Source organism: Pinus tabuliformis, chromosome 2_2 (assembly GCF_031772625.1).
Source record: "Pinus tabuliformis cultivar Carrire ecotype Pingquan chromosome 2_2, CPIR1, whole genome shotgun sequence".
Lineage (NCBI taxonomy): Eukaryota > Viridiplantae > Streptophyta > Pinopsida > Pinales > Pinaceae > Pinus > Pinus tabuliformis.
Genome location: NC_142300.1, coordinates 968,997,414 through 969,574,129, shown reverse-complemented (window position 1 = coordinate 969,574,129; position 576,716 = coordinate 968,997,414). Strand labels below are relative to the sequence as shown.

The following is a 576,716-nucleotide window of genomic DNA, read 5'->3' as shown; positions in this document are numbered from 1 at the left end:
CAAAATTCCATGTAAATAAAGTTAATAAAGGAAAAATAATAACCAAGGTCATGGGACACGTATTCCAAGCTGAATGTTGGGAAAAACATCCTAGTGTGGGTGTTCATTTGGTTTATTATGGCTAAGGAAATTGGCAAAGGCAAAGGCTTTGGAAAGACATGAGGCATTAATTGGCATTTTATTTATGAAAATAATGAAAAATAGGAGAAAATGAAGGTGAAAGGTCACAAGTTTCATGTGGGGAGGAAAATGAAGGAAAATAATGGAAAATTGAAGAAAATAGAGGCTTCGTTAATAAAAAGGCTTCTGAGGATTAGTTGGTACCTTTTTGTTGGTTCACTTTTGTAGTTCTCTCTCTATTCTCTCTCTCTCGCACTCTTGGACACTTAGAGCATTCTTGGAGCACTCTAGCATTGGATCAAGAAATTAAGGACCGACCAAAAAGGCAAAGATTGAGCAAGGAAGCGCAACATCTAGTGGCTATAGCAAGATTACTTGCTGGTATCGAGTTGTATGTATGATTTCCTTGCTAATTTTGGCATGCATGGTTATGCATGTGCTTTCTTGGTTCTCTTGTTGTCATTGGCATGGTTTTTCCAGGTGTGACAATGTTCTTCAGCTTTGTTATGAAACCAGCTCACAAAAAGATAGCAGAGAGAGATCCACGCCTTAGAATTCAGTCTCTTCGAGGGGGCAACCTCCTTTACATTACATAAATGAACAATTCTTGGATGATACAAATGACAAAACCTCCTTTCTATATATAGGAGTCTAAGGAGTCACAATATAATCCAGCCGACCTAACAATAATAATATAAAGCCACAAAAATAACAATAGAGGGATTCTATGGGGCACAGAAATAACAATATGGGGGTAATAGGGGCACAACAATATAAATAAGGGTATAACTACAATAGTAATGGGGTAATCACTAGTATTATAGGGACCCAACATGCCCCTCTCCTTCAAAAAAGTGTTGTCCTCAACGCTTGAGTAGTTCTGGATACTTCTGCATAAAATTCTCATCCTCCCATGTGGAATCTTCAGCGGATAAGTTCTTCCACTTGATAAGATACTCTGAAATTGATCGATTTCGTAGCTGTCGAGTTCTTGTTTCTGTGACTGCTTCCGGTTCCAATATAATTTTTCCTTCCTCGTCAAGTTCTGGCAATATTGTTTGAACTGGGAGCTTGTCGCCTATAACCTTCTTTAAACATGAAACATGGAAAACTGGGTGCAATCGAGAAGCTGCAGGAAGCTCCAATTTGTATGCCATAGTACCAATCTTTTCCAACACCTTGTACGGACCATAATACTTTGGTGATAATTTATTATCCTTCTTAGCTTGCTTTAGGGACATTTGCTTATATGGTTGTAGCCGTAGGAATACCCAATCACCTACATCAAAACTTCTTTCACTGCGATGTTGATCTGCCTGTTGTTTCATTCTATTTTGTGCCAACACGAGGTTATCCTTTAAGAGTTGGAGGACTTGTTGTTGATGTTCGATGTGATGTTCCACTGCCTGAACCTTAGAATTTTCTCTTAAATATGATGTGATGGATGGTGGTTGATACCCATAAAGTGCCATAAATGGGGTCATTTTTGTTGCTGTATGGAAGGAAGTGTTATACCACCATTCAGCCAGAGGCAACCATTTGACCCATTGTGTCTGTTTATCAGATACAAAGCAACGAAGATATCCTTCCAAACATTTGTTTACTATCTCAGTTTGCCCATCAGATTGAGGATGATAAGATGAGCTATGAGCTAACTGAGTACCAAGACAAGAAAATAATTCTGTCCAAAAATTTCCAGTGAAAATGGGATCTCTGTCACTTACAATAATCTTTGGGTTTCCATGTAGCTTTTGAACTGTTTCCATAAATGCAGTAGAAACTGTACTGGCTTTAAATGGATGTGATAATGCACAAAAGTGTGCATACTTGGTAAGTCTGTCAACTACCACCATGATGACACTCTTTCCCTCAGACTTGGGTAAACCTGTGATAAAATCCATTGAAACCTCCTCCCAACGTTGGCTTGGAATGGATAAAGGTTGTAATAGACCCGGTGTCTTAATTGTTTCAACTTTATTTTGTTGGCAAACCAAACATTCTGCCACAAACTTTTGAATATCTGATTTAAGGCCATCCCAAAAAAATTCCTTCTTAACCCTGTGGTAAGTTTTTAAAAATCCTGAGTGCCCTCCTAAGGGAGAAGTGTGCAATTCCATAAGAATCTTTTGTTTTAGCTGGGAATTCTTACAGAGGTATAAGCGATCTTTGTACCATAACGAATCATTTTGCCAGCTAAATGTATCAGAAGTACTGGAATCTTGTTGTAGCTTTCGAATAAGTGCCCACACTTCTTCGTCATTCTTCCATTCCTCCCTTGCTTCGTTTATCCAATCTGGTTGGATAATAGAAATGGCACACAACAATGCTTCCACATCCTCATCCTTTCTTGAGAGTGCATCTGCCACCACATTTTGCTTCCCTTTTTTGTAGATGATTTCAAAGTCATAACCCAACATCTTTGTGACCCACTTTTGTTGCTCTTCAGAGGATAATCTTTGTTCTAAAAAGTATTTAAGGCTATCATGATCCGTTTTTACCTTGAAGTGTCTTCCCATTAGGTAGGGTCGCCATTTCTTAAGTGCATGGAGTATTGCCAACATTTCCTTCTCATAAATAGCTTTGCTTAAAAACTTTCCCTTGATTGGACGACTTTCAAAAGCAATGGGTCTTTCATCTTGCATTAGAACAGCACCAATTCCATTTCCTGAAGCATCACATTCCACAATAAAGGTTTTTGTGAAGTCCGGTGTAGCTAAGACCGGTGCTTGGCACATTGCCTCTTTAAGATGTTCAAAGGCCTTTGTTGCTTCCGGAGTCCATGAAAATGAATCTTTCTTCAATAATGTTGTTAGAGGTGCTGCTATTCTCCCATAATTCTTAACAAACTTGCGATAATACCCTGTCAACCCAAGAAATCCTCGCAGATGCTTTATGGATGTGGGGATTTTCCATTCCTTAATGGCTTTAATTTTGCTAGGGTCTACCTTAACTCCTTCATGAGATACAATATGACCCAAATATTCCACCTCCTGGACTCCAAAGAAACATTTGGATCTTTTTGCATATAATTGTTTCTCCTCCAATAGTTGTAGCACCCTGTCAACATGTTCAACATGATCCTTCCAAGACTTGCTGTAGATTAGTATATCATCAAAAAATACTAACACAAATTTTCTAAGGAATGGTTTGAAAATTGAATTCATCAAACCTTGAAATGTTGAAGGTGCATTGGTAAGGCCAAAAGGCATGACCAAAAATTCATAATGACCCTCATGAGTTCTAAATGCCGTTTTCGGAATGTCTTCAATCTTCATTCTGATTTGATGATATCCCGAACGAAGATCCAACTTGGTGAAGTAAATTGATCCATGCAATTCATCCAGTAATTCATCAATGACAGGAATGGGGAACTTATCTTTAATAGTGAGCTTGTTGAGCTCCCTATAATCTGGACACATGCGCCATGATCCATCCTTCTTGTGCACCAATACTACTGGAGCTGAGAAAGAACTTTGACTCGGTTGAATTATACCAGCCTCTAGCATTTCTGCAACCATACGTTCAATTTCACTTTTTTGGACATAGGGATATCTGTACGGCCTGATGTTTGGAGGAACACTTCCTGGAATCAGATGAATAGCATGATCATGATCACGCATAGGTGGGAGACCTTTGGGAGTCTCAAATACCTTGGAATGATTGTCCAGGACTTTTTGGAGATCTGGAGAAATAGATGATTCCAATGTGGAAACATCTAGCGAACATAATTGTGCAATTACACCTCTTTGCTCCTTTTTTAGAAGCTTTGTCATGCCATTAGAGCTGATTATCTTTCCTGGTTTCCCTGCAATACCCCTTAATTCAACTTCCTTTCCTTCCACAGAAAATTTCATGAAAAGTTCTTGAAAATTAAAAGCTATTGTACCCAAGGATTGTAGCCATTGGACTCCTAGTACAACATCAGCACCTCCCATTGGAATGGAAAGCATTGGGCTAGTCAATACATATTCTCCCATGGATAGCTTGATATTATGGCACTTTCCAGAACAATTTATTGTTCCTCCATTTGCAATCATCACTTGACACTCTGGTGCTGGATATAGGAAGCAATTCAATTCTTTTGCTACCCTACAATGAATAAAATTGTGGGTGCTTCCTGAATCAATCAACACTATTACCTTTTTCTTCTTGATTTGTCCTTCTATCTTGATGGTTTGAGGAGTGGTAATTCCCGCCAATGCATTACAAGATATGGTCGGATTTATTTGTTCTTCATCTAGGCTTTGTTCCTGGAGTATATCCTCTTCTTTTGACCTTTCTTGCTCCTTTTCTTCTTCCTCTTCACAATCTATGTAGAATAATTTCTTCTCAGCACACTTATGACCTTTTGTGTATTTGCTATCACAATTGTAACAAAGCCCTTTTGCTCTTTTTTCTTCCAATTGTTGTGGTGTCAACCTTGTAGGTTGTGGAAGACTATGGGCAACAACACTTCCGTCTTTATAGTTGTGAATGGTATGCTTCCTAGTTGCCATAATTTTGCTTTCCATTTTTCTTGCTAACCTGAATGCCTTCTCTAATGAATCAGGTTCCCAAAGGCGCACATCATGTTGGATATTATCCTTTAAAGACCCTATGAACACATCAATCCTATGCTCCTCTGGAATATCTTTTACCCTTATGTTCAATTTTTGGAACTCCTCAATGTGCTCCATTATTGAACCCTTTTGTTTGAGACTTATCAATTGGCTAAAAAAAGTGTTGCTTTTTGTATCCTCATAATGTGCTATCAATTCTTCCGTAAAAATTGCCCAAGTGATAAATTGTTTACGAGAACAAAGCCATTGATACCATACAAACTGATTTGGTTCCAAATATAAAGTTGCCATACGTACCTTTTGTGTGTTTTGCACATTATTGAGATCGAAGAATTGCTCCATCTGTAATATCCATGTGGCGGGATCCTTGCCATCAAACTTCCTCATATCGATTTTTGGAACATGGTGAGTCTTCGATCCAACATTAGCGTCTATGGTATCATGATTAACATTTCTTTTGTTCTCATCATGAGTTTCCTTTACTACCTTTTCACCATTAGTGACCCTTTCTTGTAGCAACTTCTTCAATTCTTCCATATCTGTCTTCAAATCTGCCATGTCTCTCTTCAAATCTGTCTTCGAATCATCCATCTTAGCTTCCATGCCCTTTATCTTAGATTCCACGCCACTTATCTTAGCTTCTGTTAGCTTTTGTGAGCGTGACATTTGTTGCACTTGTTCTTGTAATTTTGATATATCATGTAGCATTTCTTCCTCTTCTTCATGAGTCATGCTAGAGCTTTCAGGTTCCTTACTAGGTGTTTGCATTTTCTTTCCTCGGGGCATCAGTTACCGATAATAATGCTTTACTATGCCCTTTGAATTCCGTTAAACCAAGCTTACACAAAAATTTAAAAAAAAACTACACACCTTTTTTCACTTTATAGAAGCCTGATATTGAATCTGATGTATCTCTGTAATTTCGGATCATTCAGTTCTGAAATTGCTACCTGTAGTAGCCTTCTGCGTCCTCTTTCCAATGCCACAAGTCTGAGCCAAATTGGATTCTCCAAGGAAGAGTTATGTGAAATCTCCCACAGTGACTTGCTTTTAGACTGGTTCAGTAGAGCGAACTTGTACGACGTGCCACGAGTCACTGTTTCAACCTTTGAATCTGAAACACACATACAAGAAACTACAGTCCGTCCTCTTTCTGTACCTTTTTACGAAATTTCAATCTGATCCTCAGAGAGAGAGTTATGACGATTTTCCCCAGGTCACCTGTTTTGAATGTAATTCAGGAGTCTGCAAAAAGGCCAACTTCCTCAGATCATATCTCCGAAAATATCGTGCAAAAAGCTCTGAAATTCAGACCCAAGGTTCAGCGCCAATTATTCTCAAATGGGTTTTTTTTTCGACTTCTGAAACGTCACAGAAAAAAAGTTATAGCGAAAATGCCACGATGACCTGTTTGGAGCAGCGAAACCCTAGAATCCAAAGCTCTGATACCAAATGTTATGAAACCAGCTCACAAAAAGATAGAAAAGAGAGATCCACGCCTTAGAATTCAGCCTCTTCGAGGGGGCAACCTCCTTTACATTACATAAATGAACAATTCTTGGATGATACAAATGACAAAACCTCCTTTCTATATATAGGAGTCTAAGGAGTCACAATATAATCCAGCCGACCTAACAATAATAATATAAAGCCACCAAAATAACAATAGAGGGATTCTATGGGGCACAGAAATAACAATATGGGGGTAATAGGGGCACAACAATATAAATAAGGGTATAACTACAATATTAATGGGGTAATCACTAGTATTATAGGGACCCAACAAGCTTTCCTTGCCATTTCTAGATATCCATGTTGTGATGCATTCTCTTTTATTTGGTTCACATGGATTGCCAGATGGTTTTGAAACTGAGTGAGGTGGTATATGAAAGAAAGAACAAAAGTGCTAGGAATCCATGAACTGGAATGGGATTGCGGTAAAGCTAGATTTTGTGAGCCTCAATGGGACTAGGAATCCTCGACTGATGAATGGCAATATATACGGTAAATCATAGAGGTGTGTGCCCTCGATTAGGCCTAGGAATCCTTGATCGGTGAATGGCGGGATATACGGTAAATCCTGGAGGGTGGAGTCTTGATTAGGCCTAGGAATCCTCGACCATTGTATGGTCGGATATACGGTAAAGCCTAGAGTCTAGGAGCCAGGAAAATTTCTCATGGTGTAGGTGGAGAAATCTGGTGGCATCCATGCTTGTTTGGGGCCTAGTGATCTAGTGGGGATTGTGGTAAATCCTGAGGATACTTGGTTTGGGTTGGTTTTGAGACCCACATTCATGCTTGGAATATTGCATGGGGGTGATGGGCTGGAAGAAATATTTGGTTCAGCACATATATGGTCGGGTGGTTAATGGAAGTCCCATACCTGGTTCACTTTTTCATTAATTAATAATAGCTCTTTCTCCTTGGTATTTCATGTGTAAATGAAATTTCTTATATGTGGATTTTATGGTTGTTATATCCTTGTTATTTATGTTGGTTATATGTTGGTTATAGTATGTTTTACGACAGACTTGATGTATGGATCTGATCATGTTTTGATTTGTAAATGAATGTACAATGAATACATCACCTAATAGATGGTAATGCAGTAATTGTGCGATGGCAACAATGCTTCTTTACAAATCTCAGATAAGTATGAGATCCCTATGCTCAGATATAATTTTATGACCTGTAGATTGCATATTTGTGCCATGTTCGACGAAATGTTCGTCATGGCTAGTAGGGTTCTAGTCAAGTCATTGATTAAGTGTTTGCAATAGTACCTTTGTTTCAGTGTTATTTATCATTTTTGAAAGTTTCATGAAGTTCTGGGAAGTGGCCTGAGTCCTAGACCTAAAAAAGTGGCACATAATCCTGGGTTGTTGGCTCAGAACTAGCTGAAAAAGTCAAAATTTGTTGGCATTCCCTTGTTGTGGGAGCAACTGGAAGGCCTCAATTGCATGCATGGCTTTTCATGGGAGCAGATGGGGGTCCATATCAGTGAAATGTCAAGTTGTCTCAGGGGTTGGTCACCTGAAAGGGTTGGTTGGCTCTTGAATGTTTTGTAGCATGTGTGGAAGGTCATAAAGGTTTTGTTTTGTCGATTCCACTTTCTTAATTATACATGGGGAGTTGAATCACATTATAGTAGCCTCTCACCACATGTTTACAAAATATTACAGGAAGTTAACCATATTATGTCAATTGTTCGTATTTCATTCATTTCATCGATATGCTCCCAAGTACCCATAATTGTGATCCATTTTCCAGATAAGGGTATTTCTTTTAAAACTTCCACGAAGAATTTTTGTTCTTTATGATAAAAACAATATCAATACCTTAACAAAATGAACAATACAAACTACTTGAACTCTCCTTCTTCCACCCAGACAAATTTGCTCATCTTCTGCCATCTTTCATTCCATCATTCAAAGTATACAACTTCTAATAAATTTCTTCCTTGTAGCTCAGGGCAAGATTTCACTTACGCTCAGCTTTAGATTCCTAATAAGGGGTGAGGTATGAACAGCTTGCTTGACGACCTAATAATAAAAACATGTAAATCTACGTGGTATATACTATATTATATGTGAAATTGGCAATTTAAAGTACTAGGATTTTTCTTGCATGTCTTGATCCTAATCATATACAAGCCATGGGTTTTATTGACGTATTTATTCAAAAAATTTAATGCCACACACATATGGTGCCAGGCAACATACGTATGTGTGAGGGCTTGTATATTAATATTTTTTAATGCCACACATATATGGTGCCAGGAAATTTCTCCATCCGTCATTCACGTTAAAAGAATCTCCATGGACATCACTCGTAACTTTCCGAGTTTGAAATTCTTAGCGTGAAGGTTTCATTAAATAGGAGATAATCTTTTTTTTCCGAAGGTGGCAAAACCTATCAAACTCAGGTGTCAAACCAACAGTGAGGACAGCCATCTCTGGCTGCTATCCGCGAATGTCGGTTTGACTCATCACTGTTATCAAGGAAAACCACGCCACCTGTAATAACCCGCTGGTGGTCCGTAAGGGAGCAGGCTTTCACTCCTGCCAGATGCCTCTGGGTCTTGGGCCGTTAACCTGTTTCCTTACGTCCGAGGAAGACGAGCTCTTAGCCAAGCAGAAGCAGTTTTACGGCATACTCCAGGCCGGTAAATAGGAGATAATCTTATGAGCACTATATATATATATATATATATAATCAATAATGGTTTAAAAATAAAATAAAAAATTAAAACTGAAGTTATCAATATTTCCAAAACCTTGTTTGACAATATGTTTAATCATCAAATATCAAGAATCATTAATAATAATTTCTAAAACATCTAAATAAGTTGTCCACACGAAATAAAATTATTAATTTATTACATAACTTTAGAGTTCAAATGTTTGAAAATACCATTTTTTTAAACAAAAATGAGTAGAGTTGTATAAAATCTATGCCCAATCACAGCAAAATACATGGGGTTTACATCTTCAAAGTTCATATCATTCTAGATATCCAAAACAACACTATCCTTAAATACCTATAGACCCAAAGACTAATGAAAGGTCAACACTTAACATAGCTACAAGATTACAAAATAAACCATAAAACTTGTGACAGTATGACCAGGATAGAGACTTATCATATCATCATGATTGCAAAACATAGGAATTTCCAAAACACCCTTTCCTCATCATGCATACAGAAAGACAAAAGTTTCGTTTTATGGGCTAGCAGAAAATATCATTCATTGTCATTGGTTGGCCTATTGAGGTCAATCTAGCACTTTTCGTTATCTTCCCGAAGATTGGCCAAGCCCGCTTGAGCATCCTTACTAAGTTTTAGGTCCATTACCATACTTATCAAGGCATCAACTTCATCAACCAATCGAGAGAACTGAAATTGAAGGGACAAAAGCTTATCTGTAAGCTCAATTTGGGATTGAGACATCTAGAAGAACTTTACTTGCAACTCATAATCATCTTGGTGGAGAGCTTCATGAGAGGACAAGCAGTATGAGAAAGGACTTCCATCTGAAGAGGTCTTTGAATCGGGGGATTTATTCATTTTTCTTTACAAACTATCGACCAAACCCCAGAGGGAGAGAGGAGGAAAAAGAGTCAAAATTTTGTTAATTCCTTCCAAGTTTAGGACTAGGCGGGCAAGTCAACTTTCTGAATATTTTAAAGGGGAAACATGAACCAAACTAACACAATTTCCAAATGAAAAAAAAAACAATTCATAAGCTTAACCTCACTAAGTTTTGTCACATTCCCCAATTCAATCCTATGCCCAATGTCGAAGTCGAATTCCCAGGAGTTGTTATCTTGACCCAAACTTTGGCAAATTACTGAACTAGAAACAGAGAAAAAATAGATACCTTCCTTGTGAGAGAAATGAAGTATCCTGAGGGGGAAGGGACCTAACTTCCCTGGGTCCAAATGATTTGCCTCTAAACCATAAATCTCTGAGCGCCAAAGTTCCCTTCAACAACAGTGCTTTTCCCACTCTGAAAAATACCAAAAGGGATTTGAAGCCAGAATTGGAGCTCTTCGTAGAGTTTCCACCAGAGAAACTGTCTTAACACCACAATTGAGAATGGAGGATGAACCAGGACTGAATTCTCCATCACCTAAAAGGAGAGCAATCTCGAAAGAGGGAGCACAAAATTGAATGGCCCTTAGGAGATATCACTTGCTAATTTAACTCTATCATCCCTACCAACCCACACAAATTTCATCATCATAGCAATAAATTTCCCTATGCTTCACTTCAAATTCCTCAGCGTTATACTGCATTAAGTATATTTCCAATGATTGAGTAGAGAAATTTTTATGTTTCGAGCATGCGAGCTAAGTGATACTAAATGTGCATGATGAGAGAAACCATAATAGGACACATAAGGGATAGAAGTTGTGTTGACGATTAATATTTCATACGCTTGAATGAGAATTAGGCTATCATTATCCAATATGGAATTAATTTGGGTGGCGAGCTTAATATAGGTAAGAGGATTGAAAAGATTGTAATTAGTCATGTCAAAATTTTGAGAATATTTGCACCTAACCTTATCATTTGATGACCTTAAAATACTTAGGGAATCAAGCATTTGGTTCTGAGCTCATTAATCCTTAGCTAAGTTTCTTCCATTGAGAAGGCCACATTTTCCATCTCATTTTCTTCTGAATTATTGATTCTAAGGATATGGAATGAGTCCATACAATGGAAGTTTGTCATCAAACTTTTGATTCTCTGGAGAATTCTGGAAAGAGAATTTCCTTTTGGGAGATTTTCTAAATTCAAATATTGGAACGTTTGTTGGGACTCAGAAATGTCATATTTTCATCCACCTTTTTCTTCACTATTCCTTACATTTCATCATCCCATTAACCTTTTATCATATCATTTTCATAAATACATTTGGGTTTCACCTTCTTATTTTCCATTTTATTCATTTTTTGTATTACAAGTGAATTTATGATTAAATATTATAAATATACATATTTATATATATATCTCAAGTATATGTGAGTTTTGTGATGTGTAGGAAATATGTGAAGAATTAATATCTCCTCCACCATATTAAGGAGATAATTATGAAAGCATATTCCTAAGGAGAAAATCATGGAGAATTTGGTTGGCATATCTTATCCTATTCCTAAGGAGCAAATCATGGAGGATTTGGTTGGCATATCTTATCCAATTCCTAAGGAGAAAAGCATGAAGGATTTGGTTGGCATATCTTATCCAATTCCTAAGGAGAAGATCATGGAGGATTTGGTTGGCATATCTTATCCAAGATATGTGAGAGATTTATGGAGGATTCAAAGGGATCATATTTTGTAATAATGGGAAAGTAGTTAAAATGCTTGAGAGATTTGTGGGATCATATTTTGTAATAATGGGAAAGTAGATTAGTGGATGATCATTATGAGTTGTTACTCATCCCATTGTATAAATAGGAGTACAATCTCCTCCATTTGTAATCTGGAAGTTTTTGTAATCTTAGAATTTTGGAATAAAGGATCATACTTCAATTTTGCTTCTACATCTGAGTCTCCATTGAAGTGGTGTGCTTGTGGAGTTATGGAGGGCCCCCATGGCCTCACTTGCATGCTTATTTGTTTATAATTTATTTTATGTTTTTGTTTGATTTCAGCTTTCAAGTTTTGTTAAATGTTCTAATATTGGAAGAGTCTTATTTGAAGGTGTTCTTGTAAGAGAACCGTAAGATCTCATACAATTATTAGATCTAGGTTTATTTCATTTCAGCTTTTAATTTCTTATTAGATGTTCTAATGTTGGAAGAGATCTTGTAGAATATGTTTTTGTAAGAGAATCATAAATCTCAAACAATTGTTAGATCTAAGTTTGACTAGTTATTGAAAGAGATCTTAATGAATATGTTCCTGTAAGGGGACTTTAAGATCTTGGAAAAATTAGGAATCTTTCTAGATCTATATATTTTAGATAAGCACTTCTAAGTTTACCTTCCCGGGTTGACATTAAATTAAACTCTAATTTGCATCTGCATTTTAGACCACACATTTTGGCGCCGTTGCCGGGGAAGTGCAACTAGAAGGATTTAGTAATTGTTTTTATGCATTTGTTTTTATGGACTAATTTGTGAAACTTGGTGACAGCAGGTTCATAAAGGAGTTCAAAGTTTGGAGCATTCTTTTTTTTCATTTTCTCACATAGATAATTTAAATTCACTTTTTATTTTAAACCCCCCATTTCTCACTAATCCATCTACGGATGAGGGCTTTGACAATGTTGAACAGGTACTTCTTGGAGAACAAGGACAATAACCTTGAGCCAACTCTAAAACATGATTCTCACATACTTGCAAAACATAATGTAAAATTTTTAAATCTTGACGTGAGCATGTTCGAATTTTTAGTCCGTAGATGGCTTCATTGGAAGCATTCTTTTACTTAGAAAATAAAACATCTTTTAAGTTAATGTAGAATAGACTAGAAAAATAAAAATGAGATCTCATTAGAAGTCATTAGAAGTCATTCTCATTAGAATTTTCTTTTAGACTTATTTTAAATCATCATGAATAAAAAGATCTGCTTCATCTTTGCATTTCTATGTCTTGTTTCTGTATCACGGGTGAGCCAGGAGCTTGATTATCGGAAAGCTTTGTCTTCCGAGAGTCTAAATGCCCCCGTGACATTGCAGAAAGAGTGTAGATATTGCACGGTTTTGTTGCAGATCTTAATAGTGTTTTATCCATCCACGCTAACCTGCATAAATTAAAAAAAATCAAGAGATTAGTATGCTCTCTTCCCGCGCTTTGTGCGATCTAGAAGATCAGAAAATCTATTGATTTATTCCAATAAAAATACTCTTGCTGGAGAACTAATCTGCAATGCGACAATAAAGAATTTTGTGAATGAGAAAAAGATCATCTTCAAAACGCAACCCCTTAAAAACGTCAGTTTTGAAAAGCATTTTGTGATCAAACCAGGGCAAATCTAGACAAACGAAGACATGGGTTTTTTCCATAATAGAATGAATTATATAACCCAGAAATCGTTTGCTTAAATTCCTAACGGTCTAAGAGGAAATCGTGGTTCTTCGGGACCCTATTTTGGTAACTACATGAAGAAAAAATGGTTTTTACAATTAATATGCAGAGGAATTCAAAGTTACATAAAAGCCCGATTTTTCATTGATTCTAGAGGATTTTGTGTGTTTTTTAGGATATTGAAAAAAAAATCCATTTTAGTGTTAATTTATTTTTAGAAATTTTCTATATTAGTTTTTAATTAATTTCTTAAAAAAAAAATTGATTTTTTAATTTTGTTATAAAATAAAATAAAATAAATAAATACCAAATTAAAAAAAAAAAAAAAAAGATTTTTAATTTTGTTATTAAAAAAAAAAAATTGAATTTCATTCTTTTTTTTATTTAAAAAATTTCTCACAAAATTCACGCAGGTTTGAAAATAAATAATGGAACACTTGGAAACAAATTTCAAATATTTTGAGGATTCTATAAATGATGATTATCTTGTTTCAATAACTTCAAGTTGGCATTAAATATTCATGTTGAAGGCTTTTATATCACATACTAATATGTAGAACACAACAGATCTTTCTAATGCCAATCTTTTTTCCGAGCATATTTCATCCGACACAAACAGGGAGTATTACTTTTCATGGTTATTTTTAAGAATGGATTGATTTTAATATCATGATTGAGTCAATTTAAACACTTTGATTGTCCTTAATATGTTTTATTTGGTATGAAATTTTTGCCTAAGAATCATGAAGGAAATGGCCACTTCTTCTTGAACACACTTATGTTTTCTTTCTGCCAAGTTTTTTTTACAGGTTACAGGATAATCAAGTGATCATAAGGAGATTACATTGTGACGACAATTGGTCTTCCAAAGACTAAATTCATGAAAAATTCTAAAGACAAATCCAACTCCACAACCACTACCTTGCACCTCCCTTTTTGAAGCAGATTTTGAATTCCACCAATTGTAAATCCATAAAGCATGACATTTCCATATCCATTTTTCACAGCAAGAGTTCATCTTCATACACCATGCATTTCCTTACATTCATTTTTGGACGCTCGAAGTCATTCCCTTTCCATGATTACATTGCCTTGTTTTCCTCGCCATGCTGATCCACACTGCTTGTCCGTGAGTTCTTTCCATTTATAGTCCTACCAAATCTTTTTGTACAAACTCGCGTTGACTGATGTGGGATTCCTTAAGGCCCACCTTTCAACAAGTCTTGCCCCATCGACATCAGCACCTTATCTGGGAAATAGACTAGAGTTCCTTTTGAGTACCTAGAGGCTTGCATGCCTTAATGACAAGTTCTCTCGCTGACGATCATGGGAATACATCAATGTCCCTTGATCTTCAGATCTTGCAAGTGGCTCAACCTCAACACATCCATTCGACCTTCGCAAGATGTACTCGGGTACCTTGGCACTCATTGACATCAATGATGAGTTGCCTCGCATTGGTTAACGTCATACATCAATGTCTGGTAATCCAATGATTTCTATTCATACTCGACATCGACACATTCTTTCGCATTATTAGAATTGTACCAAGAAGTTTAGTAGCAGGTGAAGACTATACACTTTTTCACGACTCCCTCAGTAGTTACAGCAGCATGAATTCTGATCTATGAGAGTACCACAGTTCCACTTTCAGCATTTATCTTTTCCATGATTCAGCATCAGCAGTTCAGATTCCTTCATTTCCCAGGATCCAGTAACAACAACATCAGTCACATTTTCCTAATCCAACAGCAGCAGTAGCAGCTACATTCCTCTTGCATAGTTCATCATTCTTGGGTAAGTAGAGGTATGTTGTTTTCTAATCTTTAATCATGCAATTCCTTATATGCTAACTTGAATATTTTGGAAAATTCCCTCACCATACTACATTTCCTTTCATGAGCCATGTCAAGTTGCATGAGGACATGCAACCAATTCAGTTGAGGGGGGGAGAACTATATTCACTTCCATTTCTTCACCACACTACATATTCACTTCCATGATTCCATTTCTTCACCACTATCACTCCATTTTTTCTCATTTACCATTCACCAACATTTATTTTCCAATGATACTTTGTTGCACTTTGCTTCATACGTAATATTGGCATGCTTCATTAATATTACAAAAGGGCTTTCTTATGCACATTGATAGCTTATGATTTCCAGTGAGTGTTTACATTATTATTGAAGAAAAGAGAACAGAAAACGAAATGAATGTTGTTAACACAAGAACCAACATTCTTTGTATTCATGGTTGTCACACAAGAACCAACCATAAGAAAATGTAAGTTGTTACTCATGTCTTTCACATATCCTGGAAACATTCATTATTAAAGACATCATCATGTAAAGCCAAAGTTGTTCAAGATGCCAAATGTTCTTAAAGAGACCCATGCATGGTTGCATGAGGACATGCAACAAGTTCAGTTGGGGAGGATGTTGGGACTCAGAAATGTCATATTTTCATCCACCTTTTTCTTCACTATTCCTTACATTTCATCATCCCATTAACCTTTTATCATATCATTTTCATAAATACATTTGGGTTTCACCTTCTTATTTTCCATTTTATTCATTTTTGTATTACAAGTGAATTTATGATTAAATATTAGAAAATATACATATTTATATATATATATATCTCAAGAATATTTGAGTTTTGTGATGTGTAGGAAATATGTGAAGAATTAATATCTCCTCCACCATATTAAGGAGATAATTATGCAAGCCTATTCCTAAGGAGAAAATCATGGAGAATTTGGTTGGCATATCTTATCCTATTCCTAAGGAGCAAATCATGGAGGATTGGTTGGCATATCTTATCCAATTCCTAAGGAGAAAAGCATGAAGGATTTGGTTGGCATATCTTATCCAATTCCTAAGGAGAAGATCATGGAGGATTTGGTTGGCATATCTTATCCAAGATATGTGAGAGATTTATGGAGGATTCAAAGGGATCATATTTTGTAATAATGGGAAAGTAGTTAAAAATGCTTGAGAGATTTGTGGGATCATATTTTGTAATAATGGGAAAGTAGATTAGTGGATGATCATTATGAGTTGTTACTCATCCCATTGTATAAATAGGAGTACAATCTCCTCCATTTGTAATCTGGAAGTTTTTGTAATCTTAGAATTTTGGAATAAAGGATCATACTTCAATTTTGCTTCTACATCTGAGTCTCCATTGAAGTGGTGTGCTTGTGGAGTTATGGAGGGCCCCCATGGCCTCACTTGCATGCATATTTGTTTATATTTTATTTTATGTTTTTGTTTGACTTCAGCTTTCAAGTTTTGTTAAATGTTCTAATATTGGAAGAGTCTTATTTGAATGTGTTCTTGTAAGAGAACCGTAAGATCTCATACAATTATTAGATCTAGATTTATTTCATTTCAGCTTTTAATTTCTTATTAGATGTTCTCATGTTGGAAGAGATCTTGTAGAATATGTTTTTGTAAGAGAATCATAGATCTCAAACAATTGTTAGATCTAATTTTGATTAGTTATTGAAAGAGATCTTAATGAATATGTTCTTGTAAGGGAACTTTAAGATCTTCGACAAATTAGGAATCTTTCTAGATCTATATATTTTAGATAAGAACTTCTAAGTTTACCTTCCCGGGTTGACATTAAATTAAACTCTAATTTGCATTCGCATTTTAGACCACACAACGTTCTTAGGGAATCCCCTAAAATGATTAGCTCTTTCACTCCTTTTCCCTTAGCAATATATAGTCCCTGCAGGAGACCATATATTTCTACTTGGTTATTCGATCTTCTTCCTAAGACCCATGAAAAATTTTCTTCGGCTTCCCCATTGGGATTGAACAAAAGCCCTCCCCCTCTTGCTACCCTTGGGTTTCTTTTGGAAGCCCCATCAAAGTATAAGATCCATTTTTTCTGTTGCATCCTCTAGAGTTCCATTTCAGTTTGAGAAATCTGTAGCTTCTAGCTAGGACTTTTAGGCTTATAGGGGATCAAAATTACATGGGAGGGATCGGGAGAGAGGGACTAAACCAAATCCACTTCAATGGAATCTAAGGACACATCTCTGGGAATGAGATTAACTTCCAAGCAAAGGGACAGGGCTTTTAAAGCGACTAATTTGGTGGACGATTAGTGATCATTGAAAGTTATTGAATTCCTAGAAAGCCTACAAATTTTCCAACAAACAAATTTAGGGAGACAATTCCAGAAAGATTTAAAGGAAGATTTGGATTGAAGGGAGCTTGAGTAAAAATTATCTCAGGCAGAAAGGAAATCTCGAATTTCAGAAGGCCACCTTGAAAAAAGTGGACCAAGAACAACATACTAAACAGATTTGGAAAAAGAGAAATCTAGGTAAATATGGGAGATAGATTCTTTCAGGATTTTACAGAGAGGGCATCTTGATGGCCCCTGAATTCCTCTTTTCCTGATATTTTTCGAAGTTAATATATTTTTGTGTGTGAGAAGCCCACATAAAATATTGACTTTTGGAAGAGCATTCGAATCCAAAATTTTTCTCCACATGGTAGACTTGGGGGGAATTGTTTAGTCAATTTAGTGTTATCTAAATTGCTAGTATTAATTGTCAACCCGGGGCTCGTAAGCTGATGAAGTGAAGGTGTACTATATGTACTTAAGCAACCTCTTAGAGTTTTTTTTATCGTTGGGGGTGTTGTTTGTGGTTAATTTATCTTCCTAAGATGGAGTGGTGATTTATAAACAGATGAGTGATAGTGTGTGTGGAGTGAATCCTAAATGAGTGAGAGTGTGTGATTAGTGATCTCTAACTACTTGCTTGAAAGGAAATGCTTGAAAGAAATAAGTAACTTGAAATAACTTGAAAGCAAATAACCACTTCCAATGGCACTAGGCACCATTCATGCTGCTGCAAACAAAAGAAAAGAAAGTCACTTTTAAAACCAAAGATAATGATTATCTCTCCCTAACTCCCTGCTTCAAACACATAGTGCTGTGTAAAGCACGATTAGGAAGTAGCTCAAGTTGAATTAGAAAAGTGATTAAAAATAAGAAAAAAAATCTACTTTAAAGACTAGTGATAACGTTTTGCTCTTTCTAACTCTCTACTTCTGCCATATGTACTATGCAAAGTATGATTAGAAAGTAGTGAAAGATTAGTCTAAAAAGCACTCAAAGCCAACTGCAAGTTAGTGGTATTCTGATCCTTAAAAGATAGCAATTTATGATAAAAGATCATTCATGTGTTAGCAGAACTTTGAGAAATAAGACTAAAAATCAGCTATAAAAACAAAGGCAGCAACTTGAACCTGTCAACTTCAAATACCATTAGTTTGTAAAGCAAATACACAAACATAAAAACAAACCCCGGGCTAAAAACCTGCAAAGAAATAATACTGATCAGCTTGAAAGAAAAGAAATCAAATCAATCAAACTATACATGTTTAAAGAAATGCTAAATGAGAAAATAAATAAATGCTGAACATAAAATACTTTACAGAGGCTAACATGAACAGGGGCCCTCCATTCATTCAGCCACAAGAAGACTTAAGGAACTGAAAGCTTCAAAACAGCACTGTTTCTATTGCTCCATTTGCAGAAATGTACAAAACAGAGTGCTAGAACAGCACTATAAAAACAGAGTTTACAAACGCTCTTAAAATTATCACAAGTTCAGAAAGTACAGCAGCTAAAAAGTAAAATAAGCGTACGCAGACGCAGGTATATATAGGCATCTGAAGGATGGCCTAACACGTACAGCTAATAACTGAAAAACAACTAACTGTAATGTGTATTTAAGGTTCATTGACACATCATAAGGCTGTGTGGATGAGCTGGAGGTTCTGTCATCATGGGCAATGAATCCAGTGTTGGATCATGTCCCCTACCACCTGCAAAACGCGGACAAGTCACCGTTTGAGCTGACGTGACCTAACAGCTTACAATCACCGTTAAGCTACCTTTATTTGACCGTAACTTGACCAGTTTTGACCGGAGGTACAGATGACGTGGATGGTTGAACAAATGGCACAGGAACCTCGAGCACGTTGATACCTAAGTGCCCATGTGGCTCATTTGGAAAACTGACACGTGGAACCTTGAGTTTAACAAAAAGGCTGCGGGATCATCAGATGGCTGCGGGATCGCTGAATGGTTGCGGGATTGCCAGACAGCTGCGGAATTCCTGCAAGTAAGTCAAAATCTAAACAAAACAGTCACCCATTAGCAAAACTCACTTGATCATGCTTAATGACACCTAATGTAATGATCTGGGTGGTTTTACAGTGAAAATGAGGCAAAAGTGAAGAAAAGATGAGGAAAAACTGAGGGAAATGGTAGACAAGTAGGTGTAAAGTAGAGGCTCTACGGGAATTATGGATTGAAAGAGTAGGTTTGAGTATCCCTCTTTGACTGAATAAGAAAAATATTTCCATCCTAACTTTTCTTGAATATGGCAGCTGATTGGAACACATCCTGACAATTTTTGCTTCAGAATTTACCAAATGGACATCAATTGCTATGGGACATCCCTAATATTTCAATTCAACCATAATTCATTCTTGTCCCATTGTGATACGTTGGCTAGAGATGATACTCCAAATAAGCACATATATTCTCTTAAAGGCTACGATTCCTCTAAATAAATTAATGGCTCATGACGCATAATTGTGTCCTCCCAAATTCTAATACTTTCACCATTGCCAGGAATCCAATTTTGATGAGAGTTTATCAAGGAAGAGGCTGAAGAGATAAGCTTCCAAATAGGAGATCATTGGTTGATTAGACTAGCTTTAGAGGGATGAAGGTATTTAGCTTTGAGTATTTGAGCCCACCATGAATCCAAGTGAGTTCGAAGGTTCCAACCAAGCTTCACGCCAAAGGCATAATTTAATAATAAAGGATCTATGATACCTAAGCCATCGTGGGATTTAGGAGCTCCAACCACAACCCATGTAATAAGGTGAAGTTTCTCTCTGGAAGATTTTACTCCTTCCCATAAAAATTTCCAGAGGAGGCATTTGAGATGCTGAAGAATAAACTTGGGTTCCAGAAGTGCAGAAAAATGGAATAGGGGGATCACAATTAGAATTCCTTTCGAGAGGATGGATCTCCCAACCAGATTTAGCCAACATGCCCCACATGTTTCAATTTTGTTTTTTATTTTGTTAAATATATTTTTCCATGGACTTGAAGAAGATTTCTTTAGACTTATTGGTATCCCTAAGTATTTAAAATTTGATCAATTCGTTAATACTTTGAATCTCAGAGCCTCCTCTATTTTCCTTTGATATAGCAAGCTAATATTCCCTACTAAAATTTGAGATTTAGCCTCATTTATTAGACCTCCTGAGGCCTCCAAAAATTTGTCCAATATCCTCCTCTCTCTTTTAGATTTCACTGTTGAAGCTCATCCTAGGAGGATCATATCATCAACAAACTGACCATGATTTATGCTTTTGATACCTTCCTGAAAGTGTATTCTCGGTAATCTACCATTACTTCTTTTGGATTCCAATATTTTGTTGAAAGATTTTGCCATAATAATATACAAAAATGGAGAAAGGGGGCATCCTTCCCTAAGCCCTCTATTGGCCTTGAAGAAGTTGGAACCCTTTCCATTAATTAAGGGAGCAATCTAGGGTGAGTCGATTCATAAGGCTATGCATTGAATAAATTTTCCATGAAAACCCATTTTCTACATGACTTTGAAGAGGAATCTATGTTGGACTTTGTCAAAATCATTAGTCATGTATAGTTTGATGACCATGCCCTGATCTCCTCTCCTCCAACTGGGATCCACAACTTATTGGATCATGTTGATATTATCGAAGATCTACCTTCCAGGGACAAATCCTCCTTGTTTCTTAGATATGATGCAAGGGAGGAATTTCTTGAGTCTTAAATCCAGAATTTTAGCAATGATCTTATAATAGACATTACAGAGGGAGATAGGCCTAAATCTAAAAAGGATGAGGAACTCCTTTCCTTTTAGATTAATGTCAGGAAGGAAGGATCAATGCCACCTCCCATATACAGCCTTTTGAGAGAATATCCCTCCATCCTTACCAAATATTTGCGAATTAAATCCCAAAAATGTTGGTAAAACAAAGTAGGGAAGCCATCCAACCCACGAGCCTTGTCCAGGTGAAAGGAGGACATTGCCTAGCTTATTTCTTAAATTTATGGAGGGATAATAAGTTGGGCATTCATTTCTTCCATTACCAATTCTGGGATATTTTCCAACATAAATATTATCGCCTCTTCATTGATTTGATAATGACACTAATATAAGTTGTTGAAGCAAGTGTAAGCCGCATCTTGGATTTCTGAGATGTTATTTTTCCTTCCCATGTTCCTTGTTTGATTGTGAAAAAAAATTGTATTCCTGTCTCCATATTGTAGCCAAACACTTCTATATTTTTGTCTCCAAAACTCTTCTTCTTGCCTTAGTTTGGCACTATAAAACTGAAATATTTGTAATTCTTACTGCAATAATTCTTTAGAAACAAAATCAGATTCCAATTGAGACTGAACGTGCTCTACTTTCCTTTCTAGGGAAGCAAGGGAGTCTTGATCTTTAGACTTCCCTTTTTTGAGCCACAACTTGATATCTTGCTTTAACATTTTGACTTTATTCTCCCAAATAGATATAGGACTGCCATCCACCCATTGATTCTACGAATCTGACACCACCTCAGCGAAGCCCAAGGCTTACAACCAAAGGGTCGAGAATCTGAAAGGGAGGGTGCATAATTCAGGGGGGGTTCATTAACATCTTGATGGGATGGTGATCCGATATATTTAAGGTAGGATGTAGGATTGAATCAAAAAATTTGTTGAGAGAAATGCTTCATAAATTAAGAACCTATCAAGTCTTGCAACAATATGCCCAGATCTTATCCTTTTGTAGAAAACAGTCTTTTGGATTAATCACATTGTAAGGATTAGATCGACGTTTTGAACCAACTAATGTGGTTCATCCTTAGGACAAGGTGAGAAATCAATCGATCTAAGAGAATAAATAGCATGGATGCATCATTGTTCAGTGTTAGTTGTTCAAAATTAGTCATTGGTGAAATAAAATTATTTATGAGTAATTAACTAATATTTAGTTAGAAACTAGTTGTTATGTAATAATTAATTATTTAATATCGAAATTGTCAATGATTTATCAATTTAAATAATAATAAAATCTAAGAAAAACTTATTTATATAATATTACAAAAAGGGTTGACATAATCAATGTGAACTAGGAAGAAAACTAGTCGTTATCATGATATAATAAATAATAATATTAAAATAGTAATAGTTTATTTATATAATATTATTAGTAAGGGTTGACCTATTAGGTAGAAAACTAGCCGTTATAATAAATTAAAAATAATTAATATATTTATCAATTCAAATACTAATATTATCTAAGAATAATTTATAATATTATTAGTTAGGGTTGACCTATTCAATGTGAATTAGGTAGAAAACTAGCGGTTATGATATAATAAATTGGTTACTAATATTATTAAAAATAATTATTTTATATAATAATATTTGGTTGAAAATTAGTTGTTATGTAATAAATTAATTATCAATTTCTATAACACTATGACCTAAGATAATTATTTAAAATTGAGGGTGACCTAATTAAAGAATATTTGGTTGAAGCTTCATTTAATTTCGTTATATTTTAGAATCTTTTATTAAAAATTTTACCAAAACCTCAATAAGGACTATTTAATAGAATTCTACAATAAATGAGACCATAAGCTAGAGGATAGTTCATCCTCCTTGAAAGGAGGAAAGCAAAGAAAGGTATAACCATCAACAGGAGGAAAGAAATAATTTTAGGAAATAAAACATCTGAAGTCAAAAAAAGATAAGGGGGAGGAAAGGGTGGAGGAGTTATGAAGCGAGGGCTGGAATCCAATTTTTACTTAATTTCCAGCCATCATCCTTATTAAGGTTTTTGGCATGCCTCTCAATCTCAATCGCTTCCCTGAGTTTCTTGTGGTGGAAATGATCAATTTTAACAATGACTTTGGATTCTTCAATGCAGACATGGTGTTTTGATTTCTCAGCATGTTCTGCAAGGGCTGATGTGTGGGAGCGATTGTGTCTGATGTCAGCAGCATGTTCATTGATCCTCTGCTTAATAGACCTTCATGTTTCTCCAATGTAGGGGATACCACAAGAGTAGGGAATGAGGTAGACCCCTTTTGAGTCCTTCGGGTCAATAGGGTCCTTAACCGATCTAAGAGAATTTTTAATGGTATTGAGAGGTTTGAAGGAAGAAGAGACATTAATATTCTTAAGAATATGGGCAATCATATTCGTGGTTCCTTGGGAGATAAACCTTAGAGATAGGATCAACAAGAGCGGGTTTAACCTTTGGCTCTTTGCTAGCTCTATGAAAGGCCTTGAGGCTATGGATCTGCTACACCCATTATTTTCAAAAACCTCAAGAAGATGAGATTTCTCCTGATCAAGGTGGTCATCATCGGAGATTCTTAGAGCACGGGTAGCGAGAGTGCTGAGAACCTCGAATTTCTGAGCTGGGAAATTATGATAATTGGCATGGAGGTACTGTTCCATGTGAGTCTTCTTTCGAAAAACTTGGTGACAAATGGAACCATCCTCCCTCTTAGAAAGGAAAATGTTGAGAAAGGGAAGGCGACCATTCTTCTCAATTTCCATGTTGAACTTGGTGGAATCTGATTGAGAATTTAGGTGCTTGAGAAACAAATCTAGTTTCTCTCGTCCATGAGGCCAGATGACACAAGTGTCATCGACAAACCTCTTCCATTTTTTAGAATGGAATTTAGCATAAGCAATGGCCTTGGTCTCAAAATCTTCCATAAGCAAGTTTGTGATAATGGGGGAGAGAGGGGAGCCCATCACAACACCACGAGTTCGTTCATAAAACTCACCTTGGAAACTAAATAAACTAGAGGTGAGGCAAAGGCCAACTAACTTGGCAGTGTCTTTATCAGTGATGCGATTAATGATCACAATGGCTTCTTGGATGGGGATTTTGGTGTATAAGGAGACGACATCAAAGCTCACTAGTAAATCTCCAGGATCTAATTTGATATCTTTCCACTCTTGAATAAAGGAGGCAGAGTCTTTCACAAAAGAATCAGTGCAACCAACAAGAGGTTTGAGCTTTTGGGCTAGGAATTTAGCAAGAGGATAGGTCGGTCCGCTTATGGTATTAACGATAGGTCTCAAGGGGGCACCAGATTTATGAATCTTCGGAAGGCCATAGATTCTAGGGGTAAGGGGGTTGCTCTCAATGATTTTTTGGGACAAGGGATTAAGAGATGGATATGATTTAATTGCAGAAGCAATCTCTTTAGAAATGGATTTAAGGGGGATTTTCTTGAGATTGGTGTAACTCCCACTACTAGATAGATGATCCACCATTTTGTGGACATACTCAGACTTATCAAGAATGACAACAACTCCACATTTGTCCACCCTAAGGATGAAAATGTTGGGGTCATCCCTTAGGGATTTAAGGGCAAGAAACTCGGCCTTGCTAAGGTTTTTCTTAGGAGGTTTAGCCTTCCTAAGAACAACGACGCAATCTTGTCTGATAGTCTCCTTGATATTGTCTGGAAGGTCCTTGATCCCGTATTCGATGCTACAGATGATGTCATCAGTAGGAATCTTATTCAAGGCAAGGGAAAATTTGAGACCTTTATTAAGGAGACTAAAGATGGAAGGATGAAAATTCTTACTCGAGAGATTAATAACATTCTTAAAACCTAACATCATATTATTATTATCATAGTAGTTATTATTATTGTTGTTGTTATTATTATTATCATTATTATTATTATTATTATTATTATTATTATTATTATTATCAAACTTGAAAGAGGAGTAGCTATTATAAATGAAGTCTTTCTTATTGATAGTATTCTTGTTTTTGTATTTAATAGAATTTTTAAAATATGTATTATATTTCTTCATATTATTTTTAAGATGGACAGTAAGCTTTGTGATCAAGTTATTTCTATTTTGATTGACCCTGGATCTAATTATAGCTATGTTAGTCCTGACTCAGTGGATAGTGTGGTTTGAGTAAGGAATTGCATGCAGAGTCTTGGTTAGTGTAGTTAGCTATAGGAAAAAGAAGCGAATTCATCATTGGGTAAGAGCTTGTGCATTTGATTTGAATGTTATGCCTACCACAACACATCTAAATGTGCTACAGTTGGGATCATACAATATGTTGGGCATGGATTGGTTGTTTCTTCATAGAACTAAGGTAGACTGTTATGACAAATATATCGAGTGTGTTGATGACAATGGGGAACCATGAGTCTTGCATGGTAAGAAGAAAGCCACATCAGTTAGGATCGTGACAGTTATGCAAGAAAAGCATAGCCGCAGGAAGGGGTGTAAGCTATTTGTAGTACATATTTCTAGTGATAAGGGTAAGGATTATGAGGATGAAAATGTGTTGAAAAAGTTTATAGTTTTAAAATAGTTCAAAGATGTGTTTCCTGAGGACATTACAAAGTTTCCACCTCATATAGAGGTAGACTTTTCTATTGAGCTAGTGCCAGGGGCAACTCCAGCATCAAAAGCACCTTACATGATGAGCACACCTGAGTTGGTTGAACTGAAGTTGCAGTTGAAGGAAATGTTGGACAAGGGATACATTAGGCCAACTGTATCACCTTGGGGCGCACCATTCTTGTTTATTAAAAATAAAGATGTTACTCTCAAATTATGCATTAACTACAGGGAATTGAACAAAGTGACTATCAAGAACAGGTACCCTTTGTCGAGGATTGATGACTTCTTCGATTCGCTGAAGGGAACAATAGTGTTCTCAAAGATTGACTTGAGATACGGATACCATCAGGTACGCTTCAAGGAGGAGGACATTTACAAGACTATGTTTAGGACCAGGTATGGGAATTATGAGTTTTTTGCTCTTCCATTTGGCTTAACTAATGCTCCAACTACATTCATGTGTTTGATGAATAGTGTGTGGCATCCATATTTCGATAAGTTTTTTATTGTGTTCATTGATGATATACTAGTATATTCTAAAAATGAGAAAGAGCATGTCGAGCATTTAACAATGGTGTTGAGGTTGTTGAGAGAGAATAAGTTGTATGCTAAGCTTAGCAAGTATAGTTCCTTTCAGAGTGAGGTACATTACTTGGGGCATGTTGTCTCCAAGGAGGGCATTGCAATAGATCCAAAGAAGATAAGGGCCATCATGGAGTGGGTAGCTCCTAAGAGTGTGCATGAGGCGAAATATTGCATGGGTTTGGCAGGCTATTATCAGAGGTTCATCATGAACTTCTCGCAGATTTATTATCCCATCACATCATTACAGAGGAAAGGTAAGAAGTTTGAATGGACAGAGGAGCGTGAGGCTAGCTTTGAGCAGCTTAAGCAGTTGTTGACACATGCACCAGTGCTACAGATTACAGATCCGGACAAAGAGTTTCCAGTATGCACAGATGCTTGCAAGAGAGGACTTGGTGGAGTCCTTATGCAAGATGGACAGGTGGTATGCTATGAGCCATGAAAATTGAATGAGCACGAGCAGAACTTCCCGACACATGATTTGGAGTTGTAGCAATCATACATGCATTAAAGATGTGGAGACACTATCTTCTTGACAAGAAGTTTGTACTAATGAGTGATCATATTAGGTTGGGGTATTTGTTTAACCAACTGAATTTGAACGCCAAGCAAGCTAGATGGTTTGCCACAATAAGCGAGTTTGACTTCGAGATCAGATAATTAAAGGAAAAGAGAATAGGGTGGAAAATGCTCTCAGCAAATGGGTACAGGTAAATCACTTGGCAGCTATGAGCTTCTATGGGACAGACTTACATGATAGGATCTTGTAGGCAGGTTAGTAGGATGTTAGGTATATGGAGATTGTGCGTAGGTTGCAGTAGGTACAGGTGCAAGTACATGTAGTGTTACAGGTACAAGTGGCAGTATAGGTACATGCACAAGTACAGGTGCAGGTGCACAAGGTATGGATTATTGTCTTACATTGAATGGATTGGTCAGGTTCCGAGACAGGATAATAGTGAGCTCAAGAATGTGATCTTGAGGGAGTTTCATGCAAAACCTTATTCAGGTCACCCCGGTTATCAAAAGAAACTGACAATGGTGAAGAGATATTATTATTGGTTGAATTTGAAGAGGGATGTAGCAGAGTTTGTGGTGAGGTGTTTCGACTGTCAACAAGTGAAAGCATAATGTAAACATCTAGGTGGACTGCTACAACCGATCGTGATTCTAGAGTGGAAATGGGAGATCATTTCCATGGATTTCATCACAGGTTTGTTGAAGACAGTGAAACAACATGATTCCATTATGGTTATTGTGGACAGGTTGATGAAGGTTGCATATTTTATTCCGGTGAAGTCTACTTTCTGAGCTAGTGATGTGGCATAGGTATTCATCAGAGATGTTTTTAGGCTGCATAGTGTTCCAAAGAAGATTGTGTGAGATAGGGATGCGAATTTCACTTCCAAGTTTTGGAAGGAGTTATTTGCAGGTTTGGGCATAGAGTTGGCCTTCAGCACAACTTATCATCCATAGATAGATGAACAGACAAAGAGGGTCAACAGGATATTAGAGGACATGTTGAGGATGTATGTGATGCATCAGCAGAGGAAGTGGGAAGAGTATCTCCCTTTGGTAGAGTTCACATACAACAATAGTTATCAGGAGTCATTGAGGATGAGTCCTTTTGAGGAATTGTATGGGCGAAGTTGTAACACTCCCATCAGCTAGAGTCATCCAGTTATTAATTAGACCAGATATGTTGGTAGAAATAGAATAGGAAATGCAGGTGATCATGAAGAATCTAAAGGAAACACAGGATAGGCATAAGAGTTACGCAGATAGGAACAGGTTGTTCAAGGAGTTCCATGTTGGGGAATAGATGTACTTGCGCATCAAACCGAAGAAGAGCTCTTTATAGATTGGATCATGTGCCAAGTTGGCACCACGGTTTTGTGGACCCTTCAGTATCATTGAGAGGATTGGGTCAGTAGCCTATTGACTTGCATTACCTTCAACATTGAAAGTCCATGATGTTTTCCATGTATCTTTGCTTAAGAATTATGATAACGATGTTGATCATGTAATTGATTGGTCTGTATTGCAAGTGGAACCAAGTGGATAATTCCAACGTGTGCATCAGTGTATATTGCAGAAAAAGGTGCTCATGCTCCTGAACCGAGCAATCGAGCAATTTAAAGTGCAATGCAAGCACTTTAGGCCCGATGAAGCTACATGGGAGATGGTGGATCATATGTGGGCTATGTATCCTTCCTTGTTTGTCGGTTGAGGCAAATCAACTTCAATATGGTGGTTTGGTATATGCTTTATGGTGGTTTGGTATATGCTCTATGGTGGTTTGGTATATGCTTTATGGTTGTTGATATATGCTTTATGATGGTTTGGTATATGCTATATGATGTTTTAATATATGATTAGATATGGTGTTTAGTATATGTTTTGATATATGCTTTGGCATATGTTTTTGGTTATATATTTTTGGTAATGTTGCTATATGTACACATGTATATGGATGTAAATACTGTAGGTTTTAACTCCATACAGAAATTACCTGCATATGAATTCTAATAACATAAAATAAACAATGCGAGAGCATAACACATAAAACACATATACACAGAGATTTTCCCCTGGATCCCAAAACTGGGACTAGTAGGTTGATTTTTCATTATGTTCCTTTCAATGTTACAATACATATTTATACATGTCGAAGCATCCAATACCATGGACCGAAAACCATCGCGTCCAAAACCATGTGCGATAACCATGCACAAAACCATAGGTAGGTCCACCCAACCTAATATAGGGTCCCAAAAAAAAATTCTCCAAGGTGCTACCCTGGACCCCGTAAAGGGGGGTTACCCACCCCCCTTGTCACCCCCCCGCTGTGTAATCAACACAACGAAGGGGGGGATCCGCCCCACCTCTAACCCCCTAGTTAACTAGGGTGGCTAGTCGTGGAAAGAATATAACACAACCCAACAAATAACACCATGAGCTATGTTATAAATCTCCACTATGCGATATGGGTGTCATGTTATTATGATTATGTTGTCATGTTACTATGCTATCATGTGGTTATGTTATCATGATGTTATGATGTCATGTGGGTTGGTACTCATCATAATGATCATTGTAAATACTGTAATGAGTTGCGTTATAAAGCTCCACTATGCAGTATGTTATCATGTTGTCATGATGTTTTGTTTTGAGCAGATCTTTCATTGTAAATATTGCATCAAGCTGTGTTTTAAATCTCCATGAGAATTATGTATTATTTGAGCAAGTTGTTGAGGTATATGTGTGATTGAAAACCGAGGACGGTGCCCCCCAAGGAGGAGGGTTATGTAACAACCCTAGTGAAAATTCCATGTAATAAAAGTTAAAAACAATGACCACGGTTGATGGGACACTTATTCCAAGTTGAATGTTGGGCAAGACATCCTAAGGTGTGTTCATTTGGTTGTTTATGGCTAAGGAAATTGGCAAAGGCAACAACTAAGGCTTTGGAAAGGTAAAATGACATTTTTGGCACAATTATTTATGAAAATAATGGAAATTGGGAGAAAAGGGAGGTGAAAGGTCACAGGTTGCATGTGAGGAGAAAAATGAAGGAAAATAATGGAAAATGAAGAAAATAGAGGCCTCATTCATAAAAAGGCTTTTGAGGATCAGTTGGTAACCTTTTTCCAGTGGAGTTTTGGAGTTCTCTCATTATTCTCTCGCTCTCTCTCATACTCTTGGACACTTAGAGTTTTCTTGGAGCACTTTGGCATTGGATCAAGAAAGGAAAAGAAGGCAAGAGGAAGAAAATATCAGGTAGGGAAAGGCAGGATCAAGCAGCTATAGCAGGCTTCATTGCACGTATCAACTTGCATGTGTATTTTCCTTGCTATATTTGGAATGCATGTGGTTCTTTTCTACCATGGCATGGGTTTTTCTAGGTGTGACATTATTTTCAGCCTACCCTTGTCATTTTTTGATAGCTTTGATGATATGGGTTCTCTCATACGGTTTATGTGGGATGGCTGGATTGGATTTGAAGTTGAGTGGGGTGGATCTCCGAATTGACAAACACGTGGTTTGAGTGGTCCCTGAACTGGGTTAAGGATCATAAATCCATTGGCCTAGTAGCCCCTGAACCAGACTGTGGGTTGAGGTAAAGCCAGATTGTGTGCCTCGGTGGGCCTAGGAATCCTTGCATGTGAATGGTGGGATATATGGTAAAGCCAAGAGGTGGATTTTCTCTTTATTGGGCCTAGTGATCCCTGGATCAGACTGTGGATGCATGGTAAAGCCTGAGAGACTAGGAGGCACTCAAATTCCTTACTGTGTAGGCAGAGAACTCCAGTGACATCCATGTTGATTGGTGTTTTTGATGTGTTCTATGAGTCCCACATTCATGCTTGGAATATTTCATGGGGGTGATTAGATGAAGAGAGACTTGGCTTAGCTAATCTATGGTTGGGTGGAACGTGGTAGTCCCATCTCTGGTTGGTTCATTGCATTCATTAATGAGAAATTCATTCCCTTGATTTTTCATGTGCAAATGTATTGATGTATATGTGGATTTTGATGGTTGATATGTTTATGGTAATTTTGTTCTTATTATGATGGTTATATGTACATTTTATGACAACAGCTATGTATGGCTCTCAGCATGTTTTTACTTGTATATGAATGGATAATGTGGCTATGACCTAATAGAGGATAATGCAACAATTGACATGAGGGAAAACTGAAAAGTGCCTCACATCGATTCTCGGATAAGTATGAGATCCCTACACTTAATTTTGTTGTTTACACCTGTAGGTTACATGTTGACGATGTATTTGACGAAATCCATGTCATGGTTGTAGGGTTCTTGTTATGGTCTTGCTCAGTTTATTGCTTTTGCCTCATTGTTTCCCTATAGTTTTATTGATTCTATGCTATCATTCCTTTATGGGCAGTGGCCAAGGTTCTGGGGCTGAAAAAGTGGCTTAAATCTCGGGGTCGTTGGCACAAAACTGGCAATTTTGGTCTCTAGTCGCTAGTAGGTAAGCCTATGAGAGCAACTTTAGGTTGTTGGTCGCTCCTTTGCCCATAACATGAGAGAGACTATGGCCTAACAGATCCAGAACAACAGTGAGACCCAGGGACAAGCTGTCTGAGTGGCTGACTTGTCTCCTGAGGGTTCTTTTGATGATGTTGGATGACTGCATGTGATGTTCCGTCGATTCTACTTCCTTAAGGTCACATGGGAGGTTGAATCTGATCATAGTAGCCTCTCGTCTCATGTTTACCCCGGTTGGCATGGTTACTTGGGTGGATGTGGGAGGAGGGTGTTACACCATCCTTCCAACCTAATGCTTCTGATTTTGTAGGGTTGAAGCCATATATTAACCTGTTCCAACATCCACCCTACTCAGTGTATTCTCGTTAATTCAACCACCACTCTACTCCCATACCATCGATGCTTTTGATTAAATTTTCTACTGAACTTTGGCTCGATAAACCTCTTCCACATTTTGGATCCTTCCTCTCTAGGGGATGCTTTCCATCTACCCCCTTGTCTCCATAGATGCTAAGCATGGGGAGAGTTAGTACCCCTTGGGTTCATTACTAGCCACGTTAATCTCCCCTATTGGGGAATATATATATATATATATATGATCGAATAGATGATGTTATGTATTTCAGGTGGGTGGCTAATTAAAAAAAGAAGAAGAAGAAGTTAATTGATAATGTAAATTCTCTTTTGGTTTTTTTTTTTTTTTTTTTTTCATTAATGATAAATATCACACCTAGTTGCTCCTTCAAAGTATCTCTTACACTATGCAATTGTGACCAGGGAAATTTATTTCTCCAAAATCGACCTTAAACTACACTTATCCCAAATAACTACTTATAAAAACGATCAACCCACAAGGACAAAAATACCATAGTAAAGACGGAAATAAAATATCGCAGATAACAACATTTTTAAACATCCAATTTGAAATCTATTAGTAATTAAAAAAATGATTATACAAATAAAGTAACACAAATCTATTGTTTATCCAAACTCTTTAAATAACCAATTTTTTTATACATTCATACAATAAACATTTCATTCCAAAGTACTCTCCAACTCCATATAAGAGGTGTTTAGATTTAAAATTAATTAAAAATAAATTAATATGTGGTCAAATAAAATTAATTTTATATTAATTTTATGTTTATTAATAAAATTACAAAAATAAAATTGAAAATAAAATAAAATCATAATATATATTAAAATAAATTTAAATGATGTTGCAAGGGTTTTGGATAGACAATGGTTGGGTGTTTTGTTAAGGCACTTTTTTTTATGTGAAGTCATCGGTTCAATTCCATGTCAGGGTAATATATTAGACATGTTGAAGATGTAGTCCTACCAAATTTATAAAAAAAAATGATATACTCATAACCATAATATTTTAGAAAATATAATTAATAAACATAAAATAAACTTTATAAATTTAATTAATAAACATATAATTAAGCAATAATCATTTTATATATAAAAAGGTGAAATATATATATAATATATATAATAATTGTAAATTAAGATCCATTTTATCATATAGATTAAAATAATAATTCATATTTATAATCATTATATTTAAGAACTATATATTTAAATTTGATTAATAAGCATACAAAAACTCTTTTTCTAAGTTCTATATATAAACACATATCACATTTAAAATTTATATTAAAAAAATTATAAAACATCTTAAAGAAAAAATTGAAATATGCATATATTATCATATTAGCCCATGGGGTGGCTCAACTTTTTTTATTTTTTTATAGGCAATGAAATTTTATTGATCTGCAAAAAACGAGTACATCAACACATATTAGTCTTTTTATTGCCGCAATTTGCCACTAGGGAAACCAGTGGCGGAAGAGTAGGCTTCTAGTCCAAAATAATACATGGATAACATAAACACTGAGTTCATGACCTGTCCTTGCATAGCATGTCGTAACCATAGGAACACATAGAAGATAACGTGTTACAAAATTGTAGCGCTACTACCAAAATTTTGAGAGAGCTATAAACATTAGGTTGGAGTGTTACTGTCAACGAACAAAGTGTGAGAGGATGGTTGTGTCGCTGTCCCATCACCCCTTACTTTGTGGGCACCCTGATCAAGGGACGGGATAGCTCAATTGGCAATCGTTGTGTTATGAAGTATTATGTAAACCAAAAGATTCAAGTTTCATATATATATATATATATAAACGAAGTTCTAATAAAATTAAAATTAAAAATGTTTATATATACATGAATGGTATATAAATATAACTAACGTTATTAGGAATTAGTGTAAATTCATCTTAGCTATGAATCTACTCAAAAAGAAATTTGCATTTAAAAGGGCTTGATAAATTCAGAGTTAAAATAAATCTATGTTGATTTTAAATTAGTGAAATTCATTTGTGGATAGTAAGACAATTGACAAAATACATCTTGGCAAGCCATTATATATCTAAGTAATAAAAAATTCAATCCCCTAAACATATCTCACTAGTCAAACAAAAAAAATAAAAATAAATATATATATATATATATATATTAAAACTTTATTCTGTATAATGTATAATATAAATATTTAAAAATATTAAATTCATTTTTATATTAAAAATAATTGTATCACTTCCAAAATTACAATTTTGATTAAAAAAATTATATTTAAATTTAACTGTCACACATTTAAAAATTCAAATTCCTAAAACATTTAACCTATCTCTTGAAAAATAACCTTTCTCTTGAAAAATAATTGCAACTTCTTTTTATTATAATCATACTTTTTCACCAAAATTTATCTTAACTCCACTCACATCTAAAAGAATTAAAGAGTGACCATCACGCATTATTTTATTTTACCTTGAAAATAGAATATGCTCTCATATGATTCATATGCTTGTTTCAAGCTTTTGTCTTTTTCCTATAAAGACACGGACTCACATAATATAGAAATCTTTATGTCACACTCAAAGTGCTTTTACATCTTTCTAAGTAGATATATGGATTTCTGTCACATTCAAAGTACATTTATATCCTTGTAAGTAGGTTGGTCAGTTAAGTACAATGTAATGAATGTGATTTATTATTTTTATTATTAATGTTCAAAAGAAATATGTTATTTTAATATTTTATAAATTAAGAGTGGTAAATATAGGGTTTATCTTTAATTTTATATTTAGGAGGATAAAATGCTTATTTAGTTTGGGAGCTTAAGACTAATTAATAATAATGTGGTAAAAGTGTACACTCTATTGCAGAGGCTTTGTGGAAAATATCAATACTTTAAAGTTAATAATTGATTGGAGATTTTATATTAATCATCAAATATTTTCTTTTTAATTTTGTTTCACAATGGATACATTTTTTTTGGTGAACTCCATGTGGCTCTAGTGGAAACGAGGGTTTGAAGCACATGGACTCATCAGATCGAGGTTTCAAGTCTGGAGAAGAACAGGGCCAGAGCGGCAGAGCTCCACAGAAGGGGACAAACTCTGACCCGACAAATGGAAAACGCGGGGTCCATTGGGACCCCATCTTACAAACAAATAATGATGAACAAGCTGACAGCACGGGATGGGGTGCAAATAGCAGGTTACGTAAAATCAAATAAGGAAGATATGACCAGCAAGGGGAGGAAAGACAATATAGGCAATGAAGGCAATAACACTCAAAAACTGAAAGAAAATGATGACAGTAAAAGAACAAAAAGCAGAGCCAGAGAGAATCCAACACAAACACATTTCGCTCATGCAAACAAACAGGAAAAGGAGCAAGCAGGAGCAGAGGAAGAGGCTCTAGATCAGGATAAAGAGGAACAAGGAGGAACGACGTCAACACTCAATAGAAAGAAGAACCAAGGTCCGTGTAAACCCAAGGCTGCAGAAACCTTAAGGGTTGTGATATCTGCCCAGAGATTCAGGCATACCGGGATCACATGGTTGAATATGCAGTGATTTGTAGGTTCATGGGGTTCTGGCCAATAGAACGGTCGTTGTGTCAATGGATAAAGTAACAGTGGAAACCCAGAGGTGATGTTAGACTGCACTTAGGAGCTAAAGGTTTTTTTACTGTTGCTTTCTCAAATTTAGAAGATAAGGACAGAATATTCGATGGAGGGCCTTATTTCTTTGCCTCTACGGGCCTTTACATAAGGCCATGGAAACCCAACTTTGTACTAGAAAAGGAAACCTTCAAGTGGGTACCAGTGTGGATACACCTTTTTTCCCTACCAATTGATTATTGGGGACATGCAGCTCTAGAACAAATAGGTAATAAGCTAGGGACCTTCATCAAGGCCTCAGAAGCGACTTTGCAAAAAAGGTACACCTCCTGTGCCAGAATCTGTGTGGAAATGGATGTGTCGGGAGCTTTGCATGAGGGCCTATGGCTGGAATACAGGGACGAGGATTATTTCCAAGCCATAGATTATGAGCAAATCCCGTTCCGCTGTAGAAAATGTCATGAGCATGGTCATTTAATCAGAGAATGCCCACTGAACAAAGTAGCAGGAGATCACAAGGATGGCAAAGAAGAGAAGAACAAGGAAATCTTCACCAAACCGAAAGCTAAACAGAGAGCAAATAGGAAATGCCAAACCAAGGCAAGCACTTCACAAGGTAACATGAGCAATGCTTTTGAAATCTTGGAAACTAAAACAGAATCAGAGGACAACATTAAAGAACAAAAAACCACAACAATTAGCAAATCTACAACAGGGCAAGAAATAAAAGAACCGGAGGTGAACCCTTTGAGCATAGTGCTCCAGGTTCAAGAAACAACAAAGGGGGTTGAAGAAGACTCAGAAATGCTCACTAGTGAAATCGGAAGCGAAGATATGGAACTCAATGATATACTAGAGCAAGAGGGTGTGGATCTACCAAACATGGTTGAAAACTAGAAAAAGAAGGGAATGAAACACATTTCAAAAGAGGAAGTAAAAAGAATTAATGACATACTCATAGCACGGCAAAGAGCAGAGATGGAACTACAAAGCAAAATCTTGGGTACAGCTAAAGGACTTGGGGTCCAGACATAGGGTCTACATCAAACCTCCACAAGTTCCAAATACTGTAAAAAGAGAGGACGCAGAACCAACAATGAGGCATTACAAGAACTGGTACAAATCCTCTTAAACTCCAGTAAGATGAAAGCCCTAGAGGCTTTTTCTCTAATCTCCTAAACTCTGTTTAAAATGAAAATTCTTTCTTGGAATGCTAGAGGGCTAAATAGCCAAACAAAACAACGTCTTTTAAAGAAGAAAGTCCAAAAGGAACAACTAGACATAGTGTTTGTGCAGGAAACTAAATGTTCAAGCAGCATGGTAATCAATATCAGCAAAAAACTAGGTAAGCGTATGGAATACTTGGAGACAGCCAGTAATGGATGGGAGGGAGGCTTAATCACTCTGTGGAATCCACAAGTAATCAAGATCCTTTCCTCTGAGGCAGCCATATCCTTCATAGTTGTAGAAGCTCAAGTCATAGGAAACTTTGAGACCTATCTTTGTACTAATGTCTATGGTCCACAGAAGCTAGAGGACAAGCTTCTTTTCTTGAGAACTCTGCTTAACCTGAAGTTAAGGTATCCCCTAGCAAAGGCGATCATAGGAGGGGATTTCAACATGATAACCACCCTCATGGAAAAGAAAGGAGGTATAAGGAAACTCAACAGAGACTCTGAAGCTTTCCTAGACTTCATCAAGACGGCTAATCTAGTGGATGTTTTCCCCAGAAGTGGTGCTTTCACATGGAACAACAAAAGGGGAGGGGAAAAGCAAATAGCTTCTCGACTGAATAGATTTCTAGTAACAGAAGGAATTCTGTTGGAAGGAATTATAGTGGAATCAGATATTCTTCCTAGTGGAGGGTCAAACCACTGGCCCATTACATTGACTGCTGCAATCCAGGGTACTCCAAGAAATAAGCCTTTTAGATTCAAAAAATTCTGGCTCACCCATCCTGATTTCATACAGCAAATTGAACAATGGTGGAAAGAACCTGTGGGCATTAAAGGCACTAAAATGTATAGGTTACAGGGTAAGCTGAAATACATTAAAGACAAGATCAAAATCTGGAATCAAGTAGTCTTTGGGAACATATTCAAAGAAAAAAAGAAACTATAGGAGCAATTAGAGCAGATATATGAAGGATGGATTCAAGGGAACGTAAACCCAGAAACTGTAAACAAGGAAAAGATGTTGATGCAGGATTGGAAACTACATTGCCAACAAGAGGAAACTCTTTGGAAACAAAAATCTCGAGTTCAGTGGCTTAAGGAAGGAGAACAGAATACAAAATTCTTCCACAGATCAGCTATTGACCACAGAGGAGCTAATAAAATCCTTAGCCTTAAAGATGAACAGGGAGCCACAATACAGACACATCAAGAGATCTCTAACCTTCTTACTACGCATTTCAGTAGAATAGCTCAAGAACCCGAAGTTGACAGAGTGGAGGCCATTGATGAACTTATTTCCTCAATCCCCAAGCTAATTACGGCGGAGCAGAACTTGGCTATAACTAGGGAAATTTCCATGGAAGAGGTGGAAGAGGTCGTGAAAGAAATGCCCAATGATAAAGCACCTGGGCCTGATGGTTTCACAATCAACTTCTACAAAGCTTGTTGGGAAATAGTTAAAACAGAAGTTTGGGAGGTAGTGGAGGATTCCCGGCACTCTGCCTCAATCCTCAAGTCCCTCAATTCCACCTTCCTTGCCCTAATTCCAAAGGAGGAGGAAGCTAACACCCCTTCAAAGTTTCATCCAATAGCGCTATGTAATGTCATATATAAGATTATTTCCAAAGTGATAGCCAATAGAATGAAACCCATACTTCTGGGCATTATCTCAAAAGAGCAATCAAGCTATGTAGAGGGGAGACAGATTCTGGATAATGTCTTACTGGCACAAGAAATGATTCACACTCTTCAAACTCGGAAGAAAGCAGGTATGATGATGCAACTAGATCTGTCAAAGGCGTATGACAAGGCTAACTGGTAGTATCTGGAAGCGATATTGAGAGCCTTTGGCTTTGATGAACAATGGATAGTTTGGATACTAGCTTTGGTCAAATCTACTAGGTTTTCAATTCTGGTGAAGGGAGCCCCCTCTACCCAATTCTCTCCTTCGCGAGGTCTTAGACAGGGTGATCCGTTATCCCCCTTCCTTTTCGTGATTTTGATGGAAGGTTTAAGTAGACTTATTCATAAAGCTAAAGAGGAAGGAGTTATTAAAGGACTGTAGCCCCTATCCTCAATTCCAACAACTACCCACCAACAATTTGTTGATGATACGATGTTGCATGGTACTCCCTCAGTCAAAGAAGCCTTGGGCTACAAAAGGATTCTCAATCTCTTTAGCAAGGCCTCAGGTATGGATCTAAATCTATCAAAATCTTCTATCTTCTTTTTCAATACTCATTTAGCTGTGCAGAAAAATCTTTCCTCCATTCTAGGCTTCCAAAGAAGCAGCCTCCCCTCGAGATATCTAGGGGCTCCGTTAACTGACAAACCTTGGCAAAAAACGCACTGGGAAAATATTTTGGCCAGCCTGGAAAAAAGATGTCATCATTGGACCCACAAGGCCCTAAACTTTGCAGGAAGATTGGTTTTAACCAAAGCAGTCCTCCAGGCCATTCCTCAATATATGCTCTCCATAATTCCAGCACCTAAGGGAGTACTACAAGAGATAAGGGCCATCCAAAGGACCTTTCTTTGGTCGGGTAATTCAAAGAAGAAGAAATGGTCACTGATAGCGTGGAACAAACTGTGCAAACCTAAACATCTGGGAGGGTTGAACTTGCAAGACCCTTCCACGATTAACCGAGCTTGTGGTGCTAAATTATGGTGGAAATGGCTGAAAGAACCTAAATTACCATGGGCCAAACATTGGAAGGAAAAGTATGCTCCAAATCATAGTTTACAGAAGTTAATCAGAATGCAAGAAATCCCAGAAGGCTCACCAATCTGGAACCTAGCGAGAAACAACCGACAAATTATCTAGGAGCATAGCTTTTGGGAAATTTGTGATGGTAAAACAACCCTTTTTTGGGAGGATGCATGGCAACAACTCCCCAAGTTGGAAAGGTCGGAGTTCGCAGATGTCAAAAGAAACAACCAGGAGCTAGGGAGAACAACAGTAAATCAATATTGGAAGCCTAATGAAAGGGACCAGGTGTGGAGAACCTGGATATTCAATGAGACAGAGCACCTGACCAAAGTAAACAACGATATGAGGAACCTGAGAACACAACTAGACAAGAGAAGGATTGGGATAGCAAGAGATAGTGACCAATTACGATGGGGAAAGCTAGAAGGAGGCAACTTCATGCTCAGAGAAGCCAGAGCTCACATAGAAGACTTAGAGCATGAAGAAAAGGTCAAATGGCACAACAAAGTCTGGGATGCCCAACTTTGGCCAAAAATCAAAACTTTCCTATGGCTCCTAATGCACAGGAAAACACTAACCTGGGAGAATCTCCGGAAAAAAGGATTCACATGCCCTTCACGCTGCCCCATGTGTGGAACGGAAGAGGAAATCATGAATCACCTCTTCAACACCTGTGACTAGGCAGACAGTCTATTGATTTGGGTGGAAAGCATACTTCAAAGGACAGACAGGGTTAGGAATTCTATTCAAGAAACTATCGAGAAATGGAGGGGTAATTTCTCCAATAATCAAATGGTTAACATCATTTGGAAACTCATACCAGGGTTCATTGCATGGTCAATTTGGAAAGAAAGGAACCGAAGTGTCTTCCTAAATGAAATTAGAAATATAAACCACTTAAAAGATACAATTATCCAAAATGTCAAGCAATTGGTTCTCGTCAAAGGAAGGATAGAACAAGACACAAACATCTCGAGTGCAGACTTACAGATTTTGAAAGCTTTTAACCTTGACAAGGGAAACTTCGCTTCCTCCTCGAATCGTCGGCAAGAGTTAAATACCAGTGTGAATACCTGGAAGCGGCCACCTTTAGGATTCCTCAAACTCAATTTCGATGGAGCTTCCAGGGGTAATCCGGGACCTGCTAGCATCGGAGGGGTTCTAAGGGACAGTGAAGGCAAAATTCAGTATATCTATAGTCGAGCTCTAGGTGAAGGGACGAATAATGAAATGGAATTTGCAGCGTTGGAACAAGGTTTGAGAATTCTGAGGAAGCTAAAAGCTGGAGCAGTTGTGGTGGAAGGGGACTCTCAACTGGCGATTATGGCAACGAGGAAACTGTATTTGGGAGCCAAAACAAGTAAAGTCACTCGGCACTGGAGACTGGCCAAAGTAACAGAGAGCATTGCCGAACATCTTTCTTGGCTAAACGGCTTAATCTTTCAGGCAGTTAGACACAAAGCTAACACCGTAGCAGATCACTTGGAAAATTATGGCATCGATAATCCCACTGTCAACTTGGACAACTGTTGGCAGGACATCACTTACACAGAGTTGAGAAATAGGTGCACATTGCTTTCGAGGCAGGACATTTTTAACGAAAGATGAGGCTAGGGGTACGAAGATCTTCGCCATTAGTGGAGAATGACGCCATCCAATCGAAGGGAAGTAAGGATAAAGGGTCGGCAGGCGAAAGGAGTACACGGATGGAAGAGGCATTCAATGCACAAGCAGGCCGGGTCAGTTTCGAGGAGTTCCATGAACAAAAATTATGGACTCCGCCGGCATCAAAACAAAATAAAAGCCACTTGGCACTCACCAGAATGGTTCGAGCGAGGCAGATTTAATAACAGGGATCCGGCCCATCAACAAAAATGTGATCCTCGGAGTAGAATTAATTATGAAGGGACGTGTGAGCATAAGTTGACGAGATGGGGAGCCTCAAGCGACTCAGGGTCTCCCTCTGCTATAATTACAGTCCCCAATAACAAGAACAATGCTCTGCTCTCCAAAGGATACCGGCATCGTCTCATTTTTGCTCTTAGAAGGTGGCTTTTCTCTGTTCTTTATCATAGGAGGATGGTGTGAGAAGGCAGCAGAAACGCTTTGGCCAACAAAGACCTGCAGCAGGCTCGGGAGGCTTACGAGACGAGAACCTCGCAGAAGGAAAAATGCAAAATAGAGGAGTTGGAAGCAATTGCTGCTGAAGAGGAAGAAAACCTAGAGGAGAATGTACTAAAAAAGGAAATGGAATGGGTTCAGGACCCCAACATGGCAACAACGCGGGTAACTCAATATGTCCGCACTCAGGCGGAGATGTGGCGAATGAAAATGATGTTAGCGAAAGCTATCAGTATGCAAGGGGAGTATCTCAATCAGGCTCACCAGGCTATTTTTGTCTTATCTGCGGATCACACGACGGTTTTGGAAGCACTGGAATTCAAAATCAGTTCGTTGGAGCAACAATTTGGTAACATATCCAAAAAGTTGACAGTGCTGATTAGCCTTCTGAGGCATTCCATTTGCCAGGATGCCGCTGCTGTGGGGGAAGGGGCGGAGGAGACCATGGGGACCAGTCAGGGGAAGCGTTCCTCCCATCGTCCACCTCAGTCCGGCAGAGCTACAACTTCGGCTGGCCAGGATTCCTCCACCAAGGATTATATCATTCTAGGGCTGTAATGGGATGCTTTGGGAGTCTCTGTGTGCTTTCATGTCTTGGGTCAGCACTTTTCTGTTTCGGTTATGCGAAGTTTACTTGTTATGTTTCAGTACTTCGTCTCTCTTCTTAACAGTCCTTTTCATAGTTTCCTTGCTTGTCTCAGAGGAAATTTGGTCTGTTTGGTCTCTGTTTTGCCATATACTCAGAGGGATTACTAGTTTTGATGTCCCCAGCCCTCTCCGTACCGCCCTGCGTGGTGAGACTTGGGGATTTTTTGATAGTCTGGATGGTTCTGAAATGTTGGAAGCGGGCAAGGGAGTCGATCTTTAGTCTGCACGAGCAGACCTTTTTGTACACTATGTTTCTTTTGTCTTAATACAAATTGCTGATTTACACAAAAAGAAAATCAAAAAAATTGTTTCACAATATTATAAATTGGAATTTATCTTGGAGAGAATTTAGTAAGAGAAAGGCATTCTGGTCTCAATCTCCTAGTTTCATGTCCTAATGCACCAAAATCAGGCGGTATATGGGTTACCAAACCTCAAATTGAGAAAGTGATGTCATTTTAATTAAGTTTAAGGAATATATGTAGCCCATTCCATAAACCACCCTTGAATCTAATTCAACGCACAAACATTAGTCACCTCAAGTATTAATGTGTGGACGTTCATTACACCCCTAGTGGGAGATGGACAATAAGACCCTCACATCACCTCCACACATTCCCCATACTCGCTACCCTTACTTATGATATCACTGCATGTAAACGGGATAAATTTGGGATTTATCATGTCAACAAATATCAAACAATGTTTGGTACTCTCCTTTGCTTTTTGCTACAAATTATTCTAAATAAGGTCTTTTCTGGCTCAAAGTCACACTGCATGGCCTTCAATTTCTTTCCTCTTCTATAAGCCCTACTTCAACCTTATTGGTGGACTTGTGGCTTCTCAATTTTGGGTGGGCCTTCCTTGGCCCTCCTGAAGGACTCTTTTTTCTGGCTCTCCCTAACTCCACTAGAATTATAATTTCATTTTCTATGTGTTTTGGGCACCCTTCGAGTTCCAGTTTTGAGATATAAGGACATGCATTGTGGCATGAATTAATAGAGGATTACAGTTTCTCTATTCATTTTCTCTCAAGGACTTAGTGAGACCCGGGATGGTGTAGCATTGGACTTCCTCTTATTAATAAAAGACAACAGAAAAATTATTTAATTGGAAAATAACAAATTTCATTCACTGAAACAAGAAATAACCTAGAAAATTTACTAAAACACAGAACACGAGATTTACGTGGAAAACCCCATTTTGGGGAAAAGCCACGGGGAAAGGGTTTAGTAGATTTTTATTATCATAATGAAAATATTTATACATTTCACTCGCTTCATTATTTCTCACCCATGCATTTCCTTTTTTACTCACACCCCTATATATACAAATATTTCATTATAATATCACAAGCCCAATACCACGGGTTGTGAATACCATGGGCACTAACAACTTTGACTTGATTTGGTCTCACGTCTAATAATCTCCCACTTGAGACCAAATAGAAGCTTGAGTGAATATTTTTTACATTGTTTTCTCTTCTCGCTACTAACTCTTTCTCAAGATGCATTTTTATCACGTTTGCATTACTCCAGCCAAGGTTCTACAAAGTTCTTGTTTATCCCTTGGCAAAGTCTTCGTTAAAATATCAGATGTATTTTCTATGTGCTTACAATGATATGTTGGGTTTTTTTCTAAATGAATAACACTTTAACTATCACAATGCAACAAATATTTATCTTGTTTTATTCCCAACTCTCCTAAAAATCGTTGAATCCACAACATCTCTTTGCAAGATTTTGTGGCAGCAATGTATTCTGCCTTTGTTGTGGAGAGGGCCACTACTTTATGCAATCGAGACATTTAGATATTGTTGCTCCTACAAAAGTATATAAATAACCAGTGGTGGACTTTCTAGTATCCACATCTCCAGCCATGTTTGCATTTGTGTAACCTTCAAGAACAACATTGTTATTGCCAAAAACATAAACAATAATTACTAGTACCCTTGAGATACCTCAAAATCCACTTTACTGCTTACCAATGTTGTTTATTTGGATTTGCAAGGAACTTTCTCACTACTCCCACTGAATGAGCAATATCTGGACGAGTATATACCATGGCATACAACAAGCTATCAACATCATCATAAGGGCACAAATTAGCATTAAGTTTGAAGTGTGATGCTAGGTGTGTACCAATTGGTTTGACATCCTTCATATTGACCCTGTATAACACCTTTTCAATATATTTTCTTGTGATGACCACAAAGTTTTGTTCTTTCTATCACGTATAATCCTCATGCCCAATATTTGTTGTGTTGGATCTATATCTTTCATTGCAAATTTATTGCTCAAGTCCTTCTTCAACTTATTAATCATGTTCTTATCATGTCCAACAACTAGCATATCATCCACATACAACAATAGTATAATATACCTTCTTTGTCATACCTCTTGACGTAGACACAATGATCAGCCTCTAGTATTTTGAAGCCTTGCTGCAACCAAAATGAATCAAATTTCTTATACCATTGGCGAGGTGTCTGTTTCAGCCCATAAAGGCTCTTTTTCAACTTGTAGACAAGATCTTTAGATTTTACCTTGAATCCTTCTGGTTGTTCCATATAAATTTCTTCCTTCAATTCTCCATGAAGAAAAGTTGTCTTCACATCTAATTGTTCACATTCCAAGTCTAAAGCAGCAACAAGACCAAGAATAACTCTTATGGAAGACATTTTAACAACAGGTGAAAAAAATTATGTAAAGTTAATGCCTTCTTTTTGTGCAAATCCCTTCATCACTAGCCTTGTTTTGTATCTTTCCACATTCTCCTCATCCTCATGTTTAATCTTGTATACCCATTTGTTTTGTAGGGCATTTCTTCCTTTTGAAAGCTTCACTAGCTCCCAAGTTTTATTTTTCAACAAAGAGTCCATTTCTTCCTCCATTGCTTTCTTCCACTTTTCGCTACTTTCCACTTCACAAGCTTCTTGAAAATAATTAGGCTCACCTTCATCAATTAGCAAAATATAATCTGAGGGTGGATACTTTTGTGACTGCTTTTGAGGCCTAGTAGACCTGCGAACCAACTATGGTGGTGTGTTTTCCACTTGAATCTCTTGTAATGGTTGCAACAAGTTTTCTTCTTCTCATTGTCCATCCTATTCTTGAGTTTGTTGCTCGGATTATTCCAATGGTGGGATATTTTCTTGTTTTTCTATAAACCTATCAACAATTTTCTTGACCTCTGTTTCACTTGCAAGCCTTTTATACATCTCAGATTCATTAAATATTACATCCTTGCTTCTAACAATTTTGTGATTAATTGGATCCCATAGACGGTAACCAAACTCACCATCCACATATCCCAGAAAAATGCACTTCCTTTATTTATCATCTAATTTGCTTCTATGCTCTTTCGTAATATGCACAAATGTTTCACATCCAAAAAAAAATTAGGTGACAATAATTTACCTTTTTACGAGTCCAAAATTCTTCAGGAATACTGCCATCTAGGACTGTAGAAGGTGAGCGATTGATGAGGTAACAAGATGTCCTTACTACTTCTGCCCAAAAATGCTTTTCCAATCCATAATTTGACAACATACTCCTCACCTTCTCCATAATAGTGTGGTTCATCCTTTTTGCAATACCATTTTGTTGTGGAGTACCAAGCATAGTCTTCTCATGTTTAATGCCAAACTTATTACAATAATTCTTGAATGCATTGGAGCAATACTCCCCACCATTATCTGTTCTCAAACACTTGAGCAATTTATTAGTCTCCCTTTCAACAACAACATGAAATTTCTGAAATATCTCAAACACCTCACCTTTACTTTTCATAGGGTAGGCCCAAACCTTCCTAGATGCATCATCTATGAATGTAACAAAATATGAGGCTCCTCCTAAAGACTTAATATTCAATGGCCCAAACACATCAGAATGTATTAATTCTAACAAATTTATTTTCCTTTCATGACCACCTCTGATAAAAGAAACCCTTCTTTTCTTACCACAAATACAATGTTCACAAAGATCAAGTTCATAGGATTTCAAACCTGGAAGTAGATTTTTACCAACAAGAACTTTTAGCCCCTTTTCACTCATGTGGCCCAAGCACTTATGCCATAACTCCACTGAGTTTTCTTCTTTTGCAACAACAAGTGTATCTGATATCTCTATTGTTTCCTTCATTGTATACAAGGTTCCTGTCTTGGATCCTTTAGCCAACACCAATGACCCTTTAGTAATTTTCCAGCCACCTTTCCCAAAGGTTGTGGAGCAGCCTTCATCATCCAATCATCCCATAGAGATCAAACTCATATGCATCTTTGGGACATGCCTAACTTGTTTCAGCAAGATACCTTGTCCATCCTTTGTCTTGATTCAAACATCTCCCACTCCAACAATATTACAAAAATGATTATTTCCTAAATGTACTTTACCATGATCAACTTCTTCATATATAACAAAATTATTTTTACATGGGGTTACATGGTGAGATGCTCCAAAGTCAAGTACCCAATAATTTCTATTTCTAGAAATATATAAACATGTTTCTTCTACTGAAACAATTAATAAAACATCACTTTCAGAAGCTACAACAGTGGTCTCACCTTCCTTTGTGTTGCTAGATTTTTGATTTGTGTTGATTGATTTTTGTTCCTTCTGTTTCTTCTTCCAAAACCAACAATCCTTTCTCTTGTTTCCCGCTCTTCCACAATGAAAATAAGTGAGTCTTCTATTCTTGATTTCGATCTACCTCTTTATTTTGAATGCCCCTGCCTACCATGTCCAATTTTCCTCCCGCGACCAACTAAGACTATAGATTCTCCTCCCTAGTTTTCTGCAATTGATTTGCGACGCAGCTCCTCGTTCATTAAACTGCTATTGATGTCATCAAACTTCAGGGTCCCTGCAGGTGTTGAAGTGCTAATAGATACTATCAAATTTTCCAAGTTGTTTGGCATAGAGAACAATAATAATATGGCGCTAATCTCGTCATCCAAAATAATTTTGACAGAGGCAGGCTGACTTGTTATTATATTAAACTCATTCAAATGTTTCGCCACTGAAGCTCCTTCCTTCATCTTGAGATTGTACAACTTCTTCATCAAGAAGATTTTGTTCGATGTTGCGTTCTTCTCATATAAATAATGCAACATTTTCCACAACCATTCTGCTGTCTTTTCTCCAATGACATTAAAATATACATTATTTGCCAAACACTGATGAATTGTGGTGATTGTCTTTCTATCCATCTTATTCCATTCTTCATCTGTCATTGATGAGGGATTCTTCGCTACTTCCTCAATCGAAAAACATTGATCCTTTAAAATCAGTACGTCCTCCATCTGTGCCTTCCATAGGGAAAAATTAACCCCATTTAATTCTCCACATCACTGAATGTCACTATCTCCATGCTCATAATTATTCCCAACAATAACTTGGCATACACCAAAAATTAAATAGAACAACCTTGCTCTGATACCAATTGTTGATAAAAGATAGCAAAAAAATTATTTAACCAAAAAATAAAATTTTCTATGCATTGAAACAAGAAATAACCCATAAAATTTACTCAAACATAGAACACCAGATTTAATTGGAAAACCCCATTTTGGGGAAAAACCACGGGGAAAGGGTTTAGTAGATTTTTATTATCACAATGAAAATATTTATACATTTCACTCGCTTCATTGTTTCTCATCCATGCATTTATTTTTTTACTCACATCCCTATATATACAAATATTTCATTATAAGACCATGGACCCAATACCATGGGTTGTGAATACGATGGGCACTAACAACTTTTACTTGATTTGGTCTCACGCCTAACACCTCTATGTGTCATTATTCATGGTAAGAATAGGACTCTTGTTTGGAAGCCATTAACACAATTAGGTGACAAGGGGACTTGCTTCATCACTAATGTAGGGATTATACCGAGCTTTGTGGGAAAAAATATGCACTAATAAGCCATGAAAATGGGATTTATGGCTTGGAAAACCAATTGTAAGAACTATGTGCAAAATATGATGCAAGGGAAAACCAATCTTACCCTCAACAATAAAAAAATACTAAAAAACGAAGTTGTCATGAGTTCCCTAGTGTAACAAACTCATTGCATATTAGTTTTGGAGAAAGAAATTCAATAACTCCAGCTCCATCCAATCTAGAATTCAACCCAGACCTTAGTTATTTTTGTACTAGGGATGCATCCCCTCAACCTTATCAATGCACATTTGGATAAATCCCTCAAGGGAGCAAATGACTAATAACTGTAGAAACAAGCATCACCACATCAATGTTTTGTGAATTACTCTACTATTAACACAACAAAGAAATTGGCTCTTCATGAGTCACTGCCTTGACCTTTTGGAATTTCAAACGTACTACAAAGTATGTATTCTCCTAGATTTTTTTTCGCAAAAGAAAAACAAATATATATATATATATATATATATATATATATATATATATATATATATATATATATATATATATATATATATATATATATATGTATTGTTTCTCTCTCTAGGGAAGAAAAAACGAATTAGATTTCTATTAAAAGAAAAAAATGACTACATAAGTATGTACGATCTAAAGGACAAAACATGTATTGTATATTGCAGTAAAACTAGAAACCATCATCTCCTACATTACATAATCCATTATCATAATTAATGCGATGATCCAAATAGAAAGTTCATTGGAGAAGTGTCACATTGCTTGACAAAAAAGACTAGTTATATAAAACCTACAATCATTCTAAAACCAAAAACCACCATGCTTGTCCAAAAAAGTAAAAATAATGGGAGAGTGCCCGAGATTTGGACCACATCCTAAACAAAGACTTTGAAATGCATAATGCCCATATGGCAGTGGAGCCCTTGCTTAGATAAATTATCTGCCATGGAATTTTGAACCCTGTGTATGTGAGAAAACTAGATCTCTTTGAAGGTGGTCTTCAATTCTTTTATCCCGCGCATCCAATTGCACAGGAGCGGTAGAGCGAAATCTGAGTGATCGTTGATTCAGTGTATAGAAACTTTGGAATCATCGAATACAAACAATGTGTCGAGACTGATCCTTATGGCACAATGTAAAAGGCTCCATAGAACTGTGATTTCTTCCCATGAATTTGTTCTAGGACTGCAAGTCCAACTGAGGTGAATATTTATATTCCCCGATAGAGCAATTTGAGCTTCACATCCATTGCCCATTGTATTCATTGCTCCATCAAAGAAACCCATAGGTAAATTATTCATAACGCTGATAAGATCATAAAATGTGCAATGTGTTTTACTTGATGAAGGACCATATTCATTAAAAAAAAACAAATATTTTAAAACAAATTTTATGAAGATCAAATGACTAATTTTATATTTTTAAAATCTTAATATATTGAAAACTCTATTTTTCAATTCTATTAGGTAAGTATTCTAAAATTGACTATTATCTAGATGGGGAACTTCTTTTAACATACTCTTACAACAATCTTATGTTATAATATATATATTAATATAAATATTTCCAATTTCAATTTTTTCTTCTTAATAAACTTGATTAATTATTATTTAATTAATTAAAAAATTGTAAATTAAAAAGACAAAAAAACCAAAACAAAACTTTGCATAGTTTGACAAACCACTTGGAAAAATTGAATTTGTTGGGAGAAAATTTCAATACATCATCTATGATGTCACATGCTTATTTAAATAGAGAGGTCCCTTTTATCGGTAAATTAAGTTTGTTTACACGGAAAAGATAACGTTGAAGATAATTTAAAAATATATATAAACATAAATATTGTCAAATATGTGGTGGGTTAATGGTTTTAGTATAAACCATCAAAGATAATATATATAGAAAATGTGTATCGGTTTTTTCGATTTATGTAAAAGTTTTATTATTATAAAATTGATTTAATGGTTTTGTTATAGATAATTGTAGGGAGAGAAGTTGTTGCAGGAGGTAGATTATTTGGTTCTAAATAAAGTGTATTGTTAAGATATTTTTTGGAATATTATTGATTTAAATTTTTTATTAGGTTATATGATATTCAATATTTGTATATTACGGTGTAAAAGAATGTTGATGACGTTAAATGAAAGATGATGACGTTAAATGGAGGGGAAGGTTAAATGGAGGGTTGATTTTTAAAAACGCCATAAACAAAGCAGTTGTCTATAACGCGATTTTTTGAAAGTTTTTCTGACGGGTTTTTCCGGCAACAATTTATTGGAATTGCATGTTTGATAGCTAGTTTCTGCACAATCAAAGCGTCCCAAAGGTTTTTCAGGGTGCTGAATCCGAATAAGCAGTTAAAAAACCATTTTAACTGCAACAAATCATGATTTAATCTCAATTTCTTCCGCTGGATTCCGTCACCAGAATCAAAAAGTCGCATTATAAACAACTCCATAAAAAACGTTACGTGGAAGATCTCTATAATATCAACTTAGGAAGGGTTGACTTTTAAAAATGCCACGTGGAAAATCTCTATAATATCAGTCTATGAATCTCTTCAGTGTTACCTTAGAAAACCTCATAGTAAAAAATGCCTTGGACGTAATTATAATGATACCAGATAAAAATCATTGTGTATCACACAAATACAAACCCAGACCAGCCACAAATTGTACGAATGTCATTTTTTTTTCTTCATAAAAATATTTAAATATCTTTTAAATATCCCTATAGAAACTATATATAAAAATATAATAACTAATAATTAATTATTTTATTTTTTAAAATAATATTAATAAATATAAATAATTTTTGATATCATATAATAATTTAAAATATCTTTGAAATATCTCAAAATATCCAAAATCTATAAACTTTAGAATTCCATCCCAACAAATCAAAATCACTCAGATGTTCCATCCCAACAAATCAAAATCACTCAAATCTGATTGCACAATACAGTTTTGATATTTTAACTATTTTAAACCAAAGGAAAGGTCAACCTTAAAATCTTAATTGGATATTTTTAAAATTATTTCTCCCTTTATTCGTATTTAATATTAAAAATATTATTTAAAGATTAAAATAATTTTATATTAATTATAAAATAAATTAAAATTATTATCATAATATTGATTAGTTTTATATTAATCAATGCAAATTCTAATCTTTTAAATTAAATATATTATACTAAATCAATACATTTAAATTAAATATATTAAACTAAACCAATACATTTAATATTATTTGTTTTGATTTATTTAAAAAAAAATATAAACTAAAAGTAAAGTGTTTTAGTTTATTGGTCCAGGAGAGTAATTTATCATAATTTAAACAATATAGTATGAATTTTCAAAAATATTTTTACAAAGTAATTGATTTTTTTGTTAAGGTTAGACAATTATTTTATATTAATTTGTAAAATAAAAAAGTACATAATTAATGTCCCTAACTTACTGATTTAGCATATTGGTTTGCTAAATGGGAAACCATATCAGTAACAAAGTTTCAAAATTTTAACATTGTATATTGCTAACACTATAAGTCTATCATCTAAACTAAAAGCATATCTACTAAAAACATATTGTGCGATATTTAACAATTAGAACTACACCATTGCCACTATAAAAAACTATGGCTAGAATTCAGGCTCATTTGATCATGTTATCTAAAAGGAGAGCCCGTCTCTATTAGTGGTTGTGAGCATCGTCTTCCTTCAAAGGAGTGAAAGTGATACCTGCCATATTCTTGGCCAAAATTGAAACTTTATTATCTAACTTCTCCCTTCAATGGAGTGAAAGTGATACCTGCCATATTCTTGGCCAAAATTGAAACTTTATTATCCAACTTCTCCGATTTGTTTAGAATATAGCATGGATCCCATGTTTGGGCACCCACCATGAAAGATTGTAAAAATTGAACTTGGATAGGAAGACAACCATTATTCTCCTTAACCACATAAAATCAATTCAATGACATAAATCTCAACTCTTATTGTTTTATTCTTAATAGATAATACTATTTCATTTACTTAAATATAATCAAAATAGCATATTCTAAAAATGACAATTTATTAACTTCAACATTAAAACCTAATCCTATATATAAATAATTTCCAATAATAAACTAATTTTTTTTGCTAATAATAATTTTTAAATATAAATAAAATATTAAAATAAAACTCAATATAATAATAATAAGATGATTAACAAAATTAATAACAAAATTCATTTTGTTTAAAAACTTCCTATCTTAAAAAACATAAATTGTTTTACAACAAATCAAATTAAAATTAATAAGTTAAAAATAAATAAACAAAACTTTCAGTTTTAATCCATATTTATAAAAATAATCTAAATTATATTTTAAGAAGAAGTGGATGGTGAAGTTTGATCAAACTCACTAGCTTGTAGCCTTTTTGGATCATAGGATATTGGGTATTTGTTTTAAAATAAATTTTAGGTTGGTTGACTCAAACCACCATTCATGTTTTTTTAATAATTTAAAATGATACCTATTTGATAACGTGTATATTCTCTTTAACAATAGAATAATATTTAACAATAGAATAATATTGAATTTATAAAAGGAATTGAAGGCATTTTAAATTTAGAATATTATGTAATTTTAATGAATTAAATTAAATTACTAATATAATTAAGAAAATGTATAAGTTAAGGTAAAATATTATTTGAATATCTAATCAATTAAAATTTATAAAATTTTATATTTATTTTTATGAAGATAATAAATAATTTTATTGTAATACATTGTTATTTTAATCTCCATAGTTTCTATACCAAAGCTTATACAAATATCATAAAATTATTATATTTTTTTTAATAAAAAATAATAAAAATAGAAAAATTATTAGGAATGTTAGTTTCTATACCAAACCTTATACAAATATCATAAAACTATTATGTTTTTTTAATAAAAAATAATAAAAATAGAAAAATAATTAGGAATGGAAACATTAATAGGAGTAAACTATAGTTAAAATGAGTAAACTGTATAATAAATTACATAGTCGACAACAAGTTTGTTTTCAATTTAATAAATTTTAACTATTATTTTTATTAGTAGAACTCATAAGAAATTCTAATTTGTTATATAAAGTTTTGACATCTAGTTCTTTCAACTTTTGCTATAACACATCTATCTCTTATTTGCTTCATTTTGTTTTTCTTTCAAGATAGATTTGGTTTATAGAGAGTTATAGCTAAGTATTCACCCACATTAGATGAAAAAACTTTAAGTTAAAGAAAACAACCCTTCCATCCTTGGCCTAAAATAATGTAGAATCTTAGGGTGAAATGAAGTTTAACAACCTTTCCATCCTTGGCCTAGAATAATGTAGAATCTTAGGGTGAAATGAAGTAACCAAAACTGAGTTTCAAATTTCATCTTTTTATGACTAAGATCTTGCATTCATAAATTTCAAAACTAACTCAATAAAGTATGAGGAATAGGGGTAATATAAGGCTCTCAACTCTATCTATCTGTAAGGAGTTTTCTCTTCTTTGCATAACCCATTAATTCTTTGACAATACCCTATAAAAGTTTCATATTTGGTTTATTCTCTTTTATAGTGTATGATTGTTTTTTAGAAGTTTTTGATGTCATAGATTTATGGTAACTTTAATATGATTTGTGATTTCTAGAGAATGACATTCGTATGCCAAATCTAGGAAATAAAAAAAATAATTAGGAGAGTCACTTGCCAAAGTTCACAATCTAATGACCAAATCTAGGAAATAAAAAAGATAATTAGGGGAGATCACTTGCCAAAACTCACAATCCAATGACCAAAACTCTACTACAATCCTTTGCTACCAGCTTGTGCATCCTCTATTAATATCATCCCATTTCCATCCCCCGAGATACAAATTCAGAAGCCATCATTGACTTGTACAATTATTATATTTCTTAATTATGATTATAATTATAAACTTCTTTATAAATCAGTTAATAGTAAAATTTTATTCTTATCAAGTGTATCGAAAGTAAATTAAAATGGTTTACAAACTAAGTTTATTGAGAGAACATTTACATTGTGAATAGTTTTTGTTTAATTTTTCAAAAACTTAAAACTTGTTTTAATTAATTTAAATTTTAATATTAATGTTCATTAAAAGTTAAAGGTCGACAATTAATGACGACATTTCTAATTGCTAGTTGATCACTGAATTATGATAAGTTTTGACACTTTCAAGAAAGAGAAAAGAATAAGAAATCATTTAAGTTTGAACTTATGGGTTTTCCTAAGATATCATAAGGGGAAGGGGAAAGCACATCCAATGAAAAACCAAACATAAAAGAAGGTTAAAGAAGAAGAAAATCACTAGAAGAAGTCATTCCAACAAGATGGCTAGTAACGATGAAGAAGTTCAAGAAGAAGGGGGCTCCTTGGCAAAGACACGTTGCTATGGAGAAGCACTTCTACCTTTTAATGTTGCAAAGAAATGCACAATTACCATGAGACCATTGCATTCATTAAGTTTATGAGCCTTGTAGCTCCATCATGTGAGGTTGGATGCTGATCATGCGAGAGATTCCTATTAGTGTTAGAGCATTGGAAGTAAAAGATAATCAACATAGTGTACATTGACTTGAGAACGTGACCTTTAATTTATCACTTATCCAATTGTATTCTTTTTTTCAAAGGTGGCAAAACCCATCACAACTCAATTGTCAACCTATAATGAAGATAAGTTGCTATCAACTAATACAAATTAACTCATCCGTATTATTCTTAGTGGAAAACCATGCCACTTGAAATAACCCACTACTCTCGGTAAGGGCTTAGAGTTTCACTTTTGCAAACTTTTTTTGGTTCTTGGGCCATTAATTGGTTTCCTTGCATTCGAGGAGGGTAAGCCCTCAACTAATCAAAATCACTTTTAATCTTACTTTGAGCTAAAAAATGGTTTCAACGTTACTAATTACCAATAAAATTAAGTATTTTTTTTGTGGTCATCACTAAAATTACTTTCAATGACATTTAACCTTAATCTCATAAATAAGATTACATATTATTTAACTTCCTATACAAAAGATTTCCATTTATATATCTTTAAATTACAATTTAACTTCCTCTTTAAAAGATTCCCAATCATATATCTTTAAATTTCAAAATAATTTTAGATTACAAAATCCCAATATAACTTTATATTCTATAATAAAAATATACCTATTCTAGTCCTAAATGGGCTATTTATTTTCAATAACAACGTCCATCAAGATTACATCAATGTCCATCATATCATCGATAAAAAAAATCGGTCCCAATTATTCCTTTTAACCACTCAAAATAAATTAAATCGATCCCAATCATTCCTTTTAACCACTCAAAATAAATCTAATATTAGATTCCAATATAACTTCCTTTATTATTAATAACCTAAACTATTTTTAATCATTGATATATTTTAAAATAATATTTCCACCCTTAATCTTATCCCTTAGCATTTTCCAATCTTGTTTAAGAATTCTATACAAAACCAAAACCAACGTACTAAAAATATCTAATAAAACATCGCCATCCATGGAAAGTGAGCTTTAAAAGCCATTAATATGCCCCTGCAAAGCAGGGAGGGGAGGGCACTTATACGAGTGCGGTAGAAATACATCACAGGATACACACGCGTATATATTTAAAATAGGAAAAAATGAAAGTTATCTATGATTGCAATGCACACTTCCGTCAATGTCAAGGTGCACCGTTCTCACAGTGCTCTGTGCTCGAAAGCATCGGAACCTTGGCGAACTTTACACGTCTTTCGAACAGAAGGTTGTGACTTCAACATCCAACTTAAGTCTCCAATTGAATTGCATTGTAGGTTAAGATTGTGGTTAGAGTAGTCGAGTTCAGCCACACCTGTATTGGTTGGCTACCGAGCAGCCAAGTATTCCTTTCTTGGCTCCACTTTTTCAAACTTTTGAGATATTTAGACACCCAGTTCGTTGAATTAGCCCGAGCAGGCCTGGTGCTGGAATATTGTTATATAGAGTGAGGAATACAGGCCATTAGATTGCAGAAAGTGGCTTGAATTATGGGCAAAATGGATTTTCAGAGGATTCTATTGCAAGCTTTTATTTTACATTTGGTACTGTTTCCTTGTCTGGGTCTTGGTTTCGGCCCTCACAAGCACAAAATCAATGGACCTATTAAGACAATTGTGGTGTTGGTGATGGAGAATAGGTCATTTGATCATATGTTGGGGTGGCTGAAATCCTGGAACGATGAGATAGATGGTGTTACAGGCAAGGAATCCAATCCTTTGTCCACCACGGATGAGGATTCCCCAATAATCAACTTCAGTGATGGTTCAGAGTATGTTGACCCTGATCCAGGCCACAGCTTTCAGGCCATAAGGGAGCAGATTTTTGGGTCAGAGGATACCTCAGCAAGGCCAGCCCCCATGAATGGATTTGCCCAACAAGCGGAAAACATGAGTGAGGGCATGTCAACGCATGTGATGAGGGGGTTTAGGCCGGAGGATCTGCCTGTCTATTCCACCCTTGCCACCGAATTTGCGTTATTTGATAGGTGGTTTGCTTCTGTGCCCACTTCAACACAGCCCAATAGATTTTATGTCCATTCTGCAACTTCTCATGGTGCGTGCAGCAATGTCAAGAAGGCTTTGATGAAAGGATTCCCACAGGATACCATTTTTGATTCTCTTGAAGAAGCAGGACTATCGTTTGGTATTTATTATCAGAACATCCCTGCAACTCTGTTTTTCAAGTCCCTTAGAAGGCTGAAACATGTGTTAAAGTTTCATGATTATATGGCCTCATTCAAATTGCATGCCAAGCTGGGCATTCTGCCCAACTATGTTGTGATTGAGCAAAGATACTTTGATGTCCACCTTTTACCTGCCAATGACGATCACCCTTCTCATGATGTGGCCGAGGGACAGAAATTTGTGAAAGAAGTGTATGAAACGCTAAGAGCCAGTCCTCAGTGGAATGAAATGATGTTTCTCATCACTTATGATGAGCATGGAGGATTCTTTGATCATGTACCGACTCCAGTTACCCATGTGCCCAATCCGGATGGTATAATTGGTCCTGAGCCTTACTACTTTACCTTCGATCGGCTTGGAGTTCGCGTGCCAACCATTTTGATATCTCCTTGGATTGAAAAAGGAACAGGTATGTCTCTGGCCTTATCTTTTATTTTGTTTGCAAGTTCTTTGGAATCTTTCTTAGCAGAGCTGCATGGTATACGAATCTGGATATAGCAGATAAGTACGCCTTCTTGTTTTGGCCGCTTTCAGAAAGGCGAATGCAGGATTAGTTATGATACCATGTAGAATTAATTTGGTATGCATGTCCTGAGAAATTTAGGATGCACTACAAATATATTCAGACACAAGCACAGAGAGATAAAGAAACGAAAGTAATTGCACCAAAAGAAGGGAGGTGGCTGTAACGGGTGCAAGAGATCTCCATGTCCATGGGTATTGCTAATGAACTAAAATGAAAAAACAGACTTTTTAACTTATTTTAACTAAATATCATAACATAATAAATTATCGTAAATCTATCCTAACCCTGATTTGCACTTGAGATTTTTTTGACCCCTCTGAGTGCTTAAAAGATCCGAGGTTAAAACTTAACATGAATCTATGTTACTCTTGTATTCCTGAGATTTCTATGCGGCACATCGAAGTTTGAACAGGTTACAGAGTCATCCTTTTTTCAATCTCCATAATTGACTTATTCTGTATTGTAGGTTTCTTAACCTACATCCTTAGGGTTTGTGTCAAATCACTCTTCATCTCTACTTAACCTTTCATGTGACAGGTGTCTCTTAACTTGACACTTGGACAACCTAATCACATTAGGACTTTACTAATTATTCTCCAGTGAATAGCCTTATCATGATATTAATGCTTCCTTTCAACTAATAACCTATAACTCATACAGACTTATTTATGTGTTAGATATTTTCTTACAGCAAAGCATGTTGAAACTCGTGGTCAGCAAATCAGGTGCCCAAAATACCTCATTGGTATGTTTATGTCATAATTTGTTTTTAGAATAGGAATTGGAAATCACCTTCAACAGTCATTGTTTTATGACTTGCTTTCAATCAGATCCCAAGTGGGACAATGCCTGTTTTTCCCGGCCCTGTTTAAATTTTTCTGATAGTGGTTACAAAAATGTTTATATAATATTTATTAGGTTCCTATTATGCTGCAATTTGTGAAACATCAGAACATGTTTTTTTTAATACTGGAAACAATTTCCAACCAACAACAGAAAGTATACCCAGAAAACTGATGTTTTTGGACACTTAATGGAAAATAATCAGTATAAACACACAGTATTTAACATTGATAACCGGTTAAGTTTTGGTGAAGTCACATTAGTTGCACACACTAACTGTTCCCTCAGTTCACAGGTTCACTATACTTGATGATGGGAACTCTGTCACCCCAGGGAACCTGTCTGTTTTATATTTGCATGTGAAGTGGGCGAGGGCATGGATAGCTCCTACTCGAAAACCAATTATTTGACTATAGTAACCAAATCTAAGAAGAACCAAATCTAAGAACAGAAATATGTACTCTAGACCTAGTCTCATCACTCGTGAAACAGAAAAAGGAACTTCTAAATGAATAGCAAGGTGTACCCAGGGTAGTCAAATAAGATAGTTGAAGCGGGGAACTATGGGTCCACAATTTTTTCTTGTGAGACCAGTCTGACTCGGTAGAACCATCTCACAATTTTTTCTTGTGAGACCAGTCTGACTCGGTAGAACCATCTCTTGAAGGTTGGGATGGATGCTGTGGGGCAGGTATGAACTTCATCAAGTCAATGTTGTAGGCTTGTAGCACTAAGGTGTCAAGTTAGTGAGAAACATAGAAAAATGGTCTCATAAATTTCAGTGCCACACGTTTTATTACAATTGGAGAAAAAGTTCCATGTGAACGGTAAACAGGTATCAATGGCACGGTAAGCACCTTGCATGAGGGAACATGTTACCTATTGTTCTGGCCACTAGGGCAGTTATACATATGGTCCATGGGAGACTAAATGCATGCAGTATAACAAATAATAAGGTCAGACCCTAGCGTTGACTGAGAAGTGTTTTAAATATTCATAAAGCCTAGACTTTTGGTGCCCGAGTTAGATGATTAGTGTCTTCTAGCAGAGGAAGTTCCAGCACTTAAACCTTAAGGAGCAAAGTTGCAGTAGAGGAACTTCAACTTCTTTCAAATTGTAATTTAAGTTACACCTAAAACAAGGAAATGGGTACGGTCTCCAAAATCAGTAATTTTTCAGAAACAGCACATTTAAAATCTTAGCAAAATAGAGAAATTATAGTAGATGCATTATTAGAAACATCGAACAGAGAAACACTATGAACATGTTGTTTCCTTAATTTTGAGAACAAGAAAATGAGATAAAGTACCTTAAGTAGATCATTAATGATTAACCCAACTTAGAAGATCAAAAATATCTTTCTACTATAGCTAGCTTAAGAAAGAAAATTGACATTGCTAAATCAAGAACAAACTCTCACGACCTTCATAGTCAAACTGGCTATCGGACAAAATATAAAACACCTTAGGAAGAAAGAATAATTTTTTTGTGATACTAAGAAAGTAGAGGATGAAAAACACTTTATCTTAGAATGCCATGCGGCATGCCTATGTACACATTAGCTCTCCATTTCAAAATATTTGTAATGCTACCAATCTTCATAACTTGCTAACTCATGAAAACCAAAGAGGTCCAGGAAACTTTCTCTCTAATCTTTTTGACCATAGAAACAAAATGTTGAACCAATCAATTCCCCAGGAATTATCTATAGGTCCAATAGACCGAAGTTGGTCTCAGTGGATGGCAATCATCATCAGGAGAAATGTTTATTAATAATGTGCCTGAGAAAACTATATGCATTCTTATTACTTAAGATTTATTATTTTATTGAATAGAAGAAATATCTATATATTATATGCACATATATTTATACAATAACATCATCCTGGTGTTGCAATCTTCGCGATTTTCTGATTTTTTTCATGACAACGCTAATATTGCCTGAAAATGTCATGATATTTTTATCCCTGAAAATATCGTGGTATTCTTGTGACAAAAACAAAAATATCACCCACCCACCATTTTTTTTTGTATCTTTTAATACTTTTATATTTCTTTAATTTTGCTGATATTTTCTCGATGTTGCTGATATCTCCTTTTCTGGACCCTCGGTGATATTTTCTGGACACACATTATTATATATAAATTATTGAGGTATGCAAACATTGTGTCGGCAAAAATATCACCGAGGGTCCAGAAAAGAAAATATCAGATTCATTTAGTGCCAGTAAATGAAGACTAGACTGATGGCAACAAAAAGTTCTTTTTCATTTTTATTTTTGGGTAAATTAATAAAATTTCCCATTGAAGCAAATTTGAAGAGATTATACCATACATACTGCTGAGCTTATCTGGTGCAGGGTCTGATATTGAACAATTGACCCCTATACTGCATAAGTCAAATCTAGGGTCGGATTTTCAACTATTGACCCCCTGGACTAGCTCTTCTAGAAATCTGCTATAAATTTGATTGACTGCTGATACTTCAGCCAATAGCTACAAAAAAAATATAACATTTGGTACTAGCTTGGTTAATTTATAGGGCTCAAGGAGGGACTTCCTGTTTCTGGTTCCAGATTGAAGGATCTTATAGTCTGACAAGTTACTCTTCTTCTCTTTCTTTCAAATTTGAATCCAACCTTTCTCTGAAGTCTCCAAAGCATACAGCCCTGAAATTGCTGGAATCTCTGGCAATAACATCATCCTGGTGTTGCAATCTTTGTGATTTTCTGATTTTTTTCATGACAATGCTAATATTGCCTGAAAATGTCATGATATTTTTATCCCTGAAAATATCGTGTTATTCTTGTAACAAAAACAAAAATATCACCCGCCCACCATTTTTTTTTGTCTTTTAATACTTTTATATTTCTTTAATTTTGCTGATATTTTCTGATGTTGCTGATATCTCCTTTTCTGGACCCTCGGTGATATTTTCTGGGCACACATTATTATATATAAATTATTGAGGTATGCAAACATTTTGTCAGCGAAAATATCACCAAGGGTCCAGAAAAGAAAATATCAGATTCATTTGGTGCCAGACTGATGGCAACAAAAAGTCCTTTTTCATTTTTATTTTTGGGTAAATAAATAAAATTTCCCATTGAAGCAAATTTGAAGAGATTATACTATACATACTGCTGAGCTTATCTGGTGCAGGGTCTGATATTGAACAATTGACCCCTATACTGCGTAAGTCAAATCTAGGGTCGGATTTTCAACTATTGACCCCCTGGACTAGCTCTTCTAGAAATCTGCTATAAATTTGACTGACTGCTGATACTTAAGCCAATAGCTACAAAAAAAATATAACATTTGGTACTAGCTTGGTTAATTTATAGGGCTCAAGGAGGGACTTCCTGCGTCTGGTTCCAGATTGAAGGATCTTATAGTCTGACAAGTTACTTGTCTTCTCCTTCTTTCAAATTTGAATCCAACCTTTCTCTGAAGTCTCCAAAGCATACTGCCCTGAAATTGCTGGAATCTCTGGAAACTGTAATTGCATTCATCAGGAGGCTTGACTGAAGGAACTGGATTCCTCTCATTTGTCTCATCAATAGATGTCTTGCCTGCCCCCTTTTTTGAATAAATCAAGAGGGTTCAAACTATTTGTTTTGACCTTTATCTTCTGCCCCTCAGTGGGGCAGATAGGTAGGAAGGCTGAACAATGGCATCACTGATCCCATTAAAGTGAAGGAGCAGGTCATTTGCAGTAAAAATGGGATGAAAATCCTCTTCATTCTTGATTAGTTCCACGCAATGGTGGTCAATCATAAAGTACTTTCACAAGGAGGGTTGCAATTCCTCTGCCTTTTTTGCATTAAAAGCATTTGCCTCAGGGCAAGAAGCAACCAAGTGCCCATGCCCGAAATATAATCTGAAAAGGAAAGCAATATGTTTGTGGTCCAATGCTTGTCTTTCTTGGAAACAGGATTCCTGTTGGATGGAGACAATTGATGTCGACAGGCACATCTAAAACATTCCTTGGTAGTTAAGAAAAGAATGCAGAAATATCATATTCTCTTCTTATGCATAACTATTTAGTATTTGTTCCTCTTTAAGATGGGATAGTTCATGGTTGTCTCTGTTGGAAAAATCATTGGACTCCAAGGTACAAAACAAAGTTATAGTTTGTTCCAGTGATGCTTTTCCTTTTATCAGGTGTCATTTCGTGTCTCTCCACAATCAATAGGGGACTATTTTAGATAGCCAACCTTTGGGTTTACCAGTCTCTATTGATTGTATTCTTTTATTAACTTATTTGATCTATAATAAATTTATTACTAGCTTGGGAACAAATTATTAAATGTTAACAATTCTATGCATAAGCTGTTATGCAAGTGTTCACGTACAAATTTACAATACATGGTTTACTATGTGCTGACATTTGAGCTTCATGTCTTCTGAGTTTTTCTTGTGATGAATTGTACAAATAAAACGCAACTTCTTTGCATGCAAAGTCAGCTGGTCTGTTCTATTGCTTCTAGTTCTGGGTATGTCTAGTAAATAACCAGTGGGAAAGAATTTCACATAAGCAGCCTTCCTGTTGACTACTTACTATAAAATGTATTCAGTTGATTTCTTATTCACTTTCTTAATTAATTTGAGATTCAACGCTGTCCATCATATATGCACATTGCAATGTGCTATTTTTACTACCACCTCTTTTTCTTGTGGATATTTTGTTAAATACATGCTTGTATTCTGTGGTCTATAAGCATAAAAAGAGTTTTGCAAGTGAAGAAAGACAAGTATATTTCTTGAAAGAAGGACAATTGTGTTTATTTCCATTTTTTCTATTTCAGAGGATGCAATGGACTTATTCGTGCAGTACCTTTTAATGACTTTCCCATTGGTAGTTGAACTATATTGATCATCATTCCTTTTTGTTTCATTTGCAGTCATCCATGAACCAAATGGGCCTACTCCACATTCACACTATGAACATTCATCTGTGCCTGCAACAGTAAAGAAACTTTTCAATCTTAAGGCAGACTTCTTAACAAGGAGAGATGCTTGGGCTGGCACTTTCGAAAGCTATTTTCACATTAGAGATACGCCACGGACTGATTGTCCAGGTTTGTGTTACTTTTTTAGTGCATGTAAGCATTGGACAAGTATATTACAAGTTGTATTTTTATCTAATGTTTTGTAGACATTAAAGTAGTCCCATACAGGTTTATGCATCTTTCAGACAATGAATAGGATTACTCATTATTAGCATTAGTCATTATTGTTGTCATTGTTGACATCAATTAAATGTTGATGCAAACCTTTACTTTGTTTCTAAACATTGGAAGAGTCGTCTGAAGATGATGTTCCAATGTGAGCGAATGGATCAGAAACAAATTTTCTTGTTAATCATTTGGTGAGGAAAAGGGACATACGCGCAGCAAATTCTATGCTTAGTGTATTGACTGTCAATGAGTGGGGTAGATTGTAAGGATGGCTGGTAAGAATGGGAATAGTTTGTGAGGAAATTCAAATTAGAACTCCAGTAAGTTACTAATACGAGCATTACTGAGTTTAAAACTCAATAAAATATTCATTATAATTATATGAAGATTGAATGTGAAAAAAAGTTTTCAATGGGGATGTGTCCCCCAAGGTGGGTGGCGCACTCCCTGCATCTCCCATGCTCCTGGGATGGAGCGGCGCCTAGGGAAACATTTCTCATGTCCCCCTTTCGTGGAAACTCAAGGAAACATAGGGGGAAACGTTCCTCCAATGTGGGGGATGTGTTTTACCAAAAGGGGTGGTTGTGGGCATCCCCCCTCAAAAAAAGGGGGACATCTCTGTTTACGCCCTGAAATTTGCCTAAAAACAGTTATTTATGTGTGGGGAAGCCTAATATTCAACCCTAGGACCCTACTAATGCTATGTAATTAGTACTAACATTAAATTCCTAAAGTAAAATAATTTTCATATTTTTCCTTAAATATTTAACATTACCAATGCCATTAATTGTTTTAGGATGTTTGAGAGTGGCAATCTCATTGGATTTCATATGGAGAAAGTAAAATTTTAGATCCTGCTCAAAATCCAACAGACTTACCAGTTTTTACGATTTCAGGATTGGGGGGATTGCATCATTTCCATTGGATTCTATCATGTATAGGGTATGGAAATGGCTTTCAATTAAGAACACCAAGCCCTTTATGTACCTCGAAGTTGGTGGCATTGATTGTTGAACTCCTCTATCACGACCCTAGTAAAAATGTACCCATCACTGAAAACAAAATCTTGATTTGACATGTTAAGCTTTTTCAATCTTATTTCAATGCTTAGAGGGTGATATTGATGATGAGGGTCCCAATATAGGCAATTATTTTGATGATATGTAGGTATTTGTTGTAGCATGATTTTTTGGACTAAAGAGGCCATCTAGAGCCTCTTTGTTGATGGACTTTTGGTTCAAAGATGGATTACACTTGGTGCTCTTTTGGTTATATGCACCCTAGATATATATATGGGAAACTTTCCATATTTGTGTATAATCATTTGGAATCATATAAATGCACATGAATATTTATGTACTTTTTTTCAAAGTTAGAATATTTATGTATTTTTTGGTCGACTGGTTTTCTGGTCCGATTTTTTTACCCGTACCTGGTTTTGGGGCCGACTGCTTTGATGATCAGTCTGTTCTGATAACATTGGTTCATTGTCCATTGTCCATTTTCAGTTTTAACTTTTGAGTCTTGACTATAGACACTGATGACATTAGATTGAGTCTTCGACCCGTCACTCTTTACTATTTTTGAGATTGAGTAAATTTACTATTCCAGTCTTCAGACTTTAGTATCCACCATTTTTCTAAGTATTAATCATATTCTAGAATAATGAATGATGAATTGAAATCAATGTATACAATATTTAGTATTTCTATTTCATTCAATCATTTATGATGTATGAATCAATGTATTTCATTATTGAATTTGAATTTGAATCATGTTTATAATACACATACATGTAGATATATAGATATACCCCAATGTCCCCCCATGCCCCCTGAACTTTCTTAAAATTTTAGAGTGCTCCCACACGCCCTGCTGTCCCGGAAATTTGGTGGAACATTGGGAAAAACACTTACAGCCATGTGCAAAAAGCAAGGAAGGTTTTTTCTACTACAGGGAATGATCCATCAATCAATCATGAGAAGGAAATGACATGATAATTATGGTCAATGAATGGATTCATCCTTACTAAAAGTTATAAGAATTTTGAGAATATACATGCGAACTTGTATCATCCAAGCTTAGACATTGTTACCTTGAGAGCTCAATTTATTCCACTATCAAAAGGAGAACGAAGATCATCATTCCAAAAATTTATAGTTTTAAAATTCATTACCTTTGTCTGGATTAAACTAGGAAATTCTATACAAAATTTATGTATTTTATTTGTTAAGTTAGTGAAATTTTCCGATCTGTTTGAGCTTTACAAGGAAGAATTCTAGGAAATTTATTGCAGTCCAACCTTGTCCCTGCATGGCTATCATCTTAACTTACATAGTGCATTTAATGCTTAAACTACATCCCACTCATATATTTGTAGGTGCAATAGAAAATAATATAACCATCTACAATAGTATTTTCAACAATATATACAGCATTCAAGTACGCTGATTGGAACTACTATTCTAATTTCGTGAATGCTAAGATGCGAACCACTTATAGTTGGTCATAAATCTCAGAACGAGAACCTTGCAATATCATCGAATCATTCAGTGACACCTGTCTGCCTTATTTTATAGATAAATAAGGCAAGGGTTCAACATATTTAGAAACCTAAAATTTAGAGGTAACCCAAAACCCTAAATTTAGTGTAGGATAGTGTGCCCAGAATAGCTGGAGGAAGTTTCCTAGATAGGAATGCCTAACTGCTGGAGTAATTAATACATACAAGCATGTGCAACCTCCTAGGGATTAGTGCAGCACTCTCCTAGAATAGAAAAACACATTAAAAAGGCAACTATTCAGTTTTTGGAAAAACTTAGTGAACTATCTGCACAAGTTTTTTTATAAAAAACGGAAAATCAAGATTAGAAAATAGAAAATGGCTAAGGCTGAAAACAGCCTAACTTCTGCATATATTTACTGCCTCTTGTAGGGACTCCTGCTACTGATGCTGTGCCCCTCAATCTGTGCACAGAACCAGCAGAAGTGTGCAATGCTGGTTGAGGCACACCTACCAGGCAAGAGAAAAAAATCTAATACTCACTCTTTGTGAGGAAGGTGTTTCCTGTCAGGCCCCATCTCACACCCAACATCTCAAACTTCTCCTTTGCCATGTGCTTCTTCAAAGTATCTGCAATGTGTGAATCTGAAGTAACATACTCAGAGCCACTGCTCCCTTCTGAATCCTGACTCTTAGGAAATGGTCTTCAACATCTGATGTGCCTCTGAGGAAGTAACCTCATCCCTTGTCTTCATAGAGTAAATCCAAGTTTTTGTAGAGAAATTGTCAATGGAATAAATATATTAGATCTTTCTATCAAAGAAGCTGAAGACAGGGGTCCACAGTGCACACACAGTGACACATCTGAATGGATCAAGTCAAGATTTACTTTTAATCTATATGCTTGTCGCTTTGGTAAGTAATCTTGGCATGCTTGTCGACGGTACATTTCTTGTGCACCTCCACCTTTTCTATCTTGAAGTCCAACAATCCTTGCACCATGATCTTCAAGAGAGGTAATGCACGGTAGTGCAAGTGACCAAATATTTTGTGCCAAAGCTCACACGAATTATCATTGTTATGCTACTAAAACTCCTTGTTTGATTAGATTAGCTAGCAACTTGTTAAGTAATCCCTCTTGCATACTTCTATCCAAAACTTATAGGGTCCTTGTTGTGATCTCTAATAATGTCTTGTTGATCATCGAACTCAACCACACACCTAAGATTTGTCATGGCTGAAATTGAGAGTAGATTTTTTGTCAAACTATGCATGCAAAAATTGTCATCAAGCTCAAGAACATCACCTAACACAATGTATAGAAAGAGACAGAGCCTATTCTTGTCACTGGATATGTGGCATCATCTCCCAACTCCACCTGTATGCCAGTGTCTTGCTCCCAAAGTTTGCCAAAAGCCTTGTTGTTGAAGTTAACGTGTCTAGATACTTCATTGTGAACATGCCACCCTACTTTAAAGATGGTGTTAATGGGAAGGGCACGAAACTATGGAGAAGGCTGTCTAAACTTTGGATGCTTACGCATTAACACCTGCAGAAGCTTCAGTGCTCCCTGCAAGCTACTTTTGCTATTGTTGATTATTCTTACCCTTCTTCCTAGAACAACAAGAAGCATAGTGGCCCATCTTATAACACCTGAAACACTTCACATGACTTGAGAAGCATAGTGGCCCATCTTATGACACTTGAAACACTTAATGTGGCTCAAGGCTTTATTCTCCTAGTTTGAAGAACCTGAACCTCTTTTCTTTCCCTTTTAACCCTTTTCAGGGCCTTCTTTCTTAATTCCTTTCCACTCTGGATGAAACAATATCTAGTTTGGTGTCCTCCTGGTTGATATCATCCCAAGGCCTTTGAAAGGCAAGAAGCTTCCCCAAGCACAAACAACCTCAACAAACACTTCCTAGAATGAATGGAATCTATTTAGTACAATGGTTACCAATTCCTTATCCTCCATTTTCATCCCCATAGCAAGTTGATCTCTCAACTCAATGATCTTTATAACGTAGCTGGCCACCATATATGTGTCACTCGTGTGAGTGCTGGTGAGCTTGTTCTTCAATGGCATTTTCTGGTTGATTTTCTTACTTAGTATAGAGCGATAAAGGTATCAAACATCTTCTTAGTTGATTTATTCTCCCTGACGTGAGGGATTAGATTGTCTTTCACTGAATCTAGAATGATTTGCTTTGCCTTGGCTGCCTTCATATTATGCCTGGCCAAATCTTTGGGATCAGTAGGATCTGTAGGGATTGCTTCCTGGAATCCAATAGATCAACCTCCTCCAATAGCATCTGCACACTGGATGGCACCTTACAACTTATCTCAGGTCCATATTTCTTCAAACACTGAAGACATGTGGGTGTCACACCAGCTGAGCAATCCAATGGATCAACGTCCTCCAATAGCATCTGCACGCTGGATGGCACCTTACAACTTATCTCAGGTCTATATTTCTTCAAACACTGAAGGCACGTGGGTGTCATACCAGATGAAAGTTGAAACCCTCCAACAAGCCCTTCTCATAGTGAACTGATCTCTCCATGCATGGGTACTCTGATTTCAGTGAATGTGCTTTGTTACCATGTTAAATTTCAGATCATGACAAGCAGATTCTGCACTGAGAATTTTAAACCCTAAGATGCATGAAACTTAAAACCTAATCATCAAGCAAAACAGTAAATTCTGATTGCTGTAAACTACAAACACACCACTCTGAAAATATGAACAGCAAGTACACAAATTTGAACTCTCAAACCTGCATCTGTATTTTATTGACTGGATGAATTGTAATGCTTTAGCTCAAAACCGTATGTGCCAATCACTACCTTTGTCACAAAAATTGAATGAATACAATCACTCACTCTGGTTCTTTTATAGATGAAGAAGGGAAGAGTTTTACAAATTTAGAAACCGTTAATCTAGAGGTAATCCCAATTCCTATATTTAACCTAGGATAGTCTGCACTCTGCCCACATTAGCTGGAGGAGGTGGCATAGATATGAGAACCCAATATCTGGAGTAATTAGCACATAAATTCATGTGCAACCTCCCAGGGATCAGTTCTCTCCTAGAACAAAAAACACATGAAAATGACAACTATTCTAATTCTGGAAAAAATACAGTCAGCTACCTAAAAGTACTTTCAAGTTTCAATAACTTAAGAAACAGAAATGAAGTCAAAAAATTGAAACTGGCTAGGGATGAAAACAGCCTCAACCTCTGCCTATATATACTTTTCCACACAGAGGTTCCAACCAGTGTTGCTGGTTCCTCATTGTTGCATAGAACCAGCAAAGTGTGTCATGCTGGTGGAGACACAGCAACCAAGCAACAGGAAGAGACCTAACATTGGTGCTATTCGTCCTTTCTTTCCCACAAGAAATATCTTTACATTCCATATGAGGAATATACATATCTCAGTCCTGGAGGGATTGCTCAGACTCAAGAAGGCTTGAAGCCATTACAACAAAGCTCATCATGTAACCTGTGGGATTTGAACCTGGGTGGGGAGGATAATAATCATTTCTCCCAACCACTGGAGATAAGCCCAATTGACTGGTGCTTTTCATCCTTGTAAATATTATTGTTTTTATAATCTTTGATTTTATAGTACACATTATATACTAGAGTATTTCATCTTTACGTGTCCATGTGGTTTTGTAATTCCCTTGGCATGGATTTTTAACTCCTATGTAACAGCGATTATGTTTGTATTTTGTGGATTCCTAAATGCCTTGTAAGAATTGGATTAGTGTCTTAAACAATGGACAATTATGGATGCCATAGATCACACATGAAATGTTCGTTGTCTATAAAGGATGTTCCTTTTCATTCTAAATTCAACTCCTTAGTCCAATTTATTTTCATTTCCTCTAGATATCTTCTTGTGTTCATCATCTTGTCATACTTGGGACATATCAGTTAGTATCAGAGCTTCATTTTTTATTCCATTCCTAGTTTGCTCTGCACTGCTCCCAAGGATTTAGATACAGCCTCACATTAGAGAAATTTTGAGGTAAAAAAATGGGCCTCAAAATAAAAATGTAGAACAAAATCAACTTTATAAGAACCAATAGGGTTTAATATGATTCACATTTGGAGTAAAAAGGTAAAAAGATAAAAAAATAAAAAAACTGCGTTTTCAACTTATCCCCATACAATTTTACTCATATTTCAAGCGAAAGCAGTCATTGGATGCGAAATTTAATTTTGCATCCAAGGAGTACCCATGTTGCATATTTTTGATGGACCCTACTACACGAAAACTGTGAAATATATGAAAAACATGATTGCAAAATTAAATTTCGTATTGAAAGAGTACTCCCGCTCGAAATTTGAGTAAAATCATAGGGAGATAAGTTGGAATTTTTATTTTTATTTTTTAATTTTTTAATTTTTAATTTTTATTTTTTTCTTCGTTGTGTTTATTTTTTTATTTTTGTGTTCTTTCTTGTTTTTCTTCTTTTTTTTTTCCCTTGAAAACTTGATGAGGTAATCTAATCTTATTTTATTATTTTCACTATTATTTTATAATATTCTTTAGGAGACCCATTGTAGACCTCAAAATTTCTTTAATGTTTTATGGTCACTCTGTTTTGTCCATTATTACAAAGTTTTATATATAATTACATTTCATGCGCCTAATATTGAAAATTTACCATATCAAATTTCAAAGTGGTTTTCTCACAACCCTCTTTACTCCAGCATTTGAGAAGCAAGAATAATATATGTCACAGTTTGGAACAGAGACAAATATTGAGTCAAGGGCTTTCAAAACCCCATCAAACAATTGAGCTTTGCCTGTACCTTTTGGTCTGTTGTATGAATGAGGATTTCAGAAGTGTAGTTCAAAAGGATGGGAGGTCCAGGTCCTATGAATGATGAGATCCTCAGGTCTCTGGTTTACAAAAAGATTCTCAAGTGACTTCTAGAATTCAATTGGTTTCCACCTTTCCTAAAATAGATTACTGATAGTTCAAGTCAGTGCAGGTTGTGAGATGATGGTTGCATGACACTGTTATCTTGCAAGTTGCTGAGAAATCAGGCTTGGAAAGTCTTTTGGACCATGGTATATGTTGGGTTCTTGTCGAGGTAGAGGCTCATGTTCTGTTTCATATGAATGTCATAAACATGAATACGTAGCAAGCAATGTTCACATAGACAAGTTATCTCTTATGCTGACTTGAAGACCATTGGTTAGATGAGAACGTCTTTATAACTTAAGTAATAAACAAGAGGATGAATATTCTTTCCCGTCCTTTTGGGACAAATGCCATATATCTGTCACTACCTTTATCTCCATATATCTCTCACTACCTTTATCTCTTACTGGGGATAAACAACTTGGTATTGAATACAATATTCATAGCTTCTTGATTGGTACTGTTAATACTTCTAAGCCAAGGATGTATCGATTAAATTTCTTATGTCTGAATAAATGTTCCTTCCATTTCATGTTGTCAAATTGATTTTCACAACCTTTCTTTTATGGAAATTATTATATGGCATGCTTCCATTTATTGGCTCATGTAATATTTTAAATTTGTCAATGCTTTCCTAGTTAATCAACTTTGGATAAGATCTGGTTGGGCATACAGTCAAGCTATATGTTAGAGGTCTTTCCAAAGAAAGTGTCAGTGAAAATACAATTTTCATAGTTCTTATTTGATTATAATTGCTTTCTAGACAACGCATTATAAACAAGGTCTGTTTGGACATATGCTCAAGCTATATGTTAAGGGTATTTCCAAAGACTCTTCATGAAGGGATGCTTTTCCGTTGATCCTACTTGATTATAGTTGGGATTTAAGATTTGTTTTTATTCCTGTCTCATTTGCCTATGCACAATAACATATGTTTTCAATTCTTTGCAACTATTCTTATGGTTTACATATTGTAGATGTAATTGGCTGCAAGTTGTACATTTAGTTCTGCATGCTTCTCAAACTTTAATACAAACTTGTTTGTGAAATCTTTTTTTGCATACTTATTCACTCAGAAACATGCATAATATGCACATGTACAGTGATGATTTGATCTGCGTATCAAAGATCATCATGAATAATGTAGAATTTGTCTTAGTGGCAAAGCAAGCACTGTGTTCGAAGTTCGAAACTTCTAACCATGCAGATAATGGGTAATTTTACCAGGTTCCAGAGACCATTACCATTACATGAATGACTTTGTGTATGTAGAACCTGATGCCTGTGATTTGGCAACTAGGGCTTCTAGGGGCCATCATGATTTGGATTTCACTTATTCTCCCTGTGATACAATAATTTTTGTGCATCAGAAAATGTCTCTGCGTCCTTAGCATTTCCTCATTTGAGAATGTTGGTGGCAGGATTGATTCCTTTCTTTGGTTCTTGGAGAAATTTGTTGGATTCCCCTATATATACCATAGAAGAGCTAACAATAGCAACCACTTTGTGCAGAAACACTTCCGGATCCAATAAAGTCATTGAGGCCTACTGTAACAAATGAAGACAAGGAGATTTCAGAGTTTCAGGAGGAGCTTGTTATACTTGCTGCACAGTTGATTGGGGATGACATGCTCAAAAACTATTCTGAGTTTGGGAAACATATGACAGTGAAACAAGCAAATAATTATGTAGAGGATGCAGTCGCTCGTTTCTTAGAAGCTGGGAGGTTGGCCCTGAAGGCTGGGGCCAATGAATCTGCCATCATTCAAATGAGACCTGCCTTAACAAGCAGGAAGGCAGGACCATTTACTTCTGCATATGTGCAGTCTTCCTAACTCAATGAATCATGTACATTTTTCTCAAAGGTATGCCAAAGCATTTGTCGTGGTTCATTGTTTCATAAATACTAAACAAGTATTTTGAAATACCAAGTGCCCACTTTGTAATTATCAATGTAATGCTATTCTAGAAGTAGTTATATCCCTAAAATACATTACAGCATTTCTATTTGTATTAGCTACGTCAGCTTGCACTTATTGAATCAAGCCTGACTAAGTTTTAGTTTACATTAAAATTATGAAGTTCCTGATAAAGTGTTGTCTATTGCCAAAGTTTATCTGCATTTAAAAGTTCCTGGTAAAAAATTGGAAGTCTTCTTACATTGGAAGGTGGGCACTGATTGCATAGTAAACATAACTTGATAACTATCCTTTCTATTTCACTAATGCAACTGAACACACTTATCATATCTGCATGAAATAAACCATTCAGTATAACCTTCTGACTCCCCATTCATAGAACTTCCTCCTTTGGCCTTCAGGTTCTTTAAATGGAATTTCTTTTGATTAAATGTAGCAATTGTTGTAGGTCTTGGATGCTTTGTTGCACAGATAAATTTGCTATCTTCTTTATGGAACATATGTGTTTTCCTAATATAAAGTTCTTTGCTTCTGTGTTGGTGTTACTATATAGTATACATGATTCTGTTAGAAGGCATTTCTTTAAACTTTAGAGCATCCTCCAAGAATTGGTTTGCATGTTTACTGGCTTCGAATTTCGCTGGTCCTAATCATCTTCTTTATTCTTATGAAACAGTTTCCTTATTCTCCCAAGTTACTGAATGAAAACTTGCCCCCCGCTCCCTTTTGGAAAATGTGTCATATATTTTATTACTGAATGGTAAAGGACATATTAAGAATTATACATCAGGGAGTTGACCTGTGATCGTGACCATAGAAGTTACCACTCCCCAACATAGATGACGAGAGTTGGCTCTGATCTCAAGGGAATCTTTTCTAATAATGCCAGTCTTGGTTCAGATCGCAACAACCAACTTTGATCCAAAGTTGTTACTTATTTCAATGAAACGTATTAGTCACCCTATTAAAGGTCGCACGATGTTGCCTTCAACATAGAAGGAAGATGCCTGTCAATCTGATAGCTTTCTTGGGCCATCCATTTGTGCCCAGAAAGCACCCCTTTCCAAGAAAGGGGGCAGCAGAGGGATTGGTATACCCGACTACAATCTGTGGCCCAGAAGGCTCTGGCAACTTTGTAGCTCTGCCTAACATGCTTAAAAGTTACTGCCACAAGAAACATGTGAGATTAGAGTGATGGAACCTATCTTTAACTGCTAAACTATTACTGAAGACCAATCACCTAAACACTCATGTCTGAAAGGAAGAATGTTTTTTCTAAATATCTTGATACCTCCTAAACCATCTTGTTTCGATCTCATGAATTTGTTGTCAAGTCACTCTGCAAGGGGAAAATTTGTTTGGTCTTAACATATGGTTCCTTACCTCTTTAATCTATGAAGATTCCTGATCATCCAAGTTCATCTTAAAGAGGTTGACGTTGACATCTAGAATCATCTTCAGAAAATACGCTGGAGACTTGTTCTGTCCGTAGTTGGGAGCCATCAAGGTCAACTGGCAATTTTTCATTTAATATGATAGGTGGTAGTAGGTTGGCCAAATGTATTGCATTTCTTAAATGCCCCGCTTAACTATAATGGCTTGACAGATTGATTATTTTTTCAATTAAACATTAGTTTGATTGTGGGTTGTTATGTTTCTTCTTTATTTGAATAAACATCAAACTAAAGAACAAGAAACAGTCTCAAATAAATGAAGATTTGCCAAATTTAATTGGTTGGATACGGTATTACTATTTTTGATGGCAAGTAGAAGTAGGTTGGGAAAATGTACTGTCTCCGAAAAACCGCACACACATATTTAGATTTACTGAATATAATATGCTTATTATTTCCTACTTTAATTGTTTGATTTATATTTTATGTGTCCTCTCTAGTTAGGTGCATCACAATTAGGTGTATCGCAAACAACATATTTTAAATTTACAAGTAATTAGTTTAAAAACTTTAAAGTAATAATGAGATCATTTTGATTTTTATAATATATGCATAATATCATTATTTATGATTCACATGTTTTCACATTAAAATGTCTACCTACTTTTCTTTTCAATACATACCCCCCATCATTTTTTCAATACATATTGAATATGGTGATTCGGAAGTTGAAAATATATATATATATATATATTTTTTTTTTCAAAATAAAAACTATATATTTCATATGAGGATTAAACATATACTATCAATATTGTCACCATTTGTCATGTCATTTGTGGAATTGAACTTGGGTGGGGAGGTTTCCATTCCTTCCTCCTAAGCATCGAAGATACCTTAATTAACAAATATATATATGAGTGTGTTATATTAATATTTTAAAAAACACAATATGTATGTTGCTCTATCTCTCTTATACACATTGAATTTTACTAACAGACATATCAAAATATTTGATTTCTAATTTTACTTTCAACCTTTTTTTATTTATTATTAATATTTTTTAAAAATGTTATATATCAACTTCATATCAAGAATGAAATAAATTACACATTTCTCTCACAATGAAGAGTTAAAATATAAGAAATTTTGTAACTAGCCTAGATTTATCTAAACCTTGGATCTATCAAGCGTCGAGAGGGATCAAAGCTCTCGAGATGCAAACCTCATTTTTGAGTGCAAAACTTGAGGAAATGTTTGCGTCTCGAGAGATTTAATCCCTCTTGGTGCTTGATAGATCCGGGGTTGAGATAGATCTAGGTTGGTTTTAGTGGTGTGCGGTCATACAAAATTTGTTGAACATTTAATTATTTTGATAATTTTATATATGCCAAATACGTCTAAGATTAATTTGGTCAACTTAATTTTATTTTTGCTTAGTTACTTCAGTTTGTTGGGGTGAGACAAACTCTTAGTAACTTGAATGCTGAAATAAATATTTTAAGTGCAAAGTGACAATGTAACAATGTTGAATGATAGAGATATAGATGGAGGGGGAAGAGAATAAGAGAGAGGCAAAGATAGGGAAGGGGGAGAGAGGGAAAAAGAGAGAGAAGTGTTATAGAGAGAGAAGGGGAAGAGAGAGAGAGGGAGTGGAAAAGGGAGAGAGAGAGAGGGGGAGAGATAGATAGATATGGAGAGAGAGTGTATGTTTGGGGGGTGGGATAGAGAGATAATGGGAGATAGAGATATAAATGGAGGGGGCAAAGATGTGCATACACTGAAATCGATGCACACTATTAATCTAATTACTTTGAAATTAATGTACGTCATACATGTAGTTGCATCAAATAAAAAATCAACATTTACACTGAAATCAATGCATGCAGTGCAAACAACATTTTTTTTTAGAAATCAACATCTACACTAAAATCAATGCATGTAGTGCAAACAATCAAATAGGATTAGAAATCAACATCTATACTAAAATCAATGTATATACTGCAAGTAATAAAATATGATTAGAAATCATTATCTATACTGAAACCAATGCATCCAGTGCAAGCAATCAAATAAGAGTAGAAATCAACATCTACACTGAAAGCAATGCCTCTAATTTAAGGTATTAACTAGAATTAGAAATCGACATCTACACTGAAATCAATGCATCTAGTGCAAGTGATCATATAGCATTTGAAATCAATATCTACACTGAAACCAATGCATCTACTGTAAGGTATTAAATAGGATTGAGAATCGACATCTACACTGAAACCAATGCATCTAATGTAAGGTATTAAATAGGATTGAGAATCGACATCTACACTAAAACCAATGCATCTAGTGCAAACGATCAAATGTGGTTAGAAATCAATATCTACACTGAAACCAATGCATTTAGTGCAAGCAATCAAATATGATAGACACAAAATGGAAGGTTGAGAGAGGGAAGAAAAAAGAGACACACAGAGACAAATACAAATATATAAGTTAGAGAGTGTGTATGTTTTGAGGGTGAAATAGAGATATAGTGTTGATTTGGGGTAGCATCGGATGTGCTTTAGCCATGAAAATTGATGGAGAGGCTAAAACACTTGAGATCTCCAAGACTCAAAAATGGTTTGCGTAGATTCTACCCGGTTTGGGCAGATTCTACTCGGTTTGGGAGATAATAAAATAATTAAAATTTTTAATGGAGTTCTTAAGTCTAAACTAGGAAAAATAAAATATTAATGAGAATTAATATAAAACTGGGTTAGAAGGTTTCAAAAGAATGGATCAAGCTAAATCTAATCTTAGTCGTTGATTAGAGATATAATCTCGGATTTTGAAGGACCAATAAGAAAAGTATAAGAGGAGGCTTGAGCGTCAGTTGGAGAACACAGCAGAGTGACCAGTTATTCGATTTTCTACAGTGGGGAATTTAGAAGGTTCCAAAAGACATGGATCAAGCCAAATCTAATTTTAACCGTTGATTAGAGATGTAATGTCAGTCGTTGAAGGACCAATAGGAAAAGTATACGAAGAAGCTTGAGGGTTAGTTGTAGAACACATTAGAGTGATCAGTGATTCGATTTTCTAGAGCGAGGTTTGCTAAGAAAAGTCGAATCAGTGATTAGTTTGCAGCGAGGGGCACTGAGTACTGGACAGAGAGGCAGAGATAGTGCCGAGAGACCAGCGCGAAAGCAGAGAGAGGCAGACGTTGAGCCAGACAGAGCTAGATAGAGCCAAAAGGGACTACGTAGAAGCCAGAAGGGCCTGCGTCATCCATGAAGAGGGTAGCAGGAGTGACGTAGAGGGCCGTAGAGGGTGCGAAGTGCCTCAGAGGGATGACATAGAGGGTTCTGGGCTGACGCTGAGGCCAAGTACGCTGATGCTGAGCTTCAGAGGTTGCTGGAGAGGGTTTCGTGGGGTAGATTTTCTGAATATCTGCTTCCGAATAGAGAGGTATTACTACCAAATTATTTTCTTTGTCGAGTGAGCCAGTTTGGCACCCAGTTGTACTCAAGGATAGACTGCATAATAAAATAAACCATCAGAATTGTTGCACAGGTTTTCTCAAGTTGGGGTTTCGCTGGGGACAAGTTGTCCAAAAATAACGGTGTCACTTGTGTGTTTGCTATTTTTTTAGTTGTTGATTTGTAAATGGTTGACACTGTATTGTGTTTATTTCGATATTTATATGTTTAAATAATTTTTTCATAATTAACAAGTAGGAGAAATAAACCAGAGAATACATAGAAAATTTCTTACGGGTAATACTTAGAAATTTCAACATATAGATATGGGGGGGGGGAGAGGGGGAAGAAGAGAGAGTCAAAGATAGGGAGGGAGGAAGAGATATAGAGATGGAGAGAGAAGTGTTCGAAAGAGAGAGAGAAGGGGGAGAGAGAGGGGGGAGTAGAAAAGGGAGAGAGAGTGTGTATGTTTGGGGGTGATATAGAGATAAAGGAGAGATAATGGGAGATAGATATATAGATGGAGGGGAGAGAGATGTGCTTACATTGAAATCAATGTACATTATTAATCTAATTACTTTGAAATTAATGTACATCATACATCTACTAATTTGCATCAAATCAGAAATCAACATCTACACTGAAATCAATGTATATAGTGCAAACAATAAAAAAAATTAGAAATCAACATCTACACTAAAATCAATGCATGTAGTGCAAACAATTAAATATGATTATAAATCAATATCTACACTAAAATCAATGCATCTAGTGCGAGCGATCAAATATGTTTAGAAATCAATATCTACACTGAAACCAATGCATCTAGTGCAAGCAATCAAATATGAGTAGAAATCCACATTTACACTAAAATCAATGCATCTAGTGTAAGGTATTAAATAGGATTAGAAATTGACATCTACACTGAAATCAATGCATCTAGTGCAAGTGATCATATAGGATTTGAAATCAATATCTACATTGAAATCAATGCATCAAGTGCAAGCAATCAAATAGGAGTAGAAATTAACATCTACACTGAAATCTATGCATTTAGTGTAAGGTATTAAATATGATTAGAAATTGACATCTACACTGAAATCAATGCATCTAGTGCAAGTGATCAAATATGATTAGAAATCAATATCTACACTGAAAACAATGCATCTAGTGCAAGCAATCAAATATGAGTAGAAATCCACATCACTGAAATTAATGCATCTATTGTAAGGTATTAAATAGGATTAGAAATCGACATATACACTGAAATCAATGCATCTAGTGCAAATGATCAAATAGGATTAAAAATCAACAACTACACTGAAATTAATACGTCTATTTTAGTGAAAACCAAAACATTCATGACTTTCTAGATCTAACTTATATGTTTGTATTTGTCTTTGTGTGTCTCTTTCTTCTTCCCTCTCTCAACCTTCCATTCTATATCTATCTCCCTCCCTCTAACCTTTTCTCTCTCCCCATCCCTATCTCCTCCATCTATCTCTCTCCACCCTCCTTCCTTTCCTCAATCATTCTCTTATTCCCTTTCCCACTTGCTATCTATATCTATACCTCCCTCCATGTCTCCTTATTTGTCTCTCTCTCTCAACCCCTAAACACATGTCTCTCTCTCTCTCTTGCCCGCTCCATCTATGTCTCTATATCCCTCTGTCTCTCCTTCTTTATATCTCTACATCAACGTGCATACACACTCTCTCTCCACATCTATCTATCTCTCCCTCTTCCTCTCCCGTCTATCTTTTCTGTCTCCCTCTCTCTCTCTCTCTCTCCCTCCATCTATATATCTATCTCAACCCCCAAACATACACACTCTCTCTATATCAATCAGTCTCTCTCTCTCTCTTTATCTCTCCCTCTTCCCCTCCCTCTCCTTATCTCTCTCCCTCTTACCCTCTCTTTCTCTCTCTCTCTCTCTCTCTCTTCCCCTTATCTCCATATTTATCTCTCTTCCTCCCGCCCTCTTTTCCCGTCTCTTTTGCCCTCTCTCCCCCTTCCATTTGTATCTCTATCTCCCCTTGTCTTTCCTTCTCACCCCCAAAACATACACGGTCTCTCTCCATATCCCCCTCTCCCTCTCTTTCTCTCCTCTCTCCCTCATTGTCTCTTTATCTCCCCCTTGACACTCCCCCTCCCTCCACCTTTCTCTCTCTATGTATTTCTTCCCCTTCCAACTCCATCACTCTCTCCCCCTCTCTCCTCTCTCTCAAGTCATCTCTCTCTTCCTTTCTCTCCCACCTCCCTTTGTCTCCCCCATCACACACACTCTCTCTCTCCACCCTCCAACTCTGTCACTATATCCCTCTCCCCCCCTCCATATCTATGTCTCCTTATCTCTCTCTTCCCCTTATTTCCCTACCTCTATCCTCTCCTTTTCTCTCCCTTCCCTCGTCTCCTCTCTTTCTCATCCCATCTTCATCTCTCCCTTGTCACTCCCTCTCTGTCCACCTCTATTTCTCAATGTCTTTTTTCTTCCTTCCCTCTCTTTCTCATCCCATCTTCATCTCTCCCTTATCACTCCCTCTCTCTCTCCACCTCTATCTCCCAATGTCTTTGTTCTTCCCTCCCTCTCTTTCCCCCTTCTAACTCCATCTCTCTTTCCCCCTCTTTCTCTCCTCTCTCTCAAGTCCCCTCTTTTTTTCCTTCCTCTCTCCCCCTTTTTCTCCCACTTCCCTCTACCTCTCCCCCCATCACACACACACTCTCTCTTTCTCCACCCTCTAACTCTATCATTATCTCCCTCTCTCTCCTTCTCGCTCTCCCTCTCTCTCCCCCCTCGATATCTACCTCTCTATTTCTATCCTCTCATTTTCTCTTCCTTCCCTCGTCTCCTCTCTCCCTCATTCCATCTTCATCTCTCCCTTTCTCTCTCCATCTCTATCTCTCAATGTCTTTGTTTTCACCCCTCCTCCACCCCTTCCTCCCCACACCACTCCTCCACCCCTCCCTCTTCCTTCCTCTCTCCCTGTCTCTCCCACCTCTATGTCTCTCTCCCCCACTCTATTCCCCCTCCACCTCACTCACTCTCTCTCTTAAATATGATCCCATTGTATTTTATTTAAGAAAGTATCTAAAAAAAAAAAACATAATTGGTTGTAAAATATTAAACCTATATTTTGGATCAATCATGTCAAATAAAATACAAAAATAAAAAACTTAAAATAATCATGCATTATCTTTCCTCTATCATTGTTATTCACTTTTCTTTCTCTCTTTGCTTAGATCTTTGGTTAAATGCATGTATCCTAGTTCTTTATAATATTATTTATATTATATAAATTTCATATTTGTATATATAAAAGTATTCTCATTTTTAATTTATTAAAACCTCAATTTAATCTCTATGGGAATATTTTTATTAGTGGTGAGGATGGTGGGTTTAGATATACCTCAAAAGTAATTATAACCTTTTTGCTTTTAGATTTAATTAAAAAACGTTGTAAAATTAAATTAAAATAAAGTATTTGTAAAATATTTTGATTTTGAAATAAGTTATGGATTTTGGACATGTGGTATTGATAAGCCAATGGCCATGGTATTGGCCCATGGTATTGTAACAATTAAAATCCTAAATCCATAACATAATAATCAAAAGCTTAGATGGCCCATGGTATTAGCCTGTGGTATTATGATTTTTTTCCCTCCTCTATTTATCTTTCTCTTCCAAGAATTGTAAAAAAGCCTATTTAGAAGTTAATAATATCCTGTAAATATTCATGATTAAAAATCTTGTTATATTGTAAATATTAATTTTTTATTGGCTTATCAAATAAGTTTAAAGATGTTTATGCAATCATTATTTTAATTTATATTCTAAAATGAATGTTAATTTAAGTACTATTTATGTATTATATATTTTAATGTGATATGTATATTATATTTTCTTTTATCTAAAAAAATGTTCATAAATTTATTAATAAAAAACAAAATTACAATATAAAAAAATCAAATTTAAAAAATATCTCACATCTCACATGACTCTCACACATCTAACACTCACCCATCCACCCTAACCTCGGCGCAATTAAATTTCTTTATTAAAATTACTTTATTTGTTTTCTATATAAAATTATGTTATTTAATATAGACACCTAAATAGTTTATTTATGACTCACACAAACATGTTTCTTTTTATTATATATATATATATATATATATATATATATATATATATATATATTTGAATATTACATCCCAACTAAACATAAAATGAATTACACGATATCAATAATATTCTTTTTATATGTTTTCAATCCCATATTAAATATTGAGGGAATTAATTAAATTTTTCTTCAATTACTTTATTTATTTATATAAAATAGCCGCTGTAAAATTAAGGTGGAATTGAAGTATTTTATATATGGCTGATATTGATTTTCTTGTCACTACTATTTTTAATTTGTCAATATAAGTATTATTTTAAAATGTAACATTATGGGGCATCTCCCTTGTAGAATATCAATTTAAAGTATCAATGAGGTAATTTTATCTCTAAATCTATGAAATAACATAATGGCTAAATTAAATTTGAATTCTCTCACACATGAAATTTAAAGACACATATATATCATAACATAATGGCTAGATTAAATTTAATTTATAACATAATCTTTATTAAAACCTTTCCTTTTGACATATATAGACTTGTCTATTTCACATTCATAACACAAAATATACATAATTCATACTCTGAGAGGGCTTGCTACAGGGAATCTAAGTTCTCTTGATGGTCCAAAAATTCTTGTCACATGGGAAACCACATTGTTTATAATAGCAAAACCTAATAATGCCCATGATTCAAAAAAAGACTACAACTTTTAGGGTCACCACCCAAAATTGGGCTAGACCTATAACCCTGGACGGTAGTGATAAAAAACATATGAAATCTAAACAAGATAAAGCTAAAAATTAGCAAGCAAAGGGTTGTACTCCAAGGGGGGACTTGAAGTTGCCTCCTCTTTGCATTGGCTAACCTATGGAGAGCTTGTAGTATTAGCTAAACTAGACAAAGATGGGAGTAGATACTCTATAATTAGGATTGGATTTTCTTGGGAGCCTTTCAACACCCTAGAGCCTTCACGAGCATTTGCATGGTCAACCCCCTTTGTTGCACATTTAACCAAGATTTAGATATTCAAGCCCCTCTTGACAAAAGCCTCAAATTTACCTTGTTGAAGCTTTGCAATCTCAAATTAGTCTGGAGGTATGGCCTATGCTATCATAGCTTTTACAGTCCAATACATTTTTTTCTAAAGTACCTTATCTCTGTAGTCCTATAATTTCTCGGGTCCTAGACTCAACATTGAGCCTCCATTAGAATGCAAGTCATATTAGTGCCTTCCCATAGCCATTGAACCTCCATCTCAACCTCATCTATAACGATGTTTCCCTTCGCTATGCATCAATATAGGAATTGGCTACATTCTTGCACCATAACCTATTTCATGTGGGTCACATATCACTGCTCAAAACCCCTAGTTCAAGTTGTACCCTGAGAGCCAAATGTAGGCTTTTTCCCTTTGCTATTCATTCTAGTAAGCACAATTATATTCGAACCACAAGCAAGAAAACAATTCAATTGCCAATCCACCTCCATTTCCAAGCTTCCACCACCTGAGTCTCACCCCCTTGAACCACTGAAACCAAGTTGGGGAATCCATAAATAGAACAACCATAAAAACAAAGATTTTGGTAGAGCATTCATCGAGAATAAATACAGAGCCCAAACTTGAAATAGGCTATCTACCCACCACCACACACTAAACCTAGAAATTATTCCCATCTACACAAATGATAGCATATTCATGACGAGTGTCTTCTCATGGAGCCAAAGCTATTATGATAACTATTCAGGGATCCTTTCCTTATGCAACTATACATAACACCATTTGGGTTGGGATTTTCCCTCATGTAAACTGTTAATGACCATCATTTGCACACTCATATCTAGTTATAGGGACATACTATTGCTACAATTGGGGTGACAGTTGATGGAGTCTGTACTAGCCAAGCCCCTCAACCTCCTTGTGACCCTCAACCTTGCAATCAATGCTTGCCACATGTTCGAACTCAACTGTGGGCTCACTCTCCTTCACATGCACCTTGCCACTCCATGGGCTTCAGACAATAATAATTATATAAGTACAAAAAATTATACAAGTACACAAAATTACAATATGCGTTAGCTATACAATCACACTTAGCCCATGCAAGATAGGATAAAATTTCATGGTAAAACATTAACACTAGAAAGGTCAAGGCTGGTAATCTACCATATATTAGTGGATAACTTCTAAAATTTTATATAGAGTTGTTCATTATGAGAGAATACTAAAACATTAAAAAAATATTGAGCATGGGTTGTGCATTTTTCTATGGTCCTCTACTTCGGCGGGTATTGGTTCTTTTCAATTTGGTATGTTGTACATAGGTTAATCATCCATACAATGTTGTACTATGTTAATCGTCCATAAAAATCAAGTTTTTATATGTGAGAACTATTGGTGTGCTTTAAGTATGCTTGTAACACGTCTAATTTCAATAGGAGAAGGACTACTAATGCACCCTACCTTTAATAATTTTACACCAAAGTTGAAACTAGCTTTGATGTCATGATGATTTTTGTTTCTCTTCAATCGTCATCATGCTTCTTGATCTGGATTTAAACAGGAATGCAACAAATTATAGAGATAACCATAAACATAGAGATGTAATAGAAATAATACTTCATTTCATTAATGTAAAACACTGAAATATGCTTACAAACAAGAATGGAAATAAACCAGCGGGGGCGATGGTAGCTTATCTTTGAGAAGAGATGTGGCAGCTACATGCCTTTGAACTGCCTTAAAATGAGGCTTAAGGGCCTTTTTATTATTGAACAATAAGAGAAAACACTAAACAACCAAAACCCTAACCCGAGGAGATGTAACACCAAGAGTTTATGGGCCCTGTTGGGGTGAGTTGGACAGCCAACTTCCCGGGGTCGCGACTTGGTCATATTATCTCTATTTGACGTGCATGATAACCCGTTGGAAAGATCTCTCTGAGGACTACGATGGAAAAGACAATTTTAAATAGAAAATCACGATAGATTTCCAAAAAAACATCATTTAGGGCCTCAAAATGGCTCCGGAAGTTTAGGACCTGAAAAACTGCTAAAAATAGTAAACTGTGCTACAATTAAGGAAAATGAAAAAATGAAAGAAGAAATGGTGGGGGTCCAAGTAGAATTGGCGGGTGGCCACCAATATCCACTTGGATCATTCCTCCCCGCTTAAGAAGCAATGGTCCCCATTGCGTTGAGTTCCTCCATGAGATGAGGGAACTTCTACTGAACTTGGTCCCTGATGAGCCACTTGCCCTGGTGAAGAAGTTGGCCTGCTTTGACAACTTGATACAGTTGGATATTCTGCTGGCGAGTGTGATTGATCTGTGTGTCCATGATCCGATCAGTTGCAACTTGTTTCATGTAATCTGGATTTAACTCTGTGGATGTGAGTTGTTCTACAATGTCGAATGTGTTTAGTAATGGTGGAAAGTATGGCCGAAGGCGGTCCACATTGAACACTGGGTGTAGGAAAAGGAATGGGGGAATGTTGAGCTCAAATGCATTGTATCCTACAACCTTGGTAATGGTGTAAGGACCATATCGGAGTGGTCTAAGTTTCCGATAGGCTCCTGTAAGGCGTTCCTTTTTCAAATGCAACCAGACTTTGTCGCCCACCTGAAACTTGTGTGGCGCCCGATGTTGATCATGTCACTGCTTGTACTTGGCATTTGATTTCTCTAGAATGTCATGGACCTGCTAGAAAATATGTTGGATGTGCTCTGTTAGAGTCGGTCTAGTAGCCCTCCATCAGCGATCAAAGCTCTTTGCATTTGCATAAGTAGGTGTCTCATCAGTGTCATCTTATTGCATTCCATTAGGCATGCCATAACCCTGATGGAGGAGCTGGTGTCTTTATTCCCCTCTTGGCACTGCTGGATCAAATTGTTTCAGTCAATAAACTATTTCAAAGTTGCTTGTCTTGTCTTGAGGTCAAAAGTCTTAGGTCTAGGGTTTAGGTCCAGTTTGTTTTCAAGGTCATGTCTCTAAAGGTCAATAAATGCCCAGCAGGCCAGAGGGATGATTATCAAAGTGTTTCTTTAAAAGATTTCATCTTGTACAGCTAAATTTTTTACCTTGGATTTAAAAACCCTGTTTTTAAAGCCAAGGTCATTTCTCAAAATTTTGTAAAAATTGTAAAAATTCAAATATTTCAAAAGACAGCAGGTAGCCCTGGTCCCCTTTGCCAAGACTCCTCAGAAGCTATCCCTGCAAAAAATTATCAAGGAAAAACATCAATTCAACCAATTTCAGGACAAAAGGAAACCAAAAAGTCAGCAGCATTTAAAGTTTTAAAAAGTGTCATGAAAAACATTAGAAAGAGGGTTTTGACATGAAATTAATTCAAAACAAGGCTATAAAGTCTCTCTTTCCCTCCATTAAGCTTCATTGTGCCTTCAAGCAATAGAGCAATCGTTTTCAAGAGCATTTGGGCGAATTTGGTGAAGTGTGAAGGCGCGCGACCCGTCGAGACTGGTGCGCGACCCGTTGAAGGCGCGCGACCCATCAGGGCACCTCCACCAGTGTAAACTTTACACGGGCGTGACCCGTTGAAGGCACGCGACCTGTTGGGTAATGCACGCGACCCATCAGGGTTTCCTCCACAGAAAATTACCAGCAAGCTGCCAAGTGACCACAAATTGTTCAAGCTTGTCAGGTAGGCCTTCAATCATATAAATTATGGTTTGCTAAAGCTTGAGAAGATCATGATAATATTTTTAAAAGCCTTCATTTGCAAGTAAAGACTCCATGTGCCTTTGCTTGAAAATATCAAAGTTGCTAGGGTTTGTTTCGCTGTTTTAAGGTATTCCTTTTCATTCCTATTGTTCCTACATTTTCCCACCTCCCATTTCTTACTCCCTTATCACTTTTATTTAATTTCCCTACCAAAAATATTAAGAAATAAAAAATCAAACCCTAAACTCCACCTCCCATAACATCCTTGCAAATGAAATTGTATGATGATGTTGATGTCATGATTCCTCTCTTTAAGCCCTGTTTCATATATTTTTCCCAATTTCCCTTCCAAGTCTCCCTTCCCTAACATTTCCCTTGTGCTACTTGTCCCCTTGAAACAACATTTCAAAACAGTTAAAACAACAGATTTCAAAGCAGAAGCAGCGGTACATTTCAGCCACTTTGCTCCTGAAACCATGTCAGAAACCGAAACCAATTATGAGCAAAGTGATGACCATGAGTTAGCTTCAGAGTTTGAGGTACATAGGAGGCTTCACAGGGGTGGTAAGAGCGGTCATCATAAGAGAGAGGAGCCCACCTCTCTGACCGATTTGATGGCTTGTCCAATGGCAGTTACATGTTTTCGTTACCTGTCATGTTATGAGTTTTGCGAGAGGATCTCTTAGATTCAACATCACAGGGAGTTGGCTCGCTTGTTTGTTTTGCATTTGCATGATGGGCATGTGAACCTTGCAGGGGTGGATTTTACATTGACACCTGAGATGATTGCTCAAGCAACAGGGATACCAAATGTTGGAGAGGTGTGGAATAAGCGCAAAATATTGGACAATTTTCAGTTCGAGCCTTACATTAAACCTGCATTTATGAGGCTCGTGACGGGTGTATTTCCTTTCAGATTTTTGAGGAATGAGTATGCTCCTTTGATGAGGCTTATCATGCGCTATTTCACCTGTGAGGGCAGATTTTCACGTGTGTATTCATACCATATTCGCTTGTTGATGCATTTCACACGGGTCCAGATGATGAACATCCCTGTTTTCTTCTGCCAGAATATTGAGAGGATGGTGCCCTTGATGCAGAGGAAGAGCCCAACACAACAATATAGGAGCCTTTATCATTATGGCTTGATCCAGCTTGTGGTCATACATCAGTTGGCTTAGCATGGCATCCCATGGGAGGAGTTTATCTCTCATGAGTTTTTCACAGCACCACCACCACATCCTGAGATTGTTCATGAGGAGGGAGGACCATCACAGCAGCATGATATCCCTGAGACTAGACATGTCAGCTCTCCTCCATTGGTCACTTATCAGAGAGGCCACAGGGCCTTATTTGCAGCAGCTCGACGAGTATTTTTTCCACATCAGGTGGAAGGGGTCTTGCCATCTTCATCAGCTCAACGAGTGTTATCTCCACACCAGGTGGAAGGGGCCTCGCCTTCTTCAGCAGCACAGGTACCAGAGAGAGGCAAACAACCCAAGATTGATGAGGGGCCATCAGGTATTCCAGGCATAGAGGTGGTTGATCTTGACATTATTTCTCCTAGCCTAGAGTCAAAGGAGATCATTCAGCACCTTAGAGCTGAAAATGACTCATTGCAGCAAAGATTGGACATGAAAAATTGGACCATCACCTACTTGGAGCAGCGCAACAAGCAACTTGAGGAGGAGCACACTCTAGATGAGTTGCGGAGGATCCATGAGGACCGCAACTTGGCTCGAAAGAGACCTGGCGATTTGGTACCCGTTGAGCGAGAGGCCATGCTTCTTCGGGTCAATGCTCATTTGGATAGGTTGCTGGCTAAGGCCAACCAAGATAAGAACTTGCTCAGGAACATGAAAAATCATTATTTGGCGCGGATGCACGTATGCAAAGAAAGAATGAAAGTGCTCCAAAGACGGTTGGTTAAAGCACAAAAAAAAAGGAAAAGGTCCGACCCCCTCCATATCTTGGCTGAGGCTTCTTTGAAGGAGAATGATACTAAATAACTCAACTCCAGCACAAATTTCAAAAAATTTTGAGCATTTTGGGTCATTTTTTATTTTTCTGGCAAAAAACAGGTTTTCTTCACCGATGGGTCGCGTGCCGCGCGCGACCCTTTCGTTTGGCAACTCCATTTTGGGAAAACTCAGCATTTCTGGATTTTTCATGGAAAGTTACACTTGCTCAGCCATTACTAAGAAATTTCACCAAGTTTTGGGCCTCCAGAAAGTCAAAAAACAAGCAAAAAATGACTTTCTGCCACATTTTTGACACACAGGAAGAAGTCTTGGGAGATTGCAATTTTGGAGGGGCAAATGACAACCAAATTCAGAAATTCCACTTGGGTTGGAAAGTAGACATCCAGACCTTTCCAACAAGCCCACTTTTGCCTCATTTGGACACCTGGAAGTGCCTCAAAAGTGCCTCCAAAGGCGCGCAACCCGTCTAGGAATTGTGCGCGACCCATCAGACAGTTTGCACAGGAAATCAACCTACAGCTCAGCAAAACGCAGTTTTGACTGGATTTGACTTTTTGGGAGTTGATTTTCATCCTCCTTGTTGTAAATGATGTAATTTTATGATGTTTAGGCACTTATTTATCTCTTCTAGAAGATTCATTCATCAGATAGGTAAAATGTAATGAATGAATTGGTTTCCTAACTTATAGAGGCAAGTTGTTTTGATTGCCTAGTTTTCAGTGCGTAGTTTAGAATTGGTTGAAACAGCTCCTAGGATAGTGAGCTCGACCCCTAGAGGCAGGGAAAGATGTTAGATGGCCTATATTATGTACTTTCTTACTCATTTTCATGGTTGGACTCTTGAGGGAGAAGCTCTTATTGTATTACTCACTGTATCTCTGCAATTTTTGGCAAAGGAAGACCAGGGTTTTGCAGTCCTTTTTGGGATTCTTGTGGTCACATGTATTGATGGTGTGTTTCTCTTTGTACTTGTAAGTGTGTTATGTGAATCATTTCCTTACTTTTATTTCTGCAAATTAGGCAAATGAAGTGTTAAAGTAGAATTCATGATTGTCATGCTCTGCTTTTAAGTTTGCTTAATATCAATGTTTTCAACTGTTTAAGGGGAATTCAAGGTTATTGCTTGCTCTCCTTAACTCCTCACCGGTCATTCTCATCCATCCACCTCTATCAAAGGCATCAATACTGTCTCCTACCTCGCCCCAAAGAACCCCCTGCAAAAACTGTGTCCATCCCCGCACCTGAAATTGTTATTCCCCAATTTTCCACCAAAACATTAAAAATCCCAAATTAAACCTCTTGATCAGTTTACTAGCCTAAAATCAGTGTTTCCCTATTGGTCATCTCGCCCATTGAAGATCTTTACCGAGATAGACCGGAGAGAGCCCTCTCCTGCCCCGTAGGGCTAGCTACGAGGCTAAGTGGTTTGATGTTGCCTTGGAGTTTGCCTTTCTCAGCCTGAGGTGAAATTTCAAGCGCTAACATGCTCAATGCAACTGTTTTCTTTGTTTGTTTCAGATTGGACATGAGCCAAATCTGCGTGAGTAGCTGCAAATGGCATGGCCACATCAATGGGACATAATGGCTGGAGCTCAAGCCCACCTAAAAAGGGCTGTGGCTAGTCGAGCTGTGGAGAGCCCGATTGTAGCTATGCTGAACATAGGGGAGGCTCTCGTCCCATGTGCATGGATGCTTTGAGTTGTACATGCGCAGAATGTGTACGATCATATTGTTGACAACCTCGGTATGGCCATCAGTTTGAAGATGGAAGGTTGTGGACTTAGTGAGTTTGGTGTCCAGTATTGATCAGAGACTGGACCAAAATGTACTGAAGAACCTACTATGCCGATCTAAGATGATAGACTTTGGGATCCCAAAGTGTACCCACACTCGTTCAAAGAAGAGTTTAGCAGTGGTTTCTGCTGTGATGTTCTTCTTGCAGGCATCCATAATGGCCATCTCCGAGAACTTGTCGACGACCAAAAAAACACAGTCATTTCCATGCTTAGTGGAAGGAAGGCCTGACATGTAATCCATGGAGATGGATTCCCAAGGTTGACTAGGGGTAGGCAGCAGGGTATAGAGGCCTTGCTTCTTGATGGTTGGTTTGGCAATGGCGCAGGCAGTGCATGATCTAATGTACTTCCCGACAACCTATCGAAGATTCGGCCAATAGAAATACTTCTGTAGTACTGCCACCGTTTTCTTGACCCCGAAATTCCCAATAGCCTGATTGTAGTGTGCTTCCCAAATCATATTGGCATGCTCGCTTGAAGGAACACAAAGGTGACCCAGGTGGCATAACAGAGCATCCTGGAGGTGAAAATATGGAACATGCTGACCCTCCAAGAGTGTTTGGTATGTGTGGCCAAATTATGGGTCGCTTTTGTAGAGAAGTGGCCAATTAGAAGTCTCGTGCCCGCAAGAGTTGAGCACGGTGGTTAGCGCCATGATCGATGGTTGATTGAGGCAATCTATAACATTATTGGTGCTGCCCTTCTTATACTTGATATTCAAATGGAACTGTTGCAGGTATTTGGACCACTTCTGATGGCGATCATTTTGCAATTTCCCTTGGGTTTGTATGAACTGCAGGGGTCGATGGTCTGCGTGGATGACTATTTCCTTCCCCAAAATGTAATGCTTCCATTGTCGGCAAGTCTGCACATTGGAATACATCTCTTTGTTATAAGTGGGATACTTTCGGACTGTGTCTGAAAGTGTCTCACTTTGATGTGCCACTGGATGCCCGTGTTGAGTAAGGACTGCCCCAATAGCATAGTCAGAGGCGTCTGCCTCAACCTCAAATGGTTGTTGCAAGTCTGGTAATGTGAGCACTGGTGCCGAGCAGAGGTGATCTTTCAACTCTGTGAATGCCTTTTGTTGAGATTCAGACCAAAAGATTTTTTCTTTCACTCCTCCCTTGGTGACTTCACTCAAGGGCCAAGTGATATAAGAAAATCCCAACACGAACCTGCATAGAAGTTGGCAAGACCTAGAAAGCTGTGAAGCTCTGTCAGAGTGGTTGGAGATGGCCAATCCCGAATGACTTGGATCTTGGCTGGATCCACATGCACCCTCGTTCATCAATAATGTATCCCAGATACTAAACCCGGGTCATGCCAAAAGTGCATTTCTTCAAATTATCACATAACTTGTGTTGCCGTAGTGTTTGGAGAACCTATCGGATGTGGTGGAGGTGCTCTTCCCAACTTTGGCTGAAGATCAGGATGTCATCCAAGTATACCACTACAAATGAGTTGGTGAATGGCCGCAAGATGTCATCCATTAGCCTCATGAAGGTTGCAGGAGCATTCGTCAATCCGAAAGGCATAACCAACCATTCGAAAAGGCCCTCCTTGGCTTTGAAGGCAATCTTCCACACATCGGAGGGTTCGATTGGTACCTGGTGATATCTTGATTTCAAATCGATCTTGCTGAAATATTTTCCCCCCTTCAGTTGGTCCAAGAGGTCATCAATCCATGGGATCGGGTACCTATTACAGACAATGATCTTGTTCAACGTCTGATAGTCAATGAAGAGTCTCGAAGTCCCATCCTTCTTCTGTACCAACACGATCGGGCTCCCACAGGGTGATGAACTCGGACGGATGTGACCTTTTTGCAGCAGCTCCTGAATCTGCCTCTTCATTTCATCGTTCTCCAGAACAGAGCGTCGATAGATTGGTCTATTAGGCTGCGACGCACCTGGGGTCAGATCGATGGAGTGCTTGACCTATCAGTGCGGAGGAACCCCTGCGGGGGAGGTGAAGATGTCCTCATACTCCTCCACGACCTTGTCCATTTGTAGTTTTTGTGTGGAGGGGCCCTGTTTGGAGGTCGTGGCCACCGTCTTCTTCTTTCCTTGAGGGCGTATCATTAGGAAAATAAATTTCCCGATTTTGGAAATGAGCTTACTGCATTGTTTTGCAGTAATCAAAGAGATGGCGGTAGGCAGTGCTACCTTTGGTATCCTATACAAATTATTTCCCAAAGTAGCAATAACAACACGGGGCCTTGATTCATAAACAACATGTCGCTGTAATGTCACACAATACCTCATCCGTGAAGGGCTTCATGTTGTATGGAAGGCGAAACTGCTGGCTCATGCGAAGATCCCGTACTTGGTGAAGCCACCCGATGGTGTATAGTTGTGGATTTGCTGTGGTCGGTAAGCCCAGCTGCTTCATGACCTTTGCCGAAATGAGGTTCTTTTGGCTCCCGCTATCGACAATGAACTACAACGGGGAGCCCTTTACCCACATCTGGAAGTGGAAGAGACGCTCCTCCTCCTCTGGATCTTCGGGTTCCTCCTTCTGGATCGTCGTGGTGGCAACGATGGTGTTGGGCTCCGCATTGATAATCTGCTTCCCTTTGTCATTCAACTTGTCGGGTTCTGACTTAGAGTCAGAATATGCATTTGATTCTGAAACCTTTAGCTCAGCCACTAGTGACTGCTTGGCCCGACACTCACTTGTGTTTTGAGTGGAGCTCTTATGGAATTCACACCACTTTCCCGTGTCCTTTTTCGGCTTCACGACGCTGTTCTTTGCTTGCAGATTTTGCGGGTTGTCTTGGTCCACCCCGCCTTGGATTTGTCCTTTGTTCTGTGGTTTGGGGGAACCTTTCCCTTGCTTAAGATTCACGTATCCAAAGTCTCACTTCTTCTGTTTAAACTTTTTTTTGACCTTGACGACATATCGGTATGCCGTGCCGAGTGAGGAGTTGTTCAGGAATTCTATTTCTTCCTGGATGTACTTGTGCAGGCAACCGCGATATTTGGATACCAAATGTTGCTCCGTATCCTTGATACCCAAATTTGTGCGAAGGGTATGGAAAATATTGGTAAACTCTGCCACGTCTTGGTCCCTTCCCTGTCGCAGCGTGGTCCACTTTATGTATTGATCCTCATAGCTTCCGACAAGGTAGTATTACTCCTTGATGGCATCTCGGAATGAATTCCAAGTGGGTGCAACTGAAAATAGTGAGCCTGTACTTTCATCCTTCTGCAAAATAATCTTTTCCCGACTAGAAAAATCATGAACAAAAAAATAACCCTCTAGCATATTTAACCATTTATCGATGACATCTGCGTCTATCTGACCCTCGAATATGGGGATTTCAAAATTAACTTGTAACTTAAATGGTGTGGCATTTCCAGAGTAGCTGTTGGAAGTCGATGTGTCGCCTATAGGTAGCAGCTGAAGGATCTGGGCAATGCTATCCATCCTCGCGTTCCTTTGTCGCTTGAGGGCTTCTTCGACCAAGATTTTTCCTTCCCCCTCGTCTTTCTTTTCATTCCCCATTATAGGCCGTCAGGATTTGCGAGGCTGGTCTTGCAAAGGTTCGACAAGTTCAAGCCCTAACTCCTTATATCCCGACCTCGTTGGGGACATGCAAAGAAAAACAGAGAAAAAAATCAGACCGCTCTGATACCACTGATCTAGATTTAAACAAGAACGCAAAAAATTACAGAGATAAACATAAACACAGAGATGCATTGAAAATAATACTTCATTTCATTAATGTAAAATACTGAAATATGCTTACAAACAGGGAGGGAAATAAACCAAATAGGGTGATGGTAGCTTATCTCTGAGAAGAGATGTGGCGGCTACATGCCTCTGAACTGCATTACAATGAGGCTCAAGGGTCTTTTTATTATTGAATAATAAGAGAAAACCCTGAACAACCAAAACCATAAGCTGAGGAGATGTAATACCAAGAGTTTATGGGCCCCGTTGGGGTGAATTGGACATCCAACTTCCCGGGGTCACGACTTGGTCATATTATCTCTATTTGACGCACATGATATCATGTTGGAAATATCTCTCCGAGGAATATGACTGAAAAGATGAGTTTAGACAAATAATCATTAGCGGTAGAGATTTCCAAAAAAAACATCATTTAGGGCTTCAAAACGGCTCCGGAAGTTTAGGACCCGAAAAACTGCTAAAAATAGTAAACCGTGCTACAATTAAGGAAACTAAAAAATTGAAAGAAGCAATGGTGGGGGTCCAAGTGGAATTGGCGGGTGGCCACCAATATCCACCTGGATCACTTCTTCATTTAATCACTAGATTATGTTATTTACTTGCAACAACTTCAATGTTATTAGTTGTAGCAACTTGGAACATTTTCTGATGTTAAACACATTAATGTATGAGTAACAAGATCAAAAAATCCACATGAATATGAAAGTAATTGCAAATTCACAAAAATCCAACTTAAGAAACTATATGTACAATATGAATTCAACAAGCTGTAATATGCCTTTGATGGGATCACTAGATCACAAATGTACAACTTTTCCAGCCCACATGATAAGGGTTTTACCATTCACCAAGACACAAGATTTGCACTCCAACGTTAACTAGATCCATAAACACTATTGCAATCTTTTCTTTAAATTAAAGAAATTGTTAACAATTTAGTTAACCTTATAGGTGAGCTAAACATTTATTTATAAATTTGGGTGGTTGGTCAAATTTGACCATGTCAAAGGATAATATTTGTCTAGTGTCCGACATGAAATCCTCCACTAATCTAGGGCCACTAGGTTAGGGATGAAAGGTTGCAAAGCCAAAGTTGTGTCACTAATAAAGGTTCACTCAGTTAGGGATCAAAGTTGATAGAGTCAAAGTTGTGTCATGCTAGACAAATTCCTATATTAAAGCATCTTCATGACATAGTTTGATATTTAATGGAATAACATAGTGTTGAATAAAATACAAGTTATTATTTCATTTTCAAAACATGATATCTTTTACATAGAATATAATTTTTTTTGTAGGTGTATACTATAAGGACACCACATTAGATCCTGCCCCACTTTTTAATTTAATATGTTTTATAGTTAACCACTTAATCACTAATCAAGCTATACTATTTGCTATCATTTGAGTTTTCATACCATTCCATTCCGATTTAAGTGTGTAGTGTTCCCATTTTACTCCTAGTTTAAGAGAGGTGTTAAAGCAGTGGGAATGTGACCATGGGTTCTATGTCCAATAATAAATAGTGTCTTCTTGTACTCATTGAATATCATCACTCATTAAAATGAAGAAGGTTATGAGATCTTTGAAATAATATTGTATTGCTAGGGTTTTGAAGGCTCATTAAGGAGGGTGCATATACTTGGTAGATGCAAAAGCTTGAGGTACAATGATTTTATGTCCTACGTTAACTACACCTTCTTGCATAGAAGAAGGCTTCTATTTTGAGTGTGAAACTAAAGTAGGGGAAAAATTGACATTCTCATTGCGAGATCCTATTTCATTATCAACTTTCTTCAACATATTTTTTTCTCTTGCTCCCTTCTTTCCAATTCTTGCGTAAACTATTCCACATTGTCCTCTCTTATAGAACAACATTTCCAACCCAAATTTCTTGACCAAAAGCAACTTCATTGATGCTTACAATTTCTCCTTCCTCGGTTGTGAGAGATGTTTTTTTGTCATGTGTGTAATTAAAAATCCTTAGATTGCTATTGTTTGATCATTCCTCTTTCTTTAAAGTTGCAAGTGGAGGAATCCTAGAGTTTTTTCTTTTCTTTTTTTCCCCAATGACCAAAGAGATGGAAGTGACAAAGTTGAAAAAAGTCAAGAACACTATCATCCATATCATTGTTGATTTTAGCATTTGATGCCTAATAATATATTAGTTGATGTGAGTTTTGATAACATTATTTGTGTTTTTTATGTTTATTTCCACAATGTCTATAACATATTGGAAAATCTTAGCTACAAGCTTAGCTCATTATTTCATGAGAAGAAAAAAATTATGGCCATAGGTCAATGGGGGAATCAAATACTTGCTATAGTAGCAATTGATATAAGTGGAACAACATTGTAGCTAAATTATAATAAATCTATATTTCACTGTCTAAATAAGATATCTTTTACATAGAATGACCTCCTTTATATAGGCATTCCAATTATGGACGTTACATTTCACGATGTCTCCCTTTTTTTTAGTATATATTCTAATTACTATTTACTGACCAACTAAGATATATTATTGACTATCCTCCGACTTCCCATACCATAGCTATTATGGTCACACTATTCTCTCCTTCTTGTGCTTCTCTAAGATTTGTGTTGCTAAGTTGCATTTAGTTTGTACATATTATTCAACTTCAAACCAAATATTTATAAGTTTTTCTTCAAATCCATATTTCTCAAGCGTTGTGTAAATATGGCAGTGAAACTATTCTCTAATTTAAAACATTGCAATTGAATTTGGCCTTCTTCTGGAAATTGTACTAGTTGTCCCAAATAGTGTATGTGCTTCACTAATATTAAATCACATCCATTTACAACTAACTAAATTCTTGGTTCCCACAAAAGAATATTATGGGAATCCACTATGTTTTACCAATGTTCTTAGCCAAAATCCTTCAAACCCTTATATTCAATGTTTGTTGAAGATTAGACAACTATGTGTTACTTCTAAGTACTCCAACTTACCACACTCTTAAACCAACATGAAATGTAAAACCAGATGTGGAATTTTTATTCTCTGCACATTTGGTGCAATGGAAATCTATGCATCTACCTAGGTCCAATTATTGTAGTTCTAAAAATATCAATCCCAACCATGGGGCCAATTGGTAAAGGTATCTTCGAGAAACCTTTAATGATAGTAAAGGTATATGGTGTAGTCTAACTTATAGACGAAATGACCTTTTTCATGATATTTTTTCTCGTTAATTTTAACCAAAATTCGGTAGAGATTTTAAAAAACTTGATTTTAAGTTGTTTAATGTGTAGAATTTGAGTGCCCCAGGGTTTTTTCAAGTTGTTGAATCCATTTATACATTCGAAAATGCATTTTAAACAACAAAGAATCACATTCTTGTTTGAAATTATATTGTCGGAATCAGGTGAAGAAGGCTATTTCGTCTATAAGTTAGACAACACCTTTTTTAAATGTTAGATATCAACTCAATATCAAGAATGGAATAAATTAACCTCCCCCCTCACAATGAAAAATGAAAATGAAAGCTTTTTTTCTAATTTAAATTACTTTATTTTTCTCTATATAAATTTATGTTATTTAATATGGACATTGAAGCATTTTACTCTTGTTTTAAATATTACATGTCAATTAAACATAAAATGAACTTCAAAACAAAATATCAATAATATTATTTTACATGCTATTTGCCAACTCCATATTAAGTAGTGAAAGGATTAACTATTTTTTTTTTTTTTCTTTCAATTACTTTATCTCTATATTAAGTAGTGAAGGGATTAACTATTTTTTTTTCAATTACTTTATCTCTATATAAAGTAGATGTAAAATTAAAGTGGATTTGAAGTATTTTCTTTGGGTTGACATTGTTTTTTATTCATTACTCTTTTTTAATTTCTTATTTTTTTCGTAGAAAAATCATAACCTTTTATTAAGATATAAAAGGTTACATAAGTAGATGCATGAAGCATTCTTCCATCTACCCATCATGAGTGGGAAAAAAAATCGATCTTAAGAACAACATAGCAGGCAACCCATAGACGAATATAGTTTGGTCAAGATCAAAAAATTATGTCTACAAGTGTCTAGGAACATAGAGTAGTTTATACACACAACTCAATATAAACAAAAATACATATAACATGTAAGTATTATACCATTGTCCATGTGTTCAAAAAAATGAAAAACTATTGCATCATTTTATATTTCAATGAAACATTGATGCTGATATGACTGCACTGCCCCATCTATGTGTTCAATGATATGCCATATGCTCAAATATTGTTGAACACCCTCCTTAGACAATAAGTCTACATCTGTGTTATGTTGCCTATATATATGACTACAGGAAAAAAAGTCAAAAGAAAATTGTATCTATTGTCTCTCTTCTAAAATAGGAAGCAAAGTGTGATTATGAAAACTTTGGACGACATTGAACCAATTTGTAACATTTAGCGAGTCCCTAAAAACTTGGAGAGAGCGACATCCCAATACCAAAGTGCAGCATAAAGGAGTCTCAGTGAAAAAAGTTCTCCGAAATTGTTGTCCATTTTTTAATTTGTTAATATAAGTATTATCTTATTATTTTTAAATGTATCATCATGGGACAACATCTCCTTTATCAATGAGGTAATTTCGATCTCTAAATATATAAAATAGCATAATAAATATATTAAATTTAATTTCACACGCACACACACACACACATAATGGCTAGATTTAAATTCACACACATAGACACACATATCACAACATGATGGCTAGATTAAATTTAAATTTTAACATGTCATTTTATTAAAACCATTCCTTTTGACATATGTAGACTCTTCTATTTCACATTCATAACACAAAATATACACAATTCATAGTGTGGGAGCGCTTGCTACAGGGAAACTAAGTCCTCTAGATGGTCCAAAAAAGCTTGTCACATGGGAAAGCAGGTTGTTTGAAGAGTCCAAAAAACCATAATTGATAGTAACACTAGAAAAACCTAATAATTCCCATGATTGAAAAAAAAAATTGTAACTTTTATGGCCACCCAAAATTAGGCTAGACTTATTTCCTTGGACAATAGTAATAAAAAACATATGAAATATAAATGAAGATAAAATCTAAAAATTAACATGCAAAGGGTTGTACTCCAAGGGGGGGCTTGGAGTTTCCTCCTATTTTCATTAACCAACCTTTGGAGAGCTTGTAGTACTATGTAGACTAGACAAAGACAAGAGTAGATCATTTGTAATTAGGGTTGGATTTTATTGGGAGCCTTTCAATGCCCTAAAGCCTTCACGATCATTTGCATGGTCAATGCCTTTGGCTGAATGTTTAACCAATATTTAGATATTGAAGACCCCCTTGATGAAGGCCTCAAATTTACCTCGTTGAAGCTTTGCAATCTCATATTGCTATGGAAGTATGGCCTATGCTACCATGGATTTATAGTCCAATACATTTTTTCTAAAGTACCTTGTCTCAGTAGTCCTAGAATTGCTTGAGTCCTAGAATCAACCTTGAGATTCCATTAGAATGTGAGACATATTAGTTCCCTCCCATAGCCATTGAACCTCCATCTCAACCTCATCTATAGCAATATTTAACTCCACTACAAATCAATATAGGGCCTGGTTGCCTATTTGCACCATATCCTATTCTAGGTAGGTCATGTCGATTTTTCCTTGGCACTTCAAAATTAGGTCTACGCTTAAAACACGATCACAAACACACCAAAATGCCACAACACAAGCACTTTACATAGAAAAAAATGTACAACAATGAATCAATGTAGTACACAATAGATTTTTGCAAATGCCAAATTTGTTATATTACAACTTTAATACAACAAACATAGGGCTCCCATACTAGGGATCATGGCCCTTACAATTAGCCCTTATACAAGGAAACTAGGGCTTGAGACCAAAAATTTATGACACTAAATATACACTTTAAAAGGACACACTTGGCTTACTTGTTGAAGGAGCATTCAACTTATCCCTTTCAATGCACATACCTTGAACAATTAGAAAGTCTTTTGACACCTCTACTGCTGCTCACAAGAAGGTCTGAAACTTCATATACTCTTGTACACCAGCTCACCAAACTACCTCTATCAATCCTTTTAATACTCCAAGAAGACTGAACAAGGTCTTCACAATCCACCCTCTAGCAACCTCCTAGTTTCTCCTAGAATGCATTCTCTTAGGGTCTTCACACATAACCCTATTATAATTGATTTTCCACACCAAATATATGAACTAGGGCACACAGGGTCTTCACACATAACCCTCTTATCATTGATTTTCCACACCAAATCTCTAAACTAGGGCACACAAACCAACCCTCACATGATCCTCCAAGATGACTGATCTAGGGCTCAACAACCAACCCACTCAACACTGATTTGACATATACCAAACAATGTACTTAGGGCACATTATCACACTATCCAAAACCCTATTAAAAAAATCTCCTTAAGTATGAGCCTACTCATTTCCCTTCCACATACCACTCATCACTTCAGTCTTCACATCAAACTTCATTCACCTAGACAAATTTGCGACCTATTATATTGGCTTATAACAACCTTGAACTCGGCCTAAAATGCCTCTTTTTTTTCTGCGTTGTGGTCTGAGGGTACTCGGCCATCCTACCCATAGTCACCTCAGGCCTTTAGACTTCTTATCTCACAAACTAGGGCCTGCGACCCTCCTTTTGCAATCCTGTACAATGAATTAGGCCTTTCGACCCCTCTCCTACAAGCAACAAGACAAAAAATACTACAACCCTCCCTTAGTAAGATACCCTAATCCTTTTAACCACCGTTTCATTGCCAAAATAGACTTGCAACCCTCCTCGCACAGATTAACAAATACCCTAGAGAAACTTGGTTGCTTATGACATAAAGAGACCTCCACAAGCTCTAGCAAACTCAGACCAAAATATACCCTTCTTGATGTGGCTTCTTGAGACTCCTTCACTTTCCTTATTGAGATGTCGTTTCACTTGGATGGATGTAACAAATACTAAAATCACCTCTTCTTATAGTGATCTTAGGGGCTAACATTAAACCCCAAGGGTTATGTCTTGTAGGCCAAGTCAACATGAGCCTACACATAGAAACCCCACTATCTTAAGAAATAAAATTCCTTTCATTTGTATTTTTCCACATCATTTAATCCCTAGGTGCCCCTTATCCCTTCAAGGATTCCCCTCATGCTTTCAATGATTAAAAAACCATTTTTTGATCTTGGTCTTGCGCCCACAAATTTGGGTGCAAAACCCATCACTTGGTTACATTTCCCACGAAGTTCCATTTTCATGCGTCAACTCCTCACAAACCCAATACACCATGGGTTGTGTGAGAACCTCATAAGATACACATTTCAACACTCCCTCTTAGTGAGGGAGGTACTTCCACTACTCAGAAGTATCTCGTCATCGTCAGTGACACTAGTCCAATCTCTAGTGTTCAACACTGCAACATACCCTATAGAATGAACCACACTATCCTTTGTAGTGTCCTTGCATATAGAAGCTTCCCTTTTCCTATTCTCCTAAAATGATTTCACGCCATTCCATTCCTTCCTTCTAGTAAACGTCTCGTTAATCTCCACTGACCATGTGCTCTTCTTAGGTTGCATATTCTCCCTCTGAACCTGCATACTCCCGCTAGAACTTGACTCCCTTTGATTCTCAGGAACCTACTTCTTCCCCTGATCAATAGGCTTTCCATTCAAATGATATAGACCACGCTCCCTAACTCCAATGATAGCTCCAACAGAGTTAGAGCTTCTAGGCTTGAGCATTTCTTTCCCATGTTTGAAAATCACCTCAAACCCCTTCAGCTCGATCATTGAGATAGAAAACACTATGTATCTGAGCTATGGTACCCACAACACATATTGAACTCTCAATAACCTACTTGACTCTATCCTAAATGACACAATACCCAACTCTCTGAAAACTTTCTGACTCTTGTCGCTAACCTTCATGTGAAATTTCGAGTCCCATAATTCAATTAGAGTCTCAAAAACATTCCACAAACTTGTCATATGCTTCAACACTCCACTATCTACATACCATGTAGCCTCGTTAATGTATCCTCAAAGAAATGAGAGATTAGAGCAAAGTACTCCTCCAACATTCTTGAGAAGTCATCCGGCTTACTTGAAGTAGCAACACCTGCTATCTCCTTCCCCTTCCTTTTCTTATTTTCTTCCTTCTTCTTCTGTGGACACTTTCTCACATAATGATCATATTCACCACAGGCATAACATTTTAACTTGCTCAAGTCCTTTTTCACCTTGCCCTTCATATTTCCTACAAGATTTGCGTTATCTTCAATAGATTTCTTCTTCGTGTGAAGATCCTCGTTGTTGGAAATAATACTGAGAGGGGGGGTGAATCGGTATTATTTAAATTCTTTTCAATATATATTCCAGATTTATACTTTAATTTAGTCTTCAGATATTTATCATTAATTTGTATGTCAGTACCATATAATAATGAGCAAGAACAAGAAAAACAGATAGTCACACCAAAGAACACTAGATATAAGGTGGAAACCCAATGTGGGTGAAAACCACCTGCTGCAATATGTCTCTATCTTCTTTCAATTAGAAACTTCTTTTACAATGATTTTGTACTGGTGCAGTCCTTTACCAGTACGCAGGCTGCAACCTGCTGAGAGCTACAACCATCTCTCGTTTTCCAGTCTCTCCTAGAAGGGAGCTACAACCCCCTTAGCTCTTGTACTAGCTGATCTACTAGTACGTAGGTGCTGACCTACTTCTTTTCTTCCAAGGACCTCGTTTCATTAATTTTTAGACTGGATCCATGAACATCAAATAATCATCAAGTACATGTGAATCAACCAATCTCCTTTTTCAATCAACCAATGAATCAACCAATAACTTCTCAGAATGCAGTAACCAGAATAGCAATACCAGTAATCTAAAACCAGAACTCTTCAGCAATAGATAAAAGGCAACCAACAAATATTTCACTAAAAGTCCACAACTTCACCAATAGAAGCCTATAAATATCCGCAGCTCTTCTATGTCTAAACTGCACAGATCCGCACCTGATCCTTCTTCTGCTCTGCGTACCTCCGCACCTACTCCTTCTGCTGCACTGCGTACCTCTGTGAAGATTCGCACCTGCACTATCTGCCTGACTGCGTACCTCCGCACCTGGTTCTTCTGTTCCTCTGCGTACCTCCGCACTGTGCCTTCTGCTGCACTGCGTACCTCCGCACCAGCGCCTTCTGCTGCGCTGCGTACCTCCGCACCTTCACCTTCTGCTGAGCTGCGTACCTCCGCACCTGTGCTGTGGATCGCCTGCGGACCTCCGAATAGAGCCAATTTATCAGTCCTCCAATGTGCCACAGACTGTCAGATCCACAGATCTGATCATGCACCAATGAGATCACGATAGATCCGCCTTACAATTTACAGTATTCACCTTGATTTAGATCTAGCGTTATCAAACCGATCACCCAAAATTTCAGATCTTAAGATATTCAATATTCAAAAAGTGTCTAGCCAAATGATCTCCTTTCCTTTTTATAGGCAAGCCCATACTCAAACCAAGGATCAAAACCATAGAGAACCGATACAAGGGACCCAAAACTGGGGTTCAATAATTTAGATGCTATACCACAGACCAAAACCATAGGATCATATACGTCAGACTAAATACCATGGACCATTCATAAGAATTCCCACGTGCGCGCGCTTCTCTGCATTGAAGTGAGTGAAATTGAGGTCTGCACCTTTTGAACAGAGTACCTGCGGGTATGTCCGCACTTCTTGGTCGGGGTACCTGCGGGTCCGCAACTTTTCTTAGGCTCACCTGCGGGTATCTCATTTTCTATGATTTTGAGAGCCTGAACAGAGATCTGCCTTTTGAGTGAGTTGCCATCAAGTACAACACCTGTGCCATAGTGCCAAGCCTGAATCATAATGCCAAAAATCTCCCTCTTTGGACTTGATGGCAACCCCAAGATCCTCAAGGTCATTATCCCCCTTTGACATCAAGGGCAAAGGGTTATTCTCCCCCTGAGAAAATGTTGAAGTCTCTGCTCTGCTGATCACGCTCCCCCTGACTATAGACCAGATCTGCAAAAGAAAAAAAAATTCTTCAAGAAGAACCATAATCCACCATACACCATAAATGACCTTGACAAAAGAGATAGAGACATATTAGCAACAATATTCAGATCAGCATCCATGTTCTCCTTCTGTACTTTCTCCTCCAAGATCTTCTACCATAATGCCAACAATGCATTATTACAAGAATATATGCTCCCCTTGAACCTGTGCCATTCGATCTTTGACCAATCCATAAACCAGCAAATGTACGCGTATACCCCATATGAAACTCGCGTACAACCAACAATCTCTGAAAAAGATGAGATTCAACAACAAGATGATGCATCAACTACCCCCAGGTTTTGCCTAAGGTATTCAAAGGTCTCCCTAGGCAGTGGTTTGGTGAGTATATCAGCAACTTGTTCCTTAGAAGGAACATACTCCAACTTGACCTTTTGTTCAAGCACTTGTTCCCGAAGAAAATGATATTTGATAGGTATATGCTTGGTCTTTGAATGCATGACTGGGTTCTTTGAAATGCTGATAGCACTTGTATTATCACATAGGATGGAGATAGGTGGTGTACAAGTGATTTGAAAATCCTGCAAGGTCTGCATCATCCAAAGGAGTTGAGTGCAGCAAGATGCAACAGCCACATATTCCGCTTCAGCTGTAGATAAAGCAATCGAACTCTGTTTCTTGCTGAACCAAGATACTAATCTGGAACCCATAAAGAATGCACCACCACTTGTGCTCTTCCTGTCATCCACGCTTCCAACCCAATCTGCATCTGTATAAGCATGAAGTGTGAGATCTGTATCTCTAGGATACCATAAGCCATAGTTTTGAGTTCCTTGAAGGTACTTGAAGATTCTTTTAACTGCCTGAAGATGAGTTTCCTTGGGATTTGTTTGAAATCTTCCAACTATTCCCACTGCATGCATGATGTCTCGTCGGGTACCTGTCAAATAAAGTAGACTTCCAATCATGGATCTATAGGTTGGTTGATGCACTGCTGCTGATTCATCATTTTCACTAATGCTGCATCCTGTAACTATAGGGGTACATACTGGTTTTGAATCTTCCATGCCATACTTCTTCAAAATCTGCTTGAGGTATATGGTTTGAGACAAAAAGATACCGCCTTCATTTTGTTGGATTTGTAGACCAAGGAAATATGTCAGCTCTCCAAGTAATGACATTTCGAATTCTTTCTGCATCACCAAGGCAAAGTTTTGACTCATAGTTTCTTCATTGCTGCCAAAGATAATATCATCTACATACACAACAAGTATTAACAATTTGTCATTTTCAATTTTTATATAAAGATTGCTATCTGCTGATCCCTTTGAAAAGCCTTTATGATGAAGATATTTGTCCAAACGATAGTACCAAGCCCTTGGAGCCTGTTTAAGACCATAAAGAGCCTTTTTTAGTCTGCATACAAGATTTGGATCATTCCCAAGAATGAAACCATCTGGTTGCTCAATGTACACCTCTTCTTCTAAGTCTCCATTCAGAAAGGCTGATTTCACATCCATTTGAAATACTTTGAACTTCTGAAAGCTTGAGAGAGCAAGGAACATTCGGATGGCCTCAAGTCTAGCAACGGGAGCAAAAGTTTCTTCAAAGTCTATTCCTTCTTGTTGAGCATACCCTTTACAAACAAGTTTGGCCTTGTTTCTAGTTACTTCCCCATTTTCATTCAACTTATTTTTGAAGATCCATTTTGTCCCTATGACATTCTTATCTTTTGGTCTAGGAACCAACTCCCAAGTGTTGTTCTTTTCGATCTGCTCAAGTTCTTCATCCATTGCCTTGACCCAACATTCATCTTTGCATGCCTCTCTTACATTTTGTGGTTCAGTGGAGGAGAGTAATGCCAAATAGCTTGAATCTTCTGCGATTGTTCTTCATGTTTGTACGCCTGCCTCCTTTTGCCCCAAGATTTGAGATTCTGGATGATTCTTTTGAAAATACCTGGATGGAGTCTTCTCTTCTATCCTTATCTGTTCCTCTGGTGCCTCTTGAGGTTCTTCTTCATCATCAGTCTGATTTGAAAGATGATCTTCATCCTCTTCGATATTTTCATAATTTACTTGCCTAGGAATGTTTCCTTCTTCATCAACCACTACATCAATGCTGTCAACTATTCTTCCATGTCTTTTTTGTAACACTTATATGCTTTGCTGTGAGGAGAATAACCAAGGAGAATCCCTTCATCTGCTCTAGGTTCAAACTTGCCAAGATGTTCATCATTATTCTTAATATAACATTTGCTTCCAAAGATTTTGAGATGTTTTACTGAAGGAGTCTCACCATACCAGAGCTCATGAGGAGTTTGAGTGCTGTTCACCTGGACATTTGTTTTGTTGAGAATAACGACCACAGCAAATGCAGCTTCACCCTAGAAGGTTGCGGGAGTTCCAGATTCATCAAGCATAGCACGAGCCATTTGTTGAATCGTTCTGTTCAGCCTTTCCACTACTCCATTTTGTTGAGGAGTCTTAGCTATAGAGAATTCCTTTCTTATTCCATGTTCTTCACAAAAATCGAAAAATTCATTTGAGGTAAACTCCCCACCTCTATCAGACCTGAAACACTTAATTTTGTGATCTGATTCATTTTCAACCAAGGCTTTGAAAGATTTGAATTTTTCGAAGGCTTCGTCTTTGTGCTTCATAAGTCCTATCCAAACCATCCTGGAGAAGTCGTCAATGAATAATATAAAGTATTCTTCTCCTCGAGGTGACCTTTTTCTAGATGGACCACATACATATGTATGGACTAGTTCAAGAGGCCTGCTAGCTGATCCTTCCTTCTCAGGGAAGGTAGTTCTGGTTTGCTATCAAACTGACATGATTTGCATATTGTATTGTCTGGAATTCTGATGTCTGGAAGACCATGAACTGCCTGGTATTTGCATGCTTTCCTTATCTGTGAAAAGCTTAGATGCCCCAACCTCCGGTGCCATAACTAGTGTTCATCATTCTTGCTCAAATAGCATTGTTGTTGTCCTTCTTCAAATATGTATAAATTATTTGGAGTTCTTATGCCTTTGATCACTGTTTTTCCTATATCAAGATCACGAACACTACATCCATTTGATAGAAATATTACCTCAGTTCCTTGATCACACATTTGACTGACACTCAGTAGATTATGCTTCAAGCCATCAACATACAAAACATTTCCAGCCTTGATTTTTTCTTTCAACTGAACAATGCCTTTTCCTTTTATGACTGCAGGGGTATCATTTCCAAAAGAAACTTTCTTTCCTTTTTCTAAAGCACTATATGATTGAAGTTTTTCTTTATCACCTGTCATATGCTTCGAACATCCACTGTCGATGCACCATTGATTTTCCTGTCCTTCTGCATATAAAGCTATCCCACATCTTTCTGGTTGCGGTTCCTTCATTCTCCATGTTCTGGCATTTGAGGTTTGTTCTTCTGAGTTGTCTTCCGAAACCTGCTCTTGCATTCAGACTCTTCATGACCAAAGTTATTACAAATAGAACATTCAATTTCACTTTCAAGGGCGGAAAAGTTGTTATAGGTCCTTTTCGTGATTCCAATCATACTTCTTTGTTTTTGAGCTTCTCTAGTCATGATTGTCTTATAGGCAACACATTGAGTTGCTTTGTGACCAAAGTTATGGCAAGAGAAACATTGGCCATTGAAAAAACTCCTGCAATTATCAAATCTATCAACCAACCAATTGTAGTTTCTACTGACATCCATTCTTGAGGCAAATTGGGAAGATTTTACCTGTGGCTGGTTGTAGCTTATGTTTGTCCTTAAGGTAGATTGCCCCCGATTTTCTTGATAGTCTTTGTTCATTCTTGAGGTAAACTGTCCCTAATTTCCCTGATGATTTCTATTAGGCCTTTTCTCGCTCCTCCTTGCTGCATAAAGATAAATTTTGGAGGTGGATGCTTGAGATGCTTCTCCATTATATCCCAGACCTGTCTTGATTAGTGGAGAACGCTGCACATTGATAATCTCATCCAGAGTTTCAGATCCTTTAACAAATTTGAGATTAAGAGCTTTTGTTTTCTCAATCTCTTTTCTAAGACTAACAATTTCACATTCCAATTTTTTGTGATGTTTTTCCCTTTTAGCCAGTTGACATTGCAGAGAATCAATAATCACATTTTTCTCTTCTAAACAAATTTTGATATTAGAAATCTCTTCATAAATACCTTCTTCATCTACAATATCCATGTAATCATCATCTTCAAAAGCCATTAAAAGTTTATAATTATTACCTCGTTCATCTTTGTCACTATTTGAAAGTCCATCACTATCTTCATGAGTGTAATAGCTTTTATTATTTGCATTCTGTTTCTTGTTCCATCTAATAGGTTCCTTCCCCTTGTCAATCTTATACTTATGAGGACATTTGGAAGCATAGTGACCGACTCTTCCACAAGCAAAGCATTTGAAAGGTAACTTACCTCGGAATCGTCCAGCACCCCGTTGAAGGTTTTTGACAAAATTTGATTCTTCTTCTTCTTTTGACACGTGTCCTGACTCATAGTAATCTCCTTTGCCTGAAGCCTTGAAGGCAGATTCCCTCCTGTCTGACGGTCCTCCTTTCCTCATCTCATAAGCAGTCAAAATTCCGTGCAGCTGTGACATGGTAAGGTTTCATAGATTCTCCTTTTCTTCTATTGTAGAAACTTTAGATTCAAACCTAGGGGACAAAGATCTTAGAACCTTTTCAACCACAACAACCTCTTTTATTTCTTCACCCAGATTTTTCATACAATTAACAATCTCATCTAAACGAAGGAAATAGTTAGCCACACTTTCTTCGTTGTGCATTCTGAGATTTTCATACTGAATTCTGAGGGTTTGAAGTTTTGCTCGTTTTACCTGATCATCTCCTTCATAGCTCAGAACAATCTTGTCCCATATTTCTTTTGCGGATTTATATTGCATAACCTTCACGAATTCTGATTGAGATAGACATCCTAATAGAGTATTGACAACCTTTGCATTTGTTTCATATTTCTTCTTCTCAGCCGGATCTGTAGGAATTGCTGATGGAAAAGTGTACCCTGTATCTATGATATCCCATACTTCTGTACCAAGAGATTGAAGATAGGCAGTAACTCTTACCTTCCAATATACGAAGCTTGTCCCGTCAAAAATTGGTGGCCTGATAGATGCTTCTCTCTCGTAGTTGCTCATGATGATGGATCTTCCTTCAAGCAATCAAGCTTCTTCAGAAGGACCTGCTCTGATACCAATTGTTGGAAATAATACTGAGAGGGGGGGGGTGAATCAGTATTATTTAAATTCTTTTCAATATATCTTCCAGATTTATACTTTAATTTATTCTTCAGATATTGATCATTAATTTGTATGTCAGTACCATATAATAATGAGCAAGAACAAGAAAAACAGATAGTCAGACCAAAGAACACCAGATATAAGGTGGAAACCCAATGTGGGTGAAAACCACTTGCTGCGATATGTCTCTATCTTCTTTTAATTAGAAATTTCTTTTACAATGATTTTGTATTGGTGCAGTCCTTTACCAGTACGCAGGCTGCAACCTGCTGAGAGCTACAACCCTCTCTCGTTTTCCAGTCTCTCCTAGAAGGGAGCTACAACCCCCTTAGCTCTTGTACTAGCTGATCTACTAGTATGTAGGTGCTGACCTACTTCTTTTCTTCCAAGGACCTCGTTTCATTAATTTTCAGACTGGATCCATGAACATCAAATAATCATCAAGTACATGTGAATCAACCAATCTCCTTTTTCAATCAACCAATGAATCAACTAATAACTTCTCAGAATGCAGTAACCAGAACAACAATACCAGTAATCTAAACCCAGAACTCTTCAGCAATAGATAAAAGGCAACCAACAAATATTTCAAGAAAAGTCTGCAACTTCACCAATAGAAACCTGCAAATATCCGCATCTCTTCTATGTCTAAACTGCGCAGATCCGCACCTGATCCTTCTTCTTCTCTGCATACCTCCGCACCTACTCCTTCTGCGGCACTGCGTACCTCTGCGAAGATCCTCACCTGCACTGTCTGCCTGACTGCGTACCTCCACACCTGGTTCTTCTGTTCCTCTGTGTACCTCCGCACTGTGCGTTCTGTTGCACTGCGTACCTCCGCACCAGCGCCTTATGCTGCGCTGCGTACCTCCGCACCTTCACCTTCTGCTGAGCTGCGTACCTCTGCACTTGCGCTGTGGATCGCCTGCGGACCTCTGAATAGAGCCAATTTATCAGTCCTCCAATGTGCCACAGACTGTCAGATCCACAGATCTGATCATGCACCAATGAGATCACGATAGATCCGCCTTACAATTTACAATATTCACCTTGATTTAGATCTAGCGTTATCAAACCGATCACCCAAAATTTCAGATCTTAAGATATTCAATATTCAAAAAGTGTCTAGCCAAATGATCTCCTTTCCTTTTTATAGGCAATCCCACATTCAAACCAAGGATCAAAACCATAGAGAACCGATACAAGGGGCCCAAAACCGGGGTTCAATAATTTAGATGCTATACCACGGACCAAAACCATAGGATCATATACGTCGGACTAAATACCATGGACCATTCATAAGAATTCCCACGTGCGCACGCTTCTCTGCATTGAAGTGAGTGAAATTGAGGTCCGCACCTTTTGAACAGAGTACCTGCGGGTATGTCCGCACTTCTTGGTCGGGGTACCTGCGGGTCCGTAGCTTTTCTTAGGCTCACCTGCGGGTATCTCATTTTCTATGATTTTGAGAGCCTGAACAGAGATCTGCCTTTTGAGTGAGTTGCCATCAAGTACAACACCTGTGCCATAGCACCAAACCTGAATCATAATGCCAACACTCATCTCATAGTTCTTACTGGATTAATTCATCCCATAACTTGTTCCAATCTGGAACCTTATCACAAGCGATGATCCTTTGATAAATGACTTCCATTCCTTGGTAAATCCCTTCAAATTAGTCCTCACTAGGTCAAACCCTGGAACATTATTTCTAATGGCAGAAAATTGGCACAAACTTGCGTAGTTCTTGTTAGACACATAGCCACACCTTCACCATCCAACATCTTGGTGTTCTTCAACTTATCTCTCTATACCAACAACCATTTCTCATTCTTATTCTGGAACATATCCTAAAGAGTTTTCCACATCTCATTGGTAATGTTTTTCCCAATTAGATGAGGTATCAAGTGATCTCTGATACAATATAGGATGATGAGCTTAACCTTTGTATCCAAGTCTTCACACACTTCCAACTCCTTAGGTTCTATTGGTTTCTTGATCTCCTTGTCAGAAAAATCCTAGATCTTGTTCATCAACAAGACCAAATTGATCCTTCCTTCCAAGGACTATAGTTGGACAAACCATCTAACCTATCATCATATCTCATATCAATTTTTAACTTCTCCATGCTGCTAGTCCTTCAACAACAAGGCAACCAAATCACTCTTGATTTGTACGCTGTGCACACTCTAATTCAACTGTCCTTTCAAACTTGCCTCTAATATCATGTTGATTTTTCTCTGGAACTTCAAAATCAGGTTTATGTCTAAGACACGATCACAAACACACCAAAATGCCAAAACACAAGAAATTTGCACAATGGAAAATGTACAACAATGAATCAATGTAGTACACAAGAGATTTTTTTGCAAACCAAAAAATTGTTATATTACAACTTTAATACAACAAACATAGGGCTCCCATACTAGGGATCATGGCCCTTACAATTAGACCTGATATAAGGAAAACTAGGGCTTGAGATCAACAACTCATGACATTTGATTTTTTTGTAAACCCAAAACTTGTTATATTACAACTTTAATGCAACAAACATAGGGCTTCCGTACTAGGGATCATGGACCTTACAATTAGCCTTGATACAAGGAAAACTAGGGCTTGAGATCAACAACTTATGACATTCAATATACCCTTGAACACGACACACTTGAATTACTTTATGGAGGAGCACTCAACTCATCCCTTTCAGTCCATGTACCTTGAACACATCGCATGTATTTTTTCACCTCTACTATTGCTCACAAGAAGTTTTGCCACTTTAGATACTCTTGTACATCAACTCATAGAACTACCTCTATCAATCTTCTTGTTACTCCAAGAAGACTGAACATAAGTCTTCACAATCTTTCCTCTAGCAACCTCCTAGTTGCTCCCAGAATGCTTGCTCTTAGGTCTTCACACACAACCCTCTTATCATTGATTTTACACACCAAATATATGAACTAGGACATACAAACTAACCCCTTCCAAGATAACTGATCTAGGGCTCAACAAGCAACCCACTCAACATTGATTTGACACACACCAAACACTGTACTTAGGGAAAATTATCATGTTGTCCAAAACCCTATTGGACAAACCTTCCACTAGAAAAAAATTCTCTTTAAGTATAAGCCTACTTGTTGCCCTTCCATAGACCATTCATTACTTTGACCTTCACATCAAACTTCATTCACCTAGACAAATCTACGATCTATTATACTTAGCCTATAACATCCTTGAATTTAACCCGAAACACCTCTTTTCTTCTGTGCTATGGTCTGAGGGTAGTCAAACCTTCTAGTTGTAGTCACATTAGGCCTTTAGGCCTCTTATCTCATAAACCAGGGTCTACGACCCTCCTTTTTCAATCTTGTATAGTGAATTAGGCCTTTTGGCCCCACCTCCTATAGGCATTAAGAAAAAATAGATTGCAACCCTCCCCTAGTGAGATACCCTAGGCCTTTTAGCCACTCTTTCCTTGCCAAAATAGACCTGTGACCCTCCTCTAATAGATCAACAAATACCCCAGAGAAAATTGACTAGTTAGGATAGAAAGATACCTCAACAAGCTCTAGCAAACTCAAACCAAAACATTCCCTTCTTGTTGTGGCTTCTTGAGACTCCTTCACTTGCCTGCTTGAGATGTTGTTGCACTTGGATGGATATGACAAATAATATTGAACTCACCTCTTATTATAGTGATATTAGGGGCTAACATTAAACCCCAAGGGTCATATCTTGTAGGCCAAGCTAACATGAGCCTACACATAGAAATCCCATTATCTTAAGAATTAAAATTCCTTTCATTTGTCTTTTGCCACATCATTGAAGCTCTAGGTGCCCATTAGACCTTCAAGGATGCCCCTCATGCTTTCAATGATTAAACAAACATTTTTCATCTTGGTCTTGCGCCCACAACTTTGGGCAGAAACCCACCACTTTGTTACATTGCCCACAAAGCTCCATTTTTATGGGTCAAATCCTCACAAACCCAATACCCCGGGGGTTGTGGAAGTACCTCCCAAGCTACACATTTCAACAGGTCAGATAACACTTCCCAAAACCCTTAGTTCAAGTTGTTCCCCAAGAGCCAACCAAACAATTTTTCCCTTTGCCATTCCTTCTTCTAGTAAGCACCATTTTATCCAAACCACAAGCAAGAAAACAATTCAATTTCCAACCCACCTCCATTTCCAAGATCCCACCACCTATGTCTCACCTCCTTGAACCACTGAAACCAAGGTGGGGAATCTAGATATAGAAAAACCATAAAAATAAATATTTCAGTAGAGAATTTATTAGGAATTAATACAAAGCCCAACCTTTAAATAGGCTATTTACCCACCACATGCTAAACCTAGAAATTACGTCTATCTACATAAATGATAATGTATTCATGGTGAGTGTCTTCTCATGAGCCAAAGTTATTATGATAACTATTTCGTGGTGCTTTCCTTATGCAATGATCCACAATGCCATTTGGATTGATTTTTCCCTCACATAGGCTATTAATGGCCATCATTGCACACTCATATCTAGATACAGGGACATGCTATCGATACAACATAAATGGTATTCAATGGAGTCTATACTAGCCAAGCCCCTTAACCTTCTGGTGACCCTCAACCTTGTAATCTGCGATTTCCTCACGTTCGTGCTCAATTGGAAACTCACCCTCTTTCACACGCACCTTACCACTCCATGGGATTAATACCAATTTGAGGAATATTCCTTTCTTATATTATATAAGTACAAAAACTTATAATATACCTTAGCTATACAATTTTACACTTAACACATGTATGAGAGGAAAAAAATTCGTGTTAAAACATTAACAATAGAAAGGTCAAGGTTGGTAATCTACCATATATTAGTGGATAAACTTCTAATGTTTAGTTGTACATTATGAGGGAAGACTAAAACATTAAAAAAGTATTGAGCATGGGTTATGCATTTGTCTATGCTCCTCCCCTTAGGTGGGTATTGGTTCTTTTAAATTGGGTATGTTGTACATATGGTATTCATCCATACAAAGCAAGTTTGTATACGTGAGAAATATTGGCATGCTTTAAATATGATTGTAACACATCTAATTTCAATGGCCAAAGGACTACTAATGCACCCAACCTTTAATAATTAAACCAAAGTTGAAACTGGCTTTGATGCCATGATGATTTTTGTTTGTCTTCAATCATCATCATGCTTCTTCATTTAATGACTACATTATGTTATTTACTCGCACAACCTTCAATGCTATTAGTTGCAACAACTTGGAAAATTTTATGATATTGATGATGATGATTAACATCCAATAAGACCAACATGGTCTATTGGACCTTAAAAAAATAAGAGTTTAATTGAGATTCTTTAAAATTTTATTTCTATGACCAAAAAGAAGGGAGAGAAGTGTTCCTAGATCAATGTAGTTTTGCTGACTTAATGGGTCAAGAAGGTTGGTAGTGTGGCAAAGATTATGAAAATTAGAACATATGTGAGTAAGAGTTGGGCAATCCAAGAGAGTTATTTTCATCTCCAACCCTCTTAGTATTGCAAAGGTGACAAATTCTTTTGTCTCAAGGTGTTTTGGGAATAGACCAACAACCGGTTTCACTTTCAAGCTCATGATAACTAGTTCTTATCTTGGTAATGTTCATTTTCTTCTTAGCGCTGGTCAAGACAAAAAGATAGTTCTAGTTTTCAAGATTAATGTTAGAGTAACAAGATCAAATATCCTCACAAATTCCAAAGTACTTGCAAATTCACAAAATTACCAACATAATAAAATCTTTATGTTTAACATGAATACAACAAGCTATAATATGCCTTCGGTGGCATCACTAGATCACAAGTGTACGACTTTGCAAGGCCACAAGATAAGGGTTTAACCATTCACCAAGACACAAGATTTGCGATCCAATTTTAGCTAGATGCATAAACTCTATTGCAAACTTTCCCCTAAATTAGAGAACTTGTTATCAAATTAGTTAGCCATAAAGGTGAGATAGACATTTATTTATAGATTTGGATGGATGGTTAAATTTGACCATGTTAAAGAATAATATTTGGCTAGTGTCCTACATGTAATCCTCCACTAATAAACATTCAATAGGTTAGGGATGAAGGTGGTTGAGCCAAAGATGTGTCACTAATAAAGGTTCACTAAGTTAAGGATCAAATTTGATAGAGTCAAAGTTGTGTCATGCTAGACAAATTCCTATGTTAAAGCATATTCATGACATAATTTGACATGTAATGGAATAACATAGTGTTGAATAATAATACAAGTTATTATTTCATTTTCAAAACATGATATATTTTACCTAGAATATATATATATATATATATATATATATATATATATATATATATATATATAATAAAGGCATCATATTATAGGCATTTTTTTTCTCTATAGGCATATAGTATAAGGGCATCATATTAGATTTTGTCTCTCTTTTTATTTTAATATATATTATATTTAACCACTTAATTACTAACCAAGCTATACTATTTGATATCATTTGAATTCTCATACCATTTAGCCCCGATTTAAGTGGGCACCTTACCCATGTCACTCTTAGTTTAAGAGAGGTGTTAAATTAGTGGGAATGTGACCATGAGTTCTCTATCCAATAAGAAATATTGTCTTCTTGTACTTATTGAATATTATCATTCATTAAAATGAAGAAGGTCATATACCTTTGAAATAATATTGTGTTGTGAGGGTTCATTAAGGAGGGTGAAAATACTTGGCAGTTGCAAAAGCTTGAGGTACAAGGGTTTTATGTCCTACATTACTTGTGTCTTCTTGTATAAATAAATGCTTCTATTTTGAGTGTGAAACTAAAGTAGGGAGAAAAAATGATGTTCTCATTGCGAGATCCTATTTCATTTTCAGCTTTCCTCAACATATTTTCTTCTCTTGCTCTCTTCTTTCCAATTCTTTCTTAAACTATTCCACATCGTGTCCTCTCTTGTAGAACAACATTTCCAACCCAAATTTCTTCACCATAAGAAAATTCATCAATGCTTACAATTTCTCCTTCGTCGGTCGTGAGAGATGTTGTTTCATGATGTGTGTAATAAACAATCCTCAGATTTCCATTATTCAATCATTCCTCTTTCGATAAATTTGTAATTGGAGGAATCCTAGAGGTTTTATGTTTTTCCCCAATGACCAAAGGGATGGAAGTGAAGAAGTTGACAAAAATCGAGAGCATTATCATCCATAACATTGTTGATTTTAGCATTTGATGCCTAAAAATATATTTGTTGTAGTGACTTTTGTGTTATTTCCACAGTGCCTATAGCGAAAAATATTAGCTACAATCTTGGCTCATTCTTTCACGATATTTTTTTTTGTTATGGACATAGGCCAATGGGGAATCAAATACTTTCTCTAGTAGCAATTGATATAAGTGGAACAACTTAATATCTAAATTATAATAAATCTATTATTTAATTGTCTAAATAAGATATCTTTTCATAGAATGCCCTCCTTTATATAGGCATGCCGATTATGGATGTTACATTTGACAATGTCTCCATTTTTATTTTAGTATATATTATAACTACTACTTAGTGACCAACCAAGATATATTATTGACTATCCTATGAATTCCCATACCATATTGGTGTTGGGTCAACTATTCTCTTCTTGTTGTTCTTCTTGCTAAGTTGCATTTAGTTTGTAAAGATTATTCACCTTCAAACCAAACCTTTATTAGTTTTTTTCAAATCCATATTTCTCGATCGTTGTATAAATATGTCGATGAAACTATTATCTAATATAAAATATTGCAATTGAATTTGGCCTTCTTGCAATTGTCCCAAATAGTCTGTGTGCTTAATCCACTAATTTTAAAATGCATCCATTTGCAACTAAATAAATTCTTGGTTCCTATAAAAGAGTATTGTGGGAATCCACTATGTTGTACCAATGTTCTTAGCCAAAATATTTAAAATATTGTATTTAGTGCACCCTTATACTTAATGTTTGTTGAAGGTTAAATGATTATGTGTTACTTCTAGCTACTCCAACTTACCACACTCTTAAGCCAACATGAAATGTAAAACTGAATGTGGACTTTTCATTCTCTGCACATTTGGTGCAGTGGGAATCTATGCATCTACCTAGGTCCAATTAATGGTAGTTATAAAAATATCAATCCCCATTTCGTTATGGCTTTGATATACGAAGATACTTTTAGTTGTTTACTAGTGCCTTATCCTTGGTTCTGTGATTTATCTCAATCTTTTTTCCTACATCATAAAGTTTTTAGGGTGAGTAATGGCAAGTGAAATTAAGCTTCCTACCCATTGTGTATATACACTTGTGCCAATTGATTTCCCTTGCCCATCCTTAGTGAGCTTCATGTCAAAATCCATTGGTTTCTCACTCTTGTTGCAATTTGGCATCTTGGAATATTTAATGGTGCTGGCATATTTGGTTTGAAATAGGAAAATTTTGAGTTAGATTTCCGTTTAATTTCAATCCTAGGGAAATTAACATTTGTGATGTCAAAACATAATATTAGGTCCTTCATTGTTGCTAATTTATTCCTTCGTTGTTGCTATTTTAGAGTCATTATTTTGTGATGATTAGGTGAATTTCAATAGAGCTCACAATAAATGGGGAATTTTGAGTGCTTCTTATCAAGCTCCATCGTGACCTACTCTAACGACCAACTTTTTGGTATTTTAATGATGGTATGTAATATACTATTTTCCATATTAATCTAAAATTTTTAAACACTTAATAAATTAGTTTCCATTAACATGTGCATATGGAATTAAATTGAAGATTTCATATAATTGGGCAACCAAAAAATATATTAGCCAAATTATTCCAAACTCATAAGGTTTGGATGGAAATTTTTCTCCAAAAAGTTATTCATTAAGCCAAATGCTTAGTTTCTTTGGATGTTGTGAACTTCCTTTATAAGCATGATGTGATCCCTTATAAAACCAGTGCAACCATATAAATTAAATGGATAATAAACACTGATAGGCATCAAAAGACTTCATGATACATCTCATACTTCCAAGATTGAAAAATCATAAAAATTAACTAAATTATAACTTTATTACTATTATACTATGGAGATTCTTAACCTGTAAATAGGATTTGTTACAATACCAGGGCTAATTGATACCACATGCCCATGTTCAAATGACACATTTTTATATGGACATGCTAATTAATCAGTTTAATTAAAGGGGCAAAAATGACATAACTACTTTTGAGATAAATCTTAACCTTTGATCTATGATTACTACAAAGAATATTCTAGAATATATTGTGGAGGTTAAATCCCTACAATTCACCTAATAATTATTGATAATTAAATTAAAATTCTAGAACCCCTATTTCAAAATAAACACATTTATTTATGTATACTTAGTATAGATCCATTTTAAATTGAAGCCTTATTAAGTATTAGGAAATAAAAAATATTAAGGTGCAAGTTTCAATATTTTTTCATGTTTAAACCAATTTAAGTAAAATCTTACCTATGCCAATTTTTTTGTTATTTAGCTTTATTTTTTTGGAGTAACATTAATATATCTAAGCAACATGCACATACATGTGTACACATAGAAAGTATCCAACACCTCCTTAGCTAGGATACAGAAAGCTTCATAGTTGTAAAGATGCCCTTGGATATACAAAATCTTTCTTCTCTCGAGGCAATAAAATATAATGCAGAATAAAGTGCATTACCTTTGATTTATACGGCTACCAGAAAGAGTATGGATGTACTAGATTTGATGATTTCAGATACAGAGAAAGTGCGTAATCACTTTCTATAGAGTTATTAAGATTTCTAATCAATTAATAATGTACTATGCTCAAGGAAAGTTTCATACACTATCTTTCCATGATGTAGAAATCCCTATAAATACATCACTTGTGGAGGTGAGAGTAGCATTGAATGACCACTTAAGATAGAACTATGTTGGCTTGAAGATTTAAGTTTTGCTAAGTTGAACCATTATTACTAGGTGGTTCTTAACAACGGTAAGATCATCACGTTAGGCGACATCTAGTTGGAGATGGTAGTGGGGGAATAAGGGACGAACTTGAGAGTTTCAAGATCATCACATTATGCTACATCTACTTAATGATGATACTATAATATGGTGTGGGAGTGTAAAATTTGAATACGAGTCTAAAAAATCCATGACTTTCACTAAACCACTTACCTATATCGAAAAAATTAAATACGAGGCAAGTAAAAGAATAACCATGTTTGATTGAGTTTGAAATGAACAAAGATAAGAAGTGATCCCAAATTGCATGCTTATTTATTTGTTTTGTAAATCAATAAATCTATAAATTCATGAAAATATTACAGCGTGAGGAGGATAGTTGTAAAACACCCTTAGTCTCATTCCTACGAGACTTGTTGTCCAGGTGGTAATGGAAAAGAGACATTGACAATCACTGTTCAAAACTCAAAGACCCAACCTAAATTGCCCAAAAAGTCCAGAACCTTCCAGTGACAACGCACTAACATTGTTAACCAGCAAGATTACCTGGAGTCATATCATCTAGCCCAGGGCCACATGGCTAAGGAAATCTTCATGAATATGCGCCTCCATGTGTGCCAGTGACCCTTTGAAGTTGTCCATCCGCTCCTGTGACCTCTTTTGCCTACAATAAAGGGAGACTAACTTGTCCATCATTTGACATCGGTTGTGCTACAAGTCATTCATGAAAGAAGTGAGCTCATTGCGATCTTCATGTCTATCCTGGGCCAGTTTCTTTAGTACCATTGATAAACGACAGAGCTATACCTATAGAAAATCAAATGGTGACGAGAGGTCGACCCGACCTGGTGAAGTAGTTGGCTACTAATTTATCACTTCCCCTCGTTTGACTGTTCCACATAGTGTCCACCACCTTTCCCATGTGGACCAACCCCATGATAGGCCCAAACTATTTGGTGGTGCATTGTGCCTCAAATTAGCACTAAAATCTCCCCACATGAACAATGCGACCTAGAGCCTTTCCTGACAAGAAGGAAGGCCCACTGATACCCCCTATACACCCTAGGTCCTCCGTAAGCTAAAATCACACCCCACAAAATCATCCTGGTGGCTTAACTCCGCAGTCCGTGACCCGCTCTGCACTCCAACAACCAAGCACAACTAGGGTCTTCCCATGAGAGTAACGTATCAAAAATTTCCCACCTCCCACCAAACTAGACACTAGACACTGTAGAAAGGATACCCCCAACTCCTGCAACTATCCCTTTGAGTTCCCAAAACCCACCATCACCTGCACAAAGCACCAAAGTCTCGACCCTTCCTGTCTGCACAGGAAACGTTTTTGGCCCTATCAAGCACCGATCCCCCTGATCTTAGATAATTATCCCTGATCCACCCACAGAGTTGCCGTGCCACCCAATTTCTTGCAGGAATATCGAGAAATCGATATCCACTACCAGGAATCGAGGAATGGCTCGTGCCGAAAGCCACCCAATGCACTTATTGAAGTTCCTCTCTCCACAAACCTATTTTTCATCTCCCAATTCCTGCAAATTTGCCTCACGATTAGACTCATGGCAACTAAGAACCATTGATTTTCTAGAGCCTTCCTTCGATGAGCGCCAAGTGAAGCATGTCCACCAAGATTAATTCACATTAATGTCACATCGGTGAGAGCTAGAGGCTGTTTCCTGAGCTGCCAATTCTCCTTTCGCCACCCCCATCAGGGAAATTGCAGGCTCATTTTATTAAATTAAGCTCCCTTCTCTTTTCTTACAATTAAGCTTGAAATTCTACATGTGAGATGAAATCTTATCCATTCGAGATTTATTTTTTCAAATACACTAACTTAACAGCCATGAGAGGGTTAGCCTTTTTCATTTTCATTTGAAAGTTTTTTTTTACCCCGACCATATATATGAATTTTTGTTACCTTCCTACCCTTTCTTTTGCTAAACCTAAAACATACCATTTTTTTTCCTTTCATATATCCATATATTAAGAGAAATCAAATTCACTCTACAATATAATTTAAAGTAAAAAAAGGGTATTATTTAAAAAATCAAAATGTTAATTAATATGAATCACTTACAATTTTTCTAACATTAATGTATACATATATTCCATAGTAATAAATAAAAAAATCAACGTTATTAATGTTGCACCATGATTCAAAGCCCAAGGTGCCAACCAATACACCATGGAACAAGAGACGATCACAATATTGCCATGTTATTTCCATAAATTGCATTCCTTCATTCATGCAATATAATTGGGCCTTCTCCTTTTCAATGGAGAGGAAATGAGCATTGGTAAATTCATAGATTTGTATTGACCTTTCATAAATATCTAATGATAAGTTCTTCATTTGTGCCCTCAAGAAGATTGGTCAGATGTGGATCCAATTGGTAGGTAGCTTTATACAATTGTCACATCCCTTTAATAAATTAATTGGTAGGTGGCTTTATATAGTCGCCACCACTCTCTAACAAATTCATTGAAAGATAAATAATAGGTTTAGAGGATATCAAGTGTATGAGATGTCATTTAATATTTTTTAATAAATTAATTTTAATAGATAGATCATAGGTTTATGAAAATTAACTAACTTTATCATTCTAGTTTTTACATCATATTCATATGATAAGTCATTTTTGAGATACTTTTTTTTTCCCAAGGAAAAATCGTAACTTTCATTATATAAAATATTGAAAATTACATGCTATAGATGTTGCTAAAGGAGCATATGCCAAAACTAGTGGCCATTTCCACTCAATGTATAGAGTTTATGAACTGACTGTTACATATATGTAATTGATAAAGTACTACATAATAAAATATACAATAACGTAGTTCGATGAAATGGTACAAAATAACAAAAATGAAGAAATATGGAGATCCATCTATGAACTTTGTAGAATCAGGTAGCTATTGCCCCCTGTGGATGATGATCAATGAAAGGCTTGTGAAAATATTGATAGAACTCCTGTCCAATTTGTTCCTGTATCATCCAAGAACCAATAGGTTGCTGCACTACTTCCTTGGAAAGACTATCAGAAATTTGGTTCCTCTCCTTGTAGATATGACGACAAGATATATAGTCAAAATGTGATTTTAAAGTAATAATTTCATCCAACAAATTCCTGAGTGTGTGCACATGACATTTTGATTGAAGATTGAACCAATTAATGACAAGTTTAGAATCGCCAAAGATCTGTAGTTGCCGACATCCTTTCTCAAGGGAAAATATAAGGAGAAGTCTGAGGCTATTTAGTTCTGAAAAGTTATTAGTGCCTCTCCCTAAACCCATCTTCATCTTGAAGTAATGGTCTCCACTGAAATACAAAACTGCTCCTCCGTCACATCCATCTTGCTGAGCCGATCCATCAAAATAAGCCCAAGGAAAAATCGTAACTTTCATTATATAAAATATTGAAAATTACATGCTATAGATGCTACTAAAGGAGCATATGTCAAAACTAGTGGTCATTTCCACTCAATGTATAGAGTTTATGAACCGACTATGACATATCTGTAATTGATAAAGTGATACATAATAGAATATACAATAACATAGTTCTATGAAACGGTACAAAATAACAAAAACGACAAAATATGGAGATCCATCTATGAACTATGTAGAATCAGGTAGTTGTTGCCCACTAGGGATGATGATCAACGAAAGGCCTAGGAAAACACTGATATAATTCTTGTCCAATTTGTTCTCTTATCATCCAAGAACCAATAGGTTGTTGCGCTGCCTCCTTGGAAAGACTGTCAAAAATTTGGTTCCTCTCCCTGTAGATATGACGACAAGATATATAATAAGTCAAAATGTGATTTTAAGGTAATAATTTCATCCAAAAAATTCCTGAGCGTGTTCACATGACATTTTGATTGAAGATTGAACCAATTAATGACAAGTTTAGAATCACCAAAGATATTTAGCTGCCGACATCCTTTCTCAAGGGAAAATATAAGGAGAAGTTTGAGGCTATTTAACTATTCTGAAAGTTATTAGTGCCTCTCCCTAAACCCATCTTCATCTTGAAGTAATGGTCTTCACTGAGATACAAAACTGCTCCTCTACCATATCCATCTTGTTGAGTGGATCCATCAAAATAATCCCAAGGAAAATTCTTGTCGATGATTTCTGTAGTTATATTCATGTGTTGTTGTTTTTTATCATTTTCCAGGATCATATTGTATAAAGCTATAATGTGTGAGCAGGAAAGATTCCAGTTAGGGGTGTTTTCTTGAAAAATGAGTTTGTTTCTTTTCTTTTCGAAGTTTTGAAGGATGGGATCGATTCCACCAGGATTCCCAAGCATCTCGTAAAGTGTCTCCCTGCCACTTGATATTGATTGCCAGAGATTGATATATCTAATTCCATATTTGGGTTGTTGTAGGGAATTGCAAGAATAAATGATTGATTGTTTCTACATTATTCCTGCATAATAAATACCAGGAGGGTCCCTGAAAGGTTTGACATTGTAGGTTGTCTCCCGCAGGGGATTTATTACACAGTAAACACCACATAATTTTTTTTCTTTTGGCGGACCTTTTAATTTACAAAGCAGGCACCACTACCATACGAAGTTGTGGGGTTCATGATCAACGAAAATGAAAGGGTATCCCTGTTTTGGAGTATATCTACCATGCTGAGAAATTGCCCTGATTAATTCATCTTCCCATTCTTGTATTCTTATATGAGCCTCTGGTAGTGAATTTATATAATTTGTCCAGTCCTGATGCCAAAGTATAGGAATCCTAAGATCCTTAGCAGATTTCCATGATTGACCGAAACTAGTAGAATTTTATGAGAGATTTTTCAGCATAAATCACAAGATAATTCATTTGTCGACTCGTTTCAAACCAACCAGTGTGGTTCATCGTCAGGACAAGTTCAATGAACAGATCATGCTTTGCATGTTAAATAGATAGAGCAGACCTCCAACGGCTATATTCCTTGACCAGGTAACGACTATATTAAAAATCTCTCATAAACTTAATATGGATCACAGGAGCCTCAATTCAACAATAGTAGAATTTTCTGGGTTTGCAATGTGATCTAAAGTCCTTATACAAGATGCATCCAGGAATTGTATAAGTCCAAGGGGAAGTATGTGACCATTTCCACTTTCAGACCATGCGTCCATGCGAATACGAACCTTCCCACCCAATCCTACTCTCCACGCCAAACCCGCTATGATATATTCAAAAGAATTTAAGGCCGATCGCCAAACCATAGAGATGTATGTTCTGTTCCATCTTGAAATTCTGATCCATTCCTCAATATGTTGTGGGCTAATTTATCTTCTGATGACCACCTTTGACCATAAACTGTTTGTAGTTAGGAGCTACCATCCCATTTTGGCTGCAAGGGATTTAGAAAAACATACAAGGTTCTTCATCCCCCAGCCTCCCCATTTTTTGGGAATGGCAACGTGTTCCTAGCTTACCTAAGAAAAATGCCTGCCTCCCTTGTTCACTCGCCAAAGAAATAATCTGCTGAATATTATTTAAAATTCCTTTTGGGATCCAAGCGAAATACATCCAATATACAGGGATAGCCTCCAACACCGATTTGATAAGAACTAAACAATCCACCCTAGATAACCATTGATGATGCCATATATTTATTCTACTTTCAATCTAGGCTACTAACTACATCCATTCCACAATTTTATAGTTATTGGGTTTGAGCTGAAATCCTAGATACTTGGGTCCATCTTCAAAGGATAAGAGCCTATATGGAAATATTTGTTTAGCGAAGACTAATTTGTATTGTGTACGACCCATAACAGATAAGGTGGATTTTTCCTGATTAGTCTCCATCCTTGTGGCCTTACAAAATAATTTAAGAATGACATCAAAAACAGTAGAAACACCAATGGTCCCATTCAAAAAAGTAAGGATATCATCAACAAATAGTAGATGAGACAAGATGATATTGGCAGCAATTTTAACTCCTTTGATTCTCCCGTGATTCCTTTCTTCAAAGATCAATCTACTAAGGCCCTCCATGACCAACAGGAATAACAATGACAATAAAGGGCATCCCTTCCTGAGACCATGCTTTGCATGGAAAAAATTTGATGTTGATCCATTGATGATAATACTATATGAAATAGAGGTAATACAACACATCATCCAGTTAATGAAATCATAAGGAAATCCTAGATAAGTCAACAACTTACGCAAGTACAACCAGCTCGTCCTGTCATATGCTTTGGAAAGATCAATTTTAAAAATCATTCCCTTCAAATTATTAATTTTTAAGAAGTGAAACCTTCCTGAGTAATACCTATAGTTTCATGAATCTGGTGTTTGTCCAAAAAGGCAAATTACTCCTTTGATATATGCTGTTATAAAATAGGCTTAATGTGATTTGCAATGATCTTCACGATGATCTTATAGATGCAATTACATAGAGAAATAGGCCAAAAATCATTAAAGGTACTAGGCTTATCATATTTGGTAATTAAGGCTATGAATGTAGCGTTGAATGCATCATACATTCTTCCACTCATCCGACAATCCTCTATAACCCTGAGAAGATTTTGACCTATCAATTCAAAGAAAGCCAAATAAAATTCCATGAGCCATCCATCTGGACCCGAACTCTTATCCTTTTTAAACCATTTAAGCACTGCCTCTAGTTCCCCCATGGTCATAGGCTTGTTCAGGTCTTTAGTTACTTCCTCAATTACAAATTGAGGAAAGAGACTAGCTACCTTTATAACCTGTGCCACAGATGCCTCCTATGGGGCTTTAAACAAATTCCCAAAGTGATTAATACCCAGATTCGCTAACCTGAAGGATTGCACTGATGAGCCCTCCTCATCCTCCAAAGACCATATAGTATTGATAGTCTTCTGTCCTCTTGCATGTTGTCGATTTTTTTTTTTGTATTTTCATCACCCGCTTGTAGCCATATAGCTCTACTCTTAAGTCTCCAAGTTTCTTCCCTTTATTTTAATATCCCAAGTCTCTCTGATTCTAGTTGTATAACATAGGACTTGGATTCTGGAGAATCAAACCCTCCACTGTCTGGATCTTCTAACTTGGCTAATTCAAATTCAATATTCTTGAGAGATTCTTCATCCTTCTTTTTCTTTTCCCTAGCCCATTCTATGAACCTCTGCTTTAGGCACAATAGATTTCTAGAAAAGTGTTTCGTTGACGACCTTCCTTCAATCTGTGATCTATCCTTCCATATCTCTTTAACAATTCGATGAAAGTCCTCATCCCTTAACCACGTCGAATTAAATTTGAAAGGTGCCCGTGGTTTTGGAGATATACCTACTATTTCTAGGTATATAGGCGAGTGATATGATATTCCTCCCGATCCAACCCATTGTCTAATCATTTCAAAATTATCCAACAATGATTCCTTAATTAGGAATCGATCAAGACACCTAGCTAACATAACATCCCCACTTCTTCTATTTCTCCAGACCGGTTGAGCATGAGCCACTGATATGTCAATGAGTTTAATGTTCTCCAACATTTGTTCGAAGACGTTTGTGAGGGATTCTACCTGAGCATGACTTCCCCAAGATTTTGCATGGCCCATAGAAAAATTTAAATCTTTCCCCAAAATTATGTTGTTAGCCTACAAGAAAGAAGATCTCATAATTGCCTCCCAGAACGCCACAGGATTGTGAAAGGGACCATATATATTCATAATCCTAATGTCAATCCCTAATTCTTCAAAAAAACATCCACCATTAAATATCCTTCCCTTCGCAAAATATTTATTGACTTCATCGATCTATAATTTATGCTTATAGCAATGCCTCCACATATGCCTCATACATCTAAGGCATGGAAGGTCCATCCCGGATTGATGGTTTCCAAAAGCGCTGTAATTTGGGCATTGTCCCTAAGTGTCTCTTGGAGAAATATGACATCCACCTTCTCTAATTCTAGAAGTCTCCTGAGGGCAATTTTTTTGGCAGGGCTAGCCAACCTTATGCAACTAAAAGATAACCACTTCATCTGGAAACGGATTCGGGTTTCCTATTGCTGTAATAACCTCATAAAGTGATAACTCTCTACCTTCCACTACATCCATACTAGCCTTATGAATAACTTTAGATATATAGGACTGCCTACCTCGAGAGGATTTGGGAATCTTCAGGGGGGGGGGATACCCAAGCCTCGAACCACAACTATGGGATGTTTGGATAAATATCTTAGGTTATATATATGGATTGAATTAGACTCGAAAGAGGTACCCCCCCTCATGAGCATTGATACCGGGGATACTATAGGGATTGCAGGAAAAGGAGTTAGACAACATACAGGAACTGAGGCCTAGGGACAAGCAATCGAAGTTAAATCACATAGAGATAAAGCTCGTTAAAAAATGAATCAAGGTTTTTTAGAGCATAGTTCCTTGTCTTGAGTCAAGCTCGTTAAAAAATGAATCAAGGATTTAGAGCATAGTTCCTTGTTTTGTGTCAAGCTCGTTAAAAAATGAATCAAGGTTTTTTAGAGTATAGTTCCTTGTTAGGTAGATTGTAGAGAGTAGTTATGTGCATAGTTCCTTATCTTGTGTCAAGCTCGTTTAAAAAATGAAACAAGGGTTTTGAGGATAGTTCTTTTCCTGTGTCAACCTCACTAAAAAATGAAACAACTCCCACGAGTCTTTCCAAGATTTCGAAAGAAAACCTTCATTTCATCCACCTAGTTGAATGCAATGAAGCTTGGGGGGCATGTACCTCGATTTGCGTCATTATTCTGGGGGCATGCGAACTTATAACAAGCATAGTTTTTCGTTTCAAGCTTGCGTAAACATGAAACCGGATCCGAGCATAGTTCTTTTCCTGTGTCAAGCTCGTTAAAAAATGAAACAAATCCTCCTCTATTTGAGTCGAGAGTTTTACTAGATCTCATAAATGTTAAGTTGTATATTTAGGTTAGTTATTTCATTTTTTTTGTAGTTTTAGGTCGAGTCTTTCAAATGATCTTGTAACTAAACCTTCATTTCATCCACTTAGTTGAATGAAATGAAGTTGGGGGGCATGCGCTCTAGCAGTTATGCTTAGGGGGCATCAAGCACAGTTTTCTCTCTGTTTCAAGCTTGTGTAAAAATGAAACTACTTTGAAGCATAGTTTTTCTCTGTTTCAAGCTTTTGTAAAAATGAAACCTATCTCGAGTCAATTTCAGCGATTTTCAAGACTCGTTAAACTCATGAAAATCCCGAGATTATTTTGCTATCTTTCATTCTTGTAAAACAAATGAAATCGCCGAGTTCTTTCCGTATTTTCTTGCTCGTAAATTAAATTGAAATTCGGCCATATGAGTACATTTTTATCCCTTTTTCGAACTCATTAAAACTTACGAAAAAGTGAAAACCATGATTACATTTTTATCCCTTTTTCGAACTCGTTAAAACTTACGAAAAAGTGAAACCTTAGAGTCACCTTTAAGCTCTTTTCTGACTCCTAAAACATGAAAAGATCGCCGAGTTTTTCTTTTAAACTCGTTAAAACGGAATTAAAGACGGTCCACTTACAGCTCTTTTCCGACCGTAAGAACATGAAAAGATTGCTGGATTTTTGTCGTTTCAAATTCGATATTGGTTATAAAACGACGTGTCCCTGATCGCTTTTTACTTTTTTGGGTCAAGGGCACTAATGACGAAAAGTACTCCTTGGTCGTAAAAGATCAAGCGGTTCTCTCAAGTATTATTTTATACTTTTTCGGGCTTGGGAGACACAAATTTACGAAAAAGGTCAACCGTGGAGTCTTCTTAAGTTTTTCCAGACTCTCTAAAATTGAAAAACGCCAAGTTTCTCCTATACTGGACTCGTTAAAATTTCACAGTAAAGGACCTGTTCAATTACAAACAGGAACGAACCACTCCTTCTTAGGGTTCGAATTTAAACTAAGTTGGACTCATCCGAAGGATGAGCTTATAATCAAGCAAATGTTATCCTCCTCAAGCTTATAAAAAATAAAGAGGTACTTGCCATAAATGGTGGGGGAAAAGAGAGAAAAATGAGTCTGTTTGTCATACTTTGTAACCACTCTTGAACACGACACTTTTATTCACCTGGGTTGGGAAATCCTTTGCCTAACAGTTGATCAAACCACATTGAAAGTCCTCAGCCGGTTTCTGGGTATTAACTTTGGGTCAATTGTCACCAAACCATTTGTCGTGTCGTTATGTGTTCAAGAGGTCACTGCCAATAAGCCATTCATCTGCAAAATATCTGTCATCCATCTTGACCATCCCTGAGTCAGTCCTTGCAACTAAATTTCTTCAACTTTATCTATGATTTCGTGTTGTGGGCTTGCCTGCGACGGATCGATTTCTATCGACTTCAGCTCATTATCTAGAAACATGATCTAGAAATCGTCAGTACCTTGAGATCTGCATGCCTCAATGGCAGGTTTCTCGCCTTTGACGACAGGTTGCATCATTGACCTTCGATCAAAGGATTCCATGACATGTTCGACATCAACACATTTATTCGCATCTCATGGATTGTACTGGGTACTTTGAGAGCCATTGACATCACTGGTGGTTTCTCTCACACTTGTTAACAGTTTACATCATTGATTGGTAATCAAGTGGTTTCTACCATGTTCGACTTCAACACATTTATTCGCATGGATAGAATCGTATTGTTTCGGGAAGTAGAAATGAAGACCCTAGATCTAGTTTCCACAATCCAAGTTGCGAGGAATTTTGTATTCATTATATAATGGACTATTCATAAACAGATGGCTGCATCCATACTGTGTCCACCTGAGTCTGTACTTGTGATGTTTTACAAGATCATTCCTGTATCAGAGCAGTAGTTAGTTTTCTAGTCAGTTTTAATCTGAGTATGGGAATGCCTACCTCAACGATGATATGATCTCATATATATATATCTTGCATTGAATGTTTTTACAGGTTCCAACCGGGCTCTCCACAAGATGATCCTCGAAATGATAAAGTACTTCACTCTTCCTAAATGACAAACGAAATCCTCATCTACTACAGACTTCGCACTTTAGGGGGCAATCTGTTACACAAAAATATCGTCACCATGATTAGTTGTAGTCAGTATGGGTCTATCATCACTTGTACTGTCCTCCTAAGCAAGTCTCAGACCTCAGCTCTTCAAGTCAAGCTTTGAAAATGGGAGAAAGACATTAAAAATCAATGAAACTCTAGTTCCGCACTTTCTCTCACTGTCACCTGCGGTCCCACACCTTTTGTGTACAAAAACTACGGACCTGCCCGCTCTGTCCCTAACGGTGTAGGTGCGGACCCCTGTGAAAGTCAAAAGGCGCAAGTTTTATCTTAAAAAAACTCACTTTGGGTTAATTCTAGAGGATTCTAGAAGGAATTTTGACGTGGATTGTTCGCTCTGAGGTGGTTCATGCATCCCAAAAGAGAAGGAGCTAATCCCTTGATGAGAGGAGCTATCCCTTTGAAGAAGGGCTTTATCCCTTTGAAGGAGAACCTAGTAACCTCCCTCCATTGCACTATAAATACAGGCATTGGGCTGGTTGCTGAAGAGGTTAGAAGCTGAACATTTTTGAGGGTAAATGCTGGTGAAATTAAGACTTCCTAGTTGAGCTTAAGAGGAGAGATCACATACCTTTTTGGCTTCATTGGGAAGTGAGTGAAACTTGTCAAAGTAGAGGAGACTTCTTGCTGGACCCTGGGAGGAGCTTGTACAACGTCAAGGCACAGGTTGTAAAGTTCTTCTTCTTTTGAATTAATACAATCAAACTCATTTTTCTCAACAAGTATCTCATGTTATTTGTTTCATGAACTCCTTGACTTTCATGTTAAATATGTTTTATGATATTGGCTTTTCAGGTGCTATTTAATTTGTTTGCTTGTTTGTGTTTGCAGATTCATGACAAAGGAGCTCATTTGGATCGAAGGAGTGAAGGCTTCCACAAACTTGCGTTGTACCTAAGGTAGGCCCTAAAACACTTGTTTGCCTTTGTTTATAAAAGCATATTTATAGAAAGATAGTGTCTGGTTGGTTTGCTTGTCATTAGGTCTTCTTTGGATTCTAGGAAGGTCTATCTTGTCCGCAAGATCGACTTATTCCGTGTGACACTAATAAGTGGCTCAAATCCTAGAGACACAAGCACAACAATGTGCAGGATAGTCCCTAGAAGCATGCATACCCATGTTGTTGGAGTGTCTAGAGCCTCCTGGACGCATGCTTGTCCATATCAAGGGAGCGTCTAGGGGTTTAATGGTCTAAAAATGCAGTGGGACCTAGGGGCTGGTTACTTGAGTGGTTGGGATGGCTCCTAGGAGTTCTATTGTTGATGTGGAAGGTTTGTATGGTGTGTTTTTATCGATTCCAATTCCTTAATTGACACATAGGGAGTCGAATAATATCATAGTAACTTCTCGTCACATGTTTAACCTGGTTGGTCGGTTACTTGGGTAGATATGGGAGTAGGGTGTTACATCCCAACTCTAATACCATATGAATTTTGGGGGCTAGATTGTTCTTTCCTGTAGATAATTGCATTTTTAAACTTTTCATCATTTACATATTACATTCACCCCATAATATCATATCATCATTAGAAATTATGCATAAATAAAAATAACATCACAAATGCATTGGTACAATAAAGAACATTAGAAGAAAAATATACACAATAAAGAAACTAAGATTTAGGTCAACCCAACCAAATTATTCTTGTATTAGATGTTCATCAATTTTTCAGCTGAGATAGAAAGTACAATGAGAATAAGATACATAAATTAGGCCTCCTAGAGCCAACCCAAGTCAGTTCACAACTTTGTTTGTGAAATGAACGAAACAAGTCCAAGAGAAATGTTATCATATCACTGTCATATACAATATCATATCTGCCATAGGGACATTGACACATCTTCCATCCATCATGTTTTCATTTTCATCAAGGTCACATCAGTCATACTATCATGGGCACTGACATATAACAAAGGTTGTTGTCACTATCATAATCATACATTAAGATCCATGTTGTTTAGCAACGGTTACTGTCACCATGCATCATAAGAGAAATGTCATGGACATCAAGGTCATTGTCATCAAGTTTCCTGTCATCATATATCTCTCTGAAAACATAATAACAAGGTCACTTTCACATGTCATATGTATCGTTTTCAACATACATCATAGGTCATATATCAAGTATCATTCCTGTCAAGATTGTTGTCTCATTATCAAGGGTATTGTCACTGTCTCATTATCAAGATATTTGTAATGAGGTGATTGTCTTACTGTTAACAAGGGAACATAATCACTGTCATATTAGGGTTTATGACATATTACTTATATTGAAATCACTGTTATATCTATTACTATCTCGCATCAAGGTATGAAAGAGCCACTAAATTGAACATATAGATTAGTGTCAAACAATTGCAAGTCATAGGAAAGATCCATTGTGCATACCACCAGGAGTATTGTGAGCCATGGGAAAGAGCCAATATGATAATTTCATGCAACTGTATGTAATATGATGTCACAAGAGTTTTGTGATGCCATTGTCATGCTACTATATATAATTCGATGCCTCTAGAAAGCCACTGTAATTCCATTATATATAATTCAATATTGTATACAATTAGTGTAAAGTGATTTGCAGAGTGTGAACCACTGTGTATTATATGCAAGAGATGTGATCCATTGTTAGAGAATACTAGCCACTGCAAATGTGAACCATAATAAGTGCGAGCCAAAGAATAATAAGGAAGCCACAGTGATATGTGAACCACTGAAATATCAAACCACAACAGAATAAGCGAGCCACAATAGAATAGTAAATCATAGAAGCATAATGAACCATAGTATAATACACGAGCTTGAGACATAATAAATCTTTTCACAAAAGCTACGAACCACAGAGATGTTGTCATATGAACCATAGAAGAATACATGAATTGTCACACATAAGTCTGAGCTCCAATGGAGGAGGGGAGGCTATAATTTATAATTGTTTCCATGTGTTAAAAGACATTTCCATTAGAGGTAGGCTGACATGAAATCTTGGCGCTAATAAACATGGGTGGAAAATTCAATGGTAGAATCAGGTGGAAGGGATAAATCAGAAAAATTGTCGGAAGTGAAATGTATTTTTTGTTTTATTTTTTTTGAAATCCCAACAGTCGTCGAATATCCAATGGGAGTTCCTTTACCATTGTATATCTGACGGTAGTCCGTGTACCATCGAATATATGATGTTTGGTCCAATATCAAACAAATTCCAAGGAATCATTGCATAATGACAATTCCACCAGTAATGGCTTCTTTTCATTGGATAACATCTAATTTAGGACCACTTTACCTTGAGTTTAACTACTTATAATAAATATAAGAACAATATTATAATTATATTAATATTAATATTAATGTAAATAATATATATATATATATATATATATATATATATATATATATATATATATATATATATATATAACTTCGACATAGTTGCTATAATATAACTTCAACATAGTAGGAAGCACCAATAGGATTGTTTTGAAATGTTGTAGGCCTATTTTGAGGTTAATTTTTGAATAAAATCATCACTAAATGTTTGGTGAGGAAAAATGTCACATAACATTCCTCGAGGCCAAGGAGACATGGGATCAACATCGGGGGCTTTAGATGATTGAAAATGTTATTTCCCTTGTAAGATGAAAGGGGTTGAATTTAAAGAGACTTCTAATAAAAATAGTTAAAAGACATTGTAGATACTATGGACACGCTAAAGGCATGCATGAATATCTTCCATTAGTAAGTTATTCATTATATGCCTTTGTATTGTAGATTGTTTTTGTAAATCTTTATATGTATATTGTATTTTAGATTGTATGTTTTTTTATTGTAAATCGTATTTTCTATTGTAAATGCTTATATTTGTTTAGGATATATTTGACCTATGTTGTAATCTTGATGTGGAGAAATATTATTTGATTATTATGGTTAGGGCCGATTAAGGGGTTATGTCGAATTAGGGGTTAATTAGTTTATGGGCTTAGGGGTTAGGAGTTTAAGTGCTTAGGGGAATGGGGTTAAGGTGTTAGGGGGTTAATGCGTGTTTATGGGGTTTATTAAAGAGTTTAGATTTATAAACCATAATTTATTAAAATTTTATGTTCCTAACCAATACAATGCATTTCGTTCATAAAAGAGACTCTTTCTTATTTTTTAAGGAAAAAAGTTTGGGACACAAGCCTTACACTTGGTGTTTCAAAAAATTTTAGGTGACAATGAACTTTTTAATCCCAAGTGATATATAAGAGTGAAGAACTCTCTATAAAAAATCTCTCTTTGTGATAAGTAAAGGGTCTCATTTGCTGTAAATTGTGAGAAAACATGAAGTAATATTAAAGCTATAATAGTTCTAGGAAAATGTTAGGCCCCTATACTACTAGTGTAACCCCTTATTGTTATTAGTACAACCCCCTTATTATATTGTTGTGCCCATGTAGTCCCCATATTTTTATTATTGTGCCCCATAGAAGCTCACTATTGTTATTATTGTGCCCTTACATTATTATTGTTATGTCGGCTCTGATTATATTATGACCCCTTAGACTCCTCTATATAAAAAGGAGGTCTTGTCATTTGAATCATCTAAGAATTTTTCATTTGTGTAATGTAAAAGAGGTTTCCCCCTCGAAGAGGATGAATTCTAAGGCATTTATGTCTCTTTTCTATCTTTTTGTGAGCTGGTTTCATAACATTTGGTATCGGAGCTTTGGATTCTAGGGTTTCGCTGCTCCAAACAGGTCATCGTGGAATTTGCGCTATAACTTTTTTTCTGCAACGTTTCAGACAATTAAAAAAAACCCATTTGGGTTGAAATCGTTCTGAACCTCGAGTCCGAAATTCAAAGATTTTCGCACTATATTTGCGGAGATATGATCTGAGGAATTTGGCCTTTTTGCAAACTCCCGAATTTCATTCCAAAAAAGTGACCTGGGGAAAATCGTCATAACTTCTATTTTGAGCATCAGATTGAAATTTCATCAAAAGTTATAGAAACAGGATGGACTGTAGTTTCCTGTGTATATTTTTAGACCCGAAGGTCAAAACAGTGACACGTGGCACTTCATACAAGTTTGCTCTTCTGAAAAGGTATATAATCAGGTCATCTTGGGAGATTGTGCAGAACTCTTTCTTGGAGAATCTAAATTCAATCAGACTGGTGACATTGGAAAGAGGACGTATAGGGCTACTGTAGGTCATAATTTTAGAATTGGAAGAACCGAAATTATAGAGTTATAGTCGTTTCAAGATCGAGCTCCTAAAATCAAGAAAAGGCTATATGAGGAAGTTTGATGACAAGGATCCGGTAAATTGGATACTTCATATGAAGAAATATTTTGATCTACATGGTGTACCACTGTTACAAAAGGTATGTATTGCATCTTCATATTTAGAACCGGATCAATTTTTGTGGTATAAAGGGCTTTTTTCTCGTAAACCACTTGTTACATAATCAATTTTCACGAAGGAAATGATAGCACATTATGAGGATACAAAGAGAAACTCCTTCTTTAGCCAATTGATAAATCTCAAACAAAAGGGTTCAAAGGAAGAGCACATTGAGGACTTACAAAAATTGACTAGAAGGGTAAGTTATATTCCAAATAAGCAAAGGATTGATGTTTTCATAGGGACTTTAAAGGATAACGTTCAACATGAGGTTAGTTTTTGGGAACCTGATTCATTGGAGGAGACATTCGAGTTGGCAAGAAAAATTTAAAGCGAAATTATGGAAACAAGGAATCCCACCACTCATGACTATAATTATGGAAGTGTTTCTTCTCCTAGCCTTCCACAACCTACAAGGCTTACACCACAACAATTGGAACAAAAAAGAAAAAAAGGGCTTTGTTACAATTGTGATAGAAAATGCACTAAAGGTCATAAGTGTGCTGAAAATAAATTATTTTACATAGAGTATGAAGAGGAGGAAGAAAAGAATCAAGAAACATCAAAAGAAGAGGATATACACCAAGACCCATCCCTAGAGAAAGAAGGAATGAATCCGACCATATCTTGTAAAGCATTGGTAAGAATTACCACTCAAACTCTCATGATAGGAGGACATATCAAGAAGAAAAAGGTTCAAGAAGTGAAAGATCACATCGAGAAAAAAGAAATGAATTCAACCATATCTTGTAATGCATTGGCCAAAATTACTACTCCTCAAACTATCAAGATAGAAGGACATATCAAGAAGAAAAATGTTCAAGAAGTGAAAGATCATATTGAGCATCAAGAAATGAATCCGACCATATCTTGTAAAGCATTGGAAGAAATTACCATTCCTTAAACTTTGAAGATAGAAGGAAATATCAAGAAGAAAAAGGTTCAAGCAGTGAAAGATCACATTGAGCATCAACAAAAAGTTCTCCAACTTTTAAAGGATAATGCCACTTTGGTGCAGAATCGAATGAAACAACAGGTAGATCAACATCACAGTGAAAAAAGTTTTGATATAGGTGATTGGGTATTTTTACGGCTACATCTCAAGCAAGCTATTTATGAGAAGGAAATGTTGGCAATACTACATGCACTTACGAAATGGCAACCTTACCCAATGGGAAGACACTTCAAGGTAAAAATGGATCATGACAGTCTTAAATACGTTTTAGAACAAATATTATCTTTAGAAGAACATAGAAAAAGGGTCACAAATATGTTGGGTTATGACTTTGACATCAACTATAGAAAAGGATAGAAATTTTTTGTTGCAGGTGCACTCTCAAGAAAGGATGAGGATGTGGAAGCATTGATTTGCGCTATTTCTATTATCCAACTAGATTGGATAAATGAAGCAATGGATGAATGGAAGAAGGACGATGAAGTATGGCCACTCATTCAAAAGTTGTAGAAGATCCCAATTCAAACAATATTGCTAGAACTTTCAGATTATCTCATCAAGTGGAAGAACTTACCCACTGAAGATTCCACATGGGAGGACAAGAATTTTATACAAAAGCATCAAGAACTACTCAAGCGTTGAGGACAACACTTTTTGAAGGAGAGGGGCATGTTAGGCCGCTATACTACTAGTGTAACCCCTTATTGTTATTAGTACAACCCCCTTATTATATTTTTGTACCCATGTAGTCCCTGTATTATTACTATTGTGCCCCATAGAAGCCCACTATTGTTATTATTGTGCCCTTACATTATTATTGTTATGTCGGCTCTGATTATATTATTACCCCTTAGACTCCTATATATAGAAAGGAGGTCTTGTCATTTGAATCATCCAAGAATTGTTCATTTGTGTAATGTAAAGGAGGTTGCCCCCTCGAAGAGGCTGAATTCTAAGGCGTTTATCTCTCTTTTCTATATTTTTGTGAGCTGGTTTCATAACAGAAAATGGTAGATTAATGAAATGTTTGATAAATCATTAATCATTTTTTTTCAAATTTATCTTACTTATTATCACTCATGCAAGGTAGAACATTCCATTTTGAATGTCCTTTTAAGTTGACACAATGTTTTTATTCTATAGCATTCACTTACCACTAAGTACAAAGGAGTGATCTTTTGACATTTTGGTCAAATATTAAACTAAGTAGTCAAAAAGAAAGAATACCCCATTTTGTGTCGAAGGAGAGTTTGACGTCGTGCCTTAGTAAAAAAGGATTTCTTATGAAAAATGTCTTTAGTGGATTCCCTACCACTTGCCTCAAGAAAAAATTTATTGATTTCAAAGTTTATAAGTGAAAACATATGATACAAATATAAAATAAAATTCAACTAATAAGTTAGATCAACAAACACATTATTTCCTTGATTTTTATCAGCTAACCTAGACAATATGGGACCTACCTATTTAGGGGAAATGATGCAAAAAATAGGAAATTAGGAATAAAAGGGTGTAGAAAGAATAATTAGAGACAAACACAAGACCAAACAATAAAGAATAAGAAAGACGTGTCTTCCTCTTGTACATTAATTCTAGACCCATATAGACACCGAATAATTTTAGTAGTAACTTTCATTGTGAGAATACCTTTCATATAAGATTAAAAGTCCACATACTTTTTAGAAATAATTTTTTTAATTAAAAAATGATTAAAAGGGATAATATAAGATCCACCCTCCACTTCTCATAATTGAAGATTTGATAGGAGTTGGGGATAAAATACATTGTGTCCTTTCCCCTCTAATTCTCTTGTCTTATGGAAGCCATTATGAATAATATTGTAGTATTTAGCTTGAGGTTTTCTGATTTGAACTTAATTGGTATTGCCTGGATTTTATTGGTATTATTGTTTGAGTCTTGTACTTTGAGTACATTTGTAAATGTGATGGAATGAAAAGGGTCTGATGATTTTCAGGTGATTGTTCCTAAATTTTTTCAACATAATATTAAGCATCTTGCTAAATTGTACAAGCTTCATGATGGCATTGATTTGTTGTATTCGTTTCTTGCTCTCACCCGAAATCATGGTTGATCACCCATCCTCTTAAAACTTTCGTTCTCTAAGTGAAATCAATAAAGAATATGACATTATAACGATGGATGCAAAATAAGATCAATATGTTTTTTATTATGGTTGTGACAATATATCTTATAAAGTGTCTCTCTTCCTACATGTCAAGAAAAGTAACATCTTTCCTAGATTTTTTTAACATATTCTTCAATATCTTGTTAAATTGCACAAGCATAATCATTGCCAATTTGTTGTGTCTGTTTCTTGCTCTCACCTAATTAGTTTTCTTTGTCTTTGTCTTTGTTATTTTTTTTTCCTATTTTAAATTTGTAAACGTTTGTATCGACATTTAAATATTTTCTATATATACACTAAGGAACGGGAACACTAAGGATCAAGGACGCGTACTTCTGAGCTGACTTATATGAGCTTACTAAGTACGAGGACACCGTTAGGCCCAGCTACTTTAGAGTCAATTCTGTGCTACACTTTAGGGGCCGAGGCAATACTTCTAATATTAATTAATTTATTGATTGTAATTATATAGTATCGGACCTCTAGGGAATTTCCTAACGAGGAAGAGGTGGTTGTAGTACAAGCATATGTTCAAGAACATGGAGCAAATATTGAGGATCAAGCTAATGATCCTATGGAAGAAGATAATGATGTTGATAACATAGTTGAAGAAGATGGGACAAATAGATTGATCCATGAGACATTTAATAATGTTGGAATGGATGATGATGACAACTAGTATGATGGTCATGCTTTTGATAAACTTGTACTTGAGAGGGAAATTGAACCTCTTTATGAAGGCTCAAAAACATCTCCTCTTTGTTGTATTGCTATTGGTCAACTTAAAGGTGGTGAATGGTTTGTCAAACACATGTGTGACACAACTCCTAATGTATGTAATATATTTTGTGACATTAATTAGTACTATATACATGATAAAGAAATACTTGTTTCCTTTGTTTTTAATGTAATTAGTATGTTGATCATCATTTAATTAATTTGTAACATTTGGACACAATATGTATGATTAAAATTGTTTAGCACATTAACCAATGCCACTATTTTTGTATGTTGTAGATTGTTAGGTGAATTTTTGTTACCACTGTCAAATGTTTTACCTCGTACATACCAAGATTTACATGCCATTGCGAAATATATTGGAATGGAGTATCAAGCTATTTGTGCATGTCCTAATGATGATATTATCTATTATAAAGAACACGTGTCGAAGGACAAATGTCCAAAACATGATGAGAGTAGATATCAAACTAATAAAGTAACAAAAAAGGTGTCTCGCAAAGTTCTTCATTATATTTCTCATAATTCCACATCTATGACAATTGTTCAGGTGCAAAAGCATAGCACAAATTATGGATTACCATGGAACGAATAGGCATGGAGATGATTTTCTTTGAATGCTTGCAAATGGATCTGCATTTAGGATTATAGAGGAAAGGTGGCCAAAGTTTAAATTAGAACCTCGTAATCTTAGGCTTTCATTAGCAGCTGACGGTTTCAATCCATTTGGAGAGCTCAAATCTACTTACTTTGTGTGGCCCATTTTTGTTATCAATAATAAAATTCCTCTGTGAAATTCAATAAAGAGGGAGCACATAATGTTGACAATGATTGTTCAAAGTATTAATTTCTTTAGAATATTTTTTTAACACAATATATTGTTCCAGGTATTAATTTGTTTACTCATATATGTTCAATTATGTCTTATATTTTTTATCTACTCATATATGTAGTAATTATGTATTGTATGTTCAATCAATTAGGTAAATATTGGGTCAAAGATATGAATGTATATATCGAGCCTCTTATCAATGAGTTAGGGGAGTTATGGAACGGTGCCACTATGTATGATATCTCTAGATCAGTGGATGCATAAAGGAAATTTAAATTTCATGCAATGCTTGTATGGACAATTCACAATGCCCCAAGGCTAACACATTTTTATGGTATGTTATAACGCTACCCTGCACTTTAACAATGCTTAATTTTATGAAGTTCTTTCATGTATGTTTTTTAAATAGTCCCTTCATTGTACATAATTGAAATAATTGATATAACAATTGTTCCATCTCTTGCAGGTCTTCAAACAAAGGGTGAATTTTATTGTCCAGTTTGTGGTCCTAAGATTAAATCTCATCGTTCACAAAGCTTAGGAAAGGAGGTGTTTGATGAGTATAGGCACTTCCTTTCTAAGAAGAATAGGTACTGAAGTACCAAAAAACATATTTTCGATGGGAAAGAAGAGACTCAATTAAGACCACAGAGAATGACACCTCATGCATGGAAGTTGAAATATAATAGAGTCTCTCAAGGTATGGATCGAGTTGTCTTTGTATCAATATGCATGCATATATGTTTGGATTATTTTGTATTTTTATGAAAATTCCTTCACTGTACTAATTGACAGGTTATATTGTTTTTATAATATCTTTAAATATGATTCACCATGTACGTCGTCAAGGCATTAATAAAAGGGAACTTCCACAAAGAATGAAAAGTTATCCCGAGAAATTCAATAGACTCCCCTACTATGAGCACCTAGAAATTATTCATTTGTTTGATACAATGCACATCAGGAAGAATGTAACAAATACCTTATGGTGAATCTTAGATGGAAGTAGAGATAAAGAAAAAATTGTCAAAATTTGTGATGACATTAAGGAGGTTAATCATGCAATGTAAAGTGTGATTCATTCAAATAGCAATGAATACGACTAAAATATAAGTGCCCTTCCATGGTTATTAACAGAGCAGCAGAAAGGATGTTAAAGAGGTTATTGAAAAAATTAAATTGCCAACTGGATTTTCTTCAAACATAAAGAATATCCTAACAAAGAAAGGTGAATTAGGTGGGATAAAAACTCATGATTGGCGTACATACATTGGTGAAACATCTTGTTATTTTTTTCTAATAATATGGGAATAAATAATGATTGATCATTAATTTTGTTACAACATGTTCTACCTCTATCTCTCCCAGACAACTTTGACAACAATGTCAAGCAAGTTATTTATGATCTTGGAAAATACATGTGGTAAGTGGAGATTTATGTGCAAAGTGCAATTTGCTCAATAATTTTTTGTCCAACCTATATTTGATGACATGTGTTTTATTGTCATCGTGTGCTATAGAATTTTCTATTGAAACTTGTGATTTGCTTGCTTCATTTGTAGATGGTTGTCGTCTAAAGAAATCAATAAAGAAGATATAAAGTATTGGAGGAAAAAAATTCCTCGTCTAATATGTGAAATGGAAAAGTATCTACCTCTAACATTTTTCAATGCATAAGAACACTACCTCATACACCAATTTGAGGAGATTGAAAAGTGTGGACTTGTACACACAAGATCAATGTGGATGGTTGAGAGGCACTTGAAATCATTGAAGGCTTTGGTCAGGAAAAGAGCATGTCCTAAGGGTTCTATGGTAGAGGGATATATGCTATATCAAACCATGGTTTATATTCGTCAATATATTCCTGCAATAGGAAAAAGTATCAACATATTGGATCACATTTGGGATGTCAACTCTATGAAAAAATTTGAAGGGGACCACCTATTAGGGAAAGGTAGAATGAGGAAAGTCAGATGTAAGTAGATAGTGGAGATTTATAGTACATTTTACTTTCTTTTTTTTACTTATATCATACTTATTTATTTTTTAGTCTTCATGTATAATCCATTATTATGTTCAAGGTATAACATGGTAACTAATTATATATATATGAATTTTTTTTATTTTAATACACACGGTCAAGAGTGGGACGCAATGCATTTATACATTGCAAACAACCTTGATTGGATGAAGGTATGGATTGAACGATGGAAACAAGCTAATAATGGTAGGTTATCATGGTATGGTGTGTCTAATTGGTCAAAGAAGCTTAACATAGTGGAGATACCAATCTTACACAGAGGGAAATTGATTTAGCACATGATTTAAAATATCATCAGGCAAACATATTCACCCATACCACTTAGATTTTTTATAATTATATTTCATATGGCATGTCAAGACTAAAGGTGAGGAATTGAGATATAGGGATCTTCCCCCCTATCTGTTGGGTCCCTATAATACTAGTGATTACCCCATTACTATTGTAGTTATACCCCTTATTAATATTGTTGTGCCCCTATTGCCCCCATATTGTTATTACTGTGCCCCATAGAATCCCTCTATTGTTATTTTTGTGGCTTTATATTATTATTGTTAGGTCGGCTGGATTATATTGTGACTCCTTCGACTCTTATATATAGAAAGGAGGTTTTGTCATTTGTATAATCCAAGAATTGTTCATTTATGTAATGTAAAGGAGGTTGCCCCCTCGAAGAGGCTGAATTCTAAGGCGTTGATCTATCTTTTCTATCTTTTCTTGAGCTGGTTTCATAACATTTGGTATCAGAGCTTTGGATTCTAGGGTTTCGCTGCTCCAAACAGGTCATCGTGGCATTTTCGCTATAACTTTTTTTTCTGTGACGTTTCAGAATTCGCAAAAAAAACCCATTTGAGAAGAAATCGCGCTGAACCTTGGGTCCGAATTTCAGAGCTTTTCACGCGATATATGTGGAGATATGATCTGGGGAAGTTGGTCTTTTTGCAGACTCCTAAATTACATTCAAAACAGGTGACCTGGGGAAAATCGTCATAACTTTCTCTCTAGGGATCGGATTGAAGTTTCATAAGAATTTACAGAAAGAGGACGGACTGTAGTTTCTTGTATGTATTTTTTACATCCAAAGGTCAAAAAAGTGACTCGTGGCATGTCGTACAAGTTCGCTCTACTGAACTAGTTTATAATCAAGTCACTGTGGGAGATTTCGCATAACTCTTCCTTGGAGAATCCAATTTGGGTCAGACTTGTGGCATTGGAAAGAGGACACAGAGGGCTACTACAGGTCACAAATTCAGAACTAGATAATCATAAAGTATAGAGATACATTAGAGGCAATATCGAGCTCCTACAAAGTGAAAAAAGGTGTGTAGATTTTCTTTAATTTTTGCTTAAGCTTGGTTTGAAAATTTATTTTGAAGGAATTCAAAGGGCATATTAGAGAATTATTATCGGTAACTGATGCCCCGAGGAAAGAAAATGCAAACACCTAGTAAGGAACCTGAAAGCTCTAGCATGACTCATGAAGGAGAAGAAGAAATGCTATATGATATATCAAAATTACAAGAACAAGTGCAACAAGTGTCACTTGCACAAAAAGCAACAGAATCTAAGATGGATGGTTTAAGGAAGGATGTAGAAGCTAAGATGGATGGTTTAAAGAAGGGTGTAGAAGCTAAGATGGATTGTTTAAAGAAAGGTGTAGAAGCTAAGATGGATGGCATGGAAGCTAAGGTGAATGGCATGGACGCTAAAATTGATGGGATGGATGATAAGATGGAAGAATTGAAGATAAATATGAATAAGTTGCTACAAGAAATGGTCACTAAGGGTGAAAGGGTACTAAATGAAACTCATGATGAGAACAAAAGAAATGTTAATCATGATTCCATAGACTCTAATGTTGGATCGAAGACTCACCATATTCCAAAAATCGATATGAGGAAGTTTGATGGCAGGGATCCCACCACATGGATATTACAGATGGAGCAATTCTTCGATCTCAATAATGTGCAAAACACACAAAAGGTACGTATGGCAACTTTATATTTGGAACCAAATCAGTTTGTATGGTATCAATGGCTTTGCTCTCGTAAAAAATTTATCACTTGGGCAATTTTTACAGAACAATTGATAGCACATTATGAGGATACAAAAAGCAACACTTTTTTTAGCCAATTGATAAGTCTCAAACAAAAGGGTTCAATAATGGAGCACATTGAGGAGTTCCAAAAATTGAACATAAGGGTAAAAGATATTCCAGAGGAGCATAGGATTGATGTGTTCATAGGGTCTTTAAAGGATAATATCCAACATGATGTTCGCCTTTGGGAACCTGATTCATTAGAGAAGGCATTCAGGTTAGCAAGAAAAATGGAAAGCAAAATTATGGCAACCAGGAAGCATACCACTCACAACTATAAAGACGGAAGTGTTGTTGTCCCTAGTCTTCCACAACCTATAAGGTTGACACCACAACAATTGGAAGAAAAAAGAGCAAAAGGGCTTTGTTACAGTTGTGATAGCAAATACACTAAAGGTCATAAGTGTGCTGAGAAGAAATTATTCTACATAGATTGTGAAGAGGAAGAAGAAAAGGAGCAAGAAAGGTCAAAAGAAGAGGATATACTCCAGGAACAAAGCCTAGATAAAGAAGAAATAAATCCGACCATATCTTGTAATGCATTGGCGGGAATTACCACTCCTCAAACCATCAAGATAGAAGGACAAATCAAGAAGAAAAAGGTAATAGTGTTGATTGATTCAGGAAGTACCCACAATTTTATTCATTGTAAGGTAGCAAAAGAATTGAATTGCTTCTATATCCAGCACCAGAGTGTCAAGTGATGATTGCAAATGGAGGAACAATAAATTGCTCTGGAAAGTGCCATAATATCAAGCTATCCATGGGAGAATATGTATTGACTAGCCCAATGCTTTCCATTCCAATGGGAGGTGCTGATGTTGTACTAGGAGTCCAATGGCTACAATCCTTGGGTACAATAGCTTTTAATTTTCAAGAACTTTTCATGAAATTTTTTGTGGAAGGAAAGGAAGTTGAATTAAGGGGTATTGCAGGGAAACCAGGAAAGATAATCAGCTCTAACGGTATGACAAAGCTTCTAAAAAAGGAACAAAGAGGTGTAATTGCACAATTATGTTCGCTAGATGTTTCCACATTGGAATCATCTATTTCTCCAGATCTCCAAAAAGTCTTGGACAATCATTCCAAGGTATTTGAGACTCCCAAAGGTCTCCCACCTATTCGTGATCATGATCATGCTATTCATCTGATTCCAGGAAGTGTTCCTCCAAACATCAGGCCGTACAGATATCCCTATGCCCAAAAGAGTGAAATTGAACGTATGGTTGCAGAAATGCTAGAGGCTGGTATAATTCAACCAAGTCAAAGTTCTTTCTCTGCTCCAGTAGTATTGGTGCACAAGAAGGATGGATCATGGCGCATGTGTCCGGATTATAGGGAGCTCAACAAGCTCACTATTAAAGATAAGTTTCCCATTCCTGTCATTGATGAATTACTGGATGAATTGCATGGATCAATTTACTTCACCAAGTTGGATCTTCGTTTAGGATATCATCAAATCAGAATGAAGATTGAAGACATTCCGAAAACAACATTTAGAACTCATGAGGGTCATTATGAATATTTGGTCATGCCTTTTGGCCTTACCAATGCACCTTCAACATTTCAAGGTTGATGAATTCAATTTTCAAACCATTCCTTAGAAAATTTGTGTTAGTATTTTTTGATGATATACTAATCTACAACAAGTCTTGGAAGGATCATGTTGAACATGTTGACAAGGTGCTACAACTATTGGAGGAGAAACAATTATATGCAAAAAGATCCAAATGTTTCTTTGGAGTACAAGAGGTGGAATATCTGGGTCATATTGTATCTCATGAAGGAGTTAAGGTAGACCCTAGCAAAATTAAAGCCATTAAGGAATGGAAAATTCCCACATCCATAAAGCATCTGCAAGGATTTCTCGGGTTGACAGGGTATTATCGCAAGTTTGTTAAGAATTATGGGAGAATAGCAGCACCTCTAACAACATTATTGAAGAAAGATGCATTTTCATGGACTCCAGAAGCAACAAAGGCCTTCGAACATCTTAAAGAGGCAATGTGCCAAGCACCGGTCTTAGCTACATCGGACTTCACAAAAACCTTTATTGTGGAATGTGATGCTTCAGGAAATGGAATTGGTGCTGTTTTAATGCAAGATGAAAGACCCATTGCTTTTGAAAGTCGTCCAATCAAGGGAAAGTTTTTACACAAAGCTATTTATGAGAAGGAAATGTTGGCAATACTCCATGCACTTAAGAAATGGCGACCCTACCTAATGGGAAGACACTTCAAGGTAAAAACGGATCATGATAGCCTTAAATACTTTTTAGAACAAAGATTATCCTCTGAAGAGCAACAAAAGTGGGTCACAAAGATGTTGGGTTATGACTTTGAAATCATCTACAAAAAAGGGAAGCAAAATGTGGTGGCAGATGCACTCTCAAGAAAGGATGAGGATGTGGAAGCATTTTTGTGCGCCATTTCTATTATCCAACCAGATTGGATAAACGAAGCAAGGGAGGAATGGAAGAATGACGAAGAAGTGTGGGCACTTATTCGAAAGTTACAACAAGATTCCAGTATGTCTGATACATTTAGCTGGCAAAATGATTTGTTATGGTACAAAGATCGCTTATACCTCTGTAATAATTCCCAGCTAAAACAAAAGATTCTTATGGAATTGCACACTTCTCCCTTAGGAGGGCACTCAGGATTTTTAAAAACTTACCACAGGGTTAAGAAGGAATTTTTTTGGGATGGCCTTAAATCAGATATTCAAAAGTTTGTGGCGGAATGTTTGGTTTGCCAACAAAATAAAGTTGAAACAATTAAGACACCAGGTCTATTACAACCTTTATACATTCCAAGCCAACGTTGGGAGGAGGTTTCAATGGATTTGATCACAGGTTTACCAAAGTCTGAGGGAAAGAGTGTCATCATGGTGGTAGTTGACAGACTTACCAAGTATGCACACTTTTGTGCATTATCACATCCATTTAAATCCAGTACAGTTTCTACTGCATTTATGGAAACAATTCAAAAGCTACATGGAAACCCAAAGATCATTGTAAGTGACATAGATCCCATTTTCACTGGAAATTTTTGGACAGAATTATTTTCTTGTCTTGGTACTCTGTTAGCTCATAGCTCATCTTATCATCCTCAATCTGATGGGAAAACTGAGATAGTAAACAAATGTTTGGAAGGATATCTTCGTTGCTTTGTATCTGATAAACAGGCACAATGGGTCAAATGGTTGCCTTTGGCTGAATGGTGGTATAACACTTCCTTCCATACAAAAACAAAAATGACCCCATATATGGCACTTTATGGGTATCAACCACCATCCATCACATGATATTTAAGAGAAAATTCTAAGGTTCAGGCAGTGGAACATCACATCGAACATCAACAACAAGTCCTCCAACTCTTAAAGGATAACCTCGTGTTGGCACAAAATAGAATGAAACAACAGGAAGATCAACATCGCAGTGAAAGAAGTTTTGATGTAGGTGATTGGGTATTCCTACGGCTACAACCATATAAGCAAATGTCCCTCAAGCAAGCTAAGAAGGATAGTAAATTATCACCAAAGTATTATGGTCCGTACAAGGTGTTGCAAAAGATTGGTACTATGGCATACAAATTGAAGCTTCCTGCAGCTTCTCGATTGCACCCAGTTTTCCATGTTTCATGTTTAAAGAAGGTTATAGGCGACAAGCTCCCAGTTCAAACAACATTGTCAGAACTTGACGAGGAAGGAAAAATTATATTGGAACCGGAAGTAGTCACAGAAACAAGAACTCGACAACTACGAAATCGATCAATTTCAGAGTATCTTATCAAGTGGAAGAACTTATCCGCTGAAGATTCCACATGGGAGGATGAGAATTTTATGCAGAAGTATCCAGAACTACTCAAGCGTTGAGGACAACACTTTTTTGAAGGAGAGGGGCATGTTGGGTCCCTATAATACTAGTGATTACCCCATTACTATTGTAGTTATACCCCTTATTAATATTGTTGTGCCCCTATTGCCCCCATATTGTTATTACTGTTACCCATAGAATCCCTCTATTGTTATTTTTGTGGCTTTATATTATTATTGTTAGGTCGGCTGGATTATATTGTGACTCCTTCGACTCCTATATATAGAAAGGAGGTTTTTTCATTTGTATAATAGAAGAATTGTTCATTTATGTAATGTAAAGGAGGTTGCCCCCTCGAAGAGGCTAAATTCTAAGGCGTTGATCTATCTTTTCTATCTTTTCTTGAGTTGGTTTCATAACACTATCTGAGCTCACAGGGTGAGGAATTGAGATATAGGGTTCCTGGGGTTGAGGGATCTATGGACAATATGGTATCACCCCTATCTGTTACCCATAGGATGGAAGATTTTTCTCCTATATCTTGGTAGATGCAGAATATACCCTAGTTGGCATATGTCTTTCCCATCCATCTGGGCCATGGGTGTTGGTTGCTTGAGTTAGGTGCAATCCCTGCTATTTATGGTAAGTGGCATCCCAGTCAAGCTAAAGATGCAGGTGGTCTACCACTGCTCTTGAGGGTCGAGTTGGGCCGATCAACAGATAATATTATAGGCATGATCCTTTCCATTTATGGTAAGTGGTATCCCTCCTATTATCACCGAGCAATGGGATAGGCACGATCCTTACTTCTTAAGGTAAGTGGCATCCCTCATATAGTATATGGTTTCCCAGGTCGTAGCATTGGCTCCCCATTGGCAAAGGTTTAGGTCGTAGCATTAGATTCCCCATTGGTAGAGGTTTCCAGGGTCGTAGCATCATCTCCTCACTGGCAGAGGTTTCTTGGGTCGTAGCATTGGCTCCTTGCTAGCAGAGGTTTCGTAGGTAGCAACATTGACTCCACGTTGACACTGATTTCAGGTGGTAGAAGTGGCTCCCCGATGGATAGAGGGTGGTATTTGAAGCTCCCCTATGATTCTTCTTCTTTCGATTCGATAATGTTTCATTAGATAGAGTTGAGCAGAGATGGGGTATGATATGATGACAAGGTACTTGCGATGATTACATGATGCAGTTGAAATCTCTCCCTAGCTGAGAGGGAGTGTTAATTTTTGGCAACTCAGTGAAAATTCCAATCATGGGACTAAATTCCTCCTTTCCAGAGAACCAATTTTGACTATTGAAATGCTTAATTTGGACAAGGGAAGCTGTATTTTTGAATAAAATCCCAAATGTGCAGAAAAGGATGCGTTGATCCTAACAAGAAAATGGACACTCTTGGAAGCCTATAAATACAAGTGGCCTCAAGCTCATTTGGACATCACCAAGAATCTTATTCTTCTCTTCTTCATTGATTGGTTCACACATGTTTGAGGTCGGGTCATGGAGATTGGTTCGTACAAGTCTGCAATTGTAGGGTTTGAAGCTCTCACGTGTGTTTAGGGTTTTGGTTTCCAACCATAGGCTTGACATAGGGAAATTTTGGTTACCAACCACAGGCACACAGGCTCAACCGTGCAGTTTGAAGCTCTCAACCACACGCATACCTCTTCCTCTATGCGGTTGGGATCTACGGTTACAATTTGACATTTGACTATAGTTAACTGCAGGAAGGAAAAGTTGTCTCTGTTAAATATTGATATTGAGAACATATTTATGAATGTTTTTGGGTTAATTTTGATGGATGATTTTGTATTGGCTCATTGTACTCTCTACTAAATATTTGATGACAATCTAATAAAAGAAGAATTTCAAAGGGTTTTCCCCAAAGTGGGTTTTTCCCTGGTCATTGACCGAAAATCTGGTGTCTTTTGTTGATGTGTTGATTGTTTCTTATTTTCATTGCATTATTGTTCTATCTTCAGTTACTATTGATTGATGAAAAGTATTAATTATTGAAAGATTTCTAATTGAAGAATTGAATTGGACTAAAGTATTTGAAACAACATAGAACAATGTAAAAATTAACAAATCCTTATTACCTTTACCTCGATCCATGCTTTGAAGAAGCAATGGGGCATCTTGATGGCAATCTTCAGGCTCTTTTCAGTGAGGGGCTTCAATAACCTTCAACAATTTAGACTTCTGAGAGGGAAGCTTTAAAATCTCTGTTACATGAACCGATATCTTTGTGTTATTTATCCATCCTCCCAAATCAACATTCAAACCAAAATTAAAAACCCTAGGGGAAATTTAATTTCATTTTGTTCATTACCCTTTCTTTGGTAAGTTAATCCCTTATCCTTTGTAATCTCCAAAATTTGATCTATAGAAGGCTTCTCTCTATACAACGCAGTAACCATGTCCCTTTCATCATTAAAATTATTCACACAATAAGAAGATTGAAGTTGCTTTACACTTTGAAATTTCTCCACAACCTCCATGTAATTCTCCATACACAAGTGACGCTCCTTAGCAACAACATTAATCTAATCACTTGTACCTTCCATTCCACTTTCAATGATCCTCTTCACAACAGGGCAAGTAGCCTCATCATGGAGATCATCATAGGTTCTACAATATGGTGGACCTTGATCAACAAGGTTTGCATACTCATGTGGGTTTGGTGGCCTATGCTCATCATAAGGACCCCTCTTCTGCCATTTCTCATTACTTCTATTATTCTGAACCTTATTCCCTTGCAACCTTTCCATGGAAACCAAAGGATTTTGAATGGAATTCATTTGATTAGAATGATTGAACTTTAAGGTATTTATGAGTTGTGTTAATTCCTTAATGGGATCACTTTCAACTCTTTTAACTACCTTTCCATTTGACTCATTCTTATGGTGGCCCCTAGTAAATCTTGGAATCTCCGAATTCCTAGACACCTTTCTACATTTCTCCATTTTTTCAACTAAAGTATGAGCAACTTTTAAATCATTAGGCTCAGTGTGTCTTAGCTCATAAGAAGTGTCAGTTCCATATGCATCAACATAATAAATCAAAAGAGACTTCTCTGAATGTTTAACAGATTGAGGCAAACTTTTCACAATATCATTAAATTTCTTATTAAATTCCTCCACAATCTCTTTTTCATTCTTCTTAATGTGGCTGATAGCATTGAGAAAATGCCTTTCTTCTCTTTTATATACATATTTCTCATTAAAGGCACTAATGATAGATCTTAAAGAATCAAAAGTGTTAGCAAGAAACTCTGTGAACCAATCCATAGCATCCTCATCTAAAGAGAGGATGAAAAGTCTCAACTTAACATCTTCATGGCTAGCATTGTTACACCATTTTCTCACACAAAGTTTAAAGTTCCTAAGGTGAGTCTTGGCACTTATCAGGCTAGGAGGTAACTCCTCAAATGAACTGTGTTTATTCATTTAGATTGTTCATAGTTATATACATGAGGGAGTGACTCTTGGGTTTCACCTCCTGATGACTCTTCCTTTTCCATTATTTATTATTTACATTATTTACAATTTTTCACCGAATCCCCATGATTAGGTGTCAACATTACCCCCCTTAATATGAAGGGATGTTGGTGAGTCCAAGCATTGTTCTGAATCTTTCAAGTTTTTCTCTTCAAAGCGCTTTGGTGAAGATGTCTGCAATATGCTCATTAGTGGAACAATGGCATAGATGGATTGTCTTGGCCTCAACATGATGTCAAATCAGATGGTATTTTGTATTGATGTGCTTCGTTTGATCATGGAACTTTGGGTTCTTGGCAAAATTTATTGCAGAGGTGTTGTCAATCATGAGTGGAGTTGAATACACTTGTTTTACTTGCAAATCTTCCAAAATTTTCCTGAGCCACACAATTTCTTTTGTTGCCTCAGCTGCTGCCACATATTCTACCTCTGTTGTGGAATCTGCTGGAACTGATTTTTTGCATGATCTCCAAGAGACAACTCCTGATCCAAGACTCATATCATAACCAAAAGTAGATACCCCAGTTTCTTTGTCTCCATCGAAGTTTGAATCAGAGTATCCAATAAATCTAAAGTCGCCCACTTGTGTATACTTGAGTCCAAAGTCTTGAGTTCCCTTCAAGTACTTTAGAACTCTTTTTGCAGCAGACCAATGTCCCTCACAAGGCTTTTGCATAAACCTAGAGAGGATTCCAACAACAAATGAAATGTCTGGTCTAGTAGGAGTAAGGTAGTTGAGACTTCCTACAAGTTGTCTGTACTTTGTTGCATCCTCAAATTCTTTTCCTTCAGCGGATGTGAGCTTTAAGTTTTGTTCCATTTGAGTAGTTAGAGGATTGCACTTAGCCATGCCAAACTTGTTCAACAGATCTCTAATGTACTTCTTTTGAGAAAGGAATATATATTTTGGATGTTGAGTTACTTCAATACCAAGATAGTAATGAACATAGCCCAAATCAGTCATTTCAAAACCTTTTGTCAATTCCTTCTTTATGGATGCAATGTAGCTCTCATTTTTCCCTCTCGTCAAAAGATCATCTACATATACCACAAGATATACAACTGTTTTTCCAACTTTCTTGACAAGCAAAGTTGCATCATCAAGATCATAATGTTTGAAATTGAGTTTCAGAAGATGCTCAATCAACTTTTCATACCAAGCTCGCAGTGCTTGCTTGAGGCCATACAAGGATTTCACAAGTTTGCATACTTTATGTTCATGTCCTTTCATAGAAAATCCTTCGGGTTGGGACATAAAAACATTCTCTTTTATATATCCATTTAAGAAAGCAATTTTTACATCCATTTGATGGACTTTCCAGCCATTCTGAGCTGCTAGGGAAAAAAGTGTCCGAATGGTAGCCCATTTTTCTGTGGGGGAAAAATTCTCCTCATAATCGACCCCTTCATTCTGTGTAAAACCTTTTGCCAGAAGCCTGGCTTTGTGCTTGTCAAGCGGGCCATCAACTTTATACTTGTTCTTTTAGACCCACTTGCAGCCAATTGGTTTGGTTCCCAACGATCAACCAGATTCCAAGTGACATTCTTTATCAAGGCATCATACTCCTTTTGCATCGCTTCTTTTCATTCATCATGAGAATTGGCTTCTTTGAAGGAAGTTGGTTCAAAATCTGTAGACAAATTCAATTCACAATCATAAGAAACATCCATATCAATAGGTGAATTAGAATCATCTACATCACCTCCATTTTTCCTAGTTGAATTTCTTGTTCCTGTCTTTCCAACCTCCTTGAGATGAACACTTTCAAGAGTCTTTGTCAGCCACTTTAGGGGACCTTTTTGAGATGGTCCAGGATATTCAGTTGATTGAGTTGGGACTGAATGAAGGTTGATTCTCCCAATTATGTCATCACTCAAAGTATCATCTGTGGTTGGAATTTCATGTAGGGGAGAGAGTGCTTCAGAAGAAGATTCCACAGGTTGATCCAGTATAGGAATCCCCCCTTCAAGATGTGGAATCTGAATATCAAATTCTTGAGTTGATTTTTCATTTGTGAATCTATCCAAGCGATCAAGTTGTCTCTCCACAACATTGTCGACTTTGGAAGATTCAAGAAAGATTACATCTCTAGATACAACAAAATTTTTATAAACTTCATCATAGAGACACTATTCTTTGGAAGTATTTGAATACCCTAAGAAGATACACTTACGACTCCTTGCACCAAGTTTGTTTCTATGTACCTTTGGTATCAAGTCATAATAGGTGGAACCAAAGACCCTGAGATGCTTCACTGAAGGAATGTTCCCATACCACATTTCATAAGGAGTTTTGTTTCTAATAGCATTAGATGGACATATATTCTTTACATATACAACACATAGAACTTCATGAGCCCAAAAGATCAATTTTACATTCTTGAAAAACATCATGGAGCGCACCATATTTAAGATTGTCCTATTCATTCTTTCAGCTAATCCATTCTGTTGGGGATTATAAGGAACAGTTGTTTGATGTTTGATCCCATGTTGGCGAAGATAGTTTTCAAATTCATTTGAAGTGTATTATTTTCCATTACCAGTGAAAATAGAACCAATATGAGATTGTGCATCATTTTCAATCCATTTATGAAAGTTCTTGAATGTTTGAAAAGCATTAGATTTGTCCTTCAATAAATAAACCCAACACATTCTGGTGTAATCATCAATAAATTTCATCATATATTTATTTCCATTTGTAGAAGGAACGGGCATTGGACCACATAAATCTAAATGAATGAGTTCAAGTTTTCTATGTGCTCTGGAATGTGAATCATGAAAACATTGTTTGTTGTGCTTTCCTAGAATGCAGGCATCACATTGCTTTAGTTTCCCAGGAATTGTAGGCAAACTAGTAACACCATTTTTCTTCAACAAGTGAAGGTTGTCATATTTCAAGTGTCCATATCTAGCATGCCATAATAAACTTGATGGAAATATACCTTCATCATAATGAGAATTGTATGTGAAATTTTTTTCATGAGCAGAGGTACCTTGTAGCTTGAGAAGCCTTTCTTCTTCTATCTCTGTCATGGCAAGTGAGTGATCTGATGCTTTTCTTACCTCAACCTTGCCATCAAACATATGAATGGAGTGTTCTTGCTGGCGGATGTGGACAAAGGACAACAAGTTTCTCCTCAGTTGTGGGAGATATAAAACATCATGGAGAAGAAAGTTTGGAAGACCAGGCAATTTGTTCCTGATTGTGCCAAGCCCTGATGGCTTGATTTTTTATTGGTCTACAAAGTATACTGCTCCATCAACATTGTCAGTAAATTCTTCAAAAAAATATCTTCTAAAATTCATGTGGCGAGTTTCTCCTGAATCAAGCAAACAATCATTTTCCAAGAAGAAAGTGAAGCATTAAACAAGTCTTCATTTACTCCAATATTACAATGTGCCAAAACATAGTGAGCGGATTCAGGTGCTTTACCTTTCTCTTTGTCATTAGTTTTACCTTTCAGTTGATTTCTTTCCTTCTCAATTATATCCCAAGGCAACTTGCATGTGGATGCATCATGTGATCCATCTCTATTGCAATGTATGCAATGCAAATCTGAATTTTCTCCTTGAGAGTATCTGCCCCTCCCGCCTCTGAAATTTCTTCTTCCTCTTCCTCTGGAAGAATATTGAGAAATATTCTTTTCTCTATGTGCAAGAAACATAGCCTCTTCAGAAGACTGAGGAGTTTTCTTCTTCCCAAAAGCTTTCTCTCTCTTAGCAAATTTATTCACAAGGGAGTCAAAGGTAATTTCTTTGAGGTTTCCATTTTCTTGCAATTACTCAAGATAATTTGAATAAGTGGGATAAAGTGCCTTGAAAAAAATCTATCAGAGGAATGTCTAGTTAAACATTAGTGAGTTTGATGTCATGCATAATAGATTTTACTTCTGATGCAAGAGCAAGATAATCATCATTTTGTAATTCAAGGCTGAACAATTTAATCATGAGCTGAACAACTTCAAGCCTAGAGTGTGAGTCATAGAGTTCCTTCAGTTTTTTTAAGGCTTCGAAAGCATTTGAAAATGGCAAAATATGGCAACTCAACTCTTCATTTATGGATGTTTCAATCAAGGCATAAGCCTTGCTGTTCTTATTTTCCCAAATGGCTAATTCCTTGTCTGAGTTAGGCTTTATTGGTTCTTTGTCTCCTTCTCCAACACACATTCCTTTCCACAGCTCATTAAAAATGAGAGTGTGTTTGATTTTCCGTGACCATTCTAGATAGTTCTCCTTCCCAGTGAGAACCACTCCCATAATAGATATCAATGAATGCATTGTAAAATCTGTGTACTATAAAAAAAACTTCTGCTGCAAATATATAAAATTGTACTTTTGATAGTATTATGTATAAAAATTGCACTCTAATATATCAAACAGAGGTATTATGTGGGGGAGGTGGTTTATGGGGCAGGAAGTTTATATGGGGTAGGTAGTATGGGAGAGGAGGGTGTATATGGGGTAGGTTACACCAAAAGACAATGTTAAAATGACAATGTTATGGTGGTCGACCTTTAAGAGGAACTTAACACACAGGTATGTCGGCCTTCCAAGAAGTCGCTTGATGATATATCTATATATATATATATATATATATATATATATATATATATATATATATATATATATATATATATATATATTGGCCTTTCCAAAATCTTCAAAAAAATGGTTCATTCACCACCAAAAACTTCAGTCAACTAAACACACACTTTAACGTTAGACAGGCATCGTTCATAGTGGCAGGGGTTTCTACCTCCAGAAAATTGAATGTAGCATTCAACAAGAGCTAAGGGCACATAGCCAGCACAACAACAACCAATCGACCAACATATTCAACACAGACCATGACAAGAGTTCACGACATTAGCTCCAGTGCTTAGGTACCTCGGATTTATTCTTCGTAGTTGGTGCACCATAGTTCACGATTTCATAGTTAATCAACACTTGCAGAGTTCACTGCACAACCTAACATTCACTCCATTCTAACACTCAGAGAAACGTACACATCAAATACAAGGAGTATGGAGGCAAGAAAGTGCAGGGGAGTGTGGCGATGTAACAATACCACATTACGCCAGGAGGGGGATGCCACAACCAGTGAGGCCGTGTGGGAACGCGGTATGGCAATCGATGGAGTGAGATTAGACAAAAATCAATGCCTTAGCTGATCCAGCGAAAACATACCACTAACCAGGAATTCTAAACAGAAAGGTGGAGTGAAGTTCCTATTCGATGAAGGAAAGCAGAAAATACCAGTAATTGCTCCAAATTGTCACCTCGTGTTGTACCAATCTGTCTGTCTGCGGCCATGAGCATGTGCCCACCATGCTTCCGTTGCAGATGTTCCCAACACAAATATGCAGTGGAGGGACGAGGTATTACAGTGAAAACCTCCTAGCCATGAGTATTACACATGAAACATTTTTTTTAAACAACCAGACTAATGCGAATACAAAAGGACAGAGAATATGGCAGGCTGCAGAAATGGGTAGTTATTGTAGGAAAGCTAAAAATGGCTCTGGCTCTGATACCATGTCAGGCTAGGAGCTAACTCCTCAAATGAATTGTGTTTATTCATTTAGATTGTTCATAGTTATATACATGAGGGAGTGACTCTTTGGTTTCACCTCCCGATGACTCTTCCTTTTCCATTAATTATTATTTACATTATTTATAATTGTTCATCCAATCCCCATGATTAGGTGTCAACAATACTAATAACATTGTTACCTTGGAATGAGTACAATTTTTCGATAGCTTTATTCGGAATAGCATTCAGATGGACATTAATGTTAGAGAAATCACAAGGAGCAAACAAGTCATCAATGATGTCTTACTCAAATTTACCTTGAAAAACAAAATGGATATCATAAATAGCCTCCTGCCCAAGATTAGCAAGAAGTCTATGGGAAGAAAGCCTGCTTAATCTCACTCTAAAGACCTTTCAGGATCAAGAGTGGAGCTAACCAAGCTACTTGCATTCCTTATAGTAAAGACTCCTGTAAAAAGTGAACCAAGTGGAGTCACCACTTGAACAAGAATGTAACTCTAAAAATCCAAAACGTAAAATCGAATGTTAGTTGTACTCCGGGTCAAAGAGGACTTTTCCCCAACAATGACACCAAAAAGATGTTGTCCACAGATTTGCACACCCAAGACAAGTGGGAAAAATCCTCAACGCCACAAGATGTGCTCTTTGTGGCAACATTTAGAGAAGGGGATGTCACTTTATCCCAACTCTCTCTATTTAGACTCACTCCTAGCTAAGCCAAGGGGGGTGATCCCTAAGGCAAATATTTATAAGCATATAAAAATAAAAAATATAGATATAATAAATTCAACAAGATATCTTGAAAGATAAATTGAAAGAGACCAGTGCCAATAAATATACTTGCAAGAAATATATGCTCAAAGTAAAATCACAATACCTACAATGAGATATAATTTTCAAGATATGAGAATGGGAAGTTGTAAGACAAGTCTTAGTAAATCAAGACAAAGGATTATATACAACCTTGATTGTGAGAAACAAAATGGAGATAGAGTTTGTAAGAGAATAAAACTTGTACTTTGGGAGAGATTAATCAAATATGATATAATAACATCAAAGGACAATTATCATGAGCATGAAATAACAAAGTACAAGAATATAAAGTATAATGCTTGCAAGTAAATGATATGCTCACAACCCAACTTGTACAATATCCACTTAAAAGGAAAAGAGAAATAAAGTTATAGGTGAGTGTGTGAAGTCAAGTGGTCTTGGTTAATTTTATTAAAGCTTATTCTATGGGGTGACTTCTCCTCAATTCCTTCAACTTGGTAAAGAATCAAGGTAGTTGTAAGAAGGCTACGATGAGGAAGCTAAGGCTTCATTAACAATACCCACCTAGTTCTTCAAAACAATCTGCATGCCTTCTTTCCTAAAAGGGACTTAGCCATGCAATAAAACTGTGAGGTCATGCATTTTACCTTTCCTCCAAACTCAAATTTTGGAAAATTGAATGAAAATTGAGGAAGTCCTCCTAAATGTATATCAATTGAGCTCATGCTTGGAGATCCTTGCTTAGATAAGATCTTTGAAGAAATAACTCAATGTGGGTCCTTGCTCCTTTTGCTTCCTTGAGAGTGAGTGTGTTTAGCTAAGAACTTACCTCACTCTCAAGATTTGATTCAAAACAAAAGACCTCTACACACTTGAAAGAAAATTTGTTATATCCTTAAGGGATTGGACTACACAATGAAAAAATGAGGCTAGGGGTTCAACCAAAAACAAATTAGTGCTCCTAGATCTAGAGTGGTCCTTCAATCCAGAAATTATACAAGATACCTTGCATAAATTAATTCATAACATGTAAATTGAACTAACAAAATCGATTGGCACTAGTATAGCATTAAGATAAATTTGAAACAATTATACCTAAAAAGAAGAAGGATAACACCGTATAGAATAAACCCTGAAGTCTTTTTATTATATCATGAGAGAATATATTACAAAATTTTGGCAGAGTTGCTAGCCCAATAGCTCTAAGTGTTACAATGAACATTCCCAAATGAGGAGCCAAAGCTTCAATTTATAGAAAATTTTCATCTCCAAATGATACTAAGGTAGGACATCTCGATCCCCAGGAAAAATGCCTAGTTTTCCTTTGAAAAAATTATAACCCTTGATGAACCTGAACAGATCCCCAAGAGAGGTAGTTGTTTTCACTGGAGGAGTGAATGGAGTGGTGGAAATTAAACGTTCGAGTAGTTGGAGGCCCTTCTTTAACTCATCCTTAACCAAAATTTGGTCGAAGTCCCCTTCACATCTTGAAACTCAAATTGTCTTCCTTGGAAAGTGTGTTTTCTTGACTAGTCATTGAGCCTTTGGACCATCAATTTTTTTCTTGGTGATTAACTTTCTTGATTTATGGATTCTTCATCACCTTTTGACTTTACTTTTTCCCATCTGAATCTCCACTTCATTTTTGGGTATTTTCCACTTGGAGATAATTTTTATTTTCCAACTAATTATTTGTTAGTTTTTGCCAAAAAATGGAAAAAATGGGTTTTCAAGGGTAAATTCACATTTTTTGACCGTCAAAGTGTGTCTAAATAGAAAATTGAGGTGTATAAGTCTAATTTTGAGTACTCATATCCCCTATAACTTCTCTATAAAACACCTATTGCATTTTACATCAAAAATTACATGAAAATCTCGTTCTGTGAGGAATTTTTAATAATTAAAATTGACACTTAGACTCAACCAAATTCCGAAAAACTTTAGAAACATCTAGTATGGTAATATACGTTAACTCTATACACTAGGGCTTGCCTAAGACTCTACCATCAAGCTGTACTCTAGCTTTGGGGTATATCTGGGAGAAAAGCTCAACTAATTATAAGTGTTTAAAAACAAAAATAATTAGCTAAGGAAAAAAATATCCTTAGAGTGAACTCACTTGTTAGTATATTCCTAAGCTACCTAGGTATTCTATAAGACTCATTTTCATTAAATAGAATCATTTTTACAATATCCCCATACAGCTTCAGAATATGAACAACAAATTGATGAAAGGAAGAAGACGAATTCTGGAATTTTGACATGATATGATGGTGTTGGAATGCTTCAAGTTTACTTTGATCATGGAATCTTTGACAAATATTCAAGTGTAAATTTAGTGGTAAACAAGTAGCACTCTATTTATGGTTTGAACAATAGAGAAAATATTTTGTTGTCACAGGCATATGGGACTCTGTCAAATCTGCCTCTAGGGTTTTGATGAACCCTCTATCATTACTCTTGTTGTATTCCCTGCAATCTCCAACTCTATGTCTATATTTAAAACATGCAAAGAAATATCCATCAAATGTGCTTGCATACCTAGGTGTATAAGGTGATGATCTCCCAAAGGGGTCTCGCTCTTGAGGAAATCCAAGGCCTTGCTTCTCTCCACTTTTGAATACTCTTCTATGATTTGGCATCTTGAATGCATAAACTTGACTCCTTGGGGCATTAGTATTTCATCTTCTAGTGTTGATTGACTTGTGCAACATTTTGACTTTGGGCTTCTCTTCATGAGGCTTCTTTCCATATTCGTCATGCGACTTCTCTTCATCTTTGGAGTTTTCATCCTTGCAGCATGAGGACTCACCAACATACCCAAGACATGTATTGATAATTGGTGATCTTTGGAAATTTAGAATGGCATCAAAGACCTGTGAACTCCTCAATATTTAATTCATTTTGTCTACTTCTGCTCTCAAGGTGACGATTTTCTGTTCACATTTCATGCAACCCTCTTCCTTCTAGTTCATCTGACTTCTTAAGACTTCCTCAATTTTTTTTTTCTTCTTCAAGTTCCCTCTTCAAGGAGGTGATTTTCTTGCCAAGTTCTTTATCATGCTTGTTCCCCTTATTTGGTCTTTCCCTGAGCTGGCTTGTCAAGGTGTGTTCTTTATTATTTTCCTCTTGTAGCATGATTTTGAGATGGTACACTTCCTTCTTTGCTCCATCAAGTTCACGATCTTTTTTTAGTGTTTTCATCTGCTCCTTTTGCATTTAAATTTTCCTTCTTAGCCTACTTATTTCATCAAGAGCATGTTCATATTTAACTTCCTTCTACTCACTATTTTTCTTTATATCTTTGAATTCTGAATTGAGACTATTATACCAACACCTTATCATCATTTCTCCTTTTTTAGCCCTCTCAATTATGAGTTTGAAGGATCAAACTTCTTTGGAAGCACTACCAGCATTTAGTAGATGTTCTGATAGCTGCTTCACTTCTTATTGAAGAGTCTTGTTTTCTTTGATCTCAATTAGAGAAGTAAAGAACTCCTCTCCTAGATTAGTTGCCATATTATCTACAATTGCAGTTTCCTCACCAATCAACTCCTTTGGCTTCCCCATCTTAAATGATAAAGATCTTCCTTCACGTGATTAAGCTTCCAAAGGGCCTACTCTAAAACTAATTGTTGGAAATACTAAGAGGGGGGTGAATCCATATCATCCTTTAATTTTACAATTGGTTACGTACTTTTAACTAATTAGATCAACAATAACAAATACAAAGTAGTATCACATCACATGAACAATGCATAAAATATTTCTCTCAACATAAAATTCATTATGTATGGCTACATATAAATTTACCAGTCAAGATTAGAAGGAAGTAGAATACTCCTAGAAGTTTTACTAGCAAGGCTGGAAGGAAGCAATTGCTCCCTCAGTCTGAAGATATTTGCAGACTAAATCTAAAGGAGTCTTTAGTCCCCTATTACAACATTGTTGTTGCACTTCAACTCAACCACTCTGCCCCACGACATTATGCTACCCCATACAATGAACAAGACTAAGCTTAGGCTCTCGTACCAGGGACAATGACCCAACTCGGCTATGTTAGCCCAAACTCATTGGTTTACCAAACTCAAGTCAAGCCCTAGCTTTAGTGTAACAATCTCATAGCCACAATAAAATGCACTGTCTATGTTCAAGCCCTCAACTCCGTATATCAAATACATCATCACAATCCAACATTGAATCCACTTTTCTCTCAAACAAAATCAATAATCATATTGCAACATAGCTTCTCTTCCAGTAGCATCGTGCAATCCTCACTGACATAATACTAACAATAATGTGTCAATATATATCACTTAATTCACCCTTTGCTATCATGCTCATTGGCAACCTCTCTTATCAAGGGCTCAATGCCTTTAGTCTTTTGCATTATTAGCATCAGTAATGAATGGAATCCATAGACACTTGCATTGTAGCGGTAGCATACTCATTAGAATGATTAAGCCTTTCAAATAAATTCTACATGTTGTCCATAGCATGCTTAAAGACTTTGTTTGAAACAAACTTCTGTTAATCCTTCAAGACAACTTCTTGTTTATTCTCATGAAGATGTCCTGTCACTAATGCTCTTGCTTCAAATATTTTTCCTTTACTACAAGATAGACCTTTTCCTTCATTGGAACTTGACAAATTTGTCACTAGGGAAAATGTATACCATCATTACATTACTTCAGTTCTTTTGATGCAGAGCCTTCAACAAGTCACCATTTCTTGAGAATGATTCATCATGCCATTGAAAAATTGACCGCAAATTGTTTCAAAACTTAGATATAAACAGGGTTCAAATTTATTCTAGCATTCAGAATGCATGCCCATATGCATGTTTATCCTCTAATTGAATTGGGTCTTCAAAAATGCCTTGGATCTCTGAATTGTTATACCTCAGATCAACTACCTTTATCGCAACTTGGATCAACTTAGAGCAAACCTTAGATCATAGTACTCAGATATTCACTCAAGCCAGCATAAAGATTTAGGTCATTGTATTCGGATCTTTACCTCAGATCTCAACAGAAGCAACCTAAGAAAAATTGCCACAATAGAATTTTGTGAGGACCAAATATATTATCTTGAAATAGATACGTTAGGGCTCAAATATGTCAACAAGTGAAGGGAGTGGAAAAAAAACAATCCAATAAAATGTATTATCTTTGAGCCTCCTTCAAATCTGATCATAGATCAAGTCATTATTAGAAGTTGGACTATCTTGTTACAAGGCCGAAAATGTTACAGGTAGGTTTTGAGACTTTTGGAGAAGGTCAAGAATATGATTACAGGCTTGGGATATGGTTATAGGGCCTTTTAAGGTTTCCCATCGCACAGAGCTGAATGAAGGAAGAGTAGATCAATGAAAGGATCCAAGTTGCAGTTTTAGGTCAAGCCCCAATAGGGTTGAAATGTTTCAGACTTAGGGTTGGTTTTGTTATGAAGAAGAGAGGTTGAAATTCTTTTTGATGCAACAAAAGGTGGATTTGAATACTCCTTTTCACCTGAAAATGGAACTTAAATAATATAAATCCCTTGCTAGAACCAATACCCCAACGAAACCCTTGCTGAAGAATTTTGAAGGCAAACTTTCCTTTGAGAGGGAGAAGGATCAAACTTCAAAATTTTGGCTTCCTTAATATTTGACTTTACTCCACAGGTTCGGAAATATCAGAGGAGGAAAAAATCGAATTCACTTAATATATATTTTGAAGAGGAATCATCACATATTTATAATGATAACTAGCTTACTTGGGGCCGACATAAGGAGTGAAAATTTTAATATTGAAATTCAAATTTTTACTCTCATTCTGGACCACAAAAATTAAATTTGACTTTCCTTCCATATGATGAGCATTTGATTTTAATAGTTGGACTTTGTCTTCCATGAAATTAGTTTTTCCCTTCATTTTATCTATTATAGGAAACCAATAATATCATCATCTCCCTTTTTTTGGGTTTTGCACATAATATGGAGTCATCGACTTTAATTTGACATATCTCTCAAACTGTGCGGAACCGTGTGACGAGCCACATACTGTCAAAATAAAAAAAGTGAGGAGAATTTGATGAAGGTGACCTTGACCAAAAGGACCTTAAATTTCCTTATAATATTTGTCATCAAAGGTGGGACATGTGCAGGGTAAGGGATCCAAACCCTAGAGTTGGGGTTTCATCAATGCATCACCTCATCCATCAATTTCAACACATGGAGGACATCAATGGTGATATATTGCATCCGCTTTGACATCAATGACAACCTAGCCAAAAACTTCCACGTTTCACTCTATGAGTGGTCCATGTGTATCTCAAATTTGACCCACTTTGCCACCTAAAAATACCAAATCAACTGTTATGAAACCAGCTCACAAAAAGATAGAAAAGAAAGATAAATGCCTTAGAATTCAGCCTCTTCGAGGGGGAAACCTCCTTTACATTACACAAATGAACAATTCTTGGATGATTCAAATGAAAAAACCTCATTTCTATATATAGGAGTCTAAGGGATCACAATATAACCAAGTCGACCTAACAATAATAATATAAAGGCACAAAAATAACAATAGAGGGATTATGTGGGGCATAGTAATAACAATATGGGGACAATAGGGGCACAAAAATATTAATAAGGGATACAAATACAATAGTAATGGTGGAATCATTAGTATTATAAAGACCCAACATGCCCCTCTCCTTTCAAAAAGTGTTGTCCTCAACGCTTGAGTAGTTTTGGATGCTTCTGTATAAAATTCTCATCCTCCCATGTGAAATCTTCAGTGGATAAGTTCTTCCACTTGATGAGATACTCCGAAATTGATCGATTTCGTAGCTGTCGAGTTCTTGTTTCTATAACTCCTTCCGGTTCAAATATAATTTTTCCTTCCTCGTCAAGTTCTAGAAATATTGTTTGAACTGGGAGCTTGTCGCCTATAACCTTCTTTAAACATGAAACATGGAAAACTGGGTGTACTTGAGAAGCTGCAGGAAGATCCAATTTGTATGCCATAGTACCAATCTTTTGCAACACCTTGTACGGACCATAATACTTTGGTGATAATTTATTATCCTTCTTAGCTTGCTTGAGGGACATTTGTTTATATGGCTGTAACCGTAGGAATACCCAGTCACATACATCAAAACTTCTTTCACTGCCATGTTGATCTGCCTTTTGTTTCATTCTATTCTACGCCAACACGAGGTTATCCTTTAAGAGTTGGAGAATTTGTTGTTGATGCTCGATGTGATGTTCCACTGCTTGAACCTTAGAATTTTTTTTTAAATATGATGTGATGGATGGTGGTTGATATCCATAAAGTGCCATAAATGGGGTCATTTTTACTGTAGTATGGAAAGAAGTGTTATACCACCATTCAGCCAGAGGCAACCATTTGACCCATTGTGTCTGTTTATCAGATACAAAGTAATGAAGATATCCTTCCAAACATTTGTTTACTATCTCAGTTTTCCCTTCAGATTGAGGATGATAAGATGAGCTATGAGCTAACTGAGTACCAAGACAAGAAAATAATTATGTCCAAAAATTTCCAGTGAAAATGGGATCTCTATCACTTACAATAATCTTTGGGCTTCCATGTAGCTTTTGAATTGTTTCCATAAATGCAGTAGCAACTGTACTGGCTTTAAATGGATGTGATAATGCACAAAAATGTGCATACTTGGTAAGTTTGTCAACTACCACCATGATGACACTCTTTCCTTCAGACTTGGCTAAACCTATGATAAAATCCATTGAAACCTCCTCCCAACGTTGGAATGGATAAAGGTTGTAATAGACCTGGGGTCTTAATTGTTTCAACTTTATTTTGTTGGCAAAACAAACATTCCGCCACAAACTTTTTAATATCCAGTTTAAGGCCACCCCAAAAAAATTCCTTCTTAACCCTGTGGGAAGTTTTTAAAAATCTTGAGTGCCCTCCTAAGGGAGAAGTGCACAATTCCATAAGAATCTTTTTTTTGAGTTGGGAATTCTTACAGAGGTATAAGCGATCTTTGTACCATAATGAATCATTTTTCTAGCTAAATGTATCAGATGTATTAGAATCTTGTTGTAACTTTCGAATAAGTGGCCACACTTCTTCGTCATTCTTCCATTCCTCCCTTGCTTCATTTATCCAATCTGGTTGGATAATAGAAATGGCGCACAACAATGCTTCCACATCCTCATCCTTTCTTGAGAGTGCATCTGCCACAACATTTTGCTTCCCTTTTTTGTAGATGATTTCAAAGTCATAACCCAACATCTTTGTGACCCATTTTTGTTGATCTTCAGAGGATAATCTTTGTTCTAGAAAGTATTTAAGGCTATCATGATCCGTTTTTACCTTGAAGTGTCTTCCCATTAGGTAGGGTCGCCATTTCTTAAGTGCATGTAATATTGCCAACATTTCCTTCTCATAAATAGCTTTGTGTAAATACTTTCCCTTGATTGGACGAATTTCGAAAGCAATGGCTCTTTCATCTTGCATTAAAATAGCACCAGTTCCATTTCTTGAAGCATCACATTCCACAATAAAGGTTTTTGTGAAGTCTGGTGTAGCTAAGACCTGTGCTTGGCACATTGCCTCTTTAAGATGTTCGAAGGCCTTTGTTGCTTTTGGAGTCCATGAAAATTCATCTTTCTTCAATAATGTTGTTAAAGGTGCTGCTATTCTCCCATAATTCTTAACAAACTTGTGATAATACCCTGCTAACCCGAGAAATCCCAGCAGATGCTTTCTGGATGTGGGGATCTTCCATTCCTTAATGGCTTTAATTGTTCTAGGGTCTACCTTAAAACTTTCATGAGATACAATATGACCCAAATATTCCACCTCTTGTACTCCAAAGAAACATTTGGAGCTTTTTGCATATAATTGTTTCTCCTCCAATAGTTGTAGCACCCTGTCAACATGTTCAACATGATTCTTCCAAGACTTGCTGTAGATCAGTATATCATCAAAAAATACTAACACAAATTTTCTAAGGAAGGGTTTGAAAATGGAATTCATCAAACCTTGAAATGTAGAAGGCGCATTGGTAAGGCCAAAAGGCATGACCAAAAATTCATAATGACCCTCGTGAGTTCTAAATGCTGTTTTCAGAATGTCTTCAATCTTCATTCTGATTTGATGATATCTTGAATAAAGATCCAACTTGGTGACTTAAATTGATCCATGCAATACATCCAATAATTCATCAATGACAGGAATGGGAAATTTATCTTTAATAGTGAGCTTGTTGAGCTCCTTATAATCCGAACACATGCACCATGATCCATCCTTTTGGTGCACCAATACTACTGGAGAAGAGAAAGAACTTTGACTAGGTTGAATTATACTAGCCTCTAGCATTTCTGCAACCATACGTTCAATTTCACTCTTTTGGGCATAAGGATATATGTACGGCCTGATGTTTGGAGGCACACTTCCTGAAATCAAATAAATAGCATGATCTTGATCACAAATAGGTGGGAGACCTTTGGGAGTCTCAAATACCTTGGAATGATTGTCCAAGACGTTTTGGAGATCTGGAGAAATAGGTGATTTCAATGTGGAAACATCTAGCGAACATAATTGTGCAATTACACCTCGTTGTTCCTTTTTTTAGAAGCTTTGTCATACCGTTAGAGCTGATTATCTTTCTCGGTTTCCCTGCAATACCCCTTAATTCAACTTCATGTCCATCTGCAGAATATTTCATTGAAAGTTCTTGAAAATTAAAAGCTATTGTACCCAAGGATTGTAGCCATTGGACTCCTAGTACAACATCAGCACCTCCCATTGGAATGGAAAGCATTGGGCTATTCAATACATATTCCCCCATGGATAGCTTGATATTATGGCACTTTCCAGAGCAATTTATGGTTCCTCCACTTGCAACCATTACTTGACACTTTGTTGCTGGATATAAGAAGCAATTCAATTCCTTGGCTATCTTACAATGAATAAAATTATGGGTACTTCCCAAATCAATCAACACTATTACCTTTTTCTTCGTGATATGTCCTTCTATCTTGTTAGTTTGAGGAGTGGTAATTCCAGCCAATGCATTACAAGATATGGTTGGATTCATTTCTTCTTTCTCTAGGGTTTGCACTTGGTGTATATCCTCTTCTTTTGGTGTTTCTTGTTCCTTTTCTTCCTCCTCTTCACAATCTATGTAAAATAATTTCTTCTCAGCACACTTATGACCTTTAGTGTATTTGCTATCACAACTATAACAAAGCCCTTTTGCTTTTTGTTCTTCCAATTGTTGGGGTGTCAACCTTGCAGGTTATGGATGGTTGGGGGAAACAACACTTCCATCCTTATAGTTGTGAGTGGTAGGCTTCCTTGTTGCCATAATTTTTCTTTCCATTTTTCTTTCCAACCTGAATGCCTTCTCCAATGAGTCAAGTGCCCAAAGGTGAACCTCATGTTGGATGTTATCTTTTAAAGTCCCTATGAACATATCAATCCTATGCTCCTCTGGAATATTTTTTACTCCTATATTCAATATTTGGAAGTCCTCAATGTGCTCCCTCATTGAACCCTTTTGCTTGAGGTTTATCAATTGGCTAAAAAAAGTGTTGTTTCTCATATCCTCATAATGTGCTGTCATTTCTTCCGTAAAAATTGCCCAATTCACAATTTTTTACGAGAGCAAAGCCATTGATACCATACAAACTGGTTTGATTCCAAATATAAAGTTGCAATGCGTACCTTTTGCGTGTTTAGCACATTATGGAGATCAAAAAATTGCTCCATCTGTAGTATCCATGTTACAGGATTTTTGCCATCAAACTTCCTCATATCGATATTTGGAACATGGTGGGTCTTTGTTCCAATGTTATAGTCTATGAAATCATGATTAACATTTATTTTTTTCTCATCATGAGTTTCCTCTACAACATTTTCGCCATTAAGAAGCCTTTCTTGTAGCAACTTTGTCAAACCTTCCTTCAATCCTTCAATGTCTTTTTTCAAATCTTCCATGTTGTCATTCTTCAAATCATGATTAACATTCCTTTGGTTCTCATTATGAGTTTCTCCTACCTTTTTTCCATTAGGAAGCCTTTCTAGTAACAGTGTTTTCATGCCGTCCATCTTAGCTTCCATGCCGTCTATCTTAGCTTCCATGCTATCCATCTTAGTTTCCACGCCATTCATCTTAGCCTCCACGCCATTCATCTTAGCTTCCATGCCATTTATCTTAGATACTGTTAGTGTCGGTCTTGAAAGCCCTCCATCAGTGATCAAAGCCCTTTGCATTTGCATTGGTAGGTGTCTCATCAGTGTCAAAGTTTGCATCCCGTTAGGCATGCCATAACCCTGATGGAAGAGCTGGTCTATTCATACCCCTCTTGGCTTTGCTGGATCAGGTCATATCAGGTCATTGAGTTTGTCAAGCTGCTCTTATTTGGTCTTAATGTCAAAATTCCAGGTCTAGGGTTTTGGTCAGTTGTCTTAGCAAGGTCATGTTTCTGAGAGTCCTTGAGTGACCAGTAAGCCAGAGGAAGGATGGTAAACATGTTCCTTTGAAATTTTCATCATGTATAGTTCATTTTTAACCTTGGATTTAAAGACCCTGTTTTTAAAGCCAAGGTCATGATCATTTTTGTAAAGAGAATAAATTTCCAAATTGTCTTCAGAAAGGCAGCAAAAACCCTGGTCCCCTTGCCACAGTCCTTCAGATGATCTCCCTGCAAAAAGAATCAGGTCAAAGCACTCAAAAGGTCAACTTCAGGATAAAGGAAGCCAAGAAAATCAGTGTTTTTTAAAAGTGTCAAAATAGACTTTATAAAGTGGGTTTTTGAATGAAATTTTTTCAAAGGGATATTATAAAAGGTAATTCTCCCTCCTTTCACTCTCATTGTGCATTTCGAGCTTCCAAGAGAGATTGTGAGAGAGTGAAAGGTGAAGGAGGCGAAAATACAAGCGTTTCGGGCAGTTTGCAGGTGCGCGACCCGTCCAGGCTCGTGCGCGACCTGTTGGGCAGTGCTCGACCCGTCCAGCAGTCTCCGGCAGTGCAAAAACATAACGGGCGCGACCCGTTGGGCTGTGCGCGACCCGTCTAGGGCTGTGCTTGACCCGTTCATCTGCCTGCTATCAAAACTTCAAAACAATTCCTTCATTCCTCTTCAAACTTGCTTGATCGGTCGAGGTAGGCTCCTAATCCATGGTTGATGGTATGGGTGATGAAAATAATGATGTATGCTATGGTTTTATCCTTTAAATTTGCAAATGAATGGATTAATGTGGCTGTTGCTAATGTTTGTAAAATGCTAGGGTTTTGTGACTGTTTCAAGTGTTTTTTGTCCCATTGATCCCTTCCTTTTTCCCTCTTTCATTCATAGTCATGCTTGCAATCTCTGTCCCATTTCATTTGTACATAAAATGTTGATTTTTTCCCCCATCCCTAAGCTATAAACCCTACCCCTCTCACAAGCACTCAAAACCCTAATTCCCTCTACCATACACATGCAAAAAATAAAACAAAAAGAAAAGATACATTTGAAAATAAAGAAAAGAGTCATGTGAAATTAAAATGTTGCTGTATATCAAAAGGCATGTACATAACCCCTATATACCCTTGACATCCCCTTGTACATGAACACTTTCCCTTTATGTGAAAATAATGTGTATGTACTCCTTAATGTGTATGTACTCCTTAATGTGCATGTACTCCTTAAAGAACAAAAAGAGCAAAATTTGCCTTATGACACACATGAACTCATACAAGCAAATTTGGTGTATGGTGTCCCTATGCCCCTATTGATATATGTATCCCCTTACATGTTCATTATCATACATGTTTTGTCCCATATGAGATGTTCTTTGCAAATGATTTCCCAATGTTAAAATTGTTCCTATATGCATGACAATTTGTAAAGTTTCCCTTGAAAATTCCCTGTTATTTTCATATATTCCCATTCCTTGTTAAGAAGTTCCCTCCCCTAACATTCCCCTCATGTTTTTCCCCTTGAAACAGCATAGAGTTCAGTACTTTTGCAGGCAGAGGCAGCAGTTCAATTTGTCCTTCAGTTTGCCCACCTTGCTCCAAAACCATGTCAGATACCGAGACTTATGAGCAAGGTGATGACCATTCATCATCTACAGAGATTGAGGAACAGAGGAGGCCTCGTAGAGGGGGTAAGGGAGGTCACCATAAGAGGGAGGAGCCTACTTCATTGGCAGAGTTACAGGCTTGTCCTTTGGCACTGAGTTGTTTCCAGTACATGTCATGCTATCAGTTTTGTGAGAGGCTCTCTCAGATTCAACATCATAGAGAGTTGGCCCGCTTGTTTGTCTTACACCTCCATGATGGACATGTCACTCTTGCAGGGGTGAATTTCATATTGACACCCGAGGTGATCTCAGAGGCTACAGGTATACCGAATGTGGGTGAGGTGTGGTCTAAGCGCAGACTACTTGATTTTGTTCACTTTGAGCCCTATGTCCGGTCATCATTTGTGAAACTGTTGACGGGTGTTTTCCCATTCAGGTTTCTTCGCAGTGAGTATGCCCCCCTCATGAGACTCATCATGCATTACTTCACATGTGAGGGCAGATTTTCACAGGTGTATTCATATCACATTCGCCTGTTGATGCATTTCACCCGGGTGAGGATGATGAACCTCCCGATCTTCCTATTTCAGAACATTCAGAGGATGGTACCCATGTTGCAGAGGAAGACCCCGGCCCAGCAGTACAGGAGCCTTTGTCACTATGGTTTGATCCAGCTTATAGTCTCTTATCAGTTGACTCAACAGGGTATTTCATGGGAGGAGTTCATCTCCCGTGAGTTTTTCACAGTGCCACCTTAGCCACATCAGGAGGCTATTCATGAGGAGGGAGGACCATCTCAGCAGCCTGATGCTCCCATCACCCGACATGTTAGATCCACTCCTATGGTCACCTATCAGAAAGGCCCAAGGGCCTTATTTGCAGCAGCCAGGCGAGTACTATCTCCACAGCAGGTGGAAGGGGTCTCGCCTTCATCTTCAGAGCAGCGAGTGTTATCTCCACAGCAGGTGGAAGGGGCCTCGCTTTCTTCACCAGCAAAGGTATTGCAGAGGGGCAAAGAGCCCATGGTTCATGAGGATCCAGTGATCGATCTTGAGGTCAGTTCTCCTAGCCAAGAGGCAAAGGAGATCATTCAGCAGCTTAGGGCCGAGAATGATACTTTGCAGCGGAAACTTGAGGGTGCCCAATGGACCATCACATATCTAGAGCAGCGGAACACACAGCTGGAGGAGGAGAAGGCACTTGATGAGATTTGGAGGATTCGTAGTGATCGAGTCCTCAACCGTAGGAGGCCCGGTGATCCATTGCCTGTTGACCGAGAGTCTTTGCTTATTCAGGAGAATTCCCACTTGGAGAGGCTGTTGGCTAAGGCCAACCAAGACAAAAGGCTGCTAAGGAACATGAAAAACCACTATTGGGCGAGGATGCACGTTTGTAAAGCAAAGATGAAAATGTTCCAAAGAAGGTTGACCGAGGCACTTAAGAGGAAAAAGAAGGCCAACCCACTCTGCATCTTGGTCGAGGCTTCTCTCACTCATCATGACACTCACTAGCCTCTTCACAGCATCAAGCACAAAATTTTTTGGAAGTTTTGGCTCATTTTTGGCATTTTTGGGCAATTTACAGGTTTTGGCTTCTCAACGGGTCTCACCCCCGGTGAGACCCTTTGTCATCGTAGCTCTGTTTTGTGGAAACTCAGCATTGGTGGATTTTTCATGCAAAGTTACATATGCCCATCCATTACCTTGAGTTTTCATGGAGTTTTGGGCCTCCAAAAGGTCAAAATACAGTCAAATTTTGACTTTCTGCCCCTTTTTTGAGCTGCAGAAGTAGTCTTGGGAGAATTGACTTTTGACTGGGAAAATGACCTCCAAATCCAAAAATTACAGTTGGGTTGGAAATTAGACTCAGAGACCTTTCCAACGAGCTATCCTGCACCTGATTCTGACACCGGGAAGGCCTCCAAACAGGGCTCCAAAGTGCGCGACCCGTTGAGGGAACTTTGCCAGATTTGACCAGTTCAGCCCAGAATTTGCAGTTTAGCTCCAGTTTGACTTGCTGAGCTCGATGGTGGTCCTTTTGACTGTACTTGTGGCACTTTTTGGGTACTTTTACTCTTGTTTTACTCTTCTAGAAGTTTCTCTCATGTAAAAGGGTAAATTTGACTGTATGAACTGGTTTCCAAGTTTTTAGAGGCAAGTTGTTTTGACTGCCTATTTTGTAGTGCTTAGTTTAGGAGTTGTTCAAACAGCTCCTAGGATAGTGAGCTTGACTCCTAGAGGTGGGGAAGAGGTTAGATCATCTATATTATGTACTTTCATGCTCATTTTCATGGTTGGACTCTTGAGGGAGAAGCTATCATTGTATATTTTCACTGTATCTCTGCAATTTTTGGCTAAGGAAGACCAGGGTTTTGCAGTCATCTTTGGGATTCTTGTGGAATCATGTGTTGATGGTGTGTTTCTTCATGTTATTGTAAGCTTTGTTATGTGATTCATTTCCTTTCTATACTGCTGCATATTAAACAAATGAAGTGATAAAGTCAGAATTCATGCTTGCCATGCTCTACTTTTAAATTTGTTTAATTTCTATGTTTTCTACTGTCTAAAGAGAATTCAAATCCATTGTTTGCTCTCTTTAGCCTTCTTTTCTTTCTTCCTAATCATCCACTCAGCTAAAGACATCAATACAGGTTCCTACCTTGCCTCAAAGACCCCCCTGCAGAAACTGTGTCCAATCCCCGCACCCAAAATTGCAATTCCTCAAATTGCCACCAAAAACCCAAAAAACCCCCAAATCAACCTTCAAATCAGTTTACTAGCCTAATATCTGTGTTACCTTGATTGGTCATCTCTTCCCATTGAAAATTTAACGAGATTGACCGGAGAGAGCCTTCTCCTGCCCCGTAGGGCTAGCTACGAGGCTGAATGGTTTGATGTAGCTTTTGAGATTTGCCTTTTCAGCCTGAGGTGAAATTTCAAACTCTAACAGATTCCACGCCATTTATCTTAGCTTCTGTTAGCTTTTGTGAGAGTGACATTTGTTGCACTTGGTCTCGTAATTTTGATATATCATGTAGCATTTCTTCCTCTTCTTCATGAGTCATGCTAGAGATTTCAGGTTGTTTACTAGGTGTTTCCATTTTCTTTCTTCGGGGCATCAATTACCGATAATAATGCTTCACTATTCCCTTTGAATTCCTTCAAACTAATTTTTCAAACCAAGCTTATGCAAATATTTAAAAAAATACACACCTTTTTTCACTTTGTAGGCACTCGATATTGAAGCTGATGTATCTTTGTAATTTCGGATCTTCTAGTTCTGAAATTGCGACCTGCAGTAGCCCTCTATGTCCTCTTTCCAATGCCACTAGTTTGATCAAATTTAGATTCTCCAAGAAAGCGTTATGCACAATCTCCCAAGATGACCTAATTATATACCTTTTCAGAAGAGGGAACTTGTATGAAGTGCCACGTGTCACTGTTTTGACCTTTGGGTCTAAACAATATACACAGGAAACTACAGTCCGTCCTCTTTTTGTAACTTCCTACGAAATTTCATTCTGATGCTCAAAACAAAAGTTATGATGATTTTCCCAAGGTCACCTATTTGGAATGTAATTCAGGAGTCTGCAAAAAGACCAACTTCCTCAGATCATATCTCCGCAAATATAGTGCAAAAAGCTCTAAAATTCGGAGCTGCAGTTCAGCGCAATTTCTTCTCAAATGGGTTTTTTTTTTTGGGTTCTGAAACATCGCAGAAAAAAGTTATAGCAAAAATTCCACGATAACCTGTTTGGGGCAGCAAAACCCTAGAATCCAAAGCTCTGATACCAAATGTTATGAAACCAGCTCACAAAAAAATAGAAAAGAAAGATAAACGCCTTAGAATTCAGTCTCTTTGAGGGGGCAACCTCCATTACATTACACAAATGAACAATTCTTGGATGATTCAAATGACAAAACCTCCTTTCTATATAGGAGTCTAAGGGATCACAATATAACCAAGCCGACCTAACAATAATAATATAAAGGCACAAAAATAACAATATAGGGATTATGTGGGGCACAGTAATAACAATATGGGGACAATAGGGGCACAACAATATTAATAAGGGATACAACTACAATAGTAATGGGTGAATCATTATTACTATAGGGACCCAACATCAACATGTCATGTGACACCCATAAAAAATATGCCACATCATCTATTGATGTCATGTTTGCATCATGTTGACGTCACTATGCCATATCACTACCACCTATATACCATGTCATCCTCATCAATCAATAGCCTTGCACCACCTGTACACCATGTCATCCTCTTCAATCAATAGGCTTGCACCACATGTACTTGTATGCCACATCACTCTACCACTTGATCAAATCTATACGGTGGGATGAGGTCTAGGTCCAAGTGAAAATTGCACTTTTCCTTCATAAAATTTATGAAGTCGAATGCTCGCTTTGCATTAAAACATTAAAAAACTTCGAGTTTAAACTTTTTGGCCTAGTTTCGATTTGTGACTCTTCCACACCTGCACCCCCGAATAGTTCAACAGACCTGAAAAACTGAATGAGACTGAACTAGGTCCCACACTAGTTTGGGGGTTTAGGGGTCTAAGACATTTCCTTGCACACTTTCGATATCCGCCCAAACTAGATTCCATGTTGATCTGGGGGTCCATCGATTCAAGTCATTTTGTGGTGCACCGAAGTTTGCAACCAAAAACGCCCAAACTAGTCTGGCCCAACTATTTTAGCCTTAACATAGCTGCAAAACTTCAAACTTCTTTATCTCCTTAATCCTTAAGAGATTTTCTAAGTGCCATTTACCGTTGGAAAGGTCTTTTAAAGGGTTATCCAACTATGCACTTTGCAGGATTCTTTGAGCCGATCCACTGCAACCAAAATTCCTTAAAAGATCGTTTGGACCTCCTCTCCCCTCCCATCTCCTTCTACAAATTGGGATTGTAAATCGTGTTGCTATCGAACCTGTCGAACTTGGGACTATTGTTCCTTCTTGATTTCCTCCATCTAGTATTATTTCTTGTGAATTTTGATTGACCTCAAGAATGGGAATACCCACTTCTCCTTCATATTGTAATATATGTGTGTGTGTGTGTGATTGAATGAATACTACAATTAGGGTATGCTTATATATTAGGCAAGGTGCCCTTTCATAGGTAATCATGTCTTTTAGGACATGTCGCTTCAATAATTAATCACTATTGAATGTATATTTATATTTGTTACATTGTTGCCCCCTTAAAAATTGCTTTGTCCTCGAAACAAGTGTAATGAGAATCTGTCAGCAAAAATTGTCTCCCACAATAATTTTTTCCTTGAATTAATAATAATTAATGTATCAATTAATATTAATCATTTTCCTCGAATAATCAAATTCCTTATTATAACTAGTTGTTTAAGTGAGTTTATAAAAAAATATTATAGAGTAACTTTATAATTAAATAAACTTAATTTATAAAGTGACTTTTTGTTAGTGTTTTATTTATTTTGTTACGCCAATAGTCACCATACTAATTAGCATGGTCACCACTAGCCGGAGTTGTTTGACCACATATTGACTGCTGATTCAAAGAACGTGCTTATCTCTTCGTGTGTCTTTTGAAAACGTTGACAGAGTGTCAAATAATTTCATGATCGTCTCAATTAACACAGAAACAGATACATTGTCACGATTATCTCATTTTTCTTCCATGGAAAAAACTCCCAATACGAGCACTCTGATCAACAACACTATGATTTGTATATCGACCATACGTTGGCAGTGATCCTCGTTTTCAGACAAGCGTTCTAGTTTATCAACAAGTTTTTATACCACCTAGCCATGAAATTCTTGGGCACAGGCCGCATATATGACATGTGATTGTCAGAAGCCCAATCGACACATAAAGAAGAAGAGCTGTTGTGGTGTTTACGAGATGGAGAAGTATTAGTGGCAGTGACATCCCATTGGTTGAGTGCAGGATTTCTAAATAATTGGTTACTCACATCCATTTGCTAAGGGAAACTGGAGGTAAGAGGTCCAGGAAACCATGGATCATTTCTCATACTCATTCTTGTTCTTTTGTTGTGCTAACCAAGACGCAGTCATGACGAATCTCAAAGCCTTCCTTGGAATGCAGCAGGTTGTACTGCATTAGGAAATGCTTCATGTAATCTGAATTTCCACGAGGAAAATAAGTCAATTGTGGCAATGAATTGGATTGGTGTCCATCGTTTCCCATATTGCAAAATCTTATTTGCAAGACTGCATGAAAGTCCCTTCCGTAGTTACGCACCTCCAGTTTTGTGTCTTGGATACCATTTGAATGGATGGTACGCCGCATAAGTTGGCAAGAATGGTACTTTGGATTAAGTTGCAGTATCGCCCAATCCATAATATTCTTTGCAAACAACCGTGAATTGAGTTCATAAGAGGCAAATAAATCCTGCTGAAAACTTGTTGCCATTGTTTGCACTTCCAAACCTTGTGGGTAATTACCAGTTTGAGGATAAAGTTGATTTTGTAGAGAAGCTTGATGATCTGAAGGAACGTCACTTGTCCAAGCGTGTGCTTGGTGGCCTGAATCCCAATCATTCATTGGAGGCATTGTTTCCAAATCCTCAGATGCCTGCTTTTGGGGTTCAACCCCTGAGAAATTGGGATCGTTAGTATTATTAATGACATGAGCTCCATCATGAGAATCCACAGAGAACAGATCCCAAGGACTAGCAGTTTCAATTTCAGGATTGCCATCAAAATTAAACGTTGGATCAGTGATGATTTTGTCCCAATCTAGTTTATTGTACTCAGTTATTGTCCCTGCATCAGATGGCAATGGATTGAGCTCTGTTTGTAATTTTGCGAAATCCAATTTGATTTGTAAATCTGTGTTTGTTGTAACAAGATTGTTTTCTTTCTTCTCTATTCCTGCAAGTTCTTTTTGCTGGAGTGTATGTCTTGATGTGTATGTCATGATTCCCTAGAGTTTGTTGTCCTTGTACTACTAGTTGGGCATGTTGAAAGGTGTAACTAGGTTTGATCTTCATAATGACATATGTAAATGTGATTTTATGTAATTTATGAAAAGAAGAAAAGTAAAATTATTATTGTAATGTTTGTCTCATGGGTTTCATGAGCAAGGAATTTTATTTTTAGTAATGGCTCCCACTGTGAGCCTTTAGGATTTGTCATCTAGTCTTAAAAGTCAATTTGAGTCTATGTCATATATGAAGGACCCTTCTTGGGCATGTTATACATTTGCATGAGTCATTAAATAAGTATGAAATCCCTCCAAGGCAAGCACAAGACCTCTCCTTCAAGTCGGCTACAAGATGGAATAAATAATCTACACAAAGAGTCATGTCGGTTCACCTCTTCAAGTTGTCTTATTACAGGCTCCAACAAATATAAATAGGGTAGTGCGGATTTCCTTTGAAGGCAAAATTTCAGAGAAATATTTGGTGAAGCATGGGTATGAAACAAAAGTTTGATCCAGCAAGCAGAAGAAGTCTCATTCTATAGCAAAGGAACAACAAGGATAGGAAGGACGAAAAACAAAACGTTTGGGTTTGTTTTCCATACGTTTGATCTGCAACTAGGCCACACTTCTCGACTGTCAATAAGCAAGTATTACAGTCAACATAGAAGGCCTAATTTCGGTGGAGGAGTAATATTGGATGCCTAGGGGTTGAAGTAAAGGTTTCTCATCAAGTGAAGACTAAAGGAAGGCATTCTCCCCATTATTTTGACGACACAAATTATCAAGGATTTTTGTAGTGCATACAAAAGGTTGCAGGTCCGAAAAGAAGGTCGAAGGAGAAGCCATCATCATTGGAAGGCTTGTAAGTTGTCTTTATGAAAAAAGGTTGATTTGATCTTGGAGGGGTTGTGGTCAAGGGTCTTGATCTTGGTCTTGGTATTCGTCAATTGGAGTCTCTATAAGAAGAAGAATTTGTTCAGGTTTTCCTCTCAAGTAGATTTGATCTTGGAGGGGTTGTGGTCAAGGGTCTTGATCTTGGTCTTGGTATTCGTCAATTGGAGTCTCTATAAGAAGAAGAATTTTTTCAGGTTTTCCTCTCAAGTATGAGAGGTTTTGGCCCTGGCTGATAGCCTATATTCTATGTCATGTATGAAGGACCCTTCTTGGGCATGTTATACATTTGTATGAGTCATTAAATAAGTATGAAATCCCTCCAAGATAAACACAATACCTCTCCTTCAAGTCAGCTATAAGATGGAATAAATAATCTACACAAAGAGTCATGTTGGTTCACCCTCTTCAAGTCATCTTATTATAGGCTCCAACAACTATAAATAGGGCAATGTGGATTTCCTTTGAAGGCAAAATTTCAGACAAAAATTTGGTGAAGCATGGGTATGAAACAGAAGTTCGATCCAACAAGCAAAAGAAGTCTCATTCTATAGAAAAGGAACAACAAGGATAGGAAAGATGAAAAATAGAATTGTTTGGGTTTGCTTTCCATACTTTTGATCTGCAACTAGGTCACACTTCTCGACTGCCAATAAGCAAGGAACACAGTCAACATAGAAGGCCTAATTTCAGTGGAGGAGGAGTAATATTGGATGCCTAGGGGTTGAAGTAAAAGTATCTCATCAAGTGAAGACTAAAGGAAGGCATTCTCCCCAATATTTTGAATACATGTATTATCAAGGATTTATGCAGTGCATATAAAAGGTTGCGGGTCTGAAAAGAAGGTTGAAGGAGAAGCCATCATCGTTGCCAAAGGCTTGTAAGTTGTCTTTGTGCAAAACGGTTAATTTGATCTTAGAGGGGTTGTGGTCAAGGGTCTTGAACTTGGTCTTGATATTTTTCAATTGGAGTCTCTATAAGAAGAAGTATTTGTTCGGGTTTTCCTCTCAAGTAGGAGAGGTTTTGGCCCTGGTTGATAGCTTATATTCTATGTATCTTGGCTCTTTATGGTTTATGCATTGGTAGTTGTTTGATAAAGAATGAAATGATAAAATATAAGTAAAAGAAGATACTAATCTAAATTAAAAATCATTCCCAAACAATTACTAAATAGAAGAGAAATCACCTAATCTCGATGCCCTAGATTTCTCAACATGGTATTAGAGCTAGGGTGACAAAGTCAAGGAAGGGCATCTTATCAAGAGACACACAAGGATCTCGAGAAAGACATCAAAGAAAAATGAAAGATATCAAATTGAAGTCAAGGTCTACAACAAAATATCAAACCCTAGATCGAAGAAGAAGTCTACACCAGCAAAAGTCTTGGATCCTCTAGTCATTGTCAAAAGACCACAAAAACTTTCATCAAGTTGGAAAGATGTACAAACCAAGGTAGCTTGAAGTATATACATCTAAGAGAAGCACTTCAAGAACAAAGATCACATCATCATCTTGAAGAAGAAATCTATCTTCATCAAAGAGAAGGCTTCTATCATCTATATCATCATCAAATTCTAGAAAGCAACAAGTGGAAGAAGCATCTCAATAAGTATATGACCTTATCTGAATTTTTCAAAATGTCTTTTTGTAAGGAAAGCAACAAATTGGTTGGGGCTTCAAACTATCTTGAAGGGACAAAAAGGACAAATATGAATCTCATTGAAAATGAGTTGATGGAACATGTCAAAGGATCTATCACAAAACCAGGAGAGGATGATGCTCAAGCTCTTGCAAAGTATATGAAAGAAGAAGTTAGGGCTCAAAGGTCTCTCATAGAATCCATCTAGGATCCCCTCAAAACTCGAAACTTCAAAAGAAATCTATGACAAACTAGTAGAGTTGTATTCCATAAGCACTAGTGGAGAAGTCATCTCATTAAGACAAGAACCCTACAAGTTGAAGATGTCAAGGGAAGATGGAATATATGAAATTAGGGATCAACTACAAGACTTGGGAGAAGTCATGTCTAATAGATAAATGACTACAGTTGTATTGAATGCACTACCAAAGGAGTGGGGTAACTTTACTTAAATTATTTATGGGAAGAAAGAAGCTACTCAATTCCAGGATCTATGGTCACTGTGCAATATTGAATAATCTAGACTAAAGGCCAAATCTGATGTGGAATCAAGTGAGAAAAATCAAGCATATGCTGCAATAACAAAAAGAAAGGGAAAATTTGGAAAGTTTAGTCCTCAAAAACAAAAGAACATGGCTAAAATACAATGTTGTGGGTGTCAAGAATATGGCCACTATAAGAGAGATTGTCTTAAGCTCAATAAGGACAATAACAAAAGAGGAAGAGAAGAAGCCCACATCACCGAGGAAGTGGAGGAAGCTGGAAAGAAGAAGTTCGAGAAAAAGGAAGTAAGAGATCTCTATTACTGAGATAGTCTTCCTCACATAAGTTCTTTTCAAATTCCTATGTCTTTTGTTATAAGATATGGCTATCATGATTCACTAAGTAAAATAATGGGATGCATCAAAGCATCATAGAAGCATTGAAAGAAAGAGCTTGGGAAATCATCATAGAGAAGAAAGAAAGATGGTTAGAATATATGGAAGTCAAGAATATAGCTCTTGGGAATCTCATTGGAATCATAAGTGGTAAGGTCATCTAGTTCAAGGTTCATCATGCATTTGTCAAAAGGAAACATCTGTTGATGGGGATGCTTTAAATCCACAAGATTCTCTGATGGAATCTTCATTAAAAGGTTCACCGATCATGAGGTGAAGCAAGTGTTTCATCAAGAATTCCAAACTTGTGGAATTCATGGGATGATAGTATAATGACATAAAAGTAAAGGAGATCAAGGGATTGAATCTCTTTCAATCAAGGAAGTTCTTGTAGGAAGTCTGGATGACCCAAAGGAAAAATGAGGTATGTGTTACATTTGATATTGTAGAATTCATATGGTTGCAGATATCATGTTGTATCTTAAGAGCATGATCAAAATAAAGGATCTCCTTCCTCAAAGGGATGCAGGAATGCATGGGTGATGCAGTGGAAACAATGAGTCAATATAAAACCACAAATGGATAAAAAATGACCCAACAGTCACCCCGCCGAACACCCCTTTTTCTTTAAAAACTATGCCTTTTCCTATCGGAAATGAAAAGCCTTCGAAAAAGCTTAAAACCATGCTTTTTCCCTTTCAGGACCAAATACTTTCCAAGATGCCGAATCAAAGCTTTTTTCGCCTTTTAAACAATTATATTTGTTATTGTTGCGAATCGAGATCTGGGCAATCGGACAGCTCAGATTCAATCGCTAAATCGGCGATCGGGGTTCTAGTGATCCACACTATCGGCGCTAGTCTTCGATGAAGGTCCGATGCGATAAAGCTTAATCGCTATCGGCGACTACAATAGGCGCTTAACACTTATACTCTGCTCCGATGTACCGATGTGACATAATCGGCAATCGTGAATCGCTAAGGCCTAGGTCTAGACCTTATAGCGATGTGATAATATCCTGGACTCGACAACACTCAAAACTCTGTTTAAAATATTTGAAGTTTGTATTATCAATCCAACTGCGATTTGAGCTCGATACTTAGTGTATTTTGGTTTTTCTACCTGCGAACCCAAACGATGAAATGTACTCGCCAATTGATCCTTTAACACAAGATTTCTATCATAAAATATGAAAAACACAGAGTTGGCATCAATATCATCTGAATATAGATAAAAAACAAGCATTCAAGGCCTCCACGGGCCAGTTATATAACTATACTCACAACACTGGTTATTCACAATAAATCCACTACAGGTTCTCGGCCTTGCCCAGATTATAACATCAAAGACCTCTATCTCAAAAGAAATGCATTCAATTGCACAGTTCTAACCTCAAATTCAATTCTATGTGTACAAACATAAATACAAACTACATTCGAGGCTCTCTCCCTTCTCTGGCCTGATTCTTCTAATTAATGGCCTCTTTCTCCTACGCTGCCCGTAGGCTTACAAATACTCTCGATATTCTCCCTCTCTGTCGCACTTTCTCCAATCCCTCTTCAGAAAAGCAAGGGAATTACATATATCTCCTATCTAACAGTTTCCTTCTGAATTTAAGGGATAGACTACATATTTAGAAATCAAATCTTATCCTAATCTGAAGAATTCCAACTACTTGGCTTGATCTCCACGCAGGGAGGATCACTTGCCATTTATTCCCAATTCAGTTCAGATTTAGGCAATAATTAACTACTTAAATTTATTTTGAAATTAATACAAATTAAACAACCAAGTCTTCCTCCATACTTGCATTAGCCACAACATGTGACCACTTCCATCACATGTTGGCTAGGCCTAGATGCTCCTGCATTAGACTCCCAAAGTTTAAATTAATCATGATCTCGTGATCATGCGCTTCTGATCTGTGTCCTCTTGGATCCCATACTTTGTTTGGTAGTCTGTCCTTCGTTACTGCTGTTGTTTGTTGTTCTCCCGGTCTCCATACTTTATGCTGCATTGCCCCATTAGCTATGTTCTCACTGTCTGATGTTGTCCTTTTCACATATCTTACTAATGTTTTCTCATCATTACAATTTATGATAGGCTCCCACATCTTAATTTGCAGTTTTCCATTTCTTTCACATGTACCATTCTTTCTAGCCAATCTTCATTTCTTCTTTTGTCCTTTATTTGTTTTATTATAACGTTGTTGTATGAGTCTCCACAACTCATCCAATTCTTTGTCCACTTCACTCCTCATATGTTGAATACTATTCTCCTGCAACTGATTGTGTTCCTAAATAAGAACATCACAATATCAGTGCCAATAATTTCCAATAAACATTTATGAATTGTACAAATGCCTTCTCCATTGATCCTCTGCAATAATTCCAGTTCCTTCTTCTGGTTTCTCATTCATCACTTCGCTACTTCTTACTTCAATTCTTAGTATAACTGTAACTCTACAAATTTCTTGAAAACTCAGAATTCTTCCTGCTTGTTTAGCTACCTGGAATATCTCTTCTTCCAGTAACTTCATTTCTGCAATCTTAAGGATCATGGTATCATACTTGTTTGCTTCTGAAATGTCATCTTCAGCCTCGTCTTCATAAATAAATCCCCGTAGTATAACAGTAATTCTATTACTATCATCTCTTGAATTCATTTCTAGTTCAACACTCCCATATTGTAGATTCAACATCATTCCATCTTTCTGAGACATTCTGATCTCACCCTTCATTAATTTGATCTGTTCTTTAGAATTAACTTCTTGGTTTGGATGGACTTCACATTGCCTTATTCCTGCATATAAATCTTCATCAGAATTAATCAATTCAATAAACACAAATGTTTTACCATGCTCCCTCATTATGCCAACATTTCTAACAACTTCTTTCTCATATTTTTCATTCATGACAACTCCTTCATTCTTATTCAATTCTGGTTGTACAGTTTGATCCCTTATTCCTTGGTTTTCTTCAAGGCCATTAATCTTCAATATCTGTTTATCATCTGCAAAGTCTTCCATATCAACTTCCAGTAGCTGCTCTCCTTTAGCTTCAGTCCTCAATAATTGTCCAATATCCGTATAATTCACTACAGCTATGTTCAACAACTGCACTTTCCTCTGCATCACAAGATTGTGTGAATTTCCTTCCTTTAACTTCTGAAAAATTGTATCTTTGCTTTTCCTTTCCCCTATGACAACATTAAACAGTTGCCTTACTTCAGTGTGTCCTGCATTTACACACAAAATATTAGTTTCAAAACTATGAGACACCAAGGGCTCCTCAAATAATTTCATCATCAACTCTTCCAATTGACTTCCACTTCCTGAATACCCCATAAGATTCCACATTTGCTTTGTATTAGCTTCATCAGTTTTCCTGAGAAAATTCCTTGTTCCATATTCATATGAATGGATCTCTTTCTTTCCAAACATTCCTTGGATCTGAATATTTCCTTTTCCATCCTCCATTTGAATTATCCTTTGTATATCACCTGACTGGACATCTTCCTTCACTTGGCTGTAACTTTTCCCTTGATTCTATATATGACTGTGAGTAGTCATCTCTTCACCTGTTAATATAACAGTTCCTAATAACTGCTTGTCTTTCCTCAAGTCTATATGACCCGCAAACATACAACAATCATTAATTTTAAAAACACAATACCTTCCATCCTCTTTTGATGCTTTAAGCACCAATCCGCCATCATAGATCTTTTGAATTTCAACAGATCCTTCTTTTTGTGACTCCATTTCTTTGAGTCTTTTCTTCTCTAATATATCAATATGAATTTTTTCAAGTTCTCTAAACTCGTTCATCAGCTTGCCATTCCACCTTTGTGGCAATAACTTCCACTTGACCCTTTTCTTCATTCTCCATCTGTATCTTCAGTCTTCACTTGTCTTTCTTTGTACTGCCAGACTAATCTCTGGTTCTTCATTCTTCCGCCAGTTGCTATACTTCTGCAATCCAATGCCTTCCTCAAATTCATTCTCATGTTGTTGATCATCTCTTTTAAATTGTTGGTTCCTTCCATCTTCATCTTGTTGATTTAATACTTCTATCTCCTTCATGTCTCTGAGGACATAACTTCCATGTTGCACCTGATCTTTCATCTCACCTTCAAATAATCTCTATTCAATTTCTTTGATTTCAACATCATATGTATTAATGTTGTCTTCCACACCTATAGTCACATCATTAATTGAGAAGTCTAAACATTTACTTAACTCTATAAATGTTAGAGATAGTTCATCCTTATCATGCATAACAACCATATCCTTCTCTCCATCAGGTTCTGAAAGCTTCATTTCTCCTTCAGGTTCCTTGAGCAATCTTTCCAAGGATTCTAATTCCATATGAAATCTCTCCAGCAGTTCATTACAACTTCCACTCTTAACTTCATTCTTTTCCTGGCAGTCCTCCTGAGTTGTCATGTTTTCTGCACTACCATATTGCAAATTTCTTTCATCAAATTCATCAGACAAACTCATTTTCTTACCTCCTTGTAATACCACTATGGCATTTTCATTAGACTCATGGCCCATATCAACTTCATTTTATTGCTTCACACCAAAAAAAATTTCATCTATGAACTCCTTCTGTTGCAATAGATCAGCACCTTCTTCCTCTAAAAGGTATTCTCCATCATATTTCACCTCAAGAGCTTCATTCATGTTTGTGACAGTTTCACCAGACTATCCATCATCCTCTGCATATCCTGCAAACATACACAAACTATGAGAATAAAAATCACAAGGCTTCATTGCCTCATCTACTTCCCTTATCATCATATATTCTAATCGTTCTAAACTATGCCAATAGTTCATGAGATCTTTAGTTGATCTCTCACTATCCTCTTCACCCAACATTTCACCTTTTTCTTGTCTACAAATGGAAACTTCCATTTCCGCTTCTGCTTCTCTGATTTCCTTTGGTTCCTCTTGCCCACTCAATATCTGCTCAATCTTTCTCAACTCTTCTGCTATCTCTAAATTCACTTGTTTATTTCTCTTCTCTTGTAGCCTCTGCCACTTTACTCTCCTTCTCATGGTCCAACCATGCTTTTAGTCTTCATCACTTCTCTGTAGCATCTCCATCAATATTCCAATCTGGAGCTCTATCTCAGCTCTCTCTCTTTCAAAACTCATCCTCATGCTATTTGCTTTGGCATCTTTTCTTCTGTTGTGGCTTCTTTCTGAACCTCTACTATGACTATCAGTAGTCATCTTCTTCTCCTCTCTTTTCATGAGCTCCTCACTCCTTTGCAACAAGCCTCTGCAACAACAAGTCCTCCTTACTACGATCTTACCTCACTAAGATCTCCTCACTCAGTCTTTTGGTAAGCACAGTCCTCTATCTGGAACCTCTTCTTGAGCAACACCTTTACTCCTTCTAGGCTTCTGCAATCTCTCACTCTCTCTTGAGAACACTTCAGCTGTCCTCTCTGTCCAGTCTCTTGTTTGATTCTTCAGGTTCACTACCACTTCAGAGTGTTTTCCTTGCTCTACTTTTAAGAACACATCTGGTTCTTCTCTCACAACTTCTTTTGTTCTATATTGTTGCAGTCTTCACACTTTCTTAGACTGTCACCTGTGTTTTGAATGGATTTCCTCTGTCTTTTGCATCCACAAGTTCTACTACAATCTCTAAGAACTTCCTAAAAGTTCTTCTACAGTTTCACTGCTTTAATCTAGTGCCAAACTTCATTCATTCAACATGTTGTTGTTTTCATACATCTGTAGTCTTTAATCTTCATAAGAAAAACATCTCTTCACAGGAAATTTCTTCCCCTTTCCTAATTTGATACCAAAAATGACGCAGCGGAAACAATGGTTCAATATAAAATGACAAATGGATCAAAAATGACCCAACAATCACCCTACCAAACACCCCTTTTTCTTTAAAAATTATGCCTTTTCCTATTGGAAATGAAAAGCTTTCGAAAAACTTAAAACCGTGCTTTTTCCCTTTCGGGCCAAATACTTTCCAAAATTCCGAAACAAAGTGTTTTCTGCCTTTTAAACAATTATATTTGTTATTTCTATGAATCGAGATCTGTCCGACCGGACGGCTCAGATTCAATTGCTAAATTAGCAATTGGGGTTCTAGTGATCCATACTATCGGCGCTAGTCTTCGGTGGAGGTCCGAAGCGATAAAGATTAATCCTATGGGCGACTATAATAGGCGCTTAACACTTATACTTCGCTCCAATGTGTTGATGCGACATAATCGGCAATCTCGAATCACTAAGGCCTGGGTCTAGACCTTATAGCGATGTGATAATATGCTGGACCTGACAACACTCAAAACTCCATTTAAAAGATTTGAAGTCCGGATTATCAATCCAACTGCGGTTTGAGCCTGATACTTAGTGTAATTTTGGTTTTTTGTCTGCAAACCCAAACGATGGAATGTACTCGCCAATTGATCCTTTAACACAAGATTTCTATCATAAAATATGAAAAACACAGAGTTGGCATCAATATCATCTGAATACAGATAAAAAGCAAGCATTCAAGGCCTCCACGGGCGAGTTATATAACTATACTTGCAAGACTGGTTATTCACAATAAATCCACTATAGGTTGTCGGCCTTGCCTAGATTATAACATCAAATACCTCTGTCTCAAAAGAAATGCATTCAATTGCATAGTTCTAACCTCAAATTCAATTCTATGTGTACAAACATAAATACAAACTACATTCGTGGCTCTCTCCCTTCTCTAGCCTGATTCTTCTAATTAATGGCCTCTTTCTCCTATGCTGCCCGTAGGCTTACAAATACTCTCGATATTCTCCCTCTCTATCGCGCTTTCTCCAATCCCTCTTCAGAAAAGCAAGGGAATTACATATATCTCCTATCTAACAGTTTCCTTCTCAATTTAAGGGATAGACTACATATTTAGAAATCAAATCTTATCCTAATCCGAACAATTCCAACCACTTGGCTTGATCTCCACGCAGGGAGGATCACTTACCATTTATTCCCAATTCAGTTTAGATTTAGGCAATAATTAACTACTTACATTTATTTTGAAATTAATACAAATTAAACAACCAAGTCTTCCTCCATACTTGCATTAGCCATGACATGTGACCACTTCCATCACATTGTTGGCTAGGCCTAGTTGGTAGTTTGTCCTTGGTTACTGCAATTGTTTGTTGTTCTCCCGGTCTCCATACTTTATGCTGCATTGCCCCATTAGCTATGTTGTCACTGTCTAATGTTTCCCTTTTCACATATCTTACTGATGTTTGCTCATCATTACAGTTTATGACAAGCTCCCACATCTTAATTTGCAGTTTTCCATTTACCATTCTTTCCAGCCAATCTTCCTTTCTTCTTTTGTCCTTTATTTTTTTTATTATAACGCTACTGTATGAGTCTCCACAACTCATCCAATTCTTTGTCCACTTCACTCCTCATATGTTGAATACTATTCTCCTACGACTGATTGTGTTCCTAAATAAGAACATCACAATCTTTGTGCCAATAATTTCCCATATACATTTCTGAATTGTACAAATGCCTTCTCCATTGGTCCTCTGCAATAATTCTAGTTCCTTCTTCTGGTTTCTCATTCATCACTTCACTACTTCTTACTTCAATTCTCAGTATACCTGTAACTCCACAAATTTCTTGAAAACTCAGAATTCTTCCTGCTTGTTTAGCTACCTGGAATATCTCTTCTTACAGTAACTTCACTTTTGCACTCTTAAGGATCATGGTATCATACTTGTTTGCTTTTGAAATGTCATCTTCAACCTCGTCTTCATCAATAAATCCCCGTAGTATAATAGTAATTCTATTATTATCATCTCTTGAATTCATTTTTAGTTCAACACTCCCATATTGTAGATTCAACATCATTGCATCTTTCTGAGACATTCCTGCATATAAATATTCATCAGAATTAATCAATTCAATAAACACAAATTCTTTACCTTGCTCCCTCATTATGCCAACATTTCTGACAACTTCTTTCTCATATTTTTCATTCATGACAACTCCTTCATTCTTATTCAATTCTGGTTGTACAGTTTGATCCCTTATTCCTTGGTTTTCTTCAAGGTCATTAATCTTCAATATTTGTTTATCATCTGCAAAGTCTTCCATTTCAACTTCCAGTAGCTGCTCTCCTTTAGATTTAGTCCTCAATAGTTGTCCAATATCTATATAATTCACTACAGCTATGTTCAACAACTGTCCTTTCCTCTGCATCACAAGATTGTGTGAATTTCCTTCCTTTAACTTCAGAAAAATCATATCTTTGCTTTTCCTTTCCCCTATGACAACATTAAATAGTTGCCTTACTTCAGTGTGTCCTGCATTTACACACAAAATATTAGTTTCAAAACTATGAGACACCAAGGTCTCCTCAAATAATTTCATCATCAACTCCTCCAGTTGATTTCCACTTCCTGAGTACCCCATAAGATTCCCCATTTGCTTTGTATTAGCTTCATCAGTTTTCCTGAGAAAATTCCTTGTTCCATATTCATATGAATAGCTCTCTTTCTTTATGATAGATTTTTCGGCGAAAATCACATGAGAAATCATTTGTCGACGCGTTTCAAACCAACGAGTGTGGTTCATTGTCAGGACAAGTTGAAGAGCAGATCCAGCTTAGCCTGTTTAAATAGCCAAAGCAGAGACACCAACGGTTACCTGGATCTGCTCTTCAACTTGTCCTGACGATGAACCACACTCGTTGGTTCGAAACGCGTCGACAAATGATTTCTCATGTGATTTTCGCTGAAAAATCTATCATAAACTTGTTATGGATCACAGAAGCCTCAACTCTACAGATCTCTTTCTTTCCAAACATTCCTTGGATCTCAATAATTCCTTTTCCATCCTCGTTTTGAATTATCCTTTGGATATCACCTGACTGGACATCTTCCTTCACTTGGTTGTAACTTTTCCATTGATTCTGTATATGAGTGTGAGTAGTCATATCTTCACCTGTATATAACAGTTCCTAATAACTGCTTGTCTTTCCTCAAGTCTATATGAATTGCAAACATACAACAATCATTAATTTTAAAAACACAATACCTTCCATCCTCTTTTGATGCTTTAAGCACCAATCCTCCATCATAGAGCTTTTGAATTTCATCAGATCCTTCTTGTTGTGACTCCATTCCTTTGAGTCTTTTCTTCTCTAACATATCAATATGAATTTGTTCAAGTTCTCTGAACTCGTTCATCAACTTGCCATTCCACTTCTGTTGCAATAACTTCCACTTGACCCTTTTTTTCATTCTCCATCTGTATCTTCGGTCTTCACTTGTCTTTCTTTGTACTGCCAGACTAATCTTTGGTTCTTCATTCTGCTACCAGTTGCCATACTTTTGCAATCTAATGCCTTCCTCAAATTCATTCTCATGTTGCTGATCATCTCTTTTAAATTGTTGGTTCCTTCCATCTTCATCTTGTTGATTTAATACTTCTATCTCCTTCATGTCTCTGAGGACATAACTTCCTTGTTGCTCCTGATCTTTCATCTCACCTTCAAATAATCTCTGCTCAATTTCTCTGATTTCAGCATCATATTTATTAATGTTGTCTTCCACACCTGCAGTCACATCATTAATTGAAAAGTATAAACATTTACTTAACTCTATAAATGTTAGAGACACTTCATCCTTATCATGCATAGTAACCATATCCTTTTCTCCATCAGGTTCTAAAAGCTTCATTTCTCCTTCAGGTTCCTTGAGCAATATTTCCAAGAATTATAATTCCATATGAAATCTCTCCAGCAGTTCATCACAACTTCCACTCTCAGCTTCATTCTTTTCCTGGCAATCCTCCTGAGTTGTCCTGTTTTCTGCACTATCATATTGCAAAGTTCTTTCATCAATTTCATCAGACAATCTCATTTGCTTACCTCCTTGTAATACCACTATGGCATTTTCATTAGACTCCTGGTCCATATCAACTTCATCTGATTGTTTCACACCAAACAGAATTTCATCTATGAACTCCTTTTGCTGCAATAGATCAGCACCTTCTTCCTCTAAAAAGCATTCTCAATCATACTTCACCTCAAGAGCTTCATTCCTATTTGTGACAGTTTCACCAGACTGTCCATCATCCTCTGCATATCCTGCAAACATACGCAAACTGTGAGAATAAAAATCACAAGGCTTCATTGCCTCGTCTACTTCCCTTATCATCATATCTTCTAATCGTTCTGAAATATGCCAATAGTTCACGAGATCTTTAGTTGATCTCTCATTATCCTCTTCACCCAAAATTTCACCTTGTTCTTGTCTACAAATGGAAACTTCCATTTCCGCTTCTGCTTCTCTGAGTTCCTCTGGTTCCTCTTGACCACTCAAAATCTGCTCAATATTTCTCAACTCTTCTACTATCTCTAAATTCACTTGTTGATTTCTCTTCTCTTGTAGCCTCTACCACTTTACTCTCCTTCTCATGGTCCAACCATGCTTCTGGTCTTCATCACTTCTCTGCAGCATCTCCATCAATATTCCAATCTAGAAATCTATCTCAGCTCTCTCTCTGTCAAACTCTTCTTGACTCATCCTCATGCCATTTGCTTTGGCATCTTTCCTTCTGTTGTGGCTTCTTTCTAAACCTCTACTATGACTATCAGTAGTCATCTTCTTCTCCTCTCTTTTCATGAGCTCCTCACTCCTCTGCAACAAGCCTCTACAACAACAAGTCCTCCTTACTGCGATCTTGCCTCACTAAGCTCTCCTCACTTAGTCTTTTGGTTAGCTCGGTCCTCTATCTGGAACCTCTTCTTGAGCAACACCTTTTCTCCTTCTAGGCTTCCGCAATCTCTCACTCTCTCTTGAGAACACTTCAGTTGTCCTCTCTATCCAATCTCTTGTTGGATTCTTCAAGTTCACTGCCACTTCAGAGTGTTTTCCTTGCTCTAGTTTTAAGAACACATCTAGTTATTCTCTCACAACTTATTTTGTTCTATATTGCTGCAGTCTTCATACTTTCTTATGTTGTCACCTTTGTTTTGAATGGATTTCCTCTGTCTTTTGCATCCGCAAGTTCTACTACAATCTCTAAGAACTTCCCAAAATTTCTTCTACAGTTTCACCACTGCGATCTGGTGCCAAACTTCATTCATTCAACATGTTGTTGTTTTCATACCTCTGTAGTCTTTAATCTTCATAAGAAAAACATCTCTTCATAGGAAATTTCTTCCCCTTTCCTACTCTGATACCAAAAATGACGCAACGGGAATAATGGTTCAATATAAAACCACAAATGGATCAAAAATGACCCAACAATCACCCTGCCGAACACCCCTTTTCTTTTAAAAACTATGCCTTTTCCTCTTGGAAATGAAAAGCCTTCGAAAAAGCTTAAACCATTCTTTTTCCCTTTCGGGACCAAATACTTTCCAAAATGCCGAAACAAAGCTTTTTCCGCCTTTTAAACAATTATATTTGTTATTGCTGCGAATCGAGATCTTGTCGATCAGACGGCTCATATTCAATCACTAAATCGGCGATCAGGGTTCTAGTGATCCACACTATCAGCGCTAGTCTTCAGCAAAGGTCCGATGCGATAAATCTTAATCGCTATCGGCAACTACAATAGGGACTTAACACTTATACTCTGCTCTGATGTACCGATGCGACATAATCGGCAATCACGAATCACTAATGCTCGGGTCTAGACCTTATAGCGATGTGATAATATGCCGGACCCGACAACACTCAAAACTTTGTTTAAAAGATTTGAAGTCTGGATTATCAATCCAACTGCGGTTTGAGCCCGATACTTAGTGTATTTTGGGTTTTCTGCCTGCCAACCCAAATGATGGAATGTGCTCGCCAATTGATCCTTTAACACAAGATTTCTACCATAAAATAAGAAAAACACAGAGCTGGCATCATTATTATCTGAATACAGATAAAAATCAAGCATTCAAGGCCTCCACGGGCTAGTTATATAACTATACTTGTAACACTGGTTATTCATAATAAATCAACTACAAGTTCTCGGCCTTGCCTAGATTATAACATCAAAGACCTCTGTCTCAAAAGAAATGCATTCACTTGCACAGTTCTAACCTAAAATTCAATTCTATGTGTACAAACATAAATACAAACTACATTCGATGCTCTCTCCCTTCTCTGGCCTAATTCTTCTAACTAATGGCATCTTTCTCCTACGTTGCCCATAGGCTTACAAATACTCTCGATATTTTCCCTCTCTGTCACGCTTTCTCCAATCCCTCTTCAAGAAAGCAAGGGAATTACATATATCTCCTATCTAATAGTTGCCTTCTCATTTTAAGGGATAGACTACATATTTAGAAATCAAATCTTATCATAATCTGAATAATTCCAACTACTTGGCTTGATCTCCACGCAAGAAGGATCACTTGTCATTTATTCCCAATTCAGTTCAGATTTAAGCAATAATTAACTACTTACATTTATTTTTAAATTAATACAAATTAAACAACCAAGTCTTCCTCCATACTTGCATTAGGCACGACATGTCACCACTTCCATCACATTGCTGGCTAGGCCTAGATGCTCCTGCATCAATGGGTCACACATTCACTAGATGAAATCAACATAATATGTCCTCATATGAAGTATGAGGTGGTTGACTACAATTGAGGAACTCTGATTGGAAGATCCTGGGAATGAAATGTGTGAAGAAAGGAATGAAGAGATCGTGGAATATCTAGCCATGGTAAGGGAAATCAACATCCAAAAGACCAAGAAGATTTGACTAGGATATCTCCATGGAAGATATGAAGACTCTGATGGAGTCGGAAAAAGAAAGAGATCCTTGACAATATATATCTTTGGGAGATGTGTTGATATGTATGTAGGATACTGATGAAAACTAGAAGATATCATGACGAAAGACCATCACAAAGGTCATGTTGATTTTAATGTTCATTCCTTTATTTTTTCAACAAATATTTGGATGGGTTTATGCAGAGATGCCAAACGAAGATCTATGGATGTCTTCCACCACCAATGCACATGTAGTAGGGTGAAATATCCTTAACGAAACATAGCATGAAGAAAGCAACAGGGCATGAAGGAAAGCCATATATGGACTAATGGATCACTTTCCGACGATGACATGGTTGACTCATGGATGAAAGTGATGGATGGTTGGTGCCCTATGAAGAAGCCCAAAACATCAAGAATCTTAAATAACGAAAAGAATTTCATGACATTGTGAGGAGGATTTCTTCAAGCAGTTGGTTGTCCCATCATCTCTACCTAAGGAGTTGTCATAGGTCCCTAATCAAGAGGGAGCCTAGAAACAAGTTTCTTACTTGGTAGAAACTTGGAAGCAAAATGCCTAAGCCAAGAGGGAGCTTAGGTACATTCCTTCTGTAGGAATGAATACATTCCTTTATTGGAATAGATATGTCCTCCCTAATTAAGAGGGAGAGATAGACACATCATTCTTGTCTTCACTTAGGAAGATAGAATGGAGGATTGGGTAAACATCTGGCATCTGATGCTCTTTGAGGATGTATTAGGGCATCCAAGATAAAATTAATCGTAGAGGACCGATATTATTTGAGGACTCATAATCCAAGATAAGAATAGTCATGGTGGAACACACCCTGAGAACCCGGGTAGGGTATGTTCAAGAGAGATAGTGATGAGGGTTTCTATACATCATTGGTCTTGCCAGCATTGTGCTCAGATCTCATGGAGAAATGGAGATGTTAGTCAAGTCCTTGCTATGTGACAATGTTGGTTGATATGATGTTGTATAGATGGGCTACCAATCTAACTCTTGTTATGAGAAAACAATGTAAACTTTGAAACGGGAACTCATACTGTTACCCGTTTTGTAGAGATAGCAAAAAAGTGACCCGATTTTAAAAAGGGGTGATGCAGAATACACGTGTTTTTTAGAGTATATTTTTTGGCACTATAAGGTTTTCTTATGTACATTGTGTTTTAGAATGGAAGTGTTTTTTATGCTGATTTAAAAACGTGGTAATTCTACACTAGGCCCTTTTTTTAAAAGACTTTTTTTTTAATTTTTTTTTATTTTCTATTGTATGAAATGTAAATAATTATTTTGTAAATTTAATAATTTTTGAAGTGGTCTTTTTCTTCATATTTTCTTGTTTTTATTTTAATTTTAATTTTTTTGTGGTGAGGTTTTTATTGTTTTGCATATTTAAAGAAGAAGATCGATATTTTGAATTTTCGATATTCTACATATTTATACATCTTTAATTAATTTTTCAATCCACAAGAAATAATTGTTTCTAAAAAAAACAATATTTTTTAACAATGCACATAATAATAACCATTTTTAACATAAATATAACTAAAAAACTACACATTTTGATAATTTTTTGCTACAATTGACATGCAAAAATCACAATTTTTATACGAAAATTTTAACTAAAAATGGTTAAATAATAGTTTTTTTATGAATTTCATGTCAAAAAAATAATAATAATCACTTTTTTTTCAAAAAATAATGATTAACTTAAAAATTAATGTGAAAATCACATATTACAAATATTGAACGCATAACAACCTTAATTGAGTGTATATTCTTCTCATAAAATGTCAAAGTCAAAACATTACAAGTATAACTACTTAATAGTTACAAAAAATGAGCTTGATTTCCAAGCATAACTTAAATTTAATCAACAATGTCACGCAATCCAAACTCTTCGTCCTCTAGAGTTTCATCATTGTCTTCATCCACAATATTTTCTACTTCCTTTTGCTCATTTTCGTCTTCTAATGGATCTTTGATGTCTACGAATCTCCCAATGTATGTCTTTCCAAACATCCCATGTAATGGTGGTTGGGGTTCCTTTGCCTTTTTTGCCACACGTAATTCACTGAAGTCTCCTTTCTTCAACCAAATTTCTTGCATTGCATCCGGAAGAAATTGAAGAGCATTAATTATTTGCTGAATGAAATTGCACTGTAATGGATCTTTTTCAATTGCAATGCAATTTCTTCATTTTTGAAGGCAACATGCTAGTGTTGTACCTAATTATCAAGCACAAAAGAAATAATGAAGTAAATTAGTACAATAACATATTAATTAAAAGATAATATATTGAAATTCAATTCCATATAATAAAACTTACCTAAGCTAGAAAATAAATCCAAAACCCAATCTCATTCATTTGAACATATGTCTATAAGATAGTTAATCAATAATTGTGGTTTTTGATAAATGTTCACTATCTCTCCTTTTGCTTCTTTGTTTTCATATGTTAGTTTTCTCACAACAACATCATAAGTCAGTATTTGGCTATGACTCTTTCCGTCTACTTGATTAAAAATCATAGACATATAGCTATCATCTTTTGCCAAACTATCAATATGAATGAACTCACAATCATTTATAAATAGTTGATCTTCACGGTTAAGAAGATTTGACTTTTGCCTGTAACATGAAATAGTAAAAGTTCAAACAACTTGTACATAAATGAATTTTTCAACATTAATCAAATATACATTTTAAATGTCTTACCATGTAAGCTGCATCCTTGAATTTGTTTTCCCCTTGAAGCTTGACAATATCATTGCCAATTGTGTGTCGGAATGAAATATCACAAATATCCATAATGGTGATGACGTGACTTCTACAAATCCCGCAACCACTTTACTAAGAGCTTGATAAGTATAAGGGTCACTATCATAGTCAATGTTTGGAATATTGAAACCATGGGGAATATCTGCAATAACTAGGGCATAATCCCTTTTAGGTATGAGTCTTCACAGTCGCCTTGTATTACTTGATATTGAATAGTGTCTAGCCCATTCCAAATGAAATGAGTAAGAGTTGGATCAAGTTCAACATTCTTAATACGTTGCTTCCTCAGTCTTTCGATCTTTATTTTTTCAATAAAGGTTCTGAAGCTATCTGGTGCTCCATTATCATCCTTCTTCATCTTTTATAAAATAAACAAATATATGTGTAAGTTATAAATTAAAAATAGTACACAGATGAATAAAAATGAATGTGTAAATCAAGATACCTTTTTAAATGCAAGATAAAGATCTTTTAATGTTGATGTAGAACTTGAATCTAGATAGTTGCGTACAACATCATCCCAACTATCTTCATTCAACAATTTAACCATTTGTTCTTGAATTTTCATGTAAACTTTGTGACTGCATAGATAAAGTGACAAAAAATTAATATAATGATATGTATAACAAATACTACCAAGAACAACATTTTTTATTTAAAAGAAAATTATAATTTAGAAATAAATAAAAATAATTCAACAAACTTACTTTTGAAATTCCTCAGACATTTCCTCCAATGATAATTCCCCTGACCTCACACAAGATAATATTGTTTTGACAATTTTTCCATCTTTCGCTCCTTGCATTGCTCTCCAAGGTGTGATAGTCATATCTTCTGGAAGCTGCTTCATTTCAGGCACTGATTTACTGCTGCTACATATCAATGGCTTAGACTTTTTGACCTTCTGGTTTTTAATGCCAATGTTTTCCCATATGCTAAAAATCTCATCAATCAACTTACAAACATCTCCAGATCTAAATGCCAATTGGAAAATGTTATAAACACCTCTGAATAAATTACTAACAGTTTTGCTTTTTCCACCTTTTAAATTGCTTTTCTCTTCAATTTGATAGCCTATTTCCATACAACATTCCCTTCAAAAATCTGCAGTAACATTTATCCTATCCCCACCACATTTTTCTTGAAATTCACTATGAATAAATCTAACCCTTTGGATGAAATTCATAGACATCCTATATTCATTATCTGAATTATGATCCCATGCCACTAACTTTGCTTATGTATCGGATAAATTAGCATAAATGATATGTTTCATTATTTCAAAACGTGGGTTATTGGGATATCCCTCCATCAATTGTCTTTGAGCTTCTATAGAATGGTTCCCCCCAAGCACATAATAATTGTATTTAAAACATTTTGACTTATCAAATGCTTCTTTGTTGGGAACTTGAACTGGAACAACAATAAGCACATAATTAATCACATGAGCATATGGATTGTACCTCATCAATGTCTTTAAGTTGTGAACATGCAGATGGTGTGGCTTTTTAACTTGATATTGACATTGTCCTTCACTTGCCTTATAGGTTTGTCTGACATTACGCTGAAATGTACGACCACCATCAATTAAGTTTCTCTTTGTCAAATTCTGTCGAATGGCATTTTGTTTTGTTTTGATAATGCCATCCTCTAAATCAGCTCCTGGTGTAACGATTTCTCTGCTTTCTTTTGAAGTTTCACTAGGTTCTTGATTGTTGATAATGACTACTTCAAAATCTTCAACTTTACTTTTCTTCGTCATAACATTCTCAACAGATAGATTGATCTGATATTCACCCTATGAGTGCCATCAATTAAAGATTTATTAAACTAAGGTATTACAGACTCATGTGTTGGTGTGTGTTTTGTGTTATTGAAACAACGGATCGATTAGATTGCCAATACACAGACAATAAAATGGAAAGACATCAGAGAAATACAGTAAGCAACACAAAGACACACACAATTTTAATAAGGAGTTCCCCTATTCTCCAGGGCTACATCTTCGGTCCAACTTCAATGGTGGCCTTGTTTCATTGTGTCTTTCAACAGAGAAATTACAATACAGGGACTTAATATGAGTTCTCCTGAAGCAAATTTTTCTTGGCAGGGTGGTTCTTGGATTCCCCAAGCCACTTGGAGTACACAGACTCTTCTTCTTCCTACCAGCTCTGTGACCTCTTGGTCTACAGTGGAAAGAGCCAAATGTGATGCTCAGTCCGAATAGATTCCTCTATGGGAAGGCTTGAATCTTCAAGCTCTCTGGTGCTCGATGCTGCCTCTGGTCAACTCGGCCCTCTGTCTCTTTTTCTTAGCTTTACTGTTCTCTGTGTTCAGTCCTCCTCTCAGGGTTCATTGTTCATTATCTCTCTTGGTCACTTGGACTCTTCTCAATTCTGACTCCAAATCAACTCTAACTAATTCAACTGTCTCCAATCATGGCTTTAGCGATTTGATCCTTATGCATGTTCGGTTCCTCTTCTGCCTGTGTCGATTCACCTTCTGCAGCTACGCTTGGAGTTCCCTGTGTTCCGTGTCATCATGAATGCTCAGGGAGTGGCCACTTGTCCTCCTCTAAATGGCGTCAACATGTTTCGTCAGTTCGTTTCTTCAGTTTCGCCATGGATGCGTTCTTCCTCCACTGTCGCGGTCAAATGGATTCCAAATCCCTTTAGAACGCGGCTTAATTCCCTATCGATTCCGCTTCTTTCCATCGGGTGCAATCTCAGCCATCCGATCTGGGCCCTCCAGATCCGACGCCATACGCATGTTTCACACGGTTGACTTTCTCGACTGATAGCACGCGATCAACGGCAGTTTTCTCTCACCTCTGCCTGCCACGCATCGATCGATGTATGGAATCACTCTGCTCCTGTCCAAAACCTCTTACTGTTTAAGGGCACCCGATCAATACCACCGGTTTTCCAGCGTGCGGGTCCCGCCTTCGTATGTTAGCATTTTTCATTTTTTCCGCCCGCGGTTTCCTGGCTCCCGATGTGACCGAGTGCTCGGGCTTCCCCTTCAGGGCCCTGTTCGCCTAGCGATGCGTGATTAGTGCTAATCGCGCATCAAAAACCTCTTCCTTTTCCCATTCCAAGGCTCCCAGGGGCTACTTTGGCCTCCTGCGCGGTCTCCATGGGCCTCGGTCAGCGCGCTTTGACCGAGGTCCTCGCCGTTCCACGTCGGCTGCCATGGCCATTGCTTCAGGGTGTTTTTGACACTGTTTTGGATTTCCTTAGAGATTTGTTCAACCTGATTCAGTCATGGTTCTCGAAAGTCTTTCTATGGATCCAATTTGGATCACGGCCTCCCTACTAAAAAACTTTTGGACCACCAAAAGTTGGTTTTCAAGCATTGACTAAGTGAGCATATTGTTTCTTCACTTGTCCAGTCTCAATCCACTTTGCACTGCTCAGCTTTGAACCTTTGAGCCCAATCCTGAGGTACTCAACATCTCCCCTACAAGTTGTCCTCACCTTCCTGTCCAACATGGTGTCTGCCTGCAACTCATTGAGGTGTTCAGGTAGCAGGTCATCAATAGAAGGCAATTGACTTTGCTCTTCAGGGTCCTCAATCATTGAAGGTTCAAACAATTTCAAATAATCTGCATTTACAACTGAGTAGATGTGCATGTATGCTAGTATATCAAGGCGAAAAGCATTTTCACCAATTTTCTCAAGTATCCTAAAAGGTCCATAGCTGATAGGATTTAGCTTTTTACCTTCACCTTGCATCTTGTCCTTGTTGATATACAACCAGACTTGGTCTCCAACTTGAAAATTATGCTCCATCCGATGCTTGTCATGCCTAGCCTTATACTTGGCCTGGCTCTTTTCTAGTTGTTCCTGTACTGCCTGATGGATCTCTTGGATCTGTTCAATGAACCTAGTTGCCTTGTCCACATCATTGTGTCCATCAACCATGGTATCTTTACCAAAGACAAAATCCAAATGAGACCTTGGTGTGAAACCAAAGCAGGTCTCAAAAGGAGATCTCTGTGTAGAAGAGTGTTTGGCTCTGTTTTAAGCATGCTGCACATAACACAAGTGTTCATCCCAAAGCTTAGGATGTTTACTGCAATAACCTCTCAGTAACTAGATCACAGTCATGTTTACTACTTCTGTCTGACCATCTGTTTGTGGATGAAAAGTTGTGCTTTTCTTTAGCTTGGTGTCCATCAGTTCCCACGGACTAGACCAAAACTTCCCCACAAATCGGGTGTCTCAATCAGATACAATGGAAGTGGGTAATCCAAAATGAACCCATACATGTTCAAAGAACAATTTTGCAGTCTGTTCAGTTGTGATCTGTTTACTACAAGGTATCAAAATACACATTTTGTTGAACCTATCCACAACAACATATAGATAATCATGACCTTTCCTAGATTTAGGCAGTCCTCCAACAAAATCCATGGAAACACTTTCCCAAGGGTGAGAAGGAACTGGCAATGGAGTGTACAAGCCTAGTTTTCTAAAACTGGACTTGCTTTTAGCACACATGGCACACCCTCTTCCATATCTAGAAACTGTCTCATTCATTTTTGGCCAATAGCAGAATCTTTGCAGTTGTGCAACTGTTTTACTTACCCCAAAGTGACTTGATATCAGAGAAGTGTGTGCTTCCCTAATTATCTTTACTCTCTCAGTTTGTGGAATGCAGAGTTTCCCACAATGGTATAAGAGTCGTTCCTTTATGTGATAGTCCAATTCTTCTACTCTTTTTCCTTGACTCAAAGTTGCATATACATCTTTAAAATCAATATCCTAAGCATATTGTTCTATGTAGCTTTCATGTAGTACAAAATTATGCTTAAGTATGGTAGATGCATTTATAATGGGTCTAGATAACATGTCTACAACCTTGTTATGTATGCCCTTTTTATATCTGATGACTAAGTGAACTGTTGTAGAAAACCCATCCATCTGTAATGTCTTGATTGTTGCAACTTAGTTTTGGAGTGTAGATATTGAAGTGGCTGATGATCAATATGTAGTACCGTCTCTTTGCCCATTAAGTAATTTTTCCACCTTTTCACACTCTGAACTAATGCATACAATTCTTTATCATATGTAGGATAGTTAACTATTGTAGGATTAAAAGTCTCAGAATGATAACATATGGGTTTGTCGTGCTGTGTCAACACTGCTCCCATGGCATAGTCACTGGCATCAGTTTGGATCTCAAATGGTCTTTGTAAATCTGGCAGTGTTAGTACAAGTGTTGTACTGATTTTCTCTTTCAAGGTGTCGAAGGCTTTGTGATGTTTGCCTCCCCACTGAAACACCTTATTCAATCCTGTTAAAGCATGTAAGGGAGCTGCAATCGAGGAGAAGTTAGAAATGAACTTCCTCTAATATTGTGCTTCTCCTAAGAAGCTTCTTACTTCTGTAGCAGACCTGGGTATAGGCCAGTTCACAATCACTGCCACTTTAGAGGGATCTATTTTCAATTCACCGCCCCCTACTATATGACCCAAGTAATTTAGATATGTTTTGCCAAATTCATATTTTGAGAGTTTAACATAAAGTTTTTCTCTTTTAAAAACATCTAATGTCTGCTTAACATGCTTTAAATGTTCTTCCCATGTTTTGCTAAAAATCAGAATGTCATCCAAATACACAATAACAAAATCATCAAGAAAAGGTCTGAGTACATCATTCATTAATCTCATGAAAATAGCAGGAGCATTAGTTAAGCCAAAAGGCATAACCAGCCATTCATACAATCCCTGCATTGTTTTGAAAGCAGTCTTCCATGCATCTTGCTCTGCAACTCTGACCTGATGGTATCCACTATGCAAATCTAGCTTGGTGAAATAAACATCTTCTTTCAATTGATCTAAAAGATCATCTATGCGAGGAAGGGGATAACAATTTTCAATCATTATTGTATTCATTGCTCGGTAATCTATGCACATTCTCCACGAGCCATCTTTCTTTCTCACCAAAATGATTGGTGACCCACATGGTGATGTGATAGGCCTAATGAAGCCCTTCTCAAGCAACTCTTGCACCTGCTTTTTGATTTCAGCAGTCTCTAAAGCAGACAACCTATACATCCCAATGTTAGGAAATGGAACATCTTGCTGCAAAATAATATCATGTACTATTCCATTTTTGGGTGGCAGACCTTTAGGTTCCTAAAACAAGACATCATACTCTGAAACAACCTTATCTATATCAGCTTGTTGTTCAACATTACAGCCCTCAAATGCATTGGTTTTATCAGGTTTCTTTTCCTTTACAACCATTAGTAAGAATTGTTTGCATGAATTAATCATTCTTTTCATCTGTCTTGAGTTTATGAGAGTATAATTATTCTTGAGCTTATGATCTCTGACAAAGTATTCGATTCCATCTTTAACCAGTAAATACTTGTTCTCAGCTCTATAGAAAACAACATTTCTATCATACAAGTAAGGGCTGCCTAAAACAATTCCACATATATTCAAAGGAATTATGTCTAACTCAACATCATCTACAAATGCTGACCCAAAAGAAAACTTGAGTTTGCATTGTCTAGTCACTTGTAATTGTGCTTTATTATTCAACCATCCTAATGGGTATGGTTTCTTGTGAGGTGTAGTTGCTAATCCCAATTTCTTTACAATTGCTTCAGAAATCAAATTTATTTGAGAGCCACTATCAAACAAAGTATCAATCTTTTGATTTTTGGAAATAACTCGAATATGGAAAATATCATGTCTTTTTCTCTCATTTTCTTCATCAATAACAGATTGAGCAGAATTACTAATAGATGCTTCAGAATTCTTACCTCATATACTTGTGGCTACTATAGTTGTTTCATCTCCCGAGTCTGACCCCAAATCTCTCTGAATAGCGGCAGTTGTCTTCTTCTTCTTGCCCTTAGACTTCTTAGGTCTTAGCTCTAGATGCGAAATCCAACAATGCTCATCATGATGCCCCTCCTTTTGACAGTGAGTGCATGAAGCTTTGGCTTTCTGTGCAGTGTTAGCCTTCCTTGCTTTCCATTTCTGTTTTCTTTTCTCCTTGCTCTTGCTTACAGTGGGTTGGGATGGTCCCCCAACTTCTGGATTACCATTCTTTCCTCTAGCCTCTAGATGAGTAGCTTGTACAGATACCTCATCTATACTAGTGGGATTAAACATGAGGATGGTATGCCTCATGTAGCTATGTAGACCACCAATTTACTTCAAAAGAGTCTCTGGTGAGTCTAGTGAAATACCCAATGTCAATGCTCTCTTTCGGAACTCTTGAGTATACCCTTGTACACTTTTCCCCTTCAACTGCCGAAGAGTTTTCCAATTCATCATGGCCTGCTGCATGTAGGCCAATGGATAGAACTGTTTTTTGATTGCAAAAACAAAGTCACTCCAGACAGAGATGGTCTTACCATGTCTTTTCATATCAGCTTGGGTTCTACCTTCCCACCAAACCAAGGCAGTGCCTCCTAAGCGTAGGCTTTCCAGCTGAATCTTACTCTTGTCTGAGTTTATGTTCTGTACCCTGCAATACACATCAATTTGTCTAATCCAATTGTCCAATTTTTCAGCATTTAGCTCTCCATCATATATAGGCAAATAAAATTTAACATCTAACTTAATCAAAGATGCTTTCTTATTATGTATAGGGCTATTAGGAGGTGTGAGAAAGTTTTCCTCTTTCCCCTTTCCTTTGGAGTTGTCATGGAAGTGAGACTCATCTTCTTCTTTCTCTTGCTTAGAGTCGGATGCATCTTCCACCTTTTTCTTTCTAAAGTCTCTGTACATTTCTTCAACCATAGACTTTATAGCTAGGAAAATCTCTATGAATTAAGGGTTTGGCCCCATAGAACTTTCTTCTGACATGGTCTTTCGAGGATAGACTCTTCCAATTTCAAGATTAGTTTCCACCAACTCTCCTCCTAATTTGAGCTTTGATCTTGTGAGCATTCACAGCGATACCAACACAAGCTTGTCTAACCTTACAACCTTGTGCTCTGATACCACTTGATCTGATATTCACCCTATGAGTGCCATCAGTTAAAGATTTATTAAACTAAGGTATTACAGACTCATGTGTTGGTGTGTGTTCTGTGTTATTGAAACAACGGATCGATCAGATTTCCAATACACAGACAATAAAATGGAAAGACAGAAAAGAAATACAGTAAGCAACACAAAGACACAAACAATTTTAATAAGGAGTTCACCCTATTCTCTAGGGCTATGTCTCTGGTCCAGCTTCAGTGGTGGCCTTGTTTTATTGTGTATTTCAGCAGAGAAATTATAATACAGGGACTCAATATGAGTTCTCTTGAAGCATATTTTGCTTGGCAGGGTGGTCCTTGGATTCCCCAAGCCACTTGGAGTACACAGACTCTTCTTCTTCTTACCAGCTCTGTGACCTCTTGGTATACAATGGAAAGAGCCAAATGTGATGCTCAGTCCAGACAGATTTTTCTATGGGAAAGCTTGAATCTTCAAGCTCTCTGGTGCTCAATGCTACCTCTGGTCAGCTCAACCCTCTGTCTCTTCTGCTTAGCTTTACTGTTCTCTGTGTTCAGTCCTCCTCTCAGGGTTCACTATTCACTGTCTCTCTTGGTCGCTTGGACTCTTCTCAATTCTAACTCCAAATCAAATCTACTGATTCGACTGTCTCTGTTCATGGATTTAGCCATTCGATCCCTATGCATGTTCGGTTCCTCTTCTGCCTGTGCCGATTCACCTTCTGCAGCTGCGCTTGGAGTTCCCTGTGTTCGCCATCATCATGAACGCTCAGGGAGTGGCCACTTTTCCTCCTCTAAATGGCGGCAACATGCTTCGTTGGTTCGTTTCTTCAGTTACATCGTGGATGCATTCTTCCTCCGCCGTGGCGGTCAAACGGATTCCAAATCCCTTTAGAACGCGGCTTAATTCCCTGTCGATTCCGCTTCTTTTCATCATGTGCAATCTCAGTGCCATACACACGTTTCCCGCAGTTGACTTGCTCGACCGATAGCGCGCGATCAATGACAGTTTTCTCTCACCTCCGCCTGCCACGCATCGATCAGTGTATGGAATCACTGCACTCCTGTCCAAAACCTCTTACCGTTTAAGGGCACCTTGATTAATACCGTCGGTTTTCCAGCGCGCGGGTCCCACCTTCGTATGTTAGCATTTTTCACTTTTTCCGCCCGCGGTTTCCTGGCTCCCGATGTGACTGAGTGCTCGGGCTTCCCCTTCAAGGCTCTATTAGCCTAGCGATGTGCGATTAGCACTAACGCTAATTTTGCATCAAGAACCTCTTCCTTTTCCCATTCTGGGGCTCCTAGGGGCTACTTTGGCCTCCTGCGTTGTCTCCATGGGCCTCGGTTAGCACACTTTGACCACGGTCCTCGTCGTTCCACGTCCGCTGCCATGGCCACTGGTTCAGGGTGTTTTTGACACTGTTTTGGATTTCCTTAGAGATTTGTTTGACCTAATTCAATCATGGTTCTCGATAGTCTTTCTATGGATCCAATTCGGATCATTTATTCATGGGCATTATTAATTTTGGTCTTTTACATCTCTTCTCAGTTCCAATGTCATCTTCAGTAACGGCAACATATGCTTCACTGTCAGTTTCAACTTCATCGTCCTCAAAAGTAATTTGTCTACCCTTGCTAGATTTATCCACTAGAGGCCTTTTTTCCTGATCCTTTGGATGTATTTTTGTAGCATCATCAATTACTACATTTTGTTTGTTTTCCATATCTTCTTCTGACACTGAGTAAAAACTGCTGACAACTTTCATGATATCATGCTCTATGAAATGAATGCCTCCCAACCTAATTGAACAACTTTCAACAAAATTCTGCCAAACAAAATATCATATGTCAATAAAAACAAAGTTAAAAAATATAGTGAGACACTTTCAAGAACGCAAAATACAAATATAAATAACAATACTTACGATGTTTTGTTTAATCTCATTTACGATTTGTTTACACAACTCTGTAGATACCTCTATCGTGTCATACAATGAATATGATAGTCGATATTTAATCCTTTCATGTGACGTGGGAGTTATTGTAAGTATGTAAACAACTTCAGTTTCCAATACCGAACACATATCTATGACTCTTCCCATCACCTCATAAATTCCATTATCATTCAGTATATCAATATATAGATATATATTCACATTTTGGCTTTCTCTTTCTTTCACATACCAAATTCTTGATGGAAATTTCACCTCTTTTGAATTCTTCCAGTATGAAATCATCTTCTTATCATTTGAGACACTTGAAAGATTTGTAGCCATGAGCTCAGGTGGAGTTCGTTCACCAATGTTTTTTGAAGATGCACCTTTAAGAGTCTTTGGTCTAGAAAGATTCACAAAAATCTTCTTTGATGCCATTTTCCTGAAAAATAGAAACACATAAATCAGTAAATAACGAAAACATATTAACTTAAATCCACAACGAAAATATATCATAAATTTTTAATTTGTATAATCAGATAATTGAAATTAAAAAAATATTAACACTAAGAAATGGTAGAAGCCCACCGACACCACCCTGTCTATCTGCGGAGTGGCGGGCGATTCCGAGAATTGCGCAACCTCCGCGGGCGAATGGGCAGGCCACCATGGTGGCACAGGATGGGGTTGCGGTAGCTCCTCACCGCACCACCTAGGCGGCCCGCCCGCCCCTTTCGCCCCGACACCCCCTCCCAACTTAACCGCCCCTCCACTCTCACACAGTGCCCGCGCCCCCACCGCTCCCCTCCCAGTCCGCCGCCTCGCCCCTCCCCCCACACTCACCTTTGTCCCCTTCTCCACCCCCTCATGCCCATCCTTCCCGCAACCCCCCCTCACCCCTCTCGCCCACCAACTCACTCCACCTTTCTCGCCCCCTCCCCCCACACTCCCCTCGCCACCTCTCCCACCCGCCCCTTACTCTCTCTCCCCCCATCCCCCACTGCACCCACCCCCTCCCCCCACACTCCCCTCCCCAACCCTTCCCCCGACCCTCCAACCGTCCCTTGACCCTCCACCCCAACCACCCCCTACCCCCACACTCGCCTCCCCACCCCCTCATGCCCCTTTCCCGCCCCATCACGCCCCTCCCGCCGCCCCTTTCCCACCCCCCTTTCCTACCTGCCCCTCCCCCTCACGCCCCTTCCGCTCGCCCCTTCCCCACCTCTCCTCCCCACCCGCCTACCCACCCCCTCACGTGCCTCCCACTCACCTACCCACCCCCTCACGTGCCTCCCGCCCACCTAGCCACCCCACCCCCCCGCCACCCCACCCCACCTAGTGCCCACCCGCCCTCCCCGTGCCCGCCCGGGGTGGCTGGCTGATTCTTAGAATCGGCCAGCCACCCCGGGCGGGTGGGCGGGCCGCTGGGGTGGCGGGTAGGGTGGGTAGGGTTGGGGAGCGTGAGGGGGTAGGCGGGTACAATGAGGGCCGGGTAGGGGGGGTAGGGTGGAAGGCGGGTAGGGTAGAGAGGGCGTGAAGGGGTGGACGGGTAGGGCGCGTAGGGTGAGGGCCGGGTAGGGCGGCTAGGGTGCGGGGGGGCGTGAGGGGGTAGGGCAGGTAGGGTGCGGGTCAGGTAGGGTGCGAGGGGGGGTGTGAGGGGGTGGGCAAGGGGCTTGGAGGAGGGTGGGAAGGGGTGCGGGTTGGGGGAGGGGGCGTGTGGGGTAAGGGGTGAGGGGAGGGAGGGAACGGGGAGGTGAGGGGGGGAGGGGCGAGAGGGGGGAGGGGGCGAGTAAGGTGTAGAGGGGGCAAGTGGCTGGGGGGGGGTGTGGGGAGGGGGCGCATGGGGTGAGCTGTGGGGGGGGCAGGTAGGGTGAGGAGTGGGGGGACGGAGCGGGTGGCTGGCTAATTGCGGGTGGGGTGAGGGGGTGGGGGAAGATGGGGAGCGGGGCGTGGGGGTGGTGGGGGGGTGTGGGGAGGAGGCAGGTAGGGTGAGGAGTGGGGGGACGGAGCGAGTGGTTAGCTAATTGCGGGTGGGGGAAGATGGGGAGCGGGGCGTGGGGGGGCAGGGGGGCAAGAACTGAGGCGGTGGGGTGGAGGGTGTGGGGGAGGGGGCGCGTGGTGTGGGGGAGAGGCCGGGTGGGGTGAGGCGATGGGGTAGGGTGGGCGGATAGTCCGGCCGCCGAGGTGGCGTGGGGTGGGGGTGAGGCGATTGGGTAGGGTGGGCGAATAGTCCGGCCGCCGAGGTGGCGTGGGGTGGGGGTGAAGCGATGGGGTGCGGTGGGCAGATAGTCGGGCCGCCAGGGTGGCGCGAGGTGGGGGTGCCCAACTTTGTTGGGCCCACCATGCTCACAATGAAAGTATTGGTTAATTTGGCTAACAAAAAGTATTAATCTTAAAAAAAAATCTACTTCATTAAACTAATTTAATATGAAAATTTTCAAGGAAAAAAATTTAACTAACCTTTCAATTGCAAGAATTCTTCGTTGAATATGTTGTTGATAGCAATGTAGCTGCTCCACAAATTCGCTCCAAGTCTTTCAATGAACCTCAGAAAACCTTGATGTAATGTGAGTAATAGTGATAATGGAATTTAGTATATAGATGAAATTACGGAGATGTTTTACCGTACGGTGAATGTGGGATTAATTAGTTTAAAAAAAAATTAACATGTTAATTTTTTTATGGAATTGTTTTACAGCGGGGTGAATGTGGGATTAATTTGTTTCAGAATGTATTATAAAAATTAAAAAAAAAAAAACATTCAATTGTTTAGTAAATATTATATACTTTGACTATTAAAATAATTTAGGTAGAAGTTGTAATTTATAATTTTAACTTTAATGATTTATTTCATAAAAAAAAATTAGTTTACATTTTTCATTAAATTGTAGAATAAAATAATGAAGAGAAATAAATCTCACAAACTTTTAGGAGGGAAATATTTTCGTGAAACTTTTTGTGGGGGGAATTTTTGGAGGGAAAATTTCATTCTCTAAGCTATATAATATCTTTAGGAGACTCTCCATTTGTATCATTCAACATCTTCTATTTGAAAGGGATGGATTGTCCTAATAGTGAAGTTTCGATTTATACAACATCAACATCTTCATCGCATAACAACTCTATTCATATGGATGAATATAGCGGGAATTCTTCCACTATGAATAGAAAGTCAATTCTTCCACTTAGTCCTGATCCTAAGGACTATGAGAGTAGCATTGATGAAAGAGGGGATGGAGAATTTCAAATAAATAAAGAGTCACATATTCCACTTATTTCGAATTTGAAGGATTATGAAAGCAGCAGCGATGATGAGCTTGATGACAAATTTCAAAAGAATGGAGTGTCATGGTGTCCACTTAGTCCTAATTCTAAGGACTTTGAGAGCAACAGTGATGAAGAGCATGATGGTGAAGTTCAAAAGAATGGAGTGTCACGGTGTCCACTTAGTCCTAATTCTAAAGACTATGAGAGCAACAGTGTTGAAGAGCATGATGACGAATTTCAAAAGAATGGAGTGTCACGGTGTCCACTTAATCCTAATTCTAAGGACTATGAGAGCAACAGTGATGAAGAGCGTGATAACGAATTTCAAAAGAATGAAGTGTCAAAGTGTCCACTTAGTGCTAATTCTAAGGACTATGAAAGCAGCAGTGATGAAGAGCATGATGATGAATTTCAAAAGTATGGAGTGTCACGGTGTCCAATTAGTCCTAATTCAAAGTACTATGAGAGCAGCAGTGATGAAGAGTAGGATGATGAATTTCAAAAGTATGGAGTGTCATAGTTTCCAGTTATTCCTAATTATAAGGACTATGACAACAGCAGTGATGAAGAGCGGGGTGATGAATTTCAAAAGAATGGAGTGTCACAGTGTCCACTTAGTCCTAATTCTAAGGACTATAAGAGCAACAGTGATGATGAATTTCAAAAGAATGGAGTGTCACAATGTCCTCTTAGTCCTAATTCTAAGGACTATGAGAGCAGCAGTGATGAAGGACGGGATGATGCACTTAGTCCTAATTCTAATGAGTATAAAGGTAGCAGTGATGAAGGACAGGATGATGCACTTAGTCCTAATTCTATGGACTATGAGAGCAGCACTAAAAATACACATGAGGAAGAATATTCAATATACATCGAGTCAAATTTTCCATTGAGTCCGAATTCTAAGGACTATGACAGTAGCACGGAAGAAGGGGAAGATGAAGAATATCCTCCAATTCAGTGTTTGAAAAGCACAGCTGATCATAGTGTGGATAACATTCCTCTTAATGATGATGAAAATCCTTATACAAACGATGATCCAATGATGGAGATGTTGCCAAGAAATATTGTATCGAGGAGTAGGAGCAGACCTTTTCGTATCAATGCAAGATGTTCTAGTTATACAAGGGGTAGAGCAGAATATCTGATGAGAAGAAGATCTATCAGCACACTCATTTCAAGTGAATGTTGCCAAAAAGATTGCTTGAAACATATGGATTTAAAATTTGCATTAGAGAGCAGGAAGAAATATTTGTCAATGAATAAAAGCATGCAAAATTCATATTTAGTTGGGTGCATGCAATCTACATTGTCAGGTTATGATTATCATATTAGGACTTTATTTATTTGTAGAACAACTTTCAAAATGTTTCATTCGATTGGGAATTTTTGTCTCTCGAGAATTCAAGAAAATTTGGAAAAGGATCCCACATTTTATTCAGAAGTACGTCATAAAAGACAGTTTGGGCAATTATCAAATACTGCAATTTCATGGATGAAAGATTTCTATTCAAAGCATGGAGAGTGTATGCCAAATAGAGAGACAATACATATTCCAGATAATTTTTCAAGACGAGAAATCTACAACTTATACAAAGAATATGCACAAGGTGGTGAGAGACATGGCCGGTTTATTACATATCAATATTATGTGAAGGTATGGAAGAAAGAATTCAACAATGTCTATATTCCTAAAAAGACAAGGATGGGGATTTTGCAGTACATGTGCTTCTCTTAAATAAAAAAGGGACAAATGTGAAGGGTCAGAAAGAGGTAAACATTCATAACTTTAACTTTTAAAATTGTATATTCATCAAGTATGAAAACATATTTCTTAATGTCTTTCTTTTATGTTGTGTAGATTCAATTGTCAAAGAACTTCAGGAGCATCGCGAACAACAAACAAATGAAAGGAAAAAGTTGTACAAGCATCGAAAGAAGTGTTCTAATAATCCCAATAAATATTTGGGTTTGATAATTGATGGTATGGACCAGAAGAAAACACTTTGACCACATTTTGTTTGCACACCCAAAAATTTACAGGAGGAAAATTTTATTCAGTATCACTTGGTCGGTTGTATGGTCTTCAATGCGAAAATGTTGCCAAGGGTGTACTTCACAGTTCCAAATATTCATAATGATGCAAATCTGCCATAACCATAATTCATGATGTGCTTTCTCATTGGTCTGGTAATCTTCCTGAAGTTTTGTATCTACAATTGAACAACACTTGCCATGAAAACAAAAATCAAGTTGTTTTTGGATATCTAAACATGCTTGTTGAATTGAGAATTTTTCAGAAAGTAAATATTGGTTTCCTTCTTGTTGGGCACACTCATGACCATATTGATCAAATGTTCAATCATTTTTCAGTCACATTGAGGAGGAAGGAAGTTGGGAGCTTGCCATCATTAATTGAATGTATTAAGAAATCATACATGCCAGAGACTACTTTTGATGTGTTTGAAGAAACTGTTGACATGCGAAGGTTTATTATGGGATCATATGTTGAGGGGAAATGCATTGCTTAATGACATTAGCTTCCAACATCAATTTCGTATCAAAAAAATTGATGGGAAAACACTAATATGGGGCAAGAAGTATTCAACTACTGCAGAATGGGCACCCTCATTAGGTTTTCAATTTTTGAAGTTCATTCCAGGTCATCCAATATTTGCATCAAAAATATTGTTATTACAATTAGTTGGTGAAGTTCATAATGCACGCAGACAAAATAGAGATATAAATTATTCTGATTACCTAGAAGAAATTAAAAAATGTATTAGCTATACATATGAGTACTTTGACATTGTTGATTTAGTTTGGTGGAAGCCATTTTTCAATAATCAAAGTGATATCATTTCAACAACAACAAATGAAGATATACCTTTAAAAAATCCATTTAATTGGCCACAAAATGTGCCGAATGCACATGAGGAAATAAGCATTGTTGAACAACAACAATCTCAAGGTATTATTAATTCTTCACAAGCAGAGGAAAGAGAGATGTATATTGGTTCCAAAAGATCTCGTGCACAATGTGAAGCCATGGAAGACCTTTACAAGGGTTCAGTACAAGATATTAAGGAGGGTTGCATGATCGCAGTGCTAGCAGATGGAGATCCCAATGGCTATCCATTCTGGGTTGCTAAAGTTATAAAGGTCTTTACAAGTGCTGAAGTACATTGGTATGCCACAAATACACACCCATTCAATGGTGTGTATAAGCCAGAGATGGTAGTTGACAAAAAAAATAGCGGAAAGAGAAAAAGAAAGGGTACAAATATAAATTGTCGCCGCACAGACATATTAAAATTGGAGGATGTTGACATACTTGTTTATGACTTCAATTTAACAAAGAGAGGAACTCTTCGCTTCAAGACGATAGAGATTCTAAAAAGGTTGTTACCAGAAGGAACAGTGTTGAGATGGGAGTCTGTTGAAACCAGTCGTAGATCTATAAGAAGTTTGAAACCTGAAATGATGGGCATGCATGTGGACTCAGATGGGGCACTAGTTGATGAAAAAGAAGAATATGGAACATTTTCGTCAGCATCCAGTCACTCATCTGAAGATGTGAATTCTAATGGTGTGCAAGAAAATATGAGTGATTTTGAATAATTGTTTAAGACAGTTTATCTCACTGATGTATGCATCGTATCTTGAAATAAAATTTTTGATTTCCATATGGTGCTAAATGAGAAGTTATGAGTCATTTTTATGTTGTTGGATTATATGTCTTAATTATGATAACTTTTATTGTTTAAAATATCTACAATGAAACATTAAATTAGAGATATAATGTATGTTTTATTCAATATACAAATAATGACTTTTGAATTCATTTAGTGATGTAATTTGTTCATAATGTCATGGTTTTTATTTTATGGTTGAAAAAAAATCAATTTCTTTTGTATCTAACATGTTAAGGTTGAGAACATATTGAATTTATACTTAGGAAAGAAAAATGTTATTCTACCAAAAATATTAGTGTGTTTTTTCCTCATAAACAACTTTGTTATCCACACTAAAAATTTGGTTTTACTAGCATTTTTTAAAATTTTGAAGATTGACCCTAAAAAAAAGATCATCATTCCAATATCATCACTTTTTCGTTTTTACGCTGTATTTTGCATGAAAATTTTGTTTTCACTGCATTTTTAAAACATGTTCAAAATTGTCCCTAAAAAAAAACCATCATTCCAGTATACACACTTTTCATTTTTAGCACTGTTTTTTATGTTTTCTTGACGTTTTTTGGCCAGAGTTCCCGTTTTGAGTTTATAGTTCCCATTTCAAAGTTTACATTGTTAGAAATTATTCAGATTAAGAATGACCAAGTACCATTATGAATACCTCCCTAGTTAAGAGGGATTGTTGAAAAATGTAATTAAGTTCGGTCTTCATAATGACATATGTAATTGTTATTTTATGTAATTGATGAAAATAAGAAAAATAAAATTAGTATTGTAATGCTTGTCTCATGGGTTTCATGACCAAGGAATTTTATTTTTAGAAATGGCTCCCATTGTGAGCCTTTAGGATTTTTCATCTAGTCATAAAATTCAATTTGAGTCTATGTCATGTATGAAAGACCCTTCCTGGGCATGTTATACATTTGTATGAGTCATTAAATAAGTATGAAATCCCTCCAAGACAAGCACAAGACCTCTCCTTCAAGTCGGCTACAAGATGGAATAAATAATCTACACAAAGAGTCATGTCGGTTCACCCTCTTCAAGTCATCTTATTACAAGCTCCAACAACTATAAATAGGGTAGTGCGGATTTCCTTTGAAGGCAAAATTTCAGACAAAAATTCGGTGAAGCATGGGTATGAAACAGAAGTTCGATCCAGCAAGCAGAAGAAGTCTCATTCTATAGAAAAGGAACAACAAGGATAGGAAGGACGAAAAACAAAACTGTTTGGGTTTGTTTTCCATACGTTTGATCTTCAACTAGGTCACACTTCTCGACTGTCAATAAGAAAGTATTACAGTGAACATAAAAGGCCTAATTTCGGTGGAGGAGTAATATTGGATGCCTAGGGGTTGAAGTAAAGGTATCTCATCAAGTGAAGACTAAAGGAAGGCATTCTCCCCATTATTTTGACTACACGAATTATCAAGGATTTTTGTAGTGCATACAAAAGGTTGCAGGTCCGAAAAGAAGGTCGAAGGAGAAGCCATCATCTTTGGAAGGCTTGTAAGTTGTCTTTGTGCAAAAAGGTTGATTTGATCTTGGAGGGGTCGTGGTCAAGGGTCTTGATCTTGGTCTTGGTATTCGTCAATTGGAGTCTCTATAAGAAGAAGAATTTGTTCAAGTTTTCCTCTCAAGTAGATTTGATCTTGGAGGGGTTGTGGTCAAGGGTCTTGATCTTGGTCTTGGTATTCGTCAATTGGAGTCTCTATAAGAAGAAGAAATTTTTCAGGTTTTCCTCTCAAGTATGAGAGGTTTTGGCCCTGGCTGATAGCCTATATTTTATGTCTCTTGTCTCTTTATGGTTTGTGCATTAGAATATATCTCGTCTCTTTCTAGTTTATGCATTGGTAGTTGTTTGATGAAGAATAACACTATAATAATACAAGTAAAAGAAGATCATAATCTAAATTAAAAAGCATTCACAAACAGTTACTAAATAGAAGAGAAATCACCTAATCTCGATGCCCTAGATTTCTCAACAGGGCATGCATTTATGTTGAAAAATGTAACTAGTGTCGGTCTTCATAATTGTATTTGAGCCATAATGTATTTGTCAAAAGTAATTTAAAAAAAATATATACATACATACATACATACATACATATATATATATATACACACACACACACACACACGCACACACACACACAGACATATATATATATATATATTATTAAAGAAACTGAATTATTAAAGCATTGGTTCCATGCTTGGGTCAATTGTTTTTAGGTCAAAGCCTCCATTGAAGGCTTCTAGGGTTTGTCAAGTATTCTTGTCCATATCATAATGTAAAGGCCCTTCTTGGGCTCTCGCTGTCAAGAAAGAAATTTATTTTAATGTAAATTAAGTCTTTTAGGTCTCCTCCACCAAGTCATCCTCAAACTGGACAAGTCGGCCTAAACTAAGGGGCAGAAACACCTATATAAAGGCAACAACTCAACCTCATTTATCACTCTCTCTCATCAAATTCGAACTGCGACTTCTGGGGCGAGAAAAAGTGTGAATTTCAAGGGAAGAAGAAGAAAGGGCTAGCAAAGGAGGAGGACATTGTCTACCTAAAGAAGTTGAAATTTCTCTCTCCCACCATACACGTGAAGTTTTGAAGTGTTGCCGAGGGTCGAAATTCTACAATAGCTTGGGGGCCGAAATTCCAAGGAAGTTGGGCTGAAATTCAAGAGAAAATGGGGCCAAAATTTCTGGGTTGTTGGGTTGAAGCTACTAGAAAAGAAGAGATTACTGGAAATTGATAAATCATCTTGGAAGGTTGACTTGGTGGAGGAGGAAAGTTTGTTGGTCTAAGGTCTTGGCCTATCTCATTTTGAATCTACTAAAGGAAGAGTTTTTTTACTGGGTTTTCCCCTATATAGGGGTTTTAGCCTTAGCTGAGTGCCTACATCCGGTGCCCATGATCTTCATCTTTTGTTAAGATAATTGATTGATGAAAAGAAGATAAAGGAAGAACATAAAGAAGTGAATAAGAATATAATAATATCACAAGTGATTATCAACATAAGAAAATATTTATGCCTTTCCGATTTTCTAACATGGTATCAGAGCTAAGGTGAAAGAAGGAAGAAAAAGGCAGCCTGACGATCTATTGAAAGGAGAATGAGGAGTTTTAAGGTCAAGTCATAAGGAGTAGCAGATATCAATACGCCAGACTCAATGAAGGAAAAGAACAAACTAGAAGGAACCTCCAACTACAGGGAATGGGAAAAGAGGATAGATCTTATCCTCCAAAAACACAAAGTATTGAATCTTGTTCAAGGAAAATTCAAGAAACCAACAGATGAAATAAAGAAAGAGAAGTTTAGAGAATCTGAAATCGTAGCCATGAATCTAATAGTGGATGGAGTATAGGACAAGTTAACTCCGTATATTTCCAACATAGATTCTGGTCAAGAAATGTATGAGGCTCTCTCTGAATTATTCACAATCCAGAACGTTGGTAAAATAGAAAGCCTCAAGAATGAACTAGGAACTGTTAAGATGACAAAAGATGATACTATTTCATCATATTTTGTAAGAATCTCCAAAATAAGAGACGAACTCCAAGCAATAGATGAAATCATGCCGGAAAAAGAGCTCGTAATTACTTCTCTTCTAGGGCTACCAAAATCTTGTAGTGCTTTTGCATAAGGAATCAACAGTTGGAAGTACACTCCAACATTCATACAAATGTGGAATGCATGCAATCAAAAAGAAGTGAGAATATCATTAGTAAACAACAAGAAGGAAGATGAAGAAGAAAATACATCTAATGCATATTCTGCTCATCAAAAGAAAAAGGGATCCTTCAAGAAGTTCAAAGGACCAAAGAAGAAAGTTGACCTATCAAAGATTGAATGCTACGATTGTCATAAGATGGGCCATTATAAAAGTCAATGTCCTAAGAATCCAAAGAATAGGAAGAGAGAAAGAGATCAAACAAATATTGTCGATGAAGCTCCACTGAAAAAGAACAAGACTGAGGAATCAGAAGTCAAGGATTTATACTACTAAGTCCTATCCTACATATCCTTCTTAGTCTTGTATTGTTTTCCTTTTTGATTTCTAGAATTGGTGGGCCTAACATGTCTTGTTAGAAATTTTTTGAATTATTTTGATAAGTTGTAGGTATCGCCCAGAAAGGATTGGATTAAAAGGGAGCCTTCACCATTTTCCAAAAGATAATTTTATTTTATTTTGTTTCATCTTTTCATGTTTGGTTTCCTCCTCATATCAAAACGTGTTTGTATTATATGCTAATAACCTTTTCTTTTATATTTTCTTGGTAAGGAAAGCTTGCTAAATACTCAAAGGTTATGGAGGAGACTTCAGAGGATAGACTTGAAGCATGGTCGAAATTCTATTGCAAAGGAAACCATTCAAGGACTAATGTCTTGCAAGGTTTGTTAAGGAACTACTCAAGGTATGTCTTAGAATATAAGCTTTGTTATAAAGTTCTCTTCATGTAAAAGATATGTTCATTCTCTTTTAAAGTTTTCTTTACATTACTGAGATTGTTATGTCTAGGGTTTTGAATCACAAAGATTCTTGTTAGGTTGATTAATATTTAAAATGAATCTACCCTTGTGATAATATTTTATCATTCTTGTGTAAACCTAACCTTAAGGGTTCATTATAAAACCCAAGCCTCTTGTTGCTAAGGGTGTGTCAATATTGATTGTGAAACCCTAGTTTACTTATGGTTGTTGATCCTATTCTTAGATGTTTAGGTTTTGATATTGTTATGATAGAAACCCTAGCCCTTTAGGGTTTGTTGTTAATGCCTAAGTTGTGTGTTGAAATGTTAAATCTTTAGGGTTTGGTAAATGAGAAAACCCTATAATATCTATAGTAAGATCTTAGGAATGAAACCCTAAGTGTATAATTGTTTGATCAAAACCCTAGCCTAGAGAAAATTGTTGTCTAACTTTAATGTATTAATATTTGTGTCTTGGATTTATCTAGTAGATATCGATATGAAATACATCCTAGATATGTAAATGCAAGTATGCTAACTTAATTGTTGATGTTCTATAATAGAGTTTAGGCTTCTGTGATCCATATCAAGTTAAGAAAGATTATTCGGCGAAAATCACATGGAATATCATTTGTCGACACGTTTCGAACCAACTAGTGTGGTTCATCGTCCTGACGATGAACCACATTAGTTGGTTCGAAACGCGTCGACAAATGATATTCCATGTGATTTTCGCCGAAGAATCTTTCTTATGTTGATGTTCTAGTTTATAAAATCTAGGGTTTGTGACAAAGCCCTAGTAGAGATTGATATTCTAGGAGATGATGATGTTGTTTTTAATTTTTGATATGATTTAGTTTTGATAATAAAATCTAGGGTTTGTAACAAACCCTAGTAGAGTCTGACATGTAAAAGCATATTGTTGAAACCTTAGATGCATAGTAGGATTGTTATTTGATTGAATTATTGATATCTAAGGCTTTGTGTTTCAAAGATGAAGTCTAGGGTTTATTACAAAACCCTAGAAAGAAGTTGAAGTCTAGTATGTGTCTCTTATGACCCTAACTAAGTTTAGGTGTTTGATATCTAAAGTCTAAATGCTTCCATTACAGTCACATGATTTTGATATAGTTAACTTCATGCCTTTGTATTTGGTTGTACTTGCTATTAAATTTTTGTAGGTACATAATCTTCAAGATGATAAAGATACTTGTATGATATTAATAAGCATGATGAAGGAAGTTATATGAATGATGAAGTGAAACCATGAGCTTAGCATCGTAGGTCGGAATAAGTTGATAGAATTCCATCTCCCATTTGCCTCAATCAAGATGACCTTGATGTCGTAAGAAATGAAGTTGTGAAAGGTTCCCTAATGTTATAGAAGAAGGAAGTGGTTGATCTCCCTAAGTTGAGAAGGGAGCCTAGATAGAAGAAAGGGTGTATATCCCCAGTTGAGAGGGAGGGCATATTATGAAAGTAAATACCTTAAAGTAAGAAAAAGTACTACAGATGAATGTTCATGAAGTTGCAAACAAAAGAAGATCTGAAGATGTATTTGGTGTTGCTGAAGAAATGAAAGAATAAGAAAGCTTATGATAAATTGCATATGGAAGTAGCATCACAATGATTGAGGACCCCGAAAGTTTGGGTTTAATTATATTTGAAAGTTTATTATTGATTGAGATTTGTGTTTGTACAGGTAAACCTCTCCACAAGAAGGTTGAACACTTTGGAAACATGCTTGGACAAATGGATATATCTAGTTTAATTTATAAGGAGAGGTAAAGCATCTAATGGCAAGATGCTTGGGAGGACATATGGTTGGCCTATGTGTTGATGTCTAGATCCCGAAGAGGGAGGGTCACATTGGTCACGAAGCTCTGACCTTGGATATGCACCTAGATCCCTGGGTTGGTGGTAGAGCTTAAAAGCCTGATGGTACCTAGAGTTGGCTAAAGCTTGAGCCCCTTATTCCCACCGGGATAGAATACCTTGGTCAGGTATCTAGTCCAAAGACTGGGTGTGCTAGAACTCTTTGTAGTTCATCTCTCTCTCTCTCTCTCTCTCTATATATATATATATATATATATATAGAGAGAGAGAGAGAGAGAGAGAGAGAGAGAGAGAGTGTTGAAAAATGCAACTAGTGTCGGTCTTCATAATTGTATTTGAGTCATAATGTAATGTATTTGTCAAAAAAAAAAAAAAAAAAAATTAACTTATTAAAGCATAGGTTTCATCCTTGGGTTAATTGTTTTTAGGTCAAAGCCTCCATTGAATGCTTCTAGGGTTTATGTCAAGTATTTTTGTCCATGTCATAATGTAAATGATCCTTGTTTAGCTCTAATTGTCAAGGAAGAAATTTATTTTAATGCAAATTAGGTCTTTTGGGCCTCCACCAAGTCGTCCTAAACTAAGGGGTGGAAACACCTATATAAAGGCAGTAACTCGACCTCATTTGTCATTCTCACTCATCACATTCAATCTACACAACTTCTGGGGCTAGAAAGTGTGAATTTCAAGGGAAGAAGAAGAAAGGGCTAGCAAAGGACATTATCTACCTAAAGAAGTCAAAATTTCTCTCTCATATCCTACACGTGCAAAGTTTTGAAGTCTTACAAGGGGCCAAAATTTTGCAGTAACTGGGGGGCCAAAATTTTGAAGAAGTTGGGCCGAAATTCTGGAGAAGTTGGGGCCGAAATTTCTAGGTTGTTGTTGGGTTGAAGCTGCTGGACAAGAAGAGACCACTGGAAATTGATAAATCGTCTTGGAAGGCTAACTTGGTCAAGGAGGAAGGTATGTTGGTGTAAGGTCTTGATCTATTTCATTTTGAATCTACTGATGGAAGAGTTTTTTACTAGGTTTTCCCCTATATAGGGGTTTTTGGCCCTCGCTGAGTGCCTACATATGGTGTCCATGATCTTCATGTTTTATTATGACAATTGCTTGATGAAAAGAAAGAAGTACATAAAGAAGTGAATAAGAATATAAAAATATCACAAGTAATTATCAACATAAGAAAATATTTTTGCCTTTCTGATTTTCTAACAATTTTACTAACAATTTGAAGATGCAATGGATCTTTTTAACCTTGCCCATTATGATACAAGCGTTGAATTTAATGTGGTATGTACCTTCCATTACCATAAACACAGTTTTTTTACTCTAAATCGGTAGTCAGTGTCTATGTCTAAGGAGAACATTGATAAACCATGTGTTAGGCCCTCATTTGTATTAATAGACAAGATTTTAGTTTCAGGCCAAGTTTTTGTAATATCTTTCTCATCATCGTCCTCACTATTTGAAGCTGTATTTTCCACTGGTTTCTGATCAGCAATCTCAACAGGTTGTACACATTTGGTATTGAATGTTCATGCTCAAAAGCTTGAATCGATATTCCCATTTTAACCGACTTTGTTCGTTCCGAGCCATCAACGATTTGGACTTCTTCCACCTATTCCTTTCCTTTAGAATTTTTAGATGGATGCAAGTCATCTTCCTCCTCGCAACAATCTCCATCTTCCACTAGTTTATGATCAACAATCTCATCAGGTTGTACATTTTTGGCTATTGAATGTTCATGCTCCAAATCCTGAATCGATATTCCAAATTTTAACTTACTCTGTTCATTTCGGGCCATCGTCTATTTGGACTGAAGTTTTAGATAGATACAAGTCATCTTCCTCCACGCAACAATCTCCATCTGTAAATTCTGCAGAAATATTTTCCGGAAATGTATTTTTCATTCCCTCTAAAGTGTAATCTTTGAGCAACTGTGGAACATCCGATCTTTCATAATCGTTGTCCTCACTAGGTATCTCTTTTGAATAGGTAGGTTTCTTCAAATTCCTTTCTTTATCAAATTCCTCATAAGGTTGTGTATTCCCATCGTTGAATTCTTCCATATTTGTTGAATTATTTTCCTTAAAAAGGATTTTCAGATTTTCTTGGAGATACTAATGCATCATCAACATGTTAAAAATCCCAACTCCTAGTTTTTTGCACAGAATTCTCTATTTCTGAGATGTCAATGGCAATATCCATTGTAGGTGCTGAATCCAATGTTTCAAAAAGATTTAGTGATCTTACAAGTATTTCTCTCATTTCTAGTAACAATTCTCGATTAGTTTTATGGTCATCCAATACTTCTTGAGAATATGTTTCCATGATTTCAAGGACTGAAACTTAATGGACGAACTATGCAGCAGTTGAACAACCAGAGGGTTGAATAGCTTTTGATACCATTGTAGTAAACAAACAATGTAGCTTGTTTATACTTACAATGTAAAATACACAAATGTATTATCATATATATATATATATATATATATATAGAATAATAGGATTGATTGAACATTACAATTAGGGCCCTACTTATATACTAGGCAAAGTGCCCTTTTACAAGTAATTTAAATTATTTTCCTTAAACCATTAGATATATAAAAAAGTAATAATAATTACGCAAAATATGTGGAATACCCAAAGAATAAACAAAGCCATATATGATTCCTAATATCCTATGTTTCTCAAGTAAACATAAAGAAACAATGTTAACTTTAACCCAACACTTTTTAAATCAATGATAATTAGATGAAACCAGTCATTCCCAAACAAATGGTTCATTGAACAATAAAACTAGAACTATAAGTGTTTAAGGGACTAACAAAAGTTTTAAACAAAATAAACACAAAATTTTGATCTTCGATAAATGCTTCAAATTCTTGTCCAATATATCAGATCTAAATGTAAAAGAAATTTCATGTACTTGAATGACTATATTTGTGCATAGAGGAAATATTCCTAAATGAATTGGGACATGACTATTCAATAATTAATTACTATTTAATATATATATTTATGTTTGTTACATATACCTATATGGGTGATGGGTGTGATGGTTTGATCAAACAATTGGTTGTAAAACTGTCATGAAGAAGCATCCTTGTGGAACCTTGATTTACTAATAGAACTAAGTCTAGTATGTATATTTGAGTTCCTAAATTGCAGTCTCTGTGTCCTATATTTCATTTGTCTTTTATTTCTGGGATATATTATGTAACATGCCCTGTTTTATTCTGTATATTCAGAAGCATATGTATGTATAATTAAAATATTTAACAGGCAATAAATCCAATGGAATCAAATTGCCCGAGCTACATCCATGAAAAATAATAAGTTCTTTATCACTTTAGCAACTTGCATGAAAAATTATAAGTTCTTTATCACTTTAGCAACTTGCATAATCAGCAGGAGATGGTAATCAATGGATGGTAAATTCCGTTCTCTTTATCATTGGATACTTGTACTGTGATGCTATCAGAAATGGCTTGCAAAGGAAAAGAACTTCCAGCAACAGTTCGTGAAGGATGTTTACAAAAGGGGTATTTAGAAAGGCTCCAAAGAAAAGATGTTTGATATATATTTGAATTTTATATGTTCAAACAACATTTGAAATTTTACTGAGGATAAACTCCATAACTGTCTAAATTGTTTCACGCATCATTAAGTCCTTATCTTTTATTTAGGTGAATAAACAAAAAAAAGTTGCTAAGGGTTTGGAACGTATAATAAAACATGCAAGCACATCCTCAACATAACTCTAAGGTTATCAAACCGAAATAACCTTTGGAAACTATTAGAAGTTCGCAAATCAAATCATAGATTTCATTCTCATCATGTCAGAAGTTTTCTCCATTCTTGTCGAGTAATTGTCTTGATTTCATACATTAAACGTGGACATCAGCAATCAAGCTAAATTATTTTCCAATATGATATTAACTTTTCCATATTGCCAAAGTCCAAACTCATTCAAGTCATGGGACATCGAGAACCCAATATAGATAAAAGACAACATTTACATACACATTTCAATCTCCACTGTGAGTTATCCAGGTCGGAACCCCACAGTCTAGAGAACAACGCCCATAAAGATGAAAATTTCTCCAAAGACTCGAGAGGCTCGCAATTCCTGTAAGGAGAAAACATGCATTGAATAACGAAAAATTCGAAGTCGGAGACAACTAATACAAGTACGGTATTATTCTCCACGGTACAAGTTTGCAGTATGTAACCCAATCCTCCTTGTATTTTTCGCGACATTTTGCCTCATCTCTTCGCTCTCTCCAAAGTAGTAGGAACAGTAGATACATAGGATAAAAGTAAGGAACGAAAGAGCTGCAAAGATACCCTCCAGATTTATGAGAATAAAAGAAATAAACCTACAAATGTGAACGTACACGTGGTGACAATGAACTAGATAGAGAAGCAGTAAAAAAAGTGGTGCCGGAAATCCATACCTAGCTCCACAAGGCAAACTAAAAGAGAAGGCTAGAAGTAAGTCACCAAGATAATTACAGTGTCTGGATATGCCCCTGCAAGAAAAAGAAAGAAATAAAAAAGAAACTAGCCTTATTACTGAGAACATCTCTTATTTCTATGTAAAGTGGTGAGAACAACTTGAGGGATACCAAACCATCTAGTTAGCTTAATGGTTTGCATCTATTGGAAGTATAGGGAAGAATGCCTCTATTGTGGTACACTGGAAAGTGATTAGATATTTTACAAGGTACGTTCAGGATGAAACAGAAGATTTATTCAGTCGTAATAAATAGAGGTTTTATTTTCTTATAGAGAATTAAACCATATGAGTTATGGTTAAAAGATGAGATTGCTAACCAGGGGAGGGTAGCAATCACTCAAGAATGTTCATGATTTATATGATGCTCAGAGAGTGGATTGCCATGGGAACACTGATCTGAATAGTAGTAAAAAATAAAACATCTCGTTTGCAGACTACCGTATTTCCTGTTGCAATATTAAGGACGACAAGGTGTAAAGATTCTACTCCTATCATAACAGTGTCCGGGAAAAACCTAAATGTTTCCAGTTGCTAGGTTAAATATCTGATCTCTAAATACCCCGATAAAGCACAGTTTAAGTAGTTGCAAAATCTATTCAGATATTCTAGCTTTAACTTAGTTTTGGTAATCTCAAAAATCCATTGCAAATCTACTTAGGTAATCTAGCTCAGAAATCTAAGTTCGGGTAAATCAAAATATTGGAATTTTGCAAAATCCCTGAAACTCTGGATCTAAGTTCATCCTATGTACTCCAAACCAGGATGCACGAGAGGGACTGGTAAAATTAGAGAAAACAGGAGGTAAAATGAAGAGGAGAAAAAGGAAGCAAAGGAATAATGCAGGAGGAAAAAGGACAGATATGGAAATCTAGAGAGAAAGGAGTTTAACTATTTATTTGTTGCATGCAGGTTTTCTTATTCTCCATTCTTCCAGTCTCTTCAACTTCTCACAATATATTCTTTTCTTTGATAACCTTTTCCAATTTTAACTTCGTTTTGGTAAATCTCAAAATTCAACCAAATTGCCACGTTATTCAGAGAATCTTGTTCAGAAATATTTTAGCTCAAACAAAATCTTGGAATTTTGCAAAATCCCTGAAACCGTGGATCCAAGCTTATCCTGTGTTCTTCTCTAAAACAGGATGAAATGAGAGGGGTGCAAATAATGCAAATTAAAAAAGGAAAACAAAGGGGAGAAAATGTAATCAATGGAATAATGGAGGTGGAAAATGGACAAATAGAAGAAATACAGATAAAAAGGAATTGAACTGTTTCTTTGTTGTTTGCAGATTTTGCTATTCTCCTGTCTTCCTATTTGTCTTCGTCAACTTCTCTCAATGTATTATCTTCTTTGATAACCATTTCAAATGAAAATTTCATGACACTTGATTCATATAGACGGGTAAGAAATTTAGCAAAAGCACAATTTAGTTCACAAAAGATCTTCAGGTACTTTGTGCATTATTAAATAAATAAATGAAATTTACTGTAACCTGAAGTGGGGAGTAAAAGAGCATACCAATAACCTGAAGCTAGCAATTTCCCCCCGATAACCTTTGGAGGCTCACCCCATATACGAGCTGTTGGATCTTTTTTGAAAATATGCTTCTGTTTATTTGAGCCTCTGAAAACCCGATATCTGCAGATTGACTTATAGCTTGTGAGACACTGAGAGGTACATTTGTGCCAATGGATTCAAACAATAAAGAACATCTACATTTCAAAAGAGCTTTTGACCACAAATTTAACCCACATGAAAAGAGCAAAGCAAAACATGCACACATTATTCTATGTAAGAGCCTGCAGTTGAATCACAAGTTTGTAGACAACATTCTTCACCTATGCATTTTGATGGAATAATCAGAGCACTTGAAAGTAGACTGTCATACCCAATTATAAAGATTAGAACATCAAGGATGGCAGCAGCTTTTGTAAGGTCAGGATTGTGTGTTAAAAGCCACCAACCCTACATCATATAGACCATGTAGTTAGTTCAAGCTCTAGCACATAGTAAAACATGTTTTACTAAATTAGCAATTTCATATATTTAACAAGCATTAGAATTTATCTTCTATAAAGTATGTCAGTTAACTGACAATAGTTTAATAGATACTAACAAGCCAGATCAAAAATCTATGCTATACTGCAGTTGAAGTCATGTCTTTTAAGGTCACCAAGTTGTAACAGCTAATAAAGAGAAGCATGTATCTTAAACTGCTCACTAATTTCAAAAATACAACTATAAAGGAACTCCAGTGCAAACCAGCTCTAGAAACCTTTCAATTTGTGCTATTGGTCTCCAGTGTGTAGGAATTTAAGTGATTGGACCTGAGAAGGCTGAGGGATGTCTAGAAGCAAAACAGATTGCTCCCCCAACAGGGCTGGGCCCGAAGATGCCCTTCTACCTTGAGCATTTTTTGGAGTTACAAGATGGTATCATTGTCCGCCCCCCTACATGCGCAGACATTAGATGCACTCACTCAGGATACCTTTGGGCCAGCTTCAGGTTGGTTCTCATCGACTCCAAGTGGAGATTGACCACCATATACGAAGATCTGATAGGATATGCCAGGTGTGTCATCTTCAGGAGCCAGAGACAAAACAACTCATTTTTAGGTGCCCCTTATACTACGAGATCAGAGGACACTACCACTGCCTCTATAGAGATTCAGGGGGATCCCTCTGTATCTTCTTCCAGTATCCTAACCAGATATGCCTAACCCTCTTTATCAGGGAGAAATTCAAACAAAGATGTTAGATCCTACATATCTCACCTCACTCAGGTATGATTCAGACGATCACATCATACTTTCAAGTTGATCCAGCTGATCAGAGCAACAAGCGATGAGTTGAGTTCCAGAGTATTTCAAATAGTATAATAGTGAGACCTCGGGTTCCCCCCAGGAGGCCAACCAATATCCTCAAGACCATTGTGGAGGTGATGAACAACACATCAGTTCACTCACACCCAGAGCGTTAGATGGATTAGTTCCAAATGGTTCCCTAGTAGGGTGCCCCACCCCCTCACCCAGACAAACTCCTCTCCAACCCCAACAGAGTAGCCAAAGACTTATCCAGAGCTTCTTTCCTTCAGCCTCAGATGTTAGGAGCATCCCTTGCTTCTACATCTCCCCAAGAATGTGCAACCAGACACCTTGTTGGATCTAGAAGACTTCGATAGCAAGCCAGTGCCACTGTCACCCTCCTCATTGTTGGCTATTAAACTCAAGCATTCTTAATGTCATCGACCTCCAACACTAGACTTATTCACTTAGTCTTCTACATCATCAAGGCCTTTGATCCAGTTATATAGATGTTTATGAGGTTGTCCTATTGTTGTATCTTTCTTTACTTCATTTTGTCCTAGTTTTGCTTTGGCATTTTCTAGGAGTTGCATTTAAACTCCCACAATGTACTCATACTAGATGCGTCCTTTAGTCCAATTGACCTACTTCTGTGGTCATTTGTTGGACATTAATAAATTATCTTATCTTATCCTATCAAGAGAGAAACAATACTTAAGGATAGGGTAACAGTTTGCAAGGGCCTATTTGAAAACTTTTGCTCTTGCATGGGAGGATTCCAATACCTTACCCAAGGACTTCCCTATTATGCTTTCAAATTGATCTTATGTCGCTTATTTGGAGTGTTATTTATTGATTTCAGAATAGTTGTACAAGCTAGTCTTGGGCACCCTGGTTAGGAGGTCCATTTGTCATGCATGTGTTGCTATTTTGGAAAAGGTTGAGCACCTCATTGTCAAAACTTCTTCATAATAGGAGACTTTCCATTTTGGGACAACCAAGGTGTTGATTTTTTGGGCATCCTCTAAACTGATAATTACTTCTTATGATTTCGTTTAGGTTATTTTTTTCTTGTATTCATTTTTCATCATAAAGCAAATACACAGAGGAGCTCAACATTAAAACAATATGCCTGAAAGATCATAAAGTGATAGCCACACAAGAACACAAGCATTTACCATGGGAAAACCCACATGGGGGAAAATCCCAACAACCTTTCCCCTAGAGAAATTATTATTTTCAACAAAAGACACACCTATACATCCAAGTCATTTACAAGCTCAAACTGACCATCAAAGAAACTTGGTCAAACCTGGTCTAACTCCATCCTAGTCAAGTCATCTACCCACAAAATTTGATCTAATTAGGTCATTTTAGAATTAGGCCTTTTGCCTTCCTCGGAATTGGGTCCTTCCATAGAAATTTGGTGCATTTACATAGGTTTGGCCAGTTGAGAAATCAAGATCCTTGTAGATTTATAGTTGATTTCTCTTAACTTGATAATATGTTGTAAATATTTGTTGCCTTCTTATTACATGTATATTTTCTTCATCAAGCAATTACCAAAAGTACAAAAACATGAAGATAGAAACAAAGAACACAAGAAATTAAGCTCCAAGCTAAGGCAAAAACCCCATAAGGGGGAAAACCTAGAAAATCCTCTTCCTATAGAATTAGATCGAAATGAGATATCCAAGACCAAGAGTGCCACAAAAGATCCAAGTCAACCCTACAATCCATCTTCAACAAATCATAGTCAACAAAAGTGAATGTTGGTCAAATCACAATTCTGGTCATCTCTTGAAATTTTGACCCCTGAAATTTTGACCCCTGAAATTTCGAGCCTGCAATACCACAAAAAATGCCTAGAAAACTCGCACGTGTGAATAGAACTAGGGAAAAAATTAGCTCGTCTTCTCTCTTTTGACTATCCTCTCTCTCCTTTGACTTTAGCAAGTTATCTTCTTCATCTTGGCATAGAAAGCATTGTGATAGATGGATGAATGATTGCTCTCCAAAGTGGTCGACTTGCCCTCTATATATACACATCCAATAGGTCGAATAGCTGGCCTTAGGGCCGACTTGGTCTTATGGTGACATTTTTTACTCTTTTGGCTCAAGATAAATAATTTTCTTTCTCTTACAACAAGTACGAATGGGACTTTGACTCAAATACATTTCTTTGACTCATAAATTTTTTTCTTTTGACTTAATAAACCCTATAAGCATGACGAACATGCTTTGAATAGAAATAAAATAATAATAATGAATATAATAAGTACATCAATGATACATTTATATTACATTATGAAGACCAACACTAGTTACATTTTCAACACTCCCTCTTAACGAGGGACGTATTCATAATGACACAACTGGATACTCTCCAATTGAAATATTCTCATAATAAAGGATCAGATTGATAAGCATCATCATAATCAGCGTTGCTAATAACAAAATAGCAAGGCCTTGACTAACAAGCTCTATCTCTCCACTAGATTAGAGCACAATGCTAGGAGGCATAAATTTGGACACCATCATTGCCTCTCTAGGCACATACCCCATCCAGATGTTCACCAGGTATGCCCTCAAAGGACTATTCTTGTCTTCGATACCTTATCCTCAAAGAATAACAATCCTTCGGACTATTCTTATCTTGGATACAAATCCTCAAAGAATATCGGCCCTAGATGCTTATCCAATCCACCATTCTCCTTACCAGTACCTTCACTAGGCTTACGGCTATTAGTCTTGGCCATAGTACATGACACATGGAGAATAAGGTGTCCACCCTCACTCGCTCTCAACTAAGGAGGAGATCCTCACTCCCTCTCAAACAGGGAGAAATAACCACAAGCTTAAGCTTGTTGCAAAAAAATACTCATCAAAGCATTGGCTACATGTTCTTTCTTGGAGAAATAACCACAAGCTTAAGCTTGTCGCAAAAAAATACTCGTCAAAGCATTGGCCACATGTTCTTTTTTGGAGATTTGTTGTAGCTGCTTCGCTCCTAATTGCATCACGTCATAATGAGCTTCAACCTTCCTATGACAAAATCATGCAACTTTGAATCGAACATGTCATCAAGTAGTTCAGCAAACACCTTATGGAGCCAAACCTCTTCACAACTGATTGCACAAGCCTTCACATCTTCTTCCTAATAACAAAAATTTGCTTTCACGTTTTTCCAAGAAATTATATGAGCTTCCAATCATCAGTAGTATTTCTGTCGGCATAGGCATTGTTAACCCAATCAATGTTTCCTAAATCGAACCAATCAGCTACTGGTATAACATCAAAACTCTTCAACTTCTTTCATAGATCTGTCATCTTTGTCTTTTGATCACAAGTTTCTCTAGGTTTTCTGCCAAACTAAATAACATTGTATCCATCCAAGATCTAACATCTTCTTATTTCCAGCTACGGTATGTTGATTTGTGGTAGCATCGAATGTGCTCTAGACATGAAAATTGGTGGAGAGGCTAAAGCACATGAGATATCCAAGACCCAAAAATGGTTTGGGGAAATTCCACCTGGTTCGAGAGATATTAAAATTGTTACTATTTTTAATGGAGTTCCTAAATCTAAACTGGGGAAAATTAAAATATTAATGGGTATTAATATTAAACTGGGTGAGAATGTTCTAATGACCTGGATCAAGCCAAATCTAATCTTAGCCATTGATTAAAGACTTAATCTCAGTCGTTGAAGACTCAACAGAAAAAGTATAAGAGGAGGCTTGAGGGTCAGTTGGAGATACACCAAGATTGATCAGTCAGTTCAATTTTCTGGAGCGTGACTTGCTGAGAAAATTCGAACAAGTGATCTGTTGCAACAAGGGGCAGTGAGTACATAGCAGAGAGGCAGAGATAGTACCTGAGGGTTAGCGCAGTGACTGGAGAGGCTGACGCAGAGGCAGCTAGAGCTACTCAGAGGTAGCAAGAGCCACACAAAGGCAGCTAGAGATTGCGCAGAGCCTGAGGGGCCTGCATGGGTGACACAAAGGGCCAGAGAACTGAAGTAGAGAGTCAAATGGCTGACGTAGAGGGTTCGGGAGCTATGCTAAGGCTAGCAGGGTTGACGCAGAGCCTTGGAGAAGCGCCGGAAGGATTTTCGTAGGGCAGACTCGTTGAATATCTATCTCCGAGGAGAGGTATTACTACCGTGTAACAATCTCTGTGGGTGAGCCATTTCGGCACCCTAGTTGTACTCAAGAAATCTACATAATAATAAAACCCTCAGAACTACTGCACCAGTTTTCCTGCATTGGGTTTTTCCAGGGACGATTGTCCAAAAATAACGGTGTCCCTTGTGTGCTTGTTTCAATGTTTCAGTTGATGATATGTATATGAGTTAAGGTTGCATCTGTGTTTATTTTCAGTATTTATATTGATAAATAACTTGTTAATGTAATAAACAAGTGGGAGAATTTAAACTAGAGGACGCAGTAGGGATTTCTAACAAGATAGACTTAGAAATTCGACATGGTAACAGAGCCTTGCAGATCACAAGAGGACTGAAGGCATCAGCAATATCAGAAATTTGCAGCAGTAGCAGTTGTCCCGAGAGACAAAGTTGCTTCTAAGCATAAGGCAACAGAAAAGGAGTGACACAGAGGGTTTGTGTCATCATTTCGAGGCAGAGAGAGGGCCAGCGCAGAGGCAGAGAGAAGCAGAAGAGGCTCACGAAGAGCCACGTCATCCTACTCAGCCATGTAGGCTCGACACAGTTGACCAGAGGAGTGATTCAGCCCTTGCAGGGATTGCGCAAAGCTGGAAGGCTCAGTTTCTTCAGTTGTTGGGGCCTAGGGAGTTGTGGGCAGATTGTGGATTGGGAAGTTGGTGGGGTGCTGTTTGTGTCGAAGCATAACAGTACCTAACAGGACAGAACCAAGGTAGAGGGAGTCGCTGCCTTAACGGATTTCTAGCCAAGAAATCCAAATCTGTTGCAATTGCAAATAGGATTGGAGAGGAGCGGTTCGACATTTGGTGGGAAGATTTCCAACAAGGAAATTAGGACTTAGAGGGAGAATTCCAAGAGGGAAGTTGAATCTCAAAGGGAGTCCAGAAGAGGAGCGGAGATGGCAATGAACAGACTGAGGGATCAGGACAGGTTGGACAGGGCCTCCAACTTTGTCATCTGGAAGGTCAGGATCCTCTCAGTCCTGGATAGACATCGCATCAAGGGATTTGCCTTGAGAATCGTGGCTATCCTAGTAGACCCAACTGATAACGAGAAGTATGAGGATGCAATGGTGAGGCAAAGTGCATAATCCTTGATGGGGTCAAGGATCATGTCGTTCCAGGTATTGCCGAAAAGAACACGACAAAGGAGATGTGGGATACTTTGACGACATTGTATCAGGGCACTTCCGTGCAGCGAAAGATGCTATTAGAGAATCAGTTGCAGTCGTATCAGATGCAAAAGGGGGAGCAGATAGATCTATACCTCCTTAGATTGCAGGAGATTCGGGACCAACTTACTTCTATAGGGACCACACCAGATTAGGATTTCATGGTGAGGACCGCCCTAAATGCAGTCTCTGAGGAGTGGGAGACATTTGTCCAAAGCATTTTGGGCAGAGCTACTCTTCCAGGATGGGAAGAGATGTGGGCAGCTCTTTGCCAAGAAGAGATCAAACGGTTGACCAAGGCGGGGAGTAGCAACAAAGGAGGTCAAATCAAGAAAGAGGATGAGGAGGATGTGGCTCTGGCATCTGTGGGACAGCAGGGGAAGAGAAAGAAGGACATCTCCAAGGTAAAGTGCTTCCATTGTGGGGAGTTGGGTCATTATGCAACCCAATGTCCCAGGAAGAAGAATAAGGGAGAGGCTTCTGACTCCAAAGCAGCTCTGGCTAAGGCGGAGAAAGAAGTCGAGACTGATGATGACTGTGCCATGGGTGCTCATGCACCTCTAGAGAAGAGGTGGAGAGACATCGAGTTGTAGTCAAGAAGACTACAGAAGATGAGGGGCAAGATCCTTGAGGTGCCCAAACTCTTGGATCATATCCGGCTACGGGAGCTCCGAATGACAGTATCATGATGACGGATGTCAGGAAGAAGCAAGATGCGATGGAGCAACAAGGCAGTGCTAGAGTGTAGAGGTCTGTAGCGGCGCAGTGGGGGTTGTAGCAGTGCGAGAGGCACAAAGGTGTTTGCAGTAGTGCGAGAGGCACAAAGGTGTTTGCAGCAGTGCGAGAGACACAATGGAGGTTGCAGTAGTGGGATAGGCACATAGGTGTTTGCAGCAGCGCAGAGGCAACAGAGGTAGCTTCAGCATCAAGAGGCTTCCGGACTGACAAAGATGTCAGGATTTGGGTAGATCAGTTACTTACATCTCTGTAACTGAGTTGCAGTGCAGCAATTAGCAGTGGTTGTTCTATGGGCAGCATGGGCAACATGTTGAGAGGGAGTTGTAGTACAGATGTAGTAGTGGCAGTGGCAGAGCCATGGGTAGCAGTACAGGAAGTAGCCGTACAGTGGATGTTGGGCAGCAAGCCAAGCATTAGCACAGGTACCGGTGCGGAAGGATCAGTGTGATGTTCAGTGGTGGAGCATTACTAGAGCACATTCCTCGCTAAGAGGGGGTGTTGATTTGTGGTAGCATTGGATGTGCTCTAGCCATGAAAATTGGTGGAGAGGCTAAAGCACATGAAATCTCCAAGACCCAGAAATGGTTGGGGGAATTCCACCTAGTTAGAGAGATATTAAAATAATTAATATTTTTAATGGAGTTCCTAAGTCAAAACTTAGGAAAATTAAAATATTAATGGGTATTAATATAAAATTGGGTGAGAATGTTCTAAATGACATGGATCAAGCCAAATCTAATCTTAACTGTTGATTAGAGACTTAATCTCGGTCATTGAAGACTCAACAGAAAAAGTATACAAGGAGGCTTGAGGGTCAGTTGGAGATACAGCAAGATTGATCAGTTCGTTCGATTTTCTGGAGCGGGGCTTCCTGAGAAAATTCGAACAAGTGATTTGTTGCACCAAGGGGCAATGAGTACATAGAAGAGAGGCAGAGATAGTGCGTGAGGGTCGGCGCAGTGACTAGAGAGGCTGACGCAGAGCCAGCCAGAGCTACGCAGAGGCAACAGGAGCCACACAAAGGCAGCTAGAGACTGCGTAGAGGATGAGGGGCCTGCGTGGGTGACACATGTTAGCGCTTGAATTTGCCTCAGGCTGAGGAAGGCAAAATCCAAGGCAACATCAAACCACTTAGCCTCGTAGCTAGCCCTACGAGGACAGGAGAGGGCTCTCTCCGGGTCTATCTCGGCAAAAGGTCTTCAAAGGGTTGAGATGACCGATATGAATACTGATTTTAGGCTAGTAAATTGATTAATAAAGGGGTTTTTAATAAAATGATGGGGTTTTTCTGGGCTGCATGGGGCAAAGAAACAGCTTGAACAGAGAAATGTAATCAAAAACACAGATTGTCTCCTGAGGCAAGGTAGGCAAGAAAGTTTAACATCAAATTGAGATTAAATGGAATGGCAAGACTGTTGAGGAGCTGACAAGGGCATAGAGGATGAATCCTTGTCAAACAGAAGAAAACATTAAATATGAACAAACTTAAAGGCAGAGCATACAAAATATGAATTCTACCTTAACACTTCATTTGTTCAATTGGAAACGATCATGAAATGACATGAACACATAACAGGCTACATATGAAACAAAAGAGGACACAAATGTTAAATCTCATACCACAGGAATCTCAGAAGCCAGAGCTGGGTATTTTCATTAAAATCCCTGTCAAAGACTTTGCAATGAAAGCTCTGTTCTCTCTCCTCCACCAGCGCTCAAAACTCTCTCTCCCTCTAACTCTTACAAATGATTTTTTAATACATTAAATAAACTATTCTAGGAGAAAACAGATCGACCCAAAAACAGGGGCGCTGTTTCAACTAAAGCCATGAAGATAGAAAAGAATCCTCCATCTGCTCTTAAAGATAGAAAAGCCTTCCATTATTCCAGCGTGAAGACAGAAATAGGCAATCGAACCTTTGAATGCCACTTTGCAACTGCTCTCAAATTTCTGGAGATACGCTTTGCCACTTTACGGAAATTGCTAAAATATGGGTCAAACTGCCACATATGCTCTTTTAGATGAATCGAATGCCCACATATTGCAACGATTGCCACGTTACATTTTCCATGTGCTTAATTCATCTGATACCTTTACGATTGCCACGTTACTGATATCTTTAATTCATCTGCAGAAGGTTCTATCATAAAACAACAACTTATATATAAACAACTCAATGCGGCCATCAACTATCTGAAGGAAGAGGAGTTTGACTTCGTTTGGAAGCCTGCATTTTATGTAATACTCCGGAAACTCAGAAGGTGCAGTCCGCACCCATTCAATCATATCATCTTCATCCCGCTCAATATATAGTCGTTTCCATGCAGAACAATGGGGCTTTCCCTCCAATTTTGCTGGAAAAGACAAACCTCAGCGCATACAATATAGCCGACACCAAAGAGATTCATTTGATGATGCATTATTCAAAAATCTGCAAACTAAAGCACACATTACAAGATCCTCTGAAGATAGAAATTTAAGAATTTTTGGAAATAGCTCCGCAGGTATCTTGCTGAAAACTCCATTTTCTATGCTAGGTTGAACTTTAAGATCTCCGCTACTTCCACAAATTTCTGTTTGACTTTGAAAATTGTCCAAACCTTTCTCCACAAATACTGATTCTTGACCACCTTTCACTTCTTCCACACAAATCCTTTTAGATGGTCTTGAGATCATATCTTCCTGTATTTTGATGCTCGAGAAGAAGATTTGGAGTGCGCTTTGGCGAATTTTTGGGCAAAAATCCCAACGCGTAGCGCGCCCCTAGTGCGTAGCGCACGAGCAATTGTGTTTTGAGAAAGGCAGCCTGATGCGTAGCGCGCCCAAGCTGATGCGTAGCGTACCCAAAACTCCAATTCAAAGCAGCACTATTGTAAGTGCTTGGTTCATTTTGCATGGGATTGGATCTAATATCAATGAAACTATCATTCTGAAAAGGTCCTCCAACTAATGCCCCTGTTGCCACATTCGGATTCGGAGATTTAGAATTGAACCATACATATCCACTATTACAATCATACACCTTGGACGTATCAGCACCTCTATGGTGGACCTGTTTTAGGTAATTATCCCCAAAGCCTACCAAATAACTCATCCTCATTGGATTCTCACCCAAAATATAATCCACTTGAGAAAATGCAAACTTGCGCAAATCCTGTGGGGTGAAGTCTTTTTTGTCTCCACATTTCATGTTCTCAACTTTTGACGTTGACAAGTAGTCAGTGCAAGTAAGGCAGAATTTACGGAATGTTGGATGGCATTCCATTCTGTTATCCATATGAGTCCACCCTCTGTTCTATTGGGAGCCGAAGTTGGTGAATGAGGAAGAAGAACACAGATGATTGCTTCTGCTGCCATTTTGTATTGTTCAAGATCAGAACGAACTGCAGAAGTCATAGTCTTTGTCCCGAAAAATTGAACTCTCGAAAGAAGGACCTGTATTTTCAGGCCTTTCCCAACACTTATGATCAATGCTTGCATTTCCCACCTGAACATACAATACATTGCTTGAAGGATGTGCGTTGATCAAATAATCTGTGATCCATCTGATGAAAGACTGGGCTGCCCCTAGTTGGTAAGCAGCATCCATCTAAGACAAAAGAGTTGCAGTAAAAGCCATGGGTAACCCAAATTTGATGTGATCCCCTGCATCATACATTCCTTAAGAAAGGTCTGCACCCACATCATTACCATCTGACAGAGCAGAGTTCCCTCTCCATGGTATGGGATTATCATTAGGAAGCTTCCCAGCCTTCTGAATAGGAAAGAAGGTCAATGCGACCTTCAAGGCTTGGGCATATTTCTGAGAAATGGCTCCGGGAGGACCTGGAACTGGCGAGCCCTGATGGTGAGAATGCTTCCTGGAATGTAGTATTGTTAACACTGCTGCCATTGAAGAACTGTAGAGCTTTGGAACATTTTGACAAATTACATATTCTAAAAAAACACATTTAATGATTTCTTCTTCAAAACAGGGTTTTGAAGAAGAATCAATCTCACACTGACATACAAGACGGAGTCTAACAACACAGAAGGCTAGAGAGCTGACACAGAGGATTCAGGAGCTACGCTGAGGCTAGCAGGGTTGACGCAGAGCCTTGGAGAAGCGCCAGAAGGATTTTCGTGGGGCCGACTAGCTGAATATCTGTCTCCGGGAAGAGGTATTATTGTCGTGTAACAATCCCTGTTGGGTGAGCCATTTCGGCACCCTAGTTGTACTCAAGAAATCTGCATAATAATAAAACCCTCAGAACTGTTGCACCAGTTTTCCCGCATTGGGTTTTTCTGGGGACGATTGTCCAAAAATAACATTGTCCCTTGTGTGTTTGTTTTAGTACTTCAGTTGATGATCTGTATATGGGTTAAGGCTACATCTGTGTTTATTTTCAGTATTTATATTCATAAATAACTTGTTAATGTAATAAACAAGTAGGAGAATTTAAACCAGAGGATGCAGTAGGGATTTCTAACAGGTTAGACTTAGAAATTTCAACACGGTAGGTGAACTTCTTCCCTTTATTAAATCTTTTTTTCATGTTTCCATTGCATACTTCAAACTACTTTCTTCTTGTCTTCGTACTTTGCCACATTCTTCCAAATCTTCCATCAGTTAGTCAAGCTTAAGCCTTAGATAGATCTTGCCTTTACCTGCAACATCTGTTAGAAGACTATGAAAGAACAAAAAAAGGCAAAGTGCATAGAGAAAATAGCAACAGTAATAATTAAAGAAAGTAGGTATAGAATACTTATCTTTTTTAAAAGAGTCAGCCCCCTCTTAATTTTAGACTTTTTCATCAACCTTGTCCTCACATCAACATGATGTCATTCCTGTCATTCTCAAGAGCTCCCCCTCTTAATTTTAGACTTTTTCATCAACCTTGTCCTCACATCAGCATGATGTCATTCCTGTCATTCTCAAGAGCTAGGTTTTATTTTTACGACAAAAACAAATAGTTAGGACTTATGTTCCTCGGGTTTTCTTCTTAGTCCAAACTTTGCCATGGTTTACAAACCCTAAATGCCAAAAGTATCCAAGATTTGTCAACTCACAAACTACAAAATCTACAAACCCTAGAAATGCTTTCTTGAGATAAAGATCATTTCATTTATTCATCATAAAAACCTAGACTTCAAGGAAATAATTTGAATGCTAATATATCACTTATATCATGAGCTCTAATATACTTATGCAAGCCCCTTTTTACTATCTTTGGAAAGGTCATCACCATGACCATGAGAACTCAACATTATAAGCAATATAATTGACATAGGTCATGAAATGCACAAAAATTATATGTACCTCTTCAACCTTACCTGTCAATAGAAGTCTGATCCTTATGCAACATAGATTGTCATCTTCTTTCAACAGAGGTGCTTTAAATCCTCAGTCATCCAACTAGAATTCGAACTATATATATTTCTTCGAGCTACTAGCTTTTTCATATTGTAGTGTCATGGAGATACACTCCATCTAGCTTCGCATTTCTTGCTATACTACTTATTTGTCTCTCTTTCACATAGAAAATGTTTCAATGATTCGCCCACTTTACCACAGACTATAAACAGAAATGCATGTCTTGGAGACATGCCACACACTCAGATGCTTTGATTGTCAAAATGTTTCCATGAATTCTTGTCCAAACGGAAGGTATTGGTACTGTTGAAAAATCTAGCTTCATTTCAGAGAAAGATACCATAGGAGATGTCCACAGGAACTCTCATTGTTGTCATCACAGAACTTAGATTGTGTCTCCATAGGAATTCATGCCATCTTCATAGAACGGGAGCTTTGTATCATATATAGGAATAGAACTTGCATTATGTGTAGGAACAAGACTTGTATAGGAACAAAACTTGTAGGAGCAGAACTTGCATTATATACAGGAGCAGAACTCGCATCGAACATAGCCTTGAATCTTTATATATGATATATGCCCTAGAATCTTCGATCAAGCTATCATAGAATTCAGATTTCTTCACAGAACATCACCGTAGGCTTGGATTGTTCATAAGTGTCATCATAGGTTTAGATCTGCTTCATTCAGATGCCCCGAACTTTCTTTCCTTGTGTTATCATTGAGAGTTATATCATCGTCACAGTAAATTGCATCTTTATCACAAAAATAGTTGTCTTAACTTGCTCACATTCCACAGAAGGTGCCTCAAATTGCACACATATTGCTTTAGATACTTAGCCTAGACTACTTTAGGGCTCGATCTATGTTGCAGAAGAATCACGCCATGTCAAACCAGGATAGAAGCTTGTGTAAGTATCAATGTAGTAATGTCTCTAGAGACTGGAAGTTCTTATGCCACCAAAAACAAAATTCGGATACCTTCACATAGGGTGCCACATGTTAGTTGTCCACTGTTCTATGTCGATACAATTACTTTAGCCCAATTCTTATCTTCAATTAGCAATCTTCACGCACAATTAAATCTTCTAATGATTAATAGAAATTGCAAATAGAACAGTAAATGCAATGAACAATAAGAGACAAATAAAGACACCGGGATTGGTCAAAGACCGAGGAAAACCCCACAAGGGGGAAAACCCTTTCAAATTCTTCTTCTTATTAGATTGTCATAAAATGTTCAACAAAGAGAGTACAATGTTCCAATTCATTAATCACAAGACTATCCAGCAAAAAAAACCAAACAATATCCAAGAGATGAGCCCAGTAATAATACTTATCAAAATCAAAGATCCCAAGCCTACGGTCAATGGTCAAAGTCTGCAGTCAACTGACAAAATTCCATAAGTCCCAGCCCCATAAATCTAGTGACCATGCGTGCAGCTACAACACTCCAGCCACAGGGAGCACCCTGTATGTGTACAACTACAGCCGAAATTTCCATGTTCCAACCCTACGACTATAAACCAAAACCCTAATCCACACGTGCGAGCTCGAACTCTACAATTTCGAACTTGTATGAAACAATCTTCGCGAGCCAACTTCAGACTTGTGCGAACCAAACCAAAGAAGAGAGAAGAAAAAAATTCTTGATAAATATTTCCAAATGAGGGTCACTTAACTTGTATTTATATGCTTCCAAGGGTGTCCAATTTCTCTTTTGGGTTGACCTGACCTTTTGTGCACATGTGGGTTTCCATATTAAAAATATATTTTTCCTCAACCAAATTAAATTCTTCTAAGGGCTAGGAGGGGTCTTTCTTGATGAGGAAGGTTGTCCAAAGGAGGGAATTTGTCCCTAAGCTGCAAAATTAACACTCCCTCTAAGCTAGGGAGAAAATATAGACAGCAACATGTATCCCATATCAGATCAAATGTCATCTTTGCTCATCTCTGCCCATCTCTGCTCGTGTCTGCTCATCTCTGCTCATATGTTGAACACTCTCAAATCTAAAAGAAGAAGAATTTGACATCGTAGGGGAGTTTAAGCTACCACCCTCTATCCATCGGGGAGCCTATGCTACCACTCCAAATTGCCAGCGGGGAGTCGATGCTACTACTCGGAAATCTCTATCAACGAGGAGCCCAATGCTACTACCTGGTAATCTCTGCTAGCAGGGAGCTCAATGCTACTACCCAAGAATCTCTGTCAATGGGGAGCTCAATGCTACGACTCTGGAAACTCTGCCAGCGAGGAGCTCAATTCTATGACCCGGGAAACTCTGCCAGTGAGGAGCTCAGTGCTATGACCCCAGAAACTCTGCCAGTGGGGAGCTCAATGCTACATCTCGGGAAACTCTGCCAATGGGGAGCTCAATGCTACAACCCGGAAAACTCTTCCAATGGGGAGCTCAATGCTACAACTCGGGAAACTCTGCCAACAGGGAGCTCAATGCTACAACCTGAGAAACTCTGCCAGTGGGGAGCTCAATGCTATAACTCGGGAAACTCTACCAATGGGGAGCTTAATGTTACGACCCGGGAAACTTTGGAGTCTGCCAGTGGGGAGCTTAATGCTACAACCCGAGAAACTCTGCCAGCTAGGAACTCAATGCTACAACCTAGGAAACTCTACCAATGGGGAACTCAATGCTACGTCCCGGGAAACTCTATTGATCTTCTTAACATGACCCGTAAGAGTCAATGGTAGAAGACTTGCATCTCTAGCTTGAACAAGATGCCACTTACCATAAATAGTAAGGATATTACCTAACTCAGGCAGCCAGCACCCATTGGCCAAAGGGGTGGGAAAGACAGATGCCAACCAGGGTATACTCTATGAAATCCAAAGGTCCCTCAACCCCAGGAGCTTTAAGGCTCAATTCCTCACCCTAGGAGCTCAAACACGGGGGAAGAGAAAAGCTCAGTGTCCCTAAACAGTTGGGACCCTTACCTAGGAGGGTCATATCCATCAGTCCAAGCTGCTTTATGTCTGCAATCTGCTCATCAGTCGAAATATGACAAAGTCTCACAACTTCAAAAGTATATCTCAGACCGATATCTTTCATCTCGAACCCAGAGGCCAACTCCCTCTTATGCTCGATCATCAAAGGCTCACTACCTGTCAAGAATATATTGTCAACATATAAAACCAAAATCAAAGGCATACCTTGGACCACTTTAAAGTAGAGGTCGGGACCGGCGTTGCTTCTTATGGATCCAAGCTTCATCAAGTAATTATCAATGCAGGTACACCAAGCTCTGGCGGCTTGTTTAAAATCGTACCATGCTTTCTTCAAACTATACACATGAGTCTTCCTGTCCTGTACTTTAAATCCTTGAGGTTGCTCAACACACACTTTTTGCTTGTACTTCTCAATGCTTCCATCCACTTCGTGCCTTATCTTATATAAGCATTTTGAAGATACAACAGACTTTCCCTTATGTCTTGGCACAACATCCCATACATCATTCTTCATAATCAACTCATATTCTTTGGCCATGGCATCCCAAACCTGACTTTTCACAGCCACTCCATTATCATCGGTCTTGTTCCTGCTAGAGGAGAATGGTCCCCTTGACTTCTTTCACTTCGGTGCCATAGCTCACTTTGATAGTTAGTGTCATGGACCATTGCCAGAGGTCTCCCATTAACTCTATAGAGTCCTTCAACTCTAGATACCAATGTGAATGCATCCCTCATGCGAGATTCCCTAAACCATGTGAGGAATTTACCTTTTATGAAGGCTACTCTCATACCTTTGTCTTCCAAAGCAAAAATAGATACCAGGTTCTTCTTTAGATCTGGAACATACATCACGTCATGAAGGAGAACAAAATTACCAGAGTCCAAATGAAATTTGACGGAACCAAAACCTTTCACTGGATATGTAGAGTTGTCCCCAAGAATAATCGTAAAACTTGACTCCCTCTCAACGAGATTTGAGAGGACTTCCTTATACCTAGAGAAGTGTCTAGAAGCCCCACTATCTACCAGCGAGTTATCATACAAATCTAGAGGAGAAGAACTAGAAAGGGCTGAAATAAGAATATATTCAAATTGACTAGTAGCTACATTACTTTCATACTTGGAGTTCCTTGACTTCTTTTGAGGTCGAGAACTTTCTTCACGATCAACTGGAGTATCGCTTCTCCTTCTATCACCCCTTCTTCTTCTATCATCACACTTGTTGTTGTTGTAGCTTTGGTTAGATCTTGGAGCATCTCTCTTTCTCGGACACTCTCGGGCAAAGTGACCACGCTTGTGGCAATTGTAGAATTCAATATTCTTTAATTTTTTAATATAGTCTTTTGATTCAGGAGGCCTTCTTGACTCAGATGGACTTTCTCTTCCATTTCTCTTCTTCTTCTCGTCTTGAGTAACAAATGCAGTAGGCTCTCCTTCTTCATGCTTTTGAATTCTTCCTCTATCAATCATCCTGGACTCCTCATAAGTACATTTACCAACGAGCCCAACAAATGTCGGGAATACATTATTTTTGCTTAGAGTAGTGATGAAGGTTTTCCAAATATGAGGAAGACCTCAAAGAGTGATCAATACTAGATTTATGCCTTCTCCCTTTTGCATCCTGATGCATCTCAGCTCTTCTTCCAGGAAAATCTTCTGCTGCTCGAAAGTACCCTGATATAGCACAGAGAGAGCTTCCCACATTTTTCTGGTTGTACCTTTATCTGCCACATGTAAGACTATATGATCTCTAACTCGATCCAAGATCAATCGCTTCGTCTGCGCCATCTCCTTCCTATATTCTTTGAGTTGATCTGCATCCTGGGGAACTGCCACCACATTATCTATGTAGGCTTTCATGCCATATTCATGTAGAAGGAAGGACATCCTAGCCTTGTAGATGACATGGTTGGAAGCTCCATCCAACCTATCTTGATCTCTAAGCCCTGTTGTGGCCATATCTGGATCTGATATGGAAATTACCTCTTTCTCTACTTAGTTGTTGCTCTGCTACTCACACTCCCCCTGGAATGCGCAGATATGCTAGCTACTACTGCCAATCTGCAATTGAGAAAATCAGATTTCTTGGCTAGAAACCCTCTGAGAGAAATTTCCCTCTGTGTGTGCAATTTCTCTCCCACCTGATGTTGATTCTGCAACTGCAAACTGTTGCAAAACCCTCTGTGTCCAAACAGAAATCTGCTCAGCAAAAATCTGAGCTGGTGTTGCTCCCTCTGACTGCTGGATTCACTATCTCGAGCAACTCAACTTTTCTGCAACCCTGCAACTGAAAATCGAATTTATGCCCTAGCAATTTGGTTGTCTGTCAATAAACTACACAGCCTATAGGAATTTCAGCCTTGTGCTCCCTCTGAGTAGCAAAATTCTCCCCTCCACTTCTGATCTTCCCGATTGATCACTCACACTCTGATACCATGTGAAAATTTTGTGCTACGAAATTATTTTGCAGCTCAGAAAAATTAAGCTACGAAATATTATTGCAACGAATGGAATTAATTCTTCTAACTGTAATTTAATTATGCAGTTTATTGCTTATGGCAACAACGAATTAATCGCTATTACAAACTTCACAAAAATACTGCGGAAGAAAAATAGCATTGGATACTCATAAAATCTAGCACACACAAAAAAAATTCAACACAGTTATTTTTGGACAAATGTCCTTGGAAAAACCCAACTTGGGAAAACCGGTGCGGCAGCTGAGGGTTTTTATATATTATGCAGCAATGAAATTCTGAGAACAATCTATGGATGCCCAACTGGCAATCTAATTAAAAAGTATCTGACAGAAATAATTAGAGAGAAAATTCTCTCACCCCACAAGCAATCTCGACACTCGCTCCTTCAGAAACACTGGTCGTCCAAACCCCAGTGTAGGCCCTCTGCGCAGTCCCTGCGCTGCCTCTCACACGTGTGGCTCGAATCTTCCTCTGAGCAAGTTGTCTAGCTTGTCTCTGCTACTGGAAATGACTCTCTGGCCCTCTAGAAGACTTTCCCGGCCTCTAGAATCTAAATCGACTTCCTCCCCAACTAAATTGAACTGCTCTGCTTCAACTACTGCATAGTCCTTGTGCTGCTTCTACATGGATCACTTTTGTCACTCGCTGCTGCCTCTCCAGATCTAGAAAACTTCCTGCGGATCACTGTCCCTCCCCTCACTATCTCTGCTTCGATCTCTGCCTCTCTGGCAACTGTTGCTTCTCTCTGGAAATCGATCTGCTAAGGAAATCAAACTGCTAAAGTGTCTCAAGTGTATTCTCCAAGTGTCCATCGAGTTCTTCTTATAATCCTCTGTTGGAACACCAATGACCAAGATTAAATCTTAATCAAGGGCTAGGATCATCTTGAAGTTGATTCGTGTGGGTTTCTAGACTATTCTCACCTTGACTTAATTAATTCTGATTAATTAACCAGTTCTCCTAAGTTTAGACTTAGGAAACATTAAAAAATAGGTTAATGATCTAATTAAGTCATCTCTAGGTGAAATTTCCAAAAACAATTTCTGGGTTTTCGAGATCTCATGCATTCTAGCCTCTCCACCAAATTTCATGGCTAGAGCACATTCGATGCTACAAAAACTAACACAGGACTCATGGATAACAATCACACCTCGAAACGACAACAAAGCAACACTTATTTCTAAGTGCGACAGTTGAAACGACACATTATGACACTTAGAACACAAGTTACAACAAAATCAACGACTGTGACCAAAAGGTGTGCTAAGTTGTAGGAATGTGTCTAGCGCATATTCTAATGATATGTAAGACCATCTAATGCAGAAGAGTGCACTAGAACTAACTTTGGTGATACGCAAAGGTGCAACACATGCAAGAGTGAAAACAACAAAAGTGACACCTGCGACAGGAGGAAAACATGAAGACAACACTTGCAAAATGTGAACGACCTTGAAAGCGACACATGCCAAAGCGAAGATAACATGAAAACAACACTTATTAAAGTGAAAGCAAATGAAAACGACAGCCCTGAATGTGAAAGCGACACCCGTGAAAGCGAAAGTGCGTAAACGACGTCAGTTAAGAAAACTCACCAAAATATAAGTACAAACACAACCAACGTGAGGGAGATTGTCAATGAAAGTGTGCATTGATTGTCGACATGAGCTGATCATTGAAAGGCACTGTTTTGATGGACAGCGTTATGCTTGTTTAAGCTTGCATAAAGAAAGTGCGCTCATAAGTTCAACCAAGACTGTGCATGTGCGAACAAGTGACTTTGACAAGTAGACCCTGAGAAGAAGTCCTAAACATATTGCAAAACATCAATCAACCATGAAGGGATTACGGAACGAAAAATCGTAAGATCCTCAGTAGGCTCCAAAATTCAAGTGTGGGAAAATTTTTTAAGGGAGTTGATCATAGCGTCAACAGAAGGGCAACCCTCCATGCCCTAAGTTTGCCTCATTGGAGCAGCACAGGAAGGCAATAGAGGGAAGAAGTCCCTCAGATCTAAGGATTAGCAGTGTTCAGTCAAGGAGTTGTTCACAAACAGAGTTGTGAACAACTTACAAGAAGACCTTATGTGTTGATACATTGAACGACTAATGATCAGCTAGAGGGCAGATTGGAGTGCCATGTTTAGTGACCTAAAGGAGCAGGATCCATTGATAGAGGCAGAGCTGCAAATTCTAACCAGGTGGACCAGTAGTTGTGTTCACAGTACGACCAAGTGGAGTTGTGAGGCGCACTACATCAGCTAGAGGTCAGGTGTATCTTGTTCAAGACAGATTGATGGTCATGGTTGTCGACACCAAGTCCACTGATGAGGAAACAACTGATATTTTGATGAAGCCATTATCAAGAAAGAAGTTCATGTACTTCAAGGACAAACTAGGGCTTGTGGAGATTACCCCTCTCGTTGAGACTTGAGAGGGAGTGTTGATGTGACAGCAGTATGGATGGACATTCTCTTTTTAGGGAGAATGGTCTGAGAGGCCTAGGGAGCTCCCCAGATAAGGTTGAGTGAGTGCCTCTCAGCATCAAGACCCGGATTAATCCCCAGACAAGGTTCAGTGTGGTCTTTCAGCATCAGGACTCAGATTGCTCCCCAGTTAGGGTTGAGTGAGGTATAGACCCAAATTACTCCCCAGGTACGTTTGAGTGCAGTGTTGATAATATCGGCGATATATCGCCGAATATCGGAAATATCGCGATATTTTCGGCGAGCCGATATATCGCCGAGAAAATATCGCGATATTTTCGGCTCCCGAAAATATCGCGCGATTTCCGAAATATCGGCGATATTTTCGAAAATATCGCGCGACGATATAAAATATCGCCGGGCGTGTTTTTCCGTGGCTACAAAAAACGAAAATTGGTTTTTTTTTTCTTCATTTCTGTTTCTGAGTGTTGGAGAAGAAAGGGAAAGAGTTTTGTGGTGCTTGTCAAGGAGGGTTTGAAGATCAAACGACGATTATCACCACCAATTAAGATTTTTTTGTGGATCAAAGATTGAAGAATAGTGAGACAAACTTCATTTCTTCCATTAGCAGGTATGTTCTTAAAAACCCCTATGTTAATGATTTTTTCATAGATTTAGGGTTATGCTTGCTTGCCTCTTTGCCTACCAACATTTTGTTTCTTTGTTTTTTTTTCCATTTGCTATGATTTTCATGCCCATGAACCAATGCAAGGGTTTTCTCCATATTTGGACAGCAAGCTTCATTTTTTTTTTCAACTTTCTTATGCACCCTCTTATTGCCATTTTTCATTCACATTGCAAAATGCAAATAATGTAGTAATTTTTTTTGAATGAGGTTGTTATTACTTATTATTTTTTCATTTTGTGTTGGGGGGTTTAATGCCAATTTTTTGTTTTTTTTGTGCCCTAGGTTTGAATTAGTTCACTACAAATGTCAAATATGCCAGAAGCCTTGGACAAATTTTGGGAGTATGAGGAGGCTGTTGGTGGGGCAAATCAGGCATATATATCATGCAACTTGTGTGGGACCAAGATGTCAAGAGGGATTACACGATTGAAATACCATCTGGCTAAACCAATGTTGCACGAAGCGGGAGCGAATCGGAAGCGCGGAAGCGGGAGCGCGGAAGCGTCATTTTCCAAAAATCTAGGAAGCGAAGCGTCCGCGGAAGCGTCTGCTATATATATATATATATATATTTTTATATTTTTTTGCATTTATACTCAAAACAAACATCCCAAATACCAAATTAATTGTAGAAGACATGAAAACATGCATATTTTTGCATAAATCAAGATAGATATGGCATCCATGATTCCATTGTAGTTACTAGTATGTACAACAATCATCTATATTCTAGCTATTACAAACATACATCAAATTTTTAAGCATATTATAAAACATAAAACATTTAAGCATATTATAAAACATAAAACATAGAGCATATTATGATTTATCTAGCAAGTGAGCAACTGTCAACATTTGTCAGGTCCAAAATTCAAATAATAATGTTTACAAAATATGTCACTTGGTCACCGCCAAGCCAAAAAGGTTCAAAATTCAAATTCACAAGTCTACAAGTCTAATGAGTAATCTATGACAAAAAGTAGTAGATTGTGAATATATCTACTAATCTCTCCTCCTTCCACCACGAATAGAACGTGGTGGCGGGCCTCCACGTGGTGGCAATGAAGAAGATGGTGCCTGTGTAAGTCGTGGCACTGAAACTGATGAAGAAGAACCCCCTGCTGTTGGTGTTGAACCATGGAACCTAGGAACCAAGGGACCAGATGGGGGTGGGGGTGGTGGCATATCAACACGGTCATCATCATCCTAGAATCGCTCAAAAAATTCATGCAAAAAAAAAACACTAGTTAACAAAAAAATTAAAAACATGAATTAGAGAAATGCTTTATAAGGGAAAATTGGAAAATTCATACCACAATGGACATACCTGGATAAGAGCATCCTCTAATTGCTCTAGTCGCAACACTCCATCCTCCAAATTGGGCTCCTCTGGATTCTTGTCCCAAATCAACAAGTCTTTATTAGACTTTGCATCTTCACAGTAATGGGACAACAATCGCAAGTTGTAATGAACATAAACCAAGCTCTCTGCCCGGTCTAAATTCAACCTGTTCCTTTTAACACTGTGGATGAAAGAATAAGAGCTCCAACACCTCTCTGCAGAAGAAGTGTTTACCACCTGTGATAGCACCCGCAATGCCAAACTCTGTAGAAGTGGAGTACCCCCTCCATGCATGTTCCACCACTCAAGAGCAGAAAAAGTCTCTCGATCTTGAATTGCATGCATGCTCCCAAATGGACCAGTGTTGAGCGTATAGTTGCTCACCTGTCTCCGTACCAATGCAGCCTCCTCCTCATCAGGGATTAATTTACTCAATGCAGCCATATATTTTTCGTGAACCTCTCTATCTTGGTGTGGTTTTTTCCTGCTTCCCCCCCAGGTGCTGGTGTTGAAAGCCATGATGGATGATAGTATTTAGGTGTCAAAACATATGCTAATGCATGCAATGGAATATTTAGCATTTCCCATCGGTTTTGCACCTCTACACGAATATAATTGTACAAGGTGGTATCTCTAGGCTCAACAATGTCTTTAATCTGCCCCAACATGCTATCCATTTGCTCATACACCTCCCCAATTACTGGTCGATCTGAATCTGCAAACTTGATCATGTAATAAATTGGTTTGGTGAATTGCAAAACATATTTAACCTGTGACCAAAAGTAACTGTCAAGAACAGTGTCCTTGACTGCATTAGCACCATCTGTGTCAGTGTTAATTTCATCCCATGTTTCAGCACACACCAGATTAGTTAAAGCTTGTCTCACCCTCACTAGCCGCCTAAAGGTGAGGTAATAACTAGCAAATCTTGTCTTTGCAATTTTAAGCAATTGCAACTTGGAGTAAGTGCCATAGAAGTAGTTTACCCTTATATGCCCTGTGATGAATTTAATGAGCTGCTTCCCTTTCCTGTAAACCTCAGCAATCCACCCACAATCTTTGTGTTTCACAATATCATGCATCAAAAGGTTTAATGTGTGAACCAGGCACCCAGACCAAAAGATGTGTGGATGAGTACGCTCAATAATTTTTCCTGCTGCCTTACAATTTGCTGCATTATCTGTGATCACTTGAACCACATTATTCGGACCAACATCTTTGATTGATTTCAATAGGAGATCTGCAATGTTTTGTGCAGTTGCACTGATGGAGGAGGAGTCATGACATGCAATAAATACTGCACCACTAGAAGAAACACCAAGAACATTTATCAAATGTTGGTTTATAATATTTGTCCACCCATCTGATACAATGGATACCCCAGAATCCACCCACTCATGTGTAAAACGTGTCAAAGCTCTTTGAACCTTAGCTTTTTCTCTTTCTAATAACATTGTTCTAGCTTTCTCATAGTTGGGGGCCTTGTATCCTTTTGGGGCTTCATTGATGGCCTTTACCATGTCATGCCAATAGGGAGAGCGAAGCACATTGAATGGTACACCGCAAGCACAAAGAAAACGGACTATCTTTCCATCCACATCATCCCTCCCAGCAACATTAAGGAAATCCCCTATTGTTCTTCTACCTCCAGAGGTTGCAGAAGTACCATGAGGAGATGGGCAACTACCAAATTTAGAGGTTGCACTTGATTCAGAATGAGTTTTTTGTTTCTTGTTTTTTTGTTGTGCAGCCATCTCTATTTGGATGTATTTTCTTCTTTCTTCAGTTGAAATGTTTGGGCAAATTTGTACCCCCACAGAACCCTTTTTTTCATCACTGTCCAGCAGCCCACAAAGATGCCTCCTCAGACGGGTATATGAACCACAATATGGTTTTCCTCCATGACAACCATGAGGGCACACAAATTTGTAAGATCCACCACCCTTTCCCCCATCAAGTTTGGTCACATAGTTCCACAAGGGTGTTGATGTACCTTTCCCATCTTGTGCTTCAATGTCCCCTTCAAGTTCATCCCCTTCCTCTTCAAACCCTTCCTCCTCATCATACATTGGGTCACTACTATTAGGACCAAGTTCATCCCCTTCCTCTTCCCTTCTATTCCTCACCCTTGCCATCATTAAAACCAAGAGTGGAATGATACATAGAAGCCAAAAGAACACCATCTTGGAATATGGATATAGGTGGTGGACAACCTGTAAATAAAGGAGCAAGTAGAAACAATGGGAAAGAGTAGGAGAGGGAGGAGAAAAATACAATTTTTTTTTCAAAAAAACAAGGGAGTTTGGGGTTTGAACTTACCTCTTTAGCTCTTGTAGATGAATTCCTCCAAGCTCTTGCTCCAAGCTCCTCCTCCTTCTCCTAGCTCCTCCTTCTTCACTCCTCCAAGCTCTCCTCTCTTCTCCTCTCCTTTCCTCTCTTCTCTTCTCCTCTCCTCTCTTCTCTTCTCCAACTCTCATAAACTCAAAGTGAGAAAATGAGGAATGAATGGGAGCTTTATGCTTTTCATTCCTCACCCTAAACTCACCCTAACCCACCCCCTCATTGCTAAGTTAAGTTAACTTTAAAAAAAATTAAAAAAAAATGAAGTATTTTTCCTTGCCTGCGCGGTTTTTTCGGAAGCGCTCCGAAGCGCTCGTGAAGCGTACGCTTCCGGGCCCGAAGCGTGGCGCTTCGGAGGCCCGAAGCGCCATCCGAAGCGCGAAGCGTATGCTTCCGGGCCCGAAGCGTGGCGCTTCGGAGGCCCGAAGCGTGGCGCTTCGGAGGCCCGAAGCGCCATCCGAAGCGCGCTTCGGGGCCCACGCTTCATAAAAACCAGGAAGCGCATTAAAAAATCGGAATCGCGCTTCGGAATTTTTGGAATCGCGCTTCCTGGGGCGCGATTCCGGCCTAGGATCCGGGGGGCGCTTCCTGCAACGTTGGGCTAAACTCTCTACATATGATGCGGATGTGATGCCTTGTATGGTTTCTAGTGCAGAGGTTATACAAAAAGCTCATGAAGCAATTGCTGAACAAGACAGAAAGAAAGCTGCTAGGGAGAGGCCAATGGTCTCAGATAGATAGCTGCTAGTTTTATTTGTTTTGCAACTTTTGCTACATATAAGTTTATAACTCATGATGATGAAATACTTTTAAAGTTTTATATATGTGATGTTGTTTTGTTTGAGTCCTTGATTGGACAATTATCACTATCAAGGATCAGCAGGATATGTGACATTGTGATGTTATTTTGTTTGAGTCCTTGATTGGACAATTATCAATTTATCACTATCAGGGATCAGCAAGATATGTGATGTTATTTTGTTTGAGTCCTTGATTGGACAATTATCAGGGATCAGCATGATTTGGTATCGCCTTTGAAGTTTGATGTATCATTTCTATTTGACATCATATATATCAATGCCTTCTTCATATTTATGTGCCAATGTGTTTATTTCATGTTGTTATTGCTTTATATGTTTAGAAATCTGAAAAAAATGAATATATTATGCATTTTTTATGCTTGCCGATATTTGCCAATATTTTTGCCGATATTGCCGATAAGATATTTTCTGGACCCTCGCCGTTCCCGATACCGATATTATCAACACTGGTTGAGTGAGGTTTGTCATCATCAAGGCCCAGAATGCTCCCCAAGAGGGTGTAGTAAGTGCCTATTAGTACTCTCCAAGAGGATTGAGTTAGTACCTCAACATCTTGGCCTAGTGAAGAGGCCTTTGGATTTGAGAACCAAATTACTCTTAAGAGAGTGTGTCCTAAGGACTAGTCTGTATACCTTGTGTCAGTAAGACAAGATTATGGTGACTAGTAGATGTTGATGATGATTTGATATAACCTTTTCTTAGAGAAATTTGTCAACAACGAGTACACCTATGACAGTCATTATGAATACCTCCCCAGTTAAGAGAGAGTGTTCAATTTTATAACTGTGGGCAATCTTCATATTGTATATTTGGCCCTAGATGTATTTATATTGATTATTGCTAAGTTGCACAAAACGGGGAAACGGAAACGAGTTTCCGAAACGGGAAGCGAAACGAAACGCGACCTCCCCAAATTTTGGAAACGGGGAAACGTGAATATATATAATAATATATATATATATATATATATATATATATATATAGATATATATTAGGAATTTAAGAAATATGTGCAATCATAAAGCATATATGATACATTCTAATTTATTACATTATGATAAAATTGTCAATTGTCAATGCATAGACTATAAGTATCTAAATTTACATCACATTTACTCATGAATAATCACATAATGAAAATAGAAATATCCAAAATCAGCCACGAGAAATTTCTAATTTTTTGTCTTGTGGTTGATTGGGAGTCTCCTCCTACATAGTCGAATGACCTTAGTGCTCTTGATTAAATACAAGTTTCATACCCTAGTACCCTACATTCTCTTGATTATTGGGAGTCTCCCCTGCATAGAGGGCTTTGTTCTCTCGATTAAATACAAGTTCCATACCCTAGTACATGATAAAATCCAATGGAAACATTGAAATCCCTCCAATCCTGAAATCCTGAAAAACAGATAAGTCTGCTGGATTTTGAGTAAGATCTAAAATTCTACTTTCTCCATATGAAATCCAATGACGGCGAAACCACTCTCAAACATCCTGAGTCATTTCATGGTAATGTTAAAAATTTAAGTAAAAGGATGAAAATGAAAAATAAAGGAGAATATCACTTTTACTTTAAGAATTTAACATTACCATGAACTGCATATCAACACTAGGGCAAACAAATGTAAGAGATCTACATTAGAAAAAAAAAAATTAAAAAACAAATGTTTTTTTGGGGGAAACGTGGCCCGTACGGCCTGGAAACGCGTTTCCGGCCGTACGGCCGGAAACGCGTTTCCAGGCCGTACGGTACGGGGAAACGCGTTTCGTTTCGTTTCCCCTGGAGAAACGCCCCCTAGGGCCACGTTTCCTGCAACTTAGGATTATTGTAAACCATATTTTAAATGAGGCAAAAGCAAAATATATTTTGAGTTAAGTCCGATTTGGACTTTTAAAAGAAGAAAATTTTAAATTTTTGGCTCCTAGTTTGTCAATTCAGCGTCCCTCCAAGTCAAGTTGGCCTAGGCAGAGTCACACCCATTTGACCCACCCAGTTCACTATATAAAGGCAACTGACCTTCTCGACAAGCCACCAATTCGTGCTCTCTCAAGCAAGACAATTTATGGGCATCCTAGTGAAGGACAAGAAGGACGATGACAAAAAGAATGAAGAAATTTATCTCTCTCTCTCTCTCTCCTAGCTCGCACGTGTGGAAGGACTCTCTCTATGTAGTTCACACTTTTTTTGGGCAAATTCTCTTGTAGGGGCAGAAATCTCTAGGCAATTGCAGGGGGCCAAATATATGGGATTCTGGTAGTTGCAAGAGAGCCGAAATTCTGGGGTAGATCAGTAGAGCGAAGTGTTGGATCAAATTGGAAGGTTTGACTTGGAGGGTTTGACCATAGATTTGTTAAAGTTCAATATGACCTAGTTGATGACTAGATGGGCTAGGTGTGTCTCTTTTTGAACAGAAGAATTTCTGTATTGAAAAGGTTGTTGGGTTTTTCGCCTTAGTGGCTTTTTCCAAGGTAAATCTTGTGCTCTCTTTATGCATTGCGATCCCTACTATTCCACTGTTTTTGTATGGTTGAACTTCTGAAGTATAATTTCTTAATTATATATTGGAAACACTAAACGAAGATCAACATTATTAAAAGTAATTATCAGTTTTCAGAAATATTGTGCTAGTGTCTATTACACTTGAAAAATCAACACAACATAGTATGGCTAGAAGATCTTTATCGACCACAAGTTTCAAGTTCCATGGAAATCACATCTTGTTGGAAAACAAAAGAGGGATCTTTATGGCCTAAAGCAAACACCAAGGCATGGTACATGAAAACTAACAGGTACTTGGATGAACAGGGCAGAGCCACACCCATTTGAACCACTATATAAAGGCAACTGACCTTCTCCTCAAGCCACCAATTCGCACTCTCTCAAGCAAGACAATTTCTGGGCATCCTAGTGAAGGACAAGAAGGACGATGACAAAAAGAATGAAGAAATTTATCTCTCTCTCTCTCTCTCTCTCTCTCTCGCACATGTGGAAGAACTCTCTCTCTATGTAGTTCACACTTTTTCTGGGTAATTTCTCTTGTAGGGGCCGAAATCTTTGGGCAATTGCAGGGGGCCAAAATTCTAGGATTCTCGTAGTTGCAGGAGGGTTGAAATTCTAGGGTAGATCAGTAGAGAGGATTGTTGGATCAGATTGGAATGACTAGATGGACTAGGTGTGTCTCTTGTTGAATAGAAGAATTTCTCTATTGAAAAGGTTGTTGGGCTTTTTTCCTTAGTGACTTTTTCCAAGGTAAATCTTGTGCTCTCTTTGTGCATTGTGATCCCTACTATTCCAATGTTTTTGTATGGTTGAACTTCTGAAGTATAATTGCTTAATGATATATCGGAAACACTAAAAGAAGATCAACATCATTAGAAGTAATTATCAGTTTTCAGAAATATTGTGCTAGTGTCTATTACACTTGAAAAATCAACACAGCACAGTATGGCTAGAAGATCTTTATTGACCACAAGTTTCAAGTTCCATGGAAATCGCAACTTGTTGGAAAACTAAAGAGAGACCTTTATGGCCTAAAGCAAACACCAAGGCATGGTACATGAAAACTAACAGGTACTTGGATGAACAGGCGTTCCAAAAGGAGTCCTTCAAATTCCAATCTATACATCAAAGCATTGGTAATGATATCATTCTACTAGTCATATATGTAAATGGCATAACTGATCTAGACCTCCTATATTACCATTTAAGTGTAGAAGTTTGGTAAATGGGTAGCAACATTTTTATCTCACAAACAAATTATGTCAGAGTTTGATTGACAGATTTAGAATGAAAAATTGCAAAATGTTATCTACAGATTGGAGAAAGGGATAAAATTTTCAGCCAAGGCCAGCTCTTAAGCAGTTAATGAGTTAGTCTATAAGTAGCTAGTGGGGAGCTTCATATACCTTACAGACACTAGGCATAATTTGAGCTACATTGTGTGCTTCATTTCTGGATTCATCACAATAGCAAAGGTGGAGAATTAGATTGCAGCAAACAGTTGTTGAGATGTGTAACAACACTTGACTTTGCCATTTTATACAACAGAAGCAACATCCTAGGCTATGTGACTATATAGATTTACATTGGGTAGGTAGTGTGAATGATAGAAAATCAACTTCTAGATATGTATTCATCCTTGGCATGATTGCACCCACATTGACTAACAAGAAGCAACCCTTTTATCAATGGAAGCAGAATATCAAAGAGTAGTGAAAGGAGCATGTGAGGCAATTTGGCTTAGAAGGGTGTTTGCAAACCTGAAAATGAAATAGATAGAGCAAACATCCCTAAAGACAAGACAATCAAGAGGCGCTCAAACTAGCCAAGAATCCAATCTTCCACATGTACCACACATGTTGAGATACATTGCCACTTCATTGTAGAGGATGAATCTATTGAGCTGCAATACAATCCCACAGAGGACCAAACTACAAACACTTTTACCAAGTTTTTGGGTCCTTAAAAATATGTTAAGTTTCAGGATAAGTTGGTGTAGTTAGTAGATTGTGTTGAGAAATCAATAAGCTTGTAGATTAGGATTGATTTCTCTGTCATGATAATTACTTGCTAATTTGTTGGCTTCTTTATTAATTTTTTATGTTCTCTTCTTTCATCAAGTAATTACCAAAAGTACAAAACATGAAGATCACAAGAGACAAGGACACAAAATATAGGCTCCAAGCCAGGGCAAAACCCCCACAAGGAGGAAACCCAGAAACTTTCTCGTCTTATGAAATAAGATCAAAGTGAGATATCCAAGACCCAAAACCAAGACCAAGATTGCCACATAGACCTAAGTCAACCCTCCTTCAGACCATCTTCACAAATTGTAGTCAACAAAGTCAATGCTGGTCAAATCTCTGAATTCTGATCACTTCCCAAAATTTCAGCCTCTTCATGAAATTTTGGGCCCTATACCAGCTCTGATATACCACAGAAAATCTTGCACGTGTAGACAAATTAGGTTAGAAAACAGAACTTTCTCCCTCCTTTGACTTTGCTCTCTCTCTCTTCTTTTACTTCGTTGATTTTCTTCTTCTTGTTTTCACAGAAATTGAATTGTTTGCCAAAATGTGGAGCACAGTTGCCAATATATAGTTGTTCAACCATACGAAGAGACACAACTTATGGATTGGTCGATTTGTCCATCTAGAGGGCCGGCTTAGTCTCGTGGTGACAAAATTGACTCTTTTGACTCAAAATATTTTCTTTTTCTTTTTCTTACAAATAGTCCAAATGGGACTTTGACTCATAACACATTTTCTTATTGACTCAATAAACCCTAGAAGCATGAAGAAATGATTTGACTAGAAAATAATAATAATAATAAATTTCTTTTTCTTCTTTTTTCTTTTACACGAAATATATATTGATACAAGTACAAAGATAATTATGAAGGTTGAACCTAGTTGCATTTTCAACCCTCCCTCTTAACTAGGGAGGTATTCATAATTACACAACAGGATACAAGGGTACTCTCAAATTGAAATATTTTCATAAGAAGGGTTCAGATTGATAAGCATCAAAGGCGATCTAGGATGGGTGACCTCTCGGAAAGTCCTGGTTACCGAGTGCAAGCCCCGAAAGTGATGATTGATGCTATGTGATTCATTTCACTAGTTTCAATCCCACTTCTTCACCCCTATGAGCATCACTCGATGCAATGAGTGCTAAGTGGACCATTCAAAAATCATAAGAAATTAGTCAGTTACAACTACCTCTCATGGAAATGGTCATACGTGAATGACTTACTTATCGCAGTTGAATCGCTAAAAAAATGATATCTAACATCATCATCATAACCAACATTGTCAATTACAAAATAGCAAGGCCTTGACTTGACAAGCTCTAACTCTCCACTAGATTAGAGCACAACGTTGGGAGGCATACATTTGGACACCACCACTGCCTCTCAAGGCACATACCCCATCTGGATGTTCACCAAGTATGTCCTTACAGGACTATTCTTATCTTGGATTCTCAATCCTCAAAGAATATCGGTCCTCCTCAAGACTACTCTTATCTTGGATGCCCTACCCTATCCTCAAAGAGTATCGGTCCTCGAGACTACTCCTATCTTGGATACCATTCCTCAAGGAGTATCGGTCCCAGATGCTTATCCAATCCTCCATTCTCCCTACCAATGCCTTCACTAGACTTACGACTGTTAGTCCTAGCCTAGTGCATGACACTTAGAGAATATGATGTCCATCCTCACTCCCTCTCAACTAGGGAGGAAATCCTTACTCCCTCTCAACCTGGGAGACATAACCACAAGCCTCAGCGTGTCTCAACCATCAACTACTTGTTCTTCCGTGGAGATCTAGTTGTAGCTTGTAGGGCTCACATCACATCATACTAAGCTTCGACCTTCCTGGATCCTTTCTCAATCTTCACATAGCTCTCTCATGTCATTAAGTAGTTCGTCAAATATCTTATGAAGCCAAACTCTTACAAAGTTGATCACACACGTCTTCATATACTCTATCTTCGTGACAAGATTTTGCCTTCATCCTTTTTCAAGAAATTATAACAGTATTTTATCAGCATCAATATTGTGAATCAATGTGTTCCTAGATCAATCAGTTGTTGGTACAACGATATCAGAACTCTTCAACTTCCTACCACAAGATCTTTTCATTGATCTGTCATCTTTTCCCTTTCAATCTTCAATTAATATTGTATCCATCCAAGATCTTATAGAGTCAATTTCTTCCTCTTGCTCCTTCTGAAGTCAATATTACTTCCTTCTAGCTTCACATCATATTAGCTCCCAAATATCAGTAGTGTCTCTAGCAGCATTAGTACCATTTAATCGAACCAATCAGATTTCCTTCTTTTCAGCTAAGGTAGGTGAACTTCTTGCCATCTAATCAATTTTTTCTTCTTTTCCTCTTAATCTTCATGTTTTGCCACGTTCTCTCAACTCTTCCATCTGTTGATCAATCTTAGATAGATCTTGACTTGGTCTGCAACCTTTATTAGAAAGCTATGAAGGAACAAAAAGGAAAAGTACAAAGATAAAATAGCAATAGTGGTAATCAAGGAAATGTAAGGTACCTATCTTTTTGAAGAGGGTTAGCTCCCTCTTAATCTCAAATTGTTCACCAACCTTGTCATTCCTGTCAAACTCAAGAACTAGGGTTTTCCTTTTACAGCAGAAACAATTAGTTAGGATTTCCATTCCTAGGGTTTACTAATCACAAACTTTGCTCAGATTTACAAACCCTAGATGCCAATGTCTTCAAAATCTGTCATATTAGGAAATCCAAAACTCTACAAGCATGTTGTTTGAGTTAGTTAAAGTACCCTAGGGCCTAGAGACATTTTTGATAAGCCTCCTATACCAGAGATTTTATTCCTCGACCATAAGACCTAGTCTACATATTCAAGGAGATAATACAAATGTCAATGTTCTCTACACGAGCCCTTTTTATGATGCATTACTAATTTTTCATAAGATCATTATCTTAGCATCACTACTATAGATCATTGATTTCAAATTACATAATTTATACATACCTCTTTGAATTTACCTATCCTTCTTTGTGGAGATCTGGTCTTGTTCCTTCAGTTGACTTCATTCAAAAAGGACTGCTTCTCATATTTGTATCGCAGAGATGTTCATTAATCTACAGATATAGTTCTTTGAATTTTGTACTTTTATCCTTTTGATATAACATAGAGTAACATTCTTCAGGTCTATCACTTTCAACTTCGTTTTAATCCTCTAAATCATTTCTTTCAAACTTCAGGTAGGCTTCCATGATGTCATTCATTCTTCTATTATGTATAGGAAGGAGATTTGTGTAGCGTGACTGCTTCATGTACTGATCTTACAGAGATAAGTTCCAAATCACAGTCCATCCATAGAGCTCCAATGTTTCGGTCTTCACACTAGGAGATGAATTCTAGAAGTTTTCGGTCTTCAAGAGAGTTGTCTTATGTATTTTTCTGGACACAAGTTATCTCTATATACCTCGTCCACTGCGGTAGCAATGGTCTCATAATAAGCTTAGGTATGTTGCCATGAATGTCATTGAAAGATGTTCTTTATCTTCATCATATGTATATTTACATGCCTTAGTGATGATCCATAAGGTTTTGGTTCCTTCAACATACTTTTTTTCTTTGTCCCTTAGATATATAATCATAGTGCCACAGAATTGTATTGATTTCAGAGATGATGATCTTTTTGGATGTCAAAAATGGATGGTTTCCGAATAAGTCAAGCTGCCTTATATAGTTTCAGATAGAACTTATAGAGGTGTCACAAAACCTCATTGTATTGATCACATTTTCCCAAACAAGTTCGCTTTTATATGCCTCAGATTTCATGTCACAAGCTTCGGTCTTCTTAGCAGATATTAGAATATATGTGTTGTTCTCCAATGGTGAAGAGATTTGTCACAAAAGAAAATAGTATGTAAGTCTTTCAAAAGAGTTCGGACCAGAGATCATATATCAAATATTCTACTTCAAATCTTTTCTTCATACACAGGTAACATGGACAGCGAATTTAGCCAGTGAAGTATACTCAGATGCCACAAAGAAATTCCCTACGCTGAGGGTTGGTTCTCCTTAAAGCCTTCTTACTATCCCAGATATAGATCTCAACTTCTTTCAAATTCAAATCATTGTACATGACTAGCATACAGTGTTCGCAATTTTCTCAGAGATACATGCATTAGTAATTGGCGACAGCCTTGCTCTCATATAGTGATGCTTTATAAATCTTTGGTCCCCACAAGGATTTGTTCTTGAACATCAGATCAATTGTGAAATGGTTATTGTAACAATAGTCCACAATATGTTCAAATGCCATCGAGAATATGTTGCCACAGCAGTTCGGATCCACAGAAAACGTATTGTCATTATTGCCACAAAATTATAGTGCCACAAAAAGCTTGCATTATAGAAAGCTGCCACAGGAACTTGCATCTTCTGCTACAGGAAGCTCTTATATATCTCTCATACCTTTGTATATCTGCCTCAGAATCATTGTATTTCTTCCTCTAATCAATCATCCGAATTTTCTTTCATAGAGAATTGCAAATACTTCGTTGTTCTAAGACTTAGTTCAGTCCTTAGTAACACCTTTATAGTCCTGGTCTCTATGTATGCTAGGTTTCTTCCAAACTTAGTGCTTCTTCAGATCTCCTTCTTGTAAGGATTGGTGTAAGAATGTCTTCAAATATGCCAACAAAATCTGATATTCAGACTGCCTTCTTTTAACCTTAGCTCTGAAACTATTTTGAGAAATCAGTAAGCTTGTTCACAATTTTCTCAGAGATACATGCATTAGTAATTGGTGATAGCCTTGCTCTCATATAGTGATGCTTTATAGATCTTTGGTCCCCACAAGGATTTGTTCTTGAACTTTAGATCAATTGTGAAATGGTTATTGTAGCAATAGTCCACAATAAGTTCAATGCCATCGAGAATATGTTGCCATAGCAGTTCGGATCCACAGAAGATGTATTGTCATTATTGTCACAAAATTATAGTACCACAAAAATCTTGCATTATAGAAAGCTGCCACAGGAACTTGCGTCTTCTGCTACAGGAAGCTCTTACATATCTCTCATACCTTTGTATATCTGCCTCAAAATCTTTGTATTTCTTCCTCTAATCAATCATCTGAATTTTCTTCCACAGAGCATTGCAAATGCTTTGTTGTTCTAAGAATTAGTTCAGTCCTTAGTAACACCTTTATCGTCCTGGTCTCTATGTATGCTAGGTTTCTTCCAAACTTAGGGCTTCTTCAAATCTCCTTCTTGTAAGGATTGGAGTAAGAATGTCTTCAATTATGCCAACAAAATCTGATATCCAAACTGCCTTCTTTTACCTTAGCTCTGAAACCATGTTGAGAAATCAGTAAGCTTGTAGATTAGGGTTGATTTTTCTGTCATGATAATTACTTGTGAATTTGTTAGCTTCTTTATTAAATTTTTATGTTCTCTTCTTTCATCAAGCAATTACCAAAAGTACAAAACATGAAAACCACAAGAGACAAGGACACAAAATATAGGCTCCAAGCCAAGGAAAAAACCCCACAAGGGGGAAAACCCACAAAAATTATCTTCTTATAGAATAAGATCAAAGTGAGATATCCAAGACCCAAGACCAAGACTGCCACATAGACCCAAATCAGCCCTCCTTCAAGCCATCTTCAACAAATCATAGTCATCAAAAGTCAATGCTGGTCAAATCTCTGAATTCTAATAGCTTCCTAAAATTCCAGCCTCTTCCTGAAATTTTGGGCCCTGCAATTTCAGCCCTGTACCAGCTCTGAAATACCACAGAAAATATCACACGTTTTTTCTTCTTTTTGCTTTTATGTGAAATATATATTGATAAAAGTACAAAGACCAAACCTAGTTACATTTTTCAACAGATTGACCATTAAGGGAGGGTGTTAATGTTATGGTCAATTAGATATTAGAAATGTTAATAAAGACACTTGGCCTTTAGGTTATTTTATGCTTTATTTCACTTTAGTGTGTTTCTCAGTCTATCCCACATTCATAAAGTAGATTGACTCAACTAGGTTGTAACCCTTTTATAAGAAAGCTTTCACTTTCTCATAAATGCAATGCAATATAATACAGAGACCTCTCTCGTGTGTCTTGATTTTCTTTAGGTTTCGATTTCCATAATAGGATTCACTAGCATTTAGTTGATAGCTTTAAAATGAAGTTTTCCCATTATGCTAAAAAATATTATGTAGCTTTATTAAGTTTAAAGTCAACTAAGTTTGACATTTTTTACGAAAAATTGTTTGTCATTATAGTAACTCTTAACCTACTCTAAGACAACTAAGTTTTAAATTTTTACTGCTGAACACCTCAAACTATTATATCATATGTTATTGAAGCATATTAGACTATTAACTAAGGAAAGGTAGCCCTTATTCTACTTATTTGAACGTTTGTTCATTTCACATGGGCAGTAAAACATGCTAAATTTCACATTAATAATTACAAGCTAACTTTCCTCGTACCTGAATACTGAAAGTGAATGGAATCCAAACCAAGTCCCCAAAGACCAACATGAAACCAAGATTCTCCGCAATTATGTCCCAACTACACAATGCAAACAAAATCAAATGAAGCTTACCAAATTTTAATATCATTATTGACCAAATTTGGGGAAATAATATCAACTTTATTTAAATTTAATCTAGCATGGCTAGATAAATTACAATATGCAAAAATCAATATGTATTTTCTTAAAATATGAAGTTACTCACACATCCTACCATACAGTAATCAACAGCATCCCTACCCAAGCACTATCGAAAAGAGCATTGATGAGAGTATTATAGGACATGATTTGAGTCAAAAGATCCAACGCTTCCAAAGCATTCCAATGGCTATGAAATTTGCAAAGAAACCAATTAACATCCCTATCCTACCTATGATGGGAATCAATCAGGATTTCACACATGGCTCACTAGTGTTACAATAAATAATGGCCATTTTAGATGGGATCTTATTTTGCTAAAAAATGGCTTCCATTTTTAAAAGCAAGTATTTAAGCAAGAAAAGATCATTACAACTTAAGATAACAGAACCAAATTCGCGGATGGTAAATTCATGTTATTATGATATATGATGTTGTTGAATTAGGTGTAAATTCCGCTATTGTATTCTATTTTGTGTATGCGTGCTCTAAAATCTGACCTCATATGAAAATGACATTATGATTAAGGGGACAGAATTTATATATGAGGTTTCAAATTAAACTAGTGCAGTGAAAAGAATTCCTAGAGATACATCTAACATTCACTAGAAGATTCATTTTCCTAAAACAAATAAGTAATTCTTATGCTAATATGGGATAGCTGCATACTAACATAACTTGAACAAGCATGAAAGAAACAATGACATGAGCAAATAAGTAGAAGCATAACAAGAAGTCAAGAATTTACCACATATGCAAGGAGAAGAACACCATCACAATTTACTCCAAAGACTGTTGTATTATATTGCAAGTAGTGAATACAATTATGCAGTGTCTCCTCAAGCACAATTGCTTGTATTACATGATATAGTATGAAAACCCATAGCCTCATTATATAGAGAGTTGGGAGCAAATCCCAAGGAAGAATGCATGTGAGAACTAAACTTTGAGCAAATCCCAAGAAAGTGCAAGTCGAGTTCCAAGTAGAGATGATAGAGACACCAAGGCAAATCAAATTCCTCATGTGGCACCCAAAGAAAATCGATTTCTCTATATGGCATAGTAAACATATCCATGAGTGAACCAAAGCAATGAGATAACTCCCGTCAAACCAAATCAAACTCGAACCAAGTGTTGCCACCTCAGATGATGATCCCAAAGATGCTCTGCACAGATCCCTAGGAACTGCGTGATCTCCTCCAAGTGAAACTCATAATCCTCCATGTGAAGTGCTAAGTGTAGAAGCACTCGAGCTAACAGTGAGAGAAGGCCCCACAAAATCCTCAGTCTAAATATTCCATAGAATATTCCTTTAGTGCATGAGTTCCTCTAATAAATTCGATTTTCCACATGTGCAACTGTTGTTTTATCTCTGGGAAATTCGATTTTGTCAAATAATGGTGTATTTATGATGCAGTGTGCTCAGTCATCTTCCACATGTCCGCTGACTCAACTCTTTGACTTGGGATAATTTCCATGTCCTTCTGTCACATGGAATAATTTATTTCACTCTATTTTATTTAATTCTAGCCTAATTAAATGCCACAATTTCGACTAAACTTAGGAAATGTGGCTTTTGAGGGTCCAAAACACATTATTAACCCCTCAAAGTGTGTCATAGTAGAAATTTGAGGGTGAGAGGTGTAATTTTTATTATTCATACCTCATACAACTTCTATAGACTACACTTATTACAATTTTATTTGCAATTTTAGACCTGTGGGAAATCTAAAAAATTTAAAAAATGACTACCTAGACCTAACCAAATTCCATGAAAGTTTTTGTGTGATCTAGTATGGTAATATACATCGACTCTAGACACTAAGATGTGTTAGGGGCTCAACCTTTATGTTGAGAATTCAATAGGGAAATGTATATGTTAATTCTCTTAACTTGATAACTGCTTGTGTTAGCTTTTTACTTATTACCTTTGATCTTTGTTAGTTCAATATGAAAAACATCAAACAACTACCAAAACAGTAAGAACAACAACACAATATGTAGGCCCCAAGCCAAGCCAAAACCCCTCTTCTTGAGGGGAAAACCCATAAAATCTCTTCTTATCCTTTAGATCTTTTCAATTGACGAATACCATGACCTAGACTCAGACAAGTACCCTCCAAGATCAAGTCTTCCTCGACCTCCTGCTACAATATCTTCAACCTCCCTAATAAATCCGAAATTTTGTCCTAGCAACTACTGCAACTACTACTGCTTTACTAGGAGACTTCGATCTCCCTCTTGTTGCTCTTCCTTTCACCTCACCTGCCTTGATTTGAGTCTTAGGGTTAGTAGGAAACCCTAAGAAACCTTCTCTTGCCTTCTTGCTCTTCCTACTTCCAAAATCAAACTTCTAGACTTGCCCAATGCAGAAACCCTAGTTTCGCATTCCCAGAAGAAAGTAGAGAGACCCAAACACTTTGACTTCTTCTTCACACTTCCTTCTTCGTCCTTCTGCTACTTCCTTCTTCGTATGAGAGATGAATGAATGAATGTCCAAATGGAGGACGAGTTCTTCCTATATATAGGCTTCCTACAAGGGAGGACATGTCTCTTAACTTAGGTTGACTTGACAACTCATGTAGGCCGACTTGATCTTGAAGGTATTTTGACATTTTCAAGACAATAAATTTTCTTTTGCAATTTATAATGTGCCCATAGGGTCTTCCATATATGACAATGACTCTTATACCTAGGACAAACCCTAGAAGCACTCAATGGGTGCTTGACCTATAAAATAAAAGAACTTGAACATGAAACCCATGCTCCAATAATAATAATAATAATTTCTTTTTCATTTTATATGTACAAGAATACATTTCATACTAATGAAGACCAAACCTAGTTACACATTTTTCAACGCTTCAAACCGTCACCCCGGATTTCAGGTAAAAAGTGAGTGAAAAAACCCAGAAAATTATCTGCCTCTAAAAACGAAGGGATAATTAACCAGATAAAAAAAAACACTCCAAGGTGTACTCGTTTGTTGATCGAGTCCCAACATCCTAGGCCTGTTATAGACTCAAAACTCATCATTACTAGTATCACTTATTACAATTCCCCGCAGGTTGTGGAATTTGGGTATAAGAATAGATGATGAGAAATAGAAGTAGAGTTAAAAAAATATGTTCACTGATAATATCTGATGGTACAAGTGTCCTCTGGATCATCCTTGGGAATGGAATCTTCATATAATCATCAGATGCCACTCTAGTGATCAACAGTGCCTATCCATGCAGACCAGTTGGAAATACATAAACAACTTACTCTTTTCAGTATGGTAGCTGGTACCTTTGGAAAACACCTGGCAAAGATAGCAAGAGATGTGGATCAGCCAGGTAAGCAATTCCAATTTGTTTTCTCTTTTCAAGTTAAATTGTTTACAGATTTACAATTCGAATTATCTATAAATACTTGTAATTTGTAAATAAGTAATGAAATGAACTAAGTTACTAATTAATGTCTTTTCTTTGCAGCACATTCGTGGGAGTCATTTGGCGGCCAATGTCCTCAATTGCAAAAGTTTGCAGTTAGATTCCTCAGCCAAACTTGCAGTGCTTCAAGTTGTGAGCGCAATTGGTCTGTTTTTGAGTGCACACACATGAAGAAGAAAAATTGTTTGGAACAAAATCGGTTAAATCATCTTGTCTTTGTGCAATACAACCTTCGACTAAGGCGGAACCAAATGATGAAAAAAACCCCTGATCTAGATCCCATTGTGTTGGACAATATTCATCCAACATCAGAATGGGTGGAGGAGACCGAAGATCCTGTGTTTGATGTTGATTTTGATATTGACATGGCATTAGCGGGGGATGAAGCAGATTTGGTGGAGCCATCAGAACAAGGATTAGTAGCCGCATCAAGGAAAGGAAAACAACCAATGGAAGGCACTAGTCATGCAGCTAGACCAAATTGTGCTTCCATTAGGTTCACTTCTATTGTTATTGGTGACAGTGCTACTAAGGTTGCAGTTGACGCTGAGGCATCCTCAGAATCTGAACCAGATGATGTCTATGTAGGCTCCTATTAATGATCCAGTGTCTAGTAGTAGTGATGAATTTGATGATTGATCATGTGTAGAGTCTAAACTTGTAGTCATGCAGTAGGCCAATGGCCTCATAGCTTGTAGCATTGTTTTTGGACTTTATAGGCCATTTAGAGCCTCGTTGCTTATGTATTTTGTCGATGACTTGTATTGTACTCAATGCCATTTTGATATATTCACCTTTACATGGTATATAAAAGAGCAAACTTTGCATAGTTTGTCTCTATTGGCTTGGAATCATGGTTTTAAATCTTAAAAATTGTTTTTCATTAAAAAATAATTATTTAACGTATTTTTTTAAAAACTAGTTAATTGAGATCTGATCAGTCCCGGTTTGACCGGTTCCGATTTGAAACCCGGTTTATTAGGTGGACCGGTCTAGTCAACGGTTCTGGTTTTTAAATCTATGGTTTGGATTATGTGATAAATGAAGCAACTTCAAAATAGTTGAAGACCCCGAAGTTTCGTGCTAGTATACAAGATCATATACATTGGAAGTTTGATATTGGTTGGGGTTATCAAGCTACTAGATGTTCTAATGATTGAATAGGTAGCTGATATGTGGATCTCTCCCTAAGAAGTTTTGAATATATTTGACAAGCATGCTTGGATTAATGATTAAGAGGGAGAGATGAAGTACCATAAAATTCCCTATATGATGGTACTTGGGAGGACATCTTGGTTAGTCGTTGATGATGTTTGGATCCCGGTGAGGGAGCATATCATTGGTCTTGTCGAGCTCCAACCTTGGATATGATAGCTAGATCCCTGAGGATTGGTGTTAGGGCTAAAGCCTTATGGTACCTATAGTGGCAGATGCCTAGATAACACTTTAGTCCCTGTTAATACCTTAGATCCTTGCATGAGTGTATGATAATAGTGTCATGACACTTCGATCTTTGATGTGTTGCGAGGATACTTTGGCAATTAGGGTATTCCTAGCATTGCGCATGTTGATACTCTTTTTATGAGAACTTTTCAAAGTGAGTATTGTCTTTGCACTGTTATTCATTTATGAATACCTCCCTAGTTAAGAGGGAGTGTCGAAATTGTAACTAGTTTCAGTCTTCATAATTATCATGTGTGTCATGTTATAATGTAATTATTATGTATTATTAAAAGAAAGAAAAGGAAATTATTGTAAAAGAAAAAATAACTTATTAAAGCATAGGTTTCATGCTTAGGTCATTGGTCAATAGGTCAAAGCATCCATTGTGTGCTCTAGGGTTTGTATCTTAAGTCAAAGTCAAAGTCATGATGTAAAAGACCCAAATGGGCACATATAATAAAAAAGAAAAATATTATTTTGATTTTTAGAAAGGTCAAGAAGACCCCTGAGATCAAGTCAACCTGCCTTCTTCTAGTTCGCCTAGAGAGGCCCTTCTAGCCCATGCAAACCCTATAAATAGGGCTTCGACCTCTTGTGAAGTAGAACAATACATACACATCTGATCTGATTCGATTCGCAATGTGTTGATTTGGGGTAGCATCATATGTGCTCTAGCCACGAAATTTGGTGGAGAGGTTGGGGTACATGAGATCTCCAATACCCAGAAAGGGTTCGGGCAGATTCTAAACAGATCGGGAGATATTAAAATAATTAATATTTTTAATGGAGTCTCTAAGTCTAAACTTAGGGAAAATAAAATATTAATGAGTATTAATATGAATCTATATTAGAATGGTCCAAAAGACATGGATCAAGCCAGATCTAATCTTAGCCATTGATTCGGGACTTAGACTCGGCCATTGAGATGTCAACAGAAAAAGTATAAGAGGAGGCTTGAGGGGCACTTGGAGTACACACTGAGGGAGACCAATCAGTTCAATTTCTGGAGCGATGTTTGCTGAGAAATTGAACCAGTGGTCTGGAGAGCAGTCAGGACGCAGCAAGTACGGAACATGGAGACGGGAGATTAGCGCAGAAGAGGCAGACGCAGAGCCAAAGGAAGCCATGTAGAGGCAGCAAAGACTGCGAAGAGCCAGAAGGGCCTGCATCATCCACGCAGAGGCTGCAAGAGTGACGCAAAAGCCCAGAGAGGCTGCGCAGAGCCTCAGTAGGCTGACGTAGAGGGTTTCAGGCTGATGCAAAGGGTTTCAGACTGTAGCAGAGGTCAGTAGGGCCTACGCTGGGTTTAGGAAAGTGTTGGAAGTTTGTCTATCTATGGGTAAGCCAGTTTGGCACCCTGTTGTACAAGAAAATTGTTGAATAATAAAATCCTCCTTTGTTGCACCGGCTTTCCCACATTAGGTTTTTCCGGGGACATTAGTCCAAAATAACTGTATCAATGTGTGCATATTTTTGTTTATGTATTACGATGTGATATCTGCACCAGTATTTATTTTAATGTTTGTTGAAGTAATTTCATGAATAACTTATGATGAAATAAGTAGGAAAAGTAAATCAATTGCTGCAGTGATAGAATTTTCACATCGTATCAGAGCAAGTAATCAGAGACAGAAAGGGAAAATCAGTTATGGGTCAAGACCACGATGCAGAGGCATCCACTTCAGGGGACTCACGCATATTTTCAGAAGATTGCGCAAGAGAGAGAGATTTCGATTTCTCTATGTTGGCTTCCAAGTTGGAAGAAGAAGTGGCATTCATGACTAGTGTTGCATCATCAGAAGTATGATATATAGACAATGGAGCCTTGTGGCATATGACAGGAATCAAGGAGTGTTTCTCAGAATATCGAGAAGAGAAGATGAACTTTCAGATCACCATGGGGAACAAGCTAAGTTGCACGAAACGGGGAAACGGGTACGAGTTTCCGAAACGGGAAGCGATACGAAACGCGACCTCCCCAAATTTTGGAAACGGGGAAACGCGAATATATATGTGTGTGTGTGTGTGTGTGTGCAATCATAAAGCATAAATGATACATTATAATTTATTACACTTAAACATTAAGATTTAATTTACATCACATTTACTCATGAATGATCACATAATGAAAATAAAAATATCGGAATATCCAAAAGCAACCTTTATTAGATATCCAAATCTTAAAATCAGCCTTTATTTATATTAATATATGAGGCTGCAAGTACAATAAAGACTATAAGGCTGCAAGAGAGAGATCCAAATCAGGATTTTCTGCATCCACATCCCATTCTTTAGAAGGACCACTGTTGTATTGGGAGTCTCCTCCTACATAGTCAAACGACCTTAGTGCTCTTGATTAAATACACGTTTCATGCCCTAGTACCCTACATGATCTTGATTATTGGGAGTTTCCCCTGCATAGAGGGCTTGGTTCTCTTGATTAAATACAAGTTCCATACCCTAGTACATGATAAAATCCAATGGAAACATTGCAATCCCCCCAATCCTGAAATCCTGAAAAACAAATAAGTCTGCTGGATTTTGAGTGAGATCTAAAATTCTACTTTCTCCATATGAAATCCAATGAGGGCGAAACCACTCTCAAACATCATGAGTCATTTCATGGTAATGTTAAAAATTTAAGTAAAAGGATGAAAATGAAAAATAAAGGAGAATATCACTTTTACTTTAAGAATTTAACATTACCATGAACTGCATATCAACACTAGGGCAAAAATTCACTTTTATAACTTTAGACACACATCTAGAAAATTAAAAAACAAATTTGAAAAAATTAAAAAATTAAAAAAAACACAATTCAATTGGGAAACGCGGGCTGTACGGCCGGGAAACGTGTTTCCGGCCGTACTGCCACGTTTCCGTTTCGGGAAACGTGGCAGTACGGCCGGAAACGCGTTTTCTGGCCGTACCAAACGTGTTTCCGCATTTCGTCCTAGTTTCCAGCCAGAAACGCTCCCCCCCCCACGTTTCCTACAACATAGGGAACAAGGCAAAGTGTACTCCAGTAGGAAAGGGTACCATAGTTTTTCAGACAGAATCGGGAGAGCGGTTCCGTGCCACAAATGTGTTGCATGTGCCAGGATTGGGGATGAACTTACTTTTTGTGTCACAACTACAAGGCAAAGGCTATGAAATCTACTTCATCAAGGAAAAGGTATACATCAAACATCCGAGCTGGAAAAAGAAAGCACAGATCGGGATCAAAAGTAATCGGTTGTACAGATTACAACTAGAATCTCCAATGGCACTAATAGGTAGTCATGGGGACAAATACTTGAACGAACTATGGCACAGAAGGATGGGTCAGTTGCACCATGGAGCTCTGAGAATTCTCAAGAGCATTGTAACAGGAGTTCCGGATCTGAGTACGGAACGAGATGATGTATGCAGGGGATGCGCTCTAGGAAAGTATGCCAAGGCGGCATTTCCTAGGAGCAACCATAGGGCCAAGAGTGTACTAGGATTGATACACTCAGATATCTGCGGACCTATGTCCATCAAAGCTCTCAGTGGTGTCGAGTATTTCCTTACTTTCATTGATGACCACTCGAGGAAAACTTGGATCTATTTTTTGAAAACCAAGGATGAGGTTTTCTGTCGATTCAAGGTGTTCAAGGCTCTAGTGGAGAATTTGACAGGTAAGAAAATAAAATTCTTGCGCTTAGATAATGGTGGAGAATATGTCGATAAGGACTTCACTGATTTTTGCACTAAGGAGGGCATCAAAAGAGAGTGGACAACTCCCTACAATCCGGAGCAGAATGGGGTGGAAGAAAGGAAAAACAGGACTATTGTAGAAGCAGCTAGGGTCATGTTGTATGATCAGGATATGTCAAAATTCATGTGGGCAGAAGCATGCAACACAGCTGTCTACGTTCAGAACAAGACTCCTCATCGGCCATCGGGCAAGATTACTCAAGAGAAAGTCTTCACTGGGAAGACACCCGAAGGCAATCATTTCAAGATATTTGGGAGTTTGGCATATTGTCGCATACCCGAAGAAAAGAGGAAGAAGCTGGATCAGACTGCAGAAAAGGGGTATCTGGCAGGATATAGCGAGAATGCTAAGGCATACAGGATCTATCTTCCAAGGAGCAGGAAGGTAGTAGTACGATGAGATGTAAAGTTCATGGAGGACAGAGCTTTCAGAAGATCTCGTGAAATGCCTTCCAAGGAGCAGTCGAAAGAGAATCCGTTGGTGATGCCTCTTCGACCAACGTAAGTGAAGAATCCTTCCTCAAAGCAGGAAGATTCTCAAGATGAGGAAGAGGAGCAAACAGAAGCACCTGTTGGCAAAGGAAGAACCAGCAGGGAACTTCGTCAGATTCTGCGTGATACAGAGAACTTCATCGGAGAGCCAAGGAACAGTAAAAGGGCGCGAAAACAGCCAGACAGGTATCAGGCGTTAGTAGCTCAGGATGGAGAGCCTGTCAGCTTCAAGGAGGTAGCTCAGCATAAGGTCTAGCTAGGTGTGATGGTGGAGGAGTATAACTCCATAATGGTAAACGATGTCTGGGAGGTGGTGTCAAGGCCTCAAGACAGATCTGTGGTAGGTTCAAGATGGATCTATAAGATCAAATATGTTGCAGACGACAGTATTGAAAAATACAAAGCCAGGTTTGTGGCTAAGGGGTATGCTCAAAAGGAAGGGATTAACTTTGAGGAAACCTTCGCCCCGGTAGCTAGGTATACATTTATTAGGACCGTAATATCTCTTGCATCCCAGATGGGATGAGAGATCCATCAGATGGATGTCAAGACAACATTTCTGAAAGGGGTAATAGAAGAAGAAGTATACATTGAACAACCAGAGGGCTTTGAAACTCATGAGAAGAAGTCCCATATATGCAGACTGAAAAAAGCCTTGTATGAGCTGAAGCAAGCACCAAGAGCATGGTATGGTCAAACAGATGGCTACTTGCAAAAGATGGGGTTTGTCAAGAGTGACACGGATCTGAATCTCTACTATCTAGTCGTAGAGAGCAAGCCACTTATCTTAGTATTATATGTGGATGATCTCTTCCTAACAGGATCATCTAGACTCATTGAAGACTGCAAGAAGAATCTAGCCACAGAGTTCGATATGAAGGATCTGGGACGAATGCACTATTTTCTAGAGTTGGAAGTTTGGCAACAGAAAGGAGAAATCCTCCTTGGGCAAGGAAGGTATGCTACAAAAATTCTGAAAAGGTTCGGGATGGGAGACTGTAGACCAGTGTTACTTGGGAGCGGGAGCGAAAGCGGGGAGTGGGAGCGAAAACGGGAGCAGGAGTGACATTTTCAGAAGCTCCCGGTGTGGGAGCGAATCCCGGAGCGTTTTTTAGATAATATATATTTTTTTTTATTTTGATACATATATGTCAACGAAAACATGTAGAATAATGAATTAGATATAAAAAAACATAGATGGAAATTTGAACCATATAACAACAATCATCTAGAAGTTCTAATCTTCATCAACCACGTCCACAAGTTAGTAACATACAACATATTGAGTCTCATGATTCATCAATCTTAAAGTTTCAAGCTTTCAAAATTCAATATATAACATTTATCATCATCGATCACCAAAGTTGTACTTGTAAGCTAAGTCTAACCATTACAACAAATAATATCTAACATGAAATGAAATTAAACAACTTTCAACTTTCACGAAGCATCATATTCATAATTCATTACTAATGAGTTATAATTGCCAACTTCAAACTTAAATTGGCATATATTGTTTAAAAAAATATCATAATAAATATGAAAGGGTCAATAGTTATAAAAACCAGTGTTGAAAATATCGGTATCGGCGAAAATATCGGCAAAATATCGGCAAATATCGGCAAGCATAAAAAATAATTTTTTCAAATTTTTAAATATAGCCGATATTTTGCCGATATTTTCAAAATATCGCGATATTTTGCCGATATTTTCCGATATTTGCCGATATTTTCTCGGCGATATATCGTTTTGCCGAAAATATCGCGATATTTCCGAATATCGCCGATATTATCAACAGTGATAAAAACTACTAGAAACTAGAAAAGAGAAGTAAATCTATTATCTATTTCTTATGCTTGGGCCTCTTGCCACCACGAGAAATGTCTAATTTTTTTAGTCTTGTTGGAAAATCAGGATCTTTGTCATTAATATCACCCTCTAAGCATTAATATCCAGAGGTATCTTTGTCATTACCTCTGTATCTGTATAGGTATCTTTGTCATTAATATCACCCTCTAAGCATTAACATAATATAGAAAAAGCATAGCATGTCAAGTCAAGATTTTGTTTGAGTGATGTGTACATTTTTAGGAGGGTCATGATAGAGGAGTTCGACAACCAATGTCACTAACATCAAGGTACATAGAGAGATTGGTGCTCTTGATTAAATACGAGTTCCATACCCTAATACATGACAAAATTCAATGGAAACATTGCAATCCCCCGATCCTGAAATCCTGAAAAATTGATAAGTCTGTTGGATTTTGAATGAAATCTAATATTCTACTTTCTCCATATGAAATCCAATGAGGTTGGAATCACTCTCAAACATCCTGAGTCATTTCATGGTAATGTTAAAAATTTAAGTAAAAGGATGAAAATGAAGATTAAGGAGAATGTCACTTTTACTTTAAGAATTTAACATTACCATGAATAGCATATCAATACTAGGGACATAGACTTGAGCATTAAGTTGCCCCACTCAAAAGTTATTTGTTTCTTTAAAAAAAAAATTGTATTTCGAACATTACTACAAAAAAAAATTGCAAAAAAGGCAAAACGCTTTTGAAAATGCAGGGAGCGGAAATTTTTTTAGGGAGCGCAGTCCCGACCCGCTCCCGAGTCGCTCTCGCCCGGAGCGCGGATTGGGAGTGGGATCGAGGGGGCGCTCCCCCGCAACACTGTTGTAGACCTATGGCTATGCCAGTGATCACCAACTAGAAGAAGATTGATGCATCAGAAGACAAGGATGTCGATCCCACCCTATATTGATAGCTCATAGGGTCCCTGATGTATCTAGTCAATACTAGGCCAGATATTTGCTACGCTGGCAACACCCTTAGTCAGTTCATGGTGGAACCAAAGAGGGCTCACTGGGCAGCAGCCAAGCACATTCTCAGCTATTTACAGGGAACAGTTGATTATGGGCTCTCGTACAACAAGGGGAAGGATATCAGGTTGAGTGGATTTACTGATGCAGATTATGCAGAAAGTTCAGTGGATCAGAGTACTGTTTCAACATTGGATCAAGAATAACCTCCTGGTGCAGTAGGAAACAGAAGTCCGTGGCTCTGAGCTCGTCTGAGGCAGAATATATGGCAGCAAGCACATCTTCGTGTGAGGCCATATGGCTTAGAAAACTGTTGTTAAACCTATTCAGAAGAAATATGGAGGTGACCAAGATCATATGTGATAATCAAAGTTGCATCAAACTCTCTGAGAATCCAATATTTCATGATAGGTCAAATCATATTGATATTCGGTGTCACTTTGTCAGAGATTGTGTCCAACCTGGAGCTGTACAGTTGAGCTACACTCCTACAGGGGAACAAGTGGCAGATATCCTCACTAAGGCCCTTAGAAAGCCAAAATTTGACTACTTCAGAGAAAAGATGAGGATGGTAAAGAACCCCTTTTAGAAGTAATGTGTTAGCAACACGAATGAAGGAGGAGTTACAGTGTAGATGCAGTGTTGGGAGAAAGGACCAACAGCAGCACAGATGCAGAGGGAGTTGCAGTGCAGATGCAATGTTGGGAGAAAGGACCAACAGCAGCACAGATGCAGAGGAAGGTGCAATGCGGATGCAGTGCTGGGAGAAAGGACCAGCAGCAGCATGGATGCAGAGGGAGTTGTCGTACAGATGCAGCAGTGGCAGTGACAGAACCATGGGCAGCAGTACAGGATGCAGCAATGCAGAGGATGCTGGGTAGGGAGGCCTAGCATCAGCACAGGTACCAATGTCGGATGATCAGAGTAATACTTAGTGAGGAGTATTTCTAAAGCACAGTCCTCGCTAAGAGGAAGTGTTGATTTGGGGTAGCATTAGATGTGCTCTAGCCACAAAATTTGGTGGAGAGGTTGGGACACATGAGATCTCCAATACCCAAAAAGGATTTGGGCAAATTCTAAACAGATCAGGAGATATTAAAATAATTAATATTTTTAATAGAGTCCCTAAGTCTAAACTTAAGGAAAATAAAATATTAATGTCTATTAATATGAATATGTACTAGAATGGTCCAAAAGACATGGATCAAGCCAGATCTAACATTAGTCGTTGATTAGGGACTTAATCTCGACCATTGAGATGTCAACAGAAAAAGTATAAGAGGAGGCTTGAGGGGCACTTCGAGTACACACTGAGGGAGACCAGTTAGTTCAATTTCTGGAGCGGAATTTGCTGAGAAATTCAACCAATGGTCTAGAGAGCAGTCAGGAGGCAGCAAGTACGAAACAGAGAGACGGGAGATCAGCGCAAAAGAGGCAGATGCGGAGCCAAAGGAAGCCACACAGAGGCAGTGGAGACTGCGGAGAGCCATAAGGACCTGTGTCATCCACGCAGAGGCTACAGGAGTGACGCAGAAGCCCAGAGAGGTTGCGCAGAGCCTCAGTAGGCTGACACAGAGGGTTTCAGGTTGACACAAAGGGTTTCAGGCTGTAGCAGAGGTCAGTAGGGCCTACGCTGGGTTTAGGAAAGCGCTGGAAGTTTGTCTATCTATGGGTAAGCCAGTTTGGCACCCTGTTGTACAAGAAAATTGTTGAATAATAAAATCCTCCCTTGCTGCACCGGTTTTCCCACATTGGGTTTTTCCAGGGACATTAGTCCAAAATAATTGTGTCAATGTGTGCATATTTTTGTTTCTATATTAGGATGTGATATCTACCAGTGTTGTTAAAATCGCGATAAAATCGCGATTTTATCACTATCCCGCTTAAATCGCGATTTTTATCCCAAAAAATCGCGGGCTTTTTTTTATAACGATTTTTTCGAAAAAATCGCGATTTTTATTGAAAAAAGCGCCGAGGCGCGGGGCAGCGGGCTTTAAGTTATGAAAATCGATTTTTTATTAGTCATTTCTGACTTTCGCCGCGCGGAGGAGGAGGAGACGCCTTGTGGAGGAGAGCTGAAGGGTTTGGGAGCGAATCCAAGTGGTTTTAGGGGAAATCCAAGACAAGATCACCAATTTGTCCATAAAAACGGTACGTAGATTAAATTTTTTTTGTTTTCCTTGTTATAAACTTTGTTTTTCATTGTTTTTGGTTGAGAAATTTCATATGGGCAACATTTGTTTTCAATGTTCATTGTTTTTAAAGATTTTTTTGTAATTTTTCATTGATTTGGGATGGGTAACTTGGTATGACTATGGGAACCAATTTTTTATTTTTATTTTTCATTTTTTTAAACATTGTTTATGCTTTTTTATTTTCATTGTTTTTTGGCATTTGCCATTTGGTTGGGTAACTTGGGATTTTGTAAATTTGTAACTTGTAATTTTGTAAATGCTAAATTGTAATTTGTAATCCTAAATTCCTATTTCCTAATCCTTATTTTTCCATAGGTTTGCAAATTCAAAATTCAAAAACAAACATGCCAAGGAAATTGGATCCTTTCTGGGAATATGGTGAACCTAAAGCTCCGAATGATAGACAAAACTTGAATTGCAAGTTGTGTGGAAAGGAGATATTCGGGGGGGTGTACAGGTTGAAGTTCCACCTTGCACAAATCCCTGGACGTGATGTGGGGCCCTGTATAAATACAAATCCTGAAATTATCCAAAGAGCCATGAGAGCATTCGGAGAATTAGAGCACACTAGAGAGGCCAAAGAAGAACTCAAAAGGCAACTAAAAAGGTCAGCTGAAGGAAGTGGGCCAAGTGGCACTGGTTCTACTGCAGCGTCAGTCAATCCGGTAGCTGCATCATCATTTTTTGTTCCTCGAACCACACCTGGTTCACAACCAACTATCAGTTCAATGCTAAAAAGAACTGAAAAAGAACAAGCTGATAGGTTGATGGCAAAATTTCTCCTCTGGAGTGATATTCCTTTCAGCATTGTAAGGAATAATCCATTTTTCCAACCTACTGTTGATGCTATTGCCAGTGTTGGCCCGGGGTACAAAATCCCTTCTCTTCATGATTTCAGAGGCCGGATTCTTCAAGAGGAAAAGCGTGACTGCACCCAAAGATTGGAGGATTTTAGGGCATCATGGGCACAAACAGGATATGTCAGATGGTTGGACTGACCAAAAGGGGAGAACCCTTATAAACTTCTTGGTTAGTTGTCCCAAGGGGACTATGTTTATCAAATCTATTGATGCAACTCATCAAATCAAAGATGCAAGAACTTTATGTGATTTGCTGGATGTGTTTATTTTGGAGGTGGGTGCAGAAAATGTTGTCCAAGTCATAACGGACAATGCTGCAAATTATGTTGCTGCTGGTAGAATGCTTATGGACAGGCATCCTACTTTATTTTGGACACCTTGTGCTGCCCATTGTATTGATTTGATGTTAGAGGACATAGGGAAAATTCCCTTTGTCAAAGAGATTGTTGACTCATCAAAAAGCATCACAAAATTTATTTACAATCACACATCTGTGCTTAGCTTGATGAGAAAATGCACCAACAACAAAGAGTTGGTGCGCCCCGCCATTACACGGTTTGCGACGAGTTTCATATCTCTTCAATCCCTCTTGAATTCTATGTGGGATTTGAAGAGAATGTTTCTTTCAGAGGAGTGGCGTGCTTTGTCAATGAGCCGCAAACCAGAAGGAGAGGCCGTGTTCAGACTAGTTTCATACCAGGAAGACTTTTGGGCGGGAGTGCAGGAGGTGTGCGCTGTTACTGAACCTTTGGTAAAGGTTCTTCGGTTGGTTGATGGTGAGAAGCCCGCAATGGGCTATTTGTATGAAGCCATGGACAGGGCCAAAGAAGCCATTCGGTCCTACTATGATGATAAGGGAGATGATGGGTTTCAGAGACAACTCCTTCTATGGGAAGTCATTGATGAGCGATGGAACAACACACTCCATCGTCCCATTCATGCTGCTGGGCTTTTCCTGAACCCTGCATTTTCTTATGCATGTGGGTTTGATTTTGATGCTGAGGTCGTGGAAGGATTATTAACCTGTGTCCAGAAGATGGTGAGATCTCCAGAAGAACGTATAGAGATCTCTAGACAAATTGAGACATATAAGATGTCAGGTGGCACATTTGGCTTTGAGATGGCTGTCACTGATAGGACGATTAAAATGCCAGGTATTTTTTAGTTTGTGCTTTGTAACTTTGTTTCAAATTTCATTGTCTCTTCAAATTCCATTTTTTTCTTATGTTTATTTAAAATTTTATTTGTAATTTTGTTGTAGACGCATGGTGGAAGATGTATGGTGGCAGAGTACCCCTTTTGCAAAAGCTTGTCGTACACATCCTCAGCCAAACATGCAGCTCCTCGGGATGTGAGCGCAATTGGAGTGTATTTGAAAAAATACACAACAAGAAGCGCAATAGGTTAACACTTAAACATTTAAAATATTGCAAATTTCCAAATAAATTTTTGAATTCATTAAAGTTTTAAACAATATTTTTTTTATAATATTAATTATTAATTATTATTTCATGAACTTTGTACAGGTTGGAGTCCCATAGACTTAATGACATGGTCTATGTCTACTACAATCTTCGATTGTGGGTGAGACAACTAGAGATGACACCTGATACGGAAGCCATCTCATTGGATGGGATTGACACCACTGTTGAATGGAGGGTTGAGACCGAGAGGCCTCTCATGGATCCCACTGATGATTGGTTAGTGCAGGATGAGGGGGAGGAGGAGGGGGAGGAGGAGGAGCAGGAGGAGCAGGAGCAGGAGCAGGAGGAGGAGCAGGTGGAGGAGGAGGAGCAGGAGGAGGAGGTGACACCGCCTACCCGGGCTACCACTACCACCAGTAGAGGACGTGGTCTCCGTCTACCTCAGCCTCCTGTAGCTGCTACTACTAGTTCTTCAGCTTCTAGAGCACGTCAGACTCCACTGCCATTTCCACCAGCACAGGCACTAGCTTCTACATCTAGAGGGAAAGAGAAAGTTGTGCCATTTTCTCGCAAGAGGGGCAGAGGAAATCAATAGGATTAGACTTTCATTTTATTGTATATGACATTATGACATGATGAGATACATTATCATATTTTTTTTTGATATTTTGAGGCTGAGTTGGGACTCAGGACTTACTATTCAGGACATGATTCAATGTTATGTGTGATTTTAGCGCTAGAAATGATATTAAACATCTTATATATTAGTTTTTTTATCATATTTATGTGTCAATGTATTTATTTTATGTTGTAGATGGTTTAGATATTAAAAAAATTGAAAAAAAATGAATATTTTTGTGCCAAACGCTTTTTTCCCGCTTTTTTCCGCTTTTTCCCGCTTTTGCCGATTTTTTCCGCTTTATTCCCAGCGCCGATTTAATCCCGATCGCGCTTTTAACAACATTGCAGCAGTATTTATTTTAATGTTTGTTGAAGTAATTTCATGAATAACTTATGATGAAATAAGTAGGAAAAGTAAATCAATTGCTGCAGTGATAGAATTTTCACACAATGGAGAAAAGAAATGACAAGTGAAAAAGGAAGACATAATCTTAGCAAAGGAAGGAGAAACTTAAGCAAAGAAAAGATAACCGAAAGCTCTCTTGATCATTTGTGCGAAGTTGCAGACCCATCTGAGAAGGACATGTTGACCACACTTTGTCAACAGTCCAAGCAGAATGCAAAGACATGAAAGTCATCAGCGAGCACAGTTTTCTCATTGTAAACCCAATTTTGCAAGTTATATTGTAAATGATGCTAGCATGACCGTTTAATTATGTAACAACACCTAGGTAAGCCTCTAATTTTGGCAATGGATTTCATCCTAGGAAGTTTTTTAACAGATAATCAACAGATTTTTTCTTCTAGCTTAAACCCTAATGCCAAGGTGGAATCTCTTGACAAGGTCTTAGGTGAGTCCTAGTGTTATATCGAGTCTTTGTAAAAGTGTGTTTGGAAATAATTTAAGCATATTTAGCTAAATTATTTTATTAAAAACCACTTGGTCTATACTAGATCATATTGTGTCGCAAAATTGGGTGAATTGTTGAGGGTCTGAGTCTAAATGTGTTTTTCCCTTTCAAGAGTTGATATTGTAATATTTTGATGTAAACAAATATTTTAGTGCATGGTCCCTCATATTTAGACACCATGGCTAAAATATCTGAGAGTGGAAAAAATAATTAATCCCCTCTAGTATCAATTCATTAATTTTTTTGTCAAAATTAAATTAAATCCTAAGCCAGAAAATTAATTAATTTTAAGACAAAAAAAAATAATTATAGAGATTAATTTCTCTCCAAGTGGAAAATAATCAAAAATTCGTGGGTCAAAGGAAAGTCAATTTTTGGAGGTCCCCCACCAAGGGAAAAATGGATATTTTAAGAAAATTTGAGCCTTTCAACCTTGGTGGTTAAGTCAAAGTCAATTTTTTGAGGAAATTAATCCAAAATATTAATTTTTGGATTAATTAAAAGTGGGTTTTATGAAAATTTCGAATTTTTACTCAAAATTAAAAATCGACTATGAAGATTTAAAGATCATCAAGTTATTTTCAACGGTCAAGATTGTTTTGACGGGTATCAAGCCAAATAGTCATTATTTTCCACTTGGAGGGGTTTCTCTATATAAAGAAGTCATTTTGCTTCTATTAAATATCTTTGGATGATGTAATTCTTGGACGTTGATATTGAGTTGTTTCTCTGCTAAGAACATTTTGTATCATAATAGAAAGACTTTTGGGTTCAGTTCATGGTGTTTTTCTACCATTGATCTGTGGTATGTGCTAGCTATGTGTGATCCTATATTGTGTTAAACATTGCTAATAATTTTTATTTCATTTCTTAGTGATAAGAACATTCTATTGGTACACGTTATCTTAGGTGATCTGATTCACCACATGATCTAACAATTTTCTTGAGAATATTATAGAGATTTACAAGTACACTAGCCCTTGGGCTCCAAGTTCACAGACGGTGGGGAAGAGCTGATTGTGTTTGGGCTTTGAGATTTATTTATTGCAAGAGGTTTTTAGCCAATATTTATTTTTCGAAATTTGTTCATCCATTGTTATTTATCCAAAATTATTTTCTCCAAAAAAAATGAAAAATTTGTAAATATTGTATATTTGTAAATTATTTCTAATCCACTTGTTTTGCAGCAATTGGGGTTTTATTATTTTTTGGGGTTTTATATTTTGTATATACATTTGGGTTTTTGACATTCTTTGATTCATTTGTGCATGTGAACTTCAAGTTGATCAAGAGAATTTTGTTGGAGTTTTGAGGTAGATCTAGGCCTAGAAAGGCAAGATCTAGCCTCCAAGCTCAACGTCCAACCTGAAGAAGTCGTCCAACCTTTTTTGCAGCAAATCTGTGGAGTAAATTTTGTTGGCAGGGGTTTCAAAACTTTTTTAGTCCCTAAGGCCTAACCATCTACCCTTTTCTGACCCTCTTTTCCCCTCAGCCCCCTTGGTTTGGCTAGCTGCAAGCCTGAAAAGGCCTTGGCCTCCCTTGTTTACCCTAGTCGTGGGCCTAGAAAGGCCTTGACCCCCCTTTAGAGGAGTCGTCCAGCCCTCAAGGGGCCTCAGCCCTCCTCCTTGACCCCTGTTGTGGCCTCTAGGAGGCTCTCCTCCCTCTCAGCCTCCCCTTTTGCCTTCGCCACAGCCCTCTAAGGGTTGTTTCCTTGGCCACCAACCCTTCTAGGGCTCTTCCACCCCAGTATCAGCCTCTCTAGGCTTGACATCAGCCCTTGTGGGTTTTTCTCCTCTTATCATGACCTTTTCCGAGCATTTTTGGGTCTTCCTTGCCCTTGTCTTCCCTTCTAGCCCCTCATTTGTCATTTCTAGTCATAGTCTTGGGGTTTTCTAGCCTTATAACCCTTGCCCTAGCCTTGTATTCAGTCATCTCTGATTTTGATATTATTTTAGTGGGCCAACATTGTGGTTTTGCAGCAATATTAGAGCTAATTTGGTCGTTGCAGGTACTCAAGCTCATTAGAGGCCAAACTAGGCCTCTAGGCCTCTTCATTTGCCCATTTTCCCCTCCTCATTTTCTTTGTTTTGTTACAGCCATTTTATGCAGACATATAACTCTAACATCACCAAAGATCATCTCAATATCACTTAATTTGATTACTTAATCATTGGAACTTCTTGGGCATTGATAATTTGACACCTTGCTGGTTTATAAAAGACTGAATCACTAATTTTCTAAGTTGTTTCAAGTCTGCTATATGCTTTTTTGAGGTCTGATCTGAACATCAAAAGTCTGATCTATAACATCTAAGCAGTCTTATAATCAATCAAAATCATTGGAAGCCTTAATGTGTTGATTTTCTAGATTATCTTTGATATCTTGCATCATTTTTTGACTGCTGATATAAAATTGCAGACCTCTGAAATCAAAGTGTCAGCAGTAATAAATCACATATAAGTCTCTAAAATTGGATAAGAATTTTCTAAAATCCATAATCATTCACGGTTGAAGGGATTTGGGTTTAATTTTGGTCATTGGCATCTAATTGCACTCTTGCATTCACACACATAAGTGCTCTATTTGGTTTGGTAATTTTTTATGAGATTTGCTCTAAGTAACATTGTGGATTAATGCTCTTAACTTCTCATTGCCATTGGATAAGTGGATTCATTGCTCTTGTTAAATTGGATATCTCGTGAGTTTTCTAATAAAGTTTAATTTTTATTGCAATAAGAGATTAATTGTGTATCTAATTGGCACATTGATAGTTCACCGATCTTCTCTTTGAGAAATTCTCTATTGCTATTACCAACCACATTATTCTAGCACCATTAAGTTTAAGCACTTTTCTCTTGTGGTTGAGATTGTCATTCATCCATTGTTTAAGTATTTCAATGTTGGTAATTGAAGATCATTGCAATTGACTACTTACGTAATAAAATAATCTCACCTTAAGAGCACTCACATTTTGCACTTGCATTTTAGCATTAGCATCTTGCATTAATTAATTTACTTCCAAACATAAGCTTGCTTGATAGAGAAATAGGCCCACCTTTCTCATCTAACTTGAGGAGTCTAGGAACTCTTTAGTAGCTAACACGGTGACCTTGCAATCGTCAGAGCCACAGTCTCTGTAGCACCAGAGGCATCAGGTGGTTAGAACCCCAAGGGAGGTATCGTTAACCAAGCCTCAACTTGCTTCCCCTCAGTTTCTCTCTCACAATTTACTCTAGAGACTAGCTTCAAAACAATTAAGAGGAAGGATACATTTAGAGTAGGCATCTAGCTAAAATAAACGAAGATTTTGCATCTCACCCAGATTGTAGGATTTGCATTTCATATAGGATAGTGAAACATCCTAAAGAAACAATTGTTCATCTGGTAACTTGGTAAATAATCTAAGCAAGTAATTGAATTCATTTAAGGCACTGATCTTCCACAATAATCTAATCAAATCTTTTAACTTGCTAATTCAACCAAGTTGCTAGGCTATTCAATTATGTCTCCCGGACTTGTTGGTTGCCAAAAAGTCTCTCATCTTCACATTTCATAGGGACTACCCCCCCATAGCTTGTTGTAGGGAGGCAGCTAGAACAGAGAGGGCGAAGATCAGAGTGACAACACCCATCTTTAGTGTTGTCAAATATTACCTTTACGAAAGTCTGAAGAGCTACATATTGGTAAAAGTCAAACTTGTTGACTCTATGATGCTCTCGAGGATGGATAAGATGGGAGCAGAAGAGATTAGGAAGGATAGGATGATTCTCGAATAGCTTGGGAACCTGGATGGGGCAGGGTATGACTATAAAGGTTGTAAAACTATAAGTCTTCAAAACACAATTTGCTTAGGGCTATGAATGGTTAGATCAGTGTAACTGACACCATGGCATAGTTCAGCAGAGGATGGATAGGATGGAAGCGAAAGAGATTAAGAAGGATAGGATGATTCTCGAATAGCTTGGTAACCCGGATGGGGTAAGGCATGACTATAAAGGTTGTAAAACTATAAGTCTTCAAAACACAATTTTAAAGTGACCTCGCATTAAACAAAAATTCAATTATGGAACACAATCCTTACATGATTATACTAATTGCTAAATACTTACTAGTATACTTTATATAATCTAACTTCAGGACGAAGTTTTCTAAAGAAAGGGTGTATGTAATGGCCATCTCAAATTATAGGCAGCATAAGAATATTAGCATGTGTACGAAACATGTATATGATAGCTACATATGCATGCATCGCATGCACTGTGCTAGTATACATATTAACTTCTTATGAAAATTGTCAAGAAAAGATAAACAAAATAATAATTAAAATTTCTAAGTGAATACCTAACGCACATAAATATTAAATATATTGAGTGAGGTACTTAATGTATGTTATATTACTATACAAGATAAAAAGGAACGACAATGTACTGCACAAAAGAAAAGGGAATATAATATATATATATGGTGCAAAAATAAAAAATATAATGCATGTTATACAAATAGCAAGGGACTACAATACATAATATATAAAGGAATTATATATATATATATATATATATTAAATTTTATATAAACTAAAAGGAGAATATCAAATCTACAAACTATACAAACTTAAAAGAATCCATAATATATATAAAGTCAAAAGGGAACATAATATAAAGTCAAAAGGAATCATAAAGTAAACAACGAATAAAATAAAAGTATAAATGTTTTACACTAAGTCACCTGACACGGGGATTCGGGACACGTAGGATTCGGGATTCGTGGTGTCGGATTCGGGACATGCTGACCCCCGGAACAGGACACGTTAGGACACGTTATATATTATTTTATTAAATATATATATATATATATATATATATATATATATATATATATTTAAAAATATATATATATATATATTAAAAATTAGCTATTAGCATATTTCTTACACAAATTTTAATTAATGATACAAATTTATTGATTTCAAACATAGATCTTCATCTATAGCTATTAGCATGCATAGTACATACAAAATTCAAATAAATGTCAGTGGTACTGGTCACATAAATGATAAATCTATTAAAAATTTAAATCATGATTCATAATTCATAACTGAAAGACAACTTACAACTACAAGATAGTAAGATAAACACACTGACAACTGTAGTTTTCTCATTAAGTCATCAAATCAAAATCTGTTACATAGGTAGTGTTGGTGCAATGCCAATGGCAAATAGCAATAGAAAATATAAAACAACTATAGGTATACAAGCCTCAAGGCATCAATCAGCATCAGAATCAGCATCACTGTCCCCATCATCATGGTCCCCACTGCTCTCCTTTGCATCCTCCTCCTCCCCTGTATCCATAGTCGCCTCTGCATCTGCTGGTATGGAGTTTGACCCCTCTAAGTCATCAAAACTAATAGGGTCTAGCACTGGATCACCGAGATCCATGTTGGCCAATGCCAACCCAACAGTGGTGTCCAGACCCATATCTTCAGGAAAGACATCCCACATCTTTGTCTTTCCCCTCAACCACTCTTCCCTCTGCCTGTAAATAAGACGAAGGTTGGTGTGCACATACACCATTGTCTCTGCCCTGGACTGCTCAAGCCTGCTCTTCTTCACAGTATGCAAATTCCCATATGTGCTCCAATTCCTCTCGCAACAAGAGGATGAAGTCACCTAAGAGAGGAGCCTCATGGCTAACTGCTGAAGAGGAGGGCTTGTTGCCCCATGATTTGCCCACCAAGAGTATGGCTTCTTAAGCCCCCTGTCTCTAATCACATCATAACCTCCAAATCGACCAGTGCCAGTGGAAAACTCTGCAAAGGAATCCTCCACCTCAGCAAGCAATGCACTATCCTGATAAATCCGCCTCAATGCCTCTTTCCTCCCCTGTGAGATTTCACCATCCATGTGAGGAGGGAATCTGCGGGAAGGTCCACCATTCAGCCACTCATGGCTGTAGTATTTGGGGTTCAATGAGTGAGCCAAACAATGTAAAGGTGTACAATTCTTGTCCCATCTGCGGACAAGAATATCATGTATGGTATCGCAGAAGGCCTCTGGTGATGTCTCATACTGGGGGCACTCACTCTGTAGAATAATGCTCCTCACAGACTCAATCATGGAATCCCATCCCTCATAAATCTCTCCTAGGATGGGTTTGTCTGTATCTGCAACTCAAAGCAAAGAGATGATATGGTCCATGATCCGAATAATTAGATCTACCCTCTCCCACCAAGCATCATCTAGTACCGTGTCCTTCACTCTTTTAGAGGCTGCCTGATCTGTCTTTCTCCAAAAAGACCAAAACTCAGAAATAACCATGGAACCAAGAGCAGTCTTGACCTCCCTCAACCTCTTCAACATCATGAATGAAGATGCAAACCGTGTATCAGCAATATTCAACAATGATAGATTGTTGTACTCCTTGTAGATAGTGAGGGCATTTGTATGATTTTGCACAAAGTTATGGATATGTCTTGCATCCTCAATAATGCTTCCAATCCAAAGCACATCAGAAGCAATGGATTTCAGTGCTAAGTTCAATGAATGGACAATGCAAGGTGTCCAAATTTCAAAACACTTGTGGATATTTAGCTTCCACAATCATGACAGCCGCCTTGCAAACAGGTGCATTATCTGTAATGATTTGCACACAAGAATCAACACCTACCTCTTCAACAACTCTAATAAATAACTCACCCATAAATTGTGCATCCTTGTATTCGCCAAGTGTATCCACTGCTTTCAGGAAAACTGGACCATTCAAGGAAGACACCATGAAGTTGATGATTGGGTGTCGTGCTGGATCTGTCCATCCATCAGAAACAATGCTAACCCCAGATGTTGGCCATGATGCCTTAATAGGCTCGAGCATTTTTTGCACCTCTTTTTTTGCCTTCGTCAACAATGTGGTTCTCAGCTTCTCTAACCCAGGAGGCACATACCCTGCTGGAGCCCCTTGAGTTAGAGCTTGGCACATCTCAACAAATAAAGGTGAACGTGCAACATTAAATGATATGAAGTTTTGATAGAAGAAGAAGGCAATGGTGAGATCAAGCTCTTCCCGTCTCTCTTTTTGGAAAATCCTGTCCATTGGACCAAGTGATCTTCTTTTTAATGCTTGTCCCCCAGTAGAAGTAGAACTCTCAAATGGAAATTTGGTGGTGGCTTTCCTCAAAAATGGAAGGGGGTCTTCATTCTTGCCCTTGGGTGCTTTTGATTTTGAAGCCAGTGCCACATGTTCCATACCAACATTGGCCTCCTTTTCCAATTCTTTTCTCTGTTGTGAAGTAATAACTTTACAAGATCCAATCCCACAACCAGGTATAGCCAACAAATGTGATTTCACACGGTAATATGTGCTTTTGAAAGAAATGTTACAAAAGTTGCATTTCCATTGCACATTGCCTCCTCCCTTTCCCTTGTTGTTTGGCCCATCCTCTCTTGTGACATATTTCCACAATGGATATTTATCATTGTCTTTAAGTCCTCTTCCCTCAACATTACTTGCAGCAGACTCTGATGATATTGGGGGAGGAAGGGGATCTCTACCCATGACATTCTTGCCCTTCCTTGCTGCCTTTGATTGAGCCATGTTACCTCAACCTGTAAAAAAAATGAACAAACAATCAAACTGCTGTAAAAATTTAAAAATGCAAGCAGCAAAAGAAATGAACAAGAATCAAGTTCAACACTAAAGTCTAATATATATATTAATATCACTATATCAGTGGCCACTGGCCACTATCCATAATTATTAATATCTTAAATATTTTATACAGTATACTATATCAGTGGCCCAGTTAATTTGACAAATGTTGCAGCTTTTACTAATTAGAATACTTGTTCCGTTGTTCCAAAAGCAATATAATTCTGCCCAGGATGAGATTTTATATGCCAGTGCAGGATCTGGAGTCTGGACAATGTAGTTCCTCTACAGGCAATGCTTTCACATGTTTAAGATATTGCATCTTTCTTCAATAAAACCAGATATATCGTCTATTTATATGTTGATACTGCTTCATATGATATATCAAATATTGTAGATTCCAAGCATACTGCCCATCGTATTTGAATTAGTATTCTATGTTGCTGTATAAAAATCAGATTATCCATCCCTGAACGGAGCAGAGAATGGATGGACAAATGTCGAATATCTTCTCTCTCCCTTGAGACCAGTGTTGCAGGAATCGCCCCCCCCCCCCCCCGGATCCAAAGGCAGAATCGCGAATCGTACGGAATCGATCCGGAATCCCCACAGGAAGCGCGATTCCGTTTTTGAGGTGGCGCGATTCCGGGTTAAAAAAACGATTCCTGCCATTTGAGGTTGCGGCCCCCCGGAATCGCGGTTCGGGAGGCGATTCGGGCAAGGGGTGGCGCCACGCAACCTGCCCGGAAGCGCACGCCACCCGCACGCCACCCAGGCGCAACCCGCGGAGGCAGCGAATTAAACGTATTTTTTTTTTAATTTCTTTTAAAATTTAACTTAACTAGCATGAGGGGGTGGGTTAGGGTGAGTTTAGGGTGAGTTTAGGGTGACTTTAGAAAAGAATAAAGCCCCCATTCTCTTCTCATTTTCTCACTTTGAGTTTATGAGAGTTGGAGAAGAGAAGAGAGGAGAGGAGAAGAGAAGAGAGGAAAGGAGAGGAGAAGAGAGGAGAGCTTGGAGGAGTGAAGAAGGAGGAGCTAGGAGAAGGAGGAGGAGCTTGGAGCAAGAGCTTGGAGGACTTCATCTACAAGAGCTAAAGAGGTAAGTTCAAACCCCAAACTCCCTTGTTTTTTTGAAAAAAAAATTGTATTTTTCTCCTCCCTCTCCTACTCTTTCCCATTGTTTCTACTTGCTCCTTTATTTACAGGTTGTCCACCACCTATATCCATATTCCAAGATGGTGTTCTTTTGGCTTCTATGTATCATTCCACTCTTGGTTTTAATGATGGCAAGGGTGAGGAATAGAGGGGAAGAGGAAGGGGATGAACTTGGTCCTAATAGTAGTGACCCAATGTATGATGAGGAGGAAGGGTTTGAAGAGGAAGGGGATGAACTTGAAGAGGACACTGAAGCACAAGATGGGAAAGGTACATCAAATCCCTTGTGGAACTATGTGACCAAACTTGAAGGGGGAAAGGGTGGTGGATCTTACAAATGGATGTGCCCTCATGGTTGTCATGGAGGAAAACCATATACGGGTTCATATACCCGTCTGAGGAGGCATCTTTGTGGGGTGCTAGACAGTGATGAAAAAAAGGGTTCTGTGGGGGTAACCATTTGCCCAAACATTTCAAGTGAACAAAGACAAAAATACATCAAAATAGAGATGGCTGCACAACGAAAAAACAAGAAACAAAAAACTCATTCTGAATCAAGTGCAACCTCTAAATTTGGTAGTTGCCCATCTCCTCATGGTACTTTTGCAACCTCTGGAGGTAGAAAAACAATAGGGGATTTCCTTAATGTTGCTGGGAGGGATGATGTGGATGGAAAGATAGTCCGTTTTCTTTGTGCTTGCGGTGTACCATTCAATGTGCTTCGCTCTCCCTATTGGCATGAAATGGTAAAGGCCATCAATGAAGCCCCAAAAGGATACAAGGCCCCCAACTATGAGAAAGCTAGAACAGTGTTATTAGAAAGAGAAAAAGCTAAGGTTCAAAGAGCTTTGACACGTTTTACACATGAGTGGGTGGATTCTGGGGTATCCATTGTATCAGATGGGTGGACAAATATTAGAAACCAACATTTGATAAATGTTCTTGGTGTTTCTTCTAGTGGTGCAGTATTTATTGCATCTCATGACTCCTCCTCCATCAGTGCAACTGCACCAAACATTGCAGATCTCCTATTGAAATCAATCAAAGATGTTGGTCCGAATAATGTGGTTCAAGTGATCACAGATAATGCAGCAAATTGTAAGTTAGCAGGAAAAATTATTGAGCGTACTCATCCACACATCTTTTGGTCTGGGTGCCTGGTTCACACATTGAACCTTTTGATGCATGATATTGTGAAACACAAAGATTGTGGGTGGATCGCTGAGGTTTACAGGAAAGGGAAGCAGCTCATTAAATTCATCACAGGGCATACAAGGGTAAACTACTTCTATGGCACTTACTCCAAGTTGCAATTGCTTAAAATTGCAAAGACAAGATTTGCTAGTTATTACCTCACCTTTAGGCGGCTAGTGAGGGTGAGACAAGCTTTAACTAATCTGGTGTGTGCTGAAACATGGGATGAAATTAACACTGACACAGATGGTGCTAATGAAGTCAAGGACACTGTTCTTGACAGTTACTTTTGGTCACAGGTTAAATATGTTTTGCAATTCACCAAACCAATTTATTACATGATCAAGTTTGCAGATTCAGATCGACCAGTAATTGGGGAGGTGTATGAGCAAATGGATAGCATGTTGGGGCAGATTAAAGACATTGTTGAGCCTAGAGATACCACCTTGTACAATTATATTCGTGAAGAGGTGGAAAAACGATGGGATATGCTAAATGTTCCATTGCATGCATTAGCATATGTTTTGACACCTAAATACTATCATCCATCATGGCTTTCAAAACCAGCACCTGGGGGGGGAGTCAGGAAAAAACCACACCAAGATAAAGAGGTTCACGAAAAATATATGGCTGCATTGAGTAGATTAATCCCTGATAATGAGGAGGCTGCATTGGTACGGAGACAGGTGAACAACTATACGAGCAACACTGGTCCATTTGGGAGCATGCATGCAATTCAAGATCGAGAGCATTTTTCTGCTCTTGAGTGGTGGAACATGCATGGAGGGCCTACTCCACTTCTACAGAGTTTGGCATTGCGGGTGTTGTCACAGGTGGTAAACACTTCTTCTGCAGAGAGGTGTTGGAGCTCTTATTCTTTCATCCACAGTGTTAAAAGGAACAGGTTGAATTTAGACCGGGCAGAGAGCTTGGTTTATGTTCATTACAACTTGCGATTGTTGTCCCATTACTGTGAAGATGCAAAGTCTAATAAAGACTTGTTGACTTGGGACAAGAATCCAGAGGAGCCCAATTTGGAGGATGGAGTGTTGCGACTAGAGCAATTAGAGGATTCTCTTATCCAGGTATGTCCATTGTGGTATGAATTTTCCAATTTTCCCTTATAAAGCATTTCTCTAATTCATGTTTTTAATTTTTTTGTTAACTAGTGTTTTTTTTTTGCATGAATTTTTTGAGCGATTCTAGGATGATGACACGGGTGTTGATATGCCACCACCCCCACCCCCATCTGGTCCCTTGGTTTCTAGGTTCCATGGTTCAACACCAACGGCAGGGGGTTCTTCTTCATCAGTTCCAGTGCCACGACTTACACAGGGACCATCTTCTTCATTGCCACCACGTGGAGGCCCGCCATCACGTTCTATTCGTGGTGGAAGGAGGAGAGATTAGTAGATATATTCACAATCTACTTCTTTTTGTCATAGATTACTCATTAGACTTGTAGACTTGTGAATTTGAATTTTGAACCTTTTTGGCTTGGCGGTGACCAAGTGACATATTTTGTAAACATTATTATTTGAATTTTGGACATGACAAATGTTGACAGTTGCTCACTTGCTAGATAAATCATAATATGCTCTATGTTTTATGTTTTATAATATGCTTAAATGTTTTATGTTTTATAATATGCTTAAAAATTTGATGTATGTTTGTAATAGCTAGAATATAGATGATTGTTGTACATACTAGTAACTACAATGGAATCATGGATGCCATATCTATCTTGATTTATGCAAAAATATGCATGTTTTCATGTCTTCTACAATTAATTTGGTATTTGGGATGTTTGGTTTGAGTATAAATGCAAAAAAATATAAAAAAATATATATATATAGCAGACGCTTCCGCGGACGCTTCGCTTCCTAGATTTTTGGAAAATGACGCTTCCGCGCTCCGCGCTTCCGCTTCGCTCCCGCTTCGTGCAACATTGCTTGAGACAAATTGTTTTCTGCTACTAAATTCTTCTTAATTTGGTACAATAAAATGTGTTTGCTTAGGTGCAGGTGCAAAAAAGCTTTCTGTTGTCTGAAGTTAAAAGAACGTTGTCTAAAAGACCTTGTAACTAAAATTACCTAATGTATCCGAAAAAGCTTTTAGTGAGTTGTGCGTTTGAATGATTTTGCTTGTTTTCATTCAGCTAACTTACAGGTTATTCGAGATGGGATGTGCCTAGAAGGTCCGGCAATCATTCAGCCTCTGTATTAAATCTGATGGCAATCGATTGTAATTTGTCATCAGTTTATAGACAATGTTTTCTATTATTCAAAGTCTAAATGCTACATATACAAGCATTTGAGGCTGGAGGCGGTGTCAAAAAAATGTTCAGGGTTCATATACAGAGAAAGGTAAAGAGATTATTAACTTGGCATCTGGCATGGTATCTCTGCGATTTTGTTAGCATCGATCACAGCGTTATATATGGCATCATAATTTCTATGCATTGGCGTGTAAGGTAACGAGTCAACGACCATGCAATGTCTAAAATAACAGTTGAACGTAATGATAAATTGAAAATCAGTTTCGAACTTTCGATATCCTGTAGGAAACCCTGTTGATTGAATGCGATATAAACCACGTGATTTTGAATAAACCGTGCCTTACCTCAAGTTCTGGATGTTGGGTGGACTGTGGACTTGGGCGGTCCGCTCCTCGCTGCAACAAAGCAATGATGCAATCCTTTGCGGCTTTGCCAAATACACTGAAGTCTGACTGAATCCTTTGCCGTCAACTGGGAGAGACACGCCCCTTTTAAGTTTTAACCTAGCAGCAGATCCGAAAACGAATCCGCAAACCAGGACTCGACAGGAAAATCGTGACACGCTTTCGAATTTAGAACATGCCCCTGGACACGACGTGCCACAAGAGGACACGACGAGTCCTGCCATCATGACACGTGTCAGGCCAGAATCGTGTCCGATTCGTCCGATTCGCGATTCGTCCAGGGTTTTGGACGAATCTGGTTTCATAGGTTTTACATTAAAAGAAATTCGCTGTCAACTGTTAACGCAGGTGGCAGATGCCTACTTAGACTTCAGTTAGAGTTTATCACCTTATCCCCTCACTGGAGGAACCTCGAACAGGGAGACACGATTTGGAGGCAGAGCAAGATTCTATATAAGGTGGGGAAGGCAGTTTAGGAAAGGAGTTCATTTTTTTTGAAAGAGAGAATTATGTGAAACAATAAGAGAATTTGGGAAGAGTGGGAATTTCCAACAGAATTACAAAGATTGAGCTTGAGTTTTCTGGAATTTTGGGCACGGGGGCCAGAAGATTTGTCATCTGGATCTGGGGACCGTACAGGTAGACCCCAGATAGGCTGGGAGGTAAAGGGTGGTTTGGTAACTACAGCAGCGGGAACAACCACAGTCTAAAACACCTTCAACTGATTCCAAGTATTCTTCTGCAAATTTAAATTTTAAATTTTGATTCCTGTCTGGTTGAAATTTGTAGTCAGGGTTCTACACAAAGAATATAATGCTTCAAGTAAAACTAAATATTATGCCAAATTCTGATAATAGACCAAGATCTCAATAGTTTGAGGAATACTAGCAGATAGCACAAGAAATGGTTAGTGTCCTTTAAAGCATATAATAGCAATGATAACTTCATCACTGTCAAGAAAAGTCTCAAAATCCTTATTTCAAGCTATAACCAAAAAGAGCTCTAAATAAGTTAACATATTAACTGGGTAACAAATGGCATAAGAAAAATAGTTATGTACTACGATAGTAAATCAGGTAAAGACAACTGGCTGTAATCATGTCCTGAATTGTTGAATGCTTGCAAGTATGCAACAGAAATGGATAAGAACTATTTGTGATATTTAGCAGTAACAGAAAGGCAATGTACTTACGTGGATGTCATATACTCTTCATACCAGAAGTAATCCATCACATATAACTGTAAGGGAAATCAGTAAGTCAAATGGACGAAGCAAGTAATTTTCACACTGCCAGCCATACATGCACTAACATAGCTAATTGCCCATCAAAGTGATGAAAAATACACAAAGATGATCAATAAGGTTGCAGCCTAATATAAGGGTATATACCAAACAAAATATCTGATAAAGGATCATTGAAAGGTTTAACGAATCCTTCAGTTGGAAGGCCTTTGCTGCAACTGATAGATTTATGACGACCCAACCAATCATCCCAGAACGAATGAGAAGGAATCTGCATGAAAACAATAAACAGGTCTGAGAACGCACATCAAAGCACAGTATACAATAGCAATAGGCTATTCTCTGGCACAATTGGATAGTAAAGAACAATAAACACTCACATTTGGTAAAAGGAAATTAGAATGCATCAAAGTCATAAGTGATGAAAAATATCGTCCATGTAGAAAATAAGTGCAAACACAAATTCAAACATCTGTAAGAGAATCGTGATTATAATGAAAGGTACAATAAAATATCTGCGTTGCATAAATATTTTACAGAGCTCTTAAAACAAAAAGTTCATGATTAGTAACATGCACACAAAATCGCAACTTAAGGTTGACACAACATATTATTATAATGTTAATACCATGTAATATTATTTGGGTTTGCACACTTATTATGATAAAGTCACGATGTAATGTTGAGTACTGATGTATACAGAAAAATATTTACATCCGCCGCAAAAAAGGGAAACAGAAGGGTATATGCAACACAATTTATATCCTACTCTTTGATGCAACTAAAACAGCTATAAAATCAGAATAAGAGGCATGATATAACAATTTGGCATCATTAATCAGTCATGCTCCTTTAGTGAGCAGTTGCATACATACCTCATCTCTGCATAACTGACAAAAACGCAGCCAAAGAATTGACTGCGTGTTCAAATACATATTTGCAGTAGAATTTCCAAAGAACAAACAAGGTGGAAACAATCAAACAGTGCCAAATACCAGCAAGGGAATTCCAAATCATAGATGTGGAATCTCCTAACAAAACTTCCCTCCAATGCAAATAACCCTGAAGAATGCCTGCCAACTGAGGTTGAACCTGTTCCCAACAAGACCTCAAAAAAGCACATTCCCACAAATATGCTTCAACATTCCTACCTTCGGATAAGAGGAGTAAAGGCCATTAGAAAGGCCACTCTTGGCCAAATGAGATTTGGAAGAGAAACCATCATAGATAACAAACCAAGAAAACACATGAAGCTTATAGCAAACCCTTATAGACCAAACACCGTGCAACCCTCAAATCTATCAGCTCACAGCATCTAATGCAACCCACCAACAATAAGAACTAGACCTAGCACATGCCTCTAATGCAGAATAGAATAAAGTCTGTGTTAATCGTATTGAGTAAAAGGACATCAGAAACTCCACTCCAAATTCCACCAAAAGGGGCCTATAATATCAATATTCATCTTGTAAAGATCATCCTGAGGAATGAACCCAAAGAACTCTGTCAAAATGGACCAATAGATAAGATAAGACAAGATAACATAATTGTATTAGTGTCTAATAAGTAGCCACTAAAGTAGGTCAATGGGGATATTAGGTACTGTCACCTCAAAATCTAGCAGCCTAGTGCAAAGTGTTGATTTTATTGTAGCTTTGGTCAGTATTCAAATCGGCCCAAAGAAAGAAATTTATATTTTGAATTTTCGCCTCCAAAAATACAAGTTGGCTCCATATTGTTCAAATTGGCTAGCCCCAAAGGACACACCTATTTGGGCTCATTAGATTACTATATAACGACAATTTGTCTGTTAGCCCCTATACTACTAGTGTAACCCCTTATTGTTATTAGTATAACCCACTTATTATATTGATGTACCCATGTAGTGCCCATATTGTTACTATTATGCCACATAGAAGCCCACCATTGTTACTGTTGTGCCCTACAATATTATTGTTATGTAGGCTTTGATTGTATTGGGACCACTTATACTCCTATATATAGAAAGGAGGTATTTTCATTTGTATCATCCAAGAATTGTTCATTTATGTAATGTAAAGGAGGTTGCCCCCTCGAAGAGGCTGAATTCTAAGGCGTTGATCTTTCTTTTCTCTCTTTTCTTGAGCTGGTATCATAACATTTGGTATCAGAGCTTTGGATTCTAGGGTTTCGCTGCTCCAAACAGGTCATCGTGGAATTTTCGCTATAACTTTTTTTCTGTGATGTTTCAGAAGTCGCAAGAAAAACCCATTTGAGAAGAATTGGCGCTGAACCTTGGGTCCGAATTTCAGAGCTTTTCGCGCAATATTTTCGGAGATATGATCTGCGGAAGTTGGTCTTTTTGCAGACTCCTGAATTACACTCAAAACAGGTGACCTGGGGAAAATCGTCATAACTTTATTTCTGAGCATCGGATTGAAATTTCGTAAGAAGGTACAGAAAGAGGACGGACTGTAGTTTCGGTTTATATATTTTTCAGAGTCAAAGGTTGAAACAGTGACACGTGGCACTTCATACAAGTTCGCTCTACTGAACTAGTCTATAATCAGGTCACTGCGGGAGATTGTGCATAACTTTTTCTTTGAGAATCCAATTCGGATCAGACTTGTGGCATTGGAAAGAGGACACAGAGGGCTATTACTGGTCACAAGTTCAGAACTTAAAGATCCGAAAGTACAGAGTTACAGTCGTTTCAAGGTAGAGCTCCTAAAATCAATAAAAAGCAAGATGAGGAAGTTTGATGGCAAGGATCCGGTAAATTGGATACTTCAGATGGAGCAATATTTTGATATACATGGTGTACAACTGTTACAAAAGGTATGTATTGCATCTTCATATTTAGAACCAGATCAATCTTTATGGTACAAAGGACTTTGTTCTCGTAAAAAACTTGTTACGTGGTCAATTTTCACGGAGGAAATGATAGCACATTATGAGGATATAAAGAGCAACACCTTCTTTAGAGCAACACCACAACAATTGGAAAGAGTAAAAGGGATTTGTGACATAATGGAAAGCAAAATTATGGAAACCAGGAAGCATACCCCTCACAACTATAAAGATGGAAGTGTTGTTTCTCCCAGCCTTCCACAACCTACAAGGGTTACACCCTAAGTTGCACAAAACGGGGAAACGGAAACGAGTTTCCGAAACGGGAAGCGAAACGAAACGCGACCTCCCCAAATTTTGGAAACGGGGAAACGTGAATATATATAATAATATATATATATATATATATATATTAGGAATTTAAGAAATATGTGCAATCATAAAGCATATATGATACATTCTAATTTATTACATTATGATAAAATTGTCAATTGTCAATGCATAGACTATAAGTATCTAAATTTACATCACATTTACTCATGAATAATCACATAATGAAAATAGAAATATCCAAAATCAGCCACGAGAAATTTCTAATTTTTTGTCTTGTGGTTGATTGGGAGTCTCCTCCTACATAGTCGAATGACCTTAGTGCTCTTGATTAAATACAAGTTTCATACCCTAGTACCCTACATTCTCTTGATTATTGGGAGTCTCCCCTGCATAGAGGGCTTTGTTCTCTCGATTAAATACAAGTTCCATACCCTAGTACATGATAAAATCCAATGGAAACATTGAAATCCCTCCAATCCTGAAATCCTGAAAAACAGATAAGTCTGCTGGATTTTGAGTAAGATCTAAAATTCTACTTTCTCCATATGAAATCCAATGACGACGAAACCACTCTCAAACATCCTGAGTCATTTCATGGTAATGTTAAAAATTTAAGTAAAAGGATGAAAATGAAAAATAAAGGAGAATATCACTTTTACTTTAAGAATTTAACATTACCATGAACTGCATATCAACACTAGGGCAAACAAATGTAAGAGATCTACATTAGAAAAAAAAAATTAAAAAACAAATGTTTTTTTGGGGGAAACGTGGCCCGTACGGCCTGGAAACGCGTTTCCGGCCGTACGGCCACGTTTCCGTTTCGGGAAACGTGGCCGTACGGCCGGAAACGCGTTTCCAGGCCGTACGGTACGGGGAAACGCGTTTCGTTTCGTTTCCCCTGGAGAAACGCCCCCTAGGGCCACGTTTCCTGCAACTTAGGTTACACCACAACAATTGGAAGAAAGAGAAAAAGGGCTTTGTTACAATTGTGATAGCAAATGCACTAAAGGTCATCGGTGTGCTGAGAAGAAATTATTTTACATAGAATATGAAGAGGAGGAAGAAAAGGATCAAGAAACATCAAAAGAAGAGGATATACGTCAGGACACCACCACAAAGAAAAAAGAAATGAATCAGACCATATCTTGTAAAGCATTGGCAAGAATTACCACTCCTCAAACTCTCAAGATAGAAGGACATATCAAGAAGAAAAAGGTGCAAGAAGTGAAAGATCACATCGAGAAAGAAGAAATGAATCCAACCATATCTTGTAATTCAATGGATGAAATTACCACTCCTCAAACTATCAAGATAGAAGGACACATCAAGAAGAAAAATGTTCAAGAAGTGAAAGATCACATCGAGCATCAAGAAATGAATCCGACCATATCTTGTAAAGGACTGGAAGAAATTACCACTCCTCAAAAGATAGAAGGACATATCAAGAAGAAAAAGGTTCAAGTAGAGAAAGATCATATCGAACATAAACAACAGGTTCTCCAACTTTTAAAGGATAACGCCACTTCGGTGCAAAATCAAATGAAACAACAGGTAGATCAACATCATAGTGAAAAATGTTTTGATGTGAGTGATTGGGTATTTTTACTGCTACATCTCAAGCAAGCTATTTATGAGAAGCAAATGTTGGCAATACTACATGCACTTAAAAAATGGCGACCTTACCGAATGGGAAGACGCTTCAAGGATGAGGATGTGGAAGCATTGTTTTGTGCTATTTATATTATCCAACCAAATTGGATAAGCGAAGCAACAGATGAATGGAAGAAGAACGAAGAAGTATGGCCACTTATTAAAAAGTTGCAAAAGATCCCAATTCAAGCAATATTGCCAGAAATTGAAGAGGAAGGAAAAATCATATTGGAACCTGGAGCAGTCACAGAAAAAAGAACCCGACAGCTACGAAATCGATCAATTTCAGAGTATCTCATCAAGTGGAAGAACTTACCCGCTGAATATTCCACATGGGAGGACAAGAATTTTATATAGAAGCATCAAGAACTACTCAAGCGTTGAGGACAACGCTTTTTGAAGGAGAGGGGCATGTTAGGCCCCTATACTACTAGTGTAACCCCTTATTGTTATTAGTATAACCCACTTATTATATTGATGTACCCATGTAGTGCCCATATTGTTACTATTATGCCACATAGAAGCCCACCATTGTTACTGTTGTGCCCTACAATATTATTGTTATGTAGGCTTTGATTGTATTGGGACCACTTATACTCCTATATATAGAAAGGAGGTATTTTCATTTGTATCATCCAAGAATTGTTCATTTATGTAATGTAAAGGAGGTTGCCCCCTCGAAGAGGCTGAATTCTAAGGCGTTGATCTTTCTTTTCTCTCTTTTCTTGAGCTGGTATCATAACATTGTCCTCCTCCTCTTGGCACAAATTCGGATCACTCATTTCTCATCTTCGGTTCACATGTGAGAGTCTAGAAGGATAGTTTCCGAGGCAGACCGAAGTGATTTGAGGCAGAACAAAGTTTCTCTAAGGCAGACCAAAATTCTCTGAGGAAAATGCAGGATGTCGAATTTATCACAGTTTGACCAGGTTTCACCGGGGTTTCGTTACTGGTCAGTTTGACTTTATTGGATTGGAAAGTTCAGATTGTATCTCTTGTTAAATTGGACTACTTCACCAAGAAAAGGTTGTTGGGTTTTTCCCTGCTTAGGGTTTTCCCAAGATAAATTTTGTCTCATGTTTGGCTGTCTCTTCATGATTCTACTGTCATTATTGTGTTTACTGTCAAAGATAAATAATGAAGAAATCATTGGAAGTAATTATCAGTCTAGGAAATCATGAAAAATCAATACAAAGTTTCACTAGGCAACTTAGGTTTTATGGCAACAAAGAGATCAGCCACCATCGGAATCTCCAAATCACTACTGTAGCAACTAATTATATTTCTCCTACTGAATCAAGTTATTTACAGTATTATATGGTAAACATCGAAATAAATACAACTGCAGCCTTCACAGCTTAAATAATATGTGGAAACAAGAACTGAGCAAGAAAGAAATAGCACACACAAGTGACACTGTTGTTTCTAGACAAATCTCCTCGAAAAAACCCAATGTGGGAAAACCAATGCAGCAGCTGAGGGTTCGTATTATTATGCAGTTATTTTTTAGTACAATTCTTCGGATGCCCAAACTAGCAATCCTATACAGAGATCTAACTGGACAAAAAGATAGTGAGATGATCTCATCGTGTCACTGGGAAATCCGGCACTGATTTGTGCTGGAGATAAGCCTCTGCGTTGTCTCTACGCACTCTCAGCGCAGTACTGCATCACAACCACTCAGTTATTGTGTCATTGTTGTTGGGACTACACTGCACCTCCTCTCGATCCTCTGCTCACTAGAAACTTCGGCCCTCTGGCCTCCCGGTCTCACACCCCGGCTCCAGCACTAGATCCCGACTATTCCCCAGAAAAAATACGGACTCCCATTGAAGCTTTGCACTGCCATAGTGTAGCCCTACGTTGCCTTTGTGTGGCCAAGCGCTACCTCTCTGGAATACTCTTTGCTCTCTCTGCCTTGCACCCTCTGAATCAGGAAAACTTCCTCCAGAAAATTATCCCTGCACCTCACTGCAAGAAATCTCCTCGATCACCTTCTCCGGCAACTCCTACGTTGCTCTCTTGAGAAAATCGTTCTCTAATCTCTCACCTGATGTGTTTTCCAAATGCCCATCAAGCCTCTTCTGATAATCATCTCGTTGATCAATCAACGACCCATATTAAATTCTAATCAATGGCTCAGATCATTTTGACTTGATCCTCGTCTTCTTCTAGAAGTTTCACCCCCAGTTTAATTAATACCCTTTAATTATTTTAATTTCCTAAGTTTAGACTTAGGCGTCCATTAAAAATAATTAATTATTTTAATAAAACTGTCTCCGGGTGGAATTTTGCAAAATGATTTCTGGGTATTCTGGAATACATGTGTCCTAGCCTCCCTGCAAATTTTGAGGCTTAGAGCACATCCGATGCTACCAGAAATCAACACTCCCTCTTAGCGAGGAATGTGATCTAGTAATGCATGCTGAAGCATCACCCTGACTTTGTAACATCTTCCTATGCGTCGCTAATGTTTGACATCACTGCCCACCAACTACTGCACAAATGCTCCATCCGTGTTGTTGCTGACTCTACATGTTGCTCTCAACTGCATCTGCACTACAACTCTGCTCCAACTATTGTTGTTGCCTTCTGCAGCAACTGAACAGAAAAACATCCAAAATACTAAACCAAATGTGTTCAGTATGATCCATCAGTCGTCCGAGTTTTGACTGTTGCTAGCCTCTGCATTGTCAATGAAGTCTCTACGTTGTTGCTGACTCTGCTCTGTGCCAACTTCACAGCTACCAACACTAGCTCTTCGTTGCTCAATATCTGACTGCTACTAGCCACTACATCTATCACTCTGGCACCTGACTGCACCACCTGACACTGGTCCATCCTACTATTGCTGACTATGGGCTCCTCCCATAGCAAGGTCTTGATCCAAGAGGTGGACTCCTCAAGGATCCCACCCATTTGTGGTTCTTTCGAACTACAGTACTAGATCACCCCACCTCTCCCCTGGAGGTATCTGGGAAATCATGGCAAACTCCTCGATCTTTGCGGTAGCAGTGTGCGAATCATGCTTCCCGTCTTTGTCCTTCTTCTTGAGAGGACACTGTGTAGTGTAGTGACCAAATTCACCACACCGAAAACATTTGATCTCTGAGATGTCATTCTTCCGCCTCCACTGCTCCTACTGCCCCTTTGATGCAAGGGTTGTATTCTCCCCCTCCTCCTGGGCTTCGCCCCACTGCTTCTGCTGCCATCAAATTTGCACTTGACTAAGTCTCGCCTCATCTCTACTTGTTGAAGAGCAGCCCACATCCCTTCCCAATCCGGCAATTTCTCTTTGCCCAAGATACTTTGGACAAATACTTGCCATTCTTCTGAGACTGAATTCAGGACCAACCTTGGCATCTCTGTAGGCTGAGGTGATGACCCTACAGCTGCCCACTGATCTCGGACTTCCTGCACCTTCAATAGGAACGGATCAATGTGTTCCCCCTTCTGCATCCTCGCAAATCTCATTTTCTCCTCCAAGTACATCTTCTGCTGCTCGGAAGATCCTTGATACAATGTAGCCAAGGCATCCCACATCTCTTTAGCCATCCCTTTTCCAGCAATGTGACATACAACGTGATCCCTCACTCTGTCGAGGATCAACCGCTTGGCCTTCGCCATCTCAGCCTTGTACTTCTTGAGCAGATTTGCATCGATATGATCAGCTACCACACTGTCGACAAAGGCTTTGTGATTATGCTCATCCAGAAGGCAGAAGATCCTAGCCTTCCAGATCACATAGTTGGATGCTCCATCCAACTGATCTTGATCTCTCAACCCATTAGCTACCATCTTTGCCAATAAAATGTCGAACTGCCTCCTCTCCTTTGCGCTGTTGTTAGGCTGGCCTACGCACTCCCTGCTGGAGTTAGTAGGTCTACTCCTCTCTACTACTGCTCAACTGATCCAGGTGGATGTTGGTGGCCACCCGCCTATCCCACTTGGACCCCCACAACTGTTTCTTTCAGTTTTTCAGTTTCTTTATTTGTAGCACTATTTACTATTTTTGGTAGTTTTTCCGGTCTTGAACTTCCGAAGCCATTTTGAGGCCCTAAACGATGTTTTTGGGAAAAATGAGACCTCGGATACAACTTTCTAGTGAGGTATTGTGCGTGTCAAACGAAGATCATATGCCAAAGTTACGACCCCGAGTAGTTGATTTTACACAAATGGGACCCATAGTTTGGGGCTTCATCTCCTAGGGTTAGGTTTTTGGATGTTTAGGGCTTTCCATTGTTTCTCAACAATAAATAGGCCTTCGAGCCTCATTGTAACACAGTTCAAAGGCATATAGCCACCACATCTCTCCTCAGAGATAAGCTACCATCGTCTGAGCTAGTCTTAGTTCCATTCTGTTTGTAAGCATATTTCAGTATTTTACATTAATGAAATGAAGTATTATTTCTGCTACATCTCTGTATTTATGTTCATTTCTGTACTTTATTGCGTTCCTGTTTAAGTTGGATCAGTGGTATCATAGGGGTCTACTCTTTCTCTGTTTTTCTTTGCATGTCCCCAACGAGGTCAAGATATGAGTTAGGGCTCAATCTGGTGGAACCTTTACAAGATCAGCCTCGCAAATCTTGACGACCTCCCATGGCGGATGAAAAGAAAGACAAAGGGGCAGGAGATCTTATCAAAATCTTGCTCAAAGAAGCCCTCGAGCGATAAAGGAATGTGATGATGGACAACTTTGCCCAAATCCCTCAGCGGCTACCCAGGGGTGACGCATCTAATAGCTACTCTAGAAATGCCACACCCTTTAAGGTACAAGTTAACTTTGAAATCTCCATATTCAAGGGTCAGATAGATGCAGATGTCGTAGATAAATGGTTAAATCTGCTAGAAGGGTATTTTTTTGTTCATGATTTTTCTAGCCGAGAAAAGATTACTTTCGCTCTTCTCAAAGCAGCCCCCCACGTCAAGGACTGGTGGGAAACCTACTGCGAGCAGAAGGATGAAAGTACGAACTCACTATTTTCAGCCGCTCCCACTTGGAATTCATTCCGGGACGCCATCAAGGAGCAGTACTACCCTATCGGGAGCTATGAGGACAAATACATAAAGTGGACCACGCTGCGACAGGGAAGGGACCAAGATGTGCCGGAGTTTACCAACATTTTTCATACCCTTCGCACAAAGTCGGGTATCAAAGATTCTGAGCAGCATTTGGTATTCAAACACCACAGCTAACTACACAGGTACATCCAGGACGAGATGGAGTTCTTGGACATCTCATCACTCGGCACGACGTACCGATATGCTGTCAAGATCGAGCAGAAGTTTAAATAGAAGAAGCGAGACTTTGGATCCGCGAATCTGAAGCAAGGGAAAGGCTTCCCCAAACCGCAAAACCAGGGACAAAGCCAAGACAATGTGACCCAAGACAACTCGTGAAAGACGCAAGAAAAGAACAACACCACGAAGTCGAAGAAAGACACAGGAAAGTGGTGTGAATTCCATAAGAGCCCCACTCATAACACAAGTGAGTGTCAGACCAAGCAGTCGCTGGTGGCCAAGTTGAAAGCTTCGGAAGTAGATGCATGTTCCAACCTTGAGTCAGAACTTGACAAGAAGAATGACAAAGGGAAGCAAATCATTGATGCAAAGACCACCGCCACTGTTGCCACCGCCAAGATCCAGAGGAATGAACCCGAAGATCCAGAGGAGGGGGAGCATCTTTTCCACTCACATTGAAGGGTTAGCCACTACAATTCATTGTCAACAGTGGCAGCCAAAAGAACCTCATTTCAGCAGAGGTCGTGAAGCATCTAGGCCTACTAACCATACCACACCCACAAACGTATAGCATCGGGTGGCTTCACCAAGGATGAGATCTCTGAGTCCACCAGCAATATCGCCTTCCCTACAGCATCAAGCTCTTCACAGATGAGGTATTGTGTGATGTTGTGCCTCTTGACGTTTGTGATGTATTATTAAGACAACCATACTTATGGAAGCGACATGTTGTGTATGAGTCAAGGCCTCGCACTGTTATTATTTCTTTGGGTAATACATTATACAGGATATCAGAGGTAGCCCCACCTACCACCACTTCATTGATCTCTGATAAGAAAGGCAGTGAGATCATCTCAGACTAGGAAACTTATATTCTTTCTGGTTTGCTCTCAAAGTAAGAGGAAGATCGTAGCCACATCCATGGCCACCAGGAAGGGTTCCTCCACGCATCAAAAGCAAGTGGATACGGTCATGAAAGAATACAGGAACATCTTCTCCTCACCCACAGGGGTACCGTTGCACTGTCAAGGGTCAAGAATTCCTTCGATCTGACTCACGGAGCACCTCTACCCAACGGGCCGATATATCGCCGCTCCATTCTGGAAAATGCCAAGTACAAGCAGTGACATGATCAACATCAGGTACCACACAAGTTTCAGGTGGGCAGCAAAATCTGGTTGCATCTGCAGAAAGAACGACTTACAAGAGCCCATCGGAAGCTCAGACCACTCCGATATGGTCCTTACACCATTACCAAGGTTGTGGGAAACAATGCTTTCGAGCATAGTATCCCCCCATTCCTTGGCTTGCACTAAGTGTTCAATGTGGACCGCAGAAGTTTCCCCATCTCATGGAAGCACTCAACGCAATGGGGATCATTGCTTCCTAAGGGGGCAGTGTTAATTTTTGGGTATGTTCTATGCTAGAGCAATTTATTTAAATTTTCACAGTTAGCAATCACATCAACATTACGATAAACTGCAGATAGAACATAAATATAAAACGCAGAAGACAAGCCAAGACAAGAGGACACAAGATGTGGCGCGAGCCAAGGACAAACCCCACAATGTGTGGGGAAACCCTTTGATGAAATCTTCTTTTATCTTCAAAGTTTAGCAGAGAAAGAGAGAGAGAGAGATAATACATTTACAACAAAAGTCAACACTTTGACTTATCTAGATCTAGCATAGATCATTTCTTATAACGATGAGATCAGTTGAAGACATTCTGCTTCAACTGATACCTATCATCGTGCTGTATCTGGTCCTCTAGTTGCACCACTGCATACTGCACCATGCTGCTATCCATGTCCATGATATTATCCATCATAATGTTGTTCAAAATAATGAGCATCATCATCATGCTGCTGCCCCTGCTAATGTACCCTTGCACATGATCTCATAGTGTTGCTCACCATGCTGCTGCCTCTGCCTTCTCGTTGCTTCATCATGCTGCAACAATTTGCCTCTGTTGATATCAGCCTTAGCTGCTGCTCATGCATCATGCTGCTTATACTACTGCCCATTATGCAGCTCATCATGTTGCTCATAATACTGCCCATTATGCAGCTCATCATGCTGCTCATAATCTCATACATCATGTTGTTGAGACTGTGTCCTTTCACTAGTCTGCCAAGGATCTCTTGACCATCATCGAAACTTATTTCGATATTAGAGTTATGCCAGGACTTTTAACATAATCTTGGTTGAGCCGAGAGAATAGATCTACCACAGTTGTTCATTGTATTTGGGCTGCTGCAGGGATGCTTCAATCAAGATCACCATCAAACCAAGACTGAGATTGTATGATGCTAATGTTGTTCCTTTGTAGAGACATCTTTTATGCCATGGCTGTCCATTCACCCACGATTCTTTCAATTCCATCTACACGAGACAAAGGTTGACTGCACCTAATAATCATTCAAGGTGCACTCGATGCCTTTAGACCCCAAGGTGCCCTAATACAAATACGAATCCATTTCTTTTACATATGCTTCCAGAGAGAAGATGTAAGGTCTGATCCTTCCTGGCGAATCCCTGTACCTGTACTTTACGAAATATTCATAAGAACATGAGATCTGATCCTCCCTTTGTGTGAGGTCTGTCCCTTATGTATAGCGTACACGTGCACCTAACATTCATGCGGAATTTCAGAGAGGAATGTGAAGTTCTTATATTCTTTCACTGTGTATACATGACTCCTTTTACTGCGGATTGGTTTGTGCATCAATTTGAACAACGCATAATTATTTCCATGATCTACGTGTAAATATCTCCATGAACAGCGTGCTAATTTCTCCATGACCAGCGTGTTAATATCTTCTTTGGACAGCGTATTAATACTTCTAAGGTCAGCGTGTTAATATCATCATGAACAGCGTATTAATACTTCTATGATCAGCATGTTAATATCTGCATGAACAGCGTATTAATACTTCTAAGGTCAGCGTGTTAATATCAGCATGAACAGCATATTAATACTTCTATGGTCAGCGTGTTAATATCTGCATGAACAACGTGCAGGTTGTTTCTGGACAACGTTCCCTTGACTGCGTTAATTACTTCATTGACTGCGTTGAAAACCAATGTATAATATCCACAGCGTATCCATTATGATCAACGTAACCGTGAACAGATCATGACTGTGTTGGATGAGTCTTCATTGACTACATTGAATATCTCCCATGACTGTGTATAAGGTCTTCCATTCCAGCGTATGAGATATCTCCATTTGACAATGTGTAGGTGTCTCTGTTTGCTGCATAGATCGACCTGCGGCTAGGGCATCACCATAAGGCCAGCGTATCTTTTGGTTCTCTCCTTCCAAAAACCCAGACGTGGAGAGGAGATCACCTCAAGGATACATGTGTGAAATGACTTCAAGTCCTCACCTATTTATACTAAAATGAGGATGATGAATAGTCACGTCTATTGGGCTTATGAGCCTACCTATGTTGTTGGTCGGCTAGATAATAAATCCTTAATCAAAATAAATTCATATCTCCATAAATACTTATCGGAATCGGATGATCTTTGGATCAATCCTACACCTCTCGACGAGAGGGATCCAATAAAAATATCAGCTGCCATAAATAAACTGATCCACATGGAGTTTGGCCCTAGTTGCCAATTTAACACTCCCTCTCAACTAGGGAGAACTCCATCCGCTGATCCATATGTACGACTGTACTATCTCTGCCATTAGTGCCTTGCACTACTCTGCCTAGCTCTGCTGGCTCTGCTCAGCTCTGCTGGCTCGGCTCTGCTCTGCTCAGTGCTGCTGGCTCTGCTAGCTCTGCTCTGCTCAGCTCTACTGGCTCTGCTCTGCTCAGCTCAGCTCTGCTAGCTTTGCTCTGCTCTGCTCATCTCCGCTGAACTATGAAGAAGAAGAATTGATCGAGAATGAGTCATATCATTCTCCACTGACCTGAAGTCAGTCTCAGAGTGCATACCACTAGTCCCAGACTAGTCTCAACTGACCCGAAGTCAGCTTCATAGTAAGTACCACTCCTACCACTGGTCCCAGACCAGTATCGCAGTCTCAGAGAGTGTACCACTGGTCCCAGACCAGTCTCAACCGACCCGAAGTCAGCGTCATAGTATGTACCACTCTCACTGGTCCCAGACTAGTACTGCACTGACACGAAGTCAGTCTCGGAGTATGTACCACTGGTCCCAGACCAGTCTCAGCCGACCCGAAGTCAGCGTCATAGCATGTACAACTCCTACCACTGGTCCCAGACCAGTATCATTGATCCCAGATCAATGGAGGACATCCTAGCGTAGGGAGTACGGTAGATACAACGATGCGTCCATCGGTACTACTATGGTCCCTAACTTCATTTCCCTGCTCATTGATCAAATGAGAGGAACTTCCCATGAGTCTCAGACTGCATGGGTAGGATGCCTCGACAGGAGAACTTAATCAATCCTATCCTCACAGGAGAACACATCAATCCTGCTACAATCGCCATGGAGAACACATCAATCCAGGCTGCCATGGAGAACACATCAATCCAGGCCTCACAGGAGAACACATCAATCCTGCTACAATCGCCATGGAGAACACATCAATCCAGGCCTCACAGGAGAACACATCAATCCTGCTACAATCGCCATGGAGAACACATCAATCCAGGCCTCACAGGAGAACTAATCATCCTACTACACAAGAGAGCGAATCATCTTGTCCCACAAGAGAGCGAATCATCTTGTTTCAGTGCGCACCACCAGGGGAGGGTGAGTCACACTGTGGTCGTATGTTGCTCCAATAGAACTGCAAGCCCCCCAAAGCTCCTAGAGCTCAATGTATGCAGCATGCAGGACCCTTTTACAAAGGTCTCTCGACGACTCCAAGGCTTTCGGGAAAATCACAAATTTGATCTTTCCTCAGGGCTCTGTCCTGTACATCATCTCAGTGCGATGGAGCCTCCTTGATCATCGACTTACCATATCCCAGATAAGACAATATTTGATGTCTATCTGCTAGAGAAATTGTCGAATATGAGATTCCTCAATAATCGAATCCCACCTCTAGTTGTCATAGAGAAAAACAGCTCACTTAAGAGCTTCCGCAACCATGCAGCTTCATACGAGATCATACTCGTAGCCATGTATTCGGTCTTGGCGATGCTTATAGCGACTGACTTTTGCTTCCTGCATCGAAGCAGAATCCAAAGAGAACCAACACTGAAAAGTGCTCTAGTGATCCTCCACACTGCCTGCCCATTCAGCGTTCGAATAATAATGCAATTTCATCTTTCCGGCAGTGTATCTCAATCCATGAGAGATTGTGCCCTGAAGATATCTCAGAAGATTCTTGGCACCAATCCAGTGAGGCTCAAATATGAGCTCACCATGCTAACTGCATCCCATATGTCCAGACGGAGGTTCTCCAAGTACATCAATGTGAATGAGTTTATGAAACTCAAAGGCATTTCCCAAATCTGGTCCGACATCATTACCATATAACTTCTGAAAGTTAAGATCCTCGAGGCAGTCACAAGCTTGCAGCTTATCTTCTCACATTCAGAATCCAACTCCCTCTGTCTCCTATAAATGAGAGGGTCTGCACTTGTCAGACATAGGTGCCGGTACACAACCTTCGAGTAATGGTTTGGATCGGTTTCACTCCTAGTGAATCTCAGCTGCATTAGACAGCTATCAATCCTCTCATACTATGCCCGAGGTGTTTTTCATCAAGCCATAGAGGGCTTTCTTCCATCAGACTCCTCGGGTTGTTCCAAATCTGTGAACTTGTTGCATGAGGGGAAAGGTCCCCTTCTAATATTTTCCTTCGGTACATTTCAAACATGTACCTTCATGCTTCCTTTTGAATTCAGGCATCCTAGTCACCATTTGACTCACAGACCTCTAGAGCTAAGTCAATGGACATGGTCCCCAGTGGACTTCCTGCAACTTGATACAACCCTGAACTCAAAAACATCTTCAAAAGATCTATTTTCAAACACGTACCTTTCCATCGATAAGTGCCACCGTGCAACCTTTGACTTCCATTTCCGAGATGGACATCAGGTTCGATCAGGTACATAAAAGAGATTTTGGGGTTCCTTGCTTTCGTGGAAGAATCGACCATTTCCTTGATGACCTGCATTACCAGTCATTCTTTTGATCATTGAAGATGTCCCAGGAATGATTATTATCTTCATCAAGAGATGTGTCTCTGCCATTCGAACACTCCTGCGCATAACGGCCGAACTTATTTCATCAAGGCATCTGCCTTTCCTTCCACCCTTAGATCCGAACTTCCCAATGAAGTGATCTTAAGATGGACCATCAGAATTTTCCGCTGCGCCATTCTGATAACATTCTCTGCTTTGACTTCACCCTAGGTGAATTATGAGGAACCCATTGATCCTTCTGTCTTGTCCCAACTGTCTTCGGTGATTTCTCTTTCACTCTTGCTTGGGCATTGTCTTCACCTCTGCCCTGATACCATGTTAATTTTTGGGTATGTTCTATCCTAGAGCAATTTATTTAAATTTTCACAGTTAGCAATCACATCAACGTTACGATAAACTGCAGATAGAACATAAATATAAAACGCAGAAGACAAGCCAAGACAAGAGGACACAAGATGTGGCGCGAGCCAGGGACAAACCCCACAATGTGTGGGGAAACCCTTTGATCAAATCTTCTTTTATCTTCAAAGTTCAGCAGAGAAAGAGAGAGAGAGAGATAATACATTTACAACAGAAGTCAACACTTTGACTTATCTAGATCTAGCATAGATCATTTCTTATAACGATGAGATCAGTTGAAGACATTCTACTTCAACTGATACCTATCATCGTGTTGTATCTGGTCCTCTAGTTGCACCACTGCATACTGCACCATGCTGCTATCCATGTCCATGATATTATCCATCATAATGTTGTTCAAAATAATGAGCATCATCATCATGTTGTTGCCCCTGCTAATGTACCCTTGCACATGATCTCATAGTGCTGCTCACCATGCTGCTGCCTCTGCCTTCTCGTTGCTTCATCATGCTGCAACAATTTGCCTCTGTTGATATCAGCCTTAGCTGCTGCTCATGCATCATGCTGCTTATACTACTGCCCATTATGCAGCTCATCATGCTGCTCATAATACTGCCCATTATGCAGCTCATCATGTTGCTCATAATCTCATACATCATGTTGTTGAGACTATGTCCTTTCACTAGTCTGCCAAGGATCTCTTGACCATCATCGAAACTTATTTCGATATTAGAGTTATGCCAGGACTTTTAACATAATCTTGGTTGAACCGAGAGAATAGATCTACCAATGTTGAAAATATCGGTATCGGCAAAATATCGGCGAGGGTCCAGAAAATATCTTATCGGCAATATCGGCGAAAATATCGGCAAATATTGGCAAGCATAAAAAATAATTTTTTCAAATTTTTAAATATAGCCGATATTTTGCCGATATTTTCAAAATATCGCGATATTTTGCCGATATTTTCCGATATTTGCCGATATTTTGAAAATATCGCGATATTTTCAAAACAGAAAATATCGCGATATTTTCTCGGCGATATATCGTTTTGCCGAAAATATCGCGATATTTCCGAATATTGCCGATATTATCAACAGTGAGATCTACCACAGCTGTTCATTGTATTTGGGCTGCTGCAGGGATGCTTCAATCAAGATCACCATCAAACCAAGACTGAGATTGTATGATGCTAATGTTGTTCCTTTGTAGAGACATCTTTTATGCCATGGCTATCCATTCACCCACGATTCTTTCAATTCCATCTACACGAGACAAAGGTTGACTGCACCTAATAATCATTCAAGGTGCACTCGATGCCTTTAGACCCCAAGGTCCCCTAATACAAATACGAATCCATTTCTTTTACATATGCTTCCAGAGAGAAGATGTAAGGCCTAATCCTTCCTGGCGAATCCTTGTACCTGTACTTTACGAAATATTCATAAGAACATGAGATCTGATCCTCCCTTTGTGTGAGGTCTGTCCCTTATGTATAGCGTACACGTGCACCTAACATTCATGCGGAATTTCAGAGAGGAATGCGAAGTTCTTCTTATATTCTTTCACTGTGTATACATGACTCCTTTTACTGCGGATTGGCCTGTGCATCAATTTGAACAACGCATAATTATTTCCATGATCTGCGTGTAAATATCTCCATGAACAGCGTGCTAATTTCTCCATGACCAGCGTGTTAATATCTTCTTTGGACAGCGTATTAATACTTCTAAGGTCAGCGTGTTAATATCAGCATGAACAGCGTATTAATACTTCTATGATCAGCATGTTAATATCTGCATGAACAGCGTATTAATACTTCTAAGGTCAGCGTGTTAATATCAGCATGAACAACGTATTAATACTTCTATGGTCAGCGTGTTAATCTCTGCATGAACAACGTGCAGGTTGTTTCTGGACAACGTTCCCTTGACTGCGTTGAAAACCAATGTATAATATCCACAGCGTATCCATTATGATCAACATAACCGTGAACAGATCATGACTGCGTTGGATGAGTCTTCATTGACTACATTGAATATCTCCCATGATTGTGTATAAGGTCTTCCATTCCAGCGTATGAGATATCTCCATTTGACAATGTGTAGGTGTCTCTGTTTGTTGCATAGATCGACCTGCGACTAGGGCATCACCATAAGGCCAGCGTATCTTTTGGTTCTCTCCTTCCAAAAACCCAAACGTGGAGAGGAGATCACCTCAAGGATACATGTGTGAAATGACTTCAAGTCCTCACCTGTTTATACTAAAATGAGGATGATGAATAGTCACGTCTATTGGGCTTATGAGCCTACCTATGTTGTTGGTCGGCTAGATAATAAATCCTTAATCAAAATAAATTCATATCTCCATAAATACTTATCGGAATCGGATGATCTTTGGATCAATCCTACACCTCTTGACGAGAGGGATCCAATAAAAATATCAGCTGCCATAAATAAATTGATCCACGTGGAGTTTGGCCCTAGTTGCCAATTTAACAGGCAGGAATGATCCAGGTGGATGTTGGTGGCCACCCGCCTATCCCACTTGGACCTCCACAACTGTTCGTTTCAGTTTTTCGGGTTTCCTTATTTGTAACACAATTTACTATTGGCAGTTTTTTAGGTCCTGAACTTCCGGAGCGTTTTGAGACCCTAAATGATGTTTTTGGGAAAAATGGGACTTGGTCATGCAAAAGTTGTAGCAATGTTGCACGAAGCGGGAGCGAAGCGGAAGCGCGAAGTGGAAGCGCGGAGCGCGGAAGCGTCATTTTCCAAAAATCTAGGAAGCGAAGCGTCCGCGGAAGCGTCTGCTATATATATATATTTTTTTATATTTTTTTGCATTTATACTCAAAACAAACATCCCAAATACCAAATTAATTGTAGAAGACATGAAAACATGCATATTTTTGCATAAATCAAGATAGATATGGCATCCATGATTCCATTGTAGTTACTAGTATGTACAACAATCATCTATATTCTAGCTATTACAAACATACATCAAATTTTTAAGCATTACATGAATTTAGCAATTCAATTGTAAAATTAAATGGGAAAATTTTGATTTAAGCATTACATAATATCATCGAAACTCTGAAGTGCCTTGATCGAATTTCTATGTATGTGATGCAAAGTCCTTATCCTTGTAATATCATTGTTATGCGTCAAGATTTTGACAGTGAAACCTTCTCACCGAACCCTTATCATTGAGACTGTGTTAGGTACTAAGATCTTCTTATTGTGATGAAAACTTTCTCACTGTTGTGATACCAAATTTGTATCACTGTAGTTATACCAAAATCTATTGATGACTGTTCTTACTGTTGAGGCACCAAGACTGTGGTAGCACAAAACCTTTAATCTGCATTACCTTACTGTGGTACCCAAATTTTATTTCAGAGATAATTCGAGTTTCTGTGACTGCATCACTGCACTGAAGTGTGATCACTGTAATATCACCGAAGTGTGATCACTGTAATATCACCGAAGTGTGATCACTGTAATCAGTGTTGCACACATCGCGATAAAATCGCGATTAAATCGTAAAATCGCGATTTTTTAAAATCGCCGATTCAAAGCGCGATTTTTATCCAAAAAATCGCCTCTTTTTTTTTATAGCGATTTTTATCGAAAAAATCGCGATTTTTTCGCTTAAAATCGCGAGGGCGCGCGGCAGCGGGGTTTTATATGGAAAAAACGAATTTTTTTTTATTCATTCAGCAGTCCGCCGCGGAGGAGAAGGAGAAGAAGTGAGGGAGAGGGTTGCCGTCGGTTGTGGGAGCGAATCGAAGCGATTTTAGGAGGAATCCAAGCCAAGATCGCCAATTTGTCCATAAACCAGGTATGTAGATTAATTTTTTTTTGTTTTGGTTCTATAAAAACTTTGTTTTTCATTGTTTTTAAAGAATTTTTGGAAATTTTTCATTGATTTGGGATGGGTTATTTGTTATGACTATGAGAACCAATTTTTGATTTTTATTTTCTCATTTTCTTTAAACATTGTTTATTTTTTTTTATTTTTCATTGTTTTTTGGCATTTGGTTGGGTAACTTGGGTTTAGAAATTGGGATTTTGGAAATAATTAGCTTGTAATTTTGCAAATGCTAAATTGTAATTTGTATTTACTATTATCATTTATGTAATCCTAAATTCCTATTTCCTAATCCTTATTTTTCCATAGGTTTGCAAATTCAAAATTCAAAAACAAACATGCCAAGGAAATTGGATCCTTTCTGGGAATATGGTGACCCTAAAACTCCGAATGATAGACAAAACTTGTATTGCAAGTTGTGTGGAAAGGAAATATTCGGGGGGGTGTACAGGTTGAAGTTCCACCTTGCACAAATCCCTGGACGTGATGTGGGGCCCTGTCTAAAGACAAATGCTGAAATTATCCAAAAAGCCATGAGAGCATTGGGAGAATTAGAGCACACTAGAGACGCCAAAGAAGAACTCAAAAGGCAACTAAAAAGGTCAGTTGAAGGAAGTGGGCCAAGTGGCACAGGTTCTACTGCAGCGTCAGTCAATCCGGTAGCTGCATCATCATATTTTGTTCCTCGAACCACACCTGGTTCACAACCAACTATTGGTTCAATGCTAAAAAGAACTGAAAAAGAAAAAGCTGACAAGTTGATGACAAAATTTCTCCTCTGGAGTGATATTCCTTTCAGCATTATAAGGAATAATCCATTTTTCCAACCTACTCTTGATGCTGTTGCCAGTGTTGGCCCGGGGTACAAACTCCCTTCTCTTCATGATTTCAGAGGCCGGCTTCTTCAAGATGAAAAGCGTGACTGCACCCAAAGATTGGAGGATTTTAGGGCATCATGGGCACAAACAGGATGCACTGTTATGTCAGATGGTTGGACTGACCAAAAGGGGAGAACCCTTATAAACTTCTTGGTTAGTTGTCCCTTGGGGACTATGTTTATCAAATCTGTTGATGCAACTCATCAAATGAAAGATGCAAAAACTTTATGTGATTTGCTGGATGTGTTTATTTTGGAGGTGGGTGCAGAAAATGTTGTCCAAGTCATAACGGACAATGCTGCAAATTATGTTGTTGCTGGTAGAATGCTTATGGACAGGCATCCTACTTTATTTTGGACACCTTGTGCTGCCCATTGTATTGATTTGATGTTAGAGGACATTGGGAAAATTCCCTTTGTCAAAGAGGTTGTTGACTCATCAAAAAGCATCACAAAATTTATTTACAATCACACATCTGTGCTTAGCTTGATGAGAAAATGCACCAACAACAAAGAGTTGGTGCGCCCCGCCATTACACGGTTTGCGACGAGTTTCATATCTCTTCAATCCCTCTTGAATTCTATGTGGGATTTGAAGAGAATGTTTCTTTCAGAGGAGTGGCGTGCTTCGTCAATGAGCCGCAAACCAGAAGGAGAGGCCGTCTGCAGACTAGTTTCATACCAGGAGGACTTCTGGGCGGGAGTGCAGGAGGTGTGCGCTGTTACAGAACCTTTGGTAAAGGTTCTTCGGTTGGTTGATGGTGAGAAGCCCGCAATGGGCTATTTGTATGAAGCCATGGATAGGGCCAAAGAAGCCATTCGGTCCTACTATGATGACAAGGGAGATGATGGGTTCCAGAGACAACTCCTTCTATGGAAGGTCATTGATGAGCGATGGAACAACACACTCCATCGTCCCATTCATGCTGCTGGCCTTTTCCTGAACCCTGCATTTTCTTATGCATGTGGGTTTAATTTTGATGTTGAGGTCGTGGAAGGATTATTAACCTGTGTCCAGAAGATGGTGAGAACTTCAGAAGAACGTATGGAGGTCTCTAGACAAATTGAGCAATATAAGTTGTCAGCTGGCACATTTGGCTTTGAGATGGCTGTCATTGATAGGACGGTTAAAATGCCAGGTATTTTTTAGTTTGTACTATGTAGTATGTACTTTGTAACTTTGTTTCAAATTTCATTGTTTCTTCAAATTCCATTTTTTTCTTATGTTTATTTAAAATTTTCTTTGTAATTTTGTTGTAGACGCATGGTGGAAGATGTATGGTGGCAGAGTCCCCCTTTTGCAAAATCTTGCCGTGCGGATCCTCAGCCAAACATGCAGCTCCTCGGGATGTGAGCGCAATTGGAGTGTATTTGAAAAAATACACAACAAGAAGCGCAATAGGTTAACACTTAAACATTTAAAATATTGCAAATTTCCAAATATATTTTTGAATTCATTAAAGTTTTAAACAATATTTTTTTTATAATATTAATTATTAATTTATTATTTCATGAACTTTGTACAGGTTGGAGTCCCATAGACTTAATGACATGGTCTATGTCTACTACAATCTTCGATTGTGGGTGAAACAACTAGAGAAGACACCTGATACGGAAGCCATCTCATTGGATGGGATTGACACCACTGCTGAATGGAGGGTTGAGACCGAGAGGCCTCTCATGGATCCCACTGAGGATTGGTTAGTGCAGGATGAGGGGGAGGAGGAGGGGGAGGAGGAGGAGGAGGAGGAGCAGGAGCAGGAGCAGGAGGAGGAGGAGTTGGAGGAGCAGGAGGAGGAGGTGACACCGCCTACCCGGGCTACCCGGGCTACCACTACCACCAGTAGAGGACGTGGTCTCCGTCCACCTCAGCCTCCTGTAGCTGCTACTACTAGTTCTTCAGCTTCTAGAGCACGTCAGACTCCACTGCCATTTCCACCACCACAGGCACCAGCTTCTACATCTAGAGGGAAAGAGAAAGTTGTGCCATTTTCTCGCAAGAGGGGCAGAGGAAATCAATAGGATTAGACTTTCATTTTATTGTATATGACATTATGACATGATGAGATACATTATCATATTTTTTGTTGATATTTTGAGGCTGAGTTGGACTTGGGACTCAGGACTTACTATTCAGGACATGATTCAATGTTATGTGTGATTTTAGCGCTAGAAATGATATTGAACATCTTATATATTAGTTTTTTTATCATATTTATGTGTCAATGTATTTATTTTATGTTGTAGATGGTTTAGATATTAAAAAAATTGAAAAAAATTGAAAAAAAATGAATATTTTTGTGCCAAACGATTTTTTCCCGCTTTTTTCCGATTTTTTCCCGATTTTAACGATTTTTTCCGCTTTTTTTCCCGGCGCCGATTAAATCCCGATCGCGATGTGTGCAACATTGACTGTAATAGCATCGAAATCAAGGTAGCATCGAAACTGTGATAGGAATAACATTGAGTCACTGTAATACATAACAGAACTGTCTCCATTGCAATCCGCATTCATTGTGATACATAACAAAATTGAACCCAATCTTCAACGCAATCTTCTATGAGATCCGAGATAGTAATCTCAGTCATATCACCGAAACTGCTCTCTAAAATCCTTACCCGAATCCCAGGAAGCGCATTAAAATTTTGGAATCGCGCTTCGGAAAAAATGGAATCGCGCTTCCTAGGGCGCTTCCGGAACGCTTCCGTACGGGACGCGATTCCGGCCTAGGATCCGGGGGGGGGGCGCTTCCTGCAACACTGAGTTGTAGTCCTCGGATAGATCTTTCTAACGAGGTATTGTGCGCGTCAAATAGAGATCGTATGCCAAAGTTACGACCCCAGGTAGTTGATTTTACACAAACGGGGCCCATAGTTTGGGGTTTCATCTCCTTGGGTTGGGTTTTTGGATGTTTAGGGTTTTCCATTGTTTCTCAACAATAAACAGGCCATCGAGCCTCATTGTAACACAATTTAGAGGCATGTAGCCACCACATCTCTCCTCAAAGATAAGCTTACCATCACCCGAGCTACTCTCAGTTCCATTCTATTTGTAAGCATATTTTAGTATTTTACATTAATGAAATGAAGTATTATATTTCCTACATAAATCTGGATCATCAGCAATTGAGAAATTGAATTCCCTCGCCAGGAATTCTCTGAGGAAGAAATTCCCTCAAAAAGTGTTTCCTTCCTTCTTCTGATGTTTTTCTGCCCCAGCAACTGCTGCAGAAAACTGCGTCTCACCTGAAGACTGCTCTGCGTTGAAGCTTCTGCTGCGCTGCTCCCTCTGCCGCTGACAAATCTCAATCTGGAAATCTTACCTCTCTGTCAACTCACTCAGAGAGAGATCTTCCTTGAGAATCTTGTCCTCCTAGCCTGGACTACGCAATCCCTCTGGGGATTTGATCTGTTTCCTACGCAGCACTTCGATCTCCCTCCTCTTCAATGCTTGGCTCTTTCGGTCTGCTCTCTTGCTTTACTTGCGCTCTAATACCATGTGAAAATTCGGAATCCCCGAATCACTACTACAGTAACTGATTATATCTCTCCTACTGAATCAAGTTATTTACAGTATTATACGATAAACATCGAAATATATACAACTATAGTCTTCACAACTTAAACAATATGCGGAAACAAGAACTGGGCAAGAAAGAAATAGCACACATAAGTGACACCGTTGTTTTTGGACAAATGTCCCTAGAAAAATCCAATGTGGGAAAATCGATGCTACAGCGGAGGGTTTGTATTATTATGCAGTAATTTCTGAGTACAATTCTTCGGATGCCCAAACTAGCAATCTGCAGGAGGGCCGAAAATCTGGGAGTTATAGTAGCTGGGTTGAAGTTGTTTGACTTGAAGAGACTATTGAAGTTTGGACAATCATTCTGGAAGGCTAATTTGGTGGAGTGAGGAAGGTCTTTTGGTCTGGTCTAAGGTCTTAGTTTGTCTCAATTAGATTTGAATCTACTAGTGGAAGAGTTTGACTGGGATTTTCCCCTTCTTAGGGGTTTTGGCCTTGGTTGAGTGCCTACTTCTGGTGTCATTAATCTTAATGTTTTGATTTGATAATTGCTTGATGAGAAGAACATAAAGAAAGCTAATAAGAATATAAGAATATCACAAATAATTGTCAACACAAGAAGATATTTTGCCTTTCTGGTTTTCTAACATGGTAGAAGAGCTAAGGTGAAAGATAAGAAGGAAAAAGGTAGCTTGAAGATTTATTAAAAGGGTCAAGTAAAAACTGTTCAAGGAAAATTATAAGGAGAAGGATCATATAAGAAGAAGGCATATTATCTAGTAAGGGATAGACGTCGTCCTAGCAAAACATTATCTATAGCAACTTCAATGAAGACAAAAAATAAGCTAGAAGGAGCCTCCAACTATAGAGCATGGAAGAAGAGGATAGACCTCATCCTAGCAAAACATAAAGTATTGGATTTCGATCAAGGAAAAGTTAAGGAAGCGCAAATGATGCAAGAAAGGAAAAATACCAGGAAACAAAGATCATGGCTATGAATCTAATTGTAGAGAGAGTAAAGGACAACCTAATCCCCTATATATCCAATATAAGATGCTACAAAAGGAATGTATGAGGCTCTCTCCAAATTATTCACTATCAAGAACATTGGACAAGTTGTTAGCCTCAAGAATGAACTAAGGATAATAACAATGACCAAGGATGACATTCTATCTTCCTACTTTGTAAAAATCTCCCGAATGAGAGATGAGCTCCAAGCCATTGATGAGATCATTCCAGACAAAGAACTTGTGATTGTTGCACTATTAGGTCTACCTAAATCATAGAGCTCCTTTGCATCAAGCATTAGAAATTGGAAAGAAACTCCATCATTTGAAGAAATGTGGAATGCATGCAGTCAAGAAGAAGCTCGCATCTCTTTAACAAGCAACAAGAAGGAAGAAGAAAAGGACAACACTTCAAATGCCTACTTTGTTCATCACAAGAAGAAAGGAGGATTCAAGAAGTTTAAGGGACCAAAGAAGAAGATTGATCTATCTAAGGTGGAAAGTTATAACTGTCATAAGATGGGTCACTACAAAAGCCAATGTCCTAAAAATTCAAGGAACAAGAAGAGAGAAAGAGAACATGCAACAGTTGTTGATGAAGCTCCACTTAAGAAGAACAAGGCTGAAGAATCCGAAGTCAAAAACTTATTCTCTTGAGTCTTTTGGATACCATCCCTTATATATCCTCTACTTATATCATAGATTATTGTTTTAGGTTTTCTTTTCATAGATTTAATACGTGTTGTTCGAAATTCATGAATTATTTTGATAATTTGAAGGTATCCCTCAGAAATCTTGAAGTGATGTAAATTAAGAGGGACCCTCCACCATTTTACCAAAGATAAGTATCATATACTTGGTTTTCCCCTTTCATCTTTAGATTTCCTCCATACTTATAGATATGTTTGTATTACATACTCGTAATCCTTTCTTTATAGTTTCCTTGGTAGGAAAGCTTGCAGAAATATATAAGGATTATGACTAGTTTAAAAGGGAAACATCAAAGGAAAAGACTTGAATCATGAAAGAAGCTATGTTGCAGAGGAAGCCCTTCAAAGAAGATGATACCCTACAAAGTGTTGAGAAATCTAGGGCAAACAGTTAGGGTATTTATTTAATTTGAATTATCTTTCATCCATGACATTTTCTTGTGATTTATATTAGGACATTATCATCATTATTTAGATATGTTCTTCATCAAGACAAACGCCAATAAAAAGATCACAATGCAAACACAAGAACACCAGATGTAGGCTACTGGCCAAGGGCAAAACCTCTCCTAGAGAGGATGTTAAAATTGGCAACTAGGGCCAAACTCCATGTGGGTCATCTTATTTATGGCAACTAATATTTTTCTTGGATTCCTCTCATCGAGAGGTGTAGGATTGATCTAAAGATCATCTGATTCCGATGAGTATTCATGGAGATATGAATTTATTTGTGTTATGGGACAATTCGTCAAGGTCGGCCAACAACCAAATTGTCACCACTTATGATCAACGTTTTAGTATAAATAAAGGTGCCCTGAAAGTCATTTACACACACACTCGTGTGATCTCTCCTCTCCACTCGTTTGGGTTTTGGTGGAAGGAGACATCACCAAGAATCTACGCTGCCCTAATGTAAAGAAGCTCTACACTAAAGGAGATACCCTAACCCTTAACGTTGTCATGGTGAAGAAGGCCTTAACGCAGTGGAGAAGGCTTCTATAACGCTGGTCTAGAAGAGACCCTGAGCTGCCCTAAACGCAGGTCTAGAAGAGACCTACAATGCTGATCTATGAGGCCCTAAGTCAGCTATCACAATGTGCCCTAGCCACAGACTTATGACAAGATCTATGGTGCATAAAGAGCTTTGTTTTGGCCGCAAAAGAGAGGAGCCCAGCGAAGGTGAAGGAAGGCATAGTTTATGCCTCCTTCTAGACTGTTTGGGAGCCGAGTTACTACAGGCAGGAGGCCAAGGTCATGGTGGGAAATTCTGGGCAGAAATAAAAGAAACCTCACAAGTAAACAGGTTGAGTTTCCTTGGGTAATTACAGGTAGGAAGGGAGGCTTGTTTTGGAGGCTGAGATGAGTATTAGGCCCTCCAAAACAAGGCCGCATATTCCTGTAGCAGCAGCGAAGGAAAGGGAGCCTCGTTGAGGGTTTATGAAGTGTTCTTCTAGGCAGAATGATGCCCTAGACAAGGCCGAGCAAGTGTAGTAGGCAGCCGCATTGAAGAAGGACAAACCCAGGTGGTTTGTGGAGCAACTTGTGCATGGAATGATGGGTATTCTCTCTGGTTGGTTGGTTAACTGTGGAGTATGTTTAGGGCTGCGTAAGTGCCCTAACCAGGTCAGCAGCAAACAACAGCATGCAAACATAAATGACAATTGTATTTTGTTTAGGAGGGTTGTTAGATAGGACTGTCTTGATGCTCCAATCAGTCCATGATGAAGGCTTCCCTAAAATTTGTTAGAATGCCATTCAATGTAGCAAATAGAGATCCTAACAGTGAACTGATGTAGTGCATGATGATAAGGTGCAACAGTATGATGTGTGCAACATAGTAATGAGGTCCAGCATGATGATTGGGTGTAGCACAGTGAGGTGCAGCACATGGAGTCACCTTGGATTAGTGGAAGCAGTATGCCTTCAACTCAGCTCAGATCAGCTACCTCACTTGCTATAATCTTAAAGAAGATCTCTGCTCTTATTTTGATAAGTCAAGATACTGACTTCTAATGTATATGTACTATCTCTCTCTCTACTAAACTATAGAAGAACATATAAGAAGAATTGATTAAGGGTTTCCCCACATTGGGGTTTGTCCCTGGCTAGCACCACATCTTGTGTCCTCTTGTCTTGGCTTGTCTTCTATGATTTATTATTATGTTCTATCTGCATTTTACTATCATGTTAAATGTGATTGCTAATCTGGAATTGATATTGAGTTAATGTGAAAAATTGAAGTAAATTGCTCTCGGCATATAACATACCTAAAATTAACATCAAAGGGAAACATACTTATAGATATGTTTGTATTACATACTCGTAATCCTTTCTTTATAGTTTCCTTGGTAGGAAAGCTTGCAAAAATATATAAGGATTATGACTAGTTTAAAAGGGAAACATCAAAGGAAAAGACTTGAATCATGAAAGAAGCTATGTTGCAGAGGAAGCCCTTCAAAAAAGATGATACCCTACAAAGTGTTGAGAAATCGAGGGCAAACAGTTAGGGTATTTATTTGATTTGAAGTATCTTTCATCCATGACATTTTCTTGTGATTTATATTAGGGAATTATCATCATTATTTAGATATGTTCTTTATCAAGACAAATGCCAATAAGAAGATCACAATGCAAACACAAGAACACCAGATGTAGGCTACTAGCCAGGGCCAAAACCTCTCCTAGAGAGGAAAACCCACAAATATCTATTGCAAGGTTGCACGAAACGGGGAAACGGGTACGAGTTTCCGAAACGGGAAGCGATACGAAACGCGACCTCCCCAAATTTTGGAAACGGGGAAACGCGAATATATATATATATATATATATATATATATATATATATTAGGAATTTAAGAAATATGTGCAATCATAAAGCATATATGATACATTCTAATTTATTACATTATGATAAAATTATCAATTGTCAATGCATAGACTACAAGTATCTAAATTTACATCACATTTACTCATGAATAATCACATAATGAAAATAGAAATATCCAAAATTAGCCACGAGAAATTTCTAATTTTTTGTCTCGTGGTTGATTGGGAGTCTCCTCCTACATAGTCGAATGACCTTAGTGCTCTTGATTAAATACAAGTTTCATACCCTAGTACCCTACATTCTCTTGATTATTGGGAGTCTCCCCTGCATAGAGGGCTTTGTTCTCTCGATTAAATACAAGTTCCATACCCTAGTACATGATAAAATCCAATGGAAACATTGAAATCCCCCCACTCCTGAAATCCTGAAAAACAGATAAGTCTGTTGGATTTTGAGTAAGATCTAAAATTCTACTTTCTCCATATGAAATCCAATGACGGCGAAACCACTCTCAAACATCCTGAGTCATTTCATGGTAATGTTAAAAATTTAAGTAAAAGGATGAAAATGAAAAATAAAGGAGAATATCACTTTTACTTTAAGAATTTAACATTACCATGAACTGCATATCAACACTAGGGCAAACAAATGTAAGAGATCTACATTAGAAAAAAAAAATTAAAAAACAAATGTTTTTTGGGGGAAACGTGGCCCGTACGGCCTGGAAACGCGTTTCCGGCCGTACGGCCACGTTTTCGTTTCAGGAAACATGGCCGTACGGCCGGAAACGCATTTCCAGGCCGTACGGTACAGGGAAACGTGTTTCGTTTCGTTTCCCCTTGCGAAACGCCCCCTAGGGCCACGTTTCCTGCAACTTAGATCTATTGTTATATAATTCATTCAATGAAGACTTCCAAGACCAAAACCCCAAGTGATGAACCAGCCAAATCCCAAAGAATATCTCTACACAACAAGATTGAGGAAACCCTAGTTCCTCCAAAAACTCGCACGTGTGAACAAACAAATACGAAATTTGCTTCCTTTCCTCCTTTGCTGGCTTCCACAGAAATTCACTCCTCTTCCTCACTCGATCAGATCTCCTCTAATTCTCTCATTGGATCAAATATATATTACTTCATGGATGCATGTACAAATGAGGAAAGCAAATTCCTTTATACAAGCTTTGCTTGAGGATGAATTCAGCCACCTTGAGCAGACTTAAGAGGGTTGGCCGACCCATCACTTGGAGGCTTCTAGACAATACAATTTACATTTATTATTTTTCTTTCTTGTTACATGAGCCCTCCAAGGGCTAGTACATCATGACCTTGACCTTTTGACTTGTCAACAAGACCCCTAGAGCACTCAATGGGTGCTTTGACCTAGGACCACAACATGATGGGCAAGAAACCCATTTCCATAATAATAATTTTAATTTACTAATAATTTTTCTTTTCTTTTACTTTTGAAAAGTACAATTTATGAAGACCGACACTAGATACATTTCAACTATTGGAATCATGATGTCGTTACACCATAACCCGCAGGTGTTAGTAAATGGATGCATCGCCAGAGTTAACGGATCCACGAGACGCGGTTAAGCCATGTTGCGAAACACATGAGGAGCGTTGGATTATCCAATGCCCAACAATCTCTCACCTAGCGCAATTCGGGTGTGATTTGAACTCGAGACCTTCGGCTTTGATCCCACTTGTTGGAATCAGATTGTCATTACACCAAAACCCGTAAGTCTTAGTAAACAGACATATCGCCAGAGTTAACGAATCCACAAGAGCCGATTAAGCCCTGTCGCGAAACACACGGGGAGTGTTGGATTATCCAATGCCCAACATAAACACTACCTCTTAACTAGGTAGGTATTCATAAATGACCATAGGTGCAAGGACAGTACTTTCATTGAATTATTCTCATAAGAAAATTCGAATTGGTAAGTCATCTTAAGCATCAACATTAGGATCAATATACAACTAGCATTTTCAACATAGCAAGGCCTTGACTAACAAGCTCTATCTCTCCATAGATCAGAGCACAATGTTGGGAGGTTTTACGTGGGACACCACACTACCTCTTAAGGCACATGCCCCATCCCGATGTTCTCAAGGTATGTCTTTGTAGGACCATTCCTATCTTGGATTTCCACATCCCCAACGAATTTCCTCTTCAACTACTCTTAACTATTGCATGGTTTGTCAGATCCTCAAAGAGTGTCAGTCACCAGACTACTTCCTATCTTGGATTCCACATCCTCAAGGAGTATCTTTCTTAGATGCTTACCCAATCCTCCAGATGCCATTCTCTCCTCATGGCCTTCACTAAGACTTACAGTTGTTAGTCTTGGTCTAGTGCATGACACATGAAGTAGATAACCATATCCGTCACTCCCTCTCAACCAAGGAGGAGCTCCCTCTCAACTAGAGAGAAGTGTCCATCATCAGCTACTATGATAGTGTCCATCAGTTGTTAACTTTGATAGATGGATAAAGCCATCTCATCACTTAATTGTAGATAGAATGGTTAGAGTGCTCTATCTCATGAATTCCATGATGCCCAATAGGGTCTTTTATATATGACAATGACTCTTTGACTCCTAGACTTTATGACAAAGCCCTAGAAGCACTCAATGGGTGCTTGACCTTTAAATAAAATGACCTTGAGCATGAAACCCATGCTACAAAATAACAATAATAAATTTTCTTTTTATCTTTACATCAAATACAAAAATCAAGAGTACAAAATACAATATGAAGACCAAATGTAGTTACATATTTCAACACAAGGGACCGAAGGTGGAGCAGGAAGAAGAAAATGTAGCCCTTGCAGGAAAGAAAAAGGCAACGAAAGGTCCCAGCTAAGGACAAAACTCAAAAGGAGGAGAGAAGAAGAAAAAGGACATGTCAAAGGTCATGTGTTTCAGATGTGGTCAGTTTGGTCACTACATCACCCAATGTCCAAAGAGGAAGGACGAGAAGGGGCAGCAGACAACAGTGTCGGCAGAAATCGATGAGTTGACCTCTAGATTGGAGGAATTCGCATTGATAGTAGAGATACCTCCAGATGGAGGTGGAGCGTGATGCTTCAGATAACCAGTATACGCAGGGTCCATGGGTGAGAAGCAAGAAGTCTAGATTAGATCTAGTTGTTGTTTACATGGATCAATATCTTGTACAGGAGCCCACAGTATTTCAATAGCAAGTGATCAGAGTCAGCTAATTGCAGTCAAATACTTGGATGACAGACGCAGAACTTGGAGTAGTCAAATGCTTGAGAGGCAATTGCAAAGTCAATTAGATGTAATCACGTACTCAAGAGGCAGTTGTATATCCAAGCACAATCAGAAGTTCGAGAGATAGTTGCAAATGGCACAGTTGATCAAGGAGATCGAGTTTCCAGTTACAGTTACAAGAAAATTTGTGTAGAGGGGGGGGGGGGGGGGGGGGGTAGTGTGAATTTCCCAGTTGCAGGTGCAGTTCCAGCCTGAGCAAGATTCCATGAGGGAGTTTCCATCCAGGAGAGATTTCCCAATTCTGTTTCAAAGGGAGATCAAGTGAGATCAGACTCACTATTGCAGTAGAAACAGCAATGTGAGGTGGATCAACATATGAGAAGTACCATGATGGACAATGTTTTCTAGGTTGACTTCTTCCTAGTGATTTCTAATGACAGGGAGTCAAATCAGTGTGAAGATGTGAAGAAACGAGGTATAACAAATGTCAGACATCAGCAACATGTTACACATTAGCAACGTGAGATAGTCCTGCTATAGATTGTTCGTCAAGAGAGATGAGTATTAGAGTATAGTTGAAAATACCTTCATTGCTAACAGGGAGTGTTAATTTATGGATTTGGAGTAGCATTGGAGAGATGTTCTAGTCTCTAAGGTGTCAGAGAGGCTAAGGAACACGAGATCTCCAAAACCCAGCAAATGTTTAGAGAAAAAACACTTAGAAACCTCTCAATTAAATTAATTGATCAATAATTAAAAAGTTCCTAAGTCTTGTTGAAATATGTAACTAGGTTCGGTCTTCATAATGACATATGTAATCATGATTTTATGTATTAGATGTAATAAGAAGAATAAATTTATTATTGTTGTTCTTGAGGCATGGGTTTCATGCTCAAGGAAATTAACTTTTAGGTCAACCTCCCATTGTGAGCTTCAAGGGCTTGTCATTGAGTCTACAAATCAAAAAAGTTATTGGCATGTATGAGAATCCCTTCTTGGGCATGTTACATATTGTAAAGAAAAATTATTTTAGTCAAAACAGAGTCAAATGACCCTCCAAGACCAAGTCAAATTGCAAGCTTCAAGTCAGCCCATCTAGAAGGTAAAGTTGGCCCAAGGACAGTTACAACTCGGCCCACAAGCAGTGACATGAAGACTATAAATAGAGAGCTCGACCTCATTGTTAAGGCATCTATTACACACAAGAAACTTGTCCAAGAGCACAGAAGGCAACGAAGAAAGGAAAGAATAAAGTGAAGAAGAAAAAGCATCTTTTGAGACTTTTTGGGTATAAACTCTCACACGTGTGGGCTGAAGCTAGGGCATCCACTGCAGAATACACATCAAATTACAGTCATGCCCAAGAGCAGAATTTTGGTACCAATATAGTCTAAAGTGAAGGCCGAAGTCTTGAAGAGAAGGAGCCTTGTCAAGTGAAGGATGAAAAGGGCTTAAATTGCCCTATTTACTTCACATGTGTGAAGATTGCAGGAAGCTATAGGAGGCCGAGAATTTCAGGCAGAGAAGCAGTCTTTTGTTACAGGGCTGAAGTCAAAGAAGAAGGAGAAGTTGCATCAATTACAACTTGAAGTTGACTTTGTTGACTTAACAAGAACAGGGCAGAATTTGACTTGGTCTTGGAGGAGTTTTTGGTCAAGGGTCTAGGTCTTGGAATTCTTCAATTGAAGGTCTATAAGAAGAGAAGAATTCTTGTGGGTTTTCCTCTCAGTTGGAGAGGTTTTGGGCCTGGCTGATTGCCTAAATCTTATGTCCTTTGTCTTATTGTTCTTTATGGTTTGGGAGTTGTTTGATGAAGAAAAACACTAATAATAATCAAGTACAAGAAGAGGCTAATTAAGAAAAGTAAAAATGCATCACAAACAGTTATCATAGCAAGAGAAATCAACATATGTTGCTGCCCACTGATTTCTCAAAATGGATTCAGAGGTAAGGTGACAGGTCAAGGAAGGGCACAGCTTAAAGAAGGACACTCAAGGACTGAAGCACAAAAAGATCATCTGGGAAACATCAAGAACGAATTCATAAGAGGGTTTGATCAAATTCTGGATTCTAAAAAATAGTGAAGAAATTACAATGAATATATCTCTGTCCTGAAAGGAACCGAACTCTCTCCAAGGATAAGAAAAGTTTTGGGTTATTAGCACTCATAAAGTGAGTAGACATCCGAACTATGTGCATAAAGGAATAGTTTTTGAAGAACACTATATCACTGTCTCAAGAGGCCGTAGGCCTAATTTAAATATTCAAAGCAAGATGAGTCCTTTGGCAAGAAAATCGAACCTCTGGGCCTTGACATAGAGGACTGTTTACATCACCTCAAGAAGCAGAAACCACAGAACCAAATTTCTGGGCATCCTCAGTAAAGGATCAAACTCCTCAAGAAGATCAAGAATCTCATTAAAGATAAGTCGTATTCCTATCACTGATTGCATATCCCAAATTTATGGAGAAACAAATCTCTGTGGCACTAAGAAGTACAGGCACCAACCATACATTCGTACTTGTTCTCTGTAGCACGATCAATCATTCAAAAGGGATGATAATCATCTATACTTTGTTAGTAAAGCAGTCAATCCAAGGAACTACAGGCAGAAAATAAGTGCAACGAGAAGAATTCCCATTATGAAGTTTTGTTGCACAGAAGTCCTGTGGCTACTTCTGTGGCCATCAAGGTAGTAGAAAGGAGCTACAATCATTCCATGTCTTAAAGGAACTCGTGGAGAAGGAGGTTCCATCAGAAGAGCAGTAAAAGAAAGTCTGAAAGATAGCAAAAAGGACAGCAAAGATACCTTTGTGAAGGAACCATGGCATCACAGGTAGGTATACATGAGGTATGTATGATATTTTTATTATTTTTAAGGGTCCATCATAAGATGTTGTAGGGTTGAAGTTATGACTCTAGGGTTTGTATTTTGAACTATAGATGGCTCATAAGAAACCCTAGTATTTAGAAACCCTAATCTTAAGGTACTTATTCCCTATGATTTGACTCCTAGGGTTTGTTAGGATTCTAGGACATGGGATAAACCCTAGTGTGACGTAATATGATCTAGGGTTTGAACTTAAGAAACCCTAAGATGACCTCTTGATTGCATAGAAACCCTAGAAAGATAACTTGACATCATGTTTTGGTATCGTATTCTTTGCTTAGCGTACTTGTTAATTAATACTACAGGTACTCGAAGTAAAGATGGATGGAGCATGATGGAAGGAGGGAACAATATAGACCCTTAGATCCTAAAACATTATTCATGATATAGAACTATGGATAGCAAGGAGAAGTAGAAGATGGAAGACCTCTGCCATGGTTAAAGAATTACAGTCAGTTAAGTATGATAGGATGCATCATATTAAGGATGGCATCATAATAGCATACGATTGAAGCAAAAGCTCATGTCATCAATAAAATAAGCTTGAAAGATAGTCTAAGTAAAAGTCTACACACTTGTAGCAGTCATCATAGGAGAAAGGGGCTCTTGGAAACCCCATTGGAAGCATAATGTAGTACTTATGGGTACTAGAAAGTCATCTAGTGTAAAGCTCATCATACATCATTAGAAAGGAACATTTACTAGATGAGGATAATCAAGATCCTCTGTTGGAATCTATGAAAATTCCTACACTAAAGGAACCCCTACTGCAGCAAATTTGAATCTACTTCACCTACTTGATTTTTAAATTATATTCATCAAGTTATTCTTTTGAATACTGAAGCAAATTACTTCTGCAGCCTACACTAATTAAATATTTGATCTCATGAAACAGAAAACAGAGCAAAGAACAAGATACATAGGACACACTTATTTTTGGACACAATAGTCCCCGAAAAAACGCAACGTAGGAAAACCGGTGCAGCAGTTCTGAGGGTTTATTATTATGCAGGAGAAGTATTTGAATACAAATCTAGGATGCTTAGCTAGCAATCCTTTACAGAGAAAATACTGGCGAAAAACTGAGTGAGTTTTACCTCACTTCACCCAGCAGAATTTCGATTGATCCGGCACAAGACTGGCTAACCCCAGCTATTTCTACGTTGGCCCTGTGCCGGCTCTGCATTAGCCCTGGGCCAACTCTTCTCCCCTCTGCATCAGCTATCCCAGCTGTTCCGGTAGTTCCAACTATTCTCGACCATTCTGGATTCTGCGTGACAGGCAACTTTTTAGCTCTACGTCAAGACTGCATGGGCCCAGACTGGCCCAACGCTAGCCTTTCCTAGCTATTGCGATGCCTCTCTGCAAGCTCTCTCCATTGTTCTGTCAGTATTCTCTGGAAAGTTCTTTCGATTCTCTCTGCCCCTCAACTGCAAGATCTCCCCAATCGATTTTCCTCCTGAAAACTTCTCACTTAAATCGATTTCCTCAATCTCTCTGTCTGTGTTTCCAAATGAACCCCAAGCCTCCATTTTATACTTTTCCTGTTGAGTCTTCAATGGCCGAGATTAAGTTTCTAATCAATGACTAAGATTAAAACATGACTCGATCCGCATTCTAGATCATTCTCACCCATATTTTGATTAATACCCATTAATATTTTAATTTCCCTAAGTTTAGACATAGGAACTCCATTAAAAATATTAATTATTTTAATAAAATACAATTCGGGTGGAATTTCACGAAACGATTTCTGGGTTATTTAGAACTCATGCACCTTAGCCTCTCCACCAATTTTCAAGTCTAGAGCACTTCCGATGCTACCAAAAACTAACATAATCTTCATTAGAAGGTTCACCTCTTGGAAGAAGCAGCGCCTCACTAAGAATTCCACCTTGGATGGGATTCATTGTTTGGAAGAATGATAGTATGATGACAAAAGGTATTCAACATGTCAAGATGATTTAAGGACTCTCAATCAAGAAAAAGAAGTTGTTGAAGGAAGCCTAGATGACCAAAAAGAAGGAAAGAGGTATGTATGCATGTATTAAATTAAGTAATGTCGTAATATAGTTGCAGATAGCATGGGTAAGTTCTCTACCCCATGGGCATGGTCAAAATAAAGGGATCTCTTTCTTTGGAAGAATGCATGAACGCATGGTTCACACATTGACCAGATGAAATCAACATAATATGCCCTCATATGGAATATGAGTTGGTTGACAAAGATGAAGGAACTAGATGGAAGTTCCTAGGAAGCAATATGTAACGACAGAAAGAAGAGATCGTAAAAGGTGCAACTAAGGAAAAGGAATCAACATCCGATCAATAGAAATATTGGCCATGATATCTCCATGGAGAAGAAGACCATGATAAGGTCTGTAAAGAAAGGACACCCTTGACAGATGAAGTTTTGGAGATGTGTCTACGAATGTGCAGGATGTTGCAAGAAAGCAAGATGTCATGATGAAAGGCCATCACAAAAGGTAACTTTGATTTGATATTGATTTTTTATTTTTGAACAACATCTAGATGGGTTGATACAGGACTACCAAAAGAGAGTTGTAGGTGTCATCTACAACTAGCACTCATGTGGTTGGATGGAAGATCCTGAAGGAAACATGGCGTGGAAAAGGTAGTTGTATGAAGGAAAGCTAGATGTGGACTAGAAGATCACTTTCAAGACAAGGGGAAGGATGACATCACTGACTCGAGAAAAGTGATGGATGGACGATGCACTACAAGATGAAGGCTCCATAATAATGAAGATGATATTCATGACATCGAATGGAAGAGCTCAAAAAGTAGCCAATGGTCCCATGATCTCCACTAAAGAGGAAAGTTGTTGTTGGAAACAAGTCCCTGGTTAAGAGGGAGCTTGGACAAGTCCCTGGATAAGAGGGAACTTGAGTACATTCCTTTTGTAGGAATGGGTACATTCCTTTTGTAGGAATGGGTACATTCCTTTGATGGAATGGGTATATCCTCCCTAGTCGAGAGGGAGAGATAGACACATAATTCTTGTCTTCACCTTGGAAGAAAGAATGGAGGATTAGGTAAACATCTGGCATTCGATATTTGAGGATGTGGTAGGGCATCCAAGATAAGAGAAGTCGTAGAGGACCGATATTCTCTGAGTACTGGGAATCCAAGATAAGAATAGTCCTCGAAGGACATACCTTGTCAACACCCAGGTGGGGTATGTTCCTTGAGAGACAATGATGATGGTGTCTATAAATCATTGGTCTCGCCAGAATTGTGCTCGGATCTTATGGAGATAGAGATGTTACTCAAGGCCTTGCTATGTGACAATGTTGGATGATATGAAGCTAATCGGATGGGTTACCAATCCGACTCTTCTTATGAGAATTCTTCAGAATGAGAATGTCCAAGTACCTTGTATGGATTATGAATACCTCCATAGTTAAGAGGGAGTGTTGAAATATACCTGAAAATGGGTGAAGTGTTCACCAAAAATGTTGGGCTCTTCGAACAATACACAGAGGATTCCAGAAGTTCTCATCAACAATATGTAACTAGGTTCGGTCTTCATAATGACATATGTAATCATGATTTTATATATTTGATGTAATAAGAAAAATAAATTTATTATTGTTGTTCTTGAGGCATGGGTTTCATGCTCAAAGAAATTTATTTTTAGGTCAAGCTCCCATTGTGAGTTTCTAGGGCTTGTCATTGAGTTTACAAGTCATGAAAGTTATTTTCATGTATGAGAAACCCTTCTTGGGCATGTTACATATTGTAATGAAAATTTATTTTAGTCAAAATAGAGTCAAATGACCCTCCAAGACCAAGTCAAAATGCAAGCTTCAAGTCGGCCCATCTAGAAGGTAAAGTCGGCCCAAGGATAGTTACAAGTTGGCCGACAAGCAGTGACATGAAGACTATAAATAGAGAGAGCTCGACCTTATTGTTAAGGCATCTATTACAAACAAGAAACTCATCCAAGAGCACAGAAGGCAACAAAGAAAGGAAAGAATAAAGTGAGGAAGAAGAAGCATCTTTTCAAACTATTTTTGGGTCTAAACTCTCACATGTGCGGGTTGAAGCTAGGGCATCCACTGCAGAATACACATCAAATTACAGTGATGCCCAAGAGTAGAATTATGGTACCAATATAGCCTAAAGTGAAGGTCAAAGTCTTGAAGAGAAGGAGCTTTGTCAAGCGAAGGAGGAAAAGGGCTTAAATTGTGCTATTTACTTCACACGTGCAAAGATTGTAGGAAGCTACAAGAGGTCAAGAATTTCAGGGAGAGAAGTAGTCTTATGCTACAGGGTTGAAGCAAAGAAGAAGGAGAAGTTCCAATAGTTCCAACTTGAGGTTGATTGTGTTGACTTAACAAGAAAGGGCAGAATTTGACTTGATCTTGGAGGAGTTTTTGGTCAAGGGTCTAGGTCTTGGAATTTGTTAATTGAAGATCTATAAGAAGAGAAGAATTATTGTGGGGTTTCCTCTCAGTTCGAGGGGTTTTGGCCCTCGCTGATCGCCTATATCTTGTGTCATTTGCCTTATTGTTCTTTATGGCTTGGTAGTTATTTGATGAAGAAAAACACTAATAATAATCAAGTACAAGAAGAGGCTAATTAAGAAAAGTAAAAATACATCACAAATAGTTATCACAGCAAGAGAAATCAACATATGTTGTTGCCCCTTGAGTTCTCAACAAGTCTAACTTAGGATAATTGATTAATTCATTAATTAATGGGTATTAATTGAGGAAATTGATTTATCTCTGGAGACTTCTATTTAATGCAGTCAAATTGATCTTAGCCATCGATCATGATTAGATCTTGGTCGTTGATGCTCTAGTGAGAGATTATATGAGAAAGTCGATGGGGTTGAAGATAGACAGATTACAGGTTGTGAGCAAGACATATTGAGCTACCCAGTTCGTAGTTCAGTGAGGGTGCACTTCAAGCCAGGTAACGAGCATTAGAGGGGGGCAACAGATATTTGGGAAGTGCAGGATTTTGGAGAGTTTTCTAGTGATAATCCAGTGTCTGAGAGATAGGAGAAGGGAGGCCAAATTATCTGTAAAGAAGGCTGTAGCAGCCAGTGTGAATAGCAAAAACCCCCAATGCTAGTTACCAGAAGAGGGTTTGTTCAATTGTCGGAGGCCATATCCAATTCCAAAAGGTAGAGCAAATTCATTCCATAGACAAAGGGAGGCAAGACGGCTCATCCAAAGTTAGATTCCAAGCTATACAAATTTCCCTTCAATCAACAATGCGCATTTCAAGAGGCCATTTCAATAAGTGTGTGTGCAAGAAGTGTGAGCAGGCCAAGGGAGGCCAAGTTGATTGTAGTAGGAGACATTTTATCTCCAAATATTTTTCCGATGTATTTTTGGAGGATTTCCAGTTGGGCATCCAATTGTAAAATTCTCAAATTGCTACAGAATAAAATAAACCCCATTTGTTGAACTGGTTGTCCCTTGAGGGTTTTTTCGAGGAAGTTTAGTCCAAAAATATTGGTGTCATTTTTATTGTGTGTGTGCATCTATTTCTCAATTCCTGATTTATAATCTCGCGGCTTTTTTATTGTCAAAAATGCATCAGCGATTTATTCATTATTTGTTGTAAACAAATAAACTAGTAATAAGTTAGAAGAATAAACTCCAGTTCTTGCATTCGTGGAAATTCCACAGCAAGCAGAACCCTTACTTCCCTACTCCAATCAACAAAATACTCATGATATATGACACTAGGATGTAACATGAGGTAAGAATCCCCTTGCTTCCAATAAAACAAAGTGCAACAATTACCTAGGAATGAAATAACGATCACACCCATCTCTAACAAGTGGCAAGCCTTTTAGCAAGCTAATGCTTCCCTATGTATATCCCAATGGAAGAGGGGAAAGGGATTTATTAGTTTGTCATAGGATTCTTTGTGGAATTTTGGTGGATTGGATTGCATGCCCATAAAGGGTTAGTGCTCGCATGATTGGGGGGTGAGCTTGCCACAAAGATACATATTGGTTGTTTTTACCATTCCCATTGGAGATGATCACTAACGAGAGACACAAAGGGATAGGTCTGTTACCATAGTTGTGCATGAAATTGTGAAATTGAGAGTAATTCTCTTCATGACTTTATTTATGCAATTGTGTATTAATATTAGATCTTTGATCCTATTATTGCTTTAAAGAATGTATGTTTGGAAGACTAGAACTAAAAATTGCATCAGATTAGATGAGCTTATAGTATTTCTTGTGTTAAAATGTAATAAGAGCCCATTAGGCTTAAGACGAAAAGTTGCATTGTGGATTGAGACAGTGGAGTACCTGAATCTTTAGAAGTAGGTTTCATTTATGTTACACAAGATTTCATCAAAGACTGACATTTTCAAGAAAGATGTAGGATCTCTCAACAAGTCAAAGCCAAAGAAGAAATTTTAGCACTCTTCTATTTCATGAGGGGTAACCCATCAATTCAAGCCTTCACTATGTGATGTAAATTTCTTCCTTTATTCTTTGCTGGCCAATAGCAAAATATTAGATGCATTTTCGCTGTGAATATATGTAATGATCATTTATGTTTAAGAGAAACTAATCATAGGTTATTATATCGAAAAAACCAATATGGTGTACCATGTTCTTATATCCATAATCTTAATGTTTGAGTTAATACATCAATCTTTTAGCTACAACAACAATATTATGACCTACGAAGAAAATTTCAAGACAAGTGCAATTACCACAAACTAAAACAAGTACATGAAGGGTAGACACATATCCCCTAAACTACTTTTACACAACCTTATTTCTAATGCAAATAAAGAAAATAAAACCCTCAAAAAAAATTCTACCCATTTTGCATGTTTAAATGGAAATAACATACTTGAGGTCAATGCCCAAGAATTGTGGATTTAATTGTATCCCAAACCACCTGTAAATACATCACAAAGATCCCAAGTTGGTTAACAAAATCATCATAAGAAGAAGACAAAATGCAAATCAAACAGAGTGTGTAAGTATAGAAGAAAGTTTTTGCTTCAACTAACATGGTGACCACTATGTTACTTGAAAGCTTCATCCCCATATCAACCAAGACCATAGAAAACAACAAAAAATAAAAAATGGATAGAGATCTACTTTTCCTTTGTTCTGATGTACAACATAAAAACCATCGGAATTTGAAGATATTCAATAGAAAAAGTCCAATGTCAAGTGTAAGAGCAGAAAAATCCATGTCTCCATTGGTGATGAATTCAATATTCAATAAATCAAATAAGATGTCTTCATGGAATTATTAAAAAATAGTTTATTACAGTGTAAACTTTGTCTTCAACATAGGAATATAAATTTAATATACACAATACAATGCATGTTTATGATAGATGATAACTATTATAGACCGGTTTCCCTATCCTAGAAATGCATTCTAGAATATAATGTTAAAAGGAGATAGCATACAAATACATCTAATTTGTGTGATGATCAACCATCCTATTGGAGGCATCAAATGAAGTGAGAGAAAACAAAAATCAACTAAGCATTTGATGAAGCAATACTCACAGGAACAAGGCCATTCTTCACAATATAGGAAGATCCAGGAAGTCAATATCTCAATCAAATAAATATAGTAAGTTTTTAATAAATTTAATAATTTAAGAGAATATAAGAAGGGAATATCTTAACGGCAATATCACATTGTATATTTCTCCCCCAATACAAGAAAAATGAGACATACACAATTAGGGAGTGAAACCAGCGAGAACAAAACACCAACAAAGGAAATATTAGCATAACATTTCATCATTGTTAACCACCAAAAGTGGGTAACCCTTAGGGGAAAAAATTTCTCCCCATTGCTCAACCAGCCAACCAACAGCCCTATGATGATCCACAGATAGATTTACTTGAGAGCTCTCCACCTATGTTGCAGCTAGTGCTCTCTCCCATCTACATGCATCTTTAGGGAAGGTGGGTCATCTATCAATAGGTACACTAACTATTTATGTAATCTCGTGCTTTCATTTAATGTTTGGAGCATACTAATATGGATCACAAGCCAAACTAGATGATTGACAACTCTTGATTGTACCCTTCTTTCCATACATCACTTGAGAGATTATCCTCTACCCCTAGTCCAGTGTGAGCTCCCCTATTTTTTTTCTTCCACTATTAGGTGGGGCACAAATAGAGTGCATTGATTGGTATCAATGTTATCATAACCGTACGGTCATCAAACTAGTCAGTCCGAAAACCGGGAATGAGACTAGAACCAAGAAAAACCTAACAAAAAACCAGTTGACCAAAAAATACATAAAATATTCAAATTTAAACAAATAACTTATATATTCATGTGCATTCATATGAATCCAAACCATTTATACCCAAATATGCAAAAGTTCTCATTTATATAGCAAGAGTGCTTATAACCAAAATAGCACTCAATGCAATACATCTATGAACCAAAAATACATCAACAAAGAGGCTCTAGATGGCCTCTAGTGTCAAAAAAATATCATGCTACAATAGATATCTAGATTCTACATATCATCGAAATCATTGCTTATATTGAGATCCTCATCATCAATATCACCCTCTAAGCATTAAAATAAGTAAGAAAAAGCCTCACATGTCAAATCGAGATTTTTTTTGAATGATGGGTACATTTTTAGTAGGGTCATGATAGAATAGTTGAATAGTCAATGCCACTAACATCAATGTACATTTACGGCTTGGTGCTCTTGATTAAATGTTGTTTCCATACCCTCGTATATAACAGAATCCAATGGAAATGTTTTAATCCCCCCAATCCTGAAATCCTAAAAATTGTTAAGTCCATTGGATTTTGAGTGGGATCCAAAATTCTACCTTCTCCATATGAAATCCAATGAGGTCATAACCACTCTCAAACATCCCAAGTCCATTAATGGTAATATTAAAAATTTAAGTAAAAATATAAGAATTTTACATTGTCATTAATTATGAAGCATTAGTAGGGACCTAGGGTTGAATATTAAGCTACCCCGCTCATAAATTATTGTCTTCTTTAAACATATTTGTGTTTGGATGGTCCTTGTTGTTAGTTTTTGGTAGCACCAGAAGTGCTCTAGCCTTGAAAATTGGTGGAGAGGCTAAGGCACATGAGTTCTAAAAAACCAGAAAGCGTTTCATGAAATTCCACCCAGATTGTATTTTATTAAAATAATTAATATTTTTAATGGAGTTCCTAAGTCTAAACTTAGGGAAATTAAAATATTAATGGGTATTAATCAAAATATGGGTGAGAATGATCTAGAAGGCGGATCAAGTCATGTTTTAATCTTAGCCATTGATTAGAGACTTAAACTCGGTCGTTGAAGACTCAACAGGAAAAGTGTAAAATGGAGGCTTGGGGTTCATTTAGAAACACGGAGAGAGAGAATCAATCTAGAGTTCGATTTCTGGAGCTAGTAAGCTAAGAAATTCGAACTAAGTGATCATTCAGCAGCAAGGGAGGCAATGAGAATCCGGGAGAAGGACTTTCCGAAGAATACTAATAGAGAGGCGAAGACAGCTTGTAGAGAGGCAATGTAGAAACCGAGAGAGCTGTCATAGAAAAGTTGTCTGTCATGCAGAATCCAGAACAGCCGAAACTGCTGGGAACTGTCAGAACAGCTAGGAGATTTGATGCAGACGCAACGCAATCGCCGAGAGAGCTGACACAGAAAAGTTTCCTGTCACAGAGAATCCAGAACTGTCGAAACAGCCGAAACTGTCAGGAACTGTTGGAACAGTCAGGAGAGCTGACATAGAGGCAGCGCAGTAGCCAAGAAAGCTGACACGGAAAATTTGCCTGTCACGCAGAATCTAGAACTATCGGAAGAGTCGAAACTGTTGGGAACTACGAAAACTGTCGGGAACTGCCGGAACTGTCGGGAACTATCAGCACTGTCGAGAACTGTCGGAACTGTTGGGAGAGTTGACGCAGAGGGCAGAGAAGGTGACCCAGAGCCAGCGCAGAATAATCGGGATTAGCCAATCTTGTGTCGGATCAGCCGGAATTCTACCAGGTGAAGTGAGGTAAAACTCACTCAGATTTTCCACCAGTATTTTCTCTGTAAAGGATTGCTAGATGAGCATCCTAGATTTGTATTCAGATATTTCTCCTTCATAATAATAAAACCCTCAGAGCTGTTGCACCGGTTTTTCTGCATTGGCTTTTTCCAGGGACTATTGTGTCCTATGTATCTTGTTCTTTGCTCTATTTTTCGTTTCACGAGATCAAATATTTAATTGGTGTAGGTTGCAAAAGTAATTTGCATCAGTATTCAAAAGAATAACTTGGTTAATGTATATTAAAAATCAAGTAGGTGAAGTAGATTCAGATTTGCTGCAATACGGGTTCCTTCAGAGTGTAGGAATTTTCACATGGTATCAGAGCGTTGATTTTGAAACAGGAAGAGTAGATCAAGTGTTGAGTAGTGAGGTCAAAAGCTGCACTTGGCAGCAATTCGAATCCCCTTGAAGGGATTGTGCAGTCCTTGTTGGGAAGCAGATCCGAGTAAATCTCTCTCTGAGTGAGACGATAGAGAGGTATGATTTCCAGTTTGTGAGTTTGCAGAGGCAGAGGGAGTGACATAGAACCTCAACGCAGTGCTTGAAGGGCGCAGTTTCTGCCAAGGGAGAAATCCATTGGAAAAGAACGAAGATACGTAGAAGGGAAATTTTCTTCTCAGAGAACATTCCGCCAGAAAGTTCAAATTTCTCACTTGCTGAAAAGCTGAACGGTGTTAAGCAGTGGCTAGAGAAGTCAATTCGACGTTTGGGTGAGATCGCATCGCATGGGCTCAGAGATCAGGAAAGGTTAGAAGGAGCTTCCAACTCTGTCATCTAGAAGGCTAGAATCTTAGTTGTTCTGGAAGAATATGATCTCGAGGCCTACGTCAAAAGTGTTGTAGTTGTTCCTACTGACAATGATCAAAAGAAGAAGTACAAGGCCGAGCAGGGGAAGGCAAAGAGGCTCATTCTCGATGGAGGTCGAGATCATGTGGTCTCACACTTACAAGGCAAGGATACAACCCAAGAGAAGTGGGAAGCCTTTTATTCTCTATATGAAGGCTCTTCCGAATAGCGAAAGATGTACTTCGAGCAGAAGTTGCAGCGGACCTTGATGCAAAAAGGAGAAGGGTTAAACCTCTATCTTCAACGTCTTCGGGACACTAGAGACCAACTTGCTGCAATGGGGTCCAATCCTCAGCTAACTACAATGGTGAGGATAGCCCTGAATGGAGTCTCAGATGAAAGGAAAGTTTTCGTCCAAAGCATTTTGGGCAGAGAGAAACTACCTTCATGGGAGGAGATGTGGGTGGCTCTTCAACAAGAGTTAAGGAGGGACCTAGTGAAGGCAACCTCAGTGGCAGCAGTGAGAGTGGGACAAAGACAAAGGAGGAGGAGGAAACGTAGCTCTAGCTCTAGGAGGAGGAAAACGCAGCTCTAGCATCGAAGGGGAAAACGCAGTTCTAGAAATGTTCCAGTTGTGGCAAGATGGGCCACTATGCATCCTAATGTCCTTTGAAGAAAAGGGATAAGGATGAGAAACATGATCCTAAGGCTACTTCAGCAAAGATTGACAAGGATGAGTTTGCCATGAGTGCCCACGCATCTCAAGGAGGGAGATGGGGCGATATTGAGTTGTAGTCAGGAGGACTACATGTGGGCAGGATCCTTGAGGAGTCCACCTCTTGGATCAATTCCTTACTACGGGAGCCCAAGATTCAGCAGTAGCGAGATGGACTTAGTGTCAGATGATGCAGTGGAGTGTTTGGAGGACAGATGCAGTAGCTTGGGACCAGAGACTGATCAGCGCAGAGCAAGGTTGGCAGCAATGCAGTTGGCACAATGCAGGAGTCAGCAACAGCGCAGAAGATTCAGAGGGTCAGAATCAGCAGCAGTCAGATTCCAACATTCATTATATTATGTTGAACATAGTTAAGTTTAACTAATTTTGGATGCTTTTCAGTTGCAGTATAGATGCAATGTTAGAAGAGGCAGTGCTAACAACATAGCAGATGCAATGTTTGAGAGGAAGTTGTAGTACAGATGCAGCAGTGGCAGTGGCAGTGTCATGGGCAACAGTACAGTAGCAGCAGCAGCACAGTGTTGGTGGCAGCAATAGTGTAGAAAGGAGGTGCTTCAGAAACAGAGTAGCACGCAGGTGGACATTGTTGCTAGAGCACTTTCCTTGCTAAGAGGGAGTGTTAGTTTTTGGTAGCATCGGAAGTGCTCTAGCCTTGAAAATTAGTGGAGAGGCAAGGCACATAAGTTCTAAAGAACCCAGAATCCGTTTGGTGAAATTCCACCTGGATTGTATTTTATTAAAATAATTAATATTTTTAATGGAGTTCCTAAGTCTAAACTTAGGGAAATGAAAATATTAATGGGTATTAATCAAAATATGGGTGAGAATGATCTAAAAGGCGGATCAGGTCATGTTTTAATCTTAATCGTTGATTAGAGACTTAATCTCGGTTGTTGAAGACTCAACAGGAAAAGTATAAAATGGAGGCTTGGGGTTCATTTGGAAACAGAGAAAGAGAGAGAGAGAACTGATCTGGAGTTCGATTTTTGGGGCTAGGAAGCTGAGAAATTCGAACTAAGTGATCATTCAGCAGCAAAGGGGCAGTGAGAATCCGGAAGGACTTTCCAAAGAATACTAACAAAGATGTGGAGAGAGTTTACAAAGAGGTAGTGTATAAGCCGAGAGAGTTGATGCAGAAAAGTTGCTTGTCACACAAAATCCAGAACTATCGAAACAACCGAAACTGTCGGGAACTGTCGAGAACTGCCAGGAGAGCTAACGCAAAAGCAGCGCAGTAGCCAGGAGAGCTAACGCAGAGACAACGCAGTAGCCGGAGAGCTGACGCAGAAAAGCTTCCTTTCACGCAAAATCCAAAACTGCTCGAACAGTCGAAACTATCGGAACAGCCGAAACTGTCAGGAACTGTCGGAATTGTCGGGAACTGATGGAACTGTTGGGAACTGTCGGAGCAGCCAGGAGAGCTGACGCAGAGGCAGCGCAGTAGCTAGGAGAGCTTACGCAGAAAGGTTGCCTGTCACGCAAAATCCAAAACTGCATGAACAGTCGAAATTCCCGAAACTGTCGAAACTGTCGGGAACTGCCAGAAAAGTAGGGAGAGCTAACACAGAGGGTAGAGAAGGTGACGCAGGGCTGACGCGGAGCGAGCGTAGAAATAGTCGGGGTTAGCCAGTGTTGTGTCAGATCAGCCGGAATTCTGCCAGGTGAAGTGACCTAAAACTCACTCAAATTTTCCACCAATATTTTCTCTGTAAAGGATTGCTAGATTAGCATCCTATATTTGTATTCAGATATTTCTCCTGCATAATAATAAAACCCTCAAAGTTGTTGCACCACTTTTCCCGCATTCGGTTTTTCTGGGGACTATTGTGTCCAAAAATAAGTGTGTTCTATGTATCTTGTTCTTTGCTTTGTTTTCTGTTTCATGAGATCAAATATTTAATTGGTGTAGGCTGTAGAAGTAATTTACTTCAGTATTTAGAAGAGTAACTTGGTTAATGTATATTAAAAATCAAGTAGGTGAAGTACATTCAGATTTGTTGTAGTAGGGTGTCCTTCAGAGTGTAAGAATTTTCACACTTGGTTGCATCGTATAGAACTAGTCAGTTCTATACAAAGCCAAATAGTTCAGTGAAAAAAGGCTGGTTCGATACCAAATCAACCATTTATTGTTTCATTTCACTGATCAGACTGGTTTGGGGCAAAAAAACAGTCGAACCAGACGATTCAATCGATTCTAGTCTAATTTTGATAACATTGATTAGTATAAGCGTGCCCATGGTAATCCATACTTACCACCTTCCACTTCTCCTTTATATCCACCTGCATTCTTTGGGTTGATTGTTATTGGTCATTGGGACTAGCACCCTATAAACACATCTATGAGTTAATAACTGGAAACTTTGCCCTTATAGGTTGATGCAGACGAAAGAAAGACAAAAGCATATAAAGCCACAAATGAAAAAAATGAAAAATGCAAAGGATGGTTGGGACATATATACATACATTGGCAAAAGCCTAGCATGATTTCTACCCCCCTTATTAGCCATCACCCAATTCCTAAGCATTTCTTGCTCTATTCCAACCCCAATTAGCGATAAATTACATCTTTAAGGGTTATCGTAAAAGCTTAAAGCAAGTTGTGTCACCTGACCTATGCAAGAAAGAAAGACAAATCATTAAAGTAAAAGATGCACCAAAGGGGTGTAAAACCCAAGTCGAGGAAAGGGGTAACTCATGCTTCCATGATTGCTCCTTGTTCTCATCATTATACTCAAGATGTTAGACTCTCTTTAGATGGTACCATGGCTATAGTCATCTTCCTTAAGTATTTCCCATTCCATAACCATAGTTGTCACGTCCATCTATGGATTGATGGACCTACCTGTGAAATGTCCTTGACTCCTTCCCCTTAGGGGTTGGAAGCACCTAATAGGGCTAATTGCAAAATCATCCTTAACACAAGTGTGGTAACTTGATTAGAAAATCATGAGCTAGAAAGACATTTGAAGGAAATCTTTGTGTTGAGTATTTTTGTACCCGTAACAATGAATATGGTAGACTATGATACTTTAATGGTTTCTATCCCTAAACAATGTTTATCTTGCTTGACCTTGATGTTGATTTCTGGTAGCATTGGATGTGCTCTAAGTCCCAAATTTTGCAGGGAGGCTCGGGAACATGTATTCCAAATAACCCAGAAAGCGTTTTGGGAAATTCCATCCATATTCAGTTTCATTAAAATAATTGATTATTTTAAATGGGACCCTAAGTCTAAACTTAGGAAAATAAAATAATTAATGGATATTAATCTAACTGTGGCTGTAACTTCTAGAAGAAGACGAGGATCAAGCAAAAATGATCTTAGCCATTCATTAGCTTCTAATCAGGGTCGTTGAATGTCAACAAGAAGATTATTTAAGGAGGCTTGAGGGTCATTTGGAAAACACACCGAGAGAGTTGAGAAGATCAAATTTGTAAAGCAGAGTAGTTGTCGGAGAGAGATTCAAAGTGAGCTTTTGCAGTGAGGGGCAGGGATAGTATCCGAAGGGAAATCTTTCCAGTCGGAGGATATTCAGCAGAGAAGGCAAAGGGAGATCCAGTAGTGGTAGTGCTGAGCCAAAGGGGCTAACGCAGAGGTAGCGCAGAAGCCAAGAGGGAGTCTGAAATTTGAAGAGGGAATTTGAGTTTCAAAAGTCGGGAGCTAGGGTGTGAGACTGGGAGGCAGAAATCAAATCACCTAGGCAGCAAATCGACCAGCCAGAGGATTGACGCTCTCCCTAGTGAGCTTGACGTTGGGTTAACGCAAAGGCAGCCAGAAAAGCCAGGGGCAATCATACTGGGGCTGGATCAGCCAGGATTTCCAGTGATAGTGTGAGGTAATCTCACAAATCTCTCTATCAGGTTTATTCTCTACAACTGGATTGTCAGGAAGGCTTCCAGAGATGTATTCAGACTTTACTACTGCATAATAATAAAACCCTTAGATCTGTTGCATCGGTTTTCCCACATTGGGTTTTTCCTGGGACAATTGTCCAAAAAATACTATGTCACTTGTGCATCTTTCTCAATTTGTTTTGTTCTTGTCTTGCGCAAATTAATTAATTAAGTGAAGGTTGCAGTGTGTTAGCTTCAATATTTTCTGTAGGAAACAATAAATAATTTGTTTCAGTATTTAACAGATAGCAGAAGTTTAATCAGTTGTTGCAGTAGGTGATTCGGGTGGGATTCTCAAATTTTCACATGGTATCAGAGCATTACATGTGAAGAAAGAACAATACCAGAGACCTAACGTTGAGCAGAAGAGAGAGTTTGAAAAAGCTGCAGGATGCAGCAGTTCAAAACCCCAGAGGTTTTCGCAGTTCTAGCTGGAGGGAAGCAATTTTGAGGCAATCTCTCTCCAAGTAAGACGACAGAGAGAAGGGATTCCAGATCAATTTTTTTCCAAGGCAGAAGGGGTAGCGCAGAAACCTGAGCATGAGGAGAGCTTGTGGGACCCAGTCTTTTCTGCGGGCCGTTTTGTTGGGCAGAAAGATGTCAAAGGAAAAGGAAGGAGGACGATTGAGGGAATTTTCCTCAAAGGACTTCCAGCCAAGTAGTCTAAATTCTCACTTACTCAGCAGCAGCGGAGAGGGGCAGATCTACAAGCTCCAGTAGGGAGTGCGTAGGCCAATTTAGTGTTGCACAAAGGAGAGAGGAGGTCATTTGACAGTTATTGTGGCAGAAATAGCAACCAATGGCTTGAGGGATCAAGAGAGGTTAGATGGGGCATCCAACTACGTCATCTAGAAGGCAAGAATGGCATTTCTTCTAGATGAGCATGCCCTCAAGACATACGTTGATTTCGTGGTGGTTGTCCCTACAAATGCAGATCCGCTAAAGAAATACAAGGCTGAGATGGCGAAGGCGAAAAGAATAATCCTCGACGAAGTGAAGGATCATGTGGCCTAGCACATCGCTAGCAAAGGGACTGCTAAGGAGATGTGGGACGCATTGTCTATGTTGTATCAGGGATCTTCCGAGCAGCGGAAGATGTACCTTGAACAGAAGTTGATATCTACTCAGATGCAAAAGGGAAAGCGTGTTGATCCACTCCTCACAAAGCTTCAGGAGACCCGTGATAAATTGTCTGTTGTGGGGCATACACCTCAAGATTCAGAGTTGGTTAGACTAGCCCTCAATTCTAACTCAGATGAGTGGCAAGTCTTTGTCCAGAGTATCCTAGGCAAAGCAGCTTTGCCGAATTGGGATGAGATGTGGGCAACTCTAAAACAAAAGGAGCTGAGGAGAGACTTAGTCAAGGTTAAACTTGACAGAAGCAGTAGCAGTGGGACGAAGCCCAAGGAGGAGGATAATGTAGCCCTCGCATCGAAGGGACAACATGAACAGCAGAGACGTAAGAAGCGTGTCTCGAAGATAAAGTGCTTTAGGTATGGTGAAATGGGTCACTACACAACTCAATGTCCTCTCAAGAAGAAGGACAAGGATGAGAAGCACAATCTGAAGGTTGCGCCCGCGAAGATCAAAGAAGAGGAGTTTGCCATGACAGCGGAGATACCTCCAGGAGGGAGGTGGGCTGATTTGGAGTTGTAGTTTGAAAGAGCTACAAATGGGCAAGATCCTTGAGAAGCCCACCTCTTGGATCAATTCATTGCTACAGCAGCCCAGATCAGAGGTAGCAGGATGGACTAGTGTCCAATGGTGTCGAGGAGTGTCAGAACAGTTGTAGTGGCTAGGAGTGCTAGAGTCTGAATAGCGCAAAGTAGAGTTGGCAGCAATGCAGATGGCACAAAGCAGTGGTCAGCAATAGCGCAATAGATTCAGAGGGTTAGCACAGAGACTAGCAGCAATCAAGCTTCAGCATTCACGTGGTATCATATTGAAGACAGTTAGTTCAGTAATTTGGGATGTTTTTTGTTGCTGATGGAGTAGCAGCAACAGTTTGTAGTGCAGTGACAGTGCTAGCAACAGCACAGATGCAGCATTTGAGAGGGAGTTGTGGTATGGATGCAGTGTTGACAGTGGCAATGTCTGCAGCAGTACAGTTACAGCATCAGCTCAGTTGTTGTGGACAGCATGTCAGACATTAGCAACACAAAGGATGATGATATGAAGTCAGGGTGATGCTTCAGTGGGAGGCATTGCTAAAGCACATTCCTTGCTAAGAGGGAGTGTTGATTTCTGGTAGCATGGATGTGCTCTAAGTCTCAAATTTTGCACGGATGCTTGGGCACATGTATTCCAAAAAACCCACAAAGTGTTTTGGAAAATTCCACCCAGAAACAGTTTTATTAAAATAATTAATTATTTTTAATGGGACCCTAAGTCTAAACTTAGGAAAATAAAATAATTAATGGGTATTAATCTAACTATGAGTGTAATTTCTCGAGGAAGACGAGGATCAAGCAGAAATGATCTTAGCCATCGATTAGCTTCTAATCTGGGCCGTTGAATGTCAACGAGAAGATTATTTAAGGAGGCTTGAGGGTCATTAAGAAAACACACCGAGAGAGTTTAGAAGATCGAATTTCTGAAGCAGAGCAGTTGCCGAAGAGAGATTCGAAGTGAGCTTTTGTAGTGAGGTGCAAGGATAGTATCTGAAGGGAAATCTTTCCCAGTCAGAGGATACTCAGCAGAGAAGGTAGAGGGAGATCCAGCAGTGGCAGCGTTGAGCCAGAGGGGCTGACACAAAGCCACGCAAAGGCAGCGCAGAAGCCAAGAGGGAGTTCGAAATTTGCAGAGGGAATTCGAGTTTCAAAAGTCGGGAGCCGAGGTGTAAGACCGAGAAGCATAAATCGAATCACCTAGGCAGCAAATCGACCAGCGAGAGGATTGACGCTGGGTTGATGTAGACACTGCGTAGAGGTAGCCAAAAAAGTCGGTGGCAATCTTTCTGGGGCTGGATCAGCCAGGATTTCGATTGATAGTGTGAGGTAATCTCACAAATATCTCTGTCAGGTTTATTCTCTATAACTGGATTGTTGGGAAGGCTTCCAAAGATGTATTCAGATTTTACTATTGCATAATAATAAAACCCTCAAATCTGTTGCACCAATTTTCCCACATTGGGTTTTTCCGGGGACAATTGTCCAAAAAATACTGTCACTTGTGCATCTTTCTCTATTTGTCTTGTTCTTGTTTTGGGAAAATTAATTAAGTGAAGGTTGTAGTCTGTTAGCTTCGATATTTGCTGTAGGAAACAATAATTAAATTGTTTCAGTATTTAACAGATAGGAGAAGTTTAATCAGTTGCTACAGTAGGTGATTCGGGTGAGATTCTCGAACTTTTACACTTGAGAGTATGTTTGAAGTGGTTCATCACACATGTAGCAGAGATCCCTTAAGGGATCAATTGAAACCTTTCTAGCACGATGAAGAGGATGTCTATGCCAACTTTGAGGAGCACATATGACACTACAACAAAAACATTGCCCTTGCCGAGATGAGCGTTGCGATTTCAGGAGCCTCGATGTGGTTGTAAGTGCCTTGCTACACCTCCAGATGCTAAAATGTTGAGCCAAGAAGCCAAGGCATTGGCTCAATTGATGATGTGCCTAGATGGACCCAGGACATCCCCGGATAGCATTGAACTTGTCTAATGGGTCTTTCCCTGTTACAGAGCCCAAATTATGATGCAAAACACTTGAGATTGTTTAGGAAGGACAGCACATCATCTTTTGATTCCCACGCTTGATCCTAGGGTTTCCACATCACCCATACATGCCAAAGGAAGGTCATGTGAGCCTTCTTTATGATGAGGTCTTGGTGGGGGAGATATTACTTAGAGATGTACCCATGCATTTTGATGATGTCCCTCGAAGCGAAGAGCACTTTTGGACCCAATTTTTCGCTAGCTTGATGGAGATGCCTATTTTTGAAGGATGACATCATGTTAGAGAGTCGTTCCTCCCCAGGTGTGAAGGATTCATATCATTTTTATTACGATTTATCATTTGTAAAATTATCTTTAGGTCATCTTGTGACTAGTTAGCCTAGTTGAATGTTTCAAGCATACTTTTAGCGCTTTTTCATTGTAAATTAAGGAAAAATAACTTGGATGCCTTCATATGAGTAGAGGAAACTAATTTTCATTAGTAAATCATCACACACGCTCTCTTCTCTTGAGTGAGTGAGTGTGCACTAGTTGTCTTCTCCTTTTCTGTCTTGGACGCAATGGATAATAGATGGGGCAAATTGTCTTGGGAGGGATATTTTCGCATGGAGATAATATATTTGGATTGATGAAGTGCTTATTGATGAAATCATGTAAGTTTATTGTCATTTTCTTCCATTTTGCATGTTATTTTCTGAAATTAGGGTTTCCATTGTGCTATATTAAAAAGTGTAAAATCTTTCATGAAATCTTGTTTCTACATGTTATGCAAAATTTTCCATTCAAAAATCCATCAAAGGAACTTGTTGCATGCATCCTTTGATATTAAATTTCCTACTAAAAGAAGTCACTAAGGTTTCTAAGAGAATCTATTTAGTCTTCCACCCTATTCATCTAAATCCTTCAATCATTAACCTCACCCTAATTGACTCCATTGCCCCATTGAGTCTAGGCACTAGTCTAGTTATGGGATCACCTTTTAAAATTTATCTCTTTACTTTATTTCTTGGTAACTAGGGTTAGGGATTCGTTTAAATTTACATTTAATAGCATTTATGTTCCTACATCTTATTGTCCTTTATGTTTAAATTGCATTGATTAATATTGAAAAGCAAAATCTAAAACTTATTACATGCTTTCCCCCCAAATTTGGGGCTGACATCTAGGGTTTATATTGTTGTCCCATGCATTTTTAACTATTAAAAACCTAAAGTTAACATATCCCTTGCTTAACTCTTTAATAGCCTTCGGTCCTTTATTAATTTTTAGGTTACTTGTAAGTTATTATATGCTTTTGCATGTTGTAAATCGGCATATCATAAAATCCTAACTAATAGCAGCTTTCTCTTAGTTTATTAGGGTTGGTGGAAAGTGTATTTGAACATTTATAATTCTTATCTTGGCCTCCAAGGCTTTATCGGTAACTTCTTGCATAACCATTAGACTCTTTTCAACCTAATTGAAGACATTTCTAGGTGATTCATCTGCGAGCTCCTTACAAAGCCACTTCGCTTTAAACCCTAGTCATCTAACCTCTAAGTCTTGCCAGGGAAGCCTCCCATGTCGAGATAACAGCCAACCACAAAATCGCAAGAGAGAGGTCAATGAGCTAACGATGGTGGTTGATTTGTTTGTTGCCATAGGACCTAGATTGCCTAGTGAGGTTTTGCACTAGGCCTGCTAGATTTTGTGGTAACAATCACCACCTATTACCTCCCCAACTCACACTTAATGAAACCTTTAATCCACAAGGTGCAACACGAGGCAAAACTACTAGAACGACCACCACTATCACTAAAGCAAACTAATCTCTCACTTTTTGTTGGCAATTCCCACCTCAAGGGGGCTATCAATAGGTATTAGGATTTGATCCAAATCATATCATTATATTATTTTTTATCCATCTTGATGCTTTCAGAGTGGAAAAAATGGAGGAATCGTCTTACATGACCACTTTTACAAGTAAGTCCAGTTTGGTGAATTGTTGTTTGAAACCTTCTAGAAGCAATTTGAGGAATCAAACAATGTTTTCCAGGGATAAAACTTTGTTGCTTAAGCGCACACGAATCATCTTACATGACCACTTTTACAAGTAAGTCCCAGTTTGGTGAATTGGTGTTCGAAACCTTCTAGAAGCAATTTGAGGAATCAAACAATGTTTTCCAGGGATAAAACTTTGTTGCTTAAGAGCCACAGCCCCTAGAGATATTCTACACACAAATAACTTTCCAACGATGCAAGAATCGCCTTAATCGAAGTTTGTATGCAAAAGTTATGCCAACCAAAAGTTGACCACCACGATTTGAGAGGATGCCACATCAAACCCCATTATTCATGGAAAAGGGGCTAGCAACATGATCGTAATGAAGAAGACTCTAGAAGAGTCACTATTGTAATTCTAGTTAAGAGTTGAAAGAGTCAAACTTAACCACTAGTCGGTTATCGGGTTGTTTTATAACTAGGCCACTAAGAGGAAAAGGGTTCCAATCTATTCTAGTTCATTTTATTACATAGTTGAGCAAATTCGCTAAGAAAGGAGGGAGAGAGAGCAAAAAGAGAGGGTTTGTGCACTAAAGCATCCCACGGGCCACAGGTCTCACTTCTTTGTACTTGCATCCATTTCCATTCAAAGAAAGAGAGAGCAAAGCAACATCACTTTCTAGCTAGGTTTTCTCCCGAAAGGGTTTCCCAGGTCATACCTTGTGTTATTATTGTTGATTTTTGTGTAGCATCGGGCGCTATTCCCGCATGACTAAAGGGTCTCCAAGTCGGCGCTTGAAAAGTTATGTAGATTTTTATTTTATTCAGACAGGTCGGCCCAAGAAAAGGTCAAGTTGGACAACCTGCGAAGGGACAGGTCCCTTGGGTTATCACACCCCCTAGATGTGTATAAATAAGATGTTAAGACACCTCATTTACAAATCAATGAAGAGTAAGTCTGAGCAAAGGAGAACCCAGTTTGGAGATCATCTTTTCCTCATTTTCTATCTCTCTCTTTGACCAAAGTTTGTTGAATTTTGTAGCTTGGAAGGTACTTCCAATCTTGCGTCTTGAGCGAAATGACATCTCAATCATGTCAGATGCAACACATGCATTTATGTTCCTATCTCTTACTGTCCTTTATGTTTAAATTGCATTGATTAATATATAAAAGCAAAATCTAAAATTTATTACATGTTTTCACCTCAAATTTGGCGCTGACATCTAGGGTTTATATTGTTGTCCCATGCATTTTTAACCATTAAAAACCTAAAGTTAACCTATCCCTTGCTTAAGTTTTCAACAGCCTTCGGTCTTTTGTTGATTTTTACACTATTTCTAAGTCGTTATATGCTTTTGCATGTTGTAAATCTGCATATCATAAAACCTTAACTTATAACAACTTTCCTTTAGTTTACCGGGGTTGTCGGAAAGTGTATTTGAACATTTAGAATTCTTATCGTGACTTCCAAGGCTTTATCAGTACCTTCTCGCATAACCATTAGACTCTTCTCACCCTAATTGAAAACAATGCTAGGTGATTCATCTACAAGCTCCCTACAAAGCCATTTTACAAGTACATACGAATGTGTTGCGTCTAACATGCATGAGATGTGCATGTAAAGCAAGCTAAATTTATGACTTATACTTGAGTTAAAGTAGAGAAAGCTAAAGATAGGATAGTTAACTAAAGTCACTTATCTTCAGTTAACTTGATTAGCTAATTTTTTACGTCAATATTTGCTTAGGAAAGTTAATAAATTGAGCCTAGGTTTTGAGGCTAAGACACAACAGCAACGAAAGATTGAGAGAGGCTTCTCAGTGAGTGTGTGCTTGGTCCGAGAGAGTGCAGTGAGGTTGGTGATCAGTTTTGTAATCTTTATTTTCTCAATTGGGCTAATATCCCAGGACGGAGCCCAAGTAAGTTCCACGATTAATTTATTAATGAAGAACTATTGATTGGGAAGAAATTTGTTTATGTGTATGTGATTCAGATCAAGTAATTTGCTTCCACTAAATATTTTTTGTGTTAGGAACCTAGCCATGTATTCTTTCAGTTAATAATTGTTGGGAACTGAATACCAACTGTTGGGATCAAGAAATCTAACAAAGTTCACCGAGCTAATTTTTACCAAAAGTTGACCGCTGGAGGGCCGCACGTGTGGATTGTTGACCGCAGGGATTTGACCGTAGTTGACCGCAGTTGACTGAGTTGTTTTGATTGAAGTTGACCACAGGAGGGCCACACATGCAGACTGTTGAGTGCAGGGATTTGACTACAAACCACAAGGTTGACTGTAGTTGAACGAAAGGCCGAAATTTGACCGTGAGCTAGTTTGACCAAGACGAGTTGACAACATTGAATTTATGATTTTTGGCTAGCTAAGAAACCGGATTCGTCCCCCCCCCCCCCCCCCCCCGTGTCCTGAATCCCACGAATCAGACACGATTCTCTAGGACACATGTTTGATTCTCGTGTCCTAGAACATGGGATTCTCATGTCCAGTGTGTCCTAGAGCATGTCCCAGCGTGTCCTGGAGCATGTTCAAACGTGTCCTGGAGTGCACCCATCTATCATTGTTGAAGATTGAAGATATATAGTTTGCCTCTTCATTCATCACGTTGAATAAGTTGAGGGAGGTCAAGATTACTCTTGGGGCCATGGTTATTTCAAAGTCTTGGTCTTTTTGGAGAAAGACAAATCAAGCAACCTCAAAAAGAGTCAAGGGCATAGTGTTAGATGATACTTAGTGGGAGAGGGTAGGTCTCACTATTAAGATCATGGACCGTATCATTGCTTTGCTATATTTGCAGATACAGACCAACCCATCCTAGGAGAGGTTTATGAGGGATGGTATTTCATGATTGAGTCCATAAGGACCATTATTTTATCGAGTGAATGCCTTGAGTATGAGACATCATCAGAGGCCTTCTTCACCACCATACAGGGTATTCTTGTCAGTAGATGGTACAAGAATTGCACACATTTGCATTGTTTGGCTTACTCATTGAACCCAAAATACTACAGCCATACATGGCTAAATGGTGGACCTTCACGCAAATTCCCTCCTCACATGGATTGTGAAATTTCAAAGGGGAGGAAGGATGCATTGAGGCGGATATTTTAGGATAGAGCACCCTTCATGAGGTGGAGCATGCCTTTGCAGAGTTTTCCACTGACACTGGGTGATTTGCAAGTTATGATGTTATTAGAGAGAAGGGGGCTAAGAAGCCCTATTCTTGGTGGGCAACTCATGGGGCAACAAGCCCTGATCTACAACAGTCAGCCATGAGGCTCCTCTCTCCGATGACTTCATCCTCTTGTTGCGAGAAGAATTGGAGCACATATGGGAATTTGTATAGTGTTAAGAAGAGAAAGCTTGAGCAATCCAAGGGAAAGACAATGATGTATGTGCACACCAACCTTCGCAGGCATAGAGATGAGTGATTGAAGGGAAAGAAAAAGATGTGGGATGTCTTTCCTAATGATATGGGTTTGGACAGCAGTGTTGAGTTGGCATTGACCGACTTGTATCTTAATGTCACATTGCTAGAGCTTGTCACTTTTGATGATGGTGATACTCTTGAGGGGTCACCCTCCACACCAACAGATGCAGAGATTACATTGGATACAGAGGAGGAGGGCCTCAGAGCAGTGGTGACCATGACAGATTTTGATGATGATGATGATTGATGATTGATGAGCTACCTACTACCTTGAAGTTGTTTTGTATTTGCTATTTCTATTTTCCATTAGCATTGCTACTACCTATGTAACACATTTTGATTTTGATGACTTAATGAGAAAACTACAATTTGAAGTTTCTTGTCTTTCTCCTATTGGATCATTGATGAATCTGTCACAATTGTATTTGTGTGCATAATGTTACTTTGTAAAACTTACAAATTTTAAATTTACAATGTAAAATCTAGATCTATGTCTAAATTTGTATCATGAATGAGAATTTGTGTAAGAAATCTAATTTTATATATATATAATGTGTCATGTTCTGGGGGGTCAATGTGCCTGTGTTGGACACTTGAATCTTCATGTACCGTGTCCCTGTGTCAGGTTACTTAGTTGGCTAGTATGACTAGTGTTGACTTGCTGAAGTTTTGACCAGGTTTGACTAGTATTTGACTTGGATTGTTGGAACAGATTTCTAGACAAATCGTTGATTTGTAAACCTTGCTAAAGAATCATTTCTCCTTCGAAATGTTGTTGGGATTTCTCCCAAGAATGCCTTTCCCAAGGTAAAAATATTGTCTCTTTTGTGCATTGGTTGTCTTTCTGTGATATTTATTGTTTTCGTTGCATTTACAGTTGAGAATTTTTTAATGTAATTATTCAATAATAGCAATGGCATAAAAGACAGGTTGAAAATCATTAGAAAGTAATTACCTAGCAAAAAATTGTGTTCTACAGTGCTAGACTTGGAATTTCAACATGGTATCAGAGCTTTGTTCAAAGAGCAACCATTGAAGTAAGACTAAGAGATAGTAATTAACAGCTTGCTTGGACTTTAGATCTCTTGTCAAAATGGTGCCAAGTCTTAGAGTAGAAGACAGGTTGAATAGTGCTACTAATTTCAAATGATGGAAGACCAGAATACTTCATATCTTGGAAGAAAATGACCTTCAGATTATGTGAAGGAAGTCATTTCAGAGCCAGAGGGCGCTGAGGAGAAAGCCAAGTATACGAAGCATGAAGCCAAGGCTAAGCGAATCTTAATAGATTCCATAAAGGATCACTTGATTCCACATGTTGTTGAGTTGAAGACTGCCAAAGAAGTGTATGATGCTTTGGTGGGATGGTTCCAGAGCGGCAATGCTAGCAGGAAACTAACCTTGAGGCATCAACTTTGTAGTGCCATGATGTTTAGATTAGATTTCGTTGTCTCTTATCTTATGAGAGTCTCCCAGTGTTGACTTGTTGAAGTTTTGACCAAGTTTGACTAGTATTTGACATGGATTATTGGCACAGATTTCTAGACAAATTGTTGATTTGAAAACCTTACTGAAAAGTTGTTGGGTTTTCTCCCAAGGTTGGGTTTCCCAGGGTAAAAAAATTGTCTCTTTTGTGCATGGTTCTCTTTATGTGATCTTTATTGTTTCCGCTACATTTACTATTGAGATTTTCTGGAGTGTAATTATTCAATGATAGCAATGGCATAAAACACTGGTTGAAAATCATTAGGAAGTAGTTGCCTAGCTGAAAATTTTATTCTACTGCACTAGCCTTAGATTTTCAACCTGATATCGAGGCTTTGTTGAAAGAACAAGCATTGAAGTAAGCCCAAGAGACAGTAATCAGCGACTTGATCAGACTTTAGATATCTATTCAAAATGGTACCAAGTCTGAGAGTAGAAGATAGGTTGGATGGTGCTACTAATTTCAAATCTTGAAAGTCCGGGATACTTCTTATCTTGGAAGAAAACGACCTTCAGGATTTTGTGAAGGAAGCCATTCCGGAGTTAGAGGGAGCTGAGGAGAATGCCAATTATAAGAAAAATGAAACCAACACTAAGCAAATCTTGAGAGATTCCATAAAGGACCACTTCATTCCACATGTTGTTGAGTTGAGGACTTGCCAAAGAAGTGTATGATGCTTTGGTGGGATTGTTCCAGAGTGACAACACTAGCAGGAAACTAACCTTGAGGAATCAACTTTGTAGTGTCATGATGTCTACATCAAATTCTATTGCCTCTTTATCTTATGAGAGTCTCCCAGTTAAGAAATGAACTTAGAGCCATTGGAGATACCAATGATTATATAGATCCTGTTACAGTGACTCTCAATAGATTTCTTTCCTCATGGGAGCCATTTGTTTAGGGAATTTGTGCACGAGAAAAGATTCCCAAGTTTGATAAGCTATGGGTTGATTGTGTCCAAAAGGAGGCTAGATTGTTGTCCAAGGACAGCCTGCAAAGACCTCAGGATGAAGAAACTCAAGCTCTTACAATTCATGCAAGGAAAGGAAAAGGAAGAACAAATTTTAGAAAGTTTGATACACAGAATACATGTAGAAGACCGGCTCCAGTTTGTTGGAAACACTGAGAGGGGGGTGAATCAATATTTCTTTTCAATTGTTATTATGTCCAGTTAGATTCTACACAATTAAAATCACAGAAATGAATGATCTTATTATATAAACAAAAGGATAAAAATCCTTTTATCAAATGAAAGAGTACAATAAGATGTGAGGGTTCCAACCCTTCAAAATTTAGGCACCAACCTATTGCCAAGCTCCAACTTGGGCTTTAATGAGGCTCCAACCTAAAGGGAACCAACCCTATCTGCTCAAGGCTCCAACCCTTCAATTTAACAAATAAAGTGTATGAATGAACTTACTTCAAGAGTTGATCATCTACTCCATAGGACTGCTTCAATATGTCCACTGTCCAAGGTCCAAGTGAAACTGTTCTTCTCTGACAACAAGGATTGCTTCAATATGTCTGAGCCTTCAGTAAAGACTGCTTCAAATAATGTCTGAGACTGTTTGAAATGATAATAGGTCTGCCTTAAAAACTAGAGTCACAAGTAGCCCTTTTTTTAACCCTTGATCGAAACACGGAAAAATAAGACAGTTTGTCCTCTTCACAGGTGACAGGTTGAGTTTCAAGGTATATGTGCTATAACAGGTAGGAGAAACTAATGTTCCGGTCCTCTTCAACTGAGATTGTTTCAAGTGGACCGAGCTTCCTTCTGCTGTGACCGAGTTTCTGCAATTAGCCAAGTTTCTGCAATTTATACGGAAACTCAGATAATGGGTCCAAGCTTCAGAAGTTAATTCTGCAATCAGAATTGATCCTTCAGATAATTCTGCAATCAGGTTCGAGCTTCACGTGTTTAGTCTTCACTGAAAAGGGATAAGGTATATGCTTCCTCAGTTTAACGATTATGGATGACAACTTCAAATCCTGAGATCCTCGTCCTTTTCACCGTAGAGAGATCTGAGTTCCTCATCCTTTTCACCGCAGAGAGATCTGAGTTCCACAGGATGACACCTGTCACAGATCTGAGCTACAAGAGTGTAACTGCCCACAGGTCCGAGTTCTGTTCAGGTGACTGTCCAAACTTCTAACCTTTCCACAGCTAGCAGTCCGAGGTGTATTAGTGTGTCCGAGCCACAGGAAGGTAGCACCAGGTCCGAATGTGCATATACAGTCACAGTGATTAACCCAAAAACATAATACTTCAAGATTTATCGTTGACCTTCTTCAGTTCATGAGGTGTGAACTCTGTTTCTCCTCTTTATCTTATGTTCACCGAAAAGATGATTGAAAACTGAATCTCGGACTGTGTATTAATAGTCTTTTTGTAAGGAGGAATGAAGAGACAGTCCCTTCAAGCAGGCCAACATGAGTAAGTAGTTTAGGTCGGCTTAATGTCCAAAATAACATTCTTTTCTTAGAAAATTCATATCTCTCAGATTACTTGGAGTTTCGGGCTAAATAATAGCTCATTAGAAAGCTAAAATTATGCTCTAAAGAATGGTGTAGGTCTCATGGTGAGTTGCAGCCTTTAAGGAGGTGAAAGAATATTTTTAATGTGACTGGTGCAGAATTAGACTTCCTCTTATTAGGCTTCTTCATTATAGGCTCATGATGTTATCCATGTCATCATGTCATATGCAGCATTATCATCATGTATTCTTCCATCCTCATCTAGTCCTTCACCAAAAGTGGTCTTCATCATCCATTAAAACCACTGGAAGCAAGACATGTCATCTAGCACCCTAGAGAATTTGCCATTCCGGCCACTGCCATAGTGACATCAATGACAACCTAGATTAACACAGTTCAGGATCAGAAGAAGGATATGTCAAAGATCACGTGCTTCAATTGTCATGATTTTGGACACTACGTCTCCTAGTGTCCTCAAAAGAAAAGGAAGGAAAAGCAACATGCATCAACAGCCAATGTCGATAATGATGATTAACATCAACTAAAAGAAGAAAAAACTTGATGAGATTGCAAATGGACTTCAGAAAGAATACTCTTTTGACATTCATTAATGACTTTGTCCATGAACACCATGGATGAGGTCCTCAACAAGATCCAAGAGTTCAGGGCTCAGGTAGAAAACTTTACAGGGAAGAACATCAAGGTTTTAAGGTCAAGTAATGGAGGAGAATATACTTCCAAGGACTTCAATGATTTTATGCAAGGAGGAAAGGATCAAGAGGGAGTTGACAGTTCCCTACAACCCCCAACAACTTCTTCCTTCATCAAGAGATAAGTACTTCCAGTCATATTTTTTCTCCTTTGCTTTTTTGGTCAGCCTCTGGTCCTTTTTTATTTTGTATGATTTAGACTGCAGAAAATGATTGCTTAGTTATAGTTTTTCCTTTTCCATGGCCCCCTTAATGGGGTTTGCGGAAAGGAAGAACAGATCCATTACGAAGGCTATCAAGGCGATGATTCATGCAACATATGGTAGCATTGAGAAGTACAAAGTGAGGTTTGTGGCAAGAGGGTTCCTCCAGACAGAGGGAGTGGACTACGAGGAGACTTTTGCCCTAGCCGCCAGAAGGTCAAGTTCTTGTATGAGGGCTCTGTTAGTTTTTGGTAGCATCGGATGTGCTCTAGTCATGAAAATTGGTGAAGAGGCTAAGGCACATGAGTTCTAAAGAACCCAGAAATCATTTGGTGAAATTCCACCCGGATTGTATTTTCTTAAAATAATATTTTTAATGGGGTTCCTAAGTCTAAACTTAGCAAAATTAAAGTATTAATGCGTATTAATCAAAATATGGGAGAAAATGTTCTAAAAAACGGATCAAGTAAAGTTTTAATCTTAGCCGTTGATTAGAGACTTAATCTCGGCAGCTGAAGTCTCAAGGAGAAAAGTATAAGAAGGAGGCTTGGGGTTCATTTAGAAGGACACACGGAGAGAACGAATTGATCTAGAGTTCGATTTCTGGGACTAGGAAGATGAGAAATTCGAACTAGGTGATCATTATGCAGCAAAGGAGCAGGGATAGTTCGGGAATACTAGATAGAGAAGCAAGGAGACACTAGTGGAGGCAGCGCAACATCTAAAGGGACTAAGGCTGGGCTAGTCTAGGCCCACGCAGGCCTGATGCAAAGCCAGAAGGGCCAGCGTAGAGCAGAAGCTGCCCTCCAGGCAGAAAGTCGAAACTGTCAGGGAGCTGCTGGAACAGCCGGGAGAGGTTGACGCAGAAGTTCCATGAGGCTGAAGAGACAGTGCAGAAGTTGACACAGAACCTGTAAGGCTGACGCAGGGCCAGAGCAGAGATAGCCAGGGGCTAGCCAATTCTACTGCTGGATCAGCCAGAAACTGCTGAGTGAAGTGAGGTAATCTCACTGAGTTTTCCACCATTATATTTTTTCTCTGTCACTGGATTGCTGGGAGGGCAACCAGCATTGTATTCAGAACTACTGCTTAATAATAGAAAACCCTCAGAGCTACTACAACAGTTTTCCCGCATTGGGTTTTTTTGGGGACTATTTTGTCCAAAAATAATTGTGTCCTATGTATCTTGTTCTTTGCTCAGTTTTATGTTTCATGTAATCAAATTTATAGTAGTGTAGACTGCAGAAGTAATTTACTTCAGTATTCAGAAAATAACTTGATAATGTATATTAAAATCAAGTAGGAGAAGTAAATTCATTTTTGTTGTAGTAGGGGTTCATTGAGAGTAGGAATTTTCACATGGTATCAAAGCATTGATTTTGAAAGGCCAATAGCTGTATTTGGCAGCAATTCGAATCCCCTAGCAGGGATTGCACAATCCTTGCCGGGAAGCAGAGATTCCGAGGAAATATTTCTCTGAGAGAGTTGACAGAGAGGTACGATTTCCGGTTCGTGAGTTTGCAAAGGTAGAGGGAGTGACGCACAGCCTCAAAGCAGTGCTTGAAAGGCGCAGTTTCCGCTGGGGCAGAAATCCGTCAGAAAAGAGCGAAGACACATAGAAGGGGAATTGTCTCCTCAGACAACTTTTCTTGCCAAAATGTTTGAATTCTTCACTTGCCAAACAACAGATCAGTGTTGAGCAATGACTAGAGGCGTCAATTCAACAGTTTGGGTGAGATGGCATCACATGGGCTTAGAGATTAGGACAAGTTGGAAGGTGCTTTCAACTATGTCATATGGAAGACCAGAATCTTAGTTATTGTGGAGGAATACAATCTCGAATCTTACGTCAAGAGTGTTGTGGTTGTTCCCGCTGACAATGATCAGAAGAAGAAGCACAAGGCCGAGCAGGGGAACGCGAAGAGGTTCATACTCGATGGAGCTTGAGATCATGTGGTCTCACACTTACAGGGAAAAGATACAGCCCGAGAAATATGGGAAGCTTTGTCTTCACTATATGAAAGTTCTTCTGAATAGCAGAAGATGTACCTAGAACAAAAGTTGCAACGGACATTAATGTAGAAGGGAGAAGGGGTTAACTCCTATCTTCAACGTCTTCAAGAGTCAAGACACCAGACACTAACTCGCTGTAGTGGGGTCTACTCCTTAGTCTATCGCGATGGTAAGGACGACCCTGAATGGAGTCTCGAATGAATGGCAAGTCTTCATCCAAAGTATATTGGGAAGGGAAAGACTACCTTCATGGGAGGAGATGTGGGCAGCTCTTCAATAGGAAGAATTAACGAGCGAACTAGTTAAGGTCAACCTCAATGGCAGTAGTAGAAGTGGCATGAAGAAGGAGGAGGAGAACGCAGCTCTAGCATCAAAGGGACAGCAGAAGCAGAAGCAGAAGAAGGACATTTCAAAGGTGAAATGTTTCAGATGTGGTGAGATGGGACACTTTGCATCCCAGTTTCCTTTGAAGCAAAATAATAAGGATGAGAAACATGATCCTAAGGCTGCACCAGCAAAAATGGACGAAGATGAATTTGCCATGAGTGCCCACGCATCTCCAAGAGGGAAATGGGGCGATATTGAGTCGTACTCGAGAGGACTACATATGGGCAGGGTCCTTGAGGAGTCCACCCCTTGGATCAATTCCTTGCTACGAGAGCCCAAGATTCAGCAGTAGTGAGATGGAATTAGTGTCAGATGATGCAGTGGGTTGGTTGGAGAGACAGATGCAGTAGCTTGAGACCAAAGACTGATCAGCGCAGAGCAAGGTTGGCAGCAGTGCAGATGGCACAGTGCAGAAGTCAGCAGCAGCGCAGAAGATTCAGAGGGTCAGAGACTAGTAGCAGTCAAATTCTGACATTCACATGGTATTATGCTGAACATAGTAAGTTCAGAAATTTTGGATGCTTTTCCGTTGCTGAGCAGCAGCAATTGGAAAATGACGCAGTGCAGAGCTAGCAGTGGCAGTGTTAGCAGCAGATGCAGAGGGAGTTGTAGTACAGATGCAGCAGTGGCAGTGGCAGTGTCATGGGCAACAGTATAATAGCAGCAGCAGCACAGTGTTGGTGGTAGCAACAGTGCAAAAAGGAGATGCTTCAGAGACAAAGCAGCATGCAGTTGGACATTGTTGCTAGAGCACATTCCTCGTTAAGAGGTAGTGTTAGTTTTTGGTAGCCTCGGATGTGCTCTAGCCATGAAAATTGGTGAAGAGGCTAAGGAACATGAGTTCTAAAGAACCCAGAAATCGTTTGGTGAAATTCCACCCGGATTGTATTTTCTTAAATTAATTATTATTTTTAATGGGGTTCCTAAGTCTAAACTTAGGAAAATTAAAGTATTAATGGGCAATAATCAAAATATGGGAGAGAATGTTCTAGAAAGCAGATCAATTCAAGTTTTCATCTTAGCCATTGATTAGAGACTTAATCTCGGTCATCGAAGTCTCAATGAGAAAAGTATAAGAAGGAGGCTTAGGGTTCATTTAGGACACACGGAAAGAACGAATTGATCTAGAGATCGATTTCTGGGACTAGGAAGCTGAGAAATTTGAAATAGGTGATCATTCTGCAGCAGAGGCACAAGGATAGTTAGAGAATACTGGATAGAGAGGCGGAGAGACACTAGTGGAGGCAGCATAGCATCTAGAGGGAATGACATTGGGCCCACGCAGGCCTGACTCAAAGCCAAAAGGGTCGGCGCAGAGCAAAGCTGCCCTCCAGGCAGAAAGTCGGAACTGTCGAGGAGCTGTCAGAACAGCCGGGAGAGGTTGACACAGAAGTTCTAGGAGGCAGAAGAGACATTGCAGAAGTTGACGCAGAGCCTGCAAGGCTAACACAAGGCCTATGCAGGGCTAGCGCAGAGATAGCCAGGGGTTAGCCAGTTCTACTCACGGAAACTACCAGGTGAAGTGAGGTAATCCCACTGAGTTTTCCACCATTATATTTTTTCTCTGTCACTGGATTGTCGGGAGGGCAACCAGCATTGTATTCAGAACTACTGCTTAATAATAGAAAACCCTCATACCTGCTGCATCGATTTTCCTGCATTGGGTTCTTTGCTCAGTTTTTTTTTCATGTAATCAAATTTAAAGTAGTGTAGGCTGCAGAAGTAATTTAGTTCAGTATTCAGAAAATAACTTGATAATGTATATTAAAATCAACTAGGAGAAGTAAATTCAATCTTGCTGCAGTAGGGGTTCCTTGAGTTTAGGAATTTTCAAAGGCTCAAGCATAGACTAAGCAAGAGTAATTGGTGTTCGAAAAAGAGGATTGTATAGATTGATAGAACGTCCAAAACCGTGCCGAATGACCGAAAGAGCTTCCAGTTCAAAGGGAGTAGACAGTTAGGCAAAGTTGAACGATCAACCTTCCAAGAGGATGTCATTAGTTGAGATTGTCAGACTAGATCCAGCTCTAGGAGCAATATGCCTTCTATGAGGGGACGTGCCAGACAACAGGGTATGCTTTAGTAGCAAAGGGAGCAGCAGTGGCAGGAAGATTTGCTTTCGTGACAAAGGGAGCAGCCAAGATTGCCATAGGAAGATCTACTTCAATGTCAGGGAGACCAAAACGTAGTTGCGGTGATGGATCCAGTGAAGGAAGTTGGCTAGTTTATGGTTGAGTTGAGGTAGGTACATTGGGTTGCAGCGAAGCATGTGTTGAGGTACCAGTGTGGTACAGTTGGATATGTTTTCAAATATGTCTCAGGTGGTGAAGTGAGGCTACAGGGATATACTAATTCAGAATGGGCCAGGAGTGTATAGCACAAAAAAAGCACCCTCGGATGTTGCTTCAGCTTGGGATCAGCTATGATATCCTAGTTTAACATGAAGTAGACTTTTGTCACACTCAACACAGCAGAGGCAAAGTATATCACAGCTAATGTCGTAAGTCAAGAAGCAGTGTGGTTTTAGAAGCTACTTGCAGGGCTATTTGATCAAGAGCTAGAGATGACCTTGATACATTGTGATAATCAAAGTTGTGACAAGCTTTCAAAGAACCCAGTTTTTCATGACAAGTCGAAGCACATTGACATCAAATATCACTTCATCTAAGATATGTTGCAGAAGGGAGCAGTGAAGCTCCTATGCATATCCACAAACGAGCAGATTGCAGACATTCTCACCAATCCTCTATCTAGACCAAAGGTTGTATAAATCATAGACAACCTTGACATGATACAGAATGCCTCCCTCATTGAAAGGGAGTGTTGATGTTTCTACAGCTTGCAGAATAGGGCAGAGATTCTCCCACAGGGTCATACTGATTTGACTATGGGAGAATGATACATTCAACCATTGGGCCATGCTGATTTGGCTAAGGGTGAATGGCCCAGTGACGGTCTTTCTCCCATGGGATCGTGTTGATTTGGCTAGGGGAGAATGGTCGACAATGCTCACATTGTGCTCCAGGACGGAGTGATCTATTTTTATAGAACATCGATTAATTGTTTATTGCTTGGGTTTTTTCACCCAACAATGGGGTAAACAATTCCAGTCTAATATTGAATTATGACGTAGGCTCCATTAGTGAAGGGGTTTCTTGTGACTCCTACATGGCCATGCATCTGGGACCGAAACTCTTTGAGTATCTGGAATCCAAGATAGGAAGTAGTCATGTCGATCGATAAGCATTTGGGACCGATACTCCTTGAGGATTTGGAATCTAAGATAAGCATATGGGACCGATACTCCTTAAGGAATTGGAATCCAAGGTAGGAAGTAGTCCCATGGACCGATACTCTTTTGGGATAGGACAGGGCATCCAAGATAAGTGTAGTTGAAGAAGATCAATATTCTTTGAGGATTGGGAATCCAAGATAAGAATAGTGTTGTAAGGGCATACCTGGTGAACATCCAAATGGGGTATGCGCCTTGAGATGTCGTGGTGGTGGTGTCCAAATGTATGCCTCCCAGCATTGTGCTCTAATCTAGTGGAGAGTTAGAGCTTGTTAGTCAAGGCCTTGCTATATTGCAAATTGACAATCTTGGTTATGATGTTGATGCTAGAAAATGCTTATCAATTCGAACTCTTAAAATGAGAATATTTCAATTTGAGAGTATCTTTGTATTCGGTTGTGTAATTATGAATACCTCCCTAGTTAACAGGGAGTGTTGGAACTAGGTTTGGTTCATTTTTTCAAGCAAGGGTTTCATGCTCAAGTAAAATTATTATTTTATTCAAGCATGGTTTTCATGCCTGTTACTCGCCATTTTGCGGGTGATATCCCTAGAAGGAAAAAAAAAGTCTCCAAGATGGTCCTCAGCCGGCAGCCAACAGCCCCTTGCAAACAACAGCTAGCTCATTGTGCCATTTCTCCGCCACCTGAGCCAGCAATGTGCTCCCTCGCCCATATGCCATGATTGTATGTTTGAAGGTGGGCCTCTTGAACTTGAAGGTATGCCTTGTCATTTGGTAATTGAGTATTGTAGGTTGCTTATCATGTACACTTTTGGGCATGGATTAATGGGGGGATTCAGCAGAAAGAATAGGCAAGGTTTGTGCTCTTGTCCCCTAGACCCCTTTTGGATATTAACCTTAGAATATAGTCCTGTGGGATCTCTTTTACTGACCATTTGGCTTTAGGGATGGTATTTCATGAGAAACCCCAATTTTGGTTGCGTGGTCCCACTCCCTTATCCGCATATGTTACCCCCTTTCCACTCATTATTACCCCATTCATCATTTCTCCCACTTGGGTCCACATTCCTTCACCAGGTCCACATAGGGTTAGCTCACCCCTTCCCCTTGCCCCATCTTGGGTCAGGCCTGAAATAATGACCGGGAGGTTGATGCAGCTAAAAAGAAAGATAAAAGCATATTTGGCCACATTCAATAGGAAATGTACCTCAAAATGCAAAAGATGGTCGGGAAAAACAAATTTACCACGTGGGCGAAATCCAATACATGAGCTCTACCCCATCATCATGGCATCACCCTGGTTCCTACAAGTTCTATGAGCCTCCTTAATCATATAGGAACCCATGATTGTCCCAACCCCTGGTGGGCTCACTGTTATATCCTATGCATCATGCTCTTACCCCGTGAGCCCTGAGCAGTTAATCAAAAAAAATCATAAAAACGCAAAATGCATATAAAGAAGGGTGGAAAAATCAAGGTCGAGGCACCTCATTTACCACGATTTCTCCCTCCTATACATTATAAACCAGAGTGTGGACTTCCCTTTTATTAGCTACCCTTATACCCCAGCATATGGCCCACGGCTGCCCCTTCTCATCCCCCACTTCATTCACCTATCTGTCACATGCCACTACATTTTGAATGATGTACCTTGAACATATTGTCCCCTTTAAAAGTAGAAACCACCTAATAGGATACTTGGTTAACCCCATTTGGAGTTTTGGAAACATTGGCACATCCCTAAGCCCATTATCGACGGGCAGGCTATTATGAAGTCCCCACCTGTGGTCCATGGTTGGTAAGCTCATTTACTCAATTTCTCTAATGAATTGTTGTACTGGAAGGCTAGGGAACACATTGGATCTTATGCAGGATTGCAGATAGTCTCCATCTTGAGTTTGGTCTCCTATACGGGATCGTAATCCTCCAGAGGGGTACATTGGCATATGTAGGGTGTGCGTTAAGAGCCATGGGCCTCCACAGCAGTAGACAAACTCCACGGATCCCCGACGATGTTCAGAGATGCTCAAGATACTCCTATTGGACGAGGAAGATGCACCTAGTTCACCCTTTTTCAGCTGACCCCACAGATGTACCATGCACTTGGCAGCTGACCCGAGACTTGTAGGATGATGTCGCATCCCCAACACCATCATCAGAGCCCTTGCAGATGATCTACAGCCATCTTCGACTCATTTGGAGACCCATGAGGCTATTATTGTGCCCCCAAACCCACTGGGAGCACCACATGTTTATTGTTTGGAGAATAAGGGGCCATCCCTTGTCCATCACTTTTGAGGGTCCTCTTCCTCATTATGGCACCTATGGACCTCATCAAGCCTCTTGGAGGGCCCTATGACATGTATTATTCATCATCGGACCTCTTAAGAGGCTTATTCTTTCATTTGTGAGCTAGTTTGGTGGGTTTGTCACCAAAAGTTAGATTATTAGCACATTATTTTATTTTTGGGGCTTATGTAGGCCAAGGAGACTAATTCAAACTCCTCATTAGTGTATAACTACAAGTGAGATGAATTCATTTCCTCATAATCACTTTGGATTGGATCTCTTCTCTCTCTTGAGAATTTCACACTTTTTCTTGGAGGATGAATTGGAGCTTTATGGATGAATTTTGATGTGTGGATTTCATTCATCTTATCTTGGAGCTTCTCTATTGTCCAATTGTGGATCGTTGGATATGTTCTATTACATGTCAGTACATGCTTTTAAAGTTATTCTTGTTTTATTTTGTCATATACATTGGATTTGGATTTTCGCTATTTTTAGGGTTAATTGATGCATGCATTTACTAAAATTGTGGAATTGTGTCTCTGTATAGCATCTCTCAATGTATGGGCCATGTAATTTGAATGAAATCTCCTAGGGATAATTCTATCAATGAATTCATCTTGATAAACCATCACTTTTTGCACATCAACGTATAAAAGCTACAAGATTGCTTCTCTTTGTCCTAGAAGGCTAGCAAGGTAGTCTTGAGGCCTCCTTGACTAAGAACCAAAGTCCTCATTCATATTTATCATAGACTCCATTCTCCCAAGACTAAGGCATTGATATACCAAGAGGTGGTCACCTAAAATCAAAACTTTTTCACCTTTTGCTAGGTCTAGCCAAGTTGGGTCACCTAGGGCATCATTTTCCCAACAAAATAGCCCTCCAAAAAGTTTGATCTCCTATCCTCTCCTGTGTTGGTGTCTCCTCAAGGCCTCCTCCAATTTTGGAGCCATTCCAACAGTGGAGTTGTGAGAAAATCTAAGCCCTAGCTCTGAGATCAAACTTTGCACTAATATCCCCATGGCTAGTGCCTCATAGGATCAATTCAACACCTTCAAGTGAATATTCTTTCTTTGATCCTTCCCCCTCCTTGCCTGGGTTAAGAATCATTGGTTGCTAAAATATTACCTCCTAACCTAGGTTGGATCCACTTGGTCCCGTGTGGTCTCGTTCCTTTGCAAAGACCATTCTTTAAGAACCATCCGGGACACCAATTTCAATAAGGATTTTAGGGATTGGGAAACTCCTTCACAAGTCATATTCCCTAAAACTAACCATCAAATCATTCCATCCTTCTGCTAGAAGACTTTGTACCTTGCTTAGAAAGCAAGCAAGCCCTATCTTTCAACCCCTTCTGGAAAGGGATCTTTTAGGTCACACCACATCCACTCATTGATTTATCCTTCATTGGTGACTCCATAATATACCAGGTCTCCCCCCATCAGTGAAAATCCATAAATAGTAGGAGCCTTAGCTGAGGTGACAATGGGCTAAGTCTCCATTTGTTGCCCTTGTTCTAGCATTTGCCCTTAAGGTCCACTGCTAGTTTGAGTGGTAACAATGCCCATTATTATTTTTATTAGCCAAAGTGTTAAAATTGGCAACTAGGGCCAAATTCCACCTTGGGATAGCTCATTTGATGGAGATGATGATTGCATTAAATTCTTCTTTTCGAGAGGAAAATTGATATAAAGATCATCCAATTTGGATAAGTAGAAGTATGTTTTTGAATTTATGCCCACACATGTGCAAATTGTTCAAGTCGGCCACACCATCATGTAGACTCATGAAGCCCAATGGACGTGACTCTTCACTCTCAACGACTTCTATAAATATATGTGCCCTCTCACCTCATTTGGCATCATCATCACACACATTTCTTCTCTCTCCTTTCATTCGTTCGTACAACTATTGGGCATATCTTCTCTCTCTCACACGTGTGGCAGAAGGATGAATTTTCAGGGAAAATTGCAGGGCCGAATTTCATGACTGTTGTAGGAGTTTGACCAGCGTTGACTGAGCACTTTGACTCATCTCCTGATTGTGATTTTGTGGCAAATTTCCATTTTTGGCAGATCGTACTGTTTGGCACAAGAACCGATAATTTCTAGGCACTTTGACCACAGGCTTGACTGTAGGGTTGATTGCAGACCTGACGGCAAAGTCGACCAAGCTGGACCGCAGTTTTCATGATTGTTTTGGGTTGACTTTGACCACCTTATCAGGGCGAGTTTGACAAGGTATGACCGAACTCCAAAAAGGAAGATTTTTTGTTGCATTGACCATCTTTGACTTTCTAGTTAGGCCTGAATTTGACTGCAATTGACTGCAAATTTGACAAGGTTGTTTTGACTATGATTTGGCAAGTCAAATTTTTACTTTTGTACTCCCTTTGTTGAACATTTGATATAATAATAAGAAGAATTGATCAAAGGGTTTCCCCCACATTGGGGTTTTTCCCTAGCATTTGCCAAATCTGGTGTCTATTGAGAAACTTAGGGCATCGAGATTAGGTGATTTCCCTTAGTTAGATAACTGCTTGTGAATGCTTTTTACTTCTTTATTCTTCATCAAACAGCAACCAAGCATAAACTATAAAGAGACAAGAGACAGAATATAGGATATCAACCACAGCCAAAACCTCTCACTCTTGAGAGGAAAACGCAAACAAATTCTTCTTCTTATAGAGATTCCAATTGACAAATACCAAGACCAAGACCCTTGACCTATTTTCCACTCCAAGACCAAGACACAAGTTCCCTTGATGATAGTAACCCTTCTGCTCCTTTTGTCTCGACTCCTCTTCCACTTCAACCTCCTTCTACTTCAAACCTTCGACCTTCTTGAATTAGGTCTGCAATCCTAATTCAAAAACCCTAACTTGTACATAAGACCTCTTCTTATGCCTTGATTTCCTTCGCTTGGGATGGAGTCTCCTTCTAGCTTGACTCAACCTCCCTTATGACTTGAACTGCTTCCAACCCAGCTTCCTAAGAGGACTATAATTCCTCTCGGTTCTTTCTGCAACAGAAATCCTCTTCTTTCTTCGCACATGAGTCTCAAAACAGAACCCAAAAACAGATCCAAATAATATCACAAACCTCGCTCTCCCTTTGCTTCACTTTGCTGGTTATAAGACTTTTTTTCTTGACCCTTTCATTGATCTTCGCACTACCAGTTGACTTCAAAACTTGAACGAAATATGCTTGCTCTGAAATGAGGCTAAGTCACCTATTTATAGTTGTTTGCCATCATAATAAGCCAACATGACTGCAAGTTGGGCCGACGTGTCATTTGGAGAGGTATTATTATCTTTCTTGAAGCTGACTTGAAGGGAGATGCCTTATGCTTGTCTTGGAGGGCTTTCATACTTATCTAATGACTCATACAAAATGTAATATGCCCAAGGGTCCTTCATACATGATATAGACTCAAATGGACTTTTATGACTAGATGACAAATCCTAAAGGCTCATAATGGGAGCCATCACTAAAATAAAATTCCTTGCTCATGAAACCCATGAGACAAGTATTACAATAACTTTATTTTTATTCTTTTCATCAATTACATAAAATCATAATTACATGTGTCATTACGAAGTCCAAACCTAGTTGCACTTTTCAAAAGTGTCATCTTGTCTTGGCTTATATTCTGCATTTTGTTTCATGTACTATCTACTTTTATCGTCAGTGTGATTAATGTGTTTTCTAAACTATATTGCAAATTGTTATCGGGCTGCTAAAGGAACATTGAAGTAATTGTGATAAGCATAAAACATACCATTGTTAACTAAAATTAACATGGTATTAAAGCTCAGGTAAAGACAAAGCCCAAGTGAGAGAGAGAAAACCAATCACTAAGGGAGAGTTGTTAGACAAGATTATTGGACTAGCTTCAATGGCTACTACATCTTACTTCAAATCTGACGATAAGCTCAAGGTCAAATCTTACTATCATGCATGGAAGATGACTTTGGATTTGACTTTAGAAGGGCAGATGCCATGGACTATGTGCAGGGAAGAGTGATAGAGACTCCTTCAAATGCACCTGTTACTACAAAGACGAAGTACAAGAAAGGTGAGGTCAAAACTAAAAGAATTATCATAGACTCCATTCAAAAGCATTTGGTTTCCTATATTTCTGATTTGGGAACATCTAAGGAGATGTACAATAAGCTGATTGGGATGTTCAAAGTAAACAATGCAAATCAAATCCTCTTTCTCAAGAACAAGTTGAAGGACATCAAGATAGATAAAGGGTAGTCTATCCAATCCTACTTCATGAGGATCACACAAATCAAGAATGACCTTCTATCCATTGGAGAAGTTATTGCTGACAAGGAGCTCAATCTCATTGCACTTGGAGGTCTTTCAAGAGCATGGGATGTGTTTAACACAACCATTCTCAACAATGACAAGATTCCTAGTTTCAATGAATTATTGGTTAGATGCACTCAAGAAGAGATGAGCATGATGGAGAGAGACAAGCCCTCAAATGGAAATGAACATATTGCCTTCTCTGCTCATGCTAAGAGGAAGAATAATGCTGGTCCAAGGAGTCAGGATCAGGGGTTCAAACAGGGATTCAAAGAAAGAAGGAAAGCAAGGTGCTACAATTGTAACAGGTTTGGCCACTATGTTAGAGAATGCCCTCACAAGAAGAATTCTCCAAGGGATGATGACAACAACAACCACAACAATTTCAAAGGCAATGGAAATCAAGGAAAAACAAGTTCAACAATAAAGGAAAGAGGAATGATCCCGCTGCTCAATATGGAGATGGTCAACCTCCCAAATGGACGAGAAATTCCAAGAATGAGGAAAGTAATGTTGTAGAAAAACAAAAGGAATTTTATCTTATTTCCGCTCTATCTACTGCCTCTCCTCCAGACACTTTGGATCATTGGTGGATTGACAGTGGAATCTTAAGGCACTTCACTGGGTACAAGGAGGCCCTCTCAAATTTGGTTGAAAAGAAGACTAATTTGGATATCATACTTGGAGATAATGCCACCTATCCCGTGAAAGGAATAGGTATTGTCACTCTTCACTTAAATCAAGGTCAAACCATTCATCTACAAGAAGTATTGTATGAACCCAATTTGAAGAAGAACCTGGTGTCTATTTCTGCGATGGAAAATAAAGGCTTCAAGGCAGCATTCATTAATGGAAAGGTATGTATTTGGCAAAGAAACCGTAAAGATGCATTTACACTTGGATTTAGGGTTTAAGGTCTCTATCAAGTTGGAGGAAATCCTTTGGGAGCCTTAACTAGCGATACTTCTCTTCAATCTGAATTATGGCATCGGAGATTTGCTCACCTTCATTACAAAGAGTGAATATGGTCACAAGTATGCCTGAGTTCAACATGAATCATGAAGGAGTTTGTCAGGGTTGTGCAGCTGGGAAACTTACAAGGGGACCATTCCCTTCAAGTGAAAGCCAAACTACTAATATTCTTCAATTGGTCCATTCTGACCTATCTGGAATGTTGCCCGTAACATCATTGGGAGGATACTTATACTATGCAATTTTTGTGGATGACTTCTCTCGCAAAACATGGATCTATTTCTTGAAGAAGAAGGATGAAGTGTTCAAATGGTTCCGTTCTTTCAAAGCCTTGGTGGAAAATCAAACAGGGAAGAAGATCAAAATATTGAGGACCAACAATGGAACTGAATATGAATCAAATGAATTCAATGAATTTTGCAAAGAAGCCAGCATTAAGAGCGAGACAATCGTTCCATACACTCCTAAGCAAAATGGAGTTGCTGAAAGAAAGAATTGAACAATAATGGAAGCCACCCATGCCATGCTCCATGATCAAGGTTTACCGATGTTCTTATGGGGAGAAGTTGCAAACACTATCATATATGTTCAAAATAGGAGCCCGCATCAAGTACTAAATTTCAAGACACCCCAAGAAGTTTTCACTGGTAAGAAACCTGATGTTTTTTATTTTAGAATATTTTGTTGTCTCGTGTATTTTCATGTGCCTAAAGAGAAAGAAACAAGCTAGAAGTATCTGGGAAGAAAGGTATATTTGTGGGCTATAGTGAAAATTCAAAGGCATATAGAATCTATTTGCCTGGACAAAGAGATGTGGAAGTTAGCCATGATGTCACCTTCATTGAAGAAGCTGCACTTGGGAAGGCCGGAGATCTCCCCATTCCAAGGAAGAATAATGATGATGTTGCAGAAAAGCAGGATGAACCTCCGACATATGAGCTTATGCTCGATGTTGAAGGCTCGATGGATCCCATTGATCCACCTCCTGGTGATTCCTCTACCTCAAGAACAAGACCTTTATGGCTCAAAATACTCTCGAAGATGTTGAAAGACATGTTGCCCCAAGAGGGACATTCCGTGAAAGCAAGAACTCGAATAGGTATCAAGTGTACTCAGTTGCTATGAGTACTACTGTTCAATCTGAGCCATGTATGTTCGAAGAAGTCGTAAAGCACCAAGTCTGGAAGGATGTGATGAATAAGGAATGAATCTATCATGAAAAATGATGTCTGGGATGTGGTGCCTAGGCTGAAGGACAAGTCCCTAGTCACTTCAAAATGGCTATACAAAATTAAACATGGAATTGATGGGAGTGCTGAAAAATCTAAGGCCAGGTTCGTTGCTCGAGCCTTCTCTCAAAAGGAAGGAGTGGACTATGACGAAATATTTGCACCGATTGCACGATATACCACTATGCGATCGATTATAGCTCTCATTGCCTCTCAAGGATGGAGCCTACATCAAATGGACGTTAAGCCTGCTTTCTTGCATGGCTCGCTTAAGGAGGAAGTCTACTTGGAAAAACCTTAGGGGTTTGAAGTACAAGATTGAAGGATACACATATGCAGGTTGAAGAAAGCCTCTATGGGTTGAAGCAAGCCCATAGGGCTTGGTATGACAGCATTGATAGCCACCTTATGATGTTGGGATTTACAAGGAGCGATGTTGATCCTAACCTATACTTCAAGGTTGAAAAGGACATGCCTCTCATTTTGGTCCTTTATGTAGATGATCTCTTTCTTTAGGCCCTCTCATTTATCAATGCAAGAGGGAGTTGGCTTTCGAATTCCAAATGAAGGAACTAGGTCTGATGCATTACATCCTAGGCATAGAGGTTTGGAAAAAGGCAGATGAGATTTTCATTTATCAAGGAAAATGCATTGTGAAGTTGCTCGAGAGATGTGGGATGGTGGATTGCAAGTCTGTGTCTACTTCAATGGAACTCAACTTCAAGAAACTATGTGGAAGTGTCGTTGGGCCCAAATTGGCAAACCATTCCGAATATCGACAACTTGTGGGGGCCTGATGTTCTTGGTAAACTATCAACCGGATATATGCTTCGTTGTGAATACGTTGAATCAATTTTTGGTCGCGCCTCGTCACGTACATTGGATTGCTGCTGAGAATCTCTTGAGATATCTCCGTGGCACAATCAACTATGGACTGAGATACACTAATGGAAATTTGAGGCTACATGGATATACTGATGCTAACTGGGCTGGCAGTGTGGTGGATCATAACAGCACGTCTAGATGTTGCTTCTCATTGGGTCTATGTCAATTTCTTGGATGAGCAGGAAGCAGAAATCGATTGCTCTAAGCATCATCGAGGCCGAATATATTGTTGTTAGTGTGGCCTGTTGTGAAGTTGTTTGGTTGAGGAAGCTCTTTTGTGAGCTATGTGAGCATGTGTAGGATAACACCGTGATCTACTACGACAACTAGGGTGGGATTCGCCTTTCAGAGAATCCCATGTTCCACAACTGCTCCAAGCACATTGATATCAGGTACCACTTTATTCGGGATATGGTACAATGGGGAGCAATAAGGCTCCAACACATCAGGGTTGATGAGAAAGTCGCAGACATCCTCACAAAGCCCTTAAGGAAGGTCAAATTCTTAGCCTTCGGAGAGAGACTTGGAGTCATGAAAAGACCCTGCCATGAGTGTCCCGCTTGAGTCGAACATTGAGCTCTGGTTGCTCCTGGGGGCTTGGGGTAGTTCTTGGAGCTATGAGCGACCATAGGGTGAGCGGCCCACCTTCCCCTATTGGCGCATTGTGTACAGGGTGAGTGGTTCACCTTCCTCTGTGATACTCCATGATGATTGACATGTGTGTAGGGTGAGTGGTTCACCTTCCCCTACGATTGACATATGCATAGGATGAGTGGTTCACCTTCTCCTATGGCATATGAGCAAGATGAGTGGTTCACTTTCTCCTGTTGATGCCCCAGCATACATCCTACCCAAGTAGTCCGGGGCTCATGGAAAGTACCTCCCATCTGGCTAATGAGTTGGGAAAAGTGGCTAAGGACCATAGCACTATCGATGGACGCATCGTGCACTGTTGTACTCCCTATGTCTAGGATTCACATTGTTGAAACACTTGATCTAGGATCAAGTTTGAATGAGGTTCTTCTGACTCACTCTCCATCGATTCTTCTTCATTATTCATATCAGTGTTCAGCAGAGCCAGGTTGAGATGAGATACAAAGATGGTACATGACGACAAGATGGCATGATGATCGAAGATGATGGATGGATTGGCAGGTCGAATTATCCCTAGTTGAGAGGGAGTGTTAAAATTGGCAACTAGTGCCAAATTCCCCCTTGGGACAGCTCATTTGATGGAGATGATGATTGCATTATATTCCTCTTTTCGAGAGGACCAAAATTGATATAAAGATCATCGAATTTGGACAAGCCGAAGTGTGTTTTTGAATTTATGCCCACACGTGCAAATTGTTGAGGTTAGCCACATCATCATGTAGGTTCATGAAGCCCAATGGACGTGACTCTTCACCCTCAACGACTTGTATAAATACAAGTGCCCTCTCACCTCATTTGGCATCATCATCACACACATTTATTCTCTCTCCTTCTCTCATTGGTTCGTATAGCTATAGGGCAAATCTTCTCTCTCTCTCACGTGTGGCAAAAGGACAAATTTTCTAGGTAAATTGCAAGGCCGAATTTGAAGACTGTTTTAGGAGTTTGACCAACGTTCACTGAGCACTTTGACTTTGAAAATTGTAGGTCATGCAGTTTGGCACAGGAACCGAGAATTTCTGGGCACTTTGACCGCAGCGCTGATAGCAAGGTTGACCACCGAGTTGACCAAGTTTTGACCACAATTTTCAAGATTGTTTTGGGTTGACTTTGACCACCTTGTCAAGCTGAGTTTGACTACGTATGACTGAGCTCCAAAAAGAAAGATTTGATGTTGCATTGACCATCATTGACTTTCTGGTTAGGGTTGAATTTGACTGCATTTGACCGCAAATTTGACAGGGTTGTTTTGACTATGATTTGGCAAGTCAAATTTTCACTTGTGTACTCTCTCTCTCTGCTAAACATTTGATATAATAATAAGAAGAATTGATGAAAGGGTTTTCCCCACATTGGGGATTTTCCCTGGCATCCACCAAATCTGGTGTCCTCTTGTCTGCTTGTCTTTGGCATTTTGTTTCATGTTCTATCTACTTTTACTGTCAATGTGATTATTGTGTTTGCTATTGAAAACTAAATTGGAAAGTGTAATTGGGCTGCTAAAGGAAAATTGAAGTAATTGTGTTAAGTATAGAACATACCATTGTTAACTAAAATTAACACAAAGGCAAAGGCTTATTTATAGCCTAGAAAAATAATTTTTCAAATATGTAATTTGAGTCAAAGGTACCTCAAGATTCCAAGTCGGCACTACCCAGAAAGAGACATCTAATCGAACCCCTCTAGAGAGTATAAATAGAGGACAAGTTAAAGTCATTTGGAGGGGAGAAATTCGTATGATCTGAGCATTGGTCTTCTTAAATAGAGCGAAGAAGGAGGGCAAAAAATCAAGGAAAGAAACAAGGCCAAAATCTGAAGTTTGGACATGAAGAAAGATTCCCTTGAGCTCGCACTTATGAAATTATGTGAATGTTCCTGTTGTTGTACATATTGTTGGTCTAGTTGTTGTTGATGAATTTGTTGCTATATGGAAGGAGGGCTTGACTTGGCATCTTGAGGATTGGAGTGTTTTTATGGTCATGGGTCTTAGATCTCTCACTTTGATCTGATTCTATAAGAAGAGAATTTTTTTTTGGGTTTTCCCTCTTGTGGAATTTTTGCCTGGATTGGAGCCTATATCTTGTGTTCTTTGTCTCTTGTGGTCTTCATTTTTGTACTTTTGATAATTGCTTGATGAAAGAAGAGAAAATAAACTTAATAAGTAGCCAACAAATATTCACAAGTAATTATCATGAGAAAGAAATCACCCTAATATGCAGACAACATGATTTCTCAACAAAAATATCCCCACACTTACAACAAGACATCCTAGAATCCCATCTTCTTCCCCATAAGCCATCTTCATGATAAATTCACCATCCCTTTTTTTGAAAAACATCCTAATGGGCCATTTGTCTTCCTTGTACAAATGCTTCTATTGCACTCATCCTCAAACATCTTCAAAGGCTGCCCTCCACCCAAACAAAATGTCAATTTTCCTGGATCATCATTGTGATCATCAATCTAATCATTCATTTTCATTATGTTGTTCAAAAAGTGTTTCTATCACTTCCATCATTCATAGATACTTGAAAACTTAGAACAAACATCTCAAAATTTTCTACAATCAGTGCTTGTTTTTACTTGATCTACAGAGAACTCCATCTATAGTAACCCATCCTTTAGTTAAATAAGTTCTCCTAAGGTTTCCAGCTAGGATTACTCCCTCTCCAACTTTTCAATGCTTTGCATGAGTTGCCTAAAAAATGATATGCACATTCTTCAAAAGGGGGATCCTGTAGTGGATTATCTCCCTAAAGAACTAGACCAAGTGTGTCTATCCATTTAAAAATGAGGATGGGCAAGGATCTTTCACAAGTACCTAAATAAGTTATCATACCAAGCTCTGGCATTTAACAAACTAGAGAATGGAGGACAAATTATCAACAACCCTCCACCTCCAACAAGCATAATTTACAGATTTCTTACTTCTTGGGGACAACCACTCTACACTAGAAGCTGACACCCAAACCACCACCAAAAATATTATAATACAAATAGCCAGGGATGGATAGTGCAATTACATATGCAAACAAGCACTCTATGTAGCGTACTACCTTTGAAGCAACCCCAACAGGACAGATCAAGATCATGCATAGAGGCATACAGTAAATTGAATACAGATATGCATATATTTTTGACACGTAAAAAACTAGTCAAACAATTTTTAAAGCTGTACTAATGGAATTGCATAGGAAAAAAGAGAAAATAACTTTCTTGATACCCAGCATTGAAGCACATACCAGTCATGAATAAAGTTCCCCGTAATATGTGGTTTTAAAGAAGTCATTTTGCTTTGGGATAAGTGACCAGCAACATATAAGAATAATGAAATCTGTGAAGAGCAGATATAGTTAAAATTACTAACACAATCTGCCTAAAATTAGTGTAGCTAATTAAACTGCACCGCAATCATAAATATTGGAAACAAAAGACACCAAGTTAACTTGTAGTTATTATCAAAAAAATATTAGTCCTCAACCATTGAAAAGAAAAAGGACATTAAACTAAACTATTCACTATTGAATGTTCAAAATCTCTAGGCCTAGGCCTTCACCAAACATCCCATTAGTTTCAATATTTTAGCAAGTACTTTTGAACACAAATACAATATCTAGATAGGGAAGAATGAACTACAAATCATTTCTTGTTGCAGAAACAGGTCTCAATAATACAACCAACAATCTTTAATTTACAAGACAAAATGACAATCCACAAGGTTATATTCAGCAGAAATCAGACATAAATAATCTTTCCTTCAGTTGTCAACGAATGTATGCATGATACTCTGTTGAGAACTGTAGCTCAGAGAGGAACTTCCACAAGTTCAGTGTCGATGTGTGAGAAGTCGTTCAAGATATTTCTATTTTCAAAAAGTCATTCCATTTTTGTAATTCACTTTACTTAAAACGTGAGTATCTTATATTTATTTTTTAACTCTCAAAAAAGTGTCTCTCGCACATGCATGACTTAGACTGGAAGTAAACTCAAAATTAGATTGGGGTTTTCAACTTTTGGTCACAAATAAAAGTATAAAGACAAATCAAGATAGAGGTTTTCATATACATTTGAGCAATTGAGCAGGTTCAGAAACTGAAAGAGAGAGAAAGAGAGAGAACAAGGATTCAGGCAGATGCAAATATGGCCAGCGGGTTCCTTGTAAGTTTTTTCGAAGGAATGAAAAAGTTAAAACTGATTTTGAAGAAATACTTACCTGTATGTGTGAAATTGATTTTATGCTTCCGCTATTTAATTTTCAGCTGTCCTGTGATTGATACTATAGTTTGAATTTAATTTCAGCATTAATTAGAAATTAAATTCAGCAACTTACTTGTTTAAATGAGTTAATAAGACCTTTAGTCACCGAGGCTTGGAATTCTCACATGATATCAGAGCTCACTTCTCTCATTGAGATTCTCAGGGAATTGCAGCAGCAAATCATCTGCTAGAAAAAAGGTCCAGCAATTAGAGGGTTTCAAAGATTTATACTCAAATTCGAGAGTTTGCGCAATAGACTTCAGAGATGGTAGCAACCATCTAGCCTCAAGTTTGAGGATATATTGCACGGATGATGTGTCAACTTTCTTATCATAGAAGGTGAGGGTTACACCCTATTGCTCCACAAACTAGTAGGCCTAGTGAATAGGCAAAAGCTAGAGTGCACAACAACACTTGTGACAGAGGCCCACTGTCACCACAGCCTAAGTCCCTTTCTCTTCTTGGATTTCATCGATGGGAGGAGTCCCAATATAACTCACTTGTGATAGATCTGTATCTATAGTAGGTTTGAAGTGAGGGAAGGTGGCTCATTCAATGGAAATATTCAATAAATGTGCAAACTTTGGGAGAAGCTAGTAAGACTTTCCACGAAAAACCCCTTAAAAAAAACTACATGAGACCTAGGGTTGAAATATTCAACAAGATAAGAGTTCATCCAAGGTCAAGGTAGACAAGAGAAAAGGAAATGTATGACATGCTTCAACAAGTACCAAAGCACAAGCCTTCAAAGAATCCCCAAGTTGAAGAATAGCTTCTAGGGTTCCCTCTTGGTGTGATGGCTAGGGCATCAAATTTCCGGAGATCCCACCATAGGAATTGCATCAAAACATGACAATCACTAGAGGAGACAATAAGGAAGAGATCTATCCAAGTGAAATTCAAAACGCCTTCCTCTAATGAATTTTGCACCAAGCCCTAGAGAGGCCTACTTATCCTTAAAAGGATGAGGAAATGAGGTAAAAGGAGGTGAAAATAAAGATGATTCATCAATTTTAGATTAATCACCAAGGATTAAGACCAGTGCCTTACAATTGGGAGAATTGGATTCAAAGACGATCTTGATATGGTGATTCGCTCTTCAAGGAGATCTAGAAGGAATTTCGCTACCTTTAATGGAAGCAACAACAAAATGACTTCTAGATATTTACACTTCGTTGACAATCATTAATGGAGTTTCAAGGATGCAAATGCAACAAATCATCTAGGAACATTCATTCATTCATTCATTATCCATGAGTAACACATGCAAAATTTCCCAATAGCTTCGATGTTTAGACAAATATCAACAATTAAGGCACATTAAAAACCATGAGAAAACATTCCATGCATTAGACATTAATCAAAATTCAGAAATATAGCATCAAATACCACTTACAAGACAATGAAGAATATAATCCATCCATCAACATGCCAAAAATAAGCTCCAAGAGAGGTAATGAAAATTTCCAATCATCCAAATGCATCTAAATCGTCCAAATTCATCCTCTAACTACAGGTCTAAAATTCTCAAGAAGAGATATCGAAATCCAAGTGATGATGTTTAGAATGAGACTAGGTCTCATCTATTTATACGTGAGTTATGAGTTCAAAATTGAAAAGACAACGGCCCTCCAATGCCTAAAATGTCTAGTAACCCACCCATGGTTAGAAGCCAACCATGATAACTCAAAACTTAAGTTGAATAAGTCTTCTTAGGCCCATGCAAGGCTGACGTGGAGGCCTAGCAGGGCAGGGTTGAGGCCTCAAGTGCTAATGATGAGAATGAGGGCCTCAAAAATGATGAATAAGAGGGGGACGCCCTAAAAATGCTGCAAAACATCTCCAAACCCCTACTTGGGCTCTGTGGGCTCCAAATGGGTCTCATGGGTCTCCAAGTGGATCATAATCAAATCGATGTTCCATCAATGAGTGCTAGAAGATGACACATGCCCTCCCATGTCTCCCTAAGAAAGACAAAACCTCCTTTGGGCCCTGGATCAGCTGCCAAGTGTCGGGTGCAATGTGTAGCCGGTTGGGCAACGTGATCCACGTGCATCATATCTTTTGTATAACTGGGGCATGAACAAGCAAGTGTTGGTGTTGAAGAAACCCATGGTGTGGCAATCAATGCTCTGCTTGGCTAGAGGCCCATGGCTCTCAACGCTCACCCTACAAGTGCCACTGTGATCCTCTGAAGCATTTGGATCCTGTATAGCGAGTGTGAGTCCAAGATGAAAACTCACCTGCAATCCTGTATAAGATCCAATGCGTCTCCTCAACTTCCAATACAATGATTCATTAGTACAATTGAGTAAATAAGCTTGCTAATCAAGGGCAGAAGTGGACACTTCGTAGTGGGTTTCCCTTCCAAATTTGGGGCTTTATACATGCACTGGTGTTACCTCCCTTGGCAAGAGAGGTTAATGAAGAACCCTATTATATGGTTTCAACCTTTAAGGGAATGACAAGTCCAAAGTACACCCATCAAGTGGTAGGTGTCATGTGAAATGATGATAGACGAATTGGGGACAAAGGGGAAGGCTCCAAGCCACATGACATGGTACAAGGGTAGTTATGATGGAGAACCACACCTTGGGTATATGAATGTAGGAGGTAGCAATCTTGGCACGTGAGGTACCCCGGCCTTTGTTTTTTCCACCCTTCTTCACTTTCCTTTTGCCTTTTATTGATTTTTTTTGAATTTACCACTCGAGGCTCAAGATAATGAGAGCATCATGTGCAAGATGTAGCAGTGATTACGCCCTTAAGGTAGGTAATTTCATTGCCCACCAAGGGTTGGGACAATCATGGATTCTTTAATGATGCAAGGGGCACTCATAGGGGCCCTAAGAACCGGGTTGATGACCATAATGATAGGGGGTAGAGCTCATGTTTGGCTTTTTCCCATGACCTAAATTTTGTTGTCCCATCCGTCTTTTGCATTTTGTGATACATTTCTTGTTGTATGTAGGCACATTATGCTTTTATCTTTTCTTTCAGCTACATCAACCTCTGGGGCATCGTTCCAAGCCCGACCCAAGGTGTGTACAAGGGGAGGGGGAGGCTAACACCTTGTGGACCCAATGGACAAATGTGGACCCAAATGGGGAAAGAGTGAAAAGGCTTGTAATGAGCAGAGGGGAGTGAGATATATGGTGTTGGGAAGCAGGACCACGCAACCAAAATTAGGGTTTCCCATGTAGTACCACTCCTAAAGCTAGTAGCCAATAAAGGAGATCCCACGTGACAAGGATACAAGATTAACCCCCAAGCTAAGGCAAGGGAACAAGAGTATAGTCAAAGCCCGTTCTTTCCTCCAAGTTGTTGAAAAATGTAACTAGGTTCGGTCTTCATAAATGTATTTGAGTCATTATGTAATGTACTTGTCAAAAGAATGAAAAAGAAAATTTTTATTATTATCTCAATGACTTATTAAAAGCATGGGTTTCATGCTTGGGTCATCATGTTTTAGGTCAAAATCCCCATTGAGGACTTCTAGGAAGTATTCTGAGTTATTAGAGTTATTTTCCATTTAAAGAGACCCTTCTTAGGCTTTTGAATCATGTAAAAATATTTATTATTGAGTCAAATTAGGTATTTGACACCTCCACACCAAGTCGACCTCAAACAGGGCAATTCGACCTCACCTCAAGCCTTTTTATACAAGGAGATCGAATTGATTTGGAGGCCTCTCTCACTCACTCACAAGTTTGATATCCAGAAGAAAGAGCTGGAAAAGTGTGAAGAAGGAAGAGGAAGCTGGAAGAAGTGTGAAGTTGGAGAAAGAGGAAGGAAAAGAGAAAATCGAAGTTTTGGGCTCTCTCTCTCTCTCTCGTTTAGGTTTCTCTAGGAGATCGAAGTTTTTCTTGTATAGTCAAAGCTGTTACTACTATTGCTATTGCCATCTGCTGGGTCGAAGTGTTGTTGCTTCAAGGTCGAAATTCTGGGTCAAAGTTGCTCAAAGAGGAGGTTGACTTGGTGGTTGGAGGCGATCTGTGTCTAGGTTGAAGAATCTCAAGAAAACTATTGAAGGAAGAGATTTTTACTGGGTTTTCCCCTAGATAGGGGTTTTGCCCTAACAAAGTGCCTACATCTTGTGTCTTGTGTTTTTGTGATCTTCATACACACATGATTTGGTAATTGCTTGATGAAAGATAATATAACAAATAAGCAAAAAAAGCCAACATAATTCACAAGTAATTATCAAGAAAAAGAAATCTAACCCTAATTCTAGCATTGATTTCTCAACATAGTATAAGAGCTAACGTCAAAGAACATTGAATATCACTTTGTTGGCTTGAAGGAAATGATTACTCCTACGATAAGAATGGGATTCAATACTGCAGGAGGACGGATCAAGAAGATCTTCTACTCCTTATTCAACAAGGTCAAAATTGAAGGGTTCTTAGTTGCACTTACAAGTTCACTTAATGATGATAATGCATGGATCATTAACTGTGGACTCTGGAGCATCAAGGCATATGACAAGGGAAAGTAAATAACTTCAAACTCTATCAAAGGAACCATCTTCTCATGCAGTGGAATTGGAAGACAACAAAAGCTATGTTGTTCGAGGTTTGGGATCAACATCTTTGAAGCTGGAGAATGGAGCTAAACTACATCTCAACAACATACTAGGTTTGAAAAAGAATTTGCTTTCAATTTCTTGCTTAGAAGATAAAGGCAACAGAGTTGCTTTTGTTGATGGAAAGGTCTTGGTTTGGGCAAAAGCTTCAAGTATTGATAAGGCTAGGGTTATTGGAGTTCGTGAAGGAAGCTTATATGGAGTCATTATACCACCTCCTCAAGCCCTACTTCATATGGAAATCACTCTCGTTGAGCTATGGCATAGAAGATATGGTCATCTTCACTACAAGGTCATTCCCACTCTTAATCAACTAGTTCATGGCATCCCCAATATCAAAGAAAATCGTGAAGGAGTTTGAAAGGGATGCTCTTTGGGAAAACATACAAGAAAACCATTTCAAATAGTGAAACAAGGTCTAAAGAAATATTATACCTCATAGATTATGACGTATGTGGGCCTATGTCTAACAAATCACTTGGAGGTCATATTTTACTATGTGACATTCATTGATGATCACTCTAGAAAGACATGGCTCTACCTTCTCAAGAAAAAGGATGAAATATCTGAGAAATTAAATGAGTATAGATGTGAAGTGAAAACCCTAACCGAAAGAAAAATAAAGACTTTGAGATCCGAGAATGGTGGGGAATACACTTCTAAAGAATTGATTTCATATTGTAAAGAAGCAGGAATTAAGAGGGAGCTTATTGTTCCCTACTATCCCGAACAAAATGGAGTGGCTGAAAGAAAGAATAGGACAATTGAAGAAGGTATACGAACAATGCTCCTTGATCAAGACTTACCAAAATTTCTATGGGGAGAAGCAGCAATGACAGCCGTATATATTCAAAATAGAAGTCCTCATAGAATTCTTGAAAATATGACACCTGAGGAAGCATTCACAGGGAAGAAGCCAAGTGTGGACCATCTCTGAATCTTTGGGAGTCCTGCCTATATCCACATTCTAAAGGACAAACGAAAGAAGTTAGATTCTACAAGCATGAAAGGGATCTTCGTTGGCTATAGTCTCTCCTCAAAGGCATATAGAATCTACATCAAGGAAGGGAGACACATTGAAGTAAGCAAGGATGTTATATTTGATGAAAATCATGCCTACAAAAGATCCAAGGACATTCCTATTGATTTTGATGACGAAGATCTACCTATATTTGAAGAAGAAGAAGTACAACCCGACAATCCATCCACAATTCAACAAGAAGAAAAAGGACGAAGTGAGCCTATTCAACCTGTGATCACACCGAACACAAGGAAGAGGCCGAATTGGTTAAAAAGCTACTCTCGAAGATGTGCTACGAAAGGAACCTTTAGAGAAAGCAAAAGGCCAAAAAGATATTCTGGATATGCTGCATATATGACAAAACTAATTGAAGTTGAACCATCTACATTTGAAGAAGCTGCTCATCAAGAAGTATGGAAGAAAGCTATGCAGGAAGAATATCAATCCATCATGAAGAATGGGGTTTGGGAAATCGTTCCTAGACCTAGTGACAAATCGGTTGTTACCTCCAAATGGATCTACAAGATCAAGGACGTTGTTGATGGAAGTATACACAAATACAAACCTAGATTTGTTGCAAGAGGTTTCTCTGAAAAGGAAGGCAGAGATTATGAAGAAACCTTTGCACCCACTGCAAGGTATACTACGATTATATCTTTAGTTTCATTGGCTGCTACAATGGGATGGAATATCCATCAAATGGATGTAAAGACAACATTTTTGAATGGGACCATCAATGAGGAAGTATACATTGAGAAACCCGAAGGCGTTGAAGTAAATAGCAAAGATATTCATGTTTGTAGACTCAAGAAGACACTATATGGTTTGAAGCAAGCTCCTAGGGCATGGTATGCAAGAATGGATGCATACCTTCTAAGAATTGGGTTCGTGAAGAGTTTCGTTGATCCAAATCTCTACATCAAGGTTGTGGATAATGAGCCAGCCATTATTCTATTATATATGGATGATCTATTCATTACACGTGTGGAGCGAAGGATACAAGAATGCAAGAAGATGCTGGTAGCCGAATTTGAGATGAAGAATCTAGGACTAATGCACTATTACCTAGCTCTGGAAGTATGGCCAAACCCTAGGGAGATATAGTTGGGGCAAGGAAAGTATATCATCAAGTTGTTGCAAAAAATTGGGATGATGGATTCCAAGCCCATGACTACTCCTATGATCACCAATCTCAAAAAGTTGAGGAGCTCTGACTTAAGTCTCGTGGATCCTACCTCCTATGTTCTATGGAAAATACTAGGCCGAAAATATGCTTTGATGTGAACATTCTTAGTCAGTTTCAGTTGGAGCCTCGTCATGATCACTGGATAGTTGCCAAGCATATATTGAGATATCTTCATGGCACTATACATCACTGCCTAAAGTACAATAGCAAGGAAGTCAAGTTGATTGGCTTCATAGATTCTAATTGGGGTGGCAATGAGAACGATGAAAGAAGCACTATAGGTGGATGCTTTAGTTTGGGATTTGCCATGATCTCATGGATGAGTAGAAAGCAAGATCTCGTTGCTTTGAGTAGTGTTGAAGCAGAATATGTGGTTGCATGTGAAGTAGGAAAGGAGGTTGTATGGTTGAGAAATCTTCTAACAGATTTGTTCGAGAAGCCTCTGGATCCTACTATGATAAACTGTGATAATCAAAGTTGCTTCAAGATGTCTAGAGATCCTGTCTTTCATGCTAGGACAAAGCATATCAACAATAAGTTCAACTACATTAGGAACTTGGCATAGGATGGGATCGTGAAGCTACAGTATGTCCCAACAGATGATCAGGTAGTTGATATACTAACAAAGTCTCTTCCTAATAAGAAGTTTGAATACCTTAGAAGCATGCTTGGTTTGGTTGATATTGTTGATCATGTTGATGATGATAAAAGTTTGGAAGAGATTTGTTGAGGCTTTGTGTGTGAGACACATTGCCAGGGAGGACATCTGGCCGGCATTATGTGTTGATGTCTAGTTCCCGAAGTAGGGAGGGTGGTGTTGGTCATGTAGCTCTGACCTCAGATACGAACCTAGATCCATGGGTTGATGGTTAGCAAGTAACACTGGTGGTATCTAGAGAGGCTGAAAGCTTTAGTCCATCTTAGTCCCACCTAGATAGTTTGCCCTAGTCAAGAATCTAGTCTATGGCATTGTGAGTGCCTAAACTGTTGTAGGACCTTGGATAGATTGCCCTTGTCAGTAATCTAGTCCATGGCATTATGGTGCATAAACTCTTCATAGTTCATATGGTTTGAGATCTTCCTTGTACTTGTATATGTTATTATGAATGCCTCCTGCTACCCACCATTTTGTGGGTAATATCCCCAGGAGAAAATTTTTCTCCAAGATGGTCCTCAGTCGGCAACCCCTTACAGCCACCAACTAGCTCATTGTGCCATTTTCTCCGCCACCTAAGCCAGCCATGTGGTCCCTCGCACATCTGCCATGATCGTATGTTTGAAGGTGGCCCTCTCGAATCTAAAGGTATGCCTTGTCATTTGTTAATTAAGTATTGTAGTTTGCTTATCACAGACACTTTTGGGCATGGATTAATGGGGGGATTTGGCAGAAAGAATGGGTTAGGTCTGTGCCCTTGTCCCCTATACCCCATTTAGGAATTAACCTTGGATTTTAGTCCCATGGGATCTCTTTTATTGATCATATGGTTCTGGGGATGGTATTTCACAAGAAACCCCAATTTTGGTTATGTGGTCTCGCTCCCTCATCTTGGGTCATGGCCTGGAATGAAGCCTGGAGGTTGATGTAGCTAAAAATAAAGATAAAAGCATATATGGCCACATTCAACAGGAAATTGTACCACAAAATGCAAAAGATGGTCAGGACAAACATATTTAGCATGTGGGAAAAAGCCAATACATGAACTCTACCCCATCATCATGGACATTACCCTGGTTCCTAACGGTTCTATGAGCCTTCTTCATCATATAGGAACCCATGATTGTCCCAACCCTTGGTGGGCGATGAACCACCCCACCTTAAAGGGGGGAATTCACTGCTATACCTTATACATCATGCTCTAACCCCTTAAGCCCCAAGTAATTAATCTAAGAAAATCATAAAAAAGGCAAAAGGCATTAAAGAATGGTGGAAAAATCAAGGTCGAGGCACCTCATGTACGATAATTGTTCCCTCCTACCCATTATAAACTCAAGTGTGGGTTTCCCTCTTATTAGCTACCCTTGTACCCTAGCATGTGACCCAGGGTTGCCCCTTCTCATTCCCTACTTCATTCACCTATCTGTCACATGCCACCACCTCTTGAAGGATGTACCTTGTCTATATTATCCCCTTTAGAAATAGAAACCACCTTATAGGATTATTGGTTAACCCCATTTGGAGTTTAGAAGACACTGGCACATCCTGAAGCCCATTATGGAAGGGCAGGACATTATGAAGTCCCACCTGTGGTCCATGATTAGGTAAGCTTATTTACTTAATTTCTCTAAATGACTTCTTGTACTAGAAGGCTAGGGGACACATTGGATCTTATGTAGGATTGCATATGGTTTCTGTCTTGGGTTTGGTCTCCCATACATGTCCTGATTCTCCAAAGAGCTACATTGGCACGTATAGGGTGAGCGTTGAGAGCCATGGGCCTCCATAGCAACAGATTACACTCCATGGATCCCCACAACGATTAAGAGATTGCCCGTGGTTCACTTATTGGACGAGGAGGATGCACCTGATCCATCACGCCTAGCTAGCCCCAGAACTACACCACACACTTGGCAGATGATCGAGGACTTGCACGATGATATGGCATCACCTACACCATCATCCTACCCCTTGTTGGCAATCTACAGGCATCTTCGATTTGTTTGGAGGCCCATGAGTACACCTGTGTGCCTCCACATGACATTTGGAGCACCACAAGTTATTACAAGAGGCCAACCCCTTGTCCACTGCTTTTGAGGGTACTATTCTTCATTATGGCACCCATGGACGCCATTAAGCCTCTTAGAGGGCCCTACGACATGCATAGATTATTATTTGACCTCTTGAGAGGCTTACTTTTTCATTTATGAGCTAGTTTGGTGGACTCGTCACCAAAAGTTAGTTAATTTGCACATCTTTTAATTTTAGGGGCTAACGTAGGCCCAATTAGGTAATTCGAACTCCTAATGAGTGTATAAATAAGAGTTAGATGAATTCACTTTGTATCATCACTTGACTTGGATCATTCTCTCTCTTGATAGTTTCGCATTTTTTTCCTTTGAGGATATTTTTGGATCATGGATGAATTTTGATGTGTGGATTGGGTCTTCTTATCTTGGAGCTTCTTATATTGCAAATGTGATGATGGTTGGATATATTCTCTTACATATAAGTACAATTTGGACGTTATTTTCTTTTACTTTGTTGCATACATTGATCATGAGATTTTTGTTTTTTTAGGGCTAGTTGTTGCATGCACTTACGACATCATGTGGAATTATGTCTCTATATAGCTTGTCTCTATGTATGGACCATGTTTGATGAACAAATTGTCCTAGAGGTCGAAGTTACCTTGACAAGCCTTCTCCATTTGCAACAAAGTATAAATGCTTTTAAGGTCACTTTTCTTCTCTTGCCCTTAACATTGGACGAAGTTGACTTTGAGAGCCTCCTTGAACAAGAAACGAGATCCATCTTCATAGTTCTCCTTGAATCCATATCCCCAAAGGAATTAGGCACTGATCCATCAAAAAGGTGGTCACTTTAAACCTATTTCTTCATCTTTTTCACCTTTTCCTAGGTCTATCCAAGTTGGGTTACCTAGGGCATCAATTTCCCGACAAGCTAGCCATCAAAAAAATTTGATCTCCTAGGTCTCTTGCATTGGCCTTTCCTCTAGCTCTCCTCCAATTTTGAGGCCATTTTGACGATGGAGTTGGGAGAAAAGCCAAGCCCTAGCTCCGAGATTGAAACTTGCCCTGCCATCCCCAAGGCTAGTACCTCATAGGGTCAAAACAACACCTTCAAGTGCAAATTCTTTCTTTGATCCTTTCCCTCCTTGTCTAGGGTAAGAATATCATTGGTTGCTACATTCTTCCCTCATACCCTAGACTGGGTCCACTTGGCCCCGTGTGGTCCCGCTCCTTTGAAAGATCATTATTCAAGAGCCATCCGGGATACCAATTCTAACAAGGATTGTAAGGATTGGGAAACTCCTTCACAAGTCTTATCCCATAAACCTAACCCTCAAATCCTCGCTTCCTTTCCCTAGGACACATAGTACCTTGCTTAGAAAGCAAGCAAGCTCCATCCTTCAAGCCCTCCAGGAAAGGGTTTATTAGGGTCACTCATATCCATTCATCATTTCATCCTTCATCAGTGGCTCCATACATATTGGGTCTCCTCCCATTGGTGAAAGTACGTACATAGAAGGGAGCCTTACCTGAGGTGACAGTGGACTAAGTCTACATTGAGGTGACAATGTGCTAAGTCTCCATTTGTTGCCCTTGGCCTATCATTTTCCCTTTAGGGATCCCGCCCTTAGGTCCCCGGCTAGTTCGAGCAGTAACACCTCCCTAGCTAAGAGGGAGTGTTGAAAAATGTAACTAGCTTCGGTCTTCATAAATGTATTTGAGTCATTATGTAATGTGCTTGTCAAAAGAATGAAAAAGAAAAATTTTATTATTAGCTCAATGACTTATTAAAGCATGGGTTTCATGCTTGGATCATCATGTTTTAGGTCAAAACCCACTTTGAGGACTTCTGGGATTTATTTTGAGTTATTAGAGTCATTGTCCATTTAATGAGACCCTTCTTGGGCTTTTGAATCATGTAAAAAGATTTATTATTGAGTCAAATTAGGTATTTGACACCTCCACGCCAAGTCGGCCCCAAGGAGATCAAGTCAGCCTCAAACAGGGCAATTCGACCCCACCTCAAGCCTATATATACAAGGAGATCGAATTCATTTGGAGCACTTTGTGACTCACTCACAAGTTCGATATCCAGAAAAAAGCGCTGGAAAAGTGCGAAGAAGGAAGAGGAAGTTGGAAGAAGTGTGAAGTTGGAGAAAGAGGAAGGAAAAGAGAAAATCGAAGTTTTGGGCTCTCTCTCTCTCTCTCGTTTGGGTTTCTCTGGGAGATCGAAGTTTTTTCTTGTATAGTCGAAGTTGCTACTGTTGCTATTTGTTGGGTCGAAGTGTTGCTGCTTCAAGGTCGAAATTTTGGGTCAAAGTTGTTGGAAGAGGAGTCTGACTTGGTGGTTGGAGGAGGTTTATGTCTAGGTTGAAGAGTCTCAAGAAAACTATTGAAGGAAGATATTTTGACAGGGTTTTCCCCTAGATAGGGGTTTTTACCTAGCAGAGTAGCTACAGCTTGTGTCTTGTGTTTTTGTGATCTTCATACACATAATTTGGTAATTGCTTGAAGAAAGATAATATAACAAATAAGTAAAAGAAGCCAATATAATTCACAAGTAGTTATCAAGAAAGAGAAATCTAACCCGAATTCTTCTAGCATTGATTTCTCAACACAAGTCCCCCCACTAATCCATGCCCAATTGTGCCCAAGTAAGGCAACCATAAACACCCGATTACATAATGAAAAATCATACCTTCAGGGTTGGATGGCCCACCTTCAAACGTACGATCACGACAGATGAGTGAGGGTACACAACAGTTGGCTTGGGTGGCGGAGAATGGTAGCACATCAAGCTATCAGGTGGTTACAAGGGGCTACTCGTTGTCAGCTGAAGACAAATCAAGGAGAAAATTCTCCAGGAGGGGTCACCCACTGGTGGTGGGCAACACACCCTTTACTAGAAAAAAAATGATATTTGGGATATTGTCAAGGATGTTGTGAGTACACCTATAAATCCGCAACAGTTGGTAGCTTACAAGAAGAGGGACGTGAAGGAAAAGCAAAAGATTTTGGATGCCACAAATGATCATTTAATCCATCACATATCCAAGAAGAAGATGGTGAAGGAGATGTTTGATGCCTTGGTAAGTCTCTACCAGAGTGAGAACATAAACAGGAAGATGATATTGCAAAACAAACTCAAATCCATTATGATGACCAAATTAGAGACAACCAACAATTATCTTATGAAGATCGGTCACACAGGTTTGTAATCAACTTGTAGCAATTGTGGAGAAGGTTATAGATGCAAAGCTAGTGAACATGGAACTAAATGGATTCCCAACTTCATGGGAATTGTTATCCCTTATACTAACAAGGGTACATATAGATTTTTGCAGCATATTCTACACCATTGTAAGCCCAAGGTCACAAGTTAAAGCCTTGTAATAACCATGTAAGGTCGTGTATTACGTGTCCTCAACCGTGTGTTGGGTCAAACCATGGACGATCACTTTGAGTTCATTTTTGTTCATTTCGTTCTAGATAGGATTGGAGGACCTTGAATGGGCTTACTTGAGGACTCACGGTTTTAGAGGAGTTTGCTTTTGTAGGCGTGATCACCAATGTAGGGGCTAGTTGAGCCCATGTTAGGTGCATCTATGTCTTACCACATGGTTATGAGTCTATTGCATTTGTATGTGGCTTGATTTCGTGCAATATCACCTAGATGTTTCTCAACATGGCAGTCTCACGATTATCAACTTTTCAACTTTTTCAAGATTGCACATTTCCCAATGCAAAGTGGTCCTAGAAGTTAAAAAGTCAACTTGGTCCTATATTGTAGAGTTTAATGAGAGGATGAAAAGCCACAAGGAAATTTTCCAATCAGTCAAAGCATGGTCATGTTATTGCTCAAAAAAGTTAGTCAACAGGTATTACATGTTTCCAAGCGGCAAAACAAGGGCAACATTGGGCAACTTTTGACATCTGTTACATCAAAAATGGTCTACTGGATAGGAAGAACAAAACCCATGTTTTAGTTTCTCATGTACCTAAAGGGCGTTAGAGATTTATTGTTTGGGCACGATGAGGTGACATTGACCCGGATGATGTGGCAACACAGTGGAATTTTGGAGCTAACAGAGCTTATGATGGGTTACAATAAGGAAAATAGCAACTAAAACAGTTGTAAGGATTGGCCAGATCATCAAGGGGTTGGAAATGTGGAAAAATGGTTGCAAGGTTGAGTAACTATCCATGAGAAAGTCAAGTTAACTAGGTGTTAAATGGATAATGTAGTTGTTGGAGGATCAAACAGGACATTAGAAGCATCTTGGACTAAGGAGATATGATTGTGGACAAATTTATAGTCGTTACAAGTCAAAGAATGGTCTTCTTCACCTAATTCGAGTTCCAAGAGGAACAAGTTGAATTCCAAGGGCCAAGTCAAGTTGTCAAGTGGAATGTTGAGGTATTTAAGGGGAACATTGGAGCAGAAATGGCTATTATTCTTCATGCTTTAATCTTCTAGGCCATGAGCAAATGGAACATTGGACTATCTTGGGACTTACGAGGCAAATCAAATCCCCTTAGCATGCAAAATCCATTGTAAACAAATATTTTTCATGAGGTCAACTTAATCTCCACCTTATGGATGACAAGTCAAGAAAAAATGTTTTAATGGAAGGAGGAAACTAGTCGTTAGCAAAGAAAGTTATAAATCGCTACCTCCTCCTCCCAATTGACATTGTTGACTATGACATCATTTTATGACATTCAATAAAGGAACCATTTGCAAAGATACTCTTGTAATGGATTGATTTTTCTATGCTCTTTCTTCTTAACTTTTAGCCTTTAGTTTGTGCTTTATAGAACTAACTTGCAGGTACAATTTGGTTATCACGAAGAAACTAAAGTGATTCATTGAAGGACAGATGGTCATGTGGAAGGAGAGATCTAGGCCCAAAGCCTTCACCTCACCCTTAGCTAGTATCAAGAGGACACATTCCAAGTGTTGGACAAGCCCTCTAGGGGGAATCTTCAACCCAATTCTGGAATATTGAAGCTACTATTGGTATAGCACTTGGGGCATCTCGAACAAGTAGATCCTCCTAGTGGGATTACATTTTTTTCAAAGTGTTCTTAACTAAATTGAGTGGGATAGTTTCACCCCCAACTAATCCTCAAGGAGAAGTTGACAAAGGAAGGGTTGTGATCGCAACTCAACAAATCGACAAGTAAAAAAGGCCAAGGTAAGCCTTACTCTTCAACCATTTTATTTATAAAAATCCAAAAAGTCTTTTCTTTTTCTTTTTTTAACTAGCTTATTGTAAAAATTTCTATCATTCATAGCTAGTAAATCTTTGGGAAAAAGAGTAATAAAATTCCATATCTAAACAAAGGAAATAATACCTTTGTTTTTCGAGCATAATTTCCATATATTTTCACAGGTGTATTAAGTATTTTTGCAGATCCATAGTAAGACATAGCTGTAGCAAACCATTATCTGTAGATTTTTCAATCTATAGGGTGCAATTTCGTCATGTATCTTAACTCACCTTGTTTTAGATTAAATTTGATTTGTAAGTTTATATCTTTAATCTGTAGCTTTAAATTAATTATTTCAGCCCTTACAGCGTTGTATTTTTTGCTAAAATAAATTTCTAGGTTTTGCACCCAAGGGATTTTGACCACAAGACAACAACAAGGGAATTTCTAGCTTGCTGGAAATTCAATTTTGTTGCAGGTCCAAATCTTAGAAATAGTTTAAATTGACCCATCTTCTATCTTCTAGCCTCCCCACCCCTAAATCGAAGTGTTTAGCCACTTTTGGGTGGTTTATTGAGGGGATTGCCTTGCTGTTTTCTGCAATTTTTGCGAAAAATTGCAGAATTGTCATAACATGACAACAAGCTAATTTACATGGCAACCCCTCTAAGCAAGGATCTGGTCATATTTGGTTAGTATATTTTATGTATATTCAATTTGACTACTCACGCGCTATATTTGGTTGGCTTTTAGTCTCTTCTTCGTTATGTTATAATATTTTTCTGCATATTTTACAAAGTGGGCCAATACGGAACCAACTTAAAACATCTCAACTTCAGCATTTAGACCTCATTACAATACGTTGGTCTTGTATTTGTTAGTTGAAGTCATTCAAGGGAAGCCTCCCATAGCCATTTTGGTAGGAGTTAGGTTTAAAAAGTGGGTATTTGAGCCAAGGTAACAGTGGGCCCTTGTCTTTTGTATGTTGGTACAACAAGCTACATGGATCTTCAAAAACTCTGCTAATTGAAGTGGTAACAGAAACTGTTCATCAAAGGTATTTATGCTCAAGAAAACATTCTTAACTTTGAGAGGCTTTAGGACGAATGTATTCAAGAAGATACTCAAACGGAGTGAAAGGCCAACAAGAAGGGTGGTGATGACAGGATAGCTCCAATTGGTCAACCAATTCGGGGCAGAGGTAAAGGACACAGCAAGGGTAAGCAAAAGAGTGAGGAGCCAACCTCGTATCCAAGAAAGAAGGACTTGAGTAAAATCAAGTGCTTTCTTTGTCGTAAGCATGGTCATTATGCAGCACAGTGTCCAAAGGAGGAGGGTAAAAGGGAGCAGCGGTAGAAGTAGGTAGCAAGCTCTACAAAAACTCAAATGAACAAGTTTGTTGCCAAGTTTGAGAAGGATTTCTCAATGATATCTTGTCTTTCTCCCAACATGATTCTGAGGGATGCATTGTATGTGGACAATAGGGCATACTTGCATACAACATCAGCCCAACAATTGTTTTCTAGTATGAAGAGGAAGGACTCAGGAGAGCAGGTTGAGCTTGGTGATGATACCAAGTACCCATTACCAGAATCAATATTGTTACCCACCCATGTGGATAACCCTAGGAGAATTTTTCTGCTATTGCTTCAGCTTGCCAGCCAGTAACCCTATCTTGATCCACAGATAGCCAGCCTCAAATGCCCCTCATCCACTATCCAGCCAGTGCATTATTTTATCTAGGCTTTTCATCTAATGAAGCAGGGTCATCTACTGTGAGGTACATTAACCATTTGTGTATTCAAGTTCTTTCATTTAATGTTTAGGGCCATTCTCGTACAAATCACATGTTGAATTGCATGATAAACCGCTATTGGTTCTACAACTGTTCCCATGCTTCACTATAGTGTTCATCACTTGCTCCTAGTCCAGTGTGACCTTCCTTGAGGCTTTTCTTTCACTGTGTAGGAGGGGCACAAATAAGAGGCTCTGATAATGGTAGCATTCCATGATTTCCATAATTAACACCTATCATCTTCCCCATGGATCCATATCCATCTTCAGGTCGATTTTTGTCTATCAGTGGTATTGGTTCCCTGTCTTCCTCACCTTTTGAGTAGGGGCCTAGAAACTTTGCCCTAAAAGGTCGATGTTAGTAGAAAGAAAAGAACAGGCATGAGACAAATGTTAAAATGCAACAAAGAAGTGGAAGGGATAAAAGAAAGTGCAAGGACAAAATCCTAGTCTGAGCTTTACCCCCCGCATTAGCCCTCAACCAACTCCTGGCTCAATGATGATCTATATAAATGAAAGGAACTTTGAATATCCCAACACCCATGAACAAAGAATTGATTCATCTTTAAGGGGTCAACAAGGATTATTAGCAATAAATGAAAGATTGTAATCCAAGATATATATGTAACATAATGATGAAAAAGGCATACATGAGGGGTGGTAAAACAAGGTCAAGGAAAGGGGTAACTTAGGCCCCCACGATTGCTCCCTTTTCACATCATAACACTCAAGGATGTTGCGAACTTCATAGCCTCGTACAAGACAATGGCATCCTCCATGAAGTAGACCCCACACCATATCACTGATTACTTGCACCTATCGATTGATGGGTCAGCCTAGCAACTTCCCCCGGGGTTGGAAGCACCCAATAGGACCTTGTAATAACCCTCCCATACCTAAACATGGTAACTTGTTTACAAACCATAAGCTAGGGAGACATTTGAACATGATGTTTTTGTGAAGTACTTTGATAACCTTAACATTCAATACGACACACTCTAGTACTCTTATTGTTTGTGCACCCATGATGTTGACCTCACTTGATTCTATAAGTATGTGTTAGATTTTTGCTCCTAGTTACAATTGCCATAGCTTGAAGGATTGTATGATGTTTCTCCAAAACTTCCAAGAGGACATCCAACCCCATTTGATGACTGCACATGTTGACGTGAGTAGCATTAGAAGGTCTTCTACATCAGCTTGGTGTCTTAGCATGTGGAACACATTATTTACCTCTTCTAGTGATTTATGTCTTCTTTCCTAAGTCTAACTTAGGAAAAGTACAATATTAAAGTAAATTAATTATTGTGGACTATTCAGTTATTTTCAAGGATAAATAATTTAATTTTTTAAGTGACTTCGAAATAATCTCAACTATTTATTTTCAAGATTGTTCTAGAAGGGAGATTGGTGTTAGGGATTTGGACTCAATGAAGATTATAAAGGGATTCTAACGAGGAGGTGATGACACAAGACGAAGAGCACAAGTTGTGTGACCAAGTCATCACAAAGACAAAGTGATTCTCTCCTTAGTGCAAGTGGCTCAGTGGACTAATGCGCAATGAAGGAGAAGTATGAGTGGGTTCGCGTGAATCCAAGGAGGTCAAATAGGAGAAGATTGCAAGGCCAAATTGCGAGAGGGAGATTGCATTTGTCAGGAGGAGGTCGGGTAGCTAAAGTGTTGGGGTTTTCCCAATGTGCATTAGTGGCAGGGCATAGATCGAGTTGTTGGAGGTCAAGTTCTTCAGGCCAATTTCATTCAGGAGCGGATTTCCTTGAGGCCGATTTACCTGGGCCGAATTCATTCAGAGAGAGATGAGCTATAGGTTCCAGAGTTTCATTTTTCATTGTATCTCTGTGGGTCGAAAAACCCATATTTTCCAAACAATAAAATGACAGAGGATTGTTTGTGGGTTAATTAAATTTGCAAGGTGTGATTGATCTCTCTGGTTTATTTCCGCTACATACTTTTAATTCTAGAAGTTAAAAATACCAGTGGTTTTATTTTTCAGTAAATCAGTGTTTATTTGGGGGAAATAAACAAATTGTTCGGGATAAATTAATTTGTCATGAGAAAATAAATCTGGTTGTTATTAGAAATTTAACATGGTATCCAAGCAACCTAGAAGACTCTAAAAGGCAGATCTGAGATCACGAGGGTTTGCAACAACGAGTTTTCCTTTTTGCAATGGCAAAATTATTTCATTAAATTTTGCAATTGGGTTTTGTGGTTGCGGGTGATTTGTAGAGATGGCATCATTGTTCAGCTTGAGATATTAAAATAGGTTGGACAGGTTATCAAATTTTAGCCCCTAGAAGGAGCAAATCACCTGGATTTTGAAGTCTAATGGTCTCTGGGATTTGGTGAGTAGAGATGTGCAAGTTCCCTTAGATCTAATTCTTGCAGTCGAGCATAGGGCAAACGATATGAAAGCGAGTTGCATAATTCTGGATGGTATGAAGGATCTTATAATCCCCCACATATCAAGGAAGGACACTGGAAGACAAATGTGGTTGGCTCTAACTGGTCCTTATCATAGTACAAACAAGAACAAAAAAATCGTGTTGAAAGAGAAGTTGAACAGTATTAAAATGAACATATTTGAGATCATGACATCTGATCTCACAAGAGTCCAGCAAACTTGTGATGAGATTGTAGCTAAGGGGTGTGCGAAGCAGTGGCCCACTTTTTGTTGGAAAATGTATCTAGGTTCGGTCTTCATTTAATGTATTTGAGTCATCTTGTAATATACTTGTCAAAAGAATAAAGAAAAGAGTTTTTATTATTGTAACAATGACTTATTATAGCATGGGTTTCATGCTTGGGTCATCATTATATTAGTCAAAGTCCCCATTGTGGACTCCTAGGATTAATATTAAGTTTATAGACTCATTGTATATTCAAAGAGACCCTTCATGGGCTTTTGAATCATGTAAAAAGGTTTAGTATTGAGCAAAATATAATTTATGTATCCTCCACACCAAGCCGGCTTAGAAGAGATCAAGTCGGCCTAAGGACATCAATTCAACCTCCCTTGAAGCCTATAAATAGAAGCAAGTCAAATTCATTTGGAGGATCTCATCTCAAGCTAGTTCATTATCTCTAAGGAAGCTGAAGAAGTGCGAAGTGGGTCTAAGTAAGCAAAAGGTAGTGCGAGTTGGGTGGAATCTAAGGAGAAGAAGAAAAAACAAACTTTTGGTGCCTCTCTCTCTCTCTGTTTCGTGCCCTAGTTTGGGAGATCGAAGTCTTCCAAGTTTCGCTAATGTCGAAAGCTGCCTGATGCTGGAAGCTGCTACTTAGTCGAAGTTGCTGGAAAAGAGGTCGAAGATCTAGGAGGCTGACTGGGTGTGGAGGGAAGGTTTGGTCTTTGTCTAGGGTGAAGAGTCTCAAAGAATACTATTGAAAGGAAGAGAATTTTGATTGGGTTTTCCCCTCGAGGGTGGTTTTTCCCTGGCATAGTGCCTATATTTGGTGTTTGTTGTTTTATGTGCTTTTGCTTTGGTAATTGCTTGATGAATGTAAAGAAAGAAGATATAAAGAAAAACTAATAAGAAGTCAAGAACATCACAAGTAATTATCAAGTATAAGAAAATCTTTCTGCAATTCTGATTTTCTAACATCGTATCAGAGCTTTGGTTAAGAAAGAAGAAAAGGGCAGTCTCAAGCACTTGATCAAGGAATCATTCAAAGGGGTTATTCAAGGAAAGAATTCTACCATCTTCTAAGACAATATCTAACACAATTAAGGGAGAAAGCAAACTTGAAGGAACCTCTAACTACAAGTCTTGGAAAGGAGGATTGACCTCATCTTTGAAAAGAACAAGGTTCTAGACTTGGTCAAACGAAAAGTAAAGAAGCCTACGAAAGACTCCAGTGATGCGCAGAAAGTAAAGTTCTGGGAACTAGAATTGGTGGCCATGACTCTAATGGTAATGGTAAAAGGAATAAAGGATAACCTTGTCCCATTTATAGCCAACATCAATCATGCTCAGGAAATGTATTAAGAACATTAGTCAAGTAGCAACTTTGAAGAATGAGCTAAGGACCACAAAGATGCCTAAAGAAGACACAGTGGCCTCCTTCTTTGTAAAGATAGCAAGAATCAGAGATGATCTTTTGGCCATTGATGAAATCATTCCAGAAAAAGAACTCATGATCACAGTTCTATTAGGATTGCCACCTTCTTGGGGTGCATTTGATGCAAGGCTTAACAGTTGGAAGGAAGCTCCCACATTTGAAGAACTATGGACTGCCTGCAGTCAGGAAGAGTTAAGGATCTCATTAGTTGCCAATTCTGAAGATGTTTCAAATGCCTACATTGCCCAACATAACGGAAAGAAATCAAAAGGACCAAGGAAGAAAGTCAACATCTCCAAGGTAGAATGATATCAATGCCATAAGAAGGGTCACTACAGAAGTGATTGTCTCGACAACACAAGAAATAAGAAAAGAGAAAGAGATCATGCTAACATTGTTGAAGAAAAAGATCCAAAGAATGCCAAACCCGAAGAATTTGACATAAGGGACCTACACTACTAAATCCTTTGTTTTTAGTCTTAGATGTCCTAATTTGTATTTTTTATGTTTTAGAACCTATAGGTTTTAACATGCTTTTGGAAAAGACATTTTCTTTTGTCTTAGAAGGTTATAGGTATCCCGCAAAAGCTTTGGAGGCAGCCCCCAACATCTCCCAAAGATAAGTATCTCATTTCCTTTCAGTTTTTGGTTTCATGTATTTGTTTAAGTTTTTGATTATATTAATACTAATCATCATTTTCCCTCTATTGCCTTGATTAGGAAAACATCTGTTATATCCTCAAAGAGTTTGAAGAGAGTCACCCAAGATAAGGTTTGTCAAGAAACAAAGGTATGCCTTAAACTACAAAACATTGATTTCTTTATAATAAATGTTTATTCATTTGACAATCCATTACTAACATTGTTATGTCTAGCTATATTGAATCATAGTGATTCTTGTTTTGGATGATTCATCACTTGATAAATCTACCATACTCATATTATTAACTAATTTTATAGAACCCTAGACAAGTTCTCTAGAAAACCCTAACCTAAGGGTATGCTAATGTGAATGACTGAAACCCTAAACTGCTTAGGGTTATTGAGAAATGTTATTTGAAGTCTTTAATTGATGATGTCATGTTTGGGATTTTTGGTATAATCAGGAAAACCTAACTTGTTAGGGTTGAATGATAAAGTCTAAAATCCCAAACATTTGAAGTTTTGGTAATTTTGGGTTTGCTATGTTCTTATATTGAAACCCTTACTCATTAGGGTTTGGTGGAATATGCAAGAAAGACCCTTATAATGTCTTAGAAATGATTTCCTTGGAATATGTGTTTGTATGATCAAACCCTAGTCCAATCAAGTTTGTTGTTTGTCTAACTCTTGTTGATATTTGTGAAGTTGGGTCTAACTAACACATGATATGAAATAATGATGAAGTCCTAGATGTATGAGTTTGACCTATTTATCGTTGATCATGAATCCTAGGGTTTGAAACTAAGCCCTGGTCAAAGTTTTTGTTTCTCTAGGATGATGGTAATTCTGAAATTCTAGGGTTTTTGAGTTAAACCTTAGTACAAGTGAAAATATTTGATGGATGGTAATGTGATAATTTGAGATTCATGTAAGATTGTTGAAATCTAAGTTTTAGTTGTGATTGATGTTTGATTGCAAAATATAGGGTTTGCAACGAACCCTAGTGGAAGTTGGTTATGTTGATGACTAAGTTGTGATTGGTTTTGTTTGATTAATTCTCATGTATGAAATCTAGGATTTGTGTGAAACTCTAATAAAGAGACTAACATATGAATTCTAAAAGTCGTTAGATGCTTTGTTGATCTATATTTGTTTGAATTGTTTCTAGGGTTTGCTATGTGGTAATGTATGCCATACCTTTGGAAGAAACATTCAAACCCTAGATGTAATAAAAGTTGTTATGAAGTAGTCTAGCGTTTATGACTAAGTCCCTACTAAAATGATGAAATAGTATGTGTCTCTTGTTTATTTTGGTATCTGATATATAGGGTTGAAATGCTTCCATAATTCTGATATGGCTAACTTCATGCTTCTATAGATTTGGTTGTACTTGTTATCTAAGTTATACAGGTACACAATCTTTAATATGGTAAAAATGTTCGTTGATAAGCATGATGTGGATGATTACAACTCTAATGAAATGGTTGGAAGCCACAAAAGATTCTCCGATGTCAAAAAAATGAAGTTGATCTCCCTAGATTAAGAGGGAGCCTGGATAAAGGAAATTCCCTAGTTGAGAGGGAGGGCATAGAATAGTTTTGATTGGAGAATGTTTGAAGATACGTTGTTGTATATGAAGTAGGAAAGTAAAGTGTATGATTGAGGAATCTTTTGTCAAAGATTCGATTGATAGTCCTACTATGTTGAGGAGCAACATCTGAAAAACCCCGAAGGTTTGTATTTGATTATGTGCATATGAAAGTATATTATTGATTGGGGTTGTGTTTGTACAGGTGAATCTCTCGAAGGTTTTGATAGCATGCTGGTTATCAATTAGTTTGATTGGGAGAGATTGGTTATCCTTATCTGTTGGATCAAGGAGTGTTGAGGCTATGTGCGTGAAGCATTGTCTGGGAGGACATTTGCACCTGTTGTCAGACTTGAAGCCATAAGGATGTTTCTTGCTCTTTCTAGCCTTCAGAAATTCAAAGTATGCCAAATGGATGTAAAATCAACTTTCCTTAATGGAGATTTAGAAGAAGAAGTTTATATTGAACAGCGAGAAGGATTCATTCTTGGAAATGATGCAAAACTTGTATGCAGACTCAAAAAGGCTCTCTATGGTCTGAAATAAGCCCCAAGGACCTTGTATTACCGCCTTGACAAATATCTACACCAACAAGGTTTTACAAAAGGTTCAGCAGATAGCAATCTATATACAAAGATTGAAACTGATAAATTGCTAATTATTATTGTTTATGTTGATGATGTCATTTTTGGTAGCAATGAAGAATCCATGAGTCAGAATTTTGCTTCAGTAATGCAGCAAGAATTTGAAATGTCCTTGTTTGGTGAACTTACCTATTTTCTTAGTCTACAAGTTCAACAAAATAAAGATGGTATTTTTCTTTCACAAACCAAATATCTCAAACAGATCTTGAAAAGGTACGGAATGGAAGATTCTAAACCTGTATGTACCCCAATGGTAATAGGATGCAGTCTCAGCTCAAATGATGAATCAGTAGCAGTACATCAACCAACTTACAGATCCATGATTGGCAGTCTGCTTTATCTAACAGGTACCCGACCTGACATCATGCATGCAGTAGGAATAGTTGGAAGATTCCAAGAAAATCCAAAGGAATCACACCTTCAGGTAGTCAAAAGAATTTTCAAATATCTTCAAGGAACTCAGGACTTTGGTTTATGGTATCCTAGAGATGCAAATCTCACTCTTCATGCATATACAAATGCAGATTGGGCAAGAAGTGTTGATGATAAAAAAAAGCACTAGTGGTGGTGCATTCTATATGGGTTCCAGGTTAGTGTCTTGGTTCAGCAAGAAACAAAGTTCAATTGCTTTATTAACAGCTGAAGCAGAATATGTGGTTGCTGCATCTTGTTGCACACAACTACTTTGGATGATGCAAACTTTGCAAGACATTCATATCACATGTACTATACCCATCTCCATTCTATGTGATAATACAAGTGCCATTAGTATTTCAAAGAATCCAGTCATGCACTCCAAGACCAAGCACATACCCATCAAGTACCATTTTCTACGAGAACAAGTGCTTGAACAAACGGTCAAATTTGAGTATGTTCCCTCCAAAGAACAGGTCGCAGATATATTCACTAAACCACTTCCCAGAGAAACATTTGAATATTTCAGACAAAAACTGGGAGTAGTTGCTGCATCATCCTGCTGTTAAAACACAGTTTTTCAGAAAAAGGTTATTATGTTGAAATTTGGTACCGGAGGACAGGTGGTTCCCTAAGGCTTTGATCTTTGGCCTAGGGAAAAGTGTCCAAAAGAATTTAATTTTTCTCCTAAAGTAACTTTATAATTTTTTATAAAGTTAAATCTAATTTGAAAGTGACTTTAAGTGATAAAGTTACTAAGTCTAATTTTAAAGTGACTTTATAAAGTCAATGAAAAAAAAAATTAGAAAGGAAAAGTGACTTTGGAAATAAATGACTAAGTGGGTCTTTATTAAAGTGGGGTGAATTAAAAAATAGAAAGTGAGATTTAAATGAGCATTTAATCTCAGCCATTGATCTAAATCTATTTCAGCCATTGGATTTAGGGATCACCCAAAAGTCATTTAGGGTTGGGTTAAGGGAGGAAAAGGGGGGAAAAGATCATTCATTCTTTCATGAGCAGATTGAGAGAAGGAGAGCAAGAGAGCAAGGGAGATTTCTGGGCGGTGTAACAGCAAAGCTGAAAGCGGTGTAACAGCAAAGCTGCAAGCGGAGTTACAGCAAAGCTGAACGCAGAGTTACAGCAAAGCTGCACGCAGAGTTACAGCAAAGCTGAACGCAGAGTAACAGCAAAGCTGCACGCAGAGTTACAGCAAAGCTGAACGCAGAGTAACAGCAAAGCTGCACGCAGAGTTACAGCAAAGCTGAACGCAGAGTAACAGCAACGCTGCACGCAGAGTAACAGCAAAGCTGCAAGCGGTGTCACAGCAAAGTTGAAAGCGGAGTAACAGCAACAGCAACGGTGTAACAGCAACGGTGTTTCAGCAAGGCTGAGATAAGTTGTAAAAGTCTGTTTGTTGATTTTTTGCTGAACATTTCTCCTACTGTAAAAAAGGCATTTTCCAGAAATAAAGAAGAGCTCTCAAACTGGTTTTCCCCAAGAGTTGTAGGGGGTTTTTCCAGGGTCAAGTTGACCAAAAATCTCTGTGTTTAAATGTGTTTTAATGGCTGTTTATTACTGCTGATTTTTATTTCTGCAATTTCCAGCATTCTGTAAAATTTCCAGAATTTGTGTTTTCAGCAATATTTATTTTTTCCAGCTTGTTGAATGTATGGTTATGGGAAAGGGCATTTAACTATATGGGAGAAATAAGGAGAAACTGAAAACCGGGGTGGGAAACAGAAAATTTTACATGGTATCAGAGGTTGAGTGCTGAAGGGCAGTTTGGGACAGCAAAAGAGAAAAATACAGCTGCTGATTTTTTCACTCAGAAAATTCCAGCAAGCTGATTTTTCATAAACAGCAGGTTTATCTTTACCACAGCAGTGCTATTTTTCAGTTTTAGGACAGCAAGATGTCATTGGGATTGAGGGTGGAGGATAGGTTGGATGGGCATACAAATTACAGCGTTTGGAAGGAGAGAATGCAGAGTATCTTTGAGGAGGCAGAAGTCTGGGATATCATGGTGCATACAGCACAGCACCCTGTTGTTGTGCCTACTGATGCTACTCAGTTGGCTGCTTATAATAGAAAGAACAACAAGGGTAAGAGGCTGATTCTAGACGGAATCAAAGACCATTGCATTCCTCATGTGAGAGGAAAGAGCAATGCCCATGAGATGTGGACAGCATTGTCCAATCTCTACCAAAGTACCAATGAGAACCGGAAAATGGTCCTGAAGGAGAAGCTGAAGAACATTAAGATGGGTAATGATAGTGCAGCTGGATATCTCACAAAGATTACCAATGTGAGAGATGAGTTGGCAGCGATTGGAGAGGCCATTCCATCCACTGAGTTGGTGCGTATTGCAGTGAATGGCCTCCCCCGTTCATGGTTGAACTTTGCTGATGGGGTTTGTGCACGTGAGACCCTTCCCACATGGGAGAGGTTTTGGGATGATTGTATTCAGACAGAGATCAGGAAAGGACAGCTTGGGGCAGCCAAGCCAGTTGAGCAGGATGAGGACGTAGCACTGATGGCAGGAGGCAAGAAAGGCAAAGGGAAGAAGCAGGCTTCCACAAGCGGTGGTGGAGGCAAAGGCAAAGGTAAAGGTAAACAGGGTAACTCACAAAAGGACTATTCCAAAGTGAAGTGTTGGAATTGTCAGAAGATGGGACACTATGCAGTTGTGTGTCCGGAGAAGAAGAAGAAGAAGGGGAAGACCCAGGATGTGGCAGCGTCAGCTGAGATTGAGGACTTTGCAGGTCGTTTTGACCGGGAGTTTGCGTTCACTACATGTGAGTCCTCTAGTGCAGGATCACCTGCCACACAGGTTCAGAGGGAGCATGCTTTTCCCTCGATTAGCGGAGCATCTACAGGTATCTGGTATGTGGACAGTGGGGCTTCACGTCACATGACAGGAGTCCGGGAGTACTTCTCAGAGCTTTCAGAGAGTGGCACTGATATTGAGGTAGTACTCGGTGATGACAGAGTTGTTAGAGCAGTCGGGGTGGGGACAGTGACATTTCAGAGGGAGTCCAAACCTCCCTTGAAGGTGTCAGAGGTTCTTTATGTGCCAGGGATGAGGAAGAACCTCATATCCGTCTCAGCTTTGGAGGACAGAGGATATGATGTACTGTTCAGGGAAGGACAGGTGTTGATGTATCCCAGGGGCTCTCCAGCTGATTCAGCTAGAGTGATAGGTGTACGCCATGCAAAGGTGTACAAGTTTGCATTCCAGCCCCCTTTGGCATTGAGTTGTAGTACCGACAGCAGAGCTAGCAGTTCTGAGCTGTGTGAGATTTGGCACCGCAGGATGGGGCACATGTCTCATGGAGCCTTGAGGACATTGCGGGAGATCACTACAGGTGTGCCAGATTTCAGTACTGATCACCATGATACTTGCAGAGGTTGTGCGATGGGCAAGTTTGCCAAATCCCCTTTTCCCAGCAGTGACAGCAGAGCGACTGGGATACTTGATTTGATTCATTCTGATGTGAGCGGTCGGATGTCTCATGTTTCCTTGAGTGGATATGAGTACTATGTTCTATTCATTGATGATCACTCCAGGAGGACCTGGATTTATTTCTTGAAGACCAAGAGTGAGGTCTTCAAGCGGTTTCAGGAGTTCAGAGCTCTTGTGGAGACTCAGACAGGTCGAAAGATCAAGTCCCTGAGGTCGGACAATGGAGGAGAGTACACCCTTGGAGAGTTTGTTGACTATTGTGCGGAGGCAGGCATTAGGAGGGAGTTCACTGTTCCTTACAACCCCCAGCAGAACGGGGTTGCGGAGAGGAAGAACAGATCCATCATAGGGGCTGCCAAAGCCATGTTACATGATCAGGGGTTGCCATTGTTCTTGTGGGCAGAGGCCTGCAACACAGCTGTTTACTTGCAGAACAGGAGTCCGCATCGTGCCTTGGGGCACATGACTCCGGAGGAGGCTTTCTCTGGGAAGAAGCCTGATCTTGGTCATCTTCATATCTTTGGATGCATTACATACTCCTATATACCCAAGGAGAAGAGGACCAAACTAGAGCCCACCGCAGAGAAGGGTATCCTTGTGGGCTACAGTGAGACCTCAAAGGCCTTTCGGATTTACATTCCTGCACAGAGGAAAGTTGTTGTCAGACGGGATGTGAAGTTCGAGGAGGACAGGGCCTTTAGGAGGTCACGGGAGTTAGAGTATCTGGATCAGCCAGACCCTCAGCAACAGTTGAGTCAGTCGCAGGGATCCAGTGGGCAGGGATCAGGAGGATCCGGAGGTACATCTATGAGGATGTCAGGTCCATCAGTGAGCAGTGGCTCGCCGAGCCAGAGGGGTGGTGCTCCGGGCAACATGCAGAGCAGTTCACAGAGCAGTTCACTAGGGAGTCCACTGATGGACAGTTCACACGGTACCTCAGCTTCTACAGGTTCAGGTGCAGGCAGGAGGACAGCAGACAGACAGTCAGGAGTTCAGGCTACTGATGGGGATGAGGAGGAGGAGTTTCATTCTCCTATGGGAGAAGCATGCTCAGGGAAGAGGAAGCCCAAGTGGCTTCAGGACACCTTGAGAGATGCCACATCTGTTGCTGAGCCGAACAGGCCGGTCAGAGAGAGTAGACCACCTGAGAGATTTTGTAGCTATATGGCGATGGTGACCAGCATCCTTGACTCTGAGCCTTCTAGCTATGAGGAGGCAGCTAGCCAGCAGGTCTGGAGAGAGGCCATGCAGGAGGAGTATTCTTCTATCATGAAGAATGATGTTTGGGAGGTGGTGCCGAGGCCTGAGGGCAAATCCGTGGTTACTTCCAGATGGCTTTACAAGGTAAAGCATGCTGCAGATGGCAGCATTGAGAAATTCAAAGCAAGGTTTGTGGCTAGAGGGTTCTCACAGGTAGAGGGAGTTGATTATGAGGAGACCTTCGCTCCCGTGGCTCGATATACTTCGATCCGCTCCATTATATCGATAGCAGCAGAGATGGGTTGGAAGATCCACCAGATGGATGTGAAGACCGCATTTCTCAATGGCTTCATACAGGAGGAGGTGTACATTGAGCAGCCACAGGGCTTTGAGGTGCATGGGAAGGAGTCCCATGTGTGCAGATTGAAGAAGGCCCTTTATGGCCTGAAGCAAGCTCCCAGAGCTTGGTACTCCAGGATAGATGCATACTTGCAGGGGATGGGTTTCACAAAGAGTGAGGCAGATCCGAACCTTTACTTTATTGTGATTGGTGAGGAGCCTCTCATTCTGGTGCTGTATGTGGATGACTTGATCATTACAGGTGCAGAGAGACTCATAGAGCACTGCAAGAGAGATCTTGCGGCGGAGTTTGAGATGAAGGACATCGGCTTGATGCATTACTTTTTGGGTTTGGAGGTGTGGCAGGAGGAGGGGCATTTCTTCCTGGGGCAGGGGAAGTATATTGTGGACATCCTTAGCAGATTCCACATGGAGGATTGTAGACCCATGTCGACACCGATGATCACCAACTGGAAGAAGCTTCATGCTTCGGATTCCGAGTTGGTGGATCCCACATTGTACAGGCAGCTGATTGGTTCCTTGATGTATTTGGTCAACACCAGACCAGATATCTGTTTTGCAGTCAACACGATGAGTCAGTTTATGTGTGAGCCTAGGAAGGTTCACTGGGTGGCTGCAAAACACATTTTGCGGTACTTGCAGGGGACAGTGGATTATGGTCTGGACTACAGGCAGGGAGATGGAGTGAGATTGGCAGGATACACTGATTCTGATTGGGCAGGTTGTGCTTCTGATAGGAAGAGCACTTCAGGGTGCTGTTTTGGGTTGGGTTCAGCAGTAGTGTCATGGTTCAGCCGGAAGCAGCAGTCAGTAGCACTGAGTTCAGCGGAAGCAGAGTATATGGCAGCCAGTCTAGCTAGTTGTGAGGCCATCTGGCTTCGCAAGATGTTGTTTGGCTTATTTGGTCAGCCGTTGAGACCTTCAGTGATTTACTGTGATAATCAGAGTTGCATTAAACTCACGGAGAATCCAGTATTTCATGACAGGTCAAAGCATATCGGGATCAGATATCATTTCATCAGAGACTATGTTCAGAAGGGAGCTGTGAAGCTTGAGTATATTTCCACTGATGAGCAGGTTGCAGATATTCTTACCAAAGCCTTACCACGGGGCAAGCATGTCTACTTCAGAGACAAGATGGGTGTGGTGAGGAACACCTTCCTCGGTAAGAGGGAGTGTTGAAATTTGGTACCGGAGGACAGGTGGTTCCCTAAGGCTTTGATCTTTGGCCTAGGGAAAAGTGTCCAAAAGAATTTAATTTTTCTCCTAAAGTAACTTTATAATTTTTTATAAAGTTAAATCTAATTTGAAAGTGACTTTAAGTGATAAAGTTACTAAGTCTAATTTTAAAGTGACTTTATAAAGTCAATGAAAAAAAAATTAGAAAGGAAAAGTGACTTTGAAAATAAATGACTAAGTGGGTCTTTATTAAAGTGGGGTGAATTAAAAAATAGAAAGTGAGATTTAAATGAGCATTTAATCTCAGCCATTGATCTAAATCTATTTCAGCCATTGGATTTAGGGATCACCCAAAATTCATTTAGGGTTGGGTTAAGGGAGGAAAAGGGGGGAAAAGATCATTCATTCTTTCATGAGCAGATTGAGAGAAGGAGAGCAAGAGAGCAAGGGAGATTTCTGGGCGGTGTAACAGCAAAGCTGAAAGCGGTGTAACAGCAAAGCTGCAAGCGGAGTTACAGCAAAGCTGAACGCAGAGTTACAGCAAAGCTGCACGCAGAGTTACAGCAAAGCTGAACGCAGAGTAACAGCAAAGCTGCACGCAGAGTTACAGCAAAGCTGAACGCAGAGTAACAGCAAAGCTGCACGCAGAGTTACAGCAAAGCTGAACGCAGAGTAACAGCAAAGCTGCACGCAGAGTTACAGCAAAGCTGAACGCAGAGTAACAGCAACGCTGCACGCAGAGTAACAGCAAAGCTGCAAGCGGTGTCACAGCAAAGTTGAAAGCGGAGTAACAGCAACAGCAACGGTGTAACAGCAACGGTGTTTCAGCAAGGCTGAGATAAGTTGTAAAAGTCTGTTTGTTGATTTTTTGCTGAACATTTCTCCTACTGTAAAAAAGGCATTTTCCAGAAATAAAGAAGAGCTCTCAAACTGGTTTTCCCCAAGAGTTGTAGGGGGTTTTTCCAGGGTCAAGTTGACCAAAAATCTCTGTGTTTAAATGTGTTTTAATGGCTGTTTATTAATGCTGATTTTTATTTCTGCAATTTCCAGCATTCTGTAAAATTTCCAGAATTTGTGTTTTCAGCAATATTTATTTTTTTCAGCTTGTTGAATGTATGGTTATGGGAAAGGGCATTTAACTATATGGGAGAAATAAGGAGAAACTGAAAACCGGGGTGGGAAACAGAAAATTTTACATATTATACACGGGTTTCATGAAGTATAGTCGCATATACACGCGGGTTTTTGTGGGTGAAGGAGCGTATATGTTTTTCAGTCAAGAAAAACAGTGGGGCAGACTCTGATATGGGTGCTCTGTCTATTGTTGATGATTACAGTCTATCGATATGCTTTGTTCATTAATTTTTATCTGACTGACAAAGATGCCTTGATCATTGACTTGTTAACAATGCACAGGTAGCACAGGTTCAGGGGGAGCATTAGCCTTCACACGCATTCTGCATTGTTGGCATTATGGTTGCTGAGTCCAGCTATGGCTTCAAATATTTATACCATTTGTTGCTTAAGTCATGTAAAAGTCTAGGGTGTGATATGTCTTCTCATACATTTGAATGAGTCCTATTGGACAAATGATGTAATTTGTATCCCCACTTTGCATGGGATGGATGATGTAATATTTATTGTATTTCTGTCATGTATAAACAATTGGTATATCCCCACTTGGTTGGGTGGATGAGTCAAATTTGGTATATCCCCACTTGGTTGGGAGATGGATGTATGTATGAGTCTTTGGTGATAGGAAGGTCATACTCACATAGTTGAGTTAGAGTCATGTTATTCTTTTGGAACATATTTTTGCAGACTTTGCATGTGCTCAGGGGGAACATGAACGGTTTTAGTACATCTCAGCATGTACAAAGGGGAGCTCAATCAGAGAATTCAGCATGTACTCAAGGGGAGCATGGACAGCATAATGTATGTCAAAGGGGGAGAATATCTTGGTCCGCCCTTTGCCCTTGATGTCAAAGAGGGAGAGTGTCTTGGTGTTGTTGTTGCCATCAAGTCCAAAGAGGGCGATTGTTGGCATTATGATACAGGTGTTGTCCTTGATGGAAACTCTCTCAGATGACAGTTCATAGTGTAGCAGGTTAACAGCAAAGGATTACAGATCAGACTCCAAACAATAATAAAGAGAGGTATACGATGGTTCACTTTGTCCAAGAAGCGTATACACGCGGGTTAACAAAACAAAAGTAGCGTATAACATATACACGCACTTTCACAGGAGCAAAAGCGCGTACATGTTGGAAAACCAAGTATTTGATCCAAGGTATTGGTCCAAGGTATTTGGTCTGAAGTATTGACCCTAGGTATTTGGTCCAAGGTATTGGTCCTAAGTGGTTTTGGTTCAAGGTATTGAGAAAGGCCTAAGAGTATATAAGGAGGAGAAGATCATTAAGCCAGAAGTGCAAGCAATAAGATTCTAAGGAATACTTCTATTTGAAGTATATTTTATGTTACAAGGGTATGTTTGGGACTAGATCTGAAATATTCATGTGCACCTTGAGTTCAATATTGGATCAGGAATCATGAGACTTGAAATGACTTATTCTTGAATGATCTAATATTGGGTGAGACTAGATCTGATGTTTTGCACCTGTTCTATTCGTTATCTATCATGATCTGGGTTTGTCTGAAGTCTGGAATTGCAGCAAAGTTCTGAGTCAATATTTGCAGATCTGTACGCAGGTTCGTCTCAGCCAAAGAGCGTATACACGCAAGTTCAGTTCTTTCAAGTAGCGTATACACACAAGTTCAGTTCTTTCAAGTAGCGTATACAAAAGAAAAGCTTCTTTTCAGATCTGATTGATCTATCTGATAAAATTCTGTTATTTTACTGTTGTCTGTCAATGAAGTCTTCTTAGATCTGAATGTAAAACTGAATGCATAAGGAGGTTGGCATTTGATTGATTGATTGTATAAGTGAGAAGAAGTGATCTCTGTCCCCGCCTGTGTAAAGCTCTGAAAGTTGACAGTAGATATTCAGAATATTGATAGTTGGTACAGACTTGATTCAAAAGTTTATGTTTGCAGTAGTTTTGAAGGTATACGCAAGTTCAATTAATAGAAGTAGCGTATACACGCAGTTTGGGTGCAGCCAAGTAGCGTATACACTCTAATGCATGATTTTTGAGGTTACAGCTGGTTCTGAATGATGATGCAGGGTTCTGGGTTCAGCACAGTGTTCTGGTGTCAGTGATCTAATTGTTTAGATTATCTGAATATTGGTTGATGCAGTTTAAGTTTAAAAGTTATGATGGGTCCAGTGTGAAAATTTGATGAAACATGGCCTTCAGATTGTGGTGTTGTGATCCAAGAGTATCCAGTCTGAAAATTCATGAAATGTGGTCCCTGATGGAAGAGTGGAGTTTTCGGTAGGCTGGCACCTACGTACTAGTAAGCATATTGGTTAGTACAAGAGCTAGGGGGTTGTAGCTCCCTTCCAGTAGACGCTGGAGAACAAGAGAAGGTTCTAACCTTCTGCAGGTAGAAGCATGCGTACTAGTATGAGTCTGCACCAGTACAAGATTGTAAATAGATTTTCTTATTATTAAAAGAAGACAGAAACGACAGCAGCAGGTGGTTTTTACCCACATTGGGTTTCCACCTTACATCTTGGTGTTCATGTGGGTTGCTTATGTGTGATGCTTTATTCTGCTTTTACTGCACTCTCTAATAAATCTCTGATATACTGCTTTAAGATCAACACATGATAAATTATCTAAATCACAAGTTCTCTGGATATATGTTGGTTTCCTTAATCACAATCACGTGTACACGCTAGTTCACTTCACTGAAGTAGCATATATAAATCTATTTGGGAAATAAAGGTATTGATCTGATAATACTGATTCACCCCCCTCTCAATATTATTTCCAACAACCTCCATATGTTGAAACGCTGAGCTAGAGAGTCAATGCGTTGGCTTACATGATGATATACCCATATGGACCCAGGACGCCCCTAGGCTGGCCTTGACCCTATTTGATGGATGTTGCCTTGAGAAATCATTGAGATGATTTGGGAGGGATAACGCACTATGTCATGATGCCAACGCTTGATCCAGATGATGCCACATCATCCCTACATGCCCTAGAAGGGTGACATAGGCATTTTTAATGACGACGTCACTGTCAAAGAGGTGCCATTTAGAGACGTAACCATGCACTTTGATGACTTCTTGGCTTAATGAGCACTCCTGGACCATTTTACCACTTGCTTGATGGTGAGTGTCCATTCTTGCAGGATGACCTCATAGATGAGAGCATTTATTCCCACACGTGTGGGGAATTTTGATATGTTTATGATATTTTAGGGCTATCACAAGGTCAGCTTGTGACCTTTGACCTAGTTGAACACTTTAAGCAAACTTTTTAGGGCGTTTGTTGTAAAATTATGGAAAAATGACTTGGTTACCCTAACATAATAGAGGGGAGTCACTTTGGAACACACGAATTTAGCAACTGATAGCCATAATATATATTTTATTAATAAATGAATAGATGATGTTTACATTTTGTGGGAGGCCCTGGCTATACACTGCCTTGGGTGAGATCATGCCCTTTGCCTAATAACTTATAAACTAACTATTTTTTTATATAACATTGCCTTCCTCTCAAAAGAATTCTTTGTCCTATACGTAATGATGGATGTTGCTGACTAAACGCTTCAGTCTCCCAAGAAGCTTCTTCTTCTGGTAAGTCCTTTCGCTTAATCAAGTATTCCTTGATTACATGAGATCAAAGCTTCCTTTCTCTGGTAGTTATGATACCTTCTAGTTCTAAACTGACCCTTCCTTCATCATCTAGGGATGGAAGTGTTGTTTGCGCTGATTGATGGTCGCCTAGTGCCCTTTTAAGGCAGGAGACATGAAAGACGTTGTGAACACGACTTTTCTCCGAAGGCTTGAACTATATGCAACTTGGTTGATCTTTTTATTGATCTGATATGGTCCATAGCAATGTTGCAGTAATCGTTATTGGGATATTATCAGCAAGGGGAAAAATCGAAAAAATAAAAAATAAAAAATCGGTAAAAATCGGGTAAATATTTATTTTTTCAATTTTTTAATATCTAAAGCATCTACAACATAAAATAAATACATTGACACATAAATATGATAAAATAACTAATATATAAGATGTGTAATATCATTTCTAGTGCTACATCACACATAACAGTGAATCATGCCCTGAATAGTAAGTCCTGACTCCTGAGTCCCAACTCAGCCTCAAAATATCAACAAAAAATATAATAATGTATCTCATATCATGAGTCATAATGTCATATACAATGAAATGAACCAAATAACTAAAGTCTAATACTATTGATTTCCTCTGCCCCTCTAGATGTAGAAATGTCGATGGAGTTGGCAGTGGACTCTGTTGTGCTCTAGAAGCTGAAGAACTAGGAGCTACACGAAGTAGACCATGTCCTCTACTGGTGACAGGGGTAGCCTGGGTAGGTTGTGTCACCTCCTCCTCCTGTTGCTCCTCCTCCTCATCAAAAAATCGTCAAAAAAATAAATAAATAAAATAAAAATTTCTCAAAGATTTTTTTCCCAAAAAATCGCAATTTTTTCAAGTTATCATGATTTCTTCGCAATTTTTTGTGCAAAAAAAAAAAAGAAAAAGAAATTAGCATAAAAATCGGGCGATAATAACACCAAACTCAAAAAATCGTGATTTTCCGATATTATCGCGATAATATCGCGATTTTTGCAACACGGTCCATAGAACTTCGGTGCCAATTTATTTTTTCGTTTTTGTTTTGAAGACAACTATTTGTATGGTTGGAGTTTGACAAATACCCATTTTCCGACTTCAAATTCTCTTTCAATTCTGCTTCGGTTTGCTTGTTGCTTCATATGGTTCCTTGCATTATTCAAATTTTCTTTTAGGGTTTGGACGATTTTTTGGGTTTCTTCTAGTTGGTTTTTAACAACATGAAGGTTCATCTAGATAATAGCTAGATCCTTCCACTCTAGAGGTTCGTATCCATACAAAGCTTGGACTGGAGTCATTTTGCTAATGTATGATAAGTAGAATTATACCACCATTCAGCGAGATGCAACAACTGAGCCCACTTATTTTGTTTTTCTGTAGCGTAACAACGTAGGTAGGCTTCCAAACATTTATTGACAACCTCTGTTTGTCCATCTATTTGAGGGTGATAAGAGGAACTCATATTTAGGTAGGTTCCTATATGGTTGAACAATTCCCTCCAGAAATTACACTTGAATTTGGCATCTCTATCACTCACAATGACTTTCAGAAAACAGTGTAATTTATATATATTTTTGCAAAATATTTCAGCGATTTGTTTCGCTGAGTCTAATTTCTTTATTGCCATAAAGTCAGCATATTTGGTGAGTCTGTCGACCACTACGAAAATCTTGTCCTTGCCTTCAGATACAGGTAATCCCTCAATAAAGTCCATGGATATCTCTTCCCATTTCTGATTCGGAATGTTTAAGGGGTGAAGTAATCCAAGTGTCATATATTTTCACTTTTATTTCTTTGACATGTGTCACATTCCGCTACATACTTCTGAATATCGCGACTCATCCCCTTCCAAAAGAATGATTGATGTGCATTGTAGTAAGTTTTAAAGAATCCTACATGTTCGGCTGATAGTGAATCATGTGACTCCTTGAGTATCTTGGATTTAAACTTGGACTTTGAATTTAGATAGATTCTTCATTTGTACCATAGAATGTCGTTCTTCCATTCAAATTTTGAGCTGTCTGGAAGGTTATTGATTATCGCAGTTATTTATGGATCCTTTGCATACTCACTTCGAATCTCATTAAGCCATTCAGGAACAACAACCGAGACTGCAAGTAGTGTTGGTTCTTCATCTTTCCTAGATAGGGCATCTGCTACTACATTGTCTTTCCCCTTTTATGTAGTATCTCCATGTCAAAGGCCGCAATTTTTTCAATCCATTTTTGTTGTTCTTCGGAAAGTATTTTTTGTTGAAGTAGGTGTTGGAGACTATTATGGTCTGTTCGAATGGAGAACTTACTTCCCAAAAGATATTGTCTCCACTTAGCCAACGCGTGCATAATAGCGAGCATTTTCTTGTTGTATGTGGACTTAAGACGTTCTCTTTTATTGAGCTTCCTGCTTTCAAAAGCTATTGGATACCGTTTCGGCATTAACATTGCGCCTATACCGAATCCGGAAGCATCACACTCGATGATAAATGGTTTAGAGAAATCTAGAGTTGCCAATACTGGGGTATTAGACATAACTTCCTTTAGTTCTTCAAAACACCTTTCTGCTTCCTCATCCCATTGAAATGAATTCTTTTTTAAAAGGTTTGTTAGAGGTGCAGTTATATGTGCATAGTTTTTAATAAATCTTTGGTAATATCCCGTCAATCCTAAGAACCCTCTTAGCTTGGATATATTAACTAGTTTGGCCCATTCCTTTATAGCTTTGATTTTATTAGGGTCCACTTTTACGCCTTCATGAGATATGATGTATCCAAGATATTCTACTTCTTCCTTTCCAAAGGTGCATTTGGATTTTTTTGCGTAGAATTGATGCTCTTTCAGTAGTGTAAAAACTTTATCCAGATGTTGTAGGTACTCCTGCCAAGTTTTACTGTACACTAAAATATCATCAAAGAATACTAATACAAGCTTCCTAAGATATGGACGGAATAATCCGTTCATAGTGGCTTGGAATGTTGTTGGTGCATTGGTTAACCCAAATGGCATTACTTTAAATTCATAGTGACCTTGGTGTGTTCGAAATGTCGTTTTTGGTATGTCTTCCAACCATCCTTCTTCCTTACCAATACCACTGGAGCAGCATACAGACTCTTACTTTTCGAGATGATTCCACACTTTAAAAGGTCTTGGATTAATCTCTCAATTTCTGTCTTTTGGTGATGTGGATATCGATGCAGCTTGATGTTGACGGGGTCTGACCCTGCTTTGACTTCTATTGTATGCTCAATTTCCCTGTTAGGAGGCATTTTCATAGGCAGGTCTTGAAATATCTTTTCATGCTTCTGAATTAGATCTTGTATCTCTGGTGACTCTTCGTTGATCATGTTTGTAGATAACATTTCTAATTGGTGACATTGTACTACATAAGTTGGTGCTCCTTTTCGAATCATCTTCATCATCTGAGATGACGATATGATTTGATTCTCTGGTGCTTGGAATCCGTATAACTTGTACCTATGCCCTTCCTAGTTAAAGCTTATGAACTGTACTTGATGGTTGGCAGAATAAGTGCCTAGGGTTCGTAGCCATTGGATCCCTAAGACCACATCTACTCCTCCTAATGGTACAGTGAAGAACAGGGATTCTAAATTAAAGTCTTGTATCTGCAATTTTACCTTATGGCATTTCCCTACCTTTTCAATCTTCTTACCGTCAACTACCATCACCTTCATGTTCAGTAAGGGAAATGAGAAAATATTGAGTCTCTGCCACAGTCGCATCTAAAAAATTGTGGGTGCTACCGGAGTCGATGAGAACCACTACGTTGTTCTTCTTTATATGTCCTTTCAATTTTAGAGTCTGAGGTTGTGATATACCTATCATAGCTGATAGAGACACTTGCGGAATACTTCTGTCATCTAACACCAGAGAGAATTCTGGGGCATCTTCTGTTTCTTCTATGTTGGAATCATCACTGTTTGAATCATTAGTTGCTTCACAGTTATATAGGTTCTTTGATTCTTTTCCTTTTGCACACCTATGTTTAGGGTCCCACTTCTTGCCACAACGTTTGCATTTGCCTTCTTTTATCCTTTGCATTTCTACGTTAGATTTTTCGCCTTCACGACGATGTGGTGGAACATATCTTGTATTATCCGTATCCACAAACTGGGGCATTCTTCATCTCGAATATACTTTTTCCGGTTTTGACCACAATATCTATTCAAATTTCTTTTCAGCAGCTTTTGCTTTTTGTCTTGCTACTTCTATTGACGTGATGTCATGAAGCTCAAGTTCTACTCGTAGATGAGTTTTAAGTCCGGAGATGTATGATTGAATTAGACGAGATTCTGATAACCCAAGTACTCGTGTTGCTAAGGTCTCCCATTCTCGAGTGTACTCATCCACATTTCCTTTTTGTCGCAATCTGATGAGTGTTGAAAAGAACTCTTCTTCCTTTACACCTTGGAATCTTTTAAAGAATGCATCCTTAAATTTTCTCCAACTGATGGCGATTGTCGTCTTCTTCCACCACATATACCAATTATATGCTTCTCCTTCCATTTTCATGGAAGCGTGCCTAATATTTTCGTCATCATTGTCGATGTCGTAAATCTCGAAGTATTCTTCTGCTTTATTCAACCACGCAACGCTGCATTTTTCGTTCCCATCGAATTTGGGCAGCTCGATTTTTGCCTTTCGCTGATATGTCGCTAATGGTGGAGCGAAAAGAGGGTATTGATTGGCGAATGAATTCCAGAGTTGCTTATTTGAAAAAGTCGCGTTACTATTTCCTTGATGGTGCGTGGATGATTTTTTTGGAGACTCCGCTTTTTCATGAGAATCTGCTGAATTTGTTGAATCTGATGAATTGTGTTGTTGATTACCTCCATCATCTTGGAGTAGTTGTTTGGGTGTAACCTTCCTCCTTTCACACAAAGTGTTCAACAACGTCATTGTCTGATTATGATTCATTTCGGATTGGATATGGTTTTGCCCAAGCTGTAGTTCTATCCGATTTGTCGTATCCTGAAGCTTCTTGATATCGTTAGAATGCCCGATAACCTTACTCTCGAGATTGACTAATTTTTGGTTGAAATCATCAAAGTGGCTAGTAATCCTATTCTCCAAATCAATCAATTTTTTGCTGAAATCAGCCATTGACATCGACGACATTGAACGAGTTTGTGGGGGTGTATATTTGTCCACCAGCTTAACTTTCTTCCTTAAGTTGACTAATGTTTTTTATTTTTATTCTTTTAAATAATTAAATTTAATTATGTAACATATAGTTCTTTTATTAAAGTTAATTAAATAAATTATGTATAGTCATAAACTATATATTAATTAATTAAAATTTAATTAATTGAACTATAGATATAACTATATATTCGTACGGACATTAAGTGGAGAGGGATGCGAGGTTTTGGGCGGAAGGAAGTCGAAGGTGGAATGACGACAAAGTTCTGGGCGGAAGTGACAGGTGTAATGGTGAACGAGCGTGAGGGAACGAGTGTGCTGGATGGATAATAGGGACGCGGCGGAAGCACGGGCAGAAGATGGCAGAGATAGCAGCGATGGTTGAGACGGTGGGGCAGCGATGGAAAATCGTTGTTGTAGTGTTATGGCAGGCTACGGCAGTTATAGTTCGACGAATCTGCCCAGACGGTGGGTAGGAGACCTAGCTGCAACAGTGGATGCTGTGGTGGAAGAGACCAGTGGAATCACTCGGTCGTGGGAGGCAAAGAACAGCGGAACGTGACAGGAGCAACGTCGAACAAGGGCAGGGATGTTACCAGATGCCCAACAGCGGCAGCGTCTCGAGAGTGAACCGCTCTGATACCAGATGGAACACACGAATTTAGCAATTGATAGCCATAATATATATTATATTAATAAATGATTAGATGATGTTTACATTTTGTGGGAGGCCCTGGCTATATATTGCCTTGGGTGCCTCTTGATGAATGGGCATGATTTTTGATCATGCCCTTTGCCTAATAACTTATAAACTAACTAATTTTTTATATAACACACTTTTCAATATTAATCATCAGCATTCATTCACTTCTTCTCTAAAGGGTGTGCACTAGCGCTTGTCTTTGTTCTTAGATGCAATGTGATCATTTGAGGAGCGAATTGTCTTGGGAGGGAGAATTTTTTAAATGGAGAGACTTTTGGGATTGATTGAAGTGATTCTTGTTGGAATTGTCTAAGTTTAACATCATTTTCTTCCATTTTGCATGTTATATTTCTAAAAATAGGGCTTCTTTGTGTTCCATGTTAAAAAGCACAATATCTTTTCTTGAAATCTTGATTCTTTATGGTATGTAAAATTTGTCTTGCAAGAATCCATCAAAGCAACTTGGTTCATGGATCATTTGATTTTAAAATCTGCCATCTAGACGAGTCACTAGGGTTTCCAAGTGAGGAAATTCATTCTTCCACCCTCTTCAACCAAAGCCCTCTATCATTGATCTTGCCCTAATTGACTCCTTTGCCCAACTAGATAAAGCCATTAGTTTGTTGATCATCATAAATTTCTTTTTTCTTCTTTAATTTATGTTAACTAGAGTTAGGGTTCACTTAAAATCTACACCTTACAGCAATTTTACTTCCATATGTTATTGTCCTATTGGAAGGGACTGCATTTAATAAATAAGAAAAGGCAAAATCTAGCATTAATTGCATACTTTAACCTTAAAATTAGGGCTGACATCTTGGTATTTATTGCTGTCATATGCATTTTCAGCCATTTAAAACTTGTATTTGCTTAAACCTAGCTTACCTCCCTCATAGCCTATTGGTCCTTCATTGATCTTATCCCTTATCTGTTATTTTTGGAGCTGTTATATGCCATCAGGTGCCCTAAATCTGCTTATCTTACAAACTCTGGTCCTTAACTTATCGCAGCTCTCTTCTAGATTGTAAAGATCTTCAGGAAGTATACTTGAACCTTGGGAAACTTTTATCTCAGCCTTCCAAGCCTTTGCAGTTACCTTTCCTCCTATCATTAGACCTTGCATCACCACTGAGCCCTTTTAATTGAAATCTTTCTGCCAATCTTCTGTAGGGAAACCTCCCTTGTGGGATTAATTTCACCACTAAACAGCTAGAGAAAAGCCACTGAGGTGAGAGTGGTGGCTGATCTCTTGTTGCCATAAACCTAGGTTGCCTAGTGGGATTTTACACTAGGCCTGCTATATTTTGCAGTGATAGTCACTATGTTCATCAAAGAAGTGATCATTATTGTTAGGGCCTCTGAGAACAACAACAACCAGAGTGTTTGAGTTGGGACGTTGCTATAAAGGCACTGGAAGTCATCATTGCAGGTAATTATTCGCAGATGGTTGTAAATTGAAAACTTGCAACCATAACCCACCATGTATGACAATCCCAATGAATTGTCACCTAGTCAGCTAGTCTGTAGCCCATCTGTTAGAAATTAGAATTTATAAGATTACTATGAGCAGCAGGACTAACAGTGCCCCCTTCACCTCAAAGTCATATATATTACATGACAAACAGTACACAGTGAGTATGCCTATATTTTTGCAAGACTACAAATTCGGGTCAGTGTGTCTGTAATGTTCCCACATCTCACCACTTAGTTGGAAACATTCAAGTATTTTTCATAAGTGAAAACAAATCAAATAAAACAGTGTGAATTATATGATCTGTCAAAACCAAATGAATCCAGTATGCCCAGTTGTGGTCACATAACATTATTAAACTTATAACGTAGATGTTCAGCGTGAGTGTTATTAATTCTCACGAAGCTTAACCTGATGTATACTATGCCTGCAAAGTTGGTGTTCCCCACAATTGCAAACAAATGAAGTTGTCAGTGAGACACCTGTATTCCTCCAGACTCGGAGTTTCCTGTCAGAACTTGATGCACAATGAAAGCGAACTTGGGGAGAATTATTTCACATCACCAGACATAAGTGGACTGCACAGACATATCTATCACGAAAGTCTTGTTGCTAAACTTAAGGGTATCAAAAGCACAGATTATCACTATGCAATTAAATTCCAGCTAGTGACTTATTGAGGATGGATGATGCATGTTGCTTCAATGATTGTCCCATGAAAATCAACAGGTAGGTCACCTCATGACGTCCAGTCAACACATAAGTCTCAGCATGAGGAAACACCTTACTGCATAATTATCTATGCTATCAAAATCAAGATACTCCAGAATAGGTTTACAATGCCTCTGAAATTTCTCACTTTGTCTTGTGCAAAGCAGTACTATGCACACTCAGCAATATTTCCCATAGACTACTGAGACACTTGTGTTCTGAAGCATAATAATCTAAACTTGTGTATTGACCCTACCACTCAGCAATATTTCCCATTGACTACTGAGACACTTGTGTTCTGAAGCATAATAATCTAAACTTGTGTATTGACCCTACAAACTTGCTACTGTGCTCTTTTTTGTTACCAAATAGCCTTTTTTTACCTCACAGACGGAAAATTAGATTACAAGAAGCATTTCAGCCAAGACAAACAGAAACAGAGGAATGTTTGGAGGGGGCCTATTCTCATGATGCTATGCAACATAGCAAGATTTAATTGTCACAATCTTAAGAAATTTGTTGTGCCTTTGAAATATTATTTTCTATGTTCTAAAAAAATTGATCAAACCTGCTACAGAGCAATAGAACATAAATGATCTAAGACATTCAACATGTGAAAAGTTGCCAAACAACACCATCCTCCAGCAGAAGTTACTTATGTGAATATAAATCAATGAAGTCCATAAGCCAAATTATTAAAAAGGCAATGTAATTTGACTGCATAAATAAACATTTATATAATAGCATTTGCTACGGAGCAATAGAACATAAATGATCTAAGACATTCAACATGTGAAATGTTGCCAAACAACCCCATCCTCCAGCAGAAGTTACTTATGCGAATATAAATCAAGAAGTCCATAAGCCAAATTATAAAAAAGGCAATGTAATTTGACTGCATAAATAAACATTTTATATAATAGCATTTTCGTATCATATAGGGAAAATGTTGAAAATTACCAAAGCACTTAATATCAGTGTTGTAGAAAGTAGCTCCCCACCTTTGTCTGCCACCACCTGAAATCAAACATGATATTAAATACAGACATAAATGTCTATAATAGCATTCAAGCCTCCAAAAAATTGTTTTGCTAGTATAAGCAACATGAATACATGTATTTGAAGTTTGAACACATAAATTAAGATCAGCTAAAGCAAAATACAAGAGTAAACCTTCCTATTATACCAAAATTGTAGGGTAGAACATTCTAAGAAAAAAAAAGAGATATCCAAGAAAGTTGCGTCAATAAACCACATGAACCAAAATTCTAATCATGCCAGTTCTCTTTCTTCCATTAATATAGGGAACTATGCCTAGCCGTATCTCTTTCCATCCAATCCTCTGATCTGAAGAACCATGTTTTGGGAAAACCTTGCCAACTCGACCTTTCCGCACATTCCCAGAAAGCAAAACAAAACAAATTATGAGCACATGAAAAGAAAACTAAAAATGTTAGGGTCCTAATCAGTGTGGATAAAGTTGCAATAAAATTGGCAAAGTCAGATTTTTTGGGCTAGCCAATTTTATTGGCCGATTTTTTGGCAATTTTTTCGTTTTCAAAAATATCGCGATTTTATCGAAAAAGTCTTGATTTTATCGGGAGTCGATTGAAAAAATCGTGAAGCCCGCCCAGGCAGCGGATAAGTGAGGGAAAATGCCGAAAAATCACTCATTTTTCACTCTTCTTTCTTCCATTCATCCCTCTAGAGAGAGGTGTTTGCCATTGCCCAAGAGGAGATTTACTAGTTTTGTGGTGTGGATTTGAAGATTTCTCCACTGCTCAACGTGAGAGACTCAAGGGGCCGATTTGCTGCTGTCAGGTATGTATTTTAATTTATCTATCGGTCTTTGTTACACAAATTGCTTCTTAAATCTTTCTATTAGTTTGTTTTTAGCTTATTTTTGCTTAACAATTTAAATCAAAACATTGTTTAGAATCTAGATTGAATCAAAACTTCAAAATGTTTAAACTGTTTACATGTTTCAACTTTCAAGAATAAAAAATTCAAACCCTTGTTTAGTGAATCTTAGTGTGTTCAAGTGAGTGAGAAGAGGCATTTAAAATTTAAAATCAACAATTACATTTGTGTTTGCTTCTTATGTGATGGGCAATTTTTAATTTTTTCAAAAAAAAAAATTGTGCCCTAGGTTCAAATTCAAGTTCAAAGTTTCAAACAAAATGTCGAGGAATTTGGACCATATGTGGGAATATGGTGAACCTGATCCTATACCCAAATTTGGGGGGGTCAATAGAATGTATTTGACTTGCAAGTTGTGTGGCAAGCATAAGTCAAGGGGTGTCAACAATGTAAAATTCCATCTGGGGCAAATTCCAGGGCAAAATATTGAACTTTCCCAAATCCAACTCCAGAAATCATCTGGCAAGCCATTAAATCCTCGACCTCTCTATTCTAGTTGTCTCCCAACAGCAGGCTATGGGGAGTAGTCCCTATGAAATGAGAGAATGCAAGACCCATTAGCAACCAACAAGTCCAAGAAACACGATTGAATGGCCTAGCCACTTGGTTGATTTTAGCAAGCTTTAAAGATTTGATTAGATTTATATATGAGACCAATGTCTTATGGAGTCAACTACTTGCTTTAGATCAATTATGAACCAAGGGACTGGATGAACAATCGTTGCTTAATGCTTAACTATCTTATATGTTATGCAAATCCTATGACCTAGGTGTAATGCAAGAATCCTGATTGATTTTAATTATATGCCTAGTTGTATCCCTTGATTCGTATCTATTTTGAGGCTAGTCTCTAAAGACAGTGGTGGAGAGAACTCAAGGTGAAGCAAGCAAAGGCTTGGTTAATGATAACTCCCCTTGAAATCTAATGTACCTGGTGCCTCCGGCACTGCAGAAACTATGGCTCCGACCACTGCAAGGTCATCATTTTAACCAATAGAGAGGGTCTAGCGTTTGCAAGCAAAAGATAAAGGGTGTTCCTATATTTCTATCAACCAAGCTTATGCTTGGAGGTATGTTAATTAATGCAGGACTAAGTCTAAAATGCAATGCAAGATGGTTGAGCGATCTTGAGTTAAGATTGTTTATTGACCCTACGTACTAATTATGATTTAGCTTTAATTATTACGCAAAGTACTGAATGAGGGACAATCTTAAACACAAGATGAAGTGCTCAATATCGCAAGTGCCCACAAGATGAAAAGATAACCAAGAGGTAATTTCTTAAGTATTAGATGACAAGAAGACAGAAGCTCTTAAGCATTAAATCACCAATATGCCAAAAGTAAAATTATCATCACAATAGATATTGACCATGGAACAATAATGACAACGATGGCAAGTAAAAGATACTAGAGCACTTATCACCAAGATATTATTGAAGCAATTAACCAAGGTTATTCAATGCTTATATGAGACAAGTACAAGAATGAAAACAATTGCGCAAGAAAAACAATTAGATGATGGATGATCTTTTGGGCAATTAGAAGCCTTCCAAGTTAAGATAATGCCAAAATTATAATTAGATCTTCAATGCTAACGAGATATTAGATTTTAGGCGTATGTGCCTTTTTGAGAACCAAATTTCAAAGTTTGAAGTTTATGAAACTCACAAGAGACAACAATGAGTTAGTGTTCTTATTAGCAATGAGATACTTCACTAATTCTCAAGTCACTTCAACAATCCAATGTAAACACGATCCTTTCCACAATGAGCAATTTTTACCAATAGAGCATAAACAAATGAAAGTCCTTATGTTCAAGTGTTATGACAGCAATAGGTTAATTTATATTAGAGCACTTTAGAATGCAAAAGATGAGATGCAAACCATGAGAATATGCCTATGAATGAATGCTCAATTTATGCAATAACTAGTTAATTTGTTTAGGCAACTTATCGATGAATTTTAGGCCACTTAATTAGATTTATACCACTGTTATGTTTCAGACCTTATGATGCCTTCCAAAACCGTATCACTCAAAATTGATGAAACAAGTTATGTAAATTTTACCCAATTCATTCAATGATTAGTTAATGAACTTAGGTTACTTGTCAATGATTTTTAGGCGTCTTCAATGAATCTTTTACCATTGTAAATGTAATGACCAGAGGCTGCAATGTGAAACGGTGAGGAGATGAGGGTTTAGAGATCGAACGAGTAGGCCTTGAGGCCTTGAAGAACTTGCCCAAAAATTTTCAAATGGAGAAGTCGCCTGCAACTACAAGTAATAGTTTGAAAAAATCAGATGACTGAGATGAGGCAAAAATGGCAAAGAAAGGGATAGGATGAGAGGGCAGTGAAGGCCTTAAGGCTTATGCTCGGACTAGAAGAAGCCCTTAGGGCCTACAGCTTAGGGAGATAAACCTCCAAGAGGTTGTCGCAAGGCCACCAGGCATGCGCCTTCAAGGACAAGGGAAACAGCAAAGGGCTAGAGGTCGAGGGAGTCTACGGCTAGGAGAGAGGCCTTTGGGGCTTGCAGCAAGGCGAGGAGGAGGAGCCGAGAGGGAAGAGAGACCATGGTAGGGATTAGGAACGTAGCGAAGGGAGAAGAGCCAACCACAAGGAGGAGGAGGTTGTGGCAGAGGGGATAAGGGGCAACGAAGGAAGGAACGAGACTAACGAAGGGGAGAAAAAGGCTTGTGGCCTACGGCAACAGCCCTTATGGGCTGGCAGCAAGGAAAATGGGGTCCATGTCAAGGGATTCAAGGCCCAAATAGGCCAGTGACTAGCCAAGGAAGGAGAAAGGAGCCATAAATAGGGCTAGGAGGCTTAATGCCTAGCCTAGAGGGCTTAAAAAATTATCACACCCCTGCAAAAAATCCAAATTATGCTTCAACTTGTTGAAATTGCCAAAAATTCCCCGGACAATGCTACAAAAGTGTAACAGGTTCCTCTTTGGCTTGAATGTTGGGCTTGGAGGAGGAACAGAGAGTGGATCACGGCTTCCTAGGCCTAGATCCACCTCAAAACCCCAATGATTTCTTCCACAAACTTCAGATATTCTTTGATGGCTTGAGAATGAACCTGCGCAAAAGAAAATAAAATTCCCAAAACTCTAATATATATAAAATTCAAAACTAAAACCCCAAACCCAAATTGTTGCAAGACAAGGGTTAGAAAAATATTTTACAAAAATATATTTCACAAGATTATGTACAAATATACAATGCTTGTAAAATGAAGAAGAAAAACTTGAGAAATATTTTTTTTAAAATAATGACAATGGCTCAATGTATTTCGAAATATAGAGCATTAACCACAATCTTTAGAGAAGTAGGAAAATCATATAAATTTCTCGGAGCCCAAACAAGGTCAACCTGTGCCCACAATCTGTGAACTTGGAGCCCAAGGGTTGGTCTACCTGCAAATCTCTATATATTTCTTCAAGCAAACTTGTTAGACACATGGTCAATCAGATCACCTAAGATAGACCCAAAATCTACCAATAGAATGCTCTTATCACTAACAAATGAAATAACAAGCTTATATAAAATTTTAGCACAATATAGGAAAGCACATAGCCAGCACATACCACAAATCAATGAGACAAAGACACCATGAACTGAACCCCAAAGTCTTTAATTATGATATTCAAATGTCCACAATAGAGTGCTATCAATGTCATAAGAAAGGTCACTACAAAAATGACTGTCCCGAGAATCCAAAGAATAAGAAGAGAGGAAGGATCAAGCCAACCTTGCTATAGAAGGAGACTCAAAGAAATTCAAGCCCGAAGAATCTGACATTAGGGATTTACACTATTAAGTCTTTTGCTTATAGATTTACATATCTTGTTTTATATGTTTTAGAATTTATGGGTTTTTAACATATTTTCGAAAAGACATTTTTGTATTGTTTTTAAGTTTGTAGGTTTCCCTTAGGCTTTGGAGGGAGCCCCCAACAACTCCCAAAGATAAGTATCTCATGCCTTTTCAGTTTTGGGCTCTTGTACTCATTTAGTTTTGATCATATTAAATACTAATCACCTTTCTTCCTCTGTTGTCTTGACTAGGTAAAACATCTGAAAGGAGGATCTCTCAAGACAAGGTTAGTTAAGAAACAAATGTATGGTTTGAATACATTGATTGAAAGGATTATTCATTTGATGATCTATTACTAACTTTGTTATGACTAGTTGTATTGAATCTTAGTGATTCTTGTTTAGGTGATTCATCACTTGATAAATCTACCCACCACATTCATATTCCTGATAGACTATGTAGAACCCTAGATAGGTTCTGGAAAACCCTAACTAAAGGGTATGCTATTGTGAATGTCTGAAACCCTAAACTGCTTAGGGATATTGTGAAATGCTAGTTGAAGTTTTTATTGATAATGTCATGTTTGGGATTTTGTTATGATCAGGAAATCCTAACTTGTTAGGGTTGAGTGATCAGGTCTAAATCCAGGAACCTTTGAAGTTTTTGGTAATATAGGGTTGGCTATGTTTTTACATTGGAACCCTAGCTCATTGGGGTTTGGTGGAATGTGTGAGCAAGACCCTTACAATGTCTTAGAAATGTTTTCCTTGGTATGAGTGTCTTTGTCTGATCAAACAATAGTGTAATCAAAATGATTCTGTCTAACTCTTATTTGATATTGTCGTGAAGTTGGGTTTGACTAACACATGATATGAAATATATTTGCATGATGATGAAATCTAGGCATATATATAGATATGTCCTTTTGGTTGAAGTTCTAGGTTGGTCTGGGTCAAATATATTTATGTTATTGGACAAATGATATGCTTATTGTTAAAATTGGCAACTAGGGCCAAACTCCATGTGGGTCATCTTATTTATGGCAGCTAATATTTTTCTTGGATCCCTCTCATCGAGAGGTGTAGGATTGATCTAAAGATCATCCGATTCCGATAAGTATTCATGGAGTTATGAATTTAGTTGTGTTATAAGACAATTCGTCAAGGTCAGCCAGCAACCAAATAAACCCCACATGTGCTCAACGTTTTAGTATAAATAAAGGTGGCCTTCAAGTCATTTCAACACACACACTTGGGATCTCTTCCTCTTTCTACTTGTCTTTGGGTTTTAGTAGGAGGAGAGATCCTAAGGGATAACGTTGCCCTGATCCTGAGGGCAGAAAGCCAGAACTGCCGGAAAAGCCGGAAAAGCCGAAATTGCCGGAAAAGGTGGAAAAGCCGGAATTGTCGGAAAAGCCGGAACTGCCGAAAAAGCCGGAAAAGTCGGAACTGCCGGAAAAGCCGAAACTGCCGGAAAAGCTGGAACTGCCGAAAAAGCCGGAACAGTCGGAACTCCTAGAACTCCAGGAACTCCTGGAAAAGCCAGAAAAGCCAGAACTGTTGGAAAAGTCGAAAAAGCCGGAACTGCCAAAACTGTCGGAAAGTCGGAAAAGCCGGAACTGCCGAAAAAGCCGGAAAAGCCGAAAATGTTGGAACTGCTGAAAAAGCTGGCACTGTCGGAAAAGCCGAAACTATCGGGAACAGCTGGAACTGCCAGAACTGCCGAGAACAGCCGGAACTGTCAGGAACTGCCGGAACAGCCGGAGCATCTATCTCCGAAAGAGAGTAGCATGCAAGGGACAGCTAACTAACATTGGGACAGTTGTATGGTACTTAGCAGCAAATACACCAAGCATGCAATGTTACAGCTAGCATGGAAGGGACAACAAGTATGCTAGGGACAACAAGCAAGCAAGGGACAACAAGTAAGCAAGGTGCAGCCAACACATAGGTCAGGATGGCAACATGGTGCAGCAATGGCACATAATGCAGTACAATGATGGATATAGTCATGATTAATGAAGCGTGATGCGCTGCAGCGTAGTGATGATGGGTGCAACATGGTGTAGCGCAGTGAGGTGCAACATGGTGACGAAATGCAACACAACGATAGGTGAAGGAGTCACCTTGGAGAATCAGTTGAAGCAGCATGTCTTCAACTAATCTCATGTATCATCTTCTTAGAGATGATCTATGCTCTTATCTAGATAAGTCAAAGTGTTGATTTCTGTAGTAAACATACTCTCTCTCTCTCTTTAACTATTGAAGAACATATAAGAAGAATTGATCAAGGGTTTCCCCACATTGGGGTTTGTCCCTGGCTAGCGCCACATCTTGTGTCCTCTTGTCTTGGCTTGTCTTCTGCGATTTATATTTATGTTCTATCTGCATTTTACTTTAATGTTGATGTGATTGCTAATCTGGAAAAGGTATTGAGCTAACTGTGAAAATTGAAATAAATTGCTCTAACATAGAACATACCTAAAATTAACACTTATATATGGTTATGAATTCCTAGATATGTGTGCTAACCTAGTCATTGATGGTCATGAGTCTCAAGATTTACTGGAAGTCCTTGTCTAAGATTCTAGGATGATGATATCTGGAAATCTAGGGTGTTATAACTAAACCCTAGAGAAGTTAATGTATCTAGTATGTGTGATATAACAATCTGAAATCTATTTGAATGATTGTTGGAAAATGAAAATCTAGGGTTTTGAAGTGAAATCCTAGTAGTGACATTGTCTGGTGTGAAATGTAACACTCTGAAATCTATGTATGTAATGATTGTTGAGATTGTGAAAATGGAATTCTAAGGTTTTGGAATTAAATCTTAGTCAAAGTAAAATCTTTGGAATATGATGATTTGAGATTTGTATAATATTGTTGAATTTGTGAAAATGGAATTTTAGGGTTTTGAAGTTGAACCTTAGTCAAAGTATAAATTTGAGATGAGTATTGACTATATGATAATTTGAAGAGATTGTTGGAATTTGAATTTTTGGTTGAGTTTGATGATTGCTTGAAAATCTAGGGTTTGAAAACTAACCCTAGTGGTAGTTGATCATGTTAGTGATTGATTGATGGTTGATTGAAAATCTAGGAGTTGGAACTAACCCTAATGGAAGTTGGTCAAGTTAATGACTAAGTTCTGATTAACTTTGATTGATTATTTTGTATGAAATCTAGGATTTGTATGAATCCCTAGTGAAAAGTCTAACATATGTATTTTGAAAGGTTGTTAGATACTTTGTAGATCTATATTTGCATAAATTGTTTCTAGGGTTTGCTATATGTTGTAGTAAGGTATGTCATACCTTTGTAAGACACATTAAAACCCTAGATGGAATTAATGTTGTTATAAAGTAGTCTAGTGTGTATAACAAAGTCCCTAGCAAGTTGTTGAAGAGTATATGTCTCTTGTTTATAATTAAGTTTGGGTATCTGATATGAATAAATTTGAAATGCATACGTGTTTTTGATATGGCTAACATCATGCTTCTATAGATTTTGTTGTACTTGCTATTGAAGTTGTGTAAGTACACAATCTTCAACTTGGTGAAGATGCTCATTGATGTGATAAGCATGATGGGGATGATGATAACTCTGATGAAATGGTTGGAAGCCACAAAAGATTCTCTGATGTCGAAAAGAAGAAGTTGATCTCCTAGAGGAAGCATGAATAGAAGATTTCTCCCTAAGATTAAGAGGGAGTCCAGATAAAAAGGTGCTTCCTAGAGGGCATAGCTTGGTATTAATTGAAGAATGAATTTCAAAGGATATGTTGTTGCATGTGAAGTAGGAAGTAAAACATATGATTGAGGAATCTTCTATCAAAGATTTTGTTGATAGTCGTACTATGAAAAGTTGAGAAACAACATTTGTTGTTTGTAAGACCCCGGAGGTTTGTATTTGATTATGTACATGCGAAAAGTATATTATTGATCGGGGTTGTGTTTGTACAAGTGAATCTCTCGAAGGATTTGATAGCATGTTGGTTACCAATCAATCTGATTGGGAGAGATTGGTCATTCTTGATCTACTGGATCAAGGGGTGTTGAGGCTTTGTGAGTGGAAAACAAGAGATCCACAAGAAGCGAGCTTCTAGAAGGAACTCTTGTAAGAAATGAAAGAAGTGGAGTCGCCACTTGAACATGAATCTATCTCCAAAATCCCTAAGGCAAAAACCAAAAAGTTAGTTATAGAGAAGCAGGTGGATATCAAAGAAGGCTTCTTGCTTGAGAAAAATTGAATGCTTACTAGAATGTAATTTTTTTAACCGAGCTCTGAGAGCAGAGTTAACCAAGCTATCAATAAGCTTTTGTGAATGGATGAATAAGTGGAGTCGCCGCCCAAACAGGTAACTAACCCAAATATCCAAGTGCTAAAGTGCAAACAGAGAAGTGAACAAGGCAATAAGAAGATTAGTGAGATATCAAAGCACCAGCAAATGTGGTGCTTAACAGATTCAGAAGATGAAAATGGATTAGAAGATTATGAAGATTAATGAGAATGTCGTCAAAGTGCCGAGAACAAAATAAATTAGTCCCTACCAATGGTGCGAGGAAATGTTGGGCCGCTTGACGGGCTAAATGGAAAAATGAGAGATTAATAATGAGAATGTCGTTAACCCCAGCAAAAAGACAAACTTGTCCCCGACAACGGCGCCAAAAAATGTTGTGGCATTGATGGGACCAAGAATAGAGAGATAAGAGATCAACAATGACAATAATGATATGATGAAGGGGATGTCGTGAAAACCAAGGATCACAAAGTGCTCCCCAGCAACAGTGCCAAAAAATGTTTGTCGCCCAGATTGTACAGGCACCACGACAACGCTCAGAATGGGGGTTGTCACTCTGATTCCCTCCCACTGCGTTCTAGTTGTCTCCCAACAACAAGCTATGGCGGGTAGTCCTTATGAAATGAGGCAAAGAAAGACAAGTTGGAAGCCAACTTGTTTGGGAGACACGGATGAGTCGCCTAGCCACTTGGTTGAAATTAAGCAGGATTATTGAATAGATTTAGATTTTTTATGAGACCTGTGTCTTAATAGAGTCACAAATTCTTGCTTCTTATAGATTGGAACCAAATGACCAGATGGACACCCGCTGCTTGAATGGTTGACTAACCTATATGATATGCAAATCCTAGAACCTATGTGAGATGCAGTGATCTAAATGAATTTTAGTTAAATGCCTAGTCTAAGTGTAACCTTCCCTTAACTATTTTGAAGCTGGGCTCCAAGGTAGGTTGTGGGTAGGAGGCTAACAGGAAGCAGGCTAGGGTTTGATTAACGATACCTTCTCCTATCACTCAATACCTCCGGCGCTACAGAGACTGTGGCTCTGACGACTGCAAGGTCACCATGTTAACCACTGAAAAATTGTCGAGACCCCTCAAGCTAGATAAGAAGGGTTGTCATATTTCTCTATCAACCTAGCTTATGCTAAGAGGTAAATTATTAATGCAATCTAAATATAATATGATTATGCAATAGATTATGGATGAGATTTATCTTGAGTTAAGATTTTATGACGTTGTTTAAGTACGTAATTAGAATCTTTTTAAGAGTACTTAACTATTTTGAAGCTGGGCTCCAAGGTAGGTTGTGGGTAGTAGGCTAACAGGAAGCAGGCTAGGGTCTGATTAATGATACCTTCTCCTATCACCCGATGCCTCCAGCGCCATAGAGACTGTGGCTCTGACCACTGCAAGGTCACCATGTTAACCACTGAAAAATTATCGAGGCCCCTCAAGCTAGATAAGAAGGGTTGTCATATGTCTCTATCAACCTAGCTTATGCTAGGAGGTAAATTATTAATGCAATCTAAATATAATATGATTATGCAATAGATTATGGATGAGATTTATCTTGAGTTAAGATTTTATGATGTTGTTCAAGTACGTAATTAGAATCTTTTTAAGAGTACTTAACAATAGTGAGTTGCAATCTTAGACAAGATAAAATGCTTAGAGATACAAGTGTAAACTTCAACAATATTCCACAAGATACCAAGTAACCCAAGATGCCAAATGCTTAAAATAGTCAATCAAGATGTTGATCACATATTTATAACAGTTTATACCAGCAATACTACTTCAGAAAATTCAGATCTTATCAATGTTGTAACAGCAGTGCATAAACTACTTCAAATGATGAAACTTGCCCAACACATAAAACACTGAAATTCTAATGACCAACAAATATAATTCTGTTTGTTTAGATCACTTTAAGATGATGTATTCAATAAAATTTCAAATCTGATTTATTGATTTGCAGCAGTAAATAAAGACAGATCAGCAAGATAAAATTGCCAAAAATAGGTGGTCAATATTCCCAAAAATAGCAAAAATGCACTAGAACTTGAAAATTTCAATTTAGGGCTTTTAGAGAGTTTGACTCAGCAATTTTCAGAACTGATATGTTTATTACAGCTGTGAGTTAACCACAGATCAACAAAGTAATCAAGCTTAAGATGATGCCCAATATTTCCAAAAATAGAAAGAAAGAAAGAAAAAAAATCTGAAATTGAAAATTTCAATTTTTTGCCTTTATTAAGTATTTGATTTAGAAATTTCAGATCTGCAGAAAATTCCAGTTATGCAGAAAAATCTAGCAAGTTTAAATGTTAGATCTAGGCCAAAACTCAAATACCCAAGAGACCAAAATTTGTGAAAATAAAGATTTTGCAATTTTAAATGACTTTGACCATTTACTTTGTGATTTTAGGGCCTAATTATTAGTAATTTGATTGGTGTAATAAAACTGCAGAAAACAAGGGTTTAGAGATCAAACACTAGGCCCAAAGCCTTGTAGATCCTACTGCTGAAAATTGTTAAAACTTTGGCATCACTTTGCCACTTCGAAAAAAAAAAAAAAAAAAAAATTGAGACCTTAATCCTGCAAAACCGCCAAGTATTTAGCTTTAAAACTTCAGATTAGTGTTTTGGGTAGATTATGGAAAAAGAGGCCAAGAAAAGGCAAAACAAGGCCAAGGAAAGCCAATTTGTGAGGATAAAAGGGATGAAATGATAGATCAAGGGCTCAAATGGCAAGAGGAAGCCAAAAACTGAAAACCCGTGTCTCGAAAAGAAAAAAAACTCTTCCAGATCTGAATTTTGTCGTCAAATCTTCAGTAAATGCCCCTACAAAATTTTCTAGAGACTAAATCTTACCCTCGAGGGCCTAGATCTAGCTCTTTTTTCACTTGATCCCTTGATCCAACTTGCAAAAATGAAAATAAAAACACCCAAACCCCAAATATATACAAAATAGATCTAAAACCCCAACCCAAGTTAGAAAAATAATTTACACTTAAAATTACAAAATTATTTTACAAATTGTACATGGGTTTTTTAAACAAATTTTGAGAAAATATTATTTAATATTTTTTCTTGAAAGAATGGTTAAAACGCTTCAAAAAAATTATTGCTCACTATAGCCCTAGCGAAGATTTAATCCACCATATAAAAACTAGGAATCCAAGCAAGATGATCCTTGCTCACAGTCTGTGAACTTGGAGACCAAGGATTGAGTACCTGCAAACACTATGTATTATCTCAAAATATATCAAGTAAAGCACCACATAAGAAGCCCATAGTCAATACATGCCACAGATCAACAAACAAGAACACCTCGAGTTGCACCCCAAAGTCTTTTATTATAGTAGAAAAAATAGTTCACATCAGAACAATAATTTACAAAATGCTTCAGCAACAATTCTAACCAGAGATCAAGATGACTAGAGACTTAACTGACTCTCTAATTTATAAATAAATCCTCCAAATGGAAAAATAGCGGCTAGTTTCTTTTATCCTTGTCAAAATAATCTTTGTTGTTGATAAACACTTCAAGATTTTTTAATCTTAGCTCTTGATTTTTTATTTTTAAGGAATTTTCGAATTTATCATTTAATTCCACCTTTATTAGCTCAAAATTAATTATTTTGATGTAATATCCTCAAAAAATTGATTTTGACTTAACCACCAAGGTTCAAGAGTCCAAATTTTCTTGAAATATAGAATATTCCCTTGGTAGATGACCTTTAAAACTTGATTCTTTCAAGACCCACGAAATTTTCCATTTGGATAATTTATTTTCCTAAGACAATTTAATTTGACTCTAATTTATTAATTTTCCAGGTTATGATTAAATTTTATTTTGCCAGAAAAAATTAATTAATTTACACATGAGGGGATTAATTATTTTTCCAACCCTCTAATACATATGATTTTTCATTTACAAGACTCAAAGAGAGAATACACAATTGTCTTAGACCCTCAAGACACATAACTCATCTGCGACTCAATATGATCTAGTAAACCAAGTGATTTGTAATAAAATAATTAAACAAATTAGCTTAAATTTCCCAAACCACTTTTACATCAGACTCTACTAAAACACTAGGACTCACATAATAATTCGACAATAAATTTCACCCTAGCTTTGGGGGTTTAAACTGGAGAGAAAAAACTCTTATGATTAGTCGTGTCAAAAAACACAGGTAACCAGTCAAGTTAAATAGCCTCCTAGGATGGAATTCGTCATCAAAGTATAGGCTTACCTAGATTGTTACATAGACTCAAGGTTTTACTAAGATCATTTACAATATATAACTTGCATAATGGGATGACCATGACAAATGGACTGTAGATATTTGATCCAATCCTTGTTGAAAAAATTGGTACTTCTGCTTCCCTGGAACTTTGACAGTTTGAGTGCAACAGGTACCATCACCTTTTCTGCAGAATAATGATAGAGGTTCATCTTCAGCATTCATAAAGGCAGAGTATCTGTAAAAGCAGAGATTGTAGACACCAAGTGACAACAATCTTTCAACAGCAGAGAAGCTAAGGTATGTTGGGTTGGACATCATTGTTCTTCAGCAGTTTGACAGAAGCACATGTAACTTAAACAAAGACATTAAAGTTGTAGAGCTAGAGTTTGGTACAACAGCAAATCTGATTTTGCATGTGACTACCAAGAGTTTGACAGGAGGGATTGAGGTTGTCCAGCTAGGGTTTGGCACAGCGGTTGATCTGATTGTGCATGTGACTACCAGAGCTTGACAGAGGCACATTGAGCAGGGTTATTGACATGTGTGGACAGTTGATAGATGTTAGGGCTTCCTTGACTTAAGACTATGGTTGATGACATGTTGATATGTTGATTAAGCAGAGGCAAGTTTGATTGACCAGAGATTGCATTGTAGGTTGTTTTGTATTGATTATTGGGCACATGTGGCTCCAGTCTGAAACTATATGAAGTGTGGTCCATCAACTAATTAGAGTGGTAGGGTGGTGCTAGGGTAGGTCGGAAACTACATAAGGCATTGGAGTATCCTTCTAGTTGCAACTGGTAAATAGGATACTGGAGCATCCTTCAAGTCGGACCCTGTAAACTTAGGGCGTTGGAGCGTCCTTCCAGTTGGAGCTAATAAACCAGGGCGTTGGAGTGTCCTTCATGTTGAAGCTTGTAAACTAGGGGGTTGGAGCAACCTTCAGTTGGAGTTGAAAATATCGGAAGTTGGAGCTTCCTAATTGATGTAAAAATTTTAAGACAAATATTAAGAAGCGTTCGGTGGTTTTTTTCCCTGAAGGGTTTCCACCTAAACATCTATTGTCTGTTGTCTTGATGTTTGTGCATTGTTGAATGGTGTTGTTTATTGATGTGATGAATGTTTATGTTTATTACATAATAATGATAACTAATGTTTTGTGAAGTTAAAAATTAACTAATTGAAGAGAAATACAGATTCACACCCCTCAGTGTATCCAATAGGGCCCGACTACTTTTCCTAAGGAGACCCGCGACTCATGAGTGTAGCCTGAACAACTCGTTGTCCAGAATATAGTCATATAATGAGTGTTGAAATGGTGCAAACTACTGTTATAGGGTTTGGTTTCCATACTATGGTTACATGCAGCCCTATGACGACCAAGTACAAGGTCGTTGCCTCCAGAAATAACCTCAAACTAATCCGGCCATTTTGTTGTCTTCTTACTATGCCTGGAACTGTCTCAACTTCGCTACAATAGATGCCTTTGTCTAGACTAGCCTTCACTGCAAAGCTCGACCACAGTGTTGCCACGAAACAGGTATGGTGTCGCTATCTAAGTTAGACGCTTCCACACACACTCTGACGAGACAAACTCTAGAAGGGTTTATGGTGCCACATATTCTATCTCGTTGTCCTAGAATCACTGTGGTGCCTCAAGAAATTCCTCCACAAATCCTCATCTCTTTAGTCGAATCTCTAGGGCCAAACGAACCTTACAAGTAACCTTTATTGTGTTTGTTTGACCAAACAAATAACCATGAATAGAACCACATCCTTATGTACCAAATCCGACTAGAGATATCCAAGAATATTAAGTTGTAGTAGACAGAGAGAAAAAGGTGTCTAGCTAGGGTGGGATCAACTCCACCGAAACTAAACAAAGGAAAAAGGGGTCTTAAAACCCTCAGAGCTTCAGGCTCAAGAAAATAAATACAATTCAATTCCAATTCGATGATGGAAAAGTGATTCCAACTCTCCTTTATTTACAGATTTCCTCATGGGGTTTTCTCCTCCTTAATCAAATGTGAGGGGTTTATGTGCAACCCACAACTTGGGTTTTTTGCCCCAACTACCCCAAAATTTACCCAATGTTGCCCCAAAACATTAAATAATGGGTTTCCCCCTTTATCAAAGAATATAACCTACAAGGTTGGATAGGGTATTTTGTCCTCCCTTGAGCTAATTAATACATATGGGACAGTACATTTTTGGGCTCCAAATGTTGAAATTATGATGTTCTATGCTCTAACAATTACTTATTCCAAAACTTCTTTTTGCTGCAATATTAGTTCAACAATTGTAGATAGAACATAAACCAAATGCACAATTGAAGACAACCACAAACAAAATAAGGCACAGAATTTAGGTCCAATGACCAGCGCAAAACCCACAAGAGGAAAACACAACTACATTCTTCTTCTATTAGATATCCATTGTTCAGTAGAGATACAAAGTACAATGAGAGATCAAGAGAATGAGTAAGTTCACCCAAATCTGAACAAGTTGTAGCATAAAGATCACTAGTAGTAGCAATTGATGCAAACACTGAATCAACCTTCGAGTTTTGTTCTTACTCTCCAAGTCTCTCTCTCTCTCACAATCTTCTTCGAGTCTCTCCAACTCTCTCTCTCTCTCAAGTTCAAATTCTTCTTTCACAATAAGTAGAGAGAATGAGATGATATAAGATACATATATATAGGAAGAGCAACAAATTATAGTCATAAAGGAGCAATATGCATGCCTTGCAGAGGAGTTACATATGCCATTTAGGGAGGTACGCATGCCTTTGTAACTCGTGTCATTAAGAAGGTATGCATGTGTTTGTAACTCATGCCACTAAGAAGGTATGCATGCCTTAGTAACTTATGCCATAATGGAGAGAATGTAACATATGCATCATGTTAGTGTCAATCTTTCCAACCTTCCTCCAGTGATCAAATATGCTCTTACAAAGTGGTCTCAGAGTGTCAAGGTCAATTTTTGTCATTTCAAAGAGTTTTCAAGCAAAATTTGGTCACTAGGCATTAAGTCTAGGGTTTGCTTTCACTCCTTTCAAAATTGCCCAAACGCCAATCTGTCACTATTCAGCTGAGTCTATCATCATTCATAGGATTTTCATTATTATCTCAGTGTCTAATGAGTCTTTTTACACCTTGTCCATGCTTCAGTTGCACCTAGGTAAGGTCATTTTCCTCTCCTAGGGTTTTGAAGCCAATTTCTCTTGGACGGTCAAATCATCGGCAAAACTTGTTTCCTGATGTTCATACACCTTCCCCTATCCTTAAAATACCTTATCAAACACTTCCCATCCCTTAGATCCGCCAAATTCCTCATTTTTGCACAAACCCTAGTTTCTAGCTACAACTTGGCAATTTTCTAAGTTGGGCCTGTGTTTTGCCCTTTTGGACCCCTTCCCCTCACTCAATCTCTGAGATTCCACTTTCCCCTGCTTCCTAACATCCCTCCCTACTTCCGAAAATTTCCACAAGAATTTAGAAGCCTCTTATCCCCTTCATTTCGCTTCATTTCGACAAAATCCCTTGTTCCACACATCGGGATAAGTGTCACTCAAAAGCCGTTTCAGAGCAATCAAAGATGAATTTTGGGAAACTGAGAGAGGTTTTTGTCCATAACATGCCAAAGAAGAAAAACCTCCTTCACTTTTTGCACAGGTGTCATGGTTTTAGAGAAATGTCAAAATTGCAATCGCCAGATCCAAGGAGGTTGGCCAAAGCACAAAAACGAAGGAAAAGGCCCGACCCCCTCCACATCTTGGCTGAGGCTTCTTTGAAGGAGCATGATACTAAATAACTCAACTCCAGCACAAATTTCAAAAAAATTTGAGCATTTTGGGTCATTTGTGATTTTTCTGGCAAAAAACATGTTTTCTCCACCAATGGGTCGTGCGCCGCGCGCGACCCTTTCATTTGGCAACTCCATTTTGGGAAAACTCAGCATTTATGGATTTGTCATGAAAAGTTACACTTGCTCAGCCATTGCCAAGAAATTTCACCAAGTTTTGGGCCTTCAGAAAGTCAAAAAACAAGCAAAAAATGACTTTATGCCACATTTTTGACACACAGGAAGCAGTCTTGGGAGATTTCAATTTTGGAGGGGCAAATGACCACCAAATTCAGAAATTCCACTTGGGTTGGAAAGTAGACATCCAGACCTTTCCAACAAGCCCACTTTTGCCTCATTTGGACACCTGGAAGTGCCTCCAAAGGCGCACGACCCATTCAGGAATTGTGCGCGACCCATCAGGCAGTTTGCACAGGAATTCAACCTACAGCTCAGCAAAACGTAGTTTTGACTGGATTTGACTTTTTGGAGTTGATTTTCATCCTCCTTGTTGTAAATGATGTAATTTTATGATATTTTGACACTTATTTATCTCTTCTAGAAGATTCATTCATAAGATATGCAAAAATTTAATGAATGAATTGGTTTCCTAGCTTATAGAGGCAAGTTGTTTTGACTGCCTAGATTTTAGTGCTCAGTTTAGAATTGGTTGAAACAGCTCCTAAAAGGATGAGCTCGACCCCTAGAGGCAGAGAAAGGTGTTAGCTTGCCTATATTATGTATTTTCTTAGTCTTTTTCAGGGGTTGGAGAGGTTGGACTCTTGAGGGAGAAGCTCTATTGTATTACTCATTGTATCTCTGCAATTTTGGCAAAGGAAGAAAGACCAGGGTTTTGCAGTCTTTTTTGGGATTCCTGTGGTTACATGTATTGATGGTGTGTATCTCTTTGTGCTTATAAATTTGTTATGTGATTCATCATCTTACTTTTCCTTCTGCAAATTAGGCGAATGAAGTGTTAAAGTAGAATTCATGATTGCCATGCTCTGCTTTTAAGTTTGCTTAATATTTATGTTTTCATTTGTCTAAAGAGAACTCTTGAAGGTTTCTTGCTCTCTTTAGCCCCTCGCCGGTCATTCCTATCCATTCACTTAATTCAAAGGCATCAATACAGTCTCCTACCTTGCCCCAAAGAACCCCCTGCAAAAACTGTGTCCAATCCCCACACCCAAAATTGCCTTTCCCCGATTTTCCACCAAAATCTTAAAACTTCCCAATTCAAACCTTTTTATCAGTTTACTAGCCTAAAATCAGTGTTTCCTTATTGGTTATCTCGCCCTTTGAAGATCTTTATCGAGATAGACCGGAGAGAGGCCTCTCCTGCCCCGTAGGGCTAGCTACGAGGCTAAGTGGTTTGATGTTGCCTTGGAGTTTACCTTTTTCAGCCTGAGGTGAAATTTCAAGCGTTAACACATCAAAGAGTGCATAAGAGGAATCTTTTATGACATACTTTAATGAGTCTGTAAGAGGAATATGCCATGCTATTAATGAGTGCGTAAGAGAGAGTGTAATGTATCCATTAAGTGAGAGAGAGAGTAACATTTGCATTAATTGAGGGGAGTTACATATCAAATGATTGAGTGCCATGATTGAGAGACATATATTTCCTTTCAATAATAATATAATAGTATCATAAAGGATAATAGTAATAATAATAATAATAATATTGATGACTAAGTCGAGATTGAACTATTAGGATTGATTAATGATAAGTTAAGTGATTTTCCATCAACTATACTTGATTACCAATTGATGCAAGGTGATGTACTATTTTTGGAAAGTCATACCTGAGATGCTAGACATGACTTTCTATTTTTAGAAAGTCACTCCAAAATTGTCAAAATGAGATTTTAGATCAGGAAATTCATCCTTGAGCTGCCAATTTTCAACACCAAATGCTCCATCAAGGAAAAGACAAGGCTGCAAATGCCTCCAAGCATCAAGATCATCCTCCATTTGAGGAAAATTCCCAAATCATGCATCAGAGCAACTCCAAAGGTCCAAAATCCAGTTGCGGGTGCCACACATAATCTCCATGTGTGACATATGAGCAACATGGTGCCTATTACTGCTCAAACTAACAGGGGACCTAAGGGGAATCCCTAAAGGGCAAATGCTAGGTCAGGGCAACAAATGGAGTCTTAGTGCACTGTCACCTCAGCTAAGGCTCTCTTCTATTTACAGACTTTCACTGATGGGAAGAGACCCAATATGTGTGGATTCACTAACGAAGGATAAGTCAATGGATATGAGTGACCAGAATATCCCTTTCCCAAAATTTGAAGGATACAGATTGCTTGCTTTGTAAGCAAGGTACTAGTTATCTAGGGAAAGAAAGAGAGGATTTGAGGGTTATGTTTATGGGGTAAGACTTATGAAGGAGTTTCCTAATCCCTAAAATCCTTGTTAGAATTGGAATCCCGAATGGTTCTTGAAGAATGGTCCTTCAACGGAGTGGGACCACACGGGGCCAAGTGGACCCAGTCTAGGGTATGAGAAAGGAATGTAGCAACCAATTATATCCTTACCCTGGACAAGGTGGGGAGAGGATCAAAGAAAAAATAATTATTCAAAGATGGTGTTATGACCCTAGGAAGTGCTAGCATTGGGGATCACAGGGCAAATTTTGGTCCCAGAGCTAGGGCTTGGCTTTTCTCCCAACTCCACCGTAAGAATGGCTTCAACTTTGGAGGAGGGCTAGAGGAAAGGCCAGCATAGGAGACCTAGGAGATTGAATTTTTTTAGCAGCTAACTTGTCGATAAATTGATGCCCTAGGCACCCTAATGTGGCTAGGCTTGGGAGAAGGTGAAAGAATAAGAGTTTTGGTGACCACCCTTGGTAGATCAAAACCTTAATCCTTGGGAGAATGGAGTCTATGTTGATTATGCGTAAGATTTCTTGGTTCCTAATCAAGGAGGCCTCAAAATTACCTCACAAACCCTCTAGGTTAAGTGAGAGCAATTTTGCAGCTTTTATACTTCAAATGCACAAGACGAATGGCTTATCAAGGTCAAATTTTACCCCTACGAGATTTCGCTCATACTACATGGCCCATACATAGAGAGAACGTTATAATAGAGACAATTCCACAATATTAAGCAATAATTGCATGCAACAATTAGCCCTAAAAAAACGAAAATCCCAGTTTCGTACTTACATGCACATATATCACAAAAGTAACAAGAATAACAACAAAGTTTCGTAATTACATGCACATATATCACAAAAGTAACAAGAATAACATCAAATTTTCGTACTTACATGCAGTAGAGTATATCCAACCATTCACAAATGACAATAAAGAAGCTCCAAGAGAAGTTAGACCAACAACCATACATCAAATTCATCCATAAAAGCTCCAATTCATCCTCCAAAAAAAAGTGCGAAATTCTCTAAAGAAGAGAGAGATCCAACACAAAGTGATCATGAGAAATGATCTCAACTCACTCTTAGGAGTTTGAATTAACCTCCTTGGCATAAGCCCCAAAAATAAAATAATGTTCTAATAATACAACTTTTAATCACAAGCCCACCAAACTAACTCATAAATGAAAAGATAAACCTCTCAAGATATCAAATAATAATCTACGCATGTCGCAGGGCCCTCTAAGAGACCTAATGAGATCCATGGGTGCCATAATGAATAGAAGGACCCTCAAAAGCAGTGGGCAAGGGGGTGGCCCCTTGTAATAAACTGCAGTGCTCCAAATGACATCTGAGGGCACACAAGTGTCCTCATGGGTTTCCAAACAAATCAAAGATGCATGTAGGATGCCCTCAAGGGCTAGGATGATGGTGTAGGTGATGCCACACCATCGTGGAAGTCCTAGATCATCTACCAAGTGTATGGTGTAAATTTGGGGTCGGTCGGGCATGATGGATCAAGTGCATCCTCCTCGTCCAATAAGTGAACCATGAGCAATCTCTAAATGGTTGTGGGGATCCATGGAGTGCAATCCGCTGTTGTGGAGACCCATGGCTCTCAACACTCACCCTACATGGGCCAATGTAGCCCTCTAGAGGATTAGGACCCCGTATAAGGAGACCAAACCCCAAATGGAAACCATCTGCAATCATGTATAAGATCCAATGCATCCCCTAGCCTTCCAGTACAATAATTCATTAGAGAAATCGAGTAAATGAGCTTACCTAATCATGGACCATAGGTGGGGACTTCATAATAGCCTGCCCTTCCACAATGGGCTTCGGGATGTGCTAATGTCTCCTAAACTCCAAATGGGGTTAACCAAGCACCCTATTAGGTGGTTTCTACTTTCTAAAGGGGATAATATAGTCAAGGTACATCCGTCAAAAGGTGGTGGCATGTGGCAGATAGGTGAATGAAGTAGGTAATGGGAGGGGGCACCCATGGGTCACATGCTAGAGTACAAGGGTAGCTAACAAGAGGGAAGCCCACACTTGAGTTTCTAATGTGTAGGAGGGAACAATCGTGGTACATGAGGTGCCCTGGCCTTGATTTTTTTACCCTTCTTTTATGCCTTTTTATGATTTTCTTTGATAAATTGCTCGAGGCTCAAGGGGGTTAGAGCATGATGTATAAAATATAGTAGTGAATTTCCCCCGTTAAGGTGGGGCGGTTCATCGCCCACCAGGGGTTGGGACAATCACGGGTTCCTATATGATGAAGAAGGCTGATAGAACCTATAGGAACCAGGGTGATGACCATGATGATGGGGTAGAGCTCATGTATTGACTTTTGCCCACGTGCTAAATGTTTTTGTCCTAGCCATCTTTTGCATTTTGTGGTACTTTTTCTGTTGAATGTGGCCATATATGCTTTTAACTTTCTTTTCAGCTACATCAACCTTTGGGCTTCATTCCAAGCCATGACCCAAGGTGTGGGCAAGGGGAAGGGGCGAGCTAACCCTATGTGGACTCGATGGAGGAATGTGGACCCAAGTAGGAGAAATGATGGATGGGGTAATAATGAATGGAAAGAGGGTAATATAAGCAGATAAGGGAGCGGGACCATGCAACCAAAATCAGGGTTTCCCGTGAAATACCATCCCTGGAACCAAATGGTCAGTAAAAGAGATCCCACGGGACTAGAATCCAAGGTTAATTCCCAAGAAGGGTCTAGGGGACAAAAGCACAGACCTAGCCCATTCTTTCCACTGCATCCCCCCATTAATCCATGCCCAGAAGTGTCAATGATAAGCAAACTACAATACTCAATTTCCAAATGACAAGGCATACATTTAGATTTAGGAGGCCCACCTTCAAACATACGATCATGGCGGATGGGCGAGGGACCACATGGTTGGCACAAGTGGCGGAGAAGATGGCACAATGAGCTAGCTAGTGGCTGCAAGGGGCTGTTGGCTGAGGACCATCTTGGAGAAAAAAATTCTCCTAGGGACATTACCCACAAAATGTTGAGTAACAGTGCCTCCTCTCTCCAACATTATGGCTCCATCAGGTGCAACAAGCCCTCCTCAACCATCCTAAGGATGACCATCCTCATCTAGGCCCTGGATCATGGCATGCCCATCAAGCAGTGTCAAGGCTAGCCTTGGGGCATGCTAGGTGCATTGGTATATAAGCAAGAATCCTCCATGGTAGGAAAGAGAAGCCCAACATTTTGGCTTCTTAAGGTGCTTGGGGATGTATCTCAACTTCTCAACTCATCAAAAGATCTAATGCTCTGCCAAAAAAGTGCAACATTGCATCGGCCAAGTCATCATGCTCTTTGGGATGTAGCATATGGCCTTGGGAATCATTTGGAATGAGGTGCCCTCAAGGCCTTTGATGCTTTGAACCACCTGACAAAACCAACTTAAACTCAAGTGAAAACAACCATTCATTAGAGACCAAGATCACAAACGCATCTAAGTGGACCATACTTAAATGTTAAGGGCATATTAATACTTCAAATTGGGATCACCTTCAAATATCTAACTAGAACAAGTCTTGTAAAGGTGTTCCCTACCTTTGTAGGGGTGGCTAGGTTGTAAACCCTATTAAGCGCTTCCAACCCCCAAAGGGAGGTGGCATTCCCAACGTTAACCCTTCAATCAATAGGTGTCGGTGTGAGTAAGTGGCAATGGAAGGGAAAGACATCATGGTCAAGTGCCATGGTCAAGGGACAAGCTAATGGGAGTCCACATCCTGAGTGTATAGATGTAATGGGGGGAACAATCATGGACGCATGATTTACCCTGCTCAGCCTACTTTTTCCACCCCTCCAGTGCGCCTTTTCCTTCTTCATACTAATGTTTTTTTTTTTGGTGCATAGCCCAAGGGTTAGAGCTTGTTGTTTATGATATACTATAGCATTCAATTTACCCCTTAAGATGAGGCAACTTATAACTCATCAGAGTTGGCACATGCGAGGTTTCCTTTTGATGAGATGGAGCATTAAGTGCTTAGGAACCGGGTGATGGCTCATGAAGAGGGTAGAGCTCATGTCAGGCTATTTTACACATGCTAACTTATGTCCCGGCCATCTTTTGCATTTTGACTTTCTTTTTCTTTTATTTGTGGCCATATTATGTTTTTTCATTCTTTTAGCTACATCAACCTCCAAGGCTATGTTTCTTGGCCCTATTCAAGAATGTGGATAAGAGGGTGCCAAACTCCAATGAACCAATGACAAGTTAAACTCGAAGAATGGAGATGGTATATCAAGGGCTTATAATGTGACATGGAAAGTGTTAAGCATGGTGCAAAGGAGAATGAACACGCTACTTCAATCTAAGTTCTCCAAGTAGTGCCCCTCCTATGGCTATAACCCTAAGGCCTCAAGGGAAGGTCCCTGTTATGAAACCAACTCACAAAAAGATAGAAAAGATAGATGAACGCCTTAGAAATAAGCATTTTCGAGGGGGCAACCTCCTTTACATTACACAAATGAACAATTATTGGATGATTCAAATGACAAAACCTCATTTCTATATATAGGAATCTAAGGGGTCACAATATAACCAAGCCGACCTAACAATAATAATATAAAAGCACAAAAATAACAATAGAGGGATTCTATGGGGCACAATAATAACAATATGGGGACAATAGGGGCACAACAATAACAATAAGGGATACAACGACAATAGTAATGGGGGAATCACTAGTATTATAGGGACCTAACATGCCCCTCTCCTTCAAAAAAGTGTTGTCCTCAATGCTTGAGTAGTTCTGGATGCTTCTGTATAAAATTCTCATCCTCCCATGTGGAATCTTCAACGGGTAAGTTCTTCCACTTGATGAGATACTCTGAAATTGATCGATTTCGTAGCTGTCAAATTCTTGTTTCTTTGACTGCTTCAAGTTCCAATATGATTTTTCCTTCCTCATCAAGTTCTGGCAATATTGTTTGAACTAGAAGCTTGTCACCTATAACCTTCTTTAAGTATGAAACATAGAAAACTGGGTGCACTCAAGAAGCTGCAGGAAGCTCCAATTTGTATGCCATAGTACCTATCTTTTGCAACACCTTGTACGGACCATAATACTTTGGTGATAATTTATTATCCTTCTTAGCTTGCTTGAGGGACATTTGTTTATATGGTTGTAACCGTAGGAATACCCAATCACCTACATCAAAACTTCTTTCGCTGCGATGTTGATTGGCCTGTTGTTTCATTGTATAATGCGCCAAGGTGAGGTTATCCTTTAAGAGTTGGAGAACTTGTTGCTGATGCTCAATGTGATCTTCCATTGCTTAAACCTTAGAATTTTCTCTTAAAAATGATGTGATAGATGGTGGATGATATCCATAAAGTGCCATAAATGGGGTCATTTTTGTTGCAGTATGGAAGGAAGTGTTATACCACCATTCAGCCAGAGGCAACCATTTGACCCATTGTGCCTGTTTATCAGATACAAAGCAAAGAAGATATCCTTCCGAACATTTGTTTACTATCTCAGTTTTCCCATTAGATTGAAGATGATAAGATGAGCTATGAGCTAACTGAGTACCAAGACAAGAAAATAATTGTCCAAAAATTTCCAGTGAAAATGGGATCTCTATCACTTACAATAATCTTTGGGTTTCCATGTAGCTTTTGAAATGTTTCCATAAATGCAATAAAAACTGTACTCGCTTTAAATGGATGAGATAATGCACAAAAGTGTGCATACTTGGTAAGTTTGTCAACTACCACCATGATAACACTCTTTCCTTCGGACTTGGGTAAACCTATGATAAAATCCATTGAAACCTCCTCCCAACATTGGCTTGGAATGGATAAAGGTTGTAATAGTATTGGGGTCTTAATTGTTTCAACTTTATTTTGTTGGCAAACCAAACATTCCGCCACAAACTTTTGAATGTCCGATTTAAGGCCATCCCAAAAAAAAATCCTTCTTAACCTTGTGGTAGGTTTTTAGAAATCCCGAGTGCCCTCCTAAGGGAGAGGTGTGCAATTCCCTAAGAATCTTTTGTTTGAGTTGGGAATTCTTACATGGATATAACCAATCCTTGTACCCTAACGAATCATTTTTCCAGCTAAATGTATCATATGTATTGGGATCTTGTTGTATCTTTTGAATAAGTGCCCACACTTCATCATCATTCTTCCATTCATCCCTTGCTTCGTTTATCCAATATGGTTAGATAATAGAAATGGCACAAAGAAATGCTTCCACATCCTCATCCTTTCTTGAGAGTGCATCTGCCACAACATTTTGCTTCCCTTTTTTGTAGATGATTTCAAAGTCATAACCCAACATCTTTGTGACCCATTTTCGCTGCTCTTCTGAAAATAATCTTTGTTCTAAAAATTATTTAAGACTATCATGATCTGTTTTTACCTTGAAATGTCTTCCCATTAGGTAGGGTCACCATTTCTTAAGTGCATGAAGTATTGCCAACATTTCCTTCTCATAAATAGCTTTGTGTAAATACTTTCCTTTGATTGGACAACTTTCGAAAGCAATGGATCTTTCTTCTTGCATTAAAACAGCACCAATTCCATTTCCTAAGGCATCACATTCCACAATAAAGGTTTTTGTGAAGTCTGATGTAGCTAAGACTGGTGCTTGGCACATTGCCTCTTTGAGATATTCAAAGGCCTTCGTTGCTTCTGGAGTCCATGAAAATGCATCTTTCTTCAATAATGTTGTTAAAGGTGTTGCTATTCTCCCATAATTCTTAACAAACTTGCGATAATACCCTGTCAACCCGAGAAATCATCATAGATGCTTTATGGATGTGGGGATTTTCCATTCTTTAATGGTTTTAATTTTGCGAGGGTCTACCTTAACACCTTCATGAGATACAATATGACCCAGATATTCCACCTCTTGTACTCCAAAAAAACATTTGGAGATTTTTGCATATAAGTGTTTTTCCTCCAATAGTTTGAGCACCATGTCAACATGTTGGACATGATCCTTCCAAGACTTGTTGTAGATTAGTATATCATCAAAAAATACTAACACAAATTTTCTAAGGAAGGGTTTGAAAATGGAATTCATCAAACCTTGAAATGTAGAAGGTGCATTAGTAAGGCCAAAAGGCACGACCATAAATTCATAATGACCCTCATGAGTTCTAAATGTTGTTTTGGAATGTCTTCAGTCTTCATTTTGATTTGATGATATCTTGAATGAAGATCCAACTTGGTGAAGTAAATTGATCCATGCAATTCATCCAATAATTCATCAATGACAAGAATGGGAAATTTATCTTTAATACTGAGCTTGTTGAGCTCCCTATAATCTAGACACATGCGCCATGAGCCATCCTTCTTGTGAACCAATACTACTAGAGCAGAGAAAGAACTTTGACTAGGTTGAATTATACCAGCCTCTAGCATTTCTGCAACCATACGTTCAATTTCACTCTTTTGGACATAAGGATATCTGTAAGCCCTGATGTTTGGAGGAACACTTCCTGGAATCAAATTAATAGCATGATTATGATCACGAATAGGTGGGAGGCCTTTGGGAGTCTCAAATACCTTGGAATGATTGTCCAAAACTTTTTGGAGATCTCGAGAAATGGATGATTTTGATGTGGGAACCTCTAGTGAACATAATTGTGCAATTATGCCTCGTTGTTCTTTCTTTAGAAGCTTTGTCATTCCGTTAGAGTTGATTATCTTTCCCGATTTCCCTGCAATTTCCCTTAATTCAACTTCCTTTCCTTCTGAAGAGAAATTCAAGAAAAGTTCTTGAAAATTAAAAGCTATTGTACCCAAGGATTGTAGCCATTGGACTCCTAGTACAACATCAGCACCACCCATTGGAATGGAAAGCATTGGGCTATTCAATACATATTTTCCCATGGATAGCTTGATATTATGGCACTTTCTTGAGCAATTTATGGTTCCTCCACTCGCAACCATCACTTGACACTCTGGTCTAGATATAAGAAGCAATTAAATTCCTTGGCTATCTTACAATGAATAAAATTATGGGTATTTCCCGAATCAATCAACACTATTACCTTTTTCTTCTTGATATGCCCTTCTATCTTGATAGTTTGAGGAGTGGTAATTTCAGCCAATGCATTACAAGATATGGTCGGATTCATTTCTTCTTTTTCTAGGGTTTGTTCCTGGTGTATATCTTCTTTTTTTGACATTTCTTGTTCCTTTTCTTCCTCCTCTTCACAATCTATGTAAAATAATTTTTTCTCTGCACACTTATGACCTTTAGTGTAATTGTTATCACAACTGTAACAAAGTCTTTTGCTCTTTTTTCTTCCAATTGTTGTGGTGTCAACCTTGTAGGTTGTGGATGGCTAGGGGCAGTAACACTTCCATCTTTATGATTGTGAGTGGTAGGCTTCATTGTTGTCATAATTTTGCTTTCCATTTTTCTTGCCAACCTGAATGCCTTCTCCAATGAATCTAGTTCCCAAAGGCGAACCTCATGTTGGATGTTATCTTTTAAAGTCCCTATGAACACATCAATCCTATGCTCCTCTGGAATATCTTTCACCCTTATATTCAATTTTTGGAAGTCCTCAATGTGCTCCATCACTCAACCCTTTTGTTTGAGATTTATCAATTAGCTAAAAAAAGTGTTGATTTTTTATCCTCATAATGTGCTAACATTTTATCCGTAAAAATAGCCCAAGTGACAATTTGTTTACAAGAGCAAAGCCATCGATACCATACAAACTAATTTGGTTCCAAATATAAAGTTGCAATGTGTACCGTTTGTGTGTTTTGAACATTATGGAGATCGAAAAATTGCTCCATCTGTAGTATCCATGTTTCAGGATCCTTGCCATCAAACTTCCTCATATCGATCTTTGGAACATGGTGGTTCTTCGATCCAACGTTAGAGTCTATGAAATCATGATTAACATTTATTTTGTTCTCATCATGAGTTCCCTTTCCTACCCTTTCGCCATTAGTAAGCATTTCTTGTAGAAACTTTGTCAAATTTGTCTTCAAATTTGTCTGCAAATCTTCCATGCCTTTCTTTAAATCATCCATTTTAGCTTCCACGCCATCCATCTTAGCTTCTACGCATTTCTTTAAACCATCCATCTTAGCTTCTACGCCTTTCTTTAAACCATCCATCTTATTTTCTATTACTTTTTATGCGAGTGAAATTTGTTGCACTTGGTCTCGTAATTTTGATATATCATGTTGCATTTCTTCCTCTTCTTCATGAGTCATTCTAAAGCTTTCACGTTGCTTACTAGGTCTTTACAATTTCTTTCTTCGAGGCATCAATTACCGATAATAATGCTTCACTATGCCCTTTGAATTCCTTCAAACTAATTTTTCAAACCAAGCTTATGCAAAAATTTAAAAAAAAAACTACACACCTTTTTTCACTTTGTAAGAGCTCGATATTGAATCTGATGTATCTTTGTAATTTTGGATCTCCCAGGTCTGAAATTGCTTCCTCTGGTAACCCTCTAAGTAATCTTTCTAACCCCGCAAGTCTGATCAAGATTAGATTCTCCAATGAAGAGTTATGCCAAATCTCCCACAATGGTCTAAGTATAGACTGGTTCAGTAGAGCAAATTTATACGACGTGCCACGGGTTACTGTTTCAACCTTAGGTTCTGAAAATGATACCCAAAAAAACTACAGTCCGTCCTCTTTCTGTAACTTCTTACGAAAATTCAATCTGATGCTCAGAGCGAAAGTTATGACGATTTTCCCAAGGTGACCTGTTTGGAATGTAATTCGGGGTCTGCAAAAACCCTAACTTCCTCAGATTATATCTCCGAAAATATAGCAAGACAGGATCTGAAATTCGGAGCCGAGATTCAGAACGATTTCTTCTCAAATGGGTTTTTTTTTAGCTTCTAAAACTTCGTAGCGAAATAGTTATAGTGAAAATTCCACGATGACCTGTTTTAGATGAAATTCTGGAGCTTGCAAAACCCTAACTTCCTCAGATCATATCTCCGAAAATATAGCGAGACAAAATCTGAAATTTGGATTAGAGGTTCAGTGCGATTTCGTCTCAAATAGTTTTTTTTTAGCTTATGAAACATTGCAAAAACAAAGTTATAGCGAAAATGCCACGATGACCTGTTTGGAGCAGCAAAACCCTAGAATCCAAAGCTCTGACACCAAATGTTATGAAACCAACTCACAAAAAGATAGAAAATATAGATGAACGCCTTAGAAATAAGTCTCTTCGAAAGGGCAACCTCCTTTACATTACACAAATGAAAAATTCTTGGATGATTCAAATGAAAAAACCTCATTTCTATATATAGGAGTCTAAGGGGTCACAATATAACCAAACCGACCTAACAATAATAATATAAAAGCACAAAAATAGCAATAGAGGGATTCTATGGGGCACAATAATAACAATATGGGGACAATAGGGGCACAACAATAACAATAAGGGATACAACGACAATAGTAATGGGGGAATCACTAATATTATAGGGACCTAACAATCCCACTAGACTAAGGCTAAGGATTAACCCTCCTAGTAAGGTGAGAGGACATATTTACAGTCAAGATCAGTGAATCATCCAAATCACCCCTTTACCATACTAAATGCCCAAAATATTAAGTGAAAGCACTCGATGGCAAAATGATCAAAGTACCTATTGAGTGGTAACCCACCTTCATCCAAGAGGTCACCATATCTATTCCCATCTGGTCCTTTGGGGTTATCAGTCACCTTTGCAACATGCAATTGATCTACCATCCATCTGAAAATTCCACAGAATATGGGGAGGTTTCCCAGAAAGATGTTTCATCAGAAGAATACATATATAAATATTATTTTATTTTATTTAATTATACATATATCAATATTATTTTATTTTATTTAATTGTAGACAAAGATAATTTTTAGAAGCTTTAGAAAAGAGAGCTAGCTACATCAAACACATGTTGGGACACATATTTTGTCATGTCAAGACACATGCACACACACCTTTTGATATTTTTTTACATACTTTGGCACCTTGAGTATCAAGCACATCAAGATAAACAAGGTCCAAATGACAGATAGACATGGAACACGTCTTAAACAGGACACGTGTCCTATGCATGGCAGACAATTGAAAAATATGTGTCAAGTATGTCCACGTGCCCGACACAAGAACATGTGACATGCAGGCCCAAGGGGATGCGCCCTATTACTTAGTGTTGCAATACTCGATGATTTGCGTTTCTTTTTTTTCTCTCTTTGGTTATTCATGTTTCATCCAGTTCCATTCTGCAGAACACCCCAACTACCCTTGTTCGACTTCAGCCTCAAATTTTCAATTTCTCCAAAACTCGTTTACAATGCATCATAGACATATTTCTTTGGAAGGTTTCTTAGATTCTTTCACCATATGTCAAGAAATTTAGTTCCCATTAACCATTTTTGGCCATTAATGAACATTATATAAACTCTTTCCTCCTTTCTGATCTATCTACAGGTGTGCGTGATGCCCCAACTCCTCGAACATATGCTTTGCTCAAGGATTAAATAAAGGCTAAAGTTATGCCTTGTCCAGCTGCATATCTTAAGATATGATCAGTTGTTTTCCATGCAATTAAGTTTTTTAGTACATAAACCAATCCCTATCAAGAAGGAAAAATGACACACCTTCTAAGAAACCATTTTCCTCTAAGGTAAAGGGAAAATGTAGCAGGCAATAAAAATTGAATGATATACGGACTTTTGTTGATAAGAATTACTTGCTGCTTTTGATATTAGTGGTGATTCAAGTGGAACTTGAAGTACTAGTAGAATTGCCTCTTTTGCTGAACAACCATCTTGTTATATTTTTGTTGATGAGGATGAGGATTGTTAATCTCTCTAGCTGCTTTTGATATTAGTGGTGATTCAAGTGGAACTGGAAGTACTAGTAGAATTGCCTCTTTTGCTGAACAACTATCTTGTTATATTTTTGTTGATGAGGATGAGGATTGTATTTTTGAATGATACATGGACTGTTGTCGCTAAGGAATATTATTGTTAGACAACGATGTAATTTTCACTTTCTCCAAAACTCGTTTACTATGCCTCATAGACATATTTCTTTGGAAGGTTTCAGAGTATCTTTCACCCTATGTTAAGAAATTTAGTTCCCATTAACCACTTTTGGCCATTAATGAACATTATATAAGTTCTTTCCTCCTTTCTGATCTATCTACAGGTGTGTGTGATGCCCTAACCCCCAAACATATGCTTTGCTCAAGGATTAAATAAAGGCTAAAGTGATGACTCGTCCAGCTGTATATCTTAAGATATGATCAGTTGTTTTCCATGCAATTAAGTTTTGCGTACATAAACCGATCCCTGTCAAGAAGGAAAAATGACACACCTTCTAAGAAACCATTTCCCTCTAAGGCAGAGGAAAAACGTAGCAGGCAATAAAAATTGAGATACATGGACTTTTGTTGCTAAGAAATACTGTAAAGGTTAGAATATAAATCAACAGCAAAATGAAATAGAGGATATGAAGAGAAGAACGTACTGCTAGTGACAAGATCCCTGCTGCCATACTGATTCCTAAAAGAGTAACCAGCAGAAAAAGAGTGATAAAACCTGACAACATGTCTCAAAGTATTTGTCAGCAAGTGGAACAGCCATTTATTACTCAACATTTTAAGCTGGTGATCATAACAATACTCTAATTTATGCATGTTTGGCTTTTCACTCTGCTTCTTGCTTTAGTGTTTTACGACAAAGAAATTAGCTGCAACTGATTAAAATTATTCAATCACAAATACACAATCCTCTCTACATTACTGAACATGCTAGATTCAGTTCAGGTTCTTTTGAAAGGGAAATGAAAGTAGTTACTCTTTTGCAACTATAAAATAGGAAAGGTGCACTATAAATCTGACATGTTGCACTGCACATAAAAATAAACTGCATCTTTCTCACCAGAACTTAAAATTGAAAAGAAACTTTTGGAACACCATAGCCATGAGAATTTGTTTTAACGGAAGAAATGAAGCACTATACTGTACTATGGAAATGTAGAGTATAAAATGGGATCAGCTTTTGGGATGTGTTATGACATAGTAATGATATCATGTTTGGTCCATAAATTGGGAAGTATATTTTGTTCATGATGAATGGATTATGGAAAGTGTTAAAAAAGTGTACCAAGGACAAGTGTTTCCTTAGGCATGGTGAAGCAAGACCAGTGTACCAAGGACAAGTGAAACAGGACCAGCAGGCAGCGTCAGCTGAGATCAACAAGTTGTCCTCCAGGTTGGAGGAAGACTTCATGATGATGGCAGCCATACCTCCAGGAGTGAGGTGGGGTGACTTGGAGTTGTAGCCCTAGAGAGCTACAGAGATTGGGCAAGATCCTTGAGGAGTCCACCTCATGGATCATTACCTTGCTACAGGGGCCCGCAGTATTCAATAGCAGGATGTATCAATGGCAATTGATGCAATCAGAACCAGAGTGACAGTTGCAAACTAGTAGCAGTCAGATACTGAGGAACGCAGTGCAGAGTCAGCAGCAGCGCATATACTTCATTGACAGTGCAAAGGCTAGTAGCAGTCAGGACTCAGGAGACAGATGCATCATACTGAACACAGTTGATTCAGGATTTTGGATGCTTCTCAGTTGCAGTAGTTGCAGTTGCAATAGTTGCAATTACAGCAACAACAGATGAGAGAGAGTTGCAATGCAGATATAGTGTTGGCAGCAGTATGGCAATGTCAGCAGCAGCACAGAGGCAACATCAAAGTTGCGTAGCAGTTGGTGGGCAGTATGGCCAAACATCAGGAGCATACAGAGGTGATACAGAAGCAGGGTGTTGTAGCAGATTGCAGCATGAATTGTTGAGGACTAGTTGGAGAGAACACAATCCTCACTAAGAGGGAGTGTGAGTTTTTGTAGCATCGATGTGTTCTAGCCACGAAATTTGGTGGAGAGGCTAGAATACATGAGTTCTCCAAAACCCAGAAATCATTTTTGGAAATTATTAGTCGTTTTTTAATATTTCCTAAGTCTAAACTTAGGGAATATGGTTAATTAATCAGTATTAAATGAGATAAGGTGAGAATCATCTAGAAACTCACGCGGATAGACTCCAAGGTGATCCTAGCAATTGATTAAGTTTTAATCTTGGTGGTTGGTGCTCCAACAGTGGATTATAAGAGGAAGTTGATGGGCACTTGGAGAAGACACGCCAGAACACCAAAACTTCAATTTCCTTGGCAGATCGATTTCCAGAGTAGCAATAGTCAGTTGTTGGAGAGCCAAAAATCGAAGCAATGAGTGAGGAGTAAGGACAATGAGTCCGAAGGAGATTTTCCAGATCTGGAGAGTCAGCTACAGGAGGACCGAGTTTCCTCAGTGAGGTTGCACAAAGGCAGCACAGAAGCTTCAGAGGCAGCAATTCGATTTGGCTAGACAGAGAGTCGATTCAGTTGCTGGAGGCCAGGAAGATTTCCAGAAAGGACCAATGAGTCATTCTCAGAGGTTGGATTGGGTAGACGGCTTTTTCAATTGCAATTCTAGGCAAAGTGTACCAGTGGTTGTGCAGACTTGATGCAGGGGTTTCGTGGAGCCCATTCAGAGCCAGTTTTGGAGTTGGATCAATGCCAGGTGAGACATAATTTGCCTCACTAATTTTTGTGGCTAGTTTCTCTTGTAATGGATTGTCAGTTTGTGCATCCAGATTGTACTCGGATTTTCACTGCTGCTTAATAATAAAAACCCTCAGTTGTTGCATCAATTTTCCCAAGTTGGGTTTTTCCGGGGACTTTTGTCCAAAAATAACGATGTCATTTTTATTGTGAGTGCGCTAGTATTTTCTCAGTTTCCAGCGCTATTTATTTCCGCAGTTTTATTTGTGAAGGTTGCAGTGTGATTTATTATGTATTTGTCGTAGCAAAGAAATTGTTAAATTAATTAACAATTAGAAGAATAATTTTCAGTTGCTACAACAGGATTCCAGTTGTAGGAATTTTCACATGCAGAAGTTGAGTATATGGCAACAAGCACAGCTACGTGTTAAGCTATATGGTTTTGGAAGCTGCTTCTAACCTTGTTCAAGCAGAGGATGGAAGCGACGAGTGTTTATTGTGATAATCAAAGTTGCATCAATCTCTCTAAGTATCCGGTGTTTCATGACAGGTTGAAACACATAGATATTCAGTATCATTTCATCAAAGATTGTGTGCAGCGCAAAGCGGTCCAACTACAATATGTTCCCACAAATGAGCAGGTTGCAGACATACTCACGAAAGCTCTAGGAAGAGCTAAGTTCGTCTACTTCAGAGAACAAATAGGCATGGCAAAGAACCCATTTCAGTAGCAAGAACAGAATATTTAGGATGCTTCTCAGTTGAGAGGGAGCTTCAATGCAGATGCAAAGTTGGCAACAGTATGGCAGTGTTAGCAGCACAGATGCAGCATCAAAGTTGCGCAGTGGTTGGTGGGCAGTGGCCAAACATTAGTAGCGTGACAAAGGATGGTACAGAGACAAGGTATTGTGGCAGGGTGTGCAGCACTAGAGAGAACACCTTCCTCGCTAAGAGGGAGTGTTAGTTTTTGTAACATTAGAGGTGTTCTAGTTTCAAAACGTTGTGGAGAGGTTAAAACACAGGAGTTCTCCATAACCCAAAAATCGTTTCTGGAAATTCCACCTAGAAGTGTCTCAATTAGATTATTAGCCTATTTTTAATTATTTCCTAAGTTTAAACTTAAGAAAAGGAGTTAATTAATCAGAATTAATTGAGAAAGGTGTGAATTATCTAGAAACTCACATAGATCGATCCATAAATAATCTCAGCCATTGATTATGTTTTAATCTTGGTTGTTGGGTCCCAACCGGAGATTATAAGAAGAGGTCGACGAGTAAATGGAGAACACACAAGTGCAGATACTCAGTTGCCCAAGCAGTTTGATTTTCTCAGTAGCAGAGTTCCAGCAGAGAAGATTAAGCCAGAGGGTGAGTAGCAGATGGCAGAGGAGGTCAGCAGCATTTCCGGAAGAAGTCTTCCAGTTCTGGAAGAGGCAGTGAGCGGGAGTGCGAAATTCCAAGGACTGTGCAGGCATAGTAGCAAAATAGTATGATCTAGCTGGATGAGCTAGTTATTCAGCAGCTGAAGGCCGGGATTTTGATCAAATGAGCTAGTGAATCAATTCTAGAGCCAAAGGCAGACAAAACCGTTGATTTTAGAATCTTCCAGGAGTAGCTACAGTAGAGATTGCGCAAGCTTTGCGCAAAGGTTGACGCAAAAGGATTTGTGTGAGGCTGGGAAGGCAATTACAGAGACAAATCAACTGTGGGGTGAGGAGAAATCCTCACAATAATTTTGCCAATATTTCTCTTAGATTGGATTGTCAATAGAGCATCCACATTATTGTACTCACATTTGTCGCTAAAGAATAATAATAAAACTCTCATCTGGTCCACTGCTTTTCCCAAGTTGGGATTTTCCAAGGGCAATTGTCCAAAAATAACAGTGTTAAAATTCTTGTGTGTGCTAGAATTTCTCAGTTTCCGGTGTTTTATTTTCTGCAGAATTTTTGTGGTGAAAATTGCAATTGTTATTTTATTCATTGTTTGTTGTAGCAAATAAACTGCATAATTAAATTGTGAACTAGGAGAATAATTTTCAGTCGTTGTAATAGATGAAATTTTCATAGCCACCTACTCCTCTATAGAAAAGTACTATAATCTCACAACACCTATCTGGACCCTTTCTCTGATGAAGTGAAATCTGATATTGATGTGCTTGGACTGATCATGAAACACGGGATTCTCAGAGAGCTTGATGCAACTCTAATTATCATAATGAATCATCATTAGCCTCGTCTGCAAATCAAATAGTCCTGCAAGCATCTTGTGAAGCCCTCATAGCTCGCCAAACTCGCTGCCATGTACTCTGCCTCTACTGAACAAAGTGCCACTAATTGTTACTTCTTGCTATACCATGAGATCATAGTTGTTCCCAAGTTGAAGCAACAACCAGACGTGAATTTTCTGTCCACAACACTCCTTGCCCAACCAGAATTTGTGTGCCCCTACAGCTCCACTCCTCCAACAGTGACATACCTCAGTCCAAAGTCCACCATACCTCACAGGTATCTCAGCACATGCTTCACTGCCACCCAATGAACCTGTCTCGGCTCCACCATGAACTGGCTGAGTATGTTCATAGCAAAATATATATTTGGCCTAGTGTTGACCAAATACATCAAGGAACCTATCAACGACCTATGCAGTGTGGGATCCACCAACTTGCCTTTAAAAGCACTTAGCTTCAAGTTAGTGATCATCGGTGTAGATATAGGCCTGCAATCCTCCATCTTGAACCTCCTCAAGATGGAAAAAGCTCTCCTTGCTGCTACCACATCTCCAATCCCAAAAAGTAGTGCATCAAACCAATGTCCTTCATCTCAAACTTTGAAGCAAAATCCTCCTCGTACATCCTTCTGAGCTTCTCCGATCCTATCAAAAATAGATTGTCCAAATAAAGTACTAAGGTGAGCAGCTCACCCTCAACAAGTACATAGTACAAGTTGGAACCGACCTCACTCTTGGTGAAGCCCAAACCAAGAATATAGTCATCGATTCTGGCGTACCATGCGTGTGGAGCATGCTTCAGCCCATAAAGGGCCTTCTTCAACCTACATACATGAGACTCTCTCCCATGCACCTCAAATCCTTGTGGTTGCTCAATATACACATCCTCCTCAATCACCCCATTGAGGAAAGTAGTCTTCACATCCATTTGATGTATCCTCCACGACATCTCTGAAGCGATGGGCATATAACTACTCTAATGGATGCATATCTAGCGACAGGTGCGAATGTCTAGTCCTAATCCACTCCCTCCTTTTGGGAGAACCCTCTCGCCATGAACCTCACTTTGTACTTCTCAACACTGCCATTAGTTGCATATTTGATCTTATAGATCCATCGAGGAGAAGTGACCACAAACTTTCCTCCCTGTCTCGGCACTATGTCCCATACATCATTACTCATGATGGAGCTATAATCCACCATGGCATCCCTCTAGACCTGCTCATTTATAGCCTCCTCAAAAGTGGAAGGCTCGGACTCACTAACGTTGCTCGACAATGCCAAATAACTAGAAAATCTTGTCAGTGGTTTGCCCTGCCTAAATGTGTTGCTAGGAGCTTCCACATGCTCCTCAGCATCCCTCAAGGCCTGCTCGGCCCCATCTTAGCCTCCTCTTGATAGAGCTCAAAGGAATATCTAGCTCATCCTCCAGATCCACAAACTGCGTCCCTATTGTTGGTCCCTACTCAGCCTTCGGAGCTTTTCGCTCCCAATCCTTTACCATTTTTGGCTCTTTCTCATGAGATCTCCTAAGGGTCATGTCCTCATCAAATCTGACATACCGACTCAAGATCACTTCCCTCTATCCTAGAATGTAGACTCAGTTGGCCTTTGAGACCTCACTATAGCCCACAAATATACCCCTATCTGACAAGGGCTCCAACTTAGTCCTCTTCTCTATGGGAACATGGACATAAACTAGACTATCGAAGATGTCCAATATCTTGTGGGGACTCATGTTCTGCGCATACACAACTGTATTGCAAGACTCCGCCCACAAAAACATAGGCAATTCTTAACCATAGATCATTGCCCTCGTTGCCTCCATTATGGTCTTGTTCTACCTCTTGGCAACCCCATTTTGTTAAGGATTGTAAGGTACCGTGAGCTCCTCCTTAATATCTGCTTCCAAGCAAAAATCCTAGAACTCATTAGAGGTATACTCGCCCCCATTATCTGATCTCAACACCTTAATCTTCTTTCCAGTCTGGTTCTCCACAAGAGCTTTGAACTCTTGAAAACAATTGAAGACCTCATCCTTGGTCTTCAGAAAGTAGAGCCAAAGATCCTAGAACTCATTGGAGGTATACTCGCCCCCATTATCTGATCTCAACACCTTAATCTCTTCCATTTGTGTAGTGGTTGTCGTAGTTGTCTTTCCCTTGCCCTTCTTGTTTGTACACTAACTAGAAAAATGCCTAACATGTGACAAGCAAAGCACTTGACTTTGCTCATGTCCTTCTCCTTTTTATTTGTGAAGGCCCTCCTTCACTATTGTTTTGCTTGGCATTTCGTTTGCCCTTTTTCACTTGTGAACAAGAGCAAGCTCATCTTTCTCCTTAGTACCCTTTCGTTGTCCTCCGATCAGCAAGTTTTCCTTGATATCCTTCTAAATGGAATCATCCCACAGCTGGTTCCAATCAGGAAGTTGTTGCCTAGCAAGGATCCCATCTACAAAGGTGGACGAATTCTTAATGCAACCCTTCAAAGCAACTTTCACCAGCTCCAAATCACAATTTCCCCAATAGCTGCAAGCTCATCACGAACCTGTTGGATCCTCATGAGGTAAGATGTTACAGTCTCAGAGCTATTCATCCTGATGTTGTTTAATTTCTCTTGTAGCACCATTTTCCTGTTTTCATTCGTTCTCTGATAAAGACCAGTCAAAGCTATCCACATCTGACGTTCGGTGTCCTTCCCTGATATGTGAGGAATTATGTGATCCCTCACACCATCCAAAGTTATACACCTTGCTTTCATATCTTTAAGATTATGCTATGCTGCAAGGTTTGGATGTGAAGGAACCAATATCCCACAAACCATTCATCTTCAAAATCATGGTAATTCGCTCCTTCCATGTACTGAAATCAGCGGCCCCATTCAACCTGTCCTGATATTGCAAACTACTTAGTGATGTTACCTTCACAAATCAACCATGGCCACAAAATTTAAAAGTAATTCTATGGTTGTAATAAAGAGACACTCATTGTTGCAAACCCTCGTAATCTTGAATCTCTCTCTTATAGTTATCTAGAAACTTCTAATACCATGATAAATTTCCAAATACCAACCCAGATTTATTTTCTCATAACAATTAATTTTATTCCCAACAATTTATTTATCTAGCAAAATAAATTCTGATATACTGAAAAAATAAAATCAATGGTATTTTTAACATCTAGAAATACATATGCAGCAGGATTTAAATCAGAGAGATCAATCAGACATTGTAAAAATAATTCACCCACAACAATTCTCCGTCATCTATTAATTTGGAAAATCTAGGTTTTCGACCCACAGAGATACAAGGAAAAATGCAATAACTAGAACCTGTAACTCGGCCCCCACAGGATGAATTCGGCCACCTGGAAATCAACCCCTGAAGGAAATCGGCTTGGAGTAATTTTGCTTAATCAATCTGCTAAAAAATCGACCCTGCGTCTTCCCATGCGCTGTTACTGCCAGTGTTGCGAACATCGCGATTAAATCGTGATTTTTTCGCTGAGCCGATATAATCACCGATTTTTTCGGCAATTTTTTTATTTTCAAAAAATCGCCATTTTTTCGAAATAATCACGATCCTATGGGTAATAATCATGGCGGCGGAAAACAACGAGTTTTTAAGTTCGTTTTTAGGTTTTTTTATCATTCTTTTCAGACAAAGGGCAAGATTGAGAGCTGAGGAGTAGAAGAAGTCATCTTCAAGGGCAAGAGAGGAGAAAAGTGAAAGAATTTAGCATCCCAAGCAAGAAAAAATCGAGTTTGGACCAAGTTTCTTCATCAAAGAGTGGTTTCCAGATATGGGCATCAAATTTGGCCCTTTTTTTATCTTTTCCTTTCTTTTGCTTGGGTTTCTATAACCCATTTATTTTCAATGATTTTTTAGTGGATTTGATTGTATTTTTTTTTTTTCATTTTTGTTGCATATAGTGGAAAGAGTTCATTTTTGTCAAAAATGCAAAAACTTGATTGTTGGGTTTATAGGTTTAATTTCTTCTTGTGCCCTAGTTTTTTTCCATCATTTTTGCTTAGGTTTGAATGTGTATTTTTTCCATTATTGTGGCATTGAGTTGAGGTATTTTTTGTCAAAAATTCAATGTGTTGTATGTAAATTTTATTTTTATTTTTTTAACTTGCAATTCTTCTTGTACCCTAGGTTCAACTTCAAACTTCATTTTACATTAAAACTCAAGAGTTCAACAAAGTTACAAACATGCCAAGGAAATTGAACCCTCTGTGGAAATTTGGTGACCCTAATGGAGGGGTTGACAAATCAAACTTGACTTGCAAGTTATGTGGGCATCATATGACAGGGAGGGTATACAGATTGAAGTATCACCTTGCACAAATCCCTCGACATGAGGTAGGGCCTTGCACAAATACAAATCCAGAAATCATCCTAAGAGCCCTCAGATCATTGGAAGAAATTAAGCAAACCAAATTGTCCAATGCAGCTCTGAAGAATCAACTAGCAGGAACTGGGAGTAGAGTGTCAGGATTGGGAGGTGAACATGAGAGTGATATTGGTTCTACTTCAACATCAGTGTCTACAACCAACCCTATCGCTGCCTCATCATATTTTGTTCCTAGAACCACACTTGGTTCACAACCATCTATCTCTTCAATTATTAAAAAAAAGGAAAAAGAAGAAGCTGACAAGTTGTTGGGCAAGTTTCTTCTTTGGAGTGATATTCCTTTCAGCGTTGCAAGGAACAACCCATTTTTCCAGCCTGCAGCAAATGCTATTGCAGTTGTTGGCCCAGGGTACAAAGTCCCTTATTATGATGACTTTAGAGGGCGCATTCTTCAAAATGAAAAGGTTGACTGCACTAAGAGATTGGAGGAGTTTAGGCCATCATGGGCACGCACAAAATGCACTATGATGTTAGATGGTTGGACCAATCAAAAGAGTAGAAGCCTTTTAAACTTCTTGGTTAATTGTCCCAAGGGGACAAATGTTTATGAAATCTATCGATGCATCTTCACGTATCAAAGATGCATGGTTATTATGTGATTTCTTGGATGTGTTCATTCTGGAGGTGGGTCCGGAACATGTTGTCCAAGTCATAACGGACAATGTTGCAAATTATGTTGTTCCTGGCAAGATGCTTATGGAGAGGCATCCGACCTTATTTTGGACACATTATGCTGCAAACTACATTGATTGATGTTGGAGGACATAGGAAAATTTCCTTTTGTCGAGGATATTGTTGACTCATCAAAAAGCATTACAAAATTTATATATAATCATGCATTTGTGCTTCATTTGATGAGAACATTCACCAACAACAAGGAGTTGGTGCGCCCTGCGATTACACAGTTTGCCACTAGTTTCATATCTCTTCAATCCCTCTTGAATTCTATGTGGGATGTGAAGAGAATGTTTCTTTCAAATGAGTGGCATGCTTTGGCATTTAGCCGCAAACCAGAGGAAGAGGCCATATGCAAATTAGTTTCATACCAAGAGAGCTTCTAGGTGGGAGTGCAAGAGGTGTGCTGCATTACTGAACCTTTGGTAAAGGTTCTTCGATTAGTTGATGGAAACAAGCCCGCAATGGGCTACTTGTATCAGGCCATGGATAGGGCCAAAGAATCCATTCGGACCTACTATGATGATAGGGGGGATGAGGGGTTTCAAAAACAACTCCTCCTATGGGAAGTGATTGATGAGCGATAGAACAATACCCTCCATCATCCCATTCATGCTGCAGGGATCTATCTAAACCCCGCATTTGCTTACTCCTGTGGTTTCTTATTTGATGTTAAGGTCATGGATGGATTCTTCACTTGTATTCAGAGGAGGGTGCCATCTCCAGCAGAACGTGAAAAAATCTCCAAAGAAAAGAGTATACAGATGGCAGGTGGCACATTTAGCTTTGACATGGTTGTGGTTGATAGGAAGATTAAAATGCCAGGTCTGTTTTAGTTTGTTTCAAATTTCATTATCTCTTCAAGTTCATAAGTTCATCCTTTGCTTCAACTTCCAAATTTCATTTTTTCTTATGTTTATCTTATTTGTTGTAGATGCATAGTGTTGAAGCTATGGTGGCAGAGTACCCAATCTGCGAAGGCTTGTCATTCAAGTGCTCAGCCAAACATGTAGCTCCTCAGGATGCGAGCGCAACTGGAGTGTATTTGAAAAAATACACACCAAGAAACGCAATAGGTTAAAACTTAAAAATTAAATATTCCAAATTTCCAATTAATTTTTTGAATTCATTAAATAATTATTTATTTATTTTAATATTTATAATTTATTAATTTATGACCCGTGTACAGGTTGGAGTCCCAGTGACTTGTTGAAGAATCTAGGGCAAAGTAGTGTAGTGTGATTCTTCGTTACTTGATAACAATTTGTGGAGTATTTTGACTTTTCCTTATTAGCTTTTTCTTCTTTTTCTTATTAGTGCATATGTGTGTACTTCATCAAACTGCTACCAAAACATAAAAAACAAGAACACAAGATGTTGGCTCTCTGCCAGGGCCAAAACCTCTCTTCTCTTGAGAGGAAAACCCTTTAGTGAATTTCTCTTATTGAAGCTTCTATTGATCAATGCCAAACCCTAGACCCCTGACAAAGAGATCCTCCAAGCACAAGTCAAGCCCTTTCTCCTTTCTGCACTTTGTTCCCCGGCACTTCCTTCTTTTGGCACTTTGTTCCCCTGCACTTCCTTCTTTCGGCACTTTGTTCCTCCTTCCTGCACTTCGTTCTTCTTTCAACTTGTTGGTAAACCTTGTTGCACTTGCTCTAGAGGAGAAACCTTTGATGAAACCCTTTTCCTATGATGGTTCCTTTCCTCTTTTCACCAATCAATTTTCTTGTATGACTTTAATGGGAGGGTTGTTATGACAACAAGGGAAGCCTTCTTTTCCCTTGCACGTGTGACTGTAATTGGCCTTAGAACAACTCTCTTACCTTCACTTTTCTTCCTTGATCCTTTGCTTGAGAGAGTGGTCTTGTAGGCTTGGTTTGAACCCTAAACAATGAGATATGGTGAGTTGTTAGTGACTGTTGTCATAACCGTAGTCGATCTTCCTTATCCTCGCACATGTGGTTGTAGTTTCCCTAGAAACGGTCTCCTTAACTTTGGTTGTATACCCTTCTTCCTCGCTGCCCTTGGAGACCCTATAGACTTCCCTTTTAACTTCCTTTCTCGGTTTATCTCCTCGCTGATTTCAGAGCTTGAATGAATGTGTTGTATTGGAGTGGACAGCCTCTATAAATAGAGGATTGTCCCTCCATTTAGGCCGACTACTCAATTATTTGTAGGCCGACTTTGAGGACTGCTCTTATGCTTTGGATTTCTTCTTTTTAGGATGTCGTAGCTTGGAGGATGCTTGTGACTTTGCTTGGAGGTATTCTCTTGACCATAATACATATACATACAAGGTATAACATGCCCTTAAGGTCTTCAACTTATTCTTTTGACTATTTGACTCACCTATAGCACTTTAAATAGTGCTAGACCTATTTCAATGAGCAAAAAACTCATTGACATATATTATAAAAATAATATTTCTTTTCTTGAATAAATACAAATATCAAAAGTACATTTATGAAGACCGAACCTAGTTACATTTCCTTCAACACTCCCTCTTAACTAGGGAGGTATTCATACAACATTACAAGGTGTTTGGCTATTATCAATCTTGAAGAATTCACGTAAGAGAAATCGAATTTGCAATCCATCTATTATAGCATCATATCCATCAGCATTGTCATAGTGCAAGGCCTTGACTAACAGCTCCATCTCTTTACGAGACCATGAGCTACAATGTTGGCGATACCAATGATTATATACACCTTCATCATTGTCTCTCAAGGTACATACCCACCCGGGTGTTCTCTGAGTATGACCTTCTACGATTACTTTTATCTTGCGTTCCCAGCCCTCAAAGAATATCGGTCCTCTTGCCTACTCTTGTCTTAGATGCCCTGCACATCCTCAAAGAGTATCGGATGCCAGATGATTACCTAATCCTCCCATTCCTTCTTCCCAAGTGAAGACAAGAATGTAGTGTCTATCTTGTGTCTACATTTCCATTCATGGCCTTCATCTAGACTTACGACTGTTAGTCCTAGTCTAGTGCATGACCCATGAAATGGAAAACACAATTGTCACTCCTTTGTAGTTAGGGGGGATTAAAAACTCCCTCTTGATCAAGGACCTGTCAGAGCTCCCTCTTAACTGGGGACTCTTTCCTTTATCAGCAGCTTCTTCTTTGTGGGTCCTTTAGCTGCTTGATCTCCTTCCTTTCTTGATGTCATGGAGTCTTTGTTCGAACTTCTTCTAGGTAGGGCACCATCCATCGATCACTTTCCTCCCTGGTTTGTCATGTCATTGCTTCCTTCATGGAAAGTGGCTTTCATGTCATACATCAGGTTTTCTTGTCATCTTGGCTACTCCTTTGTCCTTTTGTCCATGCTTCGGAATATTCTTCTCATGGATGCTTCATTGTGCTTGCTTGTTTACATGCTTTGACCTAGTAGCCCATTATGACTTCATCCTGATATTGCTTCAACATTGCTTTTTCTTTTGTTGGATGGCTTACTCATCACGACATCTTTGTAGAGTAGAATCAGTTGTCTTCATCTTTCATATCTCCAAGGCCTTCAATAGATATGTCAACCATCTAATGTTTCTTGTGAGAGCATTCCTTCATTGCTTGCTTTCTGGACTTGTCAGCATTTCTTCTTGCTTCTTAGTCATCAATTTTATGCTCCTTATGTGAGCATATTCTTTTGTTGATCTTCATTGCAATGTAGTGAATGCCTTCGAGCATGTCTATGGTGAAAGAGATTCTTTCATACTTGATCATGTTATAGAACTATTCCCATGACTCAATAATATACAAATGATAACATGACTAAACCTTTGATGTATACATACCTCATCTTGATTCTCCTTTGATCATCTTAACTTCATTTGGTTGTTCTTGGTGTGGCCCTTCTTGCTTCATCTTAGCTTGCCTGCATATCATCATTTTCTTGAATCCCATGAATGGGATTCCCAATGAGACATTTGCTTTGGTCCATGAACCTTCTTTTGAAGATTCCATCATAGGATCTTAAAGATCCTTGCCTTGCAAATGTTTCTTTTCTTTTTGATAATGGAGGTCTTCTGAGATTCTTAATCATGATCAGTTTTCCTTTCGTCGTGGATGAGGTCCTATACTAGGTATGCTTCTTCTACATGAATATCATGAGCTATATCTGACATGCTCCTATATTCTAGAAGATATTTCTACTCATGTATTTTTGTTCTTATCATAAATGCTACATCTTCATGAGTATCTAGAACTCTATGTACATCATGCTTCTAGATTCTAGAGGATATTTCTAGCCATGCAATTTTAATTTATTCCTACATGCTCCTATCCTACTCAAAACTTTGAAAGAAGTCTAGAAGTAAAGAGTTTGACCTAGTCATAGTAGAGATCCGGAGGATCTTCCTTCTTTTGCTTTTTTCCTTCTTCTTTCACCTCTTGAGTTATGTGAGCTTCTTCCTTCTTTCTTTTGTTGTTGTTGTCCTTCTTAAGCTTAGGACAATTCCTTTTGTAGTGTCCATATTCTTGACATCCAAAACATTAGATTTTGGACATGTCTTTGTTGTTAGTTCTTCGTGGACCAAACTTGCCAAATTTACCCTTTCTCTTGGCCATGGTAGCAAATGTTTGCTCCTTTGATCCCACATCTTCCTTTGCCTTGAGTCTAGTTTCCTCTATCCTGCATAGAGACCACATTTCACTGAGAGTGGTTGCCTCTTTCTTGGCATATATGATTGATGTGAAGTTTCCCCACTCCTCAGGTAGAGCATTGAGTACTACAGTTGTCATCTCTCTGTCAAACATGACTTCCCCAAGCTCTTGAAGTTGATCTCTCATTTCATAGATTTTCATGAAGTATGGAGCTATTCCTTCCTTTGTTATCTTCATCTTGTACAGTTCATTCCTTAGAGATATTACTTCTCCGGTTGTGGATACCAAGAATAGCTCTATTAGCTTATCATAAATTTCTTTTGATGTCTCAAATTTGGATACATAGGGAATGAGAGAGTCGTTGATTGATTCTATCAAAATCCTTTCAGCTCTTGTCTCATCCTTATTGTACTTAGCTAAGGCTTGAGTTTGTTTCTTAGCAGGGATAGTGATATTTCCTTTGACATGTTCTAGGAGTTCATTCTCTTTGAGAAGTAGATCAATCCTCTTCTTCCATGCAAGAAAGTTATTGGTACCTATCAATTTATTGCTTTCCTTGCAAAAAGACATTGATGTATATTCAGAAGGGGACATGTACTTACTTGATAGATTTTGAGATGTAGTGGATTTGCTTCCTCCTTGAAGACTTGATGACTTGCCTTCCTTGGATCTTGATGTTCTTCAAGTTTCCTTCTCCAACTGGACTTGCTAGATGATGAGATTTGCTTGATGACTTGTGCCTTGACGTAGGTTCTGCGTCAATCTGCTCTTCTTTGTAGGTGCCTTTATGTAAGGCTCTTCTTCTAGCTTTGTAGACCTCCTTGATGAATGATGGATTGTATACCCTTCTTGTCCTTGAAGTGATTGAGACTTCTAGGCTTGATGCTTCAACCTTGTAGATGCTTCTCCTTGATGAGTGTTCTTGAGTTGCCCTTTCCTTGATGTGTCACCTTAACTCTGATACCATGTTGAAGAATCTAGTGCAAAGCATTGTTTTACAACTCGGCCGAGTTGAAACCGAAACGGCAGTTTCGGACCGAGTCAAACCCCTCCGCAATGACCCGGCCAGCAAACCAGCTCGGCTGACCGAGTCATAGCTGACTCGGTCAACCCGGCCGGGTCCGTATTGACTCGGCCGAGTCATGAAAAGGACGGCTGGGCAGCGATTTTTATAAAAAAAAATCATTTTTTTGCTGATATTTGGTAAAGTTAAGTAGGGTTTGTGGATTCCAAAGGGTAATGGTAGATTGTTAAATGCTTTTGGGGTCCATTTCCCCCTCCCAAACTCTATTTAAGACAGCCAAATGCTCTCATTTCACTCACAGCAGTCTTATGCATTTGAGTGAGAGTCTTCTTTGAGAGTTAGTGAGCAGTTCTTGAGCTTGTTTTGGAGCAGCAGTGAGGAGTCTTGGAGGAGCATTGTAGCTGGAGTGAGGAGCTTCTTGGGCAGCCATTTGGAGCAGCATTGAGGAGCTGATTCTTGGAGCAAGCTTGAGGAGGCAGTTTGTGCCTGGAGGTATTTTTTTCCACCTCTATAAATCTGTTTTTACTTAGTAAATTTTAGGTGCATATCAAGATAGCTTAGAGAGTGTTTTTAGTCAAATAAATGAACATTGAATCAATTTTATTTTATTTTTTTCATTTTCAGATTGTTTTCCTAGTCAAAAAATGGCACCTAGAGCAAAAGATCCTGCTTGGGCATATGTTGAAATGGTTGATAGTGAGATGTGTTGCAAGTTTTGCCATAGGAAAATTAAGTCAGGTCCTGGGGGGATTCATAGGCTGAAACAACACTTGGCAGGGATTAAAGGCAATATTACTCCATGTCCCTCTGATCAAATTGGGGAGATTAGAAAGAATTTGTTGGAAAGCTTTGAAAAATTTAAAGAAGAAAAGACTAGGCAAAAAGAGATACAGGCTGAAATTGGGAGGAAGAGGGAGATACAAAGAATGATGGCTGCCAACCCCCACTATGAGTTTGAGGGTTCTTCCTCTATCCCTCAAACTGATGCATCAAACCCTTTCCGTTATGTTCCTCCATCTTTTGCTTCTGTTCAAGATAAGGGAAAGGGTAGAATGAAGGGTGATGGGACTATCAAAAGTTTTTTCACTCACTCAGGCTCCTCTCCGTCAGATGCACATGGTCCTGAAGTTAGTATTAGTAAAGGTCTTGCTCAGCCCACTTTAGATGACCATTGGAAGAAAGAATTGAGGGAGACTGCTTGTGACTACATAGCTAGATGGTGGTATGATGCTGATATCCCCTTTAATGCTGCTCGTTCACCATATTATGAGCCTATGTTTGAGGCCATACATGCTGCTGGAAAAGGCTTCAAAGGCCCTACTATGCAAGAGCTAAGGGGGTTTCGTTTGCAGAAAGAAATTAAATCAATTAATGAGTATTTGCAAGATTTCAAGGAATCATGGGCAAGAACAGGGTGTACCATCATGTCAGATGGATGGACTGATCAAAGAAACCGTACCATCATAAACTTTCTTGTCTTCTGCCCACAGGGAACCATGTTTTTAAAATCAGTTGATGCATCTGATAAGGTAAAAGATGGCCACTTGTTGTTTCAGCTATTGGATGAGGTTATTGAGGATGTGGGGGTGGCTAATGTTGTTCAAATCATCACAGACAATGCCTCTAACTATGTTCTTGCTGGTAAACTGTTAGAGGAAAAACACAAGACCATCTTTTGGACCCCATGCGCTGCACATTGCATAGACCTCATGCTTGAGGATATTGGAAAATTAGATTGGGTCAGAAACACTGTAGATAATGCCAAAAGCATAACAAAATTTATCTACAATCATACACTGGTTTTGAGTCTCATGAGGAAACACACTGGAGGCAAGGATATTATTAGGCCTGCCATCACTAGATTTGCTACACATTTTTTGACATTGCAATCTATGCTTTCCCAACATAGAAACTTGCAAAAGATGTTTTCCAGTGATGATTGGAATCAAAGCAGTTGGTCTAACAAACCAGAAGGCAGAGAATTGAAAAGGAAAGTCCATGATGAAACTTTTTGGAGAAAGGCAGCAGAGATTGTGAAGCTTGCTGAGGCACTAGTTAAGGTGTTGCGGTTGGCGGATGGGGAAAGGTTGGCTATGGGCTTCATTTATGAGGCTATGGATCAAGCAAAGGAGCAAATAAAGACAGCATACAAGGATAGAGTGGCAAAGTATGGGCCCATTTGGGCAATCATTGATGAAAGATGGAACAATCAACTCCATCGCCCTATACATGCAGCTGGGTATTTTTTGAACCCACGGTATCATTATAAAGCTAAGGAGTCAGGAGCTTTGAGGGGGGAGGTCAGAGATGGACTGGTTGATTGCATTGAGCGCATGGTCCCATCGGAGTCTGATCAGCTGCTGATACATCAGCAGGTCACATCCTTCAGCAATGCAACAGGTACCTTTGGGAAGAACCTAGCAAAGATTGCAAGAGAAGCAGATGAGCCAGGTAAACAAAAATTTCAATTTTCAATTTCTTAATGGTTTTACTTTTTTTATTAAAGTTTGTTAAATCATTTATAATTTGAAAGTTAGATATAATTTGTAATTTTGTTGAGCTTCAGCCTTCATCTAACTCATAATTCATTACACTCCTATGTTTTTTGCAGCACAATGGTGGGAGGCCTTTGGTGGCCAGTGCCCTGAATTGCAAAGGTTTGCAATTCGTATTTTGAGTCAAACTTGCAGTGCATCTGGGTGTGAGCGCAATTGGTCTGTCTTTGAGAGGATTCACACAAAGAAGAGAAACCATTTGGAGCAAAAACGGTTGAATGATCTAGTTTTTGTCCAATACAACCTTCGGCTCAGACAGAACCAATTGCTGAACAAAAGACCTGATTCAGATCCCATTGTGTTGGAAGACATTGATCCAACATCAGATTGGGTAGTGGAGAGTCGTCTACCAGAGTTTGATCCTGATGAGGATCTTGAGATTGATCAACTTGATGTTGAACATGCACTGCAGCCTGTTCAGTTGAATGCAGATCCCGATCCACCAGCCTCAGTCTCACAGCCAACTAGTAGGACTCCAGTTGTAGGTGCTTCGCCTTCCTCTGCTCAGCCACGATAGAAGCGCAGCCGCATTTGTACTCTATCTCAGCTTGCATCTGCTGCACAGCCTAGTGGTACTGGCACCACTTCTACAGTTGCAGTTGGAGACGATGATGATGAGGAGGAGCCATGGGGCCCCTTGTCTGACTCTGATGATGATGATCCAGAGATTGGTCGAGATGATCTTGGCTCCTCTGGCAGTAGCTACTAGCCTCCTTGGTTATTTGTATTTTGTTTTGACTCTTGAGTCTTTGATCATGTATGACAGACTACAGTTGACTATGTATTTACTATTGCCATTGGGTACCACCGTACCATTTTGATATAATGGATTGGTTCATGAGCCTACTTTGATCATATGTTGTCTTCCATGTATATTATAATGTTGTGTGTTTGGAAACTTGAATGAAAATCTTTAAAATTATGTTTAAAATATTTAAAATTATGTTTTTTTTATAAAAAAAATAAATATTTAATGTATTTTTTACAACAACCGAGTCATTGAAATCGAGCCGGTCGAGTCATTACCGAGTCGGAGTCCGAGTCGGAGTCGATCCTCGGCCGAGTCCGAGTCCGAGTCCGAGTTGTAAAACATTGGTGCAAAGTACTGTCGTGTGATTCTTCGTTACTTGATAACAATTTGTGGAGTATTTTTACTTTTCCTTATTAGCTTATTCTTCTTCCTCTTATTATTAGTGTATATGTGTGTACTTCATCAAACTGCTACCAAAACATAAAAAACAAGAACACTAGATGTTGGCTCTCTACCAGGGCCAAAACCTCTCTTCTCTTGAGAGGAAAAACCCTTTAGTGAATTTCTCTTATTGAAGCTTCTATTGATCAATGCCAAACCCTAGACCCCTGACAAAGAGATCCTCCAAGCACAACTCAAGCCCTTTCTCCTTTCTACTCTTTGTTCCATGGCACTTCCTTCTTCCGGCACTTTGTTCCCCTGCACTTTGTCCTCCTCCTTCCTGCACTTCGTTCTTCTTCCAACTTGCTGGTAAACCTCGTTGCACTTGCTCTAGAGGAGAAACCTTTGATGAGACCCTTTTCCTATGATGGTTCCTTTCCTCTTTTCACCAATCAATTTTCTTGTATGACTGTCATGGGAGGGTTGTTATGACAGCAGAGGCAGCCTTCTTTTCCCTCACATGTGTGACTGTAATGGGCCTTAGAATAGCTCTCTTACCTTCGCTTTTCTTCCTTGATCCTTCGCTTGAGAGAGTGGTCTTGTAGGCTTGGTTTGAACCCTAAAAAATGAGATATGGTGAGTTGTTAATGACTGTTGTCATAACCGCAGGCAACCTTCCTTATCCTCGCACGTGTGGTTGTAACTGCCCTAGAAATGGTCTCCTTAACTTCGGTTATATACCCTTCTTCCTCACTGATTTTAGAGCTTGAATGAATGCATTGTATTGGAGTGGACAGCCTCTATAAATAGAGGATTGTCCCTTCATTTAGGCCGACTAGTTAATTGTTTGTAGGCCGACTTTGAGTACTGCTCTTATGCTTCAGATTTCTTTTCTTTTAGGATGTCGTAGCTTGGAGGATGCTTGTGACTTTGCTTAGAGGTATTCTCTTGACCATAATACATGTATATACAAGGTATAACATGCCCTTAAGGTCTTCAACTTATTCTTTTGACTATTTGACTCACCTATAGCACTTTAAATAGTGTTAGACCTATTTCAATGAGCAAGAAACTCATTGACATATATTATAAAAATAATATTTCTTTTCTTGAATAAATACAAATATCAAAAGTACATTTATGAAGACCGAACCTAGTTACATTTCCTTCAACATGACTTAATGACATGGTCTACGTCTACTACAATCTTCGATTGTGAGTGAGGCAACTTGAGAGGACACCTAATGTGGAGGCCATCTCATTGGATGGTATTGACACCACTATTGCATGGAGGGTTGAGGCCGAGAGGCCTCTCATGGAGTCGGTCGCTAATTGGTTAGAGCAGGAGATAGTGGAGGGGGTAGAGGAGGAGGAGGAGGAGGAGCAACAGGGGGAGGAGGTGACACTGCCTACCTAGGCTACCCCTGTCACCAGTGGAGGATGTGGTCTACCTCCTATAGCTCCTAGTTCTTCAGCTTCTAGACCACAGCAGAGTCCGCTACCAACTGCACCGCCATCTACATCTAGAGGGAAAGCTATTGCATTTTCTCGCAAGAGGGGCATAGGAAATCAGTAGTATTAGTTATTTGGTTCATTTCATTGTATATGACATTATGACTCATGATATGATATACACTATTATATTTTTTGTTGATATTTTGAGGCTGAGTGTGGACTTAGGACTTACTTTTTGGGACATGATTCACTGTTATGTGTGATGTAGCATTAGAAATGATATTACACATCTTATATATTAGTTATTTTATCCTATTTTTGTGTCAATGCATTTATTTTATGTTGTAGATGCTTTAGATATTAAAAAGATCGAAAAAAAAAATGAATATTTTTGTATTTGTCGATTTTTACCCATTTTTCCCGACTTTTTCCCCTCACCGGTTTAATCTCGATCGCGATGTTCACAACATTGGCTACTACACCTTAGGAAACTCAACCTCCAGCAAATCGACTACTCCAATAAGATCGACTTGCCTCTCTTTAACAACTCCACAACTTGGCTTCCTAGATTCGCCCTCAAATTATCCCATACTTCTCCTCCTCTACGCTTCAATCTACTGAGCCACTCGCACCAGAGAAAATCGCTCTCTCTTGATGTGACTCCCTCTCTTGAGTTCTTGTGTGCCTTCACCTCTTCACTAGACTTCTTTTATAATATTCATTAACCGAAATCCCTAACCCTACACTCCCTTCTAGAAGATCTTGGGGACCAATGGTTGAGATCATTTCTAAGTCACTTAAATAATTAAATTATTTATCCTTACAAAATGACTTTATAGTCCACAATAATTAATTGACTTTAATTATTGTACTTTTCCTAAGTTAGACTTAGGAGAAAAGACATAAATCACTTACTCCACCAAGCAAGCACCTAAAGAGGCAATAAATCATCTTCCACATGCTAAGACACCAAGCTTATGCAGAAGACCTTCCGAGGCTACCACAAGCTTCAACAACTAGAAAGTGCATCATCCATTTGACTTTTGCCTATACCTTTTTTAATTTTACCAGTCTTGTCCTTCTCTAGTCCTTCTCTACTAGGTAGGTTTCAATCACATATAACATCTCTTGTTTTAGCTTATCAAAAATATTTTTACAAGGTTCTACTTGCCATCGCCAATGTGCTAAGTGTTGTTTAACCCTATGGATCCCCCGACCTTTAATTTTGTTCCCACAATAGTTGCATATTTATTCCCCTATTCGTCCAAATGGGGATCATTACATATTGGATTATTTTTGTTTTTAAGAGCCATGGCAACTTTTACAATAACAACAAAAAAATCTGCATACAAAATGAAAACCCTAGAATTTCTTAATATCTAGGAAAAGAATAGCAAGTCTTTAGAGAAAATTAGAAGAGGAATAGATGCCTTAGCATACCTTAGGAATCCTTCCAAAAGTTGAGAAGAAGAGCAGTTTCAAATAGCAGAGAAAAACAACTCTCTAACAGCGCTCCAAAATCTGAAAATCGCCCCTTCAATCACCTCCAAAAACAATTGAAAACAGTCCAATATCTTTGCAAAAAAGACCCCTTGAATCAACTATAAATCTCCTTAAGAAATTCAGCCCCAAAGCTCTCCAACTTAGACCTTTAACCTGTTCTCCAATTAATCCCAAGAACCCCCTCAAAATAGCCCTACAAATATCTCTCCAAATGCACTCAGGAAACTCGGCTCAAGAATTTCAAGAAACTCAAATAAATAGTATGATTGAAATAGAGGGGTGGGGGAGAGTGTTTAAATAACATTTAGGGGGGGATAGGGCTACATTGGAGGTGGGGCATCCCTTAAAAAAAGTTAAATTTAACACACACAAAAATCCATTTTTTGTGGGTCTAAGTGTGCCTTGATGGCAAGGTACAAAACTAATTGGTCGGTGAAAATGACCAGTTCAATACAAGACTGGCCATTTCCAGTTCCATCCCACCAGTCGAACTGGTTTGGCACAAAAATTGGACTGGCTGGTTCAATCACTTCAGGTCTGATTTTTATAACACTGGATATAATAATCCCATGTTATAATATGTGAAACACATTGTGGATATTACAAGTGTTGAGCTCAAGGCCAAGGCCCTACTAGTGAATGAATAAAAGTTTAAATGGCGGGGCTTGTTTACAATGTGGTGGATATATTTCCCACTATACGCTTATGGTTATGTAAAACCATATAGAAAGGATAATGCATAATAATATAATATCCACCAAAATGATTGCTTCAACGAGCAACAAGGGGAATATGATACCACAAGAGGGAAAGAGGAAAGAGCGTTGACTGATTTGACGTTATCATTGCCCTTGGAGTATTTCCCTTTCTTGCCCATGCTTTCTTACAGCCTTCCCATCAAAGTTTGACAAGTGAGTGTGCTCTAAATACAAATCATAAATGACATATACTTTGGAAGAGAAAAGGGTATCATGCAAGAAATGTCTTCCATTGTCTTTTGTATCCATTCTAAGATTTTACGATCAAGGGATTAGGGAGCCATTTGAAGGTATGGAGAGGAGGTAAGCTCTCATGTTATGGGGACATTTACCCCTGGTTTTTATTGCTATTTTGATGGTTCTTATGGTTAGAAACCTCAGGAGTTTCCCATGTGTTTGTTGTTGGTAAGAGCTCATGGAAATTAGGATAGCTTGCTACTAAAATGTGGAAGGAAATGGGATGGCTAAAGAGAAATATCGTGCCTCGAATGTCCACAGTAGTTGAGACAAAAACTACAACCCTATCATCGTTGCTCATTTATTGTTAGAGGCCACGTCTTTTCTATCCCAAGTTATACCGAATTGCTAGCAGAAGACTGGACTCTTTCTATACACACTAAAGAAAATTGGAAGGGAAGTGCACTCTAAGGGACAATTCAACAAAGGAGTGGATCTTCCTTGTGTTGTATGGGATAGTGGAAAAGAATGTCATCATTGATCTAAGTGCTTAAAGAGGGTCTAAAGAGCTCTGTACTAAGCAGACTGGATTATCAAGTGAATAAGGGGTCAGGCTGACTGGTTTTAAAGCCTTGTAGGAGGCTCCTTCACCCTTGAGGTATCAAGATCTAGCGTGGGGGCCGACTCCATAGTTGATTCTCATGCTTGAGTGGACAATCACACCTCAACAACCAATTTGGTGAATGATACCCACCAAAAAGTGGGTAACCCCATAGAAGAACATTTTCTCCTCCTTTGGAGAGCAAGCCAACCATTTCCCAATACATAATGATATGTCATATTTCTCCACCATTTGCACTAGTCGAACACCTCCCACCATGTTGATATTCATAGCTTGAGAGGTACTCCAAACCCTAGGGTACAAGGTTGTGGAGGAATTTGGCACCACAAAGTCATTTTTGGGCTAAGTACCCAAGAGGTGGATTTTGCACCCAAGCTTGTGGGTGTGAAACCATGCATGGTTTTGATGATTTGACACTTGGAGAATATGGGGCACCCTTAGTGGAGCACAGGGTTACCAAGAACACCAAGAGAGCATGTGCCAAATGGGAGAAAAGAAATTTTAATTATGCGTGGGCAAAGTGGCACAAAGAATAAGGTCGGCCTGACTTTATGGAGGCACAAGAGAGGGCTAGACATTGCCACTCAAGGTCATATAAATCAATGTGGAAAAAGTCGAAGTCACGATTAAATCGGCAAGCGTCCAGAAATTGGAAAAGTAGTTAAAGTCTGAAGGTTTTTGAAAAAGTAAGCAAAATACAAAAAATACAAAAATATTCATTTTAAAAAAAAAAAAGTCATTAAAGAAACTACCTCACTCGTGATTTTTTGGAAAAACTCCCGATTTTTTCAAAAAAAATTAAGAAGTCCTTAAAGAAACTAACTCATGATTATTTGTTAAAATTGGCAACCAGGGCAAAACTTCAAGCGGGTCATCTTATTCATGGCTGATAATATTTTTATTAGATTCCTCTCGTCGAGAGGTGTAGGATTGATATAAAGATCATCCGATTCCGATAAGTATTCATGGAGATATGAATTTATTTTGATTATGGAATTATTATCAAGCCGACCTACAACTCATGTAGGCTCAGAAGCCCAACAGTCGCATCTATTCAAACACCAACGTTGTGTATAAATATAGGAGGACTTTTCCTCATTTGGACTCACTCATCTCATCACATCTCTCTCTCTACTACGCAGAAAAGAGTCTCTTCTCTACTGCGCAGAAAAGGGTCTCTCCCTCACACATGTGAAGCCGGAAGCTGCCGAATCTGAAGCTGCAACTGTAGAAGTAAAGTTTGACCTGCGTGGACTAGAAGATCTCCTCATCTAAACTGCATTGTAGCTTCATCTGAACCTCTTTTGAAAGCTGCAACTTTTGTTGGTGGAATCAAGTCAATACGACAGACGGTTTGCAAGGTATTAACTGCCCTAGTTTGAAGCCGGAAGCTGCTGAAACTGAAGCTGCAACTGCAGAAGTAAAGTTTGACCTACGTGGACTAGAAGATCTCCTCATCTGAACTTTCGATGTAGGTTCATCTGAACCTCCTCTGAAAGCCGCAACTTTTGGTGGTGGAATCAAGTCAATCTGACGGATGGTTTGCAAGATATCGACTGTCCTAGTTTGAAGCCGGAAGCTACCGAAACTAAAGTTACACTGCAGAAGTAAAGTTTGACCTGCGTGGACTAGAAGAACTCCTCATCTGAACTATGTTGTAGGTTCATCTGAACCTCCTCTAAAAGCCGCAACTTTTGGTGGTGGAATCAAGCCGATCCAACGGTCGGTTTGTGAGATATCGTCTGCCCTAGTTTGATGATGAAGCCGCTAATGCTGATGCTGCTGATCTAGGGTTTGCTACTGTTGATATAAATCAAATTTATTGTACTATTTCTCTCTGCTGAATTATTGAAGATAAAAGAAGATTTGATCAAAGGGTTTCCCCACACATTGTGGAGTTTATCCCTGGCTAGCCACCACATCTTGTGTCTCTTGTCTTGGCTTGTTTTCTGTCGATCGTTTAATGTTCTATCTGCACTTTACTTTATGTACATGTGATTGCTAAAATAAGAAAAAGAAGTAAACTGCTATAAGCATAGAACATACCATAACTGAACATGGTATCAGAGCTGAGGTGAAGACAAAGCCCGAGCAAGAGCAAGAGCAATCACCGAAGAGAAGATTGGCAAGGCTATCCTAAAAGAACTATGGGGTCCTCAACACTCTTTCCTGTCGAAGACAAGCTCCGTGAGAAAGATGACTATCACGCATGGAAGATGTCTATCGATCTAACCCTAGAAGATCCAGGAGTGTTGGACCATGTAAGAAGCAATATTGTTGAGCCTCCATCAAATGCATCCGTTGTTGCATGGAACAAATGGAAAACCGAAGAGCACTCACGACTCTTGGAGGATTACCATCTGTTAAATTTGGACAACTAGGTCCAAACTCCATGTTCTGATGCTCAGATTAAGAGGCTAATATTTTTGTTGGATTCCTCTTTCTGAGAGGTGTAAAATCCATATAAAAATAGTCTTAATCCGATGAGCAGAACTTATATTTTGAATTTATTATTCTTAATAAATTATATGTGCAAAGGTCAGCCAGTTTTGTAATGTAGGCTCACATGCCCAACAGATGTGTCACACACCCTCATTGATGGATATATATATACAGGAAAAGTTGGAGAGAATTTGATCACAACACAACTCACATCTTTCTCTCTCATCCTAAAAAGTACGAGCTACCTGGAGGACGAATTTCAGCCACACGTGGGAAGGACGAAGAGGATTTTTCTGCTGCTAGGGTTTCTGCTGCTAGGGTTTCACAGAAGTTTGACCAGCGTTGACTTTGGTCAACGCTTGGTCCAAACAAGCTGAAAACTTGTGGGAGGTTCGATTTTTGAAGGCCATACTACCTGGCACAAAAATCGAGGTCAAAGGGTTGACCGTTTTGCTGCTGCGTTGACTTTTAGCTTGCTGCCCCTGCGTTGACTTTTCAGGACAGCGTTGACTTTTGTAGAACTGACTTGGGTTAACTCATCTACTGGTTGGAGGGTGGTTGTAACACATGCTGGGCTGGCTGACCAAAGGAGACTTTGCTGGTTGAAGCATCCTGTTGACCGCCGAAACAAACACATACATTTTTCTTGTTTCTGATTTGTCTTCTGTAAGATCTGCTTATATGTTCTATCTGCATTTTGCTTATCTACTTGTATGATTGCTGTGAGAAAAGTGAAATTGCTCTTAGCATAGAACATCTACAAAACTTTACATGGTATCAGAGCTGAGGTGAAGACAAACTCTATCTATAGCAATCATCATCGAAGGAAATGGATTCCTCTAAGCTTGAATTCAGGGAGAATGACAAGCTGACTGGAAGTGATGACTTCCATGCCTGGAAGATGTTATTAGATCTCAAATTAGAAGATCATGATCTCCTAGATCATGTGACAGGGAAGATTCAAGAACCTCCATCAAATGCCTCTACTGCTGTTAAACACAAGTATAAGAAGGGAGAAATCAGAGCAAAACTGCTGATCAGGGAATCCATAAATAAGAGTCTGGTTGCCTACATATCTGAACTAGGCACATCCAAGGAGATGTATGACAAACTGATACTTATGTTCCGAGTAAACAATGTGAACCAAGTGCTATTCCTCAAGAACAAGTTGAAGAATATGAAGAAGGGCCGAGACGAGTCTATTCAAACTTTCTTTATGAAGTTGACCGAAACCAAGAACAATCTGCTAGCTATTGGGGAGACAATAGCTGATCGTGAGATGGTTCTCACCGCACTTGGAGGACTTCCATATGAATGGCAAGTATTCACAACTACCATTCTCAACAATAATACCATCCCTAACTTTGATGAGCTTCTGTCTAGATGTATGCAAGAAGAAACAAGGATGAAGGAATTTGATAATGAAAGAAATGCTGCCTATGTTGCTCATTCCCGAAAGAAGAACTCTGGTGGTTCCAAGGACAAAGGAAGGACTAAGACTCAAAAGAAGAAGGGTAAATGTTTCACCTGCCATAGGACTGGACACTATGCTAGAGAATGCCCCTTCCAGAAGAATTCTCCCGATAGTGACGACAACAACAACAACCGAAGGAATGGGAATCAAAGAAATGACAAATCCAAAGGAAAGAGGAAGGTTCACTTTGAAGGAAACCATCCACCTTCTAAAAGGACCAGAAATACCAGGTATGAGGAGTCTAATGTTGTTGATAAAAGAAATGAGTATATTCTAATATCTGCTCTCTCAGCTGCATCTCCGCCCGACACTATGGATGTCTGGTTAATCGATAGTGGTGCCTCAAGACACATCACCGGATTCAAGGAAGCACTTTCTGACATGGTTGAAAGGGATACTAATCTAGAAATTATCCTTGGGGATAATGCCACTTATCCTGTGAAAGGGACCGGGACTGTGACCCTCCACTTGTCTCAAGGACAAGTCCTCCATCTACAAGATGTACTCTATGTACCCAAATTGAAGAAGAACCTTGTGTCTATATCTGCCATGGAAGACAAAGGATTCAATGTAACTTTCTCTGATGGAAAGGTACTCATGTGGAAGAAGAGCTTCAAGGAAGCTATCTCAATTGGTTTTAGAGTTGGTACACTCTACCAGGTTGGAGGGAGTCCGTTGGGAGCTATGACTTGTGATACTATCCGTCAAACCGAACTATGGCACCGAAGATTTGGACACCTTCATTACAAGGCTCTTCCCGAAGCAAGGAAGGTGGTGACAGGGATGCCTGATTTTGGAAATAATCATAAAGGTGTATGTAAGGGCTGTGCTGAAGGAAAACATACAAGGGGACCTTTCCCCTCAAGTGTCACAAAGACATCTGAGATATTGCAACTGGTCCATTCTGATCTTTCCGGTATGTTGCCTGTAACATCCCTGGGGGGATGTTCTTACTATATGACATTTACTAATGACTTCTCTCGCAAAACCTGGATATACTTCTTGAAGAAGAAGGATGAGGCTTTCATGTGGTTCCGTACCTTCAAAGCCTTGGTGGAAAATATGACCGGAAAGAAGATCAAGATTTTGAGGACTGACAATGGCACTGAATATGAGTCAAATGAGTTCAAAGACTTTTGCAGAGAAGCTGGCATTAAGAGGGAGACTACCACTGCATATACTCCTGAGCAGAATGGTGTTGCTGAACGCAAGAATAGGACTATTGTGGAAGCTGCCCGTGCCATGCTATGTGACCAGGGTCTTCCAAAGTTTCTGTGGGGAGAAGCTGCAAATACTGCTGTGTACATTCAAAACCGATGCCCTCATTCCGCTTTGGACTCCAAAACTCCAGAAGAGGTTTTCTCTGGTAAGAAACCTGATGTCTCACATTTTAGAATTTTTGGATGTCCTGTCTATTTTCATGTGCCGAAAGAAAAGAGAAGTAAGCTGGATGCTACTGGGAAGAAAGGAATGTTTGTGGGCTACAGTGAGACTTCTAAGGCATATAGAGTCTATGTACCTGGTCAAAGGGAAGTAGAGATAAGCCATGATGTCACTTTTGACGAAGATGCTTCCCTGAAGAAAGTAGTAGATCTTCCTAGATCTGAAGAAAACCATGAAGAAAGACCTGGAAATCTGGAAGAACCCCAGGATGAGACTATGCCTGATGTTGAAGGGCCAATGGACCCTATTGATCCTTCCCCTTCTCTAGGAAAGAGGCCATCATGGCTCAGGGACACCCTCGAAGATGCTGAGGGTCATGCTGCCCCAAGGGGAACATTCCGAGAAAGCAAGAAGCCGTGTAGATACCAAGGGTATCTAGCTGCCATGAGTACTATTATACAATCTGAACCTGGATCTTTTGAAGAAGCCATCAAGCATCAAGTCTGGAAGGATGCTATGCATGAAGAATATGAGGCTATTATGAAGAATGATGTCTGGGATGTGGTCCCGAGACCGAAGGACAAATCTGTTGTCACCGCTAAATGGCTCTACAAGATTAAACATGGATCTGATGGGAGTGTTGAAAAGTTTAAGGCAAGATTTGTTGCCCGTGGCTTCTCTCAAAAGGAAGGAATTGACTATGACGATATATTTGCACCTGTGGCTCGATATACCACCATCCGATCCATCATAGCCCTTGCTGCTACGCAAGGATGGAGTCTTCATCAGATGGATGTCAAGACCGCTTTTCTGCATGGTGCAATAAAGGAAGAGGTGTATGTAGAACAACCTCTGGGATTTGAAGTTCAAGATCGAGACACTTATGTCTGCAGGTTGAAGAAAGCCCTCTATGGGTTAAAGCAAGCACCCAGAGCTTGGTATGAGAGGATGGATAGTTACTTGATGAAGTTGGGCTTCACTCGAAGCAATGCTGATCCAAACCTTTACTTTAAGGTTGAGGAAGGAAAGCCTCTCATTCTAGTGCTGTATGTGGACGACCTCTTCCTGACAGGTGATGACCCTCTCATTCATCAATGTAAGAGGGAGCTTGCTGCTGAGTTCGAGATGAAAGACCTAGGACTGATGCACTATTTCCTAGGCCTGGAGGTCTGGCAGAGACCTGGAGAGATTTTCCTTTCTCAAGGAAAGTATATTGTGAAGCTTCTGGAAAGATTTGGGATGGTGGACTGTAAGTCTGTGTCGACACCAATGGAACTCAACTTTAAGAAGTTGAGTGGCAGCGCTGCAGGGCCTATCTTGGCCAATCCTACTGAGTATCGTCAACTCATAGGAGCTTTGATGTTCTTAGTGAACACTCGTCCGGACATATGTTTTGCAGTGAATACTTTGAGTCAACAGATGGTTGAGCCTCATCATTTTCACTGGGTTGGTGCCAAGAATCTTTTGAGATATCTTCGGGGCACGATAAACCATGGGCTGAGATACACTGCCGGGAGTGTGATACTCCGGGGATATACTGATGCCGATTGGGCTGGCAGTGTGGTGGATCGTAAGAGCACATCTGGATGCTGTTTCAATCTTGGTTCTGCTTCGATCTCATGGATGAGCAGGAAGCAGAAGTCGGTGGCTTTGAGCACCGCGGAGGCCGAATACATTGCTGCTAGTATGGCCTGTTGTGAAGCAGTTTGGTTGAGGAAGCTCTTTAGTGAGCTGTTCCAACATGTGCTAGATACCACTGTAATACTCTGTGATAATCAGAGTGGGATTCGTATGACTGAGAATCCTGTGTTCCACGACCGATCCAAGCATATTGATATCAGGTACCACTTTATCCGGGATATGGTACAGCGAGGCGCCGTAAGGCTCGATCATATAGGAACTGATGAGCAGGTCGCGGATATTCTCACTAAGCCCCTGGGGAAGGTCAAGTTCCTAACCTTCCGTGAGAGTCTTGGTGTCGTGGAAAGACCCTATGATGTGGGTCCTGTTGGACGATGAGCTCTGGGAGCTCTAGGGGGCTTTGGGGATAGCTTCTCGGAGCTATAAGCACTCATAATGCTTCTGCCCCACCCTTGTGATTATTGAGCTGGTTCGCCACTCATTTAATCTGTGCCCCGTATGCATCCTACCCATTGAGTTCAGGGCTCATGGGAAGTACCTCTCATTTGGCCAATGAGGTGTGGAAAAGCTAGAGACTATTAGCAAAGACTGATGGACGCATCAGAGATTGTCGTACTCTCTATCTAGGATGGCATGGTCCAACCACTTGATCTGGGATCAAGATTTGTGAGGTCTGGGACCTCTGGACTGATTATGTCAGTCGGGGAATGATGTCTTTGTGACTGACCCACTTCTGTTCTGAAATAAAGAAGCCAGCAAAGCAAGTTTCGGCGGGATGACTCACGATGTTAATTGCACTAATAGATGGAGTTCTCCCTAGTTGAGAGGGAGTGTTAAATTTGGACAACTAGGTCCAAACTCCATGTTCTGATGCTCAGATTAAGAGGCTAATATTTTTGTTGGATTCCTCTTTCTGAGAGGTGTAAAATCCATGTAAAAATAGTCTTAATCCGATGAGCAGAACTTATATTTTGAATTTATTATTCTTAATAAATTTTATGTGCAAAGGTCAGCCAGTTTTGTAATGTAGGCTCACATGCCCAACAGATGTGTCACACACCCTCATTGATGGATATATATATACAGGAAAAGTTGGAGAGAATTTAATCACAACACAACTCACATCTTTCTCTCTCATCCTAAAAAGTACGAGCTACCTGGAGGACGAATTTCAGCCACACGTGGGAAGGACGAAGAGGATTTTTCTGCTGCTAGGGTTTCTGCTGCTAGGGTTTCGCAGAAGTTTGACCAGCGTTGACTTTGGTCAACGCTTGGTCCAAACAAGCTGAAAACTTGTGGGAGGTTCGATTTTTGAAGGCCATACTACCTGGCACAAAAATCAAGGTCAAAGGGTTGACCGTTTTGCTGCTGCGTTGACTTTTAGCTTGCTGCCCCTGCGTTGACTTTTCAGGACAGCGTTGACTTTTGTAGAACTGACTTGGGTTAACTCATCTACTGGTTGGAGGGTGGTTGTGACACATGTTGGGCTGGCTGACCAAAGGAGACTTTGCTGGTTGAAGCATCCTGTTGACCGCCGAAACAAACACATACATTTTTCTTGTTTCTGATTTGTCTTCTATAAGATCTGCTTATATGTTCTATCTGCATTTTGCTTATCTACTTGTATGATTGCTGTGAGAAAAGTGAAATTGCTCTTAGCATAGAACATCTACAAAACTTTACACCATCCGACTGGTACGTGTTCAGGACTACTCTTCAAAACTATAATGTAATTCCTGGTCTCAGGGAATTAATGGCTAGATGCATTCAAGAAGAAACAAGGGAAGAAGAGCAAGAAATGCCCAGCCTAAAGGTCCTCCTGCTACCTTTTCTTCTCATGCTAAGAAAAGAAATAATTCTGGGACTAAATCAAAAGGAAAGGCTGGACCTAAGGGTGAAAGAAAAGGACGATGTTACATCTGCGATAAAGCAGGTCACTATGCAAGGGAGTGCCCTGATAGAAAGGACTCACGTCGAGACGATGATCAAAATCCCTCTAATGGCAAATCAAAGGAATGACAAATTCAACAGCAAAGGTAAGAGGAGAGCTAGGGATCAAGGAAGAGGACAACCATTCAAGAAGGCTAGAAAGTCCATGATGTATTAAATGCACCTGACCTCAAAAAGAACCTAGTGTCCATCTCGGCAATGGAAGACAAAGGCTACAAGGTAACCTTCAGCGATGGCAAGGTACATATATGAAAAAAGAATGTTAAAGATGACTTTACTCTTGGGTTTTGTGTTGATTCATTATATCAAGTCAATGGAAGTCCGCTAGGTGTCATGTCTTATTACACATCTCTTTAGTCCGAACTTTGGCATCGGAGGTTTGCCCCCCTTCATTATAAAGCTATACTCGGTGTAAGACAAATGGTGACAGGGATGCCCGAATTCCGAGTAGAGAAAGAAGGTGTATGTCCAGGATGTGCTGAAGGAAAGCTCAAAAGGGGACCATTCCCCTCAAGCCAAAGCAAGACCTCCGATATATTACAGTTGGTTCACTTAGGCATATCTGAGGCTGGCATTAAGAGGGAGACTACTACACCACATACTCCTAAGAAGAATGGTGTGGCGGGAAGGAAGAACCATACGATTGTGGAAGTTGTCCGGGCCATGCTACATGATCAAAGACTTCTGAAGTTTCTATGGGCTGAAACTACAAACACCGCCATATATGTACAAAATCGATGCCCTCATCAAGCATTGGGTTCCAAGACTCCTGAAGAAATGTTCACCGCCGGTCAAAGGGAAGTCGTGATTAGTCATGATGTCACCTTTGACGAAGATATGGCTCTCAGCAAGGTGGACAATCTTCTGACTTTGAGGAGCTCTCAAGAAGTCGACACCAGGGAACCGAAAGAAAAGGATGATGAATCAATGCCTGATGTAGAAGAACCCATGGATTCGATTGATCCTCATCCACATGAGCCTTCCTCTTCTAGGAAGAGGTCTTCATGGCTTAGGGGGATACTTGATGATGTTGAAGGACATGCTGCACCCCAAGGAACCTTTCGTGAAAGTAAGAAACCTAACAGGTATCAGGGATACCTGACCATCATGAGCACGATCATACAAAATGAGCCTTCATCATTCTCAGATGCCGTCAAGCATCAAGTATGGAAGGATGCTATGACCGAAGAATATGAGTCTATTATGAAGAATGATGTCTAGGAAGTAGTTCCCAGACCCCAGGACAAGACAGTTGTTACTTCCAAATGGATTTACAAGATAAAGCATGCAGCAGATGGAAGTACGGAAAAGTATAAGGATCATTTTGTTGCTTGTGGTTTCTCCCAGAAGGAAGGTATAGACTATGATGTGATATTTGCACCTATTGCCAGATATACGACCATCCGCTTGATCATAGCCCTTGTGGCTTCACAAGGATGGAACCTACATCAGATGAATAGACCGCGTTCTTGCACGGTTCGATCAACGAAGAGTTCTATGTGGAGCAACCTGAAAGATTTCAGATTTATGATTGAAAATCTCATGTATGTAGGTTGAAGAAGGCTCTCTATATGCTGAAGCAAGCACCCTGATCCTGTGACTACCTGAAGGATCTTAAATTTTAGAAGTTATATGGTAGTGATGTCGGACCAGTTTTGGGAAGTGCCTCTGTGTTTCAAAAACTCATTCGCATTGATGTTCTTGGTGAACCTCCGTTCAAACATATGTTTTGCAGTTAGCATTGTGAGCTCATATTTGGTTGAGCCTCACTAGATTGGTGCCAAGAATCTTCTGAGATGTCTTCGGGACACAATCTCTCATGGATTGAGATACACTGCTGGAAATATGAAACTGCATGATTATTTGAATGCTGATTCGGCAGGTAGTGTGGAGGATCAATAGAGCACTTTTTAGTGTTGTTTGTCTTTGGATTCTACTTCGATATAATGGATGAGCAGGAAGCAGAAGTCGGTTGCCATAAGCACCGCCGAGACTGGATACATATCTATGAGTATGATCTCGTATGAAGCTGCCTGGTTGGGGAATCTCTTCAGTGAGCTGTTTGAACACATACCACTGTGATTCTCTGTAACAACCAGAGGTGGGATTCGATTATTGAGGAATCCCGCATTTGTCGATTGCTCCAGCAGATAGACATCATCTGGGATATGGTAAGACGATGAGCAAGGAGGCTCCATCGCATTAAGATGATGTACAGGTCGATACACCTTGTCAAAGCCCCGAGGAAAGATCTAATTTGTGATTTTCCCAAACGACTTGGAGTCGTTAAGAAACCCTTGTACAAGGGTCCTGCATGTTGCATACATTGAGCTCTGGGAGCTCTGAGGGCTTGCGGTTCTTACTAGAGCAACATACGACCACAGGGTGACTCACCCTCCCCTGGTGGTGCGCACTGGAACAAGATGATTCACTCTCTTGTGGGACAAGATGATTCGCTCTCTTGTGGAACAGGATGATTCGCTCTCCTGTGTAGCAGGATGATTAGTTCTCCTGTGAGGCCTGGATTGATGTGTTCTCCATGGCGATTGTAGCAGGATTGATGTGTTCTCCTGTGAGGCCTGGATTGATGTGCCCTCCATGGCGACTGTAGCAGGATTGATGTGTTCTCCTGTGAGGCCTGGATTGATGTGTTCTCCATGGCGATTATAGCAAGATTGACGTGTTCTCCTGTGAGGACAAGATTAATTAGTTCTGTTGTCGAGGCATCCTACCCATGTAGTCTGGGACTCATGGGAAGTACCTCTCATCTGATCAATGAGCAGGGAAATGAAGTTAGGGACCATAGTAGTACCAATGGACGCATCGTTGTATCTACCGTACTCCCTATGCTAGGATGACCTCCATTGATCTGGGATCAATGATACTGGTCTGGGACCAGTGGTAGGAGTTGTACCTTACTATGACACTGACTTCGGGTCAGTTGAGACTGGTCTGGGACCAGTGATACATACTTCGAGACTGACTTCGTGTCAGTGCAGTACTGGTCTGGGACCAGTGAGAATAGTACATACTATGACGCTGACTTCGGGTCGGTTGAGACTGGTCTGGGACCAGTGGTACACTCTCTGAGAATGAGATACTGGTCTGGGCCCAGTGGTAGGAGTTGTACTTACTATGACAATGACTTCGGGTCGGTTGAGACTGGTCTGGGACCAGTGGTACATACTCCAAGACTGACTTCGTGTCAGTGCAGTACTAGTCTGGGACCAGTGAGAATGGTACATACTATGACGCTGACTTCAGGTCGGTTGAGACTGGTCTAGGACCAGTGGACTCTCTGAGACTGTGATACTGGTCTAGGACCAATGGTAGGAGTGGTACTTACTATGAAGCTGACTTCGAGTCGGTTGAGACTGGTCTGGGACCAATGGTACGCACTCTGAGATTGACTTTGAGTCAGTAGAGGATGATACTGGTCTGGGACCAGTGGAGGTGTACTCACTATGATGCTAACTTCGGGTTGTTTGAGACTGGTCTGGGACCAGTGGTACATACTCTGAGACTGACTTTTGAGTCAGTATGATACATCCTCGATCAATTCTTCTTCTTCATAATTCGAACAAACGCAGAGTAGAACAGAACAATACAAGAGCAGAGCAGAACAATACAGATCAGTACAAGGCAAAACAAGACAAAGCAGAACAGGCAGAATAGAGCAGAGCAAGGCAAGGGTCAGGCTGTATAGGGCAGTGCATTTGATGGATGAATAGTAACGACCGATAGACAGATTCCAGATGAAGTTCTCCCTAGTTGAGAGGGAGTGTTAAAATTGGCAACCAGGGCAAAACTTCATGCGGGTCATCTTATTCATGGTTGATAATATTTTTATTAGATTCCTCTCGTCGAGAGGTGTAGGATTGATATAAAGATCATCCGATTCCGATAAGTATTCATGGAGATATGAATTTATTTTGATTACGGAATTATTATCAAGCCGACCTACAACTCATGTAGGCTCAGAAGCCCAACAATCGCATCTATTCAAACACCAATGTTGTGTATAAATATAGGAGGACTTTTCCTCATTTGGACTCACTCATCTCATCACATCTCTCTCTCTACTACGCAGAAAAGAGTCTCTTCTCTACTGCGCAGAAAAGGGTCTCTCCCTCACACATGTGAAGCCGGAAGCTGCCAAATCTGACGCTGCAACTGCAGAAGTGAATTTTGACCTGCGTGGACTAGAAGATCTCCTCATCTAAACTGCGTTATAGGTTCATTTGAACCTCCTTTGAAAGCCGCAACTTTTGGTGGTGGAATCAAGTCAATCCGACAGACGGTTTGCAAGATATTGACTGCCCTAGTTTGAAGCCGAAAGCTGCTGAAACCGAAGCTGCAACTGTAGAAGTAAAGTTTGACCTACGTGGACTAGAAGATCACCTCATCTAAACTGCGATGTATGTTCATCAGAACCTCCTCTGAAAGCCGCAGCTTTTGGTGGTGGAATCAAGTCAATCCGACGGACAGTTTGCAAGATTATTAAGGAATTTAGACTTCTGTGATCCATAACATTGTTTAGATAATCTTCGGCAAAATCACATAATCAATCTTTTGTCGACCCGTTTCGAACCAACCAGTGTGGTTCATCGTCTGTGATCAACTTGTCCTGACGATGAACCACACTGGTTGGTTCGAAACGCGTCGACAAAAGATTGATTAGTTTGCAAGATATCGACTGCCCTAGTTTGAAGTCGGAAGTTGCCGAAACTGAAGTTGCAACTGCAGAAGTACAGTTTGACCTGCGTGGACTAGAAGATCTCCTCATCTGAACTACGTTGTAGGTTCATCTAAACCTCTTCTGAAAGTCGCAACTTTTGGTGGTGGAATCAAGCCGATCCAACGGTCGGTTTGTGAGATATCGTCTGCCCTAGTTTGATGATGAAGCCGCTAATGCTGATGCTGCTGATCTAGGGTTTGCTATTGTTGATATAAATCAGATTTATTGTACTATTTCTCTTTGCTGAATTATTGAAGATAAAAGAAGATTTGATCAAAGGGTTTCCCCACACATTGTGGAGTTTGTCCCTGGCTAGCCGCCACATCTTGTGTCTCTTGTCTTGGCTTGTTTTCTGTCGATCGTTTAATGTTCTATCTACACTTTACTTTATTTACATGTGATTGCTAAATAAGAAAAAGAAGTAAACTGTTATAAGCATAGAACATACCATATCTTAACATTATTTGGAAAAACTCTCGATTTTATCTCGACTTTTTCGATAAATCCCAATTTTTTTTGTTTTCCAAAAAGTTGCCAAAAAATCAACTGATAAAATTGGCTAGGATTCAATAATAGAGTTTAGGCTTCTGTGATCCATATCAAGTTAGAGAAAGATTTCGGCGCATATCACATAGAATTTCGACAAATGAAATTCTATGTGATATGCGCTGAAATCTTTCTCTAAAATTGGCTAGCTCAAAAAATCGGACTTTGTCGATTTTATCGCAACTTTTTCCACACTGATATAAATATAAGATATGTGAGACCTCATTCGGCATCCAATCACCCAAATGCAACTCGTCATGAGTAAGAGAGCAATCTGAAATAGGTCACGGACCATTGGACCCTAGTGAAGTGGAGGCACAAAGTTTGGTTCATTCTTGTCATTGCTAGGAGCCGAGATTGCTTGAAAAGCAGGTTGACTTAAAAGAGGACAGTTTTGGTGCTAGTTTGTGGGCATATCTTCTCCAGAACAAAAGCAATGAATTTTGTGTTTCTTGGGAGAAACAACGGCTCCTGTTGCATGATTTTAGAGGGTCATAGGGGCTAAAAAGAGGCTGCTACAGGGGTCGAGTAGAACCCAAGTCAGTGCAGGAGGTAAGGGTGTTAGAAGGAGGCCCAACACAGGTGTTGGAGGCAATAGGAGGTCAAGAGGAGGGTTGTAGCAGTTGCTACAGCAAGCCCTAACCAGGGCTAAAGTTACAAACACAAGTTGCAGCACAGGACTAGAAGAATTGGGATAGAAAAGTAATGTCCAAAGTATGTATTTTCTCTTCCTAAGTTGATGTTGTTGCTAGGTGGTGGAGTCCTAGTTTGGACAGTTGTGTTGGCATCTTAAGTGCAGTAAGGAGGGTTGCTAGTAGCTGTCAAAAGGAGTCCCTGAGTCCATATTTGTGAAGGACTTCAAATCCGGTAGGAGAGGCAGAATAAGAGGCCTTAAGTGAAGCATCTTGTGAAAGACTACAAGGACTACTAAAAGGGCAGATGTGCTGAGCCAAAGGAGTTGATCCTTGAAGGGAAGAAGGGCAACTAGAAGTGTTAGTGAACAAGCCCTAGTCTACTGTTGAAAGAGGACTTTCTACAGTAAAAGTGGGCAGCCCCCATGCCCAAAGTTTGTTTTCATATAGCAGCAAAGGAAGGCAGAAGTGGGAATAGTTGTTAAGTCCCAAAGAGTTGGTTATTGAAGGACAAAGTAGCAGCAAGTGGGCAGTTGATGAAGACCCTATGTGTTGACTCATAAATGGAATAATGATCAGCTAGAGGGAAGACTTATTGGAGTCATATACAGTAGAAAAAAGGAGTTGTCATCACTGGTAGAGGTAGATTTGCATTGTTGCAGATTGGGAGCCAAAGGACTAACTGATTTGTTCAGGACATGTGGACTATGTTGATTTAGGGTAGCATCGGATGTGCTCTAGCCACGAAATTTGGTGGAGAGGTTGGGGCACATGATATCTCCAATACCCAAAAAGGGATTGGGCAGATTCTAAACAGTTCAGGAGATATTAAAATAATTAATATTTTTAATGGAGTCCCTAAGTCTAAACTTAGGGAAAATAAACTATTAATGTGGATTAATATGAAACTGTGTTATAGAATGGTCCAAAAGACATGGATCAAGCCAAATCTAATCTTAGTCGTTGATTAGGGACTTAATCTCGGTCGTTGATATGTCAACAGGAAAAGTATAAGAAGAGGCTTGAGGGTCACTTGGAGAACACACCAAAGTGATCAGTCATTCTATTCTCTAGAGTGGGGTTTGCTAAGAGAGATAGAATTAGTGATAGGGAGTTGCAGCTAAAGGGCATCGAGTACAGAGAGACAGAGAGGCAGAGATAGTGCTGGGAGAGTAGCGCAGTAGCCGGGGTGAGTGACGCAGTGGCAGCCGGGATCTGCGCAAAGGCTCAGAGAGGCCAGCGTTGTTGACGCAAAGGGCCAAAGGGCTAACGCAGGGCCTCCTGAGGCTGACACAGACCCATCCGAGGTGACACAGGGCCAATGCTGGGCAGAGAGGGGCTGACACAGTCCAGAAAAGGCTGACGCTGGGGTTTCTAGGGCAAATTAGCACTAAGGAGCTACAAGAAGGATTATCCAGGGTTTTAGCCAGGAGATTTGTCAGAAACTGAGAGGCATTACTGCCAAGGAAATTCTCTGTTGGGTAGGCCAGTTTCGGCACCCAGATTGTACTCTGATATTGCTTAATAAGAAAACCCTCAGATAGTTGCACTGATTTTCCCACACTGGGTTTTTCCGGGGACATTGGTCCAAAAATAATGGTGTCATATGGTGTGATTGTTTCTATTTCCTTTAGTTGTTGATCTGTAATATGTTGAGCATGCACTAGTGTTTATTTTCAGTATCTACACTGTAAATAACTTGTTAGGTAAAATAACAAGTAGGTAGAAATAAATCAGATAAAGTGCATGGAGGGTTTCTAACTAAGTAAACTTAGAAACTTCAACATGGTAGCAGAGGGTGATTGCAAATCACAGGAGAACTAAAGACATCAGCCGAACGGAGCGATAGCAGCAGAAAACAGTTGTCCCAAGGTGACGAAAGTTGTTTCTAGCATAGCAGCAACAAGGGAAGGGTGACGCAGTGCCTGTGTCATCAAAAGTGAGCTTAAAAGAGGCAACGCAGAGGCTAAGGAAGGCATAGGGAGCCTCACGCAATAGCTGGGAGGGCTGACGCAGTTCGCTAAGGAGGCCAGGTTGCTGGTGCCGGGATTGTCCAGAGCCTGGGATCTCTCACCTTCAAGTTGTTGGGGTTTAGAAGGCAGTGGGAAAATTACAGAGTGGAGATGGTGAGGTACTGTAGTCAAAACAGTACCTGACAAAGCAAGGCCAAGAGGAGTTGCTACCGAGGGTTTCTAGCCGAGGAACCCAGATCAGTGGTGCAGTTGCACAAGACGACCAGAGTAGGGGGCATCTCGACAGCCGCAAAAGGATTTCCAGGAGGGAAATCATGACTCAGAGGGAGTCCAAAAGAGAACTTCCAGGCGGGAAGTAGAGACTCAGAGGGAGTCCAGAAGAGAACTTCCAGACGGGAAGTAGAGATTCAGAGGAGTCGAACAGAGAACTTCCAGGAGGGAAGTAGAAGAGTATCATGGCACTACACGAAGTAAGAGACCAGGATAGACTGGACAGAGCGTCAAACTTCACAGTTTGGAAGGCCAGAATCTTATCCGTACTTGACAGAAATCGTGTCAAGAACTTCGCCTTGAAGGTAATAACTATCCCGGTCAACCCCAATGATAACGATAAGTACGAGGAGGCAATGGCAAGGGCCAAGAGCATCATCCTTAACGAGGTCAAGAATCATGTAGTACCACACATAGCCGAGAAGGAAACGGCATTTGAGATGTGGGTGGCTCTCAAGAAATTGTACCAACATACTTCTGTGCAGAGAAGAATGCTACTTGAGAATAGTTGAGGTCATATCAGATGAAGAAGGGAGAACCGATTGACACCTTCCTCGAAGGACTGAATGAGATCAGAGATCAGTTGACTGCTATAGAAGCGACACCGGATCAGGAGTTGATGGGGAAGACAGCCCTGAATGTTGTCTCAGAAGACTGGGAGATATTTGTCCAGAGTGTACTGGGCAAAGGGACTCTCCCACCTTGGGACGAGATGTGGACAGCTCTTCACCAAGAAGAGATCAGACGACAGTTGAAGACGGGTAGTAGCAGCAAGGGGATCAAAGTCAAGCAAGAGGAGGAAGATGTTACCCTAGCATCTGAGGAAAAGCAGGAAAAGCGGAAGAAGAAAGATCTCTCCAAGATCAAGTGCTTCCGGTGTGGGGAGCTCGATCATTATGCGACCCAATGTCCAATGAATGGCAATGTTCAGTACCTCAAGTTATATGGTCTTCATCCCAGTGACCTATATCGACCATGTTATGATGAACGAGAGATATCACTTTGTCTAATATGTATTGTTGTAACCTCGTGGTATAACACATCGCAGATATCAGTGACTTAGAGCTAAACAAGTTCAGACCTGTTATTATGGTGAGCTCGGATCTCAGATCATAATTGTCTAGATTTTCACATCAGCATGATCTCATATGACTTTCTGATTTGGGTTCCTAGTGATCTTAGTTTTTATAGTCCTATATGGCAGACTCATGAAGCAGATATACTCTAGCCAGGGGCAGCTATCTCCTGTAATACGACCTTATCACAGTGACTTAAAATCTGTAGCAGTTATATATCTCATACACCTGGGTTGTAAGTTGTCCAGCACCTTGCATAAAAGTATTGTTGACAAGGTTGAGTCTCTAGAACAGTAAACCCTGCAGCTGTCGATATATGATTAAATGGCACCATTCTGAGAATAAAGATAAATGACAGAGGTGTTATGACAACTTTTCTTATTAGTTGAAATATCTCTGGGGTGAATAATATAAGCTAAGAAATGTTTGACAAAAGTTTGTTTTTTGGAACAATGTGATGGTTACCTTGTTCAATTGATCATCCATAATTATCAGAAGCTTACTTGCTATATCCCTTCTGGAGGTTGGAATATCAAGTCACTGTGTCTAATTGCAATAGCTCGAAAGATCACATTAATTACATCACCAGATATTCTATTGACAATTCATTGAAATAAAGGTGTTTTACTCAGGCGTGACATTGAGATGTATGGCTGTACAGGAGCCAGTACTACTAATGATGACTGCAGGATAGTATAATGCACAAGAAGTTGAGAACCGATATACTTGGCACTACCTAGGGTTTGACCTTCAACAGGATTTGTCAAAATTCTGTACAGCTGATGCATGTGGCCGAAAGTGAAAGATGGACAACTTGTTCAAGAACTTGCTTGATAGATTAAGCAGAGCTTCCAATATTAAAGCAGTTTATTTGACAGAGATATTTTAGCCTGGGAAGTCAGAAACCGTTATGATTATGTACGACAGTCAGGATACATCTTGATGATGTATGGGCTTCAGTTTGCCAGGATTACAGTACCTTATTCTGACATATTGAACCTAGATTTGAATTGTGTTGCTAGAGTTTTACCTATTGTTGAATCTGCTGCATCGTCAATATTCGTCAGAATCTATATTTGATGTCATGCTGATATAATGTTAGCAGACCTATTCAGTCAAATAATATAGACCTGAGTATATATCTGAGTTGCTGATCCAAGCACATCTATGTGCTGTATCTCTTGAGGACCACCATTATTTCTTAAATCAAAGATTGAAGTCAGTTGCTCTGAAAGTTTCATTAAAGCAGAATGTATAAAACTGCAATATGACTTGTTATGAAGCCATCTATGGAATCTCTTTTGACAACTATTTGTGCTCATGCTGGTATTCACCATTGTTGTATATTGCAGAATAGGATTCCGAGAATCCAGTGTTTCACATGTTGACACCAAATACCACTTTATATGGTACAGCAAAGGACATTCTTGATGGCGTGTTTGAGTGGATAGATCTCATGACGAACAGATTGCTTGATGGACACTTTGCACTCTGGAAAGACAAGTTTAGGCTTGTGAATAAGATCAAAAGCAGAGGATTGCTAAGTGCTGCCATGATCTCTGTTGTGAATACATCTATATGCTGTTGATCTAGTCTTGATTTTCAGAAAACAGCTTGGCACTATTCCCTATATGAAGGGATATTTTGTTAAGATTGAACATTGAGCTCTGGGAGCTCCTGGGGGCTTGGGGTACCTCTTGAGCTATGAGCACCTATAAGGTGAGTGGTTCACCTTCCCCTATGACGGATGACATGTGTGTAGGGTGAGTGGTTCACCTTCCCCTATTATTGATGACATATGCATAAAGATGAGTGGTTCACCTTCTCCTATGGAATATGAGCAGAATGAGTGGTTCACCTTCTCTTGCAGGTACCCCAATGAGAAGATGCATATAGGCATCTGTTGACATGTCAATGGGACGTGGTACATCCTTTCCCCACATGTAGGATGCTCGTTCCCTACGATCAATTGTTGACATGTCAGTGGGACGTGGTTCATCCTTTCCCCACAAGTAGGATCCTTCCCATGATTGATTGGTTGGCATGCATGTAGGAAGTGGTTCATCCTTTCCCTACTCTCGGTAATTTGCATGCGCCTAGGATGTGGTTTGTCGTTTCCCTACGATGATTGTGATATGTGTTTGTAGGATGTGGTTCATCCTTTCCCTACATGTGTTTGTAGGATGTGGTTTCTCCTTTCCCTACGTGTGGTTGTGAGCAGGATGTGATATTCTCTTTCCCTGATGATGTTCTTTCCCTGATGATGTGATACCTATGTAGTCCGGGACACATAGGAAGTACCTCTCATCTGGCCAATGAGTTGGGAAAAGTGGATAGGAACCATAGCACTACCAATAGATGCATCGTGTACTGTCTTACTTCCTATGTCTAGGATGAATGATGTTTCTTCAACTTGATCACTTGGGATCAAGTCTTGATTATATGGACTGACTTATGTCAGTGGAGAGTGGCAAGGTCTTGTGACTCACTCACGATCAATTCTTCTTCATTATTCATATCAGTGTTCAGCAGAGATGAGATGAGATTCAAAGATAATTCATGGCGACAGGATGGCATGATGATCGGTATCAATGGCTAATGGATTGGCAGGTGGAATTCTCCCTAGTTGAAAGGGAGTGTTAAAATTGGCAACTAGGGCCAAATTCCACCTTGAGTCAGTGCATTTGATGGAGATGATGATTGCATTAAATTCCTCTTTTCGAGAGGACCAAATTCAACTGATAGATCTTCAAATTTGGATAAGGAGAAATGTGTTTTTGAATTTATAAAACATTCATGGGTAACTCATCAAGGTCGGCCTGGGGTTAACTAACCAAGTTAAACCCCTCTCCATCTCCTATAAAAGGAAGTGCCCTCCAATCTCATTTGACATCCAAGAGCATTAATCTCATATGAAATTTGACTCTGAGATAGCCGAGCTTGAGAAGAGGAGGACGAATTTGTTTGGGTCTGTTTTGTGGGTAATTTTGTGTCTCCACTGAAGCTGAATTGCAGCAGAGGAGGAGCCGCACTTAAGAGGGAGTTTGTATGATGTCTAGGCTCATTATGATCAAGTTTCTATCTCTCCTACAACAGGCCGCAGCCCTAGCTGTGTGCACCAAGCAAACCACAGGCCTTGACATCCTTGGACAGAGAGCCGCAAGTCTGGCAGGAGGCTTTGACCTCTTGGACAAGAAATTGTGTCATTCATTTTGTGGCTCAGTCCAGCTGCAAATTAGGACAGAGATGTTTGGAGAGAGGCTGCTGCTCAGAAAGAGGTGTGGGAGGTTTGCCATCAGCCCTAACCAGTGATCATTCTTGCACCAGCTCTTGGGGATGCTCGTATGTGTATAAATCAGCTCGGATAAGGAAGGCCGCAGTCAAGAAAGGGATCCAGAAGCTATGAAAAGGGGCTATAATAGTTTGCTATCAAACCCTCACCAGAACATCAGATCGCAGAAGCTCCACCATCAGTATTTGCCCTTTTCAGAACTGCCTTTTTTGGAACAGCAATGTATCTAAGGACAGTGACTCGGGATCTTCTCATTGGCAAGTCATTTTGACTTTTATATATTGTATTCTCCCTCTGCTGAACATTCGATATTGATAATAAGAAGAATTGATCAAGGGTTTTCCCCGTCTTGGGGTTTTTTCCTTGGCTTGAGCCATATCATTGTGTCCTCTTATCTTGACTTGTCTTCTGCATTTGTTGTATATTTTCTTTCTTCAGTTACTGTCAATAGGATAATAATTCTTGAGTTTGCTAATGGATTAATGAATGGGCTTATATGGAATATTGAAGTAACTGACCTAAGCAAAGAACGTGTTATCTCGAAATTTAACAAAGACTCATTTGTATAGACATCATATTTTGTCTTGTGTATTGGATTCATTGTAAAGTTTCCCCTCGAAGTGGACTGTTATTCATTGACTTTTTATCATTTTCAAGGCAATGGGTCATAACACTATGTGACAGGGTCACGGGGCTAATTTGCCTATAATTATCACCTGGATCTGTTCACCTCTTTGGGGCAGATTTGCATGATAACAGATATCCTTGATCAGCATCTGCTGATTAAGCAAGAGTTGAATAGGATTATTCCAGAAGACATTTACAGGCAATATATTCAGGTTACTTGGATCACAACCTCATGTGAGCTGAATCCTAAGATGGCCTTCTATGTACTCCACGGAGCTGAGGGGCACTCATTGTTTAATGGCCTTGCAGGCTTTGTCAACAGATGCACGCTCTTGGAATCCCACTGGGCCAACTCTGAGTCGGTTCAGCTTAGGGTCAAAGCTGATCATCATACCATATGAGAAGACAGGATCTGCCAACTCTGCCATCTACAAGAGACCAATAGGTCGCAGCACTTCATTTCCCACTGCCCCATTGACTATGAGGTCTATGGTCAGTATTATTGCCTTTTCATAGATTCTCAAAACTCCCACTCCACCTTCTTCTAGTATCTAACCAAGCAATGCTTGGCCTTGTTCATGAGGGAGGCTCAAAGCTGATCATCATACCATATGAGAAGACAGGATCTGCCAACTCTGCCATCTACAAGAGACCAATAGGTCGCAGCACTTCATTTCCCACTGCCCCATTGACTATGAGGTCTATGGTCAATATTATTGCCTTTTCATAGATTCTCAAAACTCCCACTCCACCTTCTTCTAGTATCTAACCAAGCGATGCTTGGCCTTGTTCATGAGGGAGGCTCTCTGACACTGATCTCACTTTCTTCAGCCACCCAACCCCCTCCCCATGGCTGGACACTACCAAGGTGATTGCATCTTTCTTTCTGGTGCTCCCAGCGAATAGAAGCACAAAGAGGCCGGGAACCAACAGTGCCATATCAGATACCAAAACAGTCAGAACCCAAGAGGCATTCTGTGTTCCACCAGCAAGACCCTTACAGAGATGTCGTCTTAGATCCCAAGAAGATTTACATAATACCAGTCAATAGTGGACTTCCTCCAGATATCAGCAGCAGGTTGCATCATCTAGACAGTGAGACATGTCACAGACCAACCCCTCCAGGTATTCTAGCAAATCATCTCTAACGAGTTTCTTTTCCACGATCTCAAATGTTAAGAGTGATGCAAAAAATAGATCATTGGCTCGGGCGTTGAGATTCCCTTCCAAATACTCTCATGCAAGGCATTCTAGGGTTCTGGTTCTCAGTGGTTCTAGCAAGTTTCTGGCTGCACTACTGCTTTGTATTCTAATCTTTAAATTTAGAGTCTATATCTTAGATCTTCTGGTTTAGATAGGCTTTTATCATTCTATTATAGGCATGGCCTTTGCGCTCCTGCTTTCTAATTTGTGGTCATTAGTCGGACATTAATAACATTATCTTATCCGATCTTATCCTATCTAGCTCCATGTAAGATCTTTATGGTTCCTTCTTTAAAAAATAATAGGTATAAGCTGCAAAATATGAATTTCAAGGATTGATCCTAGAGATATTGCCAATTCAAAACAAATTTTCACCCAAAATTTTATATCATCAAACTATCTTGCCGGAAAAGATCACCGACACTTACCATAACATACATAAAGTTCTTAAAAATTAAAAAGAACTTAGAAAATTTTGGCCAAATATTTTACATGTACATTTTGGGAATCATATAGATTCACCAAGGTTTCTACACTTGTAAGAAAAATTATGATTCCCTGTAATTTTCCCTGTGAACCCTAAAGAAATATTTTCTGCACTCCGGGACTGACTATGTTAGTCCGGGTTGTATTGAAAGACAAATAGAAGCAGCAACTTTGCCCCCATCAAATGTGAAAGATGACCAAATGTACCAAACTAGGAAAGTAATAATAAAGTTGCCAGTCATTTTGCTGTTCTGCACTTATCCACACGCAAGTCTGCAAGGATGTTGCCCAGCAGTAAGTTGGAGTGCTTACGTGGTGATCGCTCGGATTTAAAACACGATGGGAGTAAGTTGGAGTGCTTACATGTTAATTACCCGGATTCAAAAACCGATGGGCTTGGTCCCCATTCTAACATGGCCTTAGACCTTGAAAAAAGTTTCATACGGGCTCTCCAGTCCAAAACTATGGCTTAACTTTTCTCATTAAAAAAATAAGAATTAATAATAATAGATATGCATGGGCAGAATCATTTATGTTCATTTTTGCTCAAATTATGTAAATGCCAGTAACGTTGAAGTTTATCAAACCCAGAAATGATGCGATTAATCTGTTTTCACTACCTCAGATCTGCAGTCTATGGTTTGCACTTTATATTGTGTAATGAATCCACAATGGCAAATAATATGTTGTTTTTTTAATCGGAGAGCTTGATTTTGCTGCTACATTGAAAGCTGGATAACTTAGCACTGCCTGTTCTTCATCTCCTAATCTATTCACGTTGCATATAATGCAAGAAGTTCGATTAAATATCAAATTAAGAGTTCAATACTAAATATATATCTATCGACACCAGTGCAGTTGCCTTGGACCGCATTGCTGATCAAGAAAATGGCAACGAGATTGCAAATAAGTTCAAAACCGGCAACGTAATCCAGTCAAGACTCAGGACATGGCATTTAGCCGAGCAGAGGTCATGAGATCGATTCTCATGGGAAGAATCACAGTATTCACAAAATAAATGGAGAAAACATATCGTGTCATAAAATGAACGAGGCTTACCATTACAGCGATAGTAAATCCTCGTCTTATCAGCAAGCACGACCCCAGGAATCTGCTTTCCGGGCAGGAGAAATTGAGCTAAAGCCATATAACAAAAATATGCCAATATAATTCCGGCCTGCAAATAACAAATGCAAGTCATTCTCGGGATTTGAACTTGAACCACCCTTAAAATACCAAGAAGAAGATATCTAAACAGTACCGTGTTCCATGAGGGAAATGCCAGCAATGGGCAGTCCCTTAGAGCTGCTATGAGAGGCCCCGCGTTCATTTTTCTTCACTGCGAACAAAATGCAACAGAACTTCACTGAACAGAGGCACCTGCTCCGGAGGTTTTAATGTTGTAAGTGGCTCCTACTGGCTCCTACTGCTGTGCACGTGTTGGCAACTTCAACATAATAATATTCCATGATGAGCAGTAAATTTGAGTAAATTTCATCTTAGCAAAAGGAAAACCTACATCATGGTTACTTAACATAGTTTGACCATAGTTGAGAAGCCACAGCATTAAAATATGGACAAATGTTGTAGGTCAACTGTTAAACCTTGGAAGCCACAACATTTGCCATCCTGCCCATGGCACATGTTGTAAGGGCAAAATGTTTTCACAATTATTTAAGGATTCATACTCCTTGTCTAAGAGGAGATGTGATAAGGTTTTAGGTGCATGTATCCTCTCTCAAACATGGACAAATGTTATAACCACAACATTCATACATGGGCAAATGTTGTAAGTCATCTCTTAGACCTTAGAACCCACAACATCTAATATGGGCAAATGTTGTAAGGGAAAAATGCTTTCACAATAATTTCAGGACTTCTACTTTTTATTTAACATTTATGTGATTAGGTTTTAGATGCAAATAATGTCTTATACATTGTCTCATTATTCTCATAATTGTTATAGTTATGTATTTTTAATCCTTCTAATTGTGTAATTGTTATGTGCTTGGAACCATTCAAAGTATAAATGTAAGTAGTGTTTCATATGGCATTTTCTTTGACAATTATGTATGTGAAATTATTCATAAAGATGTGTGCTTAATGGTTAATATTAATACATACATGTAATTGAGACACATATATAATTGAGAAAATAAATATTATTGTGAAACAAAATCCTAGCATAAAGATGTTATACATTATAACATGTAATATCACATAAACAATAATCACAAGTTAATAATATTTTATAAGCTATGACACCAAAATTGTCAATGATGTTAGTATCAAAGGAAGGAGGATGTTATCACATTAACTTAGGCAATTATACTATGTTAGCATGTGAATTGGATTTTTTCATAATCAATTGTGATGCTTATCTTATCTTGTTTGTGGGTATATTACATGATGGATTGGTTAGTTGATCCATTGATGCAGCGTAAACTACTCATGAGTACCTTTGAGATTTGGAATGTGATCACAATTTTTTGTTATTGGAGATAAATGGTAGGACAAGTTCTTTAGCAAGTCACACAAAGGGTATGGTTGGTCTGGTTCTTGCAGTTTATAAATGTTCATATTTTTCAAGATTTGATATGGTTTTTGTTGAACCCCACAATTGCTTATTTTTTACAATTATTTTTCACTTCACTCCTCCCTTTTTGACCTTCATAACTCCAATTTGGGTATCAGTTCACAAGGTTGATAGCATAGCAAGTATGCAATCATCTTCTATTTCATAAATGGCATGTGTCTTTATTATTTAACTCAATATTTACTTGAGCTATTCAATTACATTGATTCTACAGCTGATGTATGATTATGCAGCTAAGTCCAAAGTTCGATGGGTTGTGAAGCTTCAGCCGAAGAACAGGGCATATGGGCAGCTGGAAATTAGCTGTGACAACAATTTGTTCCTACTTTCAAAGCCTGGAACGATAAAGAAGACACCCTAACAGCTCGATCAAAGGAAAAGTCAACCACTGTAAAAGGCAAAACCAGGCGAGCGAGATGCAGATTTTTAGCCTCATGATTTGCTGCGTTGATAGCAAATCATGAGAAGATCACGTTATCTTATCTTTCAAAGTTAATTTTAACTAATGCCAATTAGCATAAGGTGTAATGCTATGAAACATTTAATGTGAGGAGTTTTATAAATATGCCTCTCGACATAGTGAACACAGACTTGAATTCTATTTTGTAAACACTATGTTTTTATATACAAACTCTATTTCGTTTTATTTCTCTGTTGTGTGATTCCAATGCATGGTTAATCATCTCGTGAAAGCATCATACTGATACCTACTTCTCGCAGGAGGGTCCCCTTCAGATAGTAAGGTTTTCTTTTATTTGTAGTTAGTATTGCATTTTATATTTCGTGTAGGGTTTTTGTTAGTTCATTTAATCAATTAAGTTTTGATTTTTAGATATGAATTTAAGATTGCTTTGCAACAAGTTTATCTAATCATTTTATTGTTGAAGTGAAGCCAGACATCTAGTGCACATGGATAGAGTATAAGTTAACATAGATTAGAAGCATAGCTTTACATTAGAGTGATATCAATAGGATTTTCATTTGCATAGTTAATCTTTCTTTCTATTAAAGTATATTTATTTATAGTGTGATTTTATTGCAAGTGTAATTTCCATTCAAGCAAGTGTAGTTTTATTTATAAGCAAGAGTGATTTCATTTTATTGCAAGTGTGATTTTATTTACAAGCAAGAGTGATTTCATTTTAAAGCAAGTGTGTGTGTGTGTGTCTTTATTCCAAGCAAAGTGTGAGTGTGATTTTATTTTTAAGTGTGAAGCAAGTGTGAAATTTATTTCAAAGAAGAGTGTGATTTTATTTTTTAAGTGTGAAGCAAGTGTGAAGTTTATTTCAAAGAACAGTGTGATCTTTCTTTTAAGCAAGAGAAATAGAATTAATTCAATTTTTATGAGTGATTTATAGATGTAGAGAAACATGTGCATATCTCAAATTAACCTAGGAATTGTGTGAGTGACAAAGAATCCTAGCACATATAGTGCATATACATTTCATCAGTTTGCTAGCCCTAGTTGATAATTCATATAAGTAATTTAACATCAATTAAATTACCAAGCATTTTGGCGTCATTGATGGGGAAGTGTATATAGGAGTCTTTTTCTTTTTCTTTTCATATATATATATATATATATATATATATATATATATATATATATATATATATATATATATATATATATATATGGAAAGATATTCTAGAGGTAGATTTGTAGGTAGAGATAGGAGGTAGATTTGTAGGTAGAGATAGGAGTTCAATTTCAACATCATCACTTACCCCACCACAATTTCGTGGTGCCACACCATCCACCCAAACTCATATTCCATCAATTGTAGGCAAACATAGACTTTTTGAGGTACTTAGATTTGAAATTGAACCTAAGGATTCACCAACTTCTTCAACTGAAGTTGTAATAGAACAAGAAGATCCTACATCCCCAATTGAAGGAGTAGTTTTTCTATCTTCAACTAGACAACAACTTCCAGGATAAGAGCTAGAAATCCCTAGTGAAGAGGAAGAAGAAGTAACCTATTTTAACATTCCACTAATACAAGAACTAGAAGAGCTAGAGGAGGAACTAGAAAATCTAATTTTGGAACCTTACATTAGTTTTGAAGAATCTACAATGGCAGGACAAGGGGAAGGGGAAGTACATAATGTAAATGGTGAACAACCTAGGATTGGAGGTGGAAGAGGAGGAAATAGAGGAGGTGGAAGAGGTGGAGGAAGAGGAGGTGGTAGAGGAGGTTCAGAACCTTTTGGATTTCCCATCCTCAATGAAGATACTGCAACCACAATGAAAAATATCTCACCCTCCATCCTTCCTAATTTTTATGGATTAAGAAATGAGAATCCTGAAACATTTCTCTTTGAGTTTGAAGTTTTATGTAGATCTTATGACTACTTGCTTGATACTTAAAAGTTTAAATTGTTTCCAGCCACTCTTAAGGATGCAATATTAAATGGTTTATGGGCTTAGGAGTACATTCTATAAGAACATGGGAATAAATGAAAATTGTGTTCTTAAACAAATACAAGGATTAATGTATGCCTCATAATCTTAAAGATGAAGTCTTTAAAATCATGCAAAAAGAAGATGAAAATCTTGAAGATTTCGTTGAAAGAATTGCTTATAATGTCAAAAGGGTTAAAATGCATAATCTAGATGAAGAAACTTTGAAATCTCTCTTACTAAAATCTATCAGAGATGAGTGGATAGACCTTCTCAATTTGATGGGTAAAGGAGATATTTCTCAGTTATCATTTGGAGATATTTGTGAGTTATGCATACACATTTCAAGAGGAAAGGCAAGAACTGGGAAAAATCCAAGAGATCCTGTTATGTCTAGGATTAATAAATCTACAATTGGGACAGTAAGTAGGGTTGAAATAGGCAATTTGCTTGACAACTTTAAAACTGATATTTTGGGGAGTCTTAGTGAACAAATAGATACCCTTAAAGTACAAACAAGCAAAAAGTTGAAAATTTTGCATTATCTATCTTTTGTCCAAAATGTAGAAAGAAGCATGCCTTGAGAGAATTCCCTCTTGACTTAAAAAGTGTAGAAACTTGTGTCATATGTGCAGAAAATCACGATACAAAGGAATGTCCTTCAATATCGGGTCTTAAAGTTGTCTATCAAGAGGAAGTAATGCCAAATCAAGTAGAACCTCTTTGTTTTATTGCCAAGAGACCATGGCAAAATCCACAATTGAATATGACCCAAGGTTTCAACACTCAAACATATGCACAACCATCACAAAGTAATTGGATTGCACCCATGCCTTGGCAACCTTGGCCTCAACCTTGGGCACAAGGATGGAAAAATCCTTATGGCAAATACCCTCAATATCCTCAACCTTACCCTGTTTTTCCACCACAATATTTTCCTCGGCCTGTTCAACCCTCTCAACCACAAAATCCAAACCCACAACTTTCACTACCATTTCCACAAAAGCCAAATCAACTCCATGTTGATCCACTTTCAAATCCAAATAATAAAAATTCACAACCTGTTTACAACCTAGAAGGACATAATTTCCAAACTTGCATGATAACTCCATTAGATCTAAACAATGTCGAACTCATCTCTGGTAGAGTATTGGAAAAAAAGTCACCATCTGTTGTTATCCAGGAGTCTAAAAAAGATGACATCTCTGAGAAAGAGACATCTTCTCATCAAAAAGAAAATTCTCAAAAACAAACCACCCCTGTACATTCTGATGATATTCCAATAAACTCAACTCCCATTATAGAACAACCTTCAGTTTCTGTTCAAAATCCACCTTTTCTTGAAAGATTGAAAATTGATAAAGGGGTAGAAAAACAAATTGTGTTGCCTGATTATGATATGATAGATGAACTAAAGAATGTTTGTATAAAAATTCCTTTGTTACAAGCTATCAAAGAAATACCAATATTTGCAAATACAATCACGAAGTTAAGTATTAAAAAACTAGGAAGAAAAAGGAAAGAAGTTAAAAGAATCCAATTAGTTGGAAAAATTGCAGATATCATGATGGGAAAGACAACAGTTCAAAAATATCTAGATCTAGGAAGTCCCATTGTGAAAACACACATCAATGGTGTTGAGATTCCAAACACATTGATTGATTTAGGAGCAGTTATCAACATCATGAGTAAACAAACTATGGATCAATTGAAACTTCTTAATCTTCAATATACACCTACACTATTGTGATTAGCAGATAAATTTGTTATCAAACCTGATGGTGTGTTAGAATATATATATTTATATTCTTATATTCTTGGGAATATCCCGTTGATTTTATGCTCTTAACACCAAATAATAATCTAGGAGAATACCCATTGATTCTAGGAAGACCATGGTTAGCTACAACTGATGCTTTTATAAGTTGTAGATCTGGTGATATGTTTATCTCTGATGGAAGTTCGACAAAGAAATTCACATTATATCCTCCTGCAAAAACAATGATAGAAGTAGAAAGTGAAGCATGGATAAATGATGATAATGAAAACTTTGATATATGACCAATTTTTGCCAATTCACAAATAGATGAAGAAGATCAAATTTTGAATTTAATAAAAATTATGAATCTTCCTCATATTGTGAACAAAATCACAGTTTTCAAGAACAATGTACTATTGAATATCTAACATCTTGCCAAATGGCTTTACATTCTATGGAAAAATTTGGCAATTCTTTAATATAAAATTTTCCAGGGAAAACTTTCAATTTTAATGATAATCTGGAAGAATCTCAAAAGAAAGAATTAATAAAGATGTTGCAAGAACATTCCTCTGCTTATGCGTGGGAATACACTAATATGAAAGGAATTGATCCTAACACTTTTATGCATTGTATCTATATTGGAGAAAATGTCATACCAATTCGACAACCACAACGAAGAATGAATCCAAATCTAAGGGAAATGGTTAAAGAGGAATTACAAAAAATGTTAAATGTGAATTTCAATTATCCAATATCAGACAGTGAGTGGGTTTCACCATTAGTAATTGTTTCAAAGAAGAATGGAAAGTGGAGAGTATGCATTGATTACAAGGAATTGAATAAAGCTACTTTAAAATATCATTTTCCACTACCTTTTATAGGTCAAGTTCTTGACACATTGGGAGGGAAAAAGTATTTTTCATTCTTGGATGGTTTTAGTGGATATAACGAGATCCAAGTAGCTCCAGAAGATCAAGATAAAACAACCTTTACATGTCCATGGGGAACTTATGCATATCGAGTACTTCCTTTTTGGGTTATGTAATGCACCTGCAATATTCCAAAGGGCAGTTCTAGATATTTTCTCTTATCTAATTCATGATTGTGTGAAGTTTGCATGGATGATTTTATTGTTTATGGAAATTCTTTTGAAGAAGCTCTTAAAATTTTGGAGAAAGTTCTCATTAGGTGTAAAGAAGAAAATCTCTCATTAAGACATGAAAAATGTTTTATCATGATCACTGAGGGAATTGTTTTAGGTCAGCATATTTTAGGGGATGGAATTAAAGTAGATGCATCTAAGGTAGAAGTCATTTCCAAGTTATTACTTCCTACATGTCAAAGGGATTTTAGAAGATTTCTTGGTTTTACTCGCTATTATAGAAGATTTATAGAAAACTTTACAAAGATTGCCTCTCCACTTTTCAAATTGCTTACAAAAGATTGTGAATTCATGTGGAATTCTAACTACCAAAAAGCTTTTGAAACATTGAAAGAAAATATTTCTAAAGCACCCATTTTATGAAGACCAAATTGGAAACTACCTTTTCACATTTCGATTGATGCCTCATATACAGCTTTAGGAGTTGTACTAGGACAGAAAGATTTAACTCCTTATGCCATTTATTACACAAGCAAAAATCTAACCCCTGCGGAGTTGAATTATACTGTAACAGAAAGGAGTTTTTAGATGTTGTGCATGCCATCAATAAGTTCAGACATTATATCACTCGTTATGAAACCTTCATTCACACATATCATTATGCAATTAGAGGTTTAATGGATAAATCAATTACTAATGGCAAAATTACAATATGGTTATTGTTATTACAAGAATTCAATATTACTATTTTGGATAGACCTGGAAAACAAAACACAGTTGTTGATTTTCTATCTAGAATCCAAAATGATAATAATGATGTTCTTGTAGAAGATAATTTTCCTGATGAATATATTTTTGCAGTATCTATTAAATCTCCTTCGTTTGCAGATATTTCTAATTATTTGGCTACAGGAAAGTTACCATCATACTTGTCTCCTCAAGAGAAAAGAAAGGTTATTCAAACTAATGCATCTTATTCATGGATAAATGAAGAATTATACAAGACAGGACCTGACTTAATCATTCGAAGGTGTGTTAGAGAAGATGAAGTACCAGAGATATTAAAGGTTTGTCATGATGAACCATGTGGAGGACACTTCGTTGATAAAAGAACTGCTTATAAAGTCCTTCTCTTAGGATATTATTGGCCTTCTCTTTTTAAGGATGCCAAGGAATATGTTAAGAGGTGTGACAGTTGTCAGAGAATGGGGAAACCTGTTCCTTCAGATGAAATGTCTCTACAACCTCAGGTACTTATTGAACCTTTTGAGAAATGGGCTTTAGACTTTGTTGGTCCAATCAATCCACCATCAAGACAAAAAAGGTACATTCTTGTTTGTACAGATTATGTCACAAAATGGGTAGAAGCTAAAGCACTTCCTTTTGCTACTGAAAATGTTGTAGTTTCATTTATTTTTGAGGATATTTTCACTCGTTTTGGTGTCCCAAGGGAAATTGTGACAAATCAAGGCACTCAATTTACATCCAAGTTGGTACAGAAGATAATGGAGGAGTACAAAATCAAGCATAGGAAGTCAACTCCATATCATCCACAAGCCAATGGACAAGTTGAATCTACCAATAAAGTAATTGAAGCAATTCTTACCAAGATTGTGCATCTGCATAGAAGGGATTGGGCAGAAAATCTTCCAGAAGCTTTATGGGCATATCGTACCACATGGAGAAATACAACATGACACACTCCTTATGAACTTGTTTATGGAAAGCAAGTCATGTTTCCTATTGAGTTCCAGATAAAGACTTTTAAAACAACAACCAAATTGGGTCTTGATCTATCAGAAGCCCAAAGACAAAGAATGGAGCAATTGAATGAACTTGATGAGATACGACAAGATGCTATTCATAAAATCAATATAGTCCAATAACAAATATCCATGAGCCATGATAAGTTTATCAAAGAAAGGAAATTTCAGCCTAGTGATTGGGAATTGCTTTTTTATTCAAAATTTAAAGATTTTCAAGGAAAATTTCAAACTCATTGGCTTGGTCCTTATGAGATTGAAATTGTCTTTGATAATGGAGTAGTCAGAATCAGAACCATTGATGAAGAAAAAGTAACATTCCTTGTAAATGGTCATAGATTACGAATATATCATAAACCATTAACAAGGGAGGAATTCATAAGAAATCTGCAAGATAATCTTGATTTGAAGTTCGTTAAGGAAGATTCTTCTTCCTCTCCAACTTAGTCTTCTACTTTTTTCTTTTTTCTTTTTCTTTTTTTCACTACTGGTTCACGGATACCCATGGTCAGTGGGTCCGCTACGTCCAGGATCGAACAACGCTAGGGTGGACCCCACCCAAAGGGGGTCACACCCCTCGGCCTATTGACTGACCTGACCCCAAGAGCTTTCGAGTTTTGACCCTGTGACCTCCCATTGGCGAGGCCCCGGCTTGACCGATTGAGCTAACCCTTGGGGCTACTTAGTCTTCTATATATATATATATATATATATATATATATATATATATATATATATATATATATATATATATATATATATATATATATATGTATGTATGTATATATATATATATATATGTATATATATATATAGATATATATATATATATGAAATAATTGTATAAACATGAAAACCAACATTGTTGGCATGTTTATATAGAAAATACAGGTTGAAAACCAAGAGTTCTTGGCAACTTAGATTTTCTTTTCCCTATTCTAGTCCCATTTTCTTTTTAACCCTCTTTTCTATTTTAAAAAATAAAGTAGCTACGGAATTGTCAACAATCTACAGCTCTAATAGAATTCTGCAGTTGACTTGGCATATTGCGACCAGGGCAGATGAAGATTATGGCAAAAGCAAATTGAATGAAGACTACAGCTGGAGCAACCTAACAACTTAAAAAATACAAATCAAAATCAGTAAGACAAAGGATCAAAGGTATGTAAATAATAAGTTATATAATAAAGGTAAAACATTTGAATTATGAAATAAATGAAGAGTAACCATTGCTACTGCCATATTGAATAATGATTACCCTTAATTATTCTCACATGACTTTGGTTTTAACAAAAATATTTATGTCTTGTTAACTAAGTCGGGAGTGAACCCTGATATAAATCTAAATCCACCCTCTCCTCTCCATTCATCATTATGCTTCATGCCGAGACACTTCCATTTCACTCAACCTATTTTATTACTGAGACCACCCTCACCTAAACCCTGATTCAATCCATACTCAAATTTCTTCCAATCCTTAACCCTGTCGAAAAATAAATTATGAGCTAGACTTCTCTAACATGGGGGTCATTGTAAGATCAAAGCCGAATGGGGTTAAGTTTCTTGAAGGGTACCCATAGGTCAAACAATTGTTGCAACACGCACCGTGGTTAGACTTTGCGGAGAAATTCGATGGGCATGAGAAAGAGGTAACAAAGTATTTCGCTAGGGCATATGATGGTATTGAAGCAGAAATTGGGGACATGAAGTTGGTGTTAATAGAGTCTTTCATAGCAAAAGCTACAAGTTTGCCAAGAATTGGAGAGAGTCAGTTCAAAAACAAAAGAATTGAAGAAAAAGAATGGAGATTCTTTCTCAAGAATCCATGTATGGACATTTGTGTTTAAAAAGGGAATACCAGTCGCAACTTTGAAGAATAAATGGAGGAAGCTGCTATTGATCATTCAAAAGTTTATAACTTGTGAAGGAAGATTCGGTAACATGATCTTTTATCATGCACGCTTAATGATGAATTTTCTTGATGGGAATGAAATTAACCTATCATATTTCCTACTTCGAAGCTTAAAAAATATGGATGGTAATATTCAAAGAAAGGTACAATCTATAGATAATGCCCTATACCATCATGGCCTAGTGAAATTCTTCATTGAAGCCCATTTGAGAAACATAGGAGACAATTGGGAAGATTTCTTAGTTAGAAATAATTTTAAAGAAGCAGAAAAAGAAGATCCTAGTTGTTGGACACCTAATCCTCTAAGGGTTGGTGTGGAAGCTGAACAGCCAAAAGAGTCCAAGAGACCACTTGGAATATGAATCCAAGGGTCACACCATGTACTATAAATGTATATAATTTGTTAATAATAAATGTACTCTCTTGTTTATCATTCATATTTTGTTGCTGCCATGTGTGTGTTTAACATGGTATCAGAGCAGGCGTATTCCTGCCCTGCATAATTACTTTGAGCCATTTGTTTTATGGCCTTTCTGTGTAGGTCATTTCTGCCATCAGTTCTGCATTTCATGAATATTTTCTCAGCTAAATTCTAGTTGCAACCTCTGTCATTTCTCCAGCACCATTTTTGGCCTCCCTCTTTAATTTGTAACTCCTATTCTGCCTATTCTACCTATGTTCTGAATCCTATGCAAACTGACATCTCTCTCACTATTATTCTGCTGATTTTGGCTAGCCTGGCAGCTCTTTCCACTGGTCTGACAGTTTCATCAGCAGAACCATACCTCCCATCTGAGAATACACATCTGTGGTATCGCTGCTTGGCATTCCATGGTAACATTGTTTGGCATTCCGTGGTATCGCTACTTCCATACATGACTCCAAACGTTGGCCTCTGTCCAAACGTTGTGTAATGCTCCCACAGGCATATGCTGGTTTTCCTTACTCATTGTGCTAACCCACTATAGTCCTTCGCTGCCGAGGTTGAACCACGAATGTTGAGAACTGTGTCTGAACGCTGCCACAGTGCGTAGGAGGAAGGAAGGTCGAGATTTGGGCGACCTTGGTGTGGCTCTTGCCGCAGGCGGAGGAACGTTAAACACAACGCCATCACCTATCCATGCATATTACGTTGAACGCTTGGTCTCCACGGTTGGTATCAAAGCATTTATTGGTGCTGCTGATGTATTTATGAGTCAATTCCTTTCTCAGTGATTTTCTCGAGCTGATAAGAATTACAGATAGCATTATCAACAGAGTGCAATAACTCAGCACCGTATTCTAGTGGGCTAGAGGAAACCCTAAAAAATTGAAGACCCTCTCTCCCGTAGCCACAGTCATCCATGATAACCTGACACTCGAAATCTCAGGCAAGATTATGTACTTCGAGAGTGGCTCTAAGCGATTTCTTCAGTTGAGAAAAAGAACCTAACACTCGAACGACTCTGGTGGAGGTAACTTCTCTTCTATAATTGGGTTGGATACTACTTGAAAGAAAAGTACAACAGAAACCAGATATAATGTACAAATGAATATCCTTTATCAGAAACAGTTTCTGCCTTCGGATTACTGTGAAGTCTCGGAGACAAGCAGCTAGGCTTGTCCACATATTAATATTTAAACGTGTCCGAGAACATTGGATACTCTTCCGTTTATCATGCGTCATGTACTGAAACGCATCAGCTAATTTCTGAGTCAATTTCTAAGATGAGGTCTCTCCACAAATTATATATCCAGGAGAAAATTCTAGTGGCTGAAATTGCCCATTAAATTCTACCAAGGTTCATGTTGAATTATTCAGTTTATGAGAGGGCCGATTTGAAATTGGAAGGCGCATTGTTGCGCGTAATTCTTCTTTTTGGCCAAACATCCTCAATTTGAAACTGAGTTTAACATCAGATGGTTCACATTCAGAGTTATGGAAAAAGACGAATCTTGTTGCATCTGTCAGAGGCCACTTCAAGAAGCCAAGATTCACTACTAAAAACTGTGGGAAGATTTATCATTTGGGCACGAGTTCTATATGGAAATTGTCCACTGAACGTACACATATGTATCCTCCTTGTTGTTCTTGTAAGGCAAAACCAAGAGCCTCTCCTGGACATTCGTTGAAAGGAGCACAATACAAGATTGAGTTAACCCATGCTAGAGGTTAACCAGATTATAACTGCACTTGTTCATTTCCGATCCAACCCAAGTCTTCTTTTGCACAGAATGGTCACCTGTAGCCTAACAATGATTGCTGCCACAACTGATTATTCCTAAACAGAGCTTGAAAGATTCCAGCAAGGTCACTCTATTCATATGTTTGATGGCAAAGCATCTGACTTTATCTGTAATGAGTTCAACTCCTTAATGCATTACACCCTTGCCATTCCATTAGTCATATGGAGCAAGTCAATGCCATGAGAAGTTGAAAAGGTACGGGAAAATGTTTATTTTATAATATTCAACTGCTCGAATGCCACAATATGCCTTGAGGAGAAAGTAGGGTTGTAATAATTTTTGCACAAGATTTTTATCCTCACGTGATGCTGGATCGAGGTCTATGTAACCAGATTTGATACTAACCTATTTCCTGTTTTGAGTCTCATCGTTTGGGAATGCACAATATACTTTTCCTTGTATATGAATGCAACCAACCATCGTTGTGTATGGATTTGGAGAATAATTGTAGAGTTACAATCTTGCTTTTGGTTCATTCCTCAAGGAATAATATCACTTGATTGTTGTAGTTTTTAGGGAGAATAAATTTTGAGAATACCTTACAGTGACATTGGTTCATAGTTATGAACAAATTTTAAAGTGCAAGTTTAAAATTGGAGAAAATGGCCAGAATCAATGAAGTATTAAAGTTCCTCAAAACTCTGATATTGTCTACTACTCATGATGCATTTAAAGTCAGCAAAGTTTCTCTCACAAATATTCAGGTCTGTCTACAAAATGCACAAGAGAAAATTGACTTTTTGCAGCTTGAATCTCAGCTACAGCAAGCAGAATTACAACAATGGAGTCATCATTCTAAACCTGTTTCTGTTCAGAAGATTGAAATAGACTCCCATAAACAGCAAGACAATAATGTTACAATTGATTCAGATCTAGTGCCAAATAAAGTAGCAGTTGTACATACAGATGCAGAAGTTCAGTTTGCACTTCCCAAGCCCATCATCAGACCTTGGGAAGAGCTTGTCCACAACAAGCACAAAACTAGTCTTGGATATGGCAAGGACGTGTCCTTGCATATTCCAGATTACTCAAAGCCCATCCAGTTTCAGAGTGCTAGATTCCTTCATGACAGTTCACCTTCAGTTGTTTTAGATTCTGGTTCTCTTCCACAGCAGCCACAACAGATTGTGAAATGCCAACACTGTGACCGAGTTGGCCATCTGAAAGATCATTGTTTTGATCTTCATCCATGTAAGCATTGTCATAAAACCACTCATTCTTCAAACAAATGCTTCAGAAACAAACCTCCTACAAGAACAAAGATTCATCTTAGATGGATCGCTTCTTGGCAATGGGCATCAACAGCCAAGAAGATATTCCAGTCACATGTTAGAACTTGTTCTAGAGTATTGAACAGTCTTGCAGTTGAGTTTTCTCCATCATCTCACCTTGTATCTGACAGGGGGGGAAATGATGGTCATCTACAAGCTTCAAAGCCACATCAAGCGAGCCTGAGCCACAACCTGCCATACTAGATTCAAAGTTGTAGCCAGAGACAAAGATGCCCCTGAGCATGCCTTCAGTCAGTGATACCTCTTCAAAGAATTGGGGACACTTCCTCTAGTAGAAGACTTCAACTTCTTGCCAGTTTCGGACGAGTTCCAGGAATTGCATTAAGCATTCCAGAGTTGTTCGTCATCCTTAAAACATCACAGGTTGAGACTTCCCTTTTTAGGTTGAAGTTCTCCCTTTTATGCGGGGTGAGACCTCCCTTTCATGGTTGAAGGTTTCCCTATTCAAACCATTAGGAGCACTTCCTCTAGCAGAATACTTGAGCTTCATGCCAGACTTGGAAGAGTTCCAGGAACTGCACTAAGCGTTCCAGTGTTGGTGGTCATCCTTAAACCACCACCCTTTATACCAACATTTCAGAGAGCACATTCAGCCTAGTGCTACCATGCATTTTTGCATATTTTGTATTACAGCTCTCTTCTTGGACTCATACATAAACCTTCGGATTAAGGGGGGGAATGTTGGACACCTAATCCTCTAAGGGTTGGTGTGGAAGCTGAACAGCCAAAAGAGTCCAAGATACCACTTGGAATATGAATCCAAGGGTCACACCATGTACTATAAATGTATATCATTTGTTAATAATAAATGTACTCTCCTGTTTATCATTCATATTCTGTTGTTGCCATGTGTGTGTTTAACACTAGTGGTAAAACAAGGAAGAGTAGAAGGAAGTTTCCCATAGAAGATAAGTCACCTCCACAACAAGAGCGACATTCAAAGGATGAGACTCCTCTTGCAGATATGTTAGAGAACTTTTAAAAGAAAAATGTTAGAAGAAAGGTAGCCAACACAAAGGGAGAAAGTTCATCCAAAAAGAAAACAAAGCAAGAGAAAACAGAGTAGGGAAAAGTTAAAAAGCATCCCATTACTGCTAAATCACCATCTAAACCATCATCTCCCATAAGAAGAAGTGCAAGGCTCAATAAAATAGTGCATGAACAGCCTTGATAGTCCCCATAATTTGTCGATTTAGAGAAAGAAGAAATGGAACCTAGAGTTCCATCCCCATCAGTTCCATCACCAATCTCCAGTCTAGTCAGGAAAACACCTGAAATAGATCCTGTCTAGCGGGAAATTTATGATTATATAGAGTGTTTGGAAAAAGAGCTACAAGTAAAGTTGTTGCATAATCCTCAAACCAAGAAGAAAATGAAGGAATTCATTATAATATTCAAGGAGAACTCCAAGTTCAAGACACCCTCAAGTAGGAAATTTATGAATTGAAAATATTAAATAGACACTTGAAGTAGAAGAATGAAATAGTAAAGGCACAAAATAAAATTCAAAGAACCCAAAATGACAACATCTTGCTACATCTTGGTTCATGGTATAAGAAAAATAATAAATTGACAGCTCAAAACAAATTTCTTAAGAGGAAGATTATAGGTCTGCAACACAGAATTTTGAGGCAGTCACCACTAAGATAGCAAGGAGGACTAATGATGCCAACCTAAGCTGCAAACACCATAATGATGCAACCTAAACCGCATATACCCACAGTATGCAAATAAAATTGCATGTCATCTACATGTGTCCCAGGAATTCCAAAATTCCATACTTAGGAAAAATTTCACTCAATCAAAGTTTAAGCCTACTTAATTAAACTCTATGCGGAAACATTTGACTTAGCTATCCAAAGTCTAAACCTTTGATAAACCTTTAAGCGGAACCTTACACAACCCTTCATAAACTTTGGTTAATTCTTAACTTAACCTGAAATACACTAATCCTGCTTATTTCTATTATAATTCTCGTATAATAGAAATATCTCATAAACACACTTAAACCTTACCTTTTCACCATTTTCAACCTTTTGCACATATTTCGATGCTCTACTTAGCGCATTAAATCTCTGTCGTCGATCTCCTTCCTCGATCTGATAGTTATCACATCACTCGATAATTAACTATTCCGGATGATCTCCACCATTGATCTGCTCTGTCCGATCCAACGGCTGTCGCGTCACCTGATCGCCAACAAGCTTGACTAATCTCCATCGTTGATCAATCCTGCTTGATCCAATGGTTATCACGCAATCTTGCACAGATAATTGCACGATCCATATCAGATTGAGAGCACGCGAGAAAGGTGGTTTTCTCTCTCCATCGTTTGCTACGTGTCAGCCACAAAAGGTAATTGTGTGACATTTTGAAAGACCGCTTACCACCTTTAGGGCGCGCGAGAAACTGCTTCCCGTATTTGGAAATTGCCCACGTGCTTAATACGAAACTTAAAGAAACTCGCTTAATAAAGGGTTATCGCTTAATCTCCGCCATTCATCTTCTTGACTTCATTTGCGCAACTTAATCTTAGTCTTCTATCTCCCTTACTCTTGTTTGTTGATCTAGTTGATCCAACGATTGTGCTTTGTTGCTACGTTCTTTCGTCTCTTACTGTGTAATCGTCCATTCGACTTTTTGCCTGTGTATTTTTCTTCTCCTCACGATCTTCACTTGTTCTAATCTCGACCTCTGCTCGCGCCTTTATGCTCCCTTCACCTTCGATGTAACATTAAAGGATTTCTCCAATATTGTCTGTGTGTAAAACCATAACACTCCTCTCTGCACTTCTTCTCTGATTCTGCACACCTGCAACCTACATTACGCATAATTACTCAAGTTCACACACAACTTATAACTCAAATACACATTACAAAAACTTGGAATCGAGTTATTTGTATGAATAAACAACCATTACACAAGAATTTCTTCCTCGACTTGATTTTCAATATAAGTGGCCTTTCCTTTCCTACCCGTAGGCTTAACTAATTGACTGACTCTCTACTCCTGACTGACTGACTGACTCTCTACCTTACTACAATGCCTTTTAGGCTTACATTTATACAAAAGGTTCTGTTTAACCAATTTTGGTTCAGATCCTTAATCTACTGAACTAAATCCTGAATATCCTTTAAGTCCACTTTTAACTCCAGTAATCCCTAAGAATCCTCTCTAGTTCCACGAATCATGACACCACTTCCTAGTGTGAGACTTATAATTGATTTCCAACTCTCTCATCATCACTCATTATCACTTATGTTCTCCTACATTCGAGAGCATTTACAAATATCCTCACAATATCTAATTAATTCCTATTCTAATTACATACATAGGAATCCAACTTCCTTGAAAAGACAAGACCCCCTAAGTTAACTAGAACATAATGAAATTGCTGAGCTATGTGCTCTTGCATCAAACTCCCAAGGTTAAAATAATCATGATCTCCTCATCATGTGCTTCTGACCTTTGTCTTCCTGGATCCCATACTTTGTTCTGTAATTTGTCTTTGGTTGTTGTTGTTGTTTGTTGTTGTTCTCCAGGTTTCCACACTTTATGTTGCTTTGCTCCACTAGCTATGCTTTCACAGTTTGTTGTTGTATTTCTCTTGTTGTTGCTTCTTGGCCTTCTTACTGTTGTTTTCTTATGAGGCACCTTCATCATCAATCTTATTATTCTTTCAATATCTATGTCCAATTTATCTTTTGACTGATAATTACTTTGCCATTTGTACTCTTTCCACTCATCTTCAAACTGTTGTTTGTTGTATTCTCTTTGAAGTTTTTGGATCCTTACTATCGCCCTTTCATCCTTACCCTCTTGTGATTTTCCAAACAACCTTTGTTCAATGTCTATAAATTTACTTTCAAAAAGTAAATTGTCCTCCAATTCCCCTTGTACTTGATTCCTATCAAAGACATTACTATGGTGTTCATCAATTGCAGCATATTTTCCTTCCTCTTCCATCTTTACTTGGCTGCTCATATGTGCCAAATTTTCTCTAGCATCTGCAACAAAACCTGCACTCACAAAACAATTATTAAAATGAAAAACATAAGGCCTTAGTGCCTTTTCTTCCTTTGGCAACATTTCAGTATGCTACTATGATTTTTCCTCTTTATCAGCACATCAGTATGCTGATTCAACCTGTTTAAAGAATCCTCCAAAGGACTCTCGAAACTGTAAGCAAGTCTCTCTTCCACACCATCTGTTTCAGTGATGTCTTTTTGCTCTTGTCCACTTTAATGAACTCCTTCTTCTACAATCACACTGTCATACTCTGAGTTTTCCAGCAAATATTCCAATAATTCAATTTCTCTTTGACACTTCATAAGTGTTTCATCATCACTTATAATTCTTGCATTTATACACAAATTATCAAGTTGAAAATCACAAGGTTCAATAGTCTCAACTCTCATTTCACATACGTTGATTCTCATCTCCTTCTTTCACAATAAATTGTTCCTGGATTGTAACAGCTTCAAACATCAATGCATTACTAAATTCTTTCTGGTGCAATAATTCACTGTTTTTCCCATTTAAGAGACATTCTCCATCTTTCTTTACTTCAAAGTATTCATCTTCTGAAAGATACTCTTCCATACTTTTGACAGCTTCAAAAGATTGCTCATCCTCTACAAAACCTTCTTCCAGAGCTATCCTTGTCTCATCATCTGCATTAATATTCTCCTGCATTTATTCTTCATCAATAACATTGATCAAATTCGTTAGATTACCTCTCTGAGACAATATTCCTTTGTTCTTCATCAGAATAAGATCTTGATCTTCCATCTTTCTGACAGCTTCAAATGAATTTATTCTCTCATTAACTCATCCATAGACTCTTTCTGCTGTAACCAGTCAAATTCGTCCTCCTCTGAGAATTTTTCTTTGTCACCTTTTACTTCAAGACCTTCATCCATTCTGAAGACATCTTCACAAAGTTGCTTTTCTCCTGCAATACCTGCAATCATACACAAACTATCAGTTTTAAAAGCATAAGACCTTGTGGTCTCACTTGATGCTTCAGTCATCATATCTCCTTGTTGTCTTGAATTCTCACAATAATTCATAAGATCTTCCATAGATCTCCAACCTTCATCTTTACCCAGAACTTCACCCTGTTCTGCTTCACAAATAGAAACTTTCATTTTCAACTCAACTTCTTTGAGTTCTTCCACCAACCACTTTACTTGCCTCTATTGTAGCCTTCTCTGTAACTCAGACCACTTCACTGCCTTTTTCCTCAAGACCCAACCTTGTCTTTGGTTTTCCTCTAGTATCATCCTTAATACATTGAGTTGTTCTTTTAACTCTGCAATCTCCTTGTCACACTCCTCTTGACTCATTCTCTTGCCATTTGCCTTGGCATCCTCCTTCTTCATTTTTCTTCTGTTGTGGTCTTCCTTAGAACCTCTGTTACCTCTATTATGATTATCAATAGTCATCTTCTACTCTATCTTCGTGAGTTCCTCACTCACTTACTATGAGCTATATTAAAGCCTCTACAACAGCAAGTCCTCCCTGCTGCCACTTACCTCACCAAGCTTTCCTTTGTACTTGGTCTTTTGGCAAGCACTTGGTTCTCTATTCTCTCGAACCTCTTTGAGCACTTCTCTTTGCTCCTTCTAGGCTTCAACTCATCTGCACCTTTTAAGAACATATTTGTCTTCTTGTATTTCAATCACAAATGAAATACTAGGTTCTGACCACCTCTTCTTTCAATCATAAACTCTTACCATATTTCTTCATCCCTTAGCAATTCTACCCACATCCTCTCTGGAGTTGCTTTTATGATCTTTATGTGAGCTACAACATAACCTCTGTAGTAACAAGTCTCCTTCTTGCTACACATGCCTCACTAAAATTCTCTCCTTTGAGCTCAGTCTTTTGGCATCTTTGGTTCTCTCCTCTGGAACCAATTGAGCACTCCTTGCTCTAGGTTGCTACAATCTTCTCACCTGTTATCTTCAAAACCTCTGCATGATCTTGTTCTACCATTCACCTGCACTTTGAATGGATTTCTCTCTGTTTCCTTTGCATCTGCGATTCTGCTACACTTTATCTTTGTGTGCCTACTGTTTGTCAGATTTAATATCTGATCTCCTCTTACGTGCATACACACCTTCAAAACATAACTCTGTCCTAAGTTTTCTCAAAGAATTCTTACACACAGAATTTCCTTGTTCTGCTCTGATACCAAATGATGCCAGCCTAAGCTGCAAGCACCATAATGATGTAGCCTAAGCCGCATATACCCATAGTATGCAAATAAAATTGCATGTCATCTACATGTGTCCCAGGAATTCCAAAATTTCATACTTAGGAAAAATTTTACTTAATCAAAGTTTAAGCCTCCTTAATTAAACTCTATGCAGAAATGTTTGACTTAACTATCCAAAGTCTAAACCTTTGATAAACTTTTAAATGGAACCTTACACAACCCTTCATAAACTTTGGTTAATTCTTAACTCAATCCGAAATACACTAATTCCGATTATTTCTATTATAATTCCCGTATAATAGAAATATCTCATAAACGCACTTAAACCTTACCTTTTCTACCATTCTTCAACCTTTTGCACATATTTCGATGCTCTCCTTAGCGCGTTAAATCTCTGTAGTCGATCTTGTTCCTCGATCCGACAGTTATCACATCACCCAATCATTAACTATCCCGGAGGATCTCCAACGTTGATCTGTTCCGTCCAATCCAACGGCTGTCGCGTCACCCGCTTGCCAACAAGCTTGAATGATCTCCATCGTTGATCAATCCCGCTTGATCCAATAGTTATTGTGTAATCTTGCGCAAATAATTACACGACCGCTATTAGATTGAGAGCACGCGAGAAAAGTGGTTTTCTCTCTGCATCGTTTGCTACACGTTAGACGCTAAAGGTAATCACGTGAAATTTTGAAAGACCACTTACAACCTTTAGGGCGTGCGAGAAACTGCTTCCCGTCTTTGGAAACTGCCCACATGCTTAATATGAAACTTAAAGAAACTCGCTTAATAAAGGCTTATCGCTTAATCTATGTCATTCATCTTCTTGACTTCATTTGCGCGACTTAATCTTAATCGTCTATCTCCCTCATTCTCGTATGTTGATCTTGATGATCCAATGACTATGCTTCACTGCTACATTCTTTTGTTTATTCCTATGTAATCACCCATTCGGCTTTCTGCCTGTGTATTTGTCTTCGCCTCACAATCTTCACTTGTTCTTATCTCGATCTCCGCTCATGCATTTTTGTTTCCTTCACCTTCACTGTAACATTAAAGGCTTTCTCCAATACTGTCTGTGTGTAAAACCATAACACTCATCTCTGCACTTCTTCTATGATTTTGCACACCTACAACCTACATTATGCAGAATTACTCAAGTTCACACACAACTTATAACTCAATTACACATTACAAAAACTCATAATCAAGTTATCTATATTAATAAATAACCAATACACAATAATTTCTTCCTTGGCCTAATTTTCAATATCAGTGGCCTTTCCTTTCCTGCTCATAGGCTTAACTGGCTGACTAAATCTCTACCTTCTACTATGCCTTTTAGGCTTACATTTATACAAAAGGTTTTGTTTAACCAATTCTGGTTCAGATCCTTAATCTACTGAACTAAATCCTGAATATCCTCTAAGTCCACTTTTAACTCTAGTAATCCCTAAGAATCCTCTCTAGTTCCACGAATCATGACAACACTTCCTAGTCTAAAAATTATAATTTATTTCCAACCCTCTCATCATCACTCATTAGCACTCATGTTCTCCTACATTCGAGAGCATTTACAAATATCCTAACAATATCTAATTAATTCCTATTCTAATTACATACATAGGAATCCAACTTCCTTGAAAACACAAGGCCCCCTAAGTTAACTAGGACATAGTGAAATTGTTGAGCTGTATGCTCCTGCATCAATAACTTGGATGTCCTTGCTCAGGTATCTGAAGAGGTTCACTAACAGGAAGGACTCACAAATTTTTAAAGTTTGCATGAGGACATGCAATGTCTTCCATGTAGGAGAATGTTGAACCCCAAAATTGCTTCTTTTTGACAAAAATTTTTCACTCCACTCTTCCCTTTTTGACCTTCATAACTCCAATTTGGGTATCAGTTTACAAGGTTGATAGAATAGCAGGTACATAATCATCTTCTATTTCATAAATATCATTTGTCTTTATTATTTGACTCAATATTTACTTGAGCTTTACAATGATTCTGTAACTGATGTATGATTATGTAGCTAAGTCCAAGGTTTGATGGGTTGCGAAGCTTCAGTCGAAGAACAGGGCATATGGGCAGTTGGAAATTAGTTGGGACAATGATTTGTTCCTACTTTCAAAGTTTTGAATGATAAAGAAGACACCCTAACAACTCAGTCAAAGGAAAAGTTAACCACCGTAAAAGGCAAAACCAGGCGAGTGAGATACAGATTTTTAGCCTCATGATTTGCTATGTTCATAGCAAATCATGAGAAGATCACGTAATCTTATCTTTCAAAGTTAATTTTAACTAATGTCGATTAGGATAAGGTGTAATGCTCTGAAACATTTAATGCAAGGAGTTTTATAAATATGCCTCTCGTCATAGTGAACACATACTTGAATTCTATTTTGTAAACACTATGCTTTTATATACAAACTTTATTTCGTTTTATTTCTCTGTTGTGCGATTCCAATTCGTGGTTAACCATCTCGTGAAAGAATCATACTGATACCTGCTTCTCGCAGGAGGGCCCCCTCGAGATAGTAAGGTTTTCTTTTATTTGTAGTTAGTATTGCATTCTGTATTTCGTGTAGGATTTTTGTTAGTTCATTTAATAAATTAAATTTTGATTTTTAGATCTAAGTTTAAGATTGTTTTGCAATAGGTTTATCTAATCATTTTATTGTTGAAGTGAAGCAAGATTTCTAGTGCACATGGACATAGTATAAGTTAACATAGATTAGAAGCATAGCTTTACATTACAGTGATATCAATAGGATTTTCATTTGCAGAGTTAATATTTCTTTCTATTAAAGTAGATTTATTTATAATGTAATTTTATTGCAAGTGTAATTTCCATTCAAGAAAGTGTGATTTTATATATAAGCAAGAGTGATTTCATTTTAAAGCGTGTGTGTGTGTGTCTTTATTTCAAGCAAAGTGTGAGTGTGATTTTATTTTTAAGTGTGAAGCAAGTGCGACGTTTATTCAAAGAAGAGTGTGATCTTTCTTTTAAGCAAGAGAAATAGAATTAATTCCATTTTTATGAGTGATTTATAGCTGTAGAGAAACATGTGCATTTTGATATCTCAAATTAAATTAGGAATTGTGTGAGTGACAAAGACTCCTAGTACATATAGTGTATATACATTTCATCAGTTTACTAGCCCTGGATGATAATTCATGTAAGTAATTTAACATCAGTTAAATTAACAAACAGTTTTAGATACCCTTTAGGGAGATGTGCATGGATTTCAAATTTCTAGTAAATATGAGAAGTTGTTGTTTCCAAAAAAAAGTAAAAAAATTAACAACTATTAGTTTTGGGAATTTTCTAGCTATGGATAGACTAACAAGTAATTACATATTTGAGTACCTAACTGAGAGATTTGCATATTGTTTGTGTTTTACTCGATCCCCAAAGTATGTCTTTTATTCTATTTTTAACAAGTGACTAGACTTTTGGATACGTAGTTCGACACATAATAACAATGTAAAATATCAGGCCATTTTGAACACTTTCAAATTTTAAGGACCAATTGCATCTTGGCATGGTTAAGAACATATTTATTTACTATTTTTGGAAATACCTGGTGTAGGGAGTTTTTGGGGGAACTCGCTTGATGTGCCACCCTTAATGAGCATTGCTCCTTTTTCCTTGATCATTATTTCACTACCATTTTAAACTTGATCTTGCTCGTCCCACTCCTTAGAGTCTCTTATCGTTTGTGAAGTGTTTTATTTATAATTAAATAGTGATTACTATTATGAGAGGGTTGGTTGACTTTTGAGTGAGAAGGAGAGTGCACTGAAGGAAGCTTACTTGGACTTTTTAAAGCTTTTAGTTACTATTTTGCCTAATAAGACGTGTGCCCTACTCAAAAGGTCTTATTACTATTTTTAAGTGTTGTTCTTTGCTAAGCATAACATATTCTCACTTGTTCCTCTGATTTAAGGCCTAATTTTAAGAGATTCTCTCTTTAGAAAAAATGGTAGGCCTGATTTTAGAAATACAAAAAGTGCATTAAAAGAATATATCAACCATAAACAAATATATTTTCTCATGTAAGTGGTTATTATGGAAAGATGACAAACTTTTGCCGTAGTTTATTCACACACATATTATTTTTAATTAATAAATGAGCACTATTCTTGAAGACTATTGTGCTTGCTTATATGCTATTTTGCTCTTCTCTATTTTCTTACTCTCCTCGTTTTGTATATCGTATAAGCATTGAAGGTGTGAGGAGTTCTAGTTTTGTGAGTGAATCTAGTACATTAGCTTACTAGTTACTATTTTTCACCTTCAGTGTTTATTCTTTTCTTGAGAGGGTGAACTTGAGAACTAGTGTTGATAACATATGATAATTACTATATTGTTGTGATTGTACTTGTCCTTTTTGTCCACTCGTATTTAAAAATCAATATTGTAATTTCAATAACAAAAAAATCATTCATCATATTATCCATAACATGTCTTGGAACCTTCATCAATATCCCAATGTTAGAAATACTAAGCACTCATATTATGTGTTATCACTCAAAAGTTTCCCTTTGGTCATGAAGGAAAAAATCTCATAGTAACCTTTTCAACTAGCTTCGAGATTGAAGTTGGCCCTTCAATATAGAGAGGGCTCTCCTTTAACTCTACCACTCACGGTCACTTTAGCAGTAGGTCATCAAGCTCAATGGCCATATTTTATTGGTGACAGGTGAAATGGATTTAGAATGAAAGGACAAGGACCATTGGGCATGGATTCTAGTCAAGAAATGCTAACCATAGTATACATAAACAACCCTAACTCAGGCAATATAGGATATGACCTCTTAGACAAATTACCATGAAGATGTGGAGACAAAATATAGAAAATAAATATCTAAACAGAGCAAAGAGATTTTTGTTGTAAATATTTAAGTAGAAAACATGGAAAATATTCAAATAACCTGAATTTGAGAATTCATAAGGAATTCAAATTCATATCGTTTTATCCAAAATACTGAAGACTTGATGATTAAGATATGCAACATAAAGAGAAACTAAATACCATAAGGAAAAACAGACAGGAAGTCATATACACATGAATCTCTGCAAATTGTCTATGTAAAACCACATATAGTGATATATTAATATTTGGCACCACGCACTGATTTCTCTTCCTTTCAAATGTTTATGAATCTTCTTAGCATTTGTTGGAAATGAAATCAAATGAAAATCATAAAGATAAACTAAAACAAATGTGGTTGCAATATGTCTTGAGTTGTTGAGCCTACTAGAGTCAAATCTCCTTGAAATGCTCGATCTATTCTTTGATTTCGTACCTTGAAATATGCATCTGACTGCCTCATGTGTTGATTAACTATGTGTTGTCAATCTGCGAACTGAGCTTTTGACTGTTGGTTTCTTACCATCAAATATGCATGACCTGCTGCCACTTCATCCTTTATCCACTGACTTTATGCCTTTGAATCTAAGATTCCTTCTATTTGTTGATTTGGTGCTAAAGAATATGACAATTTCCATTTAAGTGTTTCCTTAGGATATTGAAGAAAATCCCCAAGTCAAATTGATGAGGTGGCTCATCAATAGCTGTCCATGAGCTTTTTTTCTGGCGAATTCCTGAAAATTAGGCTTCAAAAATACATTCAAATCTCCCAAACTGTGATAGCTTTGTAAAAAATGAGAGAGGTTTTTGTTAATGGATCCGTTCTAGACAAAAACCTCTTCTTTTTTTTCAAAAATTTGTTTCCACATGTTTGGAAACCATGCACAAAATTAATGTTTTTCACTATATATATATATATAAAATTGTCAATTTGGGAAGATTGTAAATTAAAATATATAGCTGGGAACTTTGTAAAAATCATATTCCCCTCATCATCATTCATTTCCTTTGATTGTTGACACTTGGTAAACGACTATTCTTCTCATAGATCCACACTTGAGTTTACTAGAGTTGTTAGCTCATCGATGTGAGTTTGGAAGTTAAAAAGAGACTCTTACCATTTGTAACCAAATGATGGCACCACAAAAACATTTTGAAGACTAAAAATTCAACAAAAATCAACCAGATTTATTATGACTTAATATGCTATTAGGAACATTTATGTCATAACCATGTTTTCTTGAGGATAGTGCAACATTCCAATCCACTAGGCCATTCATACAACCTCACAAAAATTGGTGTAACGGATTCACACAAACCATTTGAAATGATATACATCATTGCGTTATTTTAATTTGGCAGCGCATGCCTTTTAGCAAAGTTAAATATTTGTTGACATTTGATGTGTGAGTGCCATTGTTTCAAATTTTCTGAACAAAAGCTGACAAATTAACAGTGAGCGCACCTGAAATTTTGGTGAAAAAATTTAAACAATTGCTCTCGGTCACTACCCCTGAAGCCATTTCCTTGAAACTAAACTGTGATAACAACTGACTCCAACGAGGATGTTGTCACCTTGAGAGGCAACAAGAACCCTCGTAGACCAGGTGCCTAGTCCATTGGGTTGATCCCAAGCTCTATCCTGCAACCTGTACCTATTATTCAATTGAAACCTAAATGTTGAAAACCACAGTGACAACACAATCTGAAAACCCACGTTCAACTACTCAAACTGAAACCATTCTTGCACACCAAATAAATCCACCTATTGTACAAACTAAAAATAACACTGAAACTAACTAGAAAGTAATGAAATGCTTAGGAAAATGAGTTTATTTTATGTACAGACTTCCAACTGCTAACTATCCAAGCAATTTCTCTTATCAGGTAAAATCATGCTTCTAGTGGAACCAAGCATGCACCTGCCTACTTGATTGAATTCTGCTTTCACCTTTTTCAAGTAAAAAGGAAAATTTGAAATTGGATAAATCATGAAATATGAAAATGTTTCCAAGATCTATGGAAACTACAAAGCTCATTTCCTCTGATGACTCTAACAAGACTGCAAAAGGGTCTTAAAAAATATAGAATGTTACCTCCTATTGATGGGCAAAAAGAACAAGGTATCCTTCATCTTTCGATGTTGATCCTTGTTTTTTTTCATCAAGATTATCATTATAAACTTCATGATCACTCTCAATTGAAGATGCAACCACTTGCTTATCTTCCTTTGGTCTTAACTCATATTGCTTCCGGAGGTCAGCTATTGCATCCTCATATCCTCTTTTATACTGCTCTGAATCAGTTAGTAATGTTTCATTTGCTTTTTTCTCGTACTCTTCCTATTGTTGGTCATAAGGATCTTCAAATGAAATGGTCTAGTGATACAAATCTTGGGACATCCTTTGTGCTTCTCGTTCTATCTTAGGTGCCATAACAAGCTTCTTTAAAGAACTAAGCTTATCTTCTTGACTAAAGATGTTGTACGAGTCTAAATAAGAAAATAAGGTTGAACAAATATCTTCATACCATTCATAATTAGAGAAAACACCAGTCCTTTCTTTAAAATATTGAAGAGAATCAGGGTCTACCACAAACCATGTTGTCTTGATTGATGATGCCACTAGATTAGTAAATGAGCTCATCATTCTGGAATCAATGAAGTCACTAGTGAATTTTGCGCTCTATGAATCCCTCTGACAGTGGAGTCGCCAATGATAACATTTAATTCTAGATTCTACTGACAATGGAGTCGCCATAGCAAAATATTGCAGCCAAAATTGATGTCCAAATCTTTATTTTCCCTCAAAGATCAGATCTAAACAATAAAAATCGTTCAGGGAGAATAAATATTTCGTTCCCTAGCAACGGCACCAAGATGTTATCACTCAGAAGTTTCCCTTTGGCTTTGAAGGAAAAACTCTCAAGGTAAAATTTTCAACCAACTTTTATATTGAAGCTGGCCCTTCAATTTAGAGAGGGCTCTCTCCTTTAACTGTACCACTTACAGTCCACTTTCGCAGTACGTCATCAAGCTCATTGGCCAGATTTTATTGGTAACATGTAAAATGAATTTAGAATGAAAGGATAGGTACCATTAGGCATGGAGTATAGTGAAGAGAATGCTAACCACGGTATACATAAACAACCCTAACCGAGGAAAGATAAGATATGACCTAGACAAATTACCATGAAGATGTGGAAACAAAATACAAAAAATAAATATCTAAACAGAGCAAGGATATTTTTGTTGTAAATATTTAAGTAGAAAACATGGAAAATATTGAGAAAACCTGAATTTGAGCATTCATAAGGAATTCAAATTCATATTGTTTTATCCAAAATATTAAAGACTTGATGATTAAGATATGCAACATAAAGAGAAACTAAATACCATAAGGAAAAAAAGATAGGAAGTCATATACACATGAATCTCTTCAAATTATCTATGTAAAACTATATATAGCAATATATTAATATTTGGCATCACACACAAATTTCTCTTCCTTTCAAATGTTTTCGAACCCTGGATTATTACAAACTGATGAATAAATAGGCCAAAATAATAACAATCTACTCGACATTTGCTAGAAATGAAATCAAATGAAAATCATAAAGATAAACTAAAACAAATGTGGTTGCAATATGTCTCGAGTTGTTGAGGCTAATGGAGTCAAATCTCCTTGAAATGCTCGATCTATTCTCTGATTTCTTGTCTTGAAATATGCATATGACTGCCACCTATGTTCATTAACGATGTGCTTGTCAATCATTGAACTGAGCTTTTGACTGCTGGTTTCTTACCATAAAATCTGCATGCATTTCTACCACTTCATCCTTTATCCACTGACTTTACGCCTTCGAATATGGGATTGCTTCTATTTGTTGATTTTGTGCTAAATAATATGTCAACTTCCATTTAAGTGTTGCCTTAAGATTCTAAAGGAAATCCCAAGAATGATGAGGTGGCTCATCAACAACTGTCCATGAGCTTCTTTTCTAGAGAATTCTTGAAAATCAGGCTTCAAAAATCCATTCGAATCTCCAAAAATATGATAGTTGTGTAAAATCTAAGAGAGGTTTTGTTAATGTGTCCGTTCTCAACAAAAACCTCTTTTGGTTTAAAAAAAATCATTTTCATTTATTCAAAAACCGTGCCTAGAGTTAATGTATTTTATAGGAAAAAATAGAGTAAAAAACAAAGTTTTGTCAATTTGGGAAGATTGCAAATTAAAATATACAGTTGGCATTTCTACTTAGTGATTTAAACTTTGTAATGCATGTATTCCCCTCATTACCATTCCTTTCCTTTGATTGTTGACACTTGGTAAATGACTATTCTGCTCATAGAAATCACACTCGAGTTTACTAGAGTTATCAACTCATCAATGTAAGTTTGGAAGTTAAATAGGGACCATTACCATTTGTAACCAAATGATGGCACCACAAAATATTTTGAAGACTAACAATTCAACAAAAATCAACTAGATTTATTATGACTTAATATGTTATTAGGAACATTTATGTCATAACCATGTTTTCGTGAGGATAGTGCAACATTCCAATCCACTAGGCCGTTCATACAACCTCACAAAAATTGGTGTAATAGCTTCACACTAACCATTTGAAATGATATACATCATTGCAGTGTTTTAATTTGGCAATGCATGTCTTTTAGCAAATTTAAATATTTGTTGACATTTGATTTGTCAGCGCCACCGTTTCAAATTTTCTTAACCAACGCTGACAAATTAATTGTCAACATTTTTTTGTGAAAAAATGTAAACAACTGCTTTCATCCATTACCCCTCAAGCCATTGCCTTGACACTAGACTGTGATAACACTATATATGTGAAAAAAGGTAAACAACTACTTTCATCCATTACCCCTCAAGCCATTGCCTTGACACTAGATTGTGATAACACTATGTATAACCCTTACCAACAAATAACAACTCCAAAGCACACAAGCCTCGTAAAGTCATTCACTCAAAAACAACTCATATTTCAATCCAAATAACTACGTAAAAGTCCCATATACCATACATTACAGGCCTGAAAAATAATCCATACTATATCTTCAAGTAATGGAGCTCTCCAATGAACACCCAAAACCATTCATATATTTCCACATATCCTCAATAAGAACCAAATATTTTCATAAAATACCTCGTGCCACCACACAAAAATCATAAGAAAAATAGATGATCAAACTTAAAGGATTATATGTCATCATCCTCCCAAATGTGTCATTGACCAACAATGAGAAGAATCCAGTCTTGGACAATCCAATTCGCTAGTTAATTTCTTTCCCTATAAGCTCAATGAAAAGATACAAGATTAAAATTAGAAGTGACAATTTGGATCTCCTCAAAGATATGACTTAGCAAAAAAACCCCTAAATAATATAACCTCTGAAGCGAGTCATTGAATATTGAATTTTATGGACACCTTTTTTAATTGCAAGTATGATAATTAACTATAGGGTGATTAACTTTACAAAATTATTTGAACCTCTTTTTAGTCTAACCTCAAGCTTTAGTACGTGTGTATCCTTTACGAATAAGACACCACCATTGAACTATGGATCTCATTGAGAACCACTATCAAAACAAGTCCAAGCTTATGATCTATCCACCTCTTCTACAACAATTTTATTCCAAGAGGCTTCTCATTTTTTATTTGTTAAAACATGAGTATAGTTATCTTATAATATGTAGGCATATTATATATTTTGGGTAATTCTTTTTGTTTAGACCTATCAAGGATCTTATTCATCCTATAGCCTTTGGTGATAAAGATATTCAAGATCTCTTTTGGCGATATTTATTGTTTTCTATGTGCAAGACTTTTATATTTATGTGGATTTTTCTTTGGTTTTATTTTCATCTTGATAGATTCTAAGTAATGGGACTCGAATATTCCATCCCATTATTCAAAAAAAAAATCATCTTTTTGACTTCACAAGGTGCTAGTTGATTTGTTCTTGTTATTGAATTATTAATATAAAAGCAAAATCACCTATTTATCTCAATTTGTGTACATTATATGCATTGTGGGTATATAGATTAGGGATTATTATCTTGTCTTGTAAATTTTCTGCTAGAAAATAATAAGATGAGCTTCTTGTTTTTCATCTTCTTCTGCTTCTTTACGTGTAAAAGGAGGAAAGCTTTATGTTTTTTCTCGATTTATGTGTAACAAGAAGTATAGGAAATTACTAAAACATACAGAAAAACAATGATTTACATGCATTTACAACCAAATTACTACTACTTCTTCTTTTTTCTATTATGTGAATTTAACTAAAGACTATATCATGACTCATTAGGGTATGTGTTTTATGAAAAAATGCAAGTTTGTATTTGAAATAAGGGTTTACAACATTACAAAAATCATAACAACTTGCTATAAATTTTGTTTTATACCTTAATTAGCATGCTTGTAACATATATTTCCACTGGGATTCATGTTTGAAGTTTAGTATAATCTTCTACAATGTTTTTTATGTATTATTTCAACATTTAGGGACAAAATCAACCTATTGTTTTTCATATTTGGTTGCAAATTTATTTGGAATAACAAGTAGTGGTTTTTATTCTAGGTTTTATTGGTCATTGTTTGTCATACAATTGACTCTTATGATTATTTATGGGTACCGTCCTTGAAGTTGACAATCATTGATTCTGAAGCGAGAGGAGAGTGAGGTGATAATGACTTATTTCCTAATGATATCCAAACTCCCTTAAGTTTTATAGCATGGAAATTTTCAGGTAATGACATGCTCCAAAGCTAACTTCCAGGTTGGTAAAATGTGTGGTGTAAGAATGCCTTTTAAAGCATCTTGTCTTGCAATTGTAATGTACGTGAGATTATTCACAACATGTACACCCGTTGCAAATTTTAAACGTGCATCCAAGCGCAAATTTAACACACATAACATTGGGAATATGAGTATCAATGTAGGATAAAATTATAACATAGGGAAATGCCAATGTAACGAGATAACTTACATATTACATAGATAAAACCACATGCTTTCACACTAAAAATGTTTGCAATAAGATAAAGAAGATAATTATATTAATGTCTAACAATTGACAACAAAAATAGGTCAATGGGACTACTGAGTAGAACCATGTCAATACCAAGTAGGAGAGTTAAAGTGTCTCCTATATAAAGAATAATAAGTAACACAAAAACATGGAGTATGTGCTAAAACACGAAAAAAAAAACCTTAAATCCAAGTGTGGGTGATCATAATGGGGGGGAGATGTATAGGGGAAAAGGATCTAGGGACTAGGTCATAGTCCACTAAATCAATCTCTCCTATCATTCAAGGTTGAAAGAACAAAACTCAGTTTAGAATGATGCCTTGAGGAAGCACTAGGGGAAGATCTAAAGCCTTTGCTGTCATGTTTCATGGAAGTTGTAGCATGTTTCCAAGGTTGAAGTGATCTCATCTACCTATGGGTAGGGGATTTGGCCTGACAACATCTCTAAGGTATCTCCAAAGGGGGTGTGATACCTCTAGTTCACATTGATCTAGAGTCTAAAACAATGTTATATGAGTTGGTCTCTTACAGGCCCCTAATTAATGGTAGCTCTATAAATAAGGAGGTATTACATTGGATGGGATTTAGGCAAGGAGGAGCTTGGAGAATTTGAGCATGAAGTTTGAGGACCTCTTGCATGCAAAGGGATAGATATCTCCAATATGAATATGCGAAGAAACTAGATAACGTCTAGATCCCATTGAACAAGAAATTAGATATCCCATGAATGTCATAATAAATGGGGTAGTGAAAGATGAAGTGCTCCTCCACCTTAATCTCTTGGAGCTGACACAACTGAAAGATTTTGTTTAATCAATTTGTTTAGTGATTTTGTCTCAATCCACAGTCAATGGGAACCAACTCTAAATTATCTCAGAGGGATCTAAAGGACATACATCCAATGGTGAAGTGTGTGATGGGGACAAACAATGAGTCTATCCCTCATCATCACTAAGTGCCAAGCTTAGAAGGCCACCTTTAGACATAACCCACCCAAAGGGTTTATCTAAGTGTCCTATACATATTACATGTAGATATCTTCGCAGATGTTTGTATGCATCTCATGTTTGGTTGATAAGAGGTTCTTAGGTGCAGACATGAAATATCTAAATGGAGGGAGCTAGTCCAATCTAATACCAATTGAAGCAAGAAGATTTGAGACTCTAGTGTACCAAATCATGAGTGAGTTGAAGGACTAGTTGTTGCAATGGGCTTTGATGAACAGTAAGACAATTATGGATATTGATTAACGCCCCATCATTATTATCTAAGTAAGGGAGGATGTTATCACATCAACTCAAATACTTGTACCCCAAAGCCAACAAAATAAATTTTCCTATTTCAGCACATGGTAACACTAATATTAATCTAGATAGCAACTAACCACAACATTGAGTGTGACTTTTGGCATGTGTAACAAGATGTGTAAGTGTTATAAATCAATTGGTGGTGAGGAAGAGTCATGTGTTTGGTGGGTAGTGGTAATGTCTCTTGGGAGTGAGCCCCCATCCAGCATTAACAAGTTTAAGATTTTGAATGGATAGTTATGACCATCATTGTCATGTTTGACTTCTTATAAAATCTTATAGGCCTAAAAAATTACAATTATGAGTTTATGAAACTTATGATCACTCTCATGCTAAGGGAGAAGGTATCAACAGCAACAATGCTTCCTCCTCTCATGAACATCCCAATAACTATGTGACAATACCCTTCTTCAAAACATTCATATTGTTTGGAACATTTCAAATAGGTTTTAGAGTTAAAAAATGACTCTCTCCATATGGTGTAGGAAACACCCCATGAACACTATTGAAATCAATGCATAGGCACCACATCAAATATAACTTTTTAAACTTAAAAAGATAATTTGCATATATAAATTGGCGCATATTACAAACAAAAAACCATTATAAGTTCTATATTATTAAACATTACATCTTTCATTTCTCCAAATGAGGAAATGTACTTCAACTCTAATTAGTTTTCATAATTTATTATGCATGACATCATTCATTTTTTTCAAACAAGGAAATGTACTCTAACATAATCACTTTCTATTTTACAAAAGAATGTACGACACATTTGAGTTTATATCCTAAAAGTGTTGTTACACTATCATTAGTATGGAGCCAAGGAAGAATTGGCCACAAAGTTTAATTGAATTTCAAATGATCTTTTACATGAATAAAATATTAGAAAATATGCTTAAAGCTTTCAAGTCCACCACATAAAGGATACTAAGGTAAGTAATGCTTGGAGAAATCAAAATATTGTAATGAACCAAGCCCCAAAAGGCAAGGGACCAATCAAAGAAGAACCCTTGGAGCTCAAACAAAGTTTTCAATAAATCTCAGGGGAAAATTACAAAGTCTTAGGTGATTGGGGAGTTAGTGGTTGATAAGTCTCTACCGTAGGCTTTTTTGGATGGTGCATGTTAGGTAACATAATTCACTTAAGGAATCAATGGATTTTTATTCCTTTGGTATCAATACTATTACCATTTCTCCACCAATGTGGGTTACGACAAATAATTGGGTTGTCTCTTTAGCACTCAATACTCTTTTGAGGTTGGCTTTGAACAAGATCATTTTACAACTTTAGGTTCATGGTGTTTCTTCTCTAGTGTTAAAATGGATGAGAAATGAACATGATATTATGAATATATCCCTATTGTCTTTAGTAGCTTAATTAAAGACAACTTCTTTGCAGTTCTGCAAAATCTCATTTACACATATTTGTGGAGAGATAAAAATGACTGCATACACACTTTCTAAGGAAGGCTTGGTCAAGGTTCTAGATCTACTTCATGTCAAATTAGAAAAAGAGTAGAAAGTGTTTTCCTGAGTGCATATGCTCTTTATTGTGTGCTTTGTTTGATCTTAACAAATTAGAAACAAAGAGAAAAATTGCATTTTCTGGGTAAGCAAACTAAGATCTAACCCCATGTTGTTGAGTTTTGGAAAAAAGAAATCTGAATTTCATTTGTTTTTTGGATGCACATCTTTTTTTTAGTAAATATCCACTTTGAGGTGGAGCTACAACAACAACAAGCTTATCCTTCTTCATTGTTATTATCATATGTTTTGCACTAGCTGATTTGGTTAGAAGTTACTTTATTTAGTAAGATGTCTTGAGTTCAAATCTCTTTTTTCTTAAGTTACTTTTTGGAAAAAAGGAAGTGTACACACACACACACACACACATATATCAACAACATCCATCTCTACATGGGCCAACTTCTACCTACCACGTAGTTCTTTGTTTTTGTTAATATCTTTTATAAAAGGGTCATAAATTTCACAACCAAAATTCAGTTTAATTATCGTTTCATAAAAAGTAAAGGATTGTATTTGATTACCTTGGGAAAAGAAAAATCATCCATTGATGCTAATAAGAGAGCGAAATAGGATAATAGGAATGATGGAGCACATAGATTAATCAGAGTGTCCATTTCTCCTTATTTGTGATTTCACATACAAGTAATCAATGACCTGTTTGAAGTCCAGGAAAAGATGAAAAAGATATTTGGTTAACCTGATGTGATCATATCTCATCAGCTTGAAAATAAGATCAAGACTTTAAATCCTAATGATTTTTCTTCCATTTAAACTATTTATCTAAGTTCAAAACACTTAGAATTTACTTAAATATTGTTGGCGATGATAGATCTCTTAGACTTGTAGGGTTTGGAACAATTCACATAAATAATGGTCATTTGAATGATGTATTATGTGTTCCATATTAAGCTCTATATAAGCCCCATGTTAACTTTAAAACCCCTTATTTACCAACAAACATTGAGTTATTACATTTTTATTGCTATATTGTTATGTAGGCAAGAACCCCTCATGGTCCCATTTTATTATAATTGTACCCTTTGTCTCCTATATATGCCTTATACATTTTAAAAGGAGGTTCCCCCTCAAAGAGGACCATAATTATTGGTTCTTATCATTTTAAAGGTGCATGGTTCATAACATTTGGTATCAAAGCTCATGATCCTAGGCTTTTGTTGCTTGAAATAGGTCATCATGGAATTTTTTGATAATTTTTTAGGAAGTTTCAGATGGTGAAACTTAGAGAATATTGAGGAGAAATATTGGGTAATATCTAGTTCAAATTTTAAACATTCGTTCACTTTATTTTATGAGATATGCTCTAAGGAAGTTAGGGTTTCTGAGTGCTCCTGAAATTCATCTCAAAAAAAAGTTCGTAATTTTCACTATAATTGTATTTCAAGGAGGTTTCAAATAGTGAAAATTGAACCACATTTAGGAGAAATATTGTCAAACATTTGGCTCAAATTTTAGATCTCGTGTTACTATACATTCAGATATATGTTGTAAGTAAGTTAGGGTTTCTGAATGCTCTTAAAATCAATTTGAAACAAATCAATTTGCCATTTTGGCAATAATTTTTTTTGGGCAATTTCAGATAATGAAACTTTGATCATATTGAAAAGAAATATCAAGGAACATCTAGTCCAAATTTAAGAATTTTGTTCGCTATACTTTTAGAGTTATACCTTCTAGAAGTTACGATCTATGAATAATCCTAAAATAAATTTTAAACAAGTCAGCTTGGTATTTTTTCTATATCTTCTTTTTGGAACTTTTCAGGCTATGAAATATTTAGGGATATCAGGAGACATACAAAATTACCTCTTATACAAATTTGAAAGTTACATTTGAATAAGTGGACATGTTCCATGTATACAAGTTTGCTTGTGGGAAGAGGCCAAAAATCAACAAGTTTTGGGAAAGTTACCATAACTTTCACTTTGGACATCAAATTCACGTCACACTTGTAGAATTGTAGAAATGACATATTAGAGTATTACAAACCAAATTTTAATATCCAAAAGGACTCAATTCTCATAGATATTTCAAGAAAAACTTTAACCATTTAGATATTCTTCAAATTAAGGTTTTAAAGGTATGTAACTTGTAAGTAACCTAAATGTTTATTAGAAGATCCAATTTTATGTTTTCTGGTGACTAGAAGTTGTGATAAAGAGGAGTAGTATTATTATTCTCCAACACGCCTCCAAATAAAGCTACTACACCAATTAAACCTACTGAAGGCTCATTGTTAACTCATGAAGAAAGTGAAGACTTAGAATTTTGGTTGTCTCAATTAGAGAATAAAGCTAATGAACTATATGGTAGTATGTTGAAAAAGGTGTATTTATTAGGTTCTTATGAAAAGCTTTAAAGGGAAATAGCAAATAAGATGAATCAAAATAAGTAATAAATGCAAAATTTCAAAGAAGATATACAAAAATCTGTTGAAATATGGCAACAAGAATATTCCAATTTAATTTGCCCTTGAATTAAATTGTGAATTAAAATCGAATTTAGTCTTAACAGCTACTTGGAAATAATTAATTAATTATTTCTAAATTAATTTGTTGGAGAAATTCAAGTTCGAAGTCTTTTTGAAGTCATGCAATAGATATCCCTTAAATTAAGGAGATAAGATTGAGTTATATTTGAGTTGTAATTAGTTAACTCAGTTTACTGAGTTAAGTCCAGTTAAATTAGTTCCAAACTGTTTGAGGAACTAAAAGTGAGTTAACAGTCCATTGATGCATGCATGCACTCAACTAGTGCTACTCCAGTTAACTGAAGATTCCCTCATCAGAAACTCATGCATGTCTATTATGAGAAACACCCATTTGAGATTAATGTCAATGACATTGTACTATCAGTTGCCTATACTTTCTTATAAAGAAAACTCATGCATGCAGCCAAGGCATAATCCTTGAAGATTGCGCTGTTTTGGAGGCTTGATCATCCATTTGGTAGATTGGTTTTCCACTTGGTATGAGAAGATCATCCACAAGGAACATCGCAAGGAAATAGGAGCTTGGAGGGCAGAGAGGAAGGCTAGAGAGAAGCCAAGATTACCTAGGAGCATTTGTGAGGATTGTACTGAGAGCTGACTAGTTGTGAGAGCAAAGGTTTTGTATAATTCCTATGTATTTCCACTTGTATGATAATACAATAGTGTGGGGTTTTTAGCTAAGGGTTTCCCCAAATCATTTTCATGTGTATTGTGCGATTGATTCTTCTTCTTCTGGTTATATTGTTCAGCTTGATCTTTAAGCTTCCGCAAATTGATAGTAGAAGTAGGTTATAGTATTTTGCTTTAATTTGTATTGCATTATCGGGTTAACCTACATCAGATTTTCTACATGGTATCAATGCTGGATTTGTAGAAATTTCTACATGGTATCAAAGCTGTGAACAATATACTGAGAAGAGATTTCGAAGTTTGAATTTCGGGGTTGCAGGTGCAAATCGAATTCATATCATACTTCAAGGTTGGCCAATGGCATTCTATGGCTTGAGACTTGAGTATGCCTTGGAAGGTAGCTTGAATTACATAGCATGGAAAGATAGAATGGAGGATGTATTAGAAGACAATGGCTTGCAGGAATTCATTGATCAAGAAATCCCAAAGACAACTTCAACTAATGCACAAGAGTTCGTTGAGTGGAAGAAGTGTGTGGCGAAGGCGAGACAGATCATCCTTGAGGGAGTTCGAGATCATATTGTCTCGAGTCTCCATGGGAAGGATACTCCATTTTCAATGTGGAAGACATTGAAGGACCTCTACCAAAACAGTAGCGACCAGAGGAAATTGACGCTCAAGGATAAGCTTCGAAGAATAAAGATGGAGAAGGGCGATACTATTTCCACATATCTGAACAAGCTCACCACCTGCAGAGATGAGCTTGGCAGTGTGGGAATAACTACTGCCAATGATGATATGGTGACCCTCGCTCTCCTTGGCCTTCCAAAGTGTTGGAATAGCTACCAGGACTCTGTGAATGGAAGGGAGAAACTGCCGAATTGGGAACGACTGTGGTCGGATCTTATGCAGGAGGAGATCAGGAGGATCACACTGGATGGTTCTTCATCCAAGAATGATGATGAAGAAAATATGGCCTTTGCAAGTAAGGCAAGGAAAGGGAAGGGGAAGGCTTCCCATTTGAAATTGAATTCTTCTCATGGAGGGAAGAAGGGTGACATTTCTAAAGTAAGATGCTTAATTGTCACGAGATGGAACATTATGCGACTAATTGCCCATCGAAGAAGTCCAAGAAGGGATCCTTAGAAGGATAGAAAGGTGAGGCATTAACCTTTCAATTCAAAATGGACTTTACCCTCATCGCATGCATGGTGTCATCGATGATGGGTTGTGTCTGGTATCTTGACAGTGGAGCCTCATTCCAAATGACCGGCGATAAAAGTTTATTCAGTGCCTTGGAGGGGAAAGACCTCAAGATGTGCATAGAGATGGGTGACGACGGAAAGTATAGTGTTTCAGGAGTGGGCACGGTTGCTTTTTAGTGGGAGCATGGAGCTTCTCTCACCTTGATAGATGCGAAGTATGTTCCTGGACTGAAGAAGAACTTGGTATTGGTCGCGATGTTGGAGGAAAAAGGCTACGATGTTGTATTCAGTAAAGGAAAGGTGTTCGTAAGACACATAGCCACGAGTCAGGCCAAGAGGATAAGGATTCAAGTGAAGAATCTCTATAAACTAGAGGCAGATGATTGTGTAGCATTGAGTACGAAAGCAGAATTGGTGCAAAGCCAAGACAATGGCGAGTTGTGGCACAAGCGGTTGGGCCATTTGCATCATGGGGATTTGAAGATAATGAAACAAATATCTACAGGACTTCCCAAAGGTAAACTTGAGCAAGTTGACACATGCAAAGGTTGTACCTTGGGAAAGTACACCAAGTCTTCCTTTCATGATTGAGACAGTCGAGCAGAGGCTATCTTAGAGCGATTTCATACTGAAGTGTGTGGACCATTCCCGACGACATCCATAGTGATGCAAAGGTATTATGTGATTTTCATTGGTGACTATTCTCGTAAATGCTAGATTTATTTCATGCAGAAGAAGGACCAAACCTTCACAAAGTCTTGTGAGTTCAAAGCTTTGGCTGAGAAAGAGTCAGGGAAGAAGATCAAGGACTTGAGAAGTGACAATGGTGGAGAATATGTCTCTTAAGAGTTTAAGGAGTTCTGTGTAGTGGAAGGAATTAAACGGGAGTTGACGACACCTCATAACCCACAACAGAATGGGGTGGTCGAGAGGAAGAACAAAAGTATTGTAGGGGCAACACGGGCAATGCTGCATGACCAATTCCTACCACTTCACTTGTGGGCTGAGGCATGCAAGACAACAATCTATTTGTTGGATAGAAGCCCACATCACATACTTGGGATGAAGACACCAGAGGAAGCTTTCTCTAGTAAGAGACCAGATGTGGGTCACTTCAGGATATTTGGCTCATCGGTATATTTCCATGTGCCAAAGGATGCACAGAAGAAGCTTGAGTCGACAATAGAGTTGGGGATACACTGATACACCTCAATACTATCGGGTGTACTTGCCTACCAGTCGGAGGATAGTGGTTCGCAGAGATCTCAAGTTTGATGAGCAGAAGGCCATGCGAGTTTCCCTTGAGAGGGAGCTCCAACTACAAGTTGTGGAGGAAATGTTGGTTCCTAAGGAGGAGGAGCCTTAGACTGATGCATAGCAGCCACATGCAGAGGTTCCAAGGGTGCAAAAATCCACTCAAGCAGAGTCTTCCAGAGATGGACGAAAGCGCACAAAAGAAGCTGATAGATTGTTGGAGGATGCGAGAGAGAATATGGGAGCACCATCTTCTTAGTGCAGACAGAGGAGGTCACCTAAGAGGTACACTGGATACATGGCCCTTGTTGGGGAATGTGTTGATACCGAGCCATCTTCCTTTGGGGAAGCATTGCAACAGCCAATTTGGGTTGATGCTATGGTGGAGAAGTATGACTCCGTTGTTCATAACAGTGTTTGGGATGTGGTTCCGAGACCAGAGAACAAGTCATTTGTGAGTTCCCGTTGGCTTTACAAGGTAAAGCCAACTGCTGATGGTAGTGTGGAGAAGCATAAGGCAAGATTTGTTTCCCATGGCTTTTCATAGGTTGAGGGGATTGACTATGATGAGACTTTTTCTCCTGTCGCAAGGTACTCATCTATCAGATCTATGTTGGCACTATCAGCACAGATGGGTTGGAAGATCCATCAGATGGATGTGAAGACTGCATTCCTCAATGGCCATATTGAGGAAGAGGTGTACATAGAGCAACCGGAAGGTTTTGGGACCTTCGATGGTGAGTCGCATGTGTGCTGACTCAAGAGAGCGTTGTACGGGCTGAAGCAGGCACCGCATGCTTGGTACACTAGGAAAGACAACTACTTCACCGGGTTGGGCTTCACAAAGAGTGAAGCGGATGCGAACCTATACCACATCGTGGTGAAAGGTAAGTTGTTGATCATCATACTTTATGTTGATGATCTCATATTGACTGGTGATGATCATTTGATCATGTCTTACAAGGAGGACCTTGCAAGAGAATTCGAGATGAAAGACATGGGTCTCATACATTACTTCCTTAGCATGGAAGTGTGGCAGAAGGATGGGGATTTGTTTGTGTCTCAGGGCAAGTACGCCAACAAGATACTCAGGAGATTCCACATGGAGGTGTGCAAGCCCATGCTGACTCCTCTAGCAGGTAGCTAGAGGACGGAGGTTGCTACTTCAAGAGAAGTGGTAGAGGCTATTGTGTACAGGCAGCTTGTGGGTTCACTGATGTACTTAGTGAACACGCGATTAGATTTGTGCTATGCGGTGAACCAGCTGAGTCAAGCGATGGTTCAGCTTACCAAGATGTTTTAGAAGGCGACAAAGCATGTATTGAGATACCTCAGAGGCACATCTCAGTATGGATTATGGTACAAACGGGCAGAGGGAGTGAAGCTACAGGGCTTCACTGATGCATATTGGGCAGGGAGTCCATCAGATCAGAAGAGAAAATCAGGAGGGATTTTCAACCTTGGGTCAGCGGCAATTTCTTGGTACAGCAGGAAACAGAGGTCGGTTGCACTCAGCTCGGCAGAGGCAGAATACATGGTTGCAAGTCAAGTAGCATGTGAGGCCATCTGGATGCGGAAAATCCTAGTTGGTTTGTTTGATCAGAGGATGGATCCAACTGTGATCTATTGTGATAATCATAGTTGTATCAAACTCTCTGAGAATCCATTATTTCATGATAGATCCAAGCACATCAACATTTGGTATCATCATCTTAGAAACTGTGGAGCGAGGAGGATCATGTTGCTGCAATATATTTCGATAGAGGAGCAAGATGTTGACATTTTGACAAAGGCATTGTCAAAGTGTAAATTCGAGTTCCATAGAGACAGGATCGGGGTGGAAGATAATCCCTTTCTTGTTGAGAGGGAGTGTTGAAATATGACAACAAGAATATTCCAATTTAATTTGTCCTTGAATTAAATTGTGAATTAATTCAAATTTAGTCTCAACAACTACTTGGAAATAGTTAATTAGTTATTTCTAAATTAATTAGTTGGAGAAATTCAAGTTAGAAGTCTTTCTGAAGTCATGCAAGAGTTATCCCTTAAATTATGGAGATAAGATTGAGTTATATTTGAGTTGTAATTAGTTAACTCAGTTTACTGAGTTAAGTCCAGTTAAATTAGTTCCAAATTGTTTGAGGAACTAAAGTGACTTAAGAGACAGTTGATGCATGCATGCACTCAACTAGTGCTACTCTAGTTAACCAAAGATTTCCTCATCAGAAACTCATGCATGTCTATTCTGAGAAAGACCCAATTGAGATTAATGTCAGGGACAATGTACTATCAGTTGCATGTGTTTTCTTATAAAGAAAACTCATGCATGTAGTCAAGGCATAATCCTTGAAGATTGCACAGTTTTGGAGGCTTGATCATCCACTTGATAGATTGGTTTTCCACTTGGTAAGAGAAGATCATCCACAAGGAACAACGCAAGGAAATAGGAGCTTGGAGGGCAAAGAGGAACGCTGGAGAGAAGCCAAGATTTCCTATGAGGATCTGTGAGGATTGTACTGAGCACTGGCTAGCTGTGAGAGCTAAGGCTTTGTATAATTCCTATGTATTTCCACTTGTATGATAATACAATAGTGTGGGGTTTTTAGTTGAGGCTTTCCCCAAAGTATTTTCATGTGTATTGTGCGATTGATTCTTCTTCTTCTGGTTATATTGTTTAACTCAATCTTTAAGCTTCCACCAATTAATAGTAGAAGTAGGTTATAATATTCTGCTTTGATTTATATTGCATTATCGGGTTAACCTACATCAGATTTTCTACAAAATCCATCGGGGAAGAAATCAAATAATTAAAAAATATTATATTAAAATGTCTCCTTAAAAGGAATGTGGACATCCAAGGAAATCGGGAACATAAGTAGAAGAATGGTGTTGAGAATCAATCTCATATGGAAAGCGCAAATATTGAATCGCAAAACCATAATCATGAATTTTCAATCCAAGATCCACATCATCAAGGCTTCAAGTCAGCACCAAGGAACTACTACATTCAGAAGATCTATATGAGGAATTTTAATGGTAATGATCCTGTAACATAGATATTTTAGATGGAGTAATACTTTTATCTATGCCAAGTCGCATCCTTACAAAAGGTAAATATTGCATCCATGTTTTTAGAGCAAGACCAACATATATGGTATCAATGGCTTTATGAAAGGAAAAAGGATTTTTTATATCTTGGTCCATTTTTACAAAGGAATTTATAACACATTATGGGGATATTAAGAGCAATACATTCTTGAACCAATTGGTAAGCCTTCAACAAAAAGGTCCAATTCCACAACACATTCAACAATTCCAAAAGTTTAGTCTTAGAGTAAATAATATTTCAAAGGATAGTTTGTTAGACCTAATTATGGAAACTTTGGAGGAAAGGATCCAACATGAGGTGCATACATTTGAATTTAAATCTCTAAGTATGCTTTTGTTCTGGCAAGGAAAGTTGAAAGTAAAAATATGGCCACTAGAAAATTGGTCATTAATAACTATAGAGAAATCCATGCTCCCTCTCCTAAATCAAAAAGGTTGACTCCTTTACAAATGGATGAAAGAAGAGAAAAGGGACCATGTTTCAATTATGACAACAAACATAGTAAAGGGAATAGATTCAATGAGAAGAAATTATTCTATATAGACTATGAAGATCAAGAAGATCAAGGAGTGGAAACTTCAGAAGCTCTAAAGCTAGAAGAGGCTATTTCAACAATCTCTTCTCATGCATTGGCCAACATCAATACTCCACAAACCCTCAAGATAGAAGGACATGCCAAAAAGAAGAAGGTAATAATATTGATTGATTCAGGTAGTACCCATTGTTGATTTTTCATAGGATCTTCTAACTGATAATTACTTCTTATGATTGTGGTGTAGTTTTATGGATATTTTTGTTGTGTGGAGGTTTATAGATGTCTAAGATTTCGGGTGGACTCACCACCCATCATTAGGACATAAGCAAACCTTGGATGATTGCAAAAGAGTGCCATGTCATATATAAAGCCACATATAGGGGCCACTATTGGAAAGTTGAACACTGATATAAAAGTTCAATTATATTAAAACTAAGTAAAAAATAAAATAAAAATACATTAAGATATAATAAATTAATCTAGGATGGATGTTATGAATAAAATATATATAAATAATATAAATAAACAATAATGATAATAATAGTTAATTAAACAATAATTATTTATTAAAGAGGCATGTCTCTAAGGACATGACCGTTCATGAAGGGGCACCTGCCTAGGGATATAAGTGGGCCCTCAATTGTAATCAGATCATATCATATCTCATATGTTTTGTACATCTCTATATAAATATAGTAATGCCCTATCATGGATATTTTAATATTTGAGATCTTTTTGGTATTTTGTTGCGTTTATGAACTTTGTTCATAACATTGGTATTAGACTAAACACGATTCAGAATAATCCCCAACCAGCTGAAGTAAAAACATATTCAGATGTTGTAATTCAAACAACAAAAATTCCAAGTGAAGGTGATATAACAAACTCAACAACATTAGTACCTGAAATAAATCAAGAAATTGCCACACAAATGATAAGGGAGAGACAAATCACAATGATTCTTTATCGACATCCGAATCACAAGAACTCATTATCATCATCCAAATCATAAAAACAAACATCTCAACCAATTTGTATTCCCAAACTAGAAACAAGTGACTTATGTTCCCAAGAATGTCGATGTCACCATAATTCAATCTTATGATAACAATTAATCCCAAGTTTTTAGTAATTGCAAGATTCCACGAAAGATTAATTTTGGATGGATAAAGAGTTTCATAGTATGGCAATTTTGTACCACACTCAAAAGATCGTATCATCTTGTATCAACGAAGATGACAACTCCAAGAATTTAGAAGGATGAAAAAAATATTACAAGAGAAAGAAACATATGGCATGCTTTCTCATCAGTAAGCTTTGAGGACAAAACTTTTCTAGAGGGGAAGGTAATGTTATGAATAAAATATATATAAATAATATAAACAAACAATAATTATAATAATAGTTAATTAAACAAAATTATTTATTGAAGAGGCATGTCTCTAGGGACATGAATGCTCATGAAGGGGCAACTGCCTAGGTATATTAGCGAGCCCTCACTTGTAATCAAATCATCTCATATCTCATATATTATGTAAATTCCAATATAAATATATTATTGTCCTATCACAGATATTTTCATATTTAAGATCTTTTGAGTATTTTTCTCAGTTTATGAACTTTGTTCATAACAGTGGACCAAACTCTAAAATGAAATCTGATTGACAGAATTGAATTGCTAAATTGATAGAAACATACAAAATTAGACGGATCTAAAACATGGTTGGAATACAATATTAACAATGGGAATAACTAAATAATCCATAGCAAAAAATGTAATAAAAGATTTTTCTATGGTAATGACAAAATGTTTTTATTAAATGTCAACCTAGAAATGGAGGTTGATTAAACTTTTTGATAAAATAATTAAATTTTAGATGCCAAGTAAAGTTTATTAGTAAAATAATGAATCTTTAGATATGCATAATAGAGTGATAAAATAAGAATAAATCTTGGATGACAAAGAGAGTTTATTATTAAATTTTATTAGTAACATAATAAATCATAATAAATTAGATTTAGGCTTTATATTCAAAGGAGTTGTAAGATATTAATAATAACCAACATAGATCCATCTTAAATACAGATCTAATATGAGCCAAGAGGTATCCAATTTCTTCAAGTGCAAATATTTTTATGAGCCAACATTACTTCAATGTTTTGTACAATTATTTACGTTTTTTGTTTATAGATTTATTTAGATTTTTATTTTGGCATATATGTACAAAATTTCAACTTTGATGATGGATGAACATCCTTACACATCATACTCGGCTTTAGAATGAGCCTCTCGACTCAATTATTTATTTAAGAAAAATAATATTATAATAATTTAATCTCAATAATATATAAAAAAAAATAGTGAAGAGGAATTAATAATAATAATAATAATAATAATTTTATTATAATAAATTAATCTAGAGAATGTCCCTAGGGTCTTGGATAGACAACGATTGGGTGCATTGTTAAGGCATTCCTAGATGTTAAGTCATCGGTTCAATTTTGTACTCTATTCAGGTGTATTCTTGGACATGACCATGATGTAGCTTCAACACTGTCGAACTTACAAAATAATAATAATAATCTAGAGAATGATAAATTGAATTAATGAGATTAAATTCAAAAGAATAGACCAAACATTCACATTAAAAGCTTTAAAATATGCGATTAAAAATAAATTAAATGATAAAGAGAGAGGAAGCTTCAATCCAAGGGGAAGGGAATCGATAATCGAGGGTAAAGGGGAGAGATAATCGGGGGGAGATTAGTTGAAAAGTTAAGTACAAGGGTAGTGGATAAGGGGTTTCCAGGATATACTAAGCTTGTAGCCTTCTTCCCTATTAAAATTATTAGGGTGCTTATCTATCTCAGTGTCTTCACAAATGAGCCCAGTTGGCTGGAAAGGTGCAGAGGCAAGGATCTTGGTCTAGTCAAAGTTGATAAGGTGTTTGGTTTTGAAGGAGTGTTATGCAAAAGATGACTTCAAAAGCCTCTTGTGGGATGTGTCAGCTATATGCTCCTTCAAACGAGCTTTAAAAGACCAACTAGTTTGACCAGTGTAAGACTTTCCACATAAACAAGGAATTTGGTAAACTCTAGCACATGACAATGGATATATCCTATCTTTAGGAGACCTAAATAATTACTTGAGGGTTTTGCAGGGTCTAAATAGAGTTTTAATGTTATTTTTGGATAAAAATATAGAAATGCAACAAGTGGATTCTTTTATATAAGGAAGGGAAAGAAGAGCTCTAGAAAGGGGCAGAGGATATTTGGAGTGGTGAGAGCAAGTTTATCTATGGGATCTATTGACTTGAGATGGAGAATAACCATTCTTGATAAGGGCTTTAGTGAGGTGAGCCCTTTCTGAAGATAAAAATTGGGGGTCATAAATTCTAAGTGCCCTATTGAAAAGGTCTTGAGGACGACAAACTTTTGAGTAGGGTGATATTGAGAGCGGGAATGGAGATACTACTCAGTGTGAGTCTTCTTGAAATAAACTTTGAAGGAAAGGTAACCATTAGGAAGACGAGATACTAGACCATTTAGGGAAGGAAAAATTGAATGTTCTTCCAATTCCATGGTGAATTGGATGTGCAAAGAAAGGATATTGAGGTGAGTTAAGAAAGCTTGAAGGACAGGGAGCTCATGTGGCCAAACGTATTGTCTACAAAACGATACCATCATTTTGGTTTCAGATGCCAAGAGTTGAGGGCCATAGACTCAAAATGCTCCATGAAGATATCAACTACAACTAGAGACAAGGAGAAACCCATATTTGTGCCTTCTGTCTCTTCATAAAAATTACCTTTGTAGGAAAAGAATGTAGAATTCAGAAATATTTTAATGAGATTAAGGGTTTATGAGTCTACAAGCTTGGAGATTAATTCAAGGACTTTTGAAGCTGGTATATTTGTAAATAGGGAAACAACATCAAAACTTACCATGATGTCATCAACGTCAAGTTGGAGCATTTTCACCTTTTTAATAAAGTGGGAGGAATATTTAGTGTAGGATTTCAGCAGAGCCAACAAGGGGTTGAAGCTTATTAGGTATGAATGGAGAAAGGCATGCACGGGGGGGGCCAATGGCACTTACTATAGGTCTTAAGGGAATATCCTTTTTATGGATTTTCAGCTACCCATAGATTCTATGGGTGATGGATAAACTTCTTCTTAATAAGAGAATTAATGGATGAAGATTTAATGGTGTTGGTAACCAAGTTGGTGACAACATTAATAGGATTTTTAGAGAGCGGTTTCTAAGAAGATGAAGCCAAAATCTCCCAGAGTTTGGAATCATAGTTTGAAGTTTTCATAATAACCGAGGCATTCCCTTGATCAACTTTAAGGATTAAGATTTATAGGTGGTTGTTAAGTTTTTTTAATTGAAAGGAACTCCTCTTTGGAAAGGTTGGTATGGGGGGCTTTTTTATTCCTTCAAATTCTCCCACATTCTTGCCTAATCTCTTCCGATTCATGACATGGCACTCTTTTCCAATCATCCAAGATTTTTTTTGTTGCTGATGATGGGTGGAAATTCCACCTGAACCATTGGACATATGTAAATCTCCACACAATAAAAATATCCAGAAAACTACATCATAATAATGACATGTTGTGGAAGCATACATACACAAATATTAAACCTCTATGGAGAGGATGGTCTTAATGAGACTCACAAATTTGAGAAGCTCTGTGCAAAAATGTGGAAAAGAGTTGTCGATCTTACTTTCTTAAAGAGGTGACAAGATTCACATGTTCTTCCTTCATTTACTCATATCCGTCAATCTAGATCTAGGCCTGACATTAATCACATTTTTTCCAAAACTATCTCAACGTTGCTCTAGGCATAAATACACTTATCCAGTATGATCTTTCTCAAATTTCATTTAAAGCCATGAAGCTCCATTTAAAACTCTCGTCTATCCTTTTAGCAAATATTTGGAATCAAATTGATCATAGAAAATTTGCTTCAACTTCATCTATTTTTGAATTTGCTTCTACAAGATAAATTTGTAAATTCAATCGATTAATAGAATATCAAATCATTCACCCTCTACATTCTTCTTCTCGCGGGCCCCGGGTCTCGTCCCCACTCTTAGCTTCTATTGTAGATCTAGAAACCACTACTCATCTAATTGAAACTACAATCGAGTCACTTCCTTCACCTATCAACTCTTCGATGGTTCAACCTCATCTCTCCAATGTCTCTTCCCGTAATTCTCCAAACTCCTTGTTGTTGACGACTAACCTTTCATCTCCTTTATCTACCTCTAGGTCAACCTCCTCTAGCTCCCCTCTCTCGATCGCGTCTTCCCTAAGTCAATCATCGATCCATTCTTTAGTGTCTGCGGACTTTAATATCTCGTTTCTACTTGGTTCCTTTAATGTCTCTTCCTCTTGGTCATGGGCCACTTATGCTCTTACGAGTAACCCAGGTGCTAGCTATGATTCTAGCCATATAGACTTAAGCCTTAAGAGCTTCCCCTCCAGTCCAAAATGCTAGCCATGGCTCTCGTATTAACTCTCTTATTCTTTTAGTTTCAAACAAGAAAAAATCTGATTCTATTTCCTTTTTCCCCATGCCTAAGGATGTTTTAGGCATCAATAGCTCTAGCAATATTTTTTGTCCAATGCATCTCGCCCTCTCATCATCACTCTCTTCCAACCCTCCTCTCTCGTTGTTGGACCCTTTGGCTACACTTGTTGCGGACTTTGCAAGCAATGTTTCTTATTTTACTCAGCGCTATTTGAATTATAATATACCTCCCAACGTGCCTTGTGGCTCCCAAGTCGATCTCAGACCTTCGATTTGTCTACCACACAACCCTTCCTAAATTTTAAGCATCAGTCCCAACCCATTGCTTGGTCCTTCACCTCAACCTTTTTCCCACCTTGGTCCTCTATCCAATCCGTCCTCTATAAATTTCCCCTCAACTGTTGTTAACTTATCCTCTGTCCACCTTAATTATCCCACCCTAAAGTCGTTATAAAAAGGATTCAATTATTCACTTGCGCCCCCAAAAATACCTATGGAAGAAATAATGTGCATTATTGAATCCATCACTAAAGGGATGCCTTCTCATGAAGTGGAAGAGTTTAGGTAAAAATGTGGGAGAATTTTAAGGAATGCAAACACCCCCCCGCTCCCCCCGCCCGCCCAACCCAACCTTTCCAAAGAGGAGTTTTGTGCCATTAAAGAGCTTAAAAACAACCCACAAATCTTAATCATTAAAGTCGATAAAGGGAATGTCTCAATTATTATGAACACTTCAGCATATGATTCCAAACTCTAGGATATTTTGGCTTCATCTTTTTATAAATCACTCTCTAAAAATCCTATAATTTTTATCACCAATTTGGTCACTAAGGACATTAAATCTTCATCCATTAATCCTCTTATTAAGAAGAAGTTGATCCTCGGCACCCTGTCACCCCCAGAATTTATGGGCGGCCAAAAATGCATAAAAATGACATTCACTTAAGACCTATATTAAGTGTCGTTGGTGCCCCCACATATGGCCTTTCTCGATTCTTAGCTAATAAGCTTCAACCCCTTGTTGGCTATACTAAATATTATATTAAAGATTCATCCCACTTTATTCAAAAAGTGAAAACCCTACAACTTGATCGTGATGACATCATGGGAAGTTTTGATGTTGTTTCCCTCTTTACAAAAATCCCACCTCTAAAATCCTTTGAATTAATCTCTAAGCTTGTAGACTTAGAAACCATTATTCTCATTAAAATTTGTCTGACTCTACATTATTTTCCTGCAAAGGTACTTGCTATGAACAGACAGAAGGCACAACTATGGGTTCCTCCCTATCTCTGTTTGTAGCTAATATCTTCATGGAGCATTTCAAGACTATGGCCTTTAATTCTTGGAATCTAAAACCAAAATGTTGGTATTGGTTTGTAGACAATACATTTGTGGTTTGGTCGCATGGGCTCCCTAGCCTTCAGGCTTTCTTAAATCACCTCAATAGTCTTTCTTCGCACATTTAGTTCACCATGGAATTAGAAGAACGCCCAACTCTTCCTTTCCCGGATGTCCTCGTCTCTCATATTTTCGATGGTTCCCTTTCCTTAAAATTTTATCACAAGAAGGGTCATATTGATTGGTATCTTCATGCCTGTTGTCATCATAACCCTACTTAAAAGTTTGTCATCCTCCAAATCCTTTTCAATAGGGTGCTTAGAATTTCTGAACCCCAAATTTTATCTTTGGAAAGGGCTCACCTCACTAAATCCCTTATCAAGAGTGGTTACTCTTCATCTTAAGTCAATATATCCTATAAATTAGTTTTCTCTCATCACCCCAAAGGGTATCCACTTGTAACAACCCTGGTGAAAATTCCATGTAATAAAATTTAATAAAGGGAAAATAATAACCATGATTGATGAGACACTTATTCCAAGTTGAATTTTGGGCAATACATCCTAGTGTGGGTGTTCATTTCGATTAATATGGCTAAGGAAATTGGCAAAGGCAATGGCTAAGGCTTTGGAAATGACAAAAGGGAGGTGAAAGGTCACAGGTTGCATGTGAGGAGGAAATTGAAGGAAAATAATGGAAAATGAAGAAAATAGAGGCCTAATTGATAAAAAGACTTCTGAGAATCAGTTTGTAACCTTTTATTAGTTCAGTTTTGGAGCTCTCTCATTATTCTCTCTCTCTCTCTCTCCCACTCTTGGACATTTAGAGTTTTCTTGGAGCACTCTTGGAGGGTGTGGAATACTTGGAGTTTTGGAGCAAGAAGGCAAAGGAAGAGTAGGAAAGCACAAGAGGGCATCAAAATCAACAACTACAACGAGTTTTTCTTGCAGGTACCGAGTTGCATGTATGTTTTCCTCACTAGTTTTGGCATGCATGCCATATGCATGTGGTTTATTGGTCATGATCTGCCACTGGCATGGAGGATTGCCTTGATTGGCAGTGGATTTTCCTAGCCTTTCCATTTCCTAGATAGCCATGGTGATTGTGGATTTATTTCCTTGTTTTGTTTTGGTTGGTTCTCATGTTTCCTTTAGCTTGGGTTGAGTTACTAGTTCCTAGAAGCCCTGGTTGGACAAACGCTCTGGAAGCCCTATAACAACTTAGGTTGAGTTACTAGTCCTAGAAGCCTTAGTTGGACAAACGCTTCGGAAGCCCTAGGTGGGAGGACTTACTAGTCTTGGAAGCCCTGGCTGGAAAAACACTCTAGAAGCATAAAATAAGTTAATGGTTGACTTAATAGTCCTAGAAGCTTTGGTTGGAACAAACACTTTGGAGCCCTAGAAGGCTTGGGTAGATACCAATCTGATGATGGTTTTATGATGTCCGACCATGAGGTCGAATCACTTTTTGATGGGTTGAGGTGGGTGGCCTCTAGAAGCCCTGGATGGTTTTGGATTTATGTGTTCTATGAGATCCTACATTCATGCTTGGAATATGGCACTGGGGTGAATGGCTAAAAAGAGATTTGGCTCTATAGTTCGGTGGAAAGCGGTAGTCCCATCCCGGGTTTGGATTTTGCATCATCAATATGAGGCTATTTCTCCTTGTATTTCTATGAGTACTATATTGTTTTACATGTGGATCATATGATTGTGGTTTCCTTGGTATTTATGTTGCTATTATGTTGATTATGTATATGTTTTATGATAGTATCTATGTATGGCTCTCATCATGTTTTTACTCGTAAATGAATGAACAATGTATGTATGAAATAATTGATGAAACTGCAGCTAATGTGTTAAGGCATCAATATCTCTTAATGATTCTCAGCTGAGTATGAGACCCCTATGCTTAGAACTGTTGTTTACACAAGTAGATTACATATTTGTGATATGTTTGACGAAATGCTTGTCATGGCTAGTAGGGGTTCAGTCAAGGGCTTGTTCAATCGTTTGAATTTGCATCATTGTTTCATTATTATATTTATATTCTAAAGGTTTCAATAAATTCTGGGCAGTGACCTGGGCTATGGGCTTGAAAAAGTGGCTCAAATCCTAGGGATGCTGCTACAACAATGAGCAAAATAGTCCCTAGACGTTGGCATGCCTTGTCATGGGAGCGTCCAAAGCCTCCTCAATGCTATCAGGCCCATAGCATGGGAGCATCCAGAGATCAAGAGGTCTAAAACCTCAGTGGGACCCAGGGGTTGGCTACCATAAGTGTTGGAATGTTTCTCCAGTGTGCTGTAGCTGATGTGGAATGTCTGTATGATGTATTTCCGTCAATTCCATTTCCTTAAGGTCACCTAGGAGGTTGAATCCAATCATAGTAGCCTCTCGTCACACGTTTACCCCGGTTGGCCAATTACTTGAGTAGATGTGGGAAGATGGTGTTACAAAGTGGTATTAGAGAATGGTTTACCCCTCAATCTGGATGGGTTGTGTGTTTGTCATGCATTCATGTATCTTGCATATGCGTTTCTTGTGTCATAGGTCCATGTGCTTGTTGCATTTGTATCGTACGAGTTATAGTTGTAGTGATGTCACCATGGGAAGTTGTTGGTGTTGTTGTGGAGTGTGTCGTCATGAGTGTGTGGTTGATTACACATTTCTTACGAATGTCAATGTTCACATGTGGTCAAGTGTACAGTGATGTAGTGGTTGTTGTTATGCATGAGGTCATGGTATGTGTTGTTGATAAGGTCATGCATTGATGATTGGACCCTAGCTAGAATGATGGTTACATGGTTATACGCTTATGTGTTATGTTTCTATATGCTATCATGATTATGTTATACATGTATCACAGTGATTTGTTGATCCAGGTGTCTCCAGAGATGCTCATGGGTCAAAGAGGACTCAAAATATCTCAAAAATAAAAGTGGTCAGATGGAAGGGAAACTAGGACCAAGTCATAGAGCTCGTCGAGATCTTTCTGACGATGCAAACGGTACTTAAATCTGAGTTCATATGAGTAACTTATCGTCGTCATAAGTTTGCAAGTAACCTAGGAAAATGAGACCCACTATGCTTATGTGGTGACTGATTGAATAATAAGCCACTGACACGTGGCACTCAAACAATGGTCTCCTAACCCTGCACAAACACTTTGGAGCACTAGAAAGCTTGGGTAGATACCAATCTGATGATGGTTTTGTGATGTCCGATCGTGAGGTGGAATTACTTTTTGATGGGTTGAGGTGGGTGGCCTCTAGAAGCCCTGGATGGTTTTGGATTTCTATGTTCTATGAGATCCTACATTCATGCTTGGAATATGGCACAGGGGTGAATGGTTGAAAAGATATTTGGCTCTACGGTTGGGTGGAACGTGGTAGTCCCATCCTGGGTTTGGATTTTGCATAATCAATATGAGGCTATTTCTCCTTGTATTTCTATGAGTATTATACTGTTTTACATGTGGATCATATGATTGTGGTTTCCTTGGTATTTATGTTGCTATTATGTTGATTATGTATATGTTTTATGACAGTATCTATGTATGGCTCTCATCATGTTTTTACTCGTAAATGAATGAACAATGTATGTATGAAATAATTGATGAAACTCCAGCTAATGTGTTAAGGCATCAATATCTCTTAGCGATTCTCAGATGAGTATGAGACCCTTATGCTTAGAACTGTTGTTTACACATGTAGATTACATATTTGTGATATGTTTGACGAAATGCCTGTCATGGCTAGTAGGGGTCCAGTCAAGGGCTTGTTCAATCATTTGCATTTGCATCATTGTTTCATTGTTATATTTCTATTCTAAAGGTTTCAATAAATTCTGGGTAGTGACCTGGGCTATGGGCCTGAAAAAGTGGCTCAAATCCTAGGGATGTTAGCACAACAATGAGCAAAATAGTCCCTAGACGTTGGCATGCCTTGTCATGAGAGCGTCCAGAGCCTCCTCAATGTTGTCAGGCCCATAGCATGGGAGCATCCAGAGATCAAGAGGTCTAAAACCTCAGTGGTACCCAGGGGTTGGCTACCATAAGTGTTGGAATGTTCTCTAGGGTCCTGTAGCTGATGTGGAATGCATGTATGATGTGTTTCCGTCAATTCCATTTCCTTAAGGTCACTAGGAGGTTGAATCCAATCATAGTAGCCTCTTGTCACATGTTTACCGCGGTTGGCCAATTACTTGAGTAGATGTGGGAAGGGGGTGTTACAAAGTGGTATCAGAGCATGGTTTACCCCTCAGTCTGGATGGGTTGTGTGTTGGTCATGCATTCATGTAGGTTGCATATGCGTTTCTTGTGTCGTAGGTCCATATGCTTGTTGCATTTGTATCGTACGAGTTATAGTTGTAGTGATGTCACCATGGGAAGTTGACGGTGTTGTTGTGGAGTGTGTAGTCGTGAGTGTGTGGTTGATTACACATTTCTTACGAATGTCAATGTTCACATGTGGTCAAGTGTACAGTGATGTAGTGGTTGTTGTTATGCATGAGGTCATGGTATGTGTTGTTGATAAGGTCATGCATTGATGATTGGAACCTAGCTAGAATGATGGTTACATGGTTATGCACTTATGTGTTATGTTTCTATATGTTGTCATGATTATGTTATACATGTATCACGGTGATTTGTTGATCCAGGTTGCTCCAGAGGTGCTCATAGGTCAAAGAGGGCTCAAAATAGCTCAAAAATAAAAGTGGTCAGATGGAAGTGAAACTAGGACCAAGTCATAGAGCTCGTCGAGATCTTTCCAAAGATGCAAATGGTACTTAAATCTGAATTCGCATGAGTAACTTATCATCGTCAGAAGTTTGCAAGTAACTTAGGAAAATGAGACTCGCTATGCTTATGTGGTGACTGATTGACCAATAAGCCACTGACACGTGGCACTCCAACAATTGTATCCTAACCCTCCACAAACACTTTGGAGCCCTAGAAGGCTTGGGTAGATACCAATTTGATGATGGTTTTGTGATGTCCGACAATTAGGTGGATCACTTTTTGATGGGTTGAGGTGGGTGGCCTCTAAAAGCCCTGGATGGTTTTGGATTAATGTGTTCTATGAGATCCTACATTCATGCTTGGAATATGGCATGGGGGTGAATGGCTGAAAAGAGATTTGGCTCTACGGTGGGTGGAACATGGTAGTTCCATCCCGAGTTTGGATTTTGCATCATCAATATGAGGCTATTTCTCCTTGTATTTCTATGAGTATTATACTGTTTTACATGTGGATCATATGATTGTGGTTTCCTTGGTATTTATGTTGCTATTATGTTGATTATGTATATGTTTTATGACAGTATCTATGTATGGCTCTCATCATGTTTTTACTCGTAAATGAATAAACAATGTATGTATGAAATAATTGATGAAACTACAGCTAAAGTGTTAAGGCATCAATATCTCTTAGCAATTCTCAGATGAGTATGAGACCCCTATGCTTAGAACTGTTGTTTACACATGTAGATTACATATTTGTGATATGTTTGACGAAATGCCTATCATGGCTAGTAGGGGTCTAGTCAAGGGCTTGCTTAATCATTTGCATTTGCATCATTGTTTCATTGTTATATTTCTATTCTAAAGGTTTCAATAAATTTTGGGCAGTGACCTGGGCTATGGGCCCGAAAAAGTGGCTCAAAACCTCGGGATGCTAGCACAACACTTAGCAAAATAGTCCCTGGACGTTGGCATGCCTTGTCATGAGAGTGTCTAGAGCCTCCTCAATGCTGTCAGGCCCATAGCATGGGAGCATCCAGAGATCAAGAGGTCTAAAACCTTAGTGGGACCCAAGGGTTGGCTACCATAAGTGTTGGAATGTTTCTCTAGGGTCCTGTAGCTAATGTGTAATGTATGTATGATGTGTTTTCATCAATTCCATTTCCTTAAGGTCACCTAGGAGGTTGAATCCAATCATAGTAGCCTCTCGTCACATGTTTACCTCAGTTGGCCAATTACTTGAGTAGATGTGGGAAGAGGGTGTTACAAAGTGGTATCAGAGCATGGTTTACCCTTCAGTCTGGATGGGTTGTATGTTGGTCATGCATTCATGTAGGTTGCATATGCGTTTCTTGTGTCATAGGTCCATGTGCTTGTTGCATTTGTATCATACGAGTTATAGTTTTAGTGATGTCACCATGGGAAGTTGATGGTGTTGTTGTGGAGTGTGTCGTCATGAGTGTGTGGTTGATTACACATTTCTTACGAATGTCAATGTTCACACGTGGTCAAGTGTACAGTGAAGTAGTGGTTGTTGTTATGCATGAGGTCATGGTATGTGTTGTTGATAGGGTCATGGTATGTGTTATGTTTCTATATGTTGTCATGATTATGTTATACATGTATCACGGTGATTTGTTGATCCAGGTGGCTCCAGAGATGCTCATAGGTAAAAGAGGGCTCAAAATATCTCAAAAATAAAAGTGGTCATATGGAAGTGAAACTAGGACCAAGTCATAGAGCTCGTCGAGATCTTTCCGACGATGCAAACGGTACTTAAATCTAAGTTCGTATTAGTAACTTATCATCTTTAGAAGTTTGCAAGTAATTTAGGAAAATGAGACCCACTATGCTTATGTGGTGACTGATTGACCAATAAGCCACTGACACGTGCACTCCAACAATGGTCTCCTTACCATGCACAAAAAAAAATAAAAAAATATTAAAATGCCACATAAAACAAAAAAATATATAATTAAAAAAATTAAATACCATATAAAAAATCAAAATATGTTTCTACCATCCAACGAATATATTCAAAGGCATAAGAAAAATTGGTTATATAACCATGAATGTTAACTAGCAATTGCCCCAAAAGGTGCAAGGAGAGGCCGATAGATTTTTTAAATTGGAAAAATGGTATAAAAATTGGAAAAATGGTCTGAGGGTAATATTTGTAGATATGTATGTAGCTACAACGGACATTTTTGCAATTCCATCCTAGATTGCTTTTCAAAGTGTTGGTACACTAATTATATTTCCCAGTAACATTACCATATTTTTCAAAAGCTATTGAATGGTTGTGCTCAGGATATTTAAAAGCTATTCTATTCCTTCTCAAATAAACTGAACAATTGTTCAGTTTGCATGGAAAAAACACTTGAATGACCAGGTGTGAGTGACGTACACTACCGGCCAATTGGATAAAACAATTGTTTAATTGGAAAACAAGAAAATTGATAAGAGGAACAAATTAGCCACTGCAACCAGCTACTGCAAGAAACACTTTCAAATATGTGTGGGGCCCCAAAGTGGGTACTCCAACCTTCGTAAGCCATTCCAAATACTTGCATCTTCCTCCAAATGGTACATTCCCCCAGCAATTGAGCAAACAAGTAAACCAAGGGACTGACCTTTTCCAACCTGTATTTAAAAGAACAAGCATGTTCCTTAAGAAGACAATTGAGCAAACAAGTAAACCAAGGGACTGACCTTTTCCAGCCTATATTTAAAAGAACAAGCATCTTCCTTAAGAAGTGAACCAGTCAACTTATTATGGAATTTGTTTCATTGGAGTGCTCCACCTATTGATGTATCTCCATTTGAATAGGTTCCCTTGCACACATCTCCATGTTATTGGTTCAAGGCACCCACACGTGGAGGGTATCTATTCAGATGATATACTAACTATTGAACCCTTTTTTTTTGGAATCGACCAATATGGCTGAAGCATCATTGCATCAATTGAAGGTACACAAGGATCTAACATTTTCAGGTTCTAATACTACTACATAACTTATACTTGGTTAGAAAGGTGTAGAAATATTCTACATGTGATGGCCTAGAGATAACAATACAGAGAGAAGATGACCTTCCTTTTACTCTCTTCCACCAACATGTACAATCTCCAAAGCAAACATTCAATCCAAGAATGCTTAGAACTTTCTTAAAAAACAAGGTAGACGCAATGGATGTTCAAAATTTCCCTTTGTTGTTATGTTATCAAATAAAGTTGACAACATGGGGATGATATTGCAACTCTAGCGGCCCCTGTTATATTGGTGGCAACATGTGTGAATGCTACCTACCCCAGGAGAACTACAAATGATTCTGTCATGAAAAACTGAAAAGTATATACCTAGGATGAAACTAACAATAATAAGCATATCTGATCATGATGCATAAAATGCATAAGAAAAAAATCCCCAATATGTAGAACATAATAAAAAGTACAAAAGAATAGATGACAATGCCCAAAAGCAATCTGTGATACATTGCATGGAATGCCATCTGAAAATTCGTACTATATTTTTCGTTACTTTTCCAATGTCATTTCATTTTTGCTGCAATAATTTCCATGCACTCATTTTGGAAGAAAATCATGAAGCTAAAGTTAATGGTAAGCCTAAAGTGCCCTGTCAACAGGAGTTGAAGTCTTTATTTCAAAGGCAAACAACGTTTACCAAAAAAATTATGTTTTAAACATGTGCTATGATTAACTAATAATTCTTGCGTTATGTGTGGAGAATATCAGAAAGCAATTGTACTACTAGTTCCTACTAATGCCTTTGCAAGGGGGTTTAAGATATCATTACTATAAAATGACTCTATATGACTCTCGAGTTCCAGATAAATGCTCATTGGCTCAATTTGAAGCACCAACAACAAAAACATTCTGTTGCATCTTCAAAAGTACTTACAAAAATAAACTACTCTGTGCACAACATGCCTCTTTTGAATTGGAGTCAAGATAACATATTGACCACTATGAGAGTCTGAAATGTACTTTTCCTTTTCATTATTCTCCTTTTGTTGCTTGCCAAGAGCGGTGATCTTGAAGTGCTCTGAAAATGATTGAACAGGGCACAGAGGCATCCATTTGAGATAATTCGTGAAAGTAGTTCCCTATCGAAGTGATAGATATAAAATATAGACATCTTAGATTTCACACTGTGAAGTTACCTCTTTCTGAATTGAAGACACTCTAATTATTCTCCAAATGCACCAAGGCTATTGATAAAATAGAGACCCCACCTATAAAATAGAGTTTTATCCTCAGACAGATAGGAAAAACTTGGTTAGGTTGAAAGGGAAAGCATAAAACTCTTCACTTCTAGGATCAGTTTTGAATGAATGGAACTTATCCCACCAATGATGGCCTCTGTCTTTCCTTGTTGAACTCTCCCCCATATGTAGAGTGTTATCCAAAAAAAATGCCACGCTACCAGCAACTAAAGGTGGTGACGAGAAAATCACATTGATAATGTCATTGAATTGTTAAAAAAGCCATTCAAAAATGTTTAAAGTTAAAAACATTGAAAATTTGAAGAATGAAGGGAATGTTGCCACAACGAACTGCTAGCCAAAAAAATTCAATTTAGTCCCTGAAAGAAGTTGTAAGAACCCTACCCATCGTCCATGAGTGTGGACTGGACCATGACCAGAAGAAACTGTAAATTCATTGAAGTACTGTGGTACCGATAATCCCAAAAATAGAGAGAAGCCTAAGATGAACTTCATCCTGAAACTATTTAGATTGCAAAATTGAAGGAAACTAAGACCCCCACCAGCTGCTCTTCAAGAATACAAAAAATTTCAGAAATGAGGCAAAACCCAAAGAATTGTTGTTCTACCCTACAATTTTAAAGCTGCATCATACAAACTGTCTGCCAATATAGGTACCCAATGAATTGTTGTTTTACCCTAATATGTTGAAATTACATTGTACAAACTAAGTGTCTGCCAATATGAGTTAACCTTAAGGTTTTATGCATACATCCATTATACATTATGGCAACAATTAAGATACTACTAGTTGACTGACTTTGCAACTCAGCGCATAGGATTTGTGTACACTGTATACATACCAACATAACCAAAGAGGAGATAGTATACGACAACGACAACGAGTGCTGGAATAGAAGCAAAGATTGCTCCAAATTTGCCTGGAACACATTAACATGAAATTAGCAATGCAAAATCCTAGACGAGGGAATAAACCCCAAAATGAGAACAATATCCCAACTTGAGTTGATTATCACCAATAACAGAGAAGAATATCATAAATCCTGTTGATATCTGGAGCACCCTGCAACTCCCAATTCATGTCAACCCCAAAAGACCAGCATTCTCATTGCAAATTCCCAAGATAAGACAAATTTCAGAGCTAGTATTGCCAGAAATGGGTCAAGTTGCAGCTAAAGTTGCCAGAAATGGGTCAAGTTGCCTAGTTCTTACATTGATACTGTGGACCCATTTCCAGTTCCAAACATCCCATCCAATAAAATTCCAATTCCCTGTAGAGAGGACCATTACATTCCATCAACGACAATGATACAATATTCCAATTACCTGAAGCAATAAGGGTGAAAGAAACAAATCCATTTCCTTACCTGCCAGCCTATACCACAGCTGATGATAGATGGAGGGGGAGGTGTGGCACTTGCAAACCTTGAAACAACATAGAATGTACCAGTAGACTGCAAATTTATGAAAGAAAAACAAAATAGTAGTTAATACCCAATTTTGTTTTTAAATAGAAACCCATAGATAACTATCAGAAATGTCAACGGGATAAAGAAAATAAAAGAGAAGAAAGAATATCTGATATATGGCAAGCAGGCAGACCTCAACAAGAGACACAAATGCTGCAACCATCATTGCAAAAGACTGTCCTCCATCAAAAACAGGTCCTCCCCATTGAAATGGATATGGAACACTTATCCTGCAGAATAATAAAGACCATGCTGAGGCTTTGCATGAGAACGTACTGTATGAAGTGACATGACAATTAGTATGCATGCTTCTTGTAAGAATGCATACCATTTGGCACCACTAACTAGTCTAGAACGGTCTGTTCGGCAATGGGCTTGGGTCTTTTGAGGGGTATGCTTGTATGCTCCACCTACAGTGAGAATATGGGCATATGCCCACACAATAGCAACTGCAATTATGATGGAAAAACGCTCAAATAAAGGCTTCTTACGAGTCTTGATATGTTGACCATACTGAAAGGGAGGACAAAAGAGTTTAATCAGTTAGTTTCGTTCAGCAACATATTAGTGCCACAATCTTTCCAATTATAAATCATTTAATACAATAGATTTAAAAAAGCATGGGAAGACTAGGAACATGATATATGATATATATCTAGAGAGATACACTCTAGAAGTTTACACATAATGGTAATTGGTTAATTCCTTACCTGTGAAAAGAAGACCAGTGCAATAAGTTGTGGAAGCCCTATTTCAATGCATTTCCCCACCTGTAAATAACATCAGAGTACAACACTTCATTTGACTTTTTTTCAAAAAAAGAGGATATATTTTCAAACAAAACGGAAATTCAAATAGAATAGATATTACAAAATATACATCCAAACATAAATTTGAAGGCAGGTAATATGGATATCCAAACGTATGGGTGTTTGGTGAACAGAAGAAATTCCAAGTTTGACGCGAAAAACCTATCAATCTATTGAAAATTGCAAAACTGGTTTCGATAGGACCCAAAACTTATTATTGTAAATGCAAGTTTAACTGGTTGAAAGTTAAAATAAAAACTAAGAGTTGGGCTATTAACTAATAGCTGAATAAACTGACATGATTTGGTTGAAGACATATGAGGTCAATTTTAGTGAGTTAAAGTTCATTAAATTGACAACACTTGAGTCAGGTCATTCTTATTCTAGTCACTAATACTTTTACTGCATGCAAATATTTCTGAAATACATTTGAACCAAATGAAAGGACTTCATCTATGCTAGCTACTCAAGCTAGAAAGTGTATCAGCGCAAGTAAAATCGAATCCACTGGATTCAAAAAGATTCAGTAGCTATGTCATTTAGTCATTATAGCTTAAATTTTCACAATGGTGGTTTCTTCGTCACAGCAAGCTCATCTTCCTACGGAGATAATGGACAAATAAGAGACTATTTGCTGACACTGATTAAAGAAGGGAAATTTAGATCTCTAGTCCCATTTCATCCCAACAGGGAAACTTTACAGATCAAGAAAACATCTCATTGGCAGTGCAAAGTCACTCAAATGCCATGCCTGGGGAGGCTCCACCTAGTGGTGTTGTCTATGTGGATGCTAGCCTTTCACATTGGCTAAAACCTACAGAACCTAGCCTTCTTGCTACAGGAAATTAGCACATGAGCGAGCTCTGCCTGAGCACAGTCAACGGGTATTAGATCCTTCTAGGACAAACGAATTACTACAAGAGATACAAATTATCCACAGAAGTTTCTAATCGCAGCGAACTGCTTCAGTGACAATATCCCTGGTTGTGGACCTCATCAGGAAAGTAACTGAATTTATCATAATTGTTCTTCTAGGTTGCGGATCAGTACAAATAGTTCAGACTCCAGAGAGGCCAGGGTAATTTAATTATTACAGTTGACACTACTCAGTTGACATTTGTTGTGGTGCTCAATCTGTTTGTCAAAAATAGCTGCTGATTGAATACAGTACTTGGTGGAACATTGTACTTATTGTGGATGAATGATCAGTCCTATTCAGTGTGGATGAATGATCAAGAAAACATCTCATTGGCAGTGCAAAGTCACTCAAATGCCATGCCTGGGGAGGCTCCACCTAGTGGTGTTGTCTATGTGGATGCTAGCCTTTTACATTGGCTAAAACCTACAGAACCTGTTGACAATGGCTACAGAGTGCTTTCATCTCAAAAAGGTGGCAAAGAAAATCTGTCTAAAGGTATAGAATTGTCTTCATGACAAAATATCATGGAGTCAGGGATTAATAGACAATGGAATTCTCCATGATCTCCAAACCAACAAGTTGCAACAATTCATGCATCACCACTTTCAGAATCACTTTCACCTCCAAGTACAGATTGTAGACCTGTTTTTGCAGTGCCAGGAATGCAGAATTCGGAAGGTGTGATGGAAAAGCAGTCATCACCTTTAAGATCACCCTCAAGAAGTAATGATGAAAGGCCTATTTTGGGGGCCCTATCAATCGAGCACATACAAGAAATGACTCGAAGTCAGCTATCGCCTAGAAGATCACCATCGAGTAAAGATCTTGATGATAGACCTTTTTTGGGAGCAGTTGCATCCAGATAAGATCATTTAACCGTACTATGGGTTTTCTACATTCTTTGGCCAATTTTCCTTTGATACTTGTTTGCGACAAATCATAAACACTTCAACTAAAATGCATTTTATTCATAGAAATGGTAACAATCTGCAAGTCACTTTGCACTCTTAAAGTTTTCTCCCCTAGGATTCCCAAACTTAGCGCACCTCTAACTTTGGTTGAACCCTTCCTCCTCTGACTCCAGTTAACAGATTCCACCCTAGTTAGTAAGCTTTCTTTATTTTCTGTTCTGTTCTGGAAAGCAGGGAAGCTATCGATCCGGAAGATATCCAAGCTTGGTGGCAGATAAGTTTATGTAGGAAAGTACTTTAAAATCTCTATTTGTAACCAATACGCCACAATCGATCATGGTTAGCAATTTTTACTAGTAAATTCTGAAAATGCGCCCAGTCATCATCTTTAACCTTGACAGTGATGAATCAAAAAAACAATGATGTGCTTCGATTCTAATTTCAAAACACTGTTTCTAGTCAGATAAACGGGCAAAATCGCTTTCAACTACAACTTACATTAAAATGGCAATATATTCTAAACTGAAGCTGAAACGTACCTGCAAGGCTTACAGATTCGAGGCAGAGAACTGATTTATTCGACGCAGAAAATTGATTTAACCTGTACCTGCCATAAAAAACCCACAACAAACCCCTGGACTGAGATTATAACGCTGTAAGCAAAAAGAGACAAAATGGGATCAGAAAAGCCAGTCTGAACTAACCACTGAACTTTGAACAGAAGAACCAGAGAACTCTGAGCAGCTGAACGAACAACTTCTGAATGAAAAGCACATTTGCTGGAATGAAAAGCACATTTGCTGGAATGAAAAGCACATTTGATACCTCCGATAACCCTGATGGAATCACCAAGTTTTTCAAATACCTCCGATAACCCTGTGAATAACGGAGAGCTAGCCAGCAACGCAGGTCGTGCAGAGCAGGGTGAACAACAGAAATGGTAAACATTACTGCAGCAGGTCGTGGAAGAGCCCAGAAACATCATTGCAGCAGGTCGTGGAAGAGAAAGCGGAAAGCAGGAGGAGCAGAAATCGGAAAGCAGGTGAGGGAGGAATAGTCCGAGAACATATGCCAGTTGTCAAGTAAACCCTACGCTAGTTGTCAAGGTAACCAGATGCCAGTTGGACGCTAGAGAATGAAAAGGTAGACGAAAAAACTCAACCAAAGGAAGGCCTATCGGCCTAAATATATTATGGTTTCAAAATGTTAAAGTGGTGGGTGTAAATACATGGTCCATACCATATTTAACAAGACCATATTGAACAATAAATTCGACGACATACATATATATAAGAAGACCATATCGAAGATAAATTCACTGACATACATATTAAACAAACGGTTGGGGTGTTCAACCATGTAAATGTTATTTATGAAATTTGGCATATATCGAAGTGGTGTACCAACTTACATGGTATGGTTGTTGCAACCAACATATACAATAAACAATGCCAATACAACCATATAACAGGCCCTCCAAAAATGAATCAAACGCACCGAATGGGGGTCAGTAGGGTTGGAACCCTCGACCTGCCTGTGCTCAACAAAGGACTTTAACTAACACGTGCCAATGACGCCCTTGTTAAGTATGCCCTCCAAACGAATATAAAAAGTTATTTTCCATTCAAACCGGAGAGAAGACGAAACCATGAGCACCTGAGCGTGTGGATCTATGAGCGAGAATCCACAAGATGCCAAAAAAATTCTCTTGAGGGCCAGAGATGCCAATAACAAAATTTGACAAGTGGATAGTCATTTTTACCTGTTTTATCTCCACGAGTCCAACTGTACATCAGAATCTCCATCTGAGCAGCAAAAATGCTGGGGTTCAGCAGCAAGGAATCTTTGGAGAATCTTTTGGAATCTAAAGGATTCCCTTGGAGGCTGATTTTTGCCAGTGTCAAAATGATGCTGATTTTATAGTCATTTTCTAATAATTTCATAGGGAGCGCAATGGTTTGCTTTGAATATTCATCCGAGCAATGGATTTTCCAGTCATCTTTAGGAAGGAATCTTTAATATTCTTGAGGGTCCAAAAGTTGAGGGTGTCATAATTGGACAAGTTTACAGTTGATTTTACATCATTCATCCCCAAGAATTTAACTGTGGTGTCTGTTTTAGCAGATGCGCTTTGAATTATTCGGCCATTTCTGAGAGTGGAGGTATATGATGCAGTTATGTCATGCTTTTCTTATGTTTTGCTGAGATGGTGTTTTATTGTCGAGATCCCTGATTGCTATTACATTGAGGGATACTTGTATGCCACATTATGTGAGATTTTATTAGCTTGTCATGCTGAATGAAGACCCATTTGAGTGAGAGTTCATGAGAATGTCTCATGGAGATACATGTCACTCTGGTTGAGGGTGTCATCCTTGTAATCACAAACATGCCACATACATCATCATCTTGCAACATTAATGAAGTGAATTTCCCACTCTTGAGACCACGACCCAGAGACATAACCCACACTGGGTGAACTCCATTATAAATGTGTTTGTGTTCTTTGATTTGATTCTTGTTGTTATGTTTCATCTTCCTTACAGTATGCACATGTGGCTTTTCATACTCTTTCATATGCAATTCTGCTAACATCAAAAAAGTAAAAGATCTTGGATAATTTCGGTAGTTGAAGAGATTTGGATCATTTGTTGATCTTGCAGACGAGGTATCCTCCCCGAACTATACTAAGGTACGTTGGTTTATTGTGATTTGTTTTAGCTGACATGATATACCTTGTAGGAAGAAATATCAAAATGGCTAGTAAGATGGTAAACTATAAAGACTCTCCCTATGGATTAGATGAGTAGCATGGTGTTGGTAATTCTTCTGATTTGGCAGATACACTAAGAAGCTTAAAGGAGGAAATAAGGAGTTGCAAGCAGAGAATGACCGAATCATACAAGCACAGGAGAAACTAGTAGAGGTAAATGCAACGATACATCAGAGTTTGTCAAAATTGCAGCGATAAGGACCGCTTCATATCAACCATGAGCAGGAGGACAAAATTAATGGGGCATATGGAAGTAGGTCGCATGGTGGTCACATCTCAGATAGAGATGACACTATCAGAGATGGCAGATCGTTGGACACTTTGGATAGGAGAGGTGATAAACACAGGTACCATTTAGTTCTTGTTTTGACAGGCATGATGATCGACATCATTATCATCCTTACAGGAGGAGCGACAGGGGGTATTTTCCAGATGAGTTTAAGAAAGAAAAGCCACCTACATTTGATGGAGAGATGAAGAAATCACAGGATGCAGAGGCATGGTTACTTGGCATAAGGAAGTTCTCAGGTTGTATGATTACTCAGAAAACATGAAAACCATAATAACAACATTAAGTCTCAGAGGTAAAGCAGACATTTTGTGGGAAGATGTGGAGAATTTCAAAGGTATACATGAGGATAACTTGACGTGGAATGAGTTTGAGCGGCTATTCAAGAATAATTACCTATGAGAGAGATACTTTGATGACAAGGCGAAGGAATTCTATGAGCTAAAGATGGGATCTATGATAGATTATGAGTACACTAGCAAGTTCTTGGAGCTACTAAGGTATGTGCCTTACCTCAAGGAGGAGAAGGCCATGATTCAGAGATTCACTAGTGGGTTACCGATGGCATTCAAAGATAGAATTGATTTTGATGAGCCTAGATCATTGGAGGAGGCCATTTGAAATCTAAAGCATTGTTATGAACAATCGAAGCGCAGGTTTGAGAATAAGCTAGAATAGAAAGCTAATGCAAAGAAGAAAGGAAAATGGGACAAGAAGCGAGTAAGACCTCTAGATTCAAGTAATAAGGAGAACGTAGTGCCACCTAAGAAGTTCATTGCATTTAAAAAGGACAGGGACATCGATTGGGGGAGCAGAACAAGGATGCAGCCTAGAAGCCTATAGAGTGTTGGACTTGTGGCGTGCTTGTGGCAAAGATCATCGCAGGAGATATTGTCCACAAAATCATGGTGGTACGCCTCAAATATATACTGCACAGGAGGCATAGACTGTTGGGGATGTCGGTCAGAGCGTTTCTCGTATTTATGCAGCATTGGATAACAAACATGTAGACCACTAGGCATTTATCATTGAGCTAGATGGTAAGCTTTGTGATAAAGTTATTTCTATTTTGATTGACCCTGGATCTAATTATAGCTATGTCCTGACTTGGTGGATAAGTGTGGCTTGAATAAGGAATTGCATGCAGAATCCTGGTTAGTGTAGTTGGCTACAGGTACAAAGAAGCGAGTTCATCATTGGGTAAGAGCTTGTGCATTTGATTTGAATGGTGTGTGCCTACCGCAACACTTTTTAATGTATTACCGTTGGGATCATACAATATGTTGTTGCGCATGGATTGGTTGTTCCTTCATAGAACCAAGGTGGATTGTTATGACAAGGCCATTGAGTGCTTGGATGAAAATGGGGAACCCAGAGTCTTACAGGGAAAGAATAAAGCCACATCAGTTAGGATGGGGATAGCTATGCAAGCAAAGCATAATCGCAGGAAAGGATGTGTGTTATTCACAGTGCACATTTCTAGTGACAAAGGTAAGGAGGTTGAGGATGCATATGTTTTGAGTAGGTACCCAATTCTACAATAGTTTCAAGATGTATTTGCTGAGGATATTTCAAAGTTTCCACCTCACAGGGAGGTAGAATTTTCTAACGAGTTTGCGTCAGGGGTAGCTCCAAGATCAAAGGCACCTTACAAGATGAGTACACCTGAGCTGGTAGAGTTGAAGTTGTAGTTGAAGGAAATTTTGGACAAGGGATACATTAGGCCAAGTGTAGCACCTTGGGGCACACCAACATTGTTTGTGAAGAAGAGATATGGCACTCTTAGATTATGCATTGACTACAGGCAGTTCAACAAAGTGATCATCAAGAACAGGTATCCATTGTCGAGGATTGATGACTTGTTCGATAGTTGAAGGGAGCATTAGTGTTCTTGAAGATTGATTTGAGATTCAGATATCACCAGGTACGCATCAAATAGGAGGACATTTACAAGACAAATTTTCGGACTAGGTATTGGGATTATGAGTTTGTTGTAGTTCCATTAAGTTTGAGTACTGCTCCAGCTACATTTATACTTAATGAATAGTGTGTTGTGTCCGTATTTGGATAAGTTTGTTATTGTGTTCATTAATGACATATTGGTATATTCTAAAAACGAGGAAGAGCATGTTGAGCATTTAGCAATAGTGTTGAGGTTGTTGAGAGAGCATCAATTGTATGTTAAGCTTAGCAAGTGTAGTTTCTTTTAGACTAAGGTACATTACTTGGGACATGTTGTCTCCAAGGAGTACATTGCAGTATATCCAGAAAAGATAAGGGCCATCATGGAGTGGGTAGCTCCTAGAAATGTAGATGAAGTGATATATTTGGTGGGGTTAGCAGGCTATTACAGGAGGTTCATCAAAAACTTCTCACAGATTGCTTATCTTATCACATCATTGCAGATAAAAGGTAAGAAGTTTGAATGGGCAGAGGAGTGTGAGGCTTGTTTTGAGAGGCTTAAGCAATTGTTAACACATGCACCCATGTTAAAGATTACAGATCCAGACAAAAAGTTTGTAGTATGTGCAAATGCTTGCAAGAAAGGACTTGGTGGAGTCCTCATGGAGGAAGGATAGATGGTATGCTACGAGTCACAAAAACTGAATGAGCACAAGCAGGACTACCCCACACATTATCTTGAGTTGGCAGCGATCATACATGCATTGAAGATGTGGAGGCACTACCTTCTGGGTAGGAGGTTTGTGTTGATGAGTGATCACAATGGGTTCCTGTATCTATTTTACCAACGAAACCTGAATGGTAGGAAGGCTCAGTGGTTGGCCAAAATCAGTGAGTTTGATTTTGAGATCAGGTATATTAAAGGTAAAGAGAACAGGGTGGAGGATACTCTTAGCAGGCGGATATAGGTAAATCGCTTAGCAGTTATGAGCTCCTATGGGACAGATTTACAGGATAGTATCTTGCAGAAAGGTCAGCAACATGTCAGGTATATGGAGATTATGCACAAGTTGCAACAGAGTACAGGTACATGTACATGTGGTGGTACAGGTATATGTACATGTAGTAGTACATGTATAGGTGCAGGCAGTGGTATAGGTATAGGTACATGTGTAGGTGCACACGATGTGGACTATTGTCTTACAACAGATGGATTGGTTAGATTTAGGGACATGATATATGTGCGAGACAATAGTGAGCTCAAGAAGGTGATCTTGATGGAGTTTCATGCGAAACGATATTCATGTCACCTAGTCTATCAAAAGACATTGACCACAATGAAGAAATTTTATTATTGATCAAACCTCAAGAGGGATGTAGCAGAGTTTGTGGCTAGGTGCTTTGATTGTCAGCGGGTGAAGGTAGAGTGTAAGGATCCAGGTGGACTACTACAACTGATTGTGATTCTAGAGTGGAAATGGGAGGTCATTTCCATGGACTTTATCACAGGTTTTCCGAGGATAGTGAGACAACATGATTCCATCATGGTTGTTGTGGACAAGTTGAAAAAGGTTGCACATTTCATTCTAGTGAAGTCTACATTCTCAAGTAGCGATGTAACACATGTATTCATCATATATGTGGTCAGATTGCATGGTGTTCCAAAGAAGATTGTGTCGGACATGGATGCAAAGTTCACTTCCAAGTTTTGGAAGGAGTTGTTTGCAGGTTTGGGCACAGAGTTGGCCTTCAATACAACTTATCATCCACACACTAATGGACAAAAAAATAGGGTCAACAGGATATTGGAGGACATGTTGAGGATGTATGTGATGCATCAACAATGAAAGTGGGAAGAGTATATTCCACTGGTAGAGTTTGCTTACAACAATGGGTATCAGGAATCTTTGAAGATGAGTTCATTTGAGGCATTGTATGGGCAGAGTTGCAATACTCCCATCAGTTGGAGTGATCCAGTTAACATGGTGTTGATTGGACCAGACATGTTAGCGGACATGGAACAGGAAATGCAGGTAATCAAGAAGAATCTAAAGGCAACACAAGATAGGTAGAAGAGCTATGCAGATCGGAACATGTTGTTCAAGGAGTTCCAAGTTGGGGAACAAGTGTATTTGCACATCAAACCAAAGAAGAGCTCCTTGCGGATTGGATCATGTGCCAAGTTGGCACCACAATTTTGTGGACCCTTCAGTATTATTGAGAGGATTGGGCCAGTAGCCTATCGACTTGCACTGCCTCCGACAGTGAAAGTCCATGATGTTTTCCATGTGTCATTTCTTAAGAAGTATGTTAAAGATGTTGATCATGTGATTGATTGGTCTGTATTGTAGGGGGAACCAGACGGAGAATTACAGTCGAAGCTCTCTCATTATTCTCTCTCTCTCTCTCTCTCTCACACTCTTGGACACTTAGAGTTTTCTTGGAGCACTCTTGAAGGGTGTGGCATACTTGGAGTTTTGGAGCAAGAAAGCAAAGGAAGAGCAGGAAAGCGCAAGAGGACATCAAGATCAACAACTACAATGGGATTTTCTTGCATGTACCGAGTTCCATGTATGTTCCCTCACTAGTTTTGGCATGTGTGGTATATGCATGTAGTTTATTGGTCATGATATGCCACTAGCATGGAGGATTGCCTAGATTGACAATGGATTTGTCCAACCTTGACATTTCCTAGATAACCATGGTGATTGTGGATTTAGTTCCTTGTTTTGTTTTAGTTGGTTCTCATCTTTCCTTTAGCTTGGGTTGAGTTACTAGTTCTTGGAAGCCCTCATTGGACAAATGCTCTGGAATCCCTGTAACAACTTGGGTTAAGTTACTAGTCTTGGAAGCCTTGGTTCGACAAACGCTCCAGAAGCCCTAGGTGGGAGGAGTTACTAGTCTTGGAAGCCATAGTTGGACAAATGCTCTGGAATCTAGGAATAAGTTGTGGGTTGAGTTACTAGTCCTGGAATCTTTGGTTGGAACAAATGCTCTGGAGCCCTGGAAGGCTTGGGTAGAGACCAATCTGATGATGGTTTTGTGATACATGACCATGAGGTGGAATCACTCTTTGATGGGTTGAGGTGGATGGCCTCTGGAAGCCCTGGATGGTTTTGGATTGATGTGTTATATGAGATCCCACATTCATGTTTGGAATATGGCACGAGGGTGAATGGCTGAAAAGAGATTTGGCTCAGCCATTCTACGGTCAGGTGGAACGTGGTAGTACCATCCCATGTTTGGATTTTGCATCATAAATATGAGGTTATTTATCCTTGTATTTCTATGAGTATTATATTGGTTTCTATGTGGATCGCATGGTTGTGGTTTCCTTGGTATTTATGTTGCTATTATGATGGTTATGTATATGTTTTATGATAGTAGCTATGTATGACTCTCATCATGTTTTTACTTGTAAATGAATGAACAATGTATCTATGACCT

General features: G+C 38.3%; 5 protein-coding genes and 2 pseudogenes across 5 annotated transcripts; 4 read left to right on the top strand and 3 right to left on the bottom strand.

The window, feature by feature from the left end:
- The first annotated feature begins 36,605 nt into the window (after positions 1-36,605).
- Positions 36,606-37,409, top strand: LOC149196464 (uncharacterized). Its single transcript, XM_089408290.1, has one exon. It carries the CDS (start codon positions 36,606-36,608, stop codon positions 37,407-37,409), a length of 804 nt encoding a protein of 267 aa, XP_089264416.1.
- Positions 37,410-55,610: 18,201 nt separating this feature from the next.
- Positions 55,611-72,706, top strand: LOC149196463 (non-specific phospholipase C1-like). Its single transcript, XM_089405571.1, has 3 exons — positions 55,611-57,027; positions 62,892-63,068; positions 72,126-72,706. Exons 1-3 carry the CDS (start codon positions 55,923-55,925, stop codon positions 72,446-72,448), a joined length of 1,605 nt encoding a protein of 534 aa, XP_089261697.1. The 5' UTR covers positions 55,611-55,922; the 3' UTR covers positions 72,449-72,706.
- A 151,156-nt stretch (positions 72,707-223,862) lies between these two features.
- On the bottom strand, positions 223,863-504,668 carry LOC149196459 (delta(14)-sterol reductase-like). Its single transcript, XM_089405570.1, has 13 exons — positions 504,292-504,668; positions 504,090-504,207; positions 456,067-456,137; positions 423,992-424,048; positions 379,174-379,265; positions 337,328-337,375; positions 295,093-295,216; positions 294,895-294,941; positions 262,896-262,977; positions 226,468-226,544; positions 226,098-226,217; positions 224,517-224,591; positions 223,863-224,394 (listed from the first exon to the last, which is right to left on the bottom strand). Exons 1-13 carry the CDS (start codon positions 504,358-504,360, stop codon positions 224,241-224,243), a joined length of 1,134 nt encoding a protein of 377 aa, XP_089261696.1. The 5' UTR covers positions 504,361-504,668; the 3' UTR covers positions 223,863-224,240.
- LOC149196462 (endoglucanase 2 pseudogene) lies at positions 236,131-236,954 on the bottom strand (annotated as a pseudogene).
- LOC149196461 (uncharacterized) lies at positions 315,537-318,454 on the top strand. The gene is made up of 2 exons (XM_089403745.1): positions 315,537-317,661; positions 317,786-318,454. Exon 1 carries the CDS (start codon positions 315,721-315,723, stop codon positions 317,407-317,409), a length of 1,689 nt encoding a protein of 562 aa, XP_089259871.1. The 5' UTR covers positions 315,537-315,720; the 3' UTR covers positions 317,410-317,661; positions 317,786-318,454.
- LOC149196460 (uncharacterized) lies at positions 472,148-499,010 on the top strand. The gene is made up of 3 exons (XM_089406187.1): positions 472,148-473,546; positions 473,707-474,131; positions 498,780-499,010. The coding sequence occupies exons 1-3, from the start codon at positions 472,148-472,150 to the stop codon at positions 499,008-499,010; spliced, it is 2,055 nt and encodes a 684-aa protein (XP_089262313.1).
- Positions 504,669-564,227: 59,559 nt separating the features above from the next.
- LOC149196458 (nucleobase-ascorbate transporter 6-like) lies at positions 564,228-569,253 on the bottom strand (annotated as a pseudogene).
- Between the last annotated feature and the right edge of the window lie 7,463 nt (positions 569,254-576,716).

What these genes read in the sequence shown, in the direction of transcription:
- LOC149196464 (XM_089408290.1), top strand. Translation starts at nt 36,606, where the DNA reads ATGGTAATCAATATCAGCAAAAAACTAGGTAAGCGTATGGAATACTTG.
- LOC149196459 (XM_089405570.1), bottom strand. Translation starts at nt 504,360, where the DNA reads ATGAACGCGGGGCCTCTCATAGCAGCTCTAAGGGACTGCCCATTGCTG. An exon ending in CATTTCCCTCATGGAACACG is followed by an intron (nt 504,208 to 504,291) that starts GTACTGTTTAGA and finishes TGTTATTTGCAG; the next exon opens with GCCGGAATTATATTGGCATA. An exon ending in CACTGATATTAAGTGCTTTG is followed by an intron (nt 379,266 to 423,991) that starts GTAATTTTCAAC and finishes TGCTCTTCACAG; the next exon opens with ATTTCATTATTCTTATATGT.
- LOC149196460 (XM_089406187.1), top strand. Translation starts at nt 472,148, where the DNA reads ATGAAGGGTGATGGGACTATCAAAAGTTTTTTCACTCACTCAGGCTCC. An exon ending in AAGAGAAGCAGATGAGCCAG is followed by an intron (nt 473,547 to 473,706) that starts GTAAACAAAAAT and finishes TGTTTTTTGCAG; the next exon opens with CACAATGGTGGGAGGCCTTT. An exon ending in CAACTAGTAGGACTCCAGTT is followed by an intron (nt 474,132 to 498,779) that starts GTAGGTGCTTCG and finishes ATTGCAGAATAG; the next exon opens with GATTCCGAGAATCCAGTGTT.
- LOC149196463 (XM_089405571.1), top strand. Translation starts at nt 55,923, where the DNA reads ATGGGCAAAATGGATTTTCAGAGGATTCTATTGCAAGCTTTTATTTTA. An exon ending in TTGGATTGAAAAAGGAACAG is followed by an intron (nt 57,028 to 62,891) that starts GTATGTCTCTGG and finishes TTTCATTTGCAG; the next exon opens with TCATCCATGAACCAAATGGG. An exon ending in GCCACGGACTGATTGTCCAG is followed by an intron (nt 63,069 to 72,125) that starts GTTTGTGTTACT and finishes CACTTTGTGCAG; the next exon opens with AAACACTTCCGGATCCAATA.
- LOC149196461 (XM_089403745.1), top strand. Translation starts at nt 315,721, where the DNA reads ATGCCAAGGAAATTGGATCCTTTCTGGGAATATGGTGACCCTAAAACT.